The 417280-nt window shown below is 42.3% G+C and overlaps 8 protein-coding genes across 47 annotated transcripts; 6 read left to right on the top strand and 2 right to left on the bottom strand.

Annotated features, from left to right (window-relative positions):
• Positions 1–36992: 36992 nt before the first annotated feature.
• Positions 36993–278503, top strand: SIK3 (SIK family kinase 3). 12 transcript variants are annotated; one of them, XM_070273653.1, is made up of 25 exons: positions 36993–37280; positions 167682–167798; positions 170927–170990; positions 201894–202055; positions 227799–227923; positions 228469–228592; positions 245474–245592; positions 246148–246258; positions 246497–246628; positions 247080–247157; positions 247266–247375; positions 248890–249043; positions 249313–249468; positions 253041–253111; positions 255358–255501; positions 259217–259367; positions 260120–260245; positions 260511–260596; positions 261062–261171; positions 262199–262538; positions 263580–264289; positions 272737–272900; positions 274328–274460; positions 275356–275526; positions 276257–278503. In XM_070273653.1, exons 1-24 carry the CDS (start codon positions 37008–37010, stop codon positions 275511–275513), a joined length of 3918 nt encoding a protein of 1305 aa, XP_070129754.1. In that variant the 5' UTR covers positions 36993–37007; the 3' UTR covers positions 275514–275526; positions 276257–278503. The 12 variants fall into 12 exon arrangements, with proteins under 12 accessions (XP_070129754.1, XP_070129750.1, XP_023500642.1 ...); XM_070273649.1 differs by having other exon boundaries at positions 263400–264289; XM_023644874.2 differs by having other exon boundaries at positions 246497–246640.
• Positions 278504–282369: 3866 nt separating this feature from the next.
• APOA1 (apolipoprotein A1) lies at positions 282370–285327 on the top strand. Of its 2 annotated transcripts, XM_070273648.1 has the most exons (5): positions 282370–282527; positions 282980–283334; positions 283591–283653; positions 283841–283994; positions 284620–285327. In XM_070273648.1, exons 3-5 carry the CDS (start codon positions 283611–283613, stop codon positions 285221–285223), a joined length of 801 nt encoding a protein of 266 aa, XP_070129749.1. In that variant the 5' UTR covers positions 282370–282527; positions 282980–283334; positions 283591–283610; the 3' UTR covers positions 285224–285327. The 2 variants fall into 2 exon arrangements, with proteins under 2 accessions (XP_070129749.1, XP_005611649.1); XM_005611592.4 differs by lacking the exon at positions 282370–282527 and having other exon boundaries at positions 282815–283334.
• A 2438-nt stretch (positions 285328–287765) lies between these two features.
• On the bottom strand, positions 287766–290123 carry APOC3 (apolipoprotein C3). Of its 2 annotated transcripts, none has more exon segments than NM_001434732.1 (4): positions 287766–288073; positions 289112–289235; positions 289400–289467; positions 290094–290123. In NM_001434732.1, coding segments are annotated over 3 exon segments (300 nt in total). In that variant the 5' UTR covers positions 289455–289467; positions 290094–290123; the 3' UTR covers positions 287766–287952.
• Positions 290124–293701: 3578 nt separating this feature from the next.
• APOA4 (apolipoprotein A4) lies at positions 293702–297685 on the top strand. Its single transcript, XM_001502453.5, has 3 exons — positions 293702–295546; positions 295887–296013; positions 296559–297685. The coding sequence occupies exons 1-3, from the start codon at positions 295498–295500 to the stop codon at positions 297526–297528; spliced, it is 1146 nt and encodes a 381-aa protein (XP_001502503.2). The 5' UTR covers positions 293702–295497; the 3' UTR covers positions 297529–297685.
• A 31640-nt stretch (positions 297686–329325) lies between these two features.
• Positions 329326–333030, top strand: APOA5 (apolipoprotein A5). 4 transcript variants are annotated; one of them, XM_070273647.1, is made up of 4 exons: positions 329326–329967; positions 330509–330560; positions 330674–330785; positions 331310–333030. In XM_070273647.1, exons 2-4 carry the CDS (start codon positions 330512–330514, stop codon positions 332271–332273), a joined length of 1125 nt encoding a protein of 374 aa, XP_070129748.1. In that variant the 5' UTR covers positions 329326–329967; positions 330509–330511; the 3' UTR covers positions 332274–333030. The 4 variants fall into 4 exon arrangements, with proteins under 4 accessions (XP_070129748.1, XP_070129747.1, XP_023500634.2 ...); XM_070273646.1 differs by having other exon boundaries at positions 329644–329967; positions 331307–333030; XM_023644866.2 differs by having other exon boundaries at positions 329653–330153.
• On the top strand, positions 333024–343288 carry ZPR1 (ZPR1 zinc finger). Its single transcript, XM_001502433.6, has 14 exons — positions 333024–334527; positions 334704–334865; positions 335280–335370; positions 335708–335778; positions 336399–336485; positions 336645–336767; positions 337128–337175; positions 337359–337425; positions 337830–337900; positions 338895–338984; positions 339464–339574; positions 340211–340297; positions 341922–341987; positions 342677–343288. Exons 1-14 carry the CDS (start codon positions 334357–334359, stop codon positions 342809–342811), a joined length of 1380 nt encoding a protein of 459 aa, XP_001502483.1. The 5' UTR covers positions 333024–334356; the 3' UTR covers positions 342812–343288.
• Positions 343289–347633: 4345 nt separating this feature from the next.
• On the top strand, positions 347634–375734 carry BUD13 (BUD13 homolog). Of its 2 annotated transcripts, none has more exons than XM_023644857.2 (10): positions 347634–348022; positions 350052–350142; positions 354630–354714; positions 357329–358252; positions 359776–359990; positions 361813–361918; positions 362275–362413; positions 362712–362896; positions 363139–363220; positions 375335–375734. In XM_023644857.2, the coding sequence occupies exons 1-10, from the start codon at positions 347880–347882 to the stop codon at positions 375426–375428; spliced, it is 2064 nt and encodes a 687-aa protein (XP_023500625.2). In that variant the 5' UTR covers positions 347634–347879; the 3' UTR covers positions 375429–375734. The 2 variants fall into 2 exon arrangements, with proteins under 2 accessions (XP_023500625.2, XP_023500623.2); XM_023644855.2 differs by having other exon boundaries at positions 347815–348022; positions 359689–359990.
• Positions 375735–381479: 5745 nt separating this feature from the next.
• Positions 381480–393598, bottom strand: LOC102148969 (uncharacterized). Of its 23 annotated transcripts, XM_070273644.1 has the most exons (12): positions 393491–393548; positions 387234–387314; positions 386774–387129; positions 386086–386162; positions 385621–385754; positions 385019–385095; positions 384204–384417; positions 383072–383219; positions 382864–382899; positions 382494–382721; positions 382051–382205; positions 381480–381918 (listed from the first exon to the last, which is right to left on the bottom strand). In XM_070273644.1, the coding sequence occupies exons 6-12, from the start codon at positions 385059–385061 to the stop codon at positions 381852–381854; spliced, it is 891 nt and encodes a 296-aa protein (XP_070129745.1). In that variant the 5' UTR covers positions 385062–385095; positions 385621–385754; positions 386086–386162; positions 386774–387129; positions 387234–387314; positions 393491–393548; the 3' UTR covers positions 381480–381851. The 23 variants fall into 23 exon arrangements, 17 of the variants coding, with proteins under 17 accessions (XP_070129745.1, XP_023500627.2, XP_070129741.1 ...); XM_023644859.2 differs by lacking the exon at positions 386774–387129 and having other exon boundaries at positions 385019–385250; positions 393491–393584; XM_070273640.1 differs by lacking the exon at positions 382051–382205 and having other exon boundaries at positions 385019–385229.
• Between the last annotated feature and the right edge of the window lie 23682 nt (positions 393599–417280).

Below are 417280 nucleotides of genomic sequence, written 5' to 3'. Positions count from 1 at the left end.
CAACATTTTTGTTTCCACAACTGACAATTGTTAATGTATCACATCCTTATTTTTTTTAGCAACGTGTGTGTGCATGCACGTGTATGTTTTAGTATCATTACAAACTCGTGGATTGAAACATACTTGATGTGTTTCGTCCCATTGCAATTATTAAGCTTGTTGATAACTTGATTGTCCCATCTTTAGTGAGTGGGACCATATTCAAGTTGGCTCCTCGTCATTTTGACATGACGGAACATTGATCTTCTTTCTGCCCCTTTAATTTTTGCCTTTTCTACTATTTCATATAAATGGAATCATACACTTGTGCCTAGTTTTGCTTGTTATGAATAAAACTAAGATGAAAGTTCATGCAGAAGTTTTTGTGTAGACATGTGTTTTAATTTCTCTTGGATAAACATCTAGGAATGGAATTGCTGAGTCATATGGCAGGTGTATGTTTAGCATTATAATAAACTACCCAACTGTCTTCCAAAGTAGTTTATCATTTTACACCCCTACAAACTGGGTGAGAGTTCCGGTTGCTCTGCATCATTGACAAAACAGTATTTTCAATCTTTTTAATTTTAGCCATTCTAGTGAGTATGCAGTGACAGCTCATTATACTTTTAATTTGCATTTTCCCGATAATTAATAATATTAAGCATCTTTTCATGTTCTTTTTGGCCATTTATATATCTTCTTTCATGAAGTGGCTGTTCAATTCTTTCGCCCATTAAAAAAAAATATTAGATTGTTTGTCTTCCTATTACTGAGTTATAAAAGTTCTTCTATATTCTGAATAAAAATCCTTTGTCATATATATGTATTTCAAATATTTTTCTCCCAGTCTGTGGCTTATGTTTTCATTTTCTTAACAGTATCTTTTGAAGAATGGAAGTTTTAACTTTGATAAAGTACAATGTATCTTTTTTTTCATTTATGGTTTGTGATTTTTGTGTCCTATCTGAGAAATCTTTGCCTACTACCAGTTATGAGTCTCTCCTATGTTTTCTTCTAGAAGTTTTATAACTTTAACTTCTGCATTTCAGTAATCCTTTTTAAGGTAACTTTTATGTATGGTGTGAAGTAAAGGACAAAGTTAATTTTTTTGCATATGAATATCCAATTGTTCCACCACTATTTGTTGAAAAGATCTTTCTTTTCTCTATTGAATTATTTAGCCGTTTTGTTTAAATACAATTGACTGTATATGTGTGGGTCAATTTTGGACTCTGTATTCTGTTCCATTGATCTCTACATCTATCTACACTAATACCAGACTGTCTTAATTAGTGTAACTATATAGTTACTCTTGAAATCAGATAGTGTGAGTCCTCTAGGTATCTTCTTTTTCAAAATTGTTTTGACTGTTCTAAGTCCTTTGCATTTTCGTATAAATTTAGAATGAACTTCTTGATTTCTACAAAAAGGCTTTTTGAAATTTTGATTGGGATGCATTAAATCTATACATCAGTTTAGGGAGAAGTGACATCTTAACAACACTGAGTCTTCTGATTCATGAATAGTGTTTATTGTGCCATCATTTTAGATTTTCTTTAATTTCTCTTAGCAATAGTTTGTAACTTTCATTGTATGTCTATATATTTGATAAAGTTATTTAAGTATACATAATATATCCTTCACATTCGTAAGAACATTTTTTTGAGAACTACTCATTTTTTTTCTTTGAGGAAGATTAGCCCTGAGCTAAGTGCTGCCAATCCTCCTCTTTTTGCTGAGGAAGCCAGGCCCTGAACTAACATCCGTGCCCACCTTCCTCTACTTTATATGTGGGATGCCTACCACAGCATGGCTTGCCAAGTGGTGCCATGTCCACACTGGGGATCCGAACCAGTGAACCCTGGGCTGCTGAAGCAGAAGGTGTGCACTTAACTGCTGAGCCACCAGGCCAGCCCCAAGAACTACTCATTTTTGAGAACCTCACAGTAGCATATAATTTTCTGATGAAATGTACCTGAAAATTTTAAGCAATCACTTGAGATATCTGTAAGGAATATACCAATGTGCTTGAGGAGGAGTTAAGAACCCCAATCCCAGGCCAAACTACACGTGCTATCTAGGCACCTGGGCCTCACTTACTGGGTAGTGGTTTGCTTTCATTGTCACCAACCTTGAAAGTAGTTTCATTCAAATTTCTACCTCATTAAAATTACAAATCCTTATATCATAGATTTTCAGGGTCTTTCTCAGATAAAACCCTGAATTCTGAATGCCAAGGGTCCATGGATGTTTCTCTTGTAGTGTGTACCTCTCTTTCTTAACCATTTGTTTACAAGTCTCTTTCTCTGATTAAACACATGTTCTTCTTGGGCAGGAGACTTGTCTCCTTGTCACCCCAGTGCCAGGAAGTGCCTGGCGTAATAAATATTTTTTGGTAAACGTTTGATGGATGAATAAAGTCAAGGTCAATTTTCAGGTCTCAAGAAAGAAGACCACCAAAGCCGAGGGGAGCAGATGCTGGAATCAACATCAAGAATGGGAATCACCAACAGGAATCCTAAAAGCCTGGCAAGGCAGTGGGAAGTTGGGACTCAGGAGTTAAGCTGGCATGGTCCAGCTTAATTCTGGCAGTTTCTTGTATCTTCTCATATGCTTTAAAAAACTGGATGTGTAGTGGTAGCTCATTGTTTTAATTTGCATTTCTCTGATGAAGGATGCTGTGGAGCATCTTTTCAGATGCTTATTTGCCATCTGTATATTTTCTTTGGTGAAGTGTCTGTTAAGGTCCTTGGCCCATTCTTTAATGGGGTTGTTTGTTTTCTTATTGTTGAGGTTTTTGTTTTGTTTTGTTTTGTTTTGAAAGATTTTATTCTTTTCCTTTTTCTCTCCAAAGCCCCTAGTACATAGTTGTATATTCTTTGTTGTGGGTCCTTCTAGTTGTGGCCTGTGGGATGCTGCCTCAGCGTGGTTTGATGAGCAGTGCCATGTCCGCGCCCAGGATTCGAATCAACAAAACACTGGGCCGCCTGCAGCGGAGCGCATGAACTTAACCACTTGGCCACGGGGCCAGCCCTTTATTGTTGAGTTTTAAGAGTTCTTTGTATATTTTGGGTGACAGTCATTTACTAAATGTGTTTTTTGCAAATATTTTCTTCTGTTCTGTGGCTTGTCTTTTCATTCTCTTGACACTGTCTTTTGTGGTAAAGAAGTTTTTTATTTTAATGAAGTCCAGTTTATTAATGATTTCTTTCACAGATTGTGCCTTTGCTGTTGTATCTAAAAAGTCATTGACATACCCAAGGTTCAGTAGGTTTTCTCCTGTGTTGTCTTCTAGGAATTTTATAGTTTTGCATTTTTCCTTATCTTTGGTTTTCTGTAGCTTAAAAATAATATGCCTCAGTGCAAGTTTTTTTCTGAGCCTCCAGCAGGCTGTTCTCTGAGCCTCCTGGTTCTGTAATTTGGTGTCTGACATTAATTTGGAGAAATTCTCAGTCATTATTGTGTCAAATATTTGTTCTGTTCCTTTCTCTCTTTCTTCTTCTTTTGGTATTCCCGTTATGCATATGTTATACCTTTTGTTATTGTCCCACAGTCCTTGGATATTCTGTTCTGTTCTTTTCAGTCTTTGTTCTCTTTGCTTTTCAGTTTTGGAGGTTTCTATGATGTATCCTCAAGCTCAGAGATTCTTTCCTTAGCCATGTCCAGTCTATGAGCTCGTGAAAGGCATTCTTCATTTCTATTGCGGCCTTTTTGATCTCTAGCATTTCTTTTTGATTCTTTCTTAGGATTTCCATCTCTCTGCTTACATTGCCCATCTGTTCTTTCATGCTGTCTACTTTATCCATTAGAGCCCTCAGAATATTAATCATAGTTGTTTTAAATTCCAGGTCTGATAATTCCAACAACTCTGCCAATGTCTGGTTCTGATGCTTGCTCTCTCTCTTCCAGTTGTGTTTGCCTTGCAATTTTTTCGTAATTGCTGAACATGATGTATTAGGCAAAGGAACTGCTGTAAATAGGCCTTTGGTAATGTGATGGAAAGATGTGTGTGTAGTCGGGGAAGCATTCTATACTTGAACTGAATCTTAAAGAATGAATAAGAGTTGCCAGGTGTAAGGTGGGGAGGGTAAGGAGAGAGGGTAATGGTGTGATTAAAGGCTTGAAGCACAAGAGGTAGCAAGAGCAAAAATCTCCCTTGTTTAAGATCTCTCAGGAGCAAAATATTATGGTAATGACCTCGTATTAGCCATTTCCCTCACCAGATTGGGGTCATGCCCAAATCAGCTTTGTACTCTTCACATGCACTAACACAGAGTATGAATTTGGTGTGCAATGCTTTGTGAAACTAATAAATAATAATTTCCCAATGACATGGGACCTCTCTGCTGTCAGAGAATCACCTTGGACAAGCATAAGCTGGGCTGGGGTTATATAAGCTGGGCCCAGCCTCATCCTTACACTTGTGAATAAATTACATTTGCCTCAAATCATGGATGGTCCTATTACTGTTACTCTTCCTACTAGTACAACTATTACTAAAACAACAACATATATATTGTTATAGTATATATGTACACATATACACATTATATATATATATATATAAAACGTGTGTGTATGTGTGTGTGTGTGTATATATATATACACATAGATATATAGTTGTGGTAGTACATATATGTGCACACACACCCACAAAATTACAACTTCAAATTTTTTAATTACTTTCATGTACATTATCCTAGTTTATCCTCATAAAATACTATTATCTTGTTTATGGCTATTCCACACAGAGAATAGAGAAATAATAATGAAGAAATTGTAATCAATCAGTTAACAAATAGTTATTAGGCACCAATGTGTGTCAGACTGTGCCAGCCACCTCAGGGATACAAAAGGCATATTGAAATAATAGTATTTGTAGCTAAAAGGATTATTTGGTCCAGTTCTCTCATTTTATAGGCAAGCGCTACAGGTAAGAAAAGTCAAAATTTTTGGCCCCTGTCTGCAAATTCCATGATTCTATAACAATCTAGTAGTAAAGAAAAAATGAAAACATATGAAACAATTCAAAAACAATTAGGCACTAAATAGTATGTCCCCGATAGATGGAAAAAGACCTATAAAGAAGAAAACTGACAGGACTAGGTACCAGACATATGGGAACTTCCATGTGATGTTTATTAATCCTCAAAACACACACCATCGTCATCATCATCATCGTCATCATCTTCACTTTATGATAAAAACTAAACCTGAAAGAAGTCACGTAACTTACCAAAAGCCACACAGCAAGTGCTCGGTCTGGAATTCAAGCCAGTTCTGTCTGAATCCAAAACTTATGCTTTTTAAACTTCAAACCACTGAAGTAGAACATGCATGGCCTCTGTGTGGGATGAGAAAAGCTTTTCAAAAGTACTGGAAAAAAACCAGAGTGGGATCAAAGTAAGCAGGGCCTTGAAAAAAGGAAAGTGAGTTACTTAGGTAGGCAATAGGAAGCCTTTGTAAGTTCTTAAGTAGAAGCAGTAACAAAACCATCGTCAGGGGACTTTAAAGTTGGAGAGAATCTCAGGTTAGAAGTCATATAGAAATCTATTTATAGCACTACTTAAAGACATTTACTCAAATTCTGATTTAAGTAATCACTTGACAGGGAACCTACCTCTTCTAAGGCAGCACATTCCATTATCGGCCACCTGAGTCATTGACGGTTCTTTGGTAAGCATGCTTCGTATTTCTTCATGCAAAGAACAAAAGAGCTCAGGAGCAAGATCAGAGCTTTGCATTTCATGCCTGGAGATCTTCTAGGTTAACACAAAGCCAAGAATCTCTACCTACCTTTTCATCCGTTCATTCTTTCACGAAGACTTACTGAAGGCTTCCATGTGCCAATCACCTTCTAGGGGCTACAAAGACCCCTGCCCTTTCAGAGCGTACATTCTAGTGGGGAGAGATAATAAACATTAAACATCATAATAATAAAAAAACCAAAAAAGTATATAGTAGGTTAAAAGATAAGTGCTACAGAAATAAAAGATAGCCATAAAGTCGTAGGGGGTGGTGGTGGGGTGAAGGCGGTTATGAGGAATGTTTTCAAATAGGGTGCTCTGAGTAAGCCTCGCTTGAGAAGGCAGCATTGAGAAAAGACTTGAAGGAAGTGACAGAGCTATCCTCGCAGGTGTCTGGCAGAAGAACGTTCCAGGCAGAGGGAATAGCACCTGAAAAGGTCCTGAGGACAGCGCAGGCCTGGCATATTTGAGGAACAGCAAAGGGCCAGGATGGCTGGAGTAGAGTGAGTATGGGAAGCATGGTAGGAAACAGGAACAGAGAAATGATGGGGGCCAGAATATGCAGGGCCTTGTAGACCAGGGGTGGGACTTTGACTGTTATCTGGAGGACAATGGGGAACCATTGTATGGTTTTGAGCAGGAGCATGATCCCACTTTAATTTGAAAAGGATTCCTCAAGCTTCTGGGCTAAGAATTGAAGGTAGGGCAAGGGTGGCAGCAGAAAGACTAGTCAGGGGCTTATTGCAGTGTCAAGAGGCCATGGTGGCTCAAACCAGGCTGGTAGCAATTTGAGGTTGGTTGTGTTTTGTTGCAATCTGAATTTCCTTACATCGACCCAAGTCAAACACTTTCTACAAAGTGGTTTTTCACGTGGATCTTTAACCACCACTACTCACTCTCTCCTTCGGGTTTTTCCTTCCCTTCTGACTCTGGAGATGGACATAGGGAAGCCCAGCTTCCCTTCCCAGCCACTTCCCAAGACAAGCCCACAAGTCCTTTCCACTTTACAGGTTTTATTGCAAAACCATTAAAGGAAAACTGACAAGAGATAACGAAACCAACATGGACGAGGAAGTTACAAAGGTTAATTTTATGGTTTGTATAACAGCAATGCCTGGTCTACAGTTTCTAACTACCTATACAGTGGTCTTGGGAACCACATAGGCTATGTTTGGTTTTTATTCTTGAAGAGTAGGTCTCTCTAACGGTCTGCCCCCTGACTTCTGCCTGTATCAACGGCCTCTAGAAACCTCCCTGCCCCTACTTTTTTTTGTCAAGATCTCTTGATTTCAGATTCAAACTATACTCTTTATAGTTCACTGAACAATATCACAGTTGTTTAACATCTGTCTCTAATCCCCTCCTCTTAATTTCCCGTTTGAGCGTAGGCCAGAAAAGACTTTTCTCTTTCCTTCCCATCTTTCTCTCCTCCCCTCTCTAAGTCCCCAAATGCTCAGGTGCCAGGTACTCAGACCATGGTCACTGCTCTTTCCCTTTCTCTCTATCACAAACCCTGGGCTTCCTTAGCTTCATTTCTACACTGCAGCAACTTGCTCTCTTTTTCTTTTAAAGTCCAATTTCCTTATTATGACTTTTAGTTCTCTCCTCTCTTTTGTGTCACAAACTACTCCTTCAACTTCATCTCCCACCCCACCAGTCTATACTCCATCTGCTCCTTCCCTTCTTCCTTCACAAAATGAAGTTGGCATAGTAAGTATCAGCCAGGTCATGCAGGGTCTTACAGCCCATGCTAAGTGCAAAAGGAAATCATTAAAAGATTTTAAGGAGGAGGAGTGAGAAGATCAGATTTCTGTTTTTTGTTTTTGTTTTTTGCAAAGTATATATAACATTTCCCATTTATAGGTAAACAATTCCGTGGCATTAAGTACATTCAAACTGTTGTGCAACCATCATCACCATCCATCTCCAGAACTTTTTCATCTTCCCAAACTGAAACTCTGTATCTGTTAAATAATAACTCCCCATTCTCCTCTCCCCACAGCCCCTGGCAACAACCATTCTGTCTCTATGAATTTGATTACTCTAGGTACCAGATTCATAGAGTATTTGTCCTTTTATGTCAGGTTTATTTCATTCAGCATAATATCTTTAAGGTTCCTCATGTTGTAGCATGTTATCAGAATGTCCTTCATTTTTAAGGCCAAATAATATTCCATTGTATGTATATACCACATTTGGTTTATCCATTCATTCATCAATGAACATTTAGGTTGTTTCTACATTTAGGCTATTGTGATAAATGCTGCTATGAACATAGTTGTACAAATATCTGTTCCAGTCACTGCTTTCAATTCTTTTGGGTATGTACCCAGAAGTGGAATTGCTGGATTGTATGCTAATTCTTTGTTTAATTTTTTGAGGAATTGCCAAGCCATTTTCCACAGTGGCTGCACCAATTTACATTACCACTAGCAATGCACAAGGGTTCCAATTTCTCCACATCCTGGCCAACACTTATTATTTTCTATCTTCCTTCCTTCCAACATGTAGGTAATTGCCTAATCTCCCGGACTTTCCAGTCATGTGGTTTGGTCATAGCTCTATTTTATAGAGTAGTAATTGAACCCGGGGCTTAATAACAATAAAAGTCACATTTGCACAGTGACTCACAATTTTAAAGTCCCCTCACCATCTTATTTAATGCTCACATGACCCTACGATTTGGTATTATTATTTCTCATTTTTAGATGAGAAAACTCAGTTCCTAGAAGTTGAATAACTTGGCCACTGTTAGCCTGTAAGTGATGGAACTGGGCTTCAAACCAGATCTTTTAACTCTAAATATCATTGTGTTTCTACTATACTAAAAATATGAAGCTACACTGTTCCTACAGCCCATCTTCTAGGCTCCCAAATTTCCTGGTGTTTTTCTTGGTTTGTTTTTCTAAACTTTTATCAATTATGCCAACATAAGACATGTATTTCTCTACCTTGTTTTTAGTATGAACTTAATACTAAGAGTATGATGGGGCCCTGCTACATTAGTTGAGCAAATATAACCATATCACAAACTTTATTGACCTTGTTAGGTTCCATCATAATGGTATGCTTGAGTTTTATCTGAGTGAATCAAGCACTGGAAAATCCATTTACCCGTCATGACAAAGTAGCATAAGTTCAATTTGACTTATTTTCTGCAGGTCTATAAGAGTATAACTAGTTGTAGTAGCTGTTGCCCTCAGTCTGACCCAATGGTAAATATGGAAGACCTTCAAACTATGGGCGTATTCATGTCAACTGGGGATCTTGTTAAAATGTAGGTTCTGATACAATAGGCTTAGGGTAGAGCCTGAGATTATGCATTTCTAACAAGCTACCAGATGATATCCTGGCTGTTGGTCCTTGAACCATACTTTGAACAGCAAAAATCTGGATAACCCTAAGAATATAGTGAGTCTCTATGGTACTAGTCTGGCTCCAAGGGTGAGTCCTTTGAAATGGAGCCCACCATTCCAGCTCTTGCTATATGTGATTTCTGGATTAATCCCTAAAGACACAGGAGTTGGCAGCACTAAGTACCTCTGGAACTGGTGAGGGGTGGGATGGGGGGTGAGATTGGAACTCAGATAAGGAGGGTTGTGTGAACGCTAAGTGAGAAAGATAGATTTCCCACTCCATTTCATTGGTTGACTGCCTGTCCCTCATCTTAGGAGAAGATTCAAGTTATATTCTCTGGAGAAGGTAAAACAGAGAGGTTCTGCGCTGGAGGATGGCAGGTACAGTAAAACGGGAGGATTAAGTGACTATTCATATACTGAATGCTGGATGCATAGATCCCCAAATTCTTTTTTCCCACTTGGCTCTCAGAACACACACCTTTACTATCAAGGCAGGTGGTTGAAAGAGATTTCTCTGTGGAATCTTGTTTCCCAACAAATGACCCATGCAGATCACCCCTGTGGTAAAGCTCAAAGTCCACAAGCCCCATGGATGCGCTCAGAGATCCCAACAGCTATTTAATCCCCCGCTCTTAATCAAGAGGAGCAGACAGCCAAAATTACTGGATATCTGAGAGAAGCCTCTAATCCTGAAGGTAGAAAACAAAACAAGAAAATGAAACGAAGTGTTTTTCATGATTTTTTCAAAGAAAAAGATAATTTTATGATACCTCAAGAAGAGCATCATGGAGGAAAGAGAAGGTATAAAGACAACCTAAAATATATTATTGGAGAATGGTGTTGGAAACCAAGATCTAAGTGCTGGGTGTCCTCATTACTACTGGGTGTCATTGCTTGTAGAACTCTCAAAGGACAAATCTAGGAAATGAACATACCCGCACTAACACATGAATATACACATACTATAATTATCTCTATATGTCTCTCAGTATCTATATTAAGCTAAACATGAGTTCATACTGATATCTCCCACTATAATCCAGGATCATATGTTCATTCTCGCTTTCCCTCCTTTCCTATCTGTAACCTCTCACTCCAACAGCGAGAACCCTGGCTCCCACCATGTACCATCCATATACTTATTTGTTCATTCCCAGTATACTTGTGTGGTGGTTCTAGAATTGTTAACCCATACCTCCAAGGGGAACAACTTTACCAACTAGAGTACAGTGCTTATGTATATAGTTCCTTTTGTCTTTAGCCTTATAGTTTCCAGAGTTACTTAAGCCAATATCTCTTTGTCCCCACCCCCTTCAGTGAAATTATATCATTTAAAATACGTTAGATTCTTTTGTCACAGTCTGTATTCCACCCGAGGGGTTCCTGTCCTCCTAGTTGATTTTTTAAAAATTTACATACATTAAGGTTCACTCTTTGTGCTGTAAAGTTCTATTGGCTTTGACAAATGGATAGTGTCATGAACAATATATTTTTCAGGCATAGTGTGATAAAATGTAAGAAAAAGCCCTCTGAGGGTGGGCAAGGGAATACGATAAGGAACAAGCAAATAGATAGATATAAATTATTGGCAGAGTTCCATTTTGTAAGTTAGACAGTGAGTTCATTATATTAATTAATTAATTAACAAATAATAGGACCATAGATGGACCCATGTTACAGTACATATGTACCAAAGATTATGCATCATGATTATGATCAAATTGTGTGGACTTCCTATCCCCACCATCAGGGTGTAAAAGGTACCTTCTAGCTTCCCTAGAAATTGTAATCAAAAGGATCAAAGAGCACCCAAGTGTACATTGATGGATGGATGAATAAACAAAATGTTATATATGCATACGGTAGAATATTATACAGCCTTAAAAAGGATGGAAATTCTGACATATGCTACAATGTGGATGAACCCTGAGGACATTTTGCTAAATGAAATAAGCCAGTCACTAAAGGATGAATACAATATAATGTTACTTAATGAGTAGTCAAATTCATAGAGACAGAAAGTAGAATGGTGGTTGCCAGGGACTAGGGAAAGGGGGAGCATGGGGAGTTAGTGTTTGATGGGTATAGAATTTCAACTGGGGAAGAGGAAAAAGTTCTGCAGATGGATCATGGTGATGGTTGTACAAGAGTTTGAATGTCCTTAATGCCACAGAACTGTATGCTTAAAATAGTTAAAATGGCACATTCTATGTTATATATATTTTACCACAATTAAAAAAAGAGAGAGAAGGACAAAGACCAAAGAAACATTCAGATAAGTTTGTCCTTCCCCAACAAGAGTAAGAGTGAACCGGTGCATGGAAATTAAGACCACGTCTCCTTGAGTTCTTTTATCCCGTCATGAAGAGTGAAGGGGGGGCCCGTGCACTGGTCTAAGCACTGAACTAAGACCACATATCTCAGGTCTTCCGTCCATAGCATCAGGGATCAAAGAGGGGGTCCCCACCCTCAGACTAACCCCGGTTTCCTGAGAAACCTCAACTCTTTCAATAGGTATAAAGGGTAGTCTGTATCTGGTATAAACTTGCCCTTCCAGCAACAAGGCCAAGAGTTAACCTGGACGCCTGAGAACCTGATCATGATCTTTCCCCTCCCTCAGGCCTTCTACCTACATCATCAGAGAAGAGGGGTGCATGAACTGGGACTGAGAACCTGTATGCCTAGATTTCCTTCCTCCATTAACAGGGGTAAAAAATGACACCTAGGCATCCACCACTCCCTATTCCCCAGGAGCACTCAACAGACTTGAACTTCTGTCTGCCTGGAATCTATTAGAACTAATCCCATTATGCCCTTTACCTCTTTATGTCAGTCACACACAAAGCCCATATAATCCCTCCTGTCAGGAGAGGCAATCCACTATGGGCTCTGGACGTCTCTGTAGAGGGTATCAAACTGCAAGCCTTAATATTCTCTGATACTCAGCAGTTTCGATAGTCATAGAAGCAACTAAATAGATCAAGGTCACCATGGTGTGACTACCGTCTGCTTGCTCACCTGTGCCTTCCCTGGGGGATGGAGACTGGCTTGTCTGCTACTTACTACAAAAGATGCTGAACCCTTGGCCCTGCAATTCTCAGCCATGGCACAACCCACTGCACATGTAGCATCCATCTGAGCTTGTCATGTCATCCTGTGGGGCCTAAGGGCAAGAGGAATCAGCACTATTAGGCTGATAACTCCTGCTGTTTGCTGCACTGTGAGTAATAAATTGTCTTGCTCTGATCCATTGTTTCATTGTCAACATTTAGCCACCAAGGAGTTGTGGCAAACCAACCTGCTTGCTTGCCTAGTTATCACCTTTGGAGTCTTGTTGCTTCTTGCCTTCTTCTCTGAGGTTGGGGTTCTTCCCTGTCACTTCCTAGGCCACACTTTAATTCCATAAAGGTTGGCATATCCCCCACTCTCGCCACTCTTAGTACAGGAAGTTTTAGCCAGAGCAATTCGGCAAGAAAAAGAAATAAAAGGCATCCAAATTGGAAAGGAAGAAATAAAACTGTCACTCTTTGTGGATGACATGATTCTATATACAGAAAATCCTAAAGAATCCACCAAAAAACTATTAGAAATAATTAACAAATACAGAAAGTTTGCAGGGTACAAAATCAACAAAAATCGGTTGCATTTCTATACTCTCATAACGAACTAGCAGAAAGAGAACTCAGGAATACAATTCCATTTAAAATCGCAACAAAAAGAATAAAATACCTAGGAAGAAATTTAACCAAGGAGGTGAAAGACCCATATGCTGAAAATTATAAGACATTATTGAAAGAAATGGAAAGATATTCCGTGCTCATGGATTGGAAGAAAAACATAGTTAAAATGTCCATATTGCCTAAAGCAATCTACAGAAGCAATGCAATCCCAATCAGAATTCCAATAACATTCTTCATGGATATAGAACAAAGAATCCTAAAATTTATATGGAACAACAGACCCCGAATAGCCAAAGCAATCCTGAGAAAAAAGAACAAAGCTGAAGGTATCATAGTAATCAAAACAGCATGGTACTGGCAGAAAAACAGATCAATGGAATGGGATTGAGAGCCCATAAATAAAACCACACATCTATGAACAGCTTACCTTTGACAAAGGAGCCAAGAACATACAATGGAGAAAGGAAAATCTCTTCAATAAATGGCATTGGGAAAACTGGACAGCCACATGCAAAAGAATGAAAGTAGACCATTATCTTACACCATACACAAAAATTAACTCAAAATGTATAAGAAGATAGCCAATAGGCACATGAAAAGACGTTCAAAATCACTAATCATTAGGGAAATGCAAATCAAAACTACAATGAGATATCACCTCCCATCCATCATGATAGCTGTAATTAACAAGAAATAACAAGTGTTGGAGAGGATGTGGAGAAAAGGGAAACTTCATAAACTGCTGGTGGGAGTGCAAACTGATGAAGCCACTATGGAAAACAGTACGGAGATTTCTCAAAAAATTTAAAAAGAAATACCATGTGATCCATCTATTCCATTTCTGAGTATTTATCCAAAGAACATGAAATCACTAATTCAAAAAGATATATGCACCCTACGTTCATCACAGCATTACTCATAATAGCCAAGACTTGGAAGCAAGCCAAGTGCCCATCAACAGGTGAATGGATAAAGAAAATGTGGTATATACACAATGGAATACTAGTGAGCCGTAAAGTAGATGAAATTGTGCCATTTGCAACAACATGGCCATCCATGACCTTGAGGGTATTATGCTGAGCGAAATAAGTCAGACAGAGAAAGACAAATACCATATGATTTCACTCATATGTGGAAGATAAACAAATACATAGATGCAGAGAATAGACTGGTGGTTACCAGAGGGGTAAGAGGTGAGGGGAGGACAAAAAGGGTAAAGGGGCATGTATGTATGGTGACGGATAAAAACCAGACTATTGATGATGGCAGTCTATACAGAAGCTGAAATACGATAATGTATGCCTGAAATTTACACAGTTATAAAGCAATATGACCTCAATAAAATAATTTTAAAGAGAAAAGATTGGCACAGCCCTTACTCTATGCTCTCTCTCACCCTTCCCAAGTCCTAAAACTCTTCCACTGTTTACTCTAAAATACATGATCCATTATCAGCAGTATCATCTATATACTCAAATTTTTCTTGAGCAATCCCTTCAGCTTCTTGACCTAAAGGGCCACTTACAGTGGCGGCTGTATTACTCCCATGAGCATCATATTCCTGGGCATGGATGTGGTGAAGGTATCCTGCTATTCTCAAATCATTCTCCATCTTTCCTCCCTGATAACCCTAAGCTCAGAATCTCATGTTATCAGATATCACCACCTACCCCTCATAGCTTCAATCACTTTCTGACATTCTCCCTATCCCAATACACTCCCCTTATTTACCTACTGGTTTAGCTCCTGGCTCACCCTCCAGAATTACTCCTGTCTTAATTCTTTGTAATCTCAATATACATGTAGATGATCCTTCTAATACCCTGCCTCTCATTTCCTTGACCTCATCTCCTCCTGAATATTGTCCTCCACCTTATTTCCATCTTATTTTACCAGTAATGGCAACCTAATTTTTATTAGTGTCATGCATTTCCCTCCCTGACCATCAGTCACTCTTTTCTGACTGCCACACTCTTTTCAGTGCCCTGACACCTGCAATTCTTCAATCCCCTGGGACCTCCTAGCCTCCTACTACCTTTTCACTATACCCCACTCCCTTGATGTGCTCTCTCCCCTCCATATCTAGCTTAAACTCCATGGTCAACCACTATATCCACACCCCTGTATATACTCTAAACTCTCTTGCCTCTTTCTTGATTCATCACATTTATTTGGCAAAACCACAATCCTGGATACATAAAAACTTTTCACCTGCTCTGAGCAGCTGAAAGTGACTGGAAAAAAAAAACATAGCAAAGCTGACTGGTCCCACTTCAAAATCTAGACTATGAACTTAGAGTGGGCCCTAATGCTGCCCAGCAATTATGGTATATATCTTAGTTCATTCATGCATCCACTCTTCTGGATGAGAATTTTATAGCTTCTCTCTCCTCAAATCTTAGCTCTCGCCTGGAACATGGCCTTGCTTCCTTTCCTGAGGAAAGTTGAAGCAACCAGAAGAAGACCTGCACAGACGCCCAAGGCCACACCTGCCCACCTTCCTCCGTTTGATCATAGGTCAACTCTCTGTGCTCCTGCCTTAAGCCAGTCCCTCTACCTGTGCCCTAGATTCCATTTCTGTCATCCATCGAAGGGCCTCCCTCCAGCGATTGTCCCTTCCCTTTCCTAAATTCATCATTGTCACTCTTTATTAGGTAATTTCCTTTAGCATACAAACATTTTCCCTCTTCCTCAAACCTCTTTCTCCCACTTGCTGTTTGGTGAACTCTGTCCCCTCCTTTAAGGCTTCACTCAACACCACCTCCTCAGCACAGCTTCCGCGGACCCCATCCCTGCACTACTGAGTCCTTCATCCCGCTATACTTCTGCTTTTGATCGGTCACACTTATCACCTTCTAACTATTACGCAGTTCATTTCTTTATTATTTTGGTGGTTAGTTGTTTGATTCCGCTCACTAGTGTTGCGCTTCCTACAGGCAGGCATCTTTGTCTTCCTCGCTGATATCTCAACTCTCCAGAACAGGGCCTGGCTTAGAGTAAGAACCTCAGCAAATATGTGTTGGAGCAATGAGTGACTGAGCTGAGGCTAGGAGAAATCTTAGCAAAGGGCAGAAAACCAGAGTCGAATTAAAGGAAAGATCTACGCTGCCTCTGGATGGGAACACTTAATGCAATTAAGATGTCACCAACTGGGGCCGGCCCCGTGGCTAAGTGGTTAAGTTCGCGCACTCCGCTGTGGTGGCCCAGGGTTATGCCAGTTCGAATCCTGGGTGCGGACACAGCACCGCTCATCAGGCCATGCTGAGGTGGCGTCCCACATGCCACAACTAGAAGGACCCACAACTAAGAATATACAACTATGTACCGGGGGGCTTTGGGGAGAAAAAGGAAAAAGAAAATAATAAAAAAAAAGATGCCACCAACTTACTACATAGATTAAATGGAATTCAAATTAAAATCCCACTTCAGTTTTTAAAAAATTTTGACCTCTATAGTTTAAAAATACACAAAGTAGAGTAATATAAGGAAGCCCTATGTCCCCATCACTTGGCTTAAATAATTATCAATTTATGACTATTTTTTATTTGCCTTATCACCCCATCTACATTCCCAGATGATTTATTATTATTATTACTATTCTTTGCTGAGGAAGATTAGCCCTGAGCTAACGTCTGTTGCCAATCTTCCTCTTTTTTTTTTTTCCTTGAGGAAGATTAGCCCTGAGCTAACATCTGTACCGATCTTCCTCTATTTTATATGTGGGTGACTGCCACAGCATGGATGACCAGTGGTGTAGGTCTGCACCCAGGATCCAAACCTGTGCACCTTGGCTGCCAAAGCAGAGCGCCCTGAACTTAACCACTAGGCCACAGGGCCGGCACCCATGATGATTTATTATTTTTATTTCTCCCAAATTGTTTATTTAGAAGAATTTAAACTTAGAGAAAAGTTGCAAGAATAGTCCAAGCAAACAAATGAACACCCTAGATTCACCAATTGTTAATATTTGTCACATTTGCATTAAAATAAATATGTTGTATCCTCTTCTGCCTCTCATATGAAAACAAAATGACTTGTATATTAGAATATGTACACAAGGATGTGAACTGCAAATGGTGCAGTGAAAAGTATGTCTATCTGTGTATATACCTTTGGAAGATAATATATATGCAAATGTCTATAGTTTGTTGGAGGAAGTTGCAAACTTCATGACATTTTATGACAGGATTTTTAATTTTGATAAAATTATCTTAAAGTTTATGTGGAAGAAAAAATATTCAAGAACAGCCAAGAAAATTATGAAAAAAAGCAATAGTGATAAACTAGCCTTAACAGATATTTATATTTTAAAGCCTCTGCAATAAAAACATATGAGAATATAGAGTATCCAGAAATAGATTCAAATATATATGATAATTTTGTATATTAAAAATGCTATTTAAACTTATTGGAGAAAGGTGGTTTATTTGACAAATGGTCTAGAAAGAAAATAAAGTTTGATCAGTACCTCACATCTTATGCAAAAATTCATTTTAAGAGATTAAAAACAAATGTAAACAACAATAAAAATCATAGAAGAAAATTTAGGCACCTATATATACACACAAGCTAAACGTTATATAATCTTTAAATCAAGACAGGGGGCCCAGTAGCTATAAGAGAACAGATCTAACAGTACCAAAAAAAACTGTGGAAAAAGATTCCATAACCAAAGTCGAGAGACTATTAATATGTTAAGAAATGTTTCTGCAATACAAAGGACATGTAGAGATTAAGAACTATAAATGTAAAGAGATTTTATAATTTGGTAACAAAAAGACAAACAACACATAGAAAAGTGGACAAAAGATACAAATGGACAATTCACAGAAGAGCCAATACAAATGACAAGAAAGCATATAAACAGACACTCATCTTCCCAGCAGTGAGAGAAATGCGAACTCAAGCACAATGCGGTCATTTATACCTATCAAATTGGCAGGAATTAAAAAGAATAATAATGCCTACTGCTGACAGTGACATAGAAAGGAAAGACTCTCATGCTGGTGGAAATATGAACCTTGGTGACCTTTTTGAAAGCGATCTAGAAACATCTGTTAAAATTTAAAATGCAACCAAGCAATCCCACTGCTAGGAATCAATCTCATAATAATAAAGGGCGACAATTATTGAGTATTTATTTTGTGCCAGGTTCTGTTCCATGCACAATAATATATTATCTCATTTAATCCTCACAACAATCTTACGAGGTACATTCCATTATTATCCTTGTTTAGGGAGTAATGAGGAACTTGTGGCACAGAGAGATCAGGTCACTTGTTCAAGGTGACACAGATCATAAGTGAAGAGCTGGGTTTCAAATCTAGGCTGTCTGAATCTAGGGCTTGTACTCCTAACCACCAACTGAATCCTCCTTTCATAATAAAATGAAAGCACCAGTGTGTGAGGATACAAGCACAAGGTGTGCATTGCAGCCTTGTTTATGATGCAAAAAACAGATGCAAGGGTATGTGGAAGATAAACAAACACACACATAGATAAGGAGAACAGATTAGTGGTTACCAGAACAGGAGGGGGTCAGGGCAGGGCAAAAGGGGTAAAGGGGAACATACGTATGGTGACGGATAAAAACTACACTATTGGTGGTGAACACGATGCAGTCTATACAGAAACTAAAATATAATAATGTACACCTGAAATTTACACAATGTTATAAGCCAATGTGACCTTGATAAAATAATTTTTAAAAAAACAGATGCAAGAGGGAGAGCCATCCACAGGAAATGATTGAATAAACTGTGGACCATTCATGCCACAAAATATTATGCAACCATGAAAAAGAATGTATTAGATCTATACCAGTTGATTTGGAGGGCTTTCTACAATGTACTAAGTGAGAAAAGCAAGATAGAGAGAAACATACATAATACAATCTCATTTTTTTTTTTGGTAAAACAAAAACAAACTCTCCCAACAATATGAAAACAAACAACCCAATTAAAAAATAGGCAAAAGATGTGAATAGACAACTCACCAAAGAAAATATACAGATGGCAAATACACATTGGAAATGTATTAATATTAGCTCATCAATTGTAACAAATGTACCACCCTAATGTGAGATGTTAATAATTGAGGAAATGTGGGGGTGGGGGTGGAGGTAGGAGTGGTAAGGGGTACATGGGAACTCTGTACTTTCTGCTCAATTTTTCTGTAAACCTGACTGGTCAAAAAACTAAAGTCTATTGATTAAAAACAAACAAACAAGTGCCCTAATATGAGTCTTTCTCAGTGTATTTATGATCGCATGTACATGGAGAAAGCTAAGGAAGAGAACACATTCCGTTTGCATGATGGGGTGATGGTGGGAGTGGGAGGGGGTTCAATAGAGACTGAACTTAGAGCAAATGCATAAATGAAATTTAGAATCCTGAGCCGAGAAAATATCCCAGCTAAACAGGGTGGCAACAAGCCCAGAGTGGGCATGTCGAAGATATGCAATTATATCCAAACTAGTTCCTTAGCCACACTGGTTAAGGGTTATTATCAGTTTCCAAATTTGTAAATGATATGGAGTTTCTATTTTTTTTTACGCTTTTTCTCCCCAAATCCCCCGGTACATAGTTGTATGTTTTAGTTGTGGGTCCTTCTAGTTGTGGCATGTTGGATGCCGCCTCAACGTGGCCTGACGAGCGGTGCCATGTCTGCGCCCAGGATCCGAACCTGTGAAACCCTGGGCCACTGATGCAGAGCATGCGAACTTAACCACTCGGCCACGGGGCCGGCCCAGGAGTTTGTCTTAAAGACAAAGCAACAACCAACCAAACAAACAAAAAGATGGTTATTAAGAAATGCCCTGTTCTGATCTCCCATATGTGTCCATGTTTTGCCCATCTTTCAAGACCCAGTTGAAATGTCCATTTCCATAAAGCCTCCCTGATTCTGCCAGGTGAAAGAAAACTTTCTCCTTCCTCTGAGCTTCCATAAAACTTCACCTGTGTCTTCTGAGGGCATCTTATATTGCGTCTGTGTGTATACATGTCTTAGTGTTATAAGGGACACTCCCTGACCGAAATAAGCCTTAAACACATTTGATAAAGATTTATTGAGAATGAACTCACATCCTGGAATAAGAAACAACAGTTTACCACAGAGTTAATTTGAGCAAAATTGTTTTCAACACACTAAAAGCTAGATTAGAATTCTTATAGCAATTTGTAATTCTTTTCTTACTGGGATCTTTAAGCCATATCTGTCCTTATAGGAAGAGGAAGAGACTGGAGTCTGCTGTCTGCCATGTGAGGACACAGCCAGAAGACAGTCTTCTGAATACCAGGATGGGAGCTCTCACCAGAACCTGACCATGCTGCCACCCTGATCTTGGACTTCCAGCCTCAAGAATTGTGAGAAATAAATTTCTGTTGTTTAAGCTACCCAGTCTATGGTATTCTGAGATGGCAGTCTGAGCTAAGACAACCGGTAACCAGAAATAAGAAGAGGATGTGGTCAGAATTGACCTTATAATTAGACCAAGGACTTTGTGATCTGAAGGCCATCAAGACAATATCTACAGTTACCAGAAGGCTAAAAATCACCTTTAGGCTGAGAGGAGGATTGGTACCTGAAGCCCAGAGGGAACTCTAATTTCCCTCTCTTCATCATTTCTAGGATCTCTAGTTCAGGGGGTAGCTATACCACGGCAATAGGAAGAACGCCCTGGAAGAATCCTTCCAATAGCTGCTTCATCAGCCTTGCTCTAGATAGATTCAAAACTTCCCCCAGTCTCAGATGTGATGGATGGGGATGGTATCTTGGGATGGGGAAGAGTTTACCAGCGAAAAGATCAGCATCCAAGGAAGAAATCAAGTCTTCAGTCTCCTTTGTTTCACGAATTTCCTAGCTTTCTCCCAATCATTTCAACAAGTCTGATGAAGGCTCCAGAGTTTCAGTTGCATAAGTTGCTTGCAGACTCTTGACAACGGTGGAAAGAAGAGCAAATAAGGTCGCTGTCGCCCACACCTCAACTCAGACTTATTGAATTAGAATTACTGGGGCAACTTCCCTAGGTGAGTATTATAGACACTCAAGATTAAGAACCACTGATACACACCCTTCCTTTGCTTACATTCAGGCAGCAAGCTTATAGATTTTGAAACTTTTATCCTCATTAAATTTCATTTGATTTACTTGTCACTTAGCTGGATTGCTGATTATTGTCTCTCCCCCAAAACAGGAGACTGAAACATCCTTTCCACCTTAGGAAATCCTAAAGGACATTCAGCTTCCAATTCATTAAGTAGTCATCTTTAAAATGAATTCAGGATTAGAAACAATGAATTTTTCTCCCTACCCCCATACCTTTATCCCCAGTGTATTAAAGATGCAAAGAGAGCACCTGTCTCTTGTTTTCAGGGATGATAGAGTGTTGCCTATAGCAACCACTAGACCACTTGAGACTTAGTGCTGCAGGTTCCCTGAGCAACCCTGGCAACCATCTTTGCAGGGACTCTTCAGTGGGCACAGGGTATGGCTAATCTGGATCTATCGTGTCCCCAGCTACCACCAGTTTCAAACTTTTCTTGGGAGGCATAAGGGACTCTGAACAACCTATTCACCAGGGGAGGAGCTTAGCATTCTTTGTCTTTTGGATCCCTGGGGCAAGGCAGAACACAGAGAGGGCTTTCTTTGGTAAAAGCAGAGGCAGCAGCTGCTCTGGGTATAGGCAAATGGCAAGAATGACCTGCCAGGGAGACTTGCTACCCAGCTCTTAGTCTGGCACAGGTGTTAAAAAGGGCTCTTTTCAAACTCTATTGGCACTTTGGGGTGTTGGAGAATTAACAGTTGGATGTTGGCTCTGTGACTTGTGGAGTAAGAGGCACCTGTCAACACTTAAACCTGTATGGTGAGGCGCAAGAGCACTTCAACCACCTCCTCCATGATATCAGTGATTCCAGTCTACTGATTGCCTTGTTATCTGAAACAACTCTGTAGTACACGAACTTTTGCTGACTTTTTAGGGCCCACCTGCTAACACAGGGGCCCAACCTTCTGCAAATCCCCCTCCCTCAATGTTCCTGGCAGCTCCATAGGCTGTCTCCGATCCTTCATTCCCCAAATACCCATAGTCCTCAATCAAGAGCTGCTGCTGCTCTGAGCTGATCCATTAACACCGCCTCCCACCATGCTGCCTGGCATGGCAGTTTCTGCTAGGGACTGTCGCTGCTCTGTTGGGAACAATGCACACTGCTGTATTCAGTTATTGTGCTGCGGTCCTTGCTGGAAATTGACACCTCTGCAGGCTGGCACTGCCATGACTCTGCTCTTTCTCCTGGGTCCTCTGGTTCTTTCCCGCTGCTCCTCGGGGAGTCTCTGGGTATCAAAGGAGCACATGGTCTGCAGCAGAGAAGGGAATAATTTCTCTCACTCTCTTGTGTTATATACTCAAGGAGGGACCAAAATATGTTGTTTAAGCCCCAGTGTGTTACAGAGATAGGGAAACAGCTCTTTCAATGTCTACATAAGACTTGTTTTTCCTCTGAGGCCTGGATCGTCAGCTGAGCAGTTGGGGCAGTGTTGCATTTGAGCAACAATGACCGCACCCCATTCTGATGACCAAGGCAATAACGCTTGGTAAGCCTCTCATGCCTGGCTCCATATTTCCCTAGGAAGAGGTCTCTTTCAAATGAGGCACCACATGCTTCTTGTAAATAGACTTCCTTATAGCCACTCCTCCAGCTTGCCAGACACACCCAGCCATACCTGAGTCGTCTGCAATGGACAAGACGAAATCTTGATCAACCCTGTACAACCATGTGCCGTTTTTCCTATTTGTAAGCCTTATTTGTACTTATAGGATCACAAAGTACTTGAGATCAGAGACCATGTCTTCTACTTCTTTTCTATCTGTAACGCTAGCATAGTCTCAGAACTATCCTAACATTAAGCAAAACAAACCTATATAACCTTTTATAGTTTACAAAGTACTCTTGTAAACATTATCTCATTTAGTTTTTACAACAACCCTGGAGTTAGGTTGTTATTATCCTCATTTGCAGATGAGACATCCCAAGTTGTCCAAGGTCACCAAGATACCCAGTGGTGGAGCTGAGCCTTGAATCACCATTAACTGACTCTAGTGCAGGTCTCTTTCCATTACTCCACAGCTGGCACATCAGGGACCAGCTACAGTGCTTATACTCTCAATTGAGCTGCCACCTTTCCTCTATTTGACCCCTTCTCATCTTCCACATTCCGGCAGGAAGGATGAAAGAGGACTGAAGACCAACCGTTTTTACTGCATCCCTTTTCTTTCCTTTTTCAACTTACTCTCTTGTATGTGAGGTCTTTTCTTGCTTGGACCTCTGAGACCGCGCTATGGACCGAATGTCTGTGCCCTCCCAAAATTCATATATTGAAGCCTCAACCCCCAATGTGATGGTATTTGGAGGTGGGGCCTTTGGGAGGTAGTTAGGTTTAGAAGCGATCATGAGAATGGGTTCCCCATGATGGGATTAGTGTCCTTATAAGAAAAAGACCTGAGCTGTCTCTTGCTCTCCTTGAGGTGAGGACACAGCCAGATGGCAGCTGTCTGCAAGTCAGGAAGAAACACCTCGTCCTGGAACCAAATCAGCTGGCACCTTCATCTTGGATTTCCCAGCCTCTGGAACTGTAGGAAATAAATTCCTGTTGTTTGAGCCACCCAGTCTATGTATTTTTATGGCAGCCGGAGCTGACTAATACAGACCTCATTGCCCATTCTTTCTTTGTCTTTGACTCCTAGGTCTTTAGCCTGCTATAATCATGGAAAGAAGGGGATTCCTTGTTGCTGCTTTGGTCTTTTGGTTTCTAGGTTTTTCTTCATTTGCTTCTGGGAGGAAACACTATGAAGGCAAGAGTGCTGGCTTCCTAAGGAGAGAGTCAGAAGATGAGCTGCAGATTTCAACCCTGCCACTACTTGTGTGAACCCAGACAAGTCCTTTAGTATCTCCAGCTCTCAGACAGGTTGCTTCAGCTCTTTGGGGCTCACATTTTCTCATCTGCAACGTAAGTGGATTAAAAGACAGGATCCAGGACCCTTCCAGGTATAAAATGTTCTGATTTGATCCATTTGAATTGGCGTCCTAGGTTCCTTCTCTGTTGCTTTCAGTCCCTTGACTACCTAGTATTCCTCTTTATCAGCCACCAACTCGGACATCATGTCCCTCTTTCTAAGTTCCGATCATATATTTCATATTATCTGATGCAATGCTAGGCACCCTAATATACACACAGGCTATTTCCCTGGGAAAGGGAATTTTTGCTATAGAATTAACTACAGCATAGTGTTGTTTTTTTTTAAGTTAAAAAAATTTTAAGACCAGCTTCTCAAAGAAAAGGAGTTTATTTCAGTGAATCTAGTTCATGTACACAACGTAGGAGGTGTTTATGGCTTGTTGGTTTATATAATTGGAAGTCAACTGGTCTGGTTTGTTTGTTTTAGTTCTTTCCTTCACCCCACGACTTTGTATATATATATACATGGTTGATCCAAGAAACCAAAGAGCTGTTAGGAGTTGAGGCACATGTGTCAGAGTTCCATGCTTCTTTCTCAAGCCTCAAAAATTACACAGCTGGCACCGTGAGAACAGTTACCTAACACAGAGCTCCTATTGAGCTGATCTTGTCTGTGTGTGTGTGTGTGTGTGTGTGAGAGAGAGAGAGAGAGGATTCCCCTCATCTAGTGAATTAACAGATCACCTCACATATTTACCTCTTTTTTTGGTGAGAACATGTAAGTTGTACTCTCTTAGAGAGTTTCAATTATACAACACAACGTTATTGACTAAAGTCGTCATGCTTTACAGTACATCCTCAGACCTTAATGGTCCTATAGCTGAAAGCTTGTGCCTTTTGACCCCCTCTCCCTATTTTCCCACCTCCCAGCCCCTGGCAACCACTTTCCTACTCTCTGTTTCTGTGAGTTTTACTTTTTTTTTTCCTTTAGATTCCACATATAAGTGACACCATGCATTATTTGTCTTTGGCTGGCTGGCTTAGGCCCTCAAGGCCCATGCACATCACAAACGGCAGGATTTCCTTCTTTCTCATGGCTGAATAATATTCCATTGTGTATATATATACACCATATCTTCTTTATCTGTTCATCCACTGATGGCAACTTAGGTTGTTTCCACATCTTGGCTATTGTGAATAATGTTGCAACAAACATAGGGATGTAGACATCTCTTCGAGATCCTGTTTTCCTTTCCTTCAGATATATACCCAGAAGTGGGATTGCTGGATCATGTCACAGTTCTATTTTAAATGTTTTTTGAGGACTCTCCATACTGTCTGCCATAGTGGCTACACCAGTTTACGTTCCCACCAACAGTGCACAGGGGTTCCCTTTTCTCTACATCCTCACCAACACTTATCTCTTGTCTTCTTTTGTTTTTTTTTGGTGAGGAAGATTGGCCCTGAGCTAACATCTGTTGCCATTCTTCCCTCTTTTTGCTTGAGGAAGATTGTCGCTGAGTTAACACCTGTGCCAATCTTCCTCTATTTTGTATGTGGCATGCTGCTACAGTATGGCTTGATAAACAGTGTGTAGGTCTGTGCCCAGGATCTGAACCTGAGAACCCTGGGCTACCGAAGTGGAGCAGGCAAACTTAACCACTGTGCCACCAAGCCAGCCCTCTCTTGTCTTTTTGATCATAGCCATTCTAATACGTGTGAGGTGATATCTCATTGTGGTTTTGATTTGCATTTCCCTAATGATTGGTGATGTTGAGCACCTCTTCATGTACCTGTTGGCTATTTGTATACCTTCTTTGGAAAAATTTCTATTCCAATCCTCTGCCTACTTTTTAATCAGATTGTTTGTTCGTTCGTTTGTTTTTGCTAGTGAGTCGTATGAATTCTTTATATATTTTGAGTATGAACACCTTCTCAGATACATGATTTGCAAATATTTTCTCCCATTCATAGGTTGTTCTTTTTATTTTGTTGATGGTTTCCTTGCTAGGCAGAAGCTTTTCAGTTTGATGTAGTCCCGCTTGTTTATTTGTGTTTTTGTTGCCTTTGCTTTTCAAATCCAAAAAATCACTGTCAAGACTGATGTCCAGGAACTTACTGTGTATATTTTCTTCTAGGAGTTTTGTGGTTTCAGGTCTTACATTCAAGTCTTTAACCCATTTTGAGCTGATTTTGTATGTGGTGTAAGATAGGGGTCCAGTTTCATTTTTTCGCATGTAGTTTTTGCACCCAGTTTTCCCAGCACCATTTATTTGAGAGACTATCCTGTGCTATATATGCACATGCACACACACACACACACACACACACACACACACACACACTATCCCATTACTTTTGATGCCTTGTGCATATTCACACTATACCGTCTTCTATGGAAACTCTGCTAACACCTTTCCATTGTTTTTCTAGCTTGGCTCCACCAGGAGAGGAGGTAAGCAAAACCATATCATTTTAGTCCTTTCCCCAATTTATACTTCAAATCCCTTTCTGGAGGAGATGTAATGCATCGTCTCCCCTTAGGTCTGTCAGATACTCTGAAGAGCTGGGCTCATAGCTGCGTCTCTGCTGCTACGAAACAGCAGCTTTAGTAGCCATATACATATTCAACTTTTTCCTCCCAAGTCAACAGGGTACTAAGTAAACACATGGTAGCCGAAAATAATTCAGCCCATGAGACTATCTCCAATATGAGACTGCAATTGACAACCCTTGAGGTCTATCAACAAGGGACAGACAAAATATAAGCAGGCATTGCGACTGCTGCCAAACCAGCTGAGCTTTCTACAACCTGAGGGATTCTTTCGGGACTCCAGGGCAGGGTTTCTGGTTTTCCCAGGAATCAGTGGGATCAGCTAAATGGCCTAGTGAAATCACTGCATATGAAGTGGGGTTTGTATCTTTGAGAGCTCTTGTGCAGTAAAACCAATGAATGGAAACGGGGAGAAATTTCCTTTCTTCCTCCTGTGAAAGGCTGCCTCCCTGAGACGTTTCTCATACAGTCCTCATTTCCTGCAATGTGTGTTCTTTATAGAAATAAAACTGGTTCTGATTCTGGATTCTACAAGTCAAAAAGTAGTTCAGACTTTAACCCTCCCCATTGGCTCCCCTGAAATCTTCTCTTCTTACAAAGACCCTTGGTGCTTAGAGGAAACACTTGATAATATTTTTTTTTTGCCCCCTTTTTATTGAACTCCTTTTAGCTGGGTCTCCACTGGTAGAGAATTCCTGATAGATTTTTCTTTAACAAAAAAATTTTAACAGCTTTATTGAGATATAAGTCACGTACCATAAAATTAACCCATTTAAAGTATACAGTATAATGGTTTTAGTATATTCTCAGACTTGTGCAATCATCACTACAATCTAAGTTTCAAATATTTTCATCACCCTAAAGGGAAATGCTGTATCCATTGGTAATCAGACCACATTCTTCCCTACGCCCAACTTTGCCAGTCCTAGGCAGCCACTAGTCTACTTTCTGTGTCTATGGATTTGCCTATTCTGGACATTTCATACATATGGAATCATACCATATGTGACTTTTGTGTCTGCCTTCTTTCACTTAGTGTAATGTTTTCAAGGGTCATCCATGTTGTAGCATCTGTCAGTACTTCATTTCTTTTTATGGCTGCATAATAATCCATTGTATGGATATACCACATTTTATTTATTCATTCATCAGCTCATACACATTCAAGTTGCTTTTGCTTTTTGGCTATTATGAATAATGCCACTACGAACATTCATGTACAAATTTTTGTATGAATATGTTTTCATTTCTCTTGGATATACCTAGAAGTGGAATTACTGCTCATATAGTAACTCCATGTTTGACTTTTTTGAGGAACCACTGACCCATTTTTCCAAAGTGACTGTACCATTTTACATTCCCACCTGCAATATATGACAGTTCCAATTTCTCCACATCCTCACCAACTCTTGTCATTGTCTGTCTTTTTAATTTTAGCCATCCTAGTGGGTGTGAATTGGTATCTTATTGTGGTTTTGATTTGCTTTTCCCTAATAAGTAATGGTGTTGAGTATATTTTCATGTGCTAATTGGTCATTTGTATACCTTCTTTGAAGAAACGTTGGCTCAAATCTTTCACCTACTTTTAAATTAGATCATTTGTCTCTTTATTATCAAGTTGTACGAGTTCTCTATAAATTCTGGATACAAGTCTTTATCAGATATATGATTTGCAAATATTTTCTCCTATTTGGTAAATTGTCTTTTCATTTTTTGATGATATTATCGACAGCACAAAATTGTTTATCATTCATTATTATTTTTATTTTTTAATCTATTATTTAGTTTGTCTGTTGTGCTTTTGGTGTCGTAGCTAAGAAACCATTGCCCAACCCAAAGTCATGAAGATTTACTCTTACATTTTTGCCTAAGAGTTTTACAGTTTCAACTCTTACATTTAGGTCTATAATTCATTTTGAGTTAATTTTTGTGCAAGGTGTGAGGCAGGAGTCCGACTTTATTCTTTTGCATGTGGATATCCAATTGTCATTTGTTGAAAAGACTATTCTTTCCCCATATGAATTGTGTTGGTATCCTTGTCAAAAGTTGATTGACCATAAACATAAGGGTTTATTTTGGACTCTCGCTTCTATTCCATTGATCTACATGATTTCATGCCTGTACCACACTGTCTTGAAATAGGGAAAATGTGAGTCCAACTTTCTTCTTTTAAAGGATTGTTTTAGCTATTCTAAGACCCTTATATTTTCATGTGAATTTTAGGATCAACTTGTCAATTCTGCAAAAGAAGTCAACGAGTATTTTGATAGAGATTGCATTGAATCTGTAAATCAATTTGAAGATATTGTCATCTTAACAATATTGCATCTTTCAATCCATGGACATGAGATATCTTCCCATTTCTGTAGGTCTTCTTTCTACACTGTTTTGTTGTTTTCAGTGTACAAGTCTTGCATTTCTTTTGTTAAAAACGTGTCTCAGTATTTTATTCCTTTGAATGTCATTACAAATGGAATTGTTTTCTTAATTTCATTTTCAGAACTTTCATTGCTAGTGTATGGCAACATAACTGCTTTTGGTATATTGGTCTTGTAGCTTGCAGCCTTGCTGAACTCCCTTATTAGTTCTAACGCTTTTTTAGTGGGTTCCGTGGGATTTTCTATAAACAAGAACATGTCATCTGCAAACCGAGATAGTTTTACTTCTTCCTTTCCAAACTGGATGACTTTTATTTCTTTTTCTTGCCTAATTGCCCTCTCTAGAACCTTCAGTACAATGTCAAACAGAAGTGGCAAGAGTAGAGAGAAGAGTCTTTGAAAGACTTTATTTTACCTGGAGACCTGGTTAGAAAGAGTCTAATAAATACTGGTAGTGAAGAAATAGAGCCAATGGCTTCCTGGGGACACAATGAGATTTAACTACCCCCTTGGAGAAACTATTTTTAGCTCTTATGCAGCCTTGGGGCTGTGTTTTCACAGTAGTTAGAAGGACTCTTTCACCTTTTGTTTCTCTTGCATTGAAGTCAGAACTGTATCTTTGCCAGCTGTGCCTTCTCCGGTCCTGCTCCCAGCCTTCTGTTTCCTTGAAGGGGCAGAGACCTGGGCTGTGCTAAGTGCTCAATCTTCTGGAGGGTGCTTGATTGTACAGCAAACCCTTTACTTTTCTCTTGGTGTCTCCAGAAGAGCCTGGGGAGCCGACATTTCTGCAAGATAAGGTGTTCAGACAAAAGTTAGATTTTGGATGGCAGCCCTACAGCACCAATCATGTCTGTTGAACGCTCAGAAGAAAGAATACATGCTTTAGGATAAAACTTCCCTATTTTTGTCTTGCTTTCTTTCTGACAAAATGTGTATGTATTGACTGCTACAAGGTGCCAGCACTGTGTTAGTTTCTGAGTATACAGAAATGAAGTGATGAAGAAATGCTCTGGGCATAAAGAAGTGCTTGGCCTCAAAGAACCACAATTTAGTGGGGAGACATTCATTTATTTAAGAAATATTTATTGAGTATTTATTATGTCCTAGGCACAGTGTTAAGTGCTGGATATAGAGTGGTGAACTAAACAGGTGTGGTTCCCGCCTAATTGGGGATTGCAATCTAATTAGACAGATCTAACTAGTAATGCAAGTTAGACTATTAAAAATGCTACAGTAGACTCATAATAATAATTATTATTATTAATAATCATTTATAGAGTACCAAATATGTGCCATGCACTATTCTAAGTGCTTTACATGTTTTTCATATAATAGTAATTTATTCTATCCTATTCTAATTTATTCTATAATAGTAATTTATTCAATCCTCCCAGCACTCCTGTGAAATAGGTGTTAATATTATACTGTTTTATAGTTGAAGAACTGAGGCCCAGGGACGTTAATTAATTTTCTCAGGATCACACAGCTAAAAAGTTATGGAACCAGGATTTGAACTCAGTTAATCTGGCTCCAAAGCCTTTGCTCTGAATAGACAAAATGCTTGGGAGACCCACAAAAAAACTGTGACTAATTTTTACAGGAATTGCAAAACTCCTGAGCTCAGCTGTACCTTAAAGGAGTAGTAGAGGGGCCGGCCCGTGGCTGAGTGGTTAACTTCTTGCGCTCCACTTCAGCGGCCCAGGGTTTCACCGGTTCGGATCCTGGGTGTGGACATGGCACCGCTCATCAAGGCATGCTGAGGTGGCCTCCCACATGCCACAACTAGAAGGACCGACAACTAAAACTACACAACTATGTACTGGGGAGCTTTGGGGAGAAAAGGAAAAATAAAAAATCTTAAAGAGAAAAAAAGGAGTAGTAGAATTTCCAATAACAGACAGGTGGCTTCAAGGGTATTCCAAACACAAGGAAAAGGAGGAGCAAAGGTTAAGGAGAGAGTGCAGAATATCCTTGGACAGTAAAGGAGCCTGCAGCAGTCCTGGGTGGGGAAGGGTGGGGTGGGAGAATACGGGAAACTTGAGAAGCTGAAAAAGTAGGTTGGGCCCAGGTTGCAAAGCAGGTTGAGTACTCTGCTCTGAGAGTTTGGACTTTACCAAACAGTGAATCCATAAATACTTGGTGCTTGCAAGTCACTGGAAAAAAAGTCTCTAGAGAAATCAAAGCTGTTGTTAAAGTTAGTATGAAATGTAAGGGCAGAGTATTTGAGACCTACTTTGACTTCCACATCCAGCTTTTGGAATGTGGCTCAATTCAGAGCTTGGAGTTGAGGCTGGGCCTGTCAGAGCTCCAACCCTATTACCCTACCTCATCATATCTTGCCTTTATTTTTAATCTAAAATTTAACTCAATGTTATAATCTCAATTAAGAATAAAAAGAAATTAGGGCATTTCAATTTTATTTTGAAAAACAGAGTTAAAAATCCCACATGGGTATTTAGTTTCTTAAAAAGCAGATTGTTGCATAAAATAAAGACATTAGTATAAAAACAATTAGTAATTTTTTACGTACGATTTTAAGTGAATTTTAGAAGGAAAAAAATGTCACCGGGATTGAGTTTTCCTTTCGCATAGAGCTCCTTTCTCACAGAGTTCTACAGAGCACGTGTATTCTGCAGAAAGTTTGGGATGGGCACAATTTCTTAAGCAGATTGCTGCATAGCAATGATATAAATATTTTAGTATTTTTTTAAACATATATACTTTAAATAAATTTTAGAAGAAAAAAGTCACTGGTGTCTTTTTTAACAGACTGCAGACACTGCTATACTCTGAAATTTGGAACGGCAGCTAGCTTTGGAGACTGGAAGCCCTGGATGTGCATCTCAGATTCACCACTTTCTAGTTGGCTGAGCCAATCTTCAGACAGGCCAGGTAACCCGAGCCTCTGTAAAGTGGGGATCACAGCTACTCTATGAAGTTGTGAGAGAGAGAATGTTGTCATTGGACATGTCGAGTTGCCTCATGAACACAAACACATCCAACTTCCAAAGATTGAACTACGCGTGTTTAGTAAACCAAACCAAAACATTTAAAACGATAGTTTTCTCTTTTTAACTCTGAAGTTAATGCATTTTCACAGCCCTAATTCCATTCTCAATCGTTCCCAATCTTTTAAAAGTGATTTGGAAATAAGCATGTTGTTGCTGACACGCTTTTAGAAGGAGGAAATTAACACATGAGTGTGTGCTGTGCACTAGACTCTAATCGAGGTCTTTCCTCATTAACATAGCTGATTCTCATAACAACTCCATGAAATAGGAGTGATTTTCCAGAAAGAAACTGAGGCTCAGAGATGAACTTGTAGGGGGAAAAAGCCCCTAAAAAGCCTAGTCTAACTGTAAAACCCTGCTCTTTTTACTCATCATGCCAGGCTGCACTTTAAACGTGCCAAACAAATGAAATTATTTAAAAAATAAAAACAAATGGAAGTTAATTTCCTCCTGAAGAATTCTTTTTAAAATGCCACGAGAACTCTCGGGATAATTGGAGACATCCTTGGGTGGCACAGAACCACTGTTATGGACTGTTACCTAAGCTCAAAGCACCACTGTAACTTTATCCCACTGTACTTTCTGTTTGGCCGAAAAGAAACCAAGCTTCCTGGAGCCAGCTTCCACTTGGATTCCAGCTTTCTGGCTCCTGATGTGGATTTGTGGTTTTCAACTGCTTGCAGTTTAAATAGAAAAGACTAGAAGGCCTTGGAGAACTGGAAAAGGCAGGACAGCTGGGCGTCATGTAGTTCTGAACTTTGACCAGCAGGTGTCTCCACAGACAAGGGAGAGGGTTCCTTTTGGCCTTGGAGGTGGAAGATGGATTTTCTAGTTTGAGGAAAACAGTGGCGGAAATGAAGCAAACAAAGGTAGGTCAGTTCCCTACAGAAATCAATCCCAACAGTACAAATGTTTCTTAACCAACAGCTGGAAAGGCGGTAGAAAACCTAAGCAAACCCCAATCTTAATGCGAGGAAGCCGCTGTAAAAGGAGAGTCTGTACTATCTTCCCAGACATGAAAGGCTGTTTGAAGGTGAGCACTAAAAACTGAGAGCAATTCCCAAGGCAGGTGTGACAGACAAGACAGCTCTTTAGTCAGGAGAGATGTGAACACGACGGGAAAAGAGGAAAGATGCAGTTCTATAGGTTTAGGACGGGGGAAATAAAGACCTTCCATCTCAGGTGGACCTCTGAAGTTTTTATTTTCTGTGAAATGTTGTGAACCTTTTTGATTCGGGGAAGAAAAGGATCCAAATACGCCAAACATCTTAATATTTGTTGAGTCCCACATTTTTCATTTAGGAGAAAGCAGCAAATTACAAGAAAAAAAATTTATTAGTGTAAATATTAGGGAGTTGATCACAGGGTAACTCACCTTAAGGAGCATACACTTTTGAGAAAAAAGTTGTCCTCGATGAATTTTTTTTCTCTACTACATGTATTTTCCCATTGATTGTCCTGATAAAACCAAAAGTGTATTTGCCTGAGAATATTGATCCCAAATGATAATATAGTCACATCTGAGAACGCAGAAAACCTTTAAAAAAATCATGCTCAAATATGTTTTGGATGACTTAAAGGGTAGTTATTTAATAATAATCTAAAAATGCTTAAACTGTATCCCAGAACATATGCAAAGTTGTAAGGGCAACTTTGATGTTTTATGTAGTAGCTTGAATGGTTCCATCAAAAAGAAAAATGTGGGCAAGCTGAACAGAAAGCCCTCAGCGGAAGGCTCATTTAGCTTCTCTCAAGCCCTGTTCCCCAAGATGTTTTATAGCAGGGGACTGTGGACTTACTTCGGCTGCTCAGACCTGTTTCTGGAGACCCACGGGAAGCACCGAGACACGAGTAGGTCGACCTGGGATAGGAGGAGAAAAGACAGGCACACAGCCGAGGGGGGAATGCAGAAGGCAGCCCTAACAAAGGAGAACCAGGACACGCTGAGTGTTCTGACAATGTGTATTCAACACGGCCCTGATTTCTAGGTGATGGCAGAATTTATAACTGGCTAATAATTTTCTTATTTGGGAATATGTGGCCTGTAAGCGCTCTATAATGTTGCCTTTTGGCATACAGAATGTCTCCATAATGCTTCTGTATCAACTGAATGCTCCTAGAATGTTAGCATCTTTCAGAGCAGTCACGAGTTGGGCCAATGCAGAGTGAGGGGTTGGACTTGCTGGTAAACTGTCTGCAGACAGGCTAAGCCGGACTTTAAAATCGTGAGGTATGGTACTACCTCCCACTGCTTATATCACTCTCAGGTCAGACCTTACGTCTCAGAGGTGTTGTATCTCTTCTAGAAGTTTCTAAGGGCCTATCATATCCATCAAGAACGCCTTGGTTTGCCCTTTTCAAATTTGAGAAACAACACACAGTGACATTATGTAGGAAAATGTCTCATTTTCATCTTTGAATCTATCTTTTGCTTTTCCAGAAAAGGGTGAGTTGGTTATGGAGGCTGACTGGGAGCTGGGTGGTGGCAGCTAGCTCTCTGCCTCCACCTGACCGCATGGGCCTGAAGAATTCAGCCCCCAAGCCACTCCTCTGCGTCTGCAGCAGGACAGGAACACACCCACCCGCCTGTTGTCTAAGGGCAGCAAAACTCCAGTTTCTTCCTCTGTTGTTCTTTATTCACACACATCGGTGCCTGCTCTGTCTAGCTCTCTAGAACTCTTCAAGTCCTCTTCTTCCATGGGTTTAAACAAATGTGGGCGACCTTGGGCTTCTGGAGAAACCCCTTTTCTGACGGGCTCCTACCTTGACAGAGCTTGTAATCCAGTTGGGGGAGATCTCAGGCCCCAGAGGTAGGCTGCCCGGGTGTGAATCCCAGTTCTGCCACTTTCTAGCTCTATGACCATAGCCAATTCTCTTCATCCCTCTGTGCCTCATTTTCCTTACCTGCAAAATGGGGACGATAATATAATTCATCTCACAGGGCTGTTGAGGTTAAATAAGTCCACTTATGTCAACTGCTTAGCATAGCAACTGGCAAACTGTTGTTATGATGGACTGTGGGTTCCTTCTAAAACCTAACTCAGTCCTTGGCACTCAATAAATCCTTATTAAATACTTACATCTAAACTATTTTCCTTTTTCCCTAAAGACCTTCTTTGATCAATCTCCTCTCCAATTTTCTATATTCTTCTCACCAAAGAGAATCAGATCACACCAAAGAAGATCTCACCAAAGAGATCTTCAGAGAGATCTCCAGCAAATCTTTGTCCAAGTGTTGATGAGACACACCATTCACTGGCCTTAATCCACACAGGCAGGGAACCTGAATGACATAAGAAACACAGCGTACGCATTCTGGTCATTCTGAGAGGCAAGAGTGAGCTACCTTTTCTCTTTGGAAATTAGACCAACGTTCCATTTTCTGGTTTCTCCCCAGAGGCCTCTTTGTTCGTGACATCCTCCAGAGAGCGGCAGAAGCTGCTGTACTGGATGTTCAAATGATCTCCCGGGGTGGAGGAGACGCTGTAAAGTCACTAGTGAGAATGGTTTCAGTGCTGCTCCTCTAGTCTTCAGAATAAAAGATTTTTTTCCTTGCCTTACCAGCCATCTAAGGTTTCTGTTGAGACCCCTCATCCTTGCCCCCTTCCCGCTGGGAGATGGTAAAACTGGGCCCCCGGGGGCCCGGCACCAAAGTTAACGTGTAGTCCCTGCTCGAGGCAGGTGAACAGGGTCATGAAGTGGTAAGAGAGGCTGGCCTTTTATCTGGGATTGAATGCATTCAACCAATGAAAGGGCTTAACCAGAGCAAGAAGCCTAGGTTCCCTTCATCCTTATCCTTATTTGCTGGTAAAGGAGCCAATAGTGTTAATTGTGTTGGCAATTTGGAACAGCCACTAGGGAATTGATCCAAGACATTTGGAGAATGACCCCTCTGTCCCATCCTTGTCCCAGCCATTACTCACAGTCAGATGGAGAGTCAGAGCACTAGTAAATATCCTTTGGTCAGAGAGAGTAAACATGCGTTCTCCTTGTCACATTTACAGTGCCCTGGGAGTCAGTTTTTAATACTGTCCGTGCAGTGAGCCGACAACACAGTTCTGCGGGTGAGAGACATAGATGCGGATGGGTTAGGACGGGACTGAGGGAGCACATGTTACCATTGGAGCGTTCTCATTCTCCCCTCCTCCCTCCGGCCTGCCAAAGACCATCTTGTTATTAAAGGCCCAATTGCCTACCCCTTCCCATCCCCACTTAAGGAAAGTTAAGTCAATCTCCTTAATAAAGGGAGGGGGGAAAAAAGAGGAGGGAGAGACCTGGGAGCTGGTGAGGGGCTCAGGAGGGTGTGGAATATCAGATAACAGAGGAGGGAAGAAAAAAGGATAAGTGATCTATTGTTGAAGTTATGAATTTGGTCACCTTTAATGTCCTTGGAGAGTCACGAGTAAAGGTGGAATTTTTATTTTATTGTTTACTTCTTTCTTTTGCCTAACAGACGGTTGGTCTTTAACATGACGTGGCTTACCGGACAGTGTGCACCACTTCTTCATCAGGGTTATACAAGTGACAGAAATAGGACGCGGACACTTTGACAGTCATTTAGCTATAGAATTGTTCAGAGACGGGGTGGGAGGAAGGAAAATGACGTCCCTTCCCTGACCCTTACCCACCCAATGAGTGGAATGCGTGCTTGGGGCGGTTTCTCCGTCCTTGAACACGCAAATCCTAGTTTCTCCATTCCCCTGTACTCGGTGACACTATATTAGATTGGTCGTGCCGGGTGACTTTGGTTTTATAAGAAGGAATTTTACTGAAGAATTCCCCTGCCTCTCTACCAACTTGGTTAGTTTCTTCAACACTGTAGCTATTCCTGCCTTTGTGGTCTCAAGGGCTAAAGTGGGACAAGGCCGGTATTTTTGGTGATGAGAAAATATTTGGTTTTAAGGGAGGCTGGGTGATTGCTGAACTGGGACAGAGGTCACAGTAGGGGTCACCTTAGCGATTCTAGGGGCGACTGGGGGCTGGCTTTGGGTCAAACATCGAGCCCCCTTCCCCCGACTCGGGACCGCCGCAGCGGCTTGGGGCCGGCTGGCACCCGGCGGCGCCCACTGTCTCATCCCCAGAGGGGGGCACCCGGGAGCCGGCGCCCGAGGAACGGGGCCCACGCGGGCAGGTGGAGCTCGCCGGTGAGGTCACGGTTGCCATGGCTCCGGGCAGTGACGCGCGTCGGCACGTGACGCGCGGTTGCCATGGCGCCGGGCCCCGGCGGCGCGCGCGCCCCGCCTCCCGGAGTGACGTCCGCCGGCTCCCCCCCGCCTTCCCGCCCCCCCGCCCCCTCCCCCCCGCCGGCTCCCCGCGGCCCCGGAGGTTTCACTGCACAACAAGATGGCGGCGGCGGCGGCGAGCGGAGCTGGCGGGGCTGCCGGGGCCGGGGCGGGGGGAGCCGGGCCGGCGGGCCGCCTGCTGCCTCCGCCCGCCCCGGGGCCCCCGGCCGCCCCCGCTGCCGGGCCCCCGGCGGCTGGCCCGCCGCGTCCCCCAGCGCCGGCCTCCCGCGGGCCGGTGCCTGCCCGTATCGGCTACTACGAGATCGACCGCACCATCGGCAAGGGCAACTTCGCCGTGGTCAAGCGGGCCACGCACCTCGTCACCAAGGCCAAGGTAGGGGCGCGGTGGCGCCGGGCGGCCGCGGGGCTGCGCAGCGCGGGACGGCCCGCCGAGTGCCCCGGCGAGGGCAGGAGAGCCCGCGACCCCGGGGCTGAGGGGTTGGCGCGGTCAGCGGGGCTCCGGGCGGGCGAGAGCGTCGGGGACCCGGGGAGCGGGTCGGGGGCTGCGGGGGCCGGGAGGAGAGGGCGAGACGAGGAAGGGAGCCCCAGGGGACCGAGCGAGGGGAACTCCACGGCAGAGGGGCGCAGGGGGGCTGCTGACCCCCGGGACCTGCGGTGCCTGGGATGCGGAGGGGGTTCCCGGGGCCGTGCGGAGGGGCGTAGAAGGGGTGGTTGGAAAGAAGAGGTTTGGAACTCTCACGGAGCCAGGAGCCTTCTTGTAAGCTAAGAAGACTCTGGAACCAGCAATTAGGAAATCCTGAGGGAATGAGGGCAGGGGCATCGGAAACGTGGACCAGGAGGATGGGGGAAGACAAGGGTAAACCGGCAGCGCGGGGGTCGGGGGCAGTTAGGAGGGGAGCAAGGGCGGCTGGGGCATGTACCTGGGGTGTGTGGTGGGCGCAGGGACTGGGAGATATGAGGGACCTGGTAGCTTATGACAGATACCTATCGGCACGATCGTCTAAGACTAATAGGTGGTGGGAATGGGAGCCCGAGGACTGACGAGATTATGGGAGGAGGCGATGGGGAAATGAGGGGGGGGGAATTATTTTGCTTTTCTGCAGGAAGGGGCTCAGGGAACAGAGGCCCCAGGAGGCCCCAGGTTTATGGTGGCGCTGGCTAGTGAGGGGTTAAAGAGTTTGGGAGAGCAGGATTGCTGGTTATTTTTGGTTCTTGGAGGGTCTGAAATTGTGGGCTTTATAGAACCCAGGGTGGGCTCTCAGTGGTGAGGGGAAAGCCTGGTGACTGAGGAGGTTCGTGAGGAACCCAGACGCTACGGGAAGATACACGCATTGGGCCCTTTGGCTCCCAAGGGATTTGTGGAGCTGTAGTAGTGAAATTGGCCAAGGTCAATTAGGAAGCCATAAATATATACATCAAAAATTCACTTTCTCAGGAAATGTGGGTAGCACTTCCCAGGAGCCTTCTTCATTGGGAGTTTTGGAATCTAAGGCATCAGGAGGAATCATTTGGTTTTGATAAGACCCACAAAGCCCATTTGTACTCCAAATTTCTTTCTTTGCTCCATCTCTCACTTGAATGAATACTTTCAATGTAGTCATTCATTATATTTAAAACTGCAGTTTGGGTTCCTTCAGCTTAATGAAGAAGGCTTGTAGCTGTTGCTTCCTACCAAAGCCGCATCAGTTCCCCTCACCTCCTCAGCCTAGCCTCTGGTTATCATCACCTACCTTGTTTTTGCTTTTATGGCAATTACTTGTTTTCAGACACCAGTGACTTATTTAGGCCTTCTCTCCTGCTCACTTACAACCTGAAGTTCCCTTTTCCCTCCTTTCTGTGAAAGACTACAAGGGGCCCTTCTTACAGGGTGGCAGGGTGGGTGGCTGTGGAAAATTGATTGGTCAGTTTCACTTCCTCTGGGGGGCCCCCTTCAGCCTTTCTGTCAGTTTCCATCATTGGGCCTCAGGTCTGCAGGTCTGAGCTGAATGAGATACCAAAGTCCAGGGTTCCCTGATGTTATCCTGGGACCCTGGGGGTAGTAGACTGAGCTGAGACTCTGGGACGTGTCCTCCCCCCTGAGTGTTTCTCATTGTTTACTGTTAGCCTAGCCAAAGTTATGTTTACAAACAACTCTAGTTGTTAGAGCTTTAATCCTTGTTTTGGTATTTCCTTTTTTACCTCCCTGTCTTCTAAGTAATCACATTGCACTCCTGGGATTGTTTTGCTCTGACCTCTGGATGGTGGACTCCATGAACTTCATTGGTTGCCTGGTTTATGGTATCTATGATTTAAAGAATTTTGTATCCTCTAGCCCTTGGATACACCAAAATATTGATTAAAAAATCTGTGACAGACAGGGTTGAGTGTTTCTGTAAATGTAATTACAAACAGTTGATTCTTGGCTTTATATATAAAAGAGACATTTCTATCTTCAGTAGTCAGCAAAGCCAGTGGCTAATTATGGCTGGTCTGTCTGCTTTCTAATTTTCCAGTGTGTGTGTGTTTAGTTTTTCTCTAAGGCCGTGTGGTACCCTTTAGGACTGCAGCATTTTTAACATTGGCTTGTTTATAGACGGGTGTCACTGTTTATGTTGATTTTTATCTTTGATCATTTGTGGTTATGTGCAGTTATGCAATTCCTATGTATGGAAATATTCAGAATCTTGAATGAGACTGCAATGGCTTGGACAATGAGTTGCATGTGTGACAGGACCACACCAGCACTCATTTGTGTTTCTGTAGCAGTGTGCAATTTCCTAGTTACAGTTACAAGCGCCCTATCTTTTGCTGCTTAAATTACTCTGACATGAGTGAAGCTTAATTCACAAGGAGTTGTCATGTGCTCTGGGTGAACGATGAGCATATTTTGGCCTGCTCCATGCTTATCTGAATCCACTTTGGAAGGGATTCGCGAATGCTGACAGCTTAGATGTGCCTAACAGCTGTTGACATACAGTAGGATGGCCTGTGAGGGCCATGGTTTGGTTATATAATGGCGAGGAGGGTGCCTAGGACCTAGCAGTTGCAGGAGCTGCTGTTTCGGTACTCAGGTAGAGAGATGTTTCTCCCCATGCACTGCAGCGTCTATCTTACTTCTGCAGTCAGGTCACTAGGAACTGGAGAGCTATTTATTTTCCATCTCTTTCTAGAATGTATCATTTTTTTGTTTCCTCTTTTAGAGGTATGTGATTTTATCTTTTCCCTTTTCTCCCTGTCGACCCCTGTATGGTCTGGGTCTTTCTTGTAACCATAGATAACTCAAGTAAATCAGATGATATCTGTGTTAGCTGAAGGAGATTAGGTAATAGGTGTTTTTCTGAACATCAGAGAAATATTTATGATCACCTTTGCTTAACACACACTCCCCCTTCCAAGGACTAAGAGGCTGCTAAAGGAAACTTCATTTATTGCCTAAGCTACTGCACTCTGTCCAGCAATAAGTGGTGAAGCTGGCCCTTCCCCAAATTCTGTTCATTCTCAAACCTCCTAGAGTAGGACCCTGGGGTGAATAGAATCAGCGGAGAAGAGGAAATGTTTTCCTGTTTGGTTGTTGGTGACTTTTGCAGTACGGCATTCATGAGCTCAGACTTAATATTGGCAACACTGCAGTGCTTTGAGCGCCCTGCAGAGCGGTTAGCAGGAGAGCATATTCATCTGTGACATAATTTGGTTAGCAGCTCACCCTGCCTGTCTTTGTCCCACCTCTTTGATTTCCTGTTTTTGGAGGAGCCCTTAGTCTGAGATTCTTTGGCTCTGTTCTTTTGGTAGGACACTATAAGGTATTAAAGAGATTAAAAAAAAAAAAAAAGATTTTCTGCTCTCAATTGCATATAGTCTGTTACCTGTGCCTAATTATACTTTCACTGGTTAGATGCATGTATTTTGAGTATGAAGAGTAAACATATTTTGTATGCATTTTTTTAAGTATGTATGACTATAAAAGCCATTGGTCAAATACTTTTAAAGTGTATTTCAACAAATATATATCACTTGCCTGTGATCTGTTGGTTTGTGGTAAGAGCTTGAGCTTTGGATAAGGCTGCCTGGGTTTGGATCCTCTGCTGCTTAACAGCTGGGTGATCTTGGGTCAATTATTTAACCACTCTGCACTTGGATTTCCTCATCTGTAAAATGAGATGACAATACTACTTACCTCACAAGATTGGCTGTTATGAAGATTAGATAAGATAATGTATGGGAAGCTCTTAGAACAGTGCCTGGCACGTAGTAGGCATATGGTAAATATTATCATCATCATTATCATCATCAGATGCAGTAGTACCAAAGGTGAGTAAGACATAGTCTGCCTTTCTTGCTTTTTCCCCTTTGGAACAGTTCATGAATGCATATGCCGTTTGTTTTGTGTAGGTAGATGTCATTGGGATGATATGCTTTAAGGGTAGAAAAAATAGTTTGCTATTGCTTCAGGTGTCACTTGGAGAGAGTTGGGTTTAACTCTGGTGGACTAGGGGCTGATTTCATGAAATTGGCATTTTAAAACATACTTTTCCATGAGTTAAGCTTTTTAAACAGTTATGAGACGTCGAGTGAAGACTGTGACTAACACTGGCTCGTATTTGGGCTGCCTCGAGTGTTCACTGTGTTTGTGTAACTGCTCTTTGTCATGTTGGTAATGGAACAGAGTTTGCTTGAATGCAGTGCTCTCTTCAGAGATTCACTTAAATTTGCTGGAGGATATGAAGCAATATTCCTACAAGCTTAAGAACACGTTTGCGCTTGGGTGCGGAGTGTGCTACTTAGAAGGCCAAGGTCAGGATTCTTAACTTCAGATATTCCACAGAGAAAACATTCTGCCCCATGACACCATGCCAAATATTGACCAGCTAGGACACATCTGTGTGCCGTTTGGTTTAGTGCAAACTCGTTTCCATGAGAACAACTCAAAGTGGGCTAATGGTATTATTTTCACTTCTGAGGAAGAGTTCAGTGAATTGGATGAGATGATGCTTTGTGCTCATTAGAAGGCTGAAAACAAGATTCATTGGTAAATAGAAAAGAGAATTAGGTCAAGAAGAAATTGAAAGCAAGATTTACATTAGTTACATCTGAGGAGGATAGTTCCATCCCTAGATAATCTAGAAATGACTGTTGAAAGATGACTAACTTCACTTTGATATAGTTGTGATGAGGTTACTAACTTTGTTGAAACTTTGTGAAGAGCTAAGATTGATTTGCACTAGTCTCTCCAGAGTCAAAATACTAGGATTCCACTTCCAACATCGGAGTTGTTTATTTTAACATTCTGTCTTTGGTGCCAGCTCCCTAGAAAGTCACAGATCTGGCTCAAGCCAGAGGTGCCCAGACTAGTTATTTCTGTGCCAGAATTGCTGTTTTCATTTTCCAAGTATCAAGCTGGCTAATGTTTTCTAGTTCATGGCATAAAAGAGAACAAAATGGATGCTTTGAAAAGGAAAAGAAATGCTCTCTACTCACCAAAGCCTCTATAATTCTAGAAAACACCGAAACCTCTCTGCACAGAGTTGGAACCTTTCCCTTACCTTATCCATTCATTCATTCAACACATTTTACTGAATCCAAATTTTGTGTCAGGTTCTATCCTGGGCTCTTGAGTATACCAATAAACAAGAGACAAAAAGCTCTTGCCTTCTTGGAGCTTGCTTTCTAACGAGAGAAGACAGACAAGAAACATGTAAACAAATAAATAACTTCATATAGTGATGGATACTATGAAGAAAATAAATGGGGTAGAGAGTGTTTGGGGAAGGGTGCTGCATCAGATAGAGTGGTCAGGGAAGGCCTTTCCAGGCTGGTGATATTTGAGCTGACACCTGAATGATAAGAAAGAGCCAGCTTGGGAAGATTTGGAAGACAGAAGATTTAATGCAGAAGGAATGGCAAGTGCAAAGGTCCTGAGGTAGAAATGAGCTTGGTTTACTCAAATATTAGATCCAAGGTCATAGTGCCTGGAAGCTTAGTAAACAAGGGGGAGGATGGTAAGGGATGAGGTCAGAAAATTAGAAAGGGCCCAGATCATATAGGTCTTAGAGGCCATTTTATGGAATTGAATATGAAATTGGGTATTGACATCAGAGGATATCTAAGCAAAGCATTGACATCATCTGATTTATGTTTTTAAAAACTCCTGTTGGTTGCTTTAGGTTAGGGGTAAAAAAGCTTTGTCTGATGTCTTTCTTCAGATATAGGAGGTGTTCAATTTTAAGGAGTTATACTCTTTCACACTATAAGAGAATGGCAAACTTGATCAGCCAACAAATATTTGTTGATTTTTTGGGTACAAAAAAGATCTTAGAAATGTTCTGTTCCAACTTTTTCTTTTCCAGAGTCTAGAAAGATGAACTTAACGGAATTTAGAGTCTCGGGGGGCCAGCCCGGTGGCGCAGTGGTTAAGTTCGCACGTTTTGCTTCTCGGCGGCCTGGGGTTCGCCGGTTCGGATCCTGGGTGCAGACACGGCACTGCTTGGCAAGCCATGCTGTGGTAGGCGTCCCACATATAAAGTAGAGGAAGGTGGGCAGGGATGTTAGCTCAGGGCCAGTCTTCCTCAGCAAAAAGAGGAGGATTGGTAGTAGTTAGCTCAGGGCTAATCTTCCTAAAAAAAAGAAAAGAAAAAAAGAGAAAAAAGAATCTCAGCCTTTTAGGGGCTATTAAAGTAGTTTAGACCACTTATGCATTAGATTCATGGCTCTCTTTGGTAACACCCCCCCTCCCCCCACTTGCCTAGACTCCTTTAGCTAGTTAGTGGGGAGCTGGATTAGAATCCAGGCATCTCTTCTCCTGGTTAACTCTGCCCTGACTCCTCCATCACAGAAAACATTACCCTCGCCCTCTGAGCACTTGACCTTTTATTAGAGAAACAAGATATATCTACTAATTAAAGTCTAAGATATTTATGCTCTCTCTTAAAACAAACTCCAAAAGTAAGATGTCGTGATGAGAGGAAAACTTTCCAAGTAGGAGGAAGAGTAAATATACCAACACTGTGTTTCACTTGTCCTTCCGCCTTGGTTTACTCCATCACGCCTGCCACTTACCAGCGTTCCTCCTTGCGCCCATGGCTTTTCTTTAAATCTTCTACTCAAATACTCCTAGGCGCTCCCTTGATGTGACTGAGGTGTCAAAAAAGTCTTTCAAAATACTAAGGAAGTAAAAAGGGAAAGAAATAAACACATACAAGGCAATGATCATAAACACAGTCTGCCTTAAATAGTTTTCTTTTGCCACTAGATCTAGCTCACTCCAGGGGAATAAGAGTAATTATCCTTTTGTTCTGTTGGGCTGGTCTGGTCTATCTTTGAAGGTACCTTAGATGGATTCCTCACTTACCAGATCACTACTAGTTTCCAGGGGGATGGTGCCATCTTGTGACTCATTAAGAGAACTGGTCACCAAGATACATACCTTGATGACACAGATGAGGGCCAAGAGAACCACTTATTTAGGGCTTCTCTTACGTGCTTCTAGTTTCTGGTCTAAGAGCTATGCCTCTTCCCCAGGTGAATGACCTCATTCATCAGGTGAGTCCCTGCCCCCTTCTAGTAGTGAGGAGCTTGGTCCCTTCTGGCATAATACATAATAGAGCACAGTCATAGTGTCCTGTGGATGACTGATAATACCCAGAGGACGAAAATTATATACATTGTTGTGGATTTTTGTCCTAATGTTATAAATAATTGTTAAATAAATGGCCTAGGCAATGTCTTTGAGAAGGCTCAGCAGTCTAGGGTGAATTAGCTTGAAAGGGCTTCTTTTGAATCTGTTCAGAATAAATTCCATCAGCCAGTACAAAACTGTTGGAGGAGTTGTGGTGACGTTATGTTCGAACATTCTTCTGTTTAGGAGGTGTGGGGTCTACTGTAGACGAGGAGTCTCTGGCCACTGATGAGTGTTTCATCTCAGAATTGAACTTGTTAGAGCTAGGGATCAGATTGCGAACGTGCAGCCTCCTTTCCCAGAAACTGAGGAGGAAGGAGAATCAAGCCTATCTTCTGTTTAAGCTTGTCTGTGTAGGCTGGGCTCACTCAGCTGGATACTTCTGGTCAGTTTTCTTAAACTGTACTCAAGTTTTGATTAGGAAGTTCTGAGAAATTATCAGATTTCTGCCTGGTTTCAACTCTAGTGCATGCTCACTAGCGGTGTGCTTTATTTCTCATTGCTTCTTCCAGAAGAATTGAATGTGCAAGTTGAGGTTAGCCAACCACATTTCTTGAGACTAAATTTTTTGGAGAAGAAATTTTTCATTAATTTCATCCATCCATCCATCCAATAAACTTTTAAAAAATTATCGTAAACTAGGAAGGGATGTTTGATACAAAATTCAAAAGGTACGCTCTTGTGTATAGTGAGATTGTCTGCCTGCCACCCCAATACCTCAGCCACACAGTTTTTTAGTCTTGTTTTGTAGATTTTTTTTTTTTGAGGAAGATTAGCCCTGAGCTGACTACTGCCAATCTTCCTCTTTTTGCTGAGGAAGACTGGCCCTGAGCTAACATCCCTGCCCATCTCCCTCTGCTTTATACGCGAGATGCCTACCACAGCAAGGTGTGCCAAGCGGTGCTATGTCTGCACCCAGGATCTGAACCACTGAACCCCGGGCCACCGAGAAGCGGAACGTGCAAACTTAACCGCTGCGCCATTGGGCCGGCCCTGGGATTTTCTTTTTCTTAGTCCCTGTAGATATTTATTAAGGGCTGCTCTGGGTCAGTCCAAATGCTAGATGCTGTTTATTTCTTGGCAGTGCTTTGACATGCTTGAAATTTCTAAAAATCATTTGACTTAAAAAAAAAATTCTAACTTTTAATGTTTGTTAGAAGCACAGTGTGATGATTCGATGTGTGAGGCTGGGGTTTTCATCTGAGTTTGCTGCAGTGTTCCCAGCGCCTACTACAATACAGCGCTTGTAAATATTCATTTAGTGACTGAATGTAAGGATGAAAAAAATGGGAGTGAGTTTGTTTTTATTCTCTTAACACATCTTACAGTTTTACTCTTGAAATTTCCTGTCTCCGGTTAAGATAAAGAAAAGTAATTTTCTATCTTTTTCTCACAAATCTCTGGGTACGGAGATTTCACAACCTTTCTGGGCAAGTGACTTATTTTTGGCATGTCTCAAACTTAGATTATTAGGAGGTTCAGTGTATCTAAAGTAAATCCTGCCATTCAAATCCGAGTCCTTTACTTTAAATAGAAGGTTCATTCCTATCCAGGCTCCCAGTGGGGTTCTTCCTTGAGAAGGCCCCACAGGCGTGGTCGATGTGGTCGGCCTGTGCCTCGTTTCCCCTCTTCTGCTTTGGAGCCTCTTTTCCTTCGCAGACCCACCAAGCTGTCTTGGGCTGCTGGCCCTTCCTGAAACAACTTCAAACTGTTTGTTGAGTTACTGCTTGTTCTTTTCTTTACACTAAATGATCTGCTTTCAAAACAAAAAAAAAAGCTTTCCTGTCACTCGCCCTTAATTTCAGTGGGTTACTTTTAATGGTTCTTACCTTTAATGGACTAATTCAACTAGTATTTGTTGTGTCTTGTGTATGTGAAAAGGAGTGACTACTGGTAGTAGAAGACAAGAAAATAAACTTTATTCTTGTCAGGGTAGACAAAGGGTTATGGTAAAGGAGCAGTTGAATGCTTGCAGCTTGAGCCTGATAGAAGAGGAAGACGACGTATGAAGTATAAACTCTCTTACTTCAACCCAATTGCTTATTAGTTGGCTCTCTTTTACCACCTTGCCCTGTTTTTTCTGATTGTAAAAGTAACTTGTGCTCATGGAAGAAATTTGGGAAAACTCAGAAAATTATAAAGAAGCAGAAGGAAAAAAATCACGCATAATCCTGCAAGAGTTATTAATATTATAAAATACATAATTGAGATCATATTGATATACTATTTTATTTCTGCCCCCTCTTACCACTATAAGCATTTCCCCATCATTAGAAACTATTTTAAACATCAATTTTAGTGGATGTATATTTTTCCGTTATATGACTACTGTTGTTTTTTGAACCTTTTTCATAATTTAACAGTTTTTCACTGTTAGAAATTTGCTTATTGGCCATTTTTGTGGGTGAATCTTTGATGCATTTCTGAGTTTTTGCTCAGGATGGAGTGTTGGAAGTGAAATCACTACTCCATAGGGTACCCATGTTTTTAAGACACCTGGTACATATATTGCCACCTTGCTTTCCAGAAAGGTTGTGCCAGGGCTGGCCTCCCCAGCAGTGTGTGAGAAGGCCTTCTTTCTTTGTCTTGTCTGTTTCTGCCTTTCTTGGCTTGGGAGCAGAGGGCTTTTAAGTCTCTGCTGCACCTCTAAGCCTAGGGTGATAGATATGGGACAGGTCGAACGACGGTTAGAGCAGCTGCCTCATCCTTCTCTCCCTGAACCAAACCTGGACAAGGAGAGAGAAGATTAAGTGTGACTCCAGTCTTTCAATTGTTTTTTATGAATTGTCATTCTCTCCTAATGTTTCACAAAGAGACATAAACCTAAACTGGAGAAATTGCTGAAGGAAAGAAGATAGGTTAATGAGAAATAGATTACCTGAACCTTTGATTTTTAAATAACTATTCTTTGGTAAACGTGAGTGAGAATTTCAGAGATTGATGAAGGTTGTAAATTTACTCCTCTCTGTTTGTAATGGTGAGAAGATGGTGAAGGAGATTGTCAGGGAGATAATCGTGTGAGTAGACATGGTGATGCCCAGCCCTGTTGGGTTTAGATTTGCTTTATGCACTGTACTGCAGGCGTATTAAAGTGATCGTCAAGGGTAATTGGGTCATATGGGATATTGTTCTTAGAATGTTTTGGGATTACTGCTGTTGCATTTTGGGCACCTGATGATATGCTCTTTTCTTTAGTCTCCAATAGAAGGCCTCTTACACAGTAAATTTGGGTTATGATTTGCTTAGTTAATTCAGGGGAAAAAACAAATGAAGCTGGAAAATCAGAAATAAGGATGCATATATGCTTTTAATATTTTATTTTAATTTAAAACATACATATGCATTCATTCACTAATCTTTTTAAAAGTGTTTATTATGGAAAATTTCAAACATAGGCCAAAGTAGAAAGAGTAGTATAATGAACCCCTGCTGACCTGTCGCCAGCTGAAGCGGTTATCACCTCATGGTCAATCCTTCATCTGTACCCCTTTCTGCTTCCCGTTTCTCCCAACTTTATTTTTTATTTTTATTTTTTTCTTGTTTCCCCAAAGCCCCCCAGTACATAGTTGTATATTCTAGTCGTAGGTCCTTCTGGTCGTGCGATGTGGGATGCCGCCTCAGCATGGCTTGATGAGTGGTGCTAGGTCTGTGCTAGGAATCGGTGAAACCCTGGGCTGCCGAAGTGGAGCCTGTAAACTTAACCATTCCGCCATGGGACTGGCCCGTCTTCCTACCTTATTTTGACGCTAATCCCGGAATCCTGTCATTTCATCCGTGAATATTTTGGCGTGTATTTCTAAGTAGACGAGGATTCATTTTCAAAAAACCATAACCACAGTACCATTATCCTACCTAAAAACAATTAACAATAATTCCTTAATGTCATTAAATATCAGATCACTGTTAAAATTTCCCTGATTGTCATATATATATTTCTTTTTTATAGCCACTTATTTGTTTGAATCAGAGTCTAAAGTCCATAAGTTATAATTGATTGATGTCTCAAGTGTTTTTTTAAAACATTTATTTGTTTTATTCTATAGGATTCGCTTCCTTTTCTCTTTCTTTGCAATTTAAGAAACACATTTGCTAATCTTTTGACATAGAGCCAGGGCATTTCTTTGTGTATTGATGCCCTGCTTGGGGTTTCTTCATCTTGTTTGCATTAAACATACCCATTGTTCGTCATCTATGATTTCCAGTTTTGTTTTGCTTTTTAAAAGAAAAGTAGGAATTTAAAGGCATTTTTGAAGCAATATGAGTACAAAAGCCCCCTTGAGTTTTATGGTTTCTCATCCAATCTTTTAACACCTGTCTCATCCACATCTGATTAGACTTTACCAAGTCTTTCAAGTATTCAGCTTAGTTTTCATAGAAACATGTCTTTCTTTTCTCTTTGATTTCTCATCAGTTTACATGTCTAATTAAATTACGTAACTATAATAACAAGAGCAATTGGTATGAATAGGTTTGGGAAAAAACCAATTAATTCTTGGTAAGCGTGGAACTTCATGGGTGGAAGCAGAAGTGTCCCGGAGTAAGAGTCTAGCCGTTAACTGGGGCCAGTGTGCGTGCTGGGGCGCCAGTTGTTTTACAGAGAGAAGGGGGAGCAGTGATGATGTTACAGAGAGAAGGGGGAGCAGTGATGATTTTGGCAGGTTGGTTGAGTGGAGGTGGGTTGAGAGAGCTTCCACATTAATTAAAAATTATAAATAAGCCAAAGTTGTTAGAAATTTGAGGACAAGATATTTTATGGAGTCTTTTATTTATAGTGTATACTTCAGGGTGGTATTTTTGCCCACTTATGTTAGAGTTTGCATGAACTGAACTGAATTTGATAATGGGCCAGTGATATTAAAATTTGGTGAGGAAACAGCCAAAACTCTTTAGTTTAAAAGGTTTATGTCTGTTCCCTGCCAGTGTAGTGTTCCATGGAACAAGTTGACATTTTCATGTAGTAAGTTGTTTTCTGTTCCTGGCAAAAGAAATCTTGGTTCGTATGCCACAAGAAACAGAATTGTTTTTATTGTGGAAGGCAGGAGCAGGGCTGTGTGTTTCTTATTAGGGTTAGTTGAGCACCTGCAGGATTTCTTACTTCTTTCTTTCTGCTTCCTGCCTCCTGTTGTCCTTTCCTTCTGTCAGAATATTCTAATGTTGCATAAGCAGTGCTCTGACAATAGATCAGTTTTTTTAGTAGCTCATTTTTTTAAACCCTCAAAATAATGTTTTTAGTGATTGTATGTTCTTGGCTTACTTTCCATTTCTACATCAACAGTGTTATTGTTATTCTAGTCAAACGGGGCAGTTGTATTCCAGCAATGATCTTTGTGTCCAAGTCAGCTGCAGAGACGTCACTTGCGTATGTTATACCTAAATATCTTATATGTGTATAGTAATTCTGGGAGGTAGTTAAATTTGGGGATGATGCTTTCAGATCTCTTTAAATGATTTTAGAATCCTCGAGAATAAAGTAACTTGTTTGAAGCATGTCGCTCATTGGCCTCTTCGACATATGCAGAAGAGCGGCCAGTGATTTCAGCCTACTGCCTTTTCTGATCTCATTTTCCTTCTTCCTTTCAGTCAGCAGCTGCGTCCAGTGCCCTGCTCTAATTGAGCTCTTAGTGAAAGGGGTACTGTTATACTGAGTCACAACCTCCTTAGATCAATGGTGGTTAGATTTTTTAGGCCAACAATCCACTTTGGAGTCACATTAAATTTTGAAAATCACATTTCAAGTGTGTTAGCTAAATTTCTCTTCCTTTTCTTATGCTGGTACCAGCGTTTGCTGCTTTTCCAGCTCTTTGGGGGTCCTTTGTGGCACGTCAGAATTGCGTGAGGCAGTCTGCAGTAACTGAGCACTGGAGTCGGGGTCAGGGTACATCTTTCCACAGTCAGTGTTTACTAACCTAACTGTTTTCTTTGGGCAAGTCACTTAACTAATGGAGCTTCCAGTTTCTTTTTTATTTATGTATTTTTTCAACCACTTTATTGAGATTTAATTCACATGTCATACAATTTACCCAATTCAATGTTTTTAGTATATTCACAGAGTTGTGCAACCATCACCACAATCCATTTTAGAACATTTTCATTCCCTTTGAAAGAAATGACACGCCCATTAGCAGTCACTGTCCATTTCCTCAGCCCTAAGCCCTAAGCAATCACGAATCAAACTCTACAGATTTGTCTATTCTGGATATTTCATGTAAATGGAATTGCAGAATTTATGGCCCTTTGTTTCTGCCTTCTTTCACTTAGCATAATATCTTCAAGGTTCATCCCTGTTGTAGCGTATGTCCGAATTTTATTCCTTTTTATGGCTGAATAATATTCCATTGTATGGATATGCTGCATTTTGTTTATCCATTTGCGAGTCAGTGGACATTTGCATTATTTCCACTTTTTAGCTGTTAGGAATAATACTGTTATGAACATTGGCATACAAATTTTTGTTTGGCTGTATCTTTTCATTTCTCATAAGTATATACCTAGGAGTGGAATTGCTGGATCATATAGTAATTCCATGTTTAACTTGCTGAGGAATTGCCAAACTGTTTTCCAAAGTGACTGCATCATTTTACGTTCCTGCTGGTAATGTATGCGAGTTCCAATTTTTCTATATCTTCACTGAAACTTACTCTTTCTTTTTGATCTAGCCATCCTAGTGGATGTGAAGTGGTATCTTATTATGGTTTTGATTTGCATTTCCTTAATAACTAATGGTGTTGAACATCTTTCCATGTGCTCATTGACCATTTGTAGATCTTTGGAGAAGTGTCTATTTAGATTCTTTGCTCATTTTTTAGTTGGGTTATTTGTCTTTTCGTTGAGTTATAGGAATTCTTTATATATTCTGGATACTAGTCCTTTATCAGAGATATGATTTACAAATATTTTCTCCCATTATGTGGGTTGTCTTTTCATTTTCTTGATGGTTTTGTTTGCAGCACAAAAGTTTTTTTTTTTTTTTTAAAGATTTTATTTTTTCTTTTTTTTCCCAAAGCCCCCCCAGTACATAGTTGTGTATTTTTAGTTGTGTGTCCTTCTAGTTGTGGCATGTGGGATGCTGCCTCAGCATGGCCTGACGAGTGGTACCATGTCCATGGCCAGGATTTGAACCAGTGAAACCCTGGGCCAACCCAGTGGAGGGCACGAACTTAACCACTCGACCACAGAGCCAGCCCAGCACAAAAGTTTTTAATTTTGGTGCTCTAGTTTCTTAATTTGTAAAGTTATTCTAAGTCTGAAGTTATATGTTCTCTTGCGAATATTTTCCTCTGTACTCATTCTGTACTTTTCTCCTACTTTCAGATAATTCTTCCTTTTCTGGGATATTTTATAGCCTCAGAGTCTCTTTAACAACATCTGTCTTTGTATCTATCTGATATATATGTCATAAAATAATTAAACTTTATAAAATATGTAACATAGAAAGTGAAACTTCCCCCTCTACAGAGAAAACATTGTTAACATTTTATATCCAGATTTTTTTCCTATTCACATGTTAACATTTTAGGTTTTTTTTTATTAAAAAGGGATCATACCACACTTCCAGTTACTATTTTTTTTTTAAGATTTTATTTTTCCTTTTTCTCCCCAAAGCCCCCCAGTACATAGTTGTATATTTTAGTTGTGGATCCTTCTAGTTGTGGCATGTGGGACGCTGCCTCAGCATGGTTTGATGAGCGGTGCTGTGTCTGCATCCAGGATCCAAACCGGTGAAACCCTGGGCCGCTGAAGCAGAGTGCGAAAACTTAACCACTCAGCCATGTTGCTATTTTTAATTTAATAATGTATCTCCAACATTCTTCCATGTCGGTACATTTTGCCCTATCTCAATCTTTTTAATGGCTGCAGAGTATTCCATTTTGTGGATATACTATAATTTATTTAAGTAGTACCGTATTGATAGGTTTAGGGTTGTTTCCAGCTTTTATTTTTCATTTTTATTTATTTATTTTTAAAGATTGGCACCTGAGCTAACGTCTGTTGCCAGTCTTTTTTTTTCCTTCTTCTTCTTCCCAAAGCCCTCCAGTACATCATTGTATATTCTAGTTGTAGGTCCTCTGGTTGTGCTATTTTTTAATTTTTAATTTTATTTTTTTGGTGAGGAAGACTGGCCCTAAGCTAACATCTTTTGCCAATCTTCCTCTTTTTGCTTGAGGAAGACTGTTGCTGAGCTAGCATATGTGGTAATCTTCTTCTATTTTGTATGTGGGACACTGCCACAGCATGGCTTGATGAGCAGTGTGTAGGTCCATGCCTGGGATCTGAAGCTGTGAACGCTGGGGCACCGAAGTGAAGTGGGCCCACTTAACTACTACATCAGTGGGCCAGCCCCCAGCTTTTATTTTTTCAGTTACAAGTTATATGTTAATGTTTCCATACGTATATTTGCACACTAGTGCTAGTGTTTCTTTTTTGTTCCATTCATTTGCTGTTGTACTGTTTACTATTCAAAAGACACTCAAGTCTCAGACTTAATATTTAAAAATACAAGAGTTTTATTAGGTCAGACCTAGAGTAAACTTCCAAAAGTTATGTGTTCTTCTCCATTATGATATATACAGTGTTAGGATCTTCCTTTGAAACTAGGTTCTTCATTTTCTCAGTAATTTAATGGAATAATTCACTAGAAGTGGAATGCCTGAGTCAAAGTATGAATGCTTAAAATTTTATAAATGTTGCCAAATTGCCCTCTAAGAAAGGCTAAGCTAATTCATTCAACTCAAGAATGTATGATAGTACTCTTTCTGTTCTCCGTAACACTGGCAACCAGCCATCTTTTTAGGGAGTCAATCTGACAGGTAAGAAAATGTCATTTTAGTTTATAGTTATTTATTAGTGAATTTGAGTATCATTTAATTTGTCTATTGGCTATTCATATTTTTTCTTGAAATTATCTGTGTCCTTTGTCTACTTTTCTTTTGAGCTTTTTCTCATTAACATGTAATAGCTTTTTGAATATTAGGGAAATTAGTTACTTAACATATTGTAGATATGTTTCCTTATTTGTCTTTTGATGTGTGTATATTTTTTTTTTTTGAGGAAGATTAGCCCTGAGCTAACATCTGCTGCCAATCTGCCTCTCTTTTTTGCTGAGAAAGACTGGCCCTGAGCTAACATCCGTGCCCATCTTCCTCTACTTATATGTGGGATGCCTACCACAGCACGGCTTGACAAACGGTGCCACGTCTGCACCCAGGATCCCAACCCGCAAACCCCGGGCTGCTGAAGCAGAACGTGCAAACTTAACCACTGTGCCACCTCACTGGCCCCTATATATTTTTTTTTTAATATAAAATGTAAACATTTTTATGTAGTCAGATTTTTCTGTTTTTTATTTTATGGCTTCTTAGTTTCCTTCCTCCTTCTAATCTTTTAAAAATATTTACTCGTGTTTTCTTCAAGTGCTTTTATGGTTTTGTTTTTAAATTTGATCTTTGCTTCTTGTGTGATGCATTTTTGTTCAACCTAAATGAGAAAGGGATCAGTCATGGAATCTGTTGGAGCTGTAATTTTACCTTTATTTTTGTGGTTATTAATGGCTTTCTTCTCCCACTCAGCTGTAAGCTCCATGCGGGCAGAGGACTGTGTCGGCTTTTTTCCTCGTTCTTATTTTCAGTGACTAGCGCAGTGCTTCCTCATGATAGGCCCCCTGCTTATGGAATGAGTGAATCTGTCTTTTTCTCCAGATGTCTAGCTTGTTGTCCCAACACAATTTATTGAGTAACATCATTTCCCTCTTGATTTAAAAAGCTGCTTTATCCACAAAACTTCCAGATACATTTCTGAATTCTTTTAATCCTTTGATTGGACTGTCTTTACTTGCTTTGATATTATGCACTTTCAATTATTGTAGCTTTATACTACTTAAAGTGTGTTTGGAAGCCTCAGATATTCTTAAATATATTATACCAGTTTGGGAAGCACTGTAATCTCTTTTTGTAAAACTTCTTGCTCTCCCTTAGAAAACACTCATTTAACTTACTGATTAAATTTAATCTGTTCTGAGAGTCACCCTGCAAAGTAGAAATGATTCTGGGGTATTATTTCCCGAAGAGTCTTTCTAGGATACGACGTACTTAATTCTTTTTTTTTTCTTTCTTTTTTTCTCCTCCTCCTTCTCTCCGAAGCCCCCCAGTACCCAATTGTATATTCTAGTTGTAGGTCCTTCTAGCTGTGGCATGTGGGATGCCGCCTTAGCATGGCCTGGTGAGCGGTGCCATGTCCGCACTCAGGATCCAAACCAGCGAAACCCTGGGCCACTGAAGCAGAGCACGGAACTCAACCACCCGGCCCCTGACATGCTTAATTCTGACTTGACATCCTAAGTATGTTTTTCAAAACTCTCATTTTATAATCTTGGGTATCTCTAGAAGAGATAACATTTTCCTCATAGTCTTTTTTTTTTTGAGGAAGATTAGCCTTGAGCTAACTGCTGCTGCCAATCCTCCTCTTTTTGCTGAGGAAGACTGGCCCTGAGCTAACGTCTGTGCCCATCTTCCTCTAGTTATATGTGGGACACCTACCACAGCATGGCTTGCCAGGCGGTGCCATATCCGCGCTCAGGATCTGAACTGGCGAACCCTGGGCCACCGAACTGGAACATGTGCACTTAACCGCTGCACTACCAGGCCAGCCCCCTTCCTCATAATCTTTTAATGCGGAATACACAGAGAGAGGATGGGTGACAGAAAAGGCATCAAGAAAATGTGTTGGCACCCAGCTGATGTGAAAGCAGATAGTGAAAAAGGTATTACTTAAAAGTAGTATACAGAATTCGGTTTAGTGACCTTGATTTCTCACCTTGTGCTTGACATGTTTCCTTCCTGTGGCATGCAATATTAGATTGATTCATTGCGTACGACTTGGGTGAAGTTCAGGTAACATTGCTAAATAATCACTTTCTTTTTCTTTAGTGTAGCCTCCTTCTCTCTGTAAAACATTAGAAATTCTTATAGTCTGAAATAGAGCCTTCTTTTGGGATTTTCTGTCATGTCTTTCTCATGCAAGAACAAACTTTAGGGTCTTGTGAGTCTTAGAGAAGTTTAAAGCAGAGAAATTAATGTCTGGGGAACAGGGCATACCTATTGTGATAAAATCCTTGCTTTCTTTTTATTATTTCTTTTATGTTATTCTAGAATGCTTCAACACAACTCTTCTATACTTCAATAACTAATTTACAAGTGTGTTTTCACATGATTACTCATTTCTTAAAAAAAATAGCAATGATTTTGTCAAGCTCTTTCAGACTTTTCCTTAATAGGCCTAACCATGGATTTCAGAAGTATTAAAGTAGAAAAACACTCAAAGGTTTGTTTGGGACTCTTAGTCTCCACCCTGGAATTAAGTACCGCTGAAAATAACCCTGGAATGAAGGGTTTTTATGTGGCAGGACTAGTTGACTTAATACGATTCTTCCTTTTGCAAGTTTTCTGTTGGTGGAAAATGGGCTTACTTTTCTTTTAGTTGTATTCTTTATTTTTCTCAATGCTAGTCTCAACGGAGAGATTTTTAGGCTGTTAACTGTCCTAGCACACCAATAAATGCAGCTTGTTAGTAGATGCTATCTCATGTTGATTAGTTACTCTTGAGATTTACTGTCTTTGCAAAACACCTGTCTGTATTTGAGCTTTGCTAGGTGGTTGGCTTTTGTGTTTGAAGATTTGCTCCAAAGAAAGCAAATAGCTATTGGAAGAGGGAGCAAAGGGAAAAGGAGTCAGCAAATTTCTCTGTGCTTTCATTGAAGAGGTTTCCCAATTAGAAAGCTTTTGTAGGCTTGACCTTTTTGCACTAAAGTAACCCAGCATTTCATTATGTATTCCATTGAGGTTTGGAGCTCTGTGCCAGAAGGCGAGAACCAAGGTTGAATGTGAAAGGAATATTCAGAGGATGAAGCTCATAGTCAAGAAAGTGCAGCTTCATAGGCTGGGTCCAAAAATAACCTGCTTGCCATAGGAGAGCAAGAATGGAGGTAGCACTTGGTGCTGTTTTAGGAGCAGTGTATTAGGTCCTGTGATGTCATTCCAGCATGATTCAAGTCATGTTTAAGGCAATATCATTACAATTTAGGTTTAGGAGAATGTTGCCTCTGTAAGTTTTACTTAACCCTGTGGAAGAGTTATTTGCAAAGTTTGGAAGGAGTACTTTTCTGCCAGATTGGAGGGAATTAACATAATTTACTCTTCTCTAAATAGGAAGGTGGTCTGCATTATAGCCATCTAATTGTTGAGACTTAAATTAGTGATTTGCTTGGGTCCTGTGGTGAATCTTGTCTGATTTTAAGAGGTAGAACTCAGTCTGGTTCAGAAAAGTTGGCTTTGGAATGGATTGCTGACTGCCCTGAAGGTGGGAAATGTTATTGTTCAGAGGGCCCTTCTAAGGCTGGCAAGAAAACCCTAAAGACAATAAGTTTTAAGAGTTTATAAATAACACTGAGTCTGGAAATGCATAGCACCTAGACACATAATTAGCAAGTCGAGAAGTTTGACTTGAAGGAATAAATTAGCTCTAGTCACTTGATGGACTCAGATCATGGAAGGCACGTAGATTGTTTTAGGTGGTGGCAATTGTGATGTTGAGGCTGGCCCTGGAAATGAGTTGTCAGATATGCTGTCATCCCCATTAATGGTTCATATTATTGCTCAGGTTTATAATTTATGAAGAGATGATTTTCCTACCCTGTCTAGGGGACTAGAGTTTCAAAATTTTGAAAGTTATGACAGAGTGAAATACAGAGAAAAGTTTCCTGCCCATGCATACCCCTCGGCCGTCTGGACCCCCTTCCCGTAGGCAGTCGGTATTATAAGGGTCTCATATATCCTGACATGTTTATGTGTATACAGGTAAATGTGTGTATCTTCCTACTGTACTCCCTCTTTGAAAACAAATTGTAGTAAATTATACACTCTAGTCTGCATCATTTTCACTATTATATCTTGAGGATTATTACCTGTAACTATATAAGAAGCTTTCTAATGAGAAAAAAATGCTGTACAGTAGTCCCATATGAAGGTGAATAATACTTTTTTTAGTTAGTCCCGTTATGGATGGTTATTTGAATTATTTTCAGTCTTTTGCTAATATAAATAATACTTCCTCTAGAGACCAGATGAAACTATAAAGGGGTACCGGTAAGTCTTCTCACAACTGGACTAGAGAGAGTGAGACGGTTCATGCTTTCATTATGTAGTTAATACTCTTTGGAAACCTGAGTATAGGCCTGTTCATCAGCCTTCCATCATAATTACCATACCATAGTGCTTACTATGTTCTGGATGCTTCCAACAGCTTTGCAAAATAACTGTTGTCATACCTAGTTTCCATTGAGGAACTGAGATTCAGTTAGGTAACTTGTGGTGAGAGCTAAGATTTATAAGTAGGTTGGTATGACTTCAAGGCTCTTGGACTTTCTACAGTACCAGGTGCTAGGCACCAAAATTGAACAATGAAATTCCAAATAACCAGAATTCTATCACTGTCATTGTAACAGTGTTAATATGCAACTTGCCTGTTACAGATGATTTGGACTGAAAGAGTAGAAGGAATGCTAAGGAAAATGGCCGTTGGAGAGCATTCATATCATTTAAATTAAAGTAATGCACTTGCCATGTGTGTGTATCTTTAAGATGCATTCTCCAGTGTCCCCTTCCCCCATTTGATTGCTGTTCCCAAAGTCCTTCTATATAGAGATTATATAGCTGCCACTGAAGACCATAGATGGTGGTAGCTAGGACCTGGAACTTTTTTGGGGGTGAATGTCTGGGAAATCCGTGTACACTGAGACCACCATAACCGTGAATTCTCTTCCCATTGTGAAGTTTGAGGAGGTGAGAATCTCCTTGACTTAACAAATTTCGGCTTATAAACTTGAGACTCAACTAGATTTTGTTGTCCTCAGTCCTTTAACATTATCCTGCAAAATCCTGGAGAATAGTTGCTGGGTAAGACTCTTGATGTACTTCCAGTGACCGTTGTAGGGGAGTGTTAATATGGAAGGTTCACATTTTCGTGAAATAATCACTTGGAAGCTGTGATTCAGCATTAGTCACTGGTTTTTCTGCTGGATTACACTCACCCGTCTCTCGCCCTAATTGTGGTGCGTCTCAGGCATTTGATTACGCAACTCCCAAAGAGACTGACCTTAGTGATAACCCAGTCACATTTCCAGATAGTAAAAATATTCAGGGAAAAAAATCATTCATCTGTATTAGCTAGTGGTATTAGTTTTCCTCTGGAGAAATGTTAGCACTTTCTAGGTTATGCCCAATAACGTTACAAAGATGAATGACGATCTTAGGAAAAATGGCCATTTACACTTTTAGTGTTCTTAAAAAGTGGAAACACAACAGAATGTGCTCTCTGGACATATTCATTTTAGTACTTAATATGGGATCAGTTTTATATCTCTTTTGACTGACTTTTAATACTGCTTTTATTTTTCCTCCCCAAAGCCCCGGTACGTAGTTGTATATCCTAGTTGTAAGTCCTTCTGGGTCTTCTACGTGAGCAACTGCCACAGCATGGCTACTGACAGACAAGTGGTGTGGTTCTACACCCAGGAACCAAACCTGGGCCGCTGAAGCAGAGGGTGTCCAACTTTACTAGGCCATCAGGGCTGGCTGTGACTGACTTTTTTGTGTATGTGTGAGGAAGATTGGCCCTGAGCTAACATCTGTTGCCCATCTTCCTCTTTTTGCTTGAGGAAGATTGTTGCTGTGCTAACATCTATGCTAATCTTCCTCTATTTTATATGGGATGCCACCACAGCATGGCTTGATGAGTGATGCTAGGTCCATGCCTGGGATCCAAACCTGTGAACCCTGGGTCGCCAAAGTGGAGTGTGTGAACTTAACCATACACACCACTGGGCCAGGCCCTCTGACTGACTTTTAAAACCACGGATGGTTTGGGTTCGTTCTACCTGTTTTACCTAATTTCTTACCATTCTGTTTTTATTCACTGTCTCATGAAATTGTTGTGTTTAATCTTTCACTTAAAAAAAATCTCTTTTCCTGGACTGGCCCCATGGCCGAGTGGTTGAGGTTGCATGCTCTGTTTTGGCGGCCCAGGGTTTCATGGTGTGGATCCTGGGCATGGACCTAGCACTGCTCATCAAGCTATGCTGAGGTGGTGTCCCACATGCAACAACTAGAAGGACCCACAACTAAAAATATACAAATGTGTACTGGGGGGCTGTGGGGAGAAGAAGGAAAAATGAAAAATGAAAAAAAAAAAATCTCTTTTTTGGAATGCCTGTTGTTTTCTCCCCCCTTCTTCCCCTCCTTCTGTTTGTCCTTCTATTCATTGACAAATATTTGAGTGTCTGCTGTGTTGCAGGCACTGTGCCAGGCATTGGGATGGAGTGGTGGACAAGAGAGAGACAGGTAACTAATTCCTGTCCTGCCCTGCCTTCACTGTTCCGCTCTCCTGACCTTCACGTAGTTCTCTGACTTCTTTAGACCCTGCTGACCCATTCCTTTTATGAACTACACTACTTTAAATCTGATTCACCCAGTTTAGCGCTTATTGGTTTAGTACGCATACTGTGGGCTAATTGTTGAAGTGTCTTGGTCTCATCTTACCAGCTGGAGTGTAAATTCCTTAAAGTCAGAGACTGTCATGTTATTTATTTTTTTTTTAAGATTTTATTTTTTCTCTTTTTCTCCCCAAAGCCCCCCGGTACCTAGTTGTATATTCTTCGTTGTGGTCCTTCTAGTTGTGGCATGTGGGGTGCTGCCTCAGCGTGGTTTGATGAGTAGTGCCATGTCCGCGCCCAGGATTCGAACCAACACTGGACCGCCTGCAGCGGAGCATGCGAACTTAACCACTTGGCCACGGGGCCAGCCCCATCATGTTATTTTTTGTCCTCCACAGTCTTGAGCCCAGGTGATAAAAGGGTTTTGGTTCATCCTCCCCTGCTGAATGTCCGAGTTACTAGCTCTTGGGGTTTAGAAGTAGTTGTGAAGATTATACTTTTTTTAAATTCCTCCTAATTGTTTCTCTAACATTTTCTGTCTGCTTCTGTTACTCTATGCTGAAAATGAATGAAAATAACTCCACTGATTCACTGTCCGCCTTTACATTATTTCCTAGTGAAGGGTTTGTATTGGAGCTCATTATTGTATAGCTGCTTCTCTGGTTCCCCTTGTACTAATGAGGGATGGATTTCACGGCTAAGGAATAGAGCTAACCTAATGTTGATCTCTTAGCACCGTGCCTGTAATCTTTTGGGTTTAAATGCCCCACCAACTATGCCTTAGTTCATGAACTGTTAAGAGTAACTCACTTAAAGTGGAAAGCTGACAATGTAATAACTTAAAAGTTAAAGTTGAGCTCGTTAGAAAGATTAATAGAAATAGAAAATACTCTTAACGGAGCCTACACTATTTACATTCATATTATGTTAGAGTTCAGAACTCTTCCTGAGTGGTAAATGAAATGTGGCAACTTAATGGTGAAGGAAGGAGGCCGTGTCATTGAATTAAATGTTTTTTTGAGTGTGCTAAAAGCTCTGCAGTAATGACAGAACTCAGTATTGGGAATAAGAAGCGGTATTTTCTTTATTAAGGAGAGTACAGCGTACTGGGAAAAGGAAATCCTCTTCTGCCTACACCTAAAAATTCATAAGGTAAGTGTATGACATTGAAGGATTGAAAGACCATGGGGCAGCAGAAAAGGAAACCATTTTCCCTCCTGAAGTAATCCTAGATCCTGACTTGAACAAACTGATTGCTAATGACAATAGGGAGATTTGAACATTGACTGGATATTTGATGGTAGGGAGTTATTATCTTTTCAGGTGGGGTAATAATATTGTGGTCATATTTAAAAGAAAAAGTACTTACCTTTTAGAAATATTTACTGAAGTACATATGGATGACGTAATGTAATATCTGGGATCTCTTGGGGAGAGGAAGAAGTGGTCAGGAGTATGGATATGAATGGCCGTGTATTAGTAATTGTCGTAGCTGGCTGATGGGTACAGGAGGTTCATTATACTATTTCTTTCTACTTATGTTTATGTTTGAAAATTTCCATAATAAAAACTAAAAAAAATCTCGAAAGCACAGCAACTTAGATACAGAACTGTCAAACCTACCCCTCTACCTTCTTCCAGCTTAACACCAGGTGGGGCAAGTAAAACCCTAATTCTTGCTGCTGTTGCTAAAATGGAGTGTGGTTCAGATTTGAGTGTGAATCTGTCTGTAGTACAGCATCACTGAGAGAGCAGCAAGCCCTACTGTCTCCCCAACAGTGTGGGGTTACAACAGGGGGAAGTCACACTGTCTATCTTAAGACTCTTCCTTTTTGTAGGTGAAGAAATAAGATTTAAAAAGCAAAAAAACATAGAGAATAGGGAAATATGGTTTAAAAATTAAATGCCATTTTTATAGTGCTGACTAAGCACTAGAAATTCAGAGAAAGGAAAGAACGTTTTGAGTTAGGGATAAGTGAAGTTTTTAGGAATTTGGGGTCACCGTTAAACAAAATATAGGAGTTGGATTGCTGACAGTAGTATGGGGAACAGCATGTCTAGGGAGGGAAAATAAATACTATGTTTGGGAGAGAGTAGACAAATTTGGATTGGTATAAGATATTTTAGATACATGGGATGGAGTTGACTCATAAAGGACGTGAATTTTTAACTCAGGCATTTAGGCGTGATCTTATAGGCTGTAGGGAACGATTTTTGACTCTTAAGATACCTAATTATTCATTAATTTGATTTGATGATAATGTAGTGTATTCTTAGATGCATGCTTTTGTGTGGAGAATATAACTTGACTGTGTACCTTGTAAATTCTTTTTTACGTAAATTCTTTATTTCTGCACTGTCCCCAAAGGGCTGTTCAAGGATCAGAATTAATATTTCTGTTTTAGAAAGGGGAGGGTACTGAGGCACTCAGAGTTAATGACCTTAATAAAGTGTGCATGAGTCAGTGGCAGATCTGGGTTCAGATCAGGTATCTTGGGTTCTGAGCTCCTTCTACTCACTTTATTTATGTTAAAGGTGATTATTTTCCATATGATTGGTTTTCTTTTTCATTTGAGATGTGTAGTACATATTGGTCATGTTGACCTTAGGCATTTCCTGCCTTTTCTAACCCTACCTTTTTCCAGGGAATATGTATTTTTCTTTGTCCTTTATTTTTTATGTATTTCTATCCAGTTTTTTCCTGCAGGTCAAGACTCAGCACTTTCTTTATCCCCTGTCCTGTTAGTTTGTTAAGTGGTAGTCATTTCATTGCCATTGATAAATCTGCCCAGTGTAATGTTATGTCTGCAACTCCTGCTTCTAATTACTACCACTATGTTTCCTGCTTCCCCTCTGCGCCTGCAATTTATAAAATGATGATAATCCCAGCCTTTTCTTTTTTTTCTTTTTTTGGTGAGGAAGATTTGCCCTGAGCTAACATTTGTTGCCGATCTTCCTCTTTTTTTTTGCCTTGAGGAAGATTAGCCCTGGGCTAACATCTGTGTCGGTTTTACTCCATTTTGTATGGGGGTCACTGTCACAGCATGGCTGATGAGTGGCGTAGGTCTGCAACCGAGATCTGAATCCACAAACCCAGGCTGCTGAAGCAGAGCTTGCCAAACTTAACCACTACACCACAGGGCCTGCCCCCAACCCCAGCCTTTTCTGAGATTCTTTGTAAGAGTGTCAAATATTTGAAAATGTCTGGTGGAAGGTACTACAAACATCTTAGGAAACATGATAATTTTGTAGATTGTTTTTCCCGAAAGTAACATTTTAATATTCTTAATCAACTTGATCGAGGTATAATTTGCATTCAATAGAGTTGAACCATTTTAAGTATACAATTTACATTTTGACAAATATATACACCCATGTAATGACCACACAATCAAGACAGAACTTTTCTGTTATCCTGAAAAGTTCGTTTAGTGCCCTTTGCATTCGTTCCCACCCTCCTCTGCCCACAGAAAACCATTGATTTGCTGTCACCATGGTTAGCTTTGCCTTTTCTGGAACTTCATGTAAATGGCCTTATCCAGGATGTATTCTTTTTTCATCAGCATCCTGTGTTTAAGATTCATTCATTGTTGTCTATGTCAGTAGTTTATTACTTTTTATTGATGATTGGTATGTCTGAGTAGTGTTACGTTGTATGGATATAACAGAATTTGTTTATCCATTCATCTGGTGATGAACATTTAAATTGTTTCTAGTTTTTGGCTCTGATAAAGAAAGCTCATATGAACTTGAAGTGGAACTTTGGGTAGACTTAGGTTTTCCTTTCTCTGTAGTAAACATCTTGGAGTGGAATGGCTGGATCAGGTGGTTGGTAGGTGTGGGTTTAACTTTTTAAGAAACTGCCAAATTGTCTTCCAAAGTGGCTGTGCTGTTTTACACTCTGTCTAGCAGTGTATGAGAGTTCCAGTTGCTCCCTGTCCTCACCAACACTAGTGTGTTAAAATGTTAGCCCTTTTAACAGTCGTGCAGTGCTGTCTTGTGGTTAATTTACATTTTCCTAACGACTAACGATATTCACATCTTTCCATGGACTTACTTGCCAGCTGTATGTCTTCTTTGGTGAAGTGCTTACTCAAATCTTTTGCCTATTTTTGAAAATTGGGTTTTGTTTTCTTAATGTTGAATTTTGAGAATTCTTTATGTATTCTGGAAACAAATCCTTACCATTCAGTGGCTTATCTTTTCCTCCTCTCAACAGTGTCTTTTAAGAGCAAGAGTTTTATTTCAAATTCCAGCTTATCCTTAGTTCTTTTATGAATTATGCTTTTGGTATGATAACTAAGAAATCTTTGCCTTTAACTTATAACTCAAGCAAATAAAAATGGTCTTCCAGGTACCCCTTCAAGTACCTGGGGCAACTGCAATGTGTTATTTAGTAATCATCAGATTTTGATAATATTTGAAAGAAAAATAATTTTTTTTTTTTTAAAGATTTTATTTTTCCTTTTTGTCCCTGAAGACCCCGGGTACATAGTTGTGTATTTCTAGTTGTGGGTCCTTCTAGTTGTGGCATGTGGGACGCCGCCTCAGCATGGCTTAATGAGTGGTGCTATGTCTGTGCCCAGGATCCTAACCAGTGAAACCCTGGGCCACCAAAGCAGAGTCTGCGAACTTAACCACTCGGCCATGGGGCTGGCCAGAAAGAAAAATAATTTATGTAGGGTAATATTCACCCATATCTAACATGATTTGATAGAAAAATCCTATTCTTTTTTTGAGGAAGATTAGCCCTGAGCTAACATCTGCTGCCAATCCTCCTCTTTTTGCTGAGCAAGACTGGCCCTGAGCTAACATCTGTGCCCATCTTCCTCTACTTTATATGCCATATATAAAGTAGATGCCACAGCATGGCTTGCCAAGTGGTGCGTAGGTCCGCACTCAGGATCCAAACCATTGAACCCCTGGTCACCAAAACGGAATGTGCAAACTTAACCGCTGCACCACCGGGCTGGTCCCAGAAAAATCCTATTTTTTAGTGAAGACCATACTTCTTGGTGTAAGATGTCAGGAATCTTAGATTGATAGGAGTTAAAAAAAAAAAAAAAATCTTAGCTCAGGGAATAAACTTCATTAAAATAGATTAATTAAGATTTTTAAAAATTTGAAGATATTGAAGAAGGGTGCTAGATTTGTGTGATAATAGCTTTTTATAGTTATGACAGTCACATGAATAAAAATGTTCTGTATTTTGTCTTATGGCATACTTGTTTCCGTGCTCTCAAATGAAGTACAGTGCAAGGTTTAAAATTTGTTTTCTTGGATTATTTTCAAAAGTTAGTAGGTTGTTTGATTTGCTGTAAAAAAATGGAAAATTCATTTCCTTAATTAATGAATTGTATTATTTGTTGTGATTCTTCTTTTTATTTTGCTGTTTTAAATACTCATAGTTGAAATGAAAAGTTTAGTCTTCATCGTCTCCTTTCATCTTTGAAGTAGTAAAGCAGTTTGGGTTTATGAGAGTAAGACAAGAAGTCAAGCCACATCCACTGGAAACAAATTATTTTCTCTGAGATCGATTCCTGAATTTTCTCTAGCATAAGATTTTTAGCAATTAAAAGTCAAATGCAGTTCAGATATATTACTTAACTTTAAGTAATATTTTGAATGTTTCCAAGATGTCAATTTTTAAGCCTATGCATTTTTTGTAGGAAGAACTTTAGTTGAAATTCTGTTTTAAGGTGCCTTTTTAAAAAGGGGCTGTTGTAGGCCTAGCCCTGGTGGCCTAGTGGTTAAGTTCAGCATACTCTGCTTCGGCGGCCTGGGTTCGGTTCCCAGGCACGGACCTACAGCACTTGTCTGTTAGCAGCCATGCTGTGGTGGTGGCCCACATAAAAAAAGAAAAAAAGAGGAAGATTGCCAATGGATGTTAGCTCAGGGCGAATCTTCCTGACACACGAAAAGTGTAGGGGCTGTTGTAGGTCTAAGAGTTGATAAATCAAGATCTGGGCAGCAGCAGATATTTATAAAGTATGGAGTCTGATAAGATAACATGCTAAATTGCATTGTTAATTTGTGGCAGTGCTTATCAGTACAAAAGAAATATGAGCTATGGTTAAATACTAAACTACCACTGAAGGTAAGTAAAATGCCTTGTAGATGGGTTGGAGAAATGGTGAACCAGTCTTTATTGTCCAATTTTGAGAGTCAGTAATCTCAAAGAATACAGAAAAAGGAGTTAGGGATGGGAGGCAATAAACAGTATGCTGTTTTCATTTAAAATATCTTTAAGAGATAATTACAAAGGCATATGGTTATATAATTTTTGGTGTTTCTCTGATGATAATGAAGTATATTATAAATTAGATAAAACAAGTGCTCTGGGTTGTTTAAAGAAAATTTCTTGGCAGTTGCTGACAAATTACACGAGAGCAAGCTCAGCGCAGGAGCAATTCCAACGTTGAAAAGATTGGAGGATTTCGACCTTGGTTTTGAGCCTTCTTCCTCTTGACCAGTCTGTTCATGAATTCTTGAGGCTGTACTCTTAGAGGTACATTTTTCCTGGATCTTTCTGATACTGTGCTCATTGGCATATGATGAAGTTATCAGTGTACCTGAAGATCTGTTTTTTTCTGACTGAATATGAGATGTGGAGTGTACAATTTCTAACATTACCGACAAGATTTGTCTTTCTCTTTTAATATAGGGAATCTTAAGAAACTTCATTAAGAACTTAAAACCTGGGTATGCTTTTCTCTTGATAATTTCTTTTTTCTCACATCTTTATTGATAAATCAGGCCAGAGGGATTTTTACCTTTTGACAAAGAGAAACTAGGTCCTGTAGTTTGTTTTGGTTGCAGATGTCCTGGCAGCTGAATTTAGGTTGAGCGGAGGAATACTGCCATGCTGAATGGTTCTGAGTATGGGTGCTCTAGAAACCAAGATACAGTGCGTGTTACGTATAAGGTGAAAAGTAATGACTCTCTTCTTTCCTTTGTGGGGGGATTCCCACCTCACTAATTTATGGTTTTATTGTAGTTATGGTCATATCTTCTGAAACGTGAGTACTGATTATTTTAGCTGAAACTTGTTTAAGTGACAGTTTTAGGGAAACTTTAGGAGATGTTTAGTTCCAACAGCCGGCAGTTCTTATTCATCACTTTAGTAAATTCAGGTCTAATGATGTAAAGCATAGTTAGTATTAGGCAGGTCTACATGTAGTACATTTTGTTAAGTAGTAAAAAACCTCTGAGTGGTCATATAATTTGTTATAGCATCTGAAAATTTCTGCCTGCATTATAAGAAACCAATAAAGCTCATTTGTGATTCATCCAGAGCAAAAGGATTTAATATTCTAACTTTAGTAAAAGGCAATCAAGACAAATGGACTTGAATCGCTTTATATGCTGTCAATACGTAAGATTTTTTTTTCATCTTTTCTCATAGGTTTTGCTTCTTAGTCATTTACTTCCAGTAGCTTCCAAATTGGCTGAGGGAATTAAAGTGGTAGCTGAGTTAACTGTGTACAAGATTTTCCTGCTGCGTATGTGAACTGCTTTTTCTGGGAAAACTCTTCCATTGGCAGTCCTCGTGAGGGCGTGTACTTTTCCCACACTTGGCGAATTTGGGGGCTGAAGCCTGAATTTGGTGTTTAGCCGAGGTGACAAATGGCTCATTTTTTTTTTTTTTCCAGGTTAGTGATAGAGAAATGATTCAGAATTGAGACTGAAGTAAATATGGAGTTACTTGCAGTTACTCGTAAAACAGTTGCTGTTTGTTTCTATTAGGCATATTTTGGGCTCCATTTCAATATTTTGTGTTATGTTGATAAATTTCTTGTCTGATTTAGACGCTTTGTTTTTGAAATTAGATTGGAAGTGGCTTTGAATAGAGGGCCACTAGAAATTGAATAAAGTGGCCCATTTGGGGAGGACAAAAAGTTGACATTTTTACTTAAAGAATTCTTAGGAAAATTTTGATAACGTGGAGACATATTTTCCAAATGCCGTAAAATTTTGAGGTTAAGTAATTTTTGGAAAAACCAGGAAGCTTGTGATTCCTACTGAAAATATTAGCCTTTAAGTGAAAATTATCACTCAAATTTTTTCTTTCATAATTAAACAAAGGTAAGTAAAACAACAACAACACGTTTATTGTAAAAAGTTTGTATGGAAATTTATGAAGAAAAAAACTAAAGGTCTTTCTCCCACTCTCAAATTTTGCTCTCTAGAGATAACTACTATTAATAGTTTGGTGTATGTTCTTCCATACCTACAAATATTTGTAGGTAGATTTTGGGGGTTTATTTTATTTTGATCCACTGCAGTTTTTGTACTCAGTCTCTGCATGAGTATCTAAAATCTACTTTATTTCCCCCACCCTCATTTTTCTGTTATCTTTTTGACAGATTGTTATTTGTTTGCGTATTCATGTATAGTACATTTTAGAAAATCATATTATGGTATGCTTTAAGTATTTTCTTTCCGCATGTCATTTGTTTTAACTTTTGTGGTATCTTTTATCATATAAAAGATTTTTTTTAAACTGTAGTTCCAGTGTGACTTCTGTGTTTTATGGTATGCTTAGGAATGTGGGTGCCCACTTGCACATTTAAATATTCTATATTTTCTTCTAGTGCTTTGTAAATTTATTTTTAATATTTAGGTTTTTAATCCACCTGGAATACATTTTCAGTATAGTGTGAGATAAAGATCTGATTTTAAAAAAATGTTGATAGCCAGTTGTCCTAATAGTTTATCACTTATCTATTTATTTGAAATGTTCTCATTAACATACATTCTTGATAAAGGGTACATATTTGTGTACCTATACTACATGTTTTAATTATGTCACTTTAGAGTGTGTTTCAAAGTTTCATTAACTATTACAATTGATTCTCTCTCTCTCTCTCTCTTTTTTTTTAAGTAGACTGTCATAATCACCAGCAAATAATAATTTGGACTCTTCTAGTATTTCTGCTCATTTTTTAATGACAATATTGAAGAATAACTCTGATGATAATAATAATAATACTGTCTGATACAGTGCGTCTCAACTTTGTATGCACAGAGATGACCTGGGGGATCTTACTAAAATGAAGATCAGTAGATCTGGGGTGGGCCTGAGGGCATTTTTGACAAGCCCCGGGTGATGTTGATTTATAGGTTTATAATCCTTACTTTGAGTAACAGGGAGCTAATATTTATTGAACACTTGGTTTTTTTCCAGTCACTGTTCTAAGTGCTTTACGTGAGTGAACTCATTTAATCTTCTTAACTCTGTGATGGTTATTATCCCCAGTTTACCAGTGAAGAAACCGAGACTTAGAGAAGTTTATAACTTGCTCAGAGTAACACAACTATTATATAGAAGAGCCAGATGGAGCCTAAGCAGAGTTTGTACCCATAACCTCTTGAATATATTTCCTCACCAATAGCAGACATTATTTTCTCTTTAGTGACTCAAATGGTAATGCCTTTAGTTTTAGTTTTAAATTAATAGACTTTATTTTTTGAAGCAGCTTTAGGTTTATAGAAGAATTGAGCAGAAAGTACAGAGAATTCCCATATACCTCCTTACCTCATGCTCTTCCCCCAGTTGCCCCTAATGTTAACATCTTGCATTAGTGTGGTGCATTTGTTATACTTGATGAGCTAGTGTTATTAACTAAATTCCATAGTTTACATTGGGGTCCACATTTTATCTTTTATGGTTCCATGGGTTTGGACAAATGTGTAATGTCATACATCTCCCGTTGTAGTATCACACAGAGAAGTTTCACTGCCCTAACGGTTTCCTGTGCTCCACCTATTCATCTCTTCCTCCTCCGCTCCCAATGCCTGGCAAACAGATCTTTTTTCTGTCTCCAAAATTTTGCTTTTTCCGGTTGTCATATAGTTGGAATCATACAGTATGTAGCCTTTTCAGATTGGCTTCTTTCACTTAGCAGTATGCATTTAAGTTCTTTTCATGACTTGATAGCTTATTTCTTTTTAGTGCTGAACAATATTCCATTGTCTGGATGTACCACAGTGTATTTATCCCTCACCTACTGAAGGACATCTTGATTGCTTCCAAGTTTTGGCAGTTATGAGTAAAGTTGTTATAAACATCCATCTACAGGTTTTCATGTGGACCTAAGTTTTCAACTCATTGGGTAAGTACCAAGGAGCATGATTGCTGGTTGCTGGATCGTATGGTAAGAGTTTCCTTTTTTTTTTTTTCTTTTTTTTGTGGAAGATCAGCCCTGAGCTAACTACTGCCAATCCTCCTCTTTTTGCTGAGGAAGACTGGCCCTGATCTATCATCCATGCCCATCTTCCTCTACTTTATACGTGGGATGCCTACCATAGCATGGCTTTTGCCAAGCGGTGCCATGTCTGCACCCGGAATCCAAACCGGCCAACCCCAGGCCGCCGACGCGGAGGGTGCACACTTAACTGCTGTGCCCCAAGAGTTTCATTTTGTAAGAAACTGCAAAACTGTCATCCAAAGTGGTTCTACCATTTTGCATTCCCACCAGCAATGAATGAGAGCTCCTTTTCCACATTTTTGCCAGTATTTGGTGGTGTCAGTGTTTTGGTTTTCTGCCATTCTAATAGATGTGTGGTGATATCTCGGCGTTTTAATTTGCAATTCCTTAATGACGTATGATGTTGAGCATCTTTTCATAGACTTATTTATTATCTGTGTATCTTCTTTGGTGAGATTCAGATCTTTTGCCCATTTTTTAGTTGGGTTTTTTTTGTTTTCTTCTTGTTGGGTTTCAAGAGTTCTTTGGATATTTTGGATACCCGTCCTTCATCAGATACATGTTTTACGAAGATTTTCTCCCCAGTTTTTGGCTTGTCTCTGCCTTTGTTTTTTACCATTATCATGATGCTTTCTCTCCAGTTGTGACAAATAATCAAGTTAGGAAAGTTTCTGTCCCTCTTTGTCTAAGAGTTTTTGTCAGGAATGGCTATTCAGGGAAGTCCTTGAAAATTATTTAGCTAAATGAATAGATTAAGCTTTGTTTTTAGCAAGTCATCTCTGTTTTATTCCAGATACTTAAAAACACATTCCTGTGGTGTTATATTTAAGAATGTAACTGAAAATTTGTTCCTAATCTTTGTAAATAGTTTACTCTTACTCCTTCCGTGATCTCATGTGCCTTTAATTCCCATGTTGATTGCTTGTCCAATGTCCTAATCTCATTCTGGCTTGATCTTTGTTTCAACTATCCATCCCTCCACATGTCTGTAGCAGTCTATTCCTGTCGCCAGACTTCCACCTCTGAAATCATGAATTTGGAAATTTTACTCTCTGAACAATTTCCTGTCTTTTCAGTTCTGCCATTTGCTGAACTTATTCTCTGATTTCACTGAGGCCTCCAGCCCTTTAAATCTTCCCTGTCTCCAAATTTGTGACTTTCTTCCTGGCATCACTTTATCCCATATGGATACCATAGTCGGTCATTTCCAATGAGTCATGTGTCCTCAGTTCTTCTGCACCTTTGTTCTTCTCTCCCACATGCCATGCAAATCTCCAGCTGTGGATTAACAATACTGCCCGTTTTCTGTGTTCCAGCTCTAGGGCCTGAAGAAATGATTGAATCATATCAATTTGTTCTATTACTAATTCATGAGTTCTACCCTCATCTGTGCTTGTTATTCTCTTTTGTAGTCTTCTTACTTGTCTGTGGTTGATTTCATTTCTCTTTCACCAGAATGAGTGTTCTTTCTAAATCTTGACCAATTTTGGTTAAGCTCAAGTTTACCTCCCTCCATCACAGAAGACTCCATACTCCAGTAAAGTGATCTTAAAGAAAAAAACAAGAAACAACAAATCTGTTTCCTGAATAATACCTTCTGTTATTCAGATAAAGATGAAATTCTTAAGTTTAACATGCCCTTTCTCATCTCTCTCCTCTCAGAGCCCCAGCTTCACTGGCCCTTTTTCTGATCCTTAACATGCCAAGCTCATTCTCACCATAGGGTCTTTATATGTATTCTTCCCCCTGCCAGACAGTTTTTCTCTTTTGACGTTTAATTCTTACTCATCTTTGGGACTTAACTTATATGATACTTCCTCAAAGAAGCTTTTCCTGACCTTCCATTAGCCTGAAAACAGATTAGATGCCCCTGAAATAATTAATAGTAATAAGAGTAACAACAACAATAACAGCAAACATTTGAGAGTTTATTGTGTGCCAGGCACTCATTGTTCTAAGCACTTTATATGTATGGACTTTTTTAGTCTTCACAGCAACCCTATGAATTAGATAGATGGGTAAATAAATAGGACCTGTCATTATCTCTATTTGATAGATGAGGACACTGAAGCAAAGAGTGTTAAGTCACTTGTCCAAAGTCACACAGCCATTGGTAGCAGAGTTGGGATTTTCACCCAGGCAGTCAGGCCCCAGAGCCCATGTTCTAAACTGCTGTGCTGTGCTGTAACGGCAATTATAATTGTGTAATTTTTGGTTAATGTCCACCTTCCTCGGTAGGCTCTAAGTTCCTTGAGTTTAGAGATTGTACCTGTCTGGTTAATTTTTGATTTTCCAATGCCTAGAACAGAGCCCAGCAGTGAGTAGGCTGTGACAGAATGAATCCCAGGCTGCCATTCTACTGAACAGAGTAGATAGAGGCCTTCAGTGTAGTTTTCCTCAGTTTCTTTCCCCTCTTCAAAACGTTAAACCTCCTTGATTGAAAGAATAGGTGTCCCTATCTATTTCAAAATTTAACCCCTCTGCTGTTTACCTTCTATATCCTAAAAGTAATAGATGCCCTTTGTAAGTAAGAAAAATTAGTGTAAATGTACATAAAGTAAATGTCTTCCATTTTCTTCCTTCTAAGGCGGGAAGAAATCTTTGTGACTTTCCAGAGGTATCAATTATTAGCAGTTAAATATATTTCTTCTTCTGTGCATGTACAAATTTTATAGCCGCTTAAAATACACAAAAGGGAGTGTATGTAATATGCATACTCTTTAAGTTTGTTTTTATATTAAAAATTAATTTATGATATTGAACTATAGTTTTGCAAGATGCCACCATTGAGGGAAACTAGGTAAAGGGTACATGGGAATCTCTCTGTATTATTTCTTACAACTGCGTGTAACTCTACAATTGTCTCAAAATAAAAAGTTTAATTAAAAAGTTAAATTATAGAAATCTTTCCATGTCAGCGTATTTATCTTTTTCTTTCTTTCTTCAGCTACATAAAATTTCATCGTATGGATATTCATTACTTTATTTCACCTTTCTCCTGTTGAGACTTGTAAGTTATTTCCATTTTTTCATTTTTACCACTGCAGGGGGAACATCCTTGCATCATAGCTTTATACTTGCTTGGGTATATGTGCACAGCCAAGTTTTAGAAGAGGAGAAAGGATCAAAAGGTGTGCACATTTAAAATATTGATTGAAAAGTTGGCAGGCTGTTCTCCAAACCAGTTTATACTTTGGCCAGCGGTTGGGATGGAGCCAGTTCTCTGTGTGTCACCTGCACTGTCCTGATCCCATTCCCCCACTTCTCCTTGGGGACATATTTTATTACTTAGTCCTTCTCCGTTTAATGTATCTCCTTCTCTGTTGGCTCTCTCCCATCTTCTCCTCCTCCAAGAAATCCTCCACATTGATATGATTTTCTCTACTGCTAAGGGTTTTATTTGTGTTTACTTAGCATTACAGCAACCCTATGATTATTATCCCCATTTTACAGGTAAGGAAACTGAGACACAGAGAAGTCAAGTGACTTGCCTAAGGTCACCCACGTAGTGAGTAGCTGGGTATTAACTAGTCGTCTGGCTCCAGAGCCTGTGCTCTTAACCAGCATGCCCTAAGGAAGAGTCAGGAAACTACTGCCAGCTGCTCAGATCTGCCCTGCTTCCTGTTCTTTGTATAACCCTGCTAAAAATGCTTTTTAAAGTTTAAAAGCTTGTTAAAAAAAACAAAGGAAAATATGGGATAGTGTGTGACCCACAATGCCTAGAGGGAAACTTCACTGGCCCTCGCTGGCACCTCTTTTTTACTAGCAAACTTCTTGCTGCTTCTCCTCTTTCTCTTCTACACCTGTGGTAATCCTCCGTCTCTTCCAGCAGTTTCACTTAACTGCTCTGGGAAGGGTTTTCAGCGCTGTATTGCTACTTCTAATTACCTAGTTTAAATTCTTATTCTATTTGAGCTCTTTGTATCATATGACACCGTTGACTACCCTGTTCTTTTTAAAAATTTCCTTTCCTTTGGTCTTCAGAACAGGAGTGCCTTCTATTTTTTCTCTTACTTCACTGACTTACTGCTGCTTTTTTTTCCCCCTGCTTTTTCTCCCCAAATCCCCCAGTACATAGTTGTATATTTTAGTTGTAGGTCCCTCCAGCTGTGGCATACGGGACGCCACCTCAGCATGGCCTGATGAGTGGTGTATAAGTCTGCGCTCAGGATGTGAACCGGCGAAATCCTGGGCTGCCGAAGCAGAGCATTCGAACTTAACCACTCGGCCACGGGGCCGGCCCCTACTGATGCTGCTTAAACTCCTTTACTACTCTGTTTCTGTGCCTGCTTTTTAAGTTATTGTTCTTCTGGATTCAGTCTTTGGCTCTTCTTCCCAATCCATCTTCAGCCCCGCTTTCTCTTCTCTTCCCTCCTCCAGATCAGAAGGACCTGCGCCATTATTTTCTCTCTGAGAGATTTGAATGATTTACTTTATCTCTGTTTCTGTAAGAATGAGAATGGTGGTAACTAGGTCAGGATTGTGTGAATTAGATGAAATAACATATGTGATAATGTATGAGATAATGATTAGATGAGATAAATGTTTTACATAAAACATTTAAACAGTGTCTCATTTACTGCAAGTTCTTAGTAAATACCTGTGCTTGAAATAGTAATAACAGTATAGTTGTATTGTTGTTATGACTCTATATCTTTAGGACTCTCAGCTTTCCTGAAATCCACACAAAGATATTCAGCTGCCTGCTGAAAATCCACATTTGATACCTCCCCAGATACCTTAAACTCTATCTGTCTGAAGTCTGTCTTTCTTTGGCTTTAATGCTTAGTGACTATGGCCTCAAATAAATTACTTATTTTCCTTAAGCCTCAATTTCTCCGTTTTTGGAAGGGTGATAATAATAGAACTTACCTTATGAATATTAAATGAGATGATTCTTGTAAAAATATTTAGCATAGTGCTAGTATGTAGTGATAGCTTAAGAAATATTAGAGACATTATTATTATTCCTCTTAAAATCCAGTCTTCTTGGTGCCAGCCCAGTGCCATAGTGGTCCAGTTGGTGTGCTCTGCTTCAGCAGCCTGGGGTTCACAAGTTCAGATCCTGGGCACGGACCTACACACCATTCATCAAGCCATGCTGTGGTGACATCCTACATATGAAACAGAAAGATTGGCACGGATGTTAGCTCAGCAACAATCTTCTTCACACACACACACACAAAAATCAGTCTTCCTTTTGCCTTGTTCTGCTCAGAACAAAAGCCTCAGAAGTAGGTTTTCTGGTCTGCCTTCTCTTCCTTATCTGCCACATGCAGTCAGTCACCAAGTACTGTTGATTCTACTTCAGAAGCATCTGCTCACATTTATCTGCTCCTTATCATTTCTTGACAGAATTATTGTGTAACCTCCTAATTGGTCTCCTGGCTTCTGGGCCACCTTCCACCTTTCATCTAGATTTATCTTTATTGAAAGCAGATCTGTTCATAATGCTCAGCGGGAACGGCCTCAGGTGGGTCCTTCTTACCTGAAATATAAAACCTGAAAAGCCCCTCCCACTGCTTGCTTCTTCTAGAGCCTCGTCTCTTGCTCCTGGGACCTATGAGGCTCCTGCACTCTCTGTGCACCATGCACTCTAAGATCTCGTGCTGGTGTCCATCTCCCGTTGTCCTGCTCCTTCATTCTTTTCACTTAGCTTGCTGTCCCCCAACCACTCCCTGCAAATAACACCCAGCCCTCCAGCCCACACGCCTCATCTGTCTGGGGAGTTCCTGGTTATCCTCCAGTGGTAGCTCTCAAGTATGTTATCTATTTTCCTCCTCTCTTTAGTCTTAACTGCCCTTCCAGGCAGTGTTAATCAGTCCTTTGTTAAGAGGCAATGTAATAGGTAGTTAAAATCCTTGAGTTAGGAGCCAGACTGCCTTGGTTAATAATGTGGCTGTAGAACTGGGATAGAACTGTTGAACCTACCTGTGCCTCAGTTTTCTAATCTATAAAAAGTAGGTAGTACTAGTCTTGTTGTGAGGACTAAGTGAATTAATGTAGGAAAAATGCTTTGACTAGGGCCTGTACATACTCAGTACTTAATAAAGGTTAGCTCTCGTTGTTCTCAAAGCATCTCTTAACACACCTCGACAATAGCATTTACCACTTTGTGTTACAGTTACCTTTTGTGTATTTTTTCCCCGTTGACTGTGGCTGCTTCGAAGGTGGGACTGTGTCAGTCATGTTGTGTCATCACTGTCGAGTACACAGTGAGCCCTCAGTAAACAGTCAGTCAGTTGTGCTGTTTGCTTAGCTCATAATAAAGCACTGGATCTTCCTGCATTTCAACAATCAGCATCTTACGTTTCCTGGAAATGATTGCTGTCTGAAAGTTTGGCGTTAGAGACAGAAAACTGTTTGTTTAGAACCTCACTGGGCTCTACGACCAGAAATTCGCAATTACAGTGGAGCTTCCTACCCGTATCAGGCAGAATGCGGCGGGTAGCCTGCAGTCATTGGGAAGGCTGTTCTCCCACAGTAGGACAGAGCCGCTGATGTTTTTTGCTTAAAGGGACACAGTCCGAGGCCAGAAAGTCTACTTATTATCCAACCTTTTTTGTTTTGTTGGGTCTAGTAGAGCTGTTTCTGCTTTTTAAATTTTGTTCTTATAAGCCTGCTGAGGATTAAAATGTTAAAACTTTTCCCTTTTAGTGATTCAGAGAAGAGAATTTTTTTCATTGTTAACATGATGTAGAGCTCAGAATGAATGCCAGATATGGGCTCTTTATAGACGATTCCAGAGTATTAATTCATAGAGCCCCGAATGGCCTGGTTCTTTTGCCAGCCTTTGGTGCTGCACTGTGCCTGGGCTGTGGCAGCAGTAACTGGGCTGGCTGCCTTTGGCTCTTCCCTCCAGTCTGTCCTGTATACTGCTACCATATTGATTTTTCAAAAGCCCTGCTTTGATTTTTCTCATGCATTATAAAAAAAAATCATCTAAAAGTACCCCACTGTGTACAGGGTAAGTTCCAAACTCTTTAGTTTGACATTTGGAAGTCTCTACAGTCTGACTCCTGTTCCTTTATCTACCTCATCCTCCACTGGACCCTAGAATGAACTTTGTGGCTTATCTGGGCTCATTGTGATTCCTGTAATGTGAATTGCATTTTCCCTTTTTACTTACTTGGAGTATTTCCAATTCTTTTCCTATTTTCCTTTTGAAATTCTGCCTCTCTTTTAAGATCTGTATTTTAAAAACTTTTTTTTGAAGATTGGCACCTGAGCTAAAAACCGTTGCCAATCTTCTTTTTTCTTTTTTTTCCTTCTTCTTCTCCCCAGAGCCCTCCAGTACATAGTTGTATATTCTAGTTATGAGTGCCTCTGGTTGTGGCATGTGGGACGCCACCTCAGCATGGCCTGATGAACAGTGCCATGTCCGTGCCCAGGATCGGAACCGGCGAAACCCTGGGCCACCAAAGCAGAGGGCGCGAACTTAACCACTTGGCCACGGGGCTGACCCCTAAAAACTTTTTATTTTGCAGTGATTATAGACTCACAGGAAACTGCAGAATAGTACATAGAGTCCTGTATACTTTTCCTCCAGCTTCTCCCAATGATGATATCTTATATAATTGTTGTATAATATAAGATCCATTTTAAAACTTCATTTTGAAGAATATTCTCAGTGGTAGAAGGGAACTATTCTTTCTTTCCTTCTTTATTTTTTTTTAAGGCTGGATTTGATTTGTGGAGATGTCCAGGAATCATTTGGCCTCATGTCTATAAAACAAACTAGGTGGGTGATCAAGCTGGGCAGTATGGTGTCTGGTCCTTAAAACAAAAAGTATATGGCTATAGGATATCATAAGACTGATTTCATCTGTCTTTATGAACTGGCTTTGAAAATAATTTCAAAAATGGAGTTTCCGAAGGTGGAATACAGGTATATAAGCTCCTTAAGTAATTAAATGATGCATGGTACTCATTTAGATGTGAATATTCATTCTAGTGTGTTGGTTAAGCTAGTCTCAATATTTTATAGCCATACCATTTATATTTTCTTTTAATGCTTATATTCTTCCTAGAGAATATATTTTCATAAAATAAGCTAGTTGTTAAAACACAGACTGGATTGTGAAAAAAAAGTTTATTTTTCTCATGCTCATTTTTTAAAGGAAGGCAGAAGGCTTATAAAGGAAAAGATTTTGGGAAATAAAATTTATTTTCCAAATTGGAACACTCGTCTGTTGCTGGTGGAAAGTAAAATGGTGCAGCCACTTTGAAAAAGAGTTTGGCAGTTCCTCAAAAAGTTAAACACAGAGTTACCATATGACCCAGCAGTTCACTCCTAGGTATATACCCAAGAAATCGAAAACATATGTTAACACAAAAACATGTACACAAATGTTTGTAGAAGCATTGTTCACAGTAGCTAAAAAATGGGAACAACCCAAATGCCTATCAGCTGATGAATGGATGAACAAAATGGTATTTCCATACAATGAAATGTATTTCAGCCACAAAAAGAAATGAAGTACTGATAATGCAACTACATGGATGAACCTTGAAAACACTATGTTAAGTGAAAGAAGCCAGTCACAGAAGGCCACATGTTATATTCTGTTTATATGAAATGTCCAGAATAAGCAAATCTATAGAGAGAGAAAATAGATTAGCGGTTGCCAGGAGCCACAGAGGGGATGAGAGAGGAGGGAATGGAGGAGGGTATAGAATTTCTTTTTGGGGTGACAAAAATATAGAATTAGACAGTTGTGATGGTTGTACATCCTTTTGAATATACTAAAAACCATTGAGTTATGCATTTTTAAAAGGGTGAATTTTATAGTCCTATGTGAATTATATCTCAAAATTTATTCTCTAGTTTCTGTTATCAAATTATGTTGTGGTTTGGGGTGCTACCAGTTTGCCTGGTGTGATGAAACATGTATATAAGATTTCTTACAGTTTGAGCTCGAAGTGAGGCAAAAGGTGAGTGGGAAAAGGGAGTAACTTTGTCACACTTAAGCAGTGCCTTATAACCTTGCTGGGCAGAGTAGAGGTACCAGCAGGTCAGATAAGGATGCAAGTAACATCTCTTAGATTCCAGGCAAATATATTGACACACAGCAGTCAAGAAGTATTTTGAATGAAGCAGGTTCTGACCTGTTAAATTTAATAGGCTAAAGTTCCTGCCACTCTGTCTGGACGTGTACCTCACAGATCTTTTTTCATAGATATCGAGAGTGAGAAGTCTCTCTCATAATGGATTATAAGGAAGGTTTTAATATGCCTTTTATCTGTAGAATTAAATGTATTTTTATTACTTTCTTTTAAAGGTAGATCAATCTGAGTTTCATCTAAGTGTCAAAATATGATTTTCACCAATGACATACTCATTTTTTCTGTATTTGTGTAAAAAGCCTTTTGGTTTTTCTCAAATTAATCTGTATGTTTGTGGTATAAAAGTCCTAATATGTATAGAAATGGTACCAAGGTGGTAGCCATTCTGAACCATTGTTCTTTGGCAGACTTAGCTATGTGTATGTTTTAAAAATAAATCCTACTGCTATATCTGAATAAGACTTTGATCTTATTTAAATACATGTATGAGAGACGGGGAGAAATAATAATAATAATAAGATTTGCTCGTGGCAGGTAACATACACTGAATCTTACTATCCACCAGGCTCTGTCGTCTTACCTCATCCTCACAACAGACTTGATCATTTGATGGAAAAAAAAACCCAACCCACTACAAGATAGATGTTCTCAGTAACTAACATTTTTTCTTAAACTATTTTAATGCAACAAACATTTATTGAGTTCCAATAAATGAACCCAGCTGGGTGCTTTAGAGCAGTGATCTTCAAACTGGAGTACACATCTAAAGGGATCTGGGCGGGATAGTTTTAAGAGAATCAGTTTCCTGGTTCTCAACATTCATTTATACTCTTTCCTGAAATTGATTTCTGAACACAACACTGGCAGAATCTTTGTTCTCCTTTCCTACCCTCCCTTTAGGCCTGGCTTTTCTTACAGTTCGACAAAAGAAAAAGCCGTACCTTTCACTCATCTTGAATTCCAGTATAAAATCTGAGGTATAAAATCCTCAGGGTTCCAACAAAGGGATAGGGGAAGCACTGGCACCAAGTGCGAAACTTCCTTTTATCAAAGTTTATACCTACTCTGTATATCTTGTTAACAGCTTCATCTCCAAAAAAGAAGTCACTTTTTATGTTTAGTTATCAAAATTTGCAATATATTTGCATTGTTTTCATCAAACGTATACTACTAATAACACCAACAGGAACTCAATCCAAGAGAAATACTTGAAATAAATAAAAAGTAATTAACACACATTTTTGCTACAGGAACTATGATAAAAGAAATTACGTTAAGATAAAATACGTGGAAGAAAAAGAATAGAACTATAATTTCAAGAACAAAAAGAAGTAGATAACATTTCATATAGGAAGTGATTCTATTTTTATAGTTTTTTTTTTTTTGATGAGGAAGATTGTTGCTAACATCCATGCCAGTCTTCCTCTGTTTTGTATGTGGGACCCTGCCACAGCATGGCTTGATGAGCAGTGTGTAGGTCCATGCCCAGGATCCGAACCTGCAAACCGTGGGCTGCCAAAGTGGAGTGTGCGAACTTAATCACTATGCCACCAGGCCAGCCCCTATTTTTATAGTTGTAAAATGGAGGATGGTGGGTATCAAATTGCTCTGATGTTTAGAGTTCATTGGATGCATTTGAATTAGTGATGTAATTGTTTTATTTTTTTAGATGTGAGTTTTAAATTGGCATATATTGATCTATAAAGGAAAGTACACAGCGTTTGCACTGGTTTAAACTTTTGATGAAAAATTTCCCCCCAATTTTGTTTTAGGGGGTAGATGAGCAAAACTTTTTTTTAATTGAAGTATCATTGACATACAGTATTGTATTAGTTTCAGGTGTAGACCGAGTGATTCAACATTTATATACATTATGAAATGATCAAATGATCACCATTATGAGCCTAGAAACAATCTGTTACCGTACAAAGTTATTACAATATTATTGACTGTATTCCTAATGCTGTACATTACATCCCTGTGACTTATTTATTTTATAACTGGAAGTTGATACCTCTTAATCTCCTACATCTATTTTGTGCATCTCCCCACCGACCTCCCCTCTGAGCAAAGTTTTTGAAGAATAATGCTCTAAAGGATATAGAGATTGAGAAGAAACAATTTCTGCCCTTAAGAAGCTTCATAGTTGAATGATGGAGTGGGAACATATACATGTAATTTGGCTTAAATAAAGCCTTTATTGGATCATATTTTGCTGCTTGTTTAACACGGGTATTGTGCCCCAGTGTTCCATCATGCTTGTTAAAGTGACCTTTGAATACTGGTTTAGCTTATATGTACTCTGTTTCCACATAGGCTATTGTGCAGAACAGAGAGGAATTGTATCGTTTAAAAGACAGATGGGTAGGAAGAGTGCCCACTGCACTAACCACAGATGAATAGTAGGACTTTCTCTGTTGTCTAGTTCCTGTGGTCATAAAGAACATGAGATTGGGAGTCAGGAGACAATAGTTCTTGTCCTGACTCTACCACAGGCCGTTTGACCTTGGCCAAATCACTCAACACATTCGGACTCCAGTTTCCTCTCATAAAAAATGTTTATGGGGCCGGCCCTGTGGCTGAGTGGTTAAGTTCGCGCACTCTACTTCAGTGTCCAGGCTTTTGCCGGTTCGAATCCTGGGCGTGGACATGGCACTGCTCCTCAAGCCATGCTGAGGCGGCATCCCACATGCGACAACTAGAAGGACCCACAACTGAAAATATACAACTATGTACTGGGGGACTTTGGGAGAAAAATAAAATCTTAAAAAAAACAATTTAAATTGGATGATCTTCTGGCTCCAAAATTTAGAATCCATCAATTAAATTCATACATTTTTACACAGTGCATTAGTTGTAGAAGTGATAGCTGTAGCAGACTTGAAGAAATAGATGCCAAAATAATGGAGCAGATTACTTGCTTAATGTAGTGTTGTGGAGAAGAGTAGCTTACTACTTGTTATTTATCTGAAGTGTGATTAAGACAATCTGTTATAGAGCCTATCAGAAGTGTTGTGGGTCTTATCGCTGCCCTTTCTTTTTATTTCAAAAAAAGGGAGAGAATTTCCCCTACTTTTTTGAGAATTAGAACAAATTCTATGTAGGATTGGTAACTGAGAATCTCAACTTCAGCTTCATGCCAGTGCCTTTCGTGAAAGCCACAATTTTGTAATGTTCTAGCAGAATATTAAAATGGATTATGGATTACAGACAGTTCCAGGCTTTGCTCTTTCTAGGTCAGCGGTGGAAACCAATAGAGCAATTACTGTTCCCTCTTGTTATGGACTAGGCCTCTTAGGCTCTTTACGGAGCTAAAGTGAAACTCTCTGGAACGGTTCCACTAGAGTGGCTTTCCTGGGGGCTTAGGAGGCTTACCTTCTGAAACCGATACTCTTGTAGTACAAGAATAACTACAAACTGATGTGGAATTAGGAGGCCAGAGGGGAGATGCCATATGCAACTCTCATTCTCGAAAGTCCCTTGGCTGGTGAACAGAGATTTTTTCCCGTCAGTAAGCAGATATTTGGTTATATATTGACAAATCCTCTCTAAACAGCTTTTAGAATAGAAGACTGCTTCTGTTTCATGCCTTTGGAGGCTAAGAAGAATATTGAAGTATGCAGAATTAGGTTGTGGTAGTTTAACGTATACAAATATTACCTATTTAACTCCTCTCAGCAGTCTTCATCTCTCAGGTTTGTTTTTGACCATTGTCTCCATTGTTTGCCGCCAAGAAAGGTAACTGAATAAATTCTTACGGCTGATTTGCAAAAGTTCTTGTCCTTTATTTATTAGCTTCATGAGTTGGGTAGTTTGGCTGATTTGCCTTGTTTAGGCAGTTATTCAGGTTGGACCCTAAAGTTTTTAACTTTTTTTTTTTGGCAGTACAAAATGTGGGGTGAAGAGGTCTATCTTTAAAGTGACCAGGCTTGGTGCCTTTTGGTGCGGAAGAGAGAAACACTATTTCCTGGCATACTTCATTGTGTTTTGTATCATCAAATGTCTAAGTCAGCAGTTTACTTTTTGTTTAGTAGTATGTCTTGGCTTGTCTGAATGAGTCATAATTAAAATACAGTCACTGAGACTCATCTTGTCTAAACAAGAATTATGGTATAGAGATACTGTGCCTTGCCATGCATAGACTTAGAATGGTACAGGTGATTACTGAGATCACTGAGATAGTTTTTTATAAATACTAAACTCCTTTGGAAGAATTTTATTAGGTTTCTTTACTACCTACCAAAAAAAAAGTCTAGAAAGTGAAAGTAGAAAAGTAAGTAAAAATAATGGTTATTAGAGTTGAAATCTGAAAATTTTCCTTTCATCTACTTGAGTTTTTATATTTAGTCTGTAAAAATGAAGTGATTACTTTGTTTTCTTTGAAAAGATTCAAGGAATAGAACAGTTTTAAAAACAGTTTTGGCATTCCTTTGTTCATTGACCAAAACATTGTCAGGAACACCGACCCTGGGCTTCTGATGTGGCATCTGATCTGTGTTAATAATTAATATTGCTCAGGTTTGCTGTGGTCATTTGACAGGAATATTTTATTGAGCTAAAACTGTCCCGGGGCAATAACAATAGCCTTCAAGTCAGTAAAAATGAGTGCCAGGCACTCCACTAAGTGCCAAAGATACAAAGGTGAATAAAACGTTATTTATACTGTGTCTTATTCACAAAGAATTTGAAGTGGCTGACAGGAAGTAGATGTAATAATATTGTAAAATATAACTAAGTTCTGAACCAGGGAAAATGGAAGTTAGATTTGGAGGCTAAAACATGGTTGAATAAGAAGACATGGACCCTATGGCTGAGAAGCTCAGTTTACTGTTCATCCTAGTAGTGCCATGAGACAGAAGCTGAGCTTGGTTGTGTTCAAGCTATGTCAAGGCATGGTTAATATGTTTAGCTGGGTTATGAAGAGTTCAGGCATTTGGGGGGAATGCCCAAGAAAATGTCATCTGGAGTTGGTTTTGTAAGTGGTAGTGCTTTTGCTGTTTAGTTATGTGAGTTGAATAGCAGATGGATTTCAGTAGAAATTTAAAAATTTTTTTAAGCCTCATCATGTGAGGGGGCCGTCTAAGTACCTGAGCTGAGGAACTGAGGACTGAAGTTTCACTTTATTTTTATCTGGTAATGGGTTTTTGTTTACATGATAAATACGGGTTTAATGTTGAGATGGAAAAAGTAGAAGTGAATAGCGTTTTAGAAATTGTTCTGTTTCTCTTCTTTCTAATTTTCTTTTAGTTATTAAGCTTCCCGTTCCTAGGTCTCTAGAGTTGTTTCATGGCATCCAGGTGGGACAGGGTGTGATTCTTTTTGCTGAATCAAAAACTACTGTTTCTTCAGTTTCACAGGTTAGGGAAACTCTGATCAAGTAAATGATTTGTAATTTGAATATAGAGGCTGTTTTGGGGACTCTCATGGGCAGGGGAAAAAAGATTTACTGTTCTGTGTGGATATATAAACACAATTTTATGATAGTAGCTTTAGATTTTATGGGTTCAACAAATGTCATTGTTGCACAATACATAATCTTCCACGATGGCAGCTAACGAGATACAAAACTGCCTAATTATACCAACAGTTATTTTGCTTATAGAATTTGGTGGCTACTAAGTAAACAGTTTCTTACTTATCTTAATTAGCTTACTTATGTGCCGTCATTGAATGAGTTTTATATTTTCCTTCATGCTGCTGCACTCCACATTTTTAGTTGAACAGAGAAAGATATGAATTATTTTAGAAGACTTGCTCTTATAGCATTTTAGCCAATTGGTTTTCCTTAATTAGGATGATTATTCATATTTAGATGAAATCTAACTCAGGAAAAAATCACAATGAAGTACTTAATTGAAAACATTCAGGGGGCTGGCCCCACGGCTGAGTGGTTAAGTTCTCGTGCTCGGCTTTGGGAGCCCAGGATTTCACCAGTTCGAATTCTGGGTACGGACATGGCACCGCTCATCAGGCCATGCTGAGGCGGCGTCCCACAGAGCACAACCAGATACACGCACAACTAGAATATACAACTATGTACTGGGGAGCTTTGGGGAGAAGAAGGAATTATGAAAAAAAAAAAAGAAAAAATTCAGGTAGTCATTATGGAAGAAAACCTCCTAGAAGGTAAAACTTTTCAAGATTCTCTTAAAGTTTATCCTGATTGTTTATATTCATCCTTATGTGTGTTAACTGTACTGAGGTTCCTGGTTGTGGTACTGATATTTTGGCAAGGGCCTGTGATGTGTCTTAAGAGCTTCTGATGCAGGTACTGACTTTTAAAATCCCAACACGTAGATGTGCGACAAGATACCACTCTATCCTTCAAGACCACATGTGTTTCTTTTCTAACCTGTAAGTTGTGTTTGCTAGTGTATATTTTACATTTCAGCCAATGGAATCTAAAGAATGAAAATGGGAACATATAGAATCTGTCTGTAAACAGGTTTCAGTTTCAGGAGATTGAAATAGCTGTTAGAGCACTGTGGGTTTTAGTGGGAAGGAGTGCTTTGCTGGATGGGCAGTGTCTACTGTGGGTCAGAATGGGGGAACTGCAGCACGTACTTCTTCATCTGTCATCCCTGGTGTCACTTATTAGCAGTTGAACTTGTTCTCTGGTCGTAATGAGAGTCCACAGTCTCTAGATAATAATTTGAATAGGGAGCTGAGAGAAATCAAGAGGACAGAGGTACATATGACAAAAGTAGGCCAGTAAAGGGAAAATCACATATGGATGGAAGAACAGAGACTGATAAATTGGAAAGAAAAAGATTAAAAAGATGTGAAGGATAGAGTAATAATAAACAGGCTCTACCAGTTTCTGTTTGTTGATTAGGAAAGGAAAATATATCTCTGAAATTCTTGGGCCACTTTGGGCAAGGAAATTAGAAGTTAATTCTAGTTGTATTGTTGTCGGAGTATAGTCTTAAGATTTTTGGGGCTGGCCCCGTGGCCGAGTGGTTAAGTTTGCGTGCTCCGCCTTCGGTGGCCCAGGGTTTCACCGGTTTGGATCCTGGGCGCGGACATGGCACCGCTCATCAGGCCACGTTGAGGCGGCATACCACATGCCAAAACTAGAAGGACCCACAACTAAAAATATACAACTATGTACTGGGGAGAATGGGGGAGAAAAAGCAGGGGAAAAAAATAGAAGATTGGCTACAATTGTTAGCTCAGGTGCCAATCTTTAAAAAAAAAAAAAAATTTTTTTTTGTTATTCTCCGTGTAGAAAACAAAGTATGGTACTCACATGGTACTCCTTTAGTTGTTTATTGGTCACTTAGGACAAAACAAAGTAAGAGAGACTTCCAGAGTAGTGTGTAATTTTGGAAAAGTCTTTCTGAAAAATGATTATAGAGCTATAAGATACTCTTCTCATGGAGATCACAGCCCATTTTCCCAGATATTTTAGTATCAAAGTTTCCCAGAATGAGTTCTGTAGAACACTAGTATCCCTCAATGTTTAAATATATGTTCTAGGAGGAAAAGAATCATTAAGCAAGTTTGGGAAATGATAGAATTCCAAAGCAAAATAACAAAATAATAAATTAAATTAGTCAGTTTCTTTATTATAGGTCGTCTGAGAGCTCTTCAAATATCGGTGTGCCTTGTGAATCCCTGAGGAGATAAATGAGGGTGGAACACATAGCTTTTTAAAAATTTAGTTGACCATCATTTTTTTCTCTTACCTTACTCCCCCCCAGTCCCCCAAATTTGGGGAATTTCCTACTCTCATTTTCATCTGTGTATTCCACTTGGGGGGAATACTAGTACTAGTTTACATTTTAAAATATGATAGGGAGTTCAGATAAATACTATAATCCTATTTGAACCTTCAGGTTTCTTGATAATCTGCCCCTAATCTTACCTACATTTTCAGGTTTATTCACCACTACTCTCCCATAATAATTCTTCACCTGAGCTCAATTTCTGTACTATTCCATGATTATATTTGGTACTTGGGATGTTCTCCTCTACCATTATATTAAGATCTAGTTCAAATGCCACCTCTTCCATGAGACCTTTCCTGATTTCTTTAGCTAGAAGTAATCTCTCCTTCCTCAGCACATCTGTAGCATTTATTTGCTAACACCTATAGTGATATTTACAGATTGGTTTGTGATTATTTATGCACCTGTCTTAGATTGCAAGCTTGAGAAGAGAGGGAATACCATGCCGTATTACCTAAAGCTCCTAGCTTAACTGTTCCCCGACACAGAGTAATAATACAAGCTAGTGTTTATTGTTTACCAAGTACCAGACACTGTTCTAAGTTCTTTATATGATTAATCTTTACTACAATCCTATGGGTATCCCCATTTTGTAGATGAGGAAACTAAGTCAGGGAGAGGTAGAGTAATTTACTCAGTCACGTAAGTTAGTGATGGAGCCAAGATTTGAACCTAAGCAATCTGATGCTCTTAATGACAACACAGTATTGCTTCTGTAGTAGGTGCTCAGTGAGTGAGTGAGTGAGCGAATGCATGAAAGAGCAAGCGAGGCCTTGGAAAAGAGGCCCGTCAACTGTGGCTCAAGGTTGTAAGTTACTTTCCTTTTCACCTTTTCTAAGTTGACGTTTGTCTAGCCACCTGATAAGTTCTAAGTGACTAAGAACAATTAGCAGGAGTTCAGGTGGGTCGTGGGAGTGGTAGAAATGAGTGTGTGGGAGATGCAGGATGTTGTGTACAGTCAAGAAGGTTCCGGCCCGTGGCAGAGTGGTGCAGTTCATGAGCTCTGCTTCGGTGGCCCAGGGTTTCCCTGGTTCGAACCCTGGGTGCGGACATGGCACCGCTCATCCCACATGCTGCAACTAGAAGGACCCACAACTAACAAATACACAACTATGTACCACGGGGCATTGGGAGAAAAAGGAAAAGATAAAATGTTTTAAAAAAAAAGAAGGTTCCTTGCCTCACTTGAAACTGCTCTCCTTGCTGAGGGAATAGCGGTGAGCCCAGGCTTTTGGAGTCCAATCACCTGCATGGGAGTTTCAGCCTCCCATTTATTAGCAGTTGGGTAAGTTTCCTAACTGTTATAAACCTCTATTTTCTCCTCTGTAAAATATCGTAGCTACTTCATTAGTGTCTTCGTAAGGATTAAATCGTGGAAAGCACTTACCAGGGTGTCTAGAACATATTAAGTGCTCAACAAATGTTACTTATGGTGCAACAGGTTTGACTTAATGTAAAATTAGCTGCTATTCCTTTTAAAGAAAATATGCCCTTTGAACTTGAACCTTCAGATTTTAGTCAAAGTATTAAATAGATCTATTTCTTCAGATTTTATTTTTTTCTTCCCCTCTACTTCACATTACTTTATCTTCTAATGTGGGGCAAATAGTAGTCCAACATTCAGTTTATTCTCTATTTTATAGCAAATAAGTGAGCACTAGATTAGGAGCTCAAAGCACTAGGTTCCAACATTTTCTTATTTAGTTCACTTTTGGAGGTGATGTTGGCTGTATTTACTCAGTTTGTTGCTCTGGTCATCGATCAGAGATTTTCAATGCTTTCATCACCTGTTCTGATAAATGTAAAAATCTCATGCCTTATTGCCTTTTGTAATATTTTGAAGTAATTACAAAATTACTTTTTTTAAAAAAATCTTTAAAAAGTATCTAAATTAAATTGTTATCTGAGGAGAACAGAAAGTGTTTCTATATATGCTTTGCAGTAAGAATTCTAGTGTACATTGCCCCATAAATGCACTGCTAGTGTCGTACCTTAATAGCAAGCCTGCCATAAACTGAATTTGTTCTGAATATTTTCTCATTGCCAAGCTTTATTTTTGGTGTTTATAACATGAAGACAATGGTATCTTTTTATTTATCCAATAAAATTTTTTATTAATTATGCTTTTTCTTTTAAACTGTATCCTCAAGAGTCAGATTCCTCCCTTCCTGGGCTGAGAATTGCCAAAGCCTCAATGTAGAGCCGAGGTGATTCCCATCTGAGAGATCCTGCGTAAATGGGGGTATTGGGAAGAGCCTTAGCTTTGATTCGTCTGTGGAGGAAAGATGTGAGATTATTAGCAAAGACAAGAGGACTGGAGAGTCATTGGAAATAAAGAATCTTGTAGTAATTCATTCTAGACTAGAGCCAGGGGTGTGTTGATTTGTCTATAAATTGTTAAAGTTGGTATTCTGTGAAGTTTTCTGAGTGGTTCTTTGGTTGAGCAGGTTCAGATGAGGCTGAGAAAACAGGAAGATTGTGCTTGGAAGAGGGGAAGGTTGTGTTTAGGCCAAGACAGGTCAGTAATCTTATAAGAGTCCCCAGGCAGAGCATTTCTGCTTTAAAAAATATTGTCTGATATGTAAATTCACATATCTGTTGTAAATTATTCTGGCTAAGGTTTCTGCTTTCTTTTGATTCAGAAATAAGACAAAATAGAGCTCTGCCTTAAAATGTACAGCAGAAAAGAGAAATCATAACACTTTTCAGAACTTCTTAAGTGGTATGATTTCTTCATGCATTCAGCATTTGAAAAACCATTGAAAACAGAGGAAAGGTGTTTAGCATAGGAATTAACTTGTTTCTTGGCAAGGAGACCAGGCAGCCTTTGAATCACTGGCTCTGTGGTGGTTCTGTTGTTTTTAGTGCATGTGTTTTTTCCTTCTGCTTGATTGTCATCTCTTTTACACTTTCTGCCTTGGAAGATGTCTTTTTATCTAGGGCAATTACCCTACTTACACAGGAGGCAAATTCAAAGCAAGTAGTTGTTTTGTTTAACCAAAACTTCCATTTACAGCTGGTCCTAAGCTGAGTCATTGAGGTTTGTCCTGTCCAGCCTAGGTCTTGAGGCTTGCTTGCTTTATTGTTTGGGAGTGGCAGGAACTTGGAATTCGGTTACATTTCTTTTCCATCCTTATTCATATTAGTTGCTTAATGCTAATAAAAGGCTTCAGATCCACTTCCTTCTTCCAATGTAGCCTCCTTCAACAGAGTCAGGACTGTGAGGACAGGAGTACAAGTGTAGGGCCTGAGTGCTCTTCCTCATTCTAAGTACTTCCACCCATTCCTGACAGCCTCCCTTAAACGCTTCTCAGCCTAGGGGACGCTTTCGCAGCTTTTTCTTGCCCAGGTGATCATTCCCTCCTTTGAACTCAGATAGCCAAGTTGTCTGTGAGTCATGTGGCAGGTAATCTTGTTTTGCTTTGTGATATCTCTTGTAGTTGACTTTTATTGTTAATGTTAAGCTGCTTGAGGACAAGGGCTATTCTTAATTTATCATTCTCTATACTTTTTGTAGTGACTCTTGATTTTTGCCTGGATTTACCTTGCGAATTTTTCTTGCCTCCGCAATGACAAGAGGATCATTTAGAACATTTCTTAAGAACTCACAGAATCTTTTAGACTTTTCAGGCCACGCTGTGTTTGCCTATGGCTTTGATAAAAACAGTTTTTTTTCCTGGCAACAGATACAACCAAGATTCTGGGAAAGACCAGGCACCACAGTCTTCCTAGATTAATACTCACCTTGAGTAGTGTTTTTGTTTGGAGAGAAATTAACGGTATCCTTGACTTAGGCTTAATTTTCACCACCAAATATTTTTTTTTTTATTTATTTTTTATTTTTTTTAAAGATTTTATTTTTTTCTTTTTCTCCCCAAAGCCCCCCGGTACATAGTTGTGTATTCTTCATTGTGGGTTCTTCTAGTTGTGGCATGTGGGACGCTGCCTCAGCGTGGTTTGATGAGCAGTGTCATGTCCGCGCCCAGGATTGGAACCAACGAAACACTGGGCCGCCTGCAGCGGAGCGCGCGAACTTAACCGCTCGGCCACGGGGCTAGCCCCTCACCACCAAATATTTTAAAGAAACAAATGATGTACAATACTTAGCTATGGGGGCAGGTAAACAAGCAAAAATTTAAAATTAAGATCTTGCATAACTAGTTAATAATTGCATAAACACCTTCTAGTTTTGCTGCACGCACTCTGTAACATTAGAAATGAATGACCTGATACGGTGCTCTGAGTTTCCCGTAAGGGATTTATTTCTTAATGAATTAGGGGTTTCAAATTTAACAGGAATCTGCATAATTTTTATGTAATACCCCAAATTTCACCAGAGTTGCCCTGTTGAAAGCCCTAACTATTTTGCCAGAGAGTCATTTAATAGATCTTCCACGTGGCTTTGGCCTGGTGGCGTGTAGCGGTCCTGCAGGAACTAATGATACGCTAGTGCAAGTTGCCTGTGATGGAATAAGGACAGTAAGTATGTCAATGTTTGCTTGGAGAGAAAAGTCGAAAATTCTGCTTTAAAGGAGCTATTCCGATCTCTTGAGAGGATATATTTAGATCTTCGTTTTTTTTTTCTCTCTAACGAATTCTTGGGAAAATGCAAACCTTGAGTTATGTCCTAAAATATTTCCCATGCTGATTACTACCTTCGGTTTTATGACTTCTTTCTTCAGGAGCTGACGTTTCTGTAAGCACAGTCAGAATGCAGACTCTTTTTTTTTTTATTGAGTTATTGATAGGTTACAATCTTGTGAAATTTCAGTTATACATTAATGTTTGTCATTCGTGTTGTAGGTGCACCACTTCACCCTTTGTGCCCACCCCCCACCCCATCTTTCCCCTGGCATCCACTAAACTGTTCTTAGTCCATAATTTTAAATTCCTCATATGAGTGGAGTCATACACAGATTATCCTTCTCTCGTTGGCTTATTTCACTTAACATAATTCTCTCAAGGTCCATCCATGTTATTGCAAATGGAATGATTTTGTTCTGTTTTGCAGCTGAGTAGTATTCCATTGTATGTATGTACCACATCTTCTTTATCCATTCATCTGTTGCTGGACACTTAGGTTGCTTCCACGTCTTGGCTATTGTAAACAGTGCTGCAATAAACATTGGGGTGCACAGGACTTTTGGGATTGCTGACTTCATGCTCTTTGGATAAATACCCAGTAGTGGGATGGCTGGATCGTATGGTAGTTCTATTTTTAATTTTTTGAGGAATCTCCATATGGTTTTCCATAGTGGCTGCACCAGTTTGCATTCCCACCAGCAGTGTATGAGGGTTCCTTTTTCTCCGCAACCTCTCCAACATTTGTTGCTATTAGTTTTAGATATTTTTGTCATTCAGAATGCAGACTCTTTAAGTCGAATCAGCTGGGCCTTCCAAAGCTTAGCATGAGCCCAGGAACCCATGAGTTGTCTCCATAACATCTATATTTCCACATTTCCTTCTGTTATGGTTATTTTTTCTGAGCACTTGTTGCAAAATATATCCATACCACAATATCTCAACTTTCAGGAAAATACAAGTTATATATTCTTTATGTTATTATAAGAAACAATTTATTACTTACATTATTATTTTAAAAAATGTTATTTCCTATTTCCATCTTGTACAAAAAGAATGGATCTTGGATTCTAGGAAAGTACAGATATATATCCTATGCATTGGGCCATGAGGAGGATAGGCAGCAGATGTTAGCTCAGGGCTAATCTTCCTTAAAAAAAAAGGCCTTGTATAGGCTTTGAAATATCTGCATTTTATATATTAATACTTCCTTTATTAATATTAACGATAATATATTCCATATTGTGAATACTACTGATAAATGAGTCTTAATGGCGAACCTATTGTTTACAAAAATATTTGGATTATAGCCCCAAACTGGAAACAACCAACAGATAAATAAATGCTGGCATATTCATACAATAAAATACTACTCAAATAAACAAGGATGAACTTGAATCTTAAAAACATTATGTTGAACAAAAGAAACCAGACACAAAGGGGTATGTGCTATATGATTCCATTTATATGAATAGTAGAATAGGTAAAACTATTCAAAACTATTCATTACCAAGTAATGGTAATGGAAATCAGAACAGTAGTTGTCTCTGGCTGGACGAATGGAATTGACTGGAAAAGAGTGGGAAGGAACTTTCTGGCGGAAATATCCTATATCTTGACTGGAGTGATGGTCTTATGGGTACATACATTTGTCAAAATTCATCAAATGGTACACTAATATGTGTGTTTTAGTATATGTAGTTATAGCTCAATAAAAGCCATTTGGGATGGAAATCTTTCCACAGTGAATAATAGTGGTAGCAGTAACCGTAGTAACAGAAATGACTAATAATTATTGAGCTCTTACATGCCAGACAACAACCCAATGAGGTAGGTTTTATTGGTTCCACTTTACATATAAGGAAACTGGTTCTTAGAGAATATCAGTAGCTTGTCGAAGGTCACAGAGCCAGTATGTGTTTCAATCCAAAGATGTATTTGACTCCAAAGCCAGTTTGCTTAATAGTGACACCTTTCCTGGGTGTGTATTTTTAATGAATTAAATATTTTCTTAAACAGGACATATTAATATAATTTAAATTTGTTTGATGACTCAGGGTCATCATTATGAACACTGTTTTTTGCACTGAAGTGTATAGGGCTCTTTCCCATGAATTGAATGAGCTAAATGTTTTGTTGAATTCTGTTTTGTAATACTTCAGTCTCTTCCCTCAATCTAACGGACTTTTTCTCCCCTGGTTCCCCTTTCTACTTTTTTCTCCTTTTAATATGCTGTGGGCTGGAAACGAGAAACTTAATAATGATTTTTATATGAAATAATATTTTAGTACGGACCGAAGAGGCTTTTCTTCTTCAACGTAATGCATAGGCTTTAGTGCATGAACCTTCTGATTTATTTTGCCTGCTCAGAGTCTGTCTCCCCGCCGCCTCCCCTCTTTTAAATTCACCTTCTGCTTTTTGGTTGTGTTCCAGTTAGAAGTAAGATGAAACCAGGGGTATAGAAACAGCTTTTTTGTGATGACTAACGAATAGTGTTTAAGCATTAGGCCGATTGGTTATTTAGCCAATTAGTGTGGGTCAGTCGGTTCTAGGCCTAGAAGAAATCAAACTGTAACTAAAGCTTACCAAATATTGGAGCTGGAGTGGGAACTTGTAACTTTCATTCTGTTTGAGGTGACAGATATTTGTTGTTTTTGGTTATGTTGACATATATGAGGTGAATATTGTTATATAAGGAAACATTTCCAAGTTAGTAGCTTGAAAATAAAATTTTTGAAAAATGCTTTAATTTGTGGCTTAGCCTCTCCTCCAGGATAAACAACGACTACAAGGAATTTTGCAAGGAAGGCTTGACTTTGTATGCATTTATTTTCTTTATTTTGCAGCATGTCTGTACAAAGCATACACACACACACACGTACATACATACATATATACACAGGTACAGTGAATAGAGGCTAGTCTGCTTTTTTTTTTTTTTTTTTTGGTGAGGATGATTGGCCCTGAGCTAACATCTGTTCATCTGTTGCCGATCTTTATTTTGCTTGAGGAATATTGTTGCTGAGCTAACATCTGTGCCAGTCTTCCTCTATTTTGTATGTGGGATGTCTGCGCAGCGTGGCCTGATGAGTGGTGTACAGATTTGTGCCTGGGATCTGAACCTGCAAACCCCTGGCCGCCGAAGCGGAGTGCACAAACTTAACCACTATGCCAACGGGCCGACCCCATAGTCTGCTCATTTTGAGCCTTCCCCACCTGACTTTGTGGTAGCCATGGGAGCAAGAATATTTTAAATGCTTCAGACTATTAATAGAAACTTGGTCAATGGAAAGATTCCAGAAGAAATCTACAAAAAGTACGCAAGTTTTTTATTGTTATTTTTACTCCATCTTTAGTCTTCTGATGTTATCATTTGAAAAGGGCGCTTTTTTCCACTTTCATCTAGGCTTCTCCTACCACATGTGAGAAAAGAAGCCTGTTTTTATTACTTGGATCAGATATTTGACAAGTAGGAAACAAACTGTGTTTCTCTATAGGTTGTAAATATCCATTATACTTAAATGTTGATGTAGTCCATTCAAATTCACATTGAAGGGGTTGAAATTTTGGCCTTTCCTTTTTAAAACATATAATGATGCTGTAAAATAGTGAGTTAAATAAATGGCTTTGTTAATTGCTGGCTGCATTCTAGGCACAGTAGGAGTATAAGCAATGTGTGATGTAGTCTCTGTTATTATTGTATTTAATAATCTAGTTGTCCAAGTTATCTAGGTTACCAATTTAAAACAGAAAGTTATTGTCTTATCTTTATGGCCAAGCTATTCTGGTAGGAAATGCCTGATAGGAAATATCGTGGTTAAATTTAATTAACAGTGTTAAAGAGTCACGTGTAGATAGCTTACCATAGAGTGAATTGCTTAATAGGACAGTGTAAGTGTTGCCTTGTAAGGTTAAAAGACTAATCTTTGGATGTACATGAGAGAGGGAGAGAGAGAGAAACAAGTAATTGCTTTCCCCTTTGTGAGTGGCAAACTCTTCTTATACATAATCTTAGAAGGTCTCTACTTCCTCAACTTGATAAAGAGCATCTACAAAGACACCTACAGCTAACATTATATTTATTGGTGAAAAACAGTCCTTTTCTGCTACGATTGGGAATAAGGCAAGATATCTGTTCTCACTCTCCTTATTCAACATAGTGCTCTAAGTTCTAGCTAGTGCAATAAGGCAAGAAAAAGAAATAGAAGGTGTATAGATCAGAAAGGAAGAAATAAAATTTCCCTATTTACAGATGACATGATTGTGAAGAAAGGAATCTACAGATAAACTTCTAGAAATAATATGTGCATTGTCAAGATTGGAGGATGTGAGATAAACATATGTAAATCTATTGCATTTATATATATTAACAATGAACATGTGGAAATAAATACAATATCATTTATAATTGCTTAAATAAAAAAGTAATACTTAAGTGTATGTCTAACAAAACATGGACAGGACTTGTATGCTGAAAACTACAGAATGCTTATGAAAGAAATCAAAGATCTGAATAAGTGGAAGAGACGTGTTTATGGATTGAAAGACTCGACATAGTAAAGATGTCACTTTTTACCGAATTGACATACAAGTTTAGTGCAATTCCTATAAAAATTCCAGCAATGTTTTGTAGATATAGACAAGATTATGATAAAATATATGTGGAAATACAAAGGAACTAGAATGGCTATTATAAGAAAAAGTGGGACAAATCACTCTACCCGATTTCAAGAATTTATAGCTATAATAATCAAGGTTGTGTGATACTGGTGAGAGTGGTGGACACTTAGATCAATGTAACAGAATAGAAAGCCCAGAATAACAGAGACCTACACCAATATTCTCAGTGGAGTTTTTTAAATTGAGGTATAACTTACAGACCATAAAATTTTTCCTTTTGTACAATTCAGTAGTTTTTAGTGGATTCACCTAGTTGTACAACGTTCACCACTACCTAATTCTAGCACATTTTCATCACCTAAAAAAAGAAACACTGTGCCCATTAGCCATTGCCCAACTAACTTTTGACAGAGATACAAAAGCAATTTGATAGGGGAAAGATGGCCTTTTCAATAATGGTGTTGGAACAACTGGACTTTGATAGACCAAGAAAAATGAATTTTAACGTAAACTTCACACATACAAAAACGAGCTCAAAATGGATCATGGAGTTAAATGCAAAACATAAAATTATAAAACTTTTAGGGAAAATACCGAGAAAAATTTTGGAATCTAGATCTAGGCAAAGAGTTCTCAGACTTGACACAAAAGCGTGGACTGTAAAAGGAAAAATTGATATATTGGACTTCATAAAAACTAAAAACTTTTGTTCTGCTTAAAAGGATATTAAAGACTTTAGCTACTTAATTTAGCTAAAGACATGTTAAAAGGATGAAAATACAAACTACAGTCTGGGTGAAAATATTTGTGAACCACACATCCAACAAAAGACTAGTATCTAGAATATAAAAGAACCCCACAGTTCACTAGTAAAAAACCAGATCAGTCAGTTAGAAGATGGCAAAAGACATGAAGAGACATATACAAAAGAGGATGTACAAATGGCACATAAGCACATGAAGAGATTTTGTTATATTTTATCCCTTTTGCCTTTTTTTCCTCTACGCACTTTTATTTTACATAGTTAACTGAATATGCAGGGATGTGTCCTGTTCTCTTCAACAAATGTTGTTAAGTGTTTTTTCATATTACTTAAAAATTATCATAAATATAATTTTTAAATGGCTCATAGTATTCATTGTATAAATGTACTATAATTTATTTAACCATTCCTCTCTATACATTTAAAATCTTTCCATTTTGTTTGCTATTATAAATAATCCTGTGATGAGCATCTTTGTATATAAACCACTGTCAGGATTTCTGATTCCTTTCTTAGAATAGATTCTTAGATGTGGAATTAGTGTGTCATTGGGTGTGGGCATCTTAGAGGTCTTTGAAAACAACACAATGCCAAAGTATGAAATACTTTACAGAAATATTATTTCAGTTTATGCCCCTTCATACTCCCCTCTTTAAAAAAATTTTTTTTTTTAAATTGTGATAACTCCTCTTTCTTGAATTTCTCCTTTCTCTAGGTTTCCAAATGCTTTATCTTGGCTCTCCTCCTGCAACTCTGTCCTCTTCTCAGTCTCTAACATTGTTTCTCTTTACCCCTTAAGTATTTGGATTCTCTGAGGTTCTTTTCTCAGTGTCTTCTCTCTGTATTTCTGTTCTTCCTGGGCTGTGTCTTCAACTACAGCTTACGCCCTAATCACTCCTAAATCTCATATCTCTTCTGAGTTTTAGGGCCCAGTTTCTCTAACTGTGTATTGGACATCTTTACCTTAAGCCACATAGATATCACAGACTTTTCTCAGTTATCACAGACTTATCTCAGTTATCTAAAACTGGACTCATTATTTATCTAACCAGAACATCTTCTCCATCTCTACCCAGTAGTATAAGCCAGAAGTCTGAGAGTTAGCCTAGATTGCTCCTTCAACCTTGCCTGCTACTTCTTGTCAGTCACTAAGTTTTAAGATTCTGCTTCCAAAATAGCTAATTTGTTACCTCCCCTTCATTCTCTTTTTCACTGCCTTAATTTAGCTACTCATATTTTTTGTATTACTGCAGTAAAGTCTTAACTTTATTTATGCCTATTTCTGGCCTCATATCCCTGAGTTTCATCCTCCACTCTAAAACCGGTTCGATCTTTTTAAAGCATAAATTTCAGCCTGTTATTCACCTTCACTGTCTTCTGTCTCTCGTAAAACAAAACCTATTTTCCTTAGCATAGCATCAACGAGCCTGGTCTTGGTTTCCGTGGCCCCTGCCTGTCTTCCTGCTTTGTCTCTGGCCATGCCTGATATGCTCCTAAGCTAGTTTCCTCAATATATTACATATATTTTTTCTGGCCTTTATGCCTTTACCTGTCTTGTTTTTTATTCCAGAGCTGCATCCTCCCTCTCCTATCTCCTTGCCAGATTTCTTTCACTTTTCAAGATTCAGGTAACATTATAGCCCCCTGTGGAAAGCTTTCTTGCCCTCTTTAGGAGGAATTAAGGGCTTCCTCATTTGTGTTCCCATTGTGCCACATACCCACTTTTGTTGCCACTTCCTATATTGATGTACCTTTTTCTTTTGGTTAATTTGTCCCTGACCCTTATACTAGATTGTGATACACCCCCTTTACCACTTAAAGCAGGAATTGTGTACCCTTTTTGTTTCCTCAAGGCGAGAGAATAGTGTCCAAAATATAGTTGATTCTTTTTTTTGAGGAAGATTAGCCCTGAGCTAACTACTGCCACTCCTCCTCTTTTTGCTGAGGAAGACTGGCCCTGAGCTAACGTCCATGCCCATCTTCCTCTGCTTTATACGTGGGATGCATACCACAGCATGGCTTTTGCCAAGTGGTGCCGTGTCCGCACTGGGGATCTGAACCGGTGAACCCCGGGCCGCTGAGAAGCAGAACGTGCGAATTTAACTGCTGCGCCACCGGGCCACCCCCTATAGTCGATATTTAGTAAATATTTCTTGACTAGATAACGGAATGAGTGATGAAAGTTTTCGTGGATGAAAGGTTTCATGATGACAAATTAAAAAAAGTTTTAACTTTAAGGAATATCATAGAATCTGGAGTCATAGGAATTGAGTTTGAGTTGTACCATCATCTTTTTAGTGTCTATCATTTTAGGCAAGTCATTTCCCTTCTCTGAGCTTCAGTTCTTTTGCAAAATGGACATAGTAATAGTACAAGTGCTTTTTAAACAATAAATGCTCTATAAATTTTAGTCAGTATTGTTTTCAGTAATAAAAAGCCCCCTGTAAGTTCAGGCCCCACAAGTGTAATGCACTATCTTCATTGAAGTGAGAGGATAATTACTCAGAACTTTGAGTAGACATACCCGCAATTGTAAGATCAGCTTACCTTGCTGTGCTGTAATTTGGTTTGCTATAATTTTATTGACCCATCGCTTTGTTCTTGCATTGTCTCATCACATCTTCAAACACCAAAGATGTGTCAGGATGAGTCAGTTTCAGAAAACAGCCTTCCCTGAAAGTAGTCCATAGTGCTTGTGGTCAGTGATGTGCAGTTTCCAGGATGATGAAGTGTACAGATGTTAACAGGGTGCCATGCTATTTTCTAATGTGGTTTGACTTTTCTAACTGTTGTCAGTGACAAACTTGTGTACTGCTAGTCCGCCCTGTTTTCCATGTTTTCTATACAGAGATGTATAGTTAGAGCAGTGATGACTAATATGTTTTCAAGAAATGCCACTATAACCTTTAAGTCTAGATGAGTAGCTTGAGCATTTGAAGCTGTAGCTTTTTAACTGCTTCTGATGACTGTCTGCTCCTCCCAAATGAATCACTTTATGAACATGCATGAGCTTATAAACACAACTTTTTAAAACAAATTCCGTTTGTTCCGAAATAATATCACATTGGTAGTATTTTCCAAGTTTTCTGTGAGAAGCAGCTTTCCGTTAGTCTTAGAAATTCTTTGAATAATCTAGTATTTTTTTTTACTCATGCTACATTTTAGTGACATGTCTGGCTTTATTTTCTCTATCCTTTTTTCCATCGAGTTTCTTGATTTTGCTGTTTCTCCTTCACCCTTTAGACAGGTGAAACAGCAGCGACTCATTATAGGCTGTGCGTGGGGGAGCTCAGTGGCCAGAGAGCTGGTAGACCTCTGGAGCACTAAATAACCAGCACCTAGGCCTCTCTTTTTATTGTCCAGGCAAGGCTTGCAGCAGAGATGTGCCCATTCAGTCTTTTATTAATATATAATTTGTAGCTTAGATTACTTCGTCAAATAGTATTTACATTTGACCTGGATGTTAACCATGTATTGCTTTGGGACATTTTTAATTGTTAAAAGTCATGGTTGGGTTCTAATCAATGTGTACACCTTCAAGTTGTTATTCATCCACTTGGGGGCTTTCCTTATCTTCTTCAGCACGTCAGTTGCACACAGCGGCTCAGCGGTCAAGCTTGTTTCATTAGTGCCTTAACGAGCAGTCACAGTATGTCATCTTGTAGAATGCAGGTATATCCTTTATCTACACTTCTGCCTTTCAGCTTGCTTAGGCTGTAAATTCCTTGCAGATATTTATTTCATGTAATCTTAAAGATTTAGTTTTATGCACGGCACCATTTTGTTTTCCTGATAAAGATGGTTATTATAAAACTCAGGTTTGAGAAGTTGATAATAGTGGCTTAGCAGTGAACACAAGTATTGTGTGAAGTAGTGGAAAAAGCCTTAGAGAGGCATTCAGAAGACTCCAGTTCCAGATCTGGCCATGCATTTAACTCACCATGTCATCTTGGCTAATAATAACCTAACAATAAAAATAACAACACCTTAATTTATGCACTCTGCTGTTTACACAGCACTTTTGTAGAAAGTATACTGGGCAGATATGATTATTCCCATATTATGATGAGGAAACTAAAGCTTAAAGAGTTTAAGAGATTTGCTCAGGGTCATCTACCTAGCAAGGGCTAGGACCAGGATTGACTTTCATTCTGCTGTTTCCTTTTCAGTTATACCATACTGCCTCTCATTTTACCTTTAATTATAAAATGAAAGGTTGGACCAGGTAAGTGATTTTCAAGCTATGTTTACCCAGAATCCTAGGATTCTGTAGAATACCCTCTAGGTTTGCTTGTGAATAAGGATAGAAACATGGGGAAAGCTGTTCAGGCTGGGCACCAGAGTGGACGTGTCGGGTGAGGTGGTAGTTGCACATTTCCAAATGACCTGTGGGTCTTTTTCTGCATCTGTTATTATCAGTGGATAATCATGTGTCCATTGGGACAAAAAGAAGGTGGAAGGGCATCTGATAGAACTTCCGTTTTTAAGACAAGGAGGAGGGATTCATAGTTTCTTAAAAACATTTGAAAACGAATTGATTAGATGATCTCTAAGGCTGTATTTCAGCCCAGGAGTCTGAAAAATGTTGCAGCCTTAACTTTGGTAGTGCTAGCAGGTGGGCCCATCGTGGCTCTCGAGATGCTGCCACCTTACGTCACTTTAGGGTTGTAGGGCACTGTGGGAGCTTTATTCATCTTTCAAGGCAGTCTGTTCCTACGTGCTCAAGTGGCTGTGTTTAGTAGTCTTTAGGGAAAAGAGGCAAAATGTCAGAAATGAGCATGGGTAATTGTGTTTATGTAGCCAATGTTGGTAATGCTTTTTTTTTTTTTTAAGAGTGCTGGTAAGAAGGGCTGACTTTGGAGTTGCACTGGAGTTAATTTAAAAAATGAGCATGTTGTGCTTTAGTCTACGCTAGTTATCTTGGGTGTCATTTGTGTTTTCTACAGTCTGCCAATCGTTAAACCTAGCATTCGAGAAGGAGCTCCTTTTTTTTCCTTCCAGAGTAAAGGTGTTTTTCTTAACCCTTAAAAGAGAGATCCAGTATGTATTCATTTCTGCGTTTATTTCTGAACAAAATAGACCTGGCTTTTTGGCTAAAATATTCTTTTAGCTACTTGTAGATCAAAGTGGCGGTTTCCATTTGTAATGTAAGTTATTTACATTTGTACCATTTGACATTCCTCACTTGTCCTCCGTGATCTGATGAGCATCTCCTTGGCGATTATGAGGGACTCATTTGGGCCATGTGGTTATCAGTGACATTTTGCTTCATTTCTTCTTCTCTTAATCTGCCTCAGACGGTCTGTGGGTCATCCACGACTTTTTCAGTGATACCTTTGACATGGGGATGGTTTGTGTCACTTTGCCTGATGTATGAGGCAGCTCTAGTCGATGAATATGGTGTACATGCTCACAGGCAGATGCAAGTGTCCACACAGCCCTGAGACTCTCTCCTTTCTGCTTAGTGGAGGTGTTTGGTTCCTTAAGAATTAATTAGTGCACAGACATTGGAAATAAAGGCTGAGGGAAAAAAAGAGCAAGTTTTTTCACCTGGGGTTTTGTTTTTATTTTTGTTTTTTTTGAGGAAGATTAGCCCTGAGCTAACATCTACCCCCAATCCTCCTCTTTTTGCTGAGGAAGACTGGCCCTGAACTAACATCTGTGCCCATCTTCCTCTACTTTCTATGTGGGACACCTACCACAGCATGGCTTGACAAGTGCTGCCATGTCCGCACCCAGGATCCCAAGCAAAGAACCCTGGGCCGCCAAAGCAGAATGTGCACACTTAACTGCTGTGCCACCAGGCTGGCCCCTGGGGTTTTTGTTTTATTGTGGTATTACATGGGGCTACCTCTTGGTGCTTCCTAACTCAAGTGTTTTGTTATTAAATAGCCATCTTTGACACTTGTATTTTTTAGGTAAAATTTGTGTACTAGGAAATGCACAGATCTTAAGTATACAGTTCACTGAGATTTCATAAATCCTTATAACCACTACCTTAATTAAGATAGAGACAATTTCTGTCATTCGCATAGTTCTCTTGTGCTTCCTTCCAGTCAATGCCCAGACACCTTTGCTTATATAATAAAAAGATTTTGACATACTCAAGTACAAAATGATCAAACCTTTGTTTCTGTAGCAATTGGAAGTATAAATAATACATAGTCAAATTAAAACTAAAATTTTTTTGTAGACAGGCCTGTATGTCTAGGCAGAAGGTGTTCAAAAACTGCTTTCTTAATTAAAATGGAATTTTGATAATAATTGACAAAGACAGTAGCAAAGTAGCCCTGCTACCTTTGGTATAGAGTTTGTGTCTAAAAACAGTCTCTCTTTTTTTGAGGAAGTTTATTTTTATTACAAATTGTATGATTTTTTTTTTTTTTTGTCTCTTTTTGGTGAGGAAGATTGTCCCTGAGTGAACGTTTGTGCCAGTCTTCCTTTATTTTGTATGTGGGAGGTCGCCGCAGCATGGCTTGATGAGCGGTGTGTACGTCTGGGCCCGGGATCTGAACCTGGGAACCCTGGGCTGCCTAAGTGCGTGAGCTACGCCACCCAGCTGGCCCCAAAACATAGTGTCTTATGTGTGAAATTGACAGCAGCTTTCTATAATGAAGTGTTAAACAGAGGCATCATGTAGGGTTTTTTTTTTTTTGAGTAGTCTGTATACCAAGTAAAAGGCAGAGAGGACATTGGCCCAGGGGCCAAGTCCTCACTTTTCTATTCCTAGGATACACCCCCTATTTGTAAAATATCATTTACCTCAGTAGGCTGCTATGGGCATTGGTTAATATTTGGAAAATTCTGTGTAAAGAGCAGAGTTCTGTCCGTGGGCTTTTTACCAGGGAGATTGAGCAAACTTGTACTAAGTGGTTGACCTTTGATAAGTACCACTCCTCCCATCCCAACTTCTGATTCCATTTTTCTTTTGTGCAAATAGTTCTGGAGGTTCACTGTTTATTTTTCACTACACACGCAGTGTGCTTGATCTTGTGTGGAAACTGCCTGGATGACTGTGGATGACCCAGGCTCTTCGCAAGGGTGTGTGCTTTGTGGGAACTGGCCAAGTTGGCTGTTACACTTACTTTTTCTGAACAAACGACTGTGTAGTTTCATCTGGCTCGTGTGGTCAGCCCTCTGGTTTGGGAGGTTGTTGTTTCTTTTAGTGTATTTGTTTTTGTTTTAGCTGGTAGTAATTGATGTGGTTGATGGGACTTTTCTTTGGGGAAGGTACCACTTTGAACTTCCCTTTACTTTCAAGTAGAAATAGTATAGCCCTTTATAGCCCAGAAGTATCAGTAAATACTTGTTTTATATCCTTTTCTTGTAATAAGGAAAATACTGGGGCAGAAAATGGTTTTGTTTTGTGGCCCTGAGGTTAGTTAACAATGATTTCTTGAGATATCTCTTTTTCTAACATTGAACATAGTGTTTATCAGTATTATCCTTGTCTATTTTGGGAAAATTATTTTTATTTCATATAAAGGAAGGAAAAAACAGCGTCAGCCCTCCATTCGCTAAGCCTAAAGTTCTGTTAACATAGTTTCAGGTTAGTAGAGATTATGTGTCTGGTACTGGTAATATATGTGTTTGGAGAGCAAAGTCACAGCAAAATGATACAAATGAATGATACTGAAGAATGGAAATGTGATACGAAATTCCTGCAGACTTCTTAATCCAACCCCCATCTTGTGTCAAGGGACATGGAATTTACGTCATTGTGCCTTGCGTAATAAGGCCACTGATCTACAGTTTCACTGCGGCTGAAGTTGTGTGGCGCATGTGAGACTTCTGCTTAATTAGTTTTATGTGTGTCCGTTAGAGGACTCTGTGCCACTTAGATTCAAAATAGCAAATTTCCCCTTTTCTTTGAAAAGATGAAGGGAACAAAAAATTCCTTTAAAACACTATTCCAGTGATTTCAGTTTTTTTAACCTATTCTATTTGTTTAGTCTTGTGTTTGTATGTCACCTAAGCCTTACTTTGTGACCCTTAATACTTATTATTATTGACCCTTAGTACTTATTATTATTAACAATTGCTCATAGTTTTGGATTTATCCAAACCTAAAGTGTAAATTACAGTTCATCTCAGTCATTTTAATAGTTTATCTTTCTTAAAAAGAAGTTGATATACAGTTTACCCATAATTTCCCAATTAAATTAGCTTCATTCATCTCCCATTTGATCACCTATTGGCCAACTTCAAGAATATTAAAGTTCCTGATATAATCTCCATTTTGAACCTCCATGACTAAAGTGTCAGACTCTTTACTTGGAAAATGTCATTTCCAGTATCTGTCATTTTCATTTGGAAAGCTTTGTAACTGCAGGGTTTGCTGTTGGCTTCCCTAAAGTCAAACCTTATTGCCTAGTAATGAACAAAATGAGAATTAAATATTGGGAGAGGACGAGGAGTGAAGGAGATTTTAGTTTCTTTCTTTCTTTTTGTCTTTTTGTTGAGGAAGATTTGCCCTGAGCTAACATCCACCACCAATCTTCCTCTTTTTGCTTGAGCAAGATTCTCCCTGAGCTGACATCTGTGCCACTCTTCCTCTGTTTTGTATGTGGGTTGCCTCTACAGCACGGCTGCCAACGAGTGGTGTAGATCTGTGTCCAGGAACTGAACCTGGGCTGCTGAAGCAGAGTGTGCTGAACTTAACCACTAGGCTACTGGGCCAGCCCTGAGATTTTAGTTTCCAATGAGCTTTGTTAATTGTGAATGAATCTTAACTGTTTATTATGGGAACTTTATTTTGAATTCACTCTGCAATTATTTACTAGTGAAATTGTCCCTTACTCACTGTGACCTTCAGTAGGTCAGTTCTGTTCTTTGGGCTTGTGTTATTTTTTGTTTTTTCTCTCTTTTAATAGAGTTTAATTTTTAGTGCAGTTTTAGGTTCACAGCAAAATTGAGCAAAGGTACTACAGAGATTTTCCATATACCTCTTACCCCCACTCATGGATAGTCTCCTCCGTTATCAACATCTGCTACCAGAGTGGTACATTTGTTACAAGTGATGAACTTACAATGATACATCATCACCTGAAGTCGGTAGTTTACTTTAGGGATCACTCTTGGTGGGGTACATTCTATGGCTTTGAACAAATGTATAATGACATGTATTTGCCATTATAGATAGTATCATACAGGGTACTTTGATTGCCGTAAAAATCCTTTGAGATCCGCCTGTTCATCACTTCCTCTCCCCAACCCCTAGCAGCCACTGTTCGTTTTACCGTTTTCATAGTTTGCCTTTTCCAGAATGTCATAGAGTTGGAATCATACACTGCGTAGCCTTTTTGTAGCCTTTACCTACATTGGCTTCTTTCACTTAGCAGTATGCATTTAAGCATCTGCCATGTCTTTTCATGGCTTGATAGCTCATTTCTTTTTATAACTGAATAATATTCCATTGTCTGGATGTACCACAGTTTATCCATCCACCCACTGATGGCTATCTTGGTTGCTTCCAAGTTTTGGCAATTATGAATAAAGCTACTATAAACATCAAAGCACAAGTTTTTCTGTGGACCTAAGTTTTCAGCTCATTTGGGTAAATATCAAGGAGCATGATTACTGAATCATGTGATAAGAGTATGTTTAGTTTTGTTAGAAACTGCCAAACTGTCTTCTGAAGTGGCTGTTCCATTTTGCATTCCTGCCAGCAATGAATGAGAGTTTCTGTTGCTCCATATCCTTGCCAGCATTTAGTGTTGTCGGTGTTCTGGATTTTTGCTACCCTAATAGATGTGTAGTGCTACTTCATTATTGTTTCAATTTGCATTTTCCTGATGACATATCACGTAGAGCATCCTTTCATGCGCTTGTTTGCTATCTGCATATCTTCTTTGGAGATATGTCTATTACAATGGTCTTCAGCCCATTTTTAAATCAGATTGTTTATCTTCTTCTTGTTGAGTTTTTTTGTTTGTTTGTTTTTTCCTGTGAGGAAGATTGGCCCTGAGCTAACACCTGTTGCCAATCTTCCTCTCTCTCTCCTTTTTTTTTTTTGCTTGAGGAAGAGTGGCCCTGAGCTAACATCTGTGCCAGTCTTCCTCTATTTTGTGTGTGGGATGCCACCACAGCATGGCTTGATGAGTGGTGTAGGTCCACACCTGGAATCCGAACCCACGAACCTGGGTCACTGAAGCAGAGTGTGCCGAACTTAACTACTACGCCACCAGGCCAGCCCCCTTATTACTGAGTTTCAAGAGTTCTTTGTATATTTTGGATAGCAGTCCTTTAACAGATATGTCTTTGCACATATTTTCTCCCAGTCTGTGGCTTGTCTTCTCATTCTTTTGAGGCTTCACATTTTTTCATTTGTAAAGCTAGGGCATGTATTATGATGTCTAGTGTACATTCCATTTCTGGAATTCTATGATATACCCATTTCCTTTAAAATGTTAGAATAATTCAGTGTTTTACATATTCAGAATTGCTGTCCTTTGAGTGCTATGGCCATAGCATGTCTTCTTCTTGCCTCCTTGCCAACAACACTTGCCTACTTGCAGACGAATGGAGTTGACTGGACTGGAGGGGCTCTTTCCTTTCTGTTCTTCCATTCCTGTTGTACCTGAAGTTTCTTAGAAAGATGATTAAGATCAGTTCCTGCTTCTTAATTTTAATATAATGGAATTAAATAGCATTTTTCTGTATGATTAGTGCTTTCTGTGTCTTGTTTATGACATAAAGTCATGAAGATAACCTCTGCTATCTTCTAAAAGTTTCATTGCTTTACCTTTAACATTTAGATTTCTTAAAAGCTGAAATTATTAGATCGCTAAGTATTAGTTGATTAAATGTAATTAGTGAATAAGTGTTTATTATAACTCCGGCTATGTAGAGGAGTCAGTGGAAGATACAAAGAGATGTAAGACATGGTCCCTGCACTAAAATAATCGACCTCCTTTTTGTGTAGGTGAGGCCTTTAGCAATTGGCATCATGTAACAGAACACTGGACCAAGAATCTGGAGACTTATGTTCCATTCTAAAAGCCTGGCTGTGACATTATCTTTGTGACTTTTAGGCAAACTGTTTTCCCTCTTGGGCTCAAAGTTTTAATGTACTTGTAAAATAAGGGGATTGGCCTAAGTCAGTGGCTTCTGATTTTGGTTCCTCAAACTGGTAAGGGCCTGGAGAAGTAGCAGTGGAAGCTGTTTTTCCTTTGAAAGCTGAGAGAAATTATGTGCTTTTAGCCATGGTTAGGCTGCACAGGTTAACCAAAATATCAAGCATTGTTTTTAACTGGAATTCTGTGTCCTTTCTGTGAGAACTGAGTTGAACAGAAGGAAGCTCTGATCTACAATAAAAGTCTTTAATTTAGCTTTTTCTTTTTAGAAAACATAGACTTTTTATTTATTGATAATTGTAATTTAGTAGACAGTTTTTAAAAACATGGCCTTCAGACTTCAACTAAGAGTCCAAAGAGTGACAAGCGGGAGTAAGGGGAGGTGTTAAACAACAAAAACTGGCCTTGGTGATGAAAAAGTTAATGATTTAGGAGCTTTTCTAATTCCAAATATTATGAGTCAATGAAAGGATAACATTTACTGCTTTGTGTTACTAAGTACCCAAATGAGTGATCTGAACACGACTGTTACAGAGTCTGTGAGGAGGGACGAGAGATTGACTGGGGTAGTCAGAGAAGGAGGGCTTCCAGGACGAGCTAGGATTGAGCTCTGAGAAGGAGTCTGTGATACATGGGGAGAGACTTGGGGAGGGCATTCCAGACAGAGCAATGAAAGGGAGATGGGAAGGTGCAAGTCATTTTTAGGGACGGCAAAAGAATTAGAAAATGATAAAAAAGTAGTTTGAGGTTAGAGTATAAAAGGCCTTCAAGTGTAGGCTAAACACAGACAGCTTTGGGAAAGTGAAGTGTTACAGGTGTGACTGTGGTGAGGATTCTAGTTCTTCTGTAGTCCTCTGTAGAGGCTGTTGACTTCAGGATGTCCTCTACGCCCTTGATGACATTAAAAGAATTTTTTTTAAGTATATGAGAGAGAACCACATTGGGATTGTATTGACAGCCAACGCAGACAACCTATTTTATGGTAGTTGTTCAGTTATCCCTTTCAGAATGTTATGTATGAATGAATCCTCAGTAAAGCACAAGAAGCTTCTCTTAGTGCTAAAAACTGGCTTATAAATGGTGTTGAATTCTTTGTGAATCTCACCAATCTCAACAGAATTTCTCGTTCTGGGGAAAAAAAGAATTTTCTCTGTTTAATTGCTGTAGAAAATAACCACTTAGGAATAGTCCACTCTCTATTATATGTAACTATGGAAAGAAATGCTTCCCTGGATGGTACAAAACAATGACTTATCCAAAACCATCTCTTGGAATTAAGAATGTAATCATAATACACCCATAAATACTCATATATATATGCTTAGACAGTTCCATTCCGCCTGCCTTTTCATTATTCCTTCTTATCCCATTGTGGTTTAGTCTGACTAATCTATTTGCACATCAGCATTCTTAGTACAAAACTTTGGCTGCTTTGATTTGGGGGGGGGGGGCGGGGAATAAAAAAGAGGACTGTGAAGATTTCAGATTTCATCTTTGACAGTTTCTGATACTAAACGATATAGATATATTTCTTTAAAAAACAGTAACCGTTTTTTTGGTTGACTCACATAATGTAGTTTACTGAAGTGGGGTCATCTGCTTTGGGCTTCCTCTATAGGAATAGTATTTGAATGCTCAAAGGAAAAGTTAAAGAGGACAGTGGCCCAGGGGACAGGGAGTTGGAGCACGGTTGGCATTCAACCTAACAAGCCAACCAAGAAGAGTGCCACACTAAGCTGAGACTACCCTGATGGTGTTATACTCACAGTCCTTGGGGACTGGGAAGAGGGTGGTTTAGGTGGAGAAAAGAGAAAAGTCAGACTTTGATGTTGTCGGTAGGTCTTGCACTCCTCACCCCCAATACCCATGAGAACATAGCAGCCTAGCCCCACGACTGGAGAGGTTAGGCTTATCTTCCCATCCCACCCATCCCATCCTTTTTCAGAGAAGAGTCTCCAAAACCTTCAGTACTGATGCTGAGGGTACTATAGATATTTGGAAAGGAGAAGGGGAAAAAATAAATTCTGAATGCAATGGAGCCTTAGTTTGCTGCCCTTCCTTTCCTTCCCTCTCTAATCTTCAGAAAGGGGGCCCATTGGGATCCAGGAAGAGGGGAAAGCTGTCTGGGAGAGGCTTTTTGGAGACTGGGCTTCCATGCTAGAAGCCTCTCTCGCTTGCCCCCTTGGTGTTGGTGTGGCCTTTTCTCTGGGCAGCCAGAATCAACCTCTTTGGGATAAACTGATATCAGGTGTCATTAGTGTTATTTTATTTTAAATTTTTCATAATTTTAATATAATTTTTTTTCCAAATACGTCTTCAGTGTATGGGCTTTGGAGGTAAAGTTTTGTGGGATTGGTTAATGCTGATCTAGAAGTTGAGCAGTAAGCAAAAATGGGTCCGTATCAGCATTAAATCAACATAGCTGAAGAAAACGTTGTTGAGGAGTAGTTGAACATCCAGCTGGATAAAGAGTCAGATCCAAAGAGAAGATTTTCAGAAAGACGATGAGGAGTGAATTACTAAGTGGAGATCTCTAAATGATTTGTACGGTATGTTGATTTGGTATAGACATTAGAACATACTAATAAGTATACTTAGATTGATGACCTGTAAAGCAGTGTGACTTTTATGGTATTTATGAAATGGTACATTTTAAACAGTAAATCCTGACTTCATGCATCCTAGGTTTTTAAAAATACCAACCGTTGTCTTTGTCTTCCTACGTTTAGTTGGTCTTATTTTGGGATAATTTATTTCTGGGTTGCTTTCTGTAGTCTTCATATAATTGCTGACTCACAACATGCTTCAGGAAAGTAATTTTACCAAATGCAAGGCTATTTTCAATTTAGTTTTCTATTTCAGAAGCTATAACTATTTTTTGGGTTTGGTTTTTCGTTTATTTAATCAAACATTTTGATTTCCTTATTTTCTGCCTTAACTGCACAGAATTAAGCCCCTTGCCAATAGAATTTTGAAGTAATTCTGGAATTTGAGATAAATATATATTTTTAAATTTTATTGAGGTGATAATAGTTTATAACATTGTGAAATTTCAGTGGTACATTATTATTTGTCCGTCAACATACAAATGTGCTCCTTTACCCCTTATGCCCACTCCCCAACCCCCTTCCCCTCTGGTAACCACTAAACTGTTCTCTTTGTCCATGTGTTAGTTTATCTTCCACCTATGAGTGAAATCTTCTGGTGTTTGTCTTTCTCTGTCTGGCTTATTTCCCTTAACATAATACCCTCAACGTCCATCCATGTTGTTGCAAATGGGATGATTTTGTCTTTTTTATGGCTGAGTAGTATTCCATTTATATACCACATCTTCTTTATCTAATCGTCAATCAGTGGGCACTTGGGTGGCTTCCACTTCTTGGCCATTGTGAATAATGCTGCAGTCAACATAGGGGTGCATAAGTTTCTTTGAATAGTTGATTTCAAGTTCTTTGGATAAATACCCACTAGTGGGATAACTGGGTCATATGGTATTTCTATTTTTAAGTTTTTGAGAAATCTCCATACTGTTTTGCATAGTGGCTGCACCAGTTTGCAATCCCGCCAGCAGTGTCTGAGGGTTCCCTTTTCTCCACATCCTCTCCAACATTTGTTATTTTTTGTGTTGGTAATTATAGCCATTCTAATGGATGTAAGGTGATATCTTAGTGTAGTTTTGATTTGTATTTCCTTATGACTAGTGATGTTGAACATTTTTTCATGTGCCTATTGGTTGAGATAAATATTTTTTTAAAGAAACCACAGTGACATTTTCTGCAGGAAAGGCTTTTAGTCAAATATACATATAGCAGTCTGTGTGCTTAACTGAATTCAAGGTTTTGACTTCTCCCCATAGAGAATTTGAGTTGATTTTTTTGTTTTGGGTAGTTTTTCCTTTTCTTTCTTTTCTCCTTATTGACAGATTTGTGAATTTTCAAGGTTATAATATAAAAAATAGGGAGTTTGGAGTCAGAAAGTACTAGGTTCAAAATTCTGGCTTGATGTTAGGTAAGTTGCTCGACCTTTCTGAGCCTCAGATTCCTCGACTGTAGAATGGGATAATATTACTCATCTCTTGGGGTTTTGGTAGAGATTAAATTAAAAAAAAGTGCTTAGCAATAAATGTTAGTTTATTTTCCTTTGGCAATCATTTAGGCTTAAGGGTCGAATTTTCTACTTGTTTTGGAAAAAATCCAAATTTTATGGTTGTATTTCAGGATTTTTCTTCAAAGTCAGGCTCTTTTTATATGTCTTCCTCCCTCCTAATTTTTAAAACTGGGTTTTCTGTCTGCCAAATATATTTCTTTCCAACATATGTTTTCCATAAGTGATGTATTAGTTATTGCAAGGAAGATGGTGTGCATTTTTTAGTGAGGAAGATTGAATAACTTGACAATACAGTAAACTCACATTCTAAACTCTTAAAGTTTGCCTAATGTCACACTTGTAGAAAAAAATTATCTAAATCTAAAAATTATTGTGATACACCATAACTGTAAGCCCTGTGGGTGGGTGCTGTGAAGATACAATGTTACTTAGGATCCTCCACCACACACAAGCACTTGTCATTGAATGTACGTTGGGATGTACAACAAATGGGCTTATATTAAATTTTAAGATATACCACAGATATTTAGTTCACCAAATTATTATTTTTCATCTTTGTGCTTTCAGTAGGAGGCTGTTGCTATAATAGAGCGTGTGCCAAAGGGAACACTATGGGTTTGATGGGATAGTAGTGAATTGCGGGTGAAAATCCAGTTTTGAGGCTTAAATCCCGTTTTTGGGTTCTTTCTTTCAGTGAATTCACTGGGCTGCTCTGTTGTTGGTGACTTTGCTAGGACCACTTTCAAGTCAGTTTCATTTTCCTTTATGGTAATTGTGTAACGTTCCGTAACAAGATTAATCTGAGACAAGGGCTTTTCTGTGAAAGCTACTGTTTTTGTTCTGGGGCAAGAATAGAACAGAATGCCAACTGTGCATTTTTCTTATCCAGCCCTAGGTGAGTGAGGGGTTAAGATAGTCTGAACAGAAATACCTGTATTTGCAAAAACAACAACAGCAACCCCCATCCCCTTGCCTCACATTTAACCATTTCACATTGTGAAGATCTTAAGTTCTGTTCTTTAACTCTGTTCTCCCTTACTACTTCCCGCTTTCACTCCCTTTCCTCTTTCATTGTTTAATCTAAAGAGCCTTTGTCTTGAGTGCACTTTGAGTGGAGTCCCTAGGAGAGACTTTGAATAAATCCTGGCAGAAGGTTGACCCCAACACGTGGTCATTGAGCTTACCTGGATTCTACTTTTGACTAGATATGGAATCTCTGCCCATCTAAAATCAAGCTACAGTCCACAAGGAAATATCCATTCAGCCTTCTTCTTTACCTTCACTTAATAAAGTTCAGTTAGTTTCATGTTCTGGTGATTTTACTTTTTAGGTTGTATTTTTACAGATGCTAATTAACTTGTGCCAAAGACCAAGAGAAAACTCTGTATTCTAATGCATTTGTCCTCTGCTTTATTGTTATTATTGTTAGTAGTTAAATCTAAATGAAAGTATAGAGCTGATTGCTTTAGCTTGAACAAGTTCAAGGCACACTGTATTTATTCATTAATCAGCCTCTGCTTTCTGCTCTCCTCCCCTCCCCTCCCTCTGCTTCACTGTGGCATCATGATTCTTCCTTGCTGGATTTATTTTCATTCCGGCAGTGCCTCACCTTAGCCCTATAGTGGAGATTCATCTGTTCACCAATGACTACAGGGGTATCAGTTTCAGTAGGTACATTTTCCTTTGCTTGATTGCAGTGGAAAACATGCTAGATATCCTGCCTCTTTCTGATTAAGCATCTTTCCTTGGGTCTTTTTAACTTGCTTCTTATATAACTATCATCTTCTTGGGGTTGTGATACTTTGTATTAGCAAAAGTAGCAAAAAATAGTATTATAAGTAAGATTTTTGGTATGTGCCATATAAAATATACTCTTTTGTTTATTACTCTGTCAGTTTGTGAGGTAGCTGTTGTTATCCCCATTTTAGAGATAAGTAAATTAAGAGGTGGTTAAACCTGAAGTCCCAAGGTTAGTAAGTGACATGTCTGGATTCAAACCCAAGTGGGCCGGACTTCAAAATCAATGCACTGACTTCTGTTGAGTCTGTAGTATACTGACCCAGTGAACAAGACTGTTTCAAAGAAACATTCAGGTTCTCGGCCTTGCAGAGTTCCTTATTGCCCTGTATAATTTAGGATTCATTTCTGAGCCACTTGGTACCTAGTTTTCCCATTTATAAGTTATAATGTTAGCAATAGTTCTTAATATTTATGTAACAGAAATAGGGCCAGTGATATGGTGGGCATTCATAGTTTGAAAACGAGTCTCTTCCATTACTGGGATCACTGTGTTAGAGAATGGGTAAGGAAACTGAAAACCAGAAAACACACTCCACAGATTATAAGACTATTGTGGAAACATTAAATCCCCCATAAACAGACATGTCTAAGAGATCCTATTAAAAATATTAGTGAAAGAAAGCATAGCTTATTCAGGTTATTTATACACTTAAGTATGTAGACAGGTTGTTGGGGGTATTTTTTGAAATTTTTTCAGAGGCATATTTGTCAGAGGGTGTGACTTTTCCTAAAAATAGGACTAGATGACCTCTCAAAATTCCTTTAACTCAGTTTCAATTCCTACATGACAGATAATTTTATAGATAGGAAAGTGATGAAATTTAGAAACTGTCTTAATTTCTTCTCAGAGTAATTTCAAGGCTGCTCTTTCTGAATTAAAAGGTTTCCCAAACTTCTTTCAGATGTTTCTCATTCTTCCTGTTGTCTTGAGAAGATCTCACCTCGTTTTCATTGAGGATGGTTGTTGTGCTTCTGTGAAATTCATATTTCACCTTGTATGTGTTCTGTTTCCTTGAAGGAATAGTAACTTCTTGAGGTTTCAAAGTCACTGATTTAGTGGGACTGAAAAATGGGACCTTTAAGCCAGTTTAAGTAGCAACAGATTTCCATATGGCAAGGATGGTAGTCATTTTCATCATATCTTTTTCCCTGTAAGCTTGTGCCTTTTCATTGGATACTTGCATCTTACTTTAAAGGGCATTTTAAATCTGAAGCCCACTTCATTGTATAGCATGGCCAGAGTCGCAGTTCTCTGGGACTCCGTTATTGACTCTTGAAGGTTAGCGTGTGGAGGCTGCATTCCTTACAGTTGGGCTGTGGCCATGACTGCCATTTTGAAAATTCCCACTTTAAAGTTTGCTGAGTGGAGCAGCCATCTCCCTGAGTTGTGGTGAAAAGTCTGGATGGTGAGAACTCAATAAGTGGACAGAGTTGTTGGAGGGCCTTGGGATTTCTAAGTGATCTCGTTTGGTGCAGCTTTCTACTAGTGATTATGTTTGTTGGCCGGGGGACACATCAGTGAAAGAAAGGCAAATAGAGCAGAGGAAGGTAAGAGAGAAAACGTGGACGTGTAGAGCACTCTGTAGATTTTTTGTTTTGTTTTAATGAGGAAAATCCTCTTTGGGGCTTCATTCTTGAAATTAAAATTGGCTCAGTAGCCTGACAACAGAGCAGTACTCTGCTCCTGCTAACTTTTTGATCATTGCAGCTCTATCAAACCAGCTAGAGACCAGATCTGGATTTTACTGGATTTGGCAGGATTATAGCAAACACTGAATCCCGTGCAGAAATTTCTCTTAAGAGATTTGACCTCTTAAATTCAAAACGGAGGCTGCAATATAGTGTCTTCAGGAGGACATTTCGTGGATATTGACTAGATGAACTGCTCTTCTGGTGATGTCTTTTTCCTTTTCCTTTGCTGTTTACACACCGGCGCTGGAGTCAGACTGAGCTCAAATTCTAGATCCTCTATTTACTAGCTGTGTGACCTTGGGTGAGTTATTTAACCTCTGTGTGCCTCAACTTCCTTATCTGTAAAGGGATGCTAGTAATTGCATCTACCTGTAGGGTTGTTGTAGGATTAAAGGCAATCCTGCACCTAAGTGCTTAACAGTGCTTGGCACACATTGAGCTCTCGGTAATGTTAGCTGTTAGTATTTTTGTTTCCTGTGCTTCATCCTTTGTTCATACTGTTTTTATATTCTGGGTATTATAGAGTAAAAAAGAGAAAAGGTCAGTGATATGTCTTCTAAAACTGATCTCAGAGATTGAGGAAAAACATTGGATTGGGAGATTGTTTTGGGTTCTAATCCTGATTTTGACATTAACTAGTTGCATGAGACTGGGCAACTCTTACAGTTTTCTTACCAATTAAATTAAGGTAGCTGCGCTAGATGTCTCTAATGTGTCTTCCAGTGCTCAAGTCCTTGTGACATTAAGCTTTAGTTAGAAATCTTTGGTCCTGGGACCTCTTTATTATCCCAGAACCTTTAACCTTGTTTCCCTTCTCATTGCCCAGTAGGAGCTGGAGTTGGTGGAAGGTGGGCTGAGGGGAGGAGGTAGGAGTCTCATTGCACTTGGTTGGAAATGATGCAGGGTCGGTGAGCCGAGGAGTCGAAAGAAAGATTTCTTGGACTCTCAAGATCTGGTGGTAGTGCTCTTTTATTTAGAGAATAGTGTGGAATAATAGCATGGGGACAGGACCCATGGGCAGTCAGGCTGCTGCGTGGGGACAGGGCCCACGGGCAGGAGGAGCCACTGCTGCTGCCCCCGCTACTGCTGCAAACATGGCTGGAGAGTAAGGCTAAATTTAAGGCATAGGTATGTGAGCCATCTCTCCACAAGACAAAGGAAAGAACATGGAAAAAAAGTTAAAATGGTGTCAGTGCAGATGGGGTCTGGCCATTGGGTGGTCCCACAACTTTTAGATAAGAATCAAATCGGATTAAGTAAAGGCCAGAAGCCACCACCCTAAATCAGTTACATGAGGTTGCCAGACAGTAACCAATTTAAGTTCTTAGACAAGGCCATCTCCCTTCCCCCTGGCACAGAGAGGGAGGCGTCTCCACAGATGGAGATTCCCCCCACAAATGCAAATACCTCCCAACAAAGGGCAATCAAATTCCACTCCTCGGAGCCTGCTTCTCATCTGCAGTTTTAAAATTAACCAGCCTAAAATCCTCATCAGCAATGAAGTTATTGGCAGGTGGGAAGAAGTGTTCTGGTGACTCTGTGGTTATTTAAACCTTTTTAAGATTAGAAAGAAAGAATGGAGTCAGGTCTTAATTAATAATGTCATTGTGTCATGTCCTCCCTCCCCCTTTATTATTAACTTCTGTCAGAATTGATTAGCAAAGGGCGTTTACCCAAGGGTTTTCAGGGATCCTGTTTGTATAGTCCAAAAAGTATTGTTAGTTAATTTTATCAACATATGCCCTTAAAGGTAGATTTAGTGAACTTACCTGTTAAAGCTTAATAAGCTCCTGTCTTAGTTCAGACTAGTTAAATTCAGGGTTGCCTTCTATCAAATTTTGTTTCTAATCATCAGATAGTAGAAGGTTATTTGGAGAGGATTTTTTTTTTTAATTGAGTTATTGATAGGTTACAATCTTGTGAAATTTCAATTGTACATTAATGTTTGTCAGTCATGTTGTAGGTGCACCACTTCACCCTTTGTGCCCACCCCCCACCCCACCTTTCCCCTGGTATCCACTAAACTGTTCTTGGTCCATAGTTTTAAATTCCTCATATGAGTGGAGTCATACACAGATTATCTTTCTCTCACTGGCTTATTTCACTTAACATAATTCTCTCAAGGTCCATCCATGTTATTGCAAATGGAATGATTTTGTTCTGTTTTGCAGCTGAGTAGTATTCCATTGTATATATGTACCACATCTTCTTTATCCATTCGTCTGTTGATGGGCACTTAAGTTGCTTCCACGTCTTGGCTATTGTAAACAGTGCTGCAATAAACATTGGGGTGCATAGGACTTTTGGGATTGCTGACTTCAGGCTCTTTGGATAAATACCCAGTAGTGGGATGGCTGGATCGTATGGTAGTTCTATTTTTAGTTTTTTGAGGAATCTCCATACTGTTTTCCATAGTGGCTGCACCAGTTTGCATTCCCACCAGCAGTGTATGAGGGTTCCTTTTTCTCCGCAACCTGGAGAGGATTTTTTTTTTAAGATTTTATTTTTCCTTTTTCTTCCTAAAGCCCCCTGGTACATAGTTGCATATTTTTAGTTGGGAGTCCTTCTAGTTGTGGCATGTGGGATGCCGCCTCAGCATGGCTTGATGAGTGGTGCCATGTCTGCGCCCAGGATCCGAACGGGTGAAACCCTGGGCTGCCGAAGCAGAGCACGTGAACTTAACCACTCGGTCACGGGGCCGGCCCCGGAGAGGAGAGGATTTTTAACACATCTCTTCCTATGGTGACATTGTGCCATTTAGTAAATACCTTTGTCTAATTTCTTTCTTCTTTTTCTTTTCCTTCTCTACAGTTTTTGTAGATGCCCAGGTGAAGGCAGTAGCACATGGATAATCAGGGTTTATCGTTTTGAGCATTTCTTGCTAAAGTGTAGTTTTCAGCAATGGTTTGCATCTGAAATGGGAACCAATTTATATTCCTCATTTATATATAAGTCTATCAATAAGTAGGTTGCTCTGCCTTTAAGTTCTCAGCTTGAATTGTTTCTTTTTGTTATGTGGAATTTGTAACTCTGTGATATTGACCCTACCTAAAGCTGATAGAATAGCTCCAGCATAAAAATTAAAATAACTGTAATAATAGCTTTTGTTTACAGAGTGCTTACTGTGTACCTGGCATTGTGATGAATATAATGTTTTATTTGATCCTGAGAACAACCCTATGAGCTAGGTACTTTTTTTTTTTTGAGGAAGATTAGCCCTGAGCTAACGTCTGCTGCCAATGCTTCTCTTTTTTACTGAGGAAGACTGGCCCTGAGCTAACATCCGTGCCCATCTTCCTCTGCTTTCTCTGTGGGACTCCTACCACAGCATGGCTTGCCAAGCGGTGCCATGTCCACACCCGGGATCCGAACCGGCGAACCCCAGGCCGCTGAAGCGGAACGTGCGAACTTAACTGCTGCACCACTGGGCCGGCACCAGCTAGGTACTTTTGTCATCCCTATTTTTCATTAGAAGAAATTGTGTTTAGAGATATTAAGCAAATTATCTAAAGTGCAAAACTAGTAAGTCATGGAGCTTGAATTCCAAACCAGGTCTGCCTGAGTCAAGCCTTTGTTTTTTATGTTCTTATTCTCTAAAGACTCACTGAACAGAAGTGAGTGGGTGCTGGGCACATGCAGCTTGGTTAATTCTATATAAATCCTGTAACATTCTGAATGATGTAGATGTGATACAGTCAAAGTGAATTTCTCATTATTACAAGAGACTTAATGTAGCAAAAATCAGTATCATAGGAAAGGAGATGTTAATGTGGGAGGCAGACTAACTTTTTTTGGTTGTTGTTGTTGGTTATTGCTCTAGCAACTACTACAAAGGAAGCATTTACTTGACAAGCCATGTATACTTAAGGCAGAACACTGACTGCTTTTCATGCTGGCAAGTCTGTACTTTACTCATACTGGCTACTATAAGGAATGTGAGCATGTTGGACTTTAGAACAGGAAAAACACAGCTTCTACCTCTTTTCACAGTAGAGTTCACTTAGGGATACTGACTTTTTGGTGACAGGAACTGTTACTTTTTTCTACTTGTTAGTTCTGATACTTGCATAATGCTAACCGGGTAGATATTGTCAGATGACAAGGCTTCCTCCTACATGTTCTCCACAAAAGAACTGCTAATGACAAGTGTTTTATTGTATTGAGAATTCTGCTTGATACTGTTTTAGGTTAAAGATTATTTATTAGGAAGCCAGTGTTGTGAAATGTTCTTTTTCTTCTTCTTCCGGAATGTGGCATTTTTTCTCAGTAATGGGCTAAGATGCAAGTGTACTGTGAAGAAGGAGAGGTTATTGCCCAGATGGACTCCAGTGAAAGTAACTCAAGTGTGTGAATAGATTCTGCTTCTCCTTGGGAAAATGATTTAAGATGGACGCTGTCTTTTTTTCTTGGGAGGCTAATACTTTATCCCAATATTTGCAACTTAAGGTCAATTTTCTCCAGAGTCAGAAAGTTTTCTAGATGTTATTATAATGTTCAAAATGTAGGCTTCAGAAAGTGGGGAAGGGAATTTAGGGTAGATAAAAAGACATGTTAGAAAAACCATGGTAAGTTCAGGAAGCTGTCAATGGTTTGATAAGGCCACAGCACAGTGGCAGTGCCGGTAAGAGGCAGGCGAGGAGAAAGGATAGGTTAGTAGAGACCAGACAAGGAAGGGGCTTTGTATTTTATGCTGAGAAGTTTGGATTTGTTCCAGTAGATAATAACTTCTAATATCTTTTAAGAAGGGACCAGATAGAATTTGCTTTTATTAATTTATGTGGCAGTGTGGAGGGTATATTGAAAGTAGGGAGCCTATTATATTCATTAGGAGACACGTTCATTATTAGGGGACTGTTGTAATCATTCAAGCAAGAAATAATGACCTGAATCAGGGAATTGTTCTATTTCAGAAATGTTTAAGTTCCTGTTATGTGTCAGAGACAGAGTTAATTATACATTGGTTAACAAGGTAAACAAGATACAGTTCCTGCCTTTAGGGATCTTACAGTCTAGTGGGAAATGTGGCAAATAACGGGCAATTAGAATTGTCAAGGACTGTAACAGGGCATTATGATAGCATATAGACCGTAACCCAGTCTCGGGGCAGGAAGGCCTGTTTAGGAAAGCATAAATAGAAGTCAGCTAAGTAAAGTTGTGCAAGATGGAGGGGTGGCATTTGGGGTGTTGAAAAGACAGGTGTCTCAGTTGAAGAAATAGTATCTGAAAATGGTTAGAGGAGGTGAGAGAAAAACCCTGGTTTGTTTAGGGAACTACAGATTTTTTGGTGTGGCTGGATTGTGGAGAGCCACACCACAAGTGGGTTGAGAGAAATGAGGCCAGAGGAATTAAAGTTACCTTATAAACCATGTGAAGGAGTTTGCTTAAGAGCAAATGAACTGTTTTAAGATGGAGAGTGTCATCATTTGGATTAGACCTTGAGAAAAATCCCTGTGGCTGCTGTGTGGAGGATTGGGAGGGGAGGAGGAATAGAGGAGTAATAAAGGAGGTGCCAGAGAGGTAGGGGAGGGGTTTTTGGAAGCCGAAGAAAGAGTTTAAAGAAGGGAATGGTCAGTTCTGTCAAATACTGCTGGGAAGTCATTAAGATAGAGACTGACAAGTATCTGCTGAATTTGATATTAGTGGGTCAATTGGTGACCTTAGTGAGAAGAGTTTCAGTGGAGTAGTAAGGGCAGAAGGCACATTCCATGGGATTGAGGCGTGTTGAGTAATGAGGTAGTGCTAGTGATTAGATGACTTGTTTTAGAAACTTGGCTATAAGGAGATAAAGAGCAATTGTGAGAAGAAGGTTCTAATGAGATTGAAGAGTATATGCTGATAATGGTGGTTGTAAAGTGAACAATGAGGTGGGGGAGGAGAATTAATATTATTTTGAATGCTTATTTGAATTCTTGTTAGTTGTTTCTCATAATTTTGCAGGACAAAATTATTGTTGGAAATTGGAAAATCTGTCTAGCTTAATGCAGATAATTGGACTTTTGGCTTTCAAGATTGGAGTAGGTATGGATTATAACTAATCCAGGAGTGGGATGGGTTAACAAAGTAGAGTAGAGACAAAGGTCCTTGGCAGTAAGGTCACAGTTAGGGGAGTTTGCCTAGAATGATGGTTGTAACTAAGATAGAGAAGATAGAACCAGATGCAGAATTATTCTCTGTATATTGAAAGATGATCTGGAAATGAGTTATGACATTGACTTAGATAGTAATATAGTTGAGTGACATGAGCATCCTAGGAGAGGAAGATTTCCCTGCTATCCCCCTTCCCCTCACCCCTAGTTGAAGGTGGGAGGACTTTGGGGAGAGGAAATAATGATGTCATATTCTAGTTCCTATATGTAAGGAGTATTTGCCACGAAGGTGACTTTTTTAATTGAGCTCCTTTGCTGAGAGATCAGTGAGTACTGTTTTATGAATAGATTTAGTCTAGGATTCTCTATGGAGAAGACTGCTGTCAGTTCTTTTCATATGCATGCATTTGGGAAACTGCTACTAAGCAACCTGTTGTCATTTCCTAATGTTACTACAATCTGATGTCGATGACTAATGATCTCATTGGGCTAGTTATCTCCCCTGAAGCTATGCTGGCATCAGTAAGTATGTTAATAGTCTTTAAGAAATGCATTCATTAAAAACCAAGTAATCACTTCGGAGCTGGCCTTGGCAATGTCTGAATGAGTTGGGCAGGTTAGAGAAAATCTTGAGCCTGAAAGCTGCTCTTTCTTTCAGGTTTGTTTGGGCAAAGTAACAAGAGATGAATCAGTTATAATTTAATGGGAGCTGATATTACTTTTATAAGGTATATCACTTTAAGATGATGCTTTGTCATTAATGTTTTAGTAATCTGACAGCATTAAAAGAAGTTGATACTCCCCCTATTTTATTATTTCTTGGCTCCATGACAGAACTATGCATTAAAATGCACTTAAAATTTTAGAAGAGATGTCTAAGAAAGTAGTTAACAAACAAACAAATCCCAAGTGGGTTGATCTGACTTATAAATTCTAACAATGTGTAGCTAATTGCTGAGAGAGTTTATTGTTCAGCTCTCTGGTGTATACCTTCTATACTGGAGCATAAGTAAGGAGATGTTATCTTGCCCAAATTAGGTTTGAGGAAGTATTTTCCAAGACAGGAATAGTAGAATAGTGTTATCTTATGGTGTACTTTCCCTTTTCATATAAGCCTGCTAAAATTCAGAGATTGGGCAAGAGGCTTTTGAGCTAAAAGTGAGCTGATAGAAATTTTTAGCAACAATGAAAAAAAGTATAATAATATACATATCTAATATTGGATATACCTTATATACATATTACCCACAATCAAAGAAATGCCGATTATAATGACTTTCTTTTTTACTTGCCAAAATAGCAAAGTTTTATTTTAAAAAAGATCAGTGGTGTGTATCAACAATGACTCCACGGCCTTAAAGGTATATACTCTTTGACTTAGCACTTTGAGTTTTAGGAGTTTGTCTTATGGAAATAATCATAGGTCAAAACAAGAACGTAGGTAAGAATATTTACTGCAACATTATTTAGAATAGCAAAAAAACTCCCTGAAAGTTGAATCCTGGGAGGTCAATTTTAAATTATGACACACTTTCAAAATGTTTTAGAAAACTAAAGAAAGATAAACAGTATGTGTTCTTAAGTGGAAAAAACATTTTCCATATGGTATGTGTGTACAGAATAGTTTCATTTTTGTGTTGATAGAGATATATACATGGGAAAAAACATACAGACATATTCAGGGAATTTCGGGTGAAGTGTTGAGTAGGTAATCCAGGTGGCCCTGGAAGAGGCTGGGGTGATGATGGAGCTGAGGTTGAGGAGGAAAATACTGAGGCAGGTGACAAAGACATACAACTGGTAACTAAAATGTCAGTGGTTTCATTCCGTGAGTGGCGACAATGACTTTTTTTGCTTTGTATTTTCTAAATTCTCTATAATAAACATGTATTACTTTGTAATAAGGAAATGCTTTATTTTCAAAAACAAACACAAAAAGGTGCTTGGGTGCTCAGCTTTCAGTGAATTGTCAGAAGAGTTTATGTTGTGAATTTAGCAAGCAGGCTAACTCCACATGATGTGATGATGACGGAGATGATTGGTTATTATTTTCCTCATTTTTGTATCCTTAGCCTTGGGCAGTTTATAGGATTCTTTTGGGAAGACGTGAAGTTAAAGCAGAGGATGGAAAGATGATTTGTATTTAAAGTCAGATTGCTAGATCATGGAAGATTGAAGCGTTTTACTGAAATGCTCCTTCAGAACAAGAATATGTTTCAGTTAGAGGCCTTCCTAGAGAGCCAGCTGCCTCCTTGGTCTCACAGGATTGTACTCTTACAATGTGTGATACATATGTTGAACTTTAAACTGATAGAAGACTAGCGTTCATCAGGATTGGCTTGATAGAAGTTAGGATTGTAATTTATTTGCTATTGTTCATCTACCCTGAGCCTAGAGGAATCACAGATTTTAAAGAATTTTAGAGAAATTGAAGTTTCAGTTTCAGAAAAGTCACAGGCATTTGAGTTTTGGAACTATATTTGGAATGCAGAGGTCTGTCTATGGCTCCATTATCAAACACTTGCCCTGTTATTACAGCTTGGTGTGAAGAAGTGATGGACCTAAGAGTAAACTATATCTACAATAAAAACATAAAAATACTTTAAACTTTGTATTTGAACCTGTGAGTCCTGAACTGTTCTAACATTTTTAACTATATGATCAAACTCTAGGCAAATTTGGTTCTCCTGTGTTGGTGAAAATATTTTCTTTTATAAATCTTTTGAAGTAAAAGCTAAGGATTATCATCAGTTATGTAAATCTGGAATCTGATTTAAAATGTGCCTTGATTTCATTTACCTTTGTTCTTGAGGCTAATCTATCTATAGTACTCAGTATTTTCTTTGATTTATTCAAAATGAATCACTTAATAAAATAAGTTCTCTAGCTCTATATGCTTTTTAGATTGATTAAAAGCAGGTTTATGGACTAGTTTGGGATTATAGTCTGTTTTCCTATGGCCGATAATTTATACGTTAACTGTATTTATCAAGCAAAAAGTTCATGTAACTACACACATTTATAGTTCTAAGGCTATTCCTGAAAAATGTCAGTGATTTCAGGGTTGTGGAAAGAGCAAGGCGCTAGATTAAATGAGACCTGTCTGTTTCAGGCTGGGGCTTTCTGCGGTGCACAGCCTAAAGTTTGTAGAGAAAATGATGAAAGCTGTACCTTTGTCCTGCCATTTTGTTTCTTTATCTAAGAGATCATAGTTAAAGTCCCTGGCTCTCATTATGGTGAAATTGAGATTTTAAACATTTGTTTCTGTTTCTATGCCAAATCCATCCTAGGTAAGAGGAAGAAGACATACAGATATTTTTCAAACAACAGTTGTCAGTGTTTAACTTACTTTCCTTCCCTTGAGCCCCTGACTAGCTTATGTTTGGATTATTATATATAGTACTCTCATAGGGGTGCTACTCTGGGACATTAATGAGGTACCACCGTCTCAATCTATTCTGTGTCTCCTAGGCATTTCTAAAAATGGTAAAAGGGGAAAAAACTTTTAATTGACTTCAGAGCTTAGAGGAACCATGAAAATGGTTGGGTTGTTAAATTGATTCAGCAGATATTTATTTATTTTTTATTTTTATTTTTTTTAAAGCTTTTACTTTTTCCTTTTTCTCCCCAAAGCCCCCCAGTACACAGTTGTATATTCTTCGTTGTGGGTCCTTCTAGTTGTGGCATGTGGGACGCTGCCTCAGCGTGGTTTGATGAGTAGTGCCATGTCTCCGCCCAGGATTCTAACTAATGAAACACTGGGCCGCCTGCAGCGGAGTGCGCAAACCCAACCACTCGGCCACGGGGCCAGCCCCCACAGCAGATATTTATTAAGCACCTACTCTGTGTGCTCTAGGCCTTGCTTTTACAAAGATATGAAAAACCTAAGAGGAGTGAATAAAGGTACATAAAGCACTGGAGGATATAGATGAGGAGGTGATCAATTATGTTCTGGAGTTGTCTAGAAAAGCCTCTTACACTTTTTTTTTTAGAGCAATAGTATTTGACTTTGTTATTTAAAGAAGGAATCAACATTCTTTGTCAACAATGGCACTATTGTGCCATTTTGGGTCCCAGCATTCCCTGACTGTCCTGGGTTGGATGAGATCTGTTGCTCCTCCAAATTCATAGTATTCTGGGTTTTTTTTCACATTGTACATTTGTCTATCTCTGGAAAAATGTTAAAATCTTAATGTTCTCATTTTAGTATACTAACCTCTTTATCTTGTCTTCCTAATCTAATTTTATCTTTCTTCTTCTTCATCATTTTATATTTTGTCCACTGTGTATTTATGTAAACTACCTTAAACCTTTTTTGAATCAAAGTAAAATATAAATAAATAAATAAATGATATATATATGCTTTTTTAGTAATATGTCATATCCCTTTTATAAAAAATTTAAGGCAATATAGAACGAGCCTGTGATTTAAAGTGCCTTGCATATTGTATATACTGCATAGATATAGATATGCATTTAGTGCCTTGCGTGTTTGTTGAGTGAATGATTCCTACACGTACTAGATAGTCTGCTGTTTAGGGTCTTCTGTTTGCCTGTGTTTGATTTGCCTATCTGGCAGACTGCCTGCCCCATTAGATCCAGATAACTGACTGAATATATAACTAGTGTTTTGCTCAGCACACCTCTGTTCGTGTGCATGGATTTATGCCTACTAGCAGACTAGTTGCCAAGGAGCCAAGTTCATGGCAAAATGAAGGACTGGCGGTGAAGATAACTCGAGAGGTTATCTAATAATAACGGCCCCTACCTAGTTCGTCTGAATCTTGTTTCCTCAAGTTGTTAACTTCAGAGAGATGTAAAATTGCTTGCATCAGGGTAGATTTGGGAATTGTTTTTTGATAATGGAATAAAAGTGAAAAGGTCCTCTATGATATTGTTGTGGATGAATGTGATACTGATCAGAGAACGTGAACCTGCAATTTTAACTGTGCATGCTTCCATTAACAACTTGATCAAGAATAATGAAATAGCTCCCTCTTATTCTTTTTATATCAAGGATAGAGAAATATCATCCTGTTGGATCTGCCCCTTCTCATGTCACTGGATTTGGGCAAGTTTGTATATTATTGATATTTTTCTAGTTGTAAAATTACAGCTATATTTAAGAGAATATTTTATTTCCACCCTCTTGACATAGTCAAGCTATAATATGGAATTGAAAGATTTATTATTTATTGTGTTCATTGAATAAAATTTTGTTTCTTATTTTTAACTTTGGAAACAAGTGAATGAAAGGCTTATCAAAGTGCACAGCCTCTTTCTAGATAGTGGATGATGGTTAGTGAAGATATAGTCCCCGCCCTGAAGGAGATTATTACCTTGTATAGTTAGAACTAACAGACACAATAAGAGAACAGTGTAAGTTTGTCCTTAGGAGCTAGGTTGTTGAGAGGACTAGGAGTGCTCACCAGGGAATCACAATATTGGAGTCTTCTCAAAGAATCTAAACTGTTTTCTGGAAGGGTAGGTAACATTTGCACAAGTAGAGAGTACGGTAAGAGATACCTGGAAAGTGGGCCTTTAAAAAGATTGTGGTTGTGGGGCCAGCCTGGGGGCGCAGCGGTTAAGTGCGCATGTTCCACTTTGGCGGGCTGGGGTTCACTGGTTCGGATTCCGGGTGCAGACGTGGCATCGCTTGGCAAGCCATGCTGTGGCAGGCGTCCCACATATAAAGTAGGGGAAGATGGGCAGGGATGTTAGCTCAGGGCCAGTCTTCCTCAGCAAAAAGGGGAGGATTGGCAGCAGATGTTAGCTCAGGGCTAATCTTTCTCAAAAAAAAAAAGACTGTAGTTGCTGAGAGGCAGAAACAACAAGGTATGCTTTTAAAAATTTTATTGATGTCATAATAGTTTATAACATCATGAAATTTCAGTTGTACATTATTATTTGTCAGTCACCATATATATGTGCCCCTTTACCCATTATGCCCACCCACCAACCCCCTTCCCCTCTGGTAACCACTAATCTGTTCTCTTTGTCCATGTCTTTCTTTTATCTTCCACATATGAGTGAAATCATATGGTGTTTGTCTTTCTCTGTCTGGCTTATTTCCCTTAACATAATACCTCAAGGTCCATCCATGTTGTTGCAAATGGGACAATTTAGTCTTTTTTATGGCTGAGTAGTATTCCATTTATATACCACATCTTCTTTATTCATTCATCAGTTGATGGGCACTTGGGTGGCTTCCACTTCTTGGCCATTGTGAATAATGCTGCAGTGAACATAGGGGTGCATAAGTCTCTTTGAATAGTTGATTTCAAGTTCTTTGGATAAATAACCCAGTAGTGGGATAGCTGGGTCATAAGGTATTTCTATTTTTAATTTTTTTGAGAAATCTCCAAGTGTCTGCACCAGTTTGCAATCCCACCAGCAGTGAATGAGGCTTCCCTTTTCTCTACATCCTCTCCAACATTTGTTGTTTGTTGTCTTGGTAATTATAGCTGTTCTAACAGGTATAAGGTGATATCTCATTGTAGTTTTGATTTGCATTGCCCTAATGATTAGTGATGTTGAGCATCTTTTCATGTACCTGTTGGCCATCTGTCTATCTTCTTTGGAAAAATGTCTGTTCATATCCTTTGCACGTTTTTTGATCAGGTTGTTTTTTTGTTGTTGAGTTATATGAGTTCTTTGTATTTTTTAGAGACTAACCCCTTGTCGCATATATGATTTGCAAATATTTTCTCCCAGTTAGTGGGTTGTCTTTTCATTTTATTCCTGGTTTACTTTGCCTTGCAGAAGCTCTTTAGTCTGATGAAGTCCCATTTTGTTTAATTTTTCTTTTGTTTCCCTTGCTGGAGTAGACATGGTATTCAAAAAGATCCTTCTAAGCCCGATGTCAAAGAGTGTACTGCCTATATTTTCTTCTAGGAGTTTTATGGTTTCACGTCTTACCTTCAAGTCTTTAATCCATTTTGAGTTAATTTTTGTGTATGGTGAAAGATAATGGTCTACTTTCATTCTTTTGCATGTGGCTGTCCAGTTTTCCCAAAACCATTTACTGAAGAGACTTTCCTTTCTCCATTGTATGTTCTTAGCTCCTTTGTTGAAGATTAGCTGTCTGTAGATGTGTGGTTTTATTTCTGAGTGTTCAATTCTGTTCCATTGATCTGTGTGTCTGTTTTTGTGCCACTAACATACTGTTTTGATTACTATAGCTTTGTAGTATATTTTGAAGTCAGGGATTGTGATGCCTCCAGCTTTGTTCTTTTTTCTCAGGTTTGTGAACTTAACCGCTGTGCCACCAGGCCAGCCCCTCTGATGGATTCTTTAGGGTTTTCGACATATAAAATGATGTCGTCTGCAAACAGTGAGAATTTCACTTCTTCCTTTCCAATTTGGATGCCTTTTATTTCTTTTTCTTGCCTAATTGCTCTGGCGAAAACCTCCAGTACTATGTTGAAAAGGAGTGGTGAGAGTGGGCACCCTTTCCTTGTTCCTGTTCTCAGAGGGATGGCTTTTAGTTTTTCCCTGTTGAGTTTGATACTGGCTGTGGGTTTCTCATATGGCCTTTATTTTGTTAGGTACTTTCCTTCTATACCCATTTTATTGAGAGTTTTTATTATAAATGGATGTTGGATCTTGTCAAATGCTTTTTCTGTGTCTATTGAGATGATCATATGGTTTTTATTCCTTGTTTTATTAATGTGATGCATCACGCTGATTGATTTGCGGATGTTCAACTATCCCTGTGTCCCTGGTATAAATCCCACTTGATCATGGTGTATAATCTTTATAATGTATTTGCTCTATTTGGTTTGCCAATATTTTATTGAGAATTTTTGCATCTATATTCATCAGGGATATTGGCCTGTAATTTTCCTTCTTTGTGTTGTCTTTGTCTGGCTTTGGGATCAGGGTGATGTTGGCCTTGTAAGATGTGTTAGGAAGTGTTCCGTTGTCTTCAATTTTTTGGAATAGTTTGAGAAGGATAGGTATTAAATCTTCTTTGAATGTTTGGTAGAATTCTCCAGAGAAGCTATCTGGTCCTGAACTTTTATTTTTTGGGAGCTCAAAAAGGTCTGTTTTGTGTGAAGGAGAGTGAAGAGTAGCAGGACTAACACTGATCATTGGAGGCAGTAATTGGAGAGATGGTGTGGGGACAGGTTTTGGAGGATCTTGAAGGCCAGCCCCATAAGTTTGGGGGAACACAGGTTCCTGATGCACTGCAAAAGGAAGTTTAGTCTGACAGTGATCTCATAGGGGATAGTTTGCAGTATACTATATAACTGTGGTCAAGATGAGGAGGTTAATTAGATAATCTCAAAGGGATTTTGTGATCATTTATTGAATCCTTACCAAGCACTGTTTGTTCTAAGTACTTTACATCATTTCATTTAAACCTCACCACTACCCTGTGAGTTAGATATTATTACTGTCTTCACCTTAACAGATGAGGAAACTGCAGCACAGCAAGGGCAAGCAACTTTCTTAAGGTCACAAAGCTAATAGGGAATAGAACAGTCAGTCTGGCTTCAGAAACCAGAATTAACCACTGAGCTCGAAAATGTTAATGTTTTCCAGAGAAAATTAACATTCTTTTTCTTCTATGTAATTTGTTTTTCTTATTAATTACCTGTCTCCTTACCTACAGCATGGTTTAGCGGCCTTGAAACAAAGGTTTGGCTTAAGGATTTCAAATATATTTGCTCATTTCAAACTTTTTCAAAACTAGTGACTACTGGTTACTTGTAAATACTATTTTGTAATTTCACTTTTTTCATTCTGAACTGTGACAAATCAAAACAACTTTAGACTGGACTTTATGGCTGGAGGAAGGGAGGCTAGCTAATTTCGTAAATGTTTCTGGTTTGCTGAGTTTCTTTACCTGGGTTGTATTATAAACAGTAATGGTTTTTAGGTTTATGTCTGTTTAAATATACCATGTGTACCTATTTAATGCTAAGCTGATGGAAGCTGTCTTTAAGAAATAACACACACACGCATTTTGGGTTTGGGGAGTCAAAAGATTCATCATCAATTTCCCGTTGGTGGCTCTAGGTCCCCTTGTTGTTCGTGACCATTGATCTCTTTGCCGTATGTTGTTTAGAACCAGGGATTGAGCTCCTGTGAAAGCATTTCAGAGATTTTCCAACTACCGATTTTTCCTCTTATTCTTTACTGTTTGGTTTCTTTGGCAACCTGGCCTCCCCAGCACCCTGCTGACGTCTTTTCAGCCCCCCTTCCTCTCCACCGCCCTGCCATTACTGGAGGGCTTTTTTCCCTTGCTGCTTGAGGACTGCACCAGAAGGATATGCGTGTTTTCTTAAATCTCTGTTTCTGTAGGCTTCTCAGAATACACTAGAAAGATAGAGAAAAGAAATCACTTTTAGAAGCTAAGTAACCTGTATTTTCAGGTTTCAGGGTTTCAACCATAAAAGGCTAAGTTTATTCTGTTGTCTGCAGTGTCGTTTTCTTTTTTTTAAGTTAAACAGTAATAAAGAAAATGTTTCCCACTTAAACCAGACATTTTATAATTAAAGTATTTTAGGAATGTAAGGTGTTGTGGAGGGAACAATCTGAAAATGGTGTGCATAGTTTGGTTACTCTAGGGTTCTGCTGTGATTTTTCTTTTTAAAAATCATTTGTGTCTTTGAAAAACATTTCTGTTACTGTGGGGAGGAGAAGGGAAGTAAAGATCTAAAAATCTGTTGATTGTCCACATTTGGTCTCTTAGTGATACTTTTTGAATCCCAGTTACTTGACCCTGTTTGGTTCACTCTCCTGGGCAGAGGTGGCCGTTTCTGCTACCTAAGGCACAGTGATAAGCCCTGCTTCTTGAAATACAATTGAAACCGTTTGTACAGTTAATATGGATTGAGTGCCACCCGGTCATTCCTGACTGTAGTGCTAGTTGGTATGTCATTTACTTTTAAATTTGGAAATATTTTACTTTAGTCTCATTGTAACTTGTTTCTTTTTTTTAAAACAGGTTGTAGAGTGTATGGGGTGTCAATAAGGAGTGGATAAGAAAGGAAGAAATAGGAACAGAAGTAGTAAGAATTGCTGCACAAATGCCTGTCCCTATAGGTACACTAATTTATGAGGTTTCTGTGTGTGTGTCTAAATATATGAAAAGATCCATCTTTCAAGCTCTGTAATAAATTTGATGATATATATGCATGAGTGTGTATGTATATGTACATACATGTATGTGCTGTAAGTTAGGAATGAAAAATCTGCTGTGGAAGCAAGAAAAGGGAGGAATTCATTTTGCCTGAAGAAGTCAGGGAAGGCTACATGACAAAAATTGACCACAGACCTGGCCGTAGCAGATTGAATGAGAATTACGAGTTGTGTACAGTGGTTCGTACCAAAACGGTGGGCGCAGGGAAGGGGAGAGTAGCTGGCAATATTGGAAGATAGAGTTGAAAGGTTGGGTTGGGAGCAGATTGTGAAATACTGTGTGACTTTATCATTTAAGCAATAGGTAAGCATCAAAATGTGTTTTTTGGTTTGGTCTTTTAGATCAGACTCATGTTTTGAGAGTATGTTGAATAATATAAAATTACATGTGTCTCATGACTGAAACTGTATGGTAAATAGTGAATTGGTATGTTAGTTATTAGGGTGACTGAATTATACCTGGCTTTCCCCTTCCCTTATTTTAAAAAAAGCATTCTGTAATGAGGCAGTTTTAGATAGTTGTTCAGAGATGGTATCTGATGCTGAACTCCTAGTCTCCCACGTATTAGGTTTCTCTGAACTTGGGTAAGCCTTAAGCTTGGTTTAATTCTTTTGTAAAACAGGCATAATAGTGCCCACCTTGAAGAATTGTTTTGAGGACTAATTGAATGAGATAATATATGTAATGCCCAGCACTTCACACAGAAAACTTTCTCATAAATAGTAGTGATTATTATTTTGTATTACTGCTTTCATTACAGGAGAAGATTTTGGGAATGTGGGGGATTAATGGTTTTGGGAGGTGGAGGGGGAGACCTTTGGTAAGTAGACTAATTAGGAAGTAGATTAATTATTACTTTATCCAAGAAATGCTTTTAGGTGACAAGGGAATTTAGGGTAGAAGAGGAGGTTTGGCAGGGGAAGAGAAAATGTAATCAGTTTAATTATGGATGGTCTGGCTTTAAGGTAAGGAGGACATGCGGGTGATATCCAGGAGGTGATGGTTGGAAATATGAATCCTGGAGATACAGACGTGGGTGTTATTACTGTCTGATTGCAGATCCCTGGGTCTGGAAAGAGTGATTATGAGTGAGTAGCAACCTAAGCAGAGAGCCTTAAGGAAAACTAATGTTTAAGGATTGGGAGCCTGTCAAAGAAATTGTCCCTATTTGACTCTCGGGATATGTTCACTAGTCTTTTGTCCTATATTCTTGAAGAAGCTAGGGACTAAGAGAAATTAATGGGTCTTTTAAATGAATGTACTTTTTTATGTACTCTCAATAAAATAATCAGTACTATTATACTATTAGAATATGTATTCTGAAAGCCCGTGAGTTTAGATTTGTTGCTTTGCTCATTAATGTGTATAGGATATACCCAACTTTGGTTAGCCTTCTGACTGTTGGGCCTCATTCATAGCATTTTCTTCAGTTCTCTCTCAAAGGGAGGAAAAAGTTCATTCTTTGAACTGGGGAAGCTCTCAGATGTTGGCAGGTTTCCTCCTTCTCAAGTCTAGACATTTGGCCTCTACGGTAGTTTTTTATTCAGGCAAGTTCTCACCTCTGAACTGTAGACTTAGTGCAGCTTGGCTGGTAGTTGGCTAGTCAGGATCACTGCAGTGATTGGGATTGGTAAGTACCATGTTGGATTGCTGCCAGGAAGCTTGCATAGTTAATATGTTCAGTCATAGCATTTGCTTTACGTGACTCCACCATTAAAATACAGACTGTCTTCCTGCCTTCTCACAGAACGTCTACTGTTTCCAATTTATTTTTTTCTGAGTGGGAGGAAGAAAGAGTTTTTTGCCACTGTCTTCAAACTGAAATTTAAATTTCTGCAGCTTTGGATGTGATGTAATATTAAGAGACTTGGGAATTACTCTTTTAGAACAGAAGTTTCAGTTGCTTACTTGCCAGTTTATAGTAGGGTTTAAACCTTAAGCCCTATGTGTGTTTTTAGTTACCTTTTGAGTTAAACTGTCAGAAAGTATCTTGTTAGGTTAAAGATTTACAGTTATTAATTGTCCTGCCTTATCCTACTTCATGTGTCAAAATGAACACATGGCATTTTAATTTGGAAGCCCACACTAGTAGGAAGTTAACATTTCCACGGGGGCAAGTCTAATTTTTCATTTTAGTTTACTCAATCCCTTCTTTACCTCTAGGATGCTAATTGAAAATAACTTGGGTTGCCTTTAGTTTTAACTTGTAACTTTTGTTAGGATTTTCTGATACTGTAACTGTCTGGTCCTGGAGGTCTGTACAAGGATAGTTTATATTGGTGTTAAACTGGCAACATCTTGCTTGTTTTCAAGAAGCATAGTGGCAGAATACTGAGTTGAAAGTGTATGGTAAGCTATAAAGTTACAATGTTAAGTTAGTTTCTGGTCTGCCCACATTGTTTCCAAACTTCATTTTGTGTTTTAAAAGCCCTTACTGATTTTGAAAGCAAATATGGAGAACTGCATGGAAACACAGATCATCTGAGGCACGTTTAAACTTGCGAAAAGTAATGAAAGTAGAAGGAAAGATGTTGCTGGCTGGGCATTGTAGATTAGAAACATGCATTTAAAATTCAGATTTGTTGGTGAAGATGACATGTTTTCCTCTTCTGTCCTCATATTTTCCCCCCATGTCCCCTTGCCATTATCACCCACAACATAGAGTAATATTCTTTTATTTATTGTAGTCTTATTTGGAAGAGAGACTAGTGTGTGGATTATTAAGGGGCAAGAAGGGAGAATTGAGGTCTTTTCAATATAAGGTATATGCGTATGTGTTCTCTTAGGTCTCTTACTAACATTTTGTAGTTTTCTCCATAAAATTCTCACACGTTTTTGTAATGTGTTTTACAAGCCTTCTGATAGTTTGTGACTATTGTGAATGTGTTCTTTTAAAAATTATTGTCATCACCACATCTTTTTATAAATTAATCTTGGTATATTAGAAAGTGACTGAATTTTTTACATGCTGGGATCTTATAATCTATTTTGTACTTAGGTTTTACTTATCCCCTCAGTGCTTCAGTTTCAGCACTTATGAAACAAAGGGTTTGGGTTAGAATAAGGTATTTCCAAGGATCTTTCTAGTGCTAGCATTACGTGGTTCTGTGTTGAGGTAATGTCCTTTACGTGCTTCAGCAGGTGAGTGGGAGTTGTACCACCCAAACTACAGATAAGTTCTGTGAATCCAACCAAACTTACCTGTGTTCATAGGTGTTTGTGTGTGTTTAACGCACTTTGTTCTCTGTGTAATGATTCTTTTTTTTTTTTTTTTAAGATTTTATTGTTTTCCTTTTTCTCCCCAAAGACCCCCAGTACATAGTTGTATATTCTTCGTTGTGGGTCCTTCTAGTTGTGGCATGTGGGATGCTACCCCAGCGTGGCTTGATGAGCAGTGCCATGTCCACGCCCAGGACTCGAACCAACGAAACACTGGGCCGCCTGCAGCGGAGTGCGCGAACTTAACCACTCGGCCGCGGGGCCAGCCCCTCTGTGTAATGATTCTTTAACATCTTGAAGTAAAGAGTGAATTCTTAACATTTAAAAATAACTCTCAAAAGTACAGTTTCTTATTCTGGTTGAAATGGTTTACTATTATCTTCTCACCCTGCATTTTAGTTTGTTGCTGTGTTAGTTTTACTGCACATTTTCCCTCCTAGAAATAGATGGTTTTTAAACCATAGTTTTTATAAATATTTGCATCTCAAGTCACATTTTTCCTACAACATAGATTTCATTCGGTGAGTCTCATTAGAGCAGGTTATGTTAAAAGAGCTTTCTCCTGTGTGTTTCTTCTCCTCTGTACCCCTGTCCTGAGGATCCTATGTGCAGGTGTCAAAAGATTCCATTGGGGAGGTGAGTAGTATTCCTGAAGGATTATTTTAATGTTTTTCTGCTGGATGTGGGGAAGCAGATGTTGTACTTGTTATCTCTGAGAATATATTCAATCCTAAGCCCAAAGTGTACTTCAACAACAGGCCATCTTTTATATCTTTTATAAAGACATAGGTTATATAAGTTTCTGTCTAGATGCTGGCCAAGAACTTGTTTGAACAAATTGAAATGGCTAAATGAATTTTAACCCTAATTTGAATAGGATTCCAGAAAATGAATTCAGGGTGAAGGTTGGTGGAGGCCATATTGGGTTGGCACTGAGCTAGTACCAATATGTATGTATGCATGCGTGCATGCCTGTAGGTATGTGTGTATTTAAATCATAGTAAAATTAGTATGTAACAGAAAACTTACCATCTTAACCATTTTTAAGAATATGGTTAAGTAATGTTAAGCACATTCACATTGTTGTGCAACCAGTCTCCAGAGCTCTTTTCGTCTTACAAAGCTGAAACTCTATGTCCATTAAAAACACTCCCCATTTCCCCCATCCCCCACCCCTGGCAACCGCCATTTTACTTTCTGTTTCTGAGTTTGAACCAGTAGTTATTTTTTGAGAACTTGACCTCCTTTATGCCAGCTAGATGGAATTTGACGATAAAGAGGAGAGAATCTAGTAAAACAAGTAGCCATTCTCCTCAATTGCATGAACGTTGGTAGTTGATAACCCTGAAATTAGAGCATCAGTTAGTTTTCTGCAATGTGGAATTTGGAAATTGCTAACTCTTTTATTTGAGGAGGGTGGTGATGTTGATAATAGCTAGTGACTAACATCTATTGGGCACTTATTATTTGCCTGAGGTTGGAGGAAAGACCTTCTTTTTGGGATGAAAAAGAAAAAGCAAGTTTGGTGCATGGAGATGTATGGAGACATAAAGGAAAGTGAAGGAAATCTCTTTTCTCTGTCAAGCACAAGACTAGGTCATCTGTTGAAAGTTAGAGGTTACAGCTCTGAGGGTGATTAGAAGCCTTGAAGAAAGTGACAGAAGTTTGGAATTACTAGGAAACTGGGTAGGGAGCTGATCAGGGATAAGTGGAGTAGTAATAATAGTATTAATAACAGTAAGAACAGCCAGTATCTATTAGTTATCTGTTCTATGCCAGCTAATGTTCTAGGCAATTTATGTTTTAATCTTTACAGCAACTTCATTAAAGTAGTTGTTCTACAGATAAGAAACCAAGTGCTGGAGTTGGAATTCCACTTTCATTCTCTTGTCCAAGCCCAGGCTCTTTTCTCTTTCTGCACTGTTAATGACATTGGGAGTATCTACTTGACATTGAAAGCCAGTTGAGAGTGTAACTTAAAAAAACTGTTCTTCAGAGAAAGGAGGAAGAGTGAACTGAAAAAAAAGGTATATATCCAAGATATGACAAATATGTTGCTGCTTTTTTCCCCACCAGAATGACTGATGCCCTTGATGGGTTGCTTCATTAATTGAAGTCAGCTACTGGAGGCCTGTAGACACCCAGACCTAGTTAGTGACTTGACAGTTAGAGGTATCTGGAATTATAATCTCATTTTCTCCCTATAGCCTGTATGTCTGAAATACTGGACTGAGGTTAATGCTAGCAAGTTCTTCGATTTCTCTGCAGAGGGAAGTGAGGGCCTTTTTATTTGTAATTATTCTATTTATTGAGCAGGTGTTAATTGTACTCCTTTTTTATACTAAAAGACTGTGTTACAAAGTATAAGTTTTTTTTAATCAATAGCATCTCTTTATGCAAGTTCGTTATTGCTCCAAATAATTGCGAAATTTATTAAAAGAAAACTCCATTTTTCTTAGAATCATAAATGCAATTTTAAGTTTCTTGTTTGTTTTTAGTTGACATGTATGAAGGTACTTCCAAAGATAAAGGTGAACAACTGGAGACCAAAAGAGTTTGATGTAAAGCAGACCAAAACAGATTATGTTATAACTGAACCTCTGTACTGACTGGCATTTTAATGTCCAGATGGACAAGCAAGCTCTTATTAATTTACAAGGGTGAACTCATATAGTAAGATCAGTTAATTAATTCCTAGGGTGTAATTAATTTATGAAAATACCCTTATTACTCAGATGGGGAAACTTGTTACTGTGTTATGGATTAGATTTACTGTGCCTAAAACTGTAGAATGTAACTTTGCCCCCCAAATCTGCCTATGTCACATTACTTACAATTCAGACTGAGCATTTACCTCTTCCGGGTTTAACCCTTTTAACCTTGGTAATATCTCATTTGCTTAATGTATCCTGTGTACTCTCTAACTTGTTATGATGCATGACTTTTATTTTAATATTAAGAAAAGAACTATCAATAAGGTATGAGATGAAATACAGTATGGATGAAGTCTGTCAACTTGGTAAACACGAACTACTAGACAATAGGGGTTTGTTGCAGACTCTTTTCATAAGTAGAAAACTTTTCCAAAAGATGTTTTTGGAGTTTTGCTATGATGAAAGATTGCTAGTGAATGAAAAGAACCTTTTGTAGACCCCTATTTGGGAGTCTGGTAACTGGTACTCTTGGATTCTATACACAGAGATTCAAGGCTGGGAGAATGTCTCAGGGTAAAGCTATCTAAGTTTTGTATCCAAAGCTATTAATTTCTTCAATTATGAGAAGAAACCACAGATTGCATAATGGCTTTGGTATTTTGTTGGTATGGAGAGGATGATCTCAGAATACTTGTAAGCCTGTGTTGGGATGTGTGTGACACGTGCCTTTTTCCCAATTTTTTTTTATTTCAGCAGTCTTAGACACATTTTTGAAACTGTGGATATCCTAAGTTAGCAAGTCCAAATCAGTGCACAAAGCAACCATTTTTGCTGGTGCCAAATGTATACTTTGCTGAGCTTTCTAATCTGGGCACCAAAGTTTATGCATAGCAAATTCTGACATCTGCCAAGTTCTCTTATGACCCAGAGGGGAGTAGAGCAAAGTGGGCTGAAGAATCTAGAAATGCGTGCTGCCTATAGGGTAAATTTCGTTTTGGAGTTTGCTTCCATGAGGATTTTCTCCTCATGGACCACTGTGATGGTTAGCAGGCTGAGCTGGAAAGGTCATATTGCACAAGACGGAGAACAGCAAATGGTCTGTTCAGTGACTTGCTGTTAAGTGTCCTGCCAGTGCTGACTAATAGTTGTAATAGCCATTTCTCCTCTGGGATATAGGAGTTTGACTGTCATCTTTTTGGGAATTTGGTAATTTGTAGCCATTGCTTTTCAGCATGGTGGTGAAATCTAACGTTTAAAGGCTCTTGTCTGAGTGGCTTACAGCCCTTTTTTCATGAACTGCTGCTGCTGCTGCTTTTGAGCCTTGATTGTAATTTTAAAAACTGCAGTAAGACTATTTATTTCAAAAAAGTGCATGTGAATATTAAATCCACTTAATTTTTTTCATTTTGCTGAAAAGAACTTGAATTTATCTCTTCTCACAAGACATTGGCCTCATCTTTTTTTTTAACCTTAAGACATTGATCCTAGAAATAGTTTGCTGGGTTTTTTCCCTTTGCTTTGCTTTTAAAGAATAAAATTTCCTTTTCTTGTGTTGTGGTGCAGTTCTAAACCTTGTTTAAAATATGCACGGGGACACAGACCCCAACAGGGTTTAAAAGATATAAAGAATCTGGAGCAGAAGTTAGTGTGTCTAATGAGTTTATGTTCCCTCACATTTGCTTTGTAAGAAGCATATTAATTAAGGACATTTTCCAAAGCATTTCCATCCATGTGATATATGATATTTTACATAGCTGCCTTTTAAAAATGTAGATATATTCCTGAAATTATTTATGAATTTTTAATAAGTGAAATAGCTTAAAATGAATGATGAGTAATTACTTTTTCAGTAATATGGTAAATCAGATGTGCAGAGAAGCCCCTTCTGGTCAGAACATTTAAAATGAAGCTGAGGAAAGGAAAAAGTATTTGACTCCATATAAAATATATGTAAAATGCTGGAGTTTGTGTAAGAAAAACAAGTGAAGGCCTTGAAAGGCCTAGAAAACATAATTTTATAAGGTACAATAAGCGCTGAAGGCGATGTTTCTACTGAGAGTTTCTTATAGGGTTTGAGCAAAAGAGAGGGGGAAGAGAAAAAGAGCAGTGGCCAAGCAGGGCGGGAGGTCATACTGGAGAGTGCCCCATATAAGATTGGGACATCAGAGTGGATGAGTAGGATAAAGATGCCCTACACACAGAAACTTCCTTGTTAATGTCTTGGATCTGGATGGAGGGGGAAGAAGTCTCCCATGATACTGCCATTGCAGAAGCCTGCACTCATGTGGATTTTCACCCAGGCTGCCTGTGAGCCTAAACACCTCTAAGCTGAGAGCTTAGTTGCAGGTACTCCCAGTTGGTTGTGATTCCCAGGGTCTGGGAGAATCAAATTCAAATCCCTGTAGAAACACACTTTATAGACAGGCCTCAAAGAATTTTTATAGGTAAAGTTGCGAGAAATGTGAGCGTGCACAAGAAAACAAGCAACTGTGAGTTAGTCAGATGTGGCAGATTGTATTTTCCAAAGATGGCTGCAATAGTATTTCCCAATCCATGTGCTTTTCTAGAACTTTGCTGTTCTGCCATCAAGAAACAGAGTCTCTATCCCATTCCGTTAAATCTGGTCAGGCCTTTGTGACTGCTTTGACCAAAAAAATATGACAGAAGTGGTGTTGTGTGATTTCTGAGGCTAAGTCATGAAAATGCCACACATTTTTTCCTTATTCTCTTGGGATATTCTTTCTTGGAACCCTTCACCGTACTGTGGAGAAGCCCATGCAGTTTATGAGAGACACGTGGAGAGGAACTGAGGGCTGAGGCCTGTGGCACCAACCAGGCTCACAGCTGACAGCCAGTACTAACTTGCCAGCCTTGTAAGTAAGCCTTATTGAAGGTGGATGCTCCAACTTCCTGTCGAGCTGCCTTAGGTGATGTCTCATAGAGCAGAGACAAGCGGTCCTTTCTGAGCCCTGAACAAGTTGCAAATTTGTGAGCAGAATTAAGTGTTTGATGTTGTTTTAATCCACTAAATTTTGAGGTGGTTTGTTAAACAGTGAAAGATAACTAAAACATTAGCAGTAACCATCAGTCTCATAAAGACTATAGATGTTTAAAGAAATAAAAGAGGGCATTAAAAATGTGATTTGATGAAGAGACTCTCCAAATTGACGAGAAAGATATGAAAGAAGAGCTCAGTCTCAGTAGAACTTCTAGAAATAAAAAACATAAATGAAAAACACAGTGGAAAAATGATATGGATTGGATAGAGTTGGATAGATATGAAGAAAATTTCCAGAATTCAGTACAAAGAAAGAAGAGATGGGCCATATAAGGTTTAGTGACAGAGGATGAGAAGATACCACAAATGTCTGATTTAGCGGTTCTCAAACCTTTTAATCTTAGGACCCCTTACACTCTTAAAAATTATTGAGAACCCCAAATTGCTTTTGTGTATGTGGGTTACACGTATAATTTGTTCGCATTTCTGTATATATGTTGTATAGTTCAATAAAATATTTACTTAAAAAAGGACAATACCATAGAGTGAAAAGATAAGCTACAACTTGAGAGAAAATGTACTGACAATGTTTGTTATCCAGAGTTTAAAAGAACTCTTCAAATTAAAAAAAAAAATGAGGGGAGGGTGGGAAGGAAATAAGAAAGTCGTGAATAAGTTTATTTCACAGAAGCAGAAACAAATGGTCCATGAACATATGAAAAGATCCTCAGCCTTTTTAGTAATCAAGGAAATGCAGATTAAAACAGTGAGGAGAAACTCTTCTCCTCCACCCCCAACCAGACTGGGAACAATTAAAAATAACAGTTGTTGGAGATGATAGGAGCAGTGGGAACAGTCCCACTGTCGGATACATCCATTTTGGAAAGCAGTTGGGCTTGCTTAAGTGATTCCTAAGTATATACCCTAGTGAACCTCTTGTGCTCATGGCCCAGGAGACATGTATAAGAATATTTAAAGTACTGTTCATAATAGCTAAAAATGCAAACAATTCAAATGTCTGGCAACTATAAAGCTACAAATAACAGTCTATTCATAAAAGAATGACTAGCATAAAGTGAATTAGGTACCACTACATGCATCTTCATGGAGGAATATTATAAATATAATATGATTAAAAAAGGCAGTTAAAAGTAAGTATGATTCTATTTACATAAAGTTTAGAAACAGGCAAATCTGTATGTTGTTTGGTGATACATATATGGTAAAACTGTAAAGAAAAGCAAAAAATAAATTTTAAGATTGTGGTTATCTTGGGGTAGGGGTGGAATGGAAAAGCACTTAAGGAACTATGGTTTGTATGTGACATATTTTCAATAAACATTTCTATGAACATGTTGACAGGAACCCTTCAGTGACTCTTTTTCTAAGGAAGAAATTTTGGTAATGCAAATGCTCATTCTTAGTTAAGCTTTTGCTAGGTGTTTTGCAGATAAAATCCTACAGTAAAAGTATTTCGAATTTATTTTTCACAGTTTTTTTTGGTCAACCTTGCTAAGTAGGGAGCGAGCCTAGGAAGAAGATGAAACTAGGAGGATTGGTCCACAAATCAAGTTTGGCAGTTATAGCCTTAGAATGAGAAATTAGGCTTCTTATCCTACCTGTCTTAAAATTGGCTTATGATTGTTACAAACAGAAGCCTGTTTCTTAGTTTCTTTTTGGTCTACAGCAGAGGCTCTGTGGCCTCTACCCGGAGCCAGAGTCTGCTGTTTGTTAAAAATCTCCATGCATTGACATCTCTTCCTTTTCTGAAGGAATGTGAAACCCAATAATTACACACAGACCTGACCTACTTTGGAGGAACCAGAGGACAAAGAAACTTTAGCTTTCTTCATCCTTTTTTGGTTAAAAAGCAGAGATTTGGCAGTTAAGGGCCAGAACTTCTTATATCAATTCTTCTTTGAAGAGTCTAATACAGTTTGTCCCTGTCCCGTAGACTGGAATTTTCACCATGTGTATGTTGCTTGTAGACTAACGGACTTGATGCTAGTGAGTCCTTGGCCTGTCTGCTGACCTGGAAATGCTGGGCCATTTCCCAAGGGCACTGTGGCTTTTAGAAAATAAGGATGACAGAATCTATTGATTTGTTTTTATTTTTAATTGTCTTATATTATATATTTGATTTTGTAAACACTTCAGTTTTTTTCTTTTTTAAAGAATTAGTTGAGATCTAAACATACACACTTATATTAATGAGTCAATGAATTGGAATAATAATTTGGACTAGTCATCCCATTTAGTTATTGTCATGGTTGCCTAGTAAGTGTTATTCCAGTTCTGTCTTAGCTCTATTTCTCTGTTGTTATTTTGCTAAGTTGGTAGGTTATGTTCATCCCAACTTTTAATATTTGCTTAATCCATTGACTTTTTAAAAAAAATTCTCACTAAACCAGAAGCAGAAATCTTTTTGGTTCCTTAGTAGTTGCTAAATCACAACTGGGTTCTGGGTCCTGGATCCTGTATTAGGTATCTGAGACTTTACTAATCCCATTGTTTTGTATAATAAAAACAAACCTTAACAGAGTAAGGTGAATATCAGTATCTGGAATATCAAGAACTAGGAGACAAGACAGTGTGCATAAGGATAGACATACAGATCACCGGAATAGATTCAAGAGTCCAAAAGTAACCCTTAGATTTATGGTCATTTGACTTTTGACAAGGGTACCAAGACAACTGAATGGAGAAAAAGTAGTTTTTTCAACAAATGGTGCTAGGACAACTGGATAGCCAGATGCAAAAGAGTCAAGTTGGACTCCTGCTTTAACTAGACACAAAAATTAACTCAAAATGGATCATAGATATAAATGTAAGAGCTAAAACTGTAAAACTCTTAGAAGAAAACATAGGAGTAAGTCCTTGTGATCTGGAGTTAGGTAGTGGTTTCTTAGGTATGACACCAAAAGCACAAGGAACAAAAGAAAAAATAAATTAGACTACATCAAAATTAAAGAATTCTGTGTTACAAACAATACCATCAAAAAAATGAAAGATAACTGACAGAACGGGAGAAAATATTTGCAGATCGTATACCTGATAAGGGATCTGTATTCAGAATACATAAAGAACTCTTAAAACTCGGTAATGAGAAGACAACCTAATTGAAAAATGAATGAAGTATGGGGCCAGCTCTGTGGTCGAGTGGTTAAGTTTGCATGCTCTGCTTCAGTGGCCCAGGGTTTGCCAGTTTGGATCCTCGGTGCAGACCTACACACCTACTTATCAAGCCATGCTTGGAGGCATCCCTCATAGAATGTAGAATGTACATAGAATGTAGAATGTAGACTATCCCACATAGTCATAGAATGACCTACGACTAGGATATACAGCTATGTACTGGGGCTTTGGGGAGTGGGAAAAAAAAGAGGAAGATTGGTAACAGATGTTGGCTCAAGGCCAATCTTCCTCAAAAAAAAAAAAAAAAAGAAGTAAGCTCTATTAAAAAAAAAAAAAAAGAACAAAGAAGGTATACAGCTGGCCAATAAACACATAAAAAGATGCTCAACATCATTAGTCATTAGGAAAATGAAAATCATTAGTCATTAGGCAATGAAAATCAAAACCACAATGAGATACGCTTCACATCCATCAGGATGGCTATAATAAAAAGGATGAACAATATAAATATTGGTGAGTATGTGGAGAAATTAAAACTGTCTTTTGTATTGCTGGTGGGAACATAAAATGTTGTATCCACTTTGTCATTTTCTTAAAATTTCCTGAAAAATATTATATATGGAGTTACATTATGACCCAGGATTCCACTCCTAGGTATAAATCCAAGAGAAATGAAAACACATCCACACAAAAATGAAAATTACATGAATGTTCGTAGCAGCATTATTCATAATAGCCAAAATGTGGAAACAATCCAGATGTCCATCAACTGATGAGTAGATAATTAAGATGTGGTATATCCATACAATGGAATATTATTTGGCAATAAAAAGTAATGAAGTACTGATACATGCTACAACATGGTTAAACCTTAAAAACATTACGCTAAGTGAAAGAAGCCAGTCACAAAACACCACATATTTTATGAGTCCATTTAGGTGAAATGCTCACTATAAGCAAGTTTATAAGAACAAAAAGTGAGTTAGTGTTTGCTTAGGGTTTGTGAGGAGTTGAGGTGGGGAATGAGTAGTGACAACCTATGGACTGGGTTTCTTTTAGGGGGGACAAAATGTTCGAGTTAGATTGTTGTGATGGTTGCGCTACCCTGTGAATATACTAAGAAATGTCGAACTGTACACTCTAAATGGGTGAATTGTATGGTATGTGAATAATATCTCAACAAAACTGTCTTAAAAAAAGAACTAGGGTGGCCGGCCCCGTGACCGAGTGGTTAAGTTTGTGCGCTCAGCTTTAGTGGCCCAGGGTTTCGCCGGTTCAGGTCCTGGGCGCAGACGTGGCACCGCTCATCAGGCCATGCTGAGGTGGCCCCACGTGCCGCAACTAGAAGGACCCACAACTAGAATACACAACTATGTGCTGGAGGACTTTGGGGAGAAGAAGGAGAAATAAAAAGACGAAAAAAAAGAACTAGAACATAAGGAAAGCAGGGAAACCTTTGCTAAGGGGAAATACAAATGTGATTATTTGTCTGGTTAATGAATTTCTTGTCTTTACTCTGGTTAAATATTTGCAAAATTTTAAAAAAGTCTACTTTTGGAAAGAGTTTCAGGTATCTTTAGTAAAAGACCTATAGACTAAAACTTTGAAACAAATTTAAATGAACAAGAGCCAAATAGTGTAAGGGAGAAGGGACATGGATATAATTTTACCAGAAAACGTAGGCTAACTATAGCTGCTAAAGTTCACTTAGCCTTTGCTTTCTGACGGTAAAGGTAAACAAAAAACCATGATGAGTTCTTTGACTTCACATTATTAAGTAAAAGGAAGCAATCCAATTGAGAAAACCTGTTTCCCAGTACTTTACAGCACTCAACTGTACGGCAAAATTTGTCTGTGACTTGCTGTCAGGTTCACAAAACTAGGTTTAAAAAAGAAAGAAAGAAAAATAAAGCATTATTCTGTAGTAAATTTTAAAAGTATTCTAATATCCTTTGTGTAGAAATTCATTTTGACCCTGGATATATGTCTAGTGTCATCAAGTGTTAAATTTATTGAGCTTTCTGCTTATCTGAATTAAAGAAAGAGTAGGAAACTTATTTGTTCTGGTGTCTCTGGCATTAAATAGAAGTTAGGTAAAAATAGTTTGGGACTGAACTTGAATGTAGTGCCAGAAAAGCAGAGTATTTCGTTGTGATGTATGAAATGAGGTACATATGCTTGTTTTAAAAATTTAATGAACTTTTTATTTTAGAATAGTTTTAAATTTACAGAGAAGTTGCTAATACAGTACAAAATTCCCAAATAAACCACACCTAGTTTCCTCTATTATTAATACCTTACATTAGTATGATATGTTTGTCATAATTAATGAAGCAATATTGATACATTGTTATTAACTAAAGTCCCTAGTTTATTCACATTTCCTTAGTTTTTATGTAATGTCTTTTTTCTGTGTCAAATCTAGGATACAACATTACATTTAGTCATCATAGCTCCTTAGGTTCCTCTTGGCTGTGACAGTTTTCTCATACTTTCCTTGTTTTCGATGACCTTGACAGTTCTGAGGAATGCTGGTCAGGTATTTTGTAAAATGTCCCTCAACTGGAATTTATCTGATGCCTTTGTCATGATTAGACTGGAGTTGTGGTTTTAGGGAGGAAGACCACAAAGGTAAAGTGCCCTTCCCATCACATCATATCAAGGGTAGACACTATCAAAATGACATAGCCACTGTTGATACTGACCTTGATCAACTGGCCACGGTCATGTTTGTCAAGTTTCTCCACTGTTTCCCCCCCGTTTCTATACTGTACTCTTTGGAAGGAAGTCATTAGGTACACATCTTTTGATACCGTTTTTGCCACTGACAAAAGTTTTTGAAAACTAATGAGTCTGCATGCTTACTTTCCCTAGTGGAGAGCTTACCTCTGTTTTCATAGAAAGGGTTTGCTGGAATACCTTGTGAGTAGGACCAAAGCTTTTCTCCAGAAAGAACTTTAGTTCTCTTCACATGCTTGAACTCTTTTTTGAAACTCTTAGATTTCTGTACCATAAATTATGGAAGAGATTTCCTTGGCCTAGAATTTCTTAGAGATAAGAGTTACCTACTCTTATGGTCATAAAGAACCATAAAGTGTTAGTTTTCTGTTGCCATGTAACAACTTACTAAAACCTAACAGCTTAAAACAGCACACATGTATTTATTTATACTTTTTTTTTTGTTTTTGGTGAGGGAGATTGGCCCTGAGCTAACATCTGTTGCCAATCTTCCTCTTTTTGCTTGGGGAAGATTGTCCCTGAGCTAACATCTGTGCCAATCTTTCTCTATTTTGTATATGGGACACTGCCATTGCATGGCTTGATGAGTGCTGTGTGAGTCTGTGCCTGGAATCCGAACCTGCGAACCCCTGGTCCCCAAAGTGGGGCATGTGAACTTAACCACCACGCCACCAGCCTGGCCCAGCACACATTTATTATCTCACAGCTTCTGTGGGTCAGGAGTCCTGGCATGGCTCAGTTGAGTCCTCTCCACAGGGTCTCATAAAGCTGCAATCAAAGTATTGTATGGGTTGTGTTCTCATCTGGAGGCTCAAATAGGGAAAACCCCACTTCCAAGATCCTTCAGGCTATCGGCAGAATTTATTTTCTTGTGGCTTTATATCTGACTTTTTGCTGCTTGTTGGCCAGAGGCTGCCCCCAGGTTCTAGAGAGGTTGCCTACAGGTCTTTGAGACCATCTATAGTTCCTTTTCCTCTGGGCTTGTTAAACATCACCACTTTCTTCATCAAGATCTCCAGCTCCAGTTGGAGGGGAGGGGAGGGGAGGGATTACACAGAGGCATGAATACATGTATCATTATGTGTTTGTGGAATCATTGGAGATCAGTCCCCTTAGGGTCTGTCTGCTACATATTATATGACTTCTCTAGAGAATATTTAATTTTGAGTAGGGCTGTATCCAGTGAGTCTGTTTTGTTGAAAGTTAGTCACAGAGCACATCCCAAATATCAGTTTGGTCTGATAGAGCTGCTTGTAGTGGAAAGAATAAACCTTATGATAATTGGCATTATGTTAAATGAAGGAAGGTAGAGGTGTTCGTGGAACATACCAGCAGAAGATGGAGAAAGAAATTGGAGGAGAGGTACTGTGTACTGTGATACTGAGGTTCTGTGATATATTTTCCCTGTTTCAAAATTTTGTTGACTTCCAAGGTTGTCTCTTATTCATTCCTTTATTAGTCAGTTTTCTATGTTTATATTTAAGAATGCATTCCCATAAAATCTTGTTTTGAGAGGCAGCAAAACATAGTGTAGTTAAGGGCTCAGGTTCTAGAGCTCATCTGCCTAGGTTCAAATCCTGCCTCTGCTATTAATACTGTATAATCTGGGCAAATTACCTTATTGATGTTTAAGAGTTAATGTCTATAGTTATTGTTCATTTTTTCAAGTGTGATAATGGTTCCATGATTATGTTTTAAAAAAGAGAGTGAATCCTTTTAGAGATACATATTGAAATATTTCCAGAGGAAATGGTACAGTGATTGGGATTTTGGAGGTAGAGGTATAGATGAAGCAAAGTTGGCCATGAGTTAATAATTGTTGAAGCTGATTGATGGTTTAATTTTATTGCTCTGTTTGCTTTTGCATATATTTGAAGTTTTTCATAATAAAAAGGAAAAAAAGTAACAATGCCTTGGCACATATTAAGTGCTCCCTATATTTTAGCTATTCTTGTTATGTTTATGTTTAATATACTGGAATGAACTTGTCTAAAACACAAAAAATATAAACCAAACTAAACGACACTTCAATTTTTTCATTTCTAAGATTCTTCTTATAAATGGAAACTTTATCAAATTTGGATAACATATACACGATTCTTAGACTTGGATTTTTGGTTTCTTTGTTAGCTTCTTCCTAGTTATGTTGTAATTTATGGTTTAATTAGTTGAACTTAATTGCAGCCTGCATCACATTCCATTTAATTCATCTACCATTACTTGTTTTGTAAGTGGGATAGAAATTAATATCAATATTATTGATTATTTAGTGTCATTAGTATTAATGGTAGGAGACATTGACTTTACCAATAGTGAATATATTAGCAGCAAATGCTTTTCTAGGTAGGCAGCGATGTTATGGTTTAATGTGTTTAATTGCTGCTTAAGAAGGAATGTTAATACCTAAGAGCTTATTCACTGAGGTTGTCTCAGACGTGGTAAATGCATCTTTCTGCTTATCATCATATGATCCTACATTGTATAGCATTATAAAATTAGGTGGCTTGACTAATTATTCAAGAATACGAGTTGTCTAACTAGTGATTCTCATTTATGTGAATGAACCTTAGAACTTAAAAAAATAAAATAAAAATTTAAAAGCAGCAAAACCAAAATCTCTCAGAAATCTAATTAGGAATTGGCACAGTGAGAACCTTGGCTTGATAACTCTGCTTTCATGTCATATATGGGCACATCTTTTATTTAATAGATGAGGACATTGAGGACTATAGAGATAAGGTGATTTGCCCAAGGTCACAAACATTTCTGAGAGACGGAGTTGGGTGTTGAACTCTAGGTCCCAGCTCTCCATCCAGTGCTCTTTTTGCTGCCCCAGTGATTTCTAAATTGTCCTTGAGAGCCCTAGGCTTCTAAAAAGGTTTGTCTATCTCTGAACCTTTTACCCAAAGTTGACCAGAGTAGCTTCTTTTTCTTCTCTCTTATTTATTAGTGTTTCTGTGAGATTTTGTTCAGAGGGAAAAAGATTTTGCTACCGTATATGTTAGTTTTTATGTCTTTCCTACACTGAGCTCTGTATTCTGTGCCATATTCAACTCAGAAAAGTTCATTTGATTTATTGGAGGGGTTTTCTTTGACTTTATTTCAAAGAATGCCAGTGTGATCTCTAAAGAAATCTGTGACCCAGAGACCTCAGGAAAATTCAAAAGGACTTTTAAATATGGAGAATTATTTTTAGTAGGAAGTTGTCATCCATTAACATTTTATTTCCTTCCAGCTCTCTACATTCCCCCTTCATTTTCTCATCTCATAGATCGCATTCCTTGTGATTTTCTGGGTGGTGTTTCTCATAGTCTGTTATTTTTCTAAAAAGATACTTGTGCAAATATGTCTGTCTTCAGTAGCGATTTCTGGTGTCTGGAGATTCTTTTGGCTCTCTAGCAGTGAATTCGGGAGTCACATCAATTTGCATAAAAACAGTATTGTTATAAGATCAAAGAGGGCCTAAGAGGCAGTGTCATAGTTTGGTTTTTGCTTAAATTGTGAATGCTTTTAATGATTAAAAAACCCCTCACTGTTACTAACTATACTCAATATTTTAGTCAATTGATACACAATTATGATGACTTACTTTAAAATAAAACCCTTGGTACTACTTCAGCAGCTTTTAAAAATTCTAGACTTAGACTATATTATCAATTTAGGACTGTCTTAGAAGGTCAGAATTCAGGATGCATGTAATCCTGCTAAGGGAAAGGATGAACAATCTTATTGTTAACTCTGACAGATTAAGCACATGCTTCATGTAGTTGTGTTTTTACATTTAATATGTGGATAGTAATGTTAACATATAAATAGCATATGTAATAATAATCCATATAATAATGAGTTATATTTCAATGGAATGGCTTTTCATTTTTTTCTATAGCAGTTTTTTTTAATTAATAGCCCCCCTCCTGCCTTTAAAATAACTCTCAGAAATTTCAATATTAATTAATGTTTGCCATTAGATTTTCCAGGGGAGTGAGGTAAGTTACTTAAACCTCACTATTCAGCACATGAAACACAAGCATTCATTATGGAAATAAAATCTGATTTGAAAATGTGATGCCTACTAAGTATAAGGAACTCATTGGAGCCGGAATAAATGCAAAAAGCCAGCACACGAAATGTTCCCATTTTGATGGAATCCCAGAGGGGTATTTTCTGCCGGCACTGATGGTATGCAGTGTGATTAGGAAAGCCCCTCAGAAGGTGCTTGATGCATTGTTCCTAATGGGCCCGGGGAAGTTGGCTCTTTAACTCTGAGCTGCCACAGGGAAGACAGCCCAGTGTCATGACCATTCAGTCTAGAAATGCGTGGCTTGACAAAGATGTCCATCTTGGCAAACTGTTAGCTCACAGTACTAGCATCAAAGGATGCATGACAAGTAAGAGTTTCAGAAATAGGGAGGGTAAGATGCTATCTGAAATGGAGATTGCTTCCTGTTTTCCTTTCGTCTTCATTACCAAATAATTGGGGGTTGTAAAGAGATGAGGAATTTAGGATAGTTTTTCAATTGTTACTGTGTTCCTTTGATTCACTCAACCTCCTGCTACTGCAGACCATGTTAGTACGCCTTGGGGGATATTAATATAATTTAAAACAACTTAAAATATGAACTGTTTCTGACTTTGTTCACCAGGAACAACACTACCATTGTTAGGTTAGCAAGATACTCAATGTAATAAATCTCCATTGGGGAAGTTTAAGAAAGTTATGCTGTGCCAGTTGAGTTTAGCTCTCTTTTCAGCCGGTGCTTTAAAAAGCTTTGGGTGTTCTAGGTGCTACATCTAAATGTACTTAACAGTACGCAGGCTCCTTGATAAATGCCATTCTTGGGAAGAGCACAGCCCTTCTGTGAAGCTGTGTTATTTTTACCTACGAACTGGCACTCCAGGAAAGAGGAGCATGTACTTCATTAAGGAAATTCGTCTTGAAATTCATTCAGCTTTCTGCGTCCTTCTAACCTCACAATTCAGGCCATTGCCAAATTCTTTACCCACATGTCTAATCTTTCTTCTCTGGGACTAAAATTTCATCTTTCATAGCTTAATTTCCCACCATTTCCCATTTTCCTTTGACTAACTGCTGCTCCCTGTTTTTCTTTTATTTTAAAACACTTCTGTGACAATGATTATTTTTTCACTGTATCATTTTCTTAGATATTGTTCTGTGGAAGCCACTTTGCTGTCTTAGAACTTCCTTGTTAACCATTTTAGCTTTCCCCCTTTTTTGCTCCATCCTCTTCTTTATCAAAGCATCTCTTACTTCTTTGGGCCGTCTCCCTCTTTCCTTCTCTTCCCCCTCCCACCTTTTCTTTAAGGGTTTCGGGCATCCTTTTAAATAGCTCCCTAACCTTGGAATTAAGCCATCAGTCCCATTCTAAATCTCCCTCTTAAACATCTAAGATTTGTGGAATCTAAAATAAATATCAGGAAATGGAATGGGTACTGATGTTCTGTGAATAATTCTTACCTTACCTTTGTTATTATTATTAACTCCGTCATCTCCTCCACTCCTTTTGTTGTTCTTGTTCAGTTCATTTAAGTAGTAAACCTACAGGCCAGGAGTTGATTGAATGTTCTGTAGAGGATACAAGACATTATTGGCACTGTGTAAATGTTAAAATAAGAACGACAATAATAATGTCAGTTTGGCTGAGACAGTTGCCCCGTATGTTAGAGACACTCCTAGGACTTCTGTTTTCTGAGAGGGTAAATGTTAACCACATGGGAATTATTGGAACTGAGAGATCATTTTCTCTTTGTCTTAAAAATTTCCCTTCTATGCCTTGAATTCCAAGTAATCACCAGAAAATTTCCATTTATTAATTACGCACAACATACCATGTTCCACTTTAGAAATGCTTCCAAGAATAACGCATATTTCATATATTTTCTCACTTCATAAGCTCTCAGTTCTCTATCTCCCAGACATTGAAAATGCATAAACCATTTTATTTTCACCTTTCAGTGCAGTCCAAACAGAAGTGTAGAAAAGTAAAAGTGACCTAAAGACCTGCTAGATATTGTAAACTATTGCCTTTGGGCTTCCTTGAGAGCTGGCTGATCCTTATCTTTGGCAGTCATGTTTAGTCCTCTTATCTGGAGTTGGCTAGAATCCTAACATCTCAGCCATTCTTTAGGCTTGACAGCTGCATATTTTCCCAGAAACAGTTGTGATTGATGTGTAAAATGGATAGAATAATTGTTTTTTTCCAAATATACGCCTTTGCTTTGCCCCTTAGTAGTTGATTTGACAATTTTTTTTTTGTTTTAAAGATTTTATTTTTTCCTTTTTCTCCCCAAAGTCCCCCGGTACATAGTTGTGTATTCTTCGTTGTGGGTTCTTCTAGTTATGGCATGTGGGACGCTGCCTCAGCGTGGTCTGATGAGCAGTGCCATGTCCGCGCCCAGGATTCGAACTAACGAAACGCTGGGCTGCCTGCTGCGGAGTGCGCGAACTTAACCACTCGGCCACGGGGCCAGCCCCTGATTTGACTATTTTTTACAAACTGAAATATGGACTCCATCTTGATTGGTTCCAGTGCAGAGGTCAGGATCTTCCCAAGAATATGGCCAGCCTATATCCCTAGCGTGGCCATGTGGTACATCATTAATCATGGCCATTTAGTGCCTGGCAGTTTTAGCCTTATAGTCTAGCTTGTGTAGTTTGTGGTTTCTTTTTTTTAAAGTCTGTTTTCTGATGATGCTTCTATTTTCTAGTAAGTTTAAAAGAAAGAAGTTCTTTCATCAAGGCTGATTGCAAAGGCATATAGATTCCTTTTCTAGAAGCTGTTCTCAACTGGGAATGAATTAAGCCCTATAGAAAGAATTAAGTCCTACAGAAAATAAGTTGAGTGACCATTACTCGGTTTTCCCGAAGATGGTACCATTCTAGACATATAAGAGAGAAGTTATTTCATTACATACAACGATGCTTTAGGGCAATTGTTCTCAAAGTTTGATCCGGGGACCCCAGAGTCTCCAAAACTCTTTCGGAGTCCCTGAGGTCCAAATTGTTTTCATAAATATTCAAACATTATTTTAATTTTTCATTTTCATTCTCTCACAATTATACAGTGAAGATTTCAAGAGACTATGTGATATAAAATGATGTAATTACTCTGATGGCTGATGAAATATGTGCTTGCATATTCTTATGTTTTAAAATTTTGTTTTAATTAAATCCAAGTTTAATCAAATATTGATAGATATTACCCTATTGATAAATATTACCCAAGTAAACAGATCTTCTCTGAAGGCTCTTAATTTTTAAGAGGAGTCCTGAGGCCAGAAAGCTTGAGAACTGCTTTTTTTTTCTTAAGTAACACATGTATTTTTATTTATTTATTTATTGGTTCTATGTCATTTTTATCTTTTTAATTTTTTTGTTTTATTGAGGTCATGTTGGTTTTTAACATTGTGTGATTTCAGGTGTGCATTATTAATTATCAGTTTCTGTATAGACTGCATCATGCTCACCACCAGTAGTCTAGTTTTTATCTGTTACTGTACATTTGTGCCGCTTCACCCCTTTCGCCCTCCCCTCACCCTCTTCCCCTCTGATAACCACTCTGTTCTCTTTGTCCATGTGTTTGTTTATCTTTCACATATGAGTGAAATCATACGGTTTTTGTCCTTTCTCTGTCTGGCTTATTTTGCTTAATATAATGCCCTCAAGGTCCATCTTTATTGTTGCAAATGGGATGATTTTGTCTTTTTTTATGGTTGAGTAGTATTCCATTGTGTGTGTGTATATATATATATATACACACACACACACCAGATCTTCTTTATCCATTCATCACTTGATGGGCACTTGGGTTGCTTCCACATCTTGGCTATTGTGAATAATGCTGCAATGAACATAGGGGTGCATAGATCTCCTTGTATTGTTGATTTCAAGTTCTTTGGATCAATACCCAGTAGTAGAATAGCTGAATCGTATGGTATTTCTATTTTTAATTTTTTCGAGAAATCTCCATACTGTTTTCCATAGTGACTGCACACTTTGCAGCCCCACCAGCATTTCTATGTACTAACAATGAACTAGCAGAAGGAGAAGTCAAGAATACAATCCCATTTAAAATCGCAACAAAAAGAATAAAATATCTAGGAATAAATTTAATCAAGGAAGTGAAAGACCTATACACTGACAACTATAAGACATTATTGAAATAAATGAAAGAAGACATAAGGAAATGGAAAGATATTCCATGTTCGTGGATTGGAACAATAAACATACTTAAAATGTCCATATTACCTAAAGCAATCTACAGATTCAGTGCAATTCCAGTGACATTCTTCATGGAAATAGAAGAAAGAATCCCAAAATTCATACAGGACAACAAAAGACCCCAAATAGCTAAAGCAATCTGGAGAAAAAAGAACAAAGCTGGAGGCATCACAATTTTTGACTTCAAAATATACTACAAAGCTATAGTAATCAAAACAGTATGGTACTGGCACAAAAAGAGATACACAGATGAGTGGAACAGAACTGGAAGTCCAGAAATAAAACCATACATCTCTGGACAGCTAATCTTTAAAAATGGAGCCAAGAACGCACACTGGAGAAGGAAAGTCTGTTCAAGAAATGATCAGCCACACACAAAAGAATGAAAGTAAACCATTATCTTACACCATACACAAAAATTAACGCAAAATGGTTTAAAGACTTGAATGTAAAACCTGAAACTATAAAACTCCTCAAAGAAAATATAGGCAGTACACTCTTTGACATCAGTCTTAGTAGCATCTTTTCAAATACCATGTCTACTTGGCCAAGGGAAACAAAAGAAAAAATAAACAAATGGGACTTGATCAGACTAAAAAGCTTCTGCAAGGCAAAGGAAACCAGGTACGAAACAAAAAGCCAACCCATCAACTGGGAGAAAATGTTTGCAAATCATATATTCAACAAGGGGTTAATTTCCAAAATATATAAAGAACTCACAAAACTCAACAACGAAACAAACAACCTGATCAAAAAACGGGCAGAGGATATGAACAGACATTTTTCCAAAGAAGATATACACATGGCCAACGGGCACATGAAAACATGTTCAACATCACTAATTATTAGGGTGTGGGCACCTTTGTCTTGTTCCTGTTCTCAGAGGGATGACTTCCAGCTTTTCACACAATAAGTGTGATATTGGCTGTGGGTTTGTCATATATGGCCTTTATTATGTTGAGGTACTTTCCTTCTCTACCCATTTTATTGAGAGTTTTTATCATAAATAAATGTTGAATTTTGTTAAATGCTTTGTCTTCATCTGTTGAGATGATCATGTGATTTTTCCTCTTTTTGTTAATGTAGTGTATCACACTGATTGATTTGCAGATGTTGAACGATCCCTGCATCCCTGGTATAAGTCCCACTTGATCATGGCATATGATCCTTTAAATGTCTTGCTGTATTCAATTTGCCACTGTTTTATTCAGAAGTTTTTCTTCCATGTTCATCAGCGATATTGGCCTGTAATTTTCCTTCTTTGTGTTGTCATTGTCTGGCTTTGATATCAGGGTAATATTGGCCTCATAGAATGAGTTGGGAAGCGTCCTGTCTTCTTCAATTGTTTGGAATAGTTTGAGAAGGAAAGGTATTAAGTCTTCTTTGAATGTTTGGTAGAATTCTCCAGAGAAGCCATCTGGTCTTGGACTTTTGTTTTTTGGGAGGTTTTCGATTACTGTTTCAATCTCTTTACTTGTGATTGGTCTATTCAGATTCTCTATTTTTTTCTTATTTATTTATTTTTTGGTGAGGAAGATTGGCCCTGAGCTAACATCTGTGCCCATCTTCATCTATTTTGTATGTGGGACCCTGCCACAGCATGGCTGGATGAGTCGTTTGTAGGGCTGTGCCCAAGATCTGAACCTGTGAACCCCAGGTTGCTGCAGGGGAGCATGTGAACTTAACCCCTATGACACTGGGCCAGCCCCTCTATTTTTTCTTGATTCAGTTTTGGGAGGTTATAAGAGTCTAAGAATTTATCCATCTCTTCTGGATTGTCCAAGTCGTTGGCATATAGTTTTTCATAGTATTCTCTTATAATCCTTGTATTTCTGTGGTATCCATTGTAATTTCTCCTGTTTCATTTTTAATTATATTTATTTGAGCCTATTCTCTTGTTTTCTTAGTGAGTCTGGCTAAGGGTCTGTCAGGTGTGTTTATCTTCTCAATGAACTAATTTTAGTTTCATTTATCCTTTTTATTGTTTCTTTTTAGTCTCTATTTCATTTATTTCTGCTCTAATTTTTTTTATTTCTCTCCTTTTGCTGACTTTGGGCTTTGCTTGTTCTTCTTTTTCTAGTTCTATTAGGTGTAGTTTAAGATTACTTATTTGAGATTTTTCTTGTTTGTTGAGGTAGCCCTGTATTGCTATAAATTTTTCTCTTAGCACTGCTTTTGCCACATCCCGTAAGAGTTGGTGTGTTGTGTTTTCATTTTCATTTGTCTCCAGGTATTTTTTGATTTCTCCTTTGATTTCTTCATCAATGCAATGGTTGTTCAGTAGTATGTTGTTTAGTCTCTACATGTTTGTGACTTTCCCAGCCTTTTTCTTATAGTTGATTTCTAGTTTCATAGCATTGTGGTCAGCAAAGATGCTTGATACAATTTCAGTCTTCGTAAATTTATTGAGGCTTGCCTTGTTTCCCAAGATATGGTGTATCTTTGAGAATATTCCATGTCCAGTTGAGAATTTGGATGGAATCTTGCTATGTATCTATTAAGTCCACCTGGTCTAGTATTTCATTTAAGGCCACTGGTTCCTTATTGACTTTCTCTGTGGATGATCCGTCAATTGATGTCGGTGGGGTGTTGAGGTCCACTACTGTTTTGTTGCTGTCGACTTCTCCATTTAGGTCTGTTAATAGTTACTTCATATACTTTGGTGCTTCTGTGTTAGGTGCATATATATTCATAGTGTTATGTCCTCTTGGTAGAATGTCCCTTTTATCATTATGTACTGTCACCCTTTATCTCTTGTTATCCTTTTTATCTTGAAGTCTGCTTTGTCTGATATAAGTATGGCAACTCCTCTTTCTTTGCTTGCCATTTGCTTAGAGTATTGTCTTCTATCCCTTCACTCTGAGCATATGTTTGTCTTTGGAGCTGAGATGTGTTTCCTGGATGCAGCATATTGTTGTGTCTTGTTTTTTAATCCTTCCATCCACCCTGTGTCTTTTGATTGGAGAGTTCAATCCATTTACATTTAGAGTGATTATTGATACCTGAGTGCTTAATACCGCCATTCTATCTCTTGTTTTCCAGTTGTTCTATGTTACCATTGGTTTTTTTCCCTTTTATTTCTGACTGCCATCTCAGTTTAGTGTATTTTTGTGCTGGTTTTCTCTTTATTTATGATTTGTGGCTCTGATTTTTTTGTTATTGGCTACCATGAGGTTTGTGTAAAAGACCTCATGGAAGAGATAGTCCATTCTCTTAAAGCTTCTTACTTCCATTAGCCTAAGCAGATTCCATCTCTTTCCTCTTCCCCTTCTGAGTTATTGTTGTCACAAATTGTCCTTTTCTGTGTTGTGATTTTGTGACTAAATTGAAGTGTTTATAGTTATTTTCGATGCTTTCCTTCTCTTTATCTTTTATGTTATAATTGTTTACTAATCTCTTCTGATATAGAGCTACAATTTACTGATTCTATTTGTCTGTTTATTTCCTTGTTCAAGGTTTTGTAAAACTTTCCTTTTTAGTTTCAGATCACAGGGCTCCTTTCAGTTTTTCTTGTAAGGCTGGCCTATGGGTGATGAACTCCCTCAGCTTTTGTTTATCTGACAAAGCTTTTATTTCTCCATCATATCTGAAGGATAGTTTTGCTGGATAGAGTATTGTTGACTGAAAGTTTTGATTCTTCAGTATTTTGAATATGTCATTCCATTCTTTCCTAGCCTGTAAGGTTTCTGCTGAGAAATCTGCTGAAAGTCTGATAGGATTTCCTTTGTAGATTATTTTCTTCTGCCTTGTTGCCCTTAATATTCTTTTTTTGTCACTGACTTTTGCCAGTTTTACTATTATGTGCCTTGGAGAAGGTCCTTTAGCATTGATGTAATTAGGAGGTCTATTGGCTTAAGGTACTTGTAAGTCTGGTTCCTTCCCCAAGTTTGGGAAGTTCTCAGCTATTATTTCTTTGAACAAGGTCTGTGCTCCTTTCTTCCTCCCTTCTCCCCCTGGAATACCTATAATCCTTGTGTTCCTTTTCCTGATTTTTCCTAATTGAGTCAAATATTTCTCAGAGAATTTCTTCATTTAAAAAAAATCTTAGGGGCCGGCCCCATGGCCGAGTGGTTAAGTTTGCATGCTCTGCTTTGGTGGCCCAGGGTTTCGCTGGTACGAATCCTGGGTGCGGACATGGCACCACTCGTCAGGCCATTCTGGGGTGGCCTCCCACATGCCACAACTGGAAGGACCCACAACTAAAAATGTACAACTGTGTACTGAGGGTCTTTGGGAGAAAAAGGAAAAATAAAAAATCTTAAAAAGAAACCTTAGTCTCTGTCCTCCACCTGAAGCATTTCTATATTTCTGTCTTCTAAATCACTAATTTTGTCATCCATAATGTCAACTGTATTTTTCATGAATTCTAGATTATTTTTTATCTCATTAATAGTGTTCTTCATACCAGAATTTCTGTTTGGTTTTTTTTTTTTTTTAGAGTTTCATTCTCTTTGGTGAAGTATTTCTTTTGCTTATTAATATTATTCTTGAGCTCATTGAATGGTCTTTCTTTCTTGTAACTCACTGAGTTTCTTTATGATAACTATTCTGAATTCTCTGTCATTTATTTATTTATTTATTATTTTTTTTTTTAAAGATTTTTTTAATTTTTTTTTCCTTTTTCTCCCCAACGCCCCCCGGTACATAGTTGTGTATTCTTTGTTGTGGGTTCTTCTAGCTGCGGCATGTGGGACGCTGCCCCAGCGCGGTCCGACGAGCAGTGCCATGTCCGCGCCCAGGACTCGAACCAACGAAACACTGGGCCGCCTGCAGCAGAGCGCGCGAACTTAACCGCTCGGCCACGGGGCCAGCCCGAATTCTCTGTCATTTGGATTGCCAATTTCTGTGACTTCTGGATTGGTTTCTGGAGACGTGTCATTTTCCTTCTGCTCTGAATCATTAATGTAGTTCTTCATGGTGTTTGATGAAGTGATCCTTTGCCAGTGCATTTGTGGTAGTATCACATCTCAGATTCTACTTGCCTCCACTTGCCTTTTCTGATCCCACCCTATCTGCTGTGGGTTGTGCTGGTAGGGCTTCTCTGCATTTGCACACTGGCTGCAGCTGCTTGACAGCTCATGCACACATGTGCAGGCATGTCCTTTGTGCTCTTCCAGCAGGTTGCTATGGTGTGAGACCACTCCACTCAGCTGGGGACCGGCCAAACTGGTGTGCTAGGTGGGAGGGGAGGGGCACTTTGTTTCATTCATGTGCCAGCTCTGTGCTTGCAGGTGCTTCAGCTGAGCTGCTGTACTTGGTAGGGGCTCCTTCGTGGGGACTGAGCTGCTGCCACTTGGTGGGAAGCGTTCCCATGGGCGGGGCTGCTATGACATGGTGGGTGCTCCTGTGGGGCAGGCTGCAATTCTGAAAAGTTTGCCCTGGCCATGCTGCCCCCCTCCTCTTACCATCATGCCAGCTGTTGTGTGAGGACCTACGACCTAGATTGCTGCCACTGGGAGTGGGAGAGATGCACTTACCTAATTCCACTGCCTCCTGGGGATCCAGTCCACATACCTTCAGATGCATGGCTGCATGTTTCCCTAAGATGTCGTGTTGTGCTGTGCAGGGAATCGTCTGCTGGTTAATGAATGTCCATCCAATTGTGGCTTAGAGGGGAGAGCCAAAGGGAACAACTTACTCTGCCATTATGCTGACATCACTCCTCAAGAACTGCTGTCTTAAGAGTGTAAAACTTAATTCTCTCACAGTACCCATGGTGAGAGTAGCTGCTAGTGAGCTGCACAGTGACACTGCCTTAAGCCAATAAACATTTTTTAATGGAATTAAATTGAGTTCTTGGAATGCAGCTTTTGAGATCTTATTTATGATTGTCTCCCAAGGCAGTGTTTGAGCATTGAGTGCCTTGCAACCTGCCAAGTTCTTCGAGATAGGTAACTGGCAATTCTCAATATTGAGTCCAGTATTTCATAAGTCATTTTCATGGAATACTGCTTTAACTGGTACCTTATTGGCATCACGTGAACTGGTACTGTCCAGTAAAATGTGGGCCACGTGTATAATTTAAAATTTTCTAGTAGTCATGTTAAAAAAAGTAAGAAGAAACAGATGAAATTAGTTGGTTCCTTCCCCTGCAACTTTATTGAGGTATAATCGACCAATAAAATTGTAAGACATTTAAATTGTACAATGTAATGTTTTGGTGGACATGTACATTGTGAACAGATTCTCCCTTGTTGAGTTAATTAACACCTTCATCACCTCACATATTTGGCTTTTCTTTTTTGTTCGTTTGTTTGTTTTGGTGAGAACATTTAAGTCTCTCTTAGAAGTTTCCAATTATACAATACAGTGTTATCAACTATAGTCATCATGTTTTACATTAGATCTTCAGACCTTATTCATCTTATAAGTGAAAGTTTGTACACTTTTACTAACCTCTCCCTATTTTCCCGACCCCTAACCCCTGGCAACCACTTTTCTACTTTCTGTTTCTATGATTTGGACTTTTTTTTCAGATTTCATGTATAAGTGATACTACGTAGTAATGTGGCATTTGTCTTTGTTTCTCTGGCTTATTTCACTTAGCATGATGTCCTCAAGGTCCATCCATGGTGTTGCAAACTGGCAGGGTTTCCTTCTTTTTCATGGCTGAATAATTTTTCATTGGATGTATATATCACATCTTCTTTATCTCTTCATCTCATGATAGACACTTAGGTTGTTCTCATATCTTGGCTATTGTGAGTAATGCTGCAATGAACATGACAGTACAGATATCTCTTCAAGATCCTATTTTCATTTTGTTTGGATGTATGCCCAGAAGTGGCATTGCTGGATCATATGGTAGTCCTATTTTTAATTTCTTGAGGAACCTCTGTACTCTTTTCCACCATGGCTGTACTAGTTTACATTCCCACCAACAGTGTGCAAGGGTTCCTTTTTCTCCATATCCTTACGAGCATTTATCTCTTGTCTTTTTGATAATAAACATCATAACAGGTATGAGGTGATATGTCATTGTGGTTTTGATTTGCATTCCCCTGATGATTAGTGATTTTGAGTACTTTTTCATTTACCTGTTTGCCATTTGTATGTCTTCTTTGGAAAATTGCCTATGTAGGTCCTTTGCCCATTTTTCAATTGAGTTGTTTGGTTTTTTGCTGTTTGGTTGTATGAAATCCTTGTGTATTTTGGATATTAATCCAAATATTATCAGATATGTGGTTTGCAAATATTTTCTCCTGTTCTATAGATTGCCTTTTCATTGAAATTACTTGTAATAATATGTCTTATTTAACCTAATATATCTAAAATACTGTTTCTACATGTAATCAGTATAAAATTTATCAATGAGATAGTTTACATTCTCTTTTTAATATATATATATTTTTTCCCTCCCTAAAGCCCCAGTACATAGTTGTATTTCCTAGTTGTAAGTCATTCTAGTTCTTCTATGTGAGCTGCCACCACAGCATGGCAACTGACAGATGGACGGTGGTGTTCTGTGACCAGGAAGCAAACCTGGGTTGCCGAAGTGATGAGTGCTGAACGTTAACCACTAGGCCATCAGAGCTGGCTCTCTTTTTAATGTCAAGTCTTTGAAATGTGATGTATATTTTACATTTATAGAACATCAGTTTGAACTAGCCATATTTCAAGTGCTCTATAGTTGCTTATGTCTCGTGCCTACTGTATTAGATCGCACAGATCTAGACCATAAAATGATTCTAGATCTGAGATGAGAATGATCTAGAGTAGAAAAGCTTTGTCATAGAAATAGAGAATAAAAATTAGATACGAAAAGTAATATAAAAACACCCCCATTGAAAATAATTCACAATGGTAAAAAGTTTGATATCTGCTTAAATTTCCAGACATTTCAGTGAGAACTAGAGCTTCTTTCTTTAAGAGTATTGAAAAAATAAACTTTCCCCCACAGTGTCATGTTTTCTCCTCCTTTCCTAGAAGCATTCAGGCTATTTACTATATTCTGTGAAATTATTATGTGTGCATCTGTATACTAGTTTCAGGGAGTGCTCTTTCTGTTTTTGGAGGAATTTTAGCACTTGTGGGCTTTGCATTTTCTTCCTGAGTGGTTCCTTTCTTTAACTGTCCATTTGTCATAGCACATCCCTGAATGAAGAGACCAGTTATTTCTGATGGGTGAGGAGGAAGGCTGGTTTGTTTTGATCTTAATACTGAACCTTTCCTTGGCTCATTGGTTTTTATTCTGTCGTCTTATCTTGGCTGTGAATGTGGTGTCAGGATATTCAAGTAAATTATTGCCTGTTGTGAAGAAACCACTATTTTTCTTAATCTTCATTCCCTGTGAGCATGGCTGTGCCTCAAAAATGAGGTAAGAGTTAAAGTAACTGTGGTTTAGAAGTAAGAACTAAAAGGGGGAAATGGCTATCTTTCCCCTTCTAGAATGAACAATAAAGGAATATGACTTTAAATTGGGCATGATCTGAATTTTGTATTCTTTTGTACCACATGCCAATCAAAAAAGAAGAGTTTGTTGAATGGAAATATCTTGGTTGAGAAGTTAAGGACTCCCACAATCTGTATCTATTTAGCAATCTATTTGATACCATGCCATGTTTAAGTAATGTCAGCATCAACTCACAAAATTATGCTCTTTGCAAGATAAAAGATTTCTATGCAGACCAGGCAAACTTAAGTAATGTATGGTCTCTTGGTAATGTGTTGAAAGTTTCCTTCTTTACTTGTTATGCTTTTCATATGTAAGTGTAAGTATGTGATTCATAGATTTCAGCACCAATCTAAAAATATTCTTTGAGAGTTTGTCTTCTATTTACCTACCTATTTACCGTTTGCTATGGACGCGTTTAATTTTTTAAGCAACTGGTATATACTTTAAGCTAAACCTTTATTATATATAGCCTTCAATAATCTTAGCAGTGAAAACTTATGATCAGTGATTTCTTGAGTTATTCTCAAAATAATCATAGCTGCTTGCCAACTACCTGCTCTTTGACTTGATTGTTTCTCTGCTTCATTGGTATTTTTCCACTTTTTAGAAAACCTTTGCTTTCCAGTTTGCAGCTAGGGTAGGAGCTGAGCTTAGGAACTTGGCTTCTCCATTATGTGGTCCTATCAGGTACACATGCCAAGTAGCACTAAGTAGCCTCCTCTTTGGTGTTAGCTACTTACTATGGATGGAAGGTGGGGGGAAGGGGGTGGCGTCTGACCTGCCATGAAGAGTCAGACCACTCTCTCTCTGGCACAGCCCTCAGGATCTGGTCTTGCACGGGTTCCATCCTGTGGCTCAGTGTGACTTTCCTGAACAGAATGCAATTTTTTCCTGGCCTCATTCCTTCTGTGTTCTTCCCACGTCAGGTGGAGGCAGCTGGTTGGTTCTGAATGCTGCCTACAAATTGTTAGCTGTTTTGCTTCTTGGCCCCCCAACTCACCCCTTGAGTAAGGAATTGGTGTGTTTCAGATCCAGGATTATGTTGCTTAGTCAAGCAAATGTAATCCTTGTCACAGAATGCCTAAAGTTTAAGGCTTGATTCCAGAAAAAAGCAAATAAATAGCAACAGTAGTACCTGTAATTAATGTGTATTGTGTGTTTACCATATGCCAGGCATTATGCTAAGCAAGTTGCATGCATAATTAGTTAATCCCTGTCAACCTTTAAAGTAGGTTCTATTGTTGCCTACATTTTGTAGATAAGGAGCCACAGAAAAGTTACATAACTTGCTCAACGTTATAGATTAAGGGACAGTTCTAAGATTTTGAACCCAGGCAGCTTGATACCAGAGTTGTTCCTTTTGACACTGTATTCAGCTGCTAGGCAAAGCTTCTCCTATCCGTGTCTTGTTGAATCTTGAATCTCATTGAAGAGTAGACAGGAATTTGATGTTTTAATCTATTAAAACCCTTCTGAGTCCACCTTCTAAGAACAGTTTATACTTAATGCAATTTACTCCAAAAAGATAAGAATACGTTTCTGTATATGGGACCATAGTCCCTTTATGTGAAATCAGATATACTTCATTTTTTTTTTTTTTTGAGGAAGATTAGCCCTCAGCTAACATCTGCTGCCAATCCTCCTCCTTTTGCTGAGGGAGGCTGGCCCTGAGCTCACATCTGTGCCCATGTTCTTCTACTTTATATGTGGGACGCCTGCCACAGCATGGCTTGTCAAGTGGTGCCATGTCTGCACCTGGGATCCGAACCGGTGAACCCCGGGCCACCAAAGTGGAACATGCGCACTTAACTGCTGCACCACTGGGCCAGCCCCCCAGATATGCTTCTTATGAAACATAAAACTACATCCATACTAAACCATTATCTTTATTAAATTAAAAATATTTATTAAGTGCATAATATATAAGATCTTAGCCAACTTTGTTATCATATATGATTAGGTCTGGTTTTCTCTTGACCTTTATCAAAGTCCTGTTGCCTCAGAGTATAAATGAAATTCAGAATGAATCCACTGTGAATCAGGAGGCCTCACTTTATGACTCTCCCAACTACAGTGTAACCCAGTACTCTCTTGGGGTTGAAAAAGTGCAAAAATACGGTCAAATGCATTAACAGCCCTCATTCTACACCCTTACTCACCACCTTCTGTTAGTTTTCTATGCCATCCAGGGGTAGGCATGGGCAGAATAGGGGATTTCAGGGCCAATCGTTGGACAGTTGATGATCAACAATCTTAGCAGTGCTTCCCAACCTTTTGTGTGTTGTGGCACACACAGAAAATGATAATATTTTCTCTGGAGTAAACAAATGAGGTTCCTTGAAGCTGGAGGTGATCCACTGTCACCTACCCATTGCCTGAGGTATACCTGTAACTCATTTCCAGCATACCAGATGGGAAGCTCTGCTATGGGCATATGTCTCGAGTCTCAAAGCTTCTTATGTATATGAAAGTACTCTATATAATGTGCTAATCGTGTGTAAGATTTTATTGATAATTATTACTATTAAGACCCAGATATTTATTCTGTAAAAGGACTGTGTACTGTCCTTTTTGTACTGTGACTTTTTTTTTGTCTTGGGAACTGTTTTTAAAGAACCAGGAGCAGATGCCAGACAAATTGCTGGAGTTAAGGTCCTGTATCTGACCTGGCACAGTAATGAGAAGTATAAATTCTAGAGGTCAGGAGTCGTATGGTTCAAGACTTCTTATAGGAAATCAAACAGCTGATGATATTTGTTAATGATTTTGCTATTTCTTCTCATAAAATTCCCTACCCTCTTTTCTGCCTATCCCAATTCTTTCTCTTTTCAAGTTCTGCCTTCTTTGTGAAGTCTTTTTTTCTGTCTACTACTTCTCCCCAAGGCGAAGGTCATAACCCCATCCTCTGTTCTACTCTTATACCTTATACATAGCTTTATTGATTGTATTTCCAATGCTGTCTTGTTGTCTGTTTCACATATGTCTTCCTCCTACTAGATTTTGAGCTCCTTGAATTTAAGGCTGTGTCTGATTAATCTTTGTAGCTCAAGATATACCCTGCTCATTTTATCGCATTTCATCGTTGGGGGGGGGCTTTAAATGCCCTTTTAATCGAGCTGAACTTTGTCTGCCTGTGCGTTTCTCCCATTAGTCTTCATTCAAGCATCTGAAACAACTCCAAACAAGGTTACTTTTATGCTAGTCATTCATACATTTGAATCATCTCACATGTATACTTCCATACAGTCTTTATTTCTCTGAGCTAAACATTATTAGTGTTGATGTTTTTCTCCCTGGTTTTTCATTTTTTTTACTCAATAAGTGTAAGTTTCCTTTCCCTCTCCCAGTGTATAAAATAAAAGAATTTTAAGAACTGAAAGGGCTAGAATTTGCCTAGTCCTGATCCTTCATCCAACTAATATTCGATGATTACATTCTGATTGAGTAGTTGAAACTGAGATATAGAAATATTTTGGGGCAGCACAGTATTTTGGGTATTTCACTAATAATAATGAGGAGGTTTAGATTTAGTAGATTAAAAAGAAGTCCTTTATCTTTCATTCTGTTTTAAAATGTGTGTGCTGCTGGGTATTTTAGGAATAATAATGAGCAAAATAGAAAGATGTTCTCTGCTGAAGCAGTGTATATGCTGTACAGAAAGATCTTCAGGTTTTTAGAGCGCTACCGTTAAGAATTTGACTCTAAATCCAAGCTCCCTGGGCTTCAATCCTGGATCTACCGCATACTAGCTGTGAATTACTTAATCTTTGTGTGTCTCAGTTTCCATGTTTGTATGGTTAATAATAATATGAGATGTTGTGAGGTTTAAATGAATTAGTAGTTGCAGAGCACTAAGAATTGTGCCTGGCACGTAGTAAACATTCAGTAAATGGTAACTGCTGCTGCAACCGCCACCACCACCACCACCATGAGTGAGTTATACAAGCCCCTGGTGAGATGTGGAGTGCTCTTGTGGGACTTCTTGAACCTTACTAAACCATCATGTACTTACGATGTAAGCTTCTTGTCTTAATAGGAAGTCCTACATACCATTCTCTGCACCTAAGCATGATTTGCCGAGACTGTAACGGCATCTGTGAGGGATGGAGTATTTGATTGTGGGGTTTTACTGTGGGAGCAATTTAAGAAATGGCAAAAGACTCGTTTGCTTTTGGAGTCTATTCCCTTGAAACCAACTTTGCTGGAAATCCATTTCCTGTCTTTTACAAAAAGAGTAAATTTATTTTCTTCATTGGCATTCTGTGAACAAAATACTGGCAGTTTGTATTTTGTGGAATATGATGTTTTTAAGTGGATTTAATTTTCCTTAGTAAACTGCTTTTAATAATGCATCAGAGTAAATTTTCTTCCTCTGTTGTCAGGTTGCCATCAAGATCATAGACAAGACCCAACTGGATGAAGAAAACTTGAAGAAGATTTTCCGGGAAGTTCAAATTATGAAGATGCTTTGCCACCCCCATATCATCAGGCTTTACCAGGTAGGCTCACTAGTGGTGTAGCATATGGCAACAAAGAACTCAGAATGGTCACTTGTATCGATAGCTACCTTTGAAGAAAGGGTGGATGGGTGAACATCTGCAACTTTTTTCTTTCTATATTCATCCCACTGTTTCCCGTCTGTTCTCCACTCCGTGCTTATGCTCCCCTGGCTATTTACTAGTAAGGTCTGCCTTACCCACGTAGGCCTTTTTAATTTGTCCTTTAAAATTTGAATGCCATTCTTAGTGAGAATTACACAAAAGATTATTCAGAAGATGATGAGAACTTACTTTTTTAGGTCAGAATCCTAAAACAGAATAGTAAACCCAAAAGGAACAGAGAATTTTGAGAGATGAAAAGCTAGAGATGATTATAACATTTTTTATAACATTATTCAAGTACTAATTTCTGTGATCATGTTATGAATTATGATGGCAAATGATATTTTAAGGATGGCTTCCTGTCTCAGTGAGAACCTGAACTTCCTTTCTGTGCTAGTAGAGTCCTAGACTTAGTTTTCCAAGGTAGCATTTTTTATTTTGAGAACCAAGAGATTGAGTCTGTGTAATGGAAGAGATTTCTATTCCAGTTTTGTTACCTTCCCAAGAAACATACATTATTTCGTGCCATTGTCATAAATGATTCCCTAGCTTTACTGCAAAAGTAGTAAACCTAGAGCTGGAATTTCAAGCCAGATAGGAGGGGTGGACTTTGCCTTAGCAGGCTGGTGGAAGAGATATTTTGGGAGAGGTGGGGCTTTGGGGTGCTTCTCAAATTGCAATGTGTTGGCAGCCAGAGCTCTGCCTGTGCATGGGGCAGCCTTGCTCACTGCTTTCTATCAGAAGAGCCATCACCTAGTTCTGCAGGAAGTGGCCACCCACTCGGTTCATTTGCTGCTGTTAGTCTGCAGTAAATGGTTACTGGCCCAGACATGGGACTGTGTGTAAGAGTGGAGAAAGTACGTCCAAGGCACAATGAGCAAACTTTCATCGTATGTTATTTTTATGGAAAAGAAAGCATGTCATGTTAGTATGTGTGGTTAAGGCTACAGCTTTAGGGCTCTGCTGTGGCATCGGCTGCTCACATAGTGAAATGAATTAGATCAGCAGGAGGAGACTTGTTGAAATTTATCAGACTGAATTTTGTTGGACGACACCTACACTGTGCCCCAGAAGCAAACCTGTGCAAGCTTCCTGGTGTTGCCTGAAGACCGTATCTGCAAACTCGGAGGTGTCTAACCTCTGCTTCCTTCCTATCCTGATAGAGTGACTAAACTTCTTGGCCTCACTTTTTAAAATAAATCGCCTTTAGATAATTGGAGGGCTTACTAGGCTAACCTTTCTCAAGAGGTTAACTTGTAGGTTTTAATCTTATAACTGTATTCTGCAGGTTTATCTTTTCTGAGGATTTCATTAGCCTATGAGAATTTCCATACTTCCAACCCTGGCTTTGAACAGTGCCCTCTTTTTAAACCTTAATTTTGCCCTCTGGCATCTGATATTGTTAAGGGGAGATTCTGGAGCTGCCAAGGTGAGTGGCTGTCTTCATAGTATCAAGGTAGATACAGGTCATTTGCCAAAGCTTTGGTCTCCTCAGGTTTATAGAGTAAGCCAAATATAGGTAACTGTATAGCAAAGTTTTTAAACTCCTGAAAAGTTTAGTAATAAAAGAACATTTGCAGTCAATAAAAGACCTGGGGGTACAAAGGAGATATAAAATATGGCATTATTTTTGTTCTAAACATCTGCATATATTTAGAGCACTTACTTTTTGTTATATAAATCAACATATAGAGAGAGCTTGGAAGCAATAAATGTAACAAACAGTGGGCTAATATCACCAGTATATAGAGAGTTTTTAAAAGGTAAAGAGAAAAAAAGAACGACGCAGTTATTAGATTGGAAAATGAAATTAATGTACACTTACATGAAGGAGTACCATGAAACCATTGAAAAAAGAGATAACTCTATTATTATGATACATACTACTGTTACATGGTATTAATGTGTAAAGATGTCAAAGATAAAGTAACTGGTAAATAATTTAACAAAATAATGAGCTGTGAAGTATAGTGAAAGCCTAGAATTACATTTTAATTAATTTAGAAGTAAAAACTGGCAGTTTACAATTTTAAACGTTTTTGAAATGGTAATATTTTAGACATATTGGGGTAAATAAAATAGATTATTAGGATTAATTTCACCTTTTTCTTTTTACTTTTTTAAAGTGGCTACTGGAAAAGTTAAAATTATTTATGAGGCTCACGTATTTCTATTGGACAGCACTGCTCTAGAATGATACAAAATGAGCTATTAACAGGCTTTCCTCTGTGGAATAAAATGGAGGGGGGTGGAGAGGAAGACCTGTGATGTATTTGTTGATATAGTAGGTATTTAAAATGTTTATAAGAAGCATATGTTCTCATATGTTACTTTAAGAAAATATTCAGTGAAAAGGGTGAAAAGGAAGGAATGTTACTTTAAGAAAATATTCAATGAACAAGGTAAAAAGGAAGTTGTAGTGACAACACACTACAACTAATTTAAAAAGTAGCAAAACAGAGACCAAGACAAAACACAAATGAGTAATTTACATTATTTGAAGTGTTGGATATTTACATTGTTACTCTCAGTTTTGAATAAATGGATAGTGAAAAGGAAAGTTGTCATTTCCATTTAAAAAACTGCCATATGTGATTTTGGTGCCATTCTTAAGTGATTCCCATTGTTTTCTCTAAGACTTTTTTGTTTTGGTTGGTTTTGGCGGGGGACGTTTTTGAGCTTTAAGTGATCAATGTTGAATGTGAACTTTTTGGTTTTGATAGCTTCTTTGCTTCTCAGTTTTGTGGAGCTTAAGAGATTGCAGAGGCCTCCCGGAGCAACACAAGGACTGTCTCTCTCAAGGAGTAAATACTTCCTCCTTTTAACAACTTGGAGGAGGAATACCTATTTTCCCCCTCTCTTCTTAATAACGTTTATATCTGTCCGCCCACAACACTTTAAATTTCCTTTAAGCAGTAATGGTTATTAATATTTAAAAGGACAAAAGAGGAGTCATTAGTTTCTCTTCCTGTGATATCAGCCTGTCATTTTTGTCACTGTCTGTCGCTTTCCTGCCTTTGCACCAGGTTATGGAGACAGAACGGATGATTTATCTGGTGACAGAATATGCTAGTGGAGGGGAAATATTTGGTAAGTACATTTATTGCATTCTTTAAACAGCTATTGAGCACACTATGGAAAACCTAAAATAGCTGTTCAATGCCTTTGTCACTTGAGCAGCTGTCACTTCATGCTGTCCTTCAGTGCTGTCATTTTCTATCAACAAAGTAATTTTATTTATTTTTGATTCACCTAACTCCCTTCACCATCTTTGTTTCCTTAGTGAAGGTGTTTTGTTTATTTCAATCAGGTATTGACACTTGAGATTAAAGATCTTTGAAAACAAACATCCCGTCTGAACGTGTGACTGAGGGTCTTTCCTATTGCCAGGTTCTAACTGGGGTTCCCAAGTGTGACAGAACTCCCACAAGTGTGTGGGCCTCTGTTGTATGAGAAAGAGCCACTTGGAGCAAACAATCTCACCCTAATGCATTCTTTAACCTTTGTTTAAATATAACGTGTAACTGTATTCTTTACCATGTGTTCCCAATTCCCTTGATGATTCTTGCAATTTTGGAGGTTTTGTCTTCAGGAACTATTTTTTCCTCTAACGCTTAGCTTAGCCCAACATCAGAATTAAGCAGGAGAATTTGTTACGAGGAAATCTGACTTTTTGAGATGATAAAAACTGGCCAAAAGATTTGTTTTGGTGACAGTGATAATGGAGCCAAGTAGATATAAAGTTTAAAGTTTTAAATCTAGATTGACATATCTTTTTATTTAAATTGTTTTTTCTTTTGGCAAGTTAACTACAGGCATACTTGAAAGATATTGTGGTTTAGTTCCATACCGCCACAATAAAGCAAATGTTGCAATAAAGCAAGTCACGCAAATGTTCTGGTTTTGCAGTGCATATAAAAGTTATGTTTACACTATACTATGGTCTATTAAGTGTGCAATAGCATTATGTCTAAAAAAACAATGTACTCACACCTTATTTAAAAAATACTTTATTGCTAAAAATTGCTAACCATCATCTGAGCCTTCAGCGAGTTGTAATCTGTCTGCTGGTGGAAGGTCTTGATGATGTTGATGGCTGCTGACTGCTCAGGGTGGTGGTTGCTGAAGGTTGGAGCGGCTGTAGCAAGTTCTTAAAATAAGACAACAGTGAAGTTTACCGCACTGATTGGCTCTTCCTTTCACGAATGATTTTTCTGTAGCATGTAATGCTACAGTAGAACTTCTTTCAAAATTGAAGTCAATCCTCTCAAACCCTGCTGCTGCTTTAACAGCTAAGTTTATGCCATATTTCAAATCCTTTGTTGTCATCTCAACAGTTTTCACAGCATCTTTGCCAGGAGTAGATTCTATCTCAAGAAACCACTTTCTTTGCTCATCCACGAGAAGAAACTCCTCATCTGTAAAAATTTTATCATGAGATTGCAGCAATTCAGTCACGTTTTCAGACTCCACTTCTAATTCTAGTTCTTTTGCTATTTCTGCCACATCTGTAGTTAACTTCGTGCGCTGGTTTCTTGAACTCCTCAAAGTCATCGATGAGGGTTGGAATCAACTTCTTCCAAACTCCTGTTAATGTTGATATTTTGACTTTTTTCTGTGAATCACAGATTTTTTTTTTCTTTGAGGAAGATTTTCTCTGAGTTAACATCTGTTACCAATCTTCCTCTTTTTGCTTGAGGAAGACTGCCACTGAGCTAACGTCTGTGCCAGTCTTACTCTATTTTATGTGGGATACCACCACAGTGTGGCTTGACAAGCAGTGCTAGGTCCATGCCCGGGATCTGAACCTGTCAACCCTAGGCCACCAAAGCAGAGCACACAAACTCAAACACTTTGCCACCAGGCTGGCCCCACATCATGAATGTTCTTAATGGCATCTAGAATGGTGAATCCTTTCTAGAAGGTTTCCAGTTTACTTTGCCCAGATCCATCAGAGGAATATTATCTATGCCTTACAAAATGTGTTTTTTTTTATTTTTTATTTTATTTCATTTATTTATTTTTTTAAGGAAGATCATCCCTGAACTAACATCTGCCAATCCTCCTCTTTTTGCTGAGGAAGATTAGCCCTGAGCTAACATCCGTGCCCATCTTCCTCTACTTTGTTTTTTTTTTTTTTTATCTGTGGGACATCTGCCACTGCATGGCTTGATGAGCGGTGCCACATGCGCACCCGGGATCCAAACAGGGAGACCCCAGGCCGCCAAAGTGGAATGTGTGCACTTAACTGCTGTGCCACTGGGCCGGCCCAAAATGTATTTCTTAAATAGTAAGACTTGAAAGTCCAAATTACTTCTTGATCCATGGGCTCAAGGATGAATATTGTATTAGCTGGCATGAAAACAACATTAATCTCATTGTACATCTCCAATCTCCAAATCTTGTAATTTTGTGTCTAAGAATCTTCAGGATAAGTGTGAGTATTTTTTTTTAAAGATTGGCCCTGAACTAACCTTTGTTGTGAATCTCCTTTTTTTTTTCTTCTTCTTCTTCTTCTCCCCAAGCCCCCCAGCACATAGTTGTATATTCTAGTTGTAGGTCCTTCTGGTTGTAATGTCTACTGATCTACCTAAAAATTCACTTCTTCTTCTTCTTCCAGTAGACATTATGCAAGTAGAAAATGAATTAGGAACAATGAACAAAGCCTCAGAGAAATGTGGGACACTATCAAGTGCAATAATATATGTATAATGGGAGTACCATAAGAAGAGAGAGAGAAAGAACAGAAAACATATGTAAGGAAGTAGTGGCTGTAAACTTCACAAATTTATTAAAATTCATGAGTTATTGAAAAACAATAACCTACATATCCAAGAAGCTCAACAAAATCTAAGTAAGATTAAACATGAAGAGATCTATAAGCAGATACATCATGGTAAGAATAATGAAAGTCAAAGACAAGGAGAAAATATTGAAAGCGTCAAGAGAAAAATGATGTGTCATTTAGAGAGAACTCTGTAAAATTAATAGTAGACTTTTCAGCAGAAACAATGGAGGTCAATAGAATAACATTTTAAAAGTGCTCAAAGAAAAAAATTATTAACCAAAGTAAAGCTATCTTTCAAAAATGATGGCAAAATAAAGACTTTCCCAGATAATCAATAACTGAGAGAATTTGTAGCTTACAGACTCACCTTATAAGAAATACTAAAGGAAGTTCTTCAGGGTGAAAGCAAGTGACCCCCCAGATGGTAATTTGAGTCCACACAAAAGAACAAAGAGCACCAATAAAGGTAGTTATGTAATTTATAGAAGACAGAAGAGATGCATACTTTTCTCCTTCTCTTAACCTATTTAAGTGGTGGTATGAAATTATATATATGTATATATATTGCATTGTAAGGCTTGTAATATATCTGTAATATATTGGCTAATAACAGCACAAAGGATGTGTGTGTGAGAAAAACTGCATTGGATTAATAAATTGCTACAGATGGTAAATAAATAGTCATAACAATATATTGTTGGATTTGTAACAGTAATAAATGTAATGTTTATTAAAAAAAAACTACAAAAGGGAATAGACAGAAGAGCAAGAAGGAAAAATAAGACTTGAACAACACTGTAAACCAACTAGACCTAACAGACATCTATAGAACACTCCACCTAACAACTGCAGAATATACATGCTTCTCAAATAAACACAAAACATTCTTAAGGATAGACCATATACCAAGCCATAAAACAAACCTGAATAAATTAAAAAAGTTAGCAGTAATACAAAGTGTGTTTTACAACAGCGATAGAATGAAATTAGAAATAGATAGAATGAAATAGAGTAGCAGGAAGAAATCTGGGGAACTCACAGATTAAACAGTATATTTCAAAGTAAGCAGTGGGTCAAAGAAGAAATCAAAAGCAAATTCAGAAAATACTTTGAGATGAGTGAAAATAAAGACAAAACATGCTAAAACCTATGGGGTGCAACTAAAGCAGGACATAGAAGGAAGTTTATAGCCTCAAAATGCCTATAATAAGGAAGATCAACAACATAGTCTTCTACCTTAAGACATTGAAAAAGAAAGAGCAAATCAAACCTAAATCAAGCTGAAAGAAGGAAATAATAAAGATTATAGCAGAATTTAATGAAATAGAGAATAAAAAAAATTGGAGAAAATCAATGAAACCAAAAGCTGGTTCTTTGAGAAGATCAACAAAATTTACAAATCTTTAGCTAGATTGACCAAGAGAAAATAAAGACTCAAAATATTAGAATCAGAAATGAAAGAGGGGACATTACTACTGACCCTAAAGAAATAAAAATTATTATAAAGTAATACCTGAACAATTATACACCAACAAATTTTTTTATCTTAGATAAATGGACAAATTCCTAGAAATACACAAACTATTAAAACTGACTCCAGAAGGAATAGACAATGAATAGACGTGTATTAAGTCAAGAGACTGAAGCAGTAATCAAAAAACTGCTTCTAAATATATGTCCAGGCCTAGATCTAGGTGTCACTGCTGAATTCTACCAAACATTTAAAGAAGAATTAAGAGCAATTCTTCACAAAGTTTTCTAAAAAATAGAAGAGGATGGAACACTTCCTGGCTCATTCTATGAGGTCGGTATTACCAATGCCAGACAAAGATATCACAAGAAGAGAAAACTATAGACCAGTATCTCTTGTGACTATGGATGCAAACATTACAAACAAAATAGATACAAACAAAATCCAGTAACATATAAAAAGAATTAGACACTATGACCAAGTAGACTTTATCCCAGGAATGCAAGGTTGGTTCACCACACCAAAATCCATTAATGTTATACATCATATCAGTAAAACAAAAAACAAAATGACACAATCACCCCAATAGATGCAGAAAAAGCACTTGACAGAATCCGACGCACTTTCATGATACAAACATTCAATAAACTAGAAATAGAAGGGAACTTTCTTCATCTGGTGAAGAAGCTCTGAAAAACCCACAGCTAACACCATACTTAGTGGTAAACAACTAGATGTTTTCCCTCTCAGATCAGGGATTTTAAGACAAAGATTTCATCTCTCTTCAACATTGTACTGTGGGTCCTAGCCACAGCAATTAGGCAAGAAAGAGATATAAAAGTCGTCTAGATTGGAAAGGAATAGGTAAAACTAACTGTCTTCAAAGATGACATGATCTGTATATAGAAAATCCTAACGAATCCATGAAAAAACTGAAAACTAAGTAAGAGGTCAGCAAGGTTGCAGGATGTGAGAGCAGTATATGCAAATCAATTGTATTTTTATACCTTTACAATGAACAATCTGAAAATGAAGGAAATAAAACAATTCAGTTTACAATAGCATCAATAAGAATAAAATTCTTAGGAATAAATTTAATGAAAGAAGTGCAAATCTCATTTTCTGGAAAATACAACAAAGTACAAAACAATATTGAAAAAAATTTAAGATCTAAATGATCAGAAGAACATCCCATGTTCATGGATTGTAAGAGTTAACATTGTTAAGATGGCAGTACTCCTCGGACTGATGTACAGATTCACTGTAATTCCTATGAGAGTCTAAGCTGACGTTTTTTATAGAAATTGACAATCTCATCCCAAAATTTGTATCGAATTGCAAGAGACCCAGAATAGCCAAAACAATCTTGAAAAAGAACAAAGTAGATTGGCATGATTCAGCTACAAGTCAAAGAAAACTGACAACCACCGGAAACTAGAGGAGGCATAGAGACAATTATCCCCTAGAGCCTCCAGATAGATTGAGGCCCTGCCAATTCCTTGATTTTAAACTTGCTTCCAGAACTATGAGTGCATAAATTATAATTGTTCTAAGCCACCTACTTTGTGGTAATTTGTTTTCACAGTGCTGGGACATTAATACAGATGAGGACAGGATTTTGGCATGATCTCAGAATCTCTCTCCATAAAATACTAATCATTTACAAGGGGGAAAATCACTTACCAGGTGGAGGAATCAGCAGACCCTGAACATGATCAGGTTATTAATATTAATATTAATGTGTGGTGAAGGCTTTAAAAAAAAGTAACACAAGGACTGCATCTTTGGGTACTTGGTGGAATTAACTAGGGGGAGCATGGTATTTCAGAAATGCTGTAATGTGTTCAAAAGATTTGAAGATGAGAGAGAGCATGGTGTATTTCATATTCCTAAGTTGTTTAGTATGGTTTAAATATAGTCTGTCTGTGAGAAAATGGCCAGAAGTAAGGCTGGTAAGATAGGAAAGGCTCAGTAGTGAAGGGCTTTATGTGAATTCTCCGACTTGGCCAGATCCCATATCACACCCTCTCATTGCCCTATATCCTTTCTTAGTAGTACTTAGCTCGATTGTGGTTTTACATTAATTTTTGTAGTTATTTAATGACTTCTCTCTCCCACTAGACAGCAAACTTTACAAATTTATGGGCCACGTCTGATTTTGCTCATGATTGTATCGTCGTGTCTCTTCTTGCTCTCCAGTCCATACTGTGGGATGCAAATATTTACTGAAGGAAATGGTCAGTAACTATTTATCGAATGAATGAGTGAATGAGTGAATAAATCAACTGTGTAAAAGAAATGAATTTTATCTTGAATTACTGCTGTGTGAGGAAGAATTGGGTTGAGCACCAAAACTAGTTAAGGAGCTGTATAGTAATATTCAAGAGTGATAAGGTATTGAAGTAAGGTAGTGAATTCATCTATTTCATTTTAACATCACAATAATCTTGTAACTTAGATATTTTTATTATCATTTTACAGACAGAGAAACTGAGGTTCAAGGAGGCTAACTAATTTGCCTAAGGTTGTGACGTAGCTGAGATTTAACCCAAGGACTATATGACTCCAGAGGACACGTTCTTTCCCATTCACCAGGTTGAAGAATCTACTCTTCCATATAAAAGATCTTTAATTAAGTATTTCTGGGAGGATCTTTGATAACAAATATAAACCAAATTTCTATTTTGAAAATTTAGCTCATGGACATAGCAGCAAAACAATCTTAATATCAGGTATTTTTTACCCTCCTGTTACTAAAGCCCCATTGAAGAAGAGAGCGAGACAGATTTTTTAGTACTGGGAGATTTAGGCACAGGCAATGGCTTGTTTACAGAGCTAATGTTCCTAAATTAGCATTATTTATATAGTAATGACTCCATTTCTCTCCTCAAGACTTTTTGTTTCATCATTGTTTATGTGAAAGAAGTAGCCAGTATTCCTAAAATTGTAATTAATTAAGCATATCCAGGGTTTACTAAACTTGTTGAAAGTCACACTGCTAGGTAAAGGAATAACTGAGTAAGATGGTATGTAAGAAGATTTTTAGATTTTTGACCCTGTTATTGGTGTGAATGCTAATGTCATTTACTGAGATAGAGAATACCAGGGCTAAAAATAGATTGGATGAATTGTGTTGTTTTAGATATATTGAGTTTGAGGCACCAGTTGGTGAAAGTTGTCCATTAAGTAATTGGATATAGTAGTCTGGAAATTAGGGATAAGTTGGAGCCTAGAGATATTCTTTCTATCAGCAGATAGATTGTAGTTGGTCATCAATATGTGATAATGCAGAAAAGAATAGGTTTAAAAATGAAACCCTTAGTGCCATCAGTATTTAAGTTGAAAGTGAGATCATGAAGTATATGAAAAAGTTGCTTTGAGGAAATAAGATTGTAGTGTTATAAAAGCCAAGGGAAACAGGAATTTCAAAAAGGAGTAGTGTTAAATGCTATAGAAAATCAGATATTATAAGGACCGAAAGGTAGCCTCTGGCTTTGTGGCAAAGATGGACTCAGTGCTCTCAAAGAGAGCTGTTTCACTAGTGTAATAAGAATGGAAATCAGAATGTAATGGGGTGAGGTATGAGTGCATAATGAGGAAGGGGAGATGGAGAGATATTACCAGTGTTTTCTAAACTTGATCATGAACATAACAACTGTTTAAATTGTATACTCCAGTTTATTCAACTGTATATATAAAACATAAATGTTACATATGATGTGATAACTACATTCTAAAATATATGTAGAAATTGAAAATAGTATAAATAGAAGTGGCAGGACTTATAGCAATGACAGAGTGAATAAGTTGACAAATCTGTCTAAAGAAAAAATATAAAAACCTGGACAAAATTGTCAAAAACAACCATTTAGGGCTCTGAACATGAACCAGTGGCAAATAGCAAATTGAGAAGCTTTAATTCATGAAAATCTTTGAACTTGTGATTAGAACAGCAAGTCTTTGGTTTTCTTGCCTGAGCCTCTACACCTTTCTGTCTCATCCCCAAGGGGAAGCATATGTAACCAAGGTTGGGCTGGCTTTAAAAACCAGCAGATTTGTTGCCAGAGGCAGCTGACTTAATTTGGAAGAAAAGACAGGAAAAGGCATGCCCAGTCATGTTGTCAGTAAAAATAGCAAGTTTGGTAGGAAATGAGTGTGGAAGGTTCATAGCCTTGCTGGCTAGAGATTGGGGTCTTGCTAGGGGTGAGCAACAGAATGATTGACTAGCCAGAAACTTAGTAGGGAGATCCTGTTAGTGAGAGAACCACAACAGGATAAGTTCTCCATTCATCTTCGGCTTACTGGGGACATGGCATCCACTAGAAAGTCCTGAGAGAGCCCAGCAAAGAGTAAAATCTGAGGCTCACTTTGAAACTTTCTGAACTTTGAGTGCACTCCTCAACTCACCAACAGATTTGTCAGCAAAGGGTGAAGGGTCTGTCGGCTTGACTGCTAATTAATGTAGACAAAGGAATGAGCTCAAGGAAGCTAGGCTAAAAAATAAGAATTAAAAAAAAATTTAGAGAAATCAGTGGCTGCACACCACAGGGAGACAGATTCTCAAATTATTTCAAGGTTACTGAAAAACAGAGCAAAACAAAACAAAGAACACTAACAGTCACAGAGGGGGAAAGACCATAATCCAGAACTGGTTAAATGTATTGTCTATAGTACCTAGTTTTATTAAAACAACACTACAAGGTTTTAAAGAAAAAAACTCAGGAACATGTGATTCATGCTCAGGAAAAAAAGTAATCAATAGAAACTTTCTTGGAGTGGGTCTAGATGTTATTTTTAGCAAAAGCTTCATGGCAATTATTATAAATTTGTTCAAACAATTAAAAGAAACCATGTCTAGGGCCTGGCCTGGTGGCGCGTAGTGGTTAACTTCATAGACTGCTTCGGTGGCCCAGGGTTCACAGGTTCGGATCCCGGGCACAGATCTAGCACTGCTTGTTGTGCCATGCTGTGGCAATATCTCACATAAAATAGAAGAAGAGTGGCACAGATGTTAACTCAGTGACAGTCTTCCTCAGGCAAAAAGAGGGAGATTGCCAACAGATGTTAGCTCAGGGCCAATCTTCCTCACAAAGAAAGAAAGAAAGAAAGAAACCTTGTCTAAGTAACTAACAGAAAATATGGTGACAATGATTTAACAAATAGGGAATCTCAGTAAGGAAATAGAAACTATAGAAGAGAACAAAATGAAAATTCTAGAATTGAAAAGTACAATAACTGAAATGAAAAATTCACTGCATGAGTTCAATAACAGATTTGAGGTGGCAGAATGAAGAACCAGCGAACTTGGAGAAATATCAGTAGAAGTAATCCAGTCTGGAGATCAGAGAAGAAACCATTGGAGAAAAATAATCAGAACCTCACAGATCTGTGGGACAATATCAAGCATACCAACATATTTATAATGGAAATTTTAGAAGCAGAGGAGAAAGAAAAAGGGACAGAAAAAACACGTGAAGAAATAAGGGGCAAAAACTTCCAAACTGTATCATAAAAAATAAATTTATAGCTTTAGGAAGCTCAGTGCATTTCAAGCAGGATAAACACAAAGAGATCCACATCTAGACATGTCATTGTCACTTTCCTGAAAGAGAGAGAAGCTTGAAAGCAGCAAGAGAAGAATGACTCTTCACCTACAAGGTAGCAACAATATGATTTATAGCTGAGTTCTCATCACAAAAAAATGGAGGCCAGAAAGCAGTGGATTCACATATTCAAAATTTTGAAATAAAAATACTGTGAACCATAGATTCTATATCTAGCAAAACTATCCTTCAAAATGAAGGCAAAATAAAAACCTTCCCAAATAACCAAAGACAGAGAATTTCTTAACAGCAGACCTGTTATACAAGACATTCCAGAGGAAGTGCCCAGGCTGCAATGGAATGACACCAAGTGGTAACTCATATCCACAGGAGGAAATGAAGAAAAGCGTAAAAGATGATATGTAGGAAATAAAAGACTGTGTAAATATACTTTTTTCCCTTCTCTTAATTTCTTTAAAAGGCATAAAATGGCTTAAAGAAGTAATTATAGCATTTAATTTCTGGATTTCTAACACGTATTGATGTAATATAAGTACCTAAAGGAAGGTTGAGGAAATGGAGTTATGTTGGAGGAAAGTTGCTGTGTTTTACTACAGTCAGGTCGGTATTAATTTGAAGTAGATTGTGATAATTTAGGGTACATGTTATAATCCCTAGAGTAACCACTAAGATAAAAATCAGCATCATACTGATTTGAAGGCTGGTGGTATAAATGACTCGTGAGAAACTTGGCTGTGATGGGAAGGAGTGAGCGAGCGATGGTAACTGGAAAGGGCGTTGGTTGAATATGTATTGTCTTTTTATTAGATATTTGACTTAAGCCTGTAGTTATGTTGAGGGGAAAGAACCAGTGGACCCGAGGAAACGTAGATGTAAGGGAGAGAGTGCGCTGTCATGGAGCATCCCTCAGCGGGGACCTTTTCGTGCGTAGGTGGAGGGATTAGTCTCGGGTGAGGCAGGAAGCTGGTAGGGATAGAGTTGAAGGCTGGTAAGTTTGTATACATATTTGTGTGATGTTGATGTTTAGGCAATTACAGTTGAGAGTCCAACTACCTAATACTAATTTTTGAGAAGTATGAAAACAATTTGTATGCTGAGATGAAGTCATGGAATAGCAGCTAAAGGAAATTAAAGAAACAGATGATAGAGGACAAGTTGAAGGCAGCATTGATAGGCTAGCACTTGGTGGGGATTTTCACTTTGTTGGGACTCTGCTTGTGGCTTATTTTAATGGGTTGTTCGTTAGCAGTGCTTGACAGCTTAGGTATAGCAGTGAAAAACACAGGTGGTTGCTTTGGTCCAACGTTTTGCAAGCTTGCTTCAGGTGATGCGTTGTGGTACTTGGAAGTTTCTGCCCTAGGTGTGAAGGTTATTAGCTGGGAACTTTACCCTATTGTTGTTGGCACGTTAAGACACAAAACTGCTTTGGGTGGTAGTTGGCTACTTGATTCCAAATTCACTTTCAGATTTGCTGAAAGAGTTGTTGTAGTCTTACCCTTTGTGGCAGTCACACCATATCTGGAGTATTGTCTTCAGTTTTGAGTACTGTATTTTACAAGGGACATCAGCAATCAGAATGTGCTAGAGATTGTGAGCAATATTTGCAATTGTCAGAGTAAGGAATAGGCTAGAGAAGGCTTTATAAAGGAAGTAATATTTGAACAAAGATTTCAAGTTATGAGAAGTTTGCTGAGTGGAAATGAGTTTTCCAGAGGGATAATTTATGTAAAAACTCTAAAGCGTTGAAACAACTTGGTGTATTCAGGGAACTAGCACTAATTTCTTAGAGGATTAAGTGATGGGCTGGTGGTTTCTCAGAATATTCCAAAAGGTCTAAGGGTTTTTTTTGAAATGTCTAAGATGCCTTTTTGAGTAGGTAGGTATATGAGGCAGGGCTAAAAGATCACGCTTTCCTCACAAACACATTCAAACAACCCCTATTTTTTCCTTCTATTCAACAAGAACATCTCTGCTTTTAACCTGTTATGCCTATTGGATTTTCACATAAGATTTCACTTTAATAAATGCATCTGGGACTGATAAAAGTTTGATCCATTGTTAGATGATAGTGAGCCATAGAAAGGCTTTACAAAAAGGGCCAGGACACAGTCCGACTTATGATTTAGAAAGGGGACTTTGGTGGCAATATGAGGATGTAAGAGAGATAAGATTAGAGTCTGGGAGAGCAGTTAGAAGACTATTGTAATAAAACAGATAAGAGCTGAGGAGGTCTGATAAGTAGTGGCAATGGGGATAGAGAAAATGGATTTTAGTTGTAGTTAAACAAGGCAGCACTGTTAGTGGTTAAGAATATGGATGGAGTCAGGCTGCTCTGATTCAAATCCTAACTCCACCACTTACTACCTTTGTGACCTTGGGCAAGTTTTTTTTTTTATCTCACTGCCCTAATGTCCTCATCTTTAAAGTGAAGATAATATGAGGCCGGCCCGTGGCCAAGTGGTTAAGTTTGTTGCTCTGCTTCAGTGGCCCAGGGTTTTGCTGGTTCGAATCCTGGGCGCGGACATGGCACCACTCATCAGGCCATGCTGAGGTGGCGTCCCACATGCCACATCTAGAAGGACCCACAACTAAGAATACACAACTATGTACTGGGGGGCTTTGGGGAGAAAAAGGAAAAATAAAATCTTAAAAAAAAATGAAGATAATAATAGTAATGATGATGATGATGATATCACTTATCTCAGAGAGTTGTGAGGATTATGTGAGTGTTTGTGAAGTGCTTAGTCCATGCAAAAATTTTACAACATATTCATAGCAGCATTATTTATGATAGCTAAAAAGTTGAAACAAGTCAAATGTTCATCAATGGATGAATAGATAAACAAAATGTGGTATAACCATACAATGGAATATTCTTCTGTGGTAAAAAGAGATAGAGTACTTGATACACACTACAGCATAGATGAACCTAGAAAACATTGTTATGTGTAAGAAGCCAGAGAGAAAAAGGCCATGTATTGTATGATTCCATTCATATGAAATGTTCAGAAAAGACAAATCTGTAGAGACAGTAAGTAGATTTGTGGTTACCAGGGGCTGGGGGTGAAGAGAAGTAGGACTAACTGCTTATTGGTACAGGGTTTCAGGGTTTCTTTTGGGAGTAATGGAAATATTCTAGAACGAGATAGTGGTAATGATTGCACAACATAGTAAATATATTGAAATCACTGGAATGTATGCTTTAAAATAGTTAATTTTATGCCATGTTCATTATATCTCAGTTTTCTTTGTTTGTTTTTTGTTTTTTTGAGGAAGATTAGCCCTGAGCTAACATGCACGACCAATCCTCCTCTTTTTGCTGAGGCAGATTGGTCCTGAACTAACGTCTCTTCCCATCTTCCTCTATTTTATACGTGGGACACCTGCCACAGCATGGCTTGATAAGCGATGTAGGTCCACACCAGGGATCTGAACCGGTGAGCCCTGATCCACCGAAGCAGAGCGTATGAACTTAACCACTGTGCCACTGGGCTTGCCCCTTAAAGTTTAAAAAATAAAAATGTTTAGAATATTTATAGTAAGCTGTCACTGGTAGCTCTCACTATTATTTAGGAAGTATTGAGGAAGTTTATAGTAGCTCTCACTCTAATTTAGGGGGTATAATATTACAGGATTTAGTAATAGATTAAATATAGGAGTTGAGAGAGATCAAGCAATCTAGGATAGAGGTTGACAAACGTGTTTTTCTAAAGGCCAAGATAGTAAATATTTTAGGATTATAGGCCACGTAGTCTTTGTGCAAAGCTACTCAGCTTTGCTGTTGTACTGCAAAGGCAGCCATAGACAATCTGTAAACAAATGGCATGGCTGTGTTCCAGTAAAACTTTATTTACAAAAACAGGCAACACTCTGTGAATATACTAATAGCCACTGAATTCTGCCTTTTAAAATAGTGAATTTTATGGCATGTGAATTGTAGCTAAATAAAGGTGCTATTAAAAAAACATCAGGCAATAGGCTGAATTTAGCCCATGGGCTGTAGTTTGCCCATCCCTGATCTAGGGTAACTCTGAATTTTCTGATTTGGGCTACTGGATTGATCACAGTGCTTCCAACACAGATGGGAAATTAAAGGAAGAACAGCAAGTTTCAGGAAGGGAAATGAATAATTTGGGTGGGCAGTGTGAGTGGGGAATGAGAATGGCATAAAGCATCTTAGGTGTCTGTGGAATATCCAGCTAGAGCTATATAGGAAATATTGGGTATAGTCATGTGCCACATAATGATGTTTCACTCAACCATGTATTGTATATTCGATGGTGGTCCCATAAGATTAGTACCATATAGCATAGATGCGTAGTGGGCTAGACCATCTACGCTTGTGTAAGTACACTCTATGGTGTTCACACAATGAGAAAATCTCCTAATGATGCATTTTCCAGAACATATCCCCGTCATTAAGTGACACATGACTGAATAAAGTTTTGGAGTTTGGCATAAGTTTGACTGAACATAAAACTTTGATAGTTACTAACATACAGGTAGCCTTTAAAAGCAGGGGAGTAGGTATCATTCAAGGGAAGCAGAGAGAAAAAGAGTGAGAAGAGGGTGAGGGAAAAATCAGTGTTAAAAAAACAGTCAGAGAAAGCAAGCCCAGCAGAAGATACTAAAAAGGAACTGTCAACCATAGGAGGAGAATCAAAAGTAAAACGGTTCATGGAAGCCAAAGGAGAGAGCTCAGGAAGGAAGTGATTAAGTGTTTAGATGCTCCAAAGAGGTCAAGGAAAATAAGGATTATCAACTGGCAGCTAGGACATCATTTGTGACTTTGGCAAAGAAAGTGTCAATGGAGTGATGGAGGTGGAAGCTAGGTGACAGTATATTAAAGAAATGGAGGCAGTGAGTAAGGCTAGTATTTTGAAACAGCTCTGAACGAAAGAATGGAAAAGACAGTAGCTAGAGCAGGAAGCCGGGAGTTGGGAGAGTATTTTCTATGGGTGGCTCACATTTCTTTATGTCTTTGACATCCTTTTCAAGGATGCTTATATAGTGAATAGCCTTGGAAGACAGAAATAGTTTCTTCCTCTGGGGCTAAAGGATAGATCTAATTATCACCTTTTATAGAAGATTTGGGTTCTCTAAGCTCAGGGTTCCTCTCTTTTAATGCACCCAACTATATGGCAGGTGTCACCTGGCCCCCTTCACATCACCCTGTGGGAAATATGACTTGGCAAACTGAAGCAAATATGTTGATGCTCATGCTGCTTGCTGTGCCCTAAATACCAAAGTCGTTTGTGTGTGACCTAGGGGGTCTCATGTCTTCTGTCAGCATCCATGCAACTGTGTCATATTAAATTGTTAGCTTGCAAGTAGGGTAAAATCTCAGATCCTTTCAGTATTTGACAAGGAGAAGGGGGAGTTTTGTTTTGTTTTGTTTAAATGTGGGACTTGTTATAGGGTGAGGTTGAGGATACAGTCATGAGCAAGGAGAGTGTGACTGTAATCGATATGGAAAAGATAACCTGTACAGCCAGATCCATGAGGAATAGAAGGTGAGTGAGCTATGAGCACGGTTGCTAGGAATTGGCCTTGCACAAGAAAGATAGAAGAAAGTAAAGGATTTAGTGGCTATAGGTAATTTTTTTAGATAGAAGAATGTGAAGTAAGGTACTTCATCCATTTTGTCTAATTTTCTGTGTGAAGTAGGAGGCTAGATCATCACCTGAGAATTAAGGATGAGAGGATTGGGACATGGATGAGGGTGGAGAAAGTGAAATTAGCTCCTTGGGAGAGTGAGAGAGTGATCACGGACGGCTGAAATAGTTGATTTAAAGGCCCTAGAGATAGGAAAGCATGAACTTGTTATTCCGTTATATAGGATTGAATGATTTTTTTCCTTAGCAATACTCAATTACCTGTGGGTAGAGAGGGTAAGAAAGATGGTTGGGCTGATCCAGTGTTTGGGGTTTATAGGACATGTGCAAATAGAAGAAGAGAGACAGGTGGCAAAGGAATTGAGTTGACTACGAGTAAAGTAATCTGTGGGTCATTGGGCTTAGGCTGAAAGGTGGAGAGGGCAAGTGAGACCAGGATAAATGATGTTAGAAAGGAGGAATTTAAAAAACTAGAGATGTAGATGAAGTTGAAAAGCAAGTGTTTTGGCCATAAGAAGATCAGAGAGAGAAAGTTTAAAACTGCACCGCCCAATACGGTAGCCACTTGTTGCTCTTGTGCATTTGAAATGTGGGTAGTGCAACTGGGAAACTGAATTTTGAATTTAATTTATATTTGAATTTAAAAACTGAGGCAATGTGCAAGAGTTTCAGGCCAACTGAGTTAGCCAACTACAGTCAGAGCACAGTCTCCAAGAACACCCTCACTTTCACACCAACTGCAAGTTCTAGAAGTTCTCAAAACCACTCTCAACTTTGATAATTTGCTGAAAAGTAGTCACAGAATTCATTGAAATCTGTTACACTCACAGTTACAGTTTATTACAGGGGAAGGATACAGATTAAAATCCAAATCAGCTAAGGGAGGAAGCACAGAGTCCATGAAAACTACCAAATACAGAGCTTTTGTTTTCCTCTCCCAGGGGAATCAGGGTGTGTTACTCTCCTGGTATTGCTGTGTGACAGTGTGCACAGAGTGTTGCCAACAGGAAAGCTCAGTTGAGCTTCTGTGTTCAGAGTTTTTATTTTACATAGACTTGATTGATAGCCCGTGTGATTGATCTCTGTCTCCAGGTCAGCTGACCAAAAGCTCCCATCCTAGGTCATATTGTTGGTCTTTTGAGTACGGCCAGCCTCCACCCTAAGACTATATGGGTTTGGCCAGGCCCATGCTAAATCATATTGTTAGATTATTTGGCATGACCCAAGGGCCCCAGGCAAACAAAGACACTCCCATCAGACATAGTAGTCCTGGGGCCCAGAGATTACCTCCCAGAAGCCAAGGGAAAAGGTCAGACCTTAGCTTTGGGCAAGGCCAAATTCTTTACTTCTTAAAGTGTAAAATATTTTTCTATTAAACACAACTCTTATTTTGGCAAAATTATATTTCACCTTGGCTTTAGACAGTTTAGTGTCTGAAATATGGTATTCTATAAGTATAAAATGAACACTGGAGTTTGAAAACTTAGTGTGAAAAAAAGAAGATAATATCTCATTGCTAATACTTATGTTGATTACATGTTGCATTGATTATATTTTTGATGTATTGGATTAAATAAAATTAATTATTAAAATTAATTTCAAAATGAGTGGTTCTTTTTACTTTTTAATGTGACTACTAGAAAATCTTTATATAAATGGCTCACATCTTATTTCTATTCAGTATTGCTGATCTAGAAGTTTATGTTAAGAGAGAGGGGAGTTTACTCTTAGAGTTCAGAATTTCAAAGGCAGAAAAATATGAAGCAAAGACAAGTCCAAGATGTGGCCGTAGGAATAGTTGCTGAACTTTGGTGGAGTAGTAGCTCACTCACTGGGGATAAAGAAGGTTCAAGGAACCATGAGGTTAAATTATCAAATAGATTATTCTCATGGATGTTGACATTGCTTAAGTGACCGGCAGAATCTTGGTGGAGCAGGAGACTATGAACTGCATTTCAGTGTCTTTGATAAATGTGGAGGCAAGAGAGGCAGAAAGCGGTTTACCAGATACCCAGCGATATACCAGAGTAATGTGAAGCTAGTGGCGACTTTGAATTTACATTACTTCCTAACCCCTCATGGAATATTGTCCTGTTTTCATTCAAGAGACCTATAAAGGAATTGTTAGTGTCAGAGGAAGTGGTTGGAAGGGTGACAATCAATAGGAGGTGCCAGGACACAAGATACAAGAGCCCTGCTGTCCTTCTTTGCTCTGTTGGTTGCTACTCAACTTTTGTGACCTTTCTCAAATGTTATGCTTTCTGTGAAATCTGCCCTGATTGTGCTAGAGTTAATTGCCTTTTTCCTTCTTCCTTCAAACATACCTCTACTATAGCACGCTTTGTGGTAAATTTTTTTCGTCTTTTTGTATTTCTGTGTCGGTCATTTACTGATAACTAGACTGTGTAATTTAGATAATTGTCTCTTGACCTATCACTTTTCTTCTGGTGGTTCTTTTGCCAGATTCCCTCGTCTTGGTGACATCTAAATTTTAGAGCACTCCTCGGTTCAGTCCTTGGACCTCTTTTCTTTTCTATGCACATCTACTCCCTGGTTAATTGTATCTGATCCATTAAGCTGTTGGCTCCTAAATTTTAAATCTCCAGCCCAGCCTGTCCTGTGAACTCTAGATTTATGTTTGCAGCTATTTACTTGACATTTCCACTTGGATGTCTAATAAACATCTCAGTCTTAGCATATGCAAACTGAACTCTTAATTTCCACTTACCGTAAACTTTCTCTTTTCCTCAGTCTCAGTAATGGCAACTCCATTCATCCCACTTGCTCACAAAAAACTTCTATAGAGTCATATTTAATTTCTCTTTTGCTCTCATACCTCGTAACAAGCCCATCAGTTAATCTTGCTGACTCTACCTTCAGAATATATGCTGAGTTCAGTCATTTATCAGCACTTCCACCAATACCAACCTGGTCTAAGTCATAGTCGTCTCTTGTTAGGATTACTGTAGTAATCTTTAACCAGTCTCCCTGAATATGCCCTGATTCCCCCATTACAACTAAAGTGATTTTATTTTTAAATGAAAGTGGAATCTTACCACTCAGCTACTTCTATTGGTTTTCCCATCTATTTGGAATAAATGTATAGTCCTTTCTATGGCCTGTAAAGTCCTTTCTGTGGCCTGTAAAACCTTATACAGTCTGTTCTCCAGCTACCTGTCTGAACTCAGTTCCTAGTTCTCCCCCTTTTTCACATTGGCATCTTTTTCTTGTTCATCAAACTCTCCAATATGTTCCCACTTGAAGGCCTTCAGATATTCCATTCCTTTTTCCAGAAATACTCTTTTTCTAGATATTCACATGGCTCTCTCTTTCATTTCTTTCAGGTCTCTTAGCAAATGTTACCTTATTAGAGAGGTCTTTGCTATCCATGCTATCTAAAATTTCTCTTCCTATTGGCCCACTACTCTGTATCTCCTTCCTTGCCTTATTTTTTCTTCTTGGTTCTTATCACCAACTGCATTTATTTCTTCATTTATGTTGGACCTCACTCAAATGTAAGCATCATGAGAGTAAGGACTTCTGTCATTTTTGAGCCTTTCTAGATCTCTAGTGCTTAGAGTAGTACCTGCAGTGAATACATGCTCAATAAATATTTATTGATCAGTTGAACGAAAGACTAAGTAAATGAAAGAATGTCACTAGATTGCACATTGTGGCATTTGAATCTTATTCATCTGTGTCTTCCTTGTTTAATGCAGTGTCTAACATATAGTAGGGCTCTAAATTTATTTCATTGTATCACCATGAAATTAACCAAGTCAGCATGGAATTTTCATGTTATTCCTTAACACATTTTAGTTAAACGAGTTTTTGATGTGGAAGGAAAACACCTTTTTGTTTTCTGGATAACTGCAGAGAAAGACATCCTGAAGATTATGAATTCTAAGCAATGTAGTGGACTTCAGTAAGTGGTTATTGAACCAGCATTTATTACTCATTCAGTTGATTTATTGAGATGATTATTGCATACTATACAGCGCTACATTGTAAGGCAGTAGCCATGACATTGTGGGCCTGTTTAATTTTACAGACAGAATTGAGAAACTGGTTAGTTTTGTAAGCCACTAAACTCATAATTTAAAACTTCCACAGTATGATTTCTTTAGATCTGTATCCCCAAACTTCCTATTTGAGACCATGAAGTCATAAATCCAGCACTTTATCAAGAAAAGTTTCCTGAATACCAAGCAGAACTCAAGGGCGTTTAAGATAAATTACTAACTTAACAGTAGTTTGTTGAAGTGTGTATGATTTATTACGGACATTCTCAGTGCCTTAAAAATAACATTTCCCAATGGTGCCAATATGTATGGAACCCAGAACTTCTCACAATGTCATTTATTTATACTGTGGGAGACTTAAAGACTGGCTAATAGAGCAGAGAATGGCAAAGACTGAATTGCATAAGCATTGTGTAGCAGATATTGTGTGTGAAGTGTTCTGTGTATGTTATCTTGCGACCTAGATGTTTGAGAGCACTATCACCTTTGTTTATTGTACACACTGTTGTGTCGTTGGGGTTTTTTGTAACATGTTTTTCTTATTTAATCCTCATGACATTCTGTATATCTTTATAACTGAAATACTATATTCCCACTAAATTATTTACTTCCTTTAGTTACAAAAACTAGGTCTTTTCTGAGGCTAACAGAGATGGTTACTTACTGACAGAAGCAAATAACCATCTGCTGACCTTCATTTAGTCACTCTGAATCAGAATTGTTAACTTTCATCTCCTTCTCCAGTTAATTTCCCATTCATTATTCATTTTTTTTGTTTTATTTTCTTAATATCAGACATGACTTTAGCGTTTATATTTGCAACCTGCCCAAGAGGTATGAGGAAGCCACCTGTGCTTAGTGCTTACAAACTTATGGTTTAATGACCTCACTTTACTGCTAAACATCCATTCAAAGTTGTCTGGTTATCCTTCAGTTCTACCATGACAGAAAAATAAACGCCCCAGAGAATGATCAAAATATTTTGCTGCATTGAGTATATATAAGTCCCAAAAGAATATTTTTGCTTGATTCCTATATTAATATTTTTCCTCAGGGTTTTCTGAACTATTTTTTTTTAACACTTTTTGGAAAATGTAGTTGCTCTAACAGAGTGAAACTCCTAGAAAAATAAAGATATTTTAATCATAATATATAGGAATACTTGACTTATATATTTAGATTTTTATCTCATATCTGGAATTTGTCCATTATATTTTAGTGTGCCTGCAAACTTTGATGTCCTGAAGGTATTTTCTGGACTAGTGTCTGTGTGTGCCCAGGAGTGTGTGCATGTGTGTGTAAGAGAGAGAAATTCCATTAAAAAAATTATAGTAAAATACACATAACATAAAATTTACCATCTTAACCATTTTTAAGTATGTAATTTAGTGGCATTAATTATCTTCACGTTATTGTGCTACCAGCATCACTGTCCATCCACACAACTCTTTTCATCTTGCAAAACTGAAACTCTGTACCCATTAAACAATAGCTCGCTGTTTACATCCTTTCCCAGCCCTTGGCAACCACCGTTCTATATTCTGTCTCTGAATTTGATTACTATAGGTACTTCCTATAAGTGGAATCGTACAGTATTTGTCCTTTTGTGACCGTCTTGTTGCACTTAGCACAATGTCCTCAAGGGTCATCCATGTTGTTGCATGTGTCAGAATTTCCTTCCTCTTTAAGGCTGAATAATATTCTGTCTTATGTATATACCACATTTTGCTTATCCGTCCATCTGTAGACGGACACATGGGTTGTTTCCGCCTTTTGGCTATTGTACATAATGCTATTAAGAACATAGATATACAAATGATAGATTCCAATTTTAAAAACTTTTTATTATAGGCATTTTCAAATATATATAAGAGGAAGGAGAATAGTATAATGAACTCTGATGTACTCATCACCCAGTTTTGACAATTATCAACATTTTACTGTTTTTGTTTCATCCTTCCCCAACTTTCCTTTTTTTGTTAAAGTATGATAAAGCAAATTTAAGAAATCATATCATTTTACTATAAGTACTTAACATTTTCTCTTATATGTAAAGATTTTTTAAAAACTCAACCATAATACCGATTTCAAGGTTAGTAATCCTGTCTTTTGCTGTGTCAGCTGTTAAACCTGTTCAATAAATTCTCAATTTCAGGTGTTTTGCTGTGTTAGAATATATGTTTCTAGATAATATATATTTTAGAGATTCTGATTCTTCTTTGCCATATTTTATCTTTTCATCCTTTTTATACAGCCTTTCCTGTATTTTCTTTAGCATAGTAGTCATAGTCATTTTGAAGTCCTTGCTTGCTAACTCCAATATCTGAGTCATCTCTGGTTCTGCTTCTTTAATCTTGACTTTAATCTCTTGATTATTGGTCACTTTTCCTGCTTCTTCGCATGTCTGGTAATTTGTCATTGTATGCTGGATATTAAGGCTGATGTCTTATAGAGACTCTGGATGATTTTCTCTTCTGTAGTGTTGAGTTTGTTCTGACAGAAAGTTAAATTACAGATGGATCAACTTGATCATGTTGAGGCTTGATTTTAGGCTTTGTTAGGTTCTATTTTAGTTTTGCCCTTACTCCTATGGCACAGGCTTTATTTCTAGGGCATGGTCTTCTGGGGTCTCAACTGAGTGCCTAGTATATTCACCAACATCTCTCCTTGTAAGCTGAACCTGAACTCCAGCATATCCTGAGCACTGTGTAACCTCTAAAAATTTCTCTTTAGCTTTTATCCTCCCAGAAATTTTTTCTGCTAGACCTTCCATAGTCTTGCTTTGCACATATGCAGTGTGGGAGTTGGCCGAGGACCTGAGTAGAATTTCTATGCTAATTTTTGGTGTTCCTTCTCTGCTTCTCCATCGTTGTCTGCTATCCTGCCACCCAAATTCTAGCTGCCTTAGCAGCCCCTAACTATGACACTAGTGTACTTCTTGTTGCTTGGGCTCTGTTTCCCTAGATTGTGGTTTAGGATGAATATGGAGCTTACCTCTTATGTGTCCTTTCTCTCAAGAATCATAGCCTTTTGTTGGTTACTGTCTAATGTCTGCAAATAGTCCAACTTTTATAGTTGGTTAAAATGGGAGAATAAATTCCGTATCAGCTACTCTTTCATGATCACAAAGTCTACAGTACCATTCTTAGACTCAACAAAATGAACATCATTTCATACTAATAGGCAGGACGTGTTTAGCTTTCTCCAGTTGTCTCAAAACTTCCTTTTATAGTTTATTCAAATCACAATGCAACAAAATGCATACATCCATTGAGTTGACGTGTCTTAAATTTTTTATAATTTGTAACAACCCCTTTCGTCTCTGGAAACACACACGTTTTTCCTATGCCATTTATTTGTTGGAGAAACTGGATCGTCTTGTAAAATTTCCCACATTCTGGGTTTGGATCCTTATTGTGTCATTTAACATGTTCCTCTAGCTCACTGTTTCTTCTAAAGTGGTTTAGTTAAATACAGGTCAATTTCAGGGTGGGCTGAGGGCAGGAAGACTCCATAGTCTTCCTATTGCATCATTTCAGGAGTTGTGTGATGTCTGGTTTCCCCACTTTTAGTGATGTATAAAGTTTCCTGTCAACCTTTGACCTAATGTTTTAGCTATTATTATTTAGTTGCCTAAATACACTGTTTCATTAGAAGTGGCAAAATGGTGATTTTCTAATTTTCTCATTTTTCTTCATTTTTAGCTATAATTCTTCTGTAAAGAACTTTGCCTCTAAACGGTGTATAAACTATAGTAAAGGCAAAATAAATGCTTGATTCTTTTTCTTTATGTATTAAATTTCAGAATAATAAATTGGTACCCAGCAGTAAGCAGCCCTGGTGGTCTAGTGGGTAAGATCCAGCACTCACTGCCCCAGCCCAGTTTCATTTCCTGGACAGGGAACCACAACACCTGTCTGTTGGTTGTCATGCTGCGGCAGCTGCAACTGCCTGTTGCCGTGATGCTGAAAGCTATGCCACCGGTATTTCGAATACCAGCAGGGTCACCAATGGTAGACGGATTTCAACGAAGCTCCCAGTCTAAGTCAGACTAAGAAGAAGGACCTGGCCACCCAATTCTGATAAAATTGGCCATGAAAACCCTGTGAATAGCAGTGGAGCATTGTCTGATATAGCGCCGGAAGGTGAGAGGATGGCACGAAAAGACCAGGAAGGGTTCGATTCTTCTGTACACAGGGTCTCAAAGAGTCGGAATTGACTTAACGACACTAATAAAAGCAAACCCCAGCAATCTCCAGTGGTGACCCATGAAGTTGATTTTGTTTATTTTATAATATCATTATGAAGTTATGGATTTTAATACAGTTGATGTGTTTTGGTCCATTGAAACATTATTCTTTTGATGCTCAAATTTTTTCACTTTTAAGCCAGTTAGAGAAGGATAATCTCTGTATGACTCCACTCATATGAGGAATTTAAAAATGTGGACAAAGAGAACAGATTAGTGGCTACCAGGGGAAAGGTGGGGGTGGGGGGTGGGCACAAAGGGTGAATTGGTGCACCTACAACACGAATGACAAACATTAATGTACAACTGAAATCACACAAGATTGTAACCTATCATTAACTCAATAAAAAAAAAATTATTTCACTTAGCCAGTGGGAACCTTTTCAAGTCGACTCTTGTGTCCTTTTGACAAGATCCCAATAGTCTTTGATGACTTCCTTGCTTTTAGGTAAGATGTCCCAGGCTTATCTTGAACATTTCCTGTCCCAGACCTGGAATCGAACATTTCTCTTAGAAGCTCTGGTTCCTTCAAGTGGAAAATAGCATTTGGAAATCCTAGGGATGCTTATTATGGCTACTGGGTTTTCATTACTTAGAGGCCTTTTCAGGGTACCAAGGTAGGTGCCCTGAGTATATCTTTATTTTATAGAGAGGAAAGTAAAATGTGAATTTGTACTAACATTTGAATTAAAATGTAAGATTTCAGTGTGTTTACTTCTTGAATATTCTGTATTTATGTCTCTTTTTTCTTATGCTGAAAATTGTGGTTCCAAATGCCTTTAACATAATTACATATTTGATGTGAGAGAGTGAGGGCAGAATTGATTCAAAGCAATACCAGTATTATTACAAATATTAAGCCTACTGATTCTTTTTGTCCTTAGGATATATCCCATTAAGGATGCATAGGCAAAATACTGTGTTTTATTGTCACTTAAAAAATTATTCTCTGACTGGTTATGACATAACTTAGGTTTGTGTTTTTCCAGTTTGCTTTCAATTTTTACAAATTACTTTTTCTTCTGTTTGATTCAATTTTGAATTGTTTGGGTTCCTTAAGACATTACATGTTTCTAAGGTTAAAGCTATAAAATAGGGTACATTGAGAAAAGTCTAGCTTCCACCCCTTTTCCGTCCTCCTGTAAGTAATAATTTTAAAAGTTTTTCACTTAACATTAATTCTTTTGGAAAATATAAGCAAATATTCACATGTGCACACACATGCTTATTTGTATTTCCTCTTCCTACACAATTGGAAGCACATTACACATATTTTCCTATACCTTGCATGGGTCATGGGTGGAAACCCATCCACAGACCAAGAATCCCTGGTCTAGTATGGAAGACATACGTGTTAAGAAATAACTGTAGTACAGTTGTTCACTGATATTATGGAGGTATATAGACTAAATGCCATTAGACCCAAATTATGGAGCAGTTCTTCTAGGAGAGGTGAGTAGATTAGGGAGTGCTTCAGGGAAATCACCTTGGAGCTAGATATTAAAGAATGAGCTTGATTTGGAGCCTGAAGTTTATATTAGAAATCAGGGAAGAACCTCTGGATCACAAAATTAGCCAACCCACCTTTGCTAGTCTGTTGGTGCAGCATGAGAAATGTTTGCACTACATCAAAAATGTCTGAATAACATTCTTGAAAGGCTTTTTGGAATATATGGGATCCCATTTCGTAGGCTGCCTGGGCATATGCCTAGTCTAGGAGTATTTTTGTAAGAAGCTATAAGAAAACAGTCCTCCTCCACATTAATGTGAATGGACTTCATATCAAAGAATAGTGTGTTTTTTATAAAGAGTTATTAATATAAACAGTGCTTAGTTTACAAACTTTGTTTAGTGGCAAATGGAGAGTAAAAAAATGTTTGTTTTTAAAGTTTATATCTTTTCTCTGATTGATCCTTGAGTTGATCTGTAATTATTAAGCATCCATCATATGCAGAGCGCTGTTTTGTATGTAGTAAGGATGCATGGGAAGTAATAGTTCTAGTTTAAAAATTTCAGAACTAAAGCGTATCCTGTGACTATAAGTATTTCACAAAGTAATTGTATCTTCTCAAAACCTTTGAAGGAAAAGTTGAATTTATTTGGGATAGAAGAAAATATAGTGTGCTTTTTGTTTTTATACCTGCAGGAATAGTCAGTAATGAGTAACTCCAAATACTTCTCTATCTTGATTGCAACAATAGTTCCACGAATCTACACATGTGATAAAATGACCTAGATCTATACACACATTGTACCCATGTCAGATTCTGGGTTTTGATATTGTTCTATAATTATGTAAGATTTAACCACTGGGGGAAACTGGGTTAAGGGTACATAGGATCTCTCTGTACTATCTTTGCAACGTCTCTGAATCTGTAATTATTTCTAAATAAAAAGGTTTTTTAAAAAAGGGTTATTACTCTGGCTGTTGTTTTGAGAATAGACTGTAGAGGGCCAAGGGCAGAATCAGGAATACTAGTTAGGAGTAATATTAGGAGGCTGTTACAATAATCCAGGAGGAAGACAATAGCTGTTGGAGGGGGTTGGTGGCATCAGAGTGGGGTGGGGATAGGGGTGAGGAATAGTTGAATTCTGGGTATATTTTGATGGTAGGGTTAATAAAATTTGCTGATGGATGTGGGTGTGGGAGAAAGAGAATGAAAGATGACACCAAGGTTTTTGGGCTGAACAACAGGGAGAATGAAGAAAAGAGAGAGTAACAAGAAGCAGCAACAAGTAAAGAAGTCTGGTATGAGATGGTTGGATTCTTGGCAAGGAAAACAAAATAACAAACTCTCTTCTTCTAGTCACTGCAGCTTGGGGCCTACGGAGAGTTAGGACAGGATGACATTAAAGTGAGTGCACTCCTGTTAACCTGTTCCCAGGCAGCTAAGTTATCTTGGCCTCACCCTTGCTCTTTTGGAAAGAAGCACTTGTTTGATAAACAGGAAGTTGTTTCCATGGGTGTAGAAAAAAGAAATGATAGAACTGAGTGGCAAAGCAAATAACTTTTAGCTGTGGTGAGCTTGGAATTGGCAGAAATTTTTTCAGATAGCCACCTAAGTGTGGCACACGTGCTGTCTTTTCCTCATTCTAGACTGGGTTATTTTTTCATCATGAAAAATGAAAAGTTTCTGCCCTGTTGCTTGACCTGCTGTCAGGGTGTGTTCATTTTCAGCTAGTGTTTTGGATCAGTTTTGAGTTGTAGACTTAGCAGACAAATGGAGACACTGTCTGTTTGTAGTGGAAAAGTGACTTATTTTAAGAAATATTGGCTCCCACCACTATCCCATTAGTGGCGTGCCTCTGACCCTCCAGTGAAGCTGGTCTAGGGAAGTGAAGATGGCTGATGTATATTTTTGCTCTTTGAAAGGTTAGAATCTAAATGTACCACAAGATATTTCATTCTGAGTCAGAATGGGACAAAATTACAAGCAGTGAATTCTGAAGTAAACTTTATACATACTTTTGAAACTTCAGAATTCATTCTCTCCACTTCTAATCATACTAATCCTCCTGAGGTGTATAAATCCCTTAGTGTCACTAACTTCTTTTTATTTTCTGAGGAAGAAAAGATTAAAAAGATTAAAGAAATCTAGTGCCAAGTGATTTGTGGTGATTGAAAAGTGAGAGAGAACTTAGACTCTTTACTTGTGATAAGAGCCTGAAACAGGAGAACCGTTTTCTTCTTTTAACTGAGTCACCTCATCTTTGTCTAGAGTGAAATGATTGGAGTGAAGTTGTGATAGAGAAAAACTTTAAATTTACCCGAGATGAATAGTGGCAACTAAATAGATAAGTAGTTAATTGATGGTGAAAAAGGACTTACTGCGATGGAGTTTTTGCAGCAGGTGTCTAATCGAAGATTGTTAGCCTCCCGGCGGGTGGAGGAAGAAGGAATCTAGGAATTCAGGAAGCTAGGGTCCTGGCTGCCCTGTGGGATGTTTGAGACTGAAGATATGGGGAGATCCAGGTGATATCTCCCAGTATTTAGGAGAACTAGCTTACTAAACTGTGTGGGAGAAGCAGAACAACTCTGTAGAGTTCTTTGCACCTGGGGTTTATCCTAACAAGATTCAGAATATAGTTTACTTTGAATGTTGAATGGTTCAGGGGCCGTTTGCTTTCATTTGCCTTCTGAAATGACCCCAGTATTTATTCAAATGCTGTGACTTTGTGTTAAGTCCAGGCTGGGCTACTGCTCTGGGTTTTTTGCTGAAAGTTAAATATCCCATTTGAGCCTGAAGAATTTTCACTGCCTGCCTATGCAGCACACATGAACATAAAGCAGCCATTTGTCCCTGGGCAGCTGATAGGCAATTTCAGCAGGGACGAAAACTACCACAGGCTGCTGGCTTTCTGTCACACCCACTAGACCCTGTAGGTTTACACTGAAAGCAAACTAACAGGGGATGGGGTGGGGGTTGGGGGGTAATGAGATGGACAAGAAATAAAAGCAGAGGCTAAAGTCTAAATGACACGGAGCCTTTAAGATGGTCCTGTGTGTGGAGAAGAGCACAGTGCTCCCAAAGAGGGGAAAATTAGAATGTCAAACACAATGGCTAGGAGAAAACATCTGATTTTTGCAGCCAACACTTTAAAAAAAAATTTGTAAATCTTCTTTATATCCATAACTGTAGGGATATTTTAGGTATCCTTAGGGAAAATACTAAACAATTGAAGCTCTTTTAGCCAGCGTGCTGTCACAGATACCTTTTAGCCAAAAGCATGTTAACTGTGGCAGATGACATATATTGTAGTCACCTCAAATACTATAGAATCCTTGTGATCTGTTAACCAAATGCTTAAATATTCTTTGTATGGTATTGAGTGGACCTTGAAAAAAATAGCCTTTTAAATGTCTTTAAACTTAAAGTTATGTCATATATGATCAGAGTACACATTTATTCCTAAATATGCTATCCCTTCTTTGGCCCTAGCATGTAACAGAGTTTATTTCTATTTAGCAGATCAAGAGGTGGGGATATTGGCAGTGTAAACAATCCAAGGACAACCAATGTGTCATTGTAGAGATAAAACAGACCAAGGCCATATTCCAGCAGCTCCTGGCCTGTGTAACAATTTTGAGAACTTTCCAATCATTTTAGGAAAACAAAGTACTTAGAAAATATAGTTTTTTTTTTTAATAAAAGAAAACCACTTATTTTGGAAATCATGAAATTAATCGTTCTGTTGTACTTAAGAAGCTCTTTGATGTGTTCTGATAATTAGTATTTACTGCCAGACGAATGTCTCTTGGGCATTTTAATTAATGGTGGCTTAGCCAAATGAGCTTCTGTTGGTAAACCTTCATAAGGGTTTATTTTTATGTTTCTCAAGAATAGCTGTCTCTTTAAAGCTCTTTAATTAGACAAAGTTTAGCAGCTAAAACATATTATTAGAATAATTGGGCCTTGGGTTAAGAGAAATAGGGGGTCAAAGGAGCAGGTACTGTTAGAGAATGGCCTCTTAAAATAAAACCTAGCGTTCTACATCTGATGGATGTCCAGTTCTTGAACAGCTTGTGTTAAGTTCCTATCCCTAGTTAGGGACTTTGTGTTGTTTAAAGTTCCTGTGACAGATCTCACCAGAAGGCTGAGCACACCAGAGCATGAGCTCGTTTATCACCACCTCTAAACTCTGTAGAAAGCTGTGTTCTATATTCTAGTCCTTTTAACTTCTAAGCTAAAGACTTCTTTTCTCCTTTTTTTGTACTAAATTGATCATCTTGGCCATAATAGTGATTGTTTTTGAGGAAAATGCTTCAAAGGTCTTGTGTGTGGTTCATTGATAAACCTGACAATTGTAACAGTTCCTTTGAGGGGTCTTTCTTAAGCATTTAAATGATCTACTTGTAAGACATTGCTCTTAAAAATTCTGTAGTATTTGATCTCCAAAATGTTATGTTCTTTGAGGTCAGACTGTTGTTTGAATTATTTGAAAATCTTCTATGTAAACGGTTGTCGTTGAGCTCCCCTTCTTCACGTACTCCCCCACCCCCTCCATTTCTTGTCCTAAGCTCTCAATCTTGGCAGTCATTACTAGCGCGTATGTTTTATCCCAAACTTCCTCTTTGTGACGGAAGAAAAGATAAACCTGACTGGTCTTGTGAGTGATTGAGATGGCGCCAAATCACTTGGGTGGTATTACTGAAACTAGTACTGAGAAACAAACGAAACATTTATTTATATTATCTAATTTTTCACTTTCGCACTATCTCAGGATGCTTATGATGGCAAAGGTGTCCTTTACCCAGCTAGAACAGTTGGTTAAAGGATAGTGCTAGTGAGACTATTAGAAATCAAACAGAGCAAACTACATCATTATTTGCATTTCTAATCCCATCAGTTGTCATAACCTGTATATGTTACTGGTCAGATGAGGCACTGGGTTAAGGATATGTGTATCGTTGGTTCATTATAAACCTAATGCCACTATTAGAAAAAAAAAGTACTTAAAGAACTTACAGTATTGATTATGGGTTAATCAATTCATTTTTAAATATAGAAGATAGCCTAGTTTATAGTATTACAGAGTTTATCACCTGTAAATTCTTTTGCTATACCTTAGTTAGCAACATAGCAAATGAAATTATTTCATTTAAAGTGGTAGAAACTTCACTTGGTTTTCTATTGATGTTACCTGTGAAAATTAATAACATAGTTTTAAAAATATTTGGTAAGCACATTAAATGCAAATGTAAAGATGCAGGTGTTATGCATTGCAGAGAATGGTCACCAAATAAGTACCTTTTTGTGTGAAATTGTGAAACTTTGAGAAAGCATAAGAGATATTGGCCTAAACAGAGTCCTATGTAAAGCAGCGTTTTTTTTCCCTCTTAGCAATGACTGATTTCTGTCAACTCTTTCCTAAAATGATCAATTATTGTGACTCCGCGTTTTGACTCATCCTTTAGCACAGGAAATGCTGCTGATACTTATCTTCATGTGTGTTTGCTTTGTATATATAAACTTTTGCAATGGAAATATGAAAAGGAAGGTTGAAAAACACCATTGTATCCCTCAGAACTCTTTTTTTCTTATGGTAGGGCAAGTGTATTCTTATGCATACTTATGTATAACAGGATTTATACTTAAAATAGTTTGGGTACTGATTACTAATGAATAGATACAAGCCAGGACTATAAGCGTATCATTTTCCATATGTTTGTTTCACTTTTTTAACTCTTTCATTTGTTGGGCCCCTTGCATCCCTCCTTAAGTCTACCTTTTGAAATGATTCCAGGATCCAAATGAGAACTGACTGTGTTTTTCTTCAACGCAGACCACCTGGTGGCCCATGGTAGAATGGCAGAGAAGGAGGCCCGTCGGAAGTTCAAACAGATCGTCGCAGCCGTCTATTTTTGTCACTGTCGGAACATTGTTCATCGTGATCTAAAAGCTGAAAATTTGCTTCTGGATGCCAATCTGAATATCAAAATAGCAGGTGAGAAGAGTATTGAGGATGTGAAATAGAAATAAAGGAGCTTTTCCTTCAGGGTTCTTAAAGCAAGGGATTGTTTATTTCCAACTATTCAGAAGAAAGTATTGTGAAAATAAAGGATTTTTGTGTGTGTGGCTTGAAAGTTGATAAACTTTCAGAATATGTTTATATTATTTTTCATGTAGTATCAGATCAAACTAGGCTGGGAAGAAAGAAGGAAAAGGGTGATATTTAAAATTCTGTTATTTTGGTTGACAGGTCCCTTTTAAATAATGAGGAATAAAATATAGAATAAAGTAGTAAGTAAAACTGCTAAAATTGTATAACCTGTCAGCTTCGTTTGAGAAGATTGATTTATGTCGTTGCTGATATAGAGCATGCTTATTCTAAAGACTGTAGTTTTATGATAATTTAGGAAGACTAGATCTTACAGTGCTTTGAAGGCAGTCCATGTCTGTCTCCTCCAATGTCACTCATCTGCTCATCTGACAGTACCCAAAAAGCACTTTTCACTGCCTCAGTCTACTCGTACTTCAGTTTTAGTGAACTATCAGCGTTTGCCTAACCAACACAAGCTCACCACCTATTGATAGAAGAAAGTGACTGCAATCTATATAGAATCTATAAATATGAAAATAAACCGTTTTTGTTTTCTGACAGTTTTCGGTATTGCATTGTGTGTCCCCCAGCTCCCAGATGAAAAGGGAGAGAGTCTCATATAGAAAGCTGAAGTATAGCTAGAGTAGAATTGCCTTGAAAATCCAAAGTAAAAGCAGTTATACAGATTTCCCTCCTTAGTAGGGTGGGAGTTGAGAGTTCAGATTTATATTATAGATCACAGTACCTACGTGTACCCTTGCAGGTTGGTGATGATTCTGACAGTTTCTTTGTGTAGATAAGTCTGTTCACTTTCCAGCCTCTACTTTTACATCCTTGGCATGTCACCTAGCTTTTTATTTGTCTAAGTTAGGGTGATGGATGCACTCCTGTTTAGAACTTTCACACAGTTGTAAGCTCTTTGAGTCCTGCACTCACTGAGTACATAGTAGACAGGAATTAGATGCTTTTTTCCTTTCTTTTATTTTTTTTTTTTAAAAGATTAGCACCTGAGCTGACACCGGTTGCCAATCTTCCTTTTTTTCTTCCTTCTCCTCCTCCACCTCCTCCCCCTCCTCCTCTCCCCTCCTCCCCACCAAAAGCCCTCCAGTACATAGTTGTAGATTCTAGTTGTAGGTCCTTCTGGTTGTGCTATGTGGAATGCTGCCTCAGCATGGCCTGATGAGCAGTGCCATATTGGCGCCCAGGATCCAAACCGGTGAAACCCTGGGCCTGCCGATGCATATCACACAAACTTAACCACTTGGCCACAGGGCCGGCCTAGATGCTTTCATTATCTTACATAAAATCATGTTTTTCCTATGCCCTTATGTGTGTTTTATATTCTCCTAAGCTCTCTAGATGCTGGCAGTTCCTACACAGGTGGGTAGCGTGGAAAGGCCTAGCAATTTCAAACCCTCTTTTATAATTATTTGTTGTAGCTTCAATTAAGTTAATGGTAATAACACCTACTAAGCTTCATAATCCTTAAAAGTATTAAAAAAAGTGTTAATTTCTTGTTGTTACTGTAACAGATTGCCACAAACTTAGCGGCTTGAAACAACACAAATTTATTATCCTACAGTTCTGGAGTTTAGAAATCTGCAATGAATTTTATAGGGCTTAAACCAAGATATTGGTAGGACTCGTTCCTTCTGGAGGCTCTGGAAATCTGCCCTCTTCAGCTTCTGGAGCCCTCCTGCTTTCCTTGGCTCCAGCCCCTTCCTCACGTCACTCCACCTTCCTGCTGCCATTGCCACATCTCCCACTCCTGACACGATCCTCCTACTTCCTTCTTGCAAGGACCCTTGTGCTTACATTGGGCCTCCTGAGTAATCCAGGACAGTCTCCCTGTCTCAAGATCCTTAAACTAATCATGTCTGCAAGTGTCCCTTTTACCATGTAGGTAGCACATTCCAAGTTCCATGGATTAGGACATGGATGTCTTTGGGGGGCTATTCAGCTGACCACAATGTTACTGTAGGGTTCTTTGGATTATTGATTAGGCTAGTGAGTTAAAAGAAGGCCTTCTATTTCTATTATGGTTTTATTCTACCTCCACTGACCAAAAGTTAACCTTTCATTTAATGCTTCCTTGGTTCTTGATTTTGAATTTAGAACCATTTTGATTTAGTTAATGGACATTTTATATAGTTTTTGCCTCGAGAAACCAAGTCTAAAAGCAGGGGTCAGTGATAGTTGAAATTAGAAACTCTACTGACAAGTATTTGAGTAAGGAGATTTTTAAATACTTTTCTTTGTTAATAGTTAAAACAAATCCATGTTGTTACAATAAGAGTCTCTCCCTGCTGGTGTGTAATTACAGGCTCCTAGGGGTGCTGGCAGCCAGCCTTGGGCTCTCTGTGTGTTAACATAGATACTTTGGCAAGCTTTTTAAGTTCATTAACCCAAAGTTGCATTTTTATTACTTGTTTTCAGAGCAAAGCAAAGAATAAATGAACACCCCTAGTTTTGTGCCCTGCGATATGGATAGCTAACTAACATTGTCTTTGCTCGTGCATTCTTTCCTGCATGCCATCGTTACTTAGTTTCTCAATCATTGTCTGAACTTCATTTCTTACACATAAATTAGATAGAATTCCCATTCTCATCTGCCAAGTCTTCTTTGAACTTAATGAACTAGTGGGAGAAATGATTCTAGTGGAGGCTGACTACAGCATGACTAATTTTGGAGAGGCAGGTTGGATAGTTCTGACAGGATAAGGTCAGATAAGTAATGAAATCAACTTTTTATTCTAAAAGCTAAAAGTAACTTTCAGATCCCTGATCTTTTCAGTGGTCTTTCTGACAAATTATTATAAATCTCGCTAAGAAGGACCTACTATAAATGAAAGAAACACATGAGAGAGAACAGTTTTTTTGTTTTGTTTAAAATATTGTTAGTCTTAAGCACTTCATCTTTAAAATCATCATATATGTTATAGTTACAAATTAATAAAAATTCAGATTAGGAAATTTAAGAAATTCATGTTTTCCTTATGCTATGTTTACCTAAGTGGTGTTCATGAAAAGATTATGCATCCTGTTCAAATGTAGAAGATGAATAAATTGTTCTGGGGATGTTTGTTTTATATTAATTTATTTTTACTTTTTTGGCTATGAATTAACCTGGCATTTACATTTAATACTGATACTATAAAAATCTAGCTATTATAAAAGCCCATGCTAGCCCTCTTCAAGAGAATATGTCTTCCCTGGACATGAGAGAGAAACTTCACTTACAGGCATTAAAAATTCCGCATCATTCCACGATTTAAGAGTTTTTGTGCTTAAATTCTTATCTGTGAATTTTTGTTCTAGTGCTACTTCTAGAGAGAGTGAAGCCCAGGTGAATAACTTTGTTTTCTTTCTGTTTTTAGAATAAAAAAATTCTTCTTAATGCCAATAGCAAACCTGTCGTCTGTAGAATTGTTTAAAAGATGTTTCTATCTTTAGTAATCCAGAATAAGTATTGGTGTTTTCAGAGGAAAGAATTTTGTTGCTGAAAGGCAAAGTTGCCAGGTCTAGAAGTAAGAATTTGTGGTGGTTATCTGCAGTCTCATTTGCTGTTAACAGAGGCTCTCTGCTCAGGTGTCATGGAAGAGGAAGAGCAGTGTAAGGCATGACTGCTGTCAAGAGTTTACAGTCTATTTGGGCAGCAAATGCTTAGACCTTTGAAAAGTTAAATAACACTGTAATTATGCTTTACATATATAAAAAATACTTTACAACGCATTTTCGCATGTATCATTTAATTTCATCATATTTTGCATGCAAATATAGCTTATTTAGAAGTTTATTATATTATATATATTATTATATTAGAGTTTCCAAAATGCACACCTTTAGCTTTCAAAACTTTGAATTTCTTGTAAAGAACACTCACGCCACTTTCTTTCATGTAGAGAATTCAGTGCTGGGAAAAGAATAGGGTTCTTGGCCTCTAACCTTCCACTTTTCGTACCTCAGAGGTGTGAGGATTCACAGAGGAGCAGATGAAGGACGGGGGAGGCACAGCATGGCTCTCTCAGCCTATAGCCTACATCCCTGGGTGACAGCGTATTCAACAGCTGCCAGATGATAGTCTGACGCAATAGAAGAGATGTTGCAAGGCACGTCATGATTCATTATCGCATTAACTGTAGTCTAATTACCACAGGAGTTCAGAGGATGAAGAAACCACTTTAGTTTGTAAAATTCCATTAGCTTGTAAATGCCACAGAGACTGTAACCATATCATGTTTATTGTTTCCCCTCCATGGCCTAGCACATCACTGTTCAATAGTAGGTACTCAATAGCTTTGTTGATCTGAACTCTAGACAGTGGTGATGAGGACATCAGTACCCTATTGCAGACAGGACAGTTGTGGTGAGTCTTAAAGGATAAGTATGATTCTTTAAGGCCTAGGTGTAGAGGAGAGAATTCCAGTAGGATTAGTCAGTCAGCAAATGTTGATAAAGTGCTTGCTATGTGCAGACACTGATCTAGGCACTGGGGATACAGCAGCAGATAAAATAGTTCCTTGGAGCTAACATTCTGATGGGGGGAGATAGATGGAAAACACGTAAACAAATAAGCTCTCGTAAGGGCTGTGAAAATGATAAAATCGAGTAATATGCTAGAATGGCTGGAGATACTAAATAAGGGGGCGAGTGGAAGGAGACGGAGTGAGAGAGCTGGCAAGGGCAGGTTCACATGGGCTTTCTGCACATGGTGAGGATTTGGGATTTTATTTTGGTTACCATGGGAAACTGAGTTGGAGAAGCATGAGCAGCAGAGAATATACACAGCATATTTGCAAAAAAGGTAAAACAGCTTGGGTGGAGGGGAGGCTCACATAGGAGAGTCATGGCTGAGAAGGCAGAAAAGGTAGGTATTTATGCTGGATTGTGAAATTATTTGAATAGCAGGATTCATAAATCAGGTTCAGGATGGATAAGATAAAAAGGTGGGAGTAGGGGAAAGGGGCAGGAAGGCAATAGGAAGATCAGTTAAAAGGCTGTGAAACTGTAAATCCTGCGTAAGGGTGGTGGTAATAGACGTGGAAGGGAAGAAGAGGGCGACAGACACAGGAAGGAGAGCAGAGGAAGGATTTCCAGGACTGGGTAGCCAGTTGAATGTCTGGGCTAGGAGGAGAGAACTTTCATCAAAGATATGTTGAGAAATAGAGAATTCAGATTTTCTTATTGATGGATTATATTAAGCTGTCTAAGAAAAATGGGGTCATCTTATTTTTAATGGTTGATGCACTGCTATTTGAAAGTAATTTTAATTCTTGTCCCCAAAGATTAAGTAGAGAAATTTCTATGTTTAAAAAAGATTGCCTAAGAGAAAGCCTAAATGTAAGTGGCTTACTCCCTGAAACAAGTTATTGGAAATACTCAGACATTATGAGAATGTTTTGAAAATTGTGGAAACTTTCTTTTTGGACCTAAGGAAGTTGGAAACTTTTCTCTTTAAATGTCGCCTCCCAGAATGGTCTCCATGAGATAGTTTCCACTCCGGTGTTATTGTTTTAGTTGGCAATCAGTGGACAGCAAAGATCTGAAGTGCAGCTACAGCAGAGCCGATATTTTGGAAAGAATTTCCAGAGTGCATGGATTGAAGGTACTGTGGAAAGTTTTGACCTTAATGCAGTGAGATCTAGACTATTTCATTTTTTAAAAGTGAGAAACTAAAACATTTTTTACATCTATTGACCTTTCAGCCCCAGTATGATTATACTGAGACAGGATCATATAGGGAAAAAGGTTGGATTTCTGAGAACTCTGCCACAGTGTGTTGATCGAGAATGTCCCTGACTGGTCACAGAAAGTCGTTATGCAGTATTCATCATATCAATCCCAAATTTTATGTCGTGATCCTGACACGCTTTATTTAGGTAATCACTCAATCTACCTCCCTGGTTGACAGGTCAGTGAACTGAGACCCAGAGACCTCAATTCAGGTCATAGTAGAGCCTGGGAATCATAATGCCTCAACTTGTTTTCACGCTGAAATGGTGAATGACTTTCAACTAGAAGCTGCCAAACAGCATTAATGTATGTTGACCATTGGGAAAATAAAATTTGACAAATTCTCTCTTCTGAATGCTATTGCTAAGACTGGAGATTTACTAATAAAAAGTTAACGTACCTTCATCCAGAAGGCGTTTTAGGTACACACAGTTGATTTATTTGTGTGAAAAAGTTCTAACATTAAAATTTAAATGAGCAGATTTTTTGTCAGTCATAGTTCTAGGTTATAAATGAGGTCTCAGTGATCTTGAAAAGTGATTGTACCTTGCTAGGATCAAGAACAATTTTCTATTTATAAGACCTCACAATAGCTGGGCTACCAGTACAGAAGCATTGCTTCTCAGATTTCCCCACTGTGGTTTCCCTCACACTGGGGGATGAATTCCTGCAGGGTGGGGGCAACTGGGGATTGATTAAGTAGTCTGAAATGGCTTACTTTAAACACATTTTTAATCGCATGCTTTATCTTTAAAATTCATGCATATTTAGTGTTCTCCTCCATGTCATATCTTTGTTTTAATATTAAAATTATTCAACTTTATTGAACATAGAAAAAAACCTGATGTTCCAGGAAGATGTCGTTTATTTATCCTATACTTTCACATAATTCTTGGTATACTGCATCATTATGCCTGAGGATGTATAAACATACACCAGTTGGAGAAACTGAGAGTAAAGAATTTCTTCCCCAACCATAGGTTTCTCTCACGCAAACTTCTCATTTTTGCACATTGACTTCTCTGTTACTTTTCCTCAACCTCAAAGATTTCCATGCCAGTCTCTTACTGGCAGATCATTTATTTTGGGGATAATTAGAAAAATAAGAAATTGGAAGTTGAGAATAGAAAGGGAAAGGGAAGCAGAAGACAGAAAAGAAATGGAAGCTTTTGCTTTGAGGTCTTGGGCAAAAGAAGAGAAACTGTGGGAAGGGAACCCTGAGCCTCAGAGCTCGCCTCCTGCAGCTGCGGGGAGGAGCTGAGTGAGCGGAAGAAGACTGCGTGTTGGACCTACCAAAGCACCTCAGAATTTCACATTGCTCTTTGTCTCTAGGACCATGTTGGGCACAGTATTGAATAATAAGCAAGGGATAGTTGAAGGAAATTAGGTGCACACCTTACCTGTGGTTTCTGTTTCAAGGTGTTTTAAAAGAACATTGATATTCTATTTATTTCAAGGGTTGTTTTGATTTTATTATTGGATGTAGAAACTGTGAGAACTTTCATAAGTCTACCCAAGACCGTGTTTCCCCAGCTCTATTTTCCTTGCAGGGTTGTAAGCTCCTAAATTGCAAGTTGGTGTTGGGGAGGGACTAACAAATCATCCAGAGTATTTTTCATTCAGACTCTGAAGAAGTCTTTATCTTATTGTGTAAAGTTCATAGAAACTGTTAAAATGGAGGAGATGTCAAAAAGAGTGAGACTGAGTTCTTTTTTTTGAGTGCATCCAAAACTTCTTTATCACTTTTTTTTTATTATCGAGATTTAATTGACATAATATTAGTTTCGGGTGTACCATATAATGATTTGATATTTGTATATATTGTGAAATGATCACCACAATGGAGACTGATTTCTTTTTTTTTTTTTGAGGAAGATTAGCCCTGAGCTAACTACTGCCAGTCCTCCTCTTTTTTTGCTGAGGAAGCCTGGCTCTGAGCTAACATCCGTGCCCATCTTCCTCTACTTTATATGTGGGACGCCTACCACAGCATGGCATGCCAAGCGGTGCCATGTCCACACCCGGGATCCGAACTGGCGAACCCCAGGCCGCCAAGAAGCGGAACATGCGCACTTAACCACTGCACCACCAGGCCGGCCCTGGAGACTGATTTCTTAGGCAGGCCTTCTCTAAGTGGCAGAATATTAGTAAGAGTCCCCATTAGTCCAGAATCTGGTTCTAATTTTTATAAATCCTGAGACTGACTATTATCAGTTCTCTTAAAGTCATAAGAGAATGAGTATAATATTTATATCTGCTTTCCTAGTGTCAAACTGAGAAAAACCCAGTTAGCTAGTGGTAGGCATAGATTCAGAACAAAAGGACTTGTAAGATCCTGAAGAGTTTTTCATCTGGTCATTAAAAAACATCCTGATATGTGTGGTCTTTGACTACTCCTTGCTCAGGCCACACCCAGACCACCCTTAATTTAACACCTCAGCTAGTGTACACTATCTTTTCCCAGCCGGTGATTTTCTGAATCCTTAGAGGTTCTCAGTGTTCCAGGACATTCATGTCACAGAAAGTGATAATGACTTCTCTTGCCTTTTCCGTTGTTTAGAAGTCAATAAATGAAGCAGTGAGTTAGGTCTCCCCCCAGTCTGAGAGCCCCTGAGTGTAAATCAAGTGAGTCTGCCTGTTAGCGGGAAGCTAGTGAGCACGCTTAGGCCTCAGTCGTCCATGTATTGGTCAGTTGAAGTAGTTGGTTACCATGATAGTTTCGACCAGCGTGCAGTTTTTCATCATGTTTTGTTAAATTTAAATTTACATCTATAATGGACTATTGGGCAATATAAAGCATAAGGAATACTTGTTAAAATTCAAGTTAATAAAGATAAAAATAATTCTACAATGCCTCAAGACAAACTTTACCAAATTCATGAATTGTCTTTATTTGATCACAGTTCTTATATAACACATCAAGATGTTTCTAGGACTTCAAAAGCCAAAATTTTATCTCACACACACACACACACACAAACATGTGTGTAATATCTAGGTTGCTTTATTGGGAATAAACACTGTCCACATACATAGTGTATTACTTGCACAGAAGTGCTGGACTTGCTTATTCATTTCATCATTTAAAAACAAAACATGAAAATAATTCAGATAGGGCCAGCCCTAGTGGCCTAGTGGTTATGTTCTACACACTCCACTTCATCGGCCCAGGTTCAGTTCCAGGGCTTGGACCTACTCCACTTGTCTGTCAGTGGCCATGCTGTCACAGCAGCTCACATACAAAAAGATGAAGATAGGTAGCAGATGTTAGCTCAGGGCAAATCTTCCTCAGCAAAAAAAAAAAGAAAAGAAAAGAAAAGAATTCAGATAAACAAGTTTGATTTTTAGGTTCAAAAATGTGAACATTCCAAATACCAGGTCATGAAAAGTTTTTGGCTATTTTAGATGTTATAATCTCAATATATATGTGGCTTCCAAACTAAACCTGACATATCAATTTTAAGTTAACACTTTTTCTTAGATAATTTAAATAAATTAGTGAGTCACTTATAAAATGGGAAAATATGAATTTTTCTTAATATTTATAATGAAATTTTTTACTTAGTTTTTTTAATATAAAAATATAAACATCCCTGAGTTAACATCTGCTGCCAATCCTCCTCTTTTTTGGCTTGAGGAAGATTAGCCCTGAGCTAACATACGTGCCGATTCTCTATTTTTTTTGTATGTGGGACACCTCCACAGCGTGGTTGGTGAGTGGAGTAGGTCCATGCCCAGATCCAAACCCGTGAATCCGGGCCGCCAAAGTGGAGCACACAGAACTTTAACCACTCGGTCACCGGGCTGGGCCCTATAATGAGCTTTTAAATCAATTTTTAATAATGTACTAATGTAAAATGAAACCTTTTAGTTAAAGTTACTTTATCATAAATCATACAAAAATGACAAATTTATTATTAAAGTTTCTTTCTTGGGAGGTTTTTAAGGTAGTATACTCCTTTGAAAGGAGTTTGTGAGTCAAAAAAGTTAGAAAATCCTGTCTATCCATACAGTTAAATAGGTTTCCGTTCTAGTCCAAGTAGAACCTTGGTTTTCTTGAACAGATCGCAAGATTCTGTGAACTCTTGAGGGGCTCTTCTTCAGGAAAGCTCCCTTTTTCTGTTATGTACAGTTGCCCCTGAACTTTTCCCTGGAACTCATCTGATGCTTATAATTATTTAGTTACCCATGTGGTTGTGTACCTCCGCCTGGGACTAGTCTTCTCCCTGGGGCAGAGACCAGGTGTATCTTGTTCACCTTGTGCCGAGGAAGCTGTAGGTGTCCCTCAGAAACTTCAGGAATACCCTACTCCTAGTATGGTATTTACATGTTACCTTTCAGGTGGGTTACTTTTCAGATGTTTGCTCTTATTTGAATTATGTTTATTCTTTTTTGTTTTGGTGAGGAAGATTGGCCCTGAGCTAACAACTGTTGCCAATCTTCCTCCTTTTGCTTGAGGAGGATTGTCGCTGAGCTAACATCTGTGCTAGTCTTCCTCTCTGTTATGTGGGATGCCGCCACAGCATGCCTTGATGAGCAGTGCTGGATCTGCGTTGGGGATCTGAAGCCGTGAACCCCGGGCTGCTGAAGTGGAGTGCGCAAATTTAACCACTACACCACTGGTCCAGGCCTCAAGTTATGTTTATTCTTTAACCTAAGGGAGTATTTTGCTACCTGCTCTTAATTTCTAGGTGACACCTTGCAACTTCTTATATGATAATCATATCTTCTATTCTCCAGGCTTCTACGTATCAGACTATCTGTGTTAATTTTTAATTTGGAAAATGTTGTTGTTATGCCTATATACTCTGTTTCCATTTGCTGTCTTCAGTTTCTGTTGAGACTTTAAGGGGACTTTGATTCTTCATGGCCCATAAAAGGCACACTAAAATTTGTATAGGATGCTCACCTGTCAGTGTTAGAAACTTACCTGATTAAATGATTGATGTGATTTAGAATCATGACTATCATGGTATGCATTAATGTTTTCAATAATTCCACTGACTATTGTTTGCAGGTCTTATGGAAAGTGTTTCATTACAAGTTGTTTTTTATACAGCTGCTCAACTAAGTTTTTTTTTCCTTGGGGGGGGGGGGGCGGGAAGATTAGCCCTGAGCTAACTGCTGCCAATCCTCCTCTTTTTGCTGAGGAAGACTGGCCCTGAGCTAACATCCATGCCCATCTTCCTCTACTTTATATGTGGGACGCCTACCACAGCATGGCTTTTGTCAAGCGGTGCCATGTCCACACCCGGGATCCGAACTGGTGAAGCGCATGCCACCAAGAAGCGGAACGTGCGCACTTAACCGCTGTTCCACCGGGCCGGCCTCCGGCTCAACTAAGTTTGATGAAAACATCATATATTGGGGAGAGTTTTTGTGAGAAGGGTTGGGGTAGTGCTATCTATAATAGAGTGGAGGGGATTGGTTTATTACCTCATTTAAAAATAGCTGAGTTCAGTGATTCTAACTGCTAAGATATTTTAAAGCTTTGGGGGAAAATGCGTAAGTCGTTCATTGAAAATGCCAATGTAGTGCTGGCCCAGCATTTTTGTTTTTAAACTTTCACTTTCCACACAGATAATGATCATACTGTAGAGCTGGGGAGGGTCAGGAGATGGCTAAGGTTACGTGATGGATGTGGAAGCAGCCCCATAAATGGTGTAATAGCAGCAGCTGCAACAAAATAGGACTATAATACTTCTCTAATACTTTTGCAAAAAGGTGGATACATTCATTCAATCTTATCAGTATTACCCTCTCTCTTCCTCCAATTCTGACCTCCCCTGGTTTCTTAAGCGAAACCAACACCCACTCCTGCAAATAAGCTGATTACTTGATTTTTTTTTTTCCCACGAAGAAATTTATCTTGTGTATAAATGCTCAGGCTATGAGTCAGTAGTTTTTGGCATTACTTCTCTATTAGCTCCTAGTCAGGAAGTTCAGCCAGGGGTTGGAGTAATTGCTAAACACTGAGGACTTCCCAAGACCCATTTTTAAGAGTGAACTAATACAGCAACTCCTGGGAACTTTGAGACTCATCCTTCGTCACTGCCATAGTTCTGACATCCATACAGTTGACTCTTGTTTTATTCAATTCCAAAAAAGCTTTTGGACCACATGATTTTGAAGCTTAGTAATATGTATAGGAAAAGCAAGATTAGTTCCTTGTCTGTGCAATGTAAGTTCATACAGCAGTCTAAATCCTGTTTATATAGTGTTCTCACATGGGTGTTGATCTTTGGTTCTTTGAGTCATTTCTAGCAAGAACACCTGACAGCTTGTTCTCCCCTACTCCTAGTTCATTAAGAATTTAATCAAGGGCCAAACTATTTCTGTTCTTGGTGTTTATTTCTAACTGCAAGTGCCGTACTGAGGCTATGAGTCCTCAGAAGCTTTCAGATTTTAAAACATGAAGGGGGGACCGGCCCTGTGGCGCAGTGGTTAAGTGCGCACGTTCCGCTTCTTGACGGCCCTGGGTTCGCCGGTTCAGATCCTGGGTGCGGACGTGGCACCGCTTGGCACGCCATGCTGTGGTAGGCATCCCACATATATAAAGTAGAGGAAGATGGGCACGGATGTTAGCTCAGGGCCAGGCTTCCTCAGCAAAAAGAGGAGGACTGGCAGTAGTTAGCTCAGGGCTAATCTTCCTCGAAAAAAACAAACAAAAAACACGAAGGATCTTGTCACATTGTTTTCTGGTGAGGTTGTTTATTCAGGATATATAAATATTTTCCCACTTCACTTTTTTCCTACTTACAAGCTGTTTACTTACAACAGCAAGGAAATGAAGCACACGTTACTCTTGGAGGGGTTAGCTGTGAGTTATAGCTGTGCTGTATTGCCTTAACAGACACTGTGAACAGTGGAACTGGCTACAGGCTGTGCCTAATCTGTTTACATCTGCTTTGGATGGCTCCTTGGTCAGCCAAAAACGAAGTCAAGGGTATTGCTCTGAAGTGGTGGACCAAATAAGAAAATTTCCTGTTGCAGTTGTCCGGATTTTTAAATTAGTGCCACTGTTTTCCCTCTTTCCCCTTACCACAGACACATCTCCGGTTGATGAGACACTTACTTTTAAGCATATGATATCACTACCCTATATGGCCCCAGGCTGCTGATCTTGCCTAAAACAAAGAATTTCAAGTCTCAAAATTGATAGTAAAGCTCTGGTATTTAAACCATCTCGAGAAGACAGACATACGGTTCAAATTAAAGTCTGCTGCTCTGTGTTAAGAGAAAAGGATATAAGATACCATTTCAGCCTGCAGACAAACGCTAAGCAACCAGGGTGTTGGGGGTTGGAAAAGAGACTTTAGCAAATTATGGTAGGAGCCACTTATGAGAGGAGAAATAAATGACTACAGGCCACATGAAGAGAGCAGCTCCGCCCCTATGGCTTCTGCTGTGTGGGTGTGAAGTATCCATCTTAACCAGTTTCTTCTGTTCTTTCTCCCTTTTCTTCTGTAACTCTTTAGAATATTTATCATTTTTATGTTGAATCTGTAGGTTGCAAATCTTTCCCATTACCAATAAATAAACAGTAATGGGTATAAAGTATCTTTATGGGCTTCTTTGTACCTGAGAATTTTCTGAAAATAACTGCTCAATGTTTTAGTTCTTATTATTCAGGATGATATTTTAAAGTCTTTATATTTAAAATAAAAACTTAATTATAGAATAATATAAGGATGCTATAGGAAATTTAAACAACAATGAAAGATTTTTAAATATTTGAACTGGGATCCCACCTCCAAAAGTATCTCTATTTTGAAAGCATTTCTTTTGGGGTTTTTTTGCTGTATATGTTTTTCATAATTATAATCAGTGATAAGCAATTTTATATGCAGTTTTTATCCTTTGTATTATATCAAATATTTTCCTCATGCTGCTCCATATAATCATTTTTAATGATTGTATATCCAGTAGGTATACCATTCTTTACTTAATCTTTCTGTTGTTAGGAGAGCACAGAAATTCTTCGTAGGGCTTTGGTGTTAGCACTCCCCTCTCCTTTCTTTGGCATTTATTAGTGTACTTCAAAACTACAAAGTGTATATACTTAACCTTTGAACATAACGCTGAATCTATTCTATCCTTTGCCTTAAGTTTCCATGTTATATTTTGTTCTTGTTTTTTACTTGTGTTGAAGTTGTCATTCTTGTGTTTTTTCCTTTTTATTGCACCAGTGTCTGGCCTAATACTGCGCTTCATCTTGAGCCACGTGACCTAACTTTAGCTTATGATAGTGTAGTTTATTTTACTTATGTCCCCTAATTAGAATGATCCCACGCTGACTGGGCTGGGGCAACACAGCACTCCAGTATTCCTTGGGATGATGTTAGTTCTGGAAAACGGAAAGAAGATAGTTCTGAATACAAAGTGCATGTAGTTTTAAAGAAATGATTAGACTCTGTCCATTCACTGGCTTGTTACTGATGGGATTTGAAGAATTAAAAGGTTATGATCATTTTTTAAATGTTCTAAGAAGTTAGGGGAGAGTTAAGATTATTTATCTGAAAGATTTGCCAAAATTATGTCAATTCTTAGTTGCCCAGTTTTGTTTTTGTTTTACCATCCAAGTCTTTTAGTTTTGTTTTTTTTCTCTTTCTTCTGCACATCCTTGCTTTTTGATTTGCTAGTTTACCGAACCTGTTTGCCTTGAATTGGACATATTAAAGGAAAAGAAGGAAAATCTAAATCTCCTTAGTGTTATTCTTTGTTAGAAGCTCTTGTTCAATTAGGGAAGACAGTGACATTATAGACAAAAAGGAATTTTTAAATTATTTGTAAATAACATGTCTTAGTCCATTTGGGCTACAATAACAGAATACCACAGACTGGGCCACTTATAAACAACAGAAATGTATTGCTCACAGTTCTGGAGGCTGGAAAGTCCAAGATCAAGGCACCCCCATGGTTGGTTCTGGTGAAGGCATCTCCCTGGTTCATAGCCAGTGCCTGCTCCCTGTGTCCTCACGTGGTGGAAGGGGCTAGAGCCCCAGGAGTCCTGGAGCCTCTTTGACAAGGCGCTCATTCCATTGGTGAGGGCTGCAGCCTCATGACTTACTCAGCTCCCAGAGCTCCCCTTCTAATACCCTCACAGTGGAGGTTAGCATTTCAGCAGGAGTTGGACGGGGACACAAATGTTCAGACCATAGCATAAGGTATGCTATCTTTGTCTCTTAATATGTGTTACTGAGAAATAGTTATTTTGTTAGTATAAGAGTAATACTTATATTTTTAATGTTGTGAACCGCTTATCATTTATAACTAATTGCCATTATATTGTGACAGTGATTGTACATATCATTACAATATTCTTTTAAATTGTACTTAACTGCAACTGTAAACTTTATCATTGTATAGAAAGTCTTCATAGTTGGCTGTTCTTCATACACGGTTATTGCTGCTTTCAACACACACTTCAGTGGGATCCCTGTTTCAGCAGAGCTCCTAGTTCCTCCCCTCTTAGCTGTTCAGTGAGGGCTGCTCTCAGTACTCACTTATTTCCTTTTTTTACTTCAGTCATCTTTCCTCTTTATCTCCCTTCCTCTCTGTTCTTAGTTAACCAGTGGGTCATTTGAAGGATGTTTATTGAGTGCCTTCTCTTCTGCCAGTTCTAGGGGCCAGGAAAGCAGTGGTGAGAAAAACAGCCTGATCCCTGCCTTCCTGAGCGCTGATGATAGTGGAGCTTAGATCCCAGCAAAAGGGCCCTGAATGGCAAGAAATGGAGTGGGGGAGAAAGGGATCCTATTATTTTCGCTTTTTTTCTTTGCTTATTATGAGGTATTATGTACATACAAAGAAAGGCACCCTTACTTGGGGGCCTGCCCCGTGGCCGAGTGGTTAAGTTTGCGCGCTCCACTTCAGCGGCCCAGAGGTTCACCAGTTCGAATCCTGGATGCGGACATGGCACTGCTCATCAAGTGACGCTGAGGCAGCGTCCTGCATGCCACAGCTAGAAGGACCCCCAACTAAAAATATACAACTATGTACCGGGGGGCTTTGGGGAGAAAAAGGAAAAACTTAAAAAAATTTTTTTTAAATGTACCCTTACCATATACGTACAGTTTAATGAATCACTATAAAGCGAACACCTGTGCACTTACCACTTAGATCAAGAAATAAATAATTTCATCAGCCCAGACCGCGCCCCCATCACAACCTCATCCTTTTCCCAAGAGGTAATCACTGTCTTGATTTTCGTGTTCATCACTTACTTGCTTTGCTTAAGAGGTTTTTCTTTCAAGTAGTTTTCCCACCTGTCTAATGCATCCCTCAGGAGTTTTGCTCCAAGGGATGCTGTTTATATTTAATATAATGTGCAGTGAGCCCATCCTTAATATAGTTTGTTTTTGAACTATGTATGAATAGAATCATACTGAACATATTATGTTGTGTCTTATTTCCCACAACACTTATGTTTGCGAGATTTACCCATGTTTGTTTAGCTGTGATTTATTCACTTTTATTTCTGTGTAGTATTCCACGATATGAATCTGCCACAAGAATTGTATCTACAGATGGACATTTGGATTGCTTTCAGTTTGGAGCTCTTACTAACAGTTGCAAAACATTCTTAAACATTTATCCTGGTACACTCTTAAACATTATTGCACAATTTTCAACATTTAAAAATATAAACCCAGGAGTACGGTTGTTGGGTCATACAGTCTGTTTTCAGCTTTCACTTAAAACTGCCACGCTGGCATCCAGTGTGCGAGCGTTCCCTTTCCTGTGTGTCCTCCCCGTGCTGGGTGTTACTGTGCTTGGTAATTTGTGTCATTCAGGTGAGTGTAGTGGTTATCTCATTGTGGTATTAGTTTTTTAATTTTTCTTTTTAATAATGAGCTTGAGCTCCTTTTTATGTCTGTTGACCTTCTTTGTGAAATTTCTGCTTAAATAAGTCTTTTGCCCATTTTTCTACTGGGTTGCATGGCTTGTTGATTTATAGGAGTTTTTGTTTCAGCAGTAAGGTTATGAGTCTTTGTTTTATGTGTTACAGATATCTTCTCTCATTTTGTGGTTTCTCATTTCACTCTCTTTAAAACGTCTTTCAATGAATAGAGATTTTAGTATATTTTTAATGTAACCAAATTTACCACTTTTTCCTTTATGATTAGTGCTTTTTGTTTCTTGTTTAGGAAATCTTTCCATCCCTTGAGGCTATAAAGATATTCTCCTTTATTATTTTATGAAAACTTTGTAGTTTTACCTTTTACATTGAGTCTGTGATCCACCTGGAATTGATTTTAGGATATAAGTGAGGGAGGTGTCCTGTTTAATTTTTTTCCATGTGGGCACCCAGTTGTTCCTATGGCATTTATTGGAAAAGTTATCCTTTTCCCCCTGATACACAGTGCCTACCATTCTTTTCAATGCACTGTTTTTAAAGAAACTTGTAAACACTCAGTATTCCTCAAGCACTATATGCCCTAGGGAATTACATAAGCAGAGCAGAGGGTTGCCAGTTAAGAGTAAAATGAAAAACAGTAGACTCTAGTAACTAAGGGATTTGGGCTGTAGTAACCAAGTAAACAAAATGGTTGTGGGCTGTGCATTTACCTCGGTATAAACGTGTATGAGGCGTGACAGCGCGGAGTGGGTGAGGGCTTTGAGGGCGTGCAGGCCAGCATCAGAGGCCGGGCCTCGGTGGTAATTTTGTTTAAACTTTAAATTTGCGCATGTTACTTAATGAACCTCACTTTCCCAGACCAACAAAAGTAATGCTCATCTCAGTGAGGTAATAACAGCACTCGACAAAGTGTCCCTTCAAATTTATCTGTTTACTGTATGCCATAAAATTCAGAGTGCTGCGCAAATGAGAAACCGGCTGCCCTGGGAGAAGTGACTCCCGGAAGGGCCAGTTCTCGGGCTTCCCAGGGTACCTGACTCCCTCCAGGGTTCTTGCCCGTCAGCTGCTTGGCCACCTTCTCCATTTCTGAATGAAGTATCCTGAATGAATTTCCTCATAGTTGAGAATTATTATTGGTTGGTTGTCATCAAACTTGGTAAGAAGTTCTTTATTTTATTCACAACATGACATTCTGGATCATTCAGAATGCATCTGGATTATGTTTGTAGTCCATTCCTACGACTTAGCATTTCTTTAAAATAAACTAACAAAAATTCTGAGGGGAAACTGTACCATTTCTAATCTAGAGTAATTGTGTTATCATAGTTTTCCCCAGGTAAAAGTTGTGTAGTACTTGGGTGACATTGTACGGATACTGCAGACCACCTTTTCCCTCTTTGAAATGCTTTTCTTCTCTCAACTTTGTTGTTGTAATTATATTTTCCTAATTTTCTTCAAGAAGAAAATCACCCTTTCTCTTGCCTTTTTGCTTGTCCTCTTTCTATTCCTGCACCTATGGAAGAGGAGGTCCCTATGGGTGTTTCCAAAGCCTTAATTCCCAGCCATCCCTTTTTCTCTTATTCTTTCACAGTGTATCCATTCGTTACCAGAACTCAATTCCTCAGAACATCTCCACTTGAATTTCTTCTCACCTTCTTAAACTCAAGGCATAACAAAAAAATATACCTTTTTCTTTCCAAACCAACTTCTGCCTTCCTTGAGTCTTTCATCTGCCCAGACATGCATGGTCATACTCTCTACTTTTCCCTCCTTTTCATCTCATGTATTCGGCCTGTCCTCAAGTACTGTCCAGTCATTTTTTAAAATGTTTTTTGAATTGTGTTTCTCATTTTCACTACTCCTACTTTATCACAGGCCTTCAGCTCACCTCATACGTAGTCTAGTCTTGCTGTCAGGTATTTTACAATATCATCTGCCTGCTTCGAAAGTGCCAACGACTCCTCCTTGCCTCTAAGAATGGTTCTCAAATCTCTTCAGAAAGAATTATGTTTTGTTTGTTTACATTCAGATGTCTAACTTATTTCTTCGACATCTAGTAAGTCTAAAGTAAGGTTTATGGATCACTGCAAATACCTTGCTTAATGACAGGGATGCATTTCTTTTTTTTTTTTTTTTGAGGAAGATTAGCCCTTAGCTAATCTTTTTTTCTGAGGAAGGCTGGCCCTGAGCTAACATCCGTGCCCATCTTCCTCTACTTTATGCGTGGGACGCCTACCACAGCATGGCGTGCCAAGTGGTGCCATGTCCGCCCCCAGGATCTGAACCGGCGAACCACAGGCTGCCGAGAAGCGGAACGTGCTCACTTACCCGCTGTGCCACTGGGCTGGTCCCTACAGGGATGCATTCCGAGAAATGTGTCGTTAGGTTATTTTGTCATTGTGCAAACATCATAGAGTGTACTTACACAGACCTAGTTGGTACAGCCTACTACACACCTAGGCTTTATGGTGCTAATCTTATGGGACCACAGTCGTATATGCAGTCCGTTGTTGATTGAAATGTCATTATACGGCACACGACCTTACACTGGTGATTCTGATGTATGGACAGGGTTGAAAATCAGTGGTTGGAGAGGAGACAAGGGGATGGGATGGGTGGTGCTTATAATTAGATGTAAGTAATTATCAAGAGAGTGGGTTTTTCATTTGGATAGTAGGTTTGGGGATGCTCATTGCATTACTAAAAATAACTACTTGTAGAAGAAAACATGGGTGAATATTCATGACTTTAGGTTAGGGAATAGTTTCTTAGATATGACACCAGATGTGTAAGTGACAAAAGAAAATTTTGATAAACTGGACTTCATCAAAATTTAAAACTTTTGTGCATCAAAAGAGAAAAGACAACCCACAGAATGAGAGAAAACATTTGTGAAATCCTATCAATGGACTTATATCCAGAGAATAAATAAAAGACAACTCAATTTAAAAATGGGCAAAAGATTTGAATAGACGTTTGTCCAAAGAAGAATGCAAATGGCCAATAAGCACATGAAATGACGTTCAACATCATTAGCCGTCAGGAAAATGCAAGTCAAAACCATAGTAAGATACCACATCACCCCATTAGGATGGTTGTAATTTAAAAAAAGACAAAAAGTAATAAGTGTTGACAAGGACATGGAGAAATTGGAACCCCTTGTATATTATTGGTGGGAATGTAAGTGGTGCAGCCACTTTGAATAACAGTTTGGGCACTTCCTCAAAAAGGTTAAACATGGAATTACTATACCATATGACCTAGCAATTCCACTCCTAGATGTATACCCAAGAGAAATGAAAGCATACATCCACAAAAAAACTTACATGAATGTTTATAGCGGCATTATTCATAGTACCAAAAAGTAGAAACAACCTAAATATCTATCAGCTGATGAATGGATAAATAAAGTGAGATATATCCATACAAAGGAATATTCTTCAGCAATAAGAAAAGAACTACTGATACATGCTACAACAGGGACAAACCTTGAAAAGATTATGCTAAGTGAAAGAAGCCAGTCACAAAAGACCACATATTGTATGATTCCTTTTATGTGACATGTCCAGAATAGACAAATCCATAGAGACAGAAAGTTGATTGGTGATTGCCAAGGGCTGGGGCGTTGGTGGGAGAGTTGAGGGGGGAAATGGGGAGTGTCTGCTAATTGGTATAGGGTTGCTTTTTGGGATGATGAAAACGTTCTAAAATTGATTGAGGTAATGGTTGTACAACTATGAATATACTAAAAATCACTAAACAGTGCACTTTAAATGGGTGAGTTTTACAGAATATGAAATATATCTAAATAAGGCTGTAGGAAAAAAAATCTAAATAAAAGTGTGTCGTGAGTGGAGCAACGGTGAGAATGTGTCATGAACCAAAGATTATAATTAATTCTTGATCAAATTCTTTGTATCTGGAGTCTAATAAAATTTAAAATTTTTTGGAAAAAAGAAGAAAAGGAAAGTAAGAAAAACAGTGGTCCATAGGATGAAGTCTGAGGTACTTGTTCTCTAATTTAAAGCTATATTTTATCTGGCCTGATGCTACTGTGTAATCTGATATCTTGCCAAATACGTTTACAAACTTGGCATCATACCTAGGGCCATCTCTGTATTGTTGCTTGAACTTGGCATGCCTTTGCTCTGCTCTTCCCCAACCACCATTCCGAATGCCCTTTCACATTTCCCCTGTGCTTTCTCAGATCCTAGCCATTCAACTAAGTTCTGCTTCCTTTTTGAGTCCTTCTACGGGAACGTATTTTTTCTGCCTTTGGTTCTTTTATAGGAACCAACACATTTCTCTACCCATTGGGAGGCTTCTGTAAATACATGTCGTATACATGAGTGGAGGAAGTGGAGGAACTTATTTAGAGACTGTGAAAGAGACATTAAGAATAAGAAGCTTTAGTAAATAATGAAAGACATTATGAATAAGAACAGCTACAAAGCCAAAATAAGATGAATAATCCCATTGAATGGAAATACTGTTTTCTAGGTTCAAGGTGACTGATCAAACTTAAATTCTAAAAGCTTTTCTTTTCCTACTTCTTCGGCATTTCTGATCCAAGCCAGCAAGAATTTTTTCTCATTTATTTTACTCATCGCTTTAAATTTTGTTATGAGAATTTTCTTTTCCAAGTTGGGTCATCTTGCAGTTTTTTCACTTGTATATATGTGTAGATAACTAAAAAACCAACAAAAATCTTAGTAATTCTGTCCATGTCCATCTATTCCCCACCTACCCATCCCCCCTTTGCTTCCTACCACACATCCCGGCAACATAATCCTACTACTTCCCTAAACTACCAAAAAACCCAACACAGACTGGTTTCAATTTTAACTGCTTTTAGTTTTCCTTCCAGTCTTAAAATGTGTAGCAAAATGCTCCCAAATGCAAGCATCTGAGAGAGTAAAGGAGAAGTATTCTTCCCATCCGGGTTATTCAGTCCCTGAAGTGTTGATTAGGAGGAACTGAACTTTCAAAATGAGTTCCAGATTTGGCATATGTTAGTAATTTGAGGTTTCTCTCATAGCCATAATTTAAATTTTTAGAAACTAAGTTCTGTTAGAGCTGAATGGACAGTGAACTAGCCAGAATTTTAACTTGCAAGCTACACAGCAGTGGTGAAGATGAATGTGAAGGACGTGTGAAGAGGCACTAGTACGGAGCATAAGACAGCACTATGCTGCCACTCCAACTGTCCATTTACAGTGACATGCATCGAAGGCGGGTGGAGGGTCAGATCCTGTCAGGTGTGGTGCATTGAAGAATGAATTGGGATATCCCAGGACCATGCACTGGAGGAAGCTGGCTTTAATGAGAAAAAAAAAAAATGTCATAACAGGCAGGGAGAAGCAAATTTTGCTTAAATGAGCAACACCTTAAAGTTAGGAGTAAGAACAATACTTGTAATGATGATGGGAGAGCCCTTGACAGGTTTACAAGATTAGAGGAGTTTTGCTTAGTATGTAACAGGAAATAGAGCAAGCAGGTGGGGGTTTTATTGTTGAATCTTATTGCAGTCTTGCTGTTGGTCATTGGATCTAGCTGTTGAAGCTAGCTGTTTGGCTGTACCGTGCTGTGGAGGCAGGTGCTTCTCCAGATGTGGACCTCTCTACTTGTCAGGCCCTAATCATACCATTCATTCTTGCATACTCATTTCTCAGATAAACACCTAATAGGAACCTCAGCCTGTAGCCATCAGTGAAGATAGTTCACTTTGATACTGTTTCCTTTGTAAAGATTTCCTGTTTTGGTAGATATAATAAACAAGCTTATGCCTTCCCCTCCCTGGCAGAGTAAAAGGGTAGAAAGGTTACTAATTGTGGATAGCGCATTTGTGGTTGAAAATCAGAAATTTCCTATATATTTTAAGCTGCTTATTTAAAGGAAAATTTAAAATCAGCTGGTTTCAGTTCATTGCTTGGCTTGTTGCATTCTGCATTCAAAATACAAACAAAATGCTCCGTGATTCTCTCTTCTGGACTCTGCTGTCTGATCACACTAACGTCAGGGTCCGTCGGTTATTACAGAATCCGTTAGTATTTCTCCTCCACACTGTGCAGAGGAAGGCCAGGCATGGAAACGGACCTGATGAAGATCTTTGCAAACCAATAAAAAATAAATAAATAAGAGTTCTTTCTACATAATTCCCAAGACAACTACTTTGCTGAATCTCATTTGTTCGGATTTTTAGCAACCTGTCCCCATTCTCTTAAGAATAATCTTAATAGGGGCTGGCCCCGTGGCCGAGTGGTTAAGTTCGCGCGCTCCGCTGCAGGCGGCCCAGTGTTTCGTTGGTTCGAATCCTGGGCGCGGACATGGCACTGCTCATCAGACCACGCTGAGGCAGCGTCCCACATGCCACAACTAGAAGAACCCACAACGAAGAATACACAACTATGTACCGGGGGGCTTTGGGGAGAAAAAGGAAAAAATAAAATCTTTAAAAAAAACAAAAAACAAACAAACAAACAAAAAAAGAATAATCTTAATAGAGTTCAGTGCATGCAGACTTTAACTTGTAAATTAAAATTATCGGGTTTCAAAAGTTGTAGATTGGTTGGTAGAGCTTTAAATGCAGTTTCTTTCATAGTCAACACTTATTAAGTACCTACTGTGTTTAAACACTAGATTAGGTAATATGAGAGTCAGAGATGAATAAGGTATTTTTAAGAAATTGGGGGGTAGATCTCTACTAGAGAGAGAGGGTGCTTTTAAGGAGCTAGAATAGGAGATATGATATGTATATATGCATCCAAAATAAAGGAGAAATACAGAGTAATACAGGGGAGTACAGAGAAGGGAGAGGAAATTTTCTTATGGGAAATCCAGGAAGTCTTGACAGAAGGGCGTTTATTTTCCATTGATGAATGAGAGTATTCTGTTTCTCATAGAAGTAGCTGTAATGATTCTAGTGATGGCCCTGACCTCTAGGCCCCTTGTGATCATTAAGTTAATTTTAGAACCTTAGGAGGGATGGCTAAGAGGTAGAGGCCCTAGTAGCTGGCCAGCTGCCACTGTCAGTATGAGAAGGCTCTAGTAGCCAGGAGGTGACAAGAGGATTGGCCCAGTGATTTTATTGTAGTTTAATGTAGTGACCCTTTCTCGAGTCCCTGATATGTATGAAAACCCCGTGTGGAGACTAGGATAAATAAAATGATAAGATGATACCCCTCCCATTTACTAACTGGTGGAGGGTATAGACACAATACAACTAAGTGTAATAGAAGACAGTTAGTTGTAACTGGGGTGTAGAGGTATAAACAAAGGCTATGGAAGTACAGAGGAGGAAGCCATTGACATGGTGTTTTGTGGTGGAAATTAGTTAAGGCTTCATACAGGAAGCAATATTTGACTGGGCCTTGAAAAAATAAGTGATATTTCAAATGTCGAAGGGAAAGGAAGAGGCCTGGCATAGAGAGGAAACAGCATAAGAAAGGCATGTAAACACAGGATGTGAATAGTCTAGTTATGCTAGAGTGGCTGGGGATAAGTTGGAAGGTATGGTGGAGCTGGGTAGTGAAGGGCCTGAAATGACAATGCTAAGAGATTTAAACTTTTATGTAAGGAGGAGGGAGCCACCAAATATTTTTGAGTGAGGAGGTAACACAACGTGATTTGTGTAACATTCACTGTGCTATGAATGGGTGGCTGAGAGGAAAATGAAATAGATATAGGTGGTAAGCAATAGCATCAGTGTAGGTCAGAGATGATGAGTATGAACTGAGATAGCAGGAATGGAAATAGAAAGGAGGAGATGGATTCAAGACACACTTCTACCCCACCCAGAAGTTTTACTACCAGTTTGAAATGGGAAATGAGAAGGAAAAAAGAAGGATTACTCCCTTGCTCCCAGTTAACTGATATGGTAATGCCATTCATTAGTGAACATGGGAACTTTACTGGAAGAGCAGATTTGATTTTGGAAAATGGTGAGTTGGAGGTGTTTGTTTCCAGGCAAGTATTGGAAATTCATGTCAGGAACTTAAGATTTGGTACCAGGATCAGAGATATAACACTTGGAGAATTATCATCAAACAAATGATAGTGGAATCTGTGAGACCAGAAGAGTTAGCCCTGAGAAAATATAAAGCAAGGAAAGAGTCAAAATTAGTACATGCCCTACTAGAAAACACCTTCTGTAGAGGGTGGAAAGAAGAAAAACAAGTAGTAAAAGGAGATGGTTGGCAAGGAGAGTAAAACTAAGAAAGCGAAGGAGTTTGAGAGAGTGGGGAGGTGCTCAGCATTTCAGATGCTGTGACTGCAGGGGCCTGGGCAGAAGGGGTTCTAGCCTGTCATACATACAAATTGTTCGTATAAATATTTATGTACTTAAAAGTGTTTATAAGTCAGCAACTCTCTATACTTTGGCCTGCCATCCTTGCTCATTTTCTTCATGTTCCTCCCAAACCTCACCCCTCCCGTCTCCTGTCTACTCTCTCTTAAAGCAGTGGGAGGAGGAGAAAAGAAGGGGAAGTTGAAGCGCAAAGAGAGTTGAAGTTAAAATGTAAACATTCTTGGGTCAATATGTAAATAAATGGCATATTCTTTATTTTGAATAAGCCACCTTAATGATAATAATGTCCCTTTATCTAATTTTTTGTCAGTGTGTCTCTAGTGGTCATAAATATGTTTGTCTTAAGTAAAAATAATATGAAAATTCTGGGTTCGGTTGAGTAGGCTTACATATATTTACTGATTCTTATGTGGTCTTAACATCAGTCATTATCCAATTTCATTTTTGTTTTTAAAGGAATAAGTACCACTTGCCTCACTCAGTCCAGGTTTATGAAGGCGGCAGTGCTGGTTTTACTGACATAAACCACTCGTGTTTTCTTTTAGTTCACCAAGTATCTTTTGCATTCCAGCTCGATCATATCTCTATTTCACTATTATTTTAAGTTTAAGTGACTGGTTATATAATTTCTAAATGTTCACTTTTCACATTTGCTATTCAAACTTAATGATTCAGAACCTTTATACTAGTGACCAGAAACTAGTATTTGCTGGGTTAAGATAACCTGAGTTGTGTTCATTTGCCTTTCTAGATTTTGGCTTCAGTAACCTCTTCACTCCTGGGCAGCTGCTGAAGACCTGGTGTGGCAGCCCTCCCTATGCTGCACCAGAACTCTTTGAAGGAAAAGAATATGATGGGCCCAAAGTGGACATCTGGGTATGTATCTCCCTTCACTTACACTCCATAGCATTAGTTACCCTTGACTGATGGCGACTATCCTCATCCTGGACAGCGCATAATGCTGCCCGTGAATTGAGATCTTGATTACCTGTTCTTTGAATTCCCAGTTCTTTGTGCAGAGTCTTTCCTGTAGCACTTGTCTTATGAACTGAGCCATAGATTTCAAACTGCCCCTTTTCATCTGCAAAAAACCGCAAGGGCAAGCTTGGATGGGTGCCCTTGCCAAGAACAGAGATTCTTTCTGTTGTTGCCACTTGCCTTCTCCCTAAGAGATGAGTACTGAGAGAAATTCTAGATATGTTACCCAAAATTAATGTCTGGAAGCAAAGAAGAATGTTAAGTATTCTAAAGATGGTTGGCCTTGACAGTGTCCTGTATTATTTCTCATTAAAAAAGAATAAAAAGTTTGTTCCATTATCTTGTGCATGACTCACCATCATCTTTATACACGTACTATAATGGCCTCTTTTGTTTCTTCCTCTGATGTGATTAATTGTCCGTACTCTCTCTTGGGGATGCAGAGCCTTGGAGTCGTCCTCTATGTGCTTGTGTGCGGTGCCCTGCCGTTTGATGGAAGCACACTGCAGAATCTGCGGGCCCGGGTGTTGAGTGGAAAGTTCCGCATCCCATTTTTTATGTCCACAGGTAAGGGAGTTGCCAGCACACAGCTATGATTGGGTTTATGGAAAGTTAGACATGCTAAGTTATCCCAGGAATTGAGTGATGGGGTATAAATGGCCCATTTAACAACCTTTCTTAACTCTAGTTTGCTGAACTGGACCGCCAGAGGTAAGGTTCTGTAGAAACAGAGTGTGCAGGCCTTGGCATCAGATAGCCCTGCCTGAGTTTGCCTGAGTTTCGCTCTGGGTTCTGCACATAGCTGCTAGTGTTGTGTGGCAGATTACTTAGTCTGTCTGAGCTTGAGTTTCCTCATCTGTAAATGGCTGACAGTTCTGTGAAGGCTATTACTGTGAGGGCTAAATTAAATAATGTATGTAAATAATCAGGCCAATTACATGGTGGCAAGGTGATAAATATTCCTGTTTCACCCCTCTCCTTCACTCCGTCTCCCACCCTTTTTCAGGAAAATATTTCCATTTACTGGGACCCCATTGCGATGTGGCAATAAATACCAGGGATAAAGCAGGCTTTGCGTCTTAGTCTTGCTGCTACTACATTTCCTACTTCTGTGACATCCCCCCAACTCAAATAAAGAGGTATTTTTTAAATGAGTGGGCTATGGAGTAAGTAGCTCTTGGAACAATTTAACCCTGGAAACAGATACCAGGTACCCAGAATCTGCAGTGTTTTATCATCATTTATGTGCATGTAAGAAAAGAACATTTTAGAGACAGTGCAGTAAGCAGTCTGTTTAGTTTTGCTTAATCATATTTTCATTTTAAGGAAGAACATACAGAGTAAATGTCCACTGGGTTGGCAACAAAGTGCGTTGCATTTTAGAATAAATAGGTGAAACTTGTACTCAATTTAACTTTTAGTCCCCTTAGAATTAATGGGTTAATAGTATGTCAGATAATAAGTGCTGTGAAAAAAATAAAATAGAGAGGGAGGTTTGGGGATAGTGGGTGGGAGGTTATTTTTTAAAAAGTGTGGTCAGGGAACTCCTTCACTAAATAAGCGACATTTCAACAAAGACTGAAAGGAGGTGAGGGAGCGAGCTGTGCAGCCTGAGGAGGAGCTTTCCAGGCAGAGGAACAGCAGGCACAAAGGCCCCAGGGAGCACGCTTGAGTGTTTCAGGAGCAGGACCGAGGCCTGTATGCTCAAAAGGAATGAGAGACAGGACAAGAGAGATGAGGTCAGAGAGGCAAGAGCTTACTTTGGGGCCCAGTCAGTCAATGTGAAGACCTTAGTTTTAGTTTTTACTCTGAGTGAAATACAAAGGATCAGAGGGTTTTGACAAAGGAGTGGCATAATCTGACTCCTGTTTTTTCCTAAATTTTTTAATGGAAAATTTCAAACATACAAAAAAGTCCAAAGAATTGTACTGTGACTTTTATTTCTTAGAAATCACTGTGGCTGCTCTATTGGTTGAAAGGTTCAAGGGCTGAAGGAGGGAGACCAGTTAGTAGGAGACTTTTGCAGTAATCCAGGAGAGAGATCTTGGTGGCTAGTTCCCAGAATGGGGTGGAGAGGTGGAGAGGGGAAGAAGTGGTCAGATTCAAGAGATACTCCATACTGTGTGGCAGGCACTGTTCAAAACATTTCACAAACATTTATTATAACAGCCCTCTGAGAGACATAAGACTGTCACCTCCATTTTATGGGTGATACCCAGGAGACGTTTAGCAATTTTCTTAAGATAACACAGCTGTTAAGTGGCTAAACCAGAATTTGAACCTAGGCAGTCTGGTTCCAACATTTCTGTTGCATTCGATATGAGAGAAAGAGAGTAATTAAAGGTAACTCTAGGGTTTTTGGCTTGAGCAACTGGAAGGATGGATTTACTGCTAACTGAGATGGGCATGGCTAGGGAAGAATACTTACATTTTGGAGAGATGTTTTGGATGTGTTAGTCTGAGATGCCCATCAGACATCTAAGTTGAGATATTGTGTAGTTGAACATAGGAGACTGTAACTGAGTTGAGAGTTGTGGGCTAAGTATGTACATTTCGGAATCATCGGTGTCCAGAAAATGTTTAAAGCTATGAGGAGAGATCACTTTTTTAGGCAGTGATTATAGAGAAAAGAAGAGGTCCAAGGATTAACCTCTAGAACACACAAGTATTCAGAGATCAGGAAAATGAAGAGAGATCCACATAGGAATGGCTAGTGAGGTAAAGCAGACTCTGCTGTCCTAGAAAACAAGTGAAGAAAATGTTTCAAGGAAGAGGGAGTGAGCAGCTGGGTGGAGTGCTGCTGATAGATCAGATAAGAGAACTAAGAACTGAATATTGGGTTTAGAACTGTGGAGATCACTGATGCTCTTGATGTACAGCTTTGGTGGAGGGACAGGAGCAAAAGCCTAATTCATGTGGATACAACAGAAAAGAAATAGAAGGGAAACTGAGAAAGGAAATAGACACACCTTTTTCCAATTTTACTATAAAAGAAAGCAGAGAAGGGATCCAGTGGATTGCTCTGGCTGGAGTCACCAGTGATCTTGTCATAATCAACTGAATGTCCTCAGTCTTTATCTTAATGACCATCAATATTTAGCACTTTACCACTCCTTACTTTCTTTTTTTAAAATAGACTTTATTTTTTAGAGCAGTTTTAGGTTCACAGCAGAATTGAGTGGAAAGTATAGAAGGTTCCCATATAGCCTCTATCCCCACACACTCATAGCCTCCCCCATTATCAAGATATCCTGCACCTAAGTAGAACACTTGTTATAATGCAATCCATCAACCTACATTGACATGTCATTATCATGCAAAGTCCATAGTTTACATTAGGGCTCACTCTTGGTGTTGTACATCCTATGGGCTTGGACATATATATAATGACATGTATACACCAATATAGTATCATCATACAGAGCAGTTTCACTGCCCTAAAAATTCTCTGTGCTTATGCATCCCTCCCTCCCCCCAACCTCTGGCAACCACTGATCCTTTTACTGTCTCCATAGTTTTGCCTTTTCCAGAACGTCATATAGTTGGATTCATACCGTGTGTAGCCTTTTCAGATTGGCTTCTTTCACTTAGTAATATGCATATAGGGTTCCTCTATGTCTTTTCATAGCTTGATAGCTCATTTCTTTTTAATGCTGAATAATATTCCATTGTCCGATGTACCATAGTTTGTTTATCCCTTATCCATAACCCAGTGATGGACATCTTGGTTGCTTCCGAGTTTTGGCAATTATGAATTAAGCTGCTATAAACATCTATGTGCAAGTTTTTGTGTAGCATAAGTTTTCAGCTCATTTGAGTAAATATCAAAGAGAGTGATTGCTGGATTGTGTGGTAACAACATATTTTATTTTGTAAGAAACCACCGAACTGTCTTCCAAAGTGACTGTACCATTTTGCACTCCCACCAGCAATGGAGGAGAGTTCCTGTTGCTCTACATCCTCGCCAGCATTTGGTGTTGTCAGTGGTTTGGATGCTTGTCATTCTAGTAGGTGTATAGTGGTATCTCATTTTAATTTGCAATTCCCTAATGACGTCTGGTGATGAACATCTTTTCATATGTATATTTACCATCTGTATGTCTTCTTTGGTGATGTGTTCTCTCCAAGTGTTTTGCCAATTTTTTAACTAAGTTGTTTGTTTTCTGATTGTTGAGTCACTTCTTACTTTTTGAAACACTTTTTTCTCATTGCTTCTCAGACACCACATTTCTCCGGTTTTCCTTCTGTCTCTCTGGGTGCACCTTCTCAGTCTTCTCTGCCAGCTTTCTCTCTCCGTTCATCCTTTACGTCTTTTCATCTTTACGCCATCTTTCAGAGCCATCTGATTTACTGCTACGGCTTCAGTGATTACTGTCATGCTCAGTCCCCACTTAACTCTCAGTGAGCTCTCTGGCCCAGACCCCTCCTCTGGAGTGAAGGGCCATAGAACCAATCATTTGCTACCGATGGTTTCACTTTCATGTCTTAAATTTACATCAATGGAAACATTTTCAAAACTGAGCTTAACTCCCCCTTCCCTAGATTTGCTCTCCTCTGTGTTCCCTTTCCTAGTGAATGGCGTCACCTCCTGACCAAGGCGAAAGCTAGCCTTGATTCCTCCTTCTCTCTCATCATCGCCACAGCCAGTCAATTATCAGATTCTGTAGATTCAACACTCCATTCCTACAGCCACTTCCGTAGTGGCTCTTGCCTAGATTAAATAATAATCAACTAAATGGATTCCTGGCTCCAGTCTAGTCCCTCTCTAATCCATTCTCCACACTGCTGCATGAGTAATCTTTCCAAAACACAAATATAAAAACAAAACACACACAAATCTGATCATATCGTTTTCAGCTTAAAACGTTTCAGTGGGTTACCATTGCCGCTAGGCTAAAGTTCTCTCCGTCAGAGTGGCTAGCACACTGACTCAGCCATTTGTGACCATGACTATAGCAAAAAAGGCATTTTATACTGTGACCTAAAACATATATATACATACAACTGAACAATTTTTTCTTAAGAAAGCAAAACTTGCCTTTACTATGTGCTGTACCCTCCAATATATTTTATTCTATTACATTAAAAAATACTGATTATAACTTATTAAATTGATCTCGTGACTGCTGTTTGAAAAACAATGGCAGAGAAATACCTTTATGACCTGGCTCCTGCCTGTCTCTTCAGCCCTCGTTCCCATTCTGCAACTAGTCACCCTGACTTTCTCATAGTTTCCTGAACAAGAAAGATTCCTTGGAGCAGTTCCCCCTGCCTGGAATGCTTCTCCTCCTCTTCCTCCCCCACTCCACCCACTCCTGGATTCTAGAATAAGAAATTAGACGTGATAGAAAGAAGAATCTAGATAATTTCTACCATCTTCAGGTCTCCTGGCTTTGTTTTATCATGGGACTTAGCAGACTTTTTATTGTAGTTCTTTCGTTGTATGTCCTCCACACCAGACTGTGAGCTTATAGAAAGCAGAGACAAAACATGTGTTTTTCACAGTTGTCTATAGTCTAGCAGAGTATCTGGCTTGTAGTAGGACTTAGTAAATACTAAGTAGGTAGTAAATACAATCCTTCTTAAAACCCTCCAGTGGCTTTCACTTACACTTAGAATAAAATTCAAAAGGTCGTTATTATTATGGCCTACAAGGCACGACTGTGATTGGCTGCCCTCTCTAATCTTATTCCCTACCACTCGTCACCTTACGTTATGAACTCCAGTCACAGAGGCATCCTTGCTGTTTCTCAGACCTGCCGAGCACACACATGTCCCCGTTCCCTCAAATATTCACATGGCTTGCTTCCTCACCTCACTTGGGGTTTTTGCTTAAATGTCCCCTCAGAGAGGCCTTTCCTGACCCCTCCCAACATCCTCTTTCCATAACTCTGCTTCATTTTTTTTCATGGCACTTACGCTACCTGACATGATTTGTTTATTGTGTCCCCACCCCCCATCCCCACGGCCTCTTGATTATGATAAGGTTTTGTTTTTGTTCACACTGTATTCCCACAGCTTAGGACAATGCGTGGGTCCTAGTAGGCACTCAGTAAATATTTGTTCAATGAATAAATGAGTGCATGCATGTGTTTGTGAAAATGCTAACTACCAAAACCCCTTCAGAGTACACACTTGGATTTAAATAATAATATCAATAACAGTAATCTATATTTCTTCAAGGCTTTCCGTTTACAAAGTATTTCCTACACTCGATCTAATTTGAGCTACATAACTGTACTCTGGAATTGGTATTGACACATTATTTTATCATTTTTCCAATGAAGTCTAAGAAGCTGAAGTTTAAAGAAGTTAGTTGACTTGCCTAAAGCCACACAGGTAATAAATGACTAAGTCAGTACTCAGATTCAGTGTTTGTTCTGCTAGACCACACTGTTGCGAAGAAAGAGCAAGATAAACAAACCACTTCCTCTGCTTTTCCAGTGTCCACACTATTTCCTGTGAGCAACTTGGATCCGCTCTATCCTCCTCCCCCACGTCCTGGCATCATGGCAAAAGATTTGTACTCAAGCCTTAGCAGAGCTGGCTTCAGGGAGTGGATGCTGGTAAAACAGCTAACCATACTGTCAACCACATTGTCCATTAGAGCTTAGAAATAAACTCTATGACATTTTAACTTCTAAGGAAGAGCTAATATTTGTAATATCATATAAGTTAACATGAAGGTTTAACGGCTCTCAGAATGCCAACATAATTATTCTAAATATGGTCACTTTTTAATCTCAGTCAAGTAATTCCCTAGGTAGGAATAAAAATTTTTGTAAAATTAAGTACAGAAAATGAGAAACAACCCAATCTAGGAGATGAGTAGGCAGTTACTATGTTACCAGTATGATCTCTCTCGCCCTCAGGGACATACTTGTGCTTGGCCTTGCCTACCATCATAGCGCCGAATCCCAAGGCCCCTCAGAGAATGCCACCAAAAGGATACAGCATAGGAGAAAATGAAGTCATAAAGTTGTTTAGTCTTTTCTTAGCTTAGACATTCTTCAAGTACTGTAAATTTTCAGGTTTATCTCAAGGAAACCTAGAGTCTGTCCCTGAGTTCTTTTTCTGCTTACACCTCTAGTTTCTGGGCACACTTCCACCTCACTACACGTAGAGTTAATTCTTTACCTGGAGGCTGAAGCCGGCACCTTTCCCGCCTGTCAGGTCTACAATTACTATATGATAGAAGAGACAGTGGTTGAGGGAAGTCCTTAAGAACAAGATCCTTTCTTTTCCTAAGCTGTTGTCATAGAATTGAGCTGAGTTTATCCACTTTTCTGCCAAAAGGATCTAGAAACTCCAGCAGAGCTGGTATAATTTTCTGAATTAGCACTTGGGAGACAAAGTGGGGAAGGTCCCATCGTCTAACTTCTTCTAGCCAAGTTGAATTCCAGAGTATCTACAGCTGTGTGGGAGGCCATGCTGTACAAATGGATACAGTTAGTTAAAAAATTCCAAGTGTCTCTTTGTTGTCAGTAATGTGCGGAATGAAGTTTCCTCACAGTTAGTGGATATTTCTATGCCTGGTCTTGTTTGTTTGATAGAAGCTTCCCTTCGTGGTCATCCTAAGATGTACTAAAGACATACTTTCAAGTTGGAATGACAATATTGTAAATTTAAAAGAGGATTTATTTGAAGACTGAATCGATTTTATACCACTTTGTTTTATAATTCTGTCTTCCTCCACTCTCCCCTAGAAAAGCCTCTTGATATCAGAACTGTGTTTTGTACATCATCATCTTCCATAAAATCTAACAGCGCCTGGTATGGTATAAACATTCAGAGAACATTTTTTTTTTTTAAGATTTTATTTATTTTTCCTTTTTCTCCCCAAAGACCCCCGGTACATAGTTGTATGTTCTTCGTTGTGGGTCCTTCTAGTTGTGGCATGTGGGACACCGCCTCAGCGTGGTTTGACGAGCAGTGCCATGTCCGTGCCCAGGATTCGAACCAACGAAACACTGGGCTACCTGCAGCGGAGCGCACAAACTTAACCACTCGGCCACGGGGCCAGCCCCTCAGAGAACGTGTTTTAAGGAGAAACCGAATCATTACCATTTACCTATTGAATCTTAAATCAGACTCCAGTGTTTTATTATTAAAGTGAAAGGTAACTCACTGGTGATCTGAATTATTAATTGGTTTTATGTACTTTTGTTATGTAGGTTATTACGTAGGTGACCAGGTCAAGTTGCTTCTAGTTTTAAAAGGTTTTGGTCTACTATAGAGTTGGCTCTCTATGTCTCAAGTAAAACAAGTTTGGTTCAGACAGTGTTTTTGCATTAAATTTACCAGAGCATCCCAGAGAGCGGTTAGGTAAAACCCTGAGCCTAAATTATAGAAGGATTACAAGCTGAAACTTGCAATTTTTTGAAGCTGTTGCGGAAGACGAGACCTGCCTGACCACAAGTATTAGCTGATGCTCTTTCTGCTTTCCTCTCCTGCTGAGGACAGCCAACAACTGAAATTTTTGGAGCATCAAACTCATTCACTATCAATGTGTTTTGTAAAACCGTCCTAAAGCCTGCTTTGCCTTACTCAGCAGTTGCGCCACCTGCTAGCACGTGGAGTAAGATCAGCCATTTATTTAGCTGAAGGAGAATTAATTTACAGTGAAAAACTGCGGTGACGGCAAGTGTGTAGAGATCTCTTGTGGACAATCTTTTTGAGTCCTTATTGATTAGACTTCATTGTGACTTAATTAATTGTAATACTGCATCAGCATTTTATCACTGGGAATGCAAAACCCAGGCTTACATAATGCTTCTGACGGAGACTGTGCTGTGCAGCTACTGCCTGAAAGCTTCTACTTAGACGCAAACAACTCTACCCTGATCGGCTTATTCATCGAGAACCACACAGAGCGCTTTGTTTAGAGGGAAGGGGACGGGAGATTAAAGTGGCTCACCTGTCAGTCTCCAGACGCTGAGGGGCTCAGCGTCCTCAGACCAGTCCTCTCATACCTTTTTGAGGCATATTCCACCACAAGGGAGAAAAATGTGTGTGGTGCTTTTGTGTTAGTGAATGCAGAAATCACAGATGATGTCAAGAAAGAGGCTAGATCTACTGCAGAGTGAAGCAGGCCTCTCCTACCCATCTCCATGATTTTATCTAATATAATAGAAAACCAGGGGCCGGCCCAGTGGTGCAGTGGTTAAGTCCACACGTTCCACTTCGGCAGCCCAGGGTTTGCTGGTTCAGATCCTGGGTGTGGATGTGGCACTGCTTGGCAAGCCATGCTGTGGCAGGCGTCCCACATATAAAGTAGAAGAAGACGGGCACGGATGTTAGCTCAGGGCCAGTCTTCCTCACCAAAAAGAGGAGGATTGGCAGCTGATGTTAGCTCAGGGCTAATCTTCCTCAAAAAAAGAAAAAAAAAATGAAAACCAGTGGGTAAGTATTGGTACTGCCTTACTTATTACCCTTCTTAAACAAACTGTCTCCTAGTTGATGGCAACCCTGTAGAGGAAAATAGAGAAAGGGAGGGAGTTAAGTGGAAGGACTCCAGAGATTTGCATAATAACTCACATTTATTAAACATTTTCTACATACCAACACTCTTGCATTAACTTATTTAATGTTCACAACTACCCTGTGAGGTGGGCTACCACTGTCATTTGATAGACAAGAAAACTGAGGCATGGTAAGGTTGAGTAACGTACCCCAAATCACAGCTGGGAAGTGGCAGAGCTGAGATTTGAACCCTGGCAGTCTGGCTTCAGAAACCATCGAACTGTTGTCTTTGGTTGTATTTTAATTCTCAGTAAATGTGTATCTGCCAAGTTATTCCAAGTATCAAGAGAGTCCTGGAATAGATATCTTTGTCCATCTGGATTACTTACTGAAAAAAGAGTTAGTAACAAGTGCGTCGTATTGGACTCTGGAGTAAAACTGAGCCAGAATTTCGTTCTACGATAATGATTGATGTTAGGGCTTAAAAATATTTGAATAATGGCATAATAGTATAAGCAACAAATTTTTATAAATGTGAACTGCAAATTGGGCAGCCTCTAGTAGTATAACAGTGTAGCAAGCCAGGGTCTTTTCGAGGTCGGGGCCAGAGGTCAGTGTTAGCATCCCCAGCCCTTAAGCCAGTATCTCCTAATTTCTGAATCTTAGTTCTGGCAGCCTCACAACTTGCTAGAAAAACTATTGAAAATAAGGAAAATTCAAGAAATAGGTGTTCTTTTGCAAATAAATGGAGGCAAATGGGTCAAACACTTGATTTCTCTCAGTCAATTTCAGGTTGATAAACTCTTAAGACCAAAGAGAAAAGAGCCTCTCAGCAGAAGTTTATTGATTCCTAATAGAAGCTCTTTTCTCAGCTCCATCTTTATTTTCCAGAGTGTTCCAAGCCATCTATCTTCCTTTGGCCTCTGTGTTCAACCACTGAAAGTTTGCCACAGTATTTAGTTATAAGGAATTTGATTTCTATTTCAGAATATTCTGATGATAATTTGCAGAAACCGGTGGTGTTGGAATTTATTAATGTATTAAATTTTGTTTCCTTTTTGGATTTTGAGATTTGAGAAATATAGAACCCTCTTTGGTTTTTTTAGGGGATTGGGGCTTGGTGAGGATGATTGGCCCTGAGCTAACACCTGTTGCCAATTTTCCTCTTCTTACTTGAGGAAGATTCACCCTGAGCTAACATCTGTACCAGTCTTCCTCTATTTTGTATGTGAGATGCTACCACAGCATGGCTTGACGAGCAGTGTGTAGGTCTATGCCTAAGATCTGAACCCACAAAACCTGGGCCGCTGAAGTGGAACATGCAAACTTAACCGCTACACCACTGGGCCAGCCCCTAGAGCCCGCTTTGAAATTTTAATTGCTCTGGAGAATTAAACATTATTAAGAAGTTTGTTAAAATTATTGAAAATAAAAACTCTTGGGCTAAGTGCTTTGGAATTACCTTTGGACACACCTTGTGTTGACTGGAAAGAGCACATGAGAAACCAGACCATACCCCTCCTCCAGGCACCTGTAAGAAACATGAATTTGCTGGGTAATTGCTTCTTCCTTGCATTCTTCCCATGCCTCCTGGCACACAGACGTCTTCTGTTTCCACCAGCTCAAAGCAGTTTTATGTGGTCAGAAAGAATCCATGACTCAATTTCTTTTAGACCACTCCTCTGCCCGCAGAGCTGAAAATGATTGCTTTGCCTGTTCCACACTTTGGCATCACATGAAAAGTTTGAGAGACAGTTGGCATTCCCTCCATCCTAGGATCGGCCTGATGAATCTGACAATCCAGTGCCCTAAATTTCTGTCTACCCCTTCCCCTTGGCTATGATTCCTTGATTGGGGAAGCCTGTTGTTTCTAACCTACCGTCACAGTCTTCATCACCATGCAACAGCCGGAGTATGTGAACCAAGTTCACTTTTCTGTAGTGTGTTTAATCCTCACCATTATGTCCCTGCCTTCTCAATTCATCTTAATCCAATTTGCTGTTCCCCCTTAACATTGTTTTCCAGGTAGTTCATAGCCTTCTGACCATGAACTTACCCAGCCCATTTTTTATTAACTTGGCCTGTAGGTGACTCGAATGTTGGAACCTGTGGAGATTACTTTGCATTTGATCTGACAGAAGAGGAAATGAAATTGATTTGAGTTTTTATTAAGATATACTGGCTACTACCTAAAACATCAATAGTTAATTTATTTCAGGTACTCTATGGGTTAAGAACACTGGCTTTGGAGTAAAACTGGCCAGAATTTGGATCCTGCTTTGCCTCTTATTTGGTCAGGTTTCTTAACTTCTCTGATTGTAATTTTTTTATCCATAAAGTAGGTTGATGTGTGAATTAAATGCTTAAATTAAATTAACTTAAAGCGTTTAGCACTTTGCCTAGCATGTACGTGCTCAATGAATATGTTATTATTATTAAATTATATTTTTGAATGAAGTGCTCTATTAATCTTTCACACCCTCCTTCCCTGTGTTGTCTTTTACTGTTTTCTGTGTTTCTTTCTCTCACTATCTTAACATGCTAAGGATATGTTATTAATACTTTCAGTTGGCTCCACAGGGTTTGTGGAGAAGACTTATCTGCCTGGAGTTGTTTTGGTTTGTTGTATCATAACCTTGATGCTATAGCTATACCCACATGCCAATGTCTCCTCAAGTGGTAATCTCATTTACAGATTATTCTGTATAACCTCAGAAAAGATCAGTGAGTAAGTACGTCCTGTGTGATACGGAGAACTCTAAAGCTACACGGGGAAACTGGAAATCATCTGATCCGGCTCTTGCTGGATATTAGGTGTTATCATAGGCACTGGGGATACACAGCTCCATGAGACACTTGAGACACAGTCCCTGTGCTTAAAGGACTCTCAGTCTTTCTCACTCCTAATGCTGGGAGCCCTTTGAAAGACATCTCAAATGTCAGCCTCTGATTAAAGATTTCTAGTGACAATGAATGCACTATTTCACAGGACAAATCATTTCCTTTCACAGTTACATGGTTTTTAGAGTTGGAGGGGACCTGGAGTTCATCCCATCCAGTTACTTTCTGGACCTAACTCTTCAAGTGAAATCTTACTCAGAACATTAATCTATAAAATGGATAAAATTGCTGTGCTCCAGGTGTGGCCCTGCCCACTTGACTGCCCCCTCTCACTTCTCTAAGGGGCCCCTCCTCAGATCCCTAGGACCCTGATCCGGTAATCTGGATCAACTCTAGTAATTAGAAAGGTTTTTCCTAAATTGAACTTGTTACTTCCTAATTACTCCAAATTCAGGCCCCTGGAGCAGCACAGTATAAATCTGCCTTGTCTTCTTTAGAAAAACCTTTCAGATACTTGAAGAACACCCAGCATACCTTTCCTGCCTAGCCTTCTCTTCTCCAAGATACATCAGCCTCATTGCCTTTAACCTGACTTTAGGTGGCATGTTTTCAAAGTTTTAGTCAGGAAACTCTTACATTATTCTGTTCCTTCTTCCAGCCTGGAAGCTGGAGACAGAGCTTCTGTTAACTCTTGGTTGACTTCGAAGTTGGTTTTTCATTCCCCTTCCCCATCCCTTACTGTTTCCCCTGGGCTGAATGCGTTAACCTCTTAGAGAAAGCTGTTTATTATCAAGGTCAAAAAAGAAGAAAGACGTTAAAGACCTGGCCTTCTTAGATGGAATTACACTGGCAGTCTCCACTGAATTCCCATTTTAGGACACTGCTCATGCAGCAGCTCTCTCTCCAGTCGTCTAGATGCCTGTCCGCGCTCCAGGGCAGGGCTCGCTGCGCATCCTCTCGTTAACATTCTGCCGGCATATCAAGTTTCATGGGCCCACAGTGATTTTCACTGCAGAGACCGCTTGGCGTCTTGCACGGCGCGGATGAAAGCGGCCTGTGAAGGGAAGCCGCTCCTCTGGCACACACGAGCAGAGCAGCAGATTCCTGCATTGCCCAAGTGCTTCAGTTTCAGTCAGTATCAAAGGCTGTGTCTGCCTTTTGGGAAGGAATAAGTGATGGGCCCACTTTAGACATTAAAATAGAGTATTTCTTGGCATCTGGAAAAGTTGATGTTTTGTACCCTTTGATCTGAGGCCCTGTCTTCTTTCCACTCATTTTAATTGACTGTCCTGTGGTTAATTGTGTTATTAGGTTTGGGAGCATTTATTCCCTTCATTTTCACTGTCTTTCCATATTTCATGTAGAATAGTGCATTCAGACCTAGGTTGAATTTAATTTCATGAACTATATGGCACTTAGGAAGTATCGTTGATGATAATACTCTGGCTTTCTGCATTTTGTTGTGTTTTACCATCTGTGCAACATATGAAAAGTGTTAGCTTTCTGTTCCTTTGCATGCTGGCTATTATCTAAGGCACACAAGATAAAAAGCTCTTGTCCTTTAGGTGTTGCCACTGCAGCCAGGAGTTCTTAACGTGGGGCCCGTAGCCATCTAGGGAAGCTATGACATGCTGTTGGGACTCATTGAACAGACTAAAATTATATGCAAATTTTTGTGTATAAATTCTTGTTCATGTTTTTCTGGAGATTTTTCAGGGCATCTGAAACCAAATAATGATTAAGGATGACTGAACAGAGGTTTCAAGATCTTGAAATTGAATTAGATACATCTTTTAATCAGGACTTATTATGGTGATGTTGATTTTTTTGTTTGTTTTTAAGACAATTGCTTTGAAAATTCTGTTGTAAAGCAACCCTGTAACTGAGCGTCATTCTGCCTTGGTCATCTGGTTCAAGGCTAATGTGGTTACCTTTTAGGCACTAAATTCTATATGGAAACCAAAAGAAAACAGAAGAGTGCCATCTAGAGGTCTTAACAATTTCACAACTTTCAAATCAGGCCCAGGCTTTCTCCCTACATGGGGGTCTTTAGTTTGAGTGACTTTCTAGATTAAGAACATTTTTTTCCTCTCAAGTAATTGCAGACCATAAAGGTGTGTGTCAATATTTATAATCCATACAGATGCTACAGTTGTGGGGTCTAGCCTTGCTACTGTGGGAACATAATTTTAATAAAGGCTTAATGTTGTAGGTGGCTTTTACTCTATTTTGTAGAGATATGGGAACTACAGGCTTTAAGAGCCACATTGCATTTGAATATACTTTTAATCATCAAGAACAAATTTATGCCTACTATAAAATCATTTTGAAATAGGGACTTTGCTGTATGTTCTCTTAAAGTTAGAATAAATTAAAAATTGAGTAATTTGTCCTAATTACTCTTGGTATTCCTTTCAAGATGATGATATAGAATGGTGTTTGCCAAATGATGCAGAAATTGTGGGATTGCAGAGTTGAATTCACTCTGGAAAATAGATCAAACAGAATATATATCCCATGAAGACGTATAAAGGGTCGGCAGGAGCGTAGCTCTCAAGTCCCCGCTCTGCCGTTACTGTGCAGTGTTGAGTATGTTAACTTTCTTCTTTTATAAGTGTGGCTAATAATAGTATCTCATTTAGGGTTGTTGTGAAGATTAAATGAAATAGTTGGTAAGCACAGTGCCTTATATATAAAAGGTCTTTTAAAATTAGCAATAATTTATTGTTGTTGTTTTTTTTAAGATTTTATTTTTTTTTCCTTTTTCTCCCCAAAGCCCCCCAGTACATAGTTGTATATTCTTCGTTGTGGGTGCTTCTAGTTGTGGCATGTGGGACACTGCCTCAGCGTGGTTTGATGAGCAGTGCCATGTCCGCGCCCAGGATTCGAACCGACAAACACTGGGCCGCCTGCAGCGGAGCGTGCGAACTTAACCACTCGGCCACGGGGCCAGCCCCTATTGTTATTGTTATTATCACTGACCAGTTTTATTTTCAGGACAACTGTAATAAAAGCGAAACAGACTACTTTTAAAACCTGTATCTTATAGAGAATTTTATAGTTTAAAAAGCATTTTCACAAATAAAATTTTGTTTGATTAGAGTTTCAGTAAATATTTATTCATATATTCAGTAGCTATTTATTCAGCTCCCATTAGGTGTAATAACCATCTTTGGTGTTGGAGGTTTGGTACTAAAAACAGTGGTAAGAACGACATGGACCTTACGTTGGGGGAGTTAGACAATAAACAAGTAAATAAACAAGACTTCACAAAGAAGTCTTAGTGTGAAGAAAATCAGCGTGATGTAATAGACAGTGACTGGGGGCCTACTTTAGATTGATTTACAGGGAGGAACTTTCTGAAGAAATGGCATTTAAGCTCTTTCCCAGATAACAAGATGCCAGCCACGTGAGGGTCCAAGGAGCAACTGTTCCAGCTAAAGGAACAGCAAGTGTAAAGGCCATTGTTTGGGAGCGTGTTATGCATGTGCACAGACTAGAAAGAATGCCAGTGTGGCTGGAGCTCAGTGAGCCAAAGAGAGTGTGGAAGGCGATGAGGTCAGAGACGGAGGCACGGGCGTATAGGCCCAGGACTTTGGAATGTATTCTGTAGATTATAGGAAGAGATTGGAAAGTCGTAGGCAAAGTAGTGCTATGCTCAGATTTTTGTTTTAGAAATATCCCCTCTGCTCCTCTCTGGAGAATAGACTGTAAAGGAGCAAGAGTGGTGGCAGAAAGACCAGGGAAGAGATTTTGCAGTAGTGTAAGCAAAGAGTTGATGGTGGTGTGGATGAAGTGTTGGATTAATGGTTCAGGAGCTTGGATCCTGCCCACAGCTCTGTGCAGCACGGAGGCAGTAGAGCATGTGGTTAGGAGCACCAGCTGAAGAGCCAGGCTGTCTGGTTTGATATCTGACTTACCATGTGACCTTGGACAAGTTTCTTGACTTCTCTGTGCCTAATTTTTACCATCTCTAAAATGGCATTGATGATTGTACCTTCCTCCTAGGATTGCTGTGAGGGTTAAATGAGAGAATGATCATTTGTAAAGTGCTCTGAAGAGTATCTGTTCATACTGCGGTTGTCATCCTCATCACCACTTTCATCACAAGTGCTACTCCCACATTACCCGCAATACCCCCAGTTTACAGATGAGAAAACTTAGAAATAGAGGGTGATTTCGGAATCAGAATATAGGTTTCTCAGGCCGGCCCAGTGGTGCAGCGGTTATGTCCACACGTTCCGCTTTGGCAGCTCAGGGTTCACTGTTTTGGATCCCAGGTGCAGACATGGCACCGCTTGGCACGCGTGCTGTGGTAGGCATCCCACATATAAAGTAGAGGAAGATGGGCATGGATGTTAGCTCAGGGCCAGTCTTCCTCAGCAAAAAGAGGAGGATTGGCAGCAGTTAGCTCAGGGCTAATCTTCCTCAAAAAAAAAAAAAGAATGTAGGTTTCTCGATTGTGAATGCATTGTTTTTTCTGCTATATAATACATAGTATGAGCTCCCAGAGAAAAATATCTATTGATCTGAATCTGTGTAGCTTGGAGCCCAGTTGTATGCACCTGTTAATGTTTAAACAACATTGAGAAAATGATAAATAAGGCTAGCAGAGTCCCAGTGTGTGGTAGGGAGGCATCCTGTGCCTGTGCCTTTCTCCCCGACACCTTGGACAATCAGAAGTTTAAATTCTGACTTTTGAAGAGAGCTTTTGGACACTTAAGCCAAAAGCATTAGTACGCACATGGTAATACATATAGGAGGACAGAACTGAATATTTTGAGAACCTTGTAAGATACTGAATCTCTTTAGAGGACATTCAGTTCTTCATTAACTGTATTAAATGGGGCCATACATAATGTAAATAAATGAAATCCATGGCTTATTCCTAGACCGTTTCTGGTCAGACTTTTAGTGAAGGTATTAACCCAACTACCAGGTTTGAATTTCACTTTTCTTCACCTCTTTCTACCTTTGCCCAGTCCCTACTGGAATAAGCAATGACATAGGTAAGGAGCAAGGAGCAAGAGAGACAAACTAGAAGCAAGGAGCTTGAAAATCTGCCTGCTCACTTTGCCTCCAGTTCCTCAGCCCCAGCGGCGCCTCCCTCTCAGAGGTTGAAGGCAGGCTCTTTGTCTGTTGCAGAGTGTGAGCACTTGATCCGCCACATGCTGGTGTTAGACCCGAACAAGCGCCTCTCTATGGAGCAGATCTGCAAGCACAAGTGGATGAAGCTAGGGGACACCGATCCCAACTTTGACAGGGTGAGCTGGGCACCACTTTCCTCAGGGGACTCCGCTCAGAGCTACTGCAGTCTCTTTTGCACAAGATCGTAATCAGGCCGGGACCTGAAAACACTCGGAACAGACTGATGTGTAATACTAAAGCAGCCAGTGAAGTAAGCACGAGGGAATTGTAAAACCAGCTGAGTTGTTGGAGAATAGGGATACCAGTTCCCTACCACTTGTCCCCAAATCATAGTCCCTTCTTGGCTTTTGAGAAAGTACAGCCCACAATTCTGCAGCTCACCCACCGTGGGGATGTCTCCTTCTTCTTGTCTTAGTGTGCTCAGTTCAATGGCTCCTGTGGCATACCTTTGTTTAAACCGTTATGTCCATCCCAGGTACCCCAAGGAGCTCAGGAAAATGGGGATCTTGTCTGCTGACAGCTAAGTACCTGGGACTGTCTTGCTTAGGCTTTATCTGAGGCCAAAAATATCCCAAGCTAGAGGCCATGGAACAGCTTGTTCATTATATATGATATGCCATGTAGACGTGGTTAATGAGGGGTTTGGTAGCTTGCCTTTTTTTATGTTACAGTTAATAGCTGAATGCCAACAACTAAAGGAAGAAAGACAAATGGACCCCCTGAATGAGGATGTCCTCCTAGCCATGGAGGACATGGGACTGGACAAAGAGCGGACACTACAGGTATCTCTCAAGGAGTAGAGAACAAAGTGAGGTGTAGCCATTCTCCCCCTCTGTCCTGCCTTCTCTGTTTTTTCTCCTCCCTGGGAAGTTGGATCTTTCTGTTTTCCTCCTGTTCTTCCTCTGCCCCTCTCTGCCCTTGGAAAGAAGGTGTTTTGGTCTTCTGATGTTACTATTGAAAGGGTTTTGGTCATTGACATACCACTTCACCAGGGTTTTTCACTCTTTTCTCTCTCGGTAGTCGTTAAGATCAGATGCCTATGATCACTATAGTGCAATCTATAGCCTGCTGTGTGATCGACATAAGAGACACAAAACCCTGCGTGTCGGAGCACCTCCTAGCATGCCCCGAGCCATGGCCTTTCAAGCCCCGGTCAGTATCCAGGTGGGTAATGACTCTGGTGACCTGATTCAGGACAGTAACACTGGGGGCTGGCGGGGTGAGAAGTGTTACCCATTGCTTACCAACGCTAAGTCGGGAGAGAGCTTCTTGTTCTTCCTCACCTCTGTCCCCTCGCATCTGTCATCTTTTCCTTTGTCTGAGGTCAAGCAAAGATCTGAACCTTCTTTGACAGAGAGGATGGAAGGGTATTTCAGTACTTGGGATGGGCAACAATAGTTACTTTTTTTCTAAGAAACAGCAAATCATTGAAAGAAACTGTCCTCTATAAAGAATACTTCCTCGTTGTAGTGTCTCAGTGCAGAGGGACCAAAGAGTCAGAGGTAGAAACATATAGACTAGTGATCAAGAATACTTTGGAAGACTATCATTATTTCCCTCTAGTTTTTAAGGTGTGTCTATATGCGTATGTACTCCTTTCCAGGCCGAACAGGCTGGTACCACGATGAACATCAGTGTTCCCCAGGTGCAGCTGATCAACCCAGAGAACCAAATTGTGGAGGCAAGTAGCAGCCTCTGATAGTTGTCAGCTGAAACCGCTTTCTTTCCCATAGCCTTGCTTCCTTTCCTTACTTCTTATTTCGAATTTGATTGTTTCCCTCCACCTCAGCCGGATGGAGCAGTGAACTTGGACAGTGATGAGGGTGAAGAGCCTTCCCCTGAAGCGTTGGTCCGCTATTTGTCAATGAGGAGGCACACAGTGGGTGTGGCTGACCCACGGTGAGTATCTGGCCAACAGCCCTTATAACACCAGGGCAAAGAATCCCCACCTGACTTTGAGTTCCTACCGTGGCAATTTTTCCTACTTCATTGTGTCTCCTAGATGAGACCTAATCCAGTGGGCAAGACATATTTTTAACCCAGTTCAGGGTTCCTGGTAGATCAGACTTGATTTGACTAAAGAATTACAGAGCTGTCCCTAATGGATGGCGGGCCAATAGCCACCATCAGCCAATCGGTGAAGCATGGTAGCATCTTTGCCCACAAAGATTGAGGTCTTCTGATCTAAGTTATATGAAAGTACCCCTTAATTTTCTGTGTTTGACAGCTTTTAAAGATGTTGTTTGCCACATGTTCTTTTTTTTTTAATTGAGGTAACATTGGTTTATAACCATTGTATAAAAACTTCGGGTGTGCATCATTATATTTCTATTTCTGTGTAGATTACCTCATGTTCACCACCCAAAGACTAATTACAATCCATCACCATACACATTTCCACATGTTCTAATGCAAAACTCATCTAGAAGGTGAGGGCAAATTATATGATGTAATTTATATATGTTAAAAATTAAATTAAGTGAACAAGAGTCCAAAAACACTCAGGATAAGTAGCAGTTTCCCAAAGTGTTTTCCCCAAACAGCCCTTCAGAATGTTCCCTGATGCTCTCACACTGGAGAAAGGTTCTGAAGGCCAGCTCTCTCCGTTTTTGTTCTACATTTGAAGACTCTTGACATTAAAAACAGCCTTACCAATTTTCTGGATATTTCCCTGACTGAGTAGGGAAGAGAAGGTTGTGGCAAGAGTTCTCTTGAAAGTCAACTAGGGGCAAAGCTAGTTTTCTTATAAATACCTCTTTTCTCTGAGGGATTTCCAAAAACGCCTCCCGGGCCTGCTGATTTGCTGGCTTTATGTTCTAGTTCTCAGCCCACGATCTAACAGGCAATAAGGGACCATTCTGGCTCCAAAGACTGTGTCAGCTGCAAAGGGGTGGAGTCCTGTGTCGCTCTGTTAGTGGAAGATCTCTTTATTTTAAAGTATGCTGTGAACCCTACTGTTGGAGCACGACAGCCCTGTGTATCCCCTCCTTATCTGGCCTAGCAGCACCAACAGAAGTAATTGCATTCTTTCCCTGGGGAATCAGTTGCTACTTCAGGCAGCCATTGTTTTAATGGATGGCCTGTGTCCTCTAAAACTTGCTATTCACCTCCAGGCTTTGAAAACCTGAACTGGACTGGAGCCAGTGTTTCCTCTTGGCTCAGAGCTGTTGGTTTTTCTTGAGTGGTCAGTGAAGAACAGCGATCCCTAGTCCGAAATAGTATAATGGCAGAGAGCCAGATTTCACACACTACGCTTCCACTTGCTTTGGGATCTTAGAGAGAAATACAAATGTAGGAGGAAAGTAAAAAAAACCTAAATTGTACTGAACTTATCAGTTTCATCAGTTTGAGGATATAAGCACTTTGGAGTAAGAATATTAACCAGACTTCTCTGTCGTCCTGTTTCCTATCAGCACGGAAGTTATGGAAGACCTGCAGAAGCTCCTACCTGGCTTTCCTGGAGTCAGCCCGCAGGCCCCGTTCCTGCAGGTGGCCCCTAACATGAACTTCATGCACAACCTGTTGCCCATGCAAAATTTGCAACCAACTGGGCAGCTTGAGTACAAGGTATCTGGATGTGGGAGAGGGCTTGCCTCAGAGGAAACACATTTGAGCTTCCTTTGAGAGACTGTGAGGGACCTTCCCCAGGACTTAAGGAGGTCCGTATAGGGCAGCGTGATTTCACTTGTATAGCGGCTAGGGTGAGAGGGAAGACTTCACTAGCGTATATCACAACCAAAGGATCCCTTAATTTCAGTAGATTAGAGAACTGCTGTTTTCTCTCTTCCTTTTCCCCCCAACTCACCAGTCCATCCTTCCCGCTCTGCTCCTGACAGGAGCAGTCCCTGTTACAGCCGCCCACCCTACAGCTGCTGAATGGAATGGGCCCCCTTGGCCGGAGGGCATCAGATGGAGGAGCCAACATCCAGCTACATGCCCAGCAGCTGCTGAAGCGCCCACGGGGACCCTCTCCTCTTGTCACCATGACACCAGTGAGTAGCAGCACAGAGCCCAAATTATTATTTTTTTTTTTAAGATTTTATTTTTTTCATTTTTCTCCCCAAAGCCCCCCGGTACATAGTTGTATATTCTTCGTTGTGGGTCCTTCTAGTTGTGGCATGTGGGACACTGCCTCAGCGTGGTTTGTTGAGCAGTGCCATGTCCACGCCCAGGATTTGAACCAACGAAACACTGGGCCGCCTGCAGCGGAGCGCGCGAACTTAACCACTCGGCCATGGGGCCAGCCCCAAGCCCAAATTACTTTTTCAGAGGCTTTTGATCAAGAGGTTGTAGGCCTAGGCTTGGAAACCCAGGGTCTCCAACCTAAGTGTCTGAATTTCCTTTCTCTAAGCTTATGATGCATAATGTGTTCCCATTTTCTTCAGGCTAGTAGAATTTTCTGGTCTTAACTTTTGGCTGACTTCTTTACTTAACCAAATAATTTCTACACTAAAGCCTGCTCCTGGAGAGCTTCATCTTCGGTGGGCCCCTTACAGACACCCTCGTTAAGTACAGCTGTAGTCCTCCCGGCGCTGAGGCGGAGGAGTGGGAGCCCAGCTCCTAGCCTTCTCCCAGATAGCTTTTCCCTGCTGGAGGGCAGTGGAATCTAACAGTTTTCTCTGGAATTAATTGCTTTTTTAGACTGGTTTCCCAAATTACCTTCTCACCAACACTTTGTCTGTTGATTAACCCTACCGCACATTTCTGGTGTAACCTGGATTACTTGATTATTTGGCTTTCACAAGCTCTAACCTAGTCAGTTGGTGTCTCTCAGTCCCATCTTTTTTATATGACAATCACATTCAAAGATTCTTTTCCTCCCCTGGGTTCTGTTTATTTCTGGTTGTTTTCCTGTCGTAGGTAAATTCCTTCATTCAATCAGTCAGTCAGTCAGTGAATCTCATAGCACCATGAGATTGGGTACTAATGATATCCATAGCCCTCACTAGGTGTTTCAGGGCAGTCCTCTTAACGTATCTCTAGTTGAGGACTCTTTTTTCCCTTTCAATCCATCATCGATTAATACAATAAAAGTGAATTATTAGAGAAATGAAATTTTTAAGACATATGAAATACATGGCTAAATGTTTTATTCAATTCAACAGGCAAAATTTCTCTGTTAAACTGCTATAAAAATTTCTAAAAGCTTATTCTCTATTTCTGTACTTAACCTTATCAGGAGTTGGTAACAAAAGTTTGTGGACTGGTACAGGTCCATGGGCCACACTTTCAGTAACACTGCTGCCAGGAAAAGGAAAGAGTTAGAGTCATGGTTCTTGGCCTCACCGAGCTTATAATATGGGAAGACAGGATCAACAGACGTGAGGTATTGGAATAATAGTAAAAAACTGTATGTGGTGAAGTGCCAGAGTGAGCACCATGGCCTGGTAGGTGGCAGAGGCATTCAGGGAAGGGCAGGGTCAGTGTCCTTATAAAAGATCAGGAAGAGCTTTCTGGGAGGTGGAGTGACTTATTTTGTCCACTGTAACTGTTTTTGCCAAGGTTACCGACAAGCCTTTGTTGATAAATCCAGTGGGCATTTTTAATCTTTATCTTTCTGAACCTCCCAACTGTATTAGTCACTGTTGGCTGTTCTTCTCCTTGAAATATTGTCTTCCTTTGGCCCCTGTGATACCACATTCTCCTTGTTTTTGTCCTGTCTTTCCTTTTCGGGTTCCCTTCTGCTTGTTCCTTGAAGTTGGTGAAACCTGGAATTTAACTTAGGCCCTATTTCCATCTCATTTTACATGCTCTCTCTGGATGATCTTGTCCACTCCCGTAGTTCAATGACCAGGTGATTCTGCAGCCCAGAAGGCTCTTCTGAGTTCCATACTTCTGTATATGATTGCCTACTGCACAGATTTAGTTGGTTATCCTAAAAGTACTCACAATTTTCATTTGACATGTCCCAGAATGAATTTATCCTGACACTATGAAACCTATTTTTCCTCCTGGGTTACAGTGAATGGCACTGTCATTCTCCTAGTTACACAAGCTAGGAATGTGGATTTTATCTTTAACTCTTCCCTCTCCCTATTTCCTATATCAAATCAGCTATCCATTGCTTGTGAAGTAAATATTTTCCTTCTGTCTATCTCCACTGCCCTTTCCTTAACTCAGGCCACTGTCATCCTTTGCCTAGATGAATACAATGGCCCCCTAATGGCTTCCTTGCTTCCAGGCCTGTCTCCCAGTGCCTGCCACCAGCCCTTTCCACACTGCAACTAAAGCAAGCTAGCTTTCTAAAATATAAATCTTGTAACATCGTGTCCAAGCTTAAAATCCTCTAGGGAGTCACTTTGGTGGCCCGGGGTTTGCTGGTTCAGATCCCAGATGCGGACATGGCACCGCTTGTCAAGCCATGCTGTGGCAGGTGTCCCATATATTACGTAGACTAAGATGGGCATGGATGTTAGCTCAGGGCTAATTTTCCTCAGAAAAAATAAAGGAAGAAAAAGTGAACTTCTTAATGTGGTATTCAAGACTATTTATAACTGGCCACAGTGTTTTTCTCCTGCCTCATCTACAGCCACTTCCTGCCTAACCCTGTTTACTCCAGCCTTATAGAGCTGTAGTAAGGGATCTGGAAACCCCAGAAGCATTCAAACAATGGAATTATTCCAAAAGTTTTTTTTGTTTTGTTTTATAATTATTGTCCATTAAAAAAATGCTCTTTTGTAATAATTGAAGTATGGTTTTTACTCTAGTGCCTGAGACACGCTGATTATGTGAGCCACCAGGCTGTGAGTAGCTATCAAGGATGCACAGCATTCCAGTCCATATGCAGATGGGAAGAATCACAGTAATGCGTGCATTGTGGTGGTCTCATTTCACTTATATGTTTTGGTGGGTAACAGCTCTTTAAAAGCATTGAATTGCAACTACACAATTGTGTGTTATGTACTTTAAAAAAAAACCATTTTGCTTTTCTGGACTTAAAGGTATCTAAACTCTGAAAATAACATTAATATGAAACAACAGGTCAGTTCCTAGACATTCCAAGTAAACAACCTTCTACTTTGTTTTCAGGTCCTCAGATACCTGCAGACCATCTCTTTTTCTCTCAGTCTAGAAACATCAGAGGCTTGGGACCTCTTTCTCTCTTTGCTTGGCCAGCTCCTATTCATCCTTCAGGCCTCAGGTTAGGTGTCACTTCCTCCAGGATGCCTTCCTCAATTCTCAAGTGCCCTGTTAGAGGACTTGCTATTTTGTAGTTGTCTGTTTACTTGTCTCTATCCTCTACTAGACTGTAAAATGAGGGCAGGAACTATATCTGTTCGTTCACATTTTGTCCTGGAGCATAGTAGGCATTCAGCTATTTGTTGGATGAATAAATGAATGAATGAAGATGAATCAGAGGAAGAAATCCAAATTAAAATCACCTGAGCAAGGTAAAAATGGAAAAATAAAAAGGTATAGGAAAGCTCTGAATAACCCAGGGCTCCTAGAAAAGTTTTGTAAGTAAGAAAATTGACAGCAAGGCCTGCCCCAAGTCCGGTTTCTAGAATGAGAGAGATTACAGAAGAAGCACTACCTTGAGTTTTTCCTTCATGTCTTTCTTCAGGCAGTGCCAGCAGTTACCCCTGTGGACGAGGAGAGCTCGGATGGGGAGCCAGATCAGGAGGCTGTGCAGAGGTAATGTGGCATCTGGCAGTGCTTGCAGAACGTCCTTGGGCAGGCTCCCCCTGCAACCAACGAAAAGTCACCTCTGCCCAAGGAGGTGGTGCAGTGCAGCTTCAACATTTGTGTGGTCTCTTTGCTCAAGCCAGATGGCATGTTCCTCCCCACATGGAAGTAACAGAAGACTATCCAGAAAATTTCATTTCTGTAAGCGCCATTGGAAGTCCCCTCAGTGACAGCAATAACCATAAGAACTTTTTCTCTCCTCCCTCCTTCCTTCCTTGCCCCCTGCCTTCATATTGCAACTTTGATAGTATACGCAAGGCACAAAGCCTGCTCCTACCTGCCAAGAACTGTTTACTGAAAAGGAATTGGAGATTTGGGATGACAGTGATCCTAGCTAGTCTGGCCATGGACCTCTGGCATGGACTCTTCCTTTCCAGGAGAATGGGAATACCTCTTGTACTGTTTGCTGTATGCTTCTTCTATCCCCTTGTACCAACAAAGAGATATTGAAAAAAGAATATGGGATTCGGGCCAGGGACAGATGCACATATCCATTGTTTGCAGAAACTTGTTGAGAGATGCCTGATTCACAGAAAACGGCAGTGACCATCAGGCATGCTGTACTGTCCATTTTACCTCAGTTTCGTTAGCCGTGGTCCTCAGCTCCATGCATGCCTCCTTGTGGGAGTTTGTCTTTCTTATTTTCCGGGGAGGGGGGGTTTGACCAGAATCCAGCATGTATTTTCCCAGAAATACAGGTGTTCTTCAAAATTATATGTTTTTTCCTTGAGGGAAGTTGAAATAAAATGGTTTTCATGGGCTCTTGGGGAAACTTTGGGTGTCTTTATCAAATTAATATTTAACCACTAATGGCTTACTCTTTGGCAAGTTTACATACCACTAATTACTCTACAGCCTGTTAACTGTTTTTAGCTTAAATGAGCAAAACAGTTAAGAATGAAACAAGACCACTTTTTAAGAACCTGACGGTTGCTGGCCAGTACTCTCTTCCCACCCAAGGAGCTCTCTGAGAGCTGCTGTTCAAAAAGAAGCTGGGCCCATGTGGAAAGAACAGTGGAGAACAGGGGTGTTGGCAGGTGGGCCAGCTCCTTCTACAGCTTAGCCAATAGAAGAAGAATTGCAGTGACTTTTTTTTCTCTTGATGCTGTCGTTTCTATAGTTTGCTGATAACAGGGTATGTAAAGTTGCAAATGGGCCCTGCTGGTGTCATGATGGAGAGAGAAATTAGGAAACTTACTGCCTTCCTACCTTAATTACCTCGTTAGCAATATTTCATTTTATCTTCTTTGTCTTAGACTTTACTTCCTCCGGCTCCACCTTATTTCTTTTTTAGACCAACATTTAAAGGGTAGAATGCCCATCAGTTTTGATGTAATGAACAGGAATACTGCTGCTTTTATGCATGCCCGAGAGAGCAGCAGTGGTGGAGGAAGTCACCAACCAGACGAAGGGGGGCTGAGACCTTGTTAATGACATTGACTAGGTGGCGGATCTGAAAGATCTGCGGAGTAAAATCCACCGGCTTGTCAACTCTTCAGCTTTTGAAACTTCTGTTTTCTTGGCTTGCCTTTTTGTCCTCCTAAAAACAGTTCTCAACATTTCATGTGGTTTCATTTCTTCATCCTCTAGAGAATGGTGGTTCCCTGGGAACAACGTCAGTTTTCTTCTCTGATGGTTGAGTTAAGATGATGAGGCATGAGGGAAGGGGGGCTTTTGGAATTTACTATCCCCGAATGGAAGGATCTATTTTCTGTGACTTGTAGTGAGGACAGTCTCAAAACCTGGGGGCCAATGGGATCGAGAGACGTATGTGAAACTCTTCTGAACATCTCCTTTGGCTGATCTCTAGGAATAATCCTTAGGGCTCGTTTCCTCTGACTTATATTTTTGGAAATTTGGAGGGAAAAGAGGAATAAAATTAACAAGTAGAAAATAAGTTCTTCTGCTGAGTGGAATGGAGTAAGGAAAATTGATCCTCTTTGTTTGCTGCATCTGCTTTCTCTCTTCTTTTCAGTGGCTACTCTTAGGTCCAAAATTCAGCTGCTTCAATGGTTGGCCAACTTTTGTTGGACATGTTTCACTTTCATCCAGTCAGGGATCTGTTTGCCCTCGAGCCCTTTTTGAGCTCCGGCACTATTTCTTTCTGAGTGCTTTGGATTAACTTCTAATGCTTCTTGCTGAGGAGTATTCCTGTCTGTCTTTTTTACTATGAAATGTGCTCCTGCTTGTTGCAGGTACTTGGCAAATAGGTCCAAAAGACATACACTGGCCATGACCAACCCTACAGCTGAGATCCCACCGGACCTACAACGGCAGCTAGGACAGCAGCCTTTCCGTTCCCGGGTCTGGCCCCCTCACCTGGTACCTGATCAGCATCGGTGAGTAGCCACATGAGCTATGTGAGCTCCTTGAGGCTCATCGGACAGGCACCCTCTCACTAATCTTACAGTGATGGTGACTAGCATCAAGGCTTTAAATAGCATCCTGAACTTACATCTTCTCAGCTCCTTGCTCTAAGCAGTGCCCAGGGCAATATAAGGTTCTTCTTTCCCATTACCTTGTAGACATGTTTATCATCTGCGGTTTATTCTCAGGATTCTAGATGTTGAACTTGAAACCTGGAAGGTGGTGAAGCTCTCAGAAGACCAACTGGAAATAGGAGGATTTGTAGCTGTTTCAATTGACTTGACCTTTAATAACCCATCACCTTCAAAGAATGAGCATTTCCTATTATGTTACCACTGAACAGTGAGCTTGGATATGGAGGAAGATACATCCCTTTGTGAATGCTAGAACAGAGATGTTGCATCCTCTTGAATGTTGTGCTTGAGAACTCATTCTTGCAGTATTCTGAAGGCAAACTCTTTTGCTAGATCTTTGTTACATTTCTAATTCATTCTCTTGAAGAAATAAAAACAAGTTTAACCTTCCTGGCCAAGAAAACTTCACAAAATTGAACCCAAGTAAGCCTGGAAGCAGAAGGGAATGACACTTTGCTAGATGAAGATGATTATCTTCTATGAATATCTTGATGACTAAAAATCTTAGCTATCCCCAAGTTCGCGGGCCACACTTTCAAAGCCACCCCCAATTGCTAGAGCTTATTTTATTTTGATCTTTTTGGGAGGACTATGAAAAGCAGTCTTATTGGGAAGGTTGAGAAGCAGTGAGATTCGGAGGAAATTAAGTTCATAAATGTACTGTTACTAAATCTTGCAGTCAGCTCACACTGGCAAACTTGACACGATGTTTTTATTGCGGCCAGTTACCCACTGGGCATCAATGTAATCAGCAGAGACAGGTGAACTCTGAGCAGACTGAGACATAATTAGTGCCACGTTGGAACTCTGAAAGAGGGAAGATAAGCTTTATAAATGACCATGAATACCTTAGTAAAAATGGTCTGTTAGGAGTAGCAGGAATGATGATTCTCAGATAAAACTGATGGCACAGGAAGATAGTGTTTTTCTTAGGAAAATCTCTCAGGACCTACATTGTTAGAGTACTACGTCAGAGGGTACTTTGAGTGATTATTGGAGAGCTGCCTTTTCCACTCCATAAATTTTCTGTGATTTCTCAATACTCTGAGCTCTATGCTATTACCTAATAGACCCTTTATTACTTTGTTTCTCTTTATTTCTATCTTTCTCTCCTCCCCAGCCTGATACTTAATTTTTCAGCCCTTGTCAGGGTCTGTTGTTTGGTTTCAGTCCTTCAAGTATCCTTATGTAATTTTAAGTGTTCCTCAGGAGGTATTCTTATCAGGGAACTATGAAGATCGGCACATCTCCACAGTCAGCCTTTATCACAGACCCTGTATCCTGTTTACATTTGTTACTAAAGGAAGGCCGCACTGGCCCACAGCTCTGTTTGTGTGGTTTCCACCCTGCCTACAGTCATTGTCAAGGCTGGAAATCTGTCTGCTGTCTGTTTTTGTCTGAACACTCTGGGTAGAGTGTTTCAAGGGTTTCCTGTGGTCAAGCCAGTTTGAATTGGAATGAATGCTTTATGAGTGGCAGATTGTGTAAGGTGAGGCATTTATGCAAACTCAGCATGTCTTGATGGGGGTACTATAAAATACAGCAACACAAGAGACTGAAGTTAGTCTTCAGGGGAAAAGAGAGACTTTCTAAGGCCATAAAACGCAGGAAATGGGTGGCCTCGATAGATTATTGAATTCTTTTCATTTTCTGGAGGAAATGACTCAAGAAGAGCACATATGTCTTCTTCTGGGGTGTAATAGAAGAAGTCCAACATGGAGACAGAAGAGAGGTCTGATCAACTTTTTCAATTGTGGATGTGTGTAATTTAAAGTTAAATTTTTAAAAGTGTAATTTAATAAAAACTAACAAAAGATGGATTTTATTGAGGTGGGGAACCAAGTCACTGTTTGAAGAGTGTAGTGGGAATATCAGCCTAATATGTGGCTGTCTTGAGTTTGAATATGATTGCTAATAAAAATAAAACACAGCTGATACTATCAGTGCTTCCAAAATGAGCAACTACATCAGAATTATTCCTCTGAAGTTACTGTGCTGGACTGACGTGGGCATCAGTCTGTTCACAGGCTGAGCTTCTGGAAACGTCATGAAATGCCTGAACCTGGGAGTATCGCTCTGCTGAGAGAGAATGGGTTTTGTGTAGTGACTGTATGAAACTACTTGAAGAACACAGCTTTCTGAGTGAATCAGAAATGTGTCTGTCAGAAAATGCTGAAAGTGTAAGAATCAAATTTTAGGAGAAAATAGTATTTGCTGACTTTAACTCCAAACACCTGAAGTAGAAACAGAACTAGGAAGCATTGAAGAAATGCTCTTGAAAGCAGCTCTCATAATCACTGCTTCTGGAGTGCGTCTGCTGAAATCATTTGTCTTTTGTGTTTCTGAAACAAATGTATGTTCGTGCTCATTTCATTAGCTCACTACTGTGTCAAGCTTCAGGTAGAGTCTGAAACAGAAGTCATCGTTAAAAAAAGAGGATAGAGGGCTTTCACCTACTGCCAGAACTCTCTTGACCCCTTCACACAGTCATCAGACCCTCCTAGTCCCTTTTGTCTGCATTGTATTTGAACTCGCTTGTTAACCTGCTTCCTTAGCCTTGGTTCTGCCTCAGTCCAGAATGAGTAACTGGCAACGTGGTGCTTCATTTCACCCATAATTCAGTGTGATGTCATCTTTGCCCTGAACATGAAACCCTGATCCTTTCCATCAGCTTCTGGAATGCTGCTTTGGCAGTCTTTTATCTGCTTACCTCAACCCATAAACATCTCTTTCTGATTACGTACAAGTATAGGTGTTTGCTTCTAACACTGATGCTGTCTTAGGCATTTTTTATCAATAGCTTGTTCTTTCTTTCTGTAAGATACTGGCTAAGTTCTGACTGGGCTGTGGGGTTTTTGAAGGTAATCCACATGATTCCTCTTTCGTTAGGTTGGGAGGGTGCTGCTGCTCTGAGAAGTTAATTTTCACAGTAGGTAATCTTATTTGAGTTGACCTGGTACATGCAGGATCTTGAGGCCCACATTCCTTAAGAATGTGCTGTCTCCATCTCAGGATCAGAAATCTCCATTTTCCCCCACTTTAACCTCCACCCACCATTTTCTAGTACAGAACCTGTGAGTTCCAGCCCAGACCTTTGACCACAGAACTGACTATCATTTCCCTCTGGCTATATGGAGATTGCTGCTCAGGGAAACTTTGGGTCAGTGAATTTTAGGTTTCTAAAGGCAGTAGATAGAGACATGATTATAAAAGTAAGAGTTCTGATACAGCTTGGCCTGGGGGATCCTTAGAAGCTCTTGTCTCTGACCTAGTGTATTTGTAAGAACTGGATGTATTTGATCCCAGGACCTCACTGGGCTTGGAAATTAAGCCAACTAAAGGTAAGTGGCAATGGAAGATATACACCTGGAGCCCTCTAAAGGCAAGCAGGCTAGGGAAACAACTGGCCTCTGGAGATGGCACGGAAATGGCATAATATGCAGGGCCACTCGTGCAGCCAGCCGTCTTTTGTTCATCTGGAACAGCATTCCCTAGGTGATTTGGTCAAAACCCTTAAGTCCTAGCCCCTAACCTTCTCTTCCCATGTATTCAGCTCTACCTACAAGGACTCCAACACCCTGCACCTCCCCACGGAGCGTTTCTCCCCTGTGCGCCGGTTCTCAGATGGGGCTGCAAGCATCCAGGCCTTCAAAGCTCACCTGGAAAAAATGGGCAACAACAGCAGCATCAAACAATTGCAGCAGGTAATGGAAGAGATGGCAGGCATCTCTGGAGAAGCATGGGTAGCAGAGACCAGTATTGCAGGAGGACTGGGGTCTTAAACTTTCTACCCCCTTCCTGTCAGCAGCACAGCAGTTTTATAGGTTCAAAACCATGTAGCTTTCCAATGTGCTTTCCTGACTCCTTGTTATGTACAACTTTCCCTACAATCAAACTTGATTAGCCCATGAAGGGATTAAATTTTCCAGTCTCTGTAGTTCATTGGAGAGGAATCTCTGGGCTTGTGTTTCAGTGGGAAGCACCAGGGAAGGTATTTCTAAGCAACCCTGGCATTTCTCTACTGATTTATGGGTACTGGGTCTTGTTGGAGCCTGCTCTGCATTGCTACCACCTGCCATATTCTCCAGTTGCTGTGGAATGGTGCTCCCAGAGGAAGGAAGTGTACCTCCAGGCTTCTATAAAGGGCCAGTTTCCTGTCTGCCTTTCTGGTGACCAAACTTCAAGTGGCATGTGCTTTGTACACAGATTTTGCCCCGGACACTTTCGCTTGTACATGAGCCTCCTTGGTGTTTTCCATTCATTCATACAGAACAGAGTATGAGTATATTTAGTACACAGATACCTAAATAAATAGGTTAGTTGCTCATCAAGAACACTGTTCTTCTCTCGTGGCCCTTTCTGCCCATGAGACCTTGGGGCAGATCTGCATCTGCTGACGTCACTGCATGGGGTGGGCCTGGCTGCATCCCATCTGTATTAACTACTTTCCCTTCAGGAGTGTGAGCAGCTGCAGAAGATGTACGGGGGGCAGATTGATGAGAGAACCCTGGAGAAGACCCAGCAGCAGCATATGTTATACCAGCAGGAGCAGCACCATCAAATTCTCCAGCAACAAATTCAAGTAGGCCTTCCCTCTTTGCTTTCTCCAACTTGTTTGGAGTTTTCTCTCAGGCTGATTTGCCTGTGAATTTTGGAGGAGATCACACAGGGCAAAGTGGAGTTGAGTTATGTTTATGTTTGACTAAAGGTCATCAGACTTTTTGATGCACAACAAAAGCATGACCCTCAGTCACAGATAGTTCTTTCTGTTTCTTCTCTTCCTGAGACCAGCTCTGGTTAATCTTCCAGCTCACAGTTATTTTTCTCCTTTCTCCCATGTGTTTTAGGATTCTATCTGTCCCCCTCAGCCTTCACCACCTCTTCAGGCTGCGTGTGAAAATCAGCCAGCCCTCCTCACCCACCAACTCCAGAGGTAATGAATCATTTTGTTTCATGCTTAAGCCATTGTCTCTAGAGCTTGGTGTCCTTGGCCTGACTCATATAGGAGATACTGACTGACTTTAGCATTCATCTTGGAAGAACCTACTGGAAAAGCAGAAAAACCAATTTAAATTTCAGCAGCCTCCCTAAAATCCTGACTTCCTATGCCACTTCATTTTCTTAGCCCCATGAACGAAGTAATCTGACTTTTAATACCTGAGGTCAGACACAGGTCCACGATGACCTCTGTCTCTTTGTCTGAGACGTCTGTTAGGATAAGATGTGCACAGGTTTTAAGTAGGCTGTGGGGGATGGTTTATGCATGTTTTTCTAGCCTAGAGGCTTATCAAAACTAAAAAAATAGTTTCTGTTTGTGTGTATTGTATGGCTGAAACTAACTTCAAAGTTATACTGTCACCTCAAGAAAATTATTTTTCTGGTTTTGTTGTTTTTTAAGGTTAAGGATTCAGCCTTCAAGCCCACCCCCGAACCACCCCAACAACCATGTCTTCAGACAGCCCAGTAATAGTCCTCCCCCCGTGAACAGTGCCATGATCCAGCCTCACGGTGAGTGCAGGGGCTTAGGCCGAGCCTGGGATGCCCGTGAAGTGAATGTGGGAGAAATGAGTCAGTCTTGAGTGCCACAAGAAATTGATTTGAACAGCAGAGTAACAGTGTTTAAAGGTATAGGCTCTAGACCCAGACTGCCTTGACGTGAATCCTGTTTCTACCAACTCCTTAGCTGTGAAACCGCGGGTAAGTTACTTAACTTCTGTGTGCCTCAGCTTTCTCAAATGTAAAATAGGGATAAGAATAGTATTTAATCAATGAATATATGTTAAGAACTTGAAATAGTCTCTGACTCAAAATGCTTCTCAATAAAGGTTAACCATTATTAATGTTTTTAGTTAAACGCCCTCCAACTCTACCAAATAAAAAGCTGCTGCCAGAACCTTCCTTATTGTCATGCCTCCGATTGGTTATCCATTATGCATGTGATCCTCTTTTGTGGATGTTTAGATGGAGGTGAAGATGAATACACCCCAATTGGTGTGGGTCTTTAGAGACCAACACTGAGGATTTGGTATCCCCACACTGGCAATCTCTTAAGTGACACCACGCAGTCTGGGTCTCCTGAAGAGTCTCCGTTGGTCTCTGGGCCCTTCCTACTCAGGGTGGGGTTCCCTGATCAACTTGTCATCAGGAAAAGTAGAACCTCAGGGTTCATCCCAGACTCGCTGTATCAGAATCTGCATTTTAGCAAGATCCCCAGGCCATTTGTATGCACATTAGAGTTTGAGCAGCACTACCCTAGATCCAAGCTACTCAGAGAATAATCCATGGACCAGCTTTCAGGCAACTTACTGGAAATACAAATTCTTGGGGCCACACCTTGACCTAGTAGATCAGAATTCTGCAGGTAGGGCCCAGAATCTGTATCTTAACAAGTCCTCCAGATAGGCCTTATGCACACTGAAGTTGGAGAAGCAGTGCTCTAGTTGGTATCTAGTTTGAATATCCTCACTGGCTCCCGTCTCTTACAGCTGGCAGATAACCTGGGCGTTTGGTCACTGTGAGGTTCCTTTCTCTCCAGGTGCTGCATCTCCTTCCCAGTTTCAAGGCTTACCCTCCCGCAGTGCAATCTTCCAGCAACAGCCTGAGAACTGTTCCCCTCCTCCCAATGTGGCACTAACCTGCTTAGGCATACAGCAGCCTACCCAGTCACAGCAGGTGACCATCCAAGTACAGGAGCCCGTTGACATGCTCAGCACCATGCCTGGGACAGCTGCAGCCCCTGCTGGGCGGGGCATCTCCATTAGCCCCAGTGCCAGTCAGATTCAGATGCAGCATCGTACCAACCTGATGGCCACCTTCAGCTACGGGCACCGGCCCTTGTCCAAGCAGCTGAGCGCTGACAGTGCAGAGGCCCACAGGTAAGGCTGCCTAAAGTCACCCAGCCATCTGTTCAGGTGGTCCAGGTGAGAGGAAGCCCCTTAGCAGGGCGAGAGAGGAGGAGGGAGGGAGAACGAGTCTGACTGGGCTGTGCTCATTTCACCTTTTCTGAAATCAGGGTGATGGGTTTGGGATGAACTTGAAACCTATTTGTTGACCCAGCTTCAAAATGCTACTGAGACAGAGAAGGAAAATGACAAAGCTACCTTCCTATTTGTCTGCAAAGAAGAGAACGGCCTATTAGAGGAGTTTGTAAAAGTGCCACTTCCCCTTGTCTTTTCTTTTAGGATTCTTTCCCTCTCTGTCACTCTTATTCTAAGAGATTTTGCTTTTTTTTTAAAAGATTTTATTTTTCCTTTTTCTCCCCAAAGCCCCCTGGTACACAGTGGTATATTTTAGCTGTGGGTCCTTCTAGTTGGGGCATGTGGGACGCCGCCTCAGCATGGCTTGATGCGCGGTGCCATGTCCGCACCCAGGATCCACACCGGCGAAACCCTGGGCCGCTGAAGTGGAGCGTGCGAACTTAACCACTCGGCCATGGGACCGGCCCTGAGATTTTTGCTTCTTAATAGCTCAAGTGATATTGTAACATATGCCAAGTCGCTCCCTTCAAGCTAAAGCTGCATCTGTTAAATACAGTGCCTTGGGCCCCTTGGAAGTTACTGGATGAGTGAGTGAGGGGATGAGTAGGGCTGATGCATACACCCCCGTCTTCCCTGTCGCACCACAGTTCTCTGTCCCACTGGGGCTCCCTGTTGAAGCAGAGTAGTAGCTATTCCCCAGGGGAGTCTAGCACACTTCTTACGTGAAAGCCTGCTACTCACTCCCTTTTGTGTCTGCAGCTTGAACGTGAATCGGTTCTCCCCTGCTAACTACGACCAGGCGCATTTACACCCCCATCTGTTTTCGGACCAGTCCCGGGGTTCCCCCAGCAGCTACAGCCCTTCAACAGGAGTGGGGTTCCCTCCAACCCAAGCCCTGAAAGTCCCTCCACATGACCAATTCCCCACCTTCCCTCCCAGTGCACATCAGCAGCCACCGCACTATACCACGTCGGCACTACAGCAGGCCCTGCTGTCCCCCACGCCGCCAGACTATACAAGGCACCAGCAAGTACCCCACATCCTTCAAGGACTGCTCTCTCCCCGACATTCGCTCACTGGCCACTCGGACATTCGGCTGCCCCCAGCAGAGTTTGCACAGCTCATTAAAAGGCAGCAGCAGCAGCGACAGCAGCAGCAGCAACAGCAGCAGCAAGAGTACCAAGAATTGTTCAGGCATATGAACCAGGGGGATGCTGGGAGTCTGGCTGCCAATCTTGGGGGACAGAGTATGACAGAGCGCCAGGCTTTACCGTATCAAAATGCTGACTCGTATCACCACCACCATACCAGCCCCCAGCATCTTCTACAAATCAGGGCGCAAGAATGTATCTCACAGGTTTCCTCACCCACCCCGACCCATGGTTATGCTCACCAGCCGGCACTCATGCATTCAGAGAGCATGGAAGAGGAGTGCTCGTGTGAGGGGGCCAAGGATGGCTTTCCAGATAGGAAGAGTTCAAATACATTGACCAAAGGTTGCCATGACAGCCCCCTGCTCTTGAGTACTGGCGGACCTGGGGACCCTGAATCTTTACTAGGAACTGTGAGTCATGTACAGGAACTGGGGATGCATCCGTACCGACATCAGCCAACTGCTGCTTTCAGTAGAAATAAGGTGTCCAGCCGAGGTAAGAGTCCTTTCAAAGTAAAAGTCCTGGGCCTATCTGGCCTAGTTCAATTAACTCTGTAATGTTATCTTTTTTCAGCTAGTACTCTTGTGCTCCTAAGGGAAAAAGAATTCCTAAGACCTTCAGGACCTTCTAGGGGAGAAGCATGTAGAAAGAGGGTATTGATAGGTAAGGGGGTCTGTTTTCAAAATTAAAAGATAGTGATAGAAAATTAACACTTAGATAGTATAGTTAGTGAGATATATTGTCTATTTACCATATTCATGGTTTCTTAGAATCCATGATTTCTTGACTATGACCAAAATAGCTAACTTTAATGTCTGCAATAGAAAAAACGTCGGCCAGTGCTAAGGAGTTATGATTTAGTGTGATTAGTGTTGGGCCAGGAATCAAAGCCCCTCAGTTCTGGACTTGCCGCTATCATGAATGCGATAAGCTTGTTACTTAAACCTCAGGTTCTTCTCTTCCTCATCTGCAAGAAAGGGGCAAAGAAAAACTTTGCAGAGTATTTGTGAAGATTAAAACATGCATGTATGTGTTTCTGTTTATATATAATGTGTGTGTGTGTGTGATAGAAGCACTTGATAATCTGAGTGTGTGATATAAATAATATGAAGTATTATTATTACTCTGATCATTTCATTAATGAACTAAATACAGAATATTACAGCATCATAAAGGGCCTCATGTCATTTCATTTTGAATCACTTTATAATTGAGTACATTCATTTTCATTCTGAAGGAGATTAAGACTACCAGCAGTAAGTTATACTCAGAAATCACAGCATTCATCCAGACAAAATCTGGACTGATGTCCATCCCGTCATCATAGATCTTGAAAGATGAGGTTATCCATAAAATATACAACCCTGAAACTGAGCATTTCTTCCATTCTTCCCTTCTTGGAGCTACCTGCATCTCCTGCCCTGTTCTTTAAAGTCAACACACAGAACTCAACTCCTGGGGGAATTAGGTCCTGTGGCACAGCACAGGCTAGAAGACCTTGCTTTAAATCAGTTCATGTGAAGACTTGATGCCTTCAGTGTCCTCATTAAGCACCAACAGAGGGGGACTTTTGATTGTGTAAAACGGCAGTTAAATCCTAGGCTTTTGAACAGATGGGTGCCATCCATTTTAGAGGTCTGCACCAGTCAGACGTATTGTGTCCACCTGTGGCTGCTGTATTTTTAGGTGGAGATAGGATGATGGGAAGTTTCAGAACCAGATCATTTGTGGAAAGGCTGACAGACCTGGCGATGTTTAGGCTTGGGGGAAGAAACTAAGGAAACCAACATACCTGTCCGATGCAAGAAAATATTAGACTTTTCTGGGTTCATTTTATGGAGCAGAACCAAGATCAGGATAGAAGTTGCTTCAAATTTCAAGTCCCTGTGGAAGACCTTTATAAGAACTTTCCAGAGTAGGAGCTTCCTGTGGCTGAGCGTGTTCTAGCAGAGGTAGATTGGTGGTATCAGGGATGCTGTGGAAAAGCTTCCTGCGTGAATGACACCTTTCACCAAATCGGCATACTATAGGTGTAAAAAGGTGTATAGCTCACATTTTTCTAGTGCTTTCCATGTGCCAAACACCAAAGGCTATTCACCTGTAAATTCATTTAATCCTCTAAACAACCCTGTAAGGTAGTAACTGTTATTCCTCTTTTACCAAAGAGACACCTGAGCCACAGATGAAGTAATTTGCCCCCAAGGTCAACAGCTAGTAAGTGGCCTCTGAGCCCAAGAGTTATTCAGTTCACTCCAGCAGACGCTTACTGAGCATGTCCTGGGTGTGCAAGTCACTGAGGAAAGAGCAAGGCTGGAGCAAATAGTGTACACTCCCTGCTCCCCCAATCCTGGATTGCTGTGTATTAAAACCCTTTTTGAAATAGTTTTCCTCAAAAATTGTTCTAATTTCTCTTCACATTTCCCTCCTGTCACTCCTATGTGCAGAAAGACTGGAGAGCTGGAATTTGCCTGTGTCCCATAATTGTCAGAGAAGCCTGCCTGCCGGCAAGCTTGTGATCTATTCAGTGCCTGAAGTAAGGCAGAATGTGGTTGGCACAAGTGGTGTGGGAGCGCGGAGGAGATAGAGATGGTTCTCCATCCGAGCAGTGGGGTGGGGTCAGCAGGAACGGGCATTTGAGTTGGGTCTTGGTAGATGAAGAGAGTTCGCCATTTGGATTTAGGGGAGGAGCCTGAGGAAAGACCACTGGGTGTGAATGTCTCAGGGCTGTTTTCGGGCGAAAGCAAGCAGGCTTGGTTGGTTTGAGTGTGGTGTACGTGAAGGAATTAGTAAAAGTTAGGGGCATAGGTTTTCTAAATCCAGAGTTTAGTCTAGATCTGGCTGCATCCCGTACAAACACCTCTTCTGGTTTCTGGAAGAATCAAGCCTTAAGTATATCCCTACAGGTTTCAGCTCAGAACTACCCTGTCCTTGTTGCCTCATTATAATTTGTGCCAGTATCTTTCCCCAAAGCCCTCTTTTTCCTTAGTCTTTTTTTCCTGACCTTTGATATGAGCTTCTCCAGAAGCTGCGTCCTGCCCTGCTTGCCAGTGTGTTGTGGAGGGTATTCTTCCTTCTTTCTACCCATCTTACCCTTAACTTACTCTTTAATTTTAGCTACAAGTGTACCTTTTTCTTGCTTGAATACTATTCAACTTACCTCTTTCTAACATCTACTCCTATTTTATGACTTTTGAAACCACATATACAGTTGCTTTTAATGAATAAAGCCACAAGTTTATTACTGTGTGAATTTAGAATCCAGTATAGTGACATAAAGCAGTACAGAAATTAATGCCCAAGGGGAGCCCAATACTGCTCACAAGTTGAAATCCCTTTGGGGATGTCCATCTGTGTTGAAAACAATTTCTTATCCTGAGATGTCCCCATTGTCTTTACCTTAAACCACGTGAGCTTACTCTGTGACCGCAGGCCTGGTCTATGACCTGTCCTCCCTTTCTGCATCTATGTAGCGAGGGGTATCAGCTAAATGCCTCCTAAGAGGAGAATGGAATTCATGTCTGTAGTATGCTTGCTCCGTGCTTGGTGCTTGCAACTCAGTTATTCATTTAGTTCTCACAACCACCTTGGGACGTATACGCTATGATCCCTTTTACAGTAGAAACTGAGGCTCCACAATCTCGTCTTGCTTTAACCTGGCATTCTATTCTTTTAAAAACTTGAGAGCTCACAGTTTTACATTACTGAAGAATCATCAGATAATTAGCTGTCACTTTTGCCAAGAAAGGGTTGTAGTGCTGTATTCCCCCACCTTGCAGGCCAGCAGGGGAAGCTCACCCTTGTTGATCTCTTTGGACAGGGAGGAATGGCTGCTGTTTCCTTGAATGGTGCCTCCATCTCTGTGTAGTTAACACACTAGGCCCAAAACTCTTCATCTGTTATTTCCATGACAGAGGAAAGTCAACAAATTTATGGAATGACTAGGTTGCACCAAACTGTTTTGTAGGTGCTGGGGAATGTGGGGATGAAAAGAAAAAGAACTTGCCCTCGGAAACCTTATATTCCACTGGGGGAAAGGAAGACAAGCTCATAAACATGAAGAGCTATGTAGTGAGTGCTGTAAGAGGTATGATTATAAAGAGTAGAGCTAGTGTGATCTCTCTCAAATTTTTTAAGGGTAGGTGAACAGGGGTTGCTGATGTTAGTCAAGGAAGATTAAGTGCCGTCATATATTCCTTTATGGCTGTTTGCCACCAGTTGGTATGGAGCCAGGCACTGCCAGAGCACTGAGCAGGTCGCATGCCAAATGTTTTTTTCCAAACGTGTAGAAGTTAAAGGGCTGTCCACGGCCCACGCTGCCTGTGATCTCCCTGTCCGCCACTCTAGAAGTAGAAATAAGGTTCATCTTCCTTCTGTACTGTTACACACACTTGATTGTTTTTTACTTGGCAAGTAAATAAGGACAACAGCATAACCAGTTTACACAGTGACGTTACCAACTTGGACTCACAAAGAAAACCGCATCCTCTTCTCTGAGCCTAGTCAGCTTCAGCAATATTAGTGGGCTTCTGTCCTCACAGAGGGGTAAAATGATGACTCACTGCAAGGATTTACCCCTCAGGACCTTTAAGAGGAATATGCACACATGTCATTTCTCTCGTTTTCTCTTAAAACCCAGTAAATGAGTAAGGGCGAGTCAACATTGACAGATTCAATAGAGAGTTGTGCAAGCTGCCCCAGAGTTCCCTGGGCAGATGTGTGGTGTGCCTTGTGTCCGTTTGTGAAGTTTTCCCCTGTGTAATCAGAGGCTCATCCTCCCATAGGTAAGTTTGCAGCTCTGCTTTCGTAAATACCCGAGAACACTCCTCTCGGAAGTCCTCTTCCCCCAGTATTTATATATGCTTTGGTGAGCCTGACAACTGCTGTAGCTACTGAATTAGCATAAAGGATGCCAAAGATTTGAGCCTAAATTGCATGTCCTTTGGTCAGTGGGTTAGCCCCCTCCCACTCCCCTGACTGGTCAGTGGGTCGCATCTATAGAGTGTCACAAAGGACTTCTGAGCTCAGGAGACAACACTCTTACTGGGGAGAATACTTTACTTGTGTAGTCTTTTATAACTTACTAAAGATTCTTTCATGTATGTTGTCTTTTGAGCCCCCAAACAACCCTCATTTTTCAGATAGGGAAACTGAGGTGAGGAGAGATGAAATGACTTACCCAAATTCAGACACTCTGTTGGTGGTGGGACTGGATCCTGCCTTCAAGTTTTCTGATCCCCTACCCTTACATTCTTTCTTTTATGCCTCCTTGGCTCCCATTCTACACCTTCCAAGCATATATGCCAAACAAAGGATGCTAGCCCTTCCAGATCTTTGACCTATGGATTATATTGAAACTTGAGCAGACAGAACTCCGGCTTGTTACCCAACTCATGTTAATAAGCTTCTTTTTCATCTAGTTTTAACTTACATTGGTCTCTCTTAAACCAGAGGCTTCTTCTCTGGAAATCAAAGTTTCGGTAACTCATTTGTTCACTTATATATGGGTAAATTGTCCCCATAATTCTGGAAGTTGGGTTCTGTGATAAAAATGTTTCCTTGGTTGTTTTTGTCAACTGGCTCAGTATGTTCTTATCCACTCAGAAATAACATCTCTGAAATGAGTATAAATAATACCAGTCTTCACTGACTCTTACAGTGTGCCAGGTTCTAGTCAGCACTTTACATACTTGTGGAGGAACTCCTGTTTGACAAATAAAGCGACCGAGACCCAGTGAAGTCAGGTAACTTGCCCAAGATCCCACTCTGCGAGAATCCGGGAGAAGCCAGGATCCACACCCAGGTCTTCTTGACCCCAGAGCTTGTGCTTTTGAGCTCTGGCTGGGGAGTCAGGAAGGTTCATCACATAATTTGTAAAGCAGTAGCTTGCTCTGTCTTGATGATGCTTTGAGTTGTGTTGGCACCAGACCTGAAGGCTAGGAAGAGAACCGACAAGGAGGACAGGATCCACGTCACGTTCCCAAAGGCAGGGCCAGAAGGAGGATGGGTGTTTGGATTTGGGAAAAACCCATTCTCAGAAAGAAAAATAAACTCAAAAAAAGAGTGAAAGGAGACTTAGCATACATATCCAACAAACAGACACATTGAGGCCTCTAGAAGAAGTGGGAAGGAACTAAATAACAAGAGCCAGAATAGTGTACCTTTTGTTAGCTTTGCCACTTCCTCATGTTTGATAACGATCCTTTAAAAATCTTTAAACAGGAGAGCTGTCATGTTTGTCTTTATGGGGAGCAAAGGGATACAACTGATGAGATTTGCACTCAGCGTTACTATCCAGAAAAAAAGAATTGAGTAGATTCTCTTCTCAAAGAAGAGAATATAGGCATTAGAAGATACTTCGAGAAAGTAAAAAGCACCCACTTATATTGCTCCTTAGGAAAGCAGAGCAAAGAGCCAGTTCCTCGCTCCACAGAGCCAGCATTAGATCACTTCCTGCCAGTGTGTTTTGTTTGATGCTGGGGCCGGCACTTGAGCTGCACCCATGGAGAGGAATTGGCTGGGTGGGTAGACTGGGTGAGCTGATCCCACAGAGCCAGTCTTGGTATAGGCGCTCTTTTATCTTCTTTCTGCTGGCTTTTAGCTTCAGTAGCAAAAGAGTTGGCATCTGGCTGGTCCTTTGACCTCTTTGCTCACAGAACTTTGAAAAAGTTTCTCACTTGCCTTTATCTTTGGTAGTTTGGAAGCTCCCCCTCCTCTCATTTTTCTCCAGAATGTTTTGTCTTACCAACAACCTGCATGTCAGTTAGTTTCCTCCCCCACATCGTACCTCAGCCCCTAAGCCCAGGCCTAACCTTGATAGTTAGAGGAGACCATTTGAATGTAAAGACCTGAAGCCCTTTGCCCAATACTCAAGCAATACGTTTTACTTTCATTATTCAAATAGATATTAGAATGGTACAGTTAGCATTAGGCTGTGTTTCCTGTTAAAAACTTTTTAGGGGCCAGCCCGGTGGCACAGCGGTTAAGTGCGCACGTTCTGCTTCGGTGGCCTGGGGTTCTCCGATTCGGATCCCGGGTGCAGACATGGCACCGCTTGGCAAGCCATGCTGTGGCAGGCGTCCCACATATAACGTAGAGGAAGATGGGCACGGATGTTAGCTCAGGGCCCGTCTTCCTCAGCAGACAGAGGAAGATTGGCAGATGTTAGCTCAGGGCTAATCTTCCTCAAAAGAAAAAAAAAAAACTTTTTAAAAATCTCATTTTGCCAGGGTACAGTTCATCAGGAGATAAGCCCAGTAGTTGCCAAGGAGCTTTAACTCAAAAACCAACCAAAGAAACAAAACATATGTTCAAGTCCCAGGCTAGTAAGGACTGGAGCCAAAAGTGCTACCAGGAGGATCCTCAAAACTTAGGCATGACCCTGGTATTGTTCTTGACTCCTCTTTCTCTCCAAAATCCAGTCCATAGGGTTTCATGACTCTGACCAATATTATACGTAATAACCAATATTAAGAGAGCATTTATAAATTTCAGTTAAAGAGATCATGTTCTGGAACACTGATGACTCACAGACATGCATAAGATACAATTCTTGTCTTCAAAGAACTTACAGTCTAATATGAGTGATTAAGACAAGTACACAATTGAACATGGTACCAAGAATAATGTTGGAGTAATCAGAGTCCAATAAAATCTTCTGACATTTAAAGAAAGAAAGGATTTATTTCTGTTTGAAAGGGAAGTTTCATAAGGATGATAACCTTTGAGGTGGACCTAGAAGGATGAGTTGATTTTGATTGGCAGGAATGGAAATAGAAGAATCAAGCGTTTCCAGGGAGAGGGAACAGAGCACATGCACAGAATTGTGAATGGGTGGGAAGAGGTAAGTGGTCCCATTTGACTAGAGCTTAAAATATAGGGGAGAGTAGTGTGAGTATCATTGGAAGATAGGCTGGGACTGTGTTGTGAAAATGAGGTGTTGGGGTACCGTATAGAGAGATTAATCTTTGTAGGGTCATAGTGAAGGGATGGTTAGGAGGCTATTGTAGTAATCCTGGCAAGAGGTAATAGGGTCGGTGGAAGCAGTGAGATTGGGAAGAAAGGGACTGAAGTGACCAAAATTGCAGAGGTAGATACTTTAGACTTAAGGTGATGTGGAACCAGAAGTAAGGAATCAACAGGAACCCTAAGAGTTCACACCTACAGGATTAGGAAAATAGGCACCCAAACAAGGATGTCTGAAGGAGGGGCTGGTTGTGAGGGAAGTTGAAATTGGACGTGTTAAGTGTTAAATGTTGGTTAGCTATCCAAGGAAAGATATCTAGTAAATAGTTGGAATTATGGATGTGGAGCTTAAAAGAGCATTCCCATAATTCTTTACATAGAGGCAATATAGTTGAAGCCATGAAAATAGATGATATTGCCAAAGTGTGGGGAGAGAGAGATCAAGGATAGCACTGTAAAGGGTGCTTGCTTATAAAAAGTGGAGGAGCCATGAAAGGAGCTGGAAGTGGTAGTTTGAGAAGCAGAGGAGAGGAGCAGTGTGGTACTCTGAGGTGGAAGCCAAAGAAGGAGAGAGAAAGCATCCACAGAATGGAGGCCATCCTCCCAGGCCAGAGGTTCCAGAAAGCTCCAAGAAGGATTTTTATGTGTGTCTAGGTTTGGGAACATAGCACTGTCAAGTCAGCAGAGAAATGAAGAAAAAAGGAGAGGTTCACTGTGATCCAGCCAACCGCCCATATATTCAATTTTTCTCCTAAGGGTATGACCCCTTCATAAAGAGGCTCATATTCACTGTAGGATGGTGGTTGACCAGCTGGTCCAGGCTCCTCTAAGCACCATCCCCAGCTAGCTGAGGAGTAGCAGCTAGTGCACAGGTGGTCTTCACCCTTGCTCATTGTCCCTTGTGAGACATTTCTTTGATGGGAGTCGACAATGTTGGGAGAAACTCTAGGTCTGCTGACCCTATTTTGCTGTCTCCTCAGAGTCTGTCATAGGGAACTGCATGGATAGAAGTTCTCCAGGACAAGCAATGGAGCTGCCAGATCACAATGGACTTGGGTACCCAGCACGCCCCTCAGTCAGTGAACACCACAGGCCCCGGACCCTCCAGAGACACCACACGATTCAGAACAGCGACGATGCTTACGTATGTTGGTCCCCTCCTGCTTCTAAGAGGTGGGATCCTAGCAGTGCCAACATTGAAAGCAGAACTTAGTAATGTGGGATAGCATTTATTTCTCCATTCTTCTCAGCCAGAGTCCAGCACCTCTGGGAACTACAGGAGCATGTTTTGAACCACCCTAACAGACCAGCCCCTAACTGCAGTAGACTTTCAGTGGAATCTATACCCCAAATTTTAGACTGAGGAATCAAGGGTAGTTGCCATCTGTTCCCTCTAGTCTTCGTTACTGAACTTCTTCCCAAACAGTCTAAACTCAAGCCCCAGCAAGTGCACCCTCAGGCTCTTAGTTAGGTTTCTGGTGGCTGCATTGAATGTGTTCAGAGAAAGGGAGCTGGTCTGGCGTAGCAAAGCTTCGCTTTCCTAGGGCGGACTCTGAGGGCAGTGCTGTCTACTACAGTAGCAACTAGACACATGGAGCTTTTCAAATTTAAACGTACAGATCTTCCTCGACTTACAATGAGAGTACATCCCAATAAACCCATTATAAGTTGAAAATATGCTAAGTCGAAAATGCATCGAATACACCTAATCTGTTGAACATCATAGCTTACTTAGCTCAGCCTACCTTAAACGTGCTCAGAACACACATTAGCCTACAGTTGAGCAAAATCATCTCACACAAAGCCTATTTTATAATACAGTGTTGACTATCTCATGCAATTTATTGGCTTCTGTACTGAAAGGGAAACACAGCATGGTTGTGTGGGTGCAGAATGGCTGTCAGTGTGTCGGTTGTTCGCCCTGGTGATGGCGGGACCAACCGGGAGCTGCGGCTGCTGCCACTGCCAGCATCACAGGAGTGGCTCATGCTGCAGATCAACGGCCCAGGCAAAGATCAAGGTTCAAAATTCGAAGTACAGTTCTACTGAATGCCTATTCCTTTCACACTGTTGTAAAGTCAAAATGTCACAAGTTGAACCATCATAAGTCAGAGACCCTCTGTAATTAAAACAAAATAAAATAAAAATATAGTTTCTCAGTCACACTAGTCACATTTCAAGTGCTCAGTAGCCACTGTGGCGAGTGGCTCCATATTGGACAGGGCAGATAAAGAACATTTCTCTCCTCATAGAGGGTGCTATTGGACACTGCTGTCCTAAGACAGACTCCTAGTGGTAATGGGGATGTGTCAGAAACAGGGTCTTGGTGGGCCATATAGGTGTCAAGGGCATCTGACCAGCAGCAGAGATGCACCGTGCTTTCCCCCACCCCTCCCCACTGCGTGGGGGTAGCTGAGGCAGGATGGCATTGCAGAGGAAGGGAGTCTGGATGGTACTGCTTGGGAGTAATGCCTGAGACTGCTCTTTTAGAGGGAACCGCTATCTCGCAGGGTCACCTGAGAGTGCCACGTTGTCTGGTATCCTTACTTCTTTTCCTAACGTTTTCTACAGGTGCAACTAGATAACTTGCCCGGAATGAGTCTCGTGGCCGGGAAAGCACTTAGTTCCGCACGGATGTCAGATGCAGTTCTCAGTCAGTCCTCACTCATGGGGAGTCAGCAGTTTCAGGATGGGGAAAATGAGGGTAAGGGCCTTATGCATGGGGCACCCCGGGGAAGTTCCTGCAGGCCCCCTCTCCATCTTCACCAGGGACTGCTCCCCTCTTCTGTATAAAGAGTTCATGGGAAAGCAGAGCCACAGCATCCCCAAAGGGTTCTGGACACAAAACCCTCCCCACTTCTCTTCCCCTGAATGTGGGTGCATGAAGGAGCACGTCTTCTGGTTGAGAGCAGAGGTATCACATTTCTGTTTGTGATGCTTTGTAACTCTAGAACTGTTTTTCTGGTTCTGATTAGAGGGCATTGTGTTCTAATGGAATATTCCTCTCTCTCTTAGAACCAGTAAAGGGAGGGCATCATAATAAATATAAAGCATCGGCTTTGGAATGGACAGGTCTGCAGGAAATTCTGACTGCACCCTTTACAGGCTCCACGGGCAAGGTGCTTAATCATTCTGAGCCCTGAGGTTGTCCTCTGTCAAGTGGCAGAAACAGCAGAGCCTGTATCCTAGACTGTGCTGTGACATGAACGGCTTAGTGAGTTTAAAGCACTTAGAACAATGCCTGGAACACAGAGTGGCCAGTAGTCAGTGTCTGCTGGCAGTCGGGTCGTCTTCTCCCTTAAAGAGCTAAGTCTTTGAGAAGGAGCAGTACTGTCTTCTCCCTCACTACAGTAGCTCATAGTGCTTGATGGTGGGAGACAGTCAAGGAAAAGGGAACAATAACACACTTAGAGACTACAGGAAGTATCCTGGCCCCTAGCCCACAGTCACCCAACACGTTGAGGGCCTGTTAGGAGCTCGAATTCAGGTCTGGGAGTCAGCTACAGGGTGCTCAGACTTCTCTCCCTCCCTTCTCTCCCCTTTGCCCACCTACCCTCCTAGCTCCCTGCAAATCTCCTGTGTTCTTTTTGGTCTTGCAGAGAGCGGGCAGAGTCTAGGAGGCCATGAGCACTCAGACCTCACTGATGGCAGCCAGCATTTAAACTCCTCTTGCTATCCATCAACGTGTATTACAGACATTCTGCTCAGCTACAAGCACCCCGAGGTCTCCTTCAGCATGGAACAGGCAGGCGTGTAACAGGAAATGGAGAGTGAGTATCCCCCTGGCCAGGGCCAGACCAGCCCTTTGGCCCAGTGTCAGCTCCTGATCCCGTCAAGAGATCCCTTCCAGGCGTGGTAGCCAGTGAGCTCGCCAACACCACTCTTGCCCTCCTGGTCTTTGCATCTTCCTGCGCTTTCATTAAGCACTATGCTTGTTGTTTTGGGGTGTCAGTAGGGGACACACAGAAGAAATGCTGGCCGTAGTCCCTTGGTTTACTTACAGGGCATAAGACACACGTGTTATAGGTGCCGTAGCCTTCACAGAGACAGTCAGTGAGCTGCAGCTTTAGAGGACAGAGGGGACACGGCCAGGGTAATAAGGAAAGGAGGCGGTCCTCGAACTCAGTCCTGAAGGATGAAACCCAGCAAGAAAACATGTGCAGTCGTATTTTTAAGGCTGTGCTGTAAGTGGCAGAATATTCCAGATGGGGGAAATATGTGATCAGAGGCCAGTGGTAGGAAATGGGTAAGTTGACCAGTTTGTCTGGAGTAATGCCTAAAAGTACATAGTACTGGCTCTGTCTTTGAAAACTGTTTGACAGAAAAGACTTGATGAAAGTTAAGCCATCTGGCAAATCCATATTAGAGCCTCAGTATGGCAAACCTCTTAAAATGCCTGAGGGAAAGTGAACCAGTTGCATTTATGAAGAAGTTTTCAATTGAATATTTGAGACGTCGTCTTTTCAGACTGATTCTCCTCTGTGTCCACTCTGTTGGCAGGTCTGTGTACAGCTCGCAGATGAAGAGGCTGACTTTAAACCAACAGTATCTAGCAGCATTGCACCAAATTGCCATTGTGTTTCTCTCCACCCAGAACGTCATGGCTCCTTTCCTCACATTTGGTTCATCAGTGTGCTGTTCTTTGGGTTCTGAGGGGGTTTTGCCATGTTTGCTTGTATGACCAAGTCACCAAGGAAATAAACAGGAAATCCATGTTCGCCACCTTTTGTGAAAGCGTATTTGGTGTATTTGAGTTGGTGCTTTGGTTTGGTTTGGGTTGGGTTTTGGTTTGTTTTTGTTTTGCTTTGTTTTGTTTTTGATATGTTTTCTTTTGGAGGTGATTTTCTTTCGTTTCTCCTTTTTTTTTCTTTCTTTTTCTTTTCGTTTTTGGGACAGAAAGGCAAAGCAGTTAGAGTACAGAGGCAGGGGACCCACAGCCTCTCCCCTCCCAGCCTCCGCCCACAGAGCACCCTCCAGGCCTCAGCATTGCTCCTCCGAGGAAGCACATTCTAAAGGATAACATCTTCTGGAATCACAGTGGCTGGGAAAGTGAAAGAAGAAGGGTGATGGCCCATGGGACTTGGAGAGCAAAACGTTGAACCTGGGGAGGTCTTTACTGCTGGGATCACTGAAGGACATGTCTTGCCCAGCCAGGATCATATCAGAACATTAGCGTGGAGGCTGAGGGTGACCTGGCGTTGGTGGGCTGCCGGTCAGAATGTCTCAGTGAGAGCCTGCTCTGCTCTATAACTCAGCTCCCCGGCTGTCACATGGCAAGTTGGTTGCCTTTGCCATCCTACTGGTTCCAACCATGGACTGAGCACCCAATAGTGGTGCATTATGCTTTTTGTGTCACCTTTCATCCTCATTTTATATTGTGCTATAAAAAGGATTGTCTTCATATATATATATATATATATATATATATATATATATATATATATATATACACACATATATATGTGTGTGTATATATCTATATATGCCTTTCCCTTTCAGCCTCTTTGTCACAAGCAAGAAGAATAGGAGGTTGTCTTGGGTCCTGCCTCTCTCCTAACCTTCTCCTCCTCCGTGGGCATCCTCAGCCCCTATTTTAATTCTTTATCATGTAGGAATTGTTTTTGGTAAATGTTGATATTATTATTATTATTATTATTATTATTAATAAATAAAAACAAAAGGAATTTTTGTTTTAAAGAGAAATGTTTAACCAGATTCTGTTCTATTTGAATTGTGACTTGCACCTTTTGTTCAAAGTATTTTATTTAGACATTGTAATTGTGACCAGTTCTTACTTGTGCCAGTGACAGAAATAGTGGTCTCCTTTCCCCAGTTGAAGCAGTGCATATGCAATAGCTATTGTGTCACTATCTTTATTTTTCTTCACTGTTAGAAACCAAAGTCTTCTCTGCTGGCTGGGGGCTGACAGAGGATCTGGGTTATCTCCTTCTGATCTTCAAAACAAGAAAGAGAAGTTAAATATTCTGACTCTTGATCTTTTTTTCTCATAAAGGAGAGTAAAAGGTCCCCAGTCTCCTCCTAGTCTTTCATCCTGAATTTGCACAGAAGAAAGCGGGTGCCCAGCATGGCCATCCTGATGTCGCTGACGGGATCCCCATGCAGCTTGTCCTTCTCACTGATATTGGCAGCTCAGCTCCTGGACCCAGTATCCCTCGAGTGGATTTCTGCAGAGCAAGAGTCTTTCTTGGGATCTTTTCCATGGTCCCCAATCTCCCCTCCACTTAGCGGGGCCACCAACTACTCACCAGAAGGAGGCTACCAAGAAAGCCCTAACAGCTACTTTTTGACTTCTCTGGGCTTTTTCCAACTCCGATGCCCCGCAACTGCGCCCCTACCCCCATGCTCAGCCTGTTCCGTTTTCATGGTACTGTATTGATGGAAGAGCAGACTGCCACCTCCAGCAACCACCCAGATGAAAGCCAGTGAGCCTATTAACCGTGCCATCTTGCGAACTACACTTTTAAAAAATCATTGCTTTGTATTGTAGTAACCAATATGCGCAGTATATGTTGAATGTATATGGATATACTTTCCTATTTCTGTTCTTTGAAAATGTCAGAAGTATTTTTTCTTTCTCATTTATGTTGAACTAAAAAAGGATTAAAAAAAATCTCCAGACCCAAGTTGCAGTAAGACCTTTAGTCCTTTCTTTGTGGGCACTTAACAACTTAGTAACTTAGTTGGACAGTAGGGGATTGTGAAAATAAAAACCTGATTACGATCTTACGTTGATATATTATTTGCCTTGTGGTTCGGAGTCTCATTGAGAGAAGCATCCAGTTGGGTGGAAGCTGGAACACAGGAGGCTGAAGAAGTCTACCAAGCGTGAGTGGAACTTTGAGCAATCCATTATCTCACCCCAGCTTGTAAAGTAGCATTCTCTAGAACCTTGAACTCAGCTCCGCACTGTGTCCCCAGGGACCTGGCTTGGACTCTGCCCCCTCAGAAGGGAGCATCTGAGTTTGCTGAGTTGGATGGAAAACAGATTCCTTGAGAGAGAGTTTTGAAGGAGTAGAAGGAGGACCTGAAAGAGCTGGCACAGGCTGGGGCCTTTATGAAGTGACCTCAATCAGCCCAGTGATAGGATCACCAAGTAAGTGTTAGGATAGAAAGAGGACTTTATAGTTTTCTCCTTTTCCCGTGCCTGGACTCCAAAGGGGTGGGGTAGAATTTCCAGCAGATCCCAGGCATGGCTAAGGCATGGTTGATTGAAGAAGGGCGACTGAAGCTGGAAATATTGGCAGTGTTTGTAGGAAGAAGACTGACAGGACGGAACTTACAAAAGCTTTTGAGTCCCTGGTGGACTAAAAAGCGGCTGTGGGACTGTTTAGAACTGAAAAGAGCCTTCTCAAGAGGGCTCTTCTAGAAATCTGTCTGTACACACTCCCATGGAAGGCTGCCGAGTGGCTCTGGAACCAAACAGCAGCATTCCCAGATGCCTTCCAACAACTCGTAACAACCTTTTGCAGTAGGTGCCACTCTCTCCCAAAGTCAGCCAGGGTGCCTTTGGGACAAGCACAGAGGAATCAGGGCGTGGCCTCGTGGATAGACCTGGAGGTCTGAGCTCTAGAAAAGCAGCCATGCTGATAGATCCTTATTGGTCTTCTTTCTGACTTTGTGGTAGCCCCTACCCGACTCCAATTGCAAAGATGAAGAATTCAGAAGGCTGGCGTACCTGCCAAGGAGCCAGACCCCTGCTCGTGCTGGTCACAAGGGAGCTCTGCGGTCACCTTAGTCTCCTAGGCAGGAGGGCAGGAGAGAACCTTGCAGTTGGGTGCTTACCATGCACACCCTAGGGTCTGAACTGATGTGGTTTACCACCAGGAGCTGCAACAAAATTGCCAAACAGAAAATACTGAGGGGGGGCTTCTCTCAGGCCTGATCAGTCCAAACCTCCCCACCCCCAGGTCTCCCATCCGGACCTGCACCGGGTGCTCTCAGATTAGAAGTTCTGAGCGGGCTCTGTGATACAGGGCCGAATGCTCAAGTTTCCTGAGTCTCCTCCCAAGGCCCGCCCCTTCAGAAGACCCTTTACCATCCTGGGGACCCTTCCGTTAGTGTGCCAGTGTCATTCATTGAACAAATATTTGTTGAGTGTCTGTTATGTGCCAGGCCTAGCAGGGGCCAGAGTCCTCCCAGTGCAGACTGACCAGCACAACATTGGGACATAAATTGTGAAATGAGTTGCTAATCATTCTGAGCAAAATCCACTCCTGCAGTCAGCTAGCAGCGCTCTCACGTGTGTCGGGAACCCAGGGCCAGCCTCTTGGTGACTCACTTCTGGAGACTGCCAAGATCAGGGGAATTGAGTGGTGGGACTAAGGGCCTATGTTGGTCCCGCCACGCAGCCAGCCCATCCACGGGCACTTGACACCTCTAACAATGACGGGATGGACTGCAAGTCTGATTCTGAGTTGTGCCCGGTTTGGTGGTGGTGGTGGTTGTTCCAGAGGCCTCCATCCAGAAAGGCTTCCTTCTCCAAAATATTAGTAACAAGGGACTTGGGCTGGTTTAAGCCAAATAGAATGAAATGGAGCAGACACTAGTGAGTGAGTGTATTAAAGAAGAAACTGTCCTGCTTGGTAAGATGTCAGACAGCCCTCCCTAGCCCGATGCCTTGAAATCCCCGAGGGGCCGTGGGCATCAGGGCCCTGCTGCTGGCGGCCCTGGGCAACCATCCAAGAACTAGAAGCCGGGCCTCCTGATTCCCAAGTCCCGCGGACACCGAACACTGACGGCCGGAGAATGCAGGGCCGCTCTGCAGCTCCGAGCTGCAGTCTTCGCTCGGGCAAAATAACGAAGAGAATATCTGGCCTGCTGGCCTTACGGGAACATACTAAGTCAATTGTGAAAGTGGCCACTAAAGAACTGTGCAAATGTTGGATACTAGGTTTAGCCATAGTAACTATTTCAGTAGTAAACCAAAGAGAAGGGTAAAACAGTGGCAAGTAGCTTGGAATCCAACCAGTAAGTGTCTGAGATCCCCTGTGTGCTGGCAGGGACAAGCTCTACCCCAGAATGAAAAGAGCCTCTCTTGGCCTGAGACACCAGGGAGCTGCCCTAGCAGGGGAGCGGCCTCCCTCCCACTCTCTAAACAACAGGCAGGAAGCTGGGCTGGCCAAGTGGCAGCCCAGGCAGACTGTTTACTGAGGCCGCTTCTCTCTCTGCACGGTCCACAGGCCTCTGGAGGGTGGGAGGGCGGGGCAGGCAGTCCTGGAACAGAGGTCCCACATCTCAGCATCTGCAAGTCAGGGCCACACAGAGAAATACGATTCCCTGCCTTCCCCCGCTTCTGCTGCCAGAAGCCGAGGTCTTAGCTCTGGTCTGACAATGCAAGTGTATTCAGGGGGAACAAGGGGATAGAATGCCAGAAATTGGGATTCTGGGACATGGAAGAGTTTGTTTACTAAGTGCCAGGTACCTTTCCATTTTGCCATACATGTTCAAATTGAGTGCTTAAAATAACACAAATTCATTCTCTTACAGTACCGTTATGGAAGTCAAATGTCCAAAGTGGGTCACACTAGGCTAAAATCATGGTGTCAGCAGAGCTGTGTTCCTTCTGGAGGCCCAAGGAGAAAACTCCCTGCTTTGCCTCTTCCGGCTTCTAGAGGGCTGCCCACATTCCTTGGCTCATGGCCCCCTTCCAGCAATCACATCACTCTGACTTCTCTTTCCATCCTCTCTTCTCCTTCTCCAACTCTGCCTCTCCTGCCTCCCTCTTGTATATCTAAGGATCCGTGTGATGGCATTGGGCCCACCTGGATAGTCCAGGATGCCTGCCCCCTCTCAAGGTCCTTATGATCACATCTGCAAAGTCGCTTTTGCCGTAAGTGGGAGTCACAGGTTCCGGAGAGGAGGACACGGACATTGTGGGGAGGCCATTATTCTGCCTGCTATACATATTATCCCTACCCCAACTCTAGGAGATGGCATGTTCCATCATTATCTTCATTTAACAGATAAGAAACTGAGGTGTGAGGAGGGTATGTAACTCACCCAGGGTCATACAGCTAATAAGTGGCAGAGCTGGGAGTCAAATCTAAGACTGGTTCCAAAGCTTTCTTCTCTGAGGCCAAAGGCATGAGACTGGCGAGGGCGGGAGAGGCCTGGAGCCCGGCTACGCCCTGGTCTGGCAGACAGTGGCCCCAGGCTGTTGTTCAGAAAGTTAGGGAGTTTCCTGGGTAGATGGTGCAGGGCACATTCTGCCCTGGGTCCTAATTCCAAAGACCTGGGTTCGAAGTCCAGCCCTGCCTCTAACTCCCTGGGAGACAAGAGACAGTGGGCAAACTCCTTTCACCGTCTTCAGTTTCCTCGTCTGTAAGATGGTGGGGTGGGGAGAGGCTGGAGTAGTTGATCTCAAAATTCCTCTCAACTTGAACATTCGCAGGTTCTAGGACTCAGGCCCTGTCAGTGACCTGGCGTTGGAGGGCCTGGGCTTTCCAGGAGAAACCTTACACAATGGTGCCGTGAACACACAGCACTTTCCATTCACAGGATCTCTCCGGGTCTTCCAGCAACCCCGCCATTCTTGTCTCCATTTTCCTGATAGGAAACCAAGGCTCAGAGAGATTACATAACTGGCTCATGACACTCCTCCAGGATTTTGCAATTTGGAGGCAAAATGAAATGAGAAACCAGGTCTTTTCTACCTCCCGGAGGTCTCTCCCCAACACCGGTGAGCTCAGGGCTGGTGCCCATTCTCACCTGTGCCTGATCAAATGTAAACACAAACAACACGAAGATACAGGTATTCAATTTAAGTGACTTCTTTATTCTGAGATTATGCCCTTTCTAGGTGTTAAAAACTCTTTTTTGAAGCGCTGCTCCTGATTAGATGGTAGGCTTTGGGTGGGAGGGGCAGTGGGAGATTTTTACAGGACAAAATTAAAAGCTGGCAACTGTGTTGGTCTCTCAAATTTGTTTTGAAATGGCAGAGGTCTCTGAATTCTCAAAGTCTAGGAGCCCTGAGCACTCTCTAGCCTTCCCAGGCAGCTCCCTAGCACCACACGGACCTCTTGGGATGAGCCACTCGACAGAGTCTCGGTGGGAGGGCTGTCTACTGCCTTTCTGGGGCTGGGGACAGGGGTGGGTGTGACATAATCTCCCTGGAATGCAAGGGGACGGGAGAGGACATCTCATGAGTGGAGGAGTCCCAGCCAGCTTGTGTATTTTTCTTCCTTCCCTCCTCTCCCCGGGCAGGAGGCTGCGCTGGCACAATGGACAATGGCGGGCACACCGCCCCCCACCGAGGAGGAGGGGATGGATGCAGCTGACCCCGGCCCAGGAGACCTGCCAGCCTGCAACCACCTCCTCCCGCCCCCTCCTGAACCCTTGATCCCTGGCCCTGCAGCCCCCACAGCTTCCTGTTTGCCCACTCTATTTGCCAGGCCCCAGGGACGGGGTTGATCCTTGAACTCTAAGTTCCACATCGCTAGGACCAGTGAGCGGTGGCAAGGCCTGGGCTGGGCTTATCAGCCTCCCAGCCCAGCCCCTGCCTGGAGACATAAATAGGCTGGGGAGAGCTGGCTGCGCAGAGATTCCTGAGGCGCTGGAGGTAAGTGCTGCTGCCTGCTCCAGGCTCCTCTGGCTCCCCCCCCCCCCCCCCCCCAGGCTCCAGGTGCAGGAGGCTCAGACTCTGGGATTCTGGCTCCAGACTCTGCCCCATGCCCCTGATCTGGGGCTCTGGAGACCTGATGCCTGCTCTCACTCTGTGCCCCTCCTCCCCCTCCCCTGGCTGTGACGACTGGGGAACACAGAGCCCCTCCACACTAGAAGCTGCCCCACTCAGCCAGGCCCCTCTTCTCCTCCAGGTCACCCAGGTCCCTTCAGGATGAAAGCTGTGGTGCTGACCGTGGCCGTGCTCTTCCTCACGGGTAGGTGCCCCCCAACCTAGGGGCCAACCATCAGGGGAGCCCTTCTCCCTAAACCCCTGTGGTCCACCCTCCTGGGCACAAGGAGCAGAATTTCTCGCTAGCCCCTTCTCCCCCGCCTCCAGGCCTGGCATTCAGCTCAGATCCTGGCCCGCAGCTGGCCTGATCTGAGTCTCCCTCCCACCCGCAGGGAGCCAGGCTCGGCATTTCTGGCAGGGAGATGAACCCCAGTCATCTTGGGATAGAGTGAAGGATTTGGCCACCGTGTACGTGGACGCAGTCAAAGACAGCGGCAGAGAATATGTGGCCCAGTTTGAAGCCTCCGCCTTGGGAAAACAGCTGAAGTAAGGACCCAGCCTGGGGTCTGGGGCAGGGGCGGGGGCTGCCGGCCCCAGGGGGCAGAGAGGCCTGTAGGAAGATATAGCCAGACTGGCCGAATCCCCATCTACTATTGACGGCCCCACAAAAGGCCTGAATGGAGAAACAGGAATGGGATCCCTGAGCAGGGTCACAGCCTCCAGCAAGGGACAGAGCGGGGCTGCCTGGTCAGTAACCAGCACCACCTCTGTCTGCACGTGCAGCAGGCCCTTCCCCTTCGAAACCACCTCCTCTGCTCCTGCCCGCCAGCAACAGGGACAGCCGTCTTCAGAGAGGAGAATGGTCTGGAAGTATAGAGATAAGGACCTTAAAAGGCCCAGCTATGGGGACAGACGAGACTGGGTACCAAACCCAGCTCCATCTCTTACTAGCTCTTCAGCCCATCTGCACGATGGGATGTAGGGGTGGGGGGTGCACTGGGTGAGATAGTGTGTGAGAAAACCTAGGCTGGGGGGCCCACAGCCACTGCACGCTCTGGGACAGAAGGCCCAGGTCTCACTACAGGTGAGCTGGGGCGCTGGGCCTGCAGCTCCGGGGTGTCCAGGGTGCCAGGGAGGCCACCTCTGAGGCCCTCTTTCTCTTCCCCTTCAGCCTGAAACTCCTGGACAACTGGGACAGCTTGGGCACCACCCTCGGCAAGCTGCGCGAACAGTTAGGCCCGGTCACCCAGGACTTCTGGGATAAACTGGAAAAGGACACAGAAGGGCTGCGGCAGGAGCTGAACAAGGATCTGGAGCTGGTGAAGCAGAAGGTGCAGCCCTACCTGGACGATTTCCAGAAGAAGTGGCAGGAGGAAGTGGAGGTCTACCGCCAGAAGGTGGCGCCGCTGAGCGACGAGTTCCGCGAGGGCGCGCGCCAGAAGTGGCAGGAGCTGCACGAGAAGCTGACCCCGCTGGCCGAGGAGATGCGCGACCGGCTGCGCACCCACGTGGAATCGCTGCGCGTGAACCTGGCGCCCTTCAGCGAGGAGCTGCGCCAGCGCCTGGCCTCCCGGCTGCAGGCGCTCAAGGACGGCGGCGGCGCCAGCCTGGCCGAGTACCACTCCAAGGCCAGCGAGCATCTGAAGGCGCTCAGCGAGAAGGCCCACCCCGCGCTGGAGGACCTGCGCCAGGGCCTGCTGCCCGTGTTGGAGAGCCTCAAGGCCAGCTTCCTGGCTGCCATCGATGAGGCCTCCAAGCAGCTGACTCCCCAGTGAGACGCCCATGGCCACTGAGACTCCTCCCGGCCCGGACCCGAGGGCCTCTCTCCTTGGGTTCCCCTTTCCATCGGTTTCTTAGAATAAATGTTTCCAAAGTGGGATGCATGTGTTGGGTTGTATGTTTTGTGAAGCTTCAGTTATGATTTTTAAACAATAAAAAGTTCTCAAAATAAAGAAGTCTCTTTTGGGAGAATAGGGGCTGGGGGCCGGCAGCTGGAGGGCACCTGCAGGGGAGACCCACCAGGGGGCAGGGACTTCCCTGTTGATTTTGCAGCTGGAGCTCATCAGCTCGGAACCTGGGTCTCTCAGGACCTTAATCAATGTAGGGGGACCTGCTAGGCCCTGGGTGTTTGGAGTCAGGTAGTAGAGGCCCTCACCTGGGGGCCCAAACAGAAGGGAAATAAGAGGACCCAGGCAAGTGACAGATAAGCCATTGCTAAGGGCCTGGAAGAACCTCAAACAGTAAGTACCGCAGCCCCATCAGGAAAGTCGGGAAACAGGGTTGTCTCTGCTGGGAGAAGTGGATTCCCTGTCCCCACAGGTGTTCCCGTGGGTGGAGGACAGCAGCCTCTTCCAGCCCTCTGGCTCTGGGTCACTGGGGTGGGCCCTACAGGGCCTTTGGGGCTTGAAGGATTTGGGCAGGTTCAGATGAAGAGCCTGGTGCTCACTCCTTCCTCCTTTATTAATTCAGAAAACGCTGAATAAATGCTTTCCTTCTCTTTTTTCACAAGGGCAGCATGCCACTCTTCACACTCCCACCCTATCCAGACACAGCCGCTCTTTCCTCAGCCACAGCTGTGCAAGCCAACCGTCCCACCCCCGGGGCCCCAAGCCCTGCCAACCCACTGTCTGCCAGCTCTGGCCTGAGTCAGAAAAATAATCATCACCTCTTGCAGGTAATTAGCATGTTTTTATTGCCCCAGATGCTTTCACATCTGCCATCCCACCACACCCTTCCCGAATTCGCCTGTAGACTGCCATTAAATCCGTGGGAGAGATGAGGAAGCTGAACTGGGAGATGTGAAGTTGCTCGCCGAGGCCGAAGAGCAGGATGGGCAGAATGGTCCTTTCTAGACGCATCTGCCCCTGGGCATCCATGATTTTTTTTTTTTTAAAGTGTGTGGCCAGGTACTAAGGTTTGCATAGATGTGCACACAGGCACACACATCCTTGTGTACATCTCTGTTCACAGCCAGCCCCCCTTCATACTCAGGTACGTATACCCCGGGCGCATGCTCATCGTGCCTGTGCACATCCCCAAAGATCCAGGCTGTACATCCATGGAGCCTTCCCCACCCTCCCGCAGGGCCTTTCCCTGGCACAGGCTGCTGGATGATGTGTCCCTCCCCCGCCTCCAGTGTGCTTTAAGAACTCTCGGATAAAGGAGGGAGGTGGTACTTCTGAACCCTCCAGATCTACGACAATAGGAAGCAAGCCCAGATTTGGGGGAGAACATTTTCCAGGTGTGAGGGCTGCAGTCCCTGGGTCAGTTGGGCCAGAAGACAAGCCCGGGTGGATTTCCAAAGAGAGAGCAGACATCTCCTATTGGGGCTGGATGTCCTGATGCCACCAAGATCTGTCAAGGAGCACTCTGACACCTGGCCTAGGAGGAACTAAGCAGAATATGGGTAGCCAACCTGGGCTTGAGGTCTGGCTCTGCCATTTGCTGGCTCTGTGACACTGGACACGTGCCTTCACCTGTCTGAGCCTCAGATTTTTCATTGAAACAGTGGGGGGCCTGCTCAAGTAGTCTGTGGTTCTGGAACTCTCTGTCGTGAACATCTGTTGGGTGGTGGGGACTCAACGGAAGCAGCCTTTGTTGGGTAACTTTGGGTTCCTTCTTTATCACCGGGACACAGGCGCCCCCCTCCAATCCTGGTCCCAAGGGGACAATCAGCTCAGCCTATAGCAACAATGACAAACATTTACCAGGTACCTTTGATGGGCCAGGTTCTGTGCCCCGTCTCATTTCATTCATTCATTCAACGAACTCACAATGGAGGAGGTATTATTGTGCCCACTTTACAGATAAGAAACTGAGCCTGATATAAAGTGATGGAGCCAAGACCAGAGATTAGTTGCATCTTACTCCAACCACCACTCCCACCCCCCAACCCCGGGCCCCTTCCCTCAAGTGTGGTTGCAGGGGCCAGGCGGCCTGGGTGGTGCAAGTCAGCTCCATAATTCTGGTGAACACACACAGTCTCAACTCTGATGATGACAGAAAAATGCCAGCCACCATGCCTGGCACAGAGCACACACTCCAGTCTGGTCGTCTGGCATTTGGCAGTTTATCAAAGCATCGTCCGGTCTCTGACCCCTTCTGCTCCTCCACACAAGCCTGTCGAGGTGGCAGGGTAGGTAGGGGCATCCCCACCTTACAGACGCAGAAACTGGGGCCCAGACACCACCAGCTCCTAAGAGGTGAGGAGGGCACTGGCCCCAGGCCCGCTGGGGTTGGAGTCAGTCCAGTGTCCCCCCAGAGAACAGCCGCAGCCCATTCCCACACTCAAACAACGGTACGTGTGGCACACCCCACTTGCGGCAGCTTCTCATCCAGCTTTATTGGGAGGTCGGCCTGCCTGGGGGGGATCGGGTCTGGGGTAGGGTGAGAGGGCACTGGGGATGCCGTCCTTTTTAAGCGACCTTCAGGGGCAGCCCCGGAGGCCACAGAACCCAAAGAGCCAGCAAGATGGATGGGCAGGTGGACTTGTGGTGTCGAGGTCTCAGGCAACCGCAGGGCTTGGAGTTGTGTCCTCAAAGGTGGAATCCCAGAAGCTGGAGAACTTGCCCTTTAACTTGCCCCAGTAGTCTTTCAGGGAGCTAAGGCCGTCGTTCACCCAGTCCCTGGGGTTAAATCAGCAAGGGGAAGCAACAGAGGTGGGAGTGAGAGTCGGTCTGCAGGCGGCAGCAGCCGTGGGCATCCCCAAATCCTCACTGCCTCTCCTCCCCCCTAGCAACACCCCTGAGACCTCAGGCAGGGACCCCCACAGCTGCCACCCCAGGCAGAAGAGATGCCGAAGGTGGTGATCACGGGACCCTAGCACAAGTTCAACCCAGGCTTCTCCAGGTGGGGGCAGCCTTTGTGCTACCACAGGTCCCAGGCAAGCTGGAGAGGAGTGATGGTGGGGGGGAGGTGGATAAGTTCAGGGCTGTCATTCTATTCTAGGCCAATGACACCCCCTAGAGTTGTACTACGTGGTGGCTCTGAGGGAGGTGGGGCAGGGGAAGCAGTTCCTTATTTGGAAAATCATGAGAAGATTGATGAGCTGTGTGACCTGTGGCAGATCGCTAAACCTCTCTGAGCCTCGATTTTCTCATCTGCAAAATGAGGAAAATAATACTCCATAGCTGGTTCTGAGCACTAAGAATGCCTGTGAATGCCTCTGCTATGTCACTGCAGTGGAGGTGGGGAGGGGAGCTGGGGAGAGGAGAGGACTAGTGGGCAGGGGCAGGGGGGGAGAGGAAGGATGGACTTCTGCTCCCACGGGCCCCAGGGCTTGGAACAAGGCAGAAGCGCACACATGAACACCCCGTGCTGAAATTGGTCAGGTGGGGCCTCCCAAGCCGTACCTCTAGCTGGACTCTCAGAAAAGGAAATGGAAGTGAGGGCTACAGTGGCTTCCTCAGAGACACGCAGGGCACCCAAGGGAGAAACGAGGGACAACAAAGGGAGGAGAGGCCAGGAGGCATGCAGTCCCGCCTCTGTCACCTCTCCCGGGGCAGCCTGGAAAAGCCCTGGGAAGGACCCCCATTTTATAGACCAGAGCACGGAGACTCAGAGGTGCAGGTCCTGGCCGGGCATGGGAGAGTCTCAGCCCCACCTCGGGGCCCTCGCCAAGTGAGGGGCAGGGGGGCACTGAGGATGGGGACAGGAGGGCGCACCTGGCCTGCTGGGCCATCTGGGACTCCTGCATGCTGGTCAGTGTATCCTTTGCTGTCTTGGAGGCCTGCTGCATGTAGCCCTGCACCACGTCCAGAAGGGAGGCATCCTTGTCCTCTGCAGCTCCTGCAAGGAGAGAGGGCCAAGTCAGGGGACCAATCCCTGGGGAGCCCTCGGCTCCTGCCCAGCCACCCATCAGGGCCTGGGATCCCCAAGCCACCTCCCAAGGGTCCTCCAGGCAGATAGCTGCCCCCACCCTGCCCCCAGCCCAGTCGCCACAAGCTGCTTACGGGCAGTGGCCAGGAGCGCCAGGAGGGCAGCGATGAGGAGGACCCGGGGCTGCATGGCACCTTCGTTCCTGCAGGGGAGTGTGCTGTGAGGGCTACCCCAGGTCGCCCTCCCCACCCCCCGCCACCTCTGGGCCCTCCCTGCGGAAGTGATGTGGCCTCTAAGGTTGAACCTGAGCTGGGTCAAGCCAGTAGGACAAGGTATGCTAACATGTGGAGATGGAGGGCTTTCAGACAGGGGCACCGGGGAGACCCAGGCACAGAGAGGGGGAGGGGTGGGATGGAGCAGAAAGTCCACCAGCCTAGGGATCCGGACCCCTGGGGTCTGGCCTGGTTTCTGCCCCTAACATGCTGTGGGGCTGTGGGCAGTCCCTCTCCAGGCCTCAGTTTTTCTGTCTGGCGTAGGATCAGGGTCTCTAAGATTTCTTCCAGCCCTAAACATGCAGAATCAGGGAAAGTGTGCAGATCTGAGCCAGTTCCAGGCCTACCTTGGCCACTACACTCTATGTAATTTGGGCAAGAGACCTCCCTCCTGGGCCTTGCTTTCCCGCAGTGTGCAATTGGAGGTGGGGCCGCTCATCAAGCCGCGGCTTCCTTGGCTCCAGCCAGCTCTCCTCCAGGCTTTGCTGCCTGGGCCTGGCAGGGACCCCCATCCAGCTCTCCTTTCTCCCCCACCTCCGCCTCCCAGGGGCATTACCTGGAGCAGCTGCTTCTTGGGAGGAACTGGGTAGGCAGACAAGAGGGTTCTGACCTGTTTTATATTGTCCCCAGGGCAGCAGGCACTGAGAGCCCAGTGAGCTGGGCAAAGGTCACCTGCTGATCAGTCTAGACTAGGGCCTGAGGCAGGGTGGCCAGAAGCAGCCAGGCCTGCTGGGAGAGTTGAGAAATCTCTAGAAGGCTGTGGGTGCTCATGTCGCTCTCCTGCCACTGCTGCAGCCCGAATGGGCTCAGGAACTGGGGGTCTATGGGACCTGGGGAGACCTCATTCCTTCCTAGCAGCCTGGCTCCCCGAGAAGCCAGGAGAGATGGGAGGGGGGCTTAGGGGACAAGTCAGGGACTTCTGGGCCCACCTCGTCCCTCATACTTGGTCCCTCTCTCCCCCACCCCAAGCCCTGAAAACAGGCTGGACTGGGGGCGGGGGTGGGAGGGTAAAGGGCTTCTTCAGACTTGGGAACAACTCAGTGGGTTGGGGTGGGGAGTCCAGGGAGAAGTCCCAGAAGATGTGTGCGCAGAGCTTGTGTGGGCTACGGGTGACACAGGGGCATTCACACAGCCCCCTCCCCAGCATCTCCATCTCTGGGCTTCAGTGCCAGTGCCACCCACCCAGAAGCCTCCCTGAGCTGAGCCCAGGGCACGGGCTGGTGGGAGAAGGGCAAAGGCCACTCTGAGCCCAAGGCCTTTGTCCTGCCCCTCCGCCCCCCTCCTCCCCTTGCCCTCTGGACCCTCTGATAACATTCCCCGGGATAGGAGCTGGGCTCATGGCTGGCACCCTCTCCAAATGGGGGGAGCTGGGGTAGCTTCCCAGTCCTGGGTACCTGTCACCTTGGGCCTCAGTTCCTCAGCCTGGAAGTAGCTGCCTCTTAGCCCCTTGGCTGTGTGCACAACGGGAAGGAAGGGAGACCATGGGGAGGGCTGCCTGGTGGGGAGAGTGTGCCCAGAGGAGCTCTGCAGGGGCATTCAGCTGTCCAGAAGAGGCCTCAGGCCCTTCTGGGGGTGAGGTGCCCCCTGGGCCCACTCTGGGAGCCATAGCCTGGATGGCAAGATTAGGGGACTTTTGTCTTCTGGATGCTAAGACTTTGGAACCAAGAAAGCTCAGGCTTAAATGATGCCTTTGGCACTGACTCACATGACCCAGGGCCAGAGATCTATCTCAGAGCCTTACTTTTCCCTTCTGTAAAATGGGGATAGAATACGGACATGCCAGGGCTACGGTGAAAGTAATAAGATATGTACAAAGCAGCGGGTCCACCAAGGGGCCTTGAGAAATACTCTCTCCCTTCTTCCCAAACACCTTGCCCTTGCCTGGACAGCACAGTCTGAAGGCAGGAGGAGCTTCCAACGCAGAAATTGGGTTTTGGCAGGCAGCCATCCTCTCAGGAGTAAGAAACTAGCCCCACAGTGTGAAATCAGAGCCCTGAGAAAGCATCCCAGCCCGGCCTCAGAATTCTTTATCCATGGCTGAGACTTGAAATTCCTCTATTAGAGACTCATTCCTTTGACTTAGATCTCATTTTCTGTTAAAATGCAGTTATATCAGATTGCTATGAAGGAGACATTATTAACCCTATTTTACAGGTAGGAAACCTGAGGCTCATAGGGGTAGAGATGTACCCAAGTGCACACAGCCCATCAGGGGCAGAGCTAGGAACCAGAATCCAGCCTTCAAACACCCATGCTGGTCCCAAACTGCTTGGAGAGATGAGACCCGTGGAGATTCATCGGTCACTCACACCTCAGAGCAAATGGGTTTCAGATGTCTTTCGAAGCACAGATTTTGGGGATGGGGTAGGGAGGGAAGAAAGTGATTAGGAGGTCCGCTGAAGGATTCGGGCATTGGGGATGGTAGAGGGCCACCTGTGCCCACTTCCCTCTTCTGTTCTGGCCTGTTCCTCAGCCCCGAGGTGAGGGCTGCAGTGGGAGTCCAGATTCCAGGCTGGGCTGGGGTGTGCTAGAATGGGCTGGCTAGACCCCTTGGTCCCCGGTTCCTTGGTCCCAGTTCCTCCAGCTCCCTCTCCGCCTGTGTGGAGGTCTGGAGGAGCCTGTCCTCTCTCTCCTGCTTGGCCACGGGCCCACTGAGCCCAGGGAGGTCAGGAGACGCAGCAGAGACCCAGCAGGGCAGCGCTGAGCTGGGTAGAGAACCCAGGTGTGCAGACCCGTGCAGCTGGGCCATGCACGCTGTGAGGCCTGGGACCTTATCCCTGTCAAGGGGCCTGGCACCTGTGTCCCTTCCAGCAGCTCCAGCCTGGGACTCGGTAGGGGCTGTCTCGGTGGCCAGGCTGAGCTCTCCCTCCCTCCCATTCTGGCTCCCCAGGAATGAGGAGACTGCCCTGGGCTTGGCCCACAGACCCACATATGGGCTCTAGGGAGCAACCAGTAGTGGGTGGGGAGGAGGCGGAGAAGGCTTGACCGAGTGGGGCCAGAATGGGTCCTCTGGGGTGGGGCCAACTCCCTCTGCTTCCACCTGTGTTCGAGAGAGGCTTAGTACATGAGCCTCTCTGACCCATGCCCTGCCTTTAGGCTGGACTGGGCAGCCCTGATTCAGCCCGGCCAACCAGAGGCCCTGGTTCACCATGCCTCTCCATGCTGGAAGTTCCTCCTAGGATCTCACTCAGATCCTTCCTATTACAACAGGAGATACCCGCCTTTAGTTCTGCCCTGGAAGGAGGGCCAGTGTGGAGCATATGTGGGACAGGTGTCCATATGACTTGCCTGTCCTTGGCTGGGCCTGGGTGGTCCGCTCCTGACTCTGATCTCTGGGCTGACCTCTGGTTTGAGCCCCCTGGGTGGACAGGAGGGTGGCTGTAGGTAATGCTGGACTCTTGGCCTCATTGCCTCACCAACCATTAGGTCTGTCTGTTGTACAGACAAAGAGACTGAGGCTCAGAGAGGGATGTGACTCACTCAGCATCACACAGGCCCTTTGTGCCTACCAACGTGGCCGTCCCCTGACCCGCAGGGCCAGGTCCTGCTGGAGGTGCTGGCACCTGCGCCCATGGAGAACCAGAGGCCCAGCTGGAGGCAGAGTTTGCTCTTTCCTCTAAGATTGGGCACAGGGGCTCCCAGTCTCCCCTAGCCCTCGGCACAAATCCGTCCACAGACTGGTACAAAACATGCCCCCGGACTTTGGGAAATACACACGTTCATTAATGGGGTCCCACCCACAACACGTGGGGAGGCGGCACACCACCCCCGCGGCTATGGGTGCACATACAGGCCTGCACCAGAGCCCTAGCCCAGGCCTTAGCATCGTGCCCGCAGACAGCTGAAAGATTTGCATACTTCTGTGGATCTGTACACGTCCTGGCAGACGCTCTCGAATCTGCTCAGATAGGTGCAGACACTCCCAGCGCACGTACACCCAGGCGAGCGGGACAGGCACACTGACCCTGTCACGTTGACGGCACCTGCTGCTCAGACTCTGAGTCCAGGAGGTCAAACTGCAGCTGAGGTGTCCTTTGTGACTCACTGCTCTCCTCATCTCTGGCCCGGGGGAAGGGATGGGGACACTGAGCACTGACCTTTGCACCCACTCCAGGCTGGACGGTGCCTGACTTGGGAGCAGGACAAGCCCGATGGGCCAGTGTTGCAGGGGGTAAGGCCGTCAGGGGACAGACATGGCTAATGAGCGCTTACTATGCACCAGGCTCGGTTCCCAGCATTACACAGGTCATCTCACTGAATCCTTCCAGCCTAGGAGGAAGGTACTACTCTATGCCCCGCTGAGGCAGCCAAGGCTCAGAGAGGACAAGTGATTTGCCCAGTGTCGCACAGACAGTAAGTGGGGAGCCCAGATGCAAACTCAGGGAATCCGACTCCAGAATCTGAGCACTTACTAATTACCGCGAGACGGCATGGGCTGCTTCAGGAAGGAGAGGCTCCCTGACACTGGGGGTGACCGCGGGTGGTGTGGGGACACTGCGGGGTAGTAGAGACCCTGCAGAAGGGGTGCAAGCATCAGAAGGCCTTTTAACTGTCTTCAGTCCCACGAGACATCAAGCCACTTCCGGTATGGGGAAAAATGCAGATGTGGTAAATCAGAGTCAGCACAGCTGGGGGCTGTTCCAGTGGCCGGTGACCAGGGGCCCGCCTGTGCGCCGGTGCCATGCGTGGAGGGCAGCCAACAGAGCAGCGTGAGGGCTTTCCTCTCATGGTCACTCAAGCTGGCGGGGTCCAGCAGAGGGATTCCTGGTGACCAGGCCACATCTCTTCTTGGTGGCTGTCTTTCTGTGATTGTGCGTGTGACCTCATTTGTAGAAGGTTAGAAATCCAAGTAGAAGACACCCCGGACCCCCCAACGCCATACCCCCCATCCACCAGTGAGAGGCCCCCTGGAGAGCCTCAGGGACTTCGATTCATCACAAACCCCCAGGGAGTGTGGCTGGGGTGGTGGGCAGGAACTGGGGCTCAGGCCGGCCCCAACCATCACCATGCACCATGCCCACCTGGTGACCCCCAGGGGGCTGGGTCTAACTCTGCACTCCCTGCTTTGGTCCAAATCAGGAGAACAATCTTATTATTAATAACAACAGCTATGTTTTAGGGCCTACTCTGGGCCAGGACCTACACTACCCACTTTGCAAGCACCATCTCATTTCATATATCCAACAAACCCACTTTTCAAGGGAGAAACCGAGCCTCAGAGGTAGGCCAAGTTGAATCACTAGATGGAGGTGGCACAGCTTGGCAGTGGTGGGACATGAAGCATACTTACAAGGAACCCCTTCTGTACAGGGTCCTGCCCATTCCACCTGCCTACCCAGAGGCTTGCAAATGTCCCCTCCTCCCGGCCACACCCTGACCAGAGCCCTGGATCTCAGCTCGCTGCCCCCATCTGTGGCCCTGGGTGTCCCAGTGCAGGGTCTGGTGCTCTGAGCTGGAGTCAGGGTTGGGGGATGTGAGTAGGGGATCTCTCCCCTGGGGCAGACAGAGGAGGGGTGAACTTTGCCCTCCAAGCCTTCACAGACCCAGAGCTGCCAGCAGGGCCTCTGGGACATTAATCCTAGGCTCACGGGTTCCCTAGGCCTCAATTCTCCCCCAGCTCGTGATACCTCCGTCCCCCCTCCCATGCTGGGTGGGGCAAGCACAGCTACCTCGGACTGCTGCCCAAGCCCCAGTCTGCTGTCAGCTTCCACGTTGTCTTATCGTCACAAAAGTCCAAGAGACCTTCCAGGAATGTGTCAGCTTCCAGCGTGGAGTCACACTGGGGAGGGAGGCACAGAGGGCAGCCTGGCCGTGGTTTAAATGGCTGGCTGGCTCCAAGCCTCAGTCAGTTCCAAGAGCAGCACAGGTGAGCTGCCTCAGAACTTTTCCTCTGGGCCCCTCTGACTCCAGGAAGGTTCCAGTGTGGTGCGAGACTCTTCCAGCCCAGCGAGGAGCCCAGCATGTTCCTGAAGGCTGTGGTCCTGACCCTGGCCCTGGTGGCTGTCACCGGTGAGTAGGGGCTGCCTTTGGATGGGGCTCTCAGGTGGGATCCATCCGCTACATCGAGCGGGGCAGGGTGGAGAGTCTGGGGCTGAGGCAAGAGGACAGTTCCAAGTGCCCATCAGCCCCAAGCTGGATGCAGGGGGCTGCCCAGATGCCACCAGGGAGGGCCCCTGGCATTGGTGCTATGCTAGTTTCACATGCCCCTATGACTTCTAACTAGCCAAGCACAGAGAGGGCAATCGGTGGGTGGGCTCCCCCACCATCATCCAGTCTGCAGCTCAGGGCCAGGGCAGAGGGGTGAGGAAGGAGATAGGTCCTCAAGAATTGCTCTCTGTTTCCTGCTCAGGGGCCTGGGCTGAGGTCAATGCTGACCAGGTGGCCACGGTGGTGTGGGACTACTTCAGCCAGCTGAGCAACAGTGCCAAGGAGGCTGTGGAGCATCTCCAGAAGTCTGAGCTCACCCAGAAGCTCAAGTACGAGGGGTACAGCGTGCAGGGTGGGGCTTCCTTAAAGCCATGCAATGCAGTGGCCAGGGATGAGCTCGGAGGCATGAGACCTGCACTTAGGACACCTACCGCCCTGCCACCAACTCCCTGGGTGACCCTGAGATCTCAGGATCAGGGATCCACATACCCAAACAGGAAGGCTGGACTGAATAATCCTTACCGTGTCTGTCTTCCTGCTTTAACTTTCTATGGTAGCAAATGGCCACATCTTAGCAGTGAAGCTCCCGGAAGAAACTGCTCGAGGTCACCTGATAGGCAGATCCTGTGCCTTATGGTCAGGAGATCCAGAAATACAGATTTCAGTGTTATTACACTCACGGTCTATTGTATCCATTTCTCCAAATCATGATCCACCGTTGGGAAAGGCCACAGACAAAAGATGGGTGAACTTGGTACCCATGAACGCTCACCTGTCCTAGGCGGGTGTGTACCAGGTAGGTGCTGTGTAAGGAGACATGTCCTGGCATGTCATGCCAAGTTTAACGGTGGCCCCCTGTGTCCTTCCCTGGCAGCACGCTTTTCCAGGACAAACTTGAGGAAGTGAACACCTACAGGACCGATCTGCAGAAGCGGCTGGTGCCCTTCGCCACGGCGCTGCACGAACGCCTGACCAAAGACTCAGAGAAGCTGAAGGAAGAGATTCGGAAGGAGCTGGAGGAGCTGCGGGCCCGGCTGCTGCCCCACGCCGACGAGGTGAGCCAAAAGATCGGCGACAACATGCGCGAGCTGCAGCAGCGCCTGGGTCCCCACGCGGAGGAACTGCGCGCCCAGGTCAGCGCGCAGGCAGAGCAGCTGCGGCGCCAGCTGAGCCCCTACGCGGAGCGCATGCAGAGCGTGCTGCGCGACAACGCGCGCAGCCTGGGGGCCTCCCTGACGCCCTACGCCGACCAGCTCAAGGCCCAGATCAACCAGAACGTGGAGGAGCTCAAGAACCGCCTCACGCCCTACGCCGACGAGCTCAAGGTCAAGATCGACCAGAGCGTGGAGCAGCTGCGCAGCCAGCTGGCTCCCTACGCGGAGGATGCCCAGGAGAAGCTGAACCGCCAGCTCGAGGGCCTGGCCTTCCAGATGAAGAAGAGCGCCGAGGAGCTGAAGGCCAAGATCTCGGCCAACGCCGACGAGCTGCGGCAGAAGCTGGTGCCCCTGGCCGAGGACGTGCACGGCAAGCTGAGGGGCAACCCCGACGGACTGCAGAAGTCACTGGCCGAGCTGAGCGGCCACCTGGACCGCCAAGTGGAGGAATTCCGCCGCCGTGTGGAGCCCTACGGAGAGACCTTCAGCAAAGCTTTGGTGCAGCAGGTGGAGGAACTCAGGCAGAAGCTGGGCCCGTATGCGGGGGACGTGGAAGGCCACTTGAGTTTCCTGGAGAAGGATCTGAGGGACAAGGTCAGCTCCTTCTTCAGCACTCTCAAGGAGGAGAGCCAAGACAAGCCCCTGGCCCTCCCCGATCAGGAGCCGGCCCTGGGCCCCCTGGAGAACTGAGCTGCCCCTGGTGCTGGCGCCCCACCACTGACACTTGCCCGGCCCTGCCACCAGTGTGTCCATCTGTTCCAAAGAAGTTCTTGTATGAGCCTGAGGACACGTGTCCAGCAGAAAGTGACACTTCCTCTCGCTACTCAATAAAACTGCTGAGAAACTAGCTCAGTCTGGTTGCAGTGTGGCTTCTTGGTGTTGCTGGGCCTGAGGAGGGGACGAGACCACTACATGGCAAAGCTTAGCAGAGGCCAGCAGGGGGTACTCTGGGGGACACCAAGGGCAGGGGAGATGACACTGCAGGAGGGGTGAGGGCAGGGGGTACCGAGAAATGTGTGGGGAGCACTCTAAGAGGGAGGTGGAAGATGTCACCCATTATCCAAAGATGAAATGCACAACCCACTTATGTTGGCTTAGCCAGCAAATATTTGTTGTTACTGAATGCCCCATGTGCTGGTCACTGTTCTAGGCACTGGACCATAAGCAAAACAGCTTTTGTGGAGCATGAGTCTGACACCGCTTCCCTCTGAGGCCACGGAGGTAAGCAGGACATCTTCCCTGGCTTTGGAGAGCTTGTAACACAGTGGGGGAGCCGCTCTCCTTGCATAAGCTCTTCTGTGCCTTTGACTTGACTTATTTATATGAATTTTGGTTTATTCCACCCCACCCTACTCCTATTATAAAAACAGTTCATGCTTATTTCAGAAATTTCTTGACTGCCAAACCCATGGTCTCCAGAGATGTGGATGCGTCCTGGGAGGTGGAGTGGAGCAGGTGCCTGCGGCCTGTGGGGCCTGTGTGCTCTGCCTGGGAGCCCCCTGCAGAGGGGCCTGCCTGTCTGGGGTGAGGTTGCCAGTCACTGGGGTAGAGCGCACAGCAAGCGAGGAGCTGGACCCCAGGCAGTCTCACCAGCACAGCCTCTGGGGGCAGCTGCCGCCCCTGGAGTGGGCCCTCCCTCCATCCTCAGAGACTCACAGACTCCCCCGGGAGGAGGCCTCGGAGAAGAGCCAGTTCAAGCCTTTGTCCCAAATGACCTGATATCCTAGCTGTCAACTCTGACCCAGGTCTGCAAGTCCAGCCCAACACCCCTTTCCTTCTCAGAGTAGGGTGTGGGCCTTTCAGGGCTTTCCTTGACAGCACCCAGCATTCCCCAGGGAGCAGGGTCTGGGGAGAGTGTTCTGGGGCCTCCTGTCTCTGTCCATCCCCTCTCCCTCCCTCCCAAGATGCTCTCTGGACAGGACAGCAGCCCCACAGGCCTGGTCTGGCCCAGGCCTATCCCGCTCTGGCCCTGGCGCCTGCCTATAGAGAGGGATTAGGCTTGGGAATCAGGCAAACCCGAGTTTGAATCCCGCCCACTGTGGGTGATTTGAGGCAGAGTAGCTGACCTCTCTTGGAAGATAGGAATGGTAACGGTGCTCAGCTCCCAGAGCTGCCAGGAGGGTTTAACGTGACGGTGCACGTTAAACACTTTGCCTGATATCAGGTGGGGACGCTGCGGTGACTGTTTACTTGTTGCTGCTGTAGCATCATCAATGCCCCCAAAATGTGATTGCTCTTCCCTGCTCACTCCTTACCTCCCTGATGCTGGGTCACATGGTCCATAACATGAGGCCACCAGAGCTTGGTCTCCCTGGCCCCGGCTGCTCTCACCACCACCCTCTGCATCAGTAAGGCTGCTGCCACCACCTGTGCACCTGTCCCACTAGGAGGGCAGACACCCGCCTGTGAAAACACCTTGACAACCCACCAGGCACCTGGTGGTTTATTGGCCAGCTTTGGGAAGGGGCCAAACAGAACAATGAGGCACCAAAAGGGAGAGTGACAGAGGGTGAGCAGCTTTCTGAGTGGGTCTGGAAGCTACACAGACGCTCTCAGACCTCACCTGAGGGCCACCCGGTTAAGCACTGCCTCCAGGATCCCTGGGGCCTCCGTGTCTCCCAGAGCCTGGTCCTTAGCATGAGTCTTGGATAGTCTCCCCCACAGTCCCCTGGGGCCCTCCAGCAGGCCTCTGAGGGTCCTGCCATGGCCCTGGTCCCACTGCATCAGGAATGCCTTCTCTCCTACATCAAGATTTCTTACCTGCTCTTCTCCCTGACCTGGCAGATGTCAGCTAGTAGTGGCATCACTTCTGGCTGCCCAGCCTCTGACCCGCCCTTGGTTTGTTTGGGGAATTTCTCACTCACGAGTCTTGATGGTGTCAAAGCCTGCCTCCCATGGGCGACACTAAGAATGCCAGCCTCTTGCCTTCCATCCTCCCTTCCTCTAGGGTGTGGCATGGGGCCTACACTCAGCAAATCAGACATAATGCCCCAGACTCAGAATAAGGAGCTGGTGTAAAGAAACAGGGAGAGGAGAATCCTTTCTGGATGGGCAGGAGCAGGGGGCAACAGGAGCCAGTGTGAGGGGCAGGGCAGGGCCAGTGCTGGCCGTGGCTGCAGGGCACCCTGGGCCATCCTGGCTCAGTGAGGGCAGCAGTGTTGCCCCCATGGGTCTAGTTTTGAGGAGTGGTTGTGGCCATGTTTCTCTCTTAGCTTCCCTTATTCTTGTCTATTTTCCAAACCAAGTACTCATGCTTTCCTCGAAATTTCCAGAAATATTTGAATAAACTCATTTTCTCCTTGTATCTCCCAGAGTAGGTTTCTGTGGCTAGTAATTCAGAACCTTGATTGACGTGGTCCTTCTCTCTTGTGGTGGTTTCTTTCGCTTTGGCCCTTGGAAGCTGTACCACCTTCCCTGACCGGTTCCAGCGGGTCCTGTTGGTTTGTCTGGGGAGTACTTATCAGTCCTCCTTAGGGCTGGTTCCATCTTTCAGGGAAGGCAGGCTTCCTCTTTTGCTCTAAACCAGTGTGTGGGCTGTGCCTCCTGTGCCTCAGTCAGCCCAGGGGGCATCTCTAGTAGTTAAGATGGTTAGAGAACTGAGGAGATGAGGACATGACCACGCTGTGCCCAGCTTGGGCAGCCAGCTCTATCCACCCTCTCAGAGGTGCTCTGACAACTGGGTTCAGGTCTCCCATGATGTCCTGAGTTTGAGAAAATGCTCTGATGTGGTTTGGGGAATCTGTTTATTTATGAGAAGATGTCCAAGCCATTTGAAGCAAAAAAACCAACGTCCTAAACATTATGCATCATACAACCCCGTGAAGAGACACACATGCATATGTGTGTGTGGATGTGCAAGAGGTGAAAAGTCTGTTAATTCCACAGCTGGTCCCAGAATTCCTCTTAGGGAGAGACCTGTGTTTGGCTGTCCACCAGCTGCTGAAGAGGAGACCCTGAGGAACCGGCTGGAAGGAGACTGCGACACAGAGACACCTTCAACCGTCTGTGCGTCCCCTCTACAGGCGTTTGAGGTGATAAAGAGCAGTGGGGAAGGAGAGGAGGTCACAGAGGGGGAAACAGGGACTAAAAGAGGAGACTAAAGCCTTCCCCCCACCCCAAATGATGGCCAATGAGGAACATCCAGTGGCAGAAGGTTGTAGAACTTTTAAATACAGGAATGACAGTAAAGCTAACACTCTGCACTTGCTAGTGCTAGGTGCTTTTGAAAAACACAAATATATGCCACACGGATTCATATAGTCCTCACAACAGACTGTGACATCTAAGATGCGGTAGGTGAGGAAAAGGCAGTTCAGAACGGTGAGGAAGCTCATCTAGCAAGTGGTGGAATCGAGATGGGAACCAGGGCCATCCAGCTACAGGACTTTACTGTTAACTCCCAGGCTGTGCTGCCTCTGGGGTGAGCCCGAGTAAAGAGGAGGAGTGTCGGCCCGCCCAGAACCCCCATAGAGAAGGGGGGACGCCCACTATCCAAGTGGCAGGGGGGTTCTGTCCAATCACGTTTGAGTCCTAGCATCTGGCTTATGGAGAAGGAAGACGTCTGGAAGCCGGGGCTGTAGAGTCATCAGGGCTCATCTCAGGGGGGCAGCGTATTGCTTTCTACTTTATACATTTATTTGGTGTTGGGATTTTTTTGTTTTTGTTTTTGAGGAAGATTAGCCCTGAGCTAACATCTGCTGCCAATCCTCCTCTTTTTGCTGAGGAAGACTGGCCCTGAGCTAACATCCATGCCCATCTTCCTCTACTTTATATGTGGGACGCCTGCCACAGCATGGCGTTTGCCAAGCAGTGCCATGTCCGCACCTGGGATCCGAACTGGCAAACCCCGGGCCGCCGAAGCAGAACTTGTGCACTTAACTGCTGCGCCACCAGGCTGGCCCCATAGTGTTGGGATTTTAAGATGACGTTTTAGTATTAGTTTTTTTATCGTGGTAAAATACATATAACATAAAATTTGCCATTTTAACTATTGTGAAGTGTGTAATTCAGTGGCATTAATTACAGTCACCATGTTGTACAACCATCATCACTGTCTCCAGAATTTCTTCACCATCCCAAACAGAAACTGTGTGTCCATTGGGCAGTTCCCCATCCATACTCCCCGACTCCAGCCACTGGTAACCTTTAATCTTCCCTCTGTCTCTATGAGTTTGACTGTTCTAGACGGTTCTTGTCAGTGGAAGCATGCAATATTTGTCCTTTTCTGCCTGGTTCATTTCACCTAGTATAATGTTTTCCAAGTTCATCTGTGTTGTAGCATGTATCAGAATTTCAATCCTTTTTATGGCCGGATAATGTTCCATTGTATGAATATACCACATTTTGTTTGTCCGTTCATCAGCCGACAGACACTTGGGTTGCCTCCACATTCAGGTTATTGTGAATAATGATGCTATGAACATGGGTGTACAAATATCTGTTTGAGTCCCTGTTTTCAATTATTTTGGGAATATAGGAGTGGAATTGCTGGATGATATGGTAATTCTATGTTTAACTTTTTGAGAAACTTAATATTACCTTTTTTATTGTGGTAAAACATACGTAACATAAAATGCATGATTTTAACCATTTTTAAGTGTACGGTTCTGTGGCATTAAGTACATTCACCTTATTGTGCAAGTATCACCACCATCCGTCTCCAGAACTTTTTCATCCTCCCATCTGAAACTCCATACCCACTAAGCAAAAATTGCCCCCCTTTCCTCAGTCCCTGGCAACGACCATTGTACTTTCTGTCTCTGTGAATTTGCCTGCTCTAGGTATTTCATGTAAATGGAACCATACAATATTTGTCCTTTCGTGACCGGCTTCTTTCACTTAGCATAATGTCTTCAAGGTTCATCCACGTTGTAACATGTATCAGAATTTCCTTCTTTTTTTTTTTTTATTATTTTTTTAAAGATTTTATTTTTTCCTTTTTCTCCCCAAAGCCCCCCGGTACATAGTTGTATCTTCTTCGTTGTGGGTCCTTCTAGTTGTGGCATGTGGGACGCTGCCTCAGCGTGGTTTGATGAGCAGTGCCGTGTCCGCGCCCAGGATTCGAGCCAACGAAACACTGGGCTGCCTGCAGCGGAGCGCGCGAACTTAACCACTCGGCCACGGGGCCAGCCCCCAGAATTTCCTTCTTTTTTAAAGGCTGGATAATATTCCATTTTATGTACATACCATGTTCTGTTTATCCATTCACCTGTCCATGGACTCTTGAGTTGCTTCCACTTTTTAGCTATTGTGAATGATGCTGCTCTGCAGATGGGTGTAGAGATCTCTTCAAGTCCCTGCTTTCAATTCTTCTGCTCACATGCCTAGAAGTGGAATTGCTGGATGGTGTGGTACCTTTAAGTTTTTGAGGAACCGCCATATTGTTTTTTACAGCAGCTGCGCTATTTTGCGTCCCCACCAACAGTGCGTAAGGGTTCATTTCTCCCCATCCTTTCTAACGTTTGTTATTTTCTGTTGGTTTTTTAAAAAATAATAGCCATCCTAGCAGCATTACTTTAAAAACTAGAAATCAATCAATAAACAAACAGATGTTCCCCAGAGCTTCTCCGGGACCCAGTCTTTACCACCTGGCAAGAGGGAGCCCTTGCACACGGGAGGGCAGCGCACTTAGCGGGCTCTGCGAGTGCCACGGAAGGGTGTTTTCTGGACTCCGGGCCAGTCCACATCAATATCTTCCAACAGTTTCCCCAGAGCTCAGCACAGATTCAGGTTGGAAGCTGCCCCGGCCAGCTCTGTCGCCTGAGGTGACCTGGAGATAACGGACACCTCTGTGGGTATGGGTTAGTGCCCAAAAGGAGTGTTGGCCAGCACCGTCGTGTGCCAGGCTGAGATGCCAGCCACACCCCTGCGCCCATCCCCAAAGCTCAAAGGTCAGTAGTCATGTGAGAACGTCAGAGGGGTCAGTACCCCCGAGGTCTCTGGTGCATGGAATGGCCCTGATTAGAGAGAGGAGAGCACAACAGGGCAGAGGGAGGGGTCTGGGGCCACTCTCTTCTTGTATGCACAGGGCCCTGTTGCTGTTGAGGAATTGTCCTGGCTGGGTCAAAAGCAGCTCCTGCATGGGGACGCAGTGTCCTCCTGGGGTTGTCATATGACACCATCTGTGCTCTGGGGAGAGAAACAACAAGCATGGGGTGATCTGGGGACTTCTGTATGTGAAAGCACGAAGGGTGGGACTATGGGGATCCCACTGTGACGACAAGCAGCTAATAATGGAGGAGCACAGTTAAAGACCACAGCATTGCCCGTGCCAGAGGACGGAGAGATTTCTTCACCCTCTGTTCAGTTTTTTGTTTCTGCAGTCATGTTTTTAATTTGCAAGAGCTTTTTTTGTTTTGTTTTTGAATGTCCTTTCAGAGTATCCTGTTCTTGTTTCATCAATGTAACGTATTCTTTTGACTCTCTGATGATATTGACAGTATTTTTCAGTGTTCTTTTTTCCGTCTGGCCTCAGTTTTCTTCAAGCTCCTTTTTTAATGTTGGTTTTGGTCTCTGTCTTTCATGTTTGGGTCTCTCCTCAAATGACTGGTAATCTTTGCTTAGATTTAAGAGTGGGCATTTTTAAGCTGATTTGAAGCTCCGAGTACACGTGTTGTACTTCCTGCCCGTGAGCCTGACTGTTGAGTGATCCACTGGGTTGTTTAGTTGGGGAACGCCCAGGGTAAAAATATTTAGATCTTTCCTTTTGAGCTGGTCATGTTTCCCGAAGAAGTTTCTCCCACTCTTCTGCCTGGAGGGTAAAGGCCTGGGTATCAGTGTTCTTGGGGCCAAGGGGAAGAAGCAGGATGGGCATCAGCATCCAGAGGGCATAGTTTGATTTGATCCCTCTATTTCTAGTACAGTACCCCTGTCCTCAACTCTGCCTGGCATTCTCCTTCCACAGATCTTCAGTCTTTCCCATTTTAGAGAATAAACCTCCAGGCTTCCACTAAGGCGAGAGACAGGAGCTAAAACTTAACCTGCTTTTTAAATAGTTTCAACCAATCTTTCATATTTTACAACAGTCTCCTCATTCACCTCTACTTTCAGAGGTAGGTGGTGTCTCCAGTTCAGCGCTATGTATGGCTGTGTAAGTTGTACACTGCACAATTCTGAGAGCACCTTTCTCACATTGTAGACAGTATAGAATTGCATATTTATTATGACATATTTCTAGCAGATGGTAGCAGAGTGTCTTGAGAAAGGGGAGGCTAGTTCTAATTCACACACAGGTGCAACATGGGCTAGCAGGAAATTTACTACAATTCCTTAGCCTTTTGCAAATTCAGTGCAATCAGTCTGGTTGGAGCTCATTTTTCCCCACTGCCAACTTAAGATCGGCTGTCTCAGGTCTGCCAAATCAGTTGCAACTGGTCTGTCTGCTTTCTAGCTTTCGAAGTTTTGTTGTGGTCTTTTCTTGCATTCTTCTTGTTCCCATGGGTCTGGATCTTTTCTCAAAAAAAACTTTTCACTATAGTTTGAGGGAAGTTTCAGAAAAAAAGGAAATTAGATGCATGCACGCGGTTGCCATGTTTATCTGGAAGTCCACAAAAGCAGCATTGACAGCAGATTGCTGACGGTTTCATGGTACGTTCATTCCTCCCTAAGCTGCTGGCTCCAACTGACCTGCGAAGTCTTCAGTATGACTGCGAAGTGTTTGTGAATAGGAACCTACCCGTCCAGAAAAGGTTTTTCCATTAAAAAATTTATGGCAGGGAAATCACCATGGGCTGAATGCACTTGGCTATAAAGATGTTCATTGCAGTGCTGTTTATAGTTTTAAAAATTAAAAACAGAACAATATACAGTAAGAGGAGATTGTTAAATTATGGTACGTTCATATCAAACTCCATTAAAAATCATCTTGTGAATGAATGTTTATTAACATTGGATGTATAAGTATGATAGACTCTTTAAATGACAGATCAGGTTACTAAACAGCTTGAACCCATAAAAATAAACTTGTAAAAAATATATGTAAATGTACACCTAGATTTAAAAAATAGGGAAGAATATACAAGTGCAGATAGTGGAATTATGGGTGATTATGTATTTTTTTGCTTATCTGTATTTTATACTCTCTCCACATTGTACTCTTAAATACTAACAAAATAAAAAGCTATTTACTAATGTTAGTTAATATTTTAATAGACAGAACTTCCTACTCAAAAATGTCGGGCACTCCTAAGTGTATCCACAGATCTTGTCAGGCCACAAGAAACTTAGATATTTGGGCTACTTCACCTTGCTCTTACACAAAATTGCCCTTCTTCAGTGATTTTTTTTGAGGAAGATTAGCCCTGAGCTAACATCCGCCGCCAATCCTCCTCTTTTTGCTGAGGAAGACTGGCCCTGTGCTAACCTCTGTGCCCATCTTCCTCTACTTTATATGTGGGACGCCTGCCACAGCGTGGCTTGCCAAGCAGTGCCATGTCCGCATCCTGGATCCGAACTGGCGAACCCCGGCCGCCAAAGCAGAACGTGCGAACTTAACTGCTGCGCCACTGGGCCAGCCCCCTTCAGTGACTTTTTTTTTTTTTAATCTAAACCTTCATTTTTTTAAAGATTTTATTTTTTTCCTTTTTCTCCCCAAAACCCCCCAGTACGTAGTTGCATATTCTTTGTTGTGGGTCCTTCTGTTTGTGGCATGTGGGACGCTGCCTCAGCATGGTTTGATGAGCGGTGCCATGTCCGCGCCCAGGATTCGAACCAACGAAACACTGGGCCGCCTGCAGCGGAGCGCACGAACTTAACCACTCGGCCATGGGGCCAGCCCTTCAGTGACTTTTTAATATGATCCAACGGTCCCTGTGTACAAAGTCCCATAGAGATATTTATTTTGCAACTCGTTGTTTGGAAAAGCTTTATTTTCCCTGTGAGTCTGGTGTGCTTCCGTCTTCTGATTATGACAATTATGTAACTGATTGAATTTCCCTCTTGGTGGGTTTCCAGGAAACCCAAAGCCAGTGTGAAAGCCAACTATCGCAGCTGTGTCATCCTTTTTGGCTTGGTGATTGTGTCCTTCAGATCTCGTGCTTTATCAGGTTATGACTTTCTGCCATTATTTTTATTTTTGCTGGTCCTGAGGGTCTCCTCTCTCTCTCATCTTCATCATCATCATCATGATTTCAGTTTTCACTGCCAGTAGCCTCAAATCTTTGGTGATGAAGAAGAGCGATGTAAACAAAACCCAAACAAACAGCTAAAATCCTTATCTTTGTTGGCGCACCATCACTGTGCTGACTCAGGATATGCTCGGTACATTTTGTGGTATTACGGTCCGCGTCACTGGTCCCATCTAGCTGTTGCACCACCAGCAGGCGTTTCTGACACAAACATCTAGCTGTAGGGCATTTCTAGGACACCGTGGAGGGTAAACAGGCCACAGCGACAAGGCTAAGGACCTGGTGTTCTGGCTGCAGCTACACCTGGTTCTACCTCTGTAGGGGACAGGGGAGGAGAGGAAGCGGGGGGGACAAAGTGTGGGATGGGACAAAGAGGGAGTCGTGGACTCTACTCCTCATGGTGACGTGGCAGATGTCCCTGGACTTAGCTGTCCCTTCCCTGGCTGGCCTTGAGCTACTGTCCCTGTGCCCAGATCTGCCTACACCCGGCTTCTACCCATTTCAAAAGCTTTCTTTCTCCCAAACCGTAAAAACCCTTTGGCGTGAGGGAACTAGGATAGAGCTCTCTAGTGAGCACAGTGGGCCCCTGGCTTCTCCCAGGAAGGAATGTAGAGGCTCTGGTGTGGTTCTGGTCCCAGGAGCAGGGTTCTCTCCTCTCTGTGGTGTGTTGAGCATGGATGTCAAATTCAGACAGACTGGGGATTGGCCCAGAGCAAAACCCGGAGCACGTTACTGAATCTCTCTGAACCTCAGTTTCTCTGTAAGTAAAATGAGGATAACAATCCCTCCCTTGGAGTATTGACTTGAGCATTACAGATAATAAAGGCAAACACCGGGCACATGGTGGATGCTCCACAGAGGGGTTATTGTTATCAAGTCTTTTCAAATCCCATTGGGCCGGACTCGGAGGGCAGATGACGTGCAGGTGTGCCAGGCTACCATCCCAGGCTGCTTCCTCCCACCATGCTCGAGCCTTGCTGAGCCCTTCGTTGTTCTCCTGACATGCTAAGGATTGCATAGCGTCCTTCCTCCATGCCTTTCTTCGTGCTGTGCATACTGCTTCTCCCCTTCATCACCCAGAAACCTCGTCCTTTGCTATGTAGCACTTGGAAAATCTCTGGGCTCAAAGTATAATCTAGTTGGGTGTTTCATGGTGCCAAGTTCATCTCCAGGACCTGGCAGCATGTCTGACACACAGTAAGTGGTCCAACCCTTCCAGGTCCCAACCTTGTTGGTCTCAGTGTCAACTGCTGCCTTCATCAAGGCTTTGGATACGTTGCTGCAATGGTAACCTCTCGTTTAAACCCCTGAGCCTCACATCTCCGTCATTCCTGGTCACAGCCCAAAACATTAAGCTCCTGCCAAGGTGAACTCCCCCACTCTCCTGCATCATTCTTTGCTTATTCTCTCTATCCAACACCCCAAAGTTCTATTCCCTCCCAATCTCCCCACTACCCTCTGGGGCAAACTCGTCTGCATCTCCAGCCTGGCCTAGAACACTCCCTCTGCTTCCTGGCTTTCGCTGGAACCTGGCCTTTGCTCAGGACGCTGCTCCCTGGCTTCTCCTGCAGCCCTCCTTCATGGGGACTAATGATTCTCGGGCCAGGTTGCTAATTCCAGACCGCTCAATCTTTGAGGCTAGTTCCACTTGGTGTGCTCCCCTACTTGCCCTCATTGCTGACTTCCACATTCACTGAAGGCTTTGGCATCTGGCTCCTAGTTGACTATCTATCTCTTCTCCTGGGAGCTTGCCTCCCTCCCAGTGATACCAAAATCCACATGGAAAGCCCGTCCAAACACCTCCCCTCTCAATTCCTTGTCCTCCTCAACTTCTTCATCTTTTCTTTCCATCTCATTTCAGCTGATGAAACGTGCACAATGGAGACCTGGGCCTGCTGCACCACTGGCATCTTGGTCTCACACGTCCTCATTGCTGCACACAAGGCCCGTCGTCCCATGCTCTCCTTCTGTCTCTCACACCCGCTCCTCCTGTGCTTCTGCCCCCATCCCTCCCACCCAGCCTATCACTAACCTCAACAACTTGCCTGCCATTCCCAGACCCCTGAAACCCTTGTCTTTCTCTTTCACTCCTCTGGCAAAACCTCATTCAAGATACAGCTGCCTTCTGCTTTTGCAACTTCACCTTATGTAGCCCGGTTAGAGAAAATTATTCAGGGCTGGCTGGGTGGCGCAGCGGTTAAGTGCACACGTTTGGCTTCTCAGCGGCCTGAGGTTCGCCAGTTCGGATCCCAGGTGCAGACATGGCACCGCTTGACAAAAGCCATGCTGTGGTGGTGTCCCACATATAAAGTAGAGGAAGATGGGCATGGATGTTAGCTCAGGGCCAGTCTTCCTCAAAAAAAAAAAAGAGAGAAAGAAAGAAAACTATGCTGTGATTCATGCCACTGCACATTCAAGGCTTCCAGGTTTTAGTGGGCCCTTGGCTAGGGTCTGGTAAGCCTTCTGCGAGTTCCTGCTCAATTCTCTTTCCCACTCCCCAAAGCAGTGATACCAAACCTCCACTCAAGTCCCTTCCTGTCTTTTTTTCTCCTCAGTTCACTGCTTTCTGGCTTCCGCATCCACTGATCCACTGCATCTGCGTCTCTTGGGCTCACCAGGAACCTGCTGTGTACAAACCAATGGATGCTCTTAGCCTTGATCTTCCTTGAGCTCTCCATCATCTTGATATCAATGACTGCTTCTTGCTTTTTGCTTTTAAAATTTTGTAATGATATGTTCCAAGCACACATAAAAGTACATATGATAGTACAGCTAACATCCAGGCACCCTTATCAAGACTCGGAAAATATTAATGTTTATGTCATAGAATCTTTTTTTAAAGAAATATAGTGTAGTCGATACAGTGCAAGTCCCTATTGTTCATCTCCCCATCTATTTCCTTTCTCTCCCCAAAGGCTACCTCTAGCCTGAAGTTGGTGAGTCTCCTTTCTATGGTTTTATTCTTCTCTGTGTATTTATGTAGCCAAAATGATATGCAGTATTATTTCATATACTATAAAAATTTGTGTAAATAATATAAAATTATGTGTATCCTCCTGCACTTTGCTTTTTTCCACTTTCCGTTACCTTTTTGGGACATATCGATATTAAGACGTACATCACACAGGTTCATTTTCACCAGCTACCGTAGTTGTACTCCATTCTGTGACTGCTTCATAATTTACTTGTCCATCTATTGGTGGAAGTGTAGGTTATTTTCCTTTTCTTTCTTTTTCTTTTCTTTTTTTCTATTACAAACAATGCTTGGATTTCCCTTGAGGCCTAGCACATGCTCGATTATGGGAAAGATTCCCTATTTCCTGGGGTACAGGGTTCATTATATATGGGTTTGTTGACTGTTGTTCACATCTTTTTTTTTCCCCATGGTTCTAGCAATTTCAAGAAAATGGTACTAAAATCTCCCACCAAATTTGTCAAGTGGTCTTTGAGACTCAGCAGCTTTTTAGTTTTTATCTTTTGAGGTGATGCTGTCAAGTTTTATTTTCCTGATGAATTTTTTCTTTCTATGAATCCTTTTTTCCCCAAAGCTTATATTCTGACATTATATTGTTATACCTGCTTTCTTTTGACTAATTTTTGTCTAGTATGTCTTTTTAAAGCCCCCCCCCACACACTCTTTTTAAACTTCCTCTGATATTATATTTTAGCTATGTCTCTTTAAATAGCAAATGACTGGAATTTTTATAAAATCCAAGGTGAAAACAATAACAACATGATAAACTCGTATACAGCACTTACTATGTGCCACACATCACTCTGAGTGCTTTTTATTTTATTTTTCAGTATATTAAAGCATTTGTTTCCCGCAGAACCTACGAAGTAGACACTATAATTATCCCCATTTTACTAACAAGGGAACTGAAGCACAGAGAGGTTAAACAACTTGCCCAAGGTCACGGAGCTAGTCTGTGTCAGCATTTTAACCCAGACAGTCTAGCTCCAGAACTGAGGCTCTGTGGGCTGGTTTAAGCTGTTTCCTTTTATTGTGATCATTGATTTATTTCTATTTTGTGCTTTCTATTTATCATGGTATTTCTTTGCTTCTTTTATCTTTCTGCTTGCACTTCTATTGGTTTTATGTTGCTTTAAAAATTTTTATGTACTTCTTTTTTTATTTTGCTTGAGGAAGATTGTCACTGAGCTAACATCTGTGCCAATCTTCCTGTATTTTTTATTTTTATTTATTTATTTTTTGAGGAAGATTAGCCCTGAGTTAACTACTGCCAATCCTCCTCTTTTTTGCTGAGGAAGACTGGCCCTGAGCTAACATCCATGCCCATCTTCCTCTACTTTATATGTGGGATGCCTACCACAGCATAACTTTTGCCAAGCGGTGCCATGCCCACACCTGGGATCCAAACCAGCGAACCCCAGGCTGCGAGAATTGGAACATGCAAACTTAACTGCTGCACCACCGGGCAGCCCACTTCCTGTGTTTTATGAGGGACGCTGCCACAGCATGGCTTGATAAGCAGGTGTAGGTCCATGCACAGGATCTGAATTTGTGAACCCCAGGCCATGGAAGCAGAGTGTGTAAACTTAACCACTATGCCACTGGGCTGCCCCCCCCCACCAAATTTTATGTGTTTTTAAATTTAGTTTTTATTTTATCAAATTACATGGTTAAAGAGTCAAACAGTTCTTCAAGTTAGTATAAAAAAAGCAGAAGTCCTTCAAGGTTATCCCCATTTTCCACTCTGCGAAAAGAACAACTTTTGGCTCTTAGAAAACCCTGTGTTATTACTCTCTGATTTTTCAGTTTTAGGCTTATCTTATCTTTAGGCTTGTAATTGCCTGCTATTATCAATGAAAATTGGGTTCTTTTTCACATATACACATCTTGTACACATAAAACACATGTGCGCACACACACACACTCTTTCTGCCCATTGTCTTCCAATTTGTTATATCATAGTTCTTATTAAAACTATGATATTGTAGTCAGTAATTATATTATCATGATTATGTACATGCTATTCACATGTGGTTTACTATGGTAACTTCTGCAGTATGACTTTTTTTTCCCTGTAGTTAATAATTGTCTTTTGCTCTTGTTTATTTCATTACCTATATGTTTCAGTAACTTACTCCCAGCTTCTTGCCCAGTTGTGTAAATCTGGACTATAGGGAAGTAGGCCAGGGACCAGAAATCAAGCCCATCCTGGGAGGAGAAACAGATCTTGCCAAAAATCTGGAATGCTGACGCCTTTGAAGAAACAGCCATCTTTCTTGGTAAAATCAATCCAGTCTAGCATTGACACCCTCCATATAGGGAGGGGCTGCTGGACCTCGCAGCACAGGTGCTTTTCTCCCAGATTTCCCTTCCCCCTCAACCCAGTTAGGTTCCTCAGGATAAAATTCCTAACAGTTGTTGACTAGTGGAAATCGTAGGAGGAGGCTTGCAAGAGTAGGAGAGCTAGCCAGGTTTTCTGGATCATTGGATCCCAGGCTTCCTCTTTCTTGGTCTACTTCCTTATTTTGCTGGAGCACATCCTCCACTAGCTTTCTGACAAAAGAGCATGAGAGGTACAGTTTTTGAGATCTTCCATATCTGAACATGTGTGTATTCTACCATCATGCTTAATGGATACTTTGGCATGGTACAGCATTCTAAGTTGAAAATTTTTCTCTTAGAATTTGGAAAACACTGTTTATATTATCTTTTAGCTTCCAATGTTGCTACTGAGCAATCTGAAGGCTTTCTGCATGTGACCTTTTGTTGCTGTCCTCACTCTCTCTAAAAGTTGTTAGCATCTCCCCTTTCTCCCCGTGGTCATGAAAAGTCATGCTCAGGTGCTTTGGTGCAGGTCTATTTGCACTGTGCTAGGCACTAGAGTGCTGGATGGGCCCTTGCAATCTGGAAACTCACTTGCTTCAGTTCAGAGAAAATTTCCTGAATAATTTCTTTAATGATTTCTTTTCTTCTGCCTCTTGCTGGAACTCTTATGGTTTGAATGTTGGCTTTCCTGGATTGGCTCTCTAACCTTCGAAATTTTCTTTCCTCTTTTTCGCTGTCTTTGTCTTGTAAACTTTCTATTGAGTTTTTTGTTTGTTTTGATTTGTTTTATTTTTGTTATCAGATTTTTTTATTTTCAAGAGCTTTTTTGTTGTCATGTAAAAATATCCTCTTCTTGCTTTATGGTTGCAATATCTTTTCTTACATCTCTCTGCAGTTTTTTTCCTTTTCTATTCTTCTCTCTGCAAAGACTCTCTTTTCTCCATATTGCTGTTTTCTATTTTTATTTTGGCCCACATTTTTCATATGAGAGACTTTACTTAGATGTGCTATGATTCTTGGTTGTCTACTTGTGTTTATGAGTGAGAAACCCTTCGGGAGCTGACAGGATGCATTAGAAAGCCCTGAAGTAAGACAGTGTGGTCTTGGCATATGAAGAAACAGACCAATGGAACAAAACGGTAAGTCCAGAAATAGGCCCAAGAACATACGGAAATTTAGTATATAAGAAACATAAGATCTCAAATAATGGGGGAATAGTATTGAAACACTGGATAGCATTTTGGGAAAAAATAAAATTGGATCCATTCCTCATACCATCTACTCCAAATGCATGAGAGTTAAATAAACTCCAAATGCATGAGAGCTGTAAATGAAAAGATGAAACCACACAAGTACTAAAAGAAAAAAACAGGTGAATTACTTTATAACTTGGAAATAGTGAAACTCTTTCTAACTATGACTCAAAATCCAAAAGCAATTAAAAAAAAAAGATTGATTTGAGTATATAAAAATAAAAATACTTTGGGGCTGGCCCCGTGGCCGAGTGGTTAAGTTCACGCGCTCCGCTGCAGGCGGCCCCGTGTTTCGTTAGTTTGAATCCTGGGCATGGACATGGCACTGCTCATCAAACCACGCTGAGGCAGCGTCCCACATGCCACAACTAGAAGGACCCACAACGAAGAATATACAACTATGTACTGGGGGGCTTTGGGGAGAAAAACGAAAAAATAAAATCTTCAAAAAAAAAAATAAAAAAAAATAGAAGTACTTTGAGGCCAGCCCCATGGCCTAGTGGTTAAGTTCAGTGCATACAGCTTCAATGGCCTGGGTTTGGTTCCCGGGCACAGACCTACACCACTTGTCAGTTGTCATGCTGTGGTGGTGACCAACATACAAAATAGAGGTAGATTGGCACAGATGTTAACTCAGGGTGAATCTTCCTCAAGCAAAAAGAGGAAGATTGGCAACAGATGTTATTTCAGCAAGAATCTTTCTCAGCAAAAAATAAAAAATTTTTTGCCTGCCAAAAAATCAAATCACAGGGCCAGACTGGTGGCATAGTGGTTAAGTTCAATGAGTTCCACTTCAGTGTCCCAGGGTTCGTGGGTTTAGATCCCAGGTGCGGACTTACAAACCGCTAATCAAGACATGCTGTGGTGGCATCCCACATACAAAATAGAGGAGGATTGGCACAGATGTTGGCTCAGCAACAATCTTCCTCACCAAAAAAAAAAAAAAGAAAAAATATCAAGTCAAATCACTATAAGCAAAGTCAAAAGGCAAATGATAAACCAAAAGAAAATATTTGCAATATGTATCACCTCTAAGAGGTTAATCTCCCTTATATAAAAAGAACTTGTGAATCTAGAAGAAAAGGCAAAATCACAATGGTAGATGAGCAAAACAGCCACAGAAAAGGCCCAATAGCCACAAAAGATAGGAAAATAAGCCAACTTTATTCGTAGTAGGAGAAATGCAAATTAAAACTACATGAAGATAACTTTTCTCACTTGCCTGATTGGCAAAAATTTTTAAAAATTGACTACACAGCCTTTTGTAAGGCAGTGGGAGAAAAAAAGCACTCTCATACATGGTTGGAAGGTGTGTGAAGTGGTACAGTCCTTTTGGTGAGAGATTTGGCAGTATCCAGTAATTGCATACGCACTTGTGCTTGATCCAACAATCCTCCTTCTAGGCATCCACTTAAAAAGTACACCTCCTTGAATATGAATGAAACAATATATGCAGAAGTGCATTTATTGTGGCACTGTTTGTAATAGCAAAAGATGGGAAACAATCTAAATGTGCATCAACATAAAGATTGTCTCGATAAACTATTGTGCGTCCACACAACAGAATATGTGGCTATAAAAAGGAATAAGGAAGATCTCTCTGAACTGATACAGAATGATCACCAGGATATTATTTTACACACAAAAAATTGAAGTGTAGACATCATACATAGTATGCTATCTTTTGTGTAAGAAAGGAGGGGAACTATATGTATATATTTACTTATTTTTGGAAGAATAAACCAGACCAGAAACTAATAGAAATGTTCACCTGTATGTTGTTGGGGAAACAGAGTGAAGGGGATGGGAGTGGAAGTGGGGCTTCTCTCAAAATATCTTCTCATATAGTTAGGACTTCTGAATCATCTAAATGTTTTATGTATACAAAAAATAAAATTTTACCAAAAAGAAAAAAAGTAAATCCCCAATTCAAAGCACACTGAAACAAACAAACCTAAGTGTATGTTAAATTGATACACAACTGTAGAGAGAAAAATTATCATTCCAAGTGACTTTTGAACACAAGACTCTGACTGTACTCTATTAGTAAGATATAGTCAAGGAATAAAATGAAATGCAAAGAAAGGTTCAACTTTAAAATTTTATTGTTAACCGTCAAGTTGATAGTATGTTAAAGCTATTCTATGAGTAGTGTAGATTAAAACAAACTAATACATATGTAAGAGGAAAAAGATATAAAAGAAGAAAAATTCTGCAATTTAAAATTTGAATGAGAACTATCTATATGAAATCATGATTTTTTTTTCATGTACTTCCTATCTTTAGTTAACACAAGGGCCTACAAGCAAAGACAACCCAATAGCAATAAGCACGCTAGGCACTCAGAACCTGGTTTCTGAGTACCATTTCCCACTAGAACAAACCAGGGCCCCTTGACTGATCCAGGTCTTGGCCAAAGTATAAGGAGAGCTTGAGACATCTAGTTGTACCAAAAATCAAGGAAGCACTCAAAGATTAATGGCGTGTGATGGTTCGTTTTATGCATCTACTTGACTGGGCTAAGGGATGCCCAGACTGCTGGTAAAATATCATTTCTGGGTGTGTCTGTGAGGGTGTCTCTGGAAGAGGTTAACATTTTAATCAGTAGACTGAGTAAAGAAGATTGCCCTCACCAGGGTAGGTGGGCATCATCTGATCATTTGAGGACCCAAATAAAACAAAAAGGCAGAGGAAGGGCAAATTTGGTCTCTCTGCTTGAGCTGGGGCAACCATCTTCTCCTGCACTTGTACGTTGGAGCTCCTGGTTTTCAGCCTTGGGGCTCCCTCTGGGACTTACACCATTGCCCCCTCAGTTCTTGGGCTTGTACTCAGACTTATACCATTGGCTCCCTGGTTCTCAGGACTTGGAGCTTGGGCCGGCTTTCCTGGGCTTCCAGCTTGCAGTTGGCAGATCATGGGACTCCTCAGCTTCCATAATCGCGTGAGCCAATCCCTCATAATAAATCTCTTTCTATAGATCTCTATATATCCTATTGATTCCGTTTCTCTGGAAAGCCCTGCCGAATACATGGAATGTGTTAGAAGGACACAGGAGCAGCTTGAAGTGGCTCCCACTGGCCACATTAGGAACACTTTGAGCATCAAAAATGACTATATTGTAATGACTGTAACTTATCGTAAGAAATTGAAAAAGAAAGCAATTCTGTGAGTTCCGAGTAACAACCAGAAGAAAAGAATAAAATTTAATTTGCCACCATTGAGGGGAATATGCTACCACTTCCTTTCTCTGTAAATTGGCACAGGGAAAAAAATTAAGCATCTATCATGCTTCTTCAGGAAGATCTGTGGTTCACCCCCATTGACGAGGGAGAGCTTTTTTTTTTTAACAGAATAATGTCAGCTAAAACATGCAGAAGGAATAATAAAATTAGAAAATCACCATTCTGCAGCTCCTCCAATGAAATAATCAGTTTTGCAAAGATCCTGAACGTGTGCTAAATTCCTCAGGTTGCCAAGGTATCACGGAGCGCCAAGGGATCATTTGCTAATTACAAAGGGAAATGACATGTCTTTACAACGAGGAGACCTCATAGTCACCCCCTTGCCAAGTGACCAAACTTAGGATCACTAACAGTGGCGCTATTGGACATTGCACATCCTCTAATATCATATAGCATGAAGTTCCTGCTTCGTCTTTAAAGTATTCTTGCTAGAAATGCTTTAACATAACCTGAACATAACTGAGCCTTTAGATGTAGATTACAGTTTATGGGAAACGTAGAAGATAGAGAAATAAGGTAAATGACATTACAAAGAAACAATCAGACAAGTTAAGAATATGGGACATTCTACAGGACAATTGGCTTTTTAAGAAGTTAACATCAGGGGCCGACCCAGTGGTGCAGCGGTTAAGCTTGAACATTCCCCTTCAGCGGCCCGGGGTTCACTGGTTCGGATCCCGGGTGTGGACATGGCACCGCGTGGCAAGCCATGCTGTGGTAGGCGTCCCACATATAAAGTGGAGGAAGATGGGCACGGATGCTAGCTCAGGGCCAGTCTTCCTCAGCAAAAAGAGGAGGACTGGCAGCAGGTATTAGCTTAGGGCTAATCTTCCTCAAAAAAAAGAAAGTTAATATTTTTAAAAAGTAGGAACACCTTACTAGAGACTAAAGATTACTTAACAACCAGTGGCGATGCACCAACCTTGATGGGCTCTTGATGGAAAAAAGTAATAAAACAATAATAAAAGCTTTTTAAAGGACAAATGGGGAAATTTGAGCATGGACCGTATATTCGATGATGTTATGGAATTATTGTTAATTTTCCTAGGTATGAGAAGAGTATTGTGGTTTTGTAGAAGAGTGTCTTTATTTTTTAGGATATGCAAGCTGAAGTTATTTAGAGGAAAAGCCCATGCATATATATAAAATACATATATAGAGAGGAAGCAGATAGGGCAAAACATTAACAGTGACTGAGCCGAGACGGTGAGCGTAAGGGTGATCATTGTACTGTTCTTTCAACTTTTCTGTGTGTTTGAAAATCTTCATAGTAAATTAGAAGAAAAAAAGAACCTGATGTGAAGGCTTGAGTCCAAGGGTGTCTTTAGGCCGTCTTGACCCACCAAGAACCCCCGAAAGTGTTTCTTTAGGTCTATTTTCTTGGGTTAGCCATATTTCTCAGTGAGAATTCCAGTTTCCTTCCTTGAGGGTAAAGTCTGACTGGCCAACATTTTGGCCAAAGGGAAAGATGGTGTGTGGAGGGAGGCATCTCATAAATACATAAAGTTTTACTTAAATCCTCTTTTTTGAGTACAAGAACCCTGGCCTCCAACAATTGCTTGTTTTCCCCAGCAAAAGAGACCCACTCTTTTACCCTCTGGAGAGAATAAGCCTCTGGTTTCCTGCTGCTTTTGGGGAAGGACAGTGACCCAGCTATCGGAGCTGGAGAAGAAATCTGCTTCTCGGTCTCTTAACTGTCACATTTTTATCCCCGCTGTCATCCAGAAGCATCTGGTGCTGCTAAAGCCTGAGCCTTCGGAAAGTTCAGCAGTACAGATCAGGAGGTTTCCTGGCTCTCTCTTCATTGCTGCTTCAAAATCCATCTTCTCAGGTGGTCCAGGTACTACCGTTTGACCATCCGGAAGCTCTCCAGCATCCAAAATGTCTTTTGTCTCCTCTGCTATTCTCTTTGTGGCTTTATCAGTTTTCTCTTAAAAAGTGCACTTTAATGCCGTTTTATTGGGACTTCAGACAAGAGCAGAGGCTACTGCATGCAATCAATGCACCATCCTTTACTAGAAGTCAATCTGACGTTCTTTAGTCTCTTTTTCCAAGATACTAATTTGAAAATTATCCATTCTTTGTATTCTTTTAATGGGTTGCCCTTAAATTTTTAATATTCCTACTTGACTTAACAAGGTCTAAAGACAGTCAATATTCCTATCCTCTTCCTGAATAATGCGAAGACTGCAGAATGCTTTAACTTTGATCTCTCCTTTTGCATTCTCCGTGGCACTTTGGGCTAATATTTTAGCTCCTCATTGTGTAGTACATCTCCTCCAAAGTAGTCCCTTCATCAACAGATATTTACTGAGGCCCCCTACCGTGTGACAAGAATGTTCTAAGCACTAGAAATACAGAAGTAAGACAGACTAAGCTACATATAGAAATATTTTATGTCAGGTGGAACTATATGAAATTGCCAATATTTGACCAATTTTTAGTTATAAAAAACTAATTTCATATGGTTTAAATATATATACACACATTTATATAAATGCATATAAAATCACTAATGCTTTTTCAATTTACCTACACATTTACTAATTTCCTTGTTCATTGCGTCCATGTCTATTTACATCCCACTCCTCTCTGGCTTCTCTTTCCTTCTCAGATCCGGTTCTTTTGCTGAGGATCTGTGAGTGATAAACTTTCTCATTTCTTCTCTGAAGTTAACTTGTTACTCTTTTTTTTTTTTTTTGGAGGAAGATTAGCCTTGAGCTAACTACTGCCAATCCTGCTTTTTTGCTGAGGAAGACTGGCCCTGAGCTAACATCCGTGCCCACCTTCCTCTGCTTTATATGCGGGACGCCTGCCACAGCATGGCTTCTGCAAAGCGGTGCCGTGTCCGCACCTGGGATCAGAATTGGCAACCCCGGGCCACTGAGAGTCAAACGTGTGAACTTAACTGCTGCGCCACCAGGCCAGCCCCTAACTTGTTACTCTTGAATAATAGTTTACCTGAGTATAGTTCTTGATTGGCCATTAATTTACCTTCAATCCTTTAAAGACATATTGCTAATAATCATTTCCATTTGTACATAATCTTTTTTCTTTGGTTGATTTTGAGATGCTGTCTTTGATGTTCTGCGGATTCATGATGACGTCTCCTGATTTGGACTTGTTTTAATTTATCCTACTCAAGACTTAGGATGCTTCCTGCAACTGAGGATTCAGGTCACATGTTTCTTCAATTTTCAAAATTTCTCAGCCGTCATCTTTGGAATATTGCCTCTTCTGGAGTCTCTCTGTTGTCTTTGTGGAAACTCCAGTAGATGTACATTGGACGTTCCATTCTGTTCTCCACATCTCTTACCTTCCATTTCATATTTCCTTTCTCTTTATTTCCATGATTCTTTCTGGGTGATTTCCTCAGATCTACCTTCTGGCTTACTAATTCTCTCTCCAACTGTAGCTAAATGAGTTTCTTAAAATTTTAATGAGTATATTTTTCACCTCTAGATGTTCTCTTTAATTATTTTAATTTTTGACAAATAATGCAAATAGATTGTCATTCAAGACAAACAAAAAATGCTTACACAGGTCACTACTTACTTACTTGGCTATTTTAGTGCAGTGTTAAGCATAAATACCTTTCTTTTTGAAGTATATTTGAGATGCATATTGTTTTTTATAAAAAAATGGACTTCCCTTAAAGCCTGGTGATAGAGGTATAAACAATGTAGAATGGATCCATAATGGACAGTTATTATATTTGACCCGTGTCCCTGGCGTGTTCTGGGATGGAATCCAGGGACTGCTGCCAACTGAGTCAAGACCACCTCATCACAGCTCGCATCTGAGTCCTTGGGAGATAGGACTGAAGGAGAACAGCTTGCAACAAGTTTTACTCACTATTCAGAATGAGGAGCCACTAATGTTCCTTTAAAGAACTGGTCACAAGAGCAAGACCGTCTAGGAAGTCTTCTCATTTGGTTCATATTGAGTTTTTATTCAAGATCAATATACTTGTTTAATTCGTGTTTATAGAAAAACTGCTGCTATGGAGAATTCAAGAATAAAGTTCTTTTTATTCTTTACAAATATACACTTTAAAATTCTTTTTATTCTACATCTAGATTATATCAGCAATTCTTGGATTAAAAAAAACCATCTAAATGGGTAGCTCTCTTCTAAAAATGCAGCCATCTGTGAATGTCATGATACTAAGCAACAGAGAAACAGAGAAGAAAGGGAAGTGCAAACAAGTTCATGTGGAAAGAATCTGGTTCAAAATACTTCACAGGTGGTAGTTGGTCCTTCTTATTGCATGATATCTGTAGGTGCAAAATATCAGCTTGTCCCATTACTTGGTGATGCTAAGTTTGATCACTTGAATATAATGATCCACCAGATTTATCCATTGTAAAAGTCAGTAATTGAAAAGTCATCTGTGGGGTGACAATTTGAAGGCATGTGAGCATCCTTTTCCCCAATAATTTTTAATTTTTAATTTAATTTAATTTAATTTAATTTTTTGGGTTTTTTTTTGCTGAGGAAGATTTGCCCTGAGCTAACATCCATGCCAATCTTCCTCTGTTTTGTATGTGGGTTGCCCGCACAGCATGGCCACCTGTTAGTGGTATAGGTCTGCCCCCAGGATCCAAACCTGGCAGCCAATGTGGAGAGTGCTGAACTTAACCACTATGCCACAGGGCTTGCCCTTCCCCAATAATTTTTTACCTAATGGTTTTAGCATTCATTGATGATGTTTTTTGTGGGTGTGTGCTGGCAAGTTGATTTTGACTTCTAGTGCTCCTGTGGAGAGCAGAGAGAACCTTGCCCAGTCTTTTTGCTCCATCTGCTCACCTTCCAGTGCTGTATCAGACAATGCTCCATTGCTATTCATAGGGTTTTCATGGCCAGTTTTTTTGAAATGGGTAGTTAGGTCCTTCTTCCTAGTTAGTCTAGAAGCTCTGCTGAAATGTATCCACCATAGGTGACCCTGCTGGTATTTGAAATACTGGTAGTATAGCTTTAAGCATCAGAGCAAAACGCAGCCACCACAGTATGACAGCTGACAATGGGGTGGTGTGGTTCCCTGACCAGGAAACGAACCCTTGCCTGAATCGAATGTTACCTGAGGGTTGCAAAATAGTGATTTAAAAAAAAAAATTTATAGGGGCTGACCTGGTGGTGCAGCAGTTAAGTGCACATGTTCCGATTCTCGGCCCGGGGTTCACTGGTTCGGATCCCGGGTGTGGACATGGCACCGCTTGGCAAGTCATACTGTGATAGGCATCCCACATATAAAGTAGAGGAAGACGGGCACGGATGTTAGCTCAGGGCCAGTCTTCCTCAGCAAAAGCAGGAGGATTGGCAGCAGTTAGCTCAGGGCTAATCTTCCCCCCAAAAAAATACTGTGGTAAAATACGTATAACATAAAAGTTATCATTTTTAAGCACACAGTTTAGTGGTATTCAGTATACTCACATTGCTGTGCAACCTTCACCACTATCCATCTCCAGAACTTTTTCATCTTCCCAAACAGAAACTCTGTACCATTAAGCAGTTTGTCTCTCCATTCCTCCCTTCCCCAGGCCCTGGTAACCCCTAATCTACTTTCTATCTCTGAATTATACCTGACTATTCTAGGTACCTCATATAAGCAGAATCATACAAGATTTGTCCTAATGTGTCTGGCTTATTTCACTTAGCCTAATGTCCTCAAGATTCATCCATGTTGTGGCATGTATCAAAATTTCATTCCTTTTTAAGGCTAAATAGTACTCCATTGTGTGTGTGTGTATGTGTGTGTGTATCCATGTGTATGGATCCATCCATACACACGGATCTGTATGTATGTATATCTATATGTATATGTCTATATACATCTCTCTATATACCACATCTTGTTTATCCACTTATCTGTCAATGGACACTTGGGTTGTTTCCACCTTTTGACTATTGTGGTAAATGCTGCTATGAATGTGGGTATACAAATATCTGTTCCAATCCCTGCTTTCAGTTCTTTTGGGTATATACCCAGAAGTGGAATTCCTGGATCATATGGTGATTCTGTTTAATTTTTCTTGAGGACTTGTCTTACTGTTTTCCACAGTGACTGCATCATTTTACTTCCCACTAGCAATGCACAAGTGTTCTCCACATCCTTGTCAACACTTGTTATTTTCTGGGTTTTTTTGTTTATTTTTTATAATAGCCAATCTAATGAGTATGAAGTGGCTAGAAATGCTTTTAAAAGTGGTGGCAAAAAAGCGTTGAAAATATGACCTCAGCTTAGCTCCATAGGCCACGGTGGGGAGCCATTCATTCTTCAGTCTTGAAAGCTTCCCTTCCACGGTGCGGCAGAGGCTGCAAGCCACCCCCAATCTCCGTTCTTCCCTACTTTCTCAGTTATAGAAACTCTATATAGAGAGTTATATATAGAACCTCTGATTTTTAAAACCTCTTTATTGAGATACAATTCACGTGCTATAAAACTCACTAAAATTCAATGGTTTTAAGTATATTCACAGATTTGTGCAACTATCATCACAACTAAAGTTAGAACACTTTTAGCACCCGCAAAAGAAACCTCACACATATGAGCAGTGCTTCCCCATTTCTCTTCGACACTCCGCTAGCTCTAGGCAGCCATGAATCTACTTCCTGTCTCTATAAATTTGCTTTCTGTGGGCATTTCATATAAATGGAATCATACCATACGCGGTCTTTCATGACTGGCTTCTTTCACTGAGCATAATGTTTTCAAGGTTCATCCACGTTGTAGCACATTGTAGGGGAGGAAGACATTTCCTCCACCCACTCTGGGTCCTTCTGGCTGGACAATGAATTAGATTCATATGAGACAGAATAACAAGAGAAAATTAAACAAAGCTTTATGACATGTATACATGGGAGAGGTTCAGGGAAGCTGAGCAACTCAGCCAACTGGCCGAGGCTACCTGTTTAAGTGTCTCCAGCTACAGACAAGGAGGACGTTTAGGGTAGTGGTTTGGGTCTTCAAAGGGGAGGAAGTCAACCCACATGGAAATGGAAAAGCAAATGTTTGGTAAATAGAGCTTTGATAAGAGTGGGCTTAGCAAGGATGCTCCCAGCCTACTGGAACCCCAATTTATCTATGGTGATGGCCTGTCCTGGGGACAGGCCTTTATTTTCAATTTCTTTTAGGCAGTTAGAGGGGAAATGTTGAATGTTCTTGCTGAGTCTGACTTTTCATTGTCTTCAGCTTGAAATAGTCTGCATACCAGAATGGCACATCTTGGGTTGGCCTGCCCTGAACCCCATCAATATGAACATATGAGCATCCTTGTTGTAGCATATGAACATATGAACATCCATGTTGTAGTATATGAAGCATACTTCCTTTTTATTGCCAAATAATATTCCATTATATGGATATGCCACATTTCGTTTATCCATTCACCAGTTGATGGACATTTGGGTTGTTTCACTGTTTGGCTAATGTGAATAATGCTGCTATGGACATTTATGTACAAGTTTTTGTGCGAACATATGTTTTCATCTCTCTTGGTTTATACTTAGGAGTGGAATTGCTGGGTGATAGGGTTACTCCATGGTTAACCATTTGACGAGATGTCAAACTGTTTTACAAAGCGGACTGCACCATTTTACATTCCCACCAGCAATGTGTAAGAGCAGAGTACCTGATTTTCAACTGGGCATTGGGCTCGTGGCCATTCAAAATAAGGATGACACCTCTCAGCCCCCCTTATTGTTAGTATGACTAGTTCTGACCAACAGATGGGAAAAGAAGTTAAGAGTTTGCCTTTAAATGAAAGGACAGCACATTCCCCTCCCAATTTTCCCCTTTCCAGTGCCTGGATGTGGACTAGGTGGTAAGCCATCTTGGATCATATGGACAAAGGCAACACACAGGGATGGCAGAGCCTTAAGACAGAAGGAGCTTGGGACCCTGCATTGCCTTTTGGAGTGGTGTTGCTATACCAACATGAACTTTTTTTTTTGAGGAAGATTAGCCCTGAGCTAACATCTGCTGCCAATCCTCCTCTTTTTGCTGAGGAAGACTGGCCCTTAGCTAACGTCCATGCCCATCTTCCTCTACTTTATATGTGGGACACCTGCTAGAGCATGGCTTGCTGAGCAGTGCCATGTCTGCACCCGGGGTCTGAACCAGTGAACCATTGGCCGCCAAAGTGGAATGTGTGAACTCAACCGCTGTGCCACTGGGCTGGCCCATTCTTTTTTTTTTTTTTGAGGAAGATTAACCCTGAGCTAACATCTGCTGCCAATCCTCCTCTTTTTCCTGAGGAAGACTGGCCCTGAGCTAACATCCAGGCCCATCTTCCTCTACTTTATACGTGGGATGCCTACCACAGCATGGCTTGCCAAGCTGTGCCATGTCTGCACCTGGGATCTGAACCGGCAAACCATGGGCTGCTGAAGTGGAACATGCATACTTCACCGCTGCGCCACGGGGCTGGCCCCCCAGCATGAACTTCTATGAGGGAGAAAAATAAGCTTCTTATTATGTAAGCACTGTTATTTTGGGTTTCTTCCAGAGCAGTCAAATTTATAATTTAACTAATACTTTCTGTGATTCTTCTCTCTTCTTATACTTCTGCTTCTCTGGTTGCCCTTCTTTCAGACTCTATATTAGTCAGGATAAGTTAGGCTCTACAACAATGACAAACAAATCCCCAGGTCTTAGTGGCAGAACACAATAAACGTTTATTTCTCACTCATGTAAAGTCTGATGCCGGCTAGTGGGAGGCGCTCCTCCTCCCACTACCACAGAATATCCATCCTCTCCCTCTACAGCTGAGTTCTCGGCTTCCACCCAACAGAAAGGAAAGAGAAAGGATGGAAAACTCACATCTACTCTTAGTTGTCCTGGACCAGAAGTGACCCACTTTTTTCCTGCTCACAGCTCTTTGGCCAGAACTCATCGTATGGCCCCAACCTCATTGTAAAGAAGACTGGGAAATGCAGGGTAGCACATGGATCGTTGGTGAGCATTAATTTTCTTGGCCAGAGGCTTCCTCTTGGAGGTCATTTCCCCTCAGATTCCCTTTAAGTACTGTTTTCTAACCTCAGTCCTTTTCTTTTCTCATGGTGATGCGGGGTCGGTGAGCCAAGGAGTCGAAAGAAAGATTTCTTAGACTCTTAAGATCTGGCAGTAGTGCTCTTTTATTTAGAGAATAGAATAGCATGGGGACAGGACCCACGGGCAATCAGAGCTTCTGCTGCTGCCCCCGCTGGCATGGGGACAGGACCCATGGGCAGGCAGAGCTGGTGCGTGGGGACAGGACCCATGGGCAATCAGAGCTCCTGCTGCTGCCCCGAGTTGAGGGTTAGGGCTAATTTTATAAGGCATGGGTACGTGAGTCATCTCTTCACAAGACAAAGGAAAGAACATGAAAAAAAAGTTAAAATAGTATCAGTGCAGGTGGGGTCTGGTCATTGGGTGATCCCATGACTTTTAGACAAGAATCAAATCGGATTAAGTAAAGGTTAGAAAGGTTAGAAGCCACCACCCTAAACCAGTTACATGAGATTGCCAGACAGCAACCAACTTAAGTTCTTGCCTTCCCCATTAAGAGTTTCTAGGGATGAGGTCATCTCCCTTTTTCTTCCTGGTACAGAGAGGGAGGCACCTTTTACAGATAGAGATTTACCTTACAAATGTAAATGTGTCCCAACAAGGGCAAGTTCCATTCCCCAGAGCCTCCTTCCCTGTCCCTGTTATCAAAAGCAATCAGCCCCAAACAATCCCGATGCCAAAGAGACATATCCTGGGGTGGCCAATTTCAGGTCCCTACAAGGTCATCCCCCCTTCCTTCACAAATGCAAATGTCTCTCAAAAGGGCAAGCAAAATTCCAGTCCTCTGAGCCTGCTTCTCATGTGCAGTTTTAAAAGTAACCAGCCTAAAATCCTCATCAATGGCACACACTATCCCTGTGTTACCACTCAAGGGGGATCGTCTGCTTGCTGTGCAACATGCCAATAGTCAGGAGGCAAGGTGTTAGGAGAGAAAGTGTTTCTTTATTACAGCTTGCTAGCAAGAGGGAGGATGGCCAACTAATGTCTACATTAGTAAGACTACAGGCCAATTACATACAGGGGCTGGTCTCTAGGTGGGGGAGGTGGCGGTCTCTGGGTGGGGCCTCTATCTGATCTCAGGGTGGGAGCAGACATCTTGTCCCAGCTTCTGATAGCCCTTTGTTTTACTGGATATGCATCAGGGAATGGAGCCCTATACCCTGATCTTTCAGTTGTCATTGATGATGGCTATCAGCATAGACTCTCTGCTCGGGGGGGGGGGGGGGGGGGGGGGGGGGGGGGGGGGGAGGGGGGAGGGGGGGGGTCATCACATTCCTAGAGAACTTGAAAGAACAAAATTATCATCTTAAAGCAGCTGGGAGGGGCCACAGAATCTACAGAGCACATCTGGGCTAGTTAATCAGAGGTCATTCAAAGCTACAATATGGTTTCTTTTCTACAATACGGCTTCCCTATGTCGACCTGGTGTTGAGTCTGTATCACCTGGGTGATCTCATCCACACCCACATCTTCCACTTCCAGTATAGGCAGATGACTCCCCAGATTCAGTCTTCAGCCTAGATTTCTCCCCTGAGCTCTAGGCATCTACATCCAACTGCCCTAACATTTCCTGTGGGGGATCTTCCCGCACAAGGCCACACCATCCTGTGAGTACAAACGAGAACCCAAACCTAAATGTGAATGTCTCTCTCATTCCCATCTTCTTTCATTTCCTGAAAACACACCCTTCCCAGACACTCTGTTTCCTACTCCTTTGATGACTATTGCTTTATGATTGGGTTGTAGTTCCTGTTCCTTTTTTGTTTTCAAATGAATTTTCTCTTAGGAGGCTTCTCAGCTGTTATGCAAATAGACCTCAACTGGGCTTGCCCTATGCTTCTCTGAAACCCTGCTTAGGTTCAAGCTAGGATTCCTGTTAAACTGAACTCTCATTTCCCATCCCAACCTGCTCTTCCTTCAGTATGCTCCCCTCCTTGGTGCAAGATCCCATCATCTACCTACTTGCGTAGAAATCTGGGAATTATTGGGGTTCCTCCTCCCCCTCCCTCATCCAATCAGTCACCAGGTGCCATCAATTCACTACTTTAATATCCTTCAAATACTGTATTTTCTGTCCTATCAATGCTCACAGCCATGCCTTAATTCGGGCTCCCTCATCTCTCGGGTTACTCAAATAGCCTCTTAAACAGTCTCCCTGCCTTCCACGTTGCTGTCCTCCAGAGCAATCTTCCCATCGTGTACCCTTCAGTGACTGCTCACACAAGGCCCTTCATGACCTGGTCGTGGTCTGCTTACCCTTCCTGCCTCGTCTCCTGCTGTCCTGAGCTACCAGAGCTAAACCCCTGGGCTCCCAGTCTGGCTGCACCTCTTACTATGTACTGATGGACAAGTCATTTGAGATCCCCAAAGCTCAGTTCCTCATCGATAGAATGAATAAATTCAATCACTCAATCTTCTATGTATTATGCACTGTGCCAAACATAATGGGGGACATAGAGATGAATTAGACAAAGTCCCTGCACTCAAAGAGCTCTCAGATATATCAACAAATCACTGCACTGCAGGCTACTAAGTGCTGTAATACAGGAATATACAAAGTGTGATTACTGTGGAATCAGTCTGTCTCCAGAACAGAGAAGAGTAAAGGCAGAAGAGGGCATTCAGAGTGATGTTGGAGCTGTGCAGCAGAACCTATTGTCCTCCCCAAATCCATTCGTCTCTTCTTCCTGAGGAATATAGTTCTTTTCTGGCTGGAAATACAGCCATCCAGAGTAAAGACTACATTTCCCAGCCTCCTTTTCAGCTAAGCAAGGCCATGTGACTATGTTCTGGCCAATGGGATGTCAGTAAAAGTGGTAAGCTCAATTTCTGGGATGTGTCTTTAAAGGGAGGGAGCATGCCCTTTTCCTTCCTCCTGCTGGCTGGGAGGGAGACTTGAGGGTGAACTGGAGCAGTGGAAACCTGGACACGAGTCTCTTGTTGAGGATGATAATGCAACAAGACAGATTGAGCCCTGGTTGGCCTATGTTTACATGAGAGAGAAATACAATTCCATTTTGTTTAAACTCTTCTCTTTCTCCATTTTCTTTTGTCTGTGTATGGGTCAGTTATAGCTGAACTTAATCCTAACTAATACGAACTAAATCTGAAAAAAAATGAATATAAGTTCACCAAGGGATAGGATATTTCAAACAGAGGGAAGAGCATGTACAAAGGCTCGGGGTCCTGAAAAAGGTGGTATGCTGAGGGAACGCCAGGGGTCCTGTGTGGCAGGAGGTGAGACTGGCTATAGGCTGGGATGAGCCGCAGCAGAGGAGGGACTGAACAGGCAGGACTGTGGCAGAGAGCCCCACTGGAGGTTATGAATGCAATCACGGAGAGAGGCTGTGGGGCTGTAATGGGACCGGTGGCGGAAATGCAGAGGGGATAGATTCAACATACACTTAGGAGCAAAAATCAGGAGGTTATGAATGTGTGTGTTTAAGCATACGGAGTGGGCACGTCATCAGAGAAAGGTCTGGGCTTTTTGGCTTCCCCTCCTCAGAGGCCCTGTGGCAGCAGTTCAGCCTTTCTCCATGGGGAGACTCCTCATCTTGCTCCAATTCTTTGGGCCCAGAGTCCTTGACTCAGGTGGCTCGCACCATCTCATCTTCACCCCATCTGACTTGCCCTGCTTGTTCTAGGATTATTTTATATAGGGGGAGGTGGGAGGGTCTTTAACCCTATAAATGCTGGCTCTCCCTGGGCTGCCTGGAGCCCATGGACAAGCATTCAAGGGCTGCTCAGGTTCACGCTGGCAGCTGGACACTGTCCCTGTTGGGCTTGGGCACAGTGCCTCTGAGCAGTTGAGTAAGAGCACGGCCCTCAGTGGACAAACAGGCTCGTCTCTGTTGTTGGGCCAGCCAGCGATCAGTGGGAAGGGTGACGGTTGTAGGATTTAGGGGGAAGTGGGTGAGGAGTTCAGCCCCATTCCTTGTAAAAGCTTCCAGGAAGCACGTTTCTGCTGGGGCAGCCCCCTGATCCTCGGGCACTCATTAACCCTCTGGGTGCCAGAAAGGGCAGGAGGTGAGCACGGGGAGGCAGCTGAGGTCATCCTTCTTTGAACCTCCACGTGGTATTTACTCAGAGCAATTGTTGCCAGAGGCCCAGGCCCCTGGAGTATAAAGCGGAATGTCTGCTCTCTGTGCCCAGCACTGAGCAGGTGAGCAGCTGGGGCAGAGGGACGTGTGTCGGGGTCCTCGGGGAGGGGACTGTAGGGGTCTCAGTGGAGAGGTGGGGTGGGAACTAAGAACTAAGGACATCCTCTTGGAGCACCTCGGTAGAGTTGCTCCTTCCCCCTTGGGATACCTCAGTTTTCCCAGCCATGAAATGGGAGGCAGGAAGATAGGTGAGTGAGGGAGGGGTGGCAGAAGGGACAAGGGAGCTGCTCCTGGGGTCTGGGGAGGGGTGGTCCTGGGGGAACCTTTACAAAGCAGTGTGCTCCACACTCCATATTATGTGATTGAGGTGAAAGAGGAATTCCTCCCCCCTCCCCCCATATCTGGTGAAGACATCCTTTCCCTCCCAGCCACATTCACCTGGGTCAGTCCCCTTGAGCCCCAACAGCTCTGTGCTCCCTACACCCCAGGGAAGGGTTAACTGATTTGGGGCAGGTTGCCCTTGGGGCAAGTCCCCTGGGAGATGTCCCTTCCTTTGTTTTTTCCCCCTAACCGGGCCTCCATTTGCGTTCCTTCCCAAAACAGACAATGGCAAGCAAGGCTGCAGTTCTGACCTGGGCTCTGGCCCTCATCTTAGGTGCGTCTCCAACCCTGACTTCAGTATGGAGGTGTGGGTGGAGGCCGGACTGAGGGGCTGGTCCACCCTGGGGGAGGAAACCCAGCCCTTTATTGCCCCATCGCTCTCCACAGCGTTTTCAACGGCCTGGGCACGGAAGGGCTTCTGGGACTACTTCAGCCAGAGCAGCCGCGATAAAGGCAGGGTGGAGCAGATCCAGCAGCAGAAGCTGGCGTGGGAGCCCGCGTGAGTGGCCAGGGTAAAGGGTGCAGGTGAAGGAGGAGACAAGCGAGCCGCGGGACGGTGCGCTGCCTCGAATGCCTCTGCCTCGTGGTCCTCAGTGGGACAGAGGGACTGAGTGGGGCCAGTGCTGCCGGCTATGCTGGCCCTTCCGGGCTGTTCAGCGCCCTCTGCTGGCAGCAACCCCCCCTTGACCTCGCTATAGCTGCTGTCCCCTTGCCGACGGAGGCGTGGGACCTGCGAGCAGCGGAGAGGACCCCCACCATGGCCCCCAGAATGAAAGGATTGAGTGAGTCCAGGTGCATCTGTGCTTCCTGGGGCAGTGTGGGTCCGGATTTGCATGTGCCATGTGTTTGTACTCCTATGTGAGGAGTAGTGGTTGGCCGGGGGCTAGGACCAGGGCCCTGGCTCGGGCCACGGACCTACATCCATGGTTTCCCTAGAGGATCGATGAGCAACGTGTCTTGGGTAAAGGAGATGATGGAGGGTAGCAGTCTGATGGCCTGGATGTCTGTCCCCTTCCCCAGCAGGCTGAAAGACAGCCGTGAGCAAGACCTCAGCAATATGGACAAGTTCCTGGAAAAGCTGGGCCTTCTGAGTGGGCAGGGAAAGGTGCCTCCTGGGCTCCCACACGACCCGGTGGGCATGTGGCAGCGGCTGCAGGAGGAGTTGGAAGAGGTGAGGGCCCGCCTGGAGCCCTACATGACAGAGGTACACGAGCGCGTGGGCTGGAACCTGGAAGGGCTGCGGCGGCAGCTGAAGCCCTATACCATGGAGCTGATGGAGCAGGTGGCCCTGCGCGTACAGGAGCTGCAGGAGCAGTTGCGCGTGGTCGGAGAGGACACCAAGACCCAGCTGCTGGGAGGCGTGGATGAGGCGCGGGGCCTGCTGCAGGAACTGCAGAGCCGCGTGGCGCACCACACCGACCGCGTCAAGGCGCTCTTCCACCCCTACGCCGAGCGCCTGGTGTCGGGCATCGGGCGCCACGTGCAGGAGCTGCACCGCAGCGTGGCCCCGCACGCCGCCGCCAGCCCGGCGCGCCTCAGCCGCTGCGTGCAGGTGCTCTCGCAGAAGCTCACGCTCAAGGCCAAGGCCCTGCACGCACGCATCCAGCAGAACCTGGACCGGCTACGCGAAGAGCTCAGCGCCTTTGCCGGGGCCGGCGCCGGCGCCAGCGCAGGCAGCGCGAAGGAAGGGGCCGACCCAGACCCCCAGGTTCTGTCCCAGGAGGTGCGCCAGCGACTCCAGGCTTTCCGCCACGACACCTTCCTGCAGATCGCCGCCTTCACCCACGCCATTGACCAGGAGACTGAGGAGGTCCAGCAGCAGCTGGCGCCGCCCCCACCAGGCCACCACGCCTTCGCCCCAGAGTTCCTCCCAGGGGACAGCGGCAAGGCCCGGAGTGAGCTGCAGGCCCGTCTCGACGACCTGTGGGAAGACATCAACTATAGCATTCATAACGATGGGCTCGGTGGTGGCGGCGGGGAGCCCTGAGGGTCTACTTGCCCAGGCCCACTTCCCAGCTCCTTTTCTGGAGAGCCCAGGATCTGAGCGCCTAGCATAGCTCAGTCCTTGACGGTGGCCTGTTGGGCAGAGGGCGGAGAGCCCTGCACGGGATAGGTGAGACCACCGAAGGAAGGGGCTGTTGTCCCCGGCACATCCAGCCTCCTGCGATTCCCCCATCTGGATGCATTACACTCACCAGGCTTTGCAAACCCGCTTCCCGTGCTCATTTGGGAATCCTCATGAGTTGCTCCATTCCAGGGTGGCGGGAGTGAGGAGGGAGAGAGGTACTCTCCGTGTGGGTAATTCTGTGCAAGGCTGTTGCCATGGTGCTGGAAACCTGTGCCTCTTCATCCCAGGGTTGGCTTTCATCACTTTGTCGGCCTGGTGGCCGCTGTTACAGCTGGGCCACAGAGAGGAGCTCTTTTCTCCCTGGGGCTGCCATGACAGCTTCTGTTGGGGGAAGAGAAGGGAGAAAGGAGAAAAATATGATGAGGAGAGCATGTGACCGTGTGTACATATTCCTGCTGGCTCTGACGCTGGTGGGTACGAATGGTGGGGGTTGTAACTGGAGGGAACCAAGCCTGAATTTCTTATACAGCTCTACATCTAAACTGTGGGGGCTTCTTAAACCCTCGGGGGAGCAAGCATACTGTGTGCCCTCCCCATCTTCATCCTCCCTCCTGACTCCCAGACTGAAGTCTAGACTTCTGACTCAAAGGAAATAGATGCTTATGACGGAAGCTTATTGGCCTGGTGTGACTCTCATTTAGACCATGTCTGAAAGCAGTGGCCTCACCACTAGCCCCAAAGCACGCCCATCACGCACTCCAATCCCTTGCTGCTCTTTCTCACTGACCCCCTCCTAGTCCAGGTCTGTCACAGGGGCCTGGTTCTGGCTGGGCTCTGCTTTAGATGACAGCTGTCTGTCACGCCTGGGTTGGAGACCCATCCTCTTGTACCTGCATTGTTCACTGGCCTGCTTACCACAGTGGGGTGTCCATGAAATGCAGGTTCCTGAGGGGCCCTGTCTCCTTTGCTCCTGCTGTTCCAGATTTTGAATGGCCTATTTTTATGACTGACTCTCTTCTTGAGAACCCCAAACTCTAACCCGCCATATACAGATTCACTTGATGGCAACAAAGCTCTCATAGGTCCCCTGGGAACTCTGAAATTGCAGGTGGGTGAAGTCCAGGGAGGAGGAAAGGGCTAACACACCCCATCCAGCGCCCTTTCCTCCTGGCTCAGCCTGCCCTGCACAGGGTTCTCAGCACCTCCACACCCCCTCACAGCACAGACCCCACATGAATCTGGCCTCATCACGCCCGCAGACTGTAACTCTTCCATAACGCTCTGGATTTAGCAACAGAACGGGGAGAGAGATGCCCAGGGAGAGGAGGTGCTGGAAAGGAAAGCTTACCCAAAAAAAGAGGTGTTTTTGCTGTTATTAGTTAGGAAACTGGAAGAGGTGAGTCAGCTGGGGTCGGGTGTGGTGGGGATGAGGGGGTGGGAGTAAAAATGAGGGTTTTGTATTTGAGGCTGGAATTTGGGCAGGTGTTCATGCGGACAGAAATAGGGAGTGAGAAGAATAGAAACGGAGAGAGTGACTGAGGAACTGTGAGAGGGGGATCTAGGGCGAAGCAGCATCTGGCCCAACAGTGGATGGAAGGAGGCCCAGGTCAGAGCGCATCTCCTCAGGGATAGCGAGGGACAAGCCAGGCCCCTCGCGGTCACGGCTCTTGTAGTCAGACTTGTGGACCAATAGTTAGAACCCTGTGTGATGGAGCTATTGCCAAGGAGCAAAACACTGCCCTGGGTCTCACAGGACATACTGGGGGAAGTGACGCCTTAATTGAGGTGGAAGCAAAGCCCGAATCCGGCTGGCTATTGAAGGCTGGACCATACAACGCCGGCAACAGAGACGTTTTGTCAGATACTGTTCCCCGAGGGCGCAGAGTCTGCGGCCCCTTTAAGAAAGGGCGGGGGCGGCAGCTGGCGGAAGTGCCTAAGGAAGGGGTGGGGCCACGAGAAGAGCGGAAGCCGGAAGTCAAAGCCAGAATTGCGCGTGGTGGTGATGGCGGCTGACGGGGCTGTGGAGCCCGGGCCCCCGGCGGCTGTTGCCGCCCCCTCGTCAGCCCCGGCCCGGGCTCCTGCCTCGGGGCGCTTATTCCGGCCCATCAGCGCCGAGGACGAGGAGCAGCAGCCCACCGAGATCGAGTCGCTATGCATGAACTGTTTCCGCAACGTGAGCTGGGGGCGCGGCCGCGGACAGGGTCGGGCTGAGGCGGGGAGGGGCGGGGGTTCGGTGACCCGGCCAGGTGGGCCCAGCTGGGGACCTGGAGGCGAGGCACGCCCGGGCGTCAGTGGACGGGGAGCTGGGATTTCTTTGGTTCTTTCCTTAGCTGCTTTCTGCTTCCCCAGGGCATGACGCGCCTCTTGCTCACCAAGATCCCCTTCTTCAGAGAAATAATCGTGAGCTCCTTTTCCTGCGAGCACTGTGGCTGGGACAACACGGAGATCCAGTCGGCAGGCAGGATCCAGGACCAGGGAGTGCGCTACACTTTGACCGTCAGGACCCCGGAGGTGAGAGGAGCCCAGAGCAGGTACCCTAGTGTCATAGAGAAAGCTCGGGCGCTGGAGTCAGAGCCCTGGACCGCGAATGAATCCACTTATGTGTCCGAGCCTCAGTTTGCTGTTTGCAAAATGGTATTGGTGCTGTCATCTGCTCAGGTGAGATAAGACTTGTGAAAGTACTTTGTTGATTTTGTCAGAGGGTATCAAATGAGCAGTAGTTGTTATGAATAGCACTCGCATGAGCATTTGGGCAGGCTCGCTCACAGCACGTGTACTATTTGGGGAGAGTAGTGTGGACCTCCTGGAGTGGAGAGAGGAAGAAACAGCTGGGCTGGGGTGTGATGGAGAGGGACAGTCTGGTATTTCTTGAGGAGAAGCTGTATTGCCAACCTCTCTGGACTGACGGTTTTTCTTTCTGTTCAGGACATGAACAGAGAAGTAGTGAAGACTGACTCTGCCACCACGAGGATCCCAGAGTTGGATTTTGAAATTCCTGCCTTCAGTCAGAAGGGAGGTGCGTTTAAGATCAGGATATTTGGGCTGTTCCTGCCTAGCTGGAATCTTTGGTGCAAAATCCCTGGTGCCAGGCCTAGTGGCTTGTGTATGGCTTTGGCCAAGTGGGCATTGTGGTCTTTGTTGGTTTAACATAACCGTAAAGATTAGATACAACAGCTTGAAATGGTAGACAGTGATGGTAAGACTGTGATGTGCTTATTATAGAGTTTTAGCACCACAGCTATTAGAGATGACTGGAATCTTGTTCCTGGCCTCCACATCTTACAGATGGCAGGGTCATAAAGGCACTTGATAGCAGAGCCAAGACTCTCTTGTCTTTTGTTCTCATTCATCAGCTCTGACCACTGTTGAAGGCTTGATCAGCCGTGCTGTCTCTGGCCTGGAGCAGGATCAGCCCACACGAAGGGTGAGCTGGGGTGTTCTGGTTGTGGCAGCTCAAGAAATAATTATTTATATGTGTCTGAGTAGAGCGTTCGGCTTCCCGTGTAGCTGAGCTGTCCCTGTCTGACTATTGGAGAACTTTCCAGGGGAAGCATGGTGATGCTGTAGCTGCCAAGATGTTGCATATGTTGCACCTATTGTCCTTTCCACTTCTTTCCCCCCAGTGTATGTTCAGGCCTCATCTCAGATAGACACCATTACCTCTGAAGAGCCTTTTCTAATCCCCTTGGGTTTATCTATGTTGCCTGAGTGTTCCATTGCATCTTAAATTTATTATGACAGGAAAAATATAGTTGCATATTTAGTATCTGTCTTCCTAACTGGCTCTGATTTATTTACTTTGTGTCTCTAACCTGGCACGAATGCCTGGACTAAACGATTCAATGAGGGTGAAATGAGGCTCATCTGGCACCCCCTGTAAACTTCAGACTTACTTGCTGCATCTCCCTGTGAAGTCTGAGTCTCTCTGTTTCTACTCACGCTAAGACAGGTGGTGACTTCCTGATGGAAATGACATGGGCATGCTGGGAGTGGGGGCAGAAGGTCTGTCACCAGGCCGATGCTTTTATTCTCTGTTCACATCAGGCAAACGAAGACGCTATAGCGGAAAGAATTGATGAGTTCATTGTCAAACTGAAAGAGCTAAAGCAAGTGGCCTCTCCTTTCACTCTGGTGAGTATTGAGGGACTCCAGGTGCCCTCGATGTAGGGGAGGAGAGACCATGAAGACTGTCCGGGATTTTTCCAGTGTGGTGCCTGAGTGGTCGGATGGTAGGTGGAGGATCATGTGTGATTTCTTGTTGTAATTACTATCTCCTCACCCATCGGTTAGATCATTGATGATCCCTCAGGGAACAGCTTTGTGGAAAACCCACATGCTCCCCGGAAAGATGATGCCCTGGTGATCACACACTATAACCGGACTCTGCAGCAGGAAGAGATGCTGGGGCTCCAGGTGAGTGGACTGAAGCCAGAAGAATGCTCTGGAATTATCCTGCACTCTGCGTTGCTTGGAGTCAGTGGAAACTTATTTTGCTGCTGCTGCCTTGTGTCCCTTTCTCAGCATGTCTGAGCCTCTCATCTAGCTCAAATCAAGGACGTAGGGTAACTTTATGGTAAAGGATGGCAGTGGCTGTGATCCTGTCTTAAGCTCTGTTTTCCCCCGATTGGGGCTTTGCTTTCTAGCTTCTGTGTTAAACTCATGAGGTGGCAGCTGACATAAACAAGCCAGATCATTTTCTCCTACTCCAGGGCAGGGTGTTGGGGAGGCTGAGGTCTGTGTGCCAATGTGTGACATGCATTTCTGCTATTTTAGGCAGAGGCACCAGAAGAGAAGCCAGAAGAAGAAGATCTCAGAAATGAAGTGAGTCACATTGGCTGCTGTGGAGGAAGGAGCAGAGTTGTGGGTTGAGACTGATGGTGTTCAGTGTCTCTCTTCCTCACCACCAACATGGGTGACCACCAGCATACCAGCTGAATGTCTTTAGCTTGAGCAGAGCTCACCTGCCTGGGAGGGCTCACTCTGCGTCCCCATGTTGTGTTCCAGGTGCTACAGTTCAACACAAACTGCCCGGAATGCAATGCTCCGGCTCAGACCAACATGAAGCTAGTTCGTATCTTTTGTCGGGCAGTTGGGTTGCTCTTCACCTGACTCAGGCATGAAGATTATATCCAGGCTGGGGATTACTCCCTTTAGGGAAAGCACACGTGTCATTCCGAGTGATGAGGAGGATGTTGCCTTTGGTGAGACTGTGCACCTTGGTTTTTGGGTTCAAAGAGAGAATTAGGCCATGGTCTCTAGGCTCCTGTGCGGGGCCTGAGCCATGACTTCAAATATTTGTGAACAGAGATCACCGTAGGTTGTGCCCTTGCCCTGTTCTTGAGGACTGAGTTAGGCTGTTTCTTGTGAGCCTGCTCTCCTGGGGCCAGCAACTGTCTATTTGGGGTTTGGATTTGGTCTTCCACGGAGGGTGGTCTTGCTATCCTGGAAGCAGATTTTCTTAACTCCATTTTGCAGAAATCCCCCACTTTAAGGAGGTTATCATCATGGCTACCAACTGCGAGAACTGCGGCCATCGGACCAACGAGGTGGGTGGGCTCCATCGTTTGGGAAGAAGACTAGCTTGAGGGTAACCCATCTGACTTTCATCCTTCCTAAACCTGCTTGTGGGGTGAGGAGGGAGGGGTTGAGTCTTTCTCTTAGGCTTAGCGTAGGGTGAGGAGCCCTCGAAGGAACTGGGAATTAGCTTAGAAGAGAAAAGTTAGAGGCATCATAATTTGTTTGAGACATACTGAAGGTTGGTTAATGGGAGAGAGAGACCCACTTTTTGACCCACCCCTCAGAGGAGTGGAAGTGCAGGAGGCAGATTTCGATGCAGGAATATAAAACTGTCTAGATCTGTCTGAAAACAGAATGGGCTGCCTTGGAAGGTTGTAAATTCCCTTTCCCTGAGTGTATTCAAGCATAAGCTATTTAAATGCTTAAACCAGAATGTTATAAAGGGGACACACATGTGGGATGCAGTTGAAAGTCTCTTTCAGGAGATGGCCTGGTGGCGCAGTGGTTAAGTTTGCACGTTCTACTTTGGCGGCCTGGGGTTTGCCGGTTTGGATCCCGGGTGCAGACATGGCAGCGCTTGACAAGCCATGCTGTGGCAGGCGTCCCACATATAAAGTAGAGGAAGATGGGCTCGGATGTTAGCTCAGCGCCAGGCTTCCTCAGCAAAAAGAGGAGGATTGGCAGCAGATGTTAGGTCAGGGCTAATCTTTCTCAAAAAATAAAATAAAATAAAGTCTCTTTCAACCTCAAGAGTCATTTTTTTTAAAAGGTAAATTCAGAGTTTCTTGGCAATTTGGGGTCAGGTTTGGCAGGCTACTGTGCTGGGCTCTCTCCTCCTGGCCAGCTCTTGGTGTTGTGGGTTTGGGTGACTGCTGCCACTATTGGTTTAGAAGGCTCTGTCCTTGGGAGCCTTTAGTGGGCCTGACTGGAGTTCTGAGCCTACCCTGCAAGGTCTCCCTGGCACCAGATAGGGATTGGAGTCTTCTCTGCTGCTGCTGCTCCTGATTGCTGTCGTCTGTGCAGGTGAAATCTGGAGGAGCAGTAGAGCCCTTGGGCACCAGGATCACCCTCCACATCACAGATCCCTCAGATATGACCAGAGACCTGCTCAAGGTAACACCCTGCTCGGGAAAATGATTGTCCTCATCACACGGTGGTCTCTAGGGGAAATTGTCTTTTTAATTATGTCCTGGGGTCGTGAGGTATCTCCTTACTTGTTGGGTTTGAGGATCCCTGAGTGGAGTTAATCCCTGGTAGGAAGTGCAGATTCATAAGGTGACCCACAAGCTCTTTCTGATGACTTGGCAGCTTTTTGCCTCCAGTGTCTGTAAGGGCCCTTGCCTTGGCCTCTAATGACAGGATACATGACAGCTTGGAGGCATGACTCAGAGTGTCCCTTTATTAGGTTGTTCTATTCCTGTGGTTCACATGGATAGGAGTGCATCTGGCTTTAACTGGAGAGTCAGAGAAAATTGGGACAGCCGACTTTGTCCCCAAATTGTCACTAGTGGTGTTAATTTGGCAGGAAGACTTTGGGTAGCTGTCTCTAATGGTTTCTGATTTGAAGCCTAATTTGACCTCTCATCTCACAGTCTGAGACGTGTAGTGTGGAAATCCCAGAGCTGGAGTTTGAACTGGGAATGGCTGTCCTTGGTGGCAAGTTCACCACACTGGAAGGGCTGCTGAAAGACATCCGGGAACTGGTGAGTGCCCTGAGAGTGCGCCGCTGCTTCCCTGGCACGGCCACGGGGAAGGGGCTGGAAGACCTCGAATGTCTCGCATTTGGAGCTGATTAACTGGGAGTTTCTTTTTCTTAAAGCTGATTAAGGAGACTTAAATATTATTTTGGATTGTGAAGATGAGTTTATGGGAAATTCTGAATGGAAATTCCCAGGCCTTATTCTGGGACAGTGTAGATATTTTGTGGTTTTGGGTAAGTCATTTATTTCACTGTAAAATGAGGGGATGAGGGTCCTTCCAGCATCTAAAACTCCCCACCATACGTATGTGTGTGTGTTGACTTAGCCCATTTTTATCCTCTTGATGAATCATTTCACTTAATTGATTCTCAGTTGTCAGGCATTTTGTCTTTGTAAATTATACTTTGCATTTCTTCAGACTGGAGCTCAGATTGTAAGACATTTTTGTAGTTTTTGTTTCACATTGCCAGTTGTTGTCTTGGCAGATTAATCCGTATACTCTTAGGAGTGGCTGCCTAGGTGGGAAAGGTGGTGTGGGATCGATGGAGACCAGGCTTCCCTGACTGGGCAGCCGCCGGGTCTATGGTCTAACCTAACGCAGAGCCGGTATTCTAGCAGTTTGGATGCCATTTATTGCAGGTGACCAAGAACCCTTTCACACTGGGTGACAGTTCTAATCCTGGCCACACGGAGAAACTGCAGGAGTTTAGCCAGAAGTTGGACCAGGTGAGAAGACTCGGGCTGGTTAGTACTTGTGGTCCTGGGGCTCCAGTGAACAGGAGGCCACATTCCCTTTCTTGCTACCTTTTAAACATCTAACCAACATGTTGGGGGTTCTCCTGGTTTCCAATGTCCCATGTCATTTTTCTCATTTTCTCCCTTATTTTGTTGGCACATCTTCTCCAGTAGCTTCCTGAGAAAGTGCATGGGAAGTAACAGTTCTGGGACCCTACATGTCTGAACATTTATTCTACCCTCACACTAGATTGATTAATGGCTGGGAATAGAATTCTAGGATGGAAGTAATTTTTCATCAGAATTTTGAAGATGTCGCACTAATGTCTCCCAGTTTCCCGTTTGCCTGTTGAGAAGTCTGAAGGCATTCTGATTCGGGATCTTTTGTATTGACCTATTCTTGTGATACCTTTTTGTCCCCCATGACGTGAAGTTTCAGGATGTGCCTTGGTGTAGGTCAAATTTCAACCACTGTGCTAGCACTTGGTGGGTCCTTTGAATCTGGAAACTCGTGGCTCAGTTCTAGGAAGCTTTTTAAAGTTATTCTATTGAGGTTTGCCTCCTCTCTGTTCTTTCTCTTCTCTCTGAAAGCCCTGTGTTTTGGATGTTAGACTGACTTGTCTGGTCTTCTCTAATTTACTTACTCTTTGTCCAGTTTTCAGTTTCTTTATGTTTGCTCATTACCTTGACTTTATTTTCCAACCTTCAATTGAGTTTTTCATTTCCACTAACATTTTTATTTTCCAGGAGCTTTTTCTGGTCTTTGAATACTCTCCCTTGTGCTGTTTTTTAAAAGTAGCATCCTGTTGTTTTAAGGATGTAGTATTTTTTCTTCTTGAGAATACTAATGGTTTTTTTTTTTTGCATTTTATTTTCCTTGCATAGTTTCCATTTCCTCTAAGTTGTTTTTTGTTTTTTTTCCATTTAATTTTATGTCTTTCAATGTTAGGGACTTTGTTCAAATGTTTAGTAATTATTGATTGTCTTTTTAAAGTAGAGGACTAAAAAAGCTGAGTGGGGGTGAGTCTTGTTGACACTGGGCTTATTTTAGGGGGATTTAGTTTCGCCGTTTTGTTGAGGTAGCCCCAGTGCCAGAGTGGTTAGGTCTTTCCTCTTGGGCTGGTCAGATTCCCATCAGTGGGTGTTCCATTTCCTGGCCTGAGGGTGAAGGCTACTGGCAGTCTTCCGAGAGCTGAGTGTGGGAAGACGGCTGGGTGTGTGTATTCTGTTTCCAGTGAGCATACATTCACTTAACCTCCTATTCTTGATTCCCTTCCCTCTGTGCTCAACTGGGCCAATGGCCCCTAGTCCATAGCCGCCGTGGTAACGTCTCCACAGAGTCCCGTTGTCTTTTCCTGGGATGGGGGAAGGGCAGTCAAATCATTGGCCTGTTTGGAGTAGGAGATGAGATCAGGGGTGTCAAATGGTTTCTTAAATAGCCTTCAGACAGTCCTTATTTTAGTCCTCTCCCCTCCACTTCTAGAGGTACCTCATCAGTTCTTGAAACTTCTGGGCATTCTGCAATGCAGATTGGGTTGGTTCTCCTCTGGCATGACATGGCCTCGTCCTACTAGGAGCTATGTGAAATTTGCATGCTGTGTTCCCTCTCCTTTAGATCCTTGAGGGTAACCTGAAGGTCCACTTTGTTATGAACGATCCAGCAGGAAACAGCTACTTGCAGGTATCGTAGACCTCCCCTGCTATTTCATGGAGTATGTGTTATTCCCCCAGCAACTGAGAGACTTGGTTCTAAATGAACTGCTCGTTATCAGAGAACCTCTCAGCAGAAGTTGGAACATAAGGGAGAAAGGGGAAGGTGGAGGGATTGTAAGTGCGTGTGAAAGAGGGAAAGGAGGGTCCTCCTAGGCTCCTTCTTCCTAGAGTCTAGCTTTGTTCCCAGCTCCACGTCTGGCAATGGAGTTTTAATTCTGCAAATCTGATTGTGGAGTGGGGAGAAATGGTGCTTGTCCGGGGGCCAAGGTAGGAAAACTGAAACGCTGTAAGCTGGCTAGGGAGATTTTCTGGTGATTGACAGTAATTTTAACATTTATTTGACCAGTTATCGTGGGTCAGGCAAAATGGTTCTGAGGTCTCCCCATGATGAAGATTTGCTGTACTCTTCATAAGAAGGTGCAGATAGACAGTGTTTTGGGCAGACTGCTCCCTAATCCTGCCTGGGGCTGGACTCTCTTACTCCAGCCCATCTGGGCTCTGTTGCTGCCCACTAGTTGCGCCCAGCCATGAGGAATTGGAGGTGCTTGGAGAGTAAAAGACTCATTGAGTTCTTGGGGAAATGGGTGTTGGAAGCCACCTGGGGGAGGGAGGATAGCAGGATGCTCAGGCACTGATCGTCTGTCCTTGGCCTTGCAGAACGTGTATGCACCTGAAGATGATCCTGAGATGAAGGTGGAGCGTTATAAGCGCACATTTGACCAAAACGAGGAGCTGGGGCTCAATGACATGAAGACGGAGGGCTATGAGACAGGCCTGGCCCCACAGCGGTAGCAGTGGGTGGTTCCCGGCCAGCCTCCAGCACCGCTCTGACCGCAGGGTTATTTATTACTATTGGAAAAGGCTGGGAGCATCCTCCCCACCAGGCCTCGCCCTTGTGGGGAGGGTACCTGGTCTGAGTCAGAGATCTAGGCACACTTTGTAAACAGTTTGTGATGCCAGTGCAAGCTTGTTGGGTTATTTGACCTTATTTTGGAGGTTTCTGAATCCGTTTGGGAAGAAAGCCGGAAAATGAACCATGGGGCATGTCATCATCACTTTGTTCCTGTCATGTCTTTACCCTCTCTCCACACAGTGCTGTCTCCTCTAGGGTTGCAACTCTAAAGGTGAACAAGGTGGAACAGAGCTACAGCTGGAGTTGGGGAGTTGGTGTTGGGTATATAAAGTATGGACTTTGAGCAGGAAATGAGTTCTGAGGGGGGAGTCCAGCACAGGTGAAGAAGTTCTCATTAAAACCATGGCTTCCAAACAGCACTGGCTTCTGAGTTCACTCTGTCCATGTGTGATATGCTGGTGGAATTCAACCTCCTGAAGAAAATTTTCTCTAATGTGGCCACTGTAATTTGGGGATTGGTGCTGGCATTTCATTCCTTCCTTCAACCGATGTGTGAGTGCTTCCTTTGTGCCAGGCACACCACAGAACAGTGAACAAAACAAAACTCTGCCTTCATGGGGCTTAAAGTCTCGTGGGCAAAACTGACTGTAAACCAACAGATGACATAGTCTGTAAGGTGGTGCCTAGTGTTATGGAGGCAGGAAAGCAGGGAAGGGGTGTGGACAGTGCCAGGGAAGGTGGGGGCTGGTGCTGACCTTAACAAGGTGATAATTTGACATTCAAGCAAAGCTGAGAAGGTCAGCGAGTAAGCCATGTGGATAGCTGGAGGAAGAGATTTCCAGGCAGAGGGAGCTGCACACGCTCTGAGGTTGGAGAATGTTAGAACCAATGGGGGTATTTGAGATCTAATCCCACTCAATTACAAATTGGGAGACAGGTTCAACCAGAGAGGGAGGGGGTGGCCTATAGAAGCATAGTAGTTAAGGACCCAGTGAGCACTCTGCAGCCCAGGGCCCTGGACCCCCCGCCCCAGCTAGTCCTCTCTGCTGCATTAACACTGATGACTCTTGCAGTGCTGGCTGCAGGGTATTTGTTCAATAAAGACCTGTTAATTAATTGAGCTGCTCCAGCAAAGCTGAGTGCTTTGTGTGCACACTTAACCCTAAAGAATTGCCCCGTTACAGATGACTTAGTACTCACACCCATCTACTCTCACTGCTCTATTAAACTAGTCTCAGAGGTCACAAGTGGGGTTTTCCATTTGGAAAATGTTCTCATTCTCTGTTCTGTGTCATATTTGACGTTGGACCACCTCTTAACCCTTCTCTGGCTCCTGTGATACTGTAATGCTGAATTTCCCTTTACTTTGATCATTCCTTATTTGGAATCTCTTCCTCCTCCCTTTTCCTTAAATGTATTTGTTTCCAAAGGTTCTGTTTTCAGACACATCTCCATATTAATTCTTTGGCATCTTGCTACTTTCATGTGAGACTGACTCCCATACCTGTATCTCTAACTTCTGTAAGTGAGGGCAAGAGGAGGGAATTTTAAGAATTTGGAGACTATGGTTAGCAAATGACTGCTACAAACTATAAAGCTACAGCACTTTGAATAGACTTCTCCTAAGCAAGTGTTCTACCCTAGTAGGTTCTCGCTATGTTCCCAGTTGATTGAGAATCTGAGTTCAGGCAACCTTCGGATCCATCATTTGGTTTCTTGAATGACCTTCCCTATGGGATGGTTGTGCTCTGAAGGTGAGTCCCTGTGTCACATTCATCTCCCACTGTGAAGGGAAAAATGGCACTGTGGTTTATTACTGAGTCTTCTGAGTTTGGTTGGTGTGAGGCAATCTCCTAGACTCCAGCTAGTTATTGGGAAATGATAACCTGAGTTTCTGAACTGGCAAAGACAGGACAGGGTGCCAGACAGGGATAACCCAGCTAAGGTACTTCTTGCTCTTTGACGGGGCCTGGCAGCCTTGTTTTCCACTCAACTCAAGTCTTGTCTCATACAGCCTGTCAGGGGTGGGTGCTTACATCTATTTAACTGCATTTTGCCCCTTAGTCCCCAGCATGTGGCATGTGGTTAATCAAATCTGTTACATGGTAATCCTCTGTCCTGGATGGAGCCTCATTAGGGCACTGGAGGTAGCCTGGAGCTAACAAGGTGTGGGAAGGGTCCTGCTCTAAGGCCAGGGGAGGTGAAACAAAGTGCCAGCCCGAGAACAGGTAGATTCAGTTTCACAGCCATGGGGATAAAATTTAAGTGGAAAGTTTGGTGTTTACATTAAAAGGGGAAAGGAGTTCACTTGTGAGGACACTCTTACTTCATATTTCAAGCATGTTAAATATAGCCATATTTAGTCATTTAGTCAATGGTGCCTCTACTTAAATTTAGGGCAGTGGTGTTTAAGACTGTTTGGCTTTATGTTTTTATTTTTTAGTGAGGAAGATTATCCCTGAGCTAAGATCTGTGCCAGTCTTCCTGTATTTTGTATGAGGGATGCCATAATAGCATGGGCTTGATGAGCAGTGTGTAGGTCTGTGTCCAGGATCCGAACCTGCAAACCCTGGGCCGCTGATGTGAAGCACACAAACTTAACCACTATGTCACAGGCTGGCCCCTGTTTGGCTTTATTTCTCTTTTTAAAAATATTTGCACACTTATGCTCTTTACAGGAAAATGGCAGTGTTTTCACCTGTGAAGAGAAGACAGCCAGTGTTTGTTCTGTGTGTTCACCTCAGGGTTAGAAGCCCTCCAGTCTTGGCTCTAATGCTTCGTTTTCTTGGTCTATAAAATGGGGATAATAATGGCATCTACTTCATAGGTTTTTGTGAGGATTAGTGAGTTAATAATTGTGAAGTGCTTTTATATGTATTTTCTCTCATATAATCCTCACAGTAATTCTAAAGTATCTCTGTTTCTGCTTTAAAACTTTTCTAGGTAAAAGCTATAAATAAAATTATCCCCATTTTACAGGTGAGGGAACAGCCTCAGAGAGGCTGGTAACTTCTCAAAGGAAGTAAAGCTTCTAAGAGGCTGGCCTCAAAGCCAGGCCAGTCTGAACCCTGAGCTCTGGACATTCTGAGGTCAAGTCCATAATTACTGCATTTGCTTGATTAGATGCAACTGCAGAGAGGGCAACGCTCAGGCCACGCCGCTGGACATAGGTTCATTAAATGCTGCTTACATGTCCTGTGAGGTGGACAAGGTTGGGACCTGAGCGTGGGTCTTGTCAGGCTAAGGCTGGGTGCTGAGAGGAAGGGGTAGCAGTGGAACTGAAGACAGAAATGGGCAGGAGATGGGTGATGGGGCTGAGGGGGCTACACTGGAAATGTTCACTGGAGCAGAAGGCTGAGACTCTGCAAATGCCTGCTGACACACAGGCTGCAGAGTGCAGTTTGAAACACCAAAGTGGACTAGAAGCCAAAGGAAGGTTGTGTTACGGGGGTCGTGGGGCTCTCCAGCTGGTGAAGCCCTATCTGTCCAGGGTCCCCTTCTCAGGCTCTCAGCGACCCAGCCTGCTTTCCTTTCTGGGCCTGTCCTGTGACCATTCAGTATTGCCCAGTGCTTAAAAGTTCATGCTGCAGGGCAGGGATCTCCGAAACTGTTTTGTTGTATATTTTTGAACATGTATCCCAAGATGTGTATTTGTTTAAAAAGCCTTCTTGACTAATATACTTTAAAGCAGTGACAAAAATTTCACTTCTACATAATGAGATAAAAAGAAAATATCTAACATTTCAAAAAATTCAGATTCCCGGGGCTGGCCCCGTGGCCGAGTGGTTAAGTTCGCGCACTCTGCAGCAGGCGGCCCTGTGTTTCGTTAGTTTGAATCCTGGGCGCGGACATGGCACTGCTCATCAGACCACGCTGAGGCAGCGTCCCACATGCCACAACTAGAAGAACCCACAACGAAGAATACACAACTATGTACCGGGGGGCTTTGGGGAGAAAAAGGAAAAAATAAAATCTTAAAAAAAAAAAAAAATTCAGATTCCCTCTTGCACCCCACTTTGCTAGCCTCTGCTCCCAAGGGTCATGTTCTGGCAGTATGAAGTCGGGCAGCTCCTGTAACTCCAAGCTTCAGTTTTCTCATTTGTAAAATAAAACTGAGGACTGTGAGTGTTAAATGAGATAATTCAACTAAAGCTCTTAATGCCCACAAGAAAAGTCTTTTCTTTTCCTCCAAAACTTGAGTATTAGAATTCAATCTCTCTAGCTTTCCTCTTTTGCCATGCTGAAAATAGATCCAGATCCTTTTCACTGGAAAGATTCTACACAGGAGATAGCTAGGGGCTACCAATAATAGACGCGGGGAAGTTACACAGGTTAGAAACTTTAGCATTTTTCATAGTAATTATACTGGGTTTGGAATTTCTGACTTCCTGTCTTGAAAGGTACTTGGAGGCCATATTGGAACAGATTCATGCCCACCTAAATACTTACACCCATAAAAATAGCTAACATATCCTATGTGCCAGACACTGTTCTAAGCACTTTACACAGTAATATTATCTCAGTCCTCACAACCATTGAGTTAGGTGCCATTATTATCCCTATTTTGTTAAACAGCTTGCCCAAGGTCGTACAGCTAGGAAGTTATGGAACCAGAACTCAAACTTGAATACACTGCACCTCCAGAGCCTACGTTCTTAACCACTACACTCCGGTCCTTCTGAAGCTGCTGGGGCGGGGATCTTGTTTGGGTCGTGGCTGTACTCTCACGGCTACAACAGCACTTGCTGCATAGTCTGTTGAATGAGCCGATCGATGGATGGACAGAAGAAACACAGTTGCACGTCTGAGGATCGTAGAGTGGGCCCCGGAGGTGTGCACATTCCTCGGAAGCCTGCAAAAGCACTCACTCACCTGTCAGCCCGGGCTGTTCCAGACACACCCCGCCACTTCCGGTCCTGGCCCCACCTCCTCTAGTCACCGCCGTCCGTTTCGCGTTCAAGAATTTTGTCCCCAACACCGAGCCGTCTCCCCGCCCTCGCCGCTGCCATGGCGGCAGCTCCGCCGCTCTCCAAGGCCGAGTATCTGAAGCGCTACTTGTCTGGGGCCGATGCCGGCGTCGACGGGGGCTCTGAGTCCGGTCGCAAGCGTCGCAAAAAACGGCCGAAGCCTGGCGGAGTCGGCGGCAAGGGGTGAGTGGGGCCCGCTGGGGCGGGGCCTGCGGCGCTCGCCGCCCCTGCCCTCCCCTCCCCTCCCCTCCGCCGCCCTCCCCGGCCCGGCCCGTGTCGGCGCGGCTCCCCTCCCCTCGGCGCGCCGGCCTCGCTCCTCCGCCGCGCGTCCCCCTGCCCGGCACGGAGCCCGCTCGGGCCGCGCCCCTGCCGTGGGCAGTGCACTGCTTGGGTGTGTTCGAGCCGGGCTGTGACTTCCATCACTCGCTTCCCGCCTTCGTGGCCTTCCGACCTCTCCCGTAGAGAACGCGTATTGTGCCCTGAGAATACTGGTGGAGCCGATTCAAAGTCTCTGTGCGTGGATGCTTAGGGCCCAGAGCCTGTCTGTGCAGCTTCTCCAATCCTGAGGACTCTGGTCCCACGTCAGAGACCTCTGCTCCCTTCCTGTTACTCTTAATAATCTTACTACGAACAATAACAACTGACATTTATACAACTCTTGTCATGTGCCGGGCACTGTTCTAAGTACTTTAGTCTTATATGAATTTATTTGTCGTATGTGAATTTATATGAACACTATCATGAAGTAGGTACTGTTATTATCCCCATTTTTCAAGTGAGAAAACTTGTGGCCCGGTGGACTGGGTTGGATAGCGCCCCTCCCCCCATCCCGTCCACCCGGAACCTCAGAATGTGACATTATTTGGAAATAGGGTCTTTGCAGATGTAATTAGTTAAGATTAAGTCTGCTGGATTAGAATGGATGCTAAATCCAATAGGAGCGATGTCCTTTTAAGAAGAGGGGAATTTGGACACAGAGACAGGCATAGAGGGAAAATGACCATGTGGAGACGGAAGCTGAGATTGGATTGGATTTATGCTGCCACTAGCCGGGGTATGCCAGGGGTTACCAGAAGTTGAAAGAGTCAAGGAAAGACCCTTCCCTGGAGCCTTCCCAGCAGGCACTGCCTTGCAGACACCTTGGTTTCAGACTTGTAGCCTCAGAACCGTGAGAGAATACATTTCTGTTGTTTTAAGCTACCCAGTTTGTGATACTTTGTTAGGCAGCCCTAGGAAACTAACATACTCAGTAAAATCAAATAGTTTGAAAGAACAATCCCTTTCCTTTCCTGGTTTGTTTCTTGCGTTCTGTCTTCCTGCACCTCTGACTTGTGTGGGTTCTTCCGAGGCAGTGCCATGTAGTGAAAATAGATTGAGCTTTGGAGCAACACCCATCAGAGTTTGAGTCCTAGCTGTGCCACTTTATGGGCTGTGTGGCTTGGGGCAAGATACTTCGTCTCTCTAAGCCACCGTTTCCTCATCTTTAAAATGAGAGCAGTACTGAATGATATCACATATTAAATGGTGGTTGTGATTAGAGATGTGTAAAGTGAACTTGGCTTTTCAAATAATAACAGTTTACATCATGGCAGTCGTTATTATTTGGACTCATCCATAGTTTATTCGTGTAACAAACATTTATCGACTACTTCCTATGCCAGTTACTGCAAGATGTTGAGGATGCCACTGTGAATGAGAAAGGCTTAGTCCCTGTTCTGATGCAGCTTATAGTTTAATGGGGATACAGGGTTTCGACAACTGATTACACAACTAATTGATTTATTTCCTTTGTGATAAATGCAATGAAAGTATTCCAAGAACGTGTAACAGGGGTTCTTAGTTGGGGGGAGGTAAGGAGGAGTCGTCAAGGAAGGTATGCTCAAGGAAGTTATATGTACGCTACTATCTGAAGACTGAGTGAGAGTTTCCCAGTAAAGAATGAGAAGAGTGGGTCAGGCAGAGGGAAGGAACTGAGTCTGTGAAACCTGATGTGGTAAGGAATTTGTCTCACTGTAGGCACTGAAAGATGACCAGTGAGGTAGTGTACCCAGGGGGCAGTGGTATGAGATAAAGTTGGCCATATAGGCAAAGACTGGACCATGCAGGATTTTGTGGGATTTTGAGCTTTATCCTAGAACGAATAAATAAGTGTTTGTAGGCTGCTATCCAGGATTGATTCTTCCTTTTTGATCTTTTTGTTTTTCACATTTAGAATGCGAATTGTGGATGATGATGTGAGCTGGACATCTATCTCCACCACTAAACCAGAAAAGGAGGAAGAAGATGATGGAGATTTGCCTGTGGTATGTATCTTTTGAGGCTGTGAGGACTTTGTAACGCAAGCCTCTCAATCTTGATTCTGAGTGCAGGGTGGATTTGTAAGGGGGGAGGTTGAGGGCAGAGCAGAGGTGGTGTTTTCCAAAGAGCTGTTTTAAAATAGTCTTCTTTGATGATGCCCATACACTGTCTTTGTTTATGGAGGGCCCTGTCAGCCTAAAAAGGGCACTCATCACAGAGAGAGGCAGGACTCCTGAACCTGTGCGACAGAGCCATGATTAGAATGAGCTGTGGTTCAATTTGTTAGAATCTACCTTCGAAACAAAGTTCAAGTTCATTTATAAGAAACTTTTTCTTTTTTTTAAAGACTGGCACCTGAGCTAACATCTGTTGCCAATCTTCCTTTTTTTTTTCCCTTCTTCTCTCCAAGGCCCCCCAGTACATAGTTGTAGATTCTAGTTGTGAGTGCCTCTGGTTGTGCTATGTGGGACGCCGCCTCAGCATGGCCTGACGAACAGTGCCATGTCCGTGCCCAGGATCCGAACCAGTGGAACCTTGGGCCGCTGAAGCGGAGCGCATGGACTTAACCATTTGGCCACGGAGCCGGCTCCTCAACTGAGCTTTAACATTGTATACTCTCATCTAGGTACTGGAGATATGTGGATTAATAGAACACAGTGTCTACTTTAGAGGTCAGACCCTAGAATGGGAGACTGAGTTTCAAATGATTTCATCAATATGATAAATGTCGAAGATATATTTCACATAGGTACCAACTGCTTAATTGTAAACATTAACCAGGTTTAAGTGTTCATTCTGCCTGAAACTAAATTGGTTCCTTAAGATCACTGTTTCACTTGTAATTACCAATAAACCATCTTTTAAATACTCTAGTGTAGAATATGCTGGGGATTAACATTGAATATACTCCTCTGGGCTTCATCTTTACCACCTTGTAGTATAATACAGCCTGTCAAGAGCTCTCCTTTTCGCCTTGTTTCTCAGAAGGTTTCCGTGGCTATACCAACACTACGTGATTTGCCTACGCTTTTGCTCTCACTGATCCTTCAAAACTCAGTTCAGATATTTACCTCCTTCACGCAATTTCACGGTGGAATAAAAAGTGTGCTACCTCCCTTGTGCTCTAATAGCACTCGGAACATATGTGAAATATGTCTCCAACATTTATCAAATTGATGAAATCATTTGGAACTCAGTCTCCCATTAGACCTCCATTTAGAGGTCTGACCTCTAAAGTATAGACGCTGTGTTGTGTTAATCTGCGTATCTCCAGTGCCTAGACAAGAGTGCACAACGTTAAAGCTTAGTTGAATCCATGAAGAAAAGGAGCAAATAGGGGCCAGCCCCGTGGCCGAGTGGTTAGGTTCGCGCACTCCGCTTTGGCGGCCCAGGGCTTCACCGGTTTGGATCCTCGGTGCAAACCTACACACTGCTCCTCCAGCCATGCTGATATGGCGTCACACATAGCAGAACCAGAAGGACCTACAACTGGAATATACAACTATGTACTGGAGGGCTTTGGGGAGAAGAAGGAAAAAAAAAAGATTTGGCAACAGTTGTTAGCTCAGGTGCCAATCTTTAAAAAAAAAAAAGGAGCAAATAAAAAGTTTCCTATAAATGAGCCTGAACATTGTTTTTAAGGTGGATTCCAAAATATTTTTTTGTTTTATAAAAGCAATACATATTTATTGTAGAATATTAGGGAATTATAAGAAGGTTTCAAGTTTTAAAAAGAATATAGTAATCACTTAAATTGTGACCGTCCAGAGATAACAACTGCTAACATTTGGATGCATATTGCTATAATTCATAGATTATACATACTTGTATTTATTTTTTTCAAATATAATTGAGATCATACTGTGCATATAGTTTTAGAGCCTGCGTTTTCACTTAATGATATATTGTGAATACTTTAGTAGGACTTTAAAATATTCTTTGAGAATGTGATTTTTAATGGTTGCATAGTAGCTCAATATACATATTAATTTAACCTGTCCTATTAATGGACATATGGGTTGTTTCCTGTTTTAAAATATCATATTGCTCTGATAACCATCTTGTATATAAATCATTATAGAAATTTGTTTATTTCTTTATTCTCGTGAAGTGAAATCATGGTCCCTTTGACCTATATTCCCATATTGCTTTCCACAATGTGGTACCAATTTACACTTTCACTAGAGGTGAATGAGAATGCTGGTTTCCCCATTTCTTCATCAATACTAGAGCTTTATTAACAACAGCAAACCTATGCCAGTTTGGCAGGTGAACAATGGTGTCCAGTTTCTTTGAAAAACGGTGAAATGGGGTCTGGGTCAGTTGTGTAGTGGTTAAGTTTGCACACTCTGCTTCAGTGGCCCAGGGTTTGTGGGTTTGGATACTGGGCACGGACCTGTACACTGCTCATCAAGCCATGCTGTGGCAGCATCCCACATACAAAATAGAGAGCAAGATTGGCACAGATGTTAGCTCAGTGACAAGCTTCCTCAAGGAAAAAGAGGAAGATTGGCAATAGATGTTACCTCAGGGCCAGTCTTCCTCACCAAAAAAAGAAAAAAGAAAAATAGTGAAATGAATAACTTTCATGTGTTTATCGGGCATTTGAATTTTATGAATTTCTTGGTATTTTGTCCATTTTTTAGAAAATTGAAATTTTTGTTTTTTATTGATTTATTTGTTATTTATATAATAAGAATATCTGTTTTACCTGTCATAGGTATATTTCGTCATTTATAATAGTTTTTGACATTTAAAAATTTTAATTTTTATGTAGTCAAGTCTGTTAATTTTCCTTTATAATACTGTCTTTTGCTCTTGTAATTGTCCCCAAACCTAACCAAGATGGCTTTAGCTCCATTGTTCTCTACACTGGTTAAAACAGATCTTGATTGTTGAATTCATTTATTACTGCAAGACCATTGCCACTACCAATAATAATGGCAAAATAATTAGGACAACCACAATAGCAGTGGCAGCACAAGAATAATTGGTTGAATTTATTGAGCCTTTACCACGTAACAAGCACTGCTAAGCTCACATGAATTATCTCATTGAATCCTCATACTTTTACTAATGAGGAAGTTGAGGCTTAGAAAGAACAGTTTGCCAAAGATTGCGCAAATATTAAGTGGCAGAGCTGGGGATTTAGATCTCAATTTATCTTGCTTGAAAGCCGGTGCTTTTTTTTTTTAAAGATTTTATTTTTTTCCTTTTTCTCCTCAAAGACCTCTGGTACATAGTTGTATATTCTTAGTTGTGGGTCCTTTTAGTTGTGGCATGTGGGACCCCGCCCCAGCGTGGCTCCATGAGCGGTGCCATGTCCACACCCAGGATTCGAACCGACAAAACACTGGGCCGCCTGCCCCGGAGCGCGCGAACTTAACCACTCGGCCATGGGCCCAACCCCGAAAGCCGGTGCTTTTAATGTCCAGTGAGAGATTTCAAAACCAGGTTATATGAGGGATGATGATGGTAGGATCTTGGGAGAAGAGAAGTAGAGGGGAATTATGAGCTGGGTTTGTATTCCACTTCTGCTCTTGTTAGCTTGTGTCACTGAGAAAGTTACTTAACTTCTCTGAGTCATAGTTTACTGTTTAGTAATGTGGAGTCCTTCTTTGCTGGCCTGTTGTGGAGACTAGTGAGATGATATAAGTAAAGCACGAAACACAGTGCCTTGCGTATAATTGCTCCTCTGTAACTAGAATTTATTATGCCAGCCATCTCTGAAAGTCTTGTGGAAAGGGGATCAGTTGCACCAGAGGTTAGAGCTAGGGTCAATGAAAAGAAGTTATAGGGAGGCAGACGTCCAATAAAACTAAGAACTTTCTAGCACTGTCCCAAAATGCAATGGCCTGCCTTGTAACAATGAGTTCCCTGTCAGTCAATTGGTTCCCTGTCATGGAGGCACTGGGTGAGTGATCATTATGTTAGGCATACTAAAGAGAAGATTTCAGATTTGTTTGGGAGTTTGGATGAAATGAAATGTGGTTTTATCCCTTAAAAATTCTGCGATTCTATGTATATCTTAGTGACTTCTTTTGGTTGGATTCAAGAAAACCTGTCATTGTGACTGCCTACAACAAGAAAGTTTTCGTAAGGATCCTGAAGCCTTTGATGAGTGATAAGCATGACAGGGAACTTGTGTTTTCACTCTGAATGTAAAAGGTAAAAGGAATTTAGCTTTTAGCTTATAAGTGGCACTTGTGTACCCGGCAGGTGAATAAAAAGGTTTGTAATAGAAGACATTAACCTTAGGAGGGAAATTGATTGGTCAGAGAAAGATCTATAATTAAACAACCCAGTCAGTGACAGTCAGATGTTTCTGGAGCAAACATCACTGAGGACCACTACGTGTTTCTTCATGGCCTTTGTGGGTCTGTGTGCCGTGTATGTTAGGGATGGGAATGGTCCTAGCTTCAGGTTCTTGGGACAGTGGTGCTCCTTGGCTGCCTCCTGTGGATTTGCTCACACAGCGTCCTCAATCCCACAGGTGGCTGAGTTTGTGGATGAGCGGCCAGAGGAAGTAAAGCAGATGGAAGCCTTTCGTTCCAGCACCAAATGGAAGCTTCTGGGAGGTGAGTTCCAACAGTAGATAAATCGAAGTTTTCTGTTTATAGGGGAAGCATTTTTTTCTGTTCTGTGCTTTTCTTTTAGAGGAATGCATAGTTTGTGTTAGTGTGTCATTGATCCTGAAAAATACAATGTGAAAAATAATTCAGAGGTAGTGAGACGTGGTAGCAGAGAGACCAGGTATCCACTTTCTCTTATATTTTGGTATTGGCTTACTGAGGTCAGGCGGGGACTCAGTTGGGGGCCTTTCAGCACCCACTCCTCTCTGGCCCAGAATAGGAGAGCACTTAGCACACAGGCAGGACTTTGGAGGAGTTTACAAGAATCTGAGGGAACAGAGTTTGGAGACTTTAGCAGCCTCTGTCCTCTCCCAGAATGAAGCCACTCGTGTATGGGTCAAGGACCTGTGTTTTCTTTCTTTTTATTTGTTAGTGAATCTTTCTTTGTTCTTCCCTTAAATGTTGGCATGTTAGAGTGCATCACTCTCCACTTGCCTACTCTATGCCCTCTCCCTAGGCTGGTAATTTATCTCCGTATTTAGAAACAATGTTGATGTTCTTGAGAATTGGATCAAGGGCATTTGTTTGTCATGTCTGAGCAGAGCCGAGCCCTAGTCTAATTTCCTTGGTATTCTCCCCGCCTAGCACAAGGAGGTGCCATTAATGAGTATTTGTTGATTGGTTGAGTTGCTAATAGGTGTTTGATTCTTGCAGCCTACTGCTCTTTGGTAGATCATCACTTGAGGCTTAGCAGTCACTTCCCCTTTTCCAACAACTTGGTAGGTAGGTCTATGTACTGAGGGACACAGACTAAGAAATGCTTAGTCCCAGTGAGTCCCATCCCTGGTCCCACAGTCCCTCAGGCTTTGTGTGGCCAGTGGGGGGTGTGCTGGTTTTTCACTCCCTGTGTTCATTCCTTCATAGACAAGGGTCTTGCTTCTTGATAGTTGTTTAACTGCAGTTTACGCTTGATGCTCCTTCCGTCTTCACGCATGGAGGATTAGAAGAACTAACTCCTAAACAGGATTTGTTCTTTCCGTGTTATACTCTGTGCCCTTAGGTTAATTATCCTACAATTCTGATTAGAAAAAAATGCTTAGCAAAAGTGACAGTTGGCTGTAGGTTAGTGATCACCTTTGCCTCAGTTAATTTTCAATACATTGTTATTATGTTTTATGAATGAAAACGTTATCATTATTCTTTTATCAGAATTCTCTTCACTCTTATCCATTATTTTCTGTCTTATCCTGTAGTTGTGTTTTCAGTCTTTTCCATAATCCGTTTTTCAGAGAGAATCTTCTGCTCTTCATGTCAGTAGGGCTAGGAATTGATACACACAGACACACACACACACAGGTCCACATGCATACACAGGTAGTTCTTTTTCTTTTGCCTCGCTCTCACTGCCCCATCTCTGTTTGTTACTGGAAATATCCTCAATGATCTCTGACCCATATTTCCTTTTATAATTATCATGGAATTTATCAGCCGCATGGATTAGATTTACTGTCAGGTCCCCCACAGATATCAGTACTTTTCTCTGAGGAGTGGATTCCAATCACATGGGCCTATTCCCAAAAGTAAAGGAGTTGACTTGGTTTAATTCATCCACTTAACATGTATTTATTGGGTCTCACCTGGTTTTTATGTGTATTTGGGCCACGGAGCTCAATGACAAGAAATAGAGGGAGAGGAGAAACTGGGTTTTGGAAATGTTCTGAGTTGCTATACACATTTTTATAGCAACATCCTGGTATGCCTTTGAAAACTGAAATTCTCAAACTCTTTCCTCAACTACATATTTTTAAAGATTGCACATGGACTCTGGAGTCAGACCGAGCTGGATCTGTGTATTCTCTCCACCACTGATTGGCAGTATGACTTTGGCAAATTACCTCATCTTTCTGAGTATCAACTTCCTCATCTATAAAATGGGGATAACAATATTTGTCTCCTAGGTTTGTTGTGAGAATTAAACGAGGTAATCTGTATAAAGCCCTGGCAGGAGGTGATCTGCAAATGCTGATCCCTTTTTTCTGGTGATCTCCCCCACTCTAATAAGGCGCACAGTGAGGTGGATTAAATAGTTAACAGCATTTCATTTTGCTGTGGCACAGGTTTAGTTAATTTGCCTTTTGAAAGAAGAATGAGGACAAACTATGAATTATTTAGGCTAAATATCAGTAGGAGCCTCTGACTGGGAACCCTGTACAAATAAGGTTTTGGGAAGAGCACTGGGTTGGGATTTAGAAGACCAGTGTTCTAGCCTGTCTCTTCATCTTAGTAGCTATGACTTTAGGTAAGAAATCACTGACCTCCTTGGAACCTCTATTTTTGTCTTAAAACAAGGGTACTTGCCCTGCTTACCTTATAAGGTTTAATATGAAAAATGTATTTTAAATGCTTTACAGATTTATGACTTGATAGGCAAATAAGAGAGATTATTTTAAAAATGTACATGAGTGCTGGTTTGCTGCCCCTAAGCAGAAGAGCTGTGCAGACCTTTTGGGCTTTCTGAGTAGTTTGGAGATGTATGCTGCTAGGGAATCTTTCGGAATTTTGGGTACCGGAGGTGAGTAGAGCATTTATGAGAATCTGACTCTCTGCTGTTTGTGTTTAGGCCACAATGAAGATCCACCCTCACACAGACATTTCCATCATGACACCCCGGATTCATCTCCTCCAAGGAGGGTCCGTCACGACACCCCGGATTCATCTCCTCCAAGGAGGGTCCGTCACGACACCCCAGATTCATCTCCTCCTAGGAGGGTCCGTCATGACACCCCAGATTCGTCTCCTCCTAGAAAGGTCCGTCATGACACCCCGGATTCATCTCCTTCTAGGAGGGTCCATCATGATACCCCGGATTCATCTCCTCCAAGGAGGGTCCGTCATGATACCCCGAATTCATCTCCTCCCAGGAGAGTCCGTCATGACTCCCCAGATCCTTCTCCTCCTAGGAGGGTCCATCATGACACCCTGGATTCAGCTCCTCCTAGGAGGGTCCGTCATGACTCACCAGATCCTTCTCCTCCTAGGAGGGTCCGTCATGATTCCCTAGATCCTTCTTCCCACAGGAGGGCCTGTCCTGATTCGCTGGATCCTTCTCCCCTCAGGAAGCCTCATCGTCATTCTTCAGGTGTATCTCCTAGGAGGGCCCGTCATGACACACCAGATCCATCTCCTCCTCGGAGGGCCCATCACAATTCCTCAGATATCTCTCCCCACAGAAGGGCCCGGAACAGCTCCCCTGACACATCCCAACCTAGAAGGACTCTTGACTCCTTGGATACCTCGCAACCCAGAAGGGCCCGTCGTGACTCCCCAAGTTTGGCTCCTGATGGCCCTCATTCACTGCCCAGGACCAAAAGCAGTAAAGCCGCAGAGAGAGCCTCTAGCAAAACTTCCTCACAGTGGAAGGGGCAAGGACCCTCCCATCTGTCACTCCCAAAGAACAGCAAATATGAGGATGATTCGGATCTCTCTCCTCCACGAAAAAAGCAAGCAAAATCCCATTTTGGAAATAAGCAGCATGATTCTAGAGGTGAGCATTTGATCGTCCACGAGAGTCTTATTCCCTAGGTTCTTTCTTTTGGGCCTTTTACTTGCTTTATTAGGTATTTGTGATCTTTAGAAATGAGAATGGAATTTCTTTGGAGAAGTTTTAAAAACTGGGGAAATAGTGAGAAATTGGGTTGAGGAGAGTTAAAAATGTAGTGTCAGGGAGGAAGTTTTTATATATCCTTTTGTTTATTCTCCCCACCCCATCTAAAAGTACTACGTTGTTGCAGAAACTTCAGAATGTATACAAATGTATAAAGGAGGAGAAAAAAGGTCATGTAAGATTCTCTCATTCACAGATAGTCACTGTTAGTATTGTACCAGTGTTCCTTTAGTCTTTCTTCTGTTCGTTTTTGGTGTAGTTGAGCCCTGTCTCTGCAGTATATACATATTGCTTGTATAATTTTGCTTGGGTTTTTCACTTAATATTATTTTCCCCATGTCATAAAAACATCTCTTTGTTAATAGAATTTTTGTTGGTGTTCTATTACATAAATTTACTTAGCCATTTCCCTAATATTGCATAATTTAGGTTATTTCTAAATTTTTGCTTTTATAGTTCTATAATGAACATCCTTGTACATAATCTGTTGTCTGATTCTGGATTATTTCCATATCTACTTCTAGATAGATTTCCTGGAAATTTAAGTACTTCTAGATATGTTTTCTTGGAAACTAAGCAGAAATGGATTTACTGGGTCAGAGAGCTGTATGTTTTTAAGACTGTTGATACGTATTGCAGATTGCTTTTTTGGGAGGTGATTTGTGATGTGTATGTCACAACTCAGGCCTGTGCAATGAAATTTATTTACTCCATCTTTTGCCCCTAGGTAGTGTTTAATTTTTAAATTCAAGTACATTGTTATCCTCTAGTCTGAAGACATCAGAGCATGTTCTAGGTGGTTTTAACTTTCACCACACCACTGAGATCTGAGTGCTGCAAGTTTTTTTGCCCATTCTGTGCATGGATAAGTATGACATAGATGAGTATGTTGAGATCTCACCTACTAGTCACAGTCACTAGTAACTGGGGATTAGAATGCCACATCCTGCCTGTGATTTTAAAAGTTGTCGCTGGGGGCCAGCCCCGTGGTCTAGTGGTTAAGTTCAGCATGCTCCACCTTGGTGTCCCAGGCTCACAGGTTTGGATCCCAGGTATGGACCTACACCACCCATTAGCCACGTTGTGGCGGCAACCCACATATAAAATAAAGGAAGATTGGCACAGATGTTACCTCAGGGCTAATCTTCCTCAGCGAAAAAAAAGAAAAATGTCCCTGACTTTGCTCTTTTCCCATGTCATTGTACTTGTATTAGGGTAGTGATAGTGATAGTTAAATGAATATTAAACACTAGCCTGGTAAGTTCTTTTTTTAGATTCTGCCATGGAGATTAAAGACTTTATTCTTTAATTTCTAGGCTCTTCTCCCAGCCGTAGGAAATTCCATACAAGCTCTTCACCTAGGAGACATCAGAGTCACATGTTGGACTCTTCTTCCTACCCAGGTAACAGTCGGAAAGCCTCTGATTCAGATCTTTCTCCTCCACGGCATAAACAAAGTCTAGGGCGCCAGGATTCTGATTCAGATCTGTCACCTCCACGGAATAGACCTAGACACCGGAGCTCTGATTCTGACCTCTCTCCACCAAGGAGGAAACAAAGGGCCAAATCTTCTGATTCCGATCTGTCTCCACCTCGAAGGAGTCTGCCTCCAGGAAAGGTAGGAAGTGTGAGGAGTCACATTCTTCTCTTAGGGCGACTCCTGTCTTCCAGTTCTATGTGAGTCCCGGAGCTCCACGCCGAGGAGGAGGAGGAGGAGGTAGCTCTTGGTAGTGCAGTGAATCTCGTTCCGAGCATCTCCAGAGACCCTCCCTTGTCTCTGAAGGCAGGACTGCCTGGAGCCCACCCAGGTGAACTTGCAAATACCAGATTTCCTAACTAGCTTCTGCCTTTGTACCCTCTTACTTCCACAAATCTCATTTTAATAGGTAATCTCATTTTAATAGAAAAACTTCCTGTTTTCTTATGAATAAACTGAGAACTGAAGTTTTCAGAGTGGAGTTAGGAGCATAAACCTTATGTCAAACAGATCACATATTTGAATCCTCCTTCTTCCACTTACTGTTTGTAAGGTTCGAGCGAGATATGTAATATCTCTAAGCCTCAGCTTTTTCAGCTGTACGATGTGGATAATAGTAGTATACACTTCATAAGGTAATTGTGAGAATTAAGTAAGTTAGTGTAAGTAAAATTGTTAGTACAATTCTTGAGACAAAGTAAGCATTTAATGTAAGCAATTTATTACTATAAATTATACTGCAGGTCTCTGTATCCAGAGCTTAAAAAGAAGCACTTAAAATATAAAACTGCTTTTAGAAGTCATATCTCTTGGGAAGTCAGTGTTTTATTTTAAATCTATGATGAAGCTTGAATTAGGAAAAAACAATCCATGTGAACCCTGAGTAATTGTGTTGTAAAGAATACCAGTTCTTGGGGCTGGCCTGGTAGTGCAGTGGTTAAGTTCACATGTTCCACTTCAGCGGCCCAGGGTTTGCCAGTTCGGATCCCGGGTGTGGACATGGCACCCCTTGACAAGCCGTGCTGTGGCAGGCATCCCACATATAAAGCAGAGGAAGATGGGCACGGATGTTAGCTCAGGGCCAGTCTTCCTCAGCAAAAAGAGGAGGATTGGCAGCAGATGTTAGCTTAAGGCTAATCTTCCTCAAAAAAACAAAGAATACCAATTCTAGTAAAGGAATCTTATTCTGGTGAGTTGGTTAAGAAATGGAATAATAGAGCCTGTGGTGTGCACATTTCCCTCCAATACAGACTTTTCAGGTAAGTCTCCTCTGTAGCCCACGTGGTCCTGCCAGGGTAGACCAACCTATCCTTAACCCAGGAATGGGGGTTCTCCTCTTTTGGGGAACAAAGTGAGCTCTGTGTTTCAGCTGGACCCTTGACATTTTATGTATCTGTTTAGTCCATGGACAGTTTATTGTTAGCAAATTTAGCACATTGCTTAAGGATATTAGGGTATACTGTATAGGCCATTTGTGGATTAGTTTATCTTGATACAAAGTGGAGTTTAGTAAAAAGTTCTGCTTTGATGATGTCTTGTCAGTATCCTGAAATATATCTACAATTTAAGGATTGTGGGTTTGCTTGAGCTTGTATTTTAAATGGAGTATTTGATCAGTGTGGGTCTCTACTGGAGGGCGTAGAGCTTGGGACAGGTTTTGCTCAGGTGACCTGAGAGTGAGTCTTCACGTGTGAGAAATACAGATGCTTAGCCTTTCCTTTAATATCTTACTGGTTTGTGTTTCTGTTACTCTTAAACTTGATAGTACTGTTAATTTTCCATGAAATTCCATTTTATTTCTTTTCTGTTTTGTGAATCCTGTGGTCCATAATGGGAATATAAAGCTAGAGTTTTTGCTAGGTTATTGCTGATCATCAGACAAGAATGCGCCTGACTGAATACCCATGGAGCCTCCTGCTGCACTGCCTCATTAATGTTGGATACTCCCTTTTCCGTTGCATAGGCTGCACATATGTATTCTGGGGCTAAAACTGGGTTGGTGTTAACTGACATACAGCGAGAGGAGCAGGAGCTCAAGAAACGGGACCAAGAAACCATGGCGTTTGAAGGTAAAAATGTGAAAGTGCAGAGAACAGTCGAAGCTCATGTCGCTTTTATTTATTTTTTAATGTAGCTTATTGTAACTGATATTTTAAACTTTTGGTTGCTATTGAATTTCAGCTCTGATTTTATGCATTATTTTAACGTTTCAGTGGGTCCAAGTGGGTCTTTTCCTTTTGAAAAATATTAGTTTTCAGGATTATCACCAATATGCCCTTAGATATTGGTAGGAACTCCTTGTAGTCTGGCTGTAAAAGTTCTTGTCCAGCGTCAGAATCCCAAGTGGTTGATTTCAGCTGTTAGAATATTATTTCTGATTTTGATACCTGGTATTTATCTTTAAAAGCATAATTTTCCTTTGCAGCCGAATTCCAATATGCTGAAACTGTATTTCGAGATAAGTCTGGTCGTAAGAGGAATTTGAAACTGGAACGTTTAGAGCAAAGGAGAAAAGCAGAGAAGGACTCGGAGAGAGACGAGCTGTATGCCCAGTGGGGTAAAGGGTAAGAGAACCACTGAAAGAGAAAACAAGACCGCAGTGACTCTACTCTTCTGAGCAGTTAGTTCATTGTTCTGTCTTCAAAGCTGTTTTCAGGAATGGGAGTTCAGTGTGCTCAATCTTCTTCCTAAGATACTGACATATTCCACACTTCAGGTGGTATTCTAGGAATTTTACCCTCTTCAATATTTGGCCTAGGCTGCTAGAAAGAGGAGGTTCTCCAGATGTAGCGGGGTGGTCCATCTCATGTAAGAGTGGAGATTTAAACAGGGTGGCAAACACTCTTGGTTCTTTTTGCCTAGGCTTGCCCAGAGCCGGCAGCAGCAGCAAAATGTGGAGGATGCAATGAAGGAAATGCAAAAGCCCTTGGCCCGCTATATTGACGATGAAGATCTGGATCGGATGCTGAGAGAGCAGGAAAGAGAGGGAGACCCCATGGCCGACTTTATCAAGAAGAATAAGGCCAAAGAGAACAAGAATAAGAAAGGTGAGCCTTCTGGGAATCCATGGAGGTGGAGGTGACTTATGTGAAGAAAGAGAATCGTTAGGGTGATGATACATAGCTATGTGCAAAGAAGGCTTTCCCCTACAATTTTAGATGCCTTGTATTTGGAAATTCAGGTTCAACTCAATAGAGACTTCTGTATAAGCATGTTTCCCCCCCCACTGCCATCCAGCTCTGAATTGGATTATGTAGGTAGCTAACTTTTGTCTCTCTCCTCTCATTAGTGAGACCTCGGTACAGTGGCCCAGCACCTCCTCCCAACAGATTCAATATCTGGCCTGGGTATCGCTGGGATGGAGTAGACAGGTAAGCTTGAGTATTTCCTACATTTTTGTTTTCTCTTCATCTGACCCTAACTTTCCCTAACTGTTCTTAAATTACTCTGTGTTCTGCCTCATTCTCTGCTCTAATCACAAGGTTAAAAATATGCAGTTCGCTTGCTTCTTTCTGAGGGTCCTCAGATCCCATTTCCCATACTTAGAACACTCTTCTGCCTCCTCTTTCCTTTTCAAAGCTTTTTAAAGCTCTGGACAGGCAACTCAGGTGGTCCATATAGGATATCCTTTGTTTTTGACGTTGTTCTCTTCTAGGGATGATTTCTAAGGTTTAGAGGGAATGAGTGATGGGTGGTAGTCTGGAGCCTTCTGTATTTTGTATCTTTAAAATGTAGCCCTTGAACTTTCTCTTCACTGCCTTAGGAGTGAATTTCTTGTAATGTCTCACTGATCCCTACCACCTAATCTATTCACCTACCTGTATCTGTACCCACATACTCTAATTTCCTGTCTGTTAACATGGATGAACTGTATGTGCTCCTATCAAGAGTCAGTCCCTCTACTTACATGTTAGATCCCATCTCCTTTTGCCTACTAAAGTTGCCTACTAAAGGACATTGTTCATTCTAGCATCCTAGCACAGTGATTCTCAACCTTTTTTTTTGCTGAGGAAGATTCTCCCTGGGCCAGTATCTGTTGCCAATCTTTCTCTCTCTCTTTTTTTTTTCCTTGAGGAAGATTTGCCCTGAGCTAACATGTGTGCCAGTTTTCCTCTATTTTGTATGTGGGTTGCCACCATGCCTGGCGAGTGGCGAGGTCTACATCCGGGAACCAAACCTGGGCTGCTGAAGCGGAGCACGCCAAACTTAACCACTAGGCCACGGGGTCAGCGCCTCAAACTTTTTGATTTCAAGACCCCTTTATAATCTTAAAAATTATTGTGGACCCAAAAAAACTTTTGTGTATGTGGGTTATATCTATTAATATTTACCGTATTAGAAATTAAACTGAGAAATTTAGAAAGTATTTATTAATTTGTTAAAGATATAATAAAGCCATTATTGGGGCTCGCCCTGTGGCCGAGTGGTTAAGTTCGCATCCTCTGCTTCGGCAGCCCAGGGTTTTGCCAGTTTGAATCCTGGGAACAGACATGGCACCGCACATCAAGCCATGCTGAGGTGCCATCCCACATGCCACAACTAGGAGGACCCACAACTGTGTACCTGGGGACTGTGGGAGAAAAAGGAAAAATAAAATCTTAAAAAAAAAAGCCGTTATGTTAACAACCATATTTTTAAAGAAAAATATCTGTATCTTCCAAACAAAACAATAGTGACAAGAATGGCATTGATTTACATTTTTGCAAGTCTCATTAGTATCTGGGCTAGTAGTAGACAGCAGGATTCTGCATTTAGTCTGTTGCAGTGTGTTTAGTTGAAGTGTAGGAAGAAAATTCGGCCTTATACATAGGTAGTTGGAAAAGGAAGGTGTATCATCTTTTTTAATGCCATACAAAAACGCCGTAACTGGTAGTTTCTTAAAGGTTATTTGAGATATGGAGTCTGAAACCATATCAAAAAATACTTTTCATACTGTTACGTTAAAATCCATTGGTTTTTTTCCTACTTTGGATGGATTTTTTACCCATGCATGATTTTATAACATCATGCACTGGTCATTTGGAAAATAGTGGTTTTTCAGACCTTCCACATGTTGACATATTTCAGTGTACAATATTAACTAATCATGTGTTTGTTAATATTACCTTTGATCTCATCAGAAAAATCTTTAAATAACAGAAAGCTAAAGAGTTAATGGTGGTGGATACAAGTTTTTCAAAATTCTAATTTATGCTTAAAAGCTCGAATTTTATCACTGCCAACAAATATTGTCAGTTGTTTTCCTTGAAGTAAAGCTTACTTTGTATAGTAGCTTTTTTGTAGATTCCATCAGATTTTGTCCCTAGAGGATCATGTCCTGTGTGAATACAGATAGTTTTACTTCTTGCTTTTCAATCCATATGCCTTTTGTTTCTTTTTCTTGCCTTATTGCACTAGCCAGAACCTCCAGTGCAAATGTTGAATAGAAGTAGTGAGAGCAGGCATCTTGGCCTTGTTCCTAATCTTAGGAGGAAAACATGCAGTATTTTATCATTAAATATGTTGTAAGCTCTAGGGTTTGTGTAGATTCCCTTTATTGAGTTGAGAAAGTTCCTTTCGGTTCCTAGTTTGCTGAGGATCTCTCTCAGGAATATACGTTGGATTTCGTTCAAGATAATTTCTAATTTCCTTTTAGTTCATTCTTTGATCCATGAGTTACTTAGGAGTGCATTGTTTATTTCCAAACATTTAGACTATTCTGAGTATTTACTGTTTTTTTTTTTTTTTTTTTTTAAAGATTTTATTTTTTCCTTTTTCTCCCCAAAGCCCCCCGGTACATAGTTGTATATTCTTCGTTGTGTGTCCATTTTTAGTTGTGGCATGTGGGACGCTGCCTCAGCGTGGTTTGATGAGCAGTGTCATGTCCGCGCCCAGGATCTGAACCAATGAAACACTGGGCCGCCTGCAGCGGAGCGCGCGAACTTAACCGCTCGGCCACGGGGCCAGCCCCAGTATTTACTGTTGTTGATCTCCAATTTAATTCCATTGAGGTCAGGGAATGTACTCTGTAATATTTTAATCATTTGAAATTTATTATGATGTGTTTTATGGCCCAGTATCTGGTTTACCTTGGTGAATAGTCTGTTTGCACTTGAAGATAATATGTTTTCTGTAGTTGTTTGGGGTAGTGTTTTGAAAAAATTTTTCGTATTTTTTTTTAAATAAACTTTGTTTTGGGATAATTTTAGATTTATAGAAAATTTTCAAAGATCGTATAAAGAATTCTTGTACATTCCTCAGACAGTTTCGTTGCCATTCATTACATTACCATGGTGTATTCATCAAAACTAAGAAACCAACACTGATATGTTACTATTAATGTACCAAATTTTGTTGGGATTTTACCAGTTTTTCTGATAATATCCTTTTTTTGTTCAAGGATCCAATTCAGGCCACATTGCATTTAGTTGTCATGTCTCTTTAGTCTGCTCTGATCTATGACAATTTCTCAGTCTTTCTTTCTTTTTTGTAACATTGACAATTTTTTGGAGTATGGTCAGATATTTTGTAGAATGTCCCTCAAATTGGGTTTGTCTGATGTTTTTCTCATGATTAGACTGAGGTTATGGGTTTTTGGAAAAAATGCCACAGTAGTGGAGTGCCCTTCTCATCACATCATTTTAGGGGGCGCATGATATACACGTGACGTCACTAGTGATGTTTGCCTCAATCACTTGGTTAAGGTAGTGAGTGTTCTCCAGGTTTCTCCGCTTTAAAGTTACAATTTTCCCCTCCTGTTCTGATACTTTGTTCTCTGGAAGTGAGTCACTGGGTTCAGCTTACACTCAAAAGAGGATTTATGGGAGGATATCTACATATATTATTTGAATTTTTCTGTAAGGAAGATTTATTTCATCTCCCCATTGATTTATTCAGTCATTTGTTTATATCAGTATGGACTCATGTTTATTTTATAACTTGGATTGTAATCCAGTAGTATGTTATTTATTTTGTGGCTCAAATTATTTCATTCTTTGACCATTGGGAGTTCTTTCAGCTGTCCGTTTCATACACCCCATTCTGTTATTTATTCATTTATTTTATCTTATTTTGATTCTTTCTTTTCTTTTTATTTTTTTAAAGATTTTATTTTTTTCCTTTTTCCTCCCCAAAGCCCCCCAGTACACAGTTGTATATTCTTCATTGTGGGTTCTTCTAGTTGTGGCATGTGGGACGCCGCCTCAGCGTGGTCTGATGAGCAGTGCCATGTCCGCGCCCAGGATTCGAACCAACGAAACACTGGGCTGCCTGCAGCAGATCGCGCGAACTTAACCACTCGGCCACAGGGCCAGCCCCTCTTTTTTTTTTTTTTTTTTTGAGGAAGATTATCCCTGAGCTAACTGCTGCCAATCCTCCTCTTTTTGCTGAGGAAGCCTGGCCCTGAGCTAACATCTGTGCCCATCTTCCTCTACTTTATATGTGGGACGCCTACCACAGCATGGTGTGCCAAGCAGTGCCATGTCCACACCTGGGATCCAAACCAGTGAACCCCAGGCTTCCGAGAAGTGGAATGTGCGCATTTAACTGCTGCACCACCAGGCCAGCCCCTCATTTATTTATTTTAAAGATTTTATTGTTTTTATTTTTCCTTCTCCCCTAAGACCCCCAGTACATAGTTGCATATGTTAGTTGTGGATCCTTCTAGTTGTGGTATGTGGGATGCTGCCTCAGCGTGGCCTGATGAGCGGTGCTAGGTCTGCGCCTAGGATCTGAACCGACAAAACCCTGGGTCACCGAAGTGGAGTGCGCAGACTTAACCTCTCAGCCATGGGGCTGGTCCCCCTATTCGTTTATTTTTTTGAGCACTCTTACTTTCTGATACTACCAGATGCTCCAGGCTCATCTTCTATTTTCCCTGCCCAGCCCTAGATTCAGCCATTTCTGCAAGGAGCCCCACCTGCTTTTAATGGAGAATGATATTTAGAAACCAAGATCTGACTGCTAGAAGTGCTTGTTGTTACTGGGGTGTCACTGCTTCTTGGCCCTCTCAGCAGAGAGAGCTAGATAATACATATTTGGTAATCCATGTGTACACACATATCTATGATTATTTCTGTATCTATCTGTATGTGTGGATATGTATACACATATCTACAGATATGTATATATAAATATATGAGTTCATACTGATGTTACTGACTCTAATGCAGTATTACCTTTCCTTCTTGCTTATCTATAACTTCCCTCTCCAATGTTGAGAAACCTGGCACCCACCATCTACCATCCATTTTGCTCATCCCAGTATACTTGTAGAACAGTTTCAGAACTGAGAAATTTGGAAATGAGCGACAAATTTACATTTAGAGTGTAGCATTTATGTGCAGTTCCTTTTGTTATTAACCTTATAGTTTCTAGTCAAAATAACCATTTTCCAACATACCTTAAAGGGTCAGCTCCCCCACCTCCCTACACCTCCAGTGCAGTTATGTCATACGTTTGTCATAGAGTTAGATTCATCTGTTGTAGTCTGCATTCCATCCTGGAATCTCCTGACATCTTGGGTGATTTTTTCTTTTACAGTTTACTTATATTAATGTTTACTCTTTGTGCTGTACAGTTCTGTGGGGTTTGATAAATGCAGAGGCATTCATCCACCACCCTAGTACCATATAGAACAGTTCCATCATCCTAAAATTTCCCCTGCAAGTCCCCTTTTGGTCAGTTACACTCCCTTTACCAATCCCTTCTAATTACTGCTCTGTTTTCTGTCCCTATAGTTTTGCCTTCTCCAGAATGTCGCATGAATGGAATCATACAATATGTAGCCTTTTAAGTCTGATTTCTTGTGCTTAACAAAATACTTTTAAGATTCATCCATGTTCTTGCATGAATCACTACTTTATTTCTTCTTGTCACTGAGCAGTATAACATTGTATGAATGTACCACAATCTGTTCCCCATTTGAAGGACATCTTGGTTTCTCCCAGTTTTTAGCAGTTGTGAATAAAGCTGCAATAACCATTTGCATGTAGGTTTTTATGTGGATATAGTTTTCAGTTTACTTGGGTAAATACCCAACGATTGCTGGAGTGTGTGGTGAGACTGTTTAACTTCATAAGAAACTGCCAGTTGTCTTCCAAAGTGGCTGTACCATTTTACTTTACAGCAAAGAATGAGGATTCCTGTTTCTCCACATCCTTGCCAGCGTTTGGTATTATCAGTGCTTTGGATTTTAGGTGTGTGAGTTTAGTATTCAATTTTATTTGCTCTGTTGTCCTTTTAGCTATAACTCTGCAATGTTTTTTTAGCATTTACTCTAAGGATCACAATATATATCTTTAACTTATCACAGCCTACTAAGAGTTATAATTGTACTATTTCATGTAAAATATAAGAACTTTGCAACACTGTAGTTCAGTTTACTCTCTGTTCTTTGTATTATTGTTGTCATACATACTACATAAGAAGTGATACTGATCCCACAGTACAGTGTTGTAATTTTTACTTTATGGTTATATTTTTTTAAAGAAACTAAGAAAATAAAATTAAAAAATATATAGTTGTTAGTATTTACTCACCTATTTACCATTTCCAGTGCTCTTCCTTCTTTCCTGAAGAACTTCTTTGACCATTCCTTCAGTGAGGGTCTACTGGTGACAAATTCTCTCAGTTTTTGTTGCTATGAAAATGTCTTTATTTCACTTTTATGTATTTTTTATTTATTTTTGCTGAGGAAGATTAGCTCTGAGCTAACATCTGTTGCCGGTCTTCTTTTTTTTTCTTGAGGAAGATTAGCCCTGAGCGCACATCTGTGCCAGTCTTCCTCTACTTTGTATGTGGGTTCCACCACAGCATGGATGACGAGTGGTGTAGGTCCACACCTGGCATCCGAACCCGTGAACCCAGGCCCCGAAGCAGAGCATGCCAAACTTAACCACTAAGCCACGGTGCTGGCCCCTCACCTTTATTTTTTAAAAACTTTAATTTTGAAATAATGTTAGATTCACAGGAACTTGAAAAAGTAGTACAGTGTGTTGGTGTACCCTTCACCCAACTTCCCCTGATGATAGTATCTTATATAACCATGGTACATTATTAAAACCAGGATATTGACATTGGCACAATTCTATTAATTAAATTAGAGGCCCTTTTCTTGCTTTTATTTCTAAAGGATAGCTTCACTGACATAATGTTTGGAGAGATCATTGCGAGCTAGACCCAGGAAATCAGAGCCTCCTTACCCCTTCCCTTGTCTTTGGGATATACATCCCACCTATGATTCCCCTACTAGTAGCTGTTTCAAGAACATAGCCTTGAGAGAATAAGGTGGTGTTGAAACTATCTGAACTGAATACATTGACTGATTCTGGTTAAGATCTCCATATAAACTTCAAGATTCAGGCTGGCAGGTCTGGAGATCTACTTGTTTTGTGGCTGCCCAAGACAAGCCTCGTATTAAACCTGCCACCTACCAATCTGGAATGGTCTGCCTCTTTCTTTGGTCTCTCCTTGCCCTCTGCAAATGGGGACCAATTTCAGATTTCACTCAGGAAACTCCTGAGGTTGCAAACCAACACGGAGAGCTCTGGATTGACAGCACCAGAGTTCTGTCAGCCCTTTAAAGATGTTTTATTGTTTTCTGTCCTCCAATGTTTTTGGTTAGATGTCAGCCCTCAGTCCTCTTTTGTTTCATTGTTAACCTACCCCTGACACACACACATCGTAATATATTGTTTTTCTCTGGCAACTTTCAAGATTTTCTTCTTGTCTTTGGTTTTCAGCAGTTTGACTATGATGTACCTAGGTGTGGTTTTCTTAGTATTTATCCTGCTTTGCGTTTATTGAGCTCTCTGGATCTGAGTTCCTATTTTTCATATTTGGGAAATATTTCCTGCAGTTACGTTTTCTGAACCTCTCTTTCTTCTCCAATTACACTATTATCCAGCACTTGATGATATCCCATAGATCTCTGAAGTCCTGTTTATTTTTCTATCATTCTTGTTCTCTCTATTCTTAGGATGGAATAATTTCTGTTGATCTATTTTGGAGTTCATTGACTCTTTCTTCTGCTGTCTCCTATCAATTAGGCCCATACAGTGCATGTTTTGTTTCAGCTAGTTGATTGTATTTTTAAACTGTAGAATTTCCACTTGATAGTTAATATTTCTCTGCTGAGATTTCCCATCTGTTCATTCATCATGACACATTTTCCTCTTCCTTGATAATATTTAATGGATGCTTTGAAGTCCTGTCTGCCAGTTGCAGCATTTATCTTACCTCAGGATTGGTTTCTATTAATAGCTTTTTCTTGAGTTTGATCACATTTTACTGTTTCATTGCATGTCTGGTCATTTTTAAATGTATACTGGATGTTATGAATGATACATTGTAGAGACTTTGAATTCTGTTATATTCCTCTGAAGTGTGTTGGTTTTTATTCCAGCAGACAATTAACTTGGATGTATAGTCATGTGTTGCTTAATGATGGGGAAATGTTCTGATAAATGTGTCGTTAGGTGATTTTGTTGTTGTGTGAGCATCATAGAGTGTACTTATACAAACCTAGATGGTGTAGCCCACTACACCCCTAGGCTACGTGGTACTAATCTTAGGGGACCACCATCATATATTCGGTCTGCCCTTGTAAAAACGTTGTTATGCAATGATGACTGTATTGAACTCTAAATTCTGTCTCCTTTCAGTGGGCAACAGCTAAAATTTCTGCTCAGTTCTTTCACTTTCTAGCTGCTACTTTTTCATTGGGCCCCATGGGGTTTCTCCTGCACAAGCACAGTTTAGCAGTTAGCCGAGGATTTGGGTGTAGTTGTATGTAGATTTTGGAGTTCATTCCTTTTGTAGCTCTCTCCCTTTCAGTATTTCCTCCCTGATTTTCAAGCTGATTTGCCCACTTGCACTGACACCTCAAGCCAATAAGCCTGTGGCTTTCTGTCTCCATGAGCTGTGCAGATTGGGAAGTGCCTGCTGGCAAAAAGCCTCACAAATCTCTTTTCACACATGGACTCCCATCCAGGTTCTGCCTGCTTTTGGTCACTCTCTTATGCCTTTCAATACTTGTATTTTTATATTTTGTTCAGATTTTATAATTGCTATCCGATGCTAGGTAAGTCTGTTCAAGTTCTTCTGCCATGACTGGAATCCACTGCCCCAACTTATATGGCTCTAAGGCATTGTTTTCTGTCCCTCAAGCTACCGTGAAAGTCCAAGGCTATTCCTGCTATTGGCAGGTATCCTCAGAGTGGCTGTGGTTTCAGGCCAGCTTACTACTACTTTGGTTTGCAACTCACTGTATGGAGGCTCTTTGTTTGGTAGCAGGAGGATTTTTCAGAATACTAATTTGCCATATAGCCAGAAGTAGATCTTTTTATAGCCACGACCTTAAAGATATTCCCTGCTACATTGAGTTCATTCTTTTTTCCTTTTTCTATTTTTTTAAATTTCTGGACCCAAAAGTTAGAACTCTCCCTGACCTAGTTTTTTACTCATGTCTGATTTGTTCTCCATCTCTTCCAGGAGTTTTCCTCCACTTCTCGTTCTTGTTTTCTCCTAGACTTTTCCTTTTAGTTCCTTTTCTTATCCTTGCTTTCTTTCTGATTATTCATTCTTTCATCACCTTTTCTAGTTTTGTCTATTTTTGTCCCACTGCAAGTAAATATTTCTAGAACAGATCAGTGGTATGTTACAGTTGGAAAAACCCATGAGGTCAATTAATCTAACTCCCATTGTTTAAAAGAGAAACTGAGGTCCAGATAAATTTAACAACATGTCTAGAGCCATTCAGCTCACCTGATAAAGTTGGAATTGGAACCCTGGGCTCCTGATTCTTTCCACTGTGAGTTCTCTTGCAATTTGTTTTTTTTAATTATGTTTAGGGTTTGGTTTGTTATTCATAGGTACTTTGTGTGATCATGTTAGTGTTGATTCTCTTAAGTACTTATTCCCCAAGTCAAAAAACAATGGTTTCCTTGGTGCTCTAGAATACCATGCATGCTTCTAAGGTTGGAGATGGTGCCATTCATAATAAGCTTCCCTTCTTCCTAAAGCCTTCTGTTAGTCACCTTACTCATCTCTTAGGGAAGGGCTTAGGAAAGAGAGAAGCCTGTTATCCCAATTAGTTCAGTAACACTTAGCATACATATTATACTTTTAAGCAGCTTTGTACTAGGTGCCAGGGTCTCACGATTAGTGAGAGACAGTCGCTAAGCCCAGAAACTCACTTTCTATGTAGAGGAAAAGACAGACAATAATTTCAGTGCTACCTGGTAAGTATTACTCTAGAGGATTTTCAAAGTGCTTTGTGAGAACAAAGGTAGAGTAAATTCAGCCTTAGGAGAGTGTAGTCAGAGAGTGCTTCCTAGAGGAGGTGATACATGAGCTTAGTCTTAAGGGAGTCAGTCACCAGCCAAGATAAGAAGGAGAGGAAGGATATTTAAGGAAGAGGATTCTATATGTGCAAAGTCATAAGGGTATGGAACATCATAGTGTTATGGGAGGGGCAGTCCTAAGCAGTTTGCTGTTGTTGGATAGCATTAAGTGTGAAATGGAGTTGTGTGAGATGGACTGAGGTAAGCAGGGGCCTAGTCACAGAAGGCTTTAGAAGCATTTCTGAGGAGCTTGGTCTTCATCCTAGAGGCAAAGGGGAGCTGTTGAAGGACTAACAGCAGCTCTACATTTTAGATGGATGAGTCATAGCAGTAGTGTGAAGCATTTGAAAGGCACAAGTTTGGAAGTAGAGAGACAAGATACACCGCTGTTGCAGTAGATCAGGTTAAAGGTGATCGAGGTCTGAACTGTGACAATGGTAGTAAGAATGTAGAGAAAAGCAAGTGGAGAAGTGTTTAGAGGATAAGATGGCAGGACCTGGTGACTGATTTGGGGAGAGGGAGAAATCATTGGATTTGGCAATAAGAAAGGTCATTGCTGGCCTGAAAGAGAGCTAACTCTGTGTCATAGTGAAACAAAAGCCAGGTTCTAATGTGTTAAGGAGTGAATGAGAAGTGAGGAAGTATAGACCATGAATACAGGCTCTTCCAAGAAGTTTATGTAAGATGACAGACATCAGATTAGAAGGGAGTTGAGGTCCAGTCCTTGATATTCACCCCTGTATTGGCTTCCATGAAACCCTGCTCCTGGTTCTTTTCTCTTATCGTTTCTTCTCGGCCACCTTTATGCGTTGCTCTTCCTCTGTGCATCCCTTAAATGTTTCTCAGGACTCCATCTTAACCCTTAGCTGTTCTCACTCCATGTGCTCTCTCTGGTCGAATCTTATCTAGTCATCCCTTCAGTTACCACCTCTATGTACCTGATTCCCAAATGTCTATTTGCAGCTGAGTCTGGTGTGTCTACCTGCACATTGGATTTCTCTATGGATATGCACTTGAGGCACCTTAAATGCAGTGTATTCAAAACTGAACTCATCAGCTTCCCCTACTCTAAACCTGCTCCTACTCTTTATGCTCTCTCCTGGTTAGTGGCAGCCTCATTTATCTAGTCACTAAAATTATTAACCTATGAGTCAAACTTACCTCCTCCTCCGTATATACCTAATCGATCACTAAGTCCTACTGTATCTTCTCTCTTTCTGTCCCCCTTCTTTATCATTGCTTTCGTCATCTGTTGCCTGGACTGTTGCCATAACTTTCCCGCCTATGATTTCCTCCAGTGTGATTTCTTTGAAATGCAGTTTATGCTCCTGCTTTAAATCTATCCCTACTGGATGAAATCTAAGCTTTTTTACCATGGCCTACAAAGCTCGTTATGATTTGCCCTCTGCCTACTTTTCTGACTTTGTCTCATGCTACTCCTTTTGTCATACTTTAGGCTCCAGGCATACAAGTTTGCCTCTCGTTCCCTGCTTGTACCAGGCTATTTGTTATTTTTGTGCCTTTGCTCTTGTTGCTCATGCTGTGCTCTGTCCTAAAATGCCCTCCCATCCTATCTAGCCGTCCCCACCCCCAGCCCTCTGGTTAACTCTATCTTTTTACACTTAGCTTAGGGGTCACTTCCATGAAGCCTTTCCTGACCATTCTTGTCCATCCCCCTCTCAAGCTGAGTAAGATCCCCATTCTGTTTTCATGATACCCCATGCATATTTCTACCATAGTTTATGCGTTTTATTTTAATTATTTGTTTAAACGTCAGTCTCTTCCACTAGTCTGTTAGTTCTTCAGGACAGATGCTGTGTCATACTCATTTTCCTGGCACAGTACCTAGTTTATAATAAGAATTCACTAAATGTTTATGTAATGAATGGATAAAGTATAAGATGTAGACATCAGCCGAGAGTGAGTATGGCCCTTAGGGAGTGGTAAATGTTTGAAACAGTTGTCAAAGAGTGAGACAAGGTCTGAACAAGAACTAATACGAGGATGAGTTATGAATTTTGTCCTTTTAATTCTATATGCCTTAAATATTTTCACGTGACTGGCTTACTTTCTTCCTTATTCATTAGATTGTGAACTCTTCTCTTTTTTCAAAAATAAATGTCCAGTTCAGGATTCTGGCTGATCAGTATCTCTTGATTGCAGATCCAATGGATTTGAACAGAAGCGCTTTGCCAGGCTTGCCAGCAAGAAGGCGGTGGAGGAACTTGCCTACAAGTGGAGTGTTGAGGATATGTAACTTTTCTAAGGCTGTGGGGGTGGCTATGGGTTGTAATAGTGGACATAAGGCAGCCAGACATCCAGCTGTAACAGTTGTCTGTGCTAATAATCAGGGCCCACACAGACCAGCAGCTCGTTGAATGCTGGTCGTGACTACAGAAGAATATTTGGTTCCTGATGTTTGGACTGAGGCACCTGTACTTCTCAGGTGTGCCAGCACTGGCTGTTACTGGCTTCCAGAGGAAGCGTTGATTTCTCAGTGTCCCCGGGTTTGTTCTTGGTTAGGATTTTTCTTTTTTAATAAACATACATTTATTTTTTTAAATCATTTTCATAACTGGGTATATTATTTTTGGGAAAAATACAAGCTAATATTGAATCCCTAGGGATCTTGGAGGGTGATAGTTGGACTTTTCATTAATCTGGAAAGTAGTGTGAGTAAAATCTTTCACAGTGATAGATCATTCCTTTTAGAAAATAAGAATTAAGGCCAAACTAGACTTAGAAACACAGTCATGTGCTGCGTGATGACATTTTGGTCAGTGACAGACTGCATATATGACAGTGGTCCCATAAAATTAAGACCCCATATAGCCTAGGTGTGTAGTAGGCTATACCATCTAGGTTTGTGTAAGTATGCTCTGTGATGTATGCACAATGATAAAATCGCCTAGTGATGCATTTCTCAGAATGTATCCCCATCCTTAAGTGATGTGTGACTGTAGATATGGCTATTTGGAGACATGGTGTATGATAAAGGCAGCATCACAAATTAGTGGGGAAGAGAAGGATAATGGTGCTTAGAAAATTGGCTTATATGTACAAAAATAAAGTTGGATCCCTACCTCAAACCATACAAAACAAAGACAAATCCAAAAGTGATCAAAGATGTAAAATGCTAAAGCCAATAGGAAAATTGAGAATGTCTTTGTGACTTTGGGGTAAGGATAGATTTGTTAAATAAAATCTCCAAAGCACAAACCATAAGATTTGATAGCTTTGACTGCTTCATAATTAAAGATTTCCAGTTAACAAGGCATCCCATAGTTGAAGCTAAAGATTGGTATAGATTAGGAGAAAATATTTGCAATGTCTAAAACTGCCAAAGGATTGCATATACAAGGGATTAAATATAGAAAGAACTACTGCAAATCAGGAAGGGAAATGAAACACAAAATAAAAATGGACAAAGAATATGAATATATAAAATCTAAATGAAAAACCAGAATGGCTAATAAGTATGGTACCTCACTGGTAATGAGAGAAATGCAAATTAAAACATTAATGAGTTTCTATTTTATATCTGTTAGTTTGGCAAAATAAGCAAGAAACTGAACTCTTATGGGGACTTGCAACTGGTGCATTCATTCTGGAGAACAAATGGGTAACACTTAATTGAAATTGAGTAATATCTAGGATGCAGTCAATATTGCAGAGTTTTAAATTTAAGAGTGTGGCTCTGGAACTATGCTGCCTGAGTTTGAATCCCAGCTATCTTTTACTAACTCTGTGACCTTGGTAAGCCACTTAACTTCTCTGTGCCTTAGTTTCTTCATCTGTGAAGTGGAGATAATAGTACCTACCTCATAGGTTTATTGTGAGCTTAGAACAGTGCCTGACACATAATATGTGTCACAAAATTGTTAGTTATTATCATTGTCTTCCTTATCATCAAGTGTTGATAGCCGGCTTCCATGATGGCCCTCAATAATCTCTGACTCCTGGTGTTCAAACCCTTGTGTAGTCCCCTCCCACAATGAATAGCGCTGACTTGTGTACATAGGATTACTGGAAATGTGTGACTTCTGAGGCTAGGTCATGAAAGACATTGAAGCATCTGCCTTGTACTGTCTTGGATCACTTGCTCTGGAAGAAGCCACTGGCATGTCATGAGAACGCTCAAGCGGCCCTCTGGAGAGGTCCATGTGGAGAGGAATTGAGGCCTCTCACCAACAGACAGCACCACGTCACCAACCATGTGAGTGAGCCACCTTGGAAGTGGATCCTCTGACTCCATTCAAGCCTTTAGAAATGTGTGGCCCTGATCAACAACGTAACCATGACCTCATGAGAGATTGTGAGCCAGAATCACCCAACTCCAAATTGACCCAAAGAAACTGTGAGATAATTGGTGTTTAAATTTTTTAAAAATAGCTTTATTGAGATGTAATTCACATTTAAAGTGTACAATTCCGTTTACCCATTTAAAGTGTACAATTTAGTGTTTTTTTTAGCATATCAGAGTTGTGCAACCTTCATCACAAGGAATTTTAGAACATTTTCATCACCCTGTGGATCCAAGAAACTTTGTATCCTTTAGTGGTTGCTCCCCACTGCCCTAGGCAGCCACGAATCTGCTTTCTGTCTCTACAGATTTGCCTGTTCTGTACATTTCATATAATATGTGAATAGGACTATCATACAATATGTGGCCTTTGTGTCTAGCTCTTTTCACTTAGCATAGTAGCTTCAATGTTCATCTATGTTCTAGTGTATATGGTACTCCATTGCTTTTTATGGCTGAATAATACTCCCTTGTATGGATATACCCCATTTTACTTATCCATGCATCATCTGATGGACATTTGAGTGGTTTCTACTTTTTGACTATTGTGAATCATGCTGCTATCAATGTTCATGTACAAGTTTTTGTATGGACATATGTTTTCAGTTTTCTCAGGGTAGAGTTGCTGGGTCATATGGAACTCCATGTTTTACTTTTTGAGGAACTACCAGACTTCTAAAGCAGTGTATGAGAGTTCCAATTTCTCCACATCCTTGTCAATACTTGTTATTATATGTCTTCTTGATTATAGCTATCCTAGTGATTGTAAAGTGCTATCTCATTGCGATTTTGATTTCCATTTCCCTAATGTTGTTGAACATCTTTATGTGTCTTCTTTGGAGTAATGTTACTCAAATTCTTTGCCCATTTTTCACTTGGGTTATTTGTCTTCCCCGCGCACGCGAGCACACGTGCACCCCCACCCCCCCCCCACACACACACAAACACACAAACTCTTATGTAGAATTCTTTATATATTCTGGTTACAAGTTTCTCATAAGATATGTAATTTGCAAATATTTCCTCTGTGGGAGTTATTGTTTTAAGCCACTAAGTTTTAAGGTAGTTTGTTATACAACAATAGATAACTAATGTATTAATTATGTATATACCCTACATCAAAGCAGTTCCACTCCTGGCTATATCCTTCATAGAAACTTGCACAGATCCACAAAGAATTACTATAAGCATGTTTATCTGTATATAGTTTGGGTAGCAAGAAACTGGGAGCAAATCAGATGTCCATCCCTAAGGGAATTGATAAGTAAAATGTGGTATATGCATATGATAGAATATTATAAAAAACAGATGTAAGCTGTTAGGAACTTAGCAACATGATAGATTCCAGGTGAGGAAGATAAGGAACAATGAAATTTACAGCAAAAATGAGCTAAGTAATTTAAACACAGAAAGCAACATTATTTTTTAAGGACATACACCTTAACTCACTAGAATAGGGTCTGTGGGAAGAAATAGGGACTGGAGTGGGGAATGAAGGAGAGAAAGGGAAACCAAAGAGGGGCCTTGCATGGGTGAATGTGGTCTGTGTCCTGAACTCAGGCATGTGGTCAGTTCAGTTCTGTGCGCCTGAAGCTCTCTGCACAGCTGCAGAAGCAAGGTTTTACTCTAATGGAATTGACGTTTAGTACCTGTATTAATTAGGGTAGGCTAAGCTGCTATGACTCTCTCCAAAAGGACTGGCATACCGCAGTGGAATTTTTTTTCTCCTTCTCACTCATGTCCAGGTAGTTTCAGATTAGGGCAATGGGAGGGGGATACTCTACTCCAGGTAGTCATTTAGGGACCAGGCTGATGCCAGCGTTAACGTGGCTTCCAAGGATGCTTTTTGCGTTGCTGTTTTAGTGAGTTGAGCCGAGCTTGGAGGGTTGCTTGGTAGATGTTACAGGCCAGCTGTAGAAGTGGCACACACTTCCACTCACATTCTGTTAGCCAGAACCTAATTGCGTGGCTGTCCCTTAATGCAGGGGAGCCTGAGAAATATAACACACATCCAGGAAGAAGAGAAAAATGGATATTGGACTGCAGCTTGGAAACCTGCAGCAGGCACTTCTCAGACTCCTGAAGAAAAGCTGTCCATCTCCCAGCCATTTGAGATGTACGTGATTTCGAAATAATTACGAGATTTGAAAATCTCAAAGGAACTTCATTCTGTAACTGGAGAGTCTCAGTTGGAGTCACTTCCAATTTAGGAGTGTCTCTTCCCTACCACTGGCCAGTGGCTGTCAGAGAAGAGCTTAGGCATAGAGATGAAGGGTAAACTGGAATTGTGTCTAGAATCAGTATTTTGAGATGGTGGTACTTTTGGAGAGGAAACAACCTCAGAAAATAAACTGTAAGATTCTTCAGTTAGCGTGTGGCAGAACTGGGACTAGGACCCAGTGTTCTGCTGGGCTCTACACTGCCTATCTGGTCCTTTGGCTCCTTACTGAAAACATTTTTTTAAAAGGCCCAGGGTTAGAACATTAGTGATGAAACTGGTGAAATCTGAATAAAGTCTTGAGTATGGTTTATAGAAATATGCCAATATTAATCTTTTCATTTTGACAAATGTACCATACTTATGTAAGAAGTTAACAGTCAAGGAATTGGGGTGAAGAGTAACGAGACTGTCTGTATTGTCTTTACTACTTTCTGTACATCTAAAATTTTTCAAAAATAAATAGCTTATTTTAAAAAAAGGCCCCAGAGAATATAGGCTCTGGACACTGGATCCTACTGTAAGTTACTGCTTTTGAGTTTATACTTTTGTGAGCTGTATTGTTAGCCTGCCCCTTTCCTTGGCCAGAGGTGGCAGGGAGCACACTCAACTTCTAGCCCATGGTTGCACTTATACACAGCTGGATTTTATTTCTCTATGGGTTCAGGTTTTAACTTCTCTTTTGTGGGGTCCTACGGTGTTTCTTAGGAACAACTCACTTTAAGAGACTGGATGGAACGTTGTATCCTCCCCAAATTCATATGTTGAAATCCTAGCTCCCAAGGTGATAGTATTAGGAAGGGGGCCTTTGGGAGGTGATTAGGTCATGGGGGTGGAGCCCTTGTGAATGGGATTAGTGCCCTCATTAAAGAGACCCCAGAGAGATGTCTTGCTCTTTCTGTCATCAGAGAACACAGTGAGAAGGCGGCCCTCACCAGACACTGAATCTGCTGGTGCCTTAATCTTGGACTTCTAGCCTCTAGAACTGTGAGAAAGAACTATTTGTTGTTTAAGTCACGTAGTCCATGGTATTTTTGTTGTAGCAGCCTGAATGGAGTAAGAGAGGCCCAGACGCTTTGGAAATCTTAAACGAGAATTTTTTTCTGTAAAGAAGGAATGTATTATCTGGTTTCAAGCAGAGGCTGAGGTGGAGCAGAAGCTAAAAGATTCTATTCCAGGTGATTAGTAAGCATTGGTGGAAATTTATAAATTCCTCTTGCCTCCAGTTTCTCTGCCAGTATGTGTGTGAGCATACTGTAGGGCAGAGACCTCCAGGCCTGTTCAGCTGGTAGCTGGCTGTCATTTCCTAGGCTGGCTACGAGAGGGCAGTGTGACACGCCTTTTCTGGACTGGGGAAAGCAGGGCCCTGGTGTATGCACATTTTTCAAAATAATAAGCCTTACAATCTCAAGGACATAGGTGACTAAATTCAGTTGCCTGTTCCTCCACTTCTTATCCCTACCTTAGATCCAGAAACATAATCCTGTTTTCAATATGGTAAAGATTTTCAAGAGAGAGGCCTGGTATTTAGATTTTGATTAGAAGCTCCCTTACTTAGGCTTTGGAAACCATTCTCTACATGGAAGATATTTTTTTCTTTTAATCAAATTCAGACCCTCTTACTCTCTTTCCTTTCCTGTACCTTCTCCACTCTGAAGTTTAGGCTTAAGAAGCAGTGAGCAATACTAAAAACTACTGAATTGTACACTTTAAAAGGGTGAATTTTATGGTATTTGAATTATATCTCAAAAAATGTAAAGAAAAAAAGCAGCAGTGAGCAGACACCATAGCTCAAATAGGATATAATTAATCGATGGTACTGGCTGGAGAAGTCTTGATGCTTTGCCATTGACTCATTAGTAAGAGAGATGCTTTAACCTCTTTTTCCTTCAAGTTTCCTGGAACGCATTGACTTTCTAGGACACCGGGTGCATCGTTCCTTTCTAAGGAGGTTATTCCGCCTCCTCAGTTAGTGTCAGAGCGCTGCGTGAGGGTTAGTGTGTGGCAGGGAATCCCAGTGAGAAAGCAGCGTCTAGCCTGTGAGGTAGCTATCTTGAGACTTGGATTTTAAGTTTGAGCTGGTGAGGAGACATGTGCCCTGAACTGCATTTTTGCACAGGTTCTTTGGGTAGTTTTCTTCCCAACTTTTTTTGTTTTTTTTAAGTTTTGAGTCTTGTTGTTGGTATAAATACTGCTGGAGCTGAGCTTTTAGGCAGCTGGACTGGCCTGTAAAAATAGGCAGAGAGATTATGGGGCCAGGCTGGAGCTGAGTCATGTCTCCCCTATGACACTGGCTTTCTTTTGCCATACTCGAATGACGTTACTGTATCTGGGAGTGACTCAGTCTCTCCTTTGTACCTGAATGTTTTTCTTTGCTCAGTAGATAAATTGTTTGCCTCACATTTGATGCTGTTGACCTTGGGCTTACACAGTTTCCCCTTTTCAGAAAACAAGGGCATGTAGGGGGTCCTGGTGGTAGTTTGATCCTTGGCTGGTGCCTGTGAACCCATCCCCTTGGGAGGGGACAGAGAGCACTCAGCTGAAAAAGGAGTGACTCTTCCCCTCCTTGCATGTTATCTTGAGCACCCTCTCTCAGCTCAGGAATGACAAGGAGTCACAGGTAAAACTTCAATGTCTAGTGCTTGGTAAGCAGGGCCTGTTTTCTTTTTCTTTTGGCAGGAGAGAGAAACATTTGTGCAGAGGGGTTAACTTGCTCAGAATTGCTCTGAGTTGGAAAACAGCCAGGATTTAAATAACAGACTCCTCTCTGTGCAGTCCCCTCCCCCACCCCCCATCCTCACCTTTGTAGCAAGGTGAGAGGTGAAGGGAGCGTCCAGGGGATGTCCCCTGCCCACGGCAGGAGTTCTTATCAGGGGCTTCTCATAGCCTCTGTAATGAGGGTCTCCATAGCATACTTGGGGCTGAGTTCCGCAGTCCTGGGAGAATTGCTTGCTGGTAATTTCAGTTTGGAACTTGGCTTTGAAGACCCTGAGCATGCTAGAGGGGAACTTACCCTTGACTCTTTTTACCTGGAATTTGGGAGGAGATAGATAAGACATCTGGGAAGAGAGAAATGCATTTCTGGGGAAATAATAATAATAACTTTAATTGCTATCTTTTGTTAAGTACTTACCAGGTGTCAAGCATATGTTAAGTACATACAAACCTCACCTCTCTGGTCAGGGAGACATCAGAGTCTGTAAGTGGCTGCAAATATGGGAAAGCCAAATTTCTGGATTTCCCAAGAAATGTGGAGTTGGGATGTTCTGGCGGGATAAATCCTTTCCCTTGTCTTCCCCCCCACCCCCCCACCTTGGCTTGGGGAGTAGTTAGGACCTTCTTGCTGGTTACCTCTTAACAGAGAGCTTGGGCACTTTACCCTGGTCACTGTGTTTTCATCAAACTTGGCAGTGCTCTTCCCGCCCAGGATGGCCATCTGTTGCGTCGGCCAGCTCGGCTTCTGATGCTGATGCACAGTGGGTGGCTGGCTAGGGGCAGTGTCCTTTTGCATAGTGTAGATATATTTGCTGCATGGGGTAAAAATCTTTGTACGAGTTGGAATCTATATCTGCAAACCAGTGGAGGCCTACAAATAGAAGGGTGCTGTGCCATCTGCATATGTTCCTGGCCTTTCATTTGTGTGTCTGCCTAAACTGTACAGTGCATTTGCAGGTAATTTCAAATGAAAATTTATTTCTAAAATAAAATTTTAATTTATTTTATCTCTGTTTCTTTTCATACTTCCCAGTTATCCTGCTAAGACCCCACAGAGAGGGTGCGACACCTGCAGCCAAAGGATGGGGCGATGGAGAGCATTTCTAAAACATCCCGTTAGGCAGCTGGAGACTACGGCTTAGAGAATGTGGTCTTGGGATAGGAGCATGGAAGTATGTCTGCTGGAGGAGAAGAGCTCTTCTTGTTGCTAGGCTGCTATCCCTGGTCACTTTGGGGTGAAGATGATCCTGTCATCCACCGCTTTGGAATAGGCCAATGGTTTCTGTAACATTTGTGTGACACTGGCTTTGCGTTGGTGCTGGGCCTTCTAACCTTTCAGGGATGAGTCAGAGGGATGTAGAGGGCTATTCTGAGCTCCAGGGGAAGCAGGCTTTAATAGGGGAGAAGCCAGGACAAGGATGGGCAAGTGGAATGCCTGATTCTCTGTAGTTCCATGGGTTCTGGGTAAGCCTGGCACTCTACCTCTTGGCTTCAGTTAGAGTTCTTGTCTTCCAAGGAGACGGAGGGAAGAGGCTGACCCCCAGTTATGAACAGCATACAGTCTCTCCTTGCTCAAAGCTTATCTGGGGTGAGAGGACTAAGTAAATCCGAACTAGATGGAGATCCAAGGTTCTAAAACCGTTAGTGCTTTGCTCTGTTGCCTTCTACAGCTATGTCTCTGAATTGAATGGAAGTCTGAGTTCTGAAGTTTTACCTTTGTCTTGGGAAATAGGGCCCTCCTCTGTCCTCATCCCCCACGGCAACCCTGCAGCTTGCCAGCAGTTCTGGTTACTCACTTGATTCCCTGGCTGTTCCTGTCTGGGCCAGGTCTGAGGACTTCACTCCATCCTGGGGCTTGAAAGTCACTTTGATACTGGCCGATACTCTCCATGTAGCCTGGATGCACTGTTGGTGCTATTTTTCTGCCCTGAATGTGAACTGGGAACATCAACTGACCAAGAGGAGGGTTGTGGAAGGAAATCTGATGAGTACTGCTCATGTGCTCGTCACCTAGGGATCAAGAAAGTGCGGAGGACCTCCTCTGTGTGGGAAAGTCATGAGATTAAAGGTGGGCATCTGGACCCCAGCCTTGGCTTTTGCACAGCCGGCCGCTCTACTTGACTAAGCCTTTTATAAAGGGAATAGCAGATGCAAAATATCTCAGCATTGCCTCTCCACCACTCTGACCTTCAGAGTTGTCTCCCTAAGACCAGAACTAAAGAATCCTTAGTGCGGAATCCTAGGGTGTCCTCCAAGCCCCATTTGAATGATCTGAGCTTTGAAAGCCTGAATTACAGGGCTGCTAGCTGGTCCAGCCCAAACAGGAAGGAGGGTGGGATGGGATGGGGTCGGTAGTATGGTGCCCTCCCACAGGGGTCCTGGCTGACCTTGTAGTCAAATGTTTTCTGCAGGGCTTTTGAAGAGAGGGCTGAGGGCCCTTGCTGCTCATTATATTCTCCTGGGTTGATGGTTCCCACCCCTGGGATCCGCCTCGGGGACAGGAGTGTCCCTGGGAAGGGTGCCTTGGGAATAGAGGGTTCAGTTTCTGCTTTATACAGGGTGCCACTTCTCTATCCCCTATTACCCTGCACCCCGCCAGGCTAAGTCTCACCTGAATACGAGGACTTCTCCCCGTGGTAAGTCACAGGCTCCATCTTCCAGGGCTTGTAGCATTCTCCGTAGGTTGTGCTGAAGGGGAGCCATTGAGGCTTGCACTGCTGGCTGAAGTAGCTTGGGGATTGCATGGGGAGTGGAGCCTTGGGAAAGAGCTCCAGGCGGTATTTAATATCTCCTGGGGCTATTTCCTCCTGGGCTTCTGACTCCTGCAAAGCAACCCCCTGCTGCTACTTCCCCAGAGGGGAAGTTCACTTCTGCCTCTTTGTGCAGAGGGGTCCTTGTTATCTTCCCCATATTAATAGGGGAAGGTGTGGGGAGCAGACTCCTAGAGTGAGAGGTCATCAAAGGCCGGTGCTACCTTCTAGCAAGTTACTTCACTTTTCTGAGCCACAATTTCCTTATATGTAAAACCAGGATAATACATCCTTTCCTGGGTTATTGGGAGGATCTGAGATAAAGTATCTAGCATAGTGTCTGGCATGTAGTAGGTGCTTAATAAATAGTATCTTAAAATTTTAAGATATTTCCAGAGCATATGTACTGTATCAATGGCACGTGTCCCTGTTGACTCGACTCTCGTCTCACTCCTGACCTTACCTGAACACCAGGATGGCTGTTCTCTGGCTGGGTTTGGAGAGCCAGCATCTCTTGCTGGGTGGGATTGAAGACTTTGCTATTTGAAGAAGGGTAGGCAAGTGGGCGGGGTCTTCTGTCCCCAGGAGAGGGGATGTCTGGAGCAGGGGGAAGAGTAGTGATTGGCCTATTCCAGTGATTCTTCCCCGTCTACCTCATGGCAACCTTCCCTTACTCATTACCCCCACTAAGGGGAGAGGGGGGGGCGCTGCTGCTGGTGGTGTCCAGACAGGCCCCAAATTGAGCTGATTTGAGGCTGGATCAGTAAGAGCTGGGCAGGGGGTTTTCTCTGCATGTAAGGGCATATGGCATTTCAAAAGCAGTTATTTTTAATGAGCATTCCGAGTCTTTTTTTTTTCTTTGGCTTTGAAAGTAGTGCTGGTTGGAGGAGGGGTGGCTTACAATGACAATGGTTAGTGGTGCACTCACCGACAGACTGGCGGAACTTCAGATAGGGGTACACCCTTTCCCAGGGCTTGGTGCAGTGGCTGTAGTGTCTGTGTTTCCTAAGGGACAGAGGAAGAAGTAGTCTCTAGGAGCACAGAAGATTAGAGCTGAGCCAGGGGTGTTCGTTCCCTCCCTACTTCTGAAGTGTGAGATACACCCCACAGGACCTGTGGAAGCCCCTCCAGTTCCTCAGGGAGAAGGCGGGAGGGTGGCGCTCTGCAGTGGCCACACTTAGACTCAGCATTTGGAAGTTCAAGGGTGGGAGATTGGGAGAGGGCGGGTTGCTGCTCTTTTAGAAGCAGCTTTTTGGCTCGTGAAGAAAGAACATTTTTGGCTGGCCAGTGTAACGTGGAGGAGTCAGGGTAGGGTCCTGCAGGATGGAGAAAGGGGCTGTCAGAGGGCCATTTTACCTATGGTTGACATTGCGGGGCTGCGGTTATAGTGGGGAGCGGGTAATGAGAACTCTATGGGGAGGATTGCCCCTGAACCAGTGAGGTCCAAGCACCCCCTGAGCCAGAGCAGGACCCAGGACAGCAAGCATCCTGTGTCCTCTGCCTGTCAACCCTGCATTAGGGGGGCAGAAGCAGAGAGCAGGAGCTTTGGGGATGGGTAGGGAAGTGAGAAGGGGATGTCGGGTAGTGGGGTGCCTAGAGGATACACCCACACTCACGGAGCCCACAGAGATGGCTGAAGGCGGGCACTTTGGCCCACTGGCTTTCCGGGTCATGTTGGCAGTAGCTTCTCTGCTCAGCCCTGTCCTCTGTCCCCCGGCTCCTGACTGAGCGCCTGTGCTTTGGCATATTGGCGTTACTTCTGAGATCTGGTGATGTAGGTTGCTCTGGTCCTCCTCATTGAATGTGAAAGCCACTGCACTGGCTTTGGGAGAGGAAGTGGAGGCAGCTGTGTCCCTGACAACAGACTGCTGTAGCCAGAAGTGAGGGCAGGAGGTGATTGTAGAATTGCTCCAGCATCAAGATTGTTGGGCCTTGTCTCTGCCATCAGCCTCAAGTCGAACTTGGATCTCCCCTGTGTGTGAGATGTGTGTGTGTGCCCAAGCTCTGACCCTTCAGATGTCTGTCTTTTCCTGCCCTCATCTCTACTCCCCACTGAACACACACACACACACACACCAGGTGTTGTCCTGAGACAGAAGGTTGAGTTGCATCCTCTTAGCTGTATAGATTTGCTCATAGCTGACACTCTTTCGCAACCTGGAATCACAAAATAGGAATCTCAGAGTTGGAGTATACCTTAAAGAACTTCTATTTGCTATACATTCCACACACCAATTAATTTAAAAGTATTTTCCATCAGCTCAACTGCTGTCCCAATCTCTGGTCCCATGGAAATGCAGTGCTAATTATACTAATCCTAGAATCAAAGTTGGAAAGGGTTTTAAAGAGATCTAATCCTCACACCTACTCCACTGGTGGAATCTCCTGGCAAATCATATTTCTGGGAAGGGCCAACCCCACCCATGTGTGAACACTTTCTACCCTGTCACCACCTCCTGGGGCATATATATTCCATCCTTGGGCAGCTCTAGCTATTTTCAGTTGTGTTTCCCTGTGGCTTCACCATTTGTCTGAATGATCATCTTGGGGCTTACAAAAACAGACTAATAACCCCTCTGCTACTTGACAACATTTTAGCTGTGTGGGGATAAATTTGTCTTCCCAGGCCCTACCTGCTTCCCTTCCTGGAGCCACAAGGTTAAGGTAATAGGAAGAGAATTTTGTATTGAAGCTTATACAAGAAAGGAAGCAGATAATTTTTGCAGAATAAGCTAGTAGGAAATTAATCTTCATACATAGAGGGTTTAATTGTGTTTATAAACGCTTCGCATAGGGCCTCTTCCCTCCCCTCCACCCCCAATCCAGCAGCAGAACCAAGCACAACAACCCAGCTAGAGGCTGACATGAGAGGAAGAGGTGGTAGGAAGAGAATGAAGGATGGTAGGAGAGGACCGAGGTGGTCAGTGGAGAGGGTCTGGGGGCATGCTCAAGTTAGCCTTGGAGGGTGGTCTCAAGGTGGATCCCAGAGTCATAATAAAGCTCAGGGACAAACTGAATAAACTAAAGAAACTCTTCCTGAACTCTAATCCTGCAGGTGCGGTGTGGGTTGGGATATATCCCATGAATCTGAAGCAGGACTGAGGGAATGATCTCTGGGATTCATTGTGCTTGAGTGGCTGACAGTAAGACATTTTCCCCCTTAATTGTGCATCTCCGGTATGATCAGGAAGTAATGCCACAGTTAGGTTGACGTTAGAAGAAAGCTGCTGGGCCTGTCAGGCTCTTTTCCAGTTCCTTCAACCATCCTTTGAATGCATGATTTTGAGTCCCATGTTGTCTTCTCTGAACTCACTCCAGTTTGCTGCTGTTTTAAAGTGTAGCAGCTGGCTTGAGTCCTAAGGCTCAGGGTATTCTGATCAGAGTACAGTCAGGCTATCACTTCCCTCCATCTAGATATTATACTGTAATCATTGTATTCAAGATTGAATTAAGCTTTCATGGTGACCACCTCCCACCATTGATTCTCACTGAGCTAACTATTGTCAAAAGTTCCGTTGGCGCCGGCCCCATGGCCCAGTGGTTAAGTTCACCGCTCCTCTTCGGCAGCCCAGGGTTTCGCCGGTTCGGATCCTGGGTGCGGACATGGCACCCCGCTCATCAGGCCATGCTGAGGCGACATCCCACATACCACAACTAGAGGACCCACAACTAAAAATGTATACAACTATGTACCTGGGGGCTTTGGGAGAAAAGGGAAAAATAAAATTAAAAAAAAAAGTTCCCATGGCTCCTTTACACATATTGTGAGAGAGGGGATGGAGCCACGTTGCCCCATCTCCTACTTGTGTAGCTGGTCTTTAGCCTCTAGGAATCCCACTTTCTTGTTCTTCCACGCTTTCTCAACCTGCAAGGTGGTAGGATGGTGAGGCTTGTCCTGGTTTTTCTTGGTACAGGAGAGGAGGAGGCTGGAATGAGGGTTATTGGGGCCCATTCCTTCTCCAGAGGCTCAGATTAGCCCGGCCAACGTGGCCTCGTGCTGGAGAGGACTTAACTTCTGAGTCACAGTTTGGGAAGTCTTTCGATGTGGAACAAAGAGCAAGTGTTGACAAAGACAAACTCAAGCAACTGCCCGAGGTGCTGGGAGACCCCCAGGTTATGTGGCAGGGACTGGAAGGGTCCTGTGTACCCAGGTCTACTTAGGAACTCAGGATGCAAACTCATGCCGCTGCTCCCAGGGCAGGGTCTGTCTGCTCACTGATGCAACCTGTCTCTGAGTTTTCATGGCAGTTGGTACCTGACAACATTCATGGTGCTATTTTGTGGATTTTGAGGTCCCATGGCCAGGACGCTTATTCATTTTCTTATTCTTATTCATTATTTTCTTATTCAAGTCTCTTATTCATTTTGAAATCCCCTGCTCCTAGCCCAAGGCATTCTACCTCAGAGCTAATGACTATCAGTTATTTAGTGCTGTGATGAGCTAGGCACTCTCCATATAGTAATGACATAAAGCCCCAACAAATTTGGTGCTGATATTTCCATTTTGCAGATGAGGAAACTGAAGCTAAAGACCACAGAGCTACTAAACTATGCTCTTTGTCCAGATGAATGAAGGAATGAATGAAGGGGGTTACTCTGGGTGAGAGTAGGCCAAATTGGGTTCAGTGCCTTCAGGATGGTCCGCCTTCCCAACTTCTTAGTGAAAGTCTCTAATCAGTGGGGCTAATTGATTGTCATGTTTGCAACATGAGGTGAATGCTTAATTAGCACATGGACCTCCTGTCAGATATTTATGGAGTGGCTCTGCCAGCCAACCCAGGCCCAGCAAAAGGGAGTCTGTGGCTTTCGTGGGAACAGCGTCGGGGAAGCATGATTATCCCAGTACTGACAGGGGAAACTGAGGACAGGAACGTCCTCCAGGGTCACATAGGAGGCAGATGCAGAACGAAGCCCTTGTCTACAGGATGTGTCTAGTCTCCTTAGCATTCTGTCAAGGTCCCTTGTGACTTAACCTGTCTGCTCGTTCCTTGTACTCTGGACTTCTCACTTCCCTTGGTCAGATGTCACTGGTTCAGGCCTCTGTGCTTTTCCAAGTTGCTGCTTCTGCCCTGTTCTTCCTCTCCCTAGCAGAACCTTACTCACCCTTCAGGGCCCAGCTCAAATGTCATTTCTTTTGTGGAGTTTTCCCTGTCTCCCTTGCTACTGGCAGAATGGCTGAATTAAATACTTCCTTTTTGGGTTTGCTCCCATAGTAGTTGTACATATCTGACTCTAGTATGAATCTCTTTATATTACAGTGAATTGTGGTGTGTTTTCCTCCCCCTGCCCGACTTAGAGCTTATTAAAGGCAAAGACCAGAGTTTCCAGCATCCAACATAAAGCCTGACCTATAGGAGACACTCAGTAAATATTCTTTCTTTTTTTTTTAAAGATTGGCACCTGTCGGGGCTGGCCCCGTGGCCGAGTGGTTAAGTTCGCGCGCTCCGCTGCAGGCGGCCCAGTGTTTCGTTGGTTCGAATCCTGGGCGCGGACATGGCACTGCTCATCAAACCACGCTGAGGCAGCGTCCCACATACCACAACTAGAAGAACCCACAGTGAGAAATATACAACTATGTACTGGGGAGCTTTGGGGAGAAAAAGGAAAAAATAAAATCTTTAAAAAAAAAAGAAAAAAAAAAGATTGGCACCTGTGCTAACATCTGTTGCCAATCATTTTTTTCATTCTTCTCCCCAAACCTCCCCCCCCCCACCCCCGCCCGGTACATAGTTGTATGTTCTAGTTGTGAGTACCTCTGGTTGTCCTATATGGGATGCCGCCTCAGCATGACCTGATGAGCAGTGCCATGTCCGTGCCCAGGATCCCAACCGGCAAAACCCTGGGCCACCGAAGCGGAGTGCACAAACTTAGCCACTTGGCCATGGGGCTGGCCCCAATAAGTATTTCTTGAATTCAGCTAATGCTAGGTTGAGCTTCTATTGCAGGTAGGAACTGGGCAAACGTGAATGTCCGGAACTCAGCAAGTGGTGTGCAAGTGTAGGTAGGGCATCTTTGAAATCTTTCTAAGGATTTTGTGGTCCTTATTTTTCCTTTTCACAATAATCCTTTTCTACATGGAGAAAAGGGGGATAAAAATCCCAATTTGGTCCCAGCCACATGCCTGAGAAAGGTCTTGGCATTAGGCTGGAGGGACAATGGTGGAGGTGTGGGACTGAGGCCTAAGGGCCAACCACCCAGGCCACGAGCTGCTTGAGTGCAGATGTGAGTTCCTCTGCCTCCAGCAGGGTCTGGCCACGTGCCTCACATGGGAGGGGTCCTTGGGAGTGGGAAGGCAGTGCAGGAAAACCCATGTGCACCAGCCTGCTTTCTCTCTTCCCACTAATCTTGCAAGGCTCTGTGGAGAAGGGACTGTTGCTTTTGTCCAAGTCCCCAGAATGCCACAGCTGTTGGTTCCTGGTGTAGATAGTGTGCATTTGTATCTTACTTTGCAGCTAATTTGCATTAATTTCTGTGAATAACAGGACATATAAAAATCCCATGATATCTATGACCCCATTCCTACCCCGCAAAGAAACACTGCTCCCTATAACTCTCTGCCCAGGAATCCCAACCCAGATGGGTGGAGAAGAAGGGGTTCCCTGAGAGCCTTGAATCAACCAGGCAACAGTGCAGAGGAAGGGATGCAGGAGTCCCACTTCCCTGGGTCTGATTGCTCTGACTTCCCTTCCCCATCTTTTGGAGGGGAAAGGAGGGGTACCTTGTATAATAATTTATTAATTTTGCAATTCAGGCTAGGGAGTCAGCTGGGGGAAAGTGGGTGAAGAGTAGGGTAAAGGGGAGAGAGAGGCTTTGCAGTCTAGGTGGGCTTTGCAGAAGGGCAGAGGCCACACACAGCCCAGAGTTGCACTAGGCAACCAGCTGATGGGCTGCCCTGCTGCCACGTGGATGGGCCCGTGTTGCCATCTGCTGGACGCATGTGGAGATAGTATTTACTCCTTCAGGCTTCCTACCCTTTTGCTGAGTCGGCTCCCTTCTGCCTGCCTTCTTACTGTTCCTTCTGTCAAGTATTTCCTCCCTTGGGAAAGACCTGCTTCCCCTTTGTCCCCAAGCAGGACTCTCAAGACGCCTCTGCTCTGGCCCACGGCGGGGAGCTCTGAATTTCCTCCTGTGCTGACTAAACGGGAGTACCGTCACCTCTGATTAGGGGTGGGGAGGTTGCTTGTTTCCGTGCTCGGAGTTTCTCCACCCTCTCCCCACGCTCGCTGGGACCTGAACTTGGCTGTGACTAGAGAGACCACTTAATTTAGTGTCCAAACTGGGACACTTCTGAGAGTGAGCAGTGTGTGCACGTGCGCATGTGCTATTGATAATTATGCGAAGACAACGGGTATAAAGCAGGACTGTCCCAGGTACACTGGAGCTCGTGGTGAGCATAGTTCTGAGGGTCTGCTGGCCTTCCTTTCCTCCGTAGGCGAGATGCGAAGGCGAAGGCGGCCAGCAGAGGCTGCTGTCGCACTAGCCGTGTGTACGGGTCTCACTTCCTGAAGCACCCCCTTGCCATTCAGGGGCTGGAGGAAGAGGCTGGGGAGCAGAGAGCTGGTGTGTGGGTAAAGCTAGTTGTGGTAAGGGCTGGGGTCCCCTGAGTGACAGTGTAGCAGAGAGTGGAGTCTCATCTGGGTCATTTACAATGTGATGAACAGACTATGTGCTCCCTCTATTCCGGGTTGGGGACACAGTCCAAAGTCCTGGGGCCTGGTTTCTCAAAAGCTCCCTGTAATTCCTGGATTGGACTGCGCCGCTTCTGAATCCTGGCAATTTTTGTCCTAGCCCTTTAGGCAAAGACTGGGCAAGCAGGTTCCTGGTACTACAGTTCCTGAGGCCGGTGCCTTCCTAGGTGGATTAGCACTTGGCTGAAGGGCTCATGGTCAGCCCAGGGACACCCTGTGCCAGAGGGACCCCAGGAATGCCTGGAACCTTCTCTGCCTGAGCTTGTTGACTGACTCGCAGGTGTTGACTGACTCGCAGACCAGCTGTGGGGTCCTGTGAAGGAGAAGCGCTCTTCTGGAAACTTCTAGCCATCCCTCCTCTCACTCAGCTCTAGCTCTGGCAGCAAGGCCTCATTTCCTTCTCCCCCATCCAAGGTACTTCCCTCCCTTGACCCCTAAGTGCTGAGTTGGGAGACCTTGCTCCTTGTGGGAAGAAGGGATTTCTCTAGTAGGATGGAGTCCTCCCCCTCCTCTGGCCTGGGGAAAGCCTTGGTTGCTGAGTGGAATTTGGTCCCCTGCCCCATCTTCTGTCCCACTCAGCTGGAGGAAGAGGCCAGTAGCTGACTTTGCAGACCACGTATTGGTGATCATACCCCAGCTCCTCACCTTTTGTCCTCAGTGATGGTAAAGGGGCGGTGTTCTCAGGAGGCTGTGGGGAGAGCTGTTCTGCTTAAGCATAGAATTCTGGAGCAGCAATGGGTATCCAGGGCAGCCACAGGATTACCATGGCAACACGCAAGGCAAATAGTGGTGGTGGGGGGCGGGGGGGCGCACGGGTCAGAGAGGGGCTTGAGGGTAAGGAAGAGAGAGAGAAACCCACCCCTGGCCCCGACAGAGGACCACATGCCCCTGCTTGTTGCCCCTTGTCAGTGGAAACCCGACACTCCCTGGTGCAGGCTGTGAAGCCGGCAGAGGGTCTGCTGATGTGTGGAGAGGAGGTGGCTCCGGAGGGGGAAGGAGAACCAAACTCACCCACAGAGATCTGTTTTCTCAGCCCATCTGAGGAATGACAATGGGTTTTCTACTGCTCCAGCCTGCTTCTCTGCCCGGGGGACCCCGAGCCATCAAAGTTAACCTAGACTAGTAATCAGGGATCAACTACTGGCTTGTAATGTGCCTTTCAACTTCCCCTCGCAAAAACCAGCCTGTTTGGAAAAAATGAAAGTGCTTTTCTTGATCTCTGGTGCCACTGAGCCAGTGTGACCACCTCCCTCCCCAACTGCCTTTGCCCACTCCTCGTTACCTCTACTCATTAGGCAGGGCTGGGTTAACCCTGCGAGTGCCAGGGTTTGGGTGACCGGTGGTTGCTGTTGCCTTCTCCATACAAGCCCTCCTCCCAGCACAGTTCTCAGGAGCGCTGAGCGGGCCAAGTCCAGTGCCTGCCAACCTCCTCCCCACCCTCCCTCTGGCTGCCAAATCTGACTTTGATTAGCGTGTGGAGGGGGAAGAAAGCAGGAAAATAGAATATTAAAATCTTAATTCAATTTAAAACACTGTCATTCACAGGCATGCCAAACAGTGAGATGACTAATTATTATGCAAATGAGGCAGATAGAAAAGTGATTAATAATTGCACAAATTAAAAATTATTGTAAACATCCTGTGACGAGCGATAAGTCCGATGGAGAGGCGAGGGCGGTGGGCCGGGGAGGCCATGGCGGAGCCGGCTCCTGCATCCTTATTTCCTCATTAGGGGGATTTAATTAGCCCCTGATGATGGGGCTCAGTGCTGCCAGAGGAGTGGGTGGCCAGGGCTGGGGCTGGCTGTGCTGATCCTCGGTTCCTCTCCTGCACATCCTTGTTGCCCCGTGGTGAGGCTGGAACTGACTGAGCAGCAGGAGGGATGGGGAGAGGGGAGGCAGACCAGCCACCACAAAGGGATGGGTGCTGTGCAAAGCTTCTTTGCTGCTTTCCACTGGCCTATACCAGCTGCTCTCACAGGTCTGGGCCAGGGGCGATGGTGAGGAGGCCTCTGTGTAGGGGACTGGTGGGCATATCCTCATTCAGCCACACAGATTTCCTCAGATCTAGTGAAGAGATACCCAGGAGCATAACTGCAGTGCTGGAAGGTGACAGTGAGGGTGCACAGGTGCATGATGTTGCCTGGGGCCTCATGGTTACCCTGGGTCCAAGCGTCCCTGACTCGGGGGGGCACAGAGGAACTAAGTCAATGTCCTGAGCCAAGTGACTTGCCCTTCTCTTGTCCAAGTTTCCCCAGACAGGGCATGCCTAAGAGCTGCTTTGGCTTGGGTGATTTGGCCAGTCAAGGCTGGGGGCAGAGGTGGCTGAGCTCCTCTGGCCCAGCAGTACTGTTGGTACTTTCCAGAGCATGCAGCCATCCTGGGTCCCATCCACTAAAGTAGGGCAGCTGCTGGCATAGTCTTTTTAATAAAACAGCTGCCTCCTATCAGACCCTAGAGCCTTGAGCCCTGAGCAGGTGTGCATGGGGCTGGGGCCAGGCCTAGGGTGAGGTGGCTGATCCATCCCACTGCTCTACCCCAGTCACCATGGGCCTCAGGGAGATGGCCTTCCATGTCCAGAGAAGACCACAGAACAAGCTGGAAGGTCAAGGGCCTGGTAAGAAGCTGTTGTCATTCAAAGGAGCAGTGTGTCCTGGAAATGGGGAAGGCTTCTGGGAAGGGCTGGGCTGGGGAACTGGCCTTTGAAGGATGGGGAGGACTCAGAAAAGAGGCTAGGAGGTGGGGAATAGGGACAATAGGGTTATCTATCCTATATCTTTTCCCCAAGGATCTCAGATTTCCTAACAGCTGTTACCACCCAGGGTTCAGAAGCTGACATTTGCACAGCTCAGAGGTCCAGCCTGTGTCTCCCCAGATTTCTCTTCCTGAGACTGGGACACATAAGTACATTTTCCCCCCTAGTGGGGGTTTGGGAATGAGGAAGAGTTACTTCTCTTTCAGGACTCCCACCATTAATCCAGGCTTAATAACCTGTATACAGCCTTGTCACCATGGCCAGCACTGGCTAATGTCACTGTCTGCAGGTTCTGTCTTCACTCCAGCCCCAGGATTTTCTCTAGTCCCATTCTGATTCCTGGAGGAGGACAATTTTTTCCTAGTAAGACCCCAGTGATAGCTGCCTGAAACACCCGGACTCTGAAGCCCCTTCCTTCATCGTCTGCTGTTTAACCACAGGCACCGACCTTCCACCGTCCTCGTTCTCTGTCTTCTCTCCCTGACCATTACTGACTCCTGCCCTGTGCTGCTCCTGAACCCAGCCTGGGTTCTTATTCTGTTCTTTCTTTTGCATTGGGTCTCCCCAGGTTCTTCTGAGGCAGCAAAGGGTGGTGGGATGAGGTCATGATTCTGGGTGACCTTGGGTAAGTTGCTTCACTTCTCTGAATCTGTTTCCTATTTGTTATAATAATTAGGGGGAAATAATGCAACTTCACGGGATTTTTCATTTATCCTTTCCCGTAGTCATTCATCCATTCATTCAGGAGAGACTTCACCTCTATGTACCAAGTGCTCAGGGTGCAAAGCTGCAGACAGTCTCAAGGACTCGTGGGAGACAGACAAGGGAACAGCATGTGCAGAGGCCCAGAGGAGGGAGAGAGATAGAAGGTTAGAGACTGGCAAGGCGTTTGGGATGACTGGAGGATAGATTGTGCTGGGGAGCTGTAGGGCTGAAGGGCATTTTATTCCACGGACTTTTGAGACTATTTTGTGGGCTCTGAGGAGGCAAGAAAGGGCTCTGTGCAGGGGACAGGCATGACTAGAACTGTGTTTTAGAAAGACTGTTTCGGTCATAGCGTGGAGATGGGCAAGGCTGGAGGAAGGGTCCCAACCCAGAGGCAATCTGTGTGAGAGATGATGGATGCAGCTGTGGTGTGTGGCCCAAGTAGGAGGAGAGAGATTTGTCATGAGGCAGAAAAGGGAGGATCTGGTCTCTGAGTGGCCAGGAGGGGTGAGGGAGAGAGTGGGGTGCAGGCTTATTTCCAGGTTTCTGGTGTGGAGGGGTGCTATTCCCTGAGAAGAGGCAAACGGAGAAGGAGAGATGATGATGTTGCTTGGGGACACCTTGGGGATGAGGACTCAAGTTGGTGGACTCAGCTGGTGTGTAGTAGGTGTTGAATACCTGCTCGTTGATGCTGAACATGCCCAAGACTTTGTCTCTTTTGCCTTTTTTGCTTCTTACTCTGACCATATCTAGATCTTTAAAAGGAGCCTGGTCCTTTCCTAGAACTTGACCTCAACCTTCCTCCTGTCACCCTTTTGGTTAGTGGACATTTGTACCATCTGCCCACTGGTAGCAGGGTTCCATAGGCTTGGCCCTTCTGCTCCTCGGTTGTGTCTGCATTTCCGTCTCCTCTCTGGCAGTCTTCTGTGAGATGGGAAGGACTCACATGTGACCCTCTAGCATGGACTTAGGTTGTTCTTACCTCTCTTCGGTGCCACAGCTGTGGGGAGGCCATTCTCTGCCAAGTATTTCCGGGTGTGCACTGGCTCTGAGTCCTTTCTAGACCCCTGTGCTCGAGCTCCAGGGCTACACAGAGGGGCTTTGTTGTGGATGAGGCCCCTACTGAGTCTTACTGCTTCAGCCCTGAGAGGGCCCTTCCTGCCAACTGTCCAGCCTCCCAGTCCCCAGGTATCCTGTCCCCCTGGGGGTGGAGGTAAGGCTGGGCCTGAGTTTGGGGGGCTGACCCCAGGCAGGACTCCCAGGAGTCAGGTGGAGCTGCTCCCCACTTCAGGGGTGGTTTTCCACAGTAGGCTGCACACTCTCCTGCAGCTGCCACCACAGCTAGGAAGCACAGATTGGTGGTTGCTGCCCAATCAAAAGGCCAGATGCTTACCCCCTCTTCCAGGGCAGTGTGGCCCTGCTTCTGTTCCCCCACGCAGGCTGCACCCGTACCCACCTGTGCTCTTCATCAAGAGAAGAGCAGCCTAGAGTGCAGCAGCTAGTGGAACGCATGAGTGCCCCACAGGAAGCCCCTAGGACTCCCACAAGGCCCCAGTTGGCATTCTGCCCTCTGCAACCCTTGGGTGCTGAATGCCCAGCAGTGTGCTTTTGCTCCCAGTGACACCTCAGAAAGTGTCCCAGTAACCTTCCAGGATGTCTCCAGCAACTCCCGTCATTCTCCTTGTGCCCCAGGGTCTCTCCAGTGGAATCCCTGTAAGGCCCCCAGCACTGGTGGTCAGAATCCCAGGAACACTCTAGTAGCGCCCGAGTTGCTCCAGATACCCCACAGTAGACTTGTAGTGTTATCTCAGTGTGTATCCAAGAGCACTGGTGTTCCCCTAAGAGTGTTTCAGCCTGTTCCCAACAATGCGCCAGCACATAGCTCCAACATCCCACTGTTTCTGCAGAATTTCCAATAGATTCCCTCAATTCGCAAGTGCCCCCCTGCCAGTGCCAGCTAGGGATGGTGCCTGGAGGAGGGTCTGCTTGTCTCTACTTCCTGGGCCCTGCCCCCAAGGAAGGAGAGAGGTTCTCCAGTGGGAAGTCGGGGGAGGGAAGGGGAGTGAAAGCTAACTGTGTCTTGGGCATTTTGTCTGTGTGATAAAACACAAGGTGGGTGGTATCCCCATGTTATAGAGAATGTTAACCGGAGAAGTGAAGTGATTTTTCCCAGAGTCAGTAAGTGGCAGGGGAGATCTGAAGGCAGCTCTGTCGGCTCCCCCTACACCCCTGCCTGTCCAGAGCCTGCAGAGAAGCAGAGAAGGCAAATCCCAGGGGCCAGAGACACGTAGGGTGGGGCAGTGGGCTCTGGGTTCCTTCCTTCCCTCCCTGCTTTGTTTTCTTGGTTCCCGGGAAAGAAAGGAAAGGGGTTAGGACTGATTAAGCTTTCTTTGGAGTGAAGCTCTGGTTCCTGGGAACGTCGTGGCTCTCAGGTGGCTGCAGGTGTCGGATCTACCCCCTCCAGTTTCACACTCCCATTCAGGTTCCAGAGTTTACATCCAGTGGCTCACCAGACCCACAGACCGGCCACATGAACCCAGTTCCAGAGTCAGCCAAAGGTTCTAGGCTCACCCCTGGGCAGGCCCTCAGCCCAGATCGTAGCCCCAAACTCCAGGTTCCAGGTTCCAGGTTGTACATCACCTCCCCTGGCCCCCTCCCTCTTGATAGCTGTAGATGTTCCCTCCATGCTGCCCATGTCAACCGCCCATCTGCTTCTCTCCCACTGGCTGCCTTCCCTGGCATGCGAGACACTCGCAAGGTGACTTTGAACAGTGCAGACTCAGCAGGAGCGGGGCTGAGAGCAGCCCTGCAGGTGGGGAAACTAGCCTGGGCCTTTCCCTCCCTGACCCAGGGTCCCTCTGCCGTGGGGAGAGTGGTAGGAGGGCAGAGAGGGCAGAGAGCCAGAGGGAGGGCACTGGTTGGGGGAGTGCAGGTGGGTTGGCTTCCCCCACCAAGGGCTCTGATCCCCTGCTCCCAGCTGGGGAAACCAGGAGGAAGGACTCTGGTCCTGTGTTGGGCAGCAGTCTCCCTAGGCAGGATGGGGAGAGAGAGGAAAGTTTTAACACACCTTGGCTCCTCAACCACCTCCTTCCCACCCTGCCCCGCCGTGGCAGACACCATTGAAAGGCATGTAATAGAGGTTTTAGGGTTTAGGTAGTTTAGAGACAGACTGCCTGGGTTCATATCCCTCTCCATCACATACTAGCTGTGTGACCTTGGACATATTGCTTAGGATCTCTGAATCCCAATTTCTCCATTCATAAAATGTGGCTTATAATGTTAAACTTACCTGTCATATAGTAAATGCTCAATTTTAAAAAACCTAATGATATATGCACTTTTCCATATGTATGTTGTACTTTACACAATCATACCTACACACACACATGGTTATGTATGGGCTTTCTATGAGCTCCGCCCTTCCCCTGCTTTGCTCTTTGTTGTTGCCTTGAGAAGGTTGGGTGGGAAGTGAGGGGTCTGCTTCTGACCACTCTGGCTACTCGGGGGGCTGAATGCTGCTCAGGAAAGTCAGGTACAGAGGGGAGAGGACTTAGCCTAGGGCAGGGAGGCGGGGGGGGGGGGTGGTGGTGGCTGGGGGTCTACCAGGAGTCCCAGGGCGTCTCAGCGCAGCAGAGGCCTGAAGCAGTGGGAGGCTGCCTTCCTGCTGAGGCTCACCCATCCGTCCTGTCAGCACCCACCCCTGCCCTCCACGTGGGAGAGCCAGCAGTGCCTCTGCTAAGACCCTGGCCAGGGAGTGCAGGCCATTTGCACCTGCTGCTTGCCTCTGGGGGAGATGTTTTGAGGGGTAGAGGAATGTTTGGCTTTTTCAGGTTAGCTCCTCCTACTGTTTTACCCTAAACAGGGAACAATTCCGTGAGAATGGGAGACTTGTGATGGTTGGGGCCCCATAGGCAGGTGCTTCATCGAATCTCTGGGTCTGGGGCTCCTTCTGGGAAGTGTCAGGGATAGGATGTCCTCCTGGCGAGTTTTCTGCAGAGATGGCCTCTCTGATAAAAACCTTTGGGGCATGGCATCCTCGCTTCAGGATCTAGTTGGCAGGTGCTGCGGTTAGCATGGCCAGCCTGAGGGAGGAGCTTTTTCCTCTGTATCCTCTCTGTGCCGCACCCCTCCCTGCAGTCTTTTGCCCTGGCAGGGGTGGGTGGAGGCAAGGAGGAGGAAAGGGCGATGATCCCGACCACAGTAGCATCTCTGATGGCAGTGAATCTGGGACTAAAAATCAATAATGCTGACATATGCTGGCCATGCTTAATTGTAGAATAACTGAGGACAATCCAAGATAAAAATCACTAAAAATATTGACTTGAGGCCTCAGATTTGTGCCTCCTTCCTGCACACCCCCAATATAAAATAAATCTCTCTGCATCTTTATGGTGTTTGCCGAGCATTTCTCAGCATCTCTCAAGTGTCTGTGGGGCGGGCAGCTTACTCTCCTTGGGTTTGGGTTCCCTGCAAAATATCCCTGTGAGCATGGATGGGTGCACGTGGAAAAATACTGAGAAAAAGAAAAGCCAAGGGTCTGATCAGGGCCCGTGGCGGGGAGGGGCCCGTGCACCTCTCCCCACCTTGTCGCCCTCCCCACAGGGATGGTGAAGGGAACAGGTGACTGGAAATGTTTATGAGCCTCTTTTCTCTCTTTTTCTTTTCAATTACAATGATACCTCAGGTAATTAACTGCTAATAACCTTGTTAATTTAAAATGGATCCTCTCCCTTCTGGCCATCTCAGGGAAGACTTAAGTCACAAGGAGTCAACAGGTTTGGAGGAAAGGGGACAGGGGCAGGCAGAAGAGAGGGTAAGAGGACCTGGGTGCATGGGCAGAGCTGCAGCCGTTTGGTCCTCCGTGGTTCCCGGCCAGAGGTCTAGGCCTGTAGGAGAAGCTCTTGATGGGTAGAGGGCTCTCTGATGGGCCCATGGCCATGGAAGTCCAGAGGCACTGGAACCACTTCCGCCCCACTGCATTCCCAGACAACACCCCGTGTCACATGGCATCACCCAGCTTAGGAAGCGAGCTCTGTGGGCTCTGGCCCTGCACACTGGCCCTTTCCTGTGGTCCAGTGCTCAGCCTGACGCGTCTACCTGTTAGGAACTGTTGCTTGTCTTTGGGCTCATGATCCTGGAAACCCAGCCTGGTAAGTGAGGGTCCCCTCTCCCACTCCCACCCCTTCCCAATCGCAGTGATTTGAGGTATATTCAGGAAGAGAGTAAACTTGTTCTGGATGGGTTAGACATTTGTCAAGAGCCAGGCATCTGGATGAGGTGAGTATCTGTGATCTTTCTTCAGTTCAAAAGATTTATTCAATTGACAAACTTTTAAAGTATAGTCCAGGTCTTAGGGATGATGAAAGATATGGTCCCTGTCCTCAAGGAGCTCATTGTTTCATGGCCAGAGTCTGTCAAGTAAACAAACAATTACAACACAAATTATGCAGAACACAGAGAAGAAAATACCTAACCTTGTAGGGTATGACAGTCAGGGAACGCTTTACAGAGTAGGGGATATTTGAGCTGGGCATCGTGGCTAAGGAGGAGTCCAGTAGGCAGCTAATACAGAAAGTAGGAAGGCCATTCCAGCAGAAGGAACAGCATGGAAGTGTGAGAGTCCCTGGTGCTGGGGGAATGGAAGGTGCTTTGATGTGGATGGAACACAGGATGACTGTAGGGATGAGACGGTGGCTGGAAAGAGAAGTACAGCCAGATCATCAAGAGTTGGTAGGATTTCTTTTGAGAGGTGACCTCCCTGGCCCTTTGGAACTTAGCCCGGGCAACTGGGGAGCACATTCCACTGCTGGGTGCCTAGGGAGACTCCAGCCTTGTGGCACGAGCTCCCAGAAGGCTTGGCAAGGAGCTCCCCATGGCCCTGCCCTCCTCTTTCCATTTTAGAGTAAAAGAAGAGGTGTGGAGTGTGGACTGGGGGGAGCTGGAGATTTAGGGATAAATAGGTCGCTGGTTTGTTTTCTCCAAGTGGCTTCTCTCTGTCCTACAGTGCTCTGAGACCATTTTGGGGACTTTGAGCACTGAGGGTCTGGGTGTGTATAAGGCATCTCCTCCCTCCCTGGGGAAGCCCCTGCTCAGAAGCTGGGAATCTCTGTTTCCAGCAAGCACCTCATACTGCTGCTCTGGGATGGGTCCCTGAGTGCAGCCTGGCAATGCCCACCTTCCTTCTCCAAACCTCGCTCCTGCGAGTCCTGGGTGAAGGTGGCTCCTGCCGCTCTTAGTGGGCCAACAGTTGAGGGGCACCAGCCCTGTCCATGAGGGATAAGATTATCCAGGGAGCCTGAGTCTAAGATTTGGGGGCTGAAGCCATCCTGGATCCGTCAGTCTCCTCTCCCAACAGATCTTGCCACCACCCCCAGATCCTCGGCCTCCCTCAGCGGCAGAATCATCAGCTTTGGCGTTGGGCTGGAATAGCCTGAACCTCCCCTTCTCTCATCCCCTTCCTGCTCTTTCAGTTTTTTCTTTTTTTTTTCCGAGACAAACAGCCGCAAAGCTCCATCTCTTAATGAAACTGTTTGATGTTGATTAATTATGCAGTTGCCTCATTTGCATGCACAGGCTGTGGCTTCCCAGCTTCTCTCCCACCCTCCTCTGCCAGGAGCGCTCTATGTGCCTCAGGCAGAACAGAGACCTGATCACTCCAGCGTCTGCCCACTCTGAGGAACCTTCCCAGTCACTCGCCACATCTAGAGGGGCAGGCAGAGGCTGGCTGATGGAGTCACACTGGACGGGGCATGTGTTGTGAACTCTTGAACCAACCTAAGAAGACGGGGCTCTTGGCTCTTACCTGTTCCTCTCCTTTACTTACCAACTATTTGACGTGAGACAAGCCGTTAACTCCTCTGGCGTCAGTTGCATTTTCTGTAAAGTGGGAATCACGCTAATACTATCCCAGGGGGCTGCATCTTGTCTGTCTATCTCCAGTGTTGGGTACAGTGAAGGTGCTACTGATGTGGCTTTTTTAATGATTGGCTGAATCAAATGGTCTCTTGGGATCTCTTTAAAATGTTAACTCCAGAATTCTATGGGATTCCCGCTTTTAGCAGGGTTCCCAGTTCCACCTGTTGTAACCAAAGGCCCTCTAACTTCTAATGGTCACAGCATCGGTGCAGCATGCATTGTGTAGAGAATCCTGTCCTCACAAGGAGCCCCCCAGGGCCTTGCAGGCCACACCCCAGAAGGCTCTCTTTTGGAGGAGATATGGTGGGAAGGACGGAGGCTGCACACTAAGCCCTTGGTGGAACAACAAGGCCATGCTTTGTGCTGAGGCCTGGGCCGGGGGCAGGGACCCAAAGTCTGTGGTGTTGAAATGATTTAAGTAGCAAAGCCCCCGTTCCCTGAAATTCATATAGATGTCAGGCCAGACAGGAGGAATCTTGTCAAGTGGGCTTTGAAAGGGCAAAATTCACACTGAGTCACAAAGCTTTGAACCTGAGCTGTCTGTCATGAGTGGGGTGGAAGCGGGAATTGGGGCTTCCAGGCGGTGAATCTCAAGCTTCCTGGGGTCAGGGAACCCTCTAGCTATGGAGCCTTTTCCTATAAAACGTGTGTGTGTTCCTATAAATCCAAAAGTGTACTGAGGGCCTTCTTAGGGCTCCTGGACCTGAGGCAAGTGACCCCTGTCTGGTCTAGGCAAAGAAATCTGGGGATTCTAGAAAACCAGAGGAGAACAGGGGACAAAAAGTGCAGTGGGTCCAAATGGCCTGCCCAGGGTCTACAAGGGGAATCTGAGGGTGTCCTCCTGGGAAGGGACAGAACTCACCTTGGGGAGATGTTTTATCTGTAGTCTGAGTGATCCTGGGACCAGAGGCCAAGTAGGTTCTGAAGCTGAAACACAGGAGCTAAAGGAAAAAGGGCCCTGACTTGGCCTTGGGAACAGAGGTAGGGATGGAATTAGGCATGGAGGAAGAATGCCTGGCCCTTAGGGTGGTGAGAGAGGTCTGAGGCGTAGTGAGGAGTGAGAAGACCTCCAGATTGGGGGTAGAAGGCCTGGAAAGGAGTCTGTGTTGCTGCTGGGGCTTGGGGGTTCCAGGGGAGTGAGGAGGTGGGGAGTCTAGGCAGAGTCAGGGAACTGAGATAAGGCGGGACTTCATCTCATCATTGATTTAACCTTCAGAGAAGCGTGTGTGATAAGTGTCAACAGAAAGACGGAGACTGGAGAGTTGAGGAGCCAGGGTCACTGAGATGGAGAGAAGGAGGGAAGGCGTCTCCGTGGGGGAGGGTGGCCTCCTGGTGGATAGATGTTAACAGGTGCTTGTGGAAGGAAAGGAGCTTGGATTTTAAGCTATGTCCATGTGATTCCAAGTCCTGTGCCCTTCACCCTCAAATCTGTCAGAACTCAGTTCTTCCCTGGGGCTCATGCTCTGGATGCCACTGTCTACCTTTCCCCACCACTTTTTTCCGTCAGGTTTTTCCAAAGCGATGGTCAGAGAGGGTCTCCCTGTCTCTAGTCCATGGTCACTGGGCTTTGGGGATCCTGCTCTGTTTGTGGAGCTGAGTTGGTAGTAGCTTGGCTTCTGACAAGCTGTCAGAGGAAGGATTGGAATCAGAGCTTCAGAAGGATGGCTTTTTTGGGGGCTGAGCATGGTCAAGAAACCAAAGAAGACACAGTTTTGGGTGTTGGGAAGCGTGCCAGATAGGGAGGCTGGTGAACTGGGGTTTGGTCTGGTCTGCTGCTAGCTGTCTAATTGGTCTTGGGTGAGTATCTTTTTCTCTCCAGGCCTCAGTTTCTTAATTTTTAAAGTGGGGTAATTCATCGTCCATCCATCTGTCTTTCCCCATGTCCATCCATTATCCCATGCATTCCATCTATCCATCCATCCATCCATCCACTTAGCCATCCATCCTTCCATCCATCCATCCAGCCAACAACTATTTATTGGATGCCACCTCTATATTGGGCGCTCTGTGTAGCCCTGAGGATACACAGCAGTGACAAGGCTGACATAGTCCCTTCCCTTGAGGATCTTAGGTGGACCAAAGAAGAGAGACATTAAAAAAATAATAATATCAGTCTTCCAGGGTTGTTTGGAGACTAAACTAATGAGACACTGTGGGAAAGGGCTTTGCACTTTCTTGCTTGGAATTCTTGTCACAGAGGCTCAGTCCAGGCAGGAGGTAGAGAGGCTTTCAGTTCGTTGAGCCTATGACTCAATGTTTAGTCCAAAAAACCCTCCATTCCCTCCCTATTATTCACCTCAGCCACCCCATCCCCTAACCACTCCTCCCTCTCTTTTTCCCCCCTGCCTCTACCACCTGCTGTGCCTTCCCTGCAGGAGGGAGAGGAAGCCTCAGGGATCAACCATATTCCAGCCCTGGCAGGGGTTGGGGGAGAGCTGAGCTGATTGCTGCTAATTAGCTGCACTGAACCTTGGCCAAGCTGGAGAGGCAGATAAAGGGAGGTGGTGGTGGTGGGGCAGAACATGGATGGTCCTGCTGAGGGTTCATGGATCCTCCAGGGATAGGTCCTGAGGTAAGCCCTCTCCCATGCCACCCATGGATGCCAGTGGAGAAAGAAGAGCTATGGGAGAAGCAGCAGCAGAAGGTTCAGAAGGGAGGACCCTTCCAACTGTGGCCTTCTCCAGATTCAGGAGAGGGGGCCTACCTGCTCTTAGGATTCTTGTCTCCAGACCCCAGCTTGGGCCATCCCCTATGCAGCGAATGCTCTGCTTTCCCCAGCAGCACGTTTCATCTGTCCTTCCAGAACAGAGCAGATGTCTTCTCCACCAATCTGCCCTCCCTGCTAGCAGGAAGCAGTACCTCCATCCTCTGAATGCCCACCGCACTGTGTTCAGACCATTCTCATGACCCATGTCCCATTCCTCTTTGAATCACACATGTTGGGTATGTGTGTTCTCTCCCCAGCATTCTTAGGGAGACCTCCATGTAAATCCTCTCTTCATCCACAGCACCTCACACTGCCTGACTTTGTAAGTGCTCAACAAAGTTCACCAGAAGATGCAAGAATGTCTCTGGCCATCTGGGGGCTTATGGACCATTTCTGAAGGTGCAGTTTACAGATGAAGCAGCTGGGGATCAAACAGCCAATAAGAAGGTGAGGCAGACTTCAAAGTCAGGTCTGTTTTGGGGTAGTTTATTATTTGGGAGGATTTCTGTAGACAAGAGGTTCAAACAGCTAAATAGGGGGCCAGCCCCGTGGCCGAATGGTTAAATTTCTGTGTGCTCTGCTTTGGCAGCCCAGGTTTGTGGGTTTGGATCCCGGGTGCAGACCAACTCCACTCGTCAGCCATGCGTGGAGGCATCCCACATACAAAAAAGAGGAAGATTGGCACAGATATTAGCTCAGGGTGAATCTTTCTCATCAAAAAAAACATACACCTCGCCCCCTGCCATCCCGCAAACAGCTAAATAATAAATGATTAAAAATAACCAAACCAGCACCCCTTAAGGAAAGGAAGGAAATGTGTTCACGCTGACCTGACTGGGTTTCCATGTGTCTTTGGGCCTCTGGGGAGTTCCCTCTGTAGGGAAATTGCTGTCCACTGACCTTACCCTCTTAGTGCTATGGCTATGAGAACCTTCTAGACTTACGCCTGATTTTTGGTGCAGAATATCTGGAATGGGTTGCAAGAATCCATAATACATTCTGATGTCGCAGATAGGTCCTCTGATGTTCTGAAACAGCTCTCTTTACCAGTGAGGTTGCTAAGAGCCTACATTAGCACCTCACTGCTGTGGGTAAAGTGATGTTAACTTTCTTCTGTGTAAACATGGGCAAATGGTCTTTGACATTTTCTGGTGGCTCAGTGTTTGGCTCAGGAGTCCCCAAGGCTTTGAGGAAGAAATTTTGCAGTAGGGGTGGGGGACTGATGACTTGTTATTTTTTTATTTTGCCAGATGTAGTGGATGTCTGTTTTCTGGGTCTGCTTGGCACTCTTTGCCCCTCTTTTTTGATTACCATATCCCTACTTCCTTTAGGCCATCCACTGTTCCCTGTTCTAGTGGGGCAGCAGGAGAGTACTGTTACCTGGGTGTCAGGAGTAATCCCATGACTCAGGCCTGGCCTTAGAATATACATATGGCTCAAGGTGGGACAGAGTCCTGCCCTGGATTCCATAGGTGGGTGCTAAGAGACAGCAAAGATCTCTTTCCTCTGAGATTCTGAGCAAGGGTAATGTAAGCCAGAGCAGCCTTTGGCTATGCTAACCCGGGGGTCATTCTTCCCATGAGTGCAACCCAGGGAGGAAGCTCAAATTTAGTAAGAGAGAACAAGGATAACGCAAAGAGAGATGGAAAAAGGGAGAGAGACCTGACAATACCGTTGGACTTTCTGGGTTCACCCCTGTTCTTCCTAGTTACATGAAGCAATACATCTCCAATGTTGCAGTATCAGTTTAAATCCATCCCTTGCAAATGAAAGAGTCCTGAGTAATTACCAAGTAAGGTTATATGCATAACTTACACACACACATATGTATGTAAAACCACAAACAAAAGGGGAAGGACAATTTCAGAATTAGGAATATCTTTAAAACTGAGTACATTTAGCTTTATGGAATACTTACTACAGTACCCTCCGTTTTACTAGCAGAAACTTCAACAGTCAGCACCCGATTGCGTACCTGTTTTTGGGAACCAGAGATTTAGCCAACCCTTCCTAGAGAACAGCTTCTGAGGGGCAAAGGGCTCGAGAGAAAACTGGAATGACTCGGACCCCAGAGGCAAATTCGCCTTTATGCTTCATTTCATGAGGGCTGTCCCTGCTCTAGTGATTGGGTTGGAGGGCATGTGTGTGTGCATGTGCATGTGTGTGCACACGTTGTGTGTGAAATCCAAGGTCTCCCCACTCCAGGCCCAGTGCCCCTCCCACCCCACCGATGTTTGGCTCCTTCTGCTGGTCAGACCTGCCACTTCCTGGGGCTGCCCTGGAGAGGGCCTTCCCTGGACAGTGGGTGTGTGGCGGTGGGAGCAGGGAACCAGCAGCCAGCTCCTCGAACTCGGCCCGATGTGAGCCATGGGGGCTTTATCTTGACATTAATGCTTTTCTAAATTGGTGGCAGTGGAGCAAAAAACCCAATTTGCGCCTGGAGCATGCATGATTACTATTGTAATAACCTCAGCTAATAAGAATATGATGTGGGGCTAGGCTGAGAGAGAAAACACATTTCTCATTAGCTTTTGATTAATTACTCTACATAATTTCTTAGTTGTGGTGGCTAAGGGGGGTCTCTTCACCTCACCTTAACCCCGAGGGCTAGGGATCCTCTAGGGATTGTGGTATTTCCACGGTGGCCATCGAGGGAGAAATCCCTGCTGCCCTCCCCCTTCCCTTCTCTCTCTCCTCCTCACATGCTTTCCCCATCTTCTCCCCTTCTCCCCTCTCCAATCCTCCATCTCCTGCCTTCTTAATCTCTTCTTTTCTCCTTTCCCTCCCTCCTCAGCCTTCCCCTAGTCTTCATGGGTATCTGAATGGCATTTGGTGACAGCCCACACTGTCACCTTGCACTGCTGGGTAAGTAGGTAATGGCTGGTTTTCAGGTCCTGGCTGATGTGCCCTGAGCCCCTAGCCCAGCTTCCCTCTGGTTCCTGTTCTGGATCTTCCTGCCTCTGACCTAGAGACTCTCTTCTTGGCTCACCTGCTCTGGATGCAAGATTGTTTCTGGCCTGGCAGAGAGGCCCCTCCCCCCTCTGGGCCTTCTCAGGCACTCTGTGTGGTTTGGAATTATTCTTGCTCCCGTTCCCTTGCAGGCTGTAAGCTAGGGCCACCCTTATCTCCTAGAAGCCCTTCCCCATTTTTTGCGCATGGACTCCCTACATCTCAGAGCCAGCAACAGTGTATCAAATCCTTCTCCTGCTTAGAAGCTCTCCAACTTCCCCTTCGGCTGCTTTTCTTCTGCTACTTTCTCTTTTGCCGCATCTCTCTGACTTCAGCTGGAGAAAGTTCTCTGCTTTTAAGGGCTCATATGATTAGACTGGACCCACTCAGACAATCCAAGATAATTTTTATTTAATATTTAATTTAATATTTTAAGGTCTGTAACCTTAATTTTTTTTTTTTTTTTTTAAAGATTTTATTTTTTTCCTTTTTCTCCCCAAAGCCCCCCGGTACATAGTTGTGTATTCTTCGTCGTGGGTTCCTCTAGTTGTGGCATGTGGGACGCTGCCTCAGCGTGGTCTGACGAGCAGCGCCATGTCCGCGCCCAGGATTCGAACCGACGAAACACTGGGCCGCCTGCTGCAGAGTGCGCGAACTTAACCACTCGGCCACGGGGCCAGCCCCTGTAACCTTAATTTTAAACATCTGCAAAGTCCCTTTTGCCTCATAATGTAACATTTCCAGGTTCCAGGGATTGGGGCATGGACATTTTGGGGGAGAGGCACTATTCTGCCCACCACGTGGTGCAAGAGACATTAGATGGTTCCTGCAGTAGTCCTGGTGAATGGAAATGAGGGCTAGAACTGGGTATGTGATGGGAATAGAAAGGCGGGGCAGGTACCTAGTCATTTCAAAGGAAACTGGAGGATGCTTGGTGATTGGTGGCCTGTGTGTGTGTTTGCCAGGGTGGTGAAGGAGAAAGGAGGAGTTAACCTTGGATCAAGCCTAGAAAACAATAGAAAGATGGTAACTCATTGGTCACTGTATGAGGAGGAGCTGCTTTTGGAGGGCAGATGATGCATCTGTTTCAGGCAGGATGACTTGGAGGGGACAGCAGAGTTCCTAGCAACCTGGAACTGTCTTCTGAGTAGTTGGGAACACTCACCAGAAGGTCAGACCTGGTGATACTAATCCGTGAGCTCTTCACATGGAAGTAATGGTTGAAGTCTTGTCGGGGGCATAGATGATTGTGTCCAAGGGAGCCAGGGTAGAAAGGAAATGAGCTAGAACCTTGGGTGATGACCAAAGAAGAGGTGAGAGGAGGAAGAAGAGCTAGAGAGAGAAAGATCAGGCACAGCTGGGCAGCTGGATAAGAAGGAGGGGTGCTAGGAGAGGGCCCATCTGAGAGGCTGGGCAGGGCTGGTGGGCAGGGGTAGGAAAGACGGAGGTCTGGCAGGAGAGTGGGACAAAGGGCACTAGTCAGTGATGGAGTGTCATGGATGATGGGGATGTGCATTTCCCAGTGCAGTGGTTAAGGAGAGAGTGGGTGGGGTGGAGGGAGGGAGGGAGTGGGAACACGCACCACACTCAGTAGGGCCCACAGGCACTGTGTGTCAGCATGTGGGGAGGGATGGGGCAAGGCCAGAGGCCTGTAAAAGCAGAGCAGACAAAGAGACTGGAGCTGCTGGAAGGAGACGGAGGGCTATGACTCAGGAGTAAGGCCCCCAAAGTGGCAAGGGCTGATGAGCTTGAGAATGGAACCAGAAGCTTGGGGGGACAGATCCAAGGTGGATCCATAAACATTCATGGGTAGGGCTGAGCTCACAAAGGGCCCACTCACCCTGCTGTGTGGTGGAAGTTTGCATACTGGCCCAGGGCTTCTTCCCAGCTGGAAGTTGGAAGCCAGGTCTGGAGAGGGAAGAGGCAGGGCTGGGGTACTTGGGTAGGACTGGCTGGGTGGGGATCCATGGGGATCCATGTCTTAGGACAGCAAGCCTTTGGGGGTGGAGTCCTGGCCTGTGGGGAGGAGGCAGAGGACAGGGCCAGGCAGGGCAGCAGATGAAGCCACAGTGGGGTTATCCCTATCCTGGGACTATCTTCTCTCCCCTGATTATCTTGGGGGGGGGGGGGGGCCAGGTCTCCACAGCACAAAAGCTCCTGGGTGAAAAGAGTTAATTTATTCAAGGGGGTTTGGAGAAAGGAGGCATAGGGGCTTCTCGTCTGCCAAAGGGTCCTGTGGGAGCAAGAGAGCACCAGGCCTCTTGGCTCCATCAGCACGTGGTCAACCCCGTGACCCTCCACAAGCCCAAGGCCCCTGTGAGTCCCAGCCTCCCCGCTACTTGTGACATTTTGCGGGCCATTGTTTGAGGTCTAATTGCCTGCCACAGCACACTGTTCTGAGCCCCTGCCAGCCATCTCGCCCGCCCCTAGTCCGCGGGGCGGCTCAGAGCCGGCTCCCACTGTTCGCAGTGGCCGGGCGCCAACAGGAAGGCCCAGAATAAACCCGCAGCGGCGGGCGGGCGCGGCCAACCTTTGTGGGCGCTCGATGGGGACCCTTGATGTGTGCTTGGCCGTGCGCATCTGCGCAGACTTGTGGGTGTGGGGGTGGTTACAGCTTAGTCGTTGGGGGACTTCAAGGTTGGGGGTCACGGAGGTGGCCGGGGCTTTGGGTGGGCGGAGGGGGGCAGAGGGGCCGGCGCGGTGACAGAGACTCGGGAAGGCCCAGCCCATGCTCAGAAGAGGGCGGGGCAGGACGACTGGGGATGGAGAAAACGCCAGGGAGCCCCGCGCAGCACCGTTGCCCTCCGCCCGAGCCGCGGGGTCCCAGCGCCAGACCCTGGGCCTGCCCTGCCCCTCGACCACCGCGCCTCCCGCGGCCCCGCGCGCCCCTCCGCAGCCACCGGCACTCCCGGCCCTCCGGCTCCCTCCGCGGCCTCCCACCCTGCGGGGAAGAGGAAATCTCGCTAGAGATCCATGTAAAAATAGATGTATTTCTGGATAAGCAGCGAGCCTGAAAAACGGCTGAGCCGGAGTCTGCTCCGCTGACAGAAGATCTATGTACCAAATTCCTCTTCAAAATCTATTTCTCCGGAGATCTATTCTTGCAGGGCTCTGCCGAGCTGGGGGAAGTTCGCCGCACCGGGCGACTCGGCGGCCACTGCTCCACCCTTTCCCCAGTGACCATTTCCCAGAGTGAGGTGTGGTCAGTTTAGGCGGCCGATGGGCGCAGGCGGGAGCAGAAAAGTCAAGAGGGATTTGAATGGCAAAAAGGTCGTTCTTATGCATTACCCTGGCTGGGTCGGAGGCCGGGCGTGATGCAGCGTGACACCCATCCTGGCGGCTGAGAGAATAAGTGATGGCTATATTTATGTTTCCATCTAAATGCATGGATCAAAGCAGACACTTTAATCTATTCAACAACAGCCTGAGGATTAAAAAGTTGCAGGCAAATCACACTCTTAAATTGGTAATATATTTTTGCTTGTCACTTGACAAATCATTTTAGAGAGTGACTCCAGGCCGGGTGGGGGACCTGGAGACTAGAACCTGGCTCCCTCCTGGAGAGGGCCCCAGCGCCATGGGGTGTGGCATGAATCCCCGCAGTGCTGTGGTCCCTGTGAATCCGGCTGCATGGGACTCCTTGAGGGGGAGTGGGAGCTAACGGGAATATCCCGCCTAGGGTCATGTTAATCTCTATAACTGCCCAGCAGTGGACACTGTAATGACCCCCCATTTACAGACCAGGAGACCCAGCTAGGCGGCTTGCCTGGGTCACACAATAATAAGTGGGAAAGCGGAGTGCAAAGCCAGGTGTTCTGACCAGCAAGTCCACTGCTCTTGTTTCTCTGCTGGAGCTGAAGAGTAGTGTTCTCCTCTGGGGCCACAAGGGCAGTAGAGAGGAGCAGAGACTGCTCTGCTATTGCTGTGTAACTGTTGGCAGGTTCCTTCACTTCCCAGTGTCCTTGTCTGCAAAATGGGGACAAGGATAGCGTCCACTTCCTGGGGCCATTGTGGGGTGTAAATGAGGTGACACATGGAATGCACTTAGCTCTGTGTCTGACACGTGGTGAGGATGCAGGTTTGTGCTGAGCTCTAAAGGAGAGGACCAGACAGGAGTGTGTCTGGAGGCTGAGAAAGGAACTCACAGGCATGACTTCTGGGGAATGGTTGAAGGGACTGCGGCCGCTGAGTCAGAACAGAGAAGGAGAAGGCTGCCTCCTGACGTAGGCTGTATTGTGAAAATAAAGGCAGATTTGATTTGCTCTGTGTGGCCCCAACACAGAGACTGTCGGATTTCAGCTAAAGAGAAGCAAGAACTTTCTAATTCCCAGGGTTGGGCAAAGAGGAAATGATGATCTCGCAGTTTCGGGAGGTGTGCAAGTTAAGGCCAGACAAGCACTTGGTGATGATGTACAGATAGATGTGCCTGCCCGAGGGCAGCATTTAGACCAGAGTTCTTTAAAGGTTCTTTCCAAACAGCAGAGTCTAAAATTCCATAGTAGTAGGGTCAGCTCCCAATCATTTCCAGAAACAGAGGACAACAACAGTTGGGTAGTTTACTGGGAACAAATCACCTATTTTTTTTTTTTTTAAAGGCATTCTTTATGTGTATGTCATGATTTAATACTACTGATTTATGCTTGGCTCAGATCCCCACTACCTTGGGATACGTGGGGTGGCCCAGCGGTTCAGGAGTGGACTGGGGGGTTCAGGGATGGCCAGGTGGCTGGGCTGGAAGGAGGCAAAGCTAGCCTTGGGTGAAAGGAGAATTCCTGTCCCCATCCAATATTGGCCAAAGTGGTCCGTGGAACCAGAGCTGGGCAGCCAAGGGAAGAACAGTGGACTTGGAGTTGAGGAGACTCAGGCTGCCATCTGGCTCCATCTCTTAATCTGCGTATCCAGCTGAAGGTCACCTGATCTCTCTGAGCCTCAGTTTCTCCACGTGGGAAGCAGGGAGCTGATACCTTCCCTGCTCACCTATCAGAAGGGGTGTGAGAATCTGGGAGAAGCTGGCCTCACTGCTCCCTTGGCCTTGGGAGAGGGGTCCCGTTCCTGGAAAGCAAGGGGCGCCTTGGACATCCCACAGTCTGGCTGCCAACGCGTTCCGCCCATGTCCTCTCCGCGTGCACCTCCACCCCCAGGCCCAGGCCCCGGCCCCCACCCCGTGGCGACTGTCCCCGCCGGCTGCGAGTGGCGGCGGCGGTGCGGGCGCGAGAGTCCCAGGGCGGCGGGGCGCGAGAGTCCCAGGGCGGCGGGGCCTACGTACGCGCTGGCGCGTGGCCAGATTGCACCATCTGCCTGAGCGGAAATGGAGCGCAGGTGTCGGGTTTGGGGCGCAGGTAATTGCTGATGGCTGAGCCAGCTCTCCCCACACATGGTCCCGGAGCGCGGCGAGTCCTGGGCGCGGGCGGCAGAGACCCGCGTGGTTCCCCGCCTGGGACCGTGCTCTGTGCCTTTCCAGCGGCTTCAGCCTGTTCCCTCTTCTGAGCCTCAAAACAGCTAAGCCGGGGAGGTCAGGGCATTATCGGATTCGTTTTACCAGCGGGAAAATCGAGAACCACAAAGGTTAAATCTCTGGCCTGGGGTCCTGGAGCCAGTCAATAGTGGGCCTGACCCAGCCCTCCGGGTCACCGGACTCAATTCCATTTTCCTCGTGTGACCCTGTGGGGCCGTGCAGTTCAGCAAACGTTTATGGAGGGCCTTCTATGGGTCAGGCGCTGAGCTAGGTGTGGGGGTGCAGACCTGGACTCTGGCTCTGTTCATGAGAGGGTGCAATTTTAACCCTCCTTTTGGCTCCGAGTTTGCCAGTGGTACCCCATATGTTGGTGTCAGTCACCTGGGTCCCTGAGGTGTTTCTCTGGAGCACGGGTCTGACTGGTTCACACATGTGGTGATTTGCTGGGGCCAAACTCTTTGATTTGCCATGCAAGGCCTTTCTGAATCTGGCCTCAGTCTACTTTTGTGGCTTCATTCTTCCCTGTTTGCTCCTGGACCCCTGGGTCCAGCTCCACGGGTTGACCACCCGCTGTTCTACGGTGTGCCCCGGACATCAGTGCCTCTTCCCGGCCAGGAACCTGGCTTGTCTAAGCCTGTGTTCAGGCCCAGTTCAAATGTGACTTCCTCCCCACAGCTTTCGTATTCTCCACTCTTTCCTGATTCTTCCCCATCAGGGGATGATTCCCTTCTCTGTGCTCAGTGCCCTTCGTGATGACATGAGGCTGTATGGTATTCAGATCCCCCGCCCCTTCCCCACTGGACTGTGGGCTCCTCAGGGCCTCGGTCTGGGTCTTACTAATCTATGACCCATCCCCTCCCCTATCCTGGTGCCTGGCACACAGGAGATGCTCAGGGATACAAATGAGACGGTATATCTGAAACTGTATTGTAAGGTACCACACAATGCTAATATGCTGCTGCTAAAAGTGAAAAGTGTTTAAAATCCTATGAAATAAGAAAATTCGTCTCAACAACCCCCTATTTTTAGTTTCCAGATGATTTTCATTATCAATCTAAAATCATGATAATAACAATAGCTTAACATTTATTGACCTTTTTGTGCCCAGTATGAGCTGTTATTATTATTACAACAGCAATATACGCACGTACACATGTCTTTCAATTTCTGCACATTAATTAAATGATCATCAGGACAATATTGAAATAATGTCACGATCTTCAAATGTGCTTCAAGAGATTCTCACCAAAATACTTCCCCTCTCCCCCAGTGCCTCTGTGACCTCTGGCTCTTAAGGGCCTTGCTGGACGGAGCCTGTGGTTGTCAGGTGTCCCCACCAGGTCGGGAGCTAACCCTGGCCTAGTAAGATGCTCCATGCTCTGTGAATTTGTCCCTCTTTCCTAGGGGCGAAACCAGCGGGCCTCTTCTCCTTGCCTTTTGGGGGCTGCAGGCAGTGAACCTGTCTAAGCATACCCGGGTGGGCCAGCCTTGTTATAGAGTGGGACCCCGCATGGATGTCTTAAAGAGAGTGTGCATCTCTGTGAGTCTATCATCAAAATTTTTATTTCAAGTATGAACGACACAAGGGTTGTTGGATTTCTCTCCTTTCGTCAATTATGGAGAACACAAAAAAGAACTGCTCTGAGTAAATAAACAGAGAAGATTAAAGGCCTTCCTCGATGGTGGGCACCATTTATGAGGAAGCAGCCAGGAGGGTCATTTCTGGGGTTTTGTGATGCTATTACAGCCCTGAATGGAACTACAACCCTATTTCTGAGCTGTTTCAGAAAGTTTGGGCTCCTCGGCTTCGAGTTTTAGCTTTCGGGTGTTCTGATCGGATGTGTGTATGTGTGAGTACGAAGGTGAGTGTAAGGATGCATTTCTCCCTGTAAACGTGGGTCTGTGGGTGTCTAAGGTGAGTGTACTGTGTGCACTGTCTGTGCATGTGGGTGTGTGTATAGAGAATCCGCACTGGGGTGCATATGGATGTCTCTGGGTGTACATCTTATATATTATGCATGAATGTGCATTTTTATGCAGGGGTCTGTATTTTTGAGTGTGAAAATGGGGCAAGGCTTAAAACAGGGGTGTATTTGGTGTGAACACGTGTCTGAGTTTGTGAGCATGGGTCTCTGTGTGTTCACAGTGGAGCACGGATGTGCATTTCTCAGCATATGACTCTGCCTGGGTGGGTAGGTGAGAGAGGGTTGTGGGTGAGTGTGGGTGCACGTTTGTGCACCCACAAACTTGCAAGCTCTGCAGACAAGTCCCTGCAGACTTTGTATGCCCAGCTCCTGTGGCTCCTCCTGGCTTGGTTGCTGCCTCTGGTCCCTGGTGGTTCTGCCTTGCTGGTCCACAGAGAGATCAACACCCTTCAAACCAGCTGCCTCGTTGGCTGCAGCTCACTCCATTGGCCTCCTGATGCCTACAGTTGCCATGGAAACCAAAGTAGGTCTGTTTCTGTCTGCCACTGGGTCCCTGGGCTAGGGCGGCTGTGGGCCAAAGGCAACGTGGTGAGGGCTGGCCAGGGGGAAGAGAGGAGGGGTCTAGGGAACCCCCCAAGCCTGCTTTCCTCACACCCTCCTGGGGCCTTTTTTCTACCTCTAAACACAAGGGCAGGTCCCCGCTGTCAGACAACTGGGATCAAAACAGCTCCATTAGACAAGGCCCTGAGCAGTTGACTTTTTCATACACATACAAAATCCTTTCCTGAAAAAAAAAATTCAAGACATATGCTAATTCTGTATCACTGTGCATGTCATTTGTGCACCATTAATTCAGGGCCTAAAATACAGAGGCTTTGAGGAGAGAGCTGCCGCTATCTGATGGGAGAACCCTGTCTGTGCTGTTGCGGCCTGGTTTTATAAGAGGCATCTGCTCAGAGTTCACTGCACTGGGAAACCCTGAACATAACAGTGTTAAGCACTGAAGAGATCACAGATCCTGTTCA

Source organism: Equus caballus, chromosome 7, assembly GCF_041296265.1.
Source record: "Equus caballus isolate H_3958 breed thoroughbred chromosome 7, TB-T2T, whole genome shotgun sequence".
Taxonomy (NCBI): domain Eukaryota; kingdom Metazoa; phylum Chordata; class Mammalia; order Perissodactyla; family Equidae; genus Equus; species Equus caballus.
This window is presented reverse-complemented; position numbering and strand designations above follow the sequence as displayed.

Coding starts and splice junctions, on each gene's coding strand:
- BUD13 (XM_023644855.2), top strand. CDS start 347,880: ATGGCGGCAGCTCCGCCGCTCTCCAAGGCCGAGTATCTGAAGCGCTAC. Junction 348,023..350,051: donor GGCGGAGTCGGCGGCAAGGG/GTGAGTGGGGCC, acceptor TTTCACATTTAG/AATGCGAATTGTGGATGATG. Junction 362,897..363,138: donor AGAGAACAAGAATAAGAAAG/GTGAGCCTTCTG, acceptor TCCTCTCATTAG/TGAGACCTCGGTACAGTGGC.
- APOA5 (XM_070273646.1), top strand. CDS start 330,512: ATGGCAAGCAAGGCTGCAGTTCTGACCTGGGCTCTGGCCCTCATCTTA. Junction 330,561..330,673: donor GGCTCTGGCCCTCATCTTAG/GTGCGTCTCCAA, acceptor CGCTCTCCACAG/CGTTTTCAACGGCCTGGGCA. Junction 330,786..331,306: donor AAGCTGGCGTGGGAGCCCGC/GTGAGTGGCCAG, acceptor CCCCTTCCCCAG/CAGGCTGAAAGACAGCCGTG.
- APOA1 (XM_070273648.1), top strand. CDS start 283,611: ATGAAAGCTGTGGTGCTGACCGTGGCCGTGCTCTTCCTCACGG. Junction 283,654..283,840: donor GGCCGTGCTCTTCCTCACGG/GTAGGTGCCCCC, acceptor TCCCACCCGCAG/GGAGCCAGGCTCGGCATTTC. Junction 283,995..284,619: donor GCCTTGGGAAAACAGCTGAA/GTAAGGACCCAG, acceptor CTTCCCCTTCAG/CCTGAAACTCCTGGACAACT.
- APOC3 (XM_070272222.1), bottom strand. Junction 289,236..289,399: donor GGCGCTCCTGGCCACTGCCC/GTAAGCAGCTTG, acceptor CTCTCCTTGCAG/GAGCTGCAGAGGACAAGGAT. Junction 288,074..289,111: donor CAGATGGCCCAGCAGGCCAG/GTGCGCCCTCCT, acceptor ATTTAACCCCAG/GGACTGGGTGAACGACGGCC.
- APOA4 (XM_001502453.5), top strand. CDS start 295,498: ATGTTCCTGAAGGCTGTGGTCCTGACCCTGGCCCTGGTGGCTGTCACC. Junction 295,547..295,886: donor GGCCCTGGTGGCTGTCACCG/GTGAGTAGGGGC, acceptor TTTCCTGCTCAG/GGGCCTGGGCTGAGGTCAAT. Junction 296,014..296,558: donor GAGCTCACCCAGAAGCTCAA/GTACGAGGGGTA, acceptor CTTCCCTGGCAG/CACGCTTTTCCAGGACAAAC.
- SIK3 (XM_023644870.2), top strand. CDS start 37,008: ATGGCGGCGGCGGCGGCGAGCGGAGCTGGCGGGGCTGCCGGGGCCGGG. Junction 228,593..245,473: donor CCCATTTTTTATGTCCACAG/GTAAGGGAGTTG, acceptor TGTCTGTTGCAG/AGTGTGAGCACTTGATCCGC. Junction 255,502..259,216: donor CTGGTACCTGATCAGCATCG/GTGAGTAGCCAC, acceptor CCATGTATTCAG/CTCTACCTACAAGGACTCCA.
- LOC102148969 (XM_023644858.2), bottom strand. CDS start 387,268: ATGCAACTCAACCTTCTGTCTCAGGACAACACCTG. Junction 385,251..385,620: donor ACAGCCATCCTGGTGTTCAG/GTAAGGTCAGGA, acceptor CTGGGGAAGTAG/CAGCAGGGGGTTGCTTTGCA. Junction 382,206..382,493: donor CCTCTCACCTTGCTACAAAG/GTGAGGATGGGG, acceptor TCCCCTCCCAAG/GGGATGGGTTCACAGGCACC.
- ZPR1 (XM_001502433.6), top strand. CDS start 334,357: ATGGCGGCTGACGGGGCTGTGGAGCCCGGGCCCCCGGCGGCTGTTGCC. Junction 335,371..335,707: donor TGCCTTCAGTCAGAAGGGAG/GTGCGTTTAAGA, acceptor CTCATTCATCAG/CTCTGACCACTGTTGAAGGC. Junction 336,768..337,127: donor AAGAGATGCTGGGGCTCCAG/GTGAGTGGACTG, acceptor CTGCTATTTTAG/GCAGAGGCACCAGAAGAGAA.